At 39.3% G+C, this 576716-nt stretch overlaps 2 protein-coding genes across 3 annotated transcripts; one reads left to right on the top strand and one right to left on the bottom strand.

Annotated features, from left to right (window-relative positions):
- Nucleotides 1-33251: 33251 nt before the first annotated feature.
- LOC110674281 lies at nt 33252-34259 on the bottom strand. Its single transcript, XM_021838556.1, has one exon. It carries the CDS (start codon nt 34257-34259, stop codon nt 33252-33254), a length of 1008 nt encoding a protein of 335 aa, XP_021694248.1.
- An 84165-nt stretch (nt 34260-118424) lies between these two features.
- Nucleotides 118425-441699, top strand: LOC5566101 (zeta-sarcoglycan). 2 transcript variants are annotated; one of them, XM_021845974.1, is made up of 8 exons: nt 118425-118933; nt 179702-180419; nt 301232-301290; nt 388419-389232; nt 439747-439867; nt 439931-440192; nt 440455-440578; nt 440641-441699. In XM_021845974.1, exons 2-8 carry the CDS (start codon nt 179907-179909, stop codon nt 440872-440874), a joined length of 2127 nt encoding a protein of 708 aa, XP_021701666.1. In that variant the 5' UTR covers nt 118425-118933; nt 179702-179906; the 3' UTR covers nt 440875-441699. The 2 variants fall into 2 exon arrangements, with proteins under 2 accessions (XP_021701666.1, XP_021701672.1); XM_021845980.1 differs by lacking the exons at nt 118425-118933; nt 179702-180419 and adding an exon at nt 291285-291553.
- The last annotated feature ends 135017 nt before the right edge of the window (nt 441700-576716 follow it).

The following is a 576716-nucleotide window of genomic DNA, read 5'->3' as shown; positions in this document are numbered from 1 at the left end:
GAACGAAGCATCGTAGAAACAAAGTTTTTTTTATGAAAATGAAAGCAAATTTTCTCAGGATTAAATAAAAATATTAACTGGAAACAGTTTTCCACAAAATTTTCCACCGTTGAGAAAATTCGTAAAGAAAAGCCGAAAAAACTATGTTCCAATAAGTAGAAAATTTTCAAAAATATATTTTTGAGAAGGTAATTTCATAAGCTTTAATCGCTGATATTTTTGAAATGTACTTTTTTTTATCGTTTTTGAGTTATGGTCAATTTTGTGGAAAATGACCATATAAGCCTTTTCTTTGAAAACCCATATTTCAATCGGAGCATCGGAAAAACAAAGATTTTTTATTAAAGCAATTGCAAATTTTCTAAAACATCTGAAAAAAAGATATGCGATTGGTTTTAATGAAGTATAAGTCGGAATGTATGATATTTTTCATGAAAAATTACACCGCTAAGAAAAACTAAAATAAAACTGTTTGACACATTCAGATTTGATCTAGATAAGTAAAAACTGATCTAGATCAGTTTTATTATTTTTTATTATTTTGACATTCAGATTTGATCTAGATAAGTGAAAACTGATCTAGATCAGTTTTATTATTTTTTATTATTTTGACAGGAGTGTCCTAGCAAAAAACTTTCTTCTGCAAAGTTGTTCATTGAGGCATTTTTGACATTTCTTCGGAAGACACTTACACTCTATCACTGACGTCGATTACGATATATGACAATTTAGTAAAAAATATTCAAAAAATCGATTTTGACCATTTTTTCATACAAAAAAAATATATTTTGTCATTAAGTATGAGAAGCTTAACTATAACAAAGTATATACATCATTTACTAGCAAAATTTTCAGATTTAATTATATTTTTGGTAAAAACAGTTTCAAAATAGTGTTTTACAAATTCCAGGATAACTCATGAAGCGGCAGCTAATTTTTTGTATTCGACTAGTCAAGAACATAAGTTTCTTTGTCCCGAAGAAAGAAAAGTGGGGCCACGTGGGGCTTTTTTGTTGTGGTGGTTTGAAAATTTGATGGAAATATGTTATTGTTGGCGATTTACCTGAAGGATACGGCCTTCAACATAGCTGTTCCTCACTTAATTCAAAAGACTAGTGAGGAATATGATGCAAGGCATGGCGTAGCAGATCAGTTTGGAAACATTTGTGCGGCATCAATTATGGTTATGGACATTGAAGTACTGATAATAACAGTGTACATTTCTCCAGGTACTATTGTGCTAAATACGAAAATGTTCATGATCCGTCATTTATTCAAATATGTAAAACAAGATAGTCACCGGTGACTTTAATATTCCAAATATTCATTTCCAAACAAGCAAATATTAAATATGTCGATTTCATGAATAAACATTTTAATTAAAAGTTGGCTAATCGTGCAAATGAAGCGACCACATTGGGTGGTTCTTGTATTGATTTAACCTTTATTAAAAATATAAGTGTACATAGTGTGCAGTCGATACTGTTCATACTTTTCTTACCGTAGACCGATGAGTCTGACCCAGAATTGATCAAAGTTGTGTCCATAGTAGTTCTACGTCAACCCCGCGGTAATGTAACAGACATTACCCACCCTAATTTTTTGTAGTCGGGGTGAACATTCCAGTTCGTTTGGATCCCGCCGGGGACAACGACAAGGTGATGGACTTTCGTGCCTGTTGTTTAATATTGCGAACATTTGAAAAGGTGGCAGACCTGTACACTCGCCTGAAACGCGAGGCAGCAAAAGTTGGATTGGTGAATGCGGCCAAGAAAAAGTACATGCTAGCTGGTGGGGCCGAGCGCGACAGGACTCGCCTAGGTAGCAGTGTTACGATAGACGGGAATACGATCTTGGTGGTCGACGAGTTCGTCTACCTTGGATTCTTGCTGACGGCTTACAATAACGTTAGCCGAGAAATACGGAGGCGCATCATCAGTGGCAGTCGGGCCTACTATGGCCTCCAGAAGAAGCTGCGGTCGAAAAATATTCACATCTGCACCAAACGTACCATGTAAAAAACGCTCATAAGGCTGGTAGTCCTCTACGGGCATGAAAAGTGGACGACGAGGAGGACTTGTAAGCACTTGGAGTCTTCGAACGTCGGGTGCTTAGGACGATCTTTGGCGGTGTGCAGGAAAACGATGGGTGGCGGCGAAGGATGAACCACGAGCTCGCTCAGCTTTTTGGCGAGCCCAGTATCCAGAAGGTGGCCAAAGCTGGAAGGATACGATCATTGCAGATCCGTTTCAGGTTCTTCCCGATAACGGCAATTGGGTAGCAGACAAAGCAGAGACGACGGCAACTCAAGTGGTGGATCGATTCCTTATCCAAGAAGTAGTCGAACGCTCATACGAGGGTTTCGTAATCGTTTCGTGAAATTAACGGAATCTTCATGTGCAGCTATTACTCCCCTCGAGAAGGTCTCACTAGCACATTTCGTAAAGACGGTAGGGAATCCATCATCAACATGACCGTCGCAGATCACTTATATGAACTGGAGAGTAGCGAAGAATACGCACACAAGGACCATCAAGCGATTCACTACTGTGTTGATCAGAGAATTAGTGCACTATGACAGAGGAGAAATGGAGAACGTAGGTGGAAAACGAAGCATTTCGACAAGGATTTTTTCATCGAAGCACTCTGAGCAGAAAGCGACGCTCCAACTATGGATGCAGGAGAGCTGACAGAAGCGTTGACGAGAGCGTGTGACGCAAATTTGCCGTGAAATTTGGAGTCAAGGAATCAGCGGCGTCCTGCATACTGGTAGAACGGCATACTCTGTGCAGCTTGCTTTAGAACCAGAGGACGTGCGCAGAGAGCCAGATCAGAAGCCAGCATGGAACAGCGTAAGGTGACCTACCGGCTCGCCAGAGCCGCGTTCAAACGGGCGATAGTGACGAGTAAATTGTACTGCTACAAGGAGTGCCCGGCACAACTCCTTGTAGCTGACGCAAATCCCTGGGGCAACGCCTATCGAGTAGTGAAGGCGAAGATTAAGGGCCCAGTAACACCTCTGAAATGTTAACAAACTGAAGTTGATAGTGGACGGTCTCTTTCCTACGCATGCTCCCAACGCGTGACCACTCTTACCATACCCTGTCGTAGATGAAGAAAATACCAGTATCCAAGTTTCTAACGCCGTGCTGATAACGATTGCAAAGGATTGAAACTGAATAAAGCTCCCGGTCCAGATGGTGCTCCTAACGTAGCGCTAAGGGCAGCAATCTTGGTGTTCCCAGATATAGGACAGCGTTGCAGAAGTGTCTAGCGGAAAGCTACTTCCCAGACAGATGGAAGGTGCAGAAGCTGCTGTTGCTGCCAAAACCAGAAAAACCGCCAGGAGATCCTGATTAATTTAGACCAATATGCAGAAGAGGAGAGGTAATCGATACTATGCAGTGGTAACGATAGACGATGAGAACGCGTTCAACAGTGCCAGTTGGGAGGCTATCGCCGCAGCCCGATACAGAACGTGGGTCCCCGAAGCTACTTTAGATTTACGACACAACCCAGCGACGGATGTCAACCAAAGTAACGGCGGAAGTTCCACCGGTATTCATACTTGGTCCAACACTGTGGAATATAATGTACAATGGAGTGCCAACCATGAAACCACCGAACGGAATTGAGATCGTCGGGTTCGCAGATGACGTCGTTCTTGCGATAACTGGCGAGACTGCGGAGGAGGTGGAGAAGCTGACGGCGGAATCGCTAGACACCATTGAATCGTGGATGAGTGGAGTCAAGCTGCAGTTTGCTCATCACAAAACGGAGTTGGTGCTGGTCAAGGTGCACCGCTAGCGCATGACGGCTCACCATAGTAGCATGTCCGAAAGAACTTGAAACTATTGAGAACCAGAGCTACAGGTCCAAAGCCCTAATAAAGGTGGATGGTTGTGATGGCTATGACCGTGGTCATCATGTAAAGAACAAGCGGACGATGCTGTATCGTGTCAGCATCGAGGAGGCAGCCCCTCTAGCACGATGTAGGTAGCGCAACCCTGGTTAGGTGGCCTATCGAAGACTCTTCACCAACCAAGAAAGGCAAAAGTAGGCTGGTCAAGGTGCAAGCTGCAAGATGGTTCAGCAGCACGAGATCAACGTCGGAGGACACGCAATCTCATCTAAGCGCTCTCTGAAGCACCTTGGAACACCGACGACAGGCTAAACTTCAAAAATCACGTAGATTATGCCTGCAAAAAGGCAGCAAAAGTAGCTTACACTGTAACTAGGATCATTCCCAACATTGGAGGACCAAAAAGCAGTACGAGGCATCCTCTGGCGACCGTATCATCGTTCATACTGAAATACGGAGTCCCGGCTTGAGCAGCAGCGTTGACAACCAAACGCAATCGAGAGAAGCTGTCAGGTATGCTCCGACTCATGGCTATACGGGTGGCGAGTGCCTACCGCGCTGTATCGTTGGTGGCAGTGTGCGTTATCGCCGGAATGATCCCCATCTGCATCACTCTGGCTGAGGACACTGCATGGACACTAGGAACGCGAGGAATACCATCAGATTGGATACAATGGCCAAGTGGTAGCAGGATTGGAATAACTCGGAGAAAGGAAAGTGGACCCATAGGCTCATTCCTAACGTGTCGGTTTGGACGACAAGAAAACATGGAGAAGTTAACTTTTTCCTGGCTCAGGTTTTGTCAGGCCATGGATACTTCCGGAAATATTTGCAATGATTCGGACATGGTGGGTCTCCACATTGTCCAGCCTGTCCAAATAAAGAGGAGATCCCGGAGCATGCTATATTAAATCCGGACAACATCCTACAGAACGTTCTTCTTCTTCTTTCTGGCGTTACGTCCCCACTGGGACAAAGCCTGCTTCTCAGATTAGTGTTCTTATGAGCACTTCCACAGTTATTAACTGAGAGCTTTCTTTGCCGATTGACCATTTTTGCATGTGTATATCGTGTGGCAGGTACGAAGATACTCTATGCCCTGGGAATCGAAAAAATTTCCTTTACGAAAAGATCCTCGACCAGCGGGATTCGAACCCACGACCCTCAGCATGGTCATGCTGAGTAGCTGCGCGTTTACCGCTACGGCTATCTGGCCCACACAGAACGTGTGTCAGCATAAAAGCACTTGCGGTGAACAGAGGAATAACGCAGATTACGTCGTCGCTGCAAATGAGACGGCGTGAAAACCAGAGAGCACCGGGTCGCAATCGGAGTAGGCTAGATCCTCTGTCGGGGACTAGACCGAGTAGATCGGGCGTAACGTAGTATCAGTAATAAGTGAGCGTCCAGTAGAAGTTCAAAAGGGCTCTGAGGCGAGGCTAGCTCAAGCAAAGTATGGGCCTTCGCACAGAAAGCTGTCCAAAGCTCCGGCGAGTTTTTCAACCGCCAATTCGGCAAAACGAGTAGTCGCAGAGATCATAGAAATGTCGTAGTGAGCAGCGTTTTTGATGACATTAAGCTCTAACAGCGAACTAGCAGAACAGCTAGAGGCTGAGACTGACAGAGTGCATGAGCACAGCCCTCCAGCGATGAAATTGCGTGATATTGTTCCGGGGGAGATCGAGGCCCAGGAGCAGTAGGGAAAGTTTTTTGGTGGTCGAAAAAAATCGTCTCCGCACCAGTTGTACCAATGTGCAAACATCTCATAAGACCGGTAGTCATCTACAGGCATGAAACGTGGACTATGTTCGAGGAATACCTGCAAGCTCTTGGGGTTTTCGAAAGCCGGGTACTTAGGACGATCTTCGGCGGTATGCAGGAGAACAGTGTGTGGTGGCAATGGAGGAACCACTAGCTCGCCTAACTCTACGGCGAACCCAGTATCCAAAAGACGACCAAAGCGACAGGGCATGTTGCAAGACTGATGGAAAGCAACCCTGCAAAAAGGGTGTTCGCTTCGAATACGGCTGTAACAAGAAGGCAAGTAGCGCAGCGAGCTAGATAGCCGCGTAGTGTCGGTAGCGGTTGTTTCAACTGGCTAAGAATTAACACTACGGACTGCCTGTTCCGGTTGTAAAAGTCCACCTCAAAGGTGACCCCTAATTTATGGTGTGATGCGTACCGTGCCTAGGAATGAATGGTAAGGGGGGTCTAAATAAAACCTAACCGCAAACGGAGCCTGTGGTACCAGGTACCAGGGCGTCCCCACAGTATTGAGTCCTTCCTGTGCTACCCGGAGCAACGGTGCAGGTGACCTTGTGTCTCTCCGAGATAATCGGCTGCCCTTCTTCAGTCTCTTCCCTGAGACACAATAAGGATGGGATTATGAATATGTTGACATTTAATTTAAATTATCACCTATATGGATTCGCATTATGCGTTTTACACAGTGTATTCTGTGCTCTTTCGCCTTTGGCGACTTTAAATAGATACCGATCTGGTTTTTTCGTAGCTGTTCTTTTTCGTGTTGAGATTGCAAAAAGATTAATCCTGCCTAGTTTGCAACGATCGATCTTTGCAGACTCATGCAAAAATGTGCAGCCCAAGTGGCGCTACTTCAAGAACCCTACTTTCGTAGAGGAAACTTCTATCTAGGTAACCTTGTGGACCCAGTTTTTGCTACTTTCAGCAAACTTTAAATGGCAAACTCGCGCTCCATGCCCCGCGCATGCGTGCTCGTTAATAAAGCAATCGATGCTACACTTATTTCTGAGTTAACTACCAGAGATGTATATGCTTTCACAACCGATGTTTCTGTTGGTGACCTCAACAGGAAATACGTCTATTGTTCGGTTTATTTACCACATGATGAACCATCCCCAACGGATGACTTCAAACGAGTTGTCGTACACTGCGTAAAAAAAGGCCTTTCGCTGATTATGGGCAGTGATGCCAATGCTCATCATCTGATGAAGAAGTTTTAGAATGTTTATTCAATACACACTTCCCCAGATGTGTGAACATAGCATCTGCGGATGAACCAAATGTCTTTTCATGTAGTTACGAGTCTCTAGCCTCGGCTTGCAGTATCGTAACTACTGAATCGATTCAATGGGCACTTAATAGTTTTGCTCCTTTCAAATCTCCAGGAGCGGATTGGATTTATCCTGTTCTGCTCCAAAAGGGATTTGAGTTTATCAAACATGTTTTGAAAAAGCTACTTGTAAGCAGTTTTGCTATCGGGTACATTCCCAGATCCTGGCGTGATATTACTGTGAAGTTTATCCCGAAAGGAGGACGTGCGTCGTATGAAGAAGCAAAGAGTTTTGGACCAATCAGTCTGACCTCTTTTCTTCTGAAATGTCTGGAACGCATTATCGATCATCACATCCGTGATTTTTATTTGGCAAACATGCCTCTTCATGTGAATCAACATGCTCACCAATCTGGAAAGTCCACTGTGACACAAAGTTGTATACGATAACGAGAAAGCATTCGCTCAGAAGCAATCCTGCTTGGGTGTTTTCTTGGACATTGAGGGTGCCTTTGATAACGTGTCTTTCGATGCCATATTGGAAGCCACACGAAACCATGGGCTACCTACAATGATTACCAATTGGATTCATCAAATGCTCAAAAACCGACATCTCTTCTCGACATTGCGTCAAGCAGCGATTCGAAAATTGAGTGTTTGCGGATGCCCCCAAGGGGGAGTCTTGTCACCACTTTTGTGGAATCTCGTAGCAGATACGCTATTGAGGCAACTCAATATTTGCGGTTTTCCAACTTATGGATTTGCCGACGACTATCTAGCTCTGATAGTTGGGATGTGCATAAGCACCCTTTTCGACCTGATGCAAAGTGCTCTTCAGGTAGTCGAGAGTTGGTGTCGCCAATATGGCCTTTCGGTTAACCCTAATAAAACATCTATTGTTCTTTTTTACGGAAAGACGAAACCGCGATGGAATTCGACCTTTACGTCTTTTTGGCGATTCTATGACATTTCCCGGAAAACCATTTCCCGGAATGCCATTTCCCGGAATGACCCGTTTCCCGGAAACCCATTTCCCGGAATGCACTAAAAATAAACTTTCGGGACCTCAATATTCGTAGCGATTAACGAGCAGCTGTTTAACAAGACCCCAGCTAATATCGCAGGTTCCAATCCCGCCGGTCGAGGACTTTTAGGAATGAAACATTCTTTGATGGCATAGAATTTATTTGTCAATCGGTGAAGAATATTTCCAGTTAATAACTTTGGGAGTGCTAATATGAACATAGAGTCGAGAAGCAGTTGAAACGTCAAGCCAGAAAGAAAAAAAAAAGAAGGAGATGATATCAATTGGAACAGTAGAAGCATTAATCTAAGAATGCTAATGTCGCTACTGTTCGTGTTACCAACATCTAGTTTGCCACGCGCTGACAGCTTGAGTACCGGTCCTCAAAGTGTCAAATAAATTTTGAAATCATCCACTACAACATGGCATCGAACAAACAATGAAAATATACCGTTAAAGGTGATAATAAACTAATTCAGTTTTGTGAGAACAGCGCCATTAGCGTTCTACTACTTATATTTCTATTATTGGAACACTATCACAGCATAAAGTTCAAGCTAGTGATTCATTCCAAAGGTGCGGAAGAAGTTAAAGGAAGCGTCACAAGCCTTTTAAAATTGACAAGAAGAGAGTTGGTCCAATATGTAAAAATTGTGCGTGACACAATTTATGTATAATCCAGGGTTGCAAAAAATCATGAAATTCATACAACCAAGCAGAGTTAATCGCAGTCAGCGAAGCCTAGAATGTAGTAAAACACCCGTTGCTAAAGGCAACCCAAAACTTCTGTAGGAAAATATTCTATTTCCAGAGCTAATTTCCCCCATTTACAGCCTTCGATGACACTAATGATTTAGAAAATTCATGAACCCAAAATAGGCTACTTTATGAGATACACGTTTTCAAACTACTGTAGTGAGAAGTGCCACGTGAGTTTCAAGCTTACTACTATTACCATTCGCAGCCCTGATATAATCCAATTAATCAATAGAATAACCTTAGTTTGAAAGAAGGGAAATTTTTTGATGAGTCTTCTCGCCAAAAATGTTTCTGTCGGTATAATTCGAAAGAACGGCAAACTTCTAAAAGAAGGGTGATTCTTTATGAAAATGGCAATAGCTATAACAGTAATGTATGTTGATGGGTTTATTCATCAGTTTGAACATAATTAATTGTTCAAACAGAATAACTCGAAAGAACAGCCTATGTATGGAAGAAGGGCAATTATCCAATTAAAATGTAGAAAGTGGGACAAATATAATAATAACACCAGAATAACTCAAAAATGCACCGAGCAAAAACTTTCGCACATGCTGCTCAAAAATGGTGTAGAGGTCTAAAATGTCTTGAGATTACTTAGTCTTGAAGTAAGTCTACAGTTGGAAACCTTACGAAGGGATATAAGATCTAGCGAATTGGTCTACATGATGTATAAATAGACATAACTAAGCTTGGAATCAGATTGTTTGAAAAAAAAAATCCTAGCTGTTGAAAATTTCGATCTTTAAACCTCGATATATTTAAAAATAACTAAAAATTTAAATATATAACTAAAAAAAAAAAAATGTATATATATATAGATATATATATATATATATATATATATATATATATATATATATATATATATATATATATATATATATATATATATATATATATATATATATATATATATATATATATATATATATATATATATATATATATATATATATATATATATATATATATATATATATATATATATATATATATATATATATATATATATATATATATATATATATATATATATATACGGGGCCCAGATAGCCGTAGCGGTAAACGCGCAGCTATTCAGCAAGACCAAGCTGGGGGTCGTGGGTTCGAATCCCACCAGTCAAGGATCTTTTCGGGTTGGAAATTTTCTCGACTTCCCAGGGCATAGAGTATCTTCGTACCTGCCACACGAATATACACATGCAAAAATGGTCAATGGCATAGTAAGCTCTCAGTTAATAACTGTGGAAGTGCTCATAAGAACACTAAGCTGAGAAGCAGGCTCTGTCCCAGTGGGGACGTTACGCCAGAAAGAAGAAGAAGATATATATATATGTAAATATATATATATATATATTTGTTTTTTTTTATATTTATTAATAAAGCTAGAACCATGTTGTCTGTTGCTAAATTATTAAATTTTTAAATAGTTTTATTCAACATGAAAAACAAGGATGCAATTAAGCATTGGAACATCAATTAAAAATTACCGACGTGCGGGGTGACTTTGATGATTTTTTTGATACAATTCGTGGGGGGTGACTTTGATGATTTTTTTGATACAATTCGTGGCTGGCATGAACGTCGGAAAACTTATCTTTGACAATCTAATTACTATTCATAAAGTATTCTTAGAAATTTGCCCATTCTTCACATGGTTCTCATATTACTTTGCTTTAAAAAATGGTATAGAATCGGAAATTATTTATTTTATTTACCATTGAGTAGCTTTCCGGGAAATGGGTTATTCCGGGAAATGGGTTATTCCGGGAAATGGGTAATTCCGGGAAATGTCTTTCCGGGAAATGGGGTATCCGGGAAATGATTTCCGGGAAACGTCTTTCCGGGAAATGGTACAGAACCCTTTTTGGCACTGAGATTAGTGTGACTGATCAAGTAAAGTATGTCGGAGTCATTCTAGATTCCAAACTTTCATGGACATCTCACATTGATTTCAGAGTCAAAAAAGCTTGCATGGCGAAGCTTGTTATCGCATGTCGAACTCAAATTGAGGAACTGAATTCAGTCAACTCTATAAACCTTGTATGGGAACCTGGCCATTCTTCCATCGCTGGAAATGAATTGGCTGATGAGCTAGCTCGCGATGGAGCATCGCATGACTTCATTGGCGAAGTATTTAACAAATCTGTCAAAGCAGAATTGCAGTCTCTTGGTCAGAGCGTTGACAGCCCACTGCCGACTCAACTATCACATGGCAAATATTCAGCGTGCTGACTCATTTGTATGTGATAGTTGTGACTTCGATTATGGAACTTCGTATCACCTGATATGTAACTGTCCAGTTTTTGCGCAAATGCGATTCCAATTACTTGGTAAACACTTATTAAGTGAAACTGAATTCAGAAGCCTGAATCTTCAGGACATTCTGTTATTCTTAACCCGCTGTGGTAATGAGCTATAGGCTCTCTTTACGCTCATGCGTTTTGCAGTGCCCATTTTAGGGCGCTGTTCGAACCCATTGTGGTATGGAGCTACATGCTCTCATTTCGCTTATGCGATCTTCCCTCTTCAAGGGACCCCATTCCTATTCCCTCCCATCTTTCCCTTCCCTTTCCTCTCCCATCGGGTAGATGATGAAATAGGCTCAATGGCGATGGCACAAATCTCCCAACTGGTGGGGAACGTGCCTTTGGAGCCGGCCTTCTGATACCTGATACCTGATAATTCATTTAAATGAACTTAACTCGACGGCATGACAAAATCAATAGTAGAACACAAAATCAGTGCAACTGCGCTTCAAGGAGCAAAGAAAACCAATTTTACAATGGTTTCAAAACTATTTATTGGGGTATGAAGTATCGAGTTAAAAAAATGTTTGAAATTATTTTTTTACCAGGTTGTGCTAAGTCTAAGTCGATGCCGCGCTTCTTTTGTAATTTGCTCGGCCTTCAGCAGACAAATTCCGCCTTTGTCTGTTTACACTTATGCGTTGTTCAATCCTCTATCGATTCACACCGACAGACTTGTCAACATGGTTTTGGAAATGTTTATACAACCTACGAACATCTCTTGTCAGTGTGACCTGGGAGGGAGAAACCGATACAAAATTTATGTACGTCATAGTGAGCCAAGATTCTGCTGTCACGAACTGTCACTGTGAGCCCATATTTTTGCATTTCAACAAAGATGACAACAATCGGTTGAAAATCAATTCCTGCACACCCAAAAGCAATTTCACGATAGTACCCTTTAATTTGATCGAATATAAAGTACTGAAATACGCATCTTTTTAATCTTTTCCGATCAGATCGCAAGTACACATCAAAAGAAAACTAGTGATTTTTCCCAAGCCTGCCTTGATTGTCGTTGGTGGGCGGAAAAGTTATCTTGCAATTTGGAAAAGTGTTGTTCAATATTTCGTGTGTAGTATCTGTACCTCCCTCCCAGAGTGTGTCTATTGTCGGCAGCCTCAATCTCTTCGGCAACTTTCCCATAAGAACTGCTGGTGAATCTCTTCGGTAGCTCCAAATCAGTCGCATTTTGAGCCGTGTTCATTTGAATTGATGACATCTCTGGCGATATTGTTTGTTCAGTCTCGGAAATCTCGTCAGCGGCAGAACAAAGAATCATCTGAATGTTTTCATTTGTGTGTTTTGGTAGAAAAATACTGAGTATTTGGCTTTTGAAATTTGGTTGCCGATATTAGTCTAATGGTGCCGAAGCCGTAAGTCTCCCTATATAATACTTCGATTTCTGTTCTAAAAGTGTTTTGATTATTTAAAATATATTGGCATAGAGCATATTCATTCAGAGCACATTGGCAACACTGCAGCCAAATTAACACCATACGTTCATGATTCGGTGGTATCGGATAGGAGAGACGAGGTGTTTGCCATCGTTTCGCTTTCCACACCCCTCCGAAGAGCATACGAACGGCGTACTATACTACGAAAGAGCCACTTTTTCTGTATTATAATTTCATTCATTCATTCGTTTCGGAAGGTGAAAATTTATCGCTGATAATTATCACCCACATTTGCCTTCGTACTTGGCGGCATCCGAAAGGAACGTGGGAAAAGTTTAGATGGTGCACTTGATTCAAGCCGAACCAACTATCTGAATGACACTTTAATTTGCCCTGCGTGTTAATATAGCGCTATCACAGAATAGCCCTATAAGCCAAGAAAGGTGAATAAGCGAGCTAGTGGATACCCAAGCAGAGTTAAGTGATAGAAAGATAACATGTTGAGCTATCCGATAACAAGCATTTGATAACATAGTTTGTTTTTATTTTGATTGAATAAGCAGGCAACATAACAAACATGAGCACAAAAACTTAAACTCAAAATATCATAGAATATCTCATTACGGTAATTCATACCTTTCAAACCCAGTGGCATTAAATAATTGCGATCAAGGATCAGATTCGAAAGGTTTTCTTTGAATTTCCACGGAGCATACATTAAACCACCGCCGCCTAACGAACACCTTCCGGAATGGAGGGAAATGCTGCCGGTTTAGCTTCGAAACTACTGACTGCGGTTCGAGAACGGAGCGAAGAAGCTTCCTGGTCCGGAAGGAACCTAGTATCTTCTCTTCCTTGAGGTGCGCGCTAGTCGCGATCGATAACATGGCAATATTTTCTTGCCTGGCCTACGTAGGTACGTAGCTATTGTGTGGTGTACGGAATTGCCGCAGCAGCTTGGTTACCGTTCACCGATTCGGGTGCTGTATGAGAATTCCCTTGGATGCTTGTGGTGGATCAGACGAATGTCTAGCCTTACGCTTATGAGTTGGTATAGTGACTTAATTTCATATTCGTACAGCGCACTGTTGTCACATCAAGTTGGTAAAAAACTTTGAAAAAATATATTGAATTTAAAATACTTGATTAAACTTTGCGTACCTGACCTATTTTTACAACCAAATTTTCGTGATCAAATTCCATGAATTTCAGCGATAAAATTTGAAACAACATCACAACATTATTCAAGTTTCATGACCTCTGCAGGGAACTTCAGTTAGGCGGTCGATTACGGATTATACGTGGGGTCTGTCTATAATTTTCGTAACTGAATCATAAGCCATTATTATATTCCAACTTTTTAATCTCATTTGGAACCACTCTAGTCAGTTCCGGATTCCTTGGAATCGGTTCCATGAGCATCATTTGAGGGTCACAATTTGATCAGCACAAACCATATCATGCAACACTCAATCTTCAAGATTTTACCACAGAAGTGTAATACAATGCATTTTGTTTTCTACTATTTTATGTAGCATAGGGCCATCTACAAGTACTTCCTGAATATCCTAGAGCCGATTTCGTAATCCTGGAAAAGGACATCAATCCAATAATTACAGACCCTATCATTTTGCTGTGTAGTTTCCGGCTTACAGAATAGAACTACGGATGACCGGTTCCGGTGGTAAGAGTCCACCAAACAGGGTAACCCCAATTCAAGGTGTCAAGCGAAAAACCGTGCTGAGGAATGAATGGTCGAAGGGGTGAAAAAGATGTTCGGCCATTAACGGTGCCTGTGAGGCACCTGGGCACCCCTAACAGTATCTTGTCCCTTACCGCGTTAATGCAGGGCTCTGGCGTGGTGGACCTCTTTTCCCGTGCTCATGGGATCCAAAAATGAGTACAATTTCAAACATAAATCAGAATAGTAGTGGTAGTGCAGGTAGTAGCAGTAGTAGGGAAGCGAACCCCTTCGCAAGAAGTGGACTAGCTAGATCTTCGTTGAGGAGAGTAGAAGCAGGAGGAGGCAGCAGTGCACGTAGTGCCAGTGCTGGAAACCATATTTCATCCCCGGCTAACGCATCGGGTGAGGTTATGGATGGAGCGTGGTTGATGAGGGACTGCGGCAACAGTGCGAAGTTCAGGTGCCCACCGCCGCCGTTCAGCTACGGAAAGGTCCGGCAGGTACTCAGGTGGCCTTAGTACACCTACCTGTGGCGGACGCAAATAAGTCCGCTAAGGTAGGTAAGATCAAGGTTGGTTGGTCAGTATGTTCACTGAACAACGGCAACGGCAACTGGGTCGAGGATGGATCCGGAAAAATGGCGGCGATATGGACAACGGGTAAATACCCTGTCCAGCAGTTGGTGTCTACTACCTACGAGGGCTTCGTGATCGCCAAGGTAAACAGGGTCCTCTTCTGTAGCTGCTATGCGCCTCCGAGTTGGTCGACCGAGCGGTTCACGCAGATGCTGGACTGTATGACGACCGCGCTGACAGGGCGAAGGCCAGTAGTAATAGCGGGTGACTTCAATGCCTGGGCCGTGGAATGGGGAAGCCGTAACAGGAACCAGCGGTTCGCTACAGTATCGACTATAACAACAGCAGGCAGCGGGTTGAGGAAGCGGCTAGGTCAAGGCCAAGCCCTCGTAGGTGGAAGACATCGTACTTCAATGATGAAGTACTTAGGGAGGCGCTCCGCCGTGAGCGTAACCTACTCGGCCTGAGCGGGGACGAACTGGTAGCGGTGCTTACGCGTGCATGCGATGCGACCATGCCTAGAAAAGTCCACCCTAGGAATGGGAGACCACCGACGTACTGGTGGACTCAAGCTATTGCGAACCTGCGCCATGTCACGCTGAAGTCCGAGATACGGGCAAGAAAAAAGGCCTGCTTCAAGGGACTCTGTCAGAGTGCCAACGCGAACCCGTGGGGTGATACCTACAGGATCGTTATGGCGAAGACAAGAGGTGCAATGGCTCCTACGGAGCAATCTCCACAGATGCTGGAGGGGATCATCGAGGGGCTCTTTCCGCGCCACAACCCTAGCCCATGGCCTCCTTTTGTAGGACAGCCGGGGATTGGGGCTGGCAATGAGGATAGAGTAACCGATGAGGAACTTGTAGGGATTGCAAAATCCCTAAGCATGGGGAAGGCACCAGGTTCGGTCGGAGTTCCAAACCTGGCCCTCAAAGTCGCAATTCTGGAGGCTCCCGGTATGTTCAGATCTGCTATGCAGATATGCCTAGACGAGGGAGTATTTCCAGATGCGTGGAAGAGGCAGAGCCTGGTACTATTGCCAAAGGCGGGGAAACCACCCGGTGGCCCGTCGGCGTATAGACCAATATGCTTGATTGACACGGTGGGGAAGGTGCTCGAGAAGATCATCCTCAACAGACTGTCGAGGTACACCGAGGGTGTAAATGGTCTCTTAAGCAACCAGTTCGGCTTCCGGAAAGGGAGGTCCACCGTAGACGCTATTCTGACGGTTAAGAAAACCGCTGAGATAGCACTCCAGCGTAAGAGGAGGGGTATTCGCTACTGCGCAGTAGTGACTCTGGATGTAAGGAACGCATTTAATGGTGCCAGTTTGGCGGCTACTGCTGATGCGCTCCTGCGTCTGGGGATACCCGAGTACCTGTACAAGATTCTCGGAAGTTACTTCCAGAATCGGGTATTAGTCTATGACACAGAGGTGGGTCGGAAGTGCTTTCACATAACCTCAGGAGTCCCGCAAGGTTCCATCCTGGGTCCGGTGTTATGGAATGTCATGTACGACGAGGTGTTGAGATTAAAATTCCCAGCGGGTGTGGTCATCGTTGGCTTTGCCGACGATATTACGCTGGAGGTCTACGGTGAATCGATCGAAGAAGTGGAATTGACTGCAGCCCACTCGATCGCAATTGTGGAGGAGTGGATGAGCTCCAGGAAACTGGAATTGGCTCACCACAAAACTGAGGCTGTTGTTGTCAACAACCGAAAGTCGATGCAGCAAGCGGTGATCAGCGTAGTGTAGTGTAGTGTCAAACACTTGGGGGTGATGATCGACGACAAGCTTACCTTCGGTAGCCATGTCGATTATGCCTGCAAGAGAGCCTCCACAGCTATTGTGGCACTGTCCCGGATGATGTCCAATAGCTCTGCGGTGTACGCCAGTAAGCGTAAGCTTCTGGCCAGTGTCGCCTCGTCCATACTGAGGTATGGTGGCCTGGCTTGGGCACGGCTTTGAGTACCGATAGCTACCGTAGCAAGCTAGAGAGTACTTATAGGCTAATGTGCCTGAGGGTTGCGAGCGCGTACCGTACCGTGTCACACGATGCACTCTGTGTCATCACCGGTATGTTGCCTATGATACCAATCGATACTTATCATGGAAGACATAGAGTGCTTCGAAAGGCGCGGCACAAGAGGCATACGCAGGACTGCCAGACTGGCCTCCATGGTCAAATGGCAGCGTGCGTGGGACAGTTCCACCAAGGGAGTGTGGACTCACAGGTTGATTACGAGGTTAGATATCTGGGTCAATAGGCGCAATGGGGAACTAACATTCCACCTAACACAGGTCCTTTCGGGCCATGGATGCTTTAGACAGTATCTACACCGTTTCGTTCATGAGGGTTCTCCCGAATGTCCAGTTTGTGCAGGTTTAGAGGAAACGGCGGAACACGTTTTGTTCGTGTGCCCGCGTTTCCGCACAATGCGTGACCGCATGTTAGCCACATGCGGTCGGGACACGACTCCGGACAGTTTGGTCCAGAGGATGTGTGCAGACGAGTTTGGCTGGAATGCCGTTTCATCGGCTATCACCCACATCGTCTCGGAACTCCAAAGGAGGTGGCGTGTGGACTCGAGGAAAGACTAGTGCAGACGCTAATCAACAGGTGGTCCAAGGGTTCGCAGTCGGCTACATAGGTCATACCGGTGCCCTACGGTCGAAATCGACCCTTACAGCGTTTAAGTGGCCGCGGGGAGAACATCCTGGTAGCGCTGCTGTCGTGGCGTCGGCCTACTGGGTGGATACGAGCCTCTGGTTGTTCGGGGCAGGTGGAGGCCCCTTTGTCAGCAATCCCAGCTGGTGCTAGCTGATAGGGCCTTCAGTAGGTCAAATTGCGAAGCCCGCAGTATCAGTTCTTGATACCTGCGGTGTAGCTGGGCGCGGGCGTAGTGGTCGACCCTGCCCGCTTTCAGCGGACAACGGGAGGTGAGGACCACCCGGGAAGCTGGCAATGCGCCAGCATGCTACCTTGGTGGACCCCCCCTAAGCGTGTCATCGATGTTCGTTGCTGCATGGCTACGCAGCTAACCTGGAGGATGCGATGTGCAATAGCCCCTCTCCGAAGCAATGCCTTCTTGGTGGTCCCGGAGAGACGAAGGGTTTGGCGGCAATGGAAATGGTTTAGTGGGTCGGGGTGTAGTTCTGTTTACTGCTTGCATGTAGTAAATGGTCCCCAACCCCACACTCCCGGACCTCGGTCCGGAGTCTGTTGAGCAGATTATCCCCCCATTGCTTAGAAGGAAAAAAAAAAAAAAAAAGAAAAAAAAGACCCTATCATTAGCTTGGACACAGTTATGTGAAAAAATTAGATTCTCGCTCCAGTCAACTTTTTGGATTGCAGTTGGGTCCCATAACAACTGTGCGAAATTTCAGTTCGATCGGTGAAACTATATTTTAGCGCCAGCCGTTCAAAGTTTGTAAGGGATTTACTATGGGAAAACTTACTTATGCAAAGAAAAATTACCAGAAGCTGCCCATAGATCTCTATGAAAATGATGAACAAGGATCTCGATAGGTATTTCTACGATGAACAACATTGCCGAAGACCGCAAAGCAATCCGATGCTTGTGAAAAAAGTTATTAAGCATAGACTATTCTATAATTTTGTCCGATTTTGTTATTATTGTTATCCCTTCATGTGATAATCAACGTCGCCTTGCCAATAGGTTTTCATTGAATATATTTTTTCACAAGTGTTGGATTATTTCGTGATCCTCGGCAATATTCTTCATCGTAAAAATACCTATCGAGGTCTGTGTTCAGAATTTTCATAGAGGTGAATGGGCGACCTCTGGCGATTTTTCTTTGCAAAAGTAAGTTTTCCCATAGTAAATCCCATACAAACTTTGAACGGCTGGCGCTAAAATATAGTTTCTCCACAGTTGTTATGGGACCCAAATGCAATCCAAAAAGAGGACTGGAGCAAGAATCTAAATTTTGTCCCACACTAGTGTACATTAGGCCGTCCCTTATTTTTCGAAAATGTGAAATGCTATAAGTTCGTCATTGTAAAGTGCCCGTTTTGGTAAGAAAAAAAAATTAGGTAAAATTTTGAAGTCCCTACGTGGACGCTAAGTGGTCCCCCAAAGGCCTTAAAGGTATCAGGTGTACATGACCACCATGCGCAAATCGAGCTCGCTGCTCTTACTGCGTTACTGTTTGCTTTACTAGATCCTATAACAAAGTGAAAAAGTGGAAAGTTCCATAAATTTACTTAAATCTCAACCGTTTATGAATTGTCCGTATGTTGTTCACTACATCTAAACAACGCAATGAAGATTTTGAGCAATCAAATAGTGCATAGAAATTTAGTTTTAAATGTTGTATGTTTGAATTTTTATAGGTGTACAAATATGAATTGGGTCAATCTATCTATCTATATAAATAAAAATGGAATGGTGTTTGTATGTCACGAAATGGCTTCCGAACGGGTCAACGGATTTAAATGATTATATTTCCGTTTTGTTCGTCAAGTGTTCCGACGTGTTTGTGAGTATAAAAATCCCAGGATATTCACCGGGAAGGTCGGAAAAACGAGCGTGAAAGGAACTGTCATTTTGTATGGGACGATTCATCCCGTTTTTTAACAGCCTACTTGATGGCAAGACGAAGTTTGCCGGGACCACTAGTTTAGAATACAAAAACATTACTGTTCAGCAATTAACCACTCTTCTTCTTTAATAGATCGTGGCAATGTTGCTGAACAGCGATTGGAAACACGAGGCACGATAAATTTTCCCAGCCATCAAATCAGAATATACAAATGAACCCGTACAATCGTTCGGATGCTTCATTCGTTCGTGTTTCATTTTCGGATCGCTGTTTCTCCCGACGCTATCGGGTGATTTTCCATCACTTGGTAATTGACCAATGGAAGAGTTCATTATCTGACATTTGAGCGGTGTCGATACACGCAGCCTGCTCTTCGCGAATAACAGGAAAATATTCACTTCGATCATCTTCATGCAGGCTCGCAACACGCAGGTGCGCCATGAAAGACGTGGTTGTCATGGGGGTCATTGATTGATTTATCAATTTGAAAAAGGAAATTCATTTGCATGTACCTACTGTAGTTTATTTAAATGGTAGAAACCCTGTAATCCCCCAGACCTCTCATGTTTTTTTTAAAAACATTTAGGTAGATCAAATTAAATTCAACAACATAATAACAAAAGCAATTTTTGTGGTTAAAGTGCGATGCTATATTTTTAAATCTCACTAACAATAAATGTTGAAATTGATACATTTTGCAATTCTCATACATGCCATGTATATTATTTTGAAATTGCACCTAAGCATTGTCAGAAAATTATTGCGCAATTAGCTCAAGAGCGATCGCGCTCCAACCCATAGCCAGCAGCACCCAGTCACGCTCCTGCTGTGTACCTCAAGCGTGCTTTTGTTGGGCTGCGTGGACTCAGTACATGATGCGACCAGCAGAGTGTTTGCTTGACTTTGCGAGAAGAAGCGACCTTGCAATGAATCGCAGGAATGAACAGCGCGTGGATAAATTAATCCTACGAGTGGAAGGGCTTCGCGAGCAACTTATCGGTGTGTTCATTTTGCTTCTTCGGCGTTGCATCCGTTCGTTTTTTGCGATGCTGTTCGTGACGCAAAAATGAAAAATGAATTTTGGTGAATGTTGGATCGCAAAGATGCGTAGATTATCGTTCGCGAAGAAGATCCATCGCAACACTGGATTGTGGGGTACTTCCCAGGCAGACAACTCCGTTTCATACATTTTCCAGCTCAATTTGGCAGTGGACTAATCACACGGCACTATGGACCAATGCACGCGTTCACTCGTTGACGTTAGAGCGGTGCCGTGTTATTTACGTCACCATGGGAACGAATGAATTTGGCACCGCTCAAACGTCAAATTAATGAACTCGTGCATCGGTCCATACGGAAGTGAAATTGCGGATGATTGCTGGAAAGGCAGCATTCATTTATTACGTAACGCTAAAATTGGAATTTTTCGACCCCTCCCCCCTCCGTAACGCTTTTTGTATGGAAATTTTTGAAAAATTGTATGAGTCGTAACGCTTGAGCTTACCCCCTCCCCCCTTCGAGCGTTACGTAATTTGTGGATGCCGCCAAAAGTGGAACCCCTGTGGCCTGATTGTTGGATACAGATAATAGAAACTGTGGTACTCAACTTGTGCTAAGTCCGGGTTCATAGGATTAACCTACAAATTTTGACATCCGTCTCATCTAGTATTGTTCCATGTTGCCTGAAAATTTGAGCTTGTTTATGTTTGTTATACTTTTATCAGAAAAAATTACTATATGACATTGTTCTCAAGAAAAATGTCAAACTCGGTTAAAAACCGTTTTTCCTCTAATTTGATTTTATTTTGCCAATAACTCTAAAACAGTAGTCAGTAGAATTTCGACGTCTTCGAGAGAATTGTTTATTTTATCAAAATGAACAACTTTGCCGAACATGCCAAGTCTCTAGGAAGTCACAGTAAAAAACTAGTGTTCAGACTCACATCAGCGTCATCGCAGCAGACAGCGCGCGCAGTTGACCATTCAACAAAGCCAGCCACGCTTCCCATTGTGAACATTTCCCACTCGACGATCGCATCACCACAACAGCCCACTGTGACGATGGGAGCGCGCCAAAGCACAATGCTTTCACATACCATTCATCTCCGTACTGCTTGCGCCTATAGAAGGCGATCTGCATCGCATGTATTTTTAGTGTGCTTATCATATCCCTCACCGAGCAGGAGCACTGCCTCTCGGTGGGGAACAATAAATCGATTAGGAGTAGCCAGTTCAGCGTGTTTCTTTCTCGTCGCCCGGAGTCCTGTCGGAACATTTAAACATAACGTAGGGCCTTCTCATCCTGGACGAAACATAGGTGCCGTGACCAGGATGGTACTTGGAGAGGACTTCTGGTCGTCGTGTGAAGGCAACCGCTGTCCCCCCTCGGACTGTTCTAATCGTTTTCCATCGGACAGTGACAAGCACACCATCATTGGACAGCGTCCAACCTGGACCTCTGCCATCCATTCGGACCCCCGCGTCCACCTCTTGGGACTCTTGTGTCCATCCCCGGACCATCGCCGTCCATCCGGACCCCTGTGTCCATTTGTGGGACCCTTGCGTCCACCCGTCGGACCTTTGCGGTCCATTGCCGGGCCCCTGCGTTCACCCGTCAGACCCCAGCGTCCATCCGCAAGGCCGAAGTGTCGACTTGCCGGACCGTAGCGTCCACCTAGAAGATCGTAGCATCTACTCTGGGCCGTAGCGCCATTATTTGGGACCACCCGCGTAATCCCATTCGGCCGCAGCGCCATTTCGTTGGACTAGAGAAATTCTGACCTGCCACTCTGCGCAGTCAGGTCTAGCTATCGCAAATAGCATGAATCTCCTAACGTAGAACTGAATTCCGATCATAAGTGCCTGCTAGTTTCCCTGGATTTCAGATCTTGTACTGGGCGTAGTCAGATCACGATGTAGCCACAACAGGAAACTCCATGCCATCGTCACTAGAGCACCAGCCGAATGTAATTCGAATCATCATTCGCATCGCAAACCACCAAGCAAATTGGTGCCGTGACCAGGATAACGGACACCCCGGAGGATCGATCGACGAGTGACGGACTGAAACAGCAACGAACAACTCACCCTGGGCCGAAGTGTCGCCCAATCGGACCTCGCCGTCCATCTGTAGGACCCAGCGTCTACCCGCCAGACCATTGCCGTCCATGCATCGGACCCCTGCGTCCACCTTTCGGGACCTCTGCGTCCATCTCGGACCATCGCCATCCGGACCCCTGCGTCCACCTGTTGGGACCCTCGTGTCCACTCGCCGGAACATTGCCGTCCATCCGTACCTCGCCGTCCACCTGTTGGGACCCTCGTGTCCACCCGCCGGATCATTGCCGTCCATGCACCGGACCATCGCCGTCCATCCGTACCTCTGCGTCCATCTGTGGGACCTTAGCCGTCCATCCGGACCCCGCCGTCCACCCGCCGGACCTCTGCGTCCACTTGCAAGGCCGAAGCGTCGACTTGCGAAAAGAAGATCATCCCCAGGACCCCTGCGTCCATCAGTGCAAAGCCGAAGTAATTGGGCTGCTTGCTGCAAGCAGGGGCGAAAGCAGAGAAATTTAATGCACACGGCTGCGCTGCTGCTGTTCACGAGTGCGCCTAGCATAAAGCGAATGGGAGATATCGTTGCGGTGAGACCGAACAACTAGATTGTGGCGTCACCTATGCAAACGTTTTACAAACTATCCGTTTTTGTCAGTAGATGGTTCTCCCAGATAGCCCAGATAGCCGTAGCGGTGGGGCCCAGATAGCAGTAGCGGTAAACGCGCAGATATTCAGCACGACTATGCTGAGGGTCGTGGGTTCGAATCCCGCTGGTCGAGGATCTTTTCGTAAAGGAAATTTTCTCGATTCCCAGGGCATAGAGTAGACCTGCCACACGATATACACATGCAAAAATGGTCAATCGGCAAAGAAAGCTCTCAGTTAATAACTGTGGAAGTGCTCATAAGAACACTGATTTGAGAAGCAGGCTTTGTCCCAGTTGGGACGTAACGCCAGAAAGAAAGAAGAAGGTTCTCCTTGTTACAATAAACTTAAAAGACACCGAAACTTTAATGCTTTCAGTGGACGATTTGCTTTTTGGAGAAGCACCACACTAGACAACAGACTAGCATGCAACGACCAGTGGCATTTCTGACAAAAAGTTTTCAGAACTAATACGGGAATCGAACCCATTACCCCTTGACTGGATGCGGCTAATTGCTTGGTAACACTAACCGCACGGCCACGAAGCCCACGACTTTGCCAAAGACACCAGATTCCGGAAATGCTTCGTTATCGAGTTATTAACTTTGTCCCGCCAGATTGCGTTCCTGGCCCATAGTGCAGCTGTATCGAATTTGCAGAATGTTCAGGTACTCCTTGTTTCACCGACACCAAAAATGTCCAATGAGTTTTGGACTCTTCTAAATCGAGAGAGTCGATTCTCGTGCACATTCTGATGATCGGGATCGGGCACCGCATTCAGCGGTCTGCCGATCAAGAAATGCCCCGGGAGTTAGATGGGGCGGAATTCAGCATTGGATAAGCGCTGTTTGAAGTTCGGGTTCCGTGAGATGGACATTGCCGAGGATCTTGCGGAGCAGAGTCATGACGGATTTACGCAGGCTTGCCAGATGTCGCTGAAGGACGGAGCTCGAGGTGGAATAAAATTGAATTCAATTCCTTCATCCGCGCAGTCTTGTGATACAGATACGTTCCAGATTATATTCATGGCGAATACAATACTCGCGAAACCACCGAATGAGAGCACCGATTCGTAGCAGTGGACGGAGCTTGGAGTAGCGAGACACCAGATCTTTGGAAAATCCTCGATCGCTGGAAGGACGATGATCTGGTGGACTTCAAAGTCTTTCGAAACAGATGTTTTGGTCGGAACGTACTTTGACCGGAGATCCAAGCTTGCTAGCCATGGTAATAGGTGCCACCAAAGAACGTTTTCGGTGAGCTCTTCGAGAGTCATACCTCGAGAGATAGATCGGCTGGATTTTCTTAGGACGGAACATGATTCCAGACTGCGTATGTGCTGAGCTCCTGAATATCAGCAAACGCGGTTGGCTACGAACGTCTTCCAAGTCGACGGAGTTGCGGCGAGACAGTTCAGAACGATGATGGAATCTGTCCATAGATATACTGTGGCGGAAATGTCAATGCTATCCATAGCATGGACTAAAAGCTTGGCGAGAAGATGAGTTGCGCACAATTCAAGGCAAGGAGCCACCTGCGATTTCGACATCAGAAGTTGATCGGAGCAGGATCCAGCAGAGGTGATCGAACGAAGGTACAGGCACGCACCGTATGCTACTTCGGAAGCGTCACTGAAAGCGTGAACTGCCACGCGTTCGCTACCTGGGCTAAGGACATGTCGAGGAATTCGCAAATCGATAAAACCGGTGAGGTTTTGTTGAAAATTTTCCCATTCGATGACGATTGCTGGGTAAACTTGGATATCCCAAGGCCTGCAAAAGCCATCATCGCGATGAGCTGCTTGCAGGTAGCAGCGAGAGTTCAAGCACTGGTGCCGCCAGAGGGAAATGATCTTCTTCGTCGTCTGCTTGCTTCTTCAATATCCTGATTGTCAAAAACGGAGCGCAGCTAGTGTCATACGTGATAGTGAGTAATTGGTAGATCTCGGGAGGTCCGGATGGTCGCGCCAAACGATTCGAGTGAGCGGCTGATCCTGATCTGCCATAAGCACTTAGCGATACATTTTCTTGATATCCGCAGTGACAACAAACTCGAAAATTCGAAAGCGAAGCAACGATCAAGGCGAATTGTCATGAGGTAAACCAAAACTCCACTTGCCAGCCGGTTCTCCCAAACTCTTAAACACAGAGATTTGCCGGTCGACCAACGCCAGAAGCTCCTCGGATGATTCCTTGCGTATCGTTGGTGTATCTAAGAGTGTCTTGATGTGTCACTTGATGAGCTGCCGCTTGTTCTCGAAACGTAGTGTGAGTGTCCGCTATGCGTCCTTGTAGCCCTGCTCGCTAACCTCAATCGGGTTGAGAGTGCTAGCAGCTTTACCTTGAACAAGACCCTTCATTATCCGAAGTTTCTCAACGGAACCGATATCACTCCGGGAACCAACAGCAGATTGGAGTTAATCGGGAAAGACGTGCCTACCCCCAACCGGTCGCTGAATTTCGGTAGATTGATTTCAGGAAGCCGAATGATCATTGACTAAGCAGGATGGGAACGGTTGGAAGAATTATAACGACTATCAAATTTCTGACGCTCACCTTTCAAAACGATGGGTTTCTCCTTGGTTGATAATGCTTACATCTTGACAGCCATTTGATAAAATTCGTCATAGAAGCGTTCGAGCTTCTCAGCCCAAGGCTCGACCTTCTCTTTCCGGGTCTTCTCCTTGTCGAAATTCTTCACATAGTATACTTCAGCGAAGCTATAGAGTCTACAACGTTCTGATTCTTCTGTTGCCACTCTTCGATCATTTTCGCTTCTTCCGCCATTTTTTTTTCACCGGTAGCCTTGCATTTATTCCTAACACTTACTTTTTCCACCGCAAATAGCAAAACTTTGTTGGTCACTGGCGGCTCGATGGAACTGGGAATCACTTTTCACGCACTGTTTTTCCTCTCCACTAATTTAAGCACCGGCTGATACGGGGATCTTGCCATCGCTATCCAACACTTTTGACAATTTAGTGCCTCTTCAAGGTGGCAAACTACGACTTTTTCACAATCTTCGGTGGACAACTTTTAATACACCGGCGGTCCGAAATCCGGCTCGAAGGACCAAATTATGTTCAGCACTTAACCAGTCTTGTTCACTAAAAGATCGTGAGATACTTCTCAGCGCAGAAAACTCAATTTCTTTCAATTTCCTCAATTTGGCTGTGGAAAATCACACTAATCACACGGCACTATACGGAAGGAAAATTGAGCTCGCGTTTGGTACTTTCGGGAACCACAGAAAATCCACACACGTTGCGTTCAAACACAGTACCCTGTACGAATATGAGTTCGAGTCACTGTAAAGTGAACGGTAAGAAGCCACCTTTTCCAGACTTCGCTAGTTTAGCAAAAGACGAGGGAAGGCGCACTTTATCTTCTGCTGCCTTCAATGGATGGAAGCGCCTGTGTACCTTTGGTGGGAAAAGGAACAGCCAAAGGAGAAGACTCTTAAGGAATTAGGGAAATGGGTAAAGTTCTTGCTTAGCTCCGTTCCCGTGATGGCGTTACGGGAAGCTTCGGGCAATTGGAGTGTATCATGAATTGTGATTAAAACTGCAAAATTAAAACTAGGCATAATTTATGGGTCTTCATAAGGGTTGTTGACTTGCACTGCACACGCTGATACGTATGTAATAAAATGAGGTTTATTAGATACCCTGTTCAATGAGCGTTAATAAATTGAAACTTGAGCTTTTTGAGAGATCTATCGAGACGTTAAAACATTTTTTTTTCGAAACTGTCAAGTCTTTATGGCTAGGTTTCTTAATAAGTCTCAATCAAATTTCTTCGCCAAGCACAACTAGAGACATAAGTTGTGTCAAGCTTAATGCCGAACTGTGGTTTATGATGATGATGATGATGATGAATTATTAATTTCACGAATATTATTAAGCGTGTAAAATTCGGTAGACTTCAGTGAGCTGGACACTTAGGTCGATTGTCGGGAGAAAGAATTTCGAAAATAATATTCAACAGGGGTCGTCGACTTCATGGAAGATCATGAATACATTGACTGTACGCGGACGAGGACCTGGCGACACTAAACGTTCGTGGCAACTGGAGAAGTATCGCCCAAGACCGACGACCGACGGTATCTCTCGATAAAAAAAAATGAATGCATTTTGACCTACTTTTCCCTATTTGCTCAGTGTGTTCTGCTGTGAATGGGGCAATCCAGAAATCCATGTGCACCAACAGTAGTAACAAGAGTATTTCATTATCACAATTAAATGATGGGTTTATGTGTTTTAATTGCAGACCGTATTTAAATTAATTTATTAAAATATTTAAACAGACATGGAGAGGGTGCGTAACAGGTATGTGCGTTTTATCTACTTCAACAGGACTGTTCCAGTTTTCCGCATGGCGGCTGGAAAGTAGCCAGTTTATTGTGTTTGCATTAAATCGAGCGAGTCTGTCGGATTTTCACCGATTTTGCTTGTCATGGTCGGCTCCGGAATCAGCTTTATTGACTTTCTGTCCTGTTTGCTACGAGTTTGTTTAACTTTCTCTTGATTTTTACCGCATTTTTATGTTGCTTCACAATTCACAAAGAATAGGAACGAATGCTCCATTTAGTCACTGAATTCAAGAAAACGCGTCCATATAAAAGGCGTATCAATAGTACCAGCTATAGGTATGCACCGTTGTCATCGAGGAATACCGACGAATGGGAGGAAAATCGAACGGCACTTCATTCTCTTATGTGTTGGATGGAAACTCGCGACACTCAATGCGGCTTTGCGGTGGGACTGTAAATTTATTGATAATGTTATCAATTAATTATTGATAGCGCTAATTGCTTTTACTACCCAGTGGACCCATCTGTGGAGAGTGATATCTTTTTATACGCTCTAAAGCCACGACGGAAAATATGCTGCAAATTGTTTTATCATGTGCAATTTCAGTTTAAAACGTTACATTACATCATAACTCTGGCGTCGGGGAATGTTGAAGGGAAATGTGTTGAAATGTGTCCCTTGAAAAAAGTTCTAAATACACAATACTGTATTTGAAGGTCCAATATATCTTTGTCAATAATTAAAAGCGAATATTAACCTTCATTATACAATAGGACAATTTTGCCTAATCGACAAGTTGAAGGAGCCACGACTTTGTAGCATAGCATATCGTAGACAAACTGTACATACATGTCAATTGGTGCTATTTCGTAATTGATTTGAACTGGTAAGAATTTTACTTTGCTCCAAATGAATAAGAAATGAAACTTTTCGCTTACTCTCGTAGTACACAGTTTACCAGTTCTCATATTTTTGATGACAAGAAAGATAGCGTCAACTACAGAGGTATAACTTCACTGTGCGCGGGTTCCAAGCTGTTCGACATTTTGATGGGAGAGGTGTTGTTTCGAAAGATGCAACCGTACATTGCTACAGAGCAGCATGGCTTTTGCCCTGGGCGTTCCACAAGCACGAACTTGCTTGAGTTTACTTCGCTTTGCATGACCGGAATGGACGGAGGGGCGCAAATCGACACAGTGTACACCGACCATAAAGCAGCGTTTGACAGAATAGATCATCGAATTCTTCTAGCAAAACTTGATCGTCTAGGTGTATCATACGATATTGTTCGTTGGCTTCGATCTTACTTGTCCAACCGTAAGCTGTCAGTAAAAATTGGAGACACAGAATCGTTTATGTTTTGTAACACTTCGGGAGTTCCACAAGGCAGTAATTTAGGACCATTATTATTTGCTATATTTTTCAACGACTTGTGCTGTTTGCTCCCGCAAGGCTGTAAGCTAGTGTACGCTGATGACTTGAAATTGTACCTCCATATTCGTTCTACTGGTGATTGTCGCGAGCTTCAACGATTGATTGACATGTTTACTGAATGGTGTAATCGAAATATTCTTATTGTTAGTGTTTTTAAATGTTATGTGATAAGTTTTAGTCGTAAGAAAAATGACATTGAATATCCCTATTGTATTGACAATCAGCTACTGACAAGAGTATCTGAAATTAAGGATTTAGGTGTTATGGACCAATGCACGAGTTCACTAATTTGACGTTTGAGCGGTGCCGAATTCACTCGTTGCCATGGTCACGTAAATAACACGGCACCGCTAAAACGTCAGGTAGTGAACTCGTGCATCGGTCCATTCTGGATAAAATGTTAACGTTCCATAGTCATTACCTCCAAACAATTGCTTAGGCCAAAAAAAACCTAGAGTTTATAATGCGTGTCGGTTATGAATTCCGCGATCCGTATTGTTTTTTTTTTGTCTGTTGCTCAGGCTTAGACCATGGGTTGGTCCATCTTGCCTTTTGTTGTCACTTTGCGTTTGTGAATTGTTGTTTTCGATGTTGATTTAGGGTGGAAGTACCCTATGTTGCTAGATTTTTTCCGTTTTACAGCTTAACGTTAATGTCTTTAAGGAATTTCACAATGCTTTTCAACTCATCAATCTTGTGGTCCTCAAATATTCTGGCTATGGGTTTTCTGTTCTCTAACACTTTTGCCTTCGCTCTGGTGTTGAGCCATCTGATGCAATGATATAATGTGTGCTCTAGGTCCTCTACTTCGTCGCACAAGTCGCAAAATTCGCTATCCTCCCATCTCCACTTGAATCTTCTATCCTTCGTCATGCAGTGATTTGATCTTATGCGGCTCAACACTATTTTTTCTTCTGTCGTCATTTGAAGTCCTTTGCACCATGGTCTGTTCATAGGTTCCTTAGCAAACTCGAAGTGTTTGGCTCCTTTTGTTGTTGATATTTCTTGGTCCATTTTTGCCAAATGGTTTTTTTAGCTAGGATTACTGCGTCACCTAACGTTAGTGATCCCTGGGCTTCTTGGTCCTTAATCTCGCTATTTTCTGTGGCTTGTACTGCTATCTTGTCCGCTGTCTCGTTTCCCTGGATCCCTACGTGACTGGGCATCCACTGGATCGTCACCTGTACTCCCTTTCTTTTCAGCGATTCTATCTGTAGCGATATGTTTCTAACTATGTGGTTCGTTCTACTTTTTTCTTGTTTTTGAGGCATTCGCAGGCACTTTTCGAATCTGTTATGATGACTGCTCGAAGGTATCCCTTCTGTGTTACGATTTTGAGCGCCTCTGCAATCGCTCTAAGTTCTGCGTTGGTGATACTCGTGTTGCTGTTGTTCTTCTCGGCGCTAAATGTGTTGTCTGTCCTATCTACTGCCGCTATTGCTGTTCCGTGCGTGTTCTTTAAAGCGTCTGTGAACAGCTTGTTGCTGTTAGCGTACTTGGTGTTCTGAAGCTGGTTTGCTGCTGCCTTCCATTGCTCCGGGCTTATATTCGTTTTTTTCGAGTCTATTCCTGACAGGGAAGTTTTCACTGCGAATGAGCAATTCTGAACCTTTCGCAGCTCTTGTTCTAGATCTGCCGTGTTCGTGCGTAGCTGGTTCATAATTACTTTGTGTTCGCATGCTAGTACTGATAGATAGGAGCCGTTGCCTCGGTTGCTTGTCATAGCTTTCTCAATGAACTTGCGATTGGGATTTTTGCTCTGTTTTACCTTCAGAGTTTCCTTCAGTGCTAGCCACTCTAGTCTCAGGTACATCGGTAGTTGTCCTGCGTCTGCTTGCATTACGTTCACCGGTGTACTTTTCAAATATCGCATGGCTACTCTGATGAATGCGTTTTGTATCGTTTCTACCTTTTTCTTGTTCGATTTGGCTGCTGTGCCGTAGATTACTGCTCCGTACTCTATCTTGGACCTGATCAGGGCGTTCCCTATTTTGATCATGGTTTCCGGGTCTGCTGGGCTTCTTCTGTTGCTGATCATCTTAAGCATGTTAATGCTTTTTCCTGCCTTTGTTACTACCTCCTCTATGTGTTTTCTGTGTTTGAAGCCTCGGTCTATCGTGTATCCCAGATACTTGTGTGTATTTACTATTTCTATCCTCTTTTCGCGTATTTTTAGTATAACGTTCGTGTCTTTTATTTTGCTGAAGTTAATGGCTGCACATTTTCTCGGATTTATTTTTAGGTTCATGTTTGTTAACCTTGTATTCAGCTTTGCTAGGTAACGGTTGGCTTTACCGACTATCTCGTTTTCTTCTCCGAAAACTAGGATTATGAAGTCGTCCGCGAACTGGACAAGGACCACTTCATCTTCTTCTAACTCGTGTAGACTCGTCGTGTAAATGTTGAAAAGCAACGGGGAAAGTGGACATCCTTGAGGAAGTCCAGTGTTCGTAGTGATCGCTACCGTTCCTTCTGGAGATTGGATGTTGATTTGTCGTTCCCGTAGATATTCGTAGATCCACTCCGTTACTTTCGATGGTGTCGCCTTTTGTACCAGCGTTCCTAGTAATTTCTGGCAGTACACCGAGTCGAACGCTTTGTCCAGGTCCAGAAAGATCGCCAAACTCTGTTTTTTTAATTGTTTCGCCTCTTTTACCGAATTAACTACATAATTGACACAGCTTATGGCGGAGTGGTCTTTTCTGAATCCAAACGATAATTCCGGGAAAAAGCCATTTTCTTCCGAGTATTGGTACATCCGGTCCTTGACAATTGTATTGATAATCTTCAGGAATACATTCATAAGCACAATGCCTCTTTTGGAGTTTATGTCGTCCGGGTCTTTGTTAGGTTTTTGTATCAACACTAGCTTGTTCCTCCTCCATCTTTCTGGGATACTTTTGCTCCTCCATACTCGATTAAGCTGGTTACAGATCTCGACTAATATGTCCAATTTCAGCTGCTTCAGGATTCGGTATGATATGTTGTCGATTCCGGCCGCTGAGTAATCCATCTTGCTCTTTAGTATTTGCATGAACTCCGCTACTTCCAGAGGTTTTCCTAGGTCGTCATCTGTGTTGATGTTCTTTCCTAAACTGTACAGTGCTGAGGAAAATGGTTTATAGTTTGCTGCTACGAATTTCTCCGCAATTTCCTTTGATGGGTGTGCGTCGGCTCCTTTCTTGTTTCCTGATAGGCTTGTGTCTAGTCCTCTGATGATAATCCATATTTGCTTGGCCGGGGTGGATTCGTTGATATTCTCCTTCATTTCAAAGTCGTGTTTTCTTTTCGCCTTCCGCACTATTCTCTTGAAGACGGCCCTTGCCTTTTGAAATTTCAACTGATTATGCAGACTATTGTCCCTGTTGTAGTTACGCAGATGAAGTCTCTTGCTGTCGTACGCCTCTTGTATCTCCTGATTCCACCAGCGCTTGAGGTAGTTTGCTTTTTTGTTGACTATCGTGTAGCTTGCTTTTTCGATATTCTCCTCAAATATATCTTGCATTTCCTCTGGATCGTAGAGGAATTGCGGTTGGATGCCGTTCAGGTAGTCGATAGCTTTTTTCACGTTGACCTTTTTACGTTTTTCCTTGATAACTGGAGCTTCCGTAGTTATACTCATTACTATGCATAAGTGTGAGCTTCCAAACTCCTCTTCCTCTACCTTCCATTCCATCATACCGGCTAGATCCCCCGAGGCCATGGACAGGTCAATGGCCGTTGGATCGCTGTTTATTCGTGGGATGGTTGTTGGCGTTCCGTCATTCATCATTACGAGTCGGGACGTCAAAAGCTCATCTGCTATAAGCTTTCCCTTCGGACAAGGGTGGCTATCGGGCTCCCATGAAAGATGTCTTGCATTGAAGTCCCCGGACACTATCACGTGCGTGTCCATCCTTTCGACGCAATTGAATAGCTCTTTTATTCGAGCAAGTTCTTCTTTCAACAATTTGTAGTCCGGTGGAATGTAAATAGAAATTACCGTGAAGTTTATTCGCATTTTTTTGGTTTTGATCGCTACTGCTTCAATTGGCTGGAGATCGGGTAAATTTACTTCTTCAAATGCTACGTCTTCTCTGATGAGTAGGGCTACTCCGCCGTACCCTTCCGCTCGGCATTTTTTTTACCATTTTGTATCCTTTTATTTTGTAGTCTTCTTCGGGTTTAATCCATGTTTCTTGAAGACTGGCTATTTTGATTTCCTCTCGTTTTAGGTATTCTGTCAACTCCTCTCTCGTGTCTAGCGGCCTGAGTGACTGTATATTTACTTGCAAGATGTTGAACTTATCCATCGATGCTCTCAATTGGCTCTTCTGCTTCTCTTACGGTGTTCTCTGCGTAACTCTCCAGTTCTTCCGTGAATTCATCCAAGATTTGGTTTATGGTTGTACTGATACGGATCAGCATTCCCTCGTAGTTTATTTCTGCTGCTGCATGCCTTGCTACGTCAGTGTATATTGCTGACTGAAGTTTCATCAGCTTTCTGGCTAAGTTCAGATTTCTCCAAAACTGCTTGATCTCCGTCATCGTTTTTTCCCAGGCGTTGGTTTTGTGGGGGTTTTCCACAAACTGGCTTTGGGCCTTTTCCTTTACTTTGTCAGCGTACGATACTTTCGTCTGCGAGGCTGATGGCAAAAGTTGATGATCCGGTTTTTTTGTTGTTCCCCTGATCGTTTTGTATTGGGTGCCGGACGGGTTTCGCTTGTGCAGAGTCGGGCGATGTCCGGGAATTCCTCCTCATTCGATAGCAATTCGTATTGGTTTTGCTCGTTCCATTTCGCGCGGGCCTCTCTGTACGTCATCTTTTCCTGCTGCATTGTTAGGTTGATTTGGATCTGCTTCTTTTTCTCGGGGCACTGTCTGTCGGTTGGATCGTGCGATCCTCCGCAGTTAACGCAACTCTTCCTTTTGCAGCTTCCACCTGCATGGTTTTCTCCGCATTCTCTGCATTTTGTCGTTCTCCAGCATTTTTCCTTGCGATGTCCGAAGGCCCAGCAATTTTTGCACTGTTTAATTGGGAACAGATACAACTCGACCTTGAAGAAGCATCGGTAGAGCTCCACGTTCGCTGGAAGGTCTTTCCCCTTGCACACGATTTTCACGTTCTCCGTATCCTTGAGGTTTCTGTTCGAGTCCATAATCCGCATCCTCTCAACCTTGAGTATGGTGACGTCCTTCGCCAGGTTTTCTTTTAATTCCTCATCGGTGTATGATTTCGGTATTCCTTTTATCGGCCCAACAGTCTGTTTGAGGGTGACTGGCATGTAGCATTTTAGGTTTTCCTCCTTCAAGTTTACCTCTACTAGTTTCTTTGCTTCGTGGGCCGATTGGAAGGTGACTTTGAAGCGAAACTTTCCCACTGCCGAGATGCTTGTGTAGTTTTGCACCCCAACGCTTTTCAGCGCCTTCTTTATGCACACCGGGTGTTGCTTGGTCGATTTTTCCAGGTCAAATGGCTCGAGGAACACCGTGTCACTGGTCCACTCCTCATCGTCCTCTCTGTTTCTTTCCTGGTATATCTCTACAGTGCTGTTATCCGTTCCACTTCCTTTCCCTTGTTGGTTTTCCTTGTGTTTCGCTGCTCCTTCGCTCCTCATTTTGTATTGTTTCCTGGTTTGTTTCTGATTCATGGCTTCTGAATCATTTTTCTTCTCTTACTTTTGCTATCGCTAACTTTCCACTTTAATTACTTATAACCAATATCTTTATTTTCTCAATTATTGTTTTTTGCTTAATATTACACTTTTTCTCTTTTTCTTAAAACTACACTTTTCTTCTGATATTTTCTTCTTTTTAGTGGTTACTTTTTTTTTCTCTTCCTTGTTTCTACTTAAACTTTGAATCGTGACTACTCTAGCCCTGCTTTTCTCTACAGCAATTTCAATATGGCGGCGGCCAAAACGGAGTGGCTTTCCGCACTACTTTGCTCTGCCAGACTATTCTTCCTCTCGTGCACTCTGGTTCTTCGAATTTTCGATAAGTCCGTTTATGTGGAACCAAAAATTAACACTTCCGCTGGCTTTTCTGCGTTTAGAATCACTTTTCGCGTCTTAAATGAACACTTTTCGACAGCGCACTCAAAATGGGTCTTCTCAACGCGGTTGTTTACCAAAACTCGATCCGTATTGTTTGAGAGCTTTATATTACTCGCTTGTCCGCTCTATGTCGGACAGCAATTCAATAGTATGGAGCCCGCATAGCAATAATTGGATAACCAGAATTGAATCCATACAGTCGAAATTTGTGAGGTTTGCTTTAAGATTTTTTCCTTAGGCCAATATATATGAGCTGCCTCCATACGAAGATCGTAGTTAACTTTTGAGAATGGAACCATTGTATATAAGACGAAACCATCGAAAAGCATTATTTGTAGCTAAATTATTAACTAGTAAGATAGATTCACCTAAGATTTTAGGAACAATTGGAATTTATGCCATCGAAAGACCGTTAATAACTAGAGGATTTTTGTACCTTCCTTCTCGTCGTACACTTTACGGGCTTAATGAGCCTATACGATCCATGTGCAATGTGTTCAATTCAGTGTATTATTTGTTTAATTTTGACTCGTCTATAGAAATTTTTAAAAATCGACTCCGTAATGCTCGTTAATATAAGCTGTGTTAGAATAACTTTAGATTAAGTAGATCATGTAGACCATGTTGTTCGATGATTATTTCACAATAAATAAATTTAAATAAATAAATTTAAAGTAATGCCACCGAAGAAACCTTACAGTCAGTCGCCATGGGGAAGTAATGTTAGTGTGTAATGATTGTTGCTTCTAGAGACCAAGAATAACTCTGCATCTCCACAATCGGCACGGGAAGGTGTTGATTAGTAAGGAAGGAAAAAGATCTGGGAGTCACCTTTGGTCGGTGATGTGATCTATAGATTAGGAGGAAAAATACGACTTTTACTTAAAACTAGTTTTGTATTTCTGTCTCGTGGTAAAAAATATATTATCAGATATTGGTAACTATTAAAAAAGTATATCGAGGTTCATGATTTTAAACTTTTCAAAGTAATGATGAAAAAAAAGGTGGTGAGCCGGATTCTATTCTTGACACTTTTATTTCACTTCTGCAGTGTTTTTTTATAAGGTACAAAGCTCTTATTTGGCCACAATAGGGTAACGGTCGTATTTTGGACCCCTTAAGGAAGTGATTTTAGTTTTGTGTCCCAATTAATTAATTGCACAGCGTAACCAAATCAAAGAACATGTCAAAATGTAGAGAAAACTTCCTCTACGTGATAAAAATGCCCAAAAGGTCATGTAGGATCCAAAACCGTCGAAAATAATTGAATTGTGAAGTACTGTTTTTCATTATGTTGGACATACTAATACATTTTGGACCCTCAAAGTATATATTTTGGACCCCCGGCATGTTTTCATCGTTTGGCGACAAAGTCCATGACACTGGATGTATAATATGCTTGCCATAGTCTAATCAATCGATCGACAATGGAAGAAATTCTACGCTTTTTGTCCAGAAATTTGAAAAAAGTCTTTGTTTACATTTGACAAATTTCTGACGGCTTCAATTTCTGTGTGTAACGTGTTGTAACGGTTGCATGGATGCACCGATTAAATTAAATTAATTTCAGATAAAATAAATACATTTTCTTTGTACACACGGTTGATGCAAGTGCGGAATAGTCCTATCTTCCTAAATAGCATGCAAATTGAGTTGATCTTTCGATTTAAACCGGGAAATTTGCAGGAAAATGCCCAAGGGGGTCCAAAATATATAGGGGTCCAAAATATATTGGTTACCCTATGCGTCGTGTTAAAGAAGCGCTTCTTATTGCAAAGTTTCAGATAATTCAACCCAGAGAAACCCCCCATGCCAAAGTGAATCTTGAAAGTGCCTAAGTAGTTGTGCACCCTACGTGTACATTTAAATTATATGAACCAGGAATAATGGTTTCTGTCGACATATATAGTGGCGCACCATCCATAGTTTGTTGAAAAATTACATGAACGTAACGTTGCCGAGATAATAATGTGTTATCATAAGTATAAAACGTGCTCACCAGTTGGTAATCTATCCTCGACTGAACACGCAGTCGCACCATGTGAACCGGACACAATTGATCTTGATTCCGTCGCTCACCCTACAGGAGCATGCTGTTTAAGAAGTGACAACGTTGTAGAGGAAAGTATACTGATCAGTAATTTCCGAACTTTTCCTCACTTTTGATTTATTTTTCAAATCGGCACTACAAAACAAATGTAACATTATGCATTAAGAATCCGGAAATGATCAAAGACTTTAACGCTCATCAAAATCATTTTTCGATTCGATTTTTATTCTTTAATCCAATATACCCAGGGTAGTTAGTTAGCGCTCGATCGTGTGCGCATGAGCATCGAAATAAAGTTTATATTCTACCAACAAACCTTTTGAGCAAATACAGTCCAGTTTATCGAATTGCGCTGATTAAAGTGTTTCGCTTAACAAGTTCAACACATGCTAGAACGAATTCCGCGAAGTGTTCGAACCAGAGTCTTCTCCAACGGTACCGGTAAGAACATTTTGGTCCTCCGAGCCGGATTGGCGAAGGTACACAGCGCAAAGTAACTCCGAAAACGAAAATGAACATTGAACTATTATTCCCATCCCGTGTTGAAACAACTCTAATGGCAGAAGCGCCCAATGCTAGTGCGTTGCGTTTGTGTGAGTGAACCGAAAAACGAATGCACACCACTACCAAGCAGTGCTGGAAAAGTTCGCATCACGAAGCAACTCACGAGTGTATACCAACGCATAACAAACATCACAGACTCGGGATCTGGTTAGGTGTGAGTAAGCCCGCACCCGTCTGCTCGGGAGAACATGTCAAAAGAAGTAGCAACAAGCTCGCGAGCGTTTACTCGCGAGTAACGGAGCAAGGTGTGATTTATTATGGTTTTGACAGACAAATTAATTGTATAACCATCATATCGACAGTAAACTACTCGTTTGTAGTCAAAAGCCCTTGAAAACCATAAATCTCGGAGGGTAAGCAGCTTTTTTCCCAAAAGCACAATATGACTCTGAGCAGCTCCGAACACGTTCGCGAATCACTTTTAGCTTCAGTTACTCGGGAGTCGACAGATGCGAGTAAGCCAGCGCTCTGACGCTCGGGAGCGTTTGGTTTTGTTTTTGTTCCAGTTCAGATGAAGCGTTCTCCACTTTCCATCACTGCTACCAAGAGACCGTACGAATGAGGAAGGCATTTGCCAACCCGGAGACAATGACTGAGCGAGTGATCAAAAATGTACGCTGAAATGGCTTCGTTTCGGAAACCATCCGTATCGCGACGAATTGAAGAGTATTGTTACGAGAAAAGCGTGAAGCATTTTTTCCAGTGCCAATTCGTCGCGTATTCCCTTTAGTGCGCTTGCTGAAGGAAGAAATCGCCAGTCCACGATCATATGCAAGAAAAGAATTGTTATTGATCGCACAATGGTGCGAAACCGAGAATTTCAAGATGTGAGCGCATTATACTGACCTGGAACGAAGTTATCGTTAGTGAAAGCACATTTCCTCCAAGTGTGGTCGCCCGTAGCAGTGGACATATACGAGCGGCTGCAATCAGCAAAGAAAGCAGAAAAGGCCGACGAAAAATTCAACTGTTCCGCTTCCAGGATCGAGCTTGTCAACGTTTCATGTGAATCCAGCACCAATCGGGAAAATCTGGCAAAATGTGATCGGAAAACGAAGCTGGATAGTGGCAAAGAGGGTGCGGCCAGTGTGCGGTGACCATCATGGTTTACTGCGCTGCAGAAAATTTGCATCGTCAGCCATATCGGAAATACGCATTGCCTAGGGAGACTAGGCTTCACTAACCTTAGTGAAGATACCACAGAACGCATTGAGATGTGCAACATCATCGCCATCACCGTTGGAAGTCGTAGCAGGACTTCATGGTAGGTACCTTTTTTATTCTGCCAACCGGTCGAGACCTGAGAGAGACTCGCGAAGAGAAAAAATATCAACGTCATATGCAGCCCAGATTTCGCTGCCACGAAACGTCAAATGCAGTCCGTCGTTTCTATTGTATTGTATTAAAAATAAACTATTTTAAAAAACCTCGGTCAGCGGAGCAGTTTTTCCAAAGATGCTGAAAAATCTAAACACAAGACTTGTTATTTATAATGTATGCTACATTTGCTGGCATGAAATTTCACTCAAAATGCCGTTTATGCTTCGGTGTGATGCAAAAGCAATAGTTTTTTTTGCTGAGATGGTCATGTGAAAGTTTGAAGGCGAAAGATTGATGTATACACTGAGTGGAATAAGAAAAAAACTCAGCAATCGCAGAAAAAGAAGACCGTCTCCGCGAGTCTCGTTTCAGGTAGAGATCACTGTCGATTCTACAACCAGTCACAGCAACCGAGCCTCGCAATTCCAGTAGTTCAAGCAATTGTCAGACCAAGCAGTTTCTATGAAGCCATTTCCTAAAGCAAGTTGAATACCACCACCATGTCCCGTCCAGTACGCCTTTAGGAGTAGTTCTCTTCCAACTTCATCGAGCAGGCAGACAAGAGTTCCAGTTATGCAAGTCGTCATCGAGAAGACCCATCGCAACGTGGAGAATACCTAGCAGCTTTCAAGCATATTTTCAAGAAATAGAGTGGAAACTTCTTTCAATTAACTACGGTGATTCCTTTTTGAATGACTTTAGAGATTTCTTAAGGAGTTTCAATTCCCTCATTGGCAGTGATTCCTCCAGAAATTATCTCTTTTCTCCACGAGCTTCTTCAGCGATTTCTCCAGTTCCTTTCGAAAAAAAAAAATTCCGAGAAATCTTCTAGAAAAATCCCTAGTAATTTGTTTATGAGATTTTTCAGAAATACCGATAGGGAGATTTTTCCAAAGACTCTTTCAGTGTTATATCAGAGAATTCTTAATGTGTTATTCCTAGAAATCTCAATGAAGTCTTGCTGTAATATATCATTGTTTTCTCGTGGAATTGATCTGGAAAATTCTCTATTTGGCTTACGAATTCCTTCAGGATTGTGTCACCTTCGAGGGTATTTCTTTTAATTTTCAAGTATTACTCAATAGATGCCTTCAGAAATTTTCCAAAGGAGACCAAAAATTTCAATACACTGATTTTCCAGAGATTTCTTCAGGGTTCCCATTGTTTATTTCTTCTTATTTTCTTCCACGAATTCGCCTAACGATTCTTCCATGAAATCCATAAACATTCTGGTGGGATTCATCGAAGTATCTGCTATGATTTTTTCAATCATCCTCTATTACATTGACTTTCGGAAAAGATTTACAAGTGATTTTATGTACAAACTTTTACGTTTAAGATGTCACGAAGAAGCCTTATACATACAAAAATGGAGGCATATTTGACAAGATGAAAAATGTCATACAATGAGTGGGTATAGATTTTATTGCAACTAATCTGTAATATTATGCGACTTAATTTATGATAACAACTGTTGATTTGGCAGTTGCTACGGATTGATTCCACCTATTTTGTACGAGTAGGTATACGGGAAGAAACGAAGTGTGCAAATGAACTCATAAAATAGCATTTTGTGCGAAGAAATTCACCAATCAAACGATTTCATTCATCGTGTAGTGTAGGTGTGATGTAATTTGTATGAATAAAAGGGTTACTGCGAGAATTGTTATGCGATTTTTGGTTGTCTGGGCAATCAATCCCTAAACAATTCTGGAGGTATCTCTTCAAAAATATCCAGTGTTTGGATTTCGATCCGAATAAGCCGATCGAACCATATTAAGAGAGTGTAACAGTTCACGAACCATAACAGTTCGTGGCACATTGCAATCGGAGAGCCCTATGAATGTTTATATCCAGTCTCTCGTTTGGCCCGTGGCGAGAGAGCGTTCAAGAGCAGTAACTCTCACAGGCTACAACGGTGTTGAACCATTCGGGTAATTTATGTTTTGCGTAGAATTAGTAATATCTTCCATGTTTTCTGGGAATACAATCTTAAACAACTTAATTTTAATCTATTGGATGATCGAACAACACTGTGGTTGCAAACATAGCACAGAAAATGGAAAATATTCGCCTCTGGTCATTGATCTGAATGCGAGTGTGTCAGCGAATGTAACACGTGGTGACACACAGCGATCGGCGCCAAACAGTGGGCGGTGTATGTCTGCCCTTTTTCCTTTCGTGGCTCGTTATCTTCCACAATCGATAAGTGTCATACATGTTGTGTGAATGCAGGCGAATAAATGGGTTAACATTTTGGCTCGTGTGTCAATGATCGTTAAATTTTCCAAAACCTAAAAATATCAAAAGGAATCTTCTCTGGAAAAATCTAGAAAAGTGGCGAAACACGAAAATTCTGGAGTACGTTTAGACGGTATTTATTATACAGGGTGTCCGCAAATTTTCCGTACAAATTTTTTACGTATTTTTCAAGAAAGCCCCCAAAATTATAATGATCTAGCTCCTAAAAATCACGGAATAATATTAATATTAGGTGATGCTAAACTTTTTCAGGTGCTGCTTTATGAGTATGAGTGTTGCAAACCGCGATTCCATATTTAAAGTGGGTAATGTAAGTATATCGCCTTCACTTTTGTACTCATATTTGCTCTTGTATACGATTTTGTGTTTACTTGGAATCAAGAAATTCAATCAAATTGTTTGATTTTCCACGGCTGACATTTTTTTTTATAATAACTCTGTTTAGAGGAAAGGGGCTTTCCATTAACCATGTGCTATTTTTTTGTTTTTTTTTAAACGTGGTGATTTTTTCTTACAAAAGTTTAAAAATTTTACATTTTTGATCACAAAAATATATTAGGCAATAAATCATTATATTTTTAAATTTCATTATTCACGCATTTAATTTGTCAAACCAATATCTTTTTTTATCGCAGGATGACTGCAGGGGGAAGTGGAATAATTTGAGAGAATATTGACATAAATTTTATATATGAATGAAGAACGTCAACGATCATTAAATAACCATGTAAGGATGTGATCCACATAACATTTTTTTTATATTTTAATTATCTATCTCATTATATAATAATTATTTTAGGTTCAATTGTATGCTCGACTAGAATATTTTACGTATCATTTGATTATTTATTAGAAAAAAACCCATATAACCCAACTAGGCAAGAACCCAAATAAGCTGTTATAGACTAAAATTTACGTTGTGCATATAGCATTCCAGTTCAATAGCAATAAAAAAGGTTTGAAAGGGCAAAGGAACCCAAAATGTTGAATAAATGTTAATAATCTGAAACGTCAATATCGCTCTAGTGGCAACCATTTCTACATTATGAAAACTTTTCTGTATAACAAATTTATTGATGCTGGTTTTTTATACACTTTTAATATGCACAGATTTTTGGAAAAGTATTCTGTGCTCAGTAACTAAAGTATACGACCACGGGGAAAATTTCGTATTTATTCTGTATAGTCTATTATGTACTTATACTGGTCCAATTGTCTTACAGATCCTATGCTGTATGGTCCAAGAAGGTTTTTTTTTATATAGTTTTAGTAAAAACCATGCTTATCTACCATGATTTCGAGTTTGGATAGGCTGTCATTAGTTCATACCGTTATGACTTGAAATTCGGACACTTAAGCACCGCATCAACTTCAAACATAATTTTAAAAATTAATGATAATTATTTCCATAATGTACTGTGTATTTTTACGTTGTTAAATGTTTATTATTTGGCATAGTGTAATAAAAATAGCGATTATTTATTCAAACAACGTTTAAATATGCGAAAACAAGAGATGTGTCTTGCTTCGAAATCCGGACACTCATATAAGGTTGATTCGAAATTTGGACACTTTTGCTTCAAATTCTGGACACACAATTTGCATATTTTGTAAAAAAAATCAACTCATCAACTATAAATTTAAGGATTTTGAACAGTTCACTACACGTAATCACAAAAGTATCGAGTCATAAATAACTCTGAAGCTACTAGAAAGGTTAAAACAGTTATGGCAAAATTCCTACTCTCCACTTCATGGCAACTATAAGATGCAGTTCAACACGCGCAGAAATATGTGAAAACGATACGGATTTCGTTCTTTTATTTTTGTTATTAATATCTTAATGCTTACAACGATACATTAACTTCTATAACATACAATTGAAGTTAAAGAGTAGTTTAGTGCATAGGTGTTACAAGAATATATAATTTTATATTATGGAAAAATGTAAAAATTATCATAGTGTCCGGCTTTCGAAGCGTCCGGCAATTCGAAGCAAAACGGTACATCTTCCAAAGAAAATCTCCAAACCGTCACTAAGTGCCTGAATAATTCAGACAAACATCTTTTTCCCCGGTTGGTAAATGGCTGGGCATGCCGTACCATTGATACCTCGCGTACCTGCAGGAATAAAATAGACCCCTTTGTGTGGTCTTTCGCCTCTTGCCCAGCAACTCCTATCCCTACCTCCTCGCGATACTAGCCGGATCCATACCGGGGTAACCTTAGGGAACATCGAGTAAACATTCCCGGTGGGAACTTTGGTCGTATGCTGACAGGGAAGGGGGAGTTTGCTCGTGCACTATGGCCCTCTGAAAAATTAGGGGGAATGGTCCTCCGCAAATCTAAAAGGTTGGTGTCAGACCCTGCAAGTCAGCCGTAAAAAAATCAAGCAACGAATAATCAACGAGAGAACCGGGACAATCGGCGAAGACCACAGCGACGTAAGGGGACTAGCAATTGGAAGCTCGGTATGTGGAACTGTAAATCCATCAACTTCATCGGGAGCACACGCATACTCGCCGACGTGCTTAAGGACCGCGGACTCGGCATCGTAGCGTTGCAGGAAGTGTGTTGGAAGGGATCAATGGTGCGAACGTTAAGAGGTAACCATACCATCTACCAGAGGTGCGGCAACACACACGAGCTTTTATAGTGATGGGTGATATGCAGAGGTGCGTGATCGGGTGGTGGCCGATCAATGAGAGAATGTGCAAGTTGAGGCTCAAAGGCCGGTTTTTCAGCTTCATCATAACAAACGTGCACAGCCATGACTTGGGAAGCACTGATGATGATAAAGACGCATTTTACGCGCAGCTCGAACGCGAGTACGACAGCTGTCCACGCCACGACGTCAAGATCATCATAGGAGATCTAAACGCTCAGGTTGGCCAGGAAGAGGAGTTCAAACCGACTATTGGAAAGTTCAGCACCCACCGGCTGACGAACGAAAACGGCTTACGACTAATTGATTTCGCCGCCTTCAAGAATATGGCCATTCCTAGTACCTACTTCCAGCACGGCACTTCTCCGGCATTATCGACGTCAGGACCTATTATGGCGACTGTCTGGTGATGGTTAAACTGTGCCCAAAATTCTCCGTCTTAAACAACGTAGGTACCGACGGCCACCCTGGTATGATCAAGAGCAACTTAAGCAACCGGATGTCGCAGCTGCATACCCGCAGCACCTCGAGGCTGCATTACCGGAAAAGGGGGAAGCTGGATGAAGCCCCTCTTGAGGACTGCTGGAGAACAGTAAAAGCAGCCATCAACAATGCAGCTGACAGCAACGTCGGGTACGTGGGACGGAGTCGACGAAACGATTGGTTTGACGAGGAATGTAGGCAGATTCTGTAGGAGAAGAACGCAGCGCTGGCGGTCATGCTGCAGAAAGGTACCCGGCAGAACGTGGAGCGTTATAGACGGAAACGGCAACAGCAGACCCACCTCTTTCGGGAGAAAAAACGCCGCCTGGAGAAGACGGAGTGTTAGGAGATGGAACAGCTGTGCTGGTCTCAAGAAATACCCAAGTTCTATCAGAAGCTCAACGCATCCCGCAACGGCTTCGTGCCGCGAATCGATATGTGCAGGGATAAAAATGGGATCATTTTGACGGATGAGCGTGAGATTATAGAAAGGTGAAAGCAACGAACATCTGTATGGCACTGGCGGCACAGGCAATGAAGGTCAGGACAACGGAGGAAATGCCTTCGTCGGCACAGGATGGAAACCAACCAGCCCCCACTTTGAGGGAGGTTAAGGATGGCATTCACCAGCTCAAGAACAATAAAGCTGCTGGTAAGGATGGTTTCGGAACTGCATACATGGGCCCGGAAAGGCTGGCCATTTGTCTGAACCGGCTGATAAACACAATCTGGGAAATAGAACAGCAACCGGAGGAGTGGAAGGAAGGGGTAATTTGCCCCATCTACAAGAAAGGCGATATGTTAGATTGTGAGACCTTTCGAGCGATCATCATTACAAATGCGGCCTTCAAAGTATTATCCCACATCATCTTCCGCCGTCTTTCACCTATAGTAAGCGAGTTCATGGGAAGTTACCAAGCTGGCTTCGTTGACAGCCGATCGACAACGGACCAGATCTTTACTGTACGGCAAATCCTCCAAAACTATCGTAAATACCAGGTCCCAACGCATTACCTTCTCATCGATTTTAAGGCTGCATACGACAGTATCGACCGCGTAGAGCTATGGAAAATCATGGACGAGAACAGCTTTCTCGGGAAGCTCACGAGACTGATAAGAGCAACGATGGAGGGTATGCAAAATTGTGTGAAGGTTTCAGGCGAACACTATAGTTCGTTTGGATCCTACCGAGGACTACCGCCGAGGTGATGGACTTTCGTGCCTGTTGTTCAATATTGCGCTAGAATAGCCGGGGTACGATTTTTACGAGATCCAGTCATTTTGTTTGCTTCGCGGATGATATGGACATTGTCGGCCGAACATTTGAAAAGGTGGCAGACCTTCCTGAAACGCGAGGCAGCAAAAGTTGGACTGGTGGTGAATGCTTCCAAGACAAAGTACATGCCAGCTGGTGGGGCCGAGCGTGACAAGACTCGCCTAGGTAGCAGTGTTACGATAGACGGGGTTACGTTCGAGATGGTCGACGAGTTCGTCTACCATGTATTTTGGATAGGCTAATGATATGTCTGGAAACAGCGATGGATTAACTGCATTAAGTACAAATATTTTATTACGCAATGTTACTTATATGCTTAATGGCCCATTGTACCTTGAGTTTCTGGGGAGGAAAAACTTACAAACTGTAGTATAAGCTTCCAAAATATCGTTTTTTGGCAGCCTGTCTGTCATATATTTTGGACACCTAATATACATTTTGGACACCCTCATGTGAATATAATTTGGACAGAGGCGTTATCTCAATATCCATACATTGGATTCTTGAAAAGACGTTCACATCATAATACTGTAAGAGTTTACATGTGACTTGCATTTTTTCGCTTATTGGATGTGTATATTAGTGAAAATCAATAATTTTATTTAATCCAAGCAAACATCAGATGGCCAAATTATATCAACTGAACAAAAACCATAATCTATTTTGGACAACACCTGATTTATGCCTAACATACTCATGTTAAGATTTTAGATGAAATTAGCTTAAATTTTAGACATATTTAATCATATTTTCACTTTCAAACTTTTAATGAATGCTAATTCTGAGCGCTATTATTGCATTTAATGTATGTTCTTGAAATGCACACCCCTTCGTAGGTTTCACAGGTGTTCTGTAGATACAATTTACAACTTTTATATGCTTGAAGCCAATTTGTAATTGTTATGAAAATTGCCATCATTAATATGTACCATATTGTATTAATAATGCAATACATGATTTTCCGTACAGGTATTCCTCACCATCTCATTGGAAATAAGCAAAGGACGGCTAGCCTGTCCAAATTATATGCATGTCCAAATTATATACGTTACCCTAATCCATGAATGAAATTTACCATTAGGCTGGAAAGCTCGATTTGTTCCAATGCTATGGAGATATTATTCATAGAAAAAGAAACCAACCGTGGAAAATCGAACACGCTGATCAAATTTCTTGATAACTGACCACAACATAGTTGCCGTACCCTTCTGTCGTTGAACATTCTAACGAAGTGAGCTCATTGATTTATGATTGTGGTTCAGATTCTCCGTAATTCGACTAACACATACTGATAATTCAAACTATGTGTTTTACTTTGATACTCATATTTATTCGATTCAATAGTTGGTGTTCAGTACAAAAATATGGATGAATTTTGAATGTGAACACAACAATATTGTATACACATATAAGGGACAGAAAACGCTATAGAAAGGATTAATAGCAACAGGCATACACACACGATGCGAAATCAGTTAGCATCTGATCGCCGGTAGAAACACGACACAATCGGTCGAGTCAATAAACAGTATTGATGGAAGTTTGCGCGTTATTAATTTGCCCCTCGAAACGCCCCACTCCGGCACATTGAAGATTTTCATATACATTTAATGGTCCTTCGAGCCGGATTTGGTGAGCTAGAAGGTAAAGGATAGGGCAAAATGGTCCAAAATGCCACTTTAAGGATTTGTGTCGTTTTCTCCTAATGAGATCCACATTTTAACGCCATTCGAAGTCCTAACAGTAACTTTACAATATTTGCTAGCTACCATCATGAAAACATTTCCCAAATTTGAGTTTTTTACGGGTTTAAATCGTGTAGAAAAGTCGGTTGAAAAATGGGGGTGGTTCAAAATGACCAAATGGATGGGGTAGAATGCCATTTAGTATGGAGAACTGCTAGTTAGCAACCATGTTTCTCCATGAGTTTGCTCTGTGGTATGGAAACGCTTATTCCTTTATGAAATCATCGGAAAACCTTAATGTTTAGGCAAAAAAGGGAAAAATGTTGAATTTTACCGGAAAATTGAGGAAAAATCTATGAGTTTATGTCCAAGGGTTGTGGCGGCAACTCTTAGCTAAACATATTTTAACTTCATTTGGCAAAGAATACAAATTGAAACGATCTAGGAATGATTTAATGACGTGGGCCATTTTACCCCATCAGTGCGTCTTGGACCATGTTCCCCTACGTCGCGATCGCTTAATTTCGTAAACGAAAGGTGCAACAAAAGCTGATATACAATCGCCTAGAGAAGTCACAGTGAAAAGGCGCCAATTGTTGCATTGTATTTTGCCTATCCACTCTTGCGCGTTCGGTGGTAGCAAGTATCAACTGTAAGCGAAATCGTTGTGCCTTCATCGTTGGTATTAGATTTGGTGATATCCAGTGCTTCTTTGGATTGAATGCGATAGTCGCACGCTGTATTGGCAATCATGCAAAGGGCGACTGTTCTTGGCCGTTTTATTCAAAATCGGAGTGATCGAGGTGTGAGGAAAATGCCGCCCATGGGAATGGTACGCGGCGAAATAGCCAGGCTGGTGAACCTTTTTGAATGTTCTACCATGCACTACTTCACTCCACAACCATCCACGGCGGCCGGCAAGAAAAGCAGAATGATCGGCGCAACAAATTAGGAGTCATTCATACTCGACGGTTGACGGCGGATCCAGTAAACAGGCTTAATTCGTTTCCCCGGGGCCTTGGCTCCGGGAACAATCGGCAACCATGGCTCCAGCGGAGGACATAAATCATCAACAATGCTGGACATCCGTACGAACAATACCTGTTACAACGAAGACGTAGAAGGGCGAGGTGGAGACACTATCAATAGAGACAGAAAAGGTGGCGAGTCAAGAGAAGGAGAGCCAAGATGAAGTAGCGAGACAGACATCGAGGAAGAGACAAGGTGAGGTGGTGAGACAAGACAACGTGGTAGAGGCAGATGAAAGTGGCGAGACAAGACAACTAGGAGGATACAAGAGCCGGTGGAGAGTCAGAACAACGAGGTGAAGGCAGGCAAAGAGGCGAGACAAGGACAAGAAAGAAGAAGTGGTTAACGAAACAACGAGGTAGAGGCACACACGGAAGAAAAGAAGAAGATGCATACATCAGCTATTGAGCTACTAAATTTTAGGCAACAACGAGGAAGAGCCATGAACACAACGAATTGAAATCACATAGTTTAAAGTATACACAAAGAAGTAAGGGAAATATTGAATTCTGGAAATGAGTTTTTTTTTGTAGTTTTGAATTGGAAGTAGATTAGAACAACGAATTGGAGAAGAATAATATGATTTGTATTAGTTAGTAAAGCCTATGTTCAAAATTCAGGCGGCCGGTATGTTCAGTACAAAAATATGGATGAATTTTGAATGAGAACAAAACAATATTGTATACACATATAAGGGACAGAAAACGCTACAGAAAGGATTAATAGCAACAGGCATACACACACGATGCGAAATCAGTTAGCATCTGATCGCCGGTAGAAACACGACACAATCGGTCGAGTCAATAAACAGTATTGATGGAAGTTTGCGCGTTATTAATTTGCCCCTCGAAACGCCCCAATCCGGCACATTGAAGATTTTCATATACAGTTGGAATACACAGTGCTTCGGTAACGAGAATTCTCTAAACTCGAATTTCTAGCGGATATTTCCTTTTTTCTTAGTACACAGGATTATCAAAATTTGAAACCAATAGGTACGTTTGTATTTCATCAAGTTCATTCGAAAAATAAATAAAGGTTTTCGAATTGACAGGTTGCCTACGCTTCTAGCTACTAACGTGATCCCAGTGGGAACCAGTGCACCATAACGTCAGGTGATTAGATTTACCCCCTGTTTAGCAGTTTTTTGGCGAACCAGTTTGAACGAAGATGATTTCTTCTGGGACTGACAGCGAACGTGTACTTCCTTCTGGTCGGCTTCTCACATCTCAGATAGGTTTATTTATTGTTTTGATACCGTTACCTGTTTGTTTGTCGGGCACGCTCCGCATTCAATTTTGGCCAGAGGTTGATTATTTATTTACCAGTTCATTGATTTATGTCAGTTGGGCTTCTGAACATTGAAAGGATGAATTATTGATGACGGATATCGACGTGTTCAATGCGTGTGGGAAATCGTTCCACGTTGGAGATATGTTTTTTTTTGACAAATGTTTATCAAGAATGGAACCTGTATTAGTCTTGTGGTTGCGTCCGTTCGATTCCCAGAAAGTTCAGGATTTATTTACTCATTAAAATATCTTGTCAACACTTTCATTCTTATTTTATTCAACTCAAAGCATTTGTGTGAAAAATTCAATCAAATCATTTATTCCATTGTTGATCTCTTCGGATGACTTATAGCTACTTGAGAGACATTTTAAGGCGGCCTTGAAAAACGTCCAATTTTATTCGTCATAAATAAAAAAATGCGGTTTGGAAGAAAATCTTGATTACCCTGATGGATTTCGAGATCTCCTGCCTAAATCCTAAAAATTCAAAAGAACTGACCATGATTGGCGGCACTATTTGTTTCCTAACTTGAAGCCTGGGCTAGAGGTGGCTTCGATTTATTACTCAAAAAACTTTGATTGCTTTGAGTACTTACTTTAACATGTAAGCATTGAGCAGAAGATGAAGAATTAAATAGAGGCCAAACTACGAGCATCCTGGTATAACTCACCATACCTAATATATCTGAAGCTTCCTTTTCAATTGCTAAACGTTCAATTTACATTCAACAACCTCAAGCAAAACGCAATACGTAGTTCCGCGCTAATTTAATGATATGTTATCACGCAAATAGTTCACTTCGCTGCTTCAACTATTACGGCATGTACCCATCTGTAATTACCCTACGGAATCGCAACGGCAGTTTAATTTATCGTTTTAGCGCCCCATTGCGAACGGTGCACATCACGACTGCAAATTTTTATCCTTCACCACGTAGAAACGTACCTACTTCGTGCATTGAATTTTTTATATTTTTCCTGTAACTTGTCCGCAGTGTAAGGATTCACACCGACCGCTTTCTATCGTAAGATACCAGCGGAGCCACATGTGCACCAGTGGAAAATTAATCAGACAAATTGCATCGTGAAAAATATTGGCTCTCCAGGCTGTAGAGTCCGTTTCGGGTGAAATAATTACCAAAATGCTTCGCCCCATTTGCGATTGGGCATTGTTTATAACGCTTACTCACGAGAAACCCACTGCAGATGTGGTGGATGCCAGTATGAAATCTAGCAGAAATCTAGAGAAAGTCCACGGCGTGTTTGAGGCAATATTGTAGTACAAAAAATGTCATCGCCAAAACATTCCCTATTAGAAAATATAGAGCTTAAACTGGGATGGTAAAAGAGTTGACAATGCGTACTAATGGTACTTCGGGTACCTGCAGGTATAAAAAAGACCCCATTTGTGGTCATTAGCCTCTTGTCCAGTAACTCCTATCCCTACCTCCCCGTGGTATCGCCTGAGGTACGAGTAACCGTAGGGAAGATCGGGTAACCAACCTCGGTGGGACTTTGGTCGTATGCTGACAGGGAAAGGGGGGCTCCCCTCTTCTGAGGGTGTAGCTTATCAGAGCGTCTGTTTTTTTTATTAGTATCATTCCGAACATTACATTCATTTCTTATATCTAGGTGTTCTGTGTTATTAGACAACACTATCATCCTAATTTGGTAAAACAAATTTAAGATTTTATTACCATTTTGTTAACAACATATTACATTTCATTTGCCGTAGCAGTTCAGATTTTTTACAGGTGAGTTGATTTCACCTGTTTATAAGAGAAAAAAAAAACGCTTTGAATATACTTAACCTAACTTAACCTAAACATGTAACGCATTAATCGTGGCAATAGAAGATTGTAACGATTTTTGCCTGAAATTATTTATTATTTTATTTGACATTTGTTGAAACATTGGATATTCTATGTAACTCATTGGTACTATACCAGGGAGGAAGTCTCAGAATCATTTTCAAAATTTTATTTTGAATTCTCTGCAAAGCTTTCTTCCTGGTATTACAACAGCTAGTCCATATTGGTACAGCATACAACATGGCTGGCCTGAAAATTTGTTTGAATATCAAAAACTTGTTCTTAAGATAAAGTTTTGATTTTCTATTAATATGGGGATAGAGACATTTTACATATTTATTACATTTGGCTTGAATGCCCTCAATGTGATTTTTGAAAGTTAAATTCTTATCTAGCATGAGCCCTAGATACTTAACTTCATCTGACCAATTTATTGGAACCCTTCTCATCGTGACAACGTGTCTTCTTGAAGGTTTCAAATAAAGAGCTTTTGGTTTATGTGGGAATATTATTAGTTGAGTTTTGGAAGTATTAGGAGAAATCTTCCATTTTTGCAAGTATGAAAAAAAAAATCCAAACTTTTTTGCAATCGACTACAGATGACACGCAGGCTTCGTCCTTTGGTGGAGAGGCCTGTGTCATCCGCATACAAAGATTTTTGACATCCCTGAGGTAACCTGAAGTGTACGATTTGACAGATAACTTTGAATTATTCTAACAATGTATGTGGGAAAATTAAAGTTTTTTAATTTTACAATCAAACCTTCATGCCAAACACTGTCGAATGCTTTTTCTATGTCTAGAAGAGCAAGACCAGTAGAATAGCCTTCAGATTTGTTGAAACGGATCAAATTTGTTACCCGTAAAAGTTGATGAGTTGTCGAATGTCCATGGCGGAATCCGAACTGTTCATTGGCAAAAATTGAATTTTCGTTGATGTGGGCCATCATTCTGTTCAAAATAACCTTTTCAAAAAGTTTACTGATGGAGGAAAGCAAACTGATTGGACGATAGCTAGAAACTTCTGCAGAATTTTTGTCTGGTTTTAAAATTGGAACAACCTTAGCATTTTTCCATTTGTCAGGAAAATATGCTAATTGAAAACATTTGTTAAATATATCAACTAAAAATGATAAGCTACTTTTTGGAAGTTTCTTGATGAGGATGTAGAAAATTCCGTCATCGCCAGGAGCTTTCAATAAAAGTTCTCACTTCTTCCAAATCAGTCTCCCAGGCATTTTCGAAAACGTTCTCTTGATTGAGAATATATTCGAAGTCCAGAGTAACTTGATTTTCAATTGGACTAGTAAGTCCTAAATTAAAATTGTGCGCACTTTCAAACACCATATCAAGTTTTTGAGATTTTTCGCAATACCTAATTTGTTTTCCTCTTTCAATGCCGGTATTGGCTTCTGAGATTTTTTCAAAATTTAAGATAATTTCCAAAAGCCAGAGTCCAATTGGAAAATCTTATTTTCAAAATTTTTGTTTCTTAATTGTGCAAAACGTTTCTTGATTTCTTTCTGCAAATCCTGCCATATAATTTTCATGACAGGATCGCGAGTGCGTTGAAATTGCCTTCTCCTCACGTTTTAAAGACGGATCAAGAGTTTAAGATTATCACGGATTCAAATTTGGAATTGCAATGCTCCTGGCTTCAACAATGGAATTTGTTAAAGTTTCAAGAGCATTGTCAATATCAAGTGAGGTTCTAAAGAAATGTTAACATCAAGATTAGAGTCAACATACGTTTTATATATATTCCAATCGGCTCGTAAATAATTGAAAGTGGAGCTGATAGGATTTAGAATCGCGTCTTGGGATATTTGAAATGGAACAGGAACATGATCAGAATCAAAATCAGCATGAGTAACTAATTGGCTACAAAGATGACTAGAGTCGGTTAAGACCAAGTCAATCGTAGATGGATTTCTAGAAGAGGAAAAACATGTAGGGCTATCAGGGTATTGAATTGAGAAATATCCTGAAGAGCACTCATCAAATAAAATTCTGCCGTTGGAATTACTTTGAGAATTATTCCATGACCGATGTTTGGCATTAAAGTCACCAATGACAAAAAATTTTGACTTATTGCGAGTCAATTTTCGCAAGTCAGTTTGGAGCAAATTAACTTGCTGCCCCGAGCATTGAAAAGGCAAATAGGCAGCTATGAAAGTATATTTACCAAACTGTGTTTCAACACAATAACACCTAAAGTTTCAAAAATTTTAGTTTCAAATGACGAAAACAGTTGATGTTTTATACGCCTATGAATGATGATTGCAACTCCCCCACATGCCCCATCAAGTCGATCATTACGATAAACAAAAAAGTTAGGATCTCTTTTGAGTTTAGATCCAGGTTTTAAATACGTTTCGGTAATAACTGCTATATGCACGTTATTAATTGTAAGAAAATTAAACAGCTCGTCCTCTTTACCATTCAGAGAACGAGCATTCCAATTTAAAATATTTAAATTATTATTTGGATCCATTAGAAAAACGTAATCCAATAACAATTTGATTTGTAAATTTTACACCTACTTGGACTGCTTCAGTTATAGTGGTGGCTTTGAACATTGCATCAATCATTAGATTCAATTGTTCAGTTAGAAAATTAAAATCAGAGGCAGACATGTCATGTGATTTCCCATTAGAATTTCCGGTAGACGAAGAAGCGGAGTTACCTGTGGCGGTAGAGTTTTTTCCATTTGATTTGAAACAAGTAGAATGGGTACCCATGGATCGAACAGGGGAGGAGTTCAAATTTCCTGCTACGATATCGACATTCGAAATTGAAAGATTCGAACGGCTACCCGACGGATTAAAATTAGTTTGTGAATGAGCATGATTATGATCTTCCTGGTGGGTATGATTCCTAATCAAGCGATCGTTAACTGAAAAATGAGCATTGTTCGATGCTCTACCAGGCAAATTCCGGAAACGACCGTTATCGTAACGGATATTATCCTTCATCTGCCTGGCACGAGCCTTAATGACTCTCTTGCGTGAAGGGAATTCCCAAAAGTTAGCTTTATGAGGGCCCTTGCAATTGGCGCATTCAAACTTTCTGGTATCTTCTTTCACAGGACAGACGTCCTTAGCGTGAGAAGAACCTCCGCAAATCATGCATTTAGCATCCATGCGACAATTTTTTGTACCATGACCCCACTTTTGGCACCGACGGCACTGAGCGGGGTTCTGGTAATTTCCTCCAGGTTTCTGGAAATGTTCCCATGTCACACGGACATCGAACAAAAGTTTTGCTTTTTCTAAAGCTTTAATATTATTTAGTTCTTTTTTGTTAAAGTGAACTAAATAATAATCTTGAGAAAGCCCTTTCCGAACAATGCCAGATTGGGTTCTCTTTTTCATAATGATTACTTGGATTGGGGAAAATCCAAGTAAATCATTTATTCCATTTTTGATCTCTTCAGGTGACTTATAGTCACTTGAGAGACCTTTCAAGATAACTTTGAACAAACGTTCAGTTTTGTCGTCATAAGTAAAAAATTTGTGCTTCTTCTCTTCAAGATGTCTGAGAAGAAGCCCACGATCTCTGAGAGTTTCCGGAAAAACGCGACAGTCTACTTTCTTTGCAATTTGGAAGGAAACCTTGATTCCCCTAATGGAGTTCAAGATCTCCCAAATTCCTAAATCCCCCAAATTCGGAACAACTGACCACGATAGGCGGCACTCTTTGCTTCCTCACTTGAATCAAAGAGCCTGGGCTAGAGGCTGCTTCGATTTGGTGTTCGGAAAATTTATCTAGAGCATCGAACTGATTGCTCATTTCGATACAATTATTCATTTCACCCTTGGAAGAAAGTTCGCATTCCGGGGAAGCGTCCTTTCTTCTATTCTTGCCACGTGTAGTGACAGTTTCAAAACCCACTTTTTTGGAAGGAAGTAGTGAATTTAGAGATTCACCCTTCCTTTTGTTAGTTGTTGATACCATGTTTAGTTAATAAACGAGAAAGACGTGACCTTCGAGAGGTTTTTTCCCAAGACGGTGTTCGCCAACGGGTCCAACGAAAAATCGAAGGCACGGGTCCAAACAAGGATCGTAAAGGGATCAATAGTAGAAAAATAGTACTGAAAAGTACTGTTTTAGTAGCACTGAAAAGTACCGTTTTTTAATTTTAGCACTGAAAAGTACTGTTTTATTGCTTTAGGTAGTTTTTAAGAAAACTTTCAAGAGCAGAGAGAATTCGTGTACGCACAGCCCGAAGGTACGATGCGCACTGATCAGAGCGTCTGTTCTCCATATTAAAAGCGGCTGATCATCGTCCTAGTACCAGCGTGGGACTTTAAACAGTCAGTGCTGTGCATGATGATCCTCCGGCGAGACAGTGGTGCAGGCCTTGCAAGCCAGCCGTAAAAATCATCAGTACAGGAAGCATACAATTTAAATTCATACTGAACAATCGGCATCAAATACGGGCTAACGATTGGAAACTCGGATCATGGAACTGTAAGTCTCTCAATTTTTTGGGAAGTACCCGCATTCTTTCAGAATTATTGAGGGTCCACAAGTTCGACATCGGAGCGCTGCAGGAGGTTTGCTGGAAATGGTCGACGGTACATATGTTTAAGGATAGTTATACCATCTACCAGAGCTGCGGCAACAGATATGAGCTGGGCACAGCTTTTATCATGATGGGCGAAATGCAGAGGCGCGTGATTGGGTGGTGGCCAATCGACAACAGAATGTGCAAGTTGAGTATCGTTTCTCCAATATCAGCATAATCAACGTGCACAGCCCTCACCTAGCAAGTGACGATGACGATAAGGATGCTTTCAACGTGCAGCTGGAACGTGAATACGATAGCTGCCCAAGCCATGACGTCAAAATCGTTATCGGAGATCTCAACACTCAGGTTGGCCAGGAAAAGGAATTTAGACCGATTATAGGGAAGTTCAGCGTCCACCAGCTTACGAACGAAAACGGCCTTCAGACTGATAGATTTTGCCGCCTTTAAGAACATGGCCATACGTAGTACCTACTTCCAGCACAGTCTCCCGTATCGGTACACCTGGAGATCACCCCAACAGACTGAATCGCAAATCGACCACGTTTTGATTGACGGAAGACACTTCTCGGACATTATCTACGTCAGAACCTATCGCGGGGCAAATCTCGATTAGGACCACTACCTTGTGACGGTTAAAGCGCGCCAAAGACTTCCCGTTGTGAACAACATTCGGTACCGACGCCGGCCACGGTACAATCAGGAACGACTCAAACTACCCGAAGTTGCAACCCGGAAGAGGGAGAGCTCACCGAAGCCCCTCTTGAAGACTGCTGGAGTAGTGTCAAAGCAGCCATTCACAACGCAGTGGAAGGTGCCATTGGGTTCGTGGAAGCAAATCGACGGAACGGTTGGTTCGACGAGGAGTGTCAGACGGTTTCGGACGAGATGAATGCAGTGCGGACGATTATGCTGCAGCAAGGCACCCGTCAAAACGTGGAATGATACAAACAGAGGCGAAGACAGCAAACCCAACTATTCCGGGATAAAAAGCGCCGCCTGGAAGAGTTGGAGTGCGAAGAGATGGAGCAGCTGTATCGTTCTCAAGAAACACGTAAGTTCTACAAGAAACTAAAAGCATCCCGCAAAGGCTTTGTGCCGCGAGCCGAAATGTGCCGGGAGAAGAATGGAGGTATCTTGACGGACGAACATGAGGTGATTGAAAGGTGGAAGCAGCACTACGATGAACACCTAAACGGCGCAGAGGAGGAAGACCAAGACAGCAGGAGGAATGGCTTCATCAGTATGGCGGATGAGGGAGACGTGCCAATTTCCACAATAGGTGAAGTTAAGGATGCTATCCAACAGCTCAAGAACATCAAAGCAGCTGGAACCATCCTATTGAAGCGGAACTTATTAAAATGGACCCGGACAGGTTGGCTACTTGTCTGCACCGATTGATAGCCAGGATCTGGGATACAGAAAAGCTACCAGAGGAGTGGAAGGAAGGAATAATATACCCAATATACAAAAAGAATGACAAGTTAGAATGTGAGAACTATTGAGCGGTCACCATCCTTAACGCAGCCTATAAAGTGCTTTCCCAGATCATCTTCCGCTGTCTATCGCCACTGGCAAGCAGATTTGTGGGAAGTTATCAAGCCGGTTTTGTGGACGGGCGATCAACAACTGACCAAATCTTTATGTTGCGCCAGATCCTCCAAAAGTGTCACGAATATCAAGTCTTTACGCACCACGTATTCATTGATTTCAAAGGGGCCTATGATACCATCGACAGCGAAGAGATATGTAAGATTATGAACGAGAATGGTTTTCCCGGGATACTGGCTAGACTGATCAAAGCAACGATGGATAGTGTACAGTGCTGTGTGAAGATATCGGGTGCATTATCGGACCATCGGTTCATCTGTTTCGCTGACGACGTGAACATTGTCAGATGAACGTTCCAGGTGTTTTCTGAACAGTATACCAGGCTGAAACGTGAAGCAGATCGGGCTAAATTGAAGGTAAATACGTCGAAGACGAAATATCTGCTAGCTGGAGGAACCGAGCGTGATAGAGCTCGCATTAGCAGACGCGTGATGATCGACGGGGATTAGTTCGAGGTGGTGGACGAATTTGCCTTCCTCGGATCATTGATAACGTCGGATAACAACTGCATCAGAGAAATTCGAAGACGTATCATTGCCGAAAGTCGTGCTTACTACGGTAAACTTCACTTCCGTACCATGTACAAGACGCTGATGAGACCGGTAGTCCTCTACGGGCATGAGACGTGGACAATGCTCGAAGAGGACCTGCAAGTGCTAGGAGTTGTTGAACGACGTGTGCTTAGGACGATCTTCGGCGGAGTATGAAGAAGAAGGATGAATCACGAGCTAGCGCAACTCTACGGTGAACCCATTATCCAGAAAGTCGCCATAGCTGGAAGGGTACGACGGGCGGGACACGTTGTGATAATGCTGGACAACAATCCCGCTAAAATTGTGTTCTCCTCAAATCTGGCCGGTACAAGACGAAGGGGAGCACAACGAGCTAGGTGGTTGGTCCAAGTGGAGCAGGATCTTGGAAATGTGGGGCGATCGAGAAACTGGAAGTTAGCAGCCATGGACCGAGTTGGATGGCGTAACATTGTGGCGCAGGTCATGTCTTGAAGGTCGTAGAGCCATCAAAAGTAAATTAAAATAACATTAACTGCCTCGTAAAAATTTATGATGATAATGCTGGAAGGATTTTAATAAAAATCCTGCGATGATTCTAATTAGAATCCTTGAATAATTCATAATAAATTCCGAGAGAAATCTGATGAGAATTTTGAAGCGGATCCTGAAACAATTCTGATAAGAATCCATAAAGAATCATAATGAAAATACTGCTTGAGATTTTTGAGAAAATTATGATGAGTAAACTTATGAAAAAATGGAGGAGATTCTGATGAGAAGCTTGGAAAGATTCAAATGAGAATCTAGAAGGGATTTGGATGAGAATCCTACGAGAATTATGATGAGAATCCTGAGAGGATTTTGATGTAAATCCTGAGAGGATTCTTATTAGAATCCTGAGGGAATTGCCATGCGAGTCCTGCGAGAGTTCTGAAAGGATTTTGATGAAAATCTAGGAAAGAATGCGGTGAGTGTCCAGAGGTGTTTGTGATGAGAATCCTGAGAGAGTTCTGATAAAAATTCCGAGGGAAATCGGATGCGAATCTAGAGGGAATTATGATGAATATCCTGAGGAGATTCTGATGCATATCCTAAGGAGATTATGATTAATATCATGACGGGATTCTGAAGAGGATCTTGAGAGTATTTTGACGAGGGAATTGTAAGGATTCTTATGCGAACTCTCATAGAACTCTGTTCACAATTCTGAGAAGCATCCTCATGTGACAAGAATTTAAAATGATAATCCTGGAGAGATGCTGATGATAAACCAGAAAGGATTCTGATGAGATTCCTGAGGAGATTCTGGTAAGGATCGTGGAAGGTTTATGTTGAGATCACTGAAAAGTTTCTGGTGATAACGCTGGAAGGATTGTGATGAGGATCCTGATGGGTTTTCGAAGATAATCTTGCAATCATTTCAGATGCGAATCTTGCAAACACTCTGATTATAGTACTGGAATTGTTATTATATCAATTTGGAGGAGGTCCTGACCAGAATCCTGAGAGGATTTCGGAAAGAATTCATATCAAATATTGATGAGAGTTCTTAGCGAGTAATGATGGGAGTTCTTAAAGGATTATGACGAGTCGGTTCTCTGTTGCTAATAGGAAAGGTCAAGGATGGCCCACAATTCAATATGTGATATGTTTGTATTTCGTAATGGTGACCTGTAAATAGTGTAATATATGGACTTAAGTGTAATTAAATGTGGAAATATATGTGCTTTCAATGTGTCGTATGTTGGACATTATTGGACGATGTAAAGTTTCGTGCCTTGGACAAGACCCCCTCTTTCTTGGATGGAATAAAGAAAACGTACCTGCTTGGAATCTTACAACTCCAAAGGACCCCTTCTTCGGCAGTGCTCCCCAATGAAACCCCAATCGATGTTGGTAAGGGTCCGGTAACCCAATAGTTAGTCTGATAAGAGGAGAGGATTTTCATGCGAACTCCTACACTGTTAAATTTATTAATTAAAAGTTAGGCTGATACAAATATTAATTTTCTTTTATGTCACCCCCCCCTTCGAAAATCCGAAAATTTTGAAGGGGAGAAAAAAAAAAGATTCATCATTTTTTTGACATCTGTTAGGTTTTTTCAATTTACAAAGTAAAAAACAAGTAAAATAATGATCCAGAGGACGATTAAAAACAGTTTAACAACTATCATTAAAAATAAAAATTCGAAAAAATAACTTATTTTTTCATATTTTATTTTTTTGTTCCTTATTTATTTTTATCCCACCCTCGTACCTTCCAAGTGGTCTCGGACATAAAAGAAATTTAATATTTGTATCAGCCTTACTAAGGAATCAAAGGTACACTCTGTAGCGGTCAGGAGTTTTGTATATATTTTGTAATTATATTCCGTTGTAATATTTGTAAACATTGTCCAAATGCGGATATGCATTAAGATGTAAATATAGTAAATGTACAGTAGAATAAGTAAATTCAAATTATAAGAAATCCCTTAGCGTAGGCAATCGCGAATTGCGAACTCTTTGCTGAATCTCTCCTAGGGCGGGCTTATCGGTTTGTTCGAAAGGTTGGAAAGGGACAGCTGCACAACCATCGTGCCGAGTTATCCTTCGTGACTGTATGGTCACGAATGTGTACGAGAAAGTTTTCGGGAAATGACGAATTTCCGGTTTGTCCGAGATTCACGTTCCTTAATCTGAGGAGTCACAGATTCGTGCATTTTGTTCGTGACTACCCAGCAAACAAGAAGTGTGCGCGTTTGTAATTTCGTCGTTTTCCGTAGTGAATTCGTGAAAAGTGTGCGTAGGTAGGATTTGTGTGCGAATTAGCGTGAAGGCCAAATATAAAAGCCGTAGGCCGTTTCATTCGCAGCATTAACACCCGCACCCAAGCGCGAGAACTTCCCCCTCCACGGACGAAAACCTTTCCCAGCCAACCCCCAACCGGCTGGAAGTCGGCCGATCCGTCATCAAATCGACCGAGTGAGGTTCAGGGGACCTCTAGGATTCGCAGGTCGGCCAATCCATCCAACCGACTGTGAAGCTCGATCATTGTCGCCGCCATTGCGAGACTCCGGTGAATGCACACGTCATTGAGCAGCACTGCCATTGGAGATCGTCGGTCATCAACGCTCGTCTAGACGAGGACACTGACCTGGGTCACAGGTCAACGACAGCGTAAGGCAAGCCAACGAATTCGGTGAGTCAAGCCCATTTGAACCTTTTTTCGGAGTGAAGTGGGGTGTCCGGTGAGGGCGCCTCGGAGTGTTTTTTTGTCCAGTCTTAAGACTGAAGAGTATGCGCTACTAAAGCCTTACTAGTGGAAGTGGATCACGATGCGTGCGTGACGAATTGTCGCCGCCAGATCCGATTGTCACCAGGAGTGCAGACTAGCCTACAGATGCACTGCCTTCGACGGTGACGTAGAACCCGTAGAACATAGAGCACATGAGCACAGAATAGATAGAGATAGGGAGAGAAATCGCACACATGATAGGGAGATAGAGAGAACGAACACACACAAACGTTGAAATAAAATGCTAGCATTAAGGAAAATTTAGTATATTTGTAAATAAATTATTCGTTCATCAACCATGTGGTCATTAAACCAATAAACACTGATTAGTTTGTAACCGTAATTCCTAATGTTTAATTGTTTTCATGTGTAAACCGTCACTTCGCGTTTCCTTATCGCCCCCGTCTTCCTTATGGAGTGTGATCGTTGGGTACTCAGCCCGCTTCCTAGTTGTTGATGCGTAGCGCGTCGAACGACGAGTCTGCCCGTGATGAGAAAGAGCGAGCGGCAGCATATGTTGGCTCGTATTGAGAATGAGTGATTCTCTTACCGGAGTCTCTGAGTGCCTTCTTGATTGTGTGGTTGCGTAGCGATAATAGGGTGAACCCCGTTCGGTCGTTTGGTTCGTAAGTCAGCTGAAGCGATCTGTAAAATTCCTTTCGGGGAAATTCAATGAACTCGCCCTTAGGAGAGTCTCAACCGGGCAAATTAAAATTGGGCATGTGGTCTCCCTTGTGGAGTGGCGCTTAAGCTACGTGCTTTAAGACGGATCGCCCGGGCTGGCTACAACTCATGGATGTGTAATTCTAACATAAACTGTAGTTCTAACATTGAACTGCGTAAAATATTTTAAGAAAAATTCTGATGAGAATCTATGGAGGATTCCGATGAGAGACCTAAGCAAATTCTGAATAGCATCACAATAGGATCCTATTTGCATTTTCGTTTTTTGAGAGTCCAGATAGATTTCTGACTAGAACCCTTAGAGGATTCTGATTGAATTTTTCATAGGATTCTAATGATACTGCCGAAAGAATTCTAATGGATGTCCCGAAAGGATTTTAACAAAAATCATGAGGACATTCCAAATAACGAGAAATTTGAGCGGGTTCTAACAAAGATTGTTAAAGAGACCCTGAAAAGATTTCTGAAAAATATGAAGAGAGTTCGGAGAGCGCCGCTCTTAAAAAAATAATTGAATTTGTGGAGCTTTTGGTCACTCTGGAGGACATAAAATGTTGACAACCTCTTTAATCATGACCATAAATGATTTGGCATTGATCGTATGAAAATTTATTCAGTTATGTATTTATTTGATTTGAGGGGAATCTGGTACTGGATACTGGATCTGGAACTGAATACATTTTCATGCGATCAATATGTTCCTTCTTTAAAGAGGGTTAAACTTAGTTTAACAAAATTGAGAATGGCGTGCATGAAATATTTAGAGCACTCGTGATACGGATAACTCAAAATTAGTGCATTTCAAACTCAAGAATCTAACAAAACCTTGAAATAAAAATAAAAAATATGTTCGAAATCGCTCGAAGGATTTTTAAGAAGAACGCGTCAAAAGAAAGCTAAAAACCTATATATTAGAATAGATAAAAATTTGGCGATGCGAATTTTATTGTGATAACATTACTAGATCCAACACACCGTGCGATCACGTACGAACTCAAGCCGGCGATTTCGGTCCATGCAATCCATTTATAATTAGTGGAAAACGTTTGCATTTCTCATAGTCACGTTCATTTGTAAAAGTTTGCTCGTTGTCGTTAACGCCGGGGACGAGTAGCGAATAAACGATTGCATAACCGACGCGTGATCTAAATCAAATTTTCTGGAGTTTAGATGGATGCTCCTTAAGCTCCCATAATCGAGCAAATCCAAGTGTCTTATCCGGAACCCATCTTTTCGAATGCATCCTCTCGGTATCCAACAAGTGCTTTCCAACCAGTGCAGAGCATTAAACGAGTAAAACCACGAGCCTCGCATTGCTGCCGACTGATCCGAGCATCAATCTTTTTCTCCCTTTTTCATTATGAGGGATATTTCAACCTTTTAATGACCCATTACATTTCACTTCGTTTTTCCGGCCGCTGGTGGGCGAGTTATTTTTTCCTCCACTAAACACCTTTCGGGTGCCAGCCGCCCGTCATCAGCTAGGGGAAAGTGGATGAAAATGTGCCAGGTCCTCTTCCACTGCGTACAGCCAGCGAATTCGTGATCTTCCACGAAGTCGCCGATCTCCACCTGTTTCCCTGCTAAATATTATTTTTGCTATTCCGTTGCAAATTAATCAACTTTTCATTGACAATTTGCCCTACATAATGGCCTGCTTTTCCTACCAAAAAAACAATGCTGAAAAGTGCTACTTTTCAGCACTGTTTTCGGTGCTGAAAAGTAGCACTTTTCAGTACTGTTTGGGAGGCGTCAGCCAAATATTCCAATCTATTCTGCCATAGCATCTGATTCTATAGCTGATGCGCGATACAGATGCAAGACTGGTGACATTGTCGGCGCGATAAAAAGTTAGAATCGATTGCTCACCAGAGTTGGAATTTTCTCAGAATCTATGCGAGATACCCAACTTCGGAAGTGGTGCATTCGATTTGCATTCGGATGTACACTAATGCACCCTACTTCCGATGCAGGGTATCTTGCACGGATAACGAGAAAAATCCATTACCGGCGAACTGCATTTTCTAACGATTGATCGACAATACTGGTGTGAGATCGTCCAGAATTCGTAGAGGTGGCAGCAGAATCCGCTACTGTACGCGTCGTCTTACCTGTTCTGTCCACCAATAGGGAATATAGGTCTGTGAATGAAAAAATTTGTGATATTCGTAGATACTACTATGTCACAGCCTACGCGATTGAAAAATACTGAAATGATACTACGCGTGGATGTATGCCCACGTTTCTCCCGACATTCGCACTAAGTGACCAGCCCACTGAAGTCTGCCGTATTTTACACGCTTGATAAGCGATTTAGCTTCAAATAAATGAATATCATGGATGGTATCAGCAGTGCAGATTATTCCATGTACCCCTAGCTTTCTCATACTGGCAGTGTGCACACAGTATTTGTTCTCCTTTCAGTCTTTGGGTGGCTCATTCTGCATTACTGCGACTGTTTGCCGCAAGCAGATTTGAAACTAGTAGCGTATCTACGGAGGGACCTAACGAAATTGGTACAGATAGAGAAAATATATTGCCACAATGCAAAGGGAAAATGAAATAGTACTTGCCGAAAACTCTGATTAACTGAAATCGGTCGTGTTGGCTGTGATCGAGGATATCGTTGTAATTGCTATATTTTGCCAGCATTTATCTTGTTAAGATGTCCTATCGGCCTTCCTAGGGGCCTAGAGGCCTTCCTTAGCCGAGTGGTTAGAGTCCGCAGCTACAAAGCAAAGCCATGCTGAAGGTGTCTGGGTTCGATTCCTGGTCGATCCAGGATCTTTTCGTAATGGAAATTTCCTTAACTTTCCTGGGCACAGAGTATCATCGTACCTGCCATACGATTTACGAATGCGAAAATGGCAACTTAGGCAAAGAAAGCTCTCAGTTAATAACTGTGGAAGCTGGCTCTGTCCCATTGAGGACGTAATGCCAAGAAGAAGAAGAAAGAACGTTGTCGATGCCCGTCCCGATATAACAGCGATATATAGCGACTTCCGATATAACCTTCTTAGGCTTCCAATTTGAATACGGCATTCGGCAAAGTAATAGCTGACGAATGTATCTTACAATATCAGCGTTACTCTAACCATCAAGAGTACATAGTAGGACAAATACAACTCCCCCCCCCCCATTTCTCATGATCTGCTGACGTCACCGTTCGGTCACCCTTCTCACCAGTAGGTGGATGCCTGAATGCCCATCTGAATGGATTAGGAAGCGGATTTCCCGCCTCGAGCTGGGGCACCGTATTCGTCGTCGTATAACAATGTTTAATTACGACCGTCATTTGCGTTATTCCACCTCTTCCAACTGTGTGGCATGCACGAGCAAGGTGACGGGAATTTTCTTCTGCATCACATGGTCATCACGGAACGCTGGTTGGTTACGCTGCGCTGGTTGCCGCCACCGGATGTCCTCGCATTTTGATGAGATTTTTTAGGTTTTGTGTGGATTTTTTTTTTTGCGCCGCAGTTTGTTTAGCGGCCGGCAACGTGGAAGAGTGGTACGTGGAGCAGATAAGGGTATGCGATATCTCATTTTGCATGTCGATATGAAATGAAACAATACACGAAATTTGGTATGTATGTGGCGAAAAAAAATAGGAGAAGGCCAGCAAGAAAGCGAAAAATTCCGGCGATCGTTTTTCCAATCTAACGAAATGTAACGAATTTTAAAAAAATCGCCTCATTAAATTCCATGAAATCCGTGGAACTCCGTTTCGACGGTATTTTACGGATTCATTAAAAATCAAAATATCGCATACCCTTAGGATCAGAAGAGCTGGCCGAGTAGTTGCCGCCCATAACAATAAGAGGAAAGGATTTAGTCCAAACTGCAGCTGGAAAACCCGGGGCTGAGGAGAGCGATAATGATGACGATGTTATGATTATGAGAATTTTCATATAATAATTTTAATGAGTTTTGGGGATTTTGGGAAAAGGATTCACCGCCCTGAGAAACGTTGTCGTAAAATTACGGTGGGGAATGGGAAGTTGGCCTAAAATATGTTCTGTTTAGGCACGTTCCGAGTTTTATTGTGGAACAACTGCTGTCCGGTATCTGACGCCGGTTTCGCCGGAACTTATCATTCTGGCGGTTGGATGAAAAACGTGTTGGCAGACATAGGTGATGAAAACGCTCCTTCTGAGATAAATGACCAGTGGCCAATATTTTCCAGATTTTCTGCAGAAGTTGTCCTCGTGGTTCTAACTTTGGGTATCTTAGAACCTTTCTCTAGTATTCTAGTATAGATGAGCCCCCAGAAGACCTTCTTTTTTGGAATTCGTAGTTTGAGCAGCACATGATTTGAATAAAGAATCACATTTCTAGGTATCTAGAAAGCTTATTTGTTACATGGATAGAATCTATCTCATACTTCGTGTGTAGAAAATATATGATGGATAGGGAATTTGGCGCTTCGAGTTTGTCAAATCCTCGTAGGGAAAAAATAGAACACGAGAATCAGCATAGACTTAAGGAAAAGAAGTTGTTGATGGAGATGGAACGTAATTTTGCGTAGGAGGAGAATTAAAAACGCAGAAGAAGCTTTGGGTAGGACATACTTAGTTGTAAGTTGGCAGCTTCCTCAAGAAGATTCTACTCCATAAACTCGAAACCCATTACTCCGAATGCCGTAGCCTGAATGCTTGAACGTGTTATTCCCGTAGATGACTACCGGTCTTAGCGTTTATCCATGGTACATTTGGCACGGTAATGAATATTCATGAATCTACGATCGCAGCTAGTTTGCACGATTGCCTTAGATAATGCGCCTTCGTATTTCACGACTAACGTTGTGTATACCATTCATCAAGGATTCGAGGTAAACCAATTAATCTGGTAACGCTGGTTTCTAGTCGAGTCTTGTCATACTTGGTACCACTCACTAGCCTGTACATCTTTTGGTTCTCACTTAACGGTCTATTACGGTTTTCTGCGGATGCACGTCTCGAGTGTGGTAACAGAGAAAAAAGGGTAAACAACTCTGTACCACGCCACTTTCCGGAATATCGCTGTCTGCACGAAGTGCTTCGACGAAAAGATCCTTGTCGAATGCTTTCGTCTTCCACTGCTGTACGATAGTTGTGGTTCTCAGCGTTGCCGCGCAGTCCCGTTGGTATAGCGGATTGCCTGGTGATCGCTATGGGTATACTCCTCACTTACCCTCCAGTTCATGTTGCCCGCCATCGATGGGCTACACCATGTAAGATCGATGATCGATGAACGTCCGTTTTTTTCTAAATGTGCTAATGGTTCCTTCTTTGCACAGCTGGAGATCTAGCTTTGTTAGGGCCTCCAGCAGGCTGTAACCCCTGGCATTGGTTACCCTGCTACCTCACTCCACGGCCCATGCATTGAAGTTTCCTCCAATAAGTACTGGTTTCCGACCGACAAGCTCATCGGTTAATTCCTCTAACATCCACCTGAATTCGTCGAGCGTCCACCTCGGAGGAGCGTAGCAGCTGCCTACGTAGACACCATTGACTTTTGCGATCACGAATTCTTCTTTGGTGCTAGAAACCACTTCTTGGATAGGGAACCCGACCACCAATTTCACCTTTGCCTTCTCCACTAGTTTGATGGCTGCGGCCACTGGTAGCTAAACCGTCGCTTGCTGTGTGCCATCGTACGACTTTGAAAGTCGGATTGTCATGGCCGCATCTCATATGTCGCACTGTGCTCGCAACTCCCGTTGCAGATCATCATTGAATGTGATCTCGTCCAGGTTTCTGCACTCAACCACTGCCTCCTGAGTTAAGGCTTTTACGCTTGCCTCGTTGGCCAACGACTCAGCAATCAACTCCTGGTAGGCCGAGCTTCTGATCACTGGATCGTTCTTCAGTTCGAAGAGCATTTCTCCTCGCTGAGTACGCCTCGTTCTGACCACGTTCTCTCTGAGGTCTTTTAGCTTCGGATCCTCTCTGACCTTACGAAGAATTGCTGCGTACGTGGTTTGGTCGTTTGCCTTAACTAGAATGGCGTCCCCCTTCGACCACTCACGCCGTGGGCGGCTAGCCTCTTTCTTCGTACCCTCCATTTTCCTTCCTCTTCCTTCGCCATGTTTCTTCCCTCTGTTCTTCTGGCTTCTGACGGTTTGCCATTCTTCATCGTTTTCTGCTCCGTTCAACAGGTGGTTACCCTGCTCATTTTTCTGTTTTTTCGAGCCCGCTTCTTCTCCTGGCGAGTCTCTATCACGCTTCTTCGACGGCTTGTTGGCATGTGCCTTGGGGGTTTAAGGCGTGTCTCCAACCCCGGAATTTGCTTAAAATCGGACTTTATATACGTTTCGTCGTCCACACAGCAGCCATATTTTGTCAGCATCTTCTCGTAGAGCTTCCGTGCCCGAGTTTTAGCCGTTGATTGTTGCCGCTCATCGCGGTTTGGGAGGTTCTGTGCCTTGTATTTATGTAGTCCAGCTCTCTTCTTTGCATTCTGGACATAGCTCTGCGACATACCGATCTTATTAGCCAAATCACGGCTTGAGACTTTGGGATTTGCTTCAATCATCCGCTTCACCTTTTCCCCCGTCTTTTTGTTCTCCGGTCCCGGTTTTCTTTCAGCTCCTTTGCCGTGGTCCAACGTCAACCGCTCCTGGAACCGCTTCAACACTCTGGAGACGGTTGAATGGTGAATGTTCAACATTTTTCCGAACTGCCGGTGCGACAGGTCAGGAAATTCCAGGTGTTTGGAATGAATTTGTTCTCTCGTTCACCTCCATTTTCGTTGAATCGAAAAACACGACTTCGAGTTTGACAGCATGTAAACAATACACATCAATGAGAAAATGTGCAAAATTTGGTTGATTTTTACCCAATGGTAGAAAAGTTATGCCCTGCTGAATGTGTCGCAATAATTTCGTGTTCGCTCTTTAGAACTAGTCCATCGCAAGACTGAGGTGGATGTGGTGGTGGTGGTCAACAACCGCAAATCATGGTTCCTGGAGTCATAATCATGATTCCTCATAAGCGTAACATCCAGTGTGAAAACACTAAGCGGCGCACTTTGCTTCATTTCATTCGTATCGATCACTCCAAATTTAAGATGACGAAGGGGTTGAGTGGTAGAGTACGCAGCTCACAATCGGAAGGTTCTTGGCTCGAATCTCAATGTGTGCTGTTTTTAACTTTTTTTTTATTTTGTTGATCATAAACGGATGCGCGACTCAGCATTTTTGGCATTTGAATCATGATTCCGAGCAATCAGCTACAAAAACCTAACGCGTGTGTTGCGTTACGGCAATCTGACTCATGATATCATGAGTCCAAATCATGGTGTATTTTCATAAGACGAAAACACGCTGGAATCATGATATCATGAGTCATAATCTTGTTTTTGGATTCTGATTTCTACCCGTGCAGTAATTTTCATTATTTTTAAGAGTGCGGTATGACGCCCATCCATCATCAAGGAAGATGTTCAATGCTTCAATCAAAGAGGTGTCATAGGAGTCCGCAACGTGTGTAAATAGAGCATGTCGTGTTCGATTGCTCGCGTTTCATGGTTATGAGAGATCGTATGCTCGCTACATTCAAAGGGGACACGTCCCTGAACCATATAAACTAGAGAATATGAGCGGATGCCGAGTGCAGTAACTAGAGTTACATATTTCTCAGGACCACATATATGTACTGACGAGCCTCCAACTAAACCATCTCTTAGCTCATCGGAATCCTAGTGGCTCAGGCTCACGAAAATTCTGAAAGCGCGCGCTAGGTGATGCTCCCGGGGAGACTCGTCTCATGCTCTGCTCAGCGCTACGCCTCGCCATCGTTATCCAAGTTTCACATCCATTTCAACTGCTTAGTAACGAAAAATGAGGCGCACCAAAAAAGGTCGCGCCATGTACTGCGCGCCCGTACGCTTGCAAGCAATGAGGCTCCTGCACCTGAAGCTACAGCACGTGCACAGTAACTAGCAGTAACTACGGCTGTCTCTTACCTTATGCTCAAATTACAGCGCCTATGGCGCCAACCAAGAGTTGGCTGCAGAGGATTAGCCCTGCCGAGGCTGGTCCCTTGTAACATTATTTAAGTCGGCTAGAAGGATTAGTTTGCCTAGGCTACTTTTGCTACATGTGTCAAGTGCTATATGCACTGGCCCCTCCCTCGAAAAAATACCGTAAGGTAGTTCTGGATCGGCTGGATCCGAGTTAAGCAGACAATTGTTATCTCATTGAGACACCGGGAAAATTTGAAGCAAGGAGCATAGAGGAATTACAAAGTGGTGTTTTGGAGAGACCTGCTTCTTAGTTGACAAAGTTCCAAGACTTGGAAAATTTTTGGCGACGACCACCTGGAACGGCTTGGGACACGTTTTCCGCAATACCTCTATACAAAGCTATTGGAAATTATTAGACCTACTGAAGATTGACATTCGGGATGATGACGATCAGATTTGAAAGATAAATGATGAATAAATGACATATAGATTTATAACAGTCGATACTATCACTGCATTGGCAATTCACAGTCTTGTTAAGTAAACAAAAAAAACAACTGAAGTAGGGCTTTCTGACGTACCGCTTCATAATGTGAAGCAGGAACAACAGATTTGAAATGCGTAGAATTATTGGGATGATTGTAAATCATTACATGCTAAAACTTTGTTCAGTTTCGGCATCCTTCGGCAAATAAAAACGTTCGCAGCAGACTTCCAAAGCACTCAAAATCGCCAGAATCACATTCCATCAAATCCATAATTCAACACTCCACTCACGTAGCCCGGCGAAAAATAGAAACTGGTCATTTACTTGCCCGTTTGTGCCACAACTCTCGGCCGCAAACTGGATGGAACCGTAGCAATTAAATTCTATTCAGTCCTGGCATGCAAACAAGCTTGAGCTTGAAACAAGTCCATCCTTCCATCCTTGCTTCCTTCCTGTCAAGGTGCCGCTAGAAACTCTTCACCCGTCCAAACGAGCGAGAACAGCTTAATGACACTTAATTCAATTCAACACCGACTGGTTGTAGCTACACTTGTTCATATAGCGCAGTGGTTTCTAAAGTACAATTTTCTTTGAAGTTTGAAAAATATCTCGCAAACCCCTGAGAGTGGATATTTTTGAAATAGAAGGATATTCTAGGCAGGCACACCTTAAACACGTAGATTATGCAAGAATTCTGTCGTACTATTTAGAAGAAGTTCATCTTTCCAAAAAATCCTTAAAAAATAGGGCAAGTTCCTAATCAAAACCTTGGTAACAATTCATTCAAGATATTCCCATCCCATTAGTAGACCATTAAAAGTCAATTTAGTTGAAATATGTTTAAGAGTGACATGTTCAATTTTACCACGACAAAAAAGTTCGTTGTAAATTTCCCCAGCAAGCATCTTCTTCTTTCTGGCGTTACGTCCCAACTGGGACAGAGCCTGCTTCTCAGCTTAGTGTTCTTATGAGCACTTCCACAGTTATTAACTGAGATATTTCTTTGCCAATTGACCATTTTTGCATTCGTATAATGTGTGGCAGGTACGAAGATACTCTATGCCCAGGGAAGTCGAGAAAATTTCCAACCTGAAAAGATCCTCGACCGGTGGGATTCGAACCCACGACCCTCAGCTTGGTCTTGCTGAATAGCTGCGCGTTTACCGCTACGACTGTCTGGGCCGCAGCAAGCATCTCAAACAATTTAAAGATTTGAGGAAATTTCCTCATGTATTATACTTTTGAAGCTTCACGGACCTCCCTAGAAGTCGTCAGAGAGGGTCCGGGGACCACCGGTTGGGAAACCCTGATATAGCATTTCTAGAAGACACGCTGGCTGCAGCCAAACCAGAGCCAGACGACGATTTCCCGTAAAGATGCTTTTGAAAACCAGAAGTAGCTTACTCAACAGCTGCCAAGTATCATCCTGTCTTTTTATCAGCTTAATTATCTCCTTCTCGGACCGACGACGACGTGCAGTGCAGCTTCCGCACTGATTTTCACTTTCGACTGTGTACTCAGTTGAAAATTGGATTGCCAATGCTAATGGATTTATCACGTACAATGGGTTGGGCTGGGTTCTGGAAGATGATGAATTATAGAACTTTGATTGGAATTTGAAGATTTTACATCTGCTTCCAAACGTTGGTTGAGCTTTAACATCGTTATGGTTTTCGACAACCAGTTTCAACATGATGGTCTTATTTCATGGCCATAGCCATTGCACATGGCAGGAATTGCCCTGGGAAATATATTAAAAATTAACTGGTTCAAACATTATTCCATAGAACGTTTTTAAAGATATTTTAAGGAAAAAATCATCTAACGACTCTTCCAAAATCATAACTCTTCCAAATGCCTGTAAGTTTAATTTTTTTTTTCAAAAGACAAGAAGAATATTACATGATAAAAATACTTAAGAATTCCTTTTGGATTCATGAAGGAATCATTCAAAGATCTTTTTGCAGGATGCTTGAAGACATTCTGGATTTATTACTATTATTAGTGACGAAAACGTGACTAAAGTCAAATTTTTGACTGCACTTTGACAACAGTCTAGAATAATCGCATTAAAATGAATATAAAATGTAAGAGTCACATCTCTCGACTCTTTTTGTGTTAAATTGGAGAATAATGCCTTTGAGGCTAACGACCCAATGCCTCCTGATGGAAATCCTGGCTATTCCCATACCATTGCAGTATCGAAACTATTAATCAATGATTTATAATTATAATTTGGTCTACTCAAAACAGCCCTTGAAGCGTACCTAAACGTTTGAACATTTAGCTTCCTCACATAAGGCAACGATTTGCACCTTACCAACAGGATGTCGAAATCGTTGCGTCCCATTCTCGAAGGAAGTGATTTTCCGCAGATACGGATGGGTCAAGCCACACTGCACGGTTCTCATAAGTGAGATTGAAGCGTGTGTGCGGGAATGTTCCAAGAAGCCACTAGCGTGTGATTTGTAGCTGCTTTGATAAACCGGGCAATCAATTCTAAATAAATGGCGTGGTGATAGGTCACACCTTCACAGGTTGGTGGACTACAGTTGCTGCTAATAGCGATGGGGCTGATGTACGCAGCTACATAAGGGCAATTGGTACGCCGCCGCATCGATGGTGGATACATATTTAGTACCAGCTATCCTAGGGCTTTGACTTCACAGGTATTACTTGAGCAACTATTGGTAGGTGTATAGATTATTCACCGTTCATCATGTCTACGTAGGAAATATGAAGTTATTTATTGAGTGGCCGTCCTTCTGCGTGGAGGACTAAAAGGGGGTAGACGGTATAGAAAAGTGAATGATTTACACCAAAATATCTTTTTTTAGGGCCTTTTAGGCATTTTAGGGCAGGCCTGCCCAACCTTTTTGGTCCTTTTTCGACATAAATTGTTGGTGCGTTTGCAAGAACAAACCAATATGAACAAAATTAGTCTCAAATGAAAGCTTTGTAGTATATCTGTCGAATTCATGCTGAAAATTTTAATTTTATGTTAAACTCTTCGCAAGCGATGCAATTAAGTCCAAAAAATGATCCGGCATTGCATCGCTAGCGAAGAGTTTGATATAAATTTAAAATTTTCAGCATGGATTCGACAGATATACTACAAAGCTTTCATTCGAGACTAATTTTGTTCATATCGGTTGATTCTTGCGAACGCACCAAACATTTATGTCGAACAAGAGCGAAAAAGGTTGGGCAGGCCTGTTTTAGGGCCTTTCTTAGCCGAGTGGTTAGAATCCACGACTACCGTTTTGCATCGATTTCCCGGACGCTTCGAAAGCCGGACACTCTGATCAATTTCAGCCTTTTCTGATGTTAAAAATTGAATCAAATGTAAATGTTACTATTCCAATCAAATAATACATTAAAATTTAACATTTTAAATGCAATGGCATCGTAGTATGTGGCGGAAATTACAAGAAAAACATGAAAAACATAATCGCTTGTCATCGTACGTACTTGTTTTTGCACTGCTTAGCCATTTGGTTAAGATTCAGTTGAATTGATTCATCCTTATTATTCAAAGTTTAAATGCTTATACACGTTGTTTTATGTTCTAAACAGTTGATATTGTATTCGAGTAAGTGAGACAAGTAGTGAAATTTTTTTGAAAATTGAAAAAATGCGTGTTTTTAATACAAATTGCAGGTGTCCGGATTTCGAAGCAAAATTCTGATATGTTTCAAATGCCGGACGCTCATGTTTAAAACTTCTGGTAAGTAGTAATAAACAAGATTTGGACACTGCCGTTAACTCTTGACATGTTTATTATAGAAATCTGATATATTCTGCCTGGTGGTTTCAAACGACGTGAAAGTGATAAATCTTGAAGAAAAGCTAATCAAACACACGTAATTGAACGATATAACTAAGTTCCGTACATCGTTAACGAATAGAGATTGTTTTCAGTCTTAAAAATCAATTCCCAATGTGAAGATGAACTGCACTACAAAGCACATTTATTTGATGGTAATGATATGATAGTGTGCTTTAACAATATATAAATATATATATGAGAATAAACATACATAACTGTTCCTTTTTTATCACGTTCCGATTTTGTCACGTCAACAAATCGTTCCGTTTTTATCAACTAAATACTTATTTTGTAGCAATTTAAATGCTTTTCAATAGCATCAGAGTTGACAACATGTTAATATTGAGCACCTGCGATACATGGTAGGAGTCAAGTCAAATACGATTCAATAAGGTTTGAATCCTTCCTATCCACTAATTGGAGTTTTCAAACTAAACATGGTCTGTTGGACAAGATTGACCCATCCTTCAACAATCGAGAGTTGCTCTGACCATGTCCTAGGAACAACTGGAATTGGTAATTAGCTGAATACGTACTTGAGAGAGTTACTGAAAACTCTAGTTTTTCTTATATAACATGGTATCGAAGAATTTTCTATGTAAATTCGATAAACATAGGGGCTGTCCATTAATTACGTTAAACCTGAGACGAGACTCGCGAAGACGGTCTTCTTTTTCTGTGATTGCTGAGTTTTTTTCTTATTCCACTTTGTGTTTATACCAATTATGCGCATGCTGTTCAAACTCTCACATGAACCTCTCAGCAAAAAATGATTGAATTTGCATCACATCGAATCATAAATAGCCGTTTGAGTGAAATTTCATGCCAGCAAACGTAGCAGACATTAGAAATAATTAATCTTCTGCTTAGATTTATCAGCAACTTTGGAAAAAACTGCTCCGCCGACTGAGGCTTTTAATAACAGTTTACTTTGAACACAATACTTTTCACTTTTTCAGCCATAAAAACGGTGGGCTGCATTTGACGTTTCGTGAGAGGGGAATCTAGGCTGCATATGACGTTGATATTTTTCCTCTTCGAGAGTCTCTCTCAGCGTTAAACTATTGTGACGGTTTTCAACCCCCCCCCCCCCCCTTTCCCTTTTGTATGCTTTTTTATGAAAATAAAAATAACTTATATGGCATGTCTGATATTTCAATCCCCTTTACCTTCTTATTTCTTCCATGACTATTGGACGATCCTATATATGTTCAGTTATTTTTATAAGGGATGCACTTGGGAATGTAATAAACAATGTTTGAGCAACGCCAAGAGACGAGTTTATTTTATTTTGATAAGATTGATGATCAGGCCATATTTTGAACATTATCTTCTATCTCTCAAACTCGATAGCATTGCACAAATTATAGCAAACAGCCATTGATAAGATCTTGTTTCAAGGGGTATTAGGAGTCTTATACCAACAGCCATACGCTTATTCATAAAACTTTACAAAAGAGTTTCTTACAAAAAAAAGTTCTAATGTGGTGATGCTTGATCTACAGTTTGTACAATTTTGTGTTTTTGATGAACTTCTTATATATAAATAAAAAGGGAATGGTCTGTTGTATTGTATGGGAGATTTCATGCGATTTTTCAGCAGCCTACTTGATAGCCAAACAAAGTTTGACGGGACCTCTAGTGTTTAATATCATTGTTACTTAACAAAAAACTAGAACTTTAGGTTAGTTTATTGCCAGTCCATTCGTGATCGAACGTAAAGCTAAAAGACGATGGTGATGCTGTTCTAGATTGGCGATTAGTGTATCCCCATCGAAGTTGATAGTACAGTCATACTTCCATGCGTCGATATATGAAGGGACCATCGACTCATGGAAATATCGAGTAATGGAACAGAAATGACTTGGAAAGCTGTTTGAGGGAGCCATCACAGTAACCATGAAGTTTTGATTTTAGTATGACTATATGAGTCGATATAGTGTCATGGAACATCGACTCATGGATGTTTAACTGTAATAATTTAAGAAGAAATATCATTATACTGATTAGATTTTGGCAATTCAAAACTTTTGCAACATAACTCCACATTTAAAGCAACATAACTTAACATTTAAAGCAACGTAACTCCACATTTAAAATTCAAAAATATGTACTTTGGCAAAAAATCTCTCTGTTGAAAACTGCGGAAGTGTTTATAAGAACGCTAAGCTAGGAAAAATGCTATTTCTCAGTTGGGATGTAATGCAATGAAGAAGAAGAAGAATAAAAAGCAGAATGATGAGGGTGAACAGTAGCAAAAGAAATTGTTTCTTGTTTAAACTCTCATAAAAAACAATGATCAGCTTGACCCACTTCCTTGTAGTTATTTTTACAAATATGACGCACCTTATGATGCAAAGGACATTTATGTGATTATGGTTTTTATATTCTATATTGCATTAATTGAAATTCTTATCAACAAAGCTAGAACTATTAATTAATATTAAATAATATTGATTGATATGAGTCTGCAATCAACATCCATTACGAACCTATAAGAATGAACAATTCAAATGCTTCTCACTGCTCCTAAGCATCAATAATGTGCTATAAATGCATGATGAAAATGTGTCTTATTCTGACAAAACTGCAATTTTTTTTTCAAATTTGTAAAATATTTTGTCTAAGAAAATGATTCCGTTTTTGTCATGGTTCCGTTTTTGTCAACTGAAAATTGCCGATCGAGTTGATAAAAACGGAACATACCTGTACCTGTTTTATATGATTCAACAATTATTCTGAATATTAGATGAGAAACTCAGTTTTTAAAGCATAGTTGTTCTACAATGAAACCAATTTTAGTGTTTTATTAGAGAAATTGCAAAATAAATCTTTATCTTAAAACCGTGTTGAACTACGAAGTGATACCGATTTTCGAACCCACATGGACAAAAAAATCAAATTGTGCATTGAAAAAGTACGATACCGTGCTGCATCGGATTGCCGGTCGCTTTGAAAGCCGAAAACTGGCCTTTTTCGCGGTGTTTTTGATCCAAATTATATTTTTTTCACCTAGAATCCATAGTTAAGATGTCTTCTACATTCTCCAAGCATAAAAGTAATCGAAACAATATTTTTGAGTGATTCAAGGTCGGTATCCGGGATTCAAATCATCCAGACACTTCGAATCAACACGGTATATGTGCTCCAGTGCCTTCGCTCACAATAAGTCAATTGTGCGTACCACAAAAAAGCATCATATTTGAGTAAGTTAACTACATACTATTTTAAGCTAATTACTCAAATGTCAAACCAAAACCACTCATTGGTTATTGAAAGAGAACATGCTTAACGGTTTACCTCACTGTATATTCAATGGTTTTATTGATCTGCTGAGAATAGGAATCATCGATTATTGTACCATCACTTTTTTGAGACCTATAAAAGACACGGACACCGTCTTCAGCCATTTAGCTGCACAGACTGTAACTTAACACTAGACAACGGACAAGCATGCTCCAGTGGCACAGCCGATAAACATTCCTGACGAAAAGTTTCAATGGCTGAAGCGGGAATCGAACCCACACCCCATGACCACGATGCGCTTAAGTGCCAGACGACATTAACCGCACGGCCACGAAGCCCACAAAGATAATCACAGATATCAACAATGCAAATACCAAGTGATGGAATTCATGAAACCCGCTCATTTTTTTTATATTGCGCACTTCTATGTTCTGCATAGAGTTTAGATTTCATTTGGAGATTAAACTACCGAAAAATAGATTGCTTATGCATATTAAATGCCCAACGACGGGTAAATTCATTTATTACACATCATTGGTACTTCAACACAATTGTGAACTTTGGTAACCAATAAACAATTACTTAGCTATTGAAATCAAATATAACAAACGTTAGAGTCTACGGAAAAATTAAAAGACCTTCTATTACACACTGATTAACTGATTTGTGTAATTTTCTAGATATTTAGTACATTTAACATGCTTTATTTTCATGTTTTTTTTACAAAAATATTATACTTCGAACGATATTTAATGATAATATTCAAGTGTCCGGAATTCGAAGCAAAAGTGTCCGGATTTCGAAACACTCTCCAAAGAGTGTCCGGATTACGAAGCATAACGCATCTTCCATTTTCAATATTTTTAGTGATTTATTCTAAATTTAAAGCTTTTTTTACTCAACTAACAGGCGAAAATCATATGTATTTCGATAATAAGCTGAAAAAAATATCCATTGGACTCCAAATTTATAAACGAAACCACTGTTTAATGCTCCAAAGTGCTTAAGTGTCCGGATTTCGAAGCAAAACGGTACTAAGCAAAGCCATGCTGAAGGCTGGTCGTTTCAGGATCTTTTCGTAAAGGAAATTTCTTTGACTTCCCTGGGCATAGAGTATCATCGTACCTATCACACTATATACGAATGCGAAAATGGTAAGTTTGGCAAAGAAATCTCTCAGTTAATAACTGTGGAAGTGCTCATGAATCAACACTAACATGCCAATGCCAAGAAGAAGGGTCTCCTACACACAAACTTCCAAAGTGACTGGTTAAGGATTTCCAATCCATGCCCAAATCTTTTGCAAGACGTTCAGTTTACAATACTCAAGAGTTGGCAAGCCAACTTTAGGCTTCTGGGTATATTCAAGATGATGAAATTATGGTTTCTTTTGATGTTAAAGCATTATTTCTTTGTGTGTCAGTTAAAAAAGCCATAAACCTTTTGAAACAATGCACAGTGGTCCAGGGCCGTCTTCCTCTTTCGACGACACAAATTGGACTGTGACGCGGGTGCAAACGCAAAGCGAGAATGACTCGCCCGACCGTGTTCACTAGGGCGGTTCAAAATTTAAAAATGTTTGAGAATCCAATCTCCCATATGTTCCTTGCCATCCTTACCATAAAAATAGTGTTCTGTGAAATTTTCAACTCTCTTGGTGGTGATTTAAAGGTGGCCCAAGGACAATGTAGGTTTATATGAAAATTACTATGTAGAAATTTTGAAATATGTTCGAATCACGCTAGTACTGTAATGTAAGTACAAGCTTATTATCCCACAGTAAAAACTCATTCTTCAAACCATAATTAAGAAATTTGCTGAAGAGAGGATTTCAATCCGACGGATAGCAGAAGAGATATTCATGAGTTTGTTTGCTATTATTTAGCTTAATATTGGACAGTAGCCCTGCAAACATGTATAAAATCCCAAACAAAATTAGCTCAAATTGGATTTGTTTCTTCAGCAACATCCTTCATTAAGGCTTGGAGAATGAGTTTTCAATATGGGATGAAAAGTTTCTACTTACATTACAGTACTAGCGTGTTTGGAACATTTTTCACAATTTCTCCATAGTAATTTCCATATAAATCTACATTGTCTTTGGGCCACCTATAAATCAACACCTAGAAAGCTGAAAATTTCACAGAACACTATTTTTATGGTAAGGATGGTAAGGAGCGGCTCTACCCTATTTGGCATAATGCCATCTGGCATAATGCCGTTTGGCATAATGCCAATTGGCATAATTGCCATTTGGCATGATGCCCATTTGGCATAATTTGAAAAATACATTTCCTCAAATTATTGTCCTCAACTTTTGGCCTGATAATGATCAGCCTAAATGAAATACATGTCCATTCTAGACAACATAATAGAATCATTTTCGATTTTCGACCATTGCCCTTCAAGTCACCCTTGTAGCTGTGAGATTTTATTCACGTAGCTTCATAAAGAAGTTTTATGAGGAGTAAAAATTTGGCAGCGTAGAGTGAGCCGGCTTTTATCATTCTTGTTATGCTCTTTGAACGTCTGTCTTTAATTATTTTTTTGCAATTTATCATCGTAATAGGCTGATTTTCATCACGCCAATTTATCATGAAACGGCCTACTTTCCTGCACTGAAGTATGCAATGCGGGAATAGTCATTAAGCAAATGAAACCAGTGCTGTGATGATTCATTACGCAACGCTTTTTCATTACGCAACTGTTTTGAGTTGCGTAACGAATCAATGCACAACCATTTTTCAGGAATTTTAATATGATGGTGAATGCATTCCGATATTATTTCTGATACCCTCAAGTGGTCTTCTACGAAATTGCAAAAAATGTTGTACGTAACTCGTTGCAGAACTCGATTTTTTCAGCACTCGTCGTAATTATCCTACTCGACAATCCTCGTAGGATAAATTTACGACTCGTGCTGTAAAAATCATCATTCTGCAACTTGTTCCGTAAACTACTATTAAAGCATTAGCTCGATTTCTGGTCGTCGCTTGGGTGCCACGATTTTATATTGATTTTTTTTTTGAGGACGCAGAAGTTAAATATGAAGAACATCCAATGTTCCAAAGAAGGAAAATCTCAAGAGAGATGCTTTGCCTTGAATGCTACAACAATCAGTTGATACACGGTTATTAGTTAAGCAGAATATTTCGCTATTGCTGAACGGCCTTAAGTCTCGCCTATTACTGAAGAATATGTGTGTTCCTAACGAAATGTCCAACAATTAGCGAGCATTTTATGCATTCAATAATTGGTGAACTACCCAACTAGAAATTTTACCTTCTTTTAAACATAAGCTGTTCTTTTAGCATGCAGCGTAGTGAATCATAGGCACGCCATGATCGATTTTTAATTACATCGGATGCCCTTGGTATTGTGTTGATTCAAATTTCCCGGACGCTTCAAATTCCGGAAACTCAACTTAATTGAATGAGCACGACTCAGTGGTGAGATCCATGATATGATCATGACTAACCGGATTTCCGATATTACTCGGTTACGCATTGCATGCACAACGAGTATGTTTCTGGTCCCATCGCTCGCTCCCGCTGGAGCAAGCTACACATCCAATGGACTAAACACTACTCAATCCCAGACACTGCCCCTAATTCACCCAAAAGTCATTTTTCTTCTACTTTATGCATGGAGAATGTAAAGGACGTGGTAATTATGGACTTTAGACGAAAAAGCCGGAGTTTAGTCTAAAAAAATCGCGAAAAGGCCACTGTCCGGCATTCGCAGCGTCCACAGTTCGTTATGACTCGCTAAACTGCAAACTCAAAAGAACAGCTCATATTTGAAAGAAGGTGAATTTTAATAAGGAGCTGCCCATTAACCCATGGTCATTTTTTCGAAATTTCAGACCGAATTGTTTCCTCCCCTGTGGTCAGTTGTCCACACAAAATTTTTAAAATTTGTGTGGACTGTGGTCTTCGACCAAACCCCCCTTCTGTCCATAAATAACCACATGGCTCATGGACGACCCCTAATCTAAATTAATTACCCCATATGTTATGGGATGCCTCTCCAGCGATATGCTCAACCTCAGATGTGACAAGTAATAATGTTGGTAATATTATTATCATCAGCCTCAAACGCACTATTTGGACAAGCCTATCTTAAAGTATTTCCTCGTACTTACTTCACATCAACTTTTTTGGACTAAAAATCATTGTCTATATTAGTCCCTTTTCCAATCAATTTGACTTGTCCTAGAAATAACATTTTGATTTCGGAATTTTCAAAAGCAGTTTTTTCGTTCAAAATCAAGAAAATTTACAGGAAAATGTGTTCACTGTATTCTATTCTCCAACTGATTCACAGTGAACACATTTTCATTGAATAATTTTCAGTTTTGAACAGAAAAACTGAATTACAATGACGGATCGTTGAACGTTAAACGTGAAATGTGTGAGAAAAATATATTTTTTTTAATTATGCCAGATGGCCGTTACACCAAATGGCTATTATGCCAGATGGTCATTATGTCAAATGACATTATGCCAAACGGCATTATGCCAGATGGCATTATGCCAAATGGGGTAGAGCCGTGCGGTCTCATGGCGCCCTTGGCAAACTGCCATTCGGGCACCCCTTACTCAAAGCTCAAGTTCACATGGAACATTTCAGTGGTAGCTTCATGAAAGAGCTTAAGAATCAACTAAAAATTGGAATTCATTAAGAATTTGTAAGAAGGCATAAAAAATGTTTCAAAACTCTTATAATCGAAGCTTTTCCTCAAACCTCAAGCTGCAAAAATCCTGACTACCAAACAGCGGTTCCAGCAAAAAACATAATCATCACCAGCTAGTAACTGATAAATCATGTTTTGAGCTTGAATGGCTGTTTTTGATTCTCTAGATTCGTGCTCTTGCAGATTTGAGGTGTGGTTTCGATTTATCTTCAGCTGAAATATCAGATAGCCCGGAAGTTATCTAGAAGATGTTTTGAAGTAAATATGAAGCAAAGCAGCAACATCTCAACACTTCGAGAGCACAAATCTACATAATCAGACAATAATTCGAGCTGAAAACTTGATCAATTGATCAATAGTTGGATCAAGTTTTCAGCTTGAAATCCTGTCTGATTCTTCAGATTTCTGCTCCAGAATTTTTGAGGCATTGATTCGATACATGCTCACCTGAAAGACAATTTATACCGTCTTCAGCCAAAGGCTGCACAGACTGAACAATCACGAACATTAGGCAACGGATTTATTATTTATTTATTTATTTATAAAATTACTGTTTATTTTGTCAAAGATGAACTTGCAGGAATTACTGGATTTATTAACTTAAACCTCTATTGAAATCTCAGTACAATTTATATTCGGAAATAAACTAATGTAGACATTGCTGAACCATGTTTACATAGTTTTCTAACACATGTGGTCAATATTTGAAAAGGATACATTCATGAAATCTTTTTAATGCAATCTATTAGCCATATTTTGTCGACCATAAATAACACGAGGAAATTGAAAGATTTTTTAAAAATAATTTCGTAAGTAACTCTTTTACGAATATTTTTGCATTGAATCTTAAATATACTTCAAGAATTTTCGTGAAGGAAGCTCAAAGAAATTTGTGTAAAAAATAGAAGAAGTTATTTATTGTTCATGGTCCAAACATTCGATTAGAGGTTGTTTTTTAGACACCTAGCGATTTTCCATAACATTTTCTGCCATAACTGATTTACAAATTATTACCATGAATATCTATTTTAGAACATCTTTGATAAATTTATTAGTAATAAACAATATTTAAAGAACTTTCATTTAAAGAATTCCTCAACATCTGTTGGAATGCTTCTAAAATATTTGGTTTAAGTTTACTTATTCAGAAACTGTTTCAAATTGTCATTTTTTTGTCAACGAGTTTTTTTTCTGGAAACTTCGACTTAAAGGTACCTACCTTTTTACTCAATACACATCTCCAAAAAATTTACCATATGCGTCACGCATTTTGGCGCCCCCCTGAAGGCTTGCACCCTTGGTGGTCGCCAACCTGGCCAACAGCACGCTACGGCACTGATCTTATTGAATATTGCTGTTCGTCTACAATACGAGCATATTTATTTCCTGGTTTATACACCGCTGTTGTAAGTGTTTAGAGTGCCATATTTTTCAGGATATTCCTAGAAAAACGTTTACTGCTTCAAAGTCTGGCTTGATTTGGAAAAGTCTGGCAAATTGAGCATTTTGTCTTTTTGTCTTTTACTCGATGAAAAGTCTGGCAGTGCCAGATTAATCTGGCATAATGGCAACCCTGCCCTTCGCAGAATGCGTGGCTGGCGACTGGCAGCTATGGACCGAGACGTCTTCTACGTACAGCAGAGGCCACCCAGGCCTTAGCCTGACTGGTAAGGTAAAATAAGTTTGCAAGCTGCGTTGCGTTGGAGCTGACAACCTCTGATGATACTGGTCGGGAAGGAAGAAACCCGAGAAGCTTGCGGAATATTGTTAGTGTGTAGCAGCGCTTCACACTAAGAACTTCACAGAGACAAGCTCGCCGCAACAATCTAGCAGTTTCGGAACTCTTCTTCTGCGATGTTTCGCCAGCGAGTTCTTGAGAGCCTTCAGTAGCAAGGGCTCCTGTACTAGTGCTTTGATTGTTTGGTGCAACATGGAGCTACTATACTTCGCTTCACAGCTGATCAAACACTCACGAAGCTAACTACATACGGGTAGCAGTGAGCGGTCAACTGATGCTGCACAGAAAGAAAAATTCACGTAAAATTAAGCCTGAAATCATGCATACAAATCAAGTGTAATTTTATTACTATCATGTTCATTTTTACCATACATCGAGCATTGGCTCTAAACGATTCTGCGACATTCACACATATTCATGTAGGTGCTACAATTTGACACGATTTGTAGTGTAAATTTACGATAAATCTAGCATAGGCTTTTTCATAAGACAGCTCCGTGAATGCATTTGTTTACATCGGTGGAGGACCGGTGCATACACGGGGCTGTCATTTTCACAGAAAAACTGTGAAACATCTTCCGAATCAGCTGATTTGAATCATATCGTTAAAAGGTCTTCTTCCTTTATGTCCATGATTTTACAGCAATGATTTCTCTCTGTGTAGTGTAAAATTCTCTCTCTTCCTCTCTTCAAGAAAAATTGAAAACAACAGTGCCAGAACAGTACTAGTATACTTTGATCCATCGGAATCTAGTGGATATTTTCTGACATTCAAACGGTTTATACTAGAATTAAAGATTTCCTCTAAAATCCCTATGGAACTGCAAATCATTATTGATTTTTATAATAATGTCAACTATTGTCATCAGAATACAACAGATTCACACCACAACTTGCAGGAGTCTTAACGAAACCTTTCTTAGAGAAATACCGTCTCAAAGATGCCCACAAAATCGAAAAGAAAAATAACCGGAATCTCATAGATTCCCACACGAGCTCCAAAGTGTTTACCAGCATTTAAATATTTACACAAGTTGTACATAAATGTTGTTCCAAATGTAGCATTTACTACAGAGGACAACTTTACTACATTTAATTCATACCGCTCATTGACTTTGTGGAAAAAATAGGATTTAATATTCTAATACTTAATGATGATAAAATTATATTTTCATCATAATTTTTGTTACATGATATAAACATTAGAGTGGTTCAAAAAATCGTTTTTGCTCCACACCGCTCATTCGATTCTAGATCAAATTCTGAGTGTCCTCCCAAAATTTGAGCTCATTTGGATGAAAACTGAGACTGCACAAGCCCTTTAAAGTTTATATGGGAATTACTATGAGAAATTCAACCAATTCATTCAATCGGTCATATTGCTTGCCCATGTGATTTTGGGGATTAGAGCTACGTTGATACTATGAGATACATTCATCAGCTACAATTTTGCCGAAGACCGTTTTCTAATCGAACGCCCCAGTAATTAGTTATTGATTTTTGAATGAGTTGTAAAACTTTGGCTATAATTATTGGACTGTTCTGCAGGCATCACTGGATATATGCAGTAGAACATAGTAGCCATGATTTGTGCGTGCTATCTTTCGCGCCAGGTGCAGCAATGTTGCCTGTTCAGAAGTTAAATGAGCACTGCTGAAGAATTTGGGACTGGATATAAATCAATAACTAATTACTGAGGCATCCAATTTGAAAACGGTCTTCGGCAAAGTTGTAGCTGATGAATGTATCTCATAGTACAGTCACCCCACAGTTATGGATAGCACACAGATATGAATCAATGTTGGCTTAAACGGAGAATATCTCATCAAATAGAGTTGCGATTACGCAGAACACATTTTATCTACGTGAACCATACATCTATAAAGCATTGCAATCAATCATAACATCTTCTTGCATATTTTATTCGTCTGTATGAAATAAAATGCTATCCGTATTCATAGAATCGTTGATTCATAACTGTGGGGCATTGAAACCCGTTCCACAGTTATGAATCAGCGATAAGACGAGTCAGAAAGAAATGCCGAAAGATATACTTTCACTAACACACCATTCGTTTACTTCAGAGATAAATTGCTTTTATAGTGTTCTGATCCATAATATGAGTCGATTTGATCCATAATAAGGACCCTCCTATTTCACTGATCCACATCTGTGGGATGGACAACTTTTGAAATTTCTATCGAAATCGACACTTTTTCGTAAATAATTGCGATTTTGTATGTGTGTTCTGGAAAATAACCATATTCGGCATTGCCAGGCGGGTAATTTTGTTGTGTTCAAGGTCATCATGATTTGTAATCAAATTTTATTCTGAAAAATGACCCTTAACTGTGGGGTGACTGTATCAACGTAGCTCTGATCCCCAAAAGCACATGGGCAAGCACTATGACCGATTGAATGAGTTGGTTGCTTTTCTCATAGTAATTCCCATATAAACTTTAAAGGGCTTGTGCAGTCTCAGTTTTCATCCAAATGAGTTCAAATTTTGGGAGGACACTCAGAATTTGATCTAGAATCGAGTGAGCGGTGTGGAGCAAAAACGATTTTTTGAACCACTCTAATAAACATCCTTCTTTAATTCTGATCGATTTAGAAAGAATCTGACACCTCAATAACTAGTAAAACATGAAAAATGCTTAGACTCTTAAATTTACTCCCGAAACAACCCACCGTCTCTAGAATAGCAATCTGAAGTCTTGATCTGGAGATTCATAAAACTAAAAGAAACCAGTTCACGATGATAGAGTTATGATTGCTAACAAACATCATATTTTCCAAAGCGTTCCAATTCGAGCAACCAAGTGGAGCTTACGCGTACGGCTTACCGCGTACTCTATGTAGTATAACTTTCGTAACGCAACATTACCTTCATGAATGCAAAGTTGGGAATCATTCCGGTTTAAAATGAAATTCATACGCCAAGTTTTCCCACAGCTTGCCATTGAGCCCCTGTTGTTCCCTAGTGCTTCCACCCAATCCAACTATAGGAACTACACGTGTGCTGCTGAAAAGTTGGAACGAACCATGAATTGTAAAGTCAAAAGCATTAATGCCGCCACCAATGGCATCACCGGAAATGCGAGTGAGAACACTAACAGGTGTTAATCAGTGATTTGAACAACAACAATAACAACGACTTTGCGGCAACAGCAGACTTCAGGATAATGCGAATAGCAACGCGTGTATGTGGTTAGGCATCGCTGGCTGTTGCAGAGAGTGAAGCGTATCATTTTGCCAGGGCTACACGTGAGCTCTGAGTTGGTATCTAGAGAGACGGAGGTTATGCCATAAGCACCAGCAAACATGCACACAATCAGAGCAGAGCAGCGCAGAGCGGTAGGGATTTGCAACAAATGTGCAAAATGCTACTCGGGAGACACAGGAGCAAGTTGATGTAGTGGTAGGGTTACCATCCGAACCCTTTCTGGTGTAAATGTACTAATATCGGGCGAACACATCTTTTCGTTCGATTCCCACCAAGGACTTCGCCTGCTGTTCAATATCGCGCTAGAAGGTGTCATGCGAAGAGCTGAGTTTAGCAATGGACGGATTTCACGCCAACTCGACACGCGATTGGCAGCACCCCTTCAGAATTCAATGAAACTTTCTGGATGTCAAAAGTATGTGAAACTAAGATACTTTGCATATTTTGTATTTTCAAAATCGATCTAGACTAACATTTGAAAAGGGTCAAAGTTTTTTTTTACTTTTTTTATATACCCGTATAACTCGAAAACGGTAAGACCTACAAAAAAGTGTTGTATGGGGGACTGTTGTGAAATTTCCTGAAGTTTTAGAAAAAAATATTGAAAATAAAAAAAAACCTTTCCTACACTGAAAAAACAATGATTCAAAACTTTAAAGTCGATTTAAAAAAACGGCCATTTCAGATTTTGATCATCCTTAAGCAAAAAGTTTCGTAATTAAATTTACTAAAAGTCGTTCATACATTGCAAATTGGGCATATTTTAGGGAAAGATTTTTTCTAACAACGGATTTTTTAAGTCCAAAATTTTTTTTTGATTTTTTTTTTATTTCGCTTTAAATAGTCTAGTATGCTCATATTTTCAAGTGATAAATGAGTTTTAATCACAAAATAGATTATATTTGTTTTATTGGGAGTAGTTAAAAGAAATAAAACGGAATTACACAGAGTTTTTTTTTCTAATTAAATACAATTGATCTCGCATCAAACCGCTTATGACAAAATGAACTCCGTCTAACAATCCGATGGGTTTTTAATGGTTGGAAAGATATCACAATAATATTTTATTTCTTATTTGGTCAAAGCCAATCTTAACAGGTGTCTGGAAAGGGTCAATATTATGCTTATAAAAAATAAAGTCGTGGTTTTTTTTTATCATGCATCATTATTTTTATTATTGCTATTTATCCTAAAACGTAGTATCTGCACATGAATATTTACATTATTTTTGGGCTTTACTGAATAAATTGAATATTTTTGATTCATCCTTTGAATTGGTATACCGTTTGGCTACAATTTGTGTATCACTAATAGGCATAAAACAATGATATTTTTGGGTACCAGGGACAGTTTTAACCTTATCAAACAATTCCATCAATTCCTCTGACATTAGATATATAACAGAAATTTAATTTGGTGATACATGTATCAGTTTGTTTCACTGCCCAGTCGAATAGTTCTCGCGGAGTTGCGATTGTGTTTCCATAGTCTTTTGCAAGACTTGCTCTTTTTGCCATTCGCTTTAGAGTGCCACCAATAGCGTCACAGGGGCCTTTGCCGTGGGATGTGGCAAAAAAGTGCCATTCTGCTTTAAATCCATATATTTTCTTGAAATTACATAAGCTGGCAATTTTTTTTTTTATTTTTATAATGAGCTGCAGCTCCATCTGACATAAAAATAACTTTTGAGAAATTTATTTTTTGTTTAACAAAATTTATCAATTTTGAAATAAATAGCTGAACTGCTACTGTATCATGGGTCAACACTTCTGATATTATAATAAAACTAACGTTTTCCAATTTATTATCTTTTTTATGGTAAATCTCGAATGGGTGTATCGTTGCTTGGGAATTATTCCAGTGATATCCTTGAGCAGCGTTTTGTATGATAAAACTATAATTTTCAAAAAAGTCGCTAATTACCAGTATTTCACCTTGTTTTAAGGAGTTTTTTTTGTTTCGTAGAAAAAAAGACTGTTCTTTGCAAATAAAATCATGAGTTATTAGCTTATCAACTTTCTCCACGAAATACGTAACAAATTCTTCAACAGGCTTTATTGTAGTTTCTAAATTACAGCGATCGGTGGTGAGCCATTGCTGAAAAACTACATCACAGACAAACAGACGTAACACTTAGAACAAATCCCGATCAAAATCATAGTCACGATGACATGTACGCCCAATGCTAAAATCGGTGTGTTTGGCCGATGGACCAACAGATGGCAGTAGTGTGTAAATGTCAAACGCGAACAAAAACGATGCGAGCGCTGCGGGTGGTGGATTGGCCACCTACCATATATTTGAATCGGCCGTTAAATAGGTGGTCGATGGACATCGGTGAGAGTGTGACGTCTCTTTGTCTGTGACTACATCTTCTTTGTCGCTTTCCTGTAAAAGCGAGATTAATTCTCCTGTAATATTTTCTTTGGAATTACACTTTTCACATTCTCGAAAAAAAAACAATCAGTCGTTCTTACTGAAACATCGCATAACAGTTTTTCACAAATTTCTGCCTGAGAGACAATTCCTAAACTGTTAAGCATTAATTTAACATTTTCGTGGTATGTGCACACCAGTGAATCAATTGTCACCCAACTCGCAGCAACAAAGACATTGTCATCTCCTATTTTTGCTGCAACAATTTCGTTCCGCAACATCAGTTTATCAACACTTGAACAGAATATGACAATGATCCATCACCAAGTGCGCAGCGATTTTCTGGGCTTCGCATTGCAATTTTCGAGAACTTTCTCCGTGTTGGTAAACATTGAAACATCATCGAACAGCATCCATAAAACAAATTTGGTTTTGTGTTTAAAATAACTGATTATTCGCGAGTTGAAAAGGTTGCAACAATGTTGCGCTCTGTGATTGTCATGACAATTTTGCTTTTGATTATATCCTTATCCGCAACACTTGGGACAAACGGTTGTGAGCGAGCTTGCTTTGTTGTTTGTTTTTCATCTGCTTTGATGACAATTTGATTCACTGGTGCACACACATACATTGTGAATTCCTGTGCTATCGAGAAGCCTACAATGTTTAGGCCTCAACATAGTAAACAAAGTAAAACCATTTTGGCATCTTCAGTTGAATTTTTCTTTCAACTGATTGATGATTTCCTCGAATGCCTCCACCTTGTCGACGTCCATTGCATCCATGCCTAGTATGTCATGACGTACAGCTTTGGTGATCTCCACTGACTTTTTAATTCGATAGTCCAAGCTCCTCATGTTTCTCGACGAGATTGGGGATAAACTCAAAGTTTCAATAATACTGTTGAATTTTTCCACGTTGTAGGGGCCTAGTAATTCATCCGCTGATGGGACGGATGGCAAAGATGAACAGGACGGGACTGCTTCTGAAATATACAATAATGTCGAATTAATATATTGATATGGGTTCTATGTAAACAATTGTCGTTTAATGTGCTGCAAAGTAAATTTATCTTACCTAGCATTTCATTGGAGGCCTGACCGCTTGTTGGTGGTTGTGGATTTTGATTCACTTCGCCTCCACCCGAACGTCGTTTTTTATTGGGCGGACTTCTGTGGAGCCTGATCACTAAGCGACATGACTCACAAATATGCATAGTTTCATCAAGCTGATGACTATATCCCATAGCACGTATGTGTTCGATGATTGTTGGTGACAAGTTTCGCAACTGGCTACGCCTGCACTTAGGATTGTTTATACCGGCGCAACATCTCGAAATTTTAATGCGCGATAAATCTTGTTGATCCATCTTTAACTTCATTTCACAAATGACTTAGATAAAATGAAAAGAGTTTTATTGACATCAAGCTTAAATAGTTATATGCATAGGTAGAACGACAATTATAAGTTAAATACCTATCTTTCTATACACTCACGCGGTGATTGTTGAGTAACTCAGGTCTTTAACGGACATTTTAGGTAGATAACAAAACAAACATTATTTCTTATTCATCTGGCTTGTAACGCAGGTACGTTTAGAAGTATTTTCTAGAAGAAAATTTAATGGGGTATGGATCAGGTTGTTCCTTTTCAATGTTTGCAATCTTTCGAACCATAAAAATCCGTCGGATTGTTAGACGGAGTTGATTTTCTCATAGGCCGAGGCGAAATCCATAGTTTGCCTTCATTTAAAAAACATAATCACTGCATAATTCCGTTTTTTTAACTATTCTCAATAAAAATACAATTTATTTCTGATTCAAACTCATTTATCACTTGAAAACACGATCATATATGACGGTTTAGAACAAAATCTTTGAAAAAAAAAAATCAGTTTTGGACTTGAAAAAATCTAACAACGAAAAACTTTTTTCCCTTAGAAATGCCCAATTTGCAATGTATGGACGACTTTTAGTAAATTTAATTACGAAACTTTTTGCTTAAGGATGATCAAAATCTGAAATGGCCATTTTTTTTTAAATCGACTCTTAAGTTTTGAATCATATTTTTTTTTCAGTGTAGAAAATGTGTTTTTATTTTTTCAACATTTTTTTCTAAAACGTCAGGAAATTTCACGACAGCCCCCCATACAACACTTTTTTGTAGGTCTTACCGTTTTCGAGTTATACGGGTTTATAAAAAAAAGTTAAAAAAACTTTGGGACTTAAAAAATTCGATGTTAGAAAAACTTTTTTCCCTAAAATATGCCCAATTTGCTATATATGGACGACTTTTAGTAAATTTAATTACGAAACTTTTTGCTTAAGGATGATCAAAATCTGAAATGGCCGTTTTTTTTAAATCGACTCTTAAGTTTTGAATATTTTTTTTTCAGTGTAGAAAATGTGTTTTTATTTTTTCAATATTTTTCTCTAAAACGTCAGGAAATTTCACGACAGTCCCCCATACAACACTTTTTTGTAGGTCTTACCGTTTTCCAGTTATACGGGTTTATAAAAAAAGTAAAAAAAAACTTTGACCCTTTCCAAATGTTAGTCTAGATCGATTTTGAAAAAACAAAGTATGTAAAGTATCTTAGTTTCACACTGAGAGAGACTCGCGAAGAGGAAAAATATCAACGTCCTATGCAGCCAAGATTCCCCTCTCACGAAACGTCAAATGCAGCCCACCGTTTTTATGGCTGAAAAAGTGAAAAGTATTGTGTTCAAAGTAAACTGTTATTAAAAACCTCAGTCGGCGGAGCAGTTTTTTCCAAAGTTGCTGATGAATCTAAGCAGAAGATTAATTATTTCTAATGTCTGCTACGTTTGCTGGCATAAAATTTCACTCAAACGGCTATTTATGATTCGATGTGATACAAACTCAATCATTTTTTGCTGAGAGGTACATGTGAGGGTTTGAACAGCATGCGCATAATTGGTATAAACACAAAGTGGAATAAGAAAAAAACTAAGCAATCACAGAAAAAGAAGACCGTCTTCGCGAGTCTCGTCTCAGGTTTCACATAGTCTTCACACCCAGAAAGTTTCATTGAATGTTGAAGGGGTGCTGCCAATCGCGTGTCGAGTTGGCGTGAAATCCGTCAATGGAGGAACGATTTTCACAATATCCAGTGAATTAGTTTGCCTCACGGATGATATGAATATTGTCGCCAGAACATTTGGAACAGTAACTAATTCGTTCCTGCACCAAATGTGCCATGCACAAAACACTTATAAGACCGGGGGCCTCTATGAACTTGAAGCATTGACCATGCTGGAAGAGGGCCTACTAGTACTTGAAGTATTCAAACGACCAGTTTGTAGGACCATCTTTGGCGATGCGCAGGAGAAAGCTTGCCAGATTCTACGGTGAACCCAGTATTCAGAAGGTAGCAAATGCCGCAAGGATGCTGGGCAAGACATGTTGTAAGATAACTAGATAGCAACCCTGTAGAGTTTGTATTTACATCGAATCTTTTTGGTACTAGAAAGCGAATCGATGTTGAAGAGACACCGCCATGAATTGTTAACGATGTTTTATCAAATCAATTTTTGTAATACCATAGCAAAATAATTAATAATTGGCTCATCAAAAGTAATCGTGGAGGAGATTAAATCTTAAATTAAATATCACAGATGGGGCCTTCCATAGCCGAGAGGTTAGAGTCCGCGGCTACAAAGGAAAGCCATACTGGAGATGTCGTGATGGAAATTTCCTTGGCCTCCCTGGGCATACAGTATCATCGTACTTGCCACAAAATATACGAATGCGAAAAATGGCAACTTTGGCAAAGAAAGCTCTCAGTTAATAACTGTGCTCATGGAACACTAAGCTGACTGTTTTCTCCAAAAGGTATAAATAGCGGTATCTTTTTCTAAAGAGGCTCTATGCAAAATGGTAGAGAATGATATTTGTATAAAAAACGACTACTTCATTATTTCTCAATAGTAATGGAGTAGAACGACATGCACTAAACAAAGGACACGGGTATACCACAAAAGATCAAAGAAAGCAGGTCGCAGTGGTTCATCCCGAACAGAAACAGAAGCTGACAAACAGGCTCTATCCCAGTGATGAGGTAATGTCAAAAAGAAGAAGAAGATAACAGATGATTTCCAAAGTAATAATGCAATATTAGAAAATGTTCAAAGTACAAGAAGTTTTTTAGAAAGAGTGAATTCAAAATGTTTTAGTTTGTTCTTGGTGTGCTCTTAAGAACTCTTTTAATGAAATTTCTAGAATATACTCTTCTCGATCAGAGCAAGTTGGCTGGTAACCCTATGCAGTGAGTAGGAATAGGACTATTTCCAGTCAGTGCTGCTAGCAGCACTTTTGTTTCCGATTTCATTGGAAAGTTTCCAGCCTTGTTCGTGTCATAGTTCTGGTTCAGTTCGGCGGCAGGGGATGATCTATTCTCGAGAGTAAAAGTTGCACAAATCGTATCATTGAGCTTCCCGTATTGTTTTACCTCGTCGTCGGCTTCGTCAGCGGATTGAAACAGTCGATTGAGTCATACGTTTCCATAGGAGGAAATTGGAATGTTTCGGATGTCTGGTGGGTGCGCGTTCGGATTCCGCTGGGAGCAGATTGGTAGGGATAATGATTCGAATTTATAATACTGGGTCAGGGTATATAGTGAGATGAGTGCACCGATACCGAGAACAATGAGTATAGCATAATGTGTATTGTAATTTCGTTCCTAACCATAGTTGACAAATTTGGAAAACTAAATGACATTTGAGCTAATTGTTTCTAGTTTCAAGATAAGCATACGATTGTAGGACATTTCCCAGAATGACGTTCCCCAGAACGACATTCCCCAGAATGGGACATTCCCCAGAAAACCATTCACCAGAATGGGACATTCTCCAGAAAAAAAATAACAAGCAATTTTTGGGGTGTTAAATTCTAGTTAAATGATTAATTGTAAATAGTGAACGCATTTAACTGCAAAATTCGAGGAAAACCAAATTATAGTTTTCATAGGTAAAACATTTCCGTATTTTTTTAACGACATTTTTTTTGTAGTGTTTTATTTTTTTACTGGAGAAACTTTAAATCCAAAATTCTAGAAATTCATCAAATACAGCGGCACCTATGGTCAGAAATGTAATTCGAACCTTTTGGACAATTTTTATATATTTTTGACGATTTTTTCCTTACAAACTTCAAGCACGTTTAGTCCCTCCTTAGAGTTGATGAACTCTGTTAAAATGTTTACAGTATTTTATTGTAGTCTGATTAACATGGGCCACCCTAGTGCACAAAGACTACGATCTTTTGTAGTTTTAGTTTTGCTATGAAAGGAAGTTATCAAAAACAAGATAAATTTTCTAGTGTAATTGTATTCCATTAATCTACATAATTACGAAGACAATAAACCTAGGAAGAACAGCATATGTTCAAAAGAAGGGAGAAATTCTTTGAAAGCAGAAAAACAAATTCCATCAATTTATTTTGTATACAAATTACCCTTTGAAAATACAATTAGAAAGAACAACCAATTTTAAAAGAAGGAAGAATAACTATGAAAACAAAAAAATAAATCCAAAAGCTTGGGTCAAGTTTGATCATAAACATAGTGTGACATATGTAAGAGCAGCTTATCTTAAACGGTTGTGCTACTTTTCATCAAATGTCGGATCCCCAAATGTCGTTTCCCCGAACGCCAGTTGCCAGAATGCCAGTGCCCCCAACAACTCGTTTCCCCGCATAGCCTAGTTCCCAAAAAGTTTTTAGCTCTTATAATTGTCATAAATTTTTGCTTAGCTTAGCTTAGCTTAGCTTAGACTGACTACACATATCAATGGTTGCTATTCCGTGATTGACCGAAGTCAGTAAAAATGCACAAAGAATCAACTAGAAGTTTGGCTGGGATTGGCCATAATCTTCTTCAATTTGCATAATTCAGTGCCTCTATTTATACAGGATCAATAACGGCGCCGGCCACGTCCTTGCAGTCAGGTGGGATTGGGGGAAGGAATGTTAGTGTGTAACCTTTGCTATTTGGAGACCGTGTTTGCCTCTGCATCTCCACAAAGGTTACTGGAAGGGATGTTTTTTAATGGGAAGGATCGTTGGGTCACAGGATTCACTTTGATAAGCGATTAGACCATGATAAATAATGATTCGTGAGATATATACATGCTTATTTGTAAATATAATATTTTCATTTGATATGAACAATTTCTATGTAGTGAAAAATTATGCCGACACTTGACGTGACGAACCATTCAAAGTTTGTTGAACAAATACCTAAATGTAACATTCCTACAGCTGTCAGACGAAAGCATGTGTTATGTTATTATATTTTACTTATTTGAAAAGAAACAAAAACTCGATTGGCTGGAACATCATAGAACACTCTTATTCTTATGCCGACACTTACAGTGGCGAACCATCCAAAGTTTGTTGAATAAAGTGAACCTTTCGCAAGTCTACACTTGTAGTGTCGAACCATTCAAAGTTTTTTTGAATGATTTTTGTTTGATCTTTTGTCCGTACAAACGTTTTGAAATTTGTATGGGCCGTGCCTTTGGCCAAACCATGTCCCCCATAGATGACCAAGTGGTTTATGGACGGCCCCTTAGATGGTTTGCCTGATACAAGGGAAGCAAACACTCGCCGTTTAAAAGGGTTTTTTGAACTCAATTCCGATTTTATTCACTTGAGATCCATAATAATGATTTTGACAAAATAATATTTTGGCTGATTTGACGTCTGTGTCCGGAATTCGAAGCTTCTGAGAATTCGAATCAATTCAGAAGGTACATTTTAACGATAAAAAAACTGAATGACCAAATTTTTTTCCACTCTTTAAAAACGTATAAAAACGGTTCTGGGGAATGTCCCATTCTGCGGAATGGTTTTCTGGGGAATGTCCCATTCTGGGGAATGGATTTCTAGGAAATGTCCCATTCTGGGGAATGGGTTTCTGGGGAACGTCATTCTGGGGATTGACTTTCTGGGAAATGTCCTACAACCAAGCATACATGATTGTACGACATTTCCCAGAATGACGTTCCCCAGAACGACATTCCCCAGAACGCCATTCCCCAGAATTGGACATTCCCCAGAAAACCATTCCCCAGAATGGGACATTCCCCAGAATGGGACATTCCCCAGAAAAAAAAATAACAAGAGATCTTTGAGGTGTTCAAACCCAGGAAAATGGTAAATAGTAAAAAGTGAATGCATCTAACTGGAAAATTCGAGGAAAACCATAATTTTCATAGGTAAAACCTTTTCGTATTGTTTTTTTTTTTAATTTTTAACGTTAGGACTTTCGGTTTGTTGCAGTCTTTCATTTAATGAATGGAGAATCTTTAAATCAAAAATTCTTTAAAATTAATAACCTATGGTCGGAAATGTAATTCGAACCATTTGGACGATTTTTATATTTTTTGACGATTTTCTCGTCGAAAAAGTTAAAATTTAGTGTGACATAATATGTGTACCATCCCTAATTATTTAGACAATAAACCCAGGAAGAACAGCATATGTTCAAAAGAAGGGAGAATATGCCATGAAAGCCGAAAAACAAATTCCATTAATTTTTAAACAGAATTTTCCTCCTAAGATTATGGTTGGGTCTGCCGATGAACCACTTAGCCACAAAACCACCTCTTTCCCCCTTAGTAATTTTTTGACCGTACAAACTTTTTGAAATTTGTATGCCACACCAACCCCCCCCACCCCCCCTTCCATAGAAGACCAAGTGATTTATGGACGGCAGCTTAGATGGTTTGCCTGAGAAAAAGGAAGCAAACACTCGCCGTTCAAAAGATTTTTTAACTCAATTCCGATTTCATTCGCTTGAGATCCATGATAATAAATTTGACATAATAATATTTTGGGTGACGTCTGTGTTCGGAATTCGAAGCTTTTGGGAATTCGAATCAATTCAGTAGGTACATTTCTTAACGACAAAAAAACTAAACTACCAATTTTTACCACTCTTTAAAAACGTATAAAACCCATTCTGGGGAATGTCCTATTCTGGGGAATGTCCCATTCTGGGGAATCGATTTCTGGGAAATGTCCCATTCTGGGGAATGGGTTTCTGGGGAACGTCATTCTGGGGAATGTCGTTCTGGGGTTTGACTTTCTGGGAAATGTCCTACAACCGCATACATAATAAAAATGTTAATTTGAATTAAGAATAATGAAAGAAAGAGGAAATTGATCCATTTTTTACCTACACCCACCCAACGGCAGCAAGATTTTAATACACATAATGCTTTTTCTTTCTGATATTACGTCTTTAATAAGAGCATATGATACTTTTAAGCACTTTCACCGTTATTAACTGAGGGTTTTCTTCGACCATTTGTTCATGTGTATATCGTGTGACAGGTACGAAGATCTTCTATGCTTTGGGAAGTCAGTGGGCTTCGTGGCCGTGCGGTTAGTGTTACCAAGCATTTAGCTGCATCGAGTCAAGGGGTGTGGGTTCGATTCCCGCTTCAGTCCGGAAAATTTTTCGTCAGGAAAATTTTTCGACTGTGCCACTGGGCGTTGCATGCTAGTCCGTTGTCTAGTATGGTGCTTCCTTCAAAGGGCAAATCGTCCACTGGAAGCATTAACGTGTCGGTGTCTTTAAAAAAAAAGTCTAAAGAAGTTTACAATCCGAATTGTACTTCGACCGGAAGGATGCGAACCCATGACACTCAGCTAGGTCTTGCTGAATAGCGGCGCATTTATCGCTACGGCTATCTGGGACCTAAATATATTCAATCGTATATCAAATATTGTCTAATGTTGTGTAGTTCTTGTACCGTAAAGCGATACAGTTACAATGATCCTAAATTCGTACTATTTACGAAATGGTAGAAACAGCAAATTAATTAATTAATTAATTAATTTTTGAGTTCTAGTTGAACTACTCTCGATCTATTGCCAAACTCGCTCTTCAATCTCCCTCGACACAAAATCGATTCTGCTTTGTTCAATCATGATGCACTCTTTTCAGATTAAGCCAAAACACCTTAGCCCGAAGGAAGATAGGCTGCCGCAACCATCTATGCATGCTCCAAATTCCTCTACGGATCACTTCACACAAATCAACGTTAAATTTATGGAAATCAAACATGCAATCCGGCTGGGTGAACCTTCTTCTCTTCGCGGCAAGAGAACACGTTTCGCTACAAATTTATTTTTATTTATGCTACTCTGTCTGTGTATCCGAAGGCACTCGCTCGTGTCCGTATTGCAGAGGAAGTTAAACGGTTCACACTCGAAACTTAATGTAATTTGCAGAACTGGCGAGTTATTGCTACCAATGCAACGGTTTTGTAAAACAACATTTGCAAAAATTTCCATCGTCATTGCGTCGAAACAAACGGAAATAAACTAATTTCCTAGCAGTTGCCCTTTTTCGGCGTCGTCCGAATGCTGCTCGCGTGCCACACGGGCAAGTGGCAAACTCCAATACGGATTTAGAAAGTGCTCGGTCCAATCCAATGTTACTTCCCCACGTGTATGGTACGACCTACAAGTGAGTGTCACTGCAAATCGAAGTTCATGAAATGGAAAATAAAACTCAATAAATTATGAACGTGTGCAATAAAAAGATTTATGCAAACAAATTTATCACGCGCCACTATGGCTTTTTTCCGCTACATTTTAAAAGGAAGCTCCACTATGTCATACCTACCTACAATTTCGCTAACAAAATGCATTTCAGCTCATGAAGGATGATCCAACACCAACTGGTTTGCATATTTTTACATTCTCTGTTTGAAGATGACTACGGATACAATATAGGTATGTAGCTCATAGTTTTTACATTGAGATTCATTTAGGGTAAGGCACATTCTATGAAGAGAATTGTCGAGTGAAGTTTAATGCAACTAAATGTACAAATGTGGAACTAAAATTCACAGTATGACTTAAGCAGAGTAAGCAGAGTAGCAGAGTCTTTTTGTAAACTGGTTCATTAGGCCGAAGTATTGTAGATACACAACCCCCAAACCTTTTGTCAAGATTTGTGTATGAAACCTCCAAAAAATTTTGTTCGGCTTGACCCCCACCCCTTGAAGCAAGACATAATTTGTGCATGACTCCATACAAGAATGAACAAAACTCTAACAAATTGCTTACAGTGTTTCAATTATATGACCGATATAACAAGACAGTTAACTTAAGTCTCAGTGACCCCATCAAAATCAAATAATTTCCCCACATATATTGCGTTCTCATAAATTACCGAAGATAATTTACACAACCTTCTTCATTATTGTGAGCAGAAGTGTGCGCTGTCATAAATTGACAATCGCGTGTGCCCTCCGCAGTTTTAATTAAAAATTCTTTCAGCCTTCAACCTCGTTCGGTGTAACAATTGCACGATTCAGCAGTAGCAGCAACACCAGAAGAACTGGGTGGATAAATAATTATCCTCTTCCGCTCATTATGAAAAGGCTTCCTCTCCAGTCAGCTTCCGTCGGCCTTTGGTTCACGTTTTATAGGCCAGTAGCAGAATTGGTGCTCCTCTACATGATACTCATCATACGTATTTGGATGCTCACGATTTTGCATCGCTACCTTCAAGGATGAAATACATTTTTTGCATATGGACTAAATGCTGATAAAGGTTGGAGAGTCATTTCGCCTACGGCGCTTCACGTAGAAACCTTCAATTCACTGGTGGAATTTAATAAAATTAAACGAAACAATAACATATACTGTCACTGTCCTAATGGACGAAATTTAGTCTTCTAAGCATAACGATAACTGTTATTCACCGGTGGATTTTTCGCGAGGGAATTTCATCCACGGAGTCAACGCGTCATATCCGTGCGAAGGAAATGAAACTCATTTGACGATGCGAACGCGTCTGCACCGTTGTTGTAACTCTTCATTTTTTGGTGTCTACCTTGTATCCACAGATTAGGTACAACCTGTGAGGTGAATTCCTCTCTACGGAAATGAGAAATCTAAGCGCGCGGACACGCAGCAAAAAGCATAGGCTGAACAGTCAATTCACGTCAATTATTGCTTATCATGGAGGAAATCGTTACGTGAGCAGCGTCAGTTTGGGAAGGGTTAATTCTATTTGATTGCATGTTTCCGGTCTGGGTTACGGATTGGTTTTGGATTTGTTTATTTTCGTGTAATTTGACAGGGAATATAGTGTTTCATTGCGATGTCTTTCATATAAAATCGAAGATGTGAAATAATGTCCTACAGCTTATTGCACGGGTAGAAATCATAATTCAAAAACAGGCTTATGACTCATGATATCAAGATTCTAGAGTATTTTCATCTTAAGGGCATTTTTTTTTAAATTATCAGACAGGTTTGGGCCGAAGGTTGTATGAAAATTTCACCAGAGGTTGAGCTCGTGGATACATGACCAAAAGTAAAATTAAAAAAAATATAGTGGCCTATTTTCCTGGAAAACTCTAGATGCATTTTCACGATTTCCCTATATACCTCAAACTTTAAAGAATCATATCTCCTGAATTATGCATCGTAGAACAAAAGTCTTTTAGTAAAATCGAAGGGAAATATCTTCAGCAATCCAATTAAAATATAAAAAGAAAAACATTTCGCGGAAAATTGTCGGAAAAATAGCGGACTATCTCAATCAAACTATCAAACTGTATCATGAAAAATTAAAAAAAAAGTTTTTGTTTCATCAAGCCATACTCTCACTTTCGTCCATAGACGCCAAAGTGTTATCTGTTAACGCAAAGGCAGCAGAACTGAAAACCCGATGACCACCGGTACGCTTCCCATAGGAAAATGTATTCTATTGTGGGCCTAATAACCGTGCGCTAACGGCGGAAGTAATTTACACGCATTGTAAGTGTAACGCAGTAAACCATCGTTCCCTTTCTGGTCAGAAGAAGCTTTTCGTCAATCGGTTGGTCTGTTGGGTGTTCTGTATGTCCTTTATTCGTAACCTTTACTATTAAGACTAACAGTGTTTAATTGAAAACGATGCTTACATTGAATGATATTGGTAATAATATAGGTAATAGTTACTGACCATCAGTATCAAGTAGCTTTATGAGTTCAGCTCCGATACCATCCTTACCAGCAGCTTTATTGTTTTTGAGCTGGTGAATGGCATCCTTAACATCCATAAAAGTGGGGGCTGGTTGGTTTCCATCCTCTGCAGTACTGACGAAGGCATTTCCTCCGCTGTCCCGTCCTTCATTGCCTGGGCTCTCAGCGCCATTCAGGTGCTCGTCGAAGTGCTGCTTCCACCTTTCGATCACCTCACGCTCGTTCGGCAAAATGCTCCCATCCTTATCCCTGCACATCTCGCCTCGCGGAACGAAGCCGTTGCGGGATGCGTTGAGCTTCTGATAGAACTTACGTGTTTCTTGAGACTGGCACAGTTGTTACATCTCCTCGCACTCCGTCGCTTTCAGGCGTTTTTAATTTACTCAACCTAACTTAACCTAAATATATAACGCATTAATCGTGGGAATAGAAGATTGCAACGATTATTGCCTGAAATTATTAATTATTATATTTGACATTTGTTCCAATGTTTCAACATTCGATAGTCTATGTAACTCATTGGTACCATACCAGGGAAGAAGCCTCAGAATCATTTTCAAAATTTTATTTTGAATTCTCTGCAGAGCTTTTTTTCTGGTATTACAACAGCTAGTCCATATTGGTACAGCATACAACATGGCTGGCCTGAAAATTTGTTTGAATATCAAAAGCTTGTTCTTAAGACAAAGTTTTGATTTTCTATTAATTAGGGGATAGAGTAAAGTGGGGCAAAAGTTCGAGTGGGGTAAGAGTTTCTTTTTAAGCTTTCTAGCTCAATTCAAAACAAATCTTATAAATGTCATGGTGGTTCGAATGCTATTCAAGTAAGAGACATTCGATCCAAATATCATAAAAATCGATTGAGATTTGGAAAAGTTATGGCTATTTGTTGTTTTTCGACGTGAATATTGTAATTTTTGGTCAAACTTTCGTTGCATGGAACCAATTGAAGATAAAATATTTTTCAATATTTTATGTAAGTGCGTTTCTAGGCCTATCATAAGGTTGCTTTGTGGTGTATTAGTTTTTGCATAAATGCTTGAAAACAATTTTTGGCCCATAGTGGGGCAAAAGTTCGAATCAGCGGGGCAAAAGTTCGACCCATGTAAAAAATCACGGAAAAATTTGCAAATTGCCTAAAATCCACATATTATCTTCAAATTTAGTTAAATTTGTCTGATCGTGTGAAAACTGTCTCTAAAATTTTACATTTCTACTTAGTTTTGCGAAAAACTGCTATTTTTGAGTATATTACAATTAACCCGGTTTTGGGCAATTTTTTGATGAAAATTTAGAGTGTATTTTTCGTCAAACTTAAGTTTACGGTTGGTGTATAGTATGCCTGTCATATAAGTATCGATATTTTGTGTTTAAGCCAGCGAACTTTTGCCCCACACTAGATTTGAACTCTTGCCCCACCGGCGGGGCAAAAGTTCGAATAAGACAATCAATTTTGAAACTTTTATAACTAAAAATGGGTAAATATTTTGACACAAGTTTGTTCAGCAAAATTATAGCAATATGTTGAAGGTTCACTATATGGTATTTGTTTTGTTTTAACTGCTATTGTTTTCCTGGAAACTTTGATTATACCACTAAGGTCGAACTTTTGCCCCACCTTACTCTAGAGACATTTTACATATTTATTACATTTGGCTTGAATGCTCTCAATGTGATTTTTGAAAGTTAAATTTTTATCTAGCATGAGCCCTAGATACTTAACTTCATCTGACCAATTTATTGGAACCCCTCTCATCATGACAACATGTCTACTTGAAAGTTTCAAATAAAGAGCTTTTGGTTTATGTGGGAATATTATTAGTTGAGTTTTGGAAGCATTAGGAAAAATCTTCCATTTTTGCAAGTATGAAGAAAAAATATCCAATTTTTTTGCAATCGACTACAGATGACACGCAGGCTTCGTCCTTTGGCGGAGAGGGCTGTGTCATCCGCATACAAGACTTTTGACATCCCAGAGGTAACTCAGGTAAGTCAGATGTAAAAATATTGTATAATATTGGTTTTAAAATGCTGCCTTGGGGAACACCAACACTTACAGGAAGTCTTTCAGATCTGGAGTTCTGATAATTAACCTGAAGTGTACGATTTGACAGATAACTTTGGGTTTCCGTGTGGGATCGAAATCGTTACATTTAAGAAATGAATCTAAATTCGCCCACTTCATACAAAACGCCTACTATTTGTATGAAATGTACGGATTTTGAGCCTGTACGGATTTCGGTCCCCCACTATACTACATTGTTATATGTTGGAAAATGAAAGTTTTTTAATTTTACAATCAAGCCTTCATGCGAAACACTGTCGAATGCTTTTTCTATATGTACGAAAGCTAGACCAATAGAACAGCCTTCAGATTTGGTGGAACGAATCAAATTTGTAACACATAAGAGTATTTGAGTGGTCGAATGTCCATCTCGGATTCGGAGATTTGTTAAAAACATTTATTTATTTATTTATTTATTTATTTACTTGTTCATATCGATTGTCCGACATTTCCCCGAAAACCATTTCCCCGAATGCAATTTCCCCGAATGACGTTTTCCCGAATGAACCACTTCCCCGAAAACTTTTTTCCCGAATGTACCATTTCCCCGAAAAAATCTTAATGTTAGCTACATACTCAGAGTTATTCATAATCCTGCTGCCAAAAGGTGTTTAATGTGCTAACTGATGTAAGGTTTGATAAAAATTTGTTATAAAATCCATGTGTCTGAAGTAACTGGTGTTAAAAATGATGTGCCGCGTGCATTATACTCAAAGCCACTTAAAAATCGCTCTTGTGATAGCCTGACATGAAAAAAACAAGCTCATGATAGGCAGTTTCATTGTAAGCGGTATGATTAGCCTATGGCTGTTTGGCTTATGGACATTTGGGCGAATGGGCATTTGGCTGAGTTATGCCTTCTTAGAATTATGGGCTATTATTTTATTTAAACTGTTTCAATAATTAATGGCAATTGGCTGATAATATTTCAAATTGAATTTTTCCTTCTTTTAATGATAGGCTGTTCTTTCAAATTATATTGGAATATTTCGTAAAGATTCATCATTTAGTCAAACGTTTATTTTTGCATAATACTTAGCGTGCCATAAAGGACTGTCACTACAATAAGTCAAGCTTTAGTACGGTAGGCTAATTAAAGAATCTATTATATCTTACCCTACATAACTAGACATCGATTTTTCCTTATAGAAACTTTTAAAAAGACGCAACACCATGCTTCTATTTACATTTTTGACAATACAATCAAAACATTAGAATCCGTGATATTTGCATTTACAATAAAAATTGAAGAAGTAGGATATAATTACCAGAACAAAATTTGCTTAAAGTTTCAGTAGCTCTGTAATTTTTTGTTGGTATAATTATCTATGAAGAATTGCATTCTGATTAAAGAAGGGAAAATTCCTGTTGAAATAAGAAGAAGCTGTGAGCAGAACAATATTAACACAGCAAAGCTTCTATGAACTGCCTACGATTGAAAAAAGAAAAACCTAGTTTAAAAATTATCACCCTTTCGTGGTGCGTCATGGGGTAAAGATCTACCAGTGAACCTGGATAGTGACAAAGTATACGACATGCACCAAACAAAGGACACGAGAAATACTACAATAGATCAAATATTGGTCGCAGTGATTTATGTTCCTAACAGAAAAAAGGTAAATGATTATTAGAGCAGTAAAATAAAAAAGAACAACCTATGTTCAAAAAAGGGATATTTACAAAATTTAAAACAAGCAACTTTTATGGTATCAATTGTTAAAATAAAACATTTGCCTATACTTTATGGGACACAAACTACTAATGCGGAAGCAATGATCGAATAATAGCCTCGAAACGATGCACTAATCTGTCAGATGCGTCCCATACAAACTTATTGACTCACGCCTTTGAATCCTGCACAAAGTTTTCAATCAGTAAAACTTATGTAAAAATTATGTCCAGACAAACGACATAAGGCATCAGATTTGCTCATCTCTTGGATAATCTTTCAAAACCTACCTACTACATTTTCTACATTTTTATTGCTATTCTTAGCATAATAAAATTTTGGTTCTATCCCGTTAGGAGCGAATGCCGTTAGGCCGAAGGTCATTAGGCCGAATGCCGTTAGGACGAAAGGGTCGCTAGACCGAAAGGTTAATAAGGCCGAAAATGACCAATAGTTCTAATGAACTCTAAGGTCGAATTTATAACTAACAGGGATTGGTCAGGCTAATTTGCGTTACCTAGAAGCCGCCCAATGAATTGTAAGGTTGAATGGATTGTTGATTTTCGATCAGATCAGGATGACTTGCAGTACCTAGAAGCCCACAATATCCGCTGTGAAATATAACTAGAAAGAACAGCCTTTGATTAAAAGAAGGAAAAAACACTGATGAATGTGTTGAATTCTTATGAAATAAAAGTAAATGATCAAATGTTACCCTAACGACCCTTTCGCCCTAACGGCATTCGGCCTAATGGCCTTAGGCCTAAAGATATTCGCCCTAACGGAATTTGGCCTAACGATCTGCATCCTAAATTTTAATACTGAACTTGATGTTTAACATAATTTTAAAAGCAGGGCTTCCAAAACTGTCATCGTTTTCCAATCCAAATGTCTCGTCTGAAGCGATTAACTGACTAACAGAAGTTAGTCTATTACTCTGATAGTTGAAAAAAAAAAATGGAAAATGTGTTTGCAGAAAGCTTTCGGGGAAACAGTACATTCGGGGAAACAGTGCATTCGGGGAAATGATTTTCGGGAGAAAATCCTTCGGGGAAAAATCGTTCGGGGAAACGGTTTTCGGGGAAATGTCGGACAATCGTTCATATCAATGTAGCATAAGGAAAATTCCTTTTAAAGCGCTACAATTAGCTATTATTTGAAGGAATACATTTAACTTAATATTATGTTTCTGATACTCCGTAGTTATTAATTTTGTTGATTCCCCCTGTTGAACCATTTGACGCATTCTTGCTGGAAGCTTTTGAAAGTATTTAAGTTTTTGGTTTCATTTGGTAATTGATTCCAGAATACTATGCCTCTTACAAATAGGGTATTCGCAAAGTGTGCTGTATTATATCGCGGTATTATAAAGTTTTTAGTGCGATAGCTTTGGAAAGGGTTTAAGTTTTCGTACAAGTATGATGGTGTTGCAAATCGAATAATCTTGAACAAAGTTAGACATGATCGCATTTTGAAAAAATCATAAAATGGATCAACCAAGACTAACAAGCTACTCTCTGGAAGTTGCTTGATGAGAATGTGAAAAATTCCATCATCGCCTGGGGCTTTCATATTTTTGAACTTTTTGATATTATTAAAAATTGACAAATATTAAAAATTAACAAGACTTTAGCATGTTTGCAACGCCTACAAACAATCTGTTCTACGATCACTATTTGATAAAGTTATAATGAGTTCGTCACTTATCCTTGACAGCCTAGTTATACTGCCCATAACTGCATAACAGTCACATTCGACATTTTTGACAATTTGGAGTTAATACCGGGGAGAGTCATCAAATGACAAATACTTTCGATCAACTTACTGAAATCTGTGAGATTGTTCTAGAAAATTCGAAAAAAATACCAAGTTGTTTTGTCACATTGGCAATTATAACCGCATAACAGTCACATTGAGATTATACATGCGCTTAGTAATGTAGTAGCATTGAAATTTCCATCAGAAATATTTTTCGGCTATTCACCTAATATGCAATATTAGCTGTACACAATTTCAGCCTCAAATAAGCATTTTTGAGTTCTTAGGATTTTTTATGAATTTTAGTTTCTTCCCATACTGCCACAAAACGCACACTTGTTGCTCTATTTACTCAATGCCTACTTTTGTCGAATGTTACAAATATGCAGTTATGGGCAGTATAGTAGAACATGAATTCGGTCTTAAATCTCTTAGCGAAAACCATTTTTACAAACTGGGACCATTTTTGTAATCTTAGTCAGCAATTTTCATATAGCGTGAAACGCATAGAGGTATGCAATACCCTATAAATGTTCCGTTATTCTTTCAATTTACTCCACTATTAAAGTTACCTTAAAACGGGGTAACTTTGATAGTTTTTTCGAAGAAAACTTGAATATTTATGCATGCTGTTTCAAAGAATAAAAATTTATATTTTTAAAACAAGTACTGGCATCCTAGCTATCGATTGCAGTCGATAGATTTCCAAAAGATTTATTTTGAATGGATATATAATTTTTCATATAATCGAAAGTTGGTTTTCTGTTTTGGGGTAACTTTGATAATGGAGTAAGAATCGAACAAAATTGAATGAATAACGTACATTTGTAGGGCATTGCATACCTCTAGGCGTTTAACGTTATATGGAAATTTCTGACTTAGATTACAAAAATGATCCCAGTTTGTGAAAATGCTATTCGCTAAGAGATTTGAGACCGTATTCAAGTTCTATGATAACTAGGCTGTCAAAGATAAGTGGCCAACTATTCAAAACTACATCAAATAGTGATCGTAGAACAGATTGTTTGTAAGCGTTTCGAAAATGCTAAAATTGTGTCAATTTTTAATATTCGTGTAAAAAGCCTCAAATGCACTTGATTCCAATGAAAATAGCTTTGACACGAAGTGTCATACTAATACTCTTTACTTTTGCATTCGTTTCGCTTCACTGATTAACAGAAACTTCGTTATTTCGTTTAATATGTTGTGGGTCTCGCACTATCAAAGTTACCCGCATTATCAAAGTTACCCCGTTTTACGGTACCCCAAAACAGAAAACCGTCTTTCGATTATATGAAAAATAATATATCCATTCAGAATAAATCTTTTGGCAATCTATCAAGTGCAATTGATAGCTAGGATGTCAGTACCGTAATTCGGGGTAACATTGATCATTTTTTTGAATATGTCTTTAATATTTGGTTCGAAAATGCAATAGCTGCAAATTTTATATTTTTAAAACAAGTACTGCCACCCATAGCTCGTGACTATATACTTTATTTTGTTTTTTGAAAGGTTTAAGCATGTTAAAAAATGTTTTAAGTGATTTTTTATTTTGCTGATATGGGGTAACATTGATCACCTGTGTAAACAACGTTCGGTAATATTGAAAATGTCGTTACCTACTGAAAGCATGGCCTCTGAAGCCGAATATGAAGGTCAAATGCTAACAAGTCATTTACTTTTTGAGTTATTTTAAAATTAAAAACATCTCGAACCTCGGAATACGCCTAAAGGTAGGCAATTTCCTAAGGGAAAGTTACATTCTTAACAGTAATTCGGTAATGTTGCCTAATTGAACATACTTATGAAAGTTTTGACAACGGCATCGTTTTCGGAGATGCCGTTTTTAGTAAGAACCGCATTTTCCTTGCTCATATCATTTACAGAACTTATGTGAGACATGAATGTTTGGTAGTGTCATCCTTAACCATTGAAATCATTGTTTCGAAAAGTTGCCAAATTTACGCATAAGGTAAACGCAATTTTCGCAAAAATCTTCACTTTTATCAGCTGATGAATACAAGAAAGAAAAGCACCATTCATGATTTGGAAATGTTGCATCAATAAATGATAATGCGAACTTTTTATGAGATGGGTCATTCCGATCAATGTTACCCCGCTGATCAATGATAACCCGGATTACGGTACTTGTTTTAAAAATATAAATTGTAATTCTTTGAAGCAGCATATTAAACAGCATATCTTCGAAAAACAACTATCAAAGTTACCCCGTTTTAAGGTAATGGGTACCGTAGCATTATCAAAGTTACCCCGTTTTACGGTAACTTGATTCGCAATTGGAATAGTAAGTTCAAAGTAAGCAAGTTTTTGAGCTTTTTCCCTATTAGTTGGTAATAATTTGTTTCCTTATTTCAAGGAATTGGCTTGAGGCTTTTTAAATTTTTTTGATAATTTGGTTCCGTTTTGTTAATTTCCTTCTGCAGGTCCTGCAATATAATTTTCATAGCAGATTCGCGAGTGCATTCCAAGTGCCTGCTCGTCACGTTTTTAAGACGGATCAAGAGTTTAAAATCATCGTCTATAATCACGGATTCGAATTTTACTTCATATTTTGGTATTTTCAGTTGGTTAAACAATGGAATTGTTAAAGTTTCAAGAGCATTGTCATTATCAAGTTTTTTTTTGTAATGAAATGTTAACATCAAGATTACTATAGATATATGTGTCGTATATATTCCAGCCGACTCGTGAATAATTGAAAGCCCATAATACTAGTTTTTTCAAATACTACAAGCTGTTGTTACCACCATATCGTTAAAACTCATTTTAGAACTTATTAGATTTAACAACATAATAAACCTTTGATAAAACTCCGTTAAACCCCAAGAGGCCCACACTACAGGAGGTTGTTAAAACTATACCTTAAAACCGTTTTTAAACTTCTTAGTTTTGTATAGTATGAATACATCTACGCTTGTTGTGTACGTTAAAACATACATAAGAGCTATTGTATAGTCTTTCTTGAGCTCAACAAGCGGTATTAAATATTTTGCGATATCCTAAAACACGGAATAAAACCGATGTTAAGAGCTGACGATCGAACAATCATCGGTCAACAAGTTATTTATTAATCAAAACTTTATTTTCATAATATTCAACCATCATGATGTCTGCCGACTCATAACAATAAATTAAAATGGATTCATTTCAACGCTCCTCTTCGGAATGTCAATCCGGTCGTAAGCAACTTAACCAGAATGTAATTTCCGTTCCTGTTACTGATAAACCAGCGGACAAGTTCTGGCTTTATCTCTCTCGCATCAGACCTGATGTAACGAATGATGCAATCACAGAAATGGTAAAAGCTAATTTAGGATTGGAATCTGATCCTGACGTCGTGAAACTCGTGGCCAAAGGCGCTGACACCAGCAATATGTCATTCGTCTCATTCAAAGTTGGTCTCGATCCAGCTTTGAAGAATAATGCCCTTGATCCTTCTACTTGGCCTGAGGGAGTCATGTTCCAGCAATTTGAGGACTACAGTTCTCAAAAATTTCGGAAGCTCTCCAATGCAAATTACTATCCATCTCCGGTAACAACCTTGACGACGAACTAACTGCTCAAATATCTCCTGACGAAGTTCTCAACCATCATCTCCATCGCATCAAACCTGTTTCACTGGGACGCAACGACGAAAGCATCATGGAAGCCCCAACTCCCCCTGCCACAGTCGAGCCCTTCCAGTCATCGACCTTCAGCCGTCCTGGTCCTGTGTGTAGGTACGGAGGAGGGGTCTTCCAATCGGCAAATCACGGCAAGTACAGTCATGATTCGAATAGTACGGATTCTGATCCACCTTCCGGTTTCAGAAACGAATCGCTCATCCACATCGCTTCATCATCAACGCTGACACCGGGACGCAACAACGAAAGCTTTATGGAAGCCCCAACTCCCCCCGCCACAGTCGAGCCCTTCCTGCCAACGACCTTCAGCCGTCCTGGTCCTGTGTGTAGGTACGGAGAAGGGGTCTTCCAATCGGCAAATCACGGCAAGTACAACCATGCTTCGAACAGTACGGATTCTGATCCACCTTCCGGTTTCAGAGAAGAGTCGCTCAACCACTTCGTTTCATCATCAACGCTGACACCGGGACGCAACAACGAAAGCTTTATGGAAGCCCCAACTCCCCCCGCCACAGTCGAGCCCTTCCTGCCAACGACCTTCAGCCGTCCTGGTCCTGTGTGTAGGTACGGAGAAGGGGTCTTCCAATCGGCAAATCACGGCAAGTACAACCATGCTTCGAACAGTACGGATTCTGATCCACCTTCCGGTTTCAGAGAAGAGTCGCTCAACCACTTCGTTTCATCATCAACGCTGACACTGGAAGGCATCACCGCAGGCTACAAGGACACCCCTAGCCCAGCCATCACAGTGCAACCCTCTCGAACACCGATCAACCATCCAGACCGTGACCACCTATTTTTGTCCGTCTACTATCAAAATGTTCGTGGTTTACGTACCAAAACGACATAACTAAGGTTAATGTTATCTTCCTGTGATTATGATGTAATTGTGTTCACTGAGTCGTGGCTCCGGCCTGACATACGCAACTCAGAACTAACAAGCGATTATGCATTATTTCGGTGCGACAGAAGTGAGGCGACAAGTGACCTTTCGAGAGGCGGTGGCGCCCTTGAAGCAGTGAAAAATGAATTGCAATGCCTCGGTATATCTCTAGTTGGTTGCACACAACTCGAGCAAATGGCGGTGTGTGTAAAATTACCCCATCGTTCAGTGTACATCTGTGCTATTTATCTACGTCCAAATTCCGACGTCGCTCTATATTCGACTCATGCCTCGGCTGTACAGCATATCGCTGACCAATGCTCGGTGAACGATGTTATTCTGGTTCTGGGCGATTACAACCTGCCTCGTTTACAATGGATCTTTGACAACGATCTCAATGGTTTTCTGCCTTCAAATGCATCCAGCGAAGTTGAATTGTCATTCACTGAATCAATTTCGTCTTGTGGATTGGTAGAGTTGAATCCATTTGTCAATGCAAACGGCAATTTGCTTGATCTAACCTTCTCGTCCTCTCCCGATGTCATCGAAATATTGCAGTCACCGCTTCCGTTATTGCCTATTGATGCTCATCATCCACCTTACGTGCTTCAAATCGATGTTCATACTAGTATGTCCGACCACGTTTCTACACGCATCGATGCCCTGGAACTGGATTTCAAACACTGTGACTTTGATGGGCTCAATAATATGCTGTCAACTGTTGACTGGGGGAACTACCTGGACGGCCATTCCGTTGAAGCTAACCTTGCTTTGTTCTACGAAAAAATATACGAAGTGTTGGACTCGAACGTGCCTCGTTATCGAAGCCTCAAAGGCTGCGGCTACAGAAAGCCTTGGTGGAATGCTGAGTTGCGTAATTTGCGCAATAAGCTGAGAAAAGTGCGTAAACGTTTCTTTTCCGATAAATCTGTGGAAAACAAACAAATGCTACGCCTCGTTGAGGGTTCCTACAATGAACTACTTATCCGGAGCCATCAGGAATATTTGATCAGATTGGAAGAAAATTTGAAACAAAATCCCAAGATGTTTTGGAAGCACGTGAAGTCGCTAAGGTCAAGCAACCGAGTACCAAATAACGTGATGCTCGGAAATACTACTGCTAGCTCTTCCAAAAATGCTGCAAATCTTTTCTCCAGTTTTTTCAAAAGTGTTTACAGCTCGGCGTCCCCTCAACCACATCCTGGATGCTTCAGAAATGTGCCTTCCCACAACGTGTACCTCCAACGTCTCAACTTTACCAACGATGATATACTAAGAGCACTAGCAAAGATCGATGCTTCGAAAGGAGCTGGAGTTGATGGTTTGCCACCCGCCTTTGTGAAAAACTGCGCCATATCTTTGGTCACACCTCTTACGCTGCTCTTCAACCGTTCCTTGGAGGAAAAAACATTCCTAAGTTTTTGGAAAACTGCTTGCATGATCCCCGTGCACAAATCAGGCAGCTATCGGGGTGTATCAATTCTCTGTTGTATAGCCAAAGTCTTTGAGACGCTAGTGCACGAAGTTTTGCTTAACGCTGTGAAACCGCTCGTCTCCGATCACCAACATGGTTTCGTTCCACATCGTTCGACAACCTCTAACTTGCTATGTTACACGACCGTACTGTTCCGAGAGATTGAGCATCGAAATCAAGTCGATTCAATATATATTGACTTTTCAAAAGCGTTCGACACCGTTCCGCATGCGTATGCAGTAGAAAAGCTGAAGCACATAGGACTACCGGATTGGATTATGGACTGGATTTTTTCATACTTGTCTGAGCGAAAAGCATTTGTCCTGGTTAACTCAGCACGCTCCGATGAATTCGAAATACCGTCTGGAGTACCACAAGGCACGATCTCTGTTCTCGAATTTCCTCCGGAAAGTTACTTTTTGCTGATGATCTAAAAATATTCAGAGTGATCGCGTCGGCTCTTGATTGCAACGTTCTCCAGAACGACATCGATGAGCTTTTGCGGTGGAGCAATGAGAATGGCATGCGTATCAACATTAAAAAATGCAAATCGATCTCTTTTAGTAAATATCGAGGCATGTCTTATTTTTCATAGATAAGCAGTGCTGTTATAAGGTTTTGAAGCTTACATGTACCGTAATCCGGGGTAACATTGATCATTATTTTGAGTTTTTCTCAAATTTTTTATTCCACAATACAAATGTTACAAGTTTTATATTTTTAAAACAAGTACTGACACCCACCGCTCCTAACTTTATACTTTATTTTGTTTTTCGAAAGATTTAAACATGTTTAAATAAATGTTTTAAGTGATTTTTTGATTCAGCTGGTATGGGCCCAGTGAACACACCATCGTATATGATGGGATATAAGAGTACAAATGTGGAGGCGATATACGTACATCTTGCATGGAACCTTATGGTGCATGTACGTATATCGCCTCCACATTTGTACTCTTATGCGCTATCTTATACGAGTTCGTGTTTACTGGGGAGTAACATTGATCACCCAAATAAACAACGTTCGCTAATATTGGAAATGTCGTTACTTACTAAAATCAGGGCCCCTGAAGCCGAATATGAAGACCAAACTCTTACAAGTCATTTACTTTTTGAGTTATTTCAAAATTAAAAACACCGCGTAATACGCCTAAAAGTAGACAATTTCATCAGGTAATTCTACATTCGTAATAGTAATTAGTTAATGTTGCTTAATTGAATAAACTTATGAAAGATTTGACAACGGATTCGTTTTCGGCGATGCCATTTTTAGTAACACCCGCATTTTCCTTGATCACATCGTCTGCAGAACTCATGTGAGACATGAATTTTCGGTAGTGTCAGTGAAAATTATAGAAATCATTGTATCAAAAAGTTGACAAATTTGCGCATGAACTAAACGCAATTTTATCGAAAACCTAAATTATCATTAGCTTTTGAATATTCGAAAAAGAGGCACCATTCATGGTTCGAAAATGTTTCATCAATAAATCTTTATTTGAACGTTTAACAAGATGAGTCATCCCGATCAATGTTACCCCGCTGATCAATGTTACCCCAGATTACGGTACTTCGAATTCCATTATCACGGGACAATGTCATACAAGGTAACTATATATTCGGGATATAGCATTCAGTCTAATAGTGCGTTCAGGGTGATGACACTCGGGTTAATGAAATTCGGAGTTAAGGTATAGAATCTTCTCAAGAGAGTAACGACATTTCCAATATTAGCGAACGTTGTTTACTTGGGTGATCAATGTTACCCCATATCAGCTGAATCAAAAAATCACTTAAAACATTTATTTAAACATAATTAAATCTTTCGAAAAACAACATAAAGTACATAGCTACGAGCGGTGGGTGCCAGTACTTGTTTTAAAAATATGAAACTTGTTACATTTGTATTGTAAAATGAAAAATTTAAGAAAAACTTAAAAAAAAAATGATCAACGTTACCCCGGATTAAGGTAATGTCATTCTAGAAACTGGAACTTGCGGAGATGGTCTTCGGGTATTCGGGATAATGGAATTCAAAGTCAAGGGGTACAATTTTGAAAAGATATATAAAATATTATTAAAACAGAGTTGTTCATGGATTTTACGTAAAATCCAGTTTTGATTACCGGAAAATCGTAAATTGTTCTGTGGCCCTGTTGATAACCTGCTGGACGACATACCAGAATATGGTTCCAGTCCTACACAATCTGAAGATTTCCATGTAAACTTATTTGTTTTCGATCGCATACTGTGCTGACTGTGAAGTAAAAAAAATCATACTTTTGGAGCCTCACAAAGTTTTCCAAATTTTTTTTTTTATCTTTATTAACGAGATTTTTAGCCCTAGGCTAGTTCATCTCGGGACCAACGGCTTTACTTCCCTTCCGAAGGAAGTCGTCACTACAACTTTTTTGTCAGTGACTATCTCGGGGATGGGATTCGATCCCAGGTCTTCGGCGTGAGAGGCGTGTGTTCTAACCTTTACACCAGGTCCGTCCCCAGTTTTCCAAATTGACAAAGACAAACAAATAAAATTAAGCTCTGTAAATGCTACAAATTAGAACTCCATTGAACAAAATAACAACGGACGTTCTAAACTTTGCATTATTTCTTCCATTTTGGAACGCCGCTTTCTACGTTTTAATTTTATCCATACACTGTTATCCATAACCGAAAACTTACCTCGTAAAGTATTCATTGACGTATACTTCTCTTCGATGTACAACAGGTAACAATAATTGCCTGTAAAATAAACTGAATCGTGAGTAAATGGGTTCACCAAGCTAGCCAAAATATTGTGCTACAAGAACTAATTTGGTTACATGATGAAATTAGCTCAGTAATGCCTTAAAACACTTGAGCCTTTGGAAAATCAGTTAATTGTGAAATACTTTGGCGGCATATAAGTGCAATGTGCCATTGAAAACATTTGAATATGTTGAAAAGTATAAGAATGTCTAATTAAACTATTGGAAATAAGTGTTTTCGATGGTCACGCTTCCAAAAGGAGGTAACTTCAAATTTCGTCTATCTTCTCATTCAAAACTCTTCCCAGAACTTACAAATAACTATATAAACCTACTTTGGTTCAAATTTTAATATTATATCTATCTTGATAATCTCGGCCAATGAAAACTTGTTTGAATATCTCAGATTTCCTTAGAATTAGTGGACTTACACATTCAAAAGGGCGTAAATTCAAAACGGGCCCTACGATTTTTTTTTAAATTATGCCCAGACATGCAGCTAAGCTATAGAAATCGACTGGTGAGCACAGATTTGATGGAGATTTTTTTCTTATAATAACGGTCAGGGAAGCACTGTGTGAATATGTGCAGAAATCTTGTCAAAATTTGATAACCCTGCAGCCGCATTTAGAATAGAATACTCTAATGTTGTTCATTCAACCACATTGAATTAAACCGAAGTCCGACGCAATTCACGACGAACAGTGCTCTACCCGGTTTTCCCACGCTTCCTGACACTTTCCCACTCATATTTTTACCCGTGACCGTTTTGTTTTTCCGTTCTACCTTCCGACCACAACACACTTGCTACAAAATATCCCAACCCAGCTTCTCCCCAATGAATTGTGACAAACCATACCACGCTACTGGCCAGGAGCGAGCATCATCATAACCATAACTGAGTAGGAACCAAAATAAGCAAGGAGCTTTCCACCCGCTTCCTCCTGGGACCTGGGAGGAGGTATACATAATTTTCTTAAGACTTCCCCGCGCGCACTCGGAATCGGAGCCCTGATAAATAACATCATCCAATAAAATAACACCGATCTCAAGAAAAAAAGAAATCCACATAATGCTTTGACTGGTCTCGGGGGGGCCTCTCTGAGTGAGGTGAAAACGATGATTGCCGGCAAACTGGATGCAAACTGAGAGCGAGCGCCGAGCGGAACTCTCCCAGGAAAAGTATGTTCAATGCTCATTCTCCTTCGCACTCTCTGTTTTCAGTATCGTCGGGAAAATTGCGATTCGCATGGTACTCCTCGGACCGATATTATCGGAAAACTCTTCATCAAATCTGTACTATCCAGAAGTTTTTTTTTTAATTTCTTAATTAGTATCATTTCAAACATTACATTCATTTCTTATATCTAGGTGTTCTGTGTTAGACAAAACTATCTTCCTAATTTGGCAAACACAAATTAAACATTTATTAACATTTTGTTAACAACATACAGGCAGGTCTCCTATTAGATACATGGTTGGAGGACGTTTTAGGATCCTTGTTATATGAGACCCAGGGCTTATGGAATTTCATCATTTGGGGGTGTTATTGAATATATGTTATGCGTTAACTGATAGCACAGTACTGTCTTGGGTGAAGTTTCAGTGCTCAGTACGATCTACCTTTAGGAGGTGTGGATCATCCTTTTATTGAGAACTTGGCCGGTAGGGGCACTCTTTCTAACTTGCACCATATGAACCTTGAGAGACAATAATGCAAATTTTGTAACATATGATATCTTTAGATCCTGATGTTTTGGAAGGTTGGTGTCTTCGGACGAGTTGTTCTGTAGCTCGAAGGCTGGCATGCGGTGGTCATTGGAATCACGCCATCAGCCGGTGCTAGTGAACATGGAAGTTTTGGTTTCGAATAGCTTAGTAGCCTGACCACCTAGAATGATGTCGATTTTTGGCAAAGTGATTCAGTAGTACAAGAACTAACCTTATTTAAACCAAGAGATTCGAGATTTTGCCACCAGACAGCGCTAGTGAGCTTCAAAGTATTGTTTAGCGAATATTTCAGGATCTTAAGGTGAAGAAGAATCGAAGCCAAAGTTCAAATTTTCAAGAGCACGGATCTGGAGAACCAAACATCCGTTTGAGCTGAAAACCTTATCGATTAATCACCACCAGCTAGTGACCAATCGATTAAGTTTTGAGCTTAAACGGATGTTTGGTTCTCCAGATCCGTGCTCTCAAAAATTTGAAGTTTGGCTTCGATTCATCTTCACCTTAATCACTTGGAAAGATGGCGTCTACGGTAAAGTTGTCCAGTAACTCACTAGCGCAGCATAGTGATGAGTTTTTTGGCTACACAAATAATTGCCCTGTAGCTATTGAGCATCTTTGCTGAAGAGGCCATCCTTCTTAGTGGTCGGGCTACTCAGCTATCCACCAAACAAAAGTTTTATGCTCACTATCACCCCCAAAATGGTGACAAAATCCCCAAAAAGGTGACAAAATCTCGAAACTTTTGGCTCAAACAATGTCAGCCCTTGAGGTACGTAAACCTCACGACTGTTTTTCATTAACACTTCAGTCGTCGCGCTGTTGTATTTTGAACAACACTGGTCAAAAAACCTCGCTTCTCGTTCACAACACCAGCGTAGTGGTTCTGACGGTGTCAAACCGCGCGACGACTGGAAGGTTAAGTTTGCCCAGACATGAAGCTTAGCCATGGAAAATGGACTGGCGTGTACAGATTTGATAGAGATATTTTTCTGCTAATAGCGCTCTGAGAAGCACCGCGCTTCGGATCGGAGCGCTCTGGGAAACCGAGAGAGTGCGAGCAAACTATGGCCCTTTTGATTGAAATGAAAATATTTTGGTCCAGTGTGCATCCCATCCGGCGACGACGGCGACGGCTAGTGGGCCTACGATTCAGTGATTTTCGAACTTGCTCGTCGGGCGGTCTATCTTCAGGCGTCAAGTGCAACTTCGCGCGGAATTCCAACCGGATCGAGTGAATTATTCAGGACATATCTGACGGACGGATTTTGTGGGGTTTGAACCGGAAGTTTTAGGATCAGCTGTTAGGAGATTTTGAAATCATATGCTTGCGGGGATTGGATTTTGCAGAACCAGAAAGTGCGAAACATTCGCTCGTATCGTTGCGGTTGGCGAAAGGCGGAAAGTGTGAGAAATTGTTACAATTTTATGAGCCAGAAGAGGCGGGAAACTTCTTCGCTCGCAGTCAAAGTATGGTGGGTGTGAGTGCTTAGCTCTTTTTCGGTGATTTCAGTTCAAGTGAAGCGAGTAAACACAGCGAAATTACAATAGATGGAAGATTTGGTGGTGTTTGAATTGAGTTTGAAGAAACGTTTTTAGTGAATCAGTGAACAGTGAATTGATGGCGACAGCTTGTAAAGTTGTCATCTGTAAAGGTTGGTTCAAATAATAATTTTATTAATAGGAACTTTGTTTCGATAACTTGACAAAGAAGGGCTCTAGGGGTCTGTCTCAATTCAATTTCAGAGTTATGATTACTATGTCTCTATTCGAAAGTTTTGCAACCTTCCTCAAGCATAACATCGAACAAAAATCCATGAATATATAACATTACACACATTAACATGTCCAGCAAATATTCCATTTTGATAAGGTTTACGGAAAATGCCTCCGCAATTTTCTCTTCAGGAATAACTGTAGCCGGTAAAATTATCTCGTTCGAAAAAATAAGAAAAGAAATATCAGTGATGTGAAAATAGACAGAGAAACGCAAAACCGTTAGGAAGTAAAAAAGCCCTAGTTTCTGAAAATTTTCTGAGCTGGAAGCAACTGAACAACTAAATAACAGTAATTTAGATATCACTTGCCTGAAAAAATGAGACCACACAGGAACTAGGAAATACTCCAAGAGTAAAAACTCAAAATGATCATAAGATTTATTACAGAATCCGAATAGGATTCGTCCAGTGGTTTTATTTTTACGGATTTTCCTTGAAATTCCTTTGAGATTGTTTTTTCTTTTCATTTATTTTTCAAGAATGCAATCTAGAATATTTCTTAAGATACCTTTATACTTATGTTATTTCTGAAACTTCCTCAAAGATGTTTCCAAAAATTTCACTAGAAAGTCTACCAAGAATTTATCTAATGATTTATCTGTAAATCTTTACAATTTCTTTTCACAGTTTTGTTAATGATTTTTTCAACACTTCAACCAAGAATCATGGTTTCTAAACCGGCGATCCACGGACCCCTAGGGGGTTGTGACGACCTGACGGCTCGCGAAGCCATTGTAAATAAGTGTTGGTTTTCATGATTCATGATTGATGAATAAATGTGAGTATTTTCTATACCCGCTAATTTTGCAAAAGGTCATTATATGTGAGTCCAAATTATTATTATTTCAAATATTTTGTTGAGTTATCATTGTTGTTTTTATCTATACGGGTACTGAAAAATATTTGTATTATCATTCTGATAGTACAAGCCTCATTTTTCGTTATCGATTTTGCAATGTTTTTTTTTTCAATTATTGAAATTGTAAATGCAATCTTCATTGCTCCTACAGGTATCCATAGGAAATTGTTGGGTTAATCCTGTAAGTTTAATAGCTTGTCAATCTATTTAGGAAAAACGAAATACTTTACTTTTTTACTCAAATCATTTGCGAAATCACCTCGAGCCTATCAATAGTATTGTGATAAGATTTTTGATAGAAATCTGCAAGTGATCCGTCAAAGATTTCTGTGAAGATTCTTGATGGATATCTGACAATGTTTATTAATTTTCCTAATAAGCTGTTGATTAGCTCCCGTGAATTCCATTAACATGGTTCTAAAAATATAAAAAGCAGCTTGCAGAGATGGTGCATGGAAAAAACTTATTATTGGAAAATTTCATGACGAGCCTTTTATGGATTCTGAACGATTGAGGATATCCGAAGAAAGCTTTTTCATCTTACGAAAATCTTTCAGGATGGTTTTCGAATAAATTTTCATCCTACTGCTGGAAATAGTTGAAAGAATTTCTGATGGTATTCTTAGTTGGAAGTTTCACAACTACCTTTTTTATGGATTTTAGCAATGTTCTTTTAATAAGTTTATCTTGGCAAGATGTTTTGCAATGTTTTAAGTAGTTTCCAAATAATCTTAGCAGAATACTTGAACTATCTGCATAGAGAAGAAGATAAACCTCATTCAACAAGAACTGTATCATCTACGAAATTCGTGCGAGTTAGTCAATGGTATCTGTGAAGAACACAGAAAGTTTTGAGTGTGTTTGCCAAGATAATTGTTGAATCATAATAAGAAATTTGTGAGGCTCCGTCAAACACTAATTTCAGAAACATACATTTTAAGGGGTCCGCAGAACGTTAATGAGGGATTCCACGGAGGCATGCAAGTCGATTCTGATCGACCATTTCAAAAATATCTGAAACTTTGCACAGTTTTTCAGTTCCATCTAAATCGTCATTTTCCGATATCAAATCTTCAAGTTGAGTCACGACTAACTTTTCAAAAGGGTGTATGTAAAAATGGTTCAAAAATATTCAAAAAGCTGCACAGCAAAAACGGTTTGTTCGATTGTTAGACAACTAAAGAAACAAAGTTATACAACTAAATAAAGATTCAAAAAAAAAATACACACAGTAAAAAAAATTTTTTTTTTTTGCATTAAAAAACATCATTTTTGTCACAAAAACTCAAATATCACAAAACCCTATCGGAATACCAACGTAATTTTTTGAGGAAAAACGGTCCATTATATTAGCTATCTACCATAAAAATTTGGTGATGGTAAGCCAATAAACAAAAAAGTTATGACATTTCAAATATTTCACAAATTTTACACTTTGTTGTTGAATTTTTTGTTAAGGGTACCACATGAGGTTAACAAGTTGTTTTCATGATATTTTATTTAATTATTCATAACTATTATAGCATCTATTAGAAAGTTAGACGCGATCCAGTGTTGTGATCTAAAGTCTTGATAGTGTCATATTTTTTATTGTACGTAACTGAAGAAAAATTCTCTCAATAGTGTTGAAACCTTTTGATAAAAGAAACCTATAAGAAATCTAATATTGAAGACAAAAGCTACAAAAAAAGTTTTCTATACAGGTATACGACTAGTTTACCTGCAAAAAGTTTACCTCGTAGAGAACAAGGCGGGTCTATACGTAGGTGATCTAGTATACGTAAAGCAGGTCGGTTTTCTCAGCGCTGGTTTTCTCCACAAAGTTAAAATCTGATTACACCTGGGTATAGACCCGCCTTGGTAGAGAATAGACTTTGTTAATCATATTTGGGAGAAAGCGAGTAACTTCAACAACAGCAAAAACATGATAGGTACATACCATGAACATACTCACGAAAAAGCTAAAAATATACTACCACTATGGATATAAAAGATTTAATTGTAAAATTTTTCTTCAGTCAAGCAAACGACACCAAACTAGTCAGTAAAAACTTAAAAGTGATTTTGTTTATTAAAATCTAACGAGCAACATGAGTAGTCGCTTTCTCAACTGTTGCAGGCCGTTTGCAGAAAAAAAGTGTTCGAAAGAGCTACGAAATCTCACCGAAAGCACCATAGATAAACTGAAAGCGGCTGGTTATGCTCCAATGTCTACATTGAATACAAATTTACGCATTTGTACGTCCTGCCGTTTAAACGTTGACAAACGGGCAATCTGTACATCATCGGTGGATCAGGTTGCAGGAAGTTCGAAAACAACAACAACTGAGGAATTACTAGATGCACCGACAACAACTGAGGAGTTACCAGAAGTAACAAGTGCAGATAGTCTTGCCACGGTACCATCAGCGACATCTGTTTCAACAAATCAATCAGAAGATGAGTGCATCCAGAAGGTCAACTTCGAACGCTTCAACGAAGGGATAGCTGGAATAAAAGTGACTCCGATTAAATGGACGAAGATGGGTTACGTCAATTATCCCGAGAAAAAATACCGTGAAATCAACGAAGCTGTACGAAGAAACCTCTTCAAATTAGGACATGAGGATGTGGAAAATACAGACTACGATGAGGTAATTATGAATATGAAGGAAAGGTTCTCGAATCTAGCCACGACAAGGAAAGAAAAATTATTGATTTTGTCGATGCTGCCAAGCTCGTGGTCTATTCAAGACGCCATTGATGAGTTCAAAACCAATAGAAATACATCAAAAGAGGCAAAACTATTCAAAAATAACTGTCTTGCAACCAAAAATGCTAGGTCGAGTACTTCATTAACAGATGAGACAAAAGAAAAAATAATTCAATATTTTGAAGACGATGAAGTAAGTAGAGCTATGCCTGGCCAAAAAGATTATGTATCTGTAAAAAAAGATGGAAAGCGTCAAGCAATCCAAAAACGATTAATGATGACTACTTTGAAAGAAGCGTATACACGCTTCAAGGAAATTAACGAAAATATTAAGGTAGGTTTTTCCTCATTTGCAAGCCTTCGTCCAAGGCAATGCAAGCTTCTATCCAATTCAGGAACACATAATGTTTGTGTGTGCACAACACACGAAAATATTAACCTAATCTTACATAGTTTGAAAAGAATCAATTTATCAAAGGATATTAAAATGTTAACTGGTAGTCTTTTGTGTGAAAATACAACATCAAATTGCTATCTACGATCTTGTTCGGATTGTCCAGATTCTTCATCATTGGAAAATACTTTATTCGCTGAGTTTGAAGAAACTTATATTGATCAGTTATTATTTGAGCAATGGGTGACCACGGATAGGTGTGACCTAGAAACTATTGTAAAACCTGTAGATGAGTTTGTGTCATTTTTTTGCTTGAAATTAGAAAGTTTAATTCCTCACGACTTTATTAAAACAGAGCAATCCCGCTTTTTAAAAAATACGAAAAATACATTACAAGATGGTGAATTTTTAGTCATTTGTGATTTTTCTGAAAACTATATTGTATTGCAAGATGAAGTGCAGTCCCATCACTGGAACGTACAACAAGCTACAATTCATCCATTCGTTATTTATTTCAATGGAAGTACGCAAATTGAACATTTTAGTTTTATTGTAATTTCCGAAGATTTAAGACACGACTCAGTATCTGTAAATTTGTTCATTGCCAAAATGATTAACTTTTTACGCGTTGATAAGGATAAAGAAATCAGAAAGATATATTTCATGTCTGATGGAGCAGCATCGCAGTACAAAAACCGTAAGAATTTTTCGAGCCTGTGTCAATTTAAATCAAAGTACGGAATTGATGCAGAATGGCATTTCTATGCTACGTCACATGGCAAAGGTCCTTGTGATGCTATTGGAGGAACCATAAAGCGCATGGCCACAAGAGCAAGTTTAGCCAAAGAACGTGAGCATCCAATAAAAACTGCAAAAGAACTATTTGATTGGGCGAATCGCAGAAAAGAAGAAGATTTAACAAAATTATTATTTTGTTTTACTACTACTGAAGAGTACGAATTAACGGCATCAGAGCTCAGCGAGCAATATAATAACGTGAAAACGATCCAAGGAACCCAAAAATTTCACTGTTCCATTCCATTGTCAGAAAATAAAATTAAAGCAAAACTATACTCGAACTGTATTGATAATGATGCAAAAGTGCTCGATATTGTAAAAAAATTGAATAACAATAAATAAATAAATAAGTATTAATAAAATGTTTTCATGATCTCATAACGCATACCCAAATCCAAAACTTTTAAAGTTTATATATAACATATAGAAACTCATCGATCTAAAAGTCAAATAGTGAACTCGTGCATTGATCCATACTGAATAGTTCCAGAAGCTGTAGTGCTTAATTAAAATGTTTTATGAAAGTGGTGCATCCGTTATTCAATTCGTGGAGCAGGGACCCGTGTGGCTACTGCTATCAGATTGAATCTAAGTTTATCTAGAAGTGCGTGTTAAGATCCCGCTTCAGTGCACATTTCCCGAAGAACGTTTCCCGACTCAATAAGCGTTGCAACTGTTATCTATGCTCTCTCTATTACAACACGGTGTTAAGTATATTTTCAACTTTCAGTGGATTTATTTCATTTCCCAGAAAAATAAATTTAAATTCGTTCACCATTAATCATTTTATTACTTAGTTCGCATTCTTAAGCATATGAATGCACTTTGTTATGTTTTAACGAAAGTTTTTCACTCCGAAGCTCACGGCGGTTGGCTTGGACGCAAGACCCACCAAGGGAGACGTTATGTACGGTGTTGATTGGAAATACACATCTTAAGACATCTTAATTATGGATGAGCATGAGCATAGATGACCGTACAATTTGTAGTTGCTACTCTGTGATTGACCAGAGCAATCGAAGTTGTACAGAGATTTCATAAATGGGGCTTGAGAAAAGTTTTTCATTCGTCAATGTGAGTAGAAGACATCTTAATCTTAGATTCCAAACGAAAAAGTCGCAATTTGGTTTACAACACCATTGAAAAAGGCCAGTGTCCGGAATTTAAAGCGTCCGGCAATTCGATGCAGCACGGTATGACGGATTTCACGCCAACTCGACAAAAGGATAGGCAGTATCCCTTCAGAATTCAATTAAACTTTCTGGGTGTGAAGACTATGTGAAACTAAGATACTTTAATACTTTGTTTTTTCAAAATCTATCTAGACTAACATTTGGAAAGGGTCAAAGTTTTTTTTTTACTTTTTTTATAAACCCGTATAACTCGAAAACGATAAGACCTACAAAAAAGTGTTGTATGGGGGACTGTCGTGAAATTTCCAGACGTTTCGGGAAAAAAAATTGAAAAAATAAAAACACATTTTCTACACTAAAAAAAATATCAAAACTTTAAAGTCGATTTAAAAAAACGGCCATTTCAGATTTTGATCATCCTTAAGCAAAAAGTTTCGTAAATAAATTTACTGAAAGTCGTCCATAAATTGCAAATTGGGCATATTTTAGGGAAAAAAGTTTTTCTAACATCGATTTTTTTTTTAGGATTCAACTAGTGAGAAGAAAATTTTCCGAACCATAGAAGCTGTTCGAGGTTTCGGTTTTCGTGTGTGCTGTGGCGTTTCGGATACAAGTTCCAGGAGATTGTGGCGAGCGTTTGGATGTGAGCCGTTTTCTAGATTTGGAGTTCGTGGCGAGCCTTTGGAAGTGATTCGTTTTCCAGATTAATCCGTTCTGGAGAAGAACTTTTGGATCTTTTGGATACAAGCTTGAAATACTTTTCCGGACGTTGTTTTTGAGTTTATTTGGATTAAGCTGAGTATAATTTTTAATTTCTTTATTTCTATAATTTTACGGTAAGATACTTTAATAACACTACATATGATATATTACTATATATTGGGTATTGGGGAGGGGTAGCCTAAGGGAGTTAATTGAACTGTTGACTGGATGAAAGTGCGTGGGGTCGCCAGCCTTTTGTCATGAGAAAACAGCCTTAGTGTTGTCTTCCAAAAATTTTTTTTTTCTACTAAATGTGAAAATTGTGACATGTTTGAAATGTCATAACTTTTTTGTTTATTGGTTTACCATCACCAAATTTTTATGGTAGATAGCTAATATAATGGACCGTTTTCCCTCAAAAAATTACGTTGGTATTCCGATAGGGTTTTGAGATATTTGAGTTTTTGTGTCAAAAATTATGTTTTTTAATGCAAAAAAAAATTTTTTTTACTGTGTGAATCTTTATTTAGTTGTCTAACTTTGTTTCTTTAGTTGTCTAACAATCGAACGAACCGTTTTTGCTGTGCAGCTTTTTGAATATTTTTGAACCATTTTCACATACACCCTTTTGAAAAGTTAGTCGTGACTCAACTTGAAGATTTGATATCGGAAAATGACGATTTAGATGGAACTGGAAAACTGTGCAAAGTTTCAGCTCAATAGAAAAAAATGAATTAAAAAATTTACCAAATTTTGGTGCTGTTGCTTGGAATCACTCTAATACAACGTCAAAAATGACAGCATCTCCAAAAAAGTTGGGAACCACTGATCTTATAGTACCTCCAGGGATTATGTCAGAAATTTCTAATTTTTTTAAACGAGTTTTTGAGGAATTTTTCTAGTGGTTCTCACACAGATTTTGTCCAAAAAGCATTTTATTCCTAGAAATCTATCTGACATTGTTAAAAGGGATTCTACTCCAAGAATTTGTCCTGGGATTGTTCTATGAATTAATAAAGTAAAACTTCGGCAAGATTCTCTAAAAAAAAAAAAAAAAAATTGTTGATGTGTTGTAATAAGGTTTCAATCAGGATAAATAGTCTATTTTCCAGTAATTCTTTCAAGAATTTCTGCAGGAATTACATTAAAAGAATCGTCATGGATTTTGTTTTCAGAAATTGTTGTAGGAATTCTTGAAAACAATCTGGAAGGAAGTAAAAAAAAAATAGGTTTCTTCTGATTAAGTTTATGTAGAGAAAAATCGGTTACAATAAGAGTGGTATACAGTGCTCGTTCGTTTTTAACACGGTTATATTTTGAAAACTTCGCGGTTAGTTTTTTTTTACTTGTATTCCAAAGTTTTCCTCGTCAATGAATCTACAGACGAATTATAATTGGTTAAAGTTGTTATTTATGTCAGTTAAAATAAATCAACATGCGGAAATACGGAAAATAGAGTGATTCGGGGCAAGAACTTGCAGTGATTCTTTTACAGTACCGTAATCCGGGGTAACATTGATCAATTTTTGTGATATTTCTTAAAATTTTCATTTTAAAACGCAAATGTTGCAAGTTTTATATTTTTAAAACAAGTACTTGTACCCACTGCTCGTGAGTATATACTGTATTTTGGTTTTCATAAAATTCAAGTATGTTTAAATAAATGTTTTAAGTGATTTTTTGATTTAGCTGGTATGGGGTAACATTGATCACCCATGTAAACAACGTTCGGTAAAATTGAAAATGCTGTTGGTTACTTAAATCATGGCCCCTGAAGCCGAATATGAACACCAAATTCTTACAAGTCATTTACTTTTTAAATTATTCCAAAAATAAAACCACTTTGAACCGCTTAATACGCCTAAAGGTAGGCAATTTCCTAAGGAAATTCTGGATTCTTTATAGTAGTTCGTTAATGTTACTTAATTGAATAAACTTATGAAAGATTTGACAACGGAATCGTTTCCGGCGATGCCATTTCTAGTAACAATCGCATTTGTTCTTGTTCATATCATTTGCAGAACTTGTGTGAGACATTAATCTTTGGTAGTGATATTCATAATGATAAAAATCAATGATTCAAAAAGTTGACAAATTAACGCATGAATGAAACGCATTTTTTGCAAAACCCTCAATTTTCTTTAACTTATAAATGTAAGAAAAAGAGGCACCATTCATGCTTTGAAAATATTTCATCAATAAATGATGATTCGAACTTTTTACGAGAAGGATCATACCGATCAATGTTACCCCGCTGATCAATGATACCCCGGATCACAGTATTACGACCCCTGGCTACTCAGTACGGGTTTGATACCTTAGTAGGTCAACTATTCACAGATATTACTTCTTAGGAAATAAATTCCTTCTTAGGAAATAAATTCCTTGAATCATCTAAGCAGTTTTGATTCCATTTCTCCCAAGATTTCCTGAAAATCGCATAATATCAGTTATTTTCTAATCTATGGCATTTGGTAGGATGACATTTAGTCAAATAACGTTGAGCCGAAAGTATGTACGTTTGGTCCAACGGACATTTCGTCGAATAGACATTTGGTCGAAAACGGTCGATTGCAATAGTAGAGTAAAGTGGGGCAAAAGTTCGAGTGGGGTAAGAGTTTCTTTTTGAGATTTCTAGCTCAATTCAAAACAAATCTTATAAATGTCATAGTGGTTCGAATGCTATTCAAGTAAGAGACTTTCACTCCAAATATCATAAAAAACGATTGAGATTTGGAAAAGTTATGGCGATTTGTTGTTTTTCGACGTGAATATTGTAATTTTTGGTCAAACTTTCGTTGCATGGAACCAATTGAAGATAAAATCTTTTCCAATATTTTATGTAAGGGCGTTTCTAGGCCTATCATAAGGTTGCTTTGAGGTGTATTAGTTTTTGCATAATTGCTTGAAAACAATTTTTGGCCCATAGTGGGGCAAAAGTTCGAATCAGCGGGGCAAAAGTTCGACCCATGTATAAAATCACGGAAAAATTTTCAAATTGCCTAAAATCCACATATTATCTTCAAATTTAGTTAAATTTGTCTGATCGTGTGAAAATTGTCACCAAAATTCTACATTTCCACTTTGTTTTGCGAAAAACTGCTATTTTTGAGTATATTACAATTAACCCGGTTTTGGGCAATTTTTGGATGAAAATTTAGTGTGTATTTTTCGGCAAACTTAAGTTTACGGCTGGTGTAAAGTATGCCTGTCATAAAAAGATCAAAATTTTGTGTTTTAGCCAGCGAACTTTTGCCCCACACTAGATTCGAACTCTTGCCCCACCGGTGGGGGCAAAAGTTCGAATAAGACAATCAATTTTGAAACTGTTATAACTAAAAATGGGTAAATATTTTGACACAAGTTTGTTCAGTAAAATTATAGCCAATATGTTGAAGGTTCACTGTATGGTATTTGTTTTGTTTTAACTGCTTTTGTTTTCATGGAAACTTTGATTATACCACTAAGGTCGAACTTTTGCCTCACCTTACTCTATACCACTAGGGTCGAACTTTTGCCCCACCTTACTCTAAGCATATAACATTTGATCGAATCGACATTTCGTGGAGATAACGAATGACGTTCGGCCAAATGACATTTCATTGAAACTACATTTAGTCGCAGGGACATTTAATCAAAAATCTTCAAAATAATTCATTGAATGGCATTTTTTTCGAGTGGCGTTTAGCCGTTCGGAAATTTGATCGAAAGCTAATTTGGGAATAGTTTATTGAAAGATCGTTCAATCAGACAGACAGGCCGAAATGCAACTCAACAATCCTGAATAAAAAAAAAGCAACAAAAAACGTCAAAACCGCAATGGGCTGATCAATATTGTTGGAAATGATTTCCTCTATTTTTAGTGACTCCAGACTTCTTTATTAACTTTGGCCTAATAATGATGATTTGAAACAATCGAACTGTCAAGCAATGATAGCTATAGCATTGATATGTCTGCACATTCATGCATTGAAATTAACAAGTGAAATATGTAACTAATATCGCAAGGTTAGGCGAAACGTATCTCGGAGAAATAGCCGTGAAACTTAAATGTAAGTTGAATTTAATGCACTATATGAACTATTTTTAAGGAGATTATCAAATAAAATTACAGTCTTGAAGCTGCTGGAAATCTAAGCTGCTATCGAGAGGTTTCCATTGCTCCCGAGAAAAACGTCCCTAACAAACTTCAAGAATTTAAAGATACTAAATTCTAAGTACCATGGAGTATCCTAACGGAAGAAGTAATATCCGTATAGAAAGAATGATGCAACGTTTAAAGGCGCTAGAAGAACAACATCTACAGCGGATGGCACAGTACGAAGAAGAAAGTCAACGATCACGGCAGGAATACGAAAGGAAGCTAGAGGAAATCGAGCAGGAGGCAAAAATAGCTGCCAGAAAGATCGAGTTACAATATAGAGCTTAAAAGGAAGCAATGATTAGCACATACAGCAGGAGAAAAGTCAGCGAAATAATGCCAGTCGAGCATAATTCGTCGAGTGACAAAACCCTGGCTAACATAGTTTGCTCACCAACTCTAACGTTCGATAAAATAGGCTCAGATAACCTCAAACCAAAAACTATTCAGTCAAACTTTTCGTCTTGTTCTATAGCTGTCATCGAGAATGATTCTAAAGTTGTACATTCACGTCAAATCGCTGAAAATGTTGCTGATATCGAAATTGAGGCCTTTCCCATATGCAAACCATAGATGGGTAAGAAGTTCCACAGGAAGGAACAGTATGAGATGCTGCAGTCTGCAGATATAGGTGCTGTCAGAAACGAGCCACAGTTACCTGGAGCGATTCAGTATGATTCAAAAAATGATGAAAATCTTATTTCGCATAAACCGCGTCGCTTCTCCTCAACAGAGCAAACCAAAAGCTCAAGATCCACATTGACTGTTTGTAGTAAACTTGATTCGTGTCCAGATATCGAACGGAAGCATCGAATGTTTACCCCAATTAGATCGTCATTGGTTGGAAATGATGATATCGATAATATCTCATCTGGAAGAAACGGAAAAATGCAGAATAAAGTCGAAAAGAGTTGGTATGCGTTCCAACTATCTACAAAAGCAAAACAGATAGATTGGATAACCAACACTTCAATAGTCACTCAACCGAAAGCTCATTTGCGAGGAATAGTGTCCTACTCTAACGGTAGTGACCGGCTGATAGGATCTGTTAGTGTGGGATTCGATCCAGGAGGTGTGAGTAATACTACCATTCGAGGATTGATGCAGATGATATGCTGTTTAATTCTGCCAGAGTCACTAGCTACCACTGTGGTCAAGCAAGTGGTCGTTCTTCGTTCTACTTACATCGAAGAAACATACCTGTTCGGTACTTATCTCATGGACGAGGTTCATCCGAATATAAACAACGAAGGGCAGATAAACCGAAAAACGTGTATCGCGAGAACGTTGATGAGTTTTGGAAGACATATGGCTGTATCACAAGAACAATATGCGCGGAGCTTGGAGCAGATCGAGCTAGCAACAAAGGAAGCCGCTAAAAAACTCGAGGAACACCGTAGAAGTAAGAGGAGTGCTAAGGTTATGGAGCATTGCAGGGAAGATGTCGGCGAAGTTATGCCAGTTGCGCACGATTCGTTGAGTGACAGAACCCTGCCTGAGTTTACCTACGGTCCTTCTCCACTAGTCGATGGAGAGTTCTGTTTGATCTTTCGACCTTGACGCTTGCTTTTGCCGGAGCGAGCGACGAGGGCAGGATCAAACATGTCGCGCGTCGATCTCGTAAGTGAAAAAGTGCCGCGATCGGTTCGTTCTTTTTGATCTTTCGACGACCTTGACGCTTGCTCCTGGGCAGTGCGTCAAGAAAGCCCGAGCTGTCGTCCGTGTTTTTTTTTCGGGTCGCGCGCCTATTTTTTTTTTTTCTGAGTACTAGCCGAGCAAACGAGTGAAGCTGAAAGTGGATTGTGGCTGCTCAGTCAAGGATAACGGATCAATTGGTGAGCTCTTTTCATGCTACTATTTCTAATATATAAAATATGTATGACTGCACATTTAATCGTTACAATGGTGGGATGTAAATATGATGTTTCAACAAACTATGGATGGTTCGTCACTGTGAGTGTCGACACAAACTCTGATTCATGATTTATTTATGTTTAACATTTTTTTTTTTCAGAACACCCCTTATATACCTTTATTTTTTGTAATTAAAAAAACTTTGAATGGTTCGACAAGTGTAGACTTGCGAAAGGTTCACTTTATTCAACAAACTTTGGATGGTTCGCCACTGTAAGTGTCGGCATAAGAATAAGAGTGTTCTATGATGTCCCAACCAATTGAGTCTTTTGTTTCTTTTCAAATAAGTAAAATATAATAACACATGCTTTCGTACTGACATTATATGAACATTATATGAACAATTATATTTACGTATAAGCATGTATATATCTCACAAATCATTGTTTATCATGGTCTAATCGCTTATCAAAGTGAATCCTTTGACCCAACGATCCTCCCCATTAACAAACATCCCTCCCAGTAACCTTTGTGGAGATGCAGAGGCAAACACGGTCTCCAAATAGCAAAGGTTACATACTAACATTCCTTCCCTCAATCCCACCTGACTGCAAGGATGTGGCCGGCGCCGTTATTGACCTTGTATAAATAGAGGCACTGAATTATGCACACTGAAGAAGATTATGGCCAATCCCTTCTAGTTGATTCTTTGTGCATTTTCACTGACTTCGGTCAATCACGGAATAGCAACCATTGATATGTGTAGTCTAGGGCGGTTCAAAATTTGAAAATGTTTGAAAATCCAATCTCCCATATGCTCTTTACTATCTTTACCATAAAAATAGTGTTCTGTGAAATTTTCAGCTTTCTAGGTGGTGATTTAAAGGTGGCCCAAAGACAATATAGGTTTGTATGGAAATTACTATGGAGAAATTTTGAGATATGTTCCAAACACGGTAGTTCTGTAATATTAATACAAACTTATTATCCCTTATTGAAAACTCGTTCTTCAAACCATAATGAAGAAATTTGCTGAAGAGAGAAATTCAATCCGAAAGATAGCAGCAGCGATATCCATGAGTTTGTCTGCTATTTTATAGCTTCATATGGGATTATAGCCCTGCAAACATTTATAAAAATCCCAAACAAAATTAGCTCAAAAGGGATTTGTTTCTTCAGCAAAATTCTTCATTAAGGTTTGAAGAATGAGTTTTCAATATGGGATGATAAGTTTCTAGTTACATTACAGTACTAGAGTGTTTGGAACATTTCTCTAAATATCTCCATAGTAATTTCCATATAAACCTATATTGTCTTTGGGCCACCTTTAAATCACTACCTAGAAAGCTGAAAATTTCACAGAACACTATTTTTATGGTAAGGATGGTGAGGAGCATATGGGAGATTGGATTTTCAAACATTTTTAAAATTTGAATTGCCCTAGTGTAGTCAGTCTAAGCTAAGCTAAGCTAAGCTAAGGTCCTTCTCCACTAGTCGATGGAATAAGACCGAGCTACCATTGTTCGACCCAACAAGTCGTTCAGTCAAGTAGGGCCTTACACACCACGGCGACCACTGAGGATGTTGAATTGGCTCTACATCAGATGTCAACTCAAGAAGTCATGAGGAAGTTACCCTATGAAAATGTTAAGCTTCGTAGTAAGGAGCAGGCTACAGTGCAGCCAGTTAATCCAGCCACAGCCTACTTCAGATGGAGTTTTTCCAATACGGTTGTGTATGATCCAATAAGCGATTCTGATGAAATTTTCATCCCGTCACAATCCAATTGTTTCCCCTCCGTGGCCCGAACAGAAGAAGTGAAGTTTTTGAGCTAGATGTGTGTCCAAAGCTTAAAGTAGTGGTCAAAAAGCAAAGGAAGCATTCTGTTTGGACTCTTCGGAAGTCCGATAAAACCAAAAGGCTGTTTTATGGATATGTAGTCTCAAAACTATTGAGGATCGACAATCGAAACATTAACTATGGATTATTGGCTGACAGGGGGGCATGGAACATCAATACCATACCGGTCACTCAAGTAGCCAGCGAATTTAATTGTGACTACGCCAATACAAAGCCAACTTGCTACAACCATCTGCCAGAACACTATACTTCGAAATCTCGCATGTACAAGAGAGAATAATTAATATTTTTAACGAGATATTTAGCCCTACACCAGGCCTGTTTATCAAATTGAATAACAAAACATTGCTTACCGCATAATGAGTGTTGGAAAAATGACTAGTACTTTCTTTCAATGATTCAATCACTCTGTCCAATAGCTACAAAATGCCACTTTCGAAAAAAATCGGAATAAATGTACAACTTCGATACCATACTTTTTAAATTTGACCAAATGTCCTCTCTATGAAATGTTCGTTGGACCAAATGTCATATGCTTACTATTGCAATCGATCGTTTTCAACCAAATGTTCATCCGGCGAAATATCCGATTAAACGTTATTTCGACCCAACGTTTTTTCGACTAAACGCCAGTCGACTAAATGTCCTTCGACCATATGTTATTCACTTCAGGGATATTTAAAAAAAATCTTCCAGGACCATTTATTCTGGAGATACAGGAGGATTGCTTGCCAGCAAAACAAAAAGCAAATATTCAGTAATCTTTATTTTGAAAAATAAAAAAAAACTGTAGAGGTATTCGTGGATATTATGTGGTGGTATGATATGCTTTAGCAATAAAATAATGCTCTTCTAGACATAGAAAAAAGCATTCGACAGTGTTTGGCATGAAGGCTTGATTATAAAATTTAAAAAACTTTAATTTTCCAACATACATTGTTACAATAATTCAAAGTTATCTGTCAAATCGTATACTTCAGGTTAATTATCAGAACTGCAAAGCTGAAAGACGTCCGGTAAAAGCTAGTGTTCCTCAAGGCAGCGTTTCGGGACCAATATTATACAATATTTTTACATCTGACTTACCTGCGTTACTTCAAGGATGCCATAAATCTTAGTTTGCGGCTAGCACTGGCCTCTTTGCCAAAGGACGAAGTCTGCGTGTCATCTGTAGTCGATTGCAAAAAAGTTTGGATATTTTTTCTTCATACACGCAAAAATGTAATGAAGTTATGTGTCTAGGGCTCATGGTAGATAAAAATTCAACTTTCAAAAACCACATTGAGGGCATTCAAGTCAAATGTAACAAATATATAAAATGCCTGTATTCGCTTAGTAACAGAAAATTGAAACTTTTTCTAAAGAACAAGCTGTAGATCTTTAAACAAATATTCAGGCCAGCCATGTTGTACAGCAACATGGACTAGCTGTTGGGCTGTTAGCTCTGCAGAGGATTAAAAATTAAATTTTGAACATGATTCTGAAGCTTCCTTCCATGAGTAGTACCAATGAGTTACATAGAATATCCAATGTTGAAACATTGGAACAAATGTCTAATAAAATAATGAATAATTTCAGACAAAAATTATAACAATCTTCCATTTCCACGATAAATGCTTTATATATTTTGGTTTAGTTAGGTTAAGCAATTTTAAGCGTTTTTTTTTCTCTCTTATAAGCAGGTGAAATAAATTCATCTTGAAAAAATCTGAACTGCTGCGGCAAATGAAATGCAATATATTGTTAACGAAATGTTGAGAAATGCTTCATTTAGTTTTACCAAATAAGGTTGATAGTGTTGCCTAACACAGGACACCTAGGTATAAGGAATGATTGTAATGTTTGAAATGATACTCGCAAAAAAACTTTGTACTCAAGTATTGAAATACATACATGGGTGCAAATGTCGAAGAACTGTTTGAAATTTGCTGATTTATCACTGTTCTACAAATGTTTGCAAAATTGACCAATTCACATCCCATTGATGGGGTGACAGATATGTCAAACGATCTGGAACCGGTTCGCATTCAGGCCGGTATGTATGACCAATTCTCGTTAACATCTACTGAAAAGCTTAACATTACATATAGTTTGCAATTGGATTAAATGGACAAATTGATGTGAAGTTTTACGAAAAATTTACACGTCTTCTCAGTGAGGATCGAACTTACGACTCCCTGATCTCTAGTTAGGGCGCGTTACCCCTACGCCATGAGAGGACTCATGAACGCAGGAGTTAACCTGAATTAGATTTCAGCTCAATAATCACGTGGTCCTTTTTCGCAAAGTGCACCTCTTTCGGAAGAATGAGATGCCAATCCAAAAACAACGCTACACTAGCCAGCAACTGTGCTGGCTGAGGTTTCTATTGTGTGGGCCTCCAATGGGTCGCGACGTTTTCAAACGGCCGGTTACGGAACATGAGTCCGATGCCGTTCAATACCCAAAAAATAATGCGCTCTCGGGCTAGGCATTGGATATATATTGGATATATATATATATATATATATATATATATATATATATATATATATATATATATATATATATATATATATATATATATATATATATATATATATATATATATATATATATATATATATATATATATATATATATATATATATATATATATATATTTATGTAAATTTTTCGCAAAACTTCACATCAATTTGTCCATTTTATCTAATTGTAAACTATATGTCATGTTTAGCTTTTCGGTAGTTGTTAAACTTCCACTCGGCTGGTTGGCCGTAAACCACGATTCATAATTAAAAACAAGCAATTCTCGTTAGTTATTTTTTTTCTCAAAGATTATATTTTTGGAGCGGGACTCCTAGTAATCCTATTTTTCAATTAATCAATCAACAGTTTATTCATCATAAAAAGTATTATACAATAGATTCCTCATTATACAAATAATGAGTTCGTTTGCAACTTCCAACATAAGATTGTTTTTTTTTAAATATCTTTACAAAATAGTGATGATGTTATATTTTATTGATTTTTCTTATAGTAGAAAACAATATTTTCAGATAAAAAACCTCTTATTTGAAACAACTACCCAGTTTTCAAATGTTGTTACTAATTCGCCAACTAGAAATGAACATCTATTACCAAATGCAGAATAAGCTCGGCACCCACAAACACTAACCAGATTGATGTTATTTCACTAATTAATTTGACGCTACTCTATAGTTCACTGTGCTGCTTTCATTAAACTCTAATTTGTGTTCCACATTGGCAACAGTAGTCATCACAACACCGATATGGAATCTTTCTGACAGCTTAGGCCATAATCGCCGTAATCCTGAATTTGTAATTGTTCATCCCAGCTCTGGTGAACCTCAAAGACTGCCGGGTATTTGAATGCGACCAAAATGGAATCTATATTGATAGGTGGTCTATAGTAGAATAAACTAAATTGGTGTGGTTTCATATGGTTTATATGAAAAAGTTTTTGCTTTTATTAGCTGAACTTGAAGATAATTACCGGGATTATTTAACTTTTGACATCTCTATTCGGCATACAAAAATCAAAAGGATATTGTTCAGCAAACCTTTAAAACATATTCCTGGATGCGAATTAACCAACACCAAACAAATAAATAGGCAACAGCGACGGCTTCAGGTTTTCGACATAAATTATCGCTATCATTGGAAGTGCAATCACGGCTGCTAGGGACGGTGGACCGACACGGACACCGATACACCCAAAACGAAAAGCCGTTATGAAAAGTGCTTTCGAGAGACATGTTGTCACGATGAGAGGGGTTCCAATATATTGGTCCGTGTGGATACCAGTGTGAATTCTAGATTTTCAATATGGATCCAAGGTAACCAATGTTCTTCGATTCCAGTGTGGATTCTGGAGCTTCAGCGGGGATCCTGGGATCGCAACATAAGTCCTTGGTTTCGAAGGTGAATTCCTGGATATTGGGAATTCTAGGATTAACGGTGTGGATATTGAGAATCCGAAGGGGACTTTGAGTGTATTGAGATTCTAGTATGGATCCTTGAGTTTCCAGTGTGGGTCCTGGGAATCCAGTATGGATTCAGAAAATCTAGTATGGATTCTGGGATTTCAGTGTGAATGCTAGAAATCCAGTGTGGAGTTGCAATCCAGATCCTGGAATTGCAATGTGGATCCAGGTGTGTCACTCTGGCTCCTAGAGTTTTAGTGTGGATCCTGGGAGACTAGTGTGCCGTAGAATTCCAATGTGAAATGTGAGATTTCTGTGATGATCTTGAATGTCATTGAATTTATCCAGTAATGCCTTTGAGATTCCTGTGTGAATATTGGAATTCCAGTGTGGATCTTGTGATTTTAGTGTGGATCCTGGGATTAGGATCCTATAATTTCCAGAGTGGATCCTAGAATTTCAGTATGGGTATTGGGATACCAGAGGGGATTTTGAGTTTGCAGTGCGGATCCTTGGATTACATTATGGATCCTGGATTTCTAATATGGATTTTGGCATTCCAGTGTGGATCCTGGAATTCAAGTGATAAATGGGAATCCAAGGATCGAACAATACTGTGCAAATGTTGTGTAAATACTACGGAAATAGTGAGTTAACAGTTTGAAAATCTCTTATCATATAGCGCTACTCAAAAAAAAAGTGATAACTATCCCAGACAACCATAAATCGCACAACAATTCATGCAATAACCCGTTTATTCACATCTACACTACACGATGAATGGAATCGTTTGATTGGTAAATTTCCTCACAGAAAACGCTATTTTCTGAGTTCATTTGTGCATTTCGATTCTTCTACTTAATAACGGAAAATCGCAACTTTGTCTTATGTGCAAGCTTTTTATCTTCAAACAAATTTTTCATGCCGACCATGTTGTATGCTGTACCAATATGGACTAGCTGTTGTAATACCAGGAAGAAAGCTCTGCAGAGGATTCATTATAAAATTTTGAAAATGATTCCGAAGCTCCCTGCCTGGCACAGTACTGATGAGGTACATAGAATATCCAATGGGTAAACATTGGAGCAAAGGTCGAATGAAAGTATTAGACACCGACACGGTAATGCTTCTATTGGATGATTTTCCCATTGAAAGAAGCCCCACACTAGACAACGAACTAGCATGCAACGCCCAGTGGCACAGTCGAGATACATTTCTGACAAAAATTTTCCAGACTGAAGCGGGAATCGAACACTTGACTCGATACGGCTAAATGCTTGGTAACACTAACCACACGGCCACGAAACCCACAATTAATAATTTCAGACAAAAATCGTTGCAATCTTCTATAGTCACGATTAATGCGTTATATGTTTAGGTTGTGTTAGTATATGTTAATCGAAAGCGTTTAATTTCTCTCTGCTAAGCAACTCACTTGTAAAAAATCTGAACTGTTACGTAAAATGGAACGTAATATCTTATTAACAAAATTTCAATAAAAGCTTAATTTAGTTTTTCCAAATTAGGATGATAGTATTGTCTAACACAGATCAATTAGATATGAGCTATGAATGTAATGTTTGAAGTGATACTTAGAAAAGAATGGAGAAAAAATAAGCGAAATTAATTTGAGAAAAAAAAGTCAAACTACTCCATGAGCCTTTAGGGTGCACAACAGGCGACAACTCTCACCACCATCCTGGCGGAGCCTTGATTCGAGCGGTGTAAAATTAATTGTCCACACCATAAATTGAATGCAAAATTTAATACCTTAATCAATGAGGTTTTCCGTCTGGTCCAGTTTTCTGTCGCCCAACAATTTCCCTTTTACCAAACATTGCGGTGCGATGGGGAGGGCATTCCAGGGCTGTAGTAGCACTTCGATGAACATTTCCATATTAATGCATATCAAGCGGATCCATACCATTTTTTCCAGTCTGTGCAGCGAAAGGTAAAATGTCACACTTATTGATAATACCTGCTCGCAAGCAACCACGTGGCTTGATTCCCAGCTGAACGCCTGTTGGTGGTGGTGTTGCGATACAATAATTATCATTTTTATTACTCAATTTTCCGTGACCAATTTCCGGCGTTTAAAAGCACCTGAATTCTGAAATACGTTACTGGATTTTTGTTTCCAAGTAGAACATATTACAGGGCTGTTAGCATGTCTCTTTTTGGTCGCTATTTCAATCCAAGTCTCTATTTTCAGTGGAAAATCTCGGATCCTCACAAGACAAATAGGAGCAACGATGGAAGGTGAGCAGTTTGGTTTGAAGATTTCATGCGAACATTCCAGTCCATTTGAATCCCGCCGGGGACTCCGACAAGGTGATGGACATACGTGCCTGTTGTTCAGCATTGCGCTGGAAGGTGTTATGCGGAGAGCCGAGCTTAAAAGCCGGGGTACGATTTTTACGAGAACTAGCCAATTTTTTACATTTGCAGATGATATGGACGCAAGGTAGCAAAAGTTGAACTTGTGGTGAATGCGTCCAAAACAAAGTTCCGTAAAACGAGGTAACTTTGATAGTTTTTTCGAAGAAAACTTGAATATTAATGCATGCTTTTTCAAGGAATTATAAGTTAGATTTTTAAAATAAGTACTTGTATCTTTATTTTCGATTGCAGTTGATAGATTGCCAAAAGATTTATTCTGAATGGATATATAATTTTTCATATGAACGAAAGTCGGTTTTCTGTTTTGGGGTAACTTTGATAATGGAGTATAAATCGAACAAAGTGGAACGAATTACGAAACATTTGTAGAGCGTTGCATACCTCTAGGCGTTTAACGCTATATGGAAATTTCTGACTTCGACTACAAAAATGGTCCCAGTTTGTAAAAATGGCCTTCGCTCAGGGATTTGAGACCGAATTCATGTTCTACTATAACTAGGCTGTCAAGGATAAAAGGCGAACTTATTATGACTTCATCAAATAGTGTTTGTAGAACAGATTGTTTGTGAGCGTTTAAAAAAATGCTAAAATCTTATACATTTTTAATATTTGCATATAAATCCTCAAATGTACTTGATTCCAACGAAAATAGCTTTGAAATGAAGTACCATACTAATTTTTGCATTCATTTTTCTTAACTGATTAACAGAAACTTTGTTATTTCGTTTAGAATGTTGTGGGTCTCGCACTATCAAAGTTACCCGCATTATCAAAGTTACCCCGTTTTACGGTATATGGTTTTTGCTGGCGGTAGTGGGCAACAGCTCAAATTAGCGGTTATAATTTCGATCAATTATTATCTAACGGGAAACCTTCTTAATTGATTTAAGTCTACATTTTACTTTTAAGTTTAGCGAAATATGCGTATTAAGTATTTCCTAGTCTTCTTTCTACTCTTTATGGTTCTTGTTTAGACTCTTTTCGACTTTTCTTGAGGTCCCCAAACTTTCTATGCAATATAAACTTACCCGCTACCAGCCCTGCTATTGTTGGCCAATAATGACCACTGTTTGATACTTAATCCGGTCCGGTGTGGTTAGATGGGCCAGTTCCCGATATCTGCATAAACGTGAGCACTAAAAGCGGGTGATAATTTTCGCACCCTTAAGAGCTCTGCAAATTGTTTGAACAATACAGGACCGACCACATATACGATATCTATTTATGATTATAGGCTGACTCGGAAAAATTCACCCATCCGGATCGAAACCGGCCATCAGCCACAAATGAATGGTTATTTCATGACCACTCCAACTCCAACAGTGGTTCCATTTGTTCTACGAAGCGGGTTTGAATTGTTTTCATTACCTGCATCATAATATGCGGTGAAAAATGCCATCAGTGCCAAGGTCATTTTGACTAAAGGAAATCTATACCATAATTCACGGTCTTACTGGATAATCATCATAGAACGTAAATAAAACTTATGTTTCTACATTCCTTTGATCATAATAGATCTAAGAGACGATATGAGTGTGAAAAACAAGACAACTTCTTTTAAGAATTTTGTCCTAGGTGCGGAACCATAGTGCAAATTATCGTCATCAAAAAGTGGATAACAATTCAATACGAATGGGATAAAGGTGGCTTAATGTGGGAGTGGAGAAACAGGAGTCACCACAACACGAACACGATGATATGTGGGCTGACCGAATGTTAATTATGCGTGTGGCTCAGTTGACTCTTTCATCTGATGGTGATTGGCGTGATCGATAACATATCGTTTTATGATTGTTGCCACCGGAATGTAAAACAATATGCTTGATGATATTATTATCTTTTTTTTTTCGTGATCCAATCGACAGGGCATTGTGTGGGAGAAAAATCATGTCACGTCATAATGATTGCTGTCGTTGAGGTGCTTAGTATAAATAAATTTGTAATCATATAGATGAATGTTACGAATAGTTGAATAATTTCCAAGGCTTCCTCTCTTAGCTTCGCTTTGCGAGCAGAAAAACGTTGCAAACGAATACCATATCATGGTATCAGGGCCGGATTTACAAATGTTGGGGCCCGAAGCCATTGTCTTGTGGGGGCCCTTCTCCCAGAAAACCATTGTGGTACTTTATAATACATAAGGTACTTTTAATGTTCTTTGTAAAGTTTTAATTATCAGAAGTCAAAATATTTTATTACATTCAAAAAAGGGCATAAAGGGATTTAATTCCTTATGAACGTAAACCAATTTTAAATTGAAATTGATGTAACTAATATTATCTTTGATATGACATACATCTTTGTAGATTTTCATGTTTACACGTAAATTCAATGTTTTTGGGGCTTATTCGTTAACAACAAAATTAATTTGATGATACCTTTCTTATTGGTACCTTAATTCAAATTATGCTTATTCTATTCATGTTTTAATATTCCAGTTGTTGAACATACAGATTTACTCTACGGTTCTGAGTTGAATAAATTGATGTAGGGCTGGTAGTAGGTCTTTTTCTAGAGACGTGGCCTCTTTTTTATACAAGTCTTTAAAGAGTCTATTTCTAATGAAATGTTTCAATTTTAATCAAAATTGTCTTAATATATATTTTTTTTCCTTATTCTGATTGCAGTGAATCTTGATTGCAATTTTAACAGGCTCCAAAGAAAAATTCAAAGATGTTAACGTGGCTATACAGTAGGTTCTTCAAGAATTTCGTCTCACATGCCTCGAGGAAAAACTTCAAGAAATCTTCTAATGATTTGTCCAGAGATTTCATATGAAACACTTTCTGGGGCTCATATAGGGATCTCCCTATAAATTATACTAGAGATTCCTCTACCAATTGGGTTGTTTAGTGTTAAAGTCCTGTGAAATTCACAGTTTTTGTAGTTGGATCGAAAGAGCACAATTTTCTAAGTATAAGACGATTTTATTGCACTCCATCTCAATGTTGATATTATAAATGATTAAAAGTGAAATCCGCCTCGAAGTAAAATTTGCCGGGGGTGATTCAAAAGTGATTTCCTTACATATTTCAAAATTGTGAATCTTTGGATTCTAGTTAGCGTTGGGCAAATTTAACCAAAACATCGATGTTACTGAATCGATTCAAATTCAGTATGTCGAATTGATTCACCGATTTTATCGAATCATTTTTATCGATGTCTTTGAATCGATTCAATTATCAAGTTCATATGAAAATTTACAAAAAGAGCTCCTTAATAAGACCAAATGCTATTGTATTTGATCATTTCATTCCTACGATCAAGTAACGTTTAAAATTATAAATGATACATTCAATGGCTTAAAACTAGTTTTAAGGTCCATCAATTCATTGAGAAATTCTAATCAATTTCATATTATTGAATCAAATGAAGAAAATCGGTGCACTCAATTTTAAGTGATTCCAACATCGTTTTAAAAAAAATCGATTAATCGAAACGAAAAAATCGATGTTGGGAACATCGATTCAAAATCACCCAACGCTAATTCTATTTTAATTTTTACGTAGATTCATATGTAAGGAGCTGGATACCCCTAAACAGGCCAATTCTTCCAGAGATTTTTGCAATGATGCTTACAGGATTTTCTCCAGAATTTTCTTCAGTAAATCCAGGAAATCCAACGATACTGCGTCTAGTTTTTCCCTCAGGGATCACCTCGATTTTTTTTCAAAGTAGACTATTATTTTTTTACTACTTATTCAATCGAATTCTCCAGTTGTTACTCTATGAGATTTTAGAAAGATTTCTTGAAGATGTTATAAACGTAAATCTTGTATATACTAAGGAAATCGATAAAATAATCACCGGAGAATCCTGGAATACTTAGGAATCCCTTGAAAAATATCTTCAAGAATATTTGGATGAATTCCCGATGGAATCTGTAAGGTAATTCCTATGGTTATGCTTAGAAAACATCCAAGTTGAATTTTTTAGATATCCGAAACAAAATTCTTGGCGGAAATCCACGGGAAATAAAAAAAAATGGGAAATGTTCGCGCCAATAAAGGATTGAAGTGAATCGTTCGTTTTTGCAATGCTGTATCCGAAAACTGTAGTTCTAGCTAGTTTGGTCTAATTCCTTTGAATCCGACATACAGTATTGGGCAAAACATTTGCAACTTTTTCGATTTTCCATAGAAAATTACCAACTTTGAAAAACTATAACTCAGTTATTTATGGACCGATTTGAATGAAATTTTCACAGCATATCAGACATAACTTGAATTTTAACATATATTTTTGAGAGATTTTTCCAATGACAAGTTGAAAAGCAGTAACGGTTTGACTAAAGTGATTTTTTTTACGATTTTTTTATAATTGACATAACTAAACATATTGAAGGAATAGCTTCATGGTATTTGGAGATAAAAAGTTCAAATATCATTCGACCAAACGTCATTCGACCAAATGTCATTCGACAAATTGCCCTAAAGCCAGTGGACACACCTGTCTCAGCTCACTCTGTGCAGCACGTAAAAAAACTAATAAAAAACAAGCAGCTCATGTTGAGATTGAATTAACGTTAAACAAAATTGTAATTATTTTAATTGAATAACACGGCTTGATGTCCCAGTGGAACATATGTTCCTTTTAAGGGAACCACTTATGATATAATTACTTACAAACTTTAAACAAAAAAAAAAAACATTGACAAAAAACCAGCATAAAATATTTTTTTATAGTGGATATCAAAAAGTTGGAACATGTTTACAAAAAATATTAAAATACTAAACGAAATCTGCAAATATTCAAATGATCTCTTTGTTTTAGTTAGAATTAATAGCTTATAAGCAGCTAATTCTGTTATTATTGCTTATTATGGTCTTCATCAGGTATTCATAAACGACGGATTTCACGCCAACTCGACAAAGGGATTGGCAGTACCCCTTCAGAATTCAATGAAACTTTCTGGGTGTGAAGACTATGTGAAACTATGATACTTTACATACTTTGTTTTTTTTTTTTAAATCGATCTAGACTAACAATTGGAAAGGGTCAAAGTTATTTTTACTTTTTTTATAAACCCGTATAACTCAAAATTGGTAAGACCTACAAAAAAGTGTTGTATGGGGGACTGTCGTGAAATTTCCTGAAGTTTTAGAGAAAAATATTGAAGAAATAAAAACACATTTTCTACACTGAAAAAAAAATCAAAACTTTATAGTCGATTAAAAAAAACGGCTATTTAAATTTTGATCATCCTTAAGCAAAAAGTTTCGTAATTAAATTTACTAAAAGTCGTCCATACATTGCAAATTGGGCATATTTTAGGGAAAAAAGTTTTTCTAACATCGAATTCCCAAACTGAAATTTATTTTTTCAAGGATTTTGTTTTAAAACGTCAAATATGATTGTGTTTTCAAGTGATAAATGAGTTTGAATCAGAAAATAGATTGTATTTTTTATTGAGAATAGTTAAAAAACTTAATTATACAGTGATTATGCTTTTTAAATGCAGGCAATCAATGGACTTCGCCTCTGCCTATGAGAAAACCAACTCCGTCTAACAATTCGACGGATTTTTATGGTTTGAAAGGTATCACAACAGTATTGCAAACATTGAAAAGTAACAACCTTATCCATACCCCATTAAATTCTCTTCTAGAAAAAGTTTTGTGAAAAAAACGTACTAAACGTACCTGCCTTAAACGCCAGATGAATAAGAAATAATGAATATGTTTGTATTGTTATCTACCTTAAAAAAAGTTGATAAGCTCATTACTCATGATTTTATTTGCAAATAACAGTCTGCTTTTCTACAAAACAAAAAAGACTCCTTAAAACAAGGTTAAATGCTGGTAATTAGCGGCTTTTCTGAATATTATAACGCTGCTCAAGGATATCACTGGAATAATTCCCAAGCAACGATACACCAATTCTAGATTTATCATAAAAAAGATAATAAATTAGAAAATGTCAGTTTTATTATAATATCAGACCAATGACACAGTAACAGTTCAGCTATTTATTTCAAAATTGATAAATTTGGTTAAACAAATCAAAAGTTATTTTTAAGTCAGATGGAGCTGCAGCTCATTATAAAAATAAAAATAAAATGTCAGCTTATGTAATTTCAAGAAAATACATGGATTGGAAGCAGAGAGGCACTTTTTTTGCCACATCCCACGGCAAAGGCCCCTGTGACGCTATTGGTGGCACTCTCAAGCGAATGGCAAAAAGAGCAAGTCTTGCAAAATACTATGGAAACACAATCGCAACTCCACGAGAACTATTCGACTGGGCAGTGAAACAAACTGATACATGTATCACCAAATTAAATTTCTGTTATATATCTAATGAACAATATGTTAAAATGTCAGAGGAATTGGTGGAATTTTTTGATAAGGTCAAAACTGTCCCTGGTACCCAAAAATATCATTGTTTTATGCCTATTAGTGATACACAAATTGCAGCCAAACGGTATACCAATTCAGAGGATGAACCAAAAATATTCAATTTATTCAGTAATGTCCAAAAATAATGTAAATATTCATGTGCAGATACTACGTTTTAGGATATATAGCAATAATAAAAATGAAAACAAACCACGACTTTTTTCATAAGCATAATATTGACCCTTTCCAGACACCTGTTAAGATTGGCTTTGACCAAATAAGAAATAAAATATTATTGTGATATCTTTCCAACCATTAAAACCCCATCGGATTGTTAGACGGAGTTGATTTTCTCATAAGCGGTTTGGTGCGAGATCAATTGAATTTAATAAAAAAAACTCTGTATAATTCCGTTTTATTTCTTTTAACTACTCCCAATAAAACAAATATGATCTATTTTGTGATTTAAACTCATTTATCACTTAAAAATATGATAATACTAGACTATTTAAAGCGAAATAAAAATAAAATAAAAAATTCTTTTTGGACTTAAAAAAATCGATGTTAGAAAAACTTTTTTCTCTAAAAATCGATCTCTTTTTTTTAAATCGACTTTAAAGTTTTGAATATTTTTTTACAGTGTAGAAAATGTTATTTATTTTTTCAATTTTTATTTTTTAAAACGTCAGGAAGTTTCACGACAGTCCCCCATACAAAACTTTTTTGTAGGTCTTACCGTTTTTGAGCTATACGGGTTTATAAAAAAAGTAAAAATAACTTTGACCCTTTCCAAATGTTAGTCTAGATCGATTTTTAAAAAACAAAATATGCAAAGTATCTTAGTTTCACATACTTTTGACATCCAGAATGTTTCATTGAATTCTGAAGAGGTGCTGCCAATAGCGTGTCGAGTTGGCGTGAAATCCGTCAAATATCAATGAATAACTTGTTTTTTTTTTTATTTCCGTACGGGTTTGGGCCGCAAGGTCTCAGATTTTCATGAAACTTTTTCCACAGGCAGGGCTCATCAATATATGATAAAAAAAAAATGAGAAAAATTCAGGGTCGCCTATTTTTCCAGGAAACTCAGTTGGAAATTTTTTGTTTTCCCCTGACACTACTTACTTTGAAAAATCATAACTCAAGAACGAAGCATCATAGAAACAAAGTTTTTTATGAAAATGAAAGCAAATTTTCTCAGAAATAAAAAATATATTAACTGGAAAAAATTTTTGCACAAAATTTTCCACCGTTGAGAAAATTCGTAAAGAAAAGCCGGAAAAACTATGCTCCAAAAATATTTTTGAGAAGATAATTTCATAAGCTTAAATCGCTAAAATTTTTGGAATAGTATTTTTTTCGTTTTTGAGTTATGGCCAATTTTGTAAAAAATGTGCAAATGTTCCATTTTGAGCCTTTTCTTTGAAAAATCATAGCTCAAGAACGAAACATCGTAGAAAGAAAGTTTTTTTTTATGAAAATGAAAGCAAATTTTTTAAAGAATACAATAAAATGTTAACTGGAAAAAGTTTTCCACAAAATTTTCCACCGTTGAGAAAATTCGTAAAGAAAAGCCGGGAAAACTATGTTCCAACTCGTGTAAGATTTTCAAAGAAATATTTTTGAGAACAGAATTTTATAAATTTCAATCCCTGAAATTTTTAAAATGTACTACTTTTTAATTCCTGCGTTTGGTCATAGTTTTGTGATAAATGTCCAGATTTCTCGTACAAGCCTTTTCGTTCGAAAATTATAACTGAAGATAAAAGCGTCACAGAAACATTTTTTTGTCAAATCGGAATCAAATTTTCTTAAGACTTCGAGATTTTTTGAAATGGAATAAGTGTCCCAGGACATTTTTCACCGTTAATGATAACCCGATTAGCTATTCCAGCTTACAAAAAAGTATATTTGAAAAGAGCGATCAATAAGATCCAATCCTAAACATTTTTTAAATACACTCATTTTTCGTTCCTAAAACATGATCAAATATTGCCAAGATGAGCTGTTTACAAATTTATACATTTATAAGTTCATAAAGCTTATTTTCAAATTTATAAGTTTATAAACAAAACCACATCGTCTTACTGTAGAAGATCTTCGAAAGCAGCTATCAAACAAGCAAAAATCAACAATTCGAAACTTTATTAACACATGAAATTAATATACTTTTCAATGAATATGATATGATACATACATTACTTTCATCCGACTAGTACCCTATCGATGCCTAAGACACATACGTTAGTGTAGCAGCGATGCCAAACAAAATAATTAATAATTTCTGGCAAAAATCGTTACAATCTTCTATTGCCACGATTAATGCGTTATATGTTTAGGTTAAGTTAAATTGAGAAAAATTTAAAACGTGTTTTTTTTTCTCTTATAAGCAGGTAAAATCAATTCACCTGTAAAAAATCTGAACTGCTACGGCAAATGAAATGTAATATGTTTTTAACAAAATGTTAATGAAATCTTTAATTTGTTTTACCAAATAAGGATGATAGTGTTGTCTTATAACACAGAAAACCTAGATTTAAGAAATGAATATTATGTTTGATATGACACTAATAAAAAAAATAAAATAATTAATAGCCCCTATTGAGTTACTCAGGCACGCTTTGAGATCCCAAGATATCTAAAAGAAAAAACATTGGGAGTACCTGAGAATTTCTTAGAAAACCCTCGATACCCTTGAAAACATCTGAAATGTTTTGGTACCAATAAAAAAACGCTTTGAATCTGATAGAACCAAATAAAGTCAATGGAAACCATTTTAAAATTCTTTTCAATCAGTATGCTATCACCTGGCAACGCTTTTGGTACTTCTTTTAGCCCAGATAGCCATAGCGGTAAACGCGCAGCTATTCAGCAAGACCAAGTTGAGGGTCGTGGGTTCAAATCCTACCGGTCGAGGATCTTTTCGGGTTGGAAATTTTCTCGACTTCCCAGGGCATAGAGTATCTTCGTACCTGCCACACGATATAGACATGCAAAAATGGTCATTGGCATAGTACGCTTTCAGTTAATAACTGTGGAAGTGCTCATAAGAACACTAAGTTGAGAAGCAGGCTCTGTCCCAGTGGGGACGTAACGCCAGAAAGAAGAAGAAAATTCTCTTAAAACTACTGAAAACCCCCATTGGTAATCTAATGAAGCATATTGAAAATTCTTTGCATACCTCTCTGAAACCCTATGCAAATCCTTCAAGAATCACTTTCAGTTATCGTTATTTCAGTTAACTTTAAATCGCATGGAAACTAGCTTATAACCTTTGCAAACTCCGTTAGAATCACTCTAGCTCATTTGTTTTTATTAGCGAATCTACCTTTTGTTTTTTCATAAACAATACTTAGTCGTCTCCGACAACGATCTTAAACCCTTTCAATTATCCTTTCCACTGAAACACTCTATTCATCGTATTGTATTCATCTGTAGGATAAATTACGTTACGGAGAAATCAAGCATTTTAATGTCTTTTGCCTCACACTAAGAATATCAAAACTGTTGACTGGATTGACATGATTTCCTTAACTGATTCCTCCACTATTAAAAATCAAATGTAACAATTTGAAGTGAAAATGCTATCCATCTCGTGTCAGAAGCTAATTGCCTCGATAAACTTTACAGAGTTGTGCGCCAATGTTGTCAAACAAAGTAGCAAACTGAAAACGCTGTAATCTGTTTTAAATATCCATACGGTACATCCATTGACTACCGCAGCTTTCGTACTAGAAGCACCGTCATCATCATCATCATCATCATAAACAATAAACAGGACAACCCACACGTAAAAGCGGTCGGACAAGCACGTAAACATCACTTCATGAAAAAATAAACTTTTACAGTGTTGTAACACAAAAAAGGATAAGAATCTCCGTCTCTATGTGTGTAAGGTAGAATTACCTACTTTGAACTCCGAGTTGTGATAAGTAAGAACTTTCGTATTGAATGCCTTCTTAATTCAAAACATTCAAAATGTTAGAAAAAATAAGAAATTTTTACGGGTCCAATCAACTCTCCATTACCTTACTTGTAAAACAGAAAAGGCAAATCATGCATGAACAATAGCACGTCACTTTTATGAAGTGGATCTTCCAGTTGGGTGAACAAGCGGAAACGGGAAGCGAGTGCGTTGCCCATCATAAATTGTGCTGCTCTGCAATGTTGGTTGTTGGGAAATCCATGCAGACAGATGTCAGCCATGAATGGAACTCAGGGTTACGAGAACAAAACAGACAAAAAAAAAACTTGTAAACTGAACGCAACGTGTACGGAACGGAAGCAATCGTTAATACTATCTCCGAGTCTGATCGGAATAATAAACAGACGTTCAGAAGGGGCGCCAGGACAGGACCGAAGGGTTACAGGAAATGGGATCAACGATGATTGATTCAATGATTGGTATGCACACATTTTAATATTCTCGATAGATTGTGTCGTTGCGCTTCCGCAGAGTGAACTCACTGTGCACTTGGGTTGCATTTCAGTTGATTTATTTTCAGTGAGCGGGGTTCGATAGTAAAAAATTGTGTTTGACATTACAGGAGTATAAAAGGCATATCTGAATACATGTTGTTGCTTTTGATGTTGTTCTGAGTGACCTGTTTATAGAAATTTCTTCATATTGCTAGTAGCGATATACTTTTAAGTATAATAAATGACTTTGTCAACAAGTCTAAACATTCAATTGCTCCTAATTGTTGTTTATATTAGTTATTGCACATGGCGAGCGATGGCACAGTATTGTGCTGACCGTTATTTTCTGTTCTGTGAAACCTCAGCATATCGTTTCGCTTCATGTTGCCTTGTGCAAAAGCTATAACACTGCCTTTTCTCTGGATTGATTTCGTTTCTAACCTTGGATTATTATACGTTGAGCCAGCTTACTTTATATAAGTCACACTTAAAACATTCAACGCGGTTGTGGTTACAATTATTTGAATAGAATAAAACAATTTGATGTAATCTCCAAAATCATTACCGTAAAATGGGGTGTTAAGGACTCGTGGGGTTTTAAGGGATTGAACTTCTCAATCAAGTTCGACAAATCACAGAAACCTCGAAAATCGATATATTAGTTATCAGAAATGCTCTATTTCTCAGAGGATTGTGAACTGCATTATGTAATAGGAGCTGTCTATGAATATGAAGTATTGTGGTTTCTAGAATTTGAAAACCCTTCAAAACATTTTTGTTCGAATTTTATGGGCTAAATACATTTATCTACAAAACCATGAAATATATTTGAGAAAAATTCGCGAGTAAGGTAGAAGATAAGGAAATTTAATTGAGATCATAGTACAGACAAACACTTCATAAAATTATGTCTGGGTTTCGATTTCCAGAAACTTTTATGAAAAAAGTCTCGTTTTGAAAATAAGTGGGGTGTTAAGGAATTATCCATTCTAACTTTTCTAAGTAACTAAACTCATTAAATTTATGTCGTATTATATTTCAATATAGTTTTGAGTTGTTCCGTCAAGTTGAACTACGATGTAAAGTTAAAGGATCTATTTAGTAAGTCACTGAATATCTCCAAAAATGACTTATTTCAAAATTTGGTAAAATTGGTAGGAAAATCTAAATAAAAACTGATTAATGTGAACATGGTTTTTTTATGATAATATTGGATCATCACATCACATTGGAGAAAAATTTGCATATAGGAATGATTATCTTATTTGAAATGGTTTTGGAGCTATGAATTCTTTCAAGTTTTGAGATTTATTGGCGTAATTTCGGTCCACGGGTTACATTAATAAACAATCGTTTTGATTAAAACCGACGTTTTGAGCATTTATTAGCTCATCTTCAGGGAAAACTACAATTTACAAAAATATATACTATTTGTCTGGTCAAGTCCGAAACATTAATTAATACTACTTACATCATTGATTTGTTTTTAAGTCAAGTGGGTTTGGACAAACATTGATTGAACGGCTAACAGCATTACACTGCAATTACAAATAAATTTCGGACATAATAACTTAACTCACATAATTTTAATTTGAACGGAGCACAAACTTACACAGCTTTCACCCGAGCACATCTAAACAGGTTTGACCTAAATAACGCCAATAAATCTCAAAATCAGTCTAAACGGTCGATATTCTATCAAATTCTTTTAAGTATTACCTAGGTCCTAGATAAACAATTATAGTATAAGGTTATTTCCGAGCTTTTTTTGAAAATATATAGTGAGCGGTAAAGTGTGAGCGATTCCGCTCTGTATTGGGAACTTTTCTTTAGGATTTTTCCCGATCATGCCACTGGGTGGTGCATGCAAATCCGTTATTTGGTGTGGTGCTCTATTTGAAAGGCAAATTGGACACTTACGCTATTCACACTTAAAGCTTGTTGAAATTATCCATCTTTTGACAAGTCATGACAAGATTGCTCTGCAGTGTTCTAGAATACGAATACTGCATATAAGTATAAAAATCTTTTCAAGACAATTGTGTGATGCACTGATAGCTTGCTTGCAAATAGAATCAATAGGTATGAGAGATTTATCAGTTAAAATAAAATAATTAGTTTTCAGGAGTTCCAACTTGAATTATATTGAAGTAATATCATCTTTAGATTTAACAAGACCTTTAGAGTTGAAGGGACACATCAACGATGTTGATCAAAATAATATATTTTTGCTATTGGCAAAATATAGTTTTATATACAAAGCCCAAATTCCTTAACACTCCATTTTGCATTTTCGTCAAAAATCACACATTTTTATGATTATCTCATAAATCTGCCATAGGATCGTCTTCATTGTAATTGGCTTTTGATATACACGCCGGGAGAATGGTAGGACTGTATTTTGTTCAATTATTGGCATACTAGAAGTTGCTCGAGTTATAAGTGGAATTTTTGAATTTTGGAACTCATGAAGATAACTGTGCTTAAATTTCAGCTACAACAAGATAATGTTTCACGCGATCATTGTAGCGTTCGTAGCCACTATTTTCATCCTCTGATCTGCCGCACGCTCGCCAAACAGCAGCGCACTTGATCCGCCCATATAGATCGCTGCGCTCTTTCTTGTACCAACCGGATCCGAAGCGAATTTCACCTTTGCAGAGTTCTTGCAACATGCCCTGTCCAGCGTATCCATCCAGCTTTAGCCATTTTCTACATACTGGGTTCGCCGTAGAGTTGAGCGAGCTCGTGGTTCATGCTTCGCCGCCACACGCCGTTTTCCTGCACGCCGCCGAAGATCGTCCTTAGCATTCGGCGTTCGAAAACCTCAAGAGCTTGCAAGTCCTCCTCGAGCATAGTCCACGCCTCAGGCCCATAGAGGACTATCGGTCTTAAGAGCGTTTTGTACATCGTACATTTGGTGCGGGGGTAAATCTTTCTTGACCGCAGTTTCTTCTGGAGCCCATAGTAGGCACGACTTCCGCTGATAATGCGCCTCCGTTTTTCACGGCTAACGTTATTGTCAGCCGTCAGCAAGGATCCAAGGTAGACGAACTCATCCACAATCTCGAACGTATCCCCGTCTATTGTAATACTACTACCCGAGGAGGAAAGAATAACTCGACAATAACTTATGCATACCATATTTTGGTATCATACCACAATTAGGTATTGTTCAGTTATTAATACCTTATTTTAGTATTATAATGGTATTTGAAAAAAAGTTAAAAATACTTCATTTTGGTATTCGTTAGCTATTGAGGACTGCTGGAGGTATTGAACTATTATTGAAAAATTTCACTTTTATATGAAAATCCATCAAGTATTATTTAGGTATTACAATACCTCATCTAATTATCAGCTTGGTATTTGTAGAACATGCAGAAGGTATTATTTGAGGTATTTTACCTCTTATGCAGGGCTCATCCATACCTCATTCAGGTTGTAAGTATTGGGTATGGAATACCTCAATTTGATATTCAGTAGTTATTTTCTTCTGCTCGGGTACCTAGACGAGCTCTGTAGCACTCGGCTCCAGCTACAAGCATGTACTTTGTGTTGGAAGCATTCACCACCAGTCCAACTTTTGCTGCCTCGCGATTCAGGCGCGTGTTTAAGTCTGTCACGTTTTCAAATGTTCGGCCGACGATATCCATATCATCCGCGAAGCAAACAAATTGACTGGATCTTGTGAAAATCGTACCCCGTCTATGATGACCGGCTTTTCGCATAATACCTTCAAGCGCAATATTAAACATCAGACACGAAAGTCAATCACTTTGTTGTAGTTCTCATAGGGATTCTAATGAACTGGAGTGTTTGCCTAATATCTTCACACAAATTTGCACACCTTCCATCTTTGCTTTTAATAGCTTCGAGAGCTTCACGGGAAAACTGTTCTCGTTTATGGTTTTCCATAGCTTTACGCGGTCAATACTAGCTTATGCCGCCTTAAAATCGATTAAAAGTTGGTGCGTTGAGTCCTGGTATTCACGACATTTCTGGAGGATTTGCCGTACAGTAAAGATCTGGTCCGTTGTCGATCGGCCGTCAAGCCGGTTTGATAACTTCCCACGAACTTTTCTACTACAGGTGGCAGACGGCGGAAGATGATCTGGGATAATTCTTTTGTAGGCCGCATTTAGAATGGTGATTGCTCGAAAGTTCTCACAATCTAACTTGTCGCCTTACTTGTAGATGGGGCATATTACCCCTTCCTTCTACTCCTCCGGTAGCTGTTCTGTTTCTCAGATTGTGCCTATCATCCTTACCAGTAGCTTTGTTCTTGAGCTGGTGAATGGCATCCTTAACCTCCCTAAAAATAGGGGCTGGTTAGTTCCCATCGTCCGCAGTACTGACGAAGGCTTTTCCTCCGTTGTCTCGACCTTCATTGCCTGTGATCTCAGCGCCATTCAGGTGTGCGTCGAATTGCTGCTTCCACCTTTCGATTGCCTCACCCTCTTCTATCAAGATGTTTCCATTCTTATCCCTGTACATCTAGGCTCGCGGCACGAAGCCGTTGCGGGATGCGTTGAGCTTCTGATAGAACTTACATGTTTCTTGAGTCCGGCGCAGCTGTTCCATCTCCTTGCAATCAGTCTCCTCCAGGCGGCGTTTTTTTCTCCCGAAAGAGGCGGGTCTGCTGTTGCCGTTTCCGTCTATAACATTCCACGTTCTGCCGGGTCCCTTGCTACAGCATGACCGCCTGCGCAGCATTCTTCTCCTCCGGAATCTGCCTATATTCCTCGTTGAACCAATCGTTCCGTCGACGCCGTACTACGTACCCGACGTTGCTCTCAGTTGCATTATTGATGGCTGCTCTCACTGTTCTCTAGCAGTCCTTGAAAGGGGATTCATCCAGCTCGCCCTTTTCGAGGTGCTGCGCTTATGCAGTTGCAACATCTGGTTGCTTAAGCCGCTCTAGGTCATACCGGGGCGGCCATCGGTACCATACGTTGTGAACGACGGAGAGTTTTGAGCGCAGTTTAACCATCACCAGGTAGTGGTCACAGTCGATGTTAGTGCCAGGATAGGTCCTGACGTCGATAATGTCGGAGAATCGGCCGTCCATTAATCAGGACGTGGTCGATTTGCGATTCTGTCTGCTGAGCTGTTCCCAGCTCGGGAACAGACTCTGTTGGGAGCCTCTCCTAACATGGAGTACGGACGCTCCAGGCTTGCAGAAGTAAACCGTGTCGTTGTCTTCAAGCAAAACTCTGAGTATGTCGCACCCAGTGCAGAGACAGAAGAGGCTGTGTGGATCAGCGGCCTTCTGGAGGACTTGAACGTTGTTTCTATGTTTCTATTTTCAAGGACAATCGTGGCTGTGTGTGCATGGCCAAGAACCTGAAAAGTAAAAGGAACAAACATATCTATCTGAAGCATCACTTCATCCGGGACCTCATCGAGGGATACACGTTCAACATCGAATCCATCGGTACTCGTGATCAAATGGCAGACCTGTCCACGAATTACAACGACTGGCAGCCAAACATGATATGTCGGATTAAGAGGGGGTGAAATCGTAGCAATCAAGGGTTTGCCTAGGTCGGACACGTCAGTCGAGTGTGCGTCAAAGTCGTTGAAAGGGCTATAAATTGCAAAATTTCACTTTGCCCGGTTATTTCAAAACCAACCTTTAAGCTTTGTAATAATCATTAGTATATGGTTGTACCGTTGTAATTCGCGTGTTTCTCTGCTACCTATAAAAGGGATTCTATTGAAACATCCGGGATTCCATTAAGGAAACTTGAAATCGCTCCAAAAATCCTAACGGATTCCAATGGGATCCCGTGATAATCCATGATGGAATTCCATTGAGAAATCCTGTCGGGATTCCATTGTAGAATCCTGTCGGAATTCTATGGAGGAAGCCTGATTAAAATCCATGGAGCAATCCTGAAGGAATTTCAATGAAAATATGCTGGAAGCTGGTATAGTGTTGAAGTTGAATATATTGTAGGTACATCCACTTATCGTTGCTAGTAAGATCACAATAACTGTTGAAATAGTATTGCATGAACAAAATTATATACCTACTGACAATGGCATACAAACCTCCATCTTGGGACAAAATTACTTAACCTTTCATTCGTGCTAACAATTACCGCAGAGCAAATTACCCATGCTTCCTCGCGCTTGCCTGCCTGGGATATCCATTCTATCGTGGTGATTCAAACCGGTGGAAAACACCCCGCCAGGAAGCATGATTACATTATGCTTCGTTTAGCCAGGTGATAGAATCCCGCTAGGTGGGTACTGAGACAAGCACGAGACATCGGTAGTCATTAATAATAGATTACTCACTAGCTGTGTCTGCTACTGGGCGCTGAATTGCAATTTAGCTGTCGTCGTGAGATGCATTTCATGTCACTTTGAAAGGCGCCTCAGGCAATGGAGCACAGGGATGACTAATTCAATGTCTCTCTCTACAAGGTTAAATACCTAACTAAAACCGGTGGAATTGGTAATGCTAACCTCGTTTTGGCAGCTAAGGTCGAAAGCACTCCTTTCAACTAGTTAAAACACCGACAGACGAGATGCAAACAAAGAATGAATGTCTCTACAGTTGTGGGTCAACAAGGCTTTCACTCCCCCCATTGAAACGCTACATTCTAGGGTTGGGGTCAATAATTCCATGCCCTAATGCCAAACACGCCGAAAATGTACATACACTCCCGTGCATAAGTTTGGGTTCACCCCTTCATGAACATGCAAAAGTGTTCAGTCCATATCTCTGTGATTACACGTCCAATTGAAACTCTCTAAGCCGCATTCGAAAGGCAAAGAGTTATTCTTACTTCGTATGTATTTTTCCAAAAACATTCTTTGAACTTTGTATACTAAATTTTTACTTAAATTTGTGACATTTTTCAAAAACACACTGAAAAATCATATCTAATTTCCTCAGCATTGGATCGACCAAAATTTTAAATCAAAGTATCATAAGAATCGTAATCTTATATTCTTTGAAGAGACCCCACGAAATTTTGGCGGAAAAATCTGGAAAGCATTCAAACCCAAACTTTTGCACGATATGCATCATACTGAGGGGTGAACCCAAACTTTTGCACGATGACTTAACTGACTGTTTCATTGATTTTGAATACTTTCCAGATTTTTCCGCCAAAATTTCGTAGGGTCTCTTCAAAGAATATGAGATTACGATTCTAATGATACTTTGATTTAAAATTTTGGTCGTTCCAATGCTGAGGAAATTAGATATGATTTTTGAGCGTGTTTTTTGAAAAATGTCACTATTTTAAGTAAAAATTTAGTAAACAAAGTTCAAAGAATGTTTTTGGAAAAATACATACAAAGTAAGAATAACTCTTGGCCTTTCGAATGCGGCTTAAAGAGTTTCAATTGGACGTGTAATTACAAAGATATGGACAGAACACTTTTGTATGTTTTTCAGGGGGTGAACCCAAACTTTTGCACGGGAGTGTATGTGATACATATTAGATCGCAATGAATTCCATCCGCTTCGGACCTAATTCTATACAAACAATCCTTTTCTCCAATCAATGGCTATTGAATTGAACCTAAAAGCAGTGTCGGATAGTGGTGACGGTCACTACGCTGCTATTCGAAATCAAGATCAACCGATGGACCGATACAAAGCAATAGACACCAGCCAGCCCACCCGCATCAGGGTGTCATCGTCAAGCAATTGTAAGCACTCTTGATTAGTCACTCCAGCCATAGAGCGTTCTTCCATCGCGATGCATTCGGGCAGGACCAACCAGTGTGTCGACTTGAATAGGGGTGTGCGATACCTTGAATGAAATAGCATCCGTATCGCCATGAAAATTCATATAGCACACCCCTAGAGTGGAACAACCAGCAACGGAAGGATGCTCGTGTCGCTTTAAAGACAGTTTATGGAGGAAGAGCGAGGGCCATGGTGGCAGCAAATGAAATTTTAATGAGCTTCCCTGTGTACACGAGAGCTATTTGAATGAAAACCTTGAACATGACGGCGTCCAGCAAACCATGATGAGTGAGGGTGGTGGTGGTGGGGATGGATGGAAACTCCGGGACATTGTTTGCATTGGCAAACACACACGACTCAGAGGTCTGCATTGTCGTCCACAATCAATGTCCCTGGTCGGATGTTTGTTGCTAGGGTCTGTCAACGAAACACGGGTCATTATTTTGAAAATTGTGAAAATCAACCATCTATCCAAACTAATCCGAATGAAAATGTTTACGAGAGCCACCCGAGCGCAAGGCTCTTCCTTCCTTTTCGGAGTAGATTTATCAAGGTGAAAGCAGTGTCTGATTATCTACTGTTTTGTTACCATTTGCCGTCTACTGCGGAAGAGAGAATTGCCTGCGGATGGAGTACGACGAGGTAGTTTGCCTTTTGTAGGTCGTTCCACTGACTGCTAGGTTCCTCACCGCTCTTACTGAACTGATTTTTCAACTATGCTACTCTGCTGTGTCGCTCGTCCTCACACTCGGAAACCTCATATTTATTAAATGGTTGTGTACACATAATATTTCATATTTATACACACTGTTTGCTGTTATTATAATGGGTTTACTCACCACACTTTGGTGTGGAGGCAGGAATGGGTCTGCTGCTACCTTGCTATTTAGAGCAACAAGATTTCGTAGTAGGAAGCAGTGTAAAAAAAGAACGTTCCTATCCCTTGAAAATTTTAGGGCATGAAAACAGAAAGCTTGTAAGACGGTTTAGGTTCATTAAAGTGTTAATAGGTATCAGTTGAAGATAATCGTGAAATTTCAAGATGTGCTTATCCTTTTCTGGTTTAAGATGTTTGGGTGGTGTGATTGATCTGACCCAAAAGGACTAATCATTGAGAACATCTCTGGCAGTTTTCTTATGCATAATCGTTCTTATTACAGGATATACGAAAGTAAAAATAATGACGAATTTGTCCGAGAGAGTTTCCAGCTTAGAACTGTAGTGCTCTTTATAACAATAAGCTGAAGGGCAACTTCTGTTCTAGTGGGGATACCAATAGTGCCAAACAAAGCAGGAAGAGATTTTTTGTAAAAACACCTGAAGTTTCTGAGATGCTTCAACTGAAATAGTGAAATAGTCTGATGAACCTTTTTAAAAACCACAAAAATCCAAATGCAACTCCGCCAAAGCAACGGTTATAGTACGAAAGCACCCTAGCCCAAGCTAATAGGAGTACCAACCTGCACATCAGGAATGATGCCAGTAAGATCATGAGTATGGCGTATTAGTTGCGATACAAACGGATGACGGTATATGTACTGTACCGCACGTCTGAATGCGAAACATCCTTATGCGAAACGTCTTTATGCGAAATGTCCCACCCCCATAAACCAAAACATATAACTAGCGGAATGTGAAGGATAGGCTTCTGGACCCATCAGTAAACGGCCACGAAAGGAGGCGAACAACATCGACTTAAGCGAGAACAGTGTGGCCAAAAGCCTAGATACTGTGACGACGGCAGGCACTGGCCGCTCCAGTGCAACATGTGAGGTGATCGATGGCCCGGGACTAATCGAGACCATGAATCGTAATAGGGACTTACTTACTTACTTATTTGGCTAAACATCAATTATCTTGATAAAGCATCGCCAACAATAATTCGCCAATACACTCGGTTCATGGCCGCTTCTCTCCATCTTCGACTGAGACCCACGCTCTCCAGGTCCTGGTGCACCTGGTCAACCCACCTAGCTCGCTGCGCCCTACGCCTTCTTGTTCCGACCGGATTCGTAGCGAACACCATCTTTACAGCGTTGTTGTCCGGCATTCTTGCAACATGCCCTGTCCAGCGTATCCTTCCAGCTTTAGCTAGCTTCACGATACTGGGTTCGCCGTAGAGTTAAGCGAGCTCGTGTTTCATCCTTCGCCGCCACACGCCGTTCTTCTGTACGCCGCCGAAGATCGTCCTAAGCACTCGGCGTTCAAAAACCCCAAGAGCTTGCAAGTCCTCCTCGAGCATAGACCACGTCTCATGCCCATAGAGGACTACCGGTCTTATAAGTGTTTTGTACATCGTACATTTGGTGCGGGGGTGAATCTTTCTTGACCGCAGTTTCTTCTGGAGCCCATAGTAGGCACGACTTCCGCTGATGATGCACCTTCGTATTTCCCGACTAACATTGTTGTCAGCCGTCAACAAGGATCCGAGGTAGACGAACTCGTCCACCACCTCGAAGGTATCTCCGTCTATCGTAACACTGCTTCCTAGGCGGGTCCTGTCGCGCTCAGTTCCGCAAACCAGCATATACTTTGTTTTCGACGCATTCACCATTAGCCCGACTCTTGTTGCTTCACGTTTTAGGCGGGTGAACAAATCTGCCACCGTTTCAATTTTTCCAATAATATCCATGACGCCCGCGAAACAAACGAATTGTCCGGATCTCGTGAAAATCGTGCCTCGACTGTTAAGTCCGGCTCTCCGCATAACACCTTCAAGCGCAATTTTGAACAACAGGCACGAAAGTCCATCGCCCTGTCGTAGTCCCCGCCGAGACTCGAACGAAATGGAGTGTTCGCCCGAGATCTTCACGCAGTTTTGCACACCGTCCATCGTTGCTCTGATCAATCTTGTGAGCTTCCCGGGAAAGCTGTTCTCGTCCATGATTTTCCATAGCTCTACGCGGTCCATACTATCGTATGCCGCCTTGAAATCGATGAACAAATGGTGCGTAGGGACCTAGTACTCACGGTATTTCTGGAGGATTTGCCGCACGGAAAAGATCTGGTCCGTTGTCGAGCGGCCGTCGATGAAACCTGCTTGATAACTTCCCACGAACTCGTTTGCTATAGGTGATAGACAACGGAAGAGAATCTGGGATAGCACTTTGTAGGCGGCGTTTAGGATAGTGATTGCACGATAATTTTCACACTGCAGTTTGTCGCCCTTTTTTTTAGATAGGGCATATAACGCCTTGCTTCCACTCCTCCGATAGCTGTTCCGTTTCCCAGATTCTGACTATCAGCGATTAACCTGTCCGGGTCCATCTTGATGAGTTCGGCTACGAACCATCCTTGCGGCCTTGTTGTTCTGGAGCTGTTGAATGGCATCCTTAACTTCCCCCATCGTGGGAGCTGGTTGATTTCCGCTGTCCAGTGTGCTGACGTAGCCATCGCCTTCGTTGTCCAGACCTTCTGTGCCTGTGTTCTCTGCGCCATTCAGGTGTTCATCGTAGTGCTGCTTCCACCTTTCGATCACCTCGCGTCCGTCCGTCAAGATGCATCCTTATTCCGGCACATCTCAGCTCGCGACACGAAGCCTTTGCGGGATGTGTGATTCCTGTTTCCAAGAATGAGTATATCGTCTACATACAAAATCAAAATCAAATCTTTTGCTCGAGACGTATACACACAACAGTCACTCTTTAATGGAATAAAACCCAGCTTTTTAATTTCGTCATCGAATTTCCTGTTCCAAGATCTACTAGCTTGTTTTAAACCGTACAAACTTTTCTGTAGACGTACGTTTTGAGAATAACCTATCTCATCGTTCGGAAGCTTCATGAAGATCGTTTCCTCTAAATCTCCATAAAGAAAAGCTGTCTTAACATCCATTTGATGAATCAAAAGTCCATTCTTATTTGCGACTGATAAAATTGTCCTAACGCTTTCCATTCTGGCTACTGGAGCAAAAGTATCCTGGTAATCAAAACCAGGTCTCTGTGAGCAACCTTTTGCAACTAGCCGTGTTTTATAGCGGCCATCGTCTTTCACCGAAAAAACCCATTTCAAATGAATAGCTGTTTGGTTCCTCGGTGAACAGTTGACTACTGCCCAGGTTTTATTTACATGAAGAGTATTTAATTCTTCATCGATGGCAATTTTCCAATTCTCCCAGTCCTCCCGTTTCTTTAATTCGGCTACTGTTTCTGGAGCGACAGTATGCTCCAAAAACATCAACGCAATTCGCGATGACGGAGGCAATTACCACAGTTGACCCTATGCGTGAAGCTCCAATTTCTTTACATGGCAAAGCATAGGTAGTCAATTTACAAATGCTTCTAAAAGATTCAAAACTAAATTTAATTAAATTCTGTTAAGTGTACGGGGTTAGATATATGATAAGCTATAAATTCCGCAGAATATTGAGGAAAAAATATAAAAATCAAAATAATGTGTCTATAATGTAGCCCATCAATAGTCTATCAACATGTACTGAAAAGAATTTAAATAGCTATTGTAATTAATTTCATATAAGCAATTGAAATTTCACTTCCTATACCTTGCCGGGTTAAATTTTCGACGCTTTACGCATAGAGTAAACTTTTTCCAGATGGCAGCACCGTACCTTCGTTAGAGCGGATACAAACCATTTTTATCTTTCCCCTCAGCGATAACCTCGCCTTTATCTTCAATTCGAACCACTTTATACTAAAAAGTGACCCTTTTCCCCATGGAATTAATCTTTCTGACTGAAAGGAGGTTTTCTTCGAGATTGGGAATGAAAAGAACATCGTACAATTCAATACGTTTTATTTTGTTCAAGCCAACAACCGATTTCAATGTTACCTTTCCTCTCTTCACAGCCTGTAGGGTCTCCCCCGACTTTGCTGTGCTGATGGTAACCGGTGTTGCCAGCTTCACCGCTCTCTGTAACAATTTTTCGTCGTTCACCATGTGGCTCGAAGCTCCAGAGTCCACAGCAAACGTTACCTTCCGAGATTCCTTCTTCTTTTCTCCTGCTAGCATCGCATGACCTTGGTGATGAACAAACAGCTTCTTCTTCTTCTTCAACGCCGGGCATTTTTTTTGTAGTGTCCTGGCTTTCCACACGCAAAACACTCAATTACTTTTTTGGTCGTTTTTAGCGCCACGTCTGGCACCACTGGCTCATCGTCGACCTCCATCGTCTCGCTTTGCTCCGCATCCAACAGCATTCGTTTTATCTCCACTAACGGCTTCTTGCAAAGTTCATCGCACGGCAAAACTGTCAATGCTCCCTTGACGTGCTGATATCGCTTCGGTATAGCTGTTATCAGAGCGGCCATCTTCTTCGATTGGTCCATTCGGGTACCCATCCGATCTAGCTCCCGGATTATCGACTCGTACTCGTCGAACAAAGCCGAAATAGAAGCATGTTTTCTATTTTTGATCTAAAACAATCGATCACGCATGGCAATCATGACGCCCGTTCCAACTTTCTGGTAGGTTTTCACCAATAGATCCATAGCCTCCTATGGGTATGAGACTCCGATTAGCTTGTTAAGGACGTCATTGTTCACCCACATAACAATTTCATCCAGAGCGTTCATGTCGTCGTTGATCCTCTTACGCAGCTTTGCCTTTCTCACTTCATCTTGGGCTTCCGAATTACCCGCCACGCCACGCCCAACTAACATTCACTAATTTAACGAACACCATTATGGCAGTTTTATCCAGCATCATGTTTTATAACATTTTAATAATTTCCATGGCCAACCTTTGTTAAAGCATTGTTCACACAAATTTGGAGAAACTTTAAAGCATGTCGTTGAATACCAACTTAATTTTTCAGCTTTAAAAACGTGTGCACTATTATTATGATAGTACTACAATCTTATTTATAAATCGCCTGTATACTGGATTTGAACTCGAGACCTTCCAATCGTCAGCGGTATGCCTTGCCAACTGCGCCATCCTAGAATTGATGATTAAACCGTCCAGTGCAAAATATAAACTTCTCATAGCTGAATATTGACCATGTTCGAGCTTCTATTCGACAACGTCTAATCAACACATGGTACGCTAATCTACAACTGAACAAGCATATTATTCAGCTACTGTTTAGTGCTGATCCAAGCTGAGTTCAGTCGGCTATTTTTAGCGCACAGTGAGAAAATTTATGTCGATGTTGGTCAAAATAATGTTTATTTACACAAAGTAAAAACAGTCTGAAATGATTAATCTAATTTCATAATAAGTTTTAGTTTGTTCAAAACTGACTAATTAACTTAAATAATTGGTTCGATTATTTTTTTATTTGTATTTTTCATAAACCTATTAAATATGCATTGAAGTAAAAGTTTTCTGTATGAATATATTTGAATCATTTGAAGGGTTAGTCTTCAGAACCCACCTGAATAGAAAAATATTCGAATATCTTGATGCGATTTATATTTTCGGAAATGGCCAAGTAAATCATTTTTCTTATAGCGCAGTATTTATTCAGTTGTGAAAAAATGTAATTTCAAATGTAGCTGGTTATAGAAATTTATTTAATCAATTCTGTCAAAGAAATTTCCATTTTTCTTGCACGGAAAAACATCCCAAGCAGGCGAAAAAAGCTTAGCAATAGAAAATATAATATGGATAGGTAAAAGTGATATTAACTTGATAGATATATGATATAAAATATCATATAATGATATCTAAAATAAACTACTAGAACAAAATTGGCATGTCATATTTAGATTCTGCAAGATTTTACCAATAGCTGCGAGCTATTCATTAGATCTGCGTACATCACATTTTTCATAGGTTTAGATGTTCCAGGATCAAAATTTTGATATTGTCTTCAGATATTTTATCTCTTGTGTCAATCAAGTCAATATCACGCTTTGTTTGTCAGTACTTTGCTGCTACTCGGAATACTTAGCATAAATGTTTATTTTTTGTTTTTCACAATAATTCTGCATTTCTGGAGACTGACCATGTTTATTTTCTGAACAGTTATTTCAAAAGTTTTAAGAAAGCATAATTTATGAGCTTTGAAATGCATTCGGAACTCAACACGAATTTCGGATATTCTGTCCATTTTATAAAATTTAGCTATAGTGTGATCGCTTTTACAAGGCTTATTTATTGCTGAACAATGTGTTTGTTAATCGTCATTTTGGCCTCTATTGGATCAACTGTTCTTATAATATACTGAAGCTGAATTAGGATTTTATAAGATACTTATTCAGCTCTTATTCATGCTTATGTTAAACATGTGGGAATAGCTGAAGTGCGACGCAAGTAAAACGTTAGTTCGTCTTCTGATTATCCTTTTATACATATACATTTGTTTAGTGGAATATTGCCTTTTAATTGGGGGAAACATGTCTTCTTCAGCTCATTTGTAGAACAATCTTGACTAGTCGAATGAGAATCTTTGGAAACGTTTAATAAGTGGCGATTAAACTTTTGTTCATTCTAATGCATAACGTTGAACATTGATCTAAGTTTGTGTGAAAAAGGCACCTTCTCAGTTCTTTATAGAGCAAATTTTTTATTCAGCTGCCATTACCATTATTGAACAATAATTATACATGCATGCTTGTTTGTGGCTCTGAATTGTTAGTTGGGTTCTTCTTCGTACGGAGTACAAACCAACGTATGGATGAGGTCCATCATAGAGAGGTGGTGCTCCATCCTCCACTTCCATGCCGCTCATCCTCTCCGACCCATCGAAGTTATGGGCACGATCAGCTGCCGTTCGAAGGCTCCTCTCTCGGTCCGATTCTCAACCTCCTGTCGCTGGTTTGCAGGTTGACCACCTGCCTTGACTTCGACATCGTTCACAGACATCTTTCGATTTCTTCAAAAAAAACTTGATCGTTGAAGAAAAATAAATCTTGCTCAGTTGACTACTGGGCCCATAACCTGTTAAAACTTAGAGTCAGTTTTGGTTTGGTTAGTAGATAAAAATTCTTTATTTCGTCTGTCAGGTCATTATTGGTAGTCAACCTTCGATAGCGATGACAATAATCCAATGTTCATAATTCAATATGATTCACATGCTAATGCAATAGCATTACTCGCAACACTGAATTCAAGTAAGAACATTAAATGAAAATTTTATGACCCTTGCAGCAGAACATTTATAGCGCCTCGTATGCAAGTTCCCGTTGGATCTCGTTTGGGCATTATTGGAATAACATGACAAACGTCATCAATCCTTCAATGCTGGATTGTTATTGTTTTGATCGAATCTGATCATCGCGATCTCCTCGCGAATAGTTCCGCGATATTTCAACAGAACCGTACAAATATCTCCTCACCTTCTAATTAGAATTAGTCTCAAAATAGTATGCATTCGGGGTAGTAACCCATTCGGGGTAGTGTCATAGAGTCTCTTTCCCAGTTGGGATGTAACGCCAAAAAGAAGAAGAATAACTATGTAAAATTCATAAAAATCCTGAAGGAATGGAAAATTCCCTGACGGATTCGAAATTCGAATATTTTCATTAATAATATAGGTTTGCTTTTATTTTTAATCGGGCTGCAGTCAACCATAATTCCTTCTGTAAAGTTCAATTTTCATCTAAGAGTTGCATTTGAACGATTATAGCGACGTGTCATACCGTTGTTAGATACTGGACATTCGCCCATTGTAACATCCATCGAAGCTGTGTGCAACGACACTCACCAATAATCCAGATACTCGTCGAAGTTCACACATATTCTTAATGTGGTTTGATTGTACGATTCACAAATGTAACAAGAATCATACCAACCGACTCGGATGCTTAACACAATTCTGCTTTCACGACCAGATTGCATGTTTCTGTTTCTCATGTGCATTTACTGTTTAGTAGTATGAGTTCATGTCTATGTTCATTGATTCTGTAGGATAGAAAGCGACCATCAATCATTTTTTTAATTTACACCTCAATATCATTGAAACTGATCAGCATAAACTGTCTCAATTGAATTGCCACTTACTCCCTTTGCTCTGTCTAGCAAATAGCTTAAATTAAACCATCAGAATGTGGTTTCCCCTTCTCCCCTAGCACTCACAGTAACCCATATCGGAGAGCCGAGTGTGCTAAAACCGAAAGAATTTGCCTTCCTGTTATCGTATTCCAGCCGGGAATATCTAGGCACTGGTAGCCACGTTCATCCCGTAGACGTTCTCATTCATATTCATGAATGATGGAATTGTCGGAGGGTTGTAGAATTACTCTCGGAAAGCACACTTCAATGGAGCATCATTGAATCACACTCTCCTACATTCGCTTTGGTGCCGCCGCCGGTTGCTGGTTGTTGCGTTGTTCGATGGTCGTAGGGTTACCATATTTGCTCTAACCGGAAGGAGTACATATTTTAAATTCTCCAATGTAACCCTAGATCGTTACGAAGCAGAAAGGTTTCACGGCGAAGGTCGGGCATGGGAACTGATGGAAGGACTGAAAGAGGAAGCAAAACAGGATTTTGTGGGTGAAATGGAAAATACCAAACATCAAACCATCCAATCCGATGATGCTGGCCACACGCCTTCTGCCAACCGACACGACCCAGACTCCAGACGACGCAGACGACAAGACTAAACGAAGGCTACCCACCATCTAGGTATACCGATTGGTCAGGTTTATGGGTGCCAAAAGGCAAAGCTCAGGTTGGGGAGGGTGCCATTTTTCAATTGAGGCTAATTTCATGCAAATTTGCTTATAGAGATAAATCTCTTAGGCAGAAAAGCTGTCTTGTGGTAGGATGGACAGCATCGTAATAGATGGCATAAATATTTTTACAAAGATATTGCAGTAAAGGTCATTGTAAGTATTCGCGATTCATCATGATGTTATAGTATTTCAAAACATGTTTAATCCTTTGTAAATGTTCTGGGGTCAATATGATCCCAGAGCACTTTGAAGGCCTGTAACATTCTTGCTAGCGAACTGATTTGCGAAATTTATTCACATGTTGGTGCGTTATAGGAGATTTGATCGCTCAGGTTAGCCAGAAGGAAGAGTTCAGACCGACGATTGGAAAGTTCAGCACCCACCGGCTGACGATCGAGAACGGCCTACGACTAAGTGATTTCGCCACCTCCAAGAATATGGCAAATCGTAACACCTATTTCCAGCACAGCTTCTCGTATCGGTACACCTATAGATCACCTCAGCAGACATAATTGCAATTCGACCACGTTTTGATCGATGGACGGCAGTTTTTCGACATTATCGACGTCAGGACCTATCGTGGATGACCACTATCTGGTGATGGTTAAATTGCGCCCAAAACTCTTCGTCGTTAAAAACGTACGGTTCCGACGGTCGCCCCGGTATGACCTAGAGTGGCTTAAAAAAACCGGTTGTCGCAACTGCATACGCGCAGCAACTCGAGGCAGTGTTGCCGGGTGAGGGCGAGCGTTTGACGGACGAGCGTGAGGTGACCGAAAGGTGGAAGCAGCACTTCGACGAACTCCTGAATGGCGCTGAAAGCACAAGAAATGAAGAACGAGACAACGGATGAAATGCCTTCGCCAGTACTGCGGGCGATAGAAACCAAACAGCCTCACTATGATGGAGGTTAAGGATGTCATTCACCAGCTCAAGAACAATAAAGCTGCTGGTAAGGAATTCAAAAAAATGGGACCGGAGAGCCGACTTTGTTGACGGTCGATCGACAACGGACAAGATCTTTACTGTACGGAAAATCCTCCACAAATATCGTGAACACCAGGTCCCAACGCATCACCTATTCATCGATTTCAATGCGGCATACGAAAACCATGTACGAGAACAGCTATCCCGGGAAGCTCACGAGACTGATAAGAGCAACAGATGGAAGGTGTGAAAAATTGTGTAAAGGTTTTAGGCTATCATTCCAGTTCGTTTTGGATCCCGCTGGGGACTACGACAAGGTGATGCCTGTTGTTTAATATTGTGCTAGAAGGTATTATGCGGAGAGCCGGGCTCAACAACCGGGGCACGTTTTTTACGAGATCCAGTCAATTTGTTTGCTTCGCGGATGATATGGATATCGTCAGCCGAATATTTGAAAAGGTGACAGACCTGTACACCCGCCTGAAACGCGAGGCAGCAAAAGTTGGATTGGTGGTGAATGCGACCAAGACAAAGTACATGCTAGCTGGTGGAGCCGAGCGTTACAGGGCTCGCCTAGGTTACAGTGTTACGATAGACAGGGATACTTTCGAGGTGGTTGACGAGTTCGTCTACCTTGGATCCTTGCTGACGGCTGACAATAACGTTTGCCGTGAAAGACGGAGGCGCATCATCAGTGGAAGTCGGGCCTACTATGGCCTCCACAAGAAGCTGCGGTCAAAAAAATTTACACCCGCACCAAATGTGCAAAACGCTCATAAGGGCGGTAGTCCTCTACGGGCATGAAACGTGGACGATGCTCGAGGAGGACCTGCAAGCACTTGGAGTCTTCAAACGTCGGGTGCTTAGGACGATCTTTGGCGGTGTGTAAGAAAATGGTGGGCGACAAATGATGAATCACGAGCTCGCCCAACTATACGGCAAACCTAGTATCCAGAAGGATTCTACCCAGTGAATCAAATTATCATCAAAGTAGACGAAAAACAAACAACAAAGCAAGCTCGCTCACAACCGTTTGTCGCAACTGTTGCGGAAAAGGACACAATCAAAAGCAAAATTGTCATGACAATCACAGAGCGCAACATTGTTGCAACCTTTTCAACTCGCGATTAATCAGTTATTTTAAACACAAAACCAAATTTGTTTTGTGGATGCTGTTTGATAATGTGTCAATGTTTACCAACACGGAGAAAGTTCTCGAAAATTGCAATGCGAAGCCCAAAAAATCGCTGCGCACGTGGTGATCGATCTTTGTCATATTCTGTTCAAGTGATGATAAACTCATGTTGCGGAATAAAATTGTTGCAACAAGAATAGGAGGTGACAATGTCTTTGTTTCTGCGTGTTGGGTGACAATTGATTCACTGATTCTACCCCATTACCCCGAATGCCATTTCCCCGAATGCTAACACCCCGAATTCCATTTCCCCGAATTCCATTATCCCGAATGCTATTTCCCCGAATTTACAATTATCTTGACATGATGATATTGATGACATTTCCCCATCATATTGGAATTCGGGGTAATGTCATTCGGGGTGATGGGTCGTTCGGGGTTTTGGAATTCGGGGTAATGGCGTTCGGGTTAATGGCGTTCGGGTTAATGGCATTCGGGGTAATGGGATTCGGGGTAATGGGGTAGAATCTCCAGAAGGTGGCCAATGATGGAAGGATACTATGGGCAGGGCATGTTGGAAGAATACTGGACAGCAACCTTGTAAAGATGGTGTTCGCTTCGGATCCGGTTGATACAAGAAGGCGAGGAGCGCAGCGAGCTAAGTAGGTGGATCAAGTGCGTATCGATTTGGCGAGCGTGGGGCAGAACCGAGGATTGAGAGATATGGCCACGAACCGAGTATTATGGCGTGTAATTGTTGATTCAGTGTTATCTGCATAGATGTTAACTAAATGAATGAAATCTTAACTCGACTCGAAGAAAAATCAACGAAAACTTGTTCCGTTGATGTACAAAAAAATTATATTTGCAGTGATTGCACTAGCCATATACTTCAAAATCGTAGAACTTTATTTGGAAAACCGTCAATTTCATAGGGTTGTACCTTATCTTGCTCAGTTTTTTTCTTAGCTTTTTGATCAAGATTTCAGAATTCGAAACAAACGGTGGGCTAAAGGTGAAAAAACAGATTTTCTGATGAAATTCAAGATGGCGACCTTCCTTAGCCGAGTGGTTGGAGTCCACGGCTACAAAGCAAAGCCATGCTGAAGGTGTCTTCGATTCCCGATCGGTCCAGGATCTTTTCGTAATGGGAATTTCCTTGACTCCCCTGGGCATAATGCCTCATCGTACCTGCCACACGATAAACAAATGCGAAAATGGCAACTTTGGCAAAGAAAGCTCTCAGTTAATAACTGTGGAAGTGCTCATAAGAACACTAAGCTGAGAAGCAGGCGCTGTCCCAGTGGGGAACCTAATTTAAAATGGGTACCGAATTATTATTTTTAGCTTCTAGCGAAAGATATATACTTTCTCTATACGATGCCGCTATGTTTCTATGTGTTCCAAGGGAAATATAAGCCATGTCACGTGAAGAAATATTTAAGATTTATCAAAAATATGTTTTTTTTTCGCATATTGATAGCATAAGAGGGGTGCACCAATTTGTGAAAACCGAAACGACCACCCTCTAGCTATAGCATATACTAGCGATCATTGAGCTAGTGCTTGATTGGCCGCCCGTGGTAGGGGGCCAGTAGGGGAAGGGGTGATAAAATGAACACCTTAAGAATATCATCTTGTTTCTGATAGAAAAAACGAGGAATTTGTATAGTTGCATCGCACAAAATCAAAAATAGGGATGTTATCTTTAGCAATGACACGAATTCAGACTAAAAAAATCTTAATTTTCACACATTTTTATCACTAGCAAAAAACGATGCAAATGTTCATTTTACCTGCAGTATGAGGGTAAAATGAACAGCTGTTGGTGGTAAAATGAACATCATGCAAAAAACGTGAAGAAAACAAATATTTTTGAAAATTTTCATTGCATTCCCGAAATAATATCTATTATAGATTGAAACCTAAAATTATCAGATTTGGCATTACTTCATAACGATATTCACACCACTGAAATCCCTCTAGATTCCAAAGCTAAAAGTTACGTGAGTTCTAATTTTCAAACGTGGTTTTCTAAAATCTTAGTTTTCGTTGATATTTTCGCTTCAATTGACCTCCGTATGAACTCGAACACTCCACTCTAAATCGTCCGTACATGATGAAAATTCAATCAAATTTGTTTTTTCTCGGTAAAAGGCACGGTGTTCATTTTACCACCACTTCCCCTATCGCTAAATCAGCTGCACTTACACAAGGAACCAGATGAATGCCTTGGACTAACATACACCCTCAGCGTTTTAGTACTGATGATCTCATATTTCTACGCAACTAGATCACAGTAGATCGGATATACCCCTGCATCTTAGGGTCATGCACAAATTACGTCACGCTCCGAGGAGCGGGGAGGTTGTCAAGCCAAGCGTGACAAGCATTACAAAAATTTCGGAGGACTCATACAAAAAACGTGACAACGGGGGTGGAGGGGGTCAAAAAGGTGAAATTTAGCGTGAAGTGGTAGCTATTAGACCACCAACCCCGTCTCCTAAAATGTACCAGCGATAAGTGACATAATATTGGAATTCCAACGATGTGTGTCGATGGCGGCCTGCTTTCAGCGAGAATTACTCATGAATTATTTAGTTAAACAAGTGTGAACACATACGACATAAGCTTCTAATGATATATCACACCAGTTGTACAAACATAACAAACCCTATTTTTGGGGTACATAATTACCATACATGAACAGGAAATTTCAAATACTGACCAAATGGGTGCTTATGTGTATCCATAATCGATTACTGTTAACTGTATGCTTTGTATCCATAACCGTCCGGTAATACCTTCCCCTAAATATAGCGTGTCAGTACAACCATTATTGAAATAGCCTACAAGCATGGCTAAAAAAAACTGTTTACATACAGTCACCCCACAGTTATGGATCAACTAAGGGTCATTTTTCAGAACAAAATATGATTAAAAAACATGGTGACGCTGTACAAAGCAAAATTACCTCCCTGGCACTGAAGAATATAGTTGTTTTTTAGAATACACCCTTAAATACCCGATTATTTACGAAAAAGTATCGATTTCGACAGAAATTTCAAACGATGTCCACCCCACAGATGTGGATCAGTGGAAGAGGAGGATCCCTATTATGGATCAAATCGACTCATATTATGGATCAAAACACTATAACAGCAATTTATCTGCGAGATAAACGAATGGTGTGCTAGTGAAAGCATACGTGTTGGCGTTTGTTTCGGAATTGTCTTATCTTTGATTCATAACTGTGGTATGGTTTTCAATGCCCCACAGTTATGAATCAACGCTTTTGGGAACACGGTTGACATTTTATTTACTACGAACGGCAAAAATAAGCTTAAGCATATTATAATTGATTGCGATGCTGTACAGATTTATGGTTCACATATAGAAAATGTGTTCTGCGTAATTGCAACTCTATTTGATGAGATATTCCCATTTTAATCCAACTCTGATCCATATCTGTGTGCTATCCATAATTGTGGGGTGACTGTAACTATCGCCCCAAACGATTGTTTCCGACTGGTAAAAGTTTTAATCGGCTCATTGTGCGCTGCTTGAGTGTTATTTTCCCATCAGTAGCGAAAGGTGCACCAACCACACTGACAAACGTCACCGCTGAAGCAAGCAGTCGTCGATTCGCCTGATTTCGAAGCAACCACCGGAGACTTAGGGAAACAGTTCTTAGTAACAACCTTTTGCAGAACAGCTACCCCCCCCCCCTTCCTTGTGGAGTTGAACACTTGTTATCGCATGTCCTTCCGGATTCGAAACTTAGGGCGGCGAAAACTTTTCCCGTAACACAAACGAAGTTGGTACTCGTTTGCTCATTTAACTCTCTCTCGCAGAGGAAACACTTCCACGGCGAGGTGGTGGGAAGACTGAAGGAAAAATGTTGCAAAAGTACTCTAGTTCTATAAGAAGCTTACAAATTGTTGCGCTCTCACTTGTTTCAATAATTAACCATCATTAGTAGGGCGTGTGCTGTGTATGGTCTACTTGATTCAATTTGGGGTGGCGTAAAACGGAGACTTTCATAGTTTTTTTTTTTTTTTGAAGAAAAAACTTGAACATTTATGCATGCTATTGCAAAGAATTATAATGTATATTTTTAAAATAAGTACTGACATCCTAGCTGTCGATTGCGGTTGATATATTGCCAAGAGATTAATTTTGAATGGATAATTTTTCATATAATCGAAAGTCGGTTTTCAGTTTTGGGGTTACTTTAATAATGGATTATCGAACAAAATTTTATGCATTACGTCAGGGGTTTTCAGCCTTTTTGGCTCGCGGAGCACTTTTTCAAGTTAAATTGTTGCGCGGAGCACCTGTTCTCAAGGATGGAAAAAAATCAGCTCTAGAAATCTAGATTTTTTAAGTTTTTTACCTTCTAATTCTTACGAAAATCGTGAAGTACGGCATATGTTGGTCAATCAATCATTTCTCTTGTTATATTTTTTTTATTCCAATTGATAGTCCGCTTAAAAAAACGAATTTGAAGTATAATCAGCAATTTTTATACCGATATAAATTGTATGGAAACCAAAAAAAAAAAATAGCGAAACTTTTCACGAATTTCACTAAGAAATACTATTCGAAAGCTAATAAACAGTAGAATTTTTCAGTTCACTTCGAACTCAAAAGCGACCAAATTGTCATTTACACCCTTTTACATCTTTGCGCCTCAATTGTCATCTAGAAAGATTCAATTTATCTGATTGTTCAAACTTTTTTCTCCCAAGGTTAAACTATGACAATTAGGCATCTAATTGAAAGTATATTAGGTTTGACGTTTAATATTTTAAAATTCGTGGCTTGAAGACGACAGAATTGCTTTTGTTAAGAAATTTTACGACTTATGGGTTTATATCGAACAACTGTGAAAGCTTCTGTATATAAGCCTTAATTAATGAGTCTGAATGATTTAACCACATGTCCAACCCTCTTGAAAATATTAATAACTTTAATTAAACTCGGGAAATATTTCTAACAGTTCCAAAATTTTGATCGATATCAAAGTTGCATGTACTTCAGATTTTCGTTGAAAATAAACATAACAATAACATTTTCACAGCCTCTAAGTTTCAAATCTATCGGGGAAAATTGCTTCGACTTTAAAATGTTGTTTTCTATATTAAATTCAAGAAAAATCTTAATTTTTAGCTAAAACTGCCACATACAGTTTTCACCAAACAAATATTTTCAACCTTCCAATTACGAAATATTAGCTCAAATGCTGAACATTTTTGTTAAGTATCCGAGATATTATAAAAGTTCACCAATGATTGAGATTAAAACACTATGTGTATAAGATTCATAAAAACTGTGTTTCATCATCTGCCATAACGTCGAAAATATCATATGGTGAAGATGAACTGAAACCACCACTATATTTTGTAGAACACAAATCTACATAACATAACAGTGGTCTGAAATGAAAATTGTATCGATTGGTAGCATCCAACAAGTCGAACATATTTTCTTTATTTTATAGTCTTGAAAATTTTAGATATGGCTTGATTTAGTATATTTGAAGCAAAAAGTTGAGATATTCCAAGTCATTGGTACAAATTTTTAAAAACTGTCGCGGAGCACCTACCAAGGCTTCGCGTGGTGCTCCGCGGAGCACGATGTGAAAAACGCTGCCATGGAGAGTCATCAAATGATAAATACTTTCGATCAACTTACTGAAAGCTATGAGATTGTTCTAGAAAATTCGAAAAAAAATACAAAGTTGTTTTGTCACATTGGTAATTATAACCGCATAACAGTCACATTGAGATTATAAATGGGCCTCGCAATGTGATAGCAATGAAATTTCTATCAGAATTATTTTTTGACAATTCACCCAGTATGCGATATGAGTTGTACTGTATACTGCCATAAAATGCACACTTTGTGTTCCATTTACTCAATGCCTACTTTTGTCGAATGTTACAAATATGCAGTTATGGGCAGTCTGCCTCTTCCACACATCTGGAAATACTCCCTCGTCCAGGCATATCTGCATAGCAGATCTGAACATCCCGGGAGCCTCCAAGATTGCGATTTTGAGGGCCAGGTTTGGAACTCCGTCTGGACCTGGTGCCTTCCTCATGCTGAGGGATTTTGCAATCCCTGCAAGTTCCTCATCGGTTACCCTATCCTCATCGCCAGCCCCAATCCCCGGCTGTCCTACGAAAGGAGGCCATGGGCTAGCTTTGTGGCGCGAAAAGAGCCCCTCGATGATCCCCTCCAGCATCTCTGGAGATTGGTCTGTAGGAGCCATTGCACCTCTTGTCTTCGCCATAACGATCCTGTAGGCATCACCCCACGGATTCGCGTTGGCACTCTGACAGAGTCCCTCAAAGCAGGCCTTTTTGCTTGCCCTTATCTCGGACTTCAGCGCGACTTTGGCAGCCCGTCATTCTTCACGCTCCTGCTCGGTTGCATCGCAAGCACGCGAAAGCACCGCTACCAGTTCGTCCCCGCTTAGGCCGAGTAGGTTACGCTCACGGCGGAGCGCCTCTCTAAATACTTCGTCATTGAAGTACGATGTCTTCCACCTACGAGGGATTGGTCTTGACCTAGCCGCTTCCTCAACCCGCTGCCTGCTGTTGTTGTAGTCGATACTGTAGCGAACCGCCAGGTGGTCGCTGTGAGTGTAGGCATTGTCTACCCTCCAGTTCGAACTACTCTTTAGGCCAGGACTACAAAAAGTAACGTCGATAATCGACTCCGCTCCGTTTCGGCTAAAGGTACTTTTGGTACCAACATTAGCCAGATCGACATCTAGCACGGCCAGTGCCTCTAGCAGGATTTGACCTCGCTGGTTCGTGATACGGTTTCCCCATTCCACGGCCCAGGCATTGAAGTCACCCGCTATTACTACTGGCCTTCGCCCTGTCAGCACGGTCGTCATACAGTCCAGCATCTGCGTGAACCGCTCGGTCGACCAACTCGGAGGCGCATAGCAGCTACAGAAGAGGACCCCGTTTACCTTGGCGATCACGAAGCCCTCGTAGGTAGTAGACACCAACTCCTGGACGGGGTATTTACCCGTCGTCCATATCGCCGCCATTTTTCCGGATCCATCCACGACCCAGTTGCCGTTGCCGGCGGGTACTCGGTATGGATCTGATATGATGGCGATATCCGTCCCCCACTAAGCAACTGACTGATACAGCAGTTGCTGAGCTGCGTCACAGTGGTTCAGCTTCAGCTGCGTTACCTGCACTGTGACTTTTCGTTTATGGTTTTTTTGAAGGTCGGGCACTTTGAGCCTCCCGTTGGATGCTTGTTGTTCACGGACTTGCCGGAACAAATCAAGCACTTGGGAGAGTTCTTGCAGCCTAGTGCATTAAGATTTTCCTCACCACATCGCCTACACAACTTGGTCCTATCAGGGCCTTTACAGCCCCAGGACTTGTGTCCTGGTTCCCTACACCTAAAGCAGATCACCGGTTGCTCATGTATGTTCAGTGAGCATACTGATCAACCAACTTTGATCTTACCTACCATAGCGGACTTATTTGCGTCCGCCACAGGTAGGTGTACTAAGGCCAAATGAGTTCCTGCCGGACATTTCCGTAGCTGAACGGCAGCGGTGGGCACCTGAATCTCGCACTGTTGCCGCAGTGCCGTGACGAGCTCTTCTGCGTTGGTGATCTCGTCAAGGTTCATCACCTTCAGAGTCACTGACTGCGTTAGAGCCCTCACCTCGACACTCTCGCCAAGGACCTCTTCCGCCAAACTTTTGTAGGCGGCGCCCTTGCGCTCCTTGTCGCGCTTAAGCTCGAGGATCATTTCACCTATACGAGTGCGTACACTGCGTACGTCGGCTCCTAGATCTGCGAGCTTCGCGTCACTGCGCATCGCCTTCAGGACTTCCGAGTACTTGGACTCTTTCGTCTTAATGATGATCGCATCACCCTTTTCGCGCTTCGCACCTACCCTTCTACCTTTCTTTGGCCTGGTATCTGCGCTCCTGCACTTCCTGCATCTTTTTCTTTTTCTCTCGCTATACGGTTGTCCAGGGGGCGCCCCCCCCCCCTGATCTGACCTAACCTGTGGTGATTGAAGACCTCTCAATGGTCGCAACCCCCTGTTCCCATCAATCCGTGAGGAGCCAGCCTTTTCGGGACCACCCTTCTCGGCTTTCCGGGACGCCTGGCTGGGGTCCGATTTTCCGGCACTTCTGCCGACTTCCGGGGTTAATATTCGCCTGGCCTGGCCTGGCTGCCTCACACGCTTCTGCGATTGCTTGTTGTAAGCCTTCGCTTCCGCACTTTTGGGGCCACTCGCAAAAACGAAGGTCTCCGTCTGGGTAGACTTCGGCACCTTTAATTCCACGGGTTCTGCCGCTGCGCGCATCCTGTTTAACAGACTGAGACCACTCGAGGAGTCCTTCGTCGGCAAATACCAAGCTCGAGGAGTCCTTCACTTGCGAATACCGACTCAGTGAAAAGAAATTAGCATTGGCAGATAATTTCTGAACATGGTTCTCTGTCGAAAATAATTAGGCTGATATGTGCTACGCAGGATGGTTCGAAATCAAGTGTTCAGATCATAGACGAGGTGTCAACCTCGTTCGTGACGTTAGACGGATTGAAGCAGGGAGACGCACTTCCGAATTTACTGTTCAACATTGCACTCGAGGGTGCTATTAGGAGAACTGGCGTGCAGAGAAATGGCACTATTATCACAAGGTCGCACATGCAGACCTAATTAGAATCGATCGCAGACAGTGGAAGAGGCCTTCGTGCCTCTGAAGAGGGAGACAGCGAGGATAGGCCTGACTATTAATTCCACCAAAACGAAGTACATGGTTGCAGGTAGAGATAAAGTCAGACATGGTGGTGTAGGTGCTGAGGTAGTGTTTGATGGGGATATGTTTGAAGTTGTTGAAGAATTTGTTTACCTTGGAATACTTGTGACATGTGACAACGACGTTCCCCGCGAAATGAAAAGACGTGTTGCGGCTGCGAATAGGGCCTTTTACGGACTACGTAACCAGCTTAGGTCCCGCAGCTTGCAAACGGAAACAAAATTCGCCCTGTATAAAACATTGATTCTTCCGGTTGCTCTCTACGGGCACGAAGCGTGGACGTTGAAAGAGTCAGACCGGAAAGCTCTCGGTGTTTTCGAGCGTAAAGTGCTGCGGATAATACTCCAGTACGCAGTGGAAGAGGACCTAGCGACCCTAAACGTTCGGGGCTACTAGAGAAGCATTTTTTAGTATCATTTCATCATCCTAATTTGGTAAAACAAATTTAAGATTTTTTTAACATTTTGTTAACAACATATTACATTTCATTTGCCGTAGCAGTTGATTTCATTTGCTTATAAGGAAAAAAAAATTACGTTTTCAGTTTGCTTAACCTAACTTAACCTAATCATATAACGTAATAATCGTGGCAATAGAAGATTGCAACGATTTTTGCCTGAAATTATTAATGATTTTATTTCGCATTTGTTCCAATGTTTCAACATTGGATATTCTATGTAACTCATTGGTACTATACCAGGGAGGAAGCCTCAGAATCATTTGAAATACACTTTGCCATTGATTTTGAAAACAAAAAGGCATTCTGTACTGACGCAACAAGAAAAACATAGTTAGATTCTCTACGGTATCTAGTATGGAGATGTATGATTCTCCATATCTCCATCCTTGTATCTGTATAACTCCCTCTATTCCTGTACCGTAACGAAGTCGATGCCCATTGAACTAGAAACCAGTTTGGCTAATCCCAAAATCGCTTTTCTTCCCTCTTTTTTTCAGATCGCTTCGAGTGAAGAGAAGAAAAAACCTCCGTGTCAAGCGTCAACCATGAGAAAACGAATCCGGTTTCCATACGATAGCCTTCCGATGGTATAAATCTGAAACTAGGGGGTTCCGCCGAAAAAACCGTGACATTCAAGAGTGGTACCATTGAAAGTCTTCTAATACTACCAGTCTATCCATTTCCGGTGCAGTTTGCATTGTAATGACCATTGATGACGCATTGAGTGAAGGCAATCAATCATCATCGGTACAGAGCGAAAATGTATCTCGGCGGGAGAACGATTGCCCATACTTGTCACGGCCTTCGACTTGCGTTGGCAGCGCTGGAATAAGCCTTCCCGCCGCCAATCATCAGCAACAACGTCATCCTTCTTCGACCGCAGCGACATCTGGAGCAGGAAACCAACCGGGATCGAAACCTAGACCGGCATTCTTGCGCTATTATCCGGACGAATCCAGTGGAGCGACATCCGCTGTCGATACCACCACCAGTGAAGAGGGATTTCCTCAACTTTTCATTCGACAAGTGAATTGGAATTTTTACACTGATTGCAAAGAAGATCAACGGCCGAATTGCGGAACGGGTGGCAGCAGTCCTCCGCCGACGTTGCCCCTTTTGCCACAAACCGAAGAAGCATTGAAACTGTTACGGGAAATCGATTGCAATATTGTCGCCGTCGGAGGATTAGGCGAAAATGGATTCGCTACGTTTCTGGTAAGTTATTTTTGATTCTCGGATTATTAGTTAATCTGTTCATATTTGTGAATTAACGTCGACACTGTGCAGAGGAGACTTGATTGAACTATTGTTCCTGCAAAAAAATTTCGATTGCATCGTTGTAATTGTGGCGTTAGGGGTGGTCCATTAATTACGTAAGGGTTTATGGGGGGAGGGGGGGTTGAAGATTTCTTATGCGCCATACAAATTATTTTTGGTTTTCATACAAAAAATCTTACCATGGGGGGAGGGGGGGGGTTGAAAAACCGCTAAAATTGTCTTACGTAATTAATGGACAGCCCCTTACTAAAGAATGATTACATTAAGGTTTATTGTTCTTTCTTTAACGTTCCACATAAAAAAGAAAGGGTGGATTTCTGCATGCACAATTTCCTTCCAAAAATGTGGGTCTTAAAACTGTCACTCAAACGTGGCAAGAATGTGAGAAAAGGCGTTTCTCCGGAATGCGCGCTTTCTTCCAAGGGTGAAATGGTTAATGTTGACTATTGCATAGAAATGGGCTATCAGTTCTTTAGACTTTTTTCCAAACATCAAATCGGAGCAGCCTCTAGCTCCGGCTCTTTGATTCAAGTGGCGGTACTCTTTGACCGCCTATCGTGGTCAGTTATTCGGAATTTGGGGGATTTAGGCAGGAAAGCAAGACTTATGCTCGATGTCCGTGCGACATGGGAACAATTCCAGTGCCTTCGATGCCAAAGATGGGATCTTGGTACCAAAAATTGTCTCATGGATGCTAAATGCATGATTTGCGGAGGTTCTTCTCATGCTAAGAACGTCTGTCCTGTGAAAGAAGCTACCAAAAAGTTTGTATGCGCGAATTGCGGGGACAATCATAAGTCTAACTTTTGGAATGCCCTTCTCGCAAACAAATAGTTGAAATAGTTGAAATAGTTCCTTCAAATAACCGATCGAATTGTTTCCAAAATCAAATGTAAAAACCCCTGCTCATGCCACCCGAGGTAAGTTTTATTCTGACTCAAAGGGAAGTCCTCAGAAGATGTTCCTACTTATAGTAACATGTCTCCCTTTGATTTTGATTTTTACCTGAACAATTGAATCCAATGATTGATGCAATGTGAACAAACATCACTTGACCATCAAGTGACATTCTTCACTTCTCACTCCTGATTTCCCATTCCTAACTTCTCACTTCTTATTTCTCATTCCTCACTTCTCATTCATCATTCCCCATTCTTCATTCCTCACTCCTTATTCCTCATCTCTTATTCCGCATTTCTAACTCCTCACTTCTCACTCTTCTTTTCTGGCGTTACGTCCCCACTGGGACAGAGCCTGCTTCTCAGAGTAGTGTTCTTATGAGCACTTCCACAATTATTAACAGAGAGCTTACTATGCCAAAGACCATTTTTGCATGTGTACATCGTGCGGCAGGTACGAAGATACTCTATGCACTGGAAAGTCGAGAAAATTTCCAACCCGTGGGATTCGAACCCACGACTCTAAGCTTGGTCTTGATTAATAGCTGCATGTTTACCGCTACGGCTATCTGGCCCCATTTCTAACTCCTCATTATTTAATCCTTATTCTTCATTCCTCACTCTACACTCCTCATTCTTCAGACTTCACTTCTCACTACTCATTCCTCATGCCTCATTACTCACTCCTCATTCCTTACGTCTCATTCGTTATTCCTCATTCCTCATTCGTCACTCGTTATTCCTCACTCATTCCTCACTCTTCACACCTCAATCCTCACTACTCATTCCTGACTCCTCGTTCCCCATTTCACTCTTTTCATACCTCAATCATCAATCCTCATTCCACATTCCTCTATGGAAGGAACGACTCCCCATTCCTCATGCTTCACTCCTCGCTCTTCATTCCTCATTTCTAGCTCCTCATTCCTCACAACTCTCTCTTCATTCCTCACTACTCACTCCTCATTTCTCATTTCTATTCCTCGCGTCTCACTTTTCATTCCTCAATCTTCGCTCTTCATTCCTCACTTCTCATTCTTTAATCCTTATTTCGCATTCCTCACTTCACACTCCTCACTCTTCAGACCTCACTCCTAACTCATCTTTCATAATTCATCACCCCTCATTCGTTATTCCTCATTCCTCACTACTCACTCTTCACACCACACTTCTCATTTTTCATTCCTCATTCCTTACTCGTCACTCCTTATTCCTCATACCTCATTCTTCTCGCGTCACTCCTCATTCTTCACTCCTAATTCCTTACTCCTCATTCCTCATTCCTCACTCTTCACACCTCGCTCCTCATGTCGTACTCATAATTTTTCAATCCTTGTTCAACATTTCTCACTCTTCATTTCGCATTTCTCATTCCTCACTCCTCATTCATTACACTTCATTCCTCTCGGAGAATTGATTTACCTTCTCGGATGAGTTTATGCATTGCCTTGATGTATTTGAACTTGTGACTTATCATTAACCTTTCAGTCGTCGCGTGGTTTGTCACCGTCAAAACCACCACGCAAATGCTGTGTACGACAAGCGATGTTTTTCCACCAGTGTTGTACAAAATACAACAGCGCGACGACTGAAATGTCAAGCATAACACAATAATGTCGGTTTTTTGTTTTAAGAATTCGCGCTATATTATTTTCCGATTGTGCTCCAACTTAATTATTTACATTACACTGAATAGAACCGGGTCATTCAAAAACGTAAATAACATAATTTCTTATTCAACATATAAATTCACTACAAGAAACAAGAAAAAAACAAATCTTAAAAATACATTACTTGCGACCTCTTAGAGCACACAGCAAATTCAGCATAAAATCAATCAATATTTTTAACACATCATGTCCTTCGTCCAGTGCCGAAAATATGACGTCAGGCAATTATTCCAGGGATTGCTCCAGAGATTTGTCCAAAATATTTTCAATCGTTTTTTTTTAATATTCCTATAGAGCTTCCTGCCAGGGGCCCAGATAGCCGTAGCGGTAAACGCGCAGCTATTCAGCAAGACCAAGCTGAGGGTCGTGGGTTCGAATCCCACCGGTCGAGGATCTTTTAGGGTTGGAAACTTTCTCGACTTCCCAGGGCATAGAGTATCTTCGTACCTGCCACACGATATACACATGCAAAAATGGTCATTGACATAGTAAGCTCTCAGTTAATAACTGTGGAAGTGCTCATTAGAACACTAAGCTGAGAAGCAGGCTCTGTCCCAGTGGGGACGTAACGCCAGAAAGAAGAAGAAGCTTCCTGCAGAAATCTTATCAAAGATTCCTCCAATGATTCAACAAAATCTATACAAAATTTCTTGGCTTTGTTCAGAAATTACTCCAGGGATTTTAAATAATTACTCCTGATATTTCTCCAGCGATTCCTGCAGAATTTTTTTCAATCATACTTGCGGAAAGTTTCACAGGTAGACCTCTCGAGATTCTTTTAAAAAATATTCCGAAGATTTCTTCAGGGACTCCTTTACGGATTCCACGAAAAATTTGTTCAAAGGCTCCGCCAGAAATTCCTTCAAACATTTTCCTTCAAGAGTCTCCCACGGATATATTTTTTTCCTAGAGATTCGTTATTAACCTCTGAAACTGACTGTACAAACGAATCTATGACATTTGGTCGAAAGACATTTGGTCGAATGACATTTAGTCGAATGACGTTTGGTTGAAAGTACATTTAGTCGAATGGACATTTCGTCGAATGGACATTTGGTCGAAAAGTTTTATTTGCAACAGAAAGCGTATTATATTTAGTGAAACCGATATTTCGTGAAAGGGAGTGCTCGAATCTAAATAGTTTAAAAACAAAATTTTACGTTTAGTCTGACTACCTTTGAGAGTAGCAATACAAGGGTGATTGAAAAAGTATCAGCCATTTCAACAACAATCTATATGCGATTAGCAAAATTTTGATATTCAATTTGATGGACGCTCTTTCAACATATTGATCTGATCAACTTCTTGCGTTTTGGACTTTTTATGCTTCTTTTTTTCGTTCAGGCAAGTTGTGAGATTCGAGATAAACTGATCTTAAACGGCAACAAGCCAACTTTTGTCACCTTAGTCAACTCGTCTTCCCTTACCCGATATATAGCATTAGCACAATTTTCATTTTTAATAATCCAAAGCTTCTACTGCAAACTTTGTTATTCATCCGAGGTCATCAACACTGTTAGCAAAGTCATATATTTGCTTGAGAAATGTTGTTAGGCTGGAAGTCATAAAAAGCCAATTGGCCATATGTAGAGTTACCGACACCTAACATTCTCTTTGTCATAAAGCTTTTCCTTAAAGCAAATTTTTACTACCGCTTGTATTCTGATTTCCGCATTTAAAAATGTTACCCACGTCCATGAGTTGCAAGACCCGGAATTCAAAGAAAATGCTGAGCACTCTCTCCGAATGCTTCCATCAGATGAGCTGATCTTCATTACGAAGAACGATGACATTTCAAAAGAATAATAAATAAAGAAAACACTATGTTCACATCTTTGAGTAATAAAATAACTTGATGAGCAGTTTTTCAAAGAATGATGATATTTTTAAAGAATAATGAATTCACTAAAGCTAAGTTATTCAGTTAATGATCATTTGAAGTTCATTTGAATAATTATTGAAATTGTAATTAAAAAAAGGTTACATAGAATGTCCCATTTTTTATTCAATAACAGTTAATGATTCATATTATTCAAAGGAATACGTTTTCTTATCAACTTTTCAATACTTAGAAAACAGTAAGCAGTTTTACCAAATGATCTTCCAATAAATCATTTCAAAATAAGCTTTCAAACAAATTTTCGTTGAACTAAACATCATTTGACCAAAACAGATGTTCTAAAGCCATTCGACCAAATGTCCATTCGACCAAATGTACTTTCAAATCATTCGACCAAACGTCATTCAACTAAATGTCATTCGACGAAATGTCCTAAAGCCGTAAAACTCCTCTAGAGATTCCCTCATGAATTCCTCCAAGGATTCAATCAGAAATTGCCCTTATAGTGCCTCCGGGGATTCCTCCAAAAAATTTTCCAGGATTTATTCGAGGAACTCCTTTACTGGAAAAAGTTTTTGAAAAGCCCATGGATAGGATTCCTGGAGGAATCGCTGGGAAAATTCTTTGAGCCATCCTTTGGGAAACCTCTAGAAAAATTTCATGAAGAAATCCTTGGAGGAAATCCCTTGATGGTCCTCTCTAGAAAAAAATGTATGGAGAAATCTCCTTAATATTACATGAAGGAAATCTTAAAGTAATCTCTAGAGAATCCCTAGAGGAATTCTTTCCTAATCCTTGGAAAATTCTTTGGAAAACCTTAAAAAATATTCTTGTAGAAGTCTCTGGATGAATACCCGAGGAAATCTCTGGAGGAATTCCTGAAGAAATCTGTGGAACAATTTTTACAGGAACTCATGTAGATTTTTTTGGAGCGATTCTTGGAGAAATTCCTGAAGAAATTGCTGGGTAAATCTCTGAAGGGATCCCTGGAGCGATTTGATTGGAAGAATTCCTAGAGGAAGGATGAAGGATTTACTGGAGGCATATCTGCGGAAACTTCTTGCGAATTTTTTAGAAGTTCCCTGCAGAAATCTCTGCATTAACCCTTGGAGGAATTCCTGCTGGAACTCCTGAGGGGATTGCTGAAAAAGTTCTGGAACCCATTTGGAGCTGATTTCAAAAATCATAGCTCTTCCCGGAAGAATCACTGGTGGCATCCCTCGTGGTATCCCCATAGCAATCACTTCAGATATTACTGTTAATTATCACGGAGTTGATAATTTTCTTGACTTCCCAGAGTATAAAGTATCTTTGTACCTGAATCACGATTAACGCATGCAAAAATGTTTAATCGACATAGATAGCTCTCAGTAAATAGCTGTAAAGGTTATCATAGGAATACTAAGCTGAGATGCAGGTCCGGTAGGAACGTAACGCCAGAAACAAGAATTAATACGCATGAACTTCAGGATATGATGTGTACCAGTTCCTATTGAAACTTCTGAAAATATTCCCTTCTCCGGTTTCATATCTTTCATATAAAGCTTAAAGAACGAAAATCGGATCAAAAATGGATGTTGGAAAGCATTTCAAAGCCATATGTCATTTTGAACCCTTAATGCATAATGTGTAAATTTTTCTCAATGCTCAATTAACGTTCCTATTAAGGTGAATATGAATCGAAGCCAAAGCTCAAATTTTCAAGAGCACGGATCTGGAGAACCAAATATCCGTTTAAGCTGAAAACTTAATCGATTGGTCACTAACTGGTGGAATTTAGACAAAAATAGTTTCAATCTTCTATTGCCAGGATAATGACTTTATATATTAAGTTAGGTCTAATAAAATCTATTAAAAAGTTTTTTCTTTCTGTAGCAAGTGGATTCAATCCAACTGTACTAATTCTAAACTGCGACAACAAATGAAAAGTTGTATGTTGTCAACAAATGTTACAAAATTGCTTAATTCTGTTTTACCAAATTAGGATGATAGTGTTCCCATACACATAACACCTAGATATGACAAATGAATGGAGCGATACCCGAGCAGAAGAAAATAACTACTGAATACCAAATTGAGCTATTCCATACCAGATAATTTCCATTATTTCAACCTGAATTAGGTATGAATGTGCCCTGCATAAGAGGTAATATACCTCAAATAATACCTTCTGCATATTCTACAAATACCAAGCTGATAATTAGATCAGGTATTGTAATCAGAGTGTCGTGTTTCTCATGTATACCTAAATGAGCTAGTGTGCCATGCGATATTTAATATCGCAGCTCACAGAATATGTGAGACACGAGATGTGGATACGTACAAAATTTATCTTAGTGAGTGAGTCTCATGAGACATCTCGTGAGGCTCGTCACATGCGCTTATTAGGAGTACTTTTATGCAGTTATGTTTGCCTAGTACAATCCCACGGAAGCATACGACTTCGGTCTATACCTATGCTTCTTCAGTGGCCAGCACTTGTTTTTCAATTCAAATGCTAGATCCTCAACCGTGTTGAACCACGTCGGTGCTTTCAAACTGGCTACGGGCAGTTTAATTCATAGTTCAATCCCTTTTTCTTGTTTCTGAAACCTTCGCTTGCGAGGCTCAAATGCACTGTCACATTGAGATTTTCTCATGAGACGGCGCATGAGCCAGTGCAGATGTGATCGTTTGAGCTAGTACATTGCTACATGAGATCTAAAAAAAATGTGTCTCACCTTAGCACGAGCTCAAGCGCGCGGTTTTTTTGTTCGCTCATGGCAAGCTGATCTCAAGCTCTTAATATGAAGCGCACATGATGTCTGATTGTAATACCTAAATAATACTTGATGGATTTTCATATAAAAGTGAATTTTTCCAATACTAGTTCAATACCTCCAGCAGTACCAAAATGAAGTATTTTAAATTGTTTTAAACATTTTTTTGAAATACCATTATAATACCAAAATGAGGTATTGATAACTGAACAATACCTAATGTATGATACCAAAATATGGTATGCATAAGTTATTGGCGAGTTATTCTTTCCTCCTTGGGTACTAATAGAGCAAAACAAACAAAGGTAGGTATGCACTGGAATGACAAAGGGTTTTGAGTGATAATAAACACAAATTAATGATCGCAAACTTTTGCCACGTATATCACCCATCATGAAAACTATTAATTGCACAGTTTATTATTGGCTTAGAACGAACCTAAGCCGGACAGTTCTGTTTCCACGTCACAAAAAAGCTTCTGTTCCATTTCACTAAAACAATAAACCACCACCCTGATCCCGTTCCGTAGTGAAAGTGAAGCTAATTAAATATTTTCCAACAGTGCTAATGTAGAGAGCATCCGATCTCATTATCATCTCCCGCAGGCTTAGTTTCTCGGTGAACCGGAGTTTTCTATGCACTTGCTGCTCGTTTGTTTTTGCACCCTGCCTTCCGTTTCGTTGCACACAGTAAAAAAAGTAATATCAACATATTTTAACTGTTCATCATTCCTGTCGATAATATGATATAAAATTACATCTTTTATAATAACAGGTCAAGGATAGTTTAAAAATCATGGTCTAGCAATCGATTGAATCGTTTCGAGTGGGAATTGAATCTGGGTCTATCAAATGAGAACTAATTCCTCTCGGTCAGCTATATGGTCAGTATATGGAGATCAAATTGCTACAGGTATTGTGTTGCTACTCAAAATGTATTTCTTGGATTATTGTTGATCGAATCCACGATGTGAGTGGAATAGTGTTAAAAAATAAATGTGACATTCACTTATGACCGATTATTGACACATACTCAGAAATTACGTCGATCGTTTTTTTTGCTGTGCAGCGTGGGACCCACATCAGCAGCATTGGTTTAACACCATCAAGTTCTCTGCAGCTATAACTCACTCACTCGACGCGGCGGCAGTTTTTATCACCCGATTACGGATTGTGTCTGCGAGAACTGGCCGTTGTCATCCACAGCCAGGGATGTGCTTCGTTTATTCCGCACACTCGACTGCTCTCGTTTGTATTGGAAACGAAGCTCAACTTCACCACAACTCACATGTGTGTATTGTACTGTAGAAACTAATTTATATTTTTTATATAAACCATAAAGAAGTTTTATAATGCACTCTTTACCGTCTGTCCCCGGGTACGAAGAACAGATTTTACCGGTTCATCAAATTAGAATGCTCTATCTAACTGATATACGACCCGGCTTTAAAGGGCGAACACGAAATTATTGCGACACATTCAACAAGGCATAACTTTTCTACCATTGAGTAAAAATCAACCAAATTTTGCACACTTTCTCATTGATGTGTATTGTTTACATATCATAGCATAGCATAGCATAGACTGACTGTACATGTCAATGGTTGCTACTCCGTGATTGATCGGAACTAGTAAGAATTGCACTACGATCCAAATGAATAACGGATGGGAGTTACCGCTTACTCTCGAAGTGCAATTTTAGCAGATCTAATATTATTGATCAATAACGGCGCCGGCCAAGTCCTTACAGTCAGTTGGGATGGGGAAGGAATGTTAGGGTGTAATGATTGTTGCTTCTAGAGACCGAGAATACCTCTGCATCTCCACAATCACCACGGAAAGGGTGTTTATTAGTGAGGAAGGAAAAGATCTGGGAGTCACCTCTGGTCGGTGATGCGATCCATGGACAAGGGGGAAATATACGACTTGTATTTAAAGCTAGTTTTGTATTTTTGTCTCGAGAACTTTTTGGAAAAAATACGTCAACATCTATAATGTCGAAAAATTCAAAAGACGATTTTATTAATGACGAAAACTGAAAATTACATGTATATATTTTAACTTATATGAAACAGGAATAATGCCGACACTTGTAGTGACGAACCATACATAGTTTGTTTGAAAATTACATATGAGTATTACTGTGCATTTTGTCTCGATATGGTAGAAGTTTTAGAAAATACGTCAACATTCACAATGTCGAACAATTCAAAAGATAATTTTTAATAATGTCAAAAAGAGAAAAATATATGTATATTCAAATTGTATAAGAAAAAAGCATAATGCCGACACCTATAGTGACAAACCATACAAAGTTTGTTTTAATATCACATAAAAGTTACGCTTTCAAGAAAATATGTGTTATCATAAGCATGAAACGAACTCACCAGTTGGTAATCCATTCTCGACTGAACACAAAACTGACACTGACAGCAAAACTTCTTGGCGTCCCGAAAATAAACCGTCTTGCTTGGGCCTTCTCAAATACGTACCCAGCAAGACGCTCCAAAACAGTGAAAAAAAAAAATCTCCGGCGACGAAAACACGCGCGAAACCCAGCAAGACGCTCCAAAACAGGGAAAAAAATTCTCCGGCAACGAAAACGCGCGAATCCGTCAGCAAAATCAATCGGACGACGCAAAACCGAACTGTCCTGCTTGGGCTTCACAAAGCACTACCCAGCAAGACGCTCCAAAACAGGGGGAAAAACAATCTCCGGCAACGAAAACGCGCGAATCCGTCAGCAAAATCAATCGGACGACCTTTCTCATTGATGTGTATTGTTTACATGCTGTCAAACTCGAAGTCGTGTTTTTCGATTCAACGAAAATGGAGGTGAACCAACGCGAGTCGAGAGAACAAATTCTTTCCAAACACCTGGAATTTCCTAACCTGTTGCACCGGCAGTTCGGATAAATGTTGAACATTCACCATTCAACCGTCTCCAGAGTGTTGAAGCGGTTCCAGGAGCGGTAGACGTTGGACCACGGCAAAGGAGCTGAAAGAAAACCGGGACCGGAGAACAAAAAGACGGAGGAAAAGGTGAAGCGGATGATTAAAGCAAATCCCAACGTCTCAAGCCATGATCGGCATGTCGCAGAGCTACGTCCAGAATGCAAAGAAGAGAGCTGGACTACATACAGACAAGGCACAGATCCCAAACCGCGATGAGCGGCAACAATCGACGGCTAAAACTCGGGCACGGAAGCTCTACGAGAAGATGCTGACAAAATATGGCTGCTGTGTGGACGATGAAACGTATATAAAAGCCGATTTTAAGCAAATTCCGGGGTTGGAGTTTTTCACCAGCAAGACCAAGTTCGATGTAGACAACAAATTTAAGAAGAAGAATATGTCGAAGTTCGCCTCCAAATATTGAGTGCCTCGAGAAGTGCCTTTTGCTTTTCTTGCAGCAGCACGACGAAACTCCACTATTATGGTCAGATTTGGCATCATGCCACTATTCTAAAAGTGTCCTGGAGTGGTATGAGGCCAATTCTGTCAATTTGTGTCCGCAGAAGTGTAGTGTGCTAGTCCTATACCTAAAAAACAATGCGCTCTCGGGCTAGGCATTGGATATATATAGAAAGCGTTGTGTTTGGATGGGCATCTAATTCTTCCGAAAGAGGTGCACTTTGCGAAAAAGGACCACGTGATTATTGAGCTGAAATCGAATTCAGGTTAACTTCTGCGTTCATGAGTCCTCTCATGGCGTAGTGGTAACGCGCCCCAACTAGAGATCGGGGAGTCGTGAGTTCGATTCTCACTGAGAAGACGTGTAACTTTTTCGCAAATCTTCACATCAATTTGTCCATCTAATCCAATTGCAAATTATATGTAATGTTTAGCTTTTCGGTAGTTGTTAAACTTCCACTCGGCTGGTTGGCCGTAAACCACGATTCATAATTAAAAACAAGTGTTTCTTTCGATTTTTGAAGTAAATATATGTATAAAATAACCCTAGAATTTTGGTTTGATTCTAAATATTATGAGAAAATAGGCATGGCATTTTCGGTGTCGCAATAATTTCGTGTTCGCCCTTTAGTTGTACATCACATTCCCACATTCCATCACCCATATAGATCTAGGCGAATGTGTCTATGATTTTATTGTTAATATCTTCCCACACTGAACCCATATTGAAGTGAACGTTCCAATCATTCTCTGTGTCATGTGTGCTATTCCAGAACTTCGTCAACGCGCAAATATGCTCATCAGCTTCGAAATGCAATCCACCAAAGTTTATTATTCGCGTGCAAAGGATCGTGTTTTCCTGACCGATGCATTCGATATATGCTTTCAAACGGAGGAGAAATGTCGATGGTACATGAAGTCACATATTCATATGTTATTTATTACAGTCAACCCTCCGTAACTCGATGTTGAAGGGACCATCGGGATAAGGAGGTATCGAGTTATAAAACACAAATCCGGTGCAAGTGCGAACCAAGGGACTATCGAGGTAGCCATGAAAACCAACTCTTACTATGGTTCTCTAATTCGATATCAAGATACTGAATATCGAGTAAGGGAGAGTTGTCTGTATTTATTACGTCTCTTTTCATCTTTTACTGTGACCCACGCTCTCCAAGTCCTGGTGTACCTGGTCAATCCACCATTCTGACCGGGTTGGAAGCGACCTTTACAGAGCTGTTGTCCGGCATTCTTACAACACGTCCTGCCCAACGTATTCTTCCAACTTTAACCACTTTCAGGATACACCGCTAAAGATCGTCCTATGCACTCGGCGTTCAAAAATCCCAAGAGCTTGCAAGTCCTCCTCGAGCATAGTCCACGTTCCAATCCCGTAGACGATTACCGGTCCTGTGAGCGTTTTGTACGACTAACGATATTATCAGTCGTTAGCATTGGTCCGAGGTATACGAACTTATCCACCACCTCGAAAGTATCCCTTTCGACACCCTAGACATTCATTTTTGCTAGTCCGTCATAGCCCTAATTCGACAGCTCTAGCATAGTGCTCACCTCAGCATGACAGTTGGAGGAGTGAGCTCCCTGGTGTTAATGTCGGAGTTCGGAGCAAAAGAAGAGTGTAGCAGCAGGAGATCTCGCGTGACGAGTGCACACCCGAGAAGGTATGATCCGCACACACAGGTTAAACTAGAAGGAAGTTAGTGGGAAGTGTGAGCAGTCTAGGCCTAGGCTATGTTTTTTTCGCATTTCTAGCAAAGATAGAAACTTTCACCTACCCCAGCAAACTGGGATGCTAATGGGGTTAAGGCTCTGTGGTTTTCACTCAACGGTCTATTACGGATGCACGTCTCGAGTGAGGTACAGGGGTAAACGACAAAATGGCTAGGCCATTTCGTCACCTATGGCTCTGTTCGCTCTGGCTGCGATTTGTCTCTACCACGTCACTTACATTTTGGGACCGGCCACACGCCTGTGCCATGTGAGACTTTCCTGTGCTTGATTTCTCTGGGCTTAACTGCGCTGCTTGTCATGCTCTATGGGCGGACCGGTCGAATGTCGAGGTCGGTCTTGCGATTCTGGTTAAGAATTGACATCCGGTTCACAAGCGCACCAATGACCTAAAGCCAGCGATTCGTCATGATCGATACTAATTGGAGTAGTTCCCGATGGTGAGTTTCCCGACGAGCCTACTCCAATGAAGAGTTTCCAGACGGAGGAATATCTCCCGAAACCGGTTACGTTACGCGTTGATCTTCTGCTGTTGTTGGCCGGTATAGTGCCGAAGTCGTCCCAGTGATTCTGGTTGGAGGATGGCTTCCGATATACTGACACTCTGACTACTCAAGCTGGTGACTCGCTACGGTCTACTCAGAATAGTCCGCGACGATGGATCTATGCTACTCCGACTAAGATTCCCCCGACGGCGGAAGATCTCCTGGACCGATGCTTACCGGGCAGATTCCGAGGTCGGTCCTGCAATTCTGGTGGAGGGAGACTTCCGGTTCACAGGCGTCTCGACGGCTATTTGTCGATGCTTTTGTGTGGCACCGACGACATGATATGCGTTATCGCTCTGCTCACAGCATGTCACGTACTTACGTGTTGACACATTATCTGCACAATGTTGTCGCTGCTTCCAAGTGTTTCATTCTGCACTTCCGCGTATCTTCTGCAGTCAAAAACTATATGTTGCGGTGACTCCTCGATGTTTGGGCAGTCTGGGCAGAGTAGGAACTCTGCGTGCCCGAATCTATGGAGATACTTTCTGAAACATCCAAACCGTGTCGGGTAAAAATTCATCACTCCACCCAGATAACCACAAGTCGCAAAACCAACAATCTTCACCTTCCTGGGTAGCCTAAGTATCAACACTCCGTCGTTGGACCATTGGATCGAGAATGGAACCTTAAGGGACGCCCGCTGTCACTTGCATTGATTTCTGCCCTTCATTTGTTTCGCACAACAGGATTCTGCTGTGGAAGTACCTTTTCAGAATTTTGCACAGATAGTCGGAAACCTGTATTGTGTGCAGCGGCGATGGCTTTCCAGCTGGCGCTGAGGAATGCGTTTTTCATATCTCTTGTGATAACGGCCACAGTATCGATCTCCTCTTCGTTTCTGCTTCGACGCCTTTTCAGCACACTCGAGTACTGCTCGAAATGCGTCTAGCCTTTGCGGAATCCAAACTGCATTTGCGACAACCCGCGCTCACTTTCCGTACACTTCGTCAACCTGTTAAGGATGATTCCAGGAGTTTTCCGAGCGTATCCAGCAGGCAAATGAGAATAAACGAGGCCGGCTCTCTTAGTGGTTTCCCTGGCTTTGGCAGCAGTGCCAGTTTCTGGATCTTCCATATTCATGGAAAGTTACCTTCGTCTGGACACTTCTGCAACACCTTCCTGAACATGTCCGGATATGCCAGAATGGTAGCTTTCAGCGCTACGTTCGGTATTCAAACTGGACCAAGGACTTTCTTCGATTTGAGTCGCTTCACCGCTTCTACAAGCTCGTCGTTAGACACTTGCTGTTCTTCAGCGATTGCTTCTGCGTCTTCACCGTACGGCGTTGGTGACCAGGACGTTGGATCGTGCTTCGGGAAGAGACCCTCCAAGATCAACTTCAGCTAGTCTGGGCACATCTCAGCTGGTACGCCATCTTGGGGAAGTGCCTCAACGAATAGTTCCTTGTTACAGATTTTCGTCTTCCACTTCTGCTCCTTAGTTATCTTCCCATTGTTTAGGCAGGGTTCCGTTGACCAATGAGCAATTCTCGCTGAAACCAGGCCGCCATTGGCACCCATCTTTAGAATTCCAATTTTATGTCACTGATCGCTAGTTTTCGATAAAACTTAAGGGTGGTCCTTTCTGTTTTCTCAAATTGGTGGACCCCTCGTACGCCAGCTAGATAAACAGTTTGCAAAAAAGCCCATTCACTTGATATGTCTCATATTTCGCTTGGAACACATAGCAAACTTAGTGGCATCGTATAGAGAAAGGATATAGCTTTCATTTAAAGTTAAAAAATTTTGGCGGTCATCTTGAATTTTGTTAGAAAAATCGTTTTTTCACCATTAGTGCACCGCTCGTTTTGAATTCTGAGATCACCATCAGAAACTGAGGAAAAATTGCGTAAGATAGGCTACAGAAACTAGGTTAGCAATGGTATTTACCCTATGAAATGAACGATTTTCTAAATCATGTTCTACGATTTTGACGTATATGGCGAGTGCAATCAATGAAAATATTATTTTTTGTACAACAAAGAAACAAGTTTTCAATCGTTGGTGTTTCATTCGAGTCGAATGAAGAATAAGAGTATTATTTTGAGTGAAAAATCTAGCGGCCATCTTGGATTTTGACGCCATCATGGTTTTAGTTAGTAGAATGAATTTTTCACCTTGATAGCACATGTAGCATGTCGAATTCAGAGGCTACTAATAAAACAAGGTTACGTATACTCTTCTTCTTATTACTTTTATTATTCTGACGTTACGTCCCTACCGGAACCGAGCCTGATACTCAGCTTTATTAGTTATAAATACAGGCTATTAAATAGGAATTTTCTTTTATAATGCCATTTATAATGTCAGAATAATTCTTCGACAAATCTTTTTTTTTTAATTCAGTAATAATGAATAAATAAATTTATTGAATAAATACCGTCCCAAAACATTGATTGAAATAAACAAACATTTTTTTACCATATGCATTTTTGTCATTGAATGAAGTTTATAAATTGCGCGTTTGGATATTATTAGGTTTTGTGGTAATAGCTGTAGTTTTAACGTAAAACATTACCAAAAGTGCATTAATTAAGAATAGAAATCTTAAATTTTTAAGCAAAAAAAAAATCCTTGATTTTTTTGAACCATATAGTATTTTTTATACTACCGCCCAACATGCATGTGAAAAATAGCGAAATTGAAAGATGAGAATCAGGCTTTGTTCTAATGTGGAAGTAACGCAGGTGTATCATCTTGAGGTTGGGAAACATGGTGGCCATCTTGGATTCAGATGCCATCTTAGTTTTTAGCAGTTGAATGATTTTTACCATGTCAATTAATTTAATTATAAGGCCTCCGTTAAAAAAACCATCAGATTATTTATTTCTTATTTAATCTCAGCTGTTCAACTTATTGTTCATTTCGATCATAGGTTTTAGATCAAATAAATGAAAATAATGCTGTTTTTCAAATCGAAGATATGCAGAATAATCATTCAGATAGCAAATAAGCGTTAAAAAATCCTATTTGATAATTTGTTTTTGAAGCTAGTTAAGCTGAGGGGCTGGCTCTGTTCCAGTAGGGACGTAACGTCAGGAAAAAGAAGAACAATAAGAAGAGTAGGAGTAACGGTAGCATTAAAATTCAACATGATGAGTGCTAATAAGGTGAAACCTCATTCTACTACTTAAAACCAAGATGGCGTCAAAATTTGTTTAACTTTAAATGAAAGCTATATCCTTTCTCTATACGATGCCACTAAGTTTGCTATGTGTTCCAAGCGAAATATGAGACATATCACGTGAAGAAATACCCTATATTTATCAAAAACTGGGCTTTTTCGCAAACTGTTTAGCTAGCTGGCGTACGAGGGGTCCACCAATTTGAGAAAACAGAAAGGACCACCCTTAAGTTTTATCAAAAACTAGCGATCAGTGACATAAAATTGGAATTCTAAAGATGGGTGCCGATGGCGGCCTGGTTTCAGCGAGAATTGCTCCAATGTGATAGCGAACCGCTAGATGATCGCTATAGGTGTACCCCTCACAAACTCTCCAGTTCGTATTCGCCGACATTACAGGACTGCAAAACGTAACGTCAATGATGGATTCCCTTCCATTTCTCCGAAATGTGCTAACGGAGCCTTCATGGCACACTCGTACTTCTTGTTTCGCTTCTCAAGCGGCCTTCACGAAAACCAGTTTGTTAAAAAGGATGTGCGACAGTATTTTGTAGATTGTGCGATATTTGCCAGAAAACCATTCGCCAGAATGTACCATTTACCAGAAAACCATTTGCCAGAATGTACCATTCGCCAGAAAGTACCATTCCCCAGAATTATTTTTCTTGTCGATTTTGATCATGAAATATCTTGGAACTATAACTATAATAACTTGTGCCACTTTTCACATGTTATGACTATCTCGTTCTTCTCATTTTAAAATTTTCTGCTAGTGCACAAAGCGAAGACAATATAACACTGTTATTCTACATCTCTTGCGAGATTTTTTGGCTATGAGGTTATGATACAATATTCTAAGCTGTTTTACCTAGTTTTAAGAAAATTTCATTTCCTGTCACCACGAGCTGTTCTTTATCAGAATATTGTGTTGTACAGAATTTCTCGTACAACTACCAGATAGTTTTTGCTTTTCAATGGACAGTTTATTGGGGTTGTACTACTTTGTCCCGAATATCGATACCCCGAATGTCGTTTCCCTGAAAACCACTTCCCTAAATACCCCGTTTTCTCAAGGAAATAGGTTCCTCGGAAATGTTTTGGCACTCATAATTATCAGAAATTATTGATTATTTCAGGCTGATGAACGGTTCATATGAAATGCACCCTTTTAATCAGCGGTTCTTTAAAGTTTCTCCGGACTCAGCATTTTTTCTTGTTTTCTTTATCGTTCTTTCTAGTTCACCACTCTGTCTCTGAAGATTGTTTCTTATCCATATTGAACTGCAACTGCAACTGTGGTTCTATCATAATACCACGATCCATACAAGTTTTGGGTCATTTCGGGAGAATGAATTGCAGGAAAAATTGTAATTCGGGTATCTGGCGTTCGGGGAAATGATATTCGTGGGAACAACTTTCGGGTAAAATTAGACCAAAAGGTTTTTATTAATAATGGCCACCTAAATATCAGTACATGAAAAAATATTCAAAAAAGAGTATTTGCTTACCGCTACTTGACATGGTTTTTGGCAAATAAGAATTCTTCATTCCCCATATATAGAATGTTCTTTTTGATTTTACAACTTATTTGTCTAAAAGCTCCTGAAAGTTGTTATAGTAAATGTAACTTTGGTTTGCGAATGGAGGCATTCATTACTTCATCGAACGGACGGCACAAATAGATGCAACGTATATCGAAATCTTGTAAATATCCAATAAACTAGCTCTTAAGAAGCAACAAAACTTTTAAGAACAGCTTATGATGAAAAGAAGGGAGCACCACTTGTGAAATATTCCAAACCATAATCCCTTAAAACTTAATAATCTAAAAAAAAAAACATTTAATTGAAACTGAAAAAACAGAGAGATGGAATTTAATAATTATAAAATAGCATAATCTCATGCTATAACATCTGTAGAATGATAGTTGCAACGTATATCGAAAAGAAGCAACAAAACTTTGAAGAACAGCTTATGCTGAAAAAAAGGGCGAACCGCTTATGAAGCCTTTCAAACCATAAAACCATTTTACAGGGACAACATATATTAAAAAAAAATTACTTTACTATCCGTCATGCTAAATATTCATTCTTTACATCAGTAGTTTCTAAGAGAATTGAAGCTTATCTTTCATACATAGTGAAGCAGCTTTTAATGAATGCAATCGTTATTCTACTGTATATTTCTTTCTTTCTAGTTCCACGGTCCCCCAGTATTAAGTGTTGCTTTTTCAATTCATATTCATATAACTTCAAATATTGCTGTTGATCGTTGAATGCTCGAGAAATCGATATTTTTTATTATATGTAGTCCAACAATTAGAATATATAATATATAAGGGTATTCGAAGCTGGCTCACTAAGTCAACGGTAGGCTATGTACTTTTTTTGAGTATATTAACCAAAATAATCTCACACATTTTTTTTAATGCTCTACAATTGCAAACTTGATTCACCTGAAAAAAAAAAAATAAAAAAAAATCTAGGGGATGGTCAATTCTGGGGAATGGTACATTCTGGCGAATGGTTTTCTGGCGAATGGTACTTTCTGGCAAATGGTTTTCTGGCATATGGTACTTTCTGGCGAATGTCATTCTGGCGAATAGTTTTCTGGCGAATGGTTTTCTGGCAAATATCGCACAATCTATTTTGTACGCCGAATCCAGCAGGGTAATTCCTCTATAATTAGCACACTTATGTCTGTGCCCTCTCTAGTAGAGTGGCTGTATGAGGCCATCCAACTAACAGGTAGGTATTTCTTCGTCCTCATTTACCTTCAGAAGTACTCGGTGGATCGATTGGTACCTTGTCATTCTCAGCAGTCCTAAAATTCTTCTGCTCGCTGATTGCCTTTTTAACTTCTCCTGAGTTCACAGCTTGATCGTCGTCATCAATGTTTATCCTGTTTCTCGCTACATTTACATTTCCACAAACTCCATAATTGCTGAAAGTGCTCGTTGTACCTGGCAGCAACCGGCCAGCAAATTTCCTTCTCGATCATTGCACATGGCGGGTACTGGTACGGTATAGCGTCGCGCGCCATTGAGCGTTGCATAAAATCTCCGCTTATCGTTCCGGTTTGTGCTATCTTGAGCTTCAGCTACCACTCTTTCTCCGTGCTGCATTTTCTATTTGCGGTGGATTCGCTTTTTTTAGGCTCTCGCTGCCCTGTACTGCTCTCTGTTCTGTCAGGTACCAGTCACAAGCATACATCTTCTGGCGACATTCGTCACGTCTGTCACTCTCTGGCACTCTTCATCGAACCAGTCGTTTCGAATTAAACAGGCGACAAGCCTTGTATATTGAAGCGCAGGATTCTGAAACACGTGACGCTGGATAGCCGCGCCCGAATATTAGCTACAGCAAGATAATGATCCGAGTCATGTTGCCCATTAACCAGCAACATGGTCTATTTGGGAGCAGGTATTGCCACTCGGGTGTCGCCAAGTGTGCAAATATTCTTGCGTGCGAAGTAGATACTGCTTTAAAAACAATCCGCTTTAGCCTTTCTTGATTGGTGAAGAATTTTCGATAGGCCACCTAACCAGGGTTGCGCTATCTTCAACGTGCTAGAAGGGCTGCCTCCTTGATGCTGACACGATACAGCCTTGTCCGTTTGTTCTTCACATCCAAATCAAACGACGCACTTGTCGCCTGTTTAATGGAAGCATGAGAACGGAGATGCAGAACAATTTTCATATATATCGTTTATTTTCAACTTATTATAGGGGATTTATTTGCGTGCGTTGAAAGCTGCTTCATTGTGTCATTACTCCCTCCTGGTGCTAAGATTTATTTATAAAGTCGGTGATATTTTTCCAAATTTTACCATTTTATTCAACTCTTGCAAAACTACTAGGAAGAATAAGTTTTTCCTGCACAACATTGGATTTTAGTCGCTACCTGCCAAACTAAGCAAACACCCACTTTCGGCCATTCCAAATTTTGAATGAATGTGATTTATTCCAATGTGTATGCTTCTGACCCATAGAGGCCTCGCAATGCAACAGGAGTGAAATGATTTGAATAGTTGATTGAGCCGGTCATCAGCGGAAACGTGGATCTTTTCAACAAACATGTTTGCCCCGATAATTCCAGTCCCGTGAATCGAGAAAATTTGGTGACCGTGACAGTCCCGAGTCGATCGATTTATGTCAATGGAATTCTCGCGCGAATGACAGTGGATTCTGTTCTATCCCAGAAATGCGGGTGACGAATTCCATCCAGATTGGGTCGAAATTATCAGAAATTGGACTGTAATTATGTAGTTTTAGCTTACCATTCTCAATGTGTACAAATCGAGAACTCAAAATTTTAAAGTGGATAACAGCGCCGGCCACGTCCTCACGGTCATCGAGGAGGGGAAGGAATGTTAGTTAGACAACTATTGTTTCTAAAGACCGAAAAACCTTCTGCATCTCCACATTTGTCATGCAAATAATAGTAGGTTGGTGGGATAAGGTACCGATGCAAGATTTTTTCTAATCAATCTCACACAAAACTCTAAAGAATCTCTTGAATCAAAATGGTCCATTAGCTGTGGAAAACACTTTCACTCTATCATACTTACAATATGTGCGAAATCTAATCAATATCGAAGATGGTCTAGTTCGGTGACCTACTGATTTGACATGGAATTCGTCGGGTGAGATTAGATGTACGACAATGCTTTCAACGAAACAAAATTCCATGCATTGGTTATTGAGTAACTGCGAAAGTACCTCACACAGAATCGTCCGCCGGGGCATTCCTCAAGTCATCAAATATGCTACCGCAATCAAGCCCCAACGAATTGGCTCGACTCGTGGCGGTGACTCCTCGTCCGGCTCGTCGACTGGGCAGCGTATGAATATATTATGAAATTAAGTGGTAAACAGCAAAGAAATAATCACTTGTGCACATGTTATTGGTCATTAAGCGCCGGTGGACGCCACAGTTTATGCATTTACCGTTGCATCCTTTCTACCCCCACTCCACTACGGGCCAGAAATCTTAATTTCGCTTTGAAAATTCAAGCTCTTTAATAAAGGGGAAAATCAATCAAAAAGTAATTTAAATTAAAATATACATACACAGCAAAAAATCTTGAATTTACATGGCACGTTAACTTTTATGGTTGTCTTGTAAAACGAGTTATAACAGAACGTTCAACGATAAATAATGTAAACTGCCTCATCGCATTAGGAATGCTTGTAATCTTGAGTGAAGCTGAAACATTCCATGATCTTGCATAAAATATTCGTCGATATTACACACCTTCTTGCATCTTTGATGTTAAATTGCAAACTATAATGCTTGGTTTACACGATTATACACTGAATATTATGTCAAAAATAATGCATATGAATGTATCGACGGCTTTGTCATTTCATGTGTATTAATGGTTTAATTTTCAGCGTAAAATCGTGGAAACCGAACGGTTTCACTTGCAAAATTCTTTGAAAGAAGACTTACGATAAATACATGACGTGTAAACCTAAGATTTTTTGCGAAACGTTGGTATCTGTCCCATAGTGCCTCCAGTGGAATCCACTTCGCTGACTGTTCCACTTCCACTCCGAGTCCGGAATCAAATGAAATGAAATGAACGATGCAATGGGGTGGAAAATTGAGTGTCGGTTGAAGCACGTCGCGTCGGTCGTCCAGCAGGTAGGTGGTACTCGTCCGAGGAACGAGAGAGTGTGGAAAAAATTGCCGCCATTGTGTAACAATGTGGAAATTTATGAACTCATGCGACCTGCCACGGGAAATTATGAGCTGTTGCGATTGATTGATGCTTGCAGTGGAGGTAATTTTAAATACATATGTTACGGAAAGATTATACACTCTGGTCGTAACTGATTTTTTGTTTCCATCGAGTTGGTGTTATTTACTGAAATCATATGATTGGGAAAGGTGCAAATTCTTCTTTTTGTGTATAATATACAGGTAATTTGTTTACAACTCAAGAGTAAAAAGGATTCGAAAACGAAGAAGGTTCTACAGAAAATTTATTCATAATATTATTGTTAGTCATTGCTAACCGCTCTTTGAATGTACTTTTTCGATATTGGTGGAAATTTGCAACACGAACAGATAGCTCATGATGTCATAATTAAACAAAATTGTTGGTCGCAGGACTAAGCTCTTTTTAGAACTACCTTACGGCATTACTTCTGGTAATGGTTTGTGCTCATAGCACTACTTCTTCTACCTCAGCCTAGTGAAGAAGTCCGCGGCTACCAAGCAAAAGTCATGCTGAAACCCCACCACCCCCCTCCCCCCCCAGACACCAGGTTCGATCACCAGTCGATCACCAGTCGATCCAAGATCTATTCGTAATGGAAATTTCCTTTACTTCCCTAGGTATAAGGTATCATCGTACCTGCAGCGCCAACCCTCTTCAAACTACTTTAGGACGGCGTATCATTGGCGCTACAATAGGGTCCTGAGGCCCTATTTAAATTTTCGTACCAATCGCTTCAGTTAACATTAGAAATCGCGTTTACTCGATTTATTAATGTTTGTGTCCAGTGTCTTCGTGCTTATGTCCATATACTAAGTCTTCTTTCTCAAAGATAATCATTATTCTGAAGGTGCTTTCGGAGGAATGCTCTGATGTTTTGAATTGTATCGCATTTCTCGTGCAACCACGAAGACCAAACCTTTATTGGATCACCGTCTTTGAATAAACGATGAAATTCTCTTGATCCTTCTGCAGACTAATCAAACAGAACAAGGTTCTAAGCAATTTTTCTTCTTTTTATTTGCTCTCTTGAACTCCAAAACGAAAACGTTATCGGTAACAACGATGGATCTACTTGTGCAGAGCTTGAATAATCCTCTGCGCGATTCTTCAATCCAAAGTGTATATGACCGAGGCACGTTCTTTCCAGCAGAAGTTGCCATTCACCATTTGTAGAGTCCAATCCGTTGCCAGTTCGAACAGGCACAAACAAATGGAAACCCGAACATGAAAGGATAACAAGCACCTATCTATTGGGCTCTCACTACAAATCAACTATACGTTCAATAAATTTTATTCGCTCCGAAAAAATCTGAAGGTTATGCACCTGGTATTGGTCTTCTAAACTTCAAATTATTTCAAAACTCAACTTAAAATATTTCCACATAAGCCCAAAGTTTTTTATTTGTAAACCTTTAAGTAGACATGTTATCTTAAGAACAAGATCTTGATCTTCAAACTAATTTTAATGCCAAATGAGGATGATAATGTTGTCTGACACATGTATAAGAACCAACTAGATATAAGAAATTAATGAAGTGTTCAAAATGATACTAGCAAAAGAATTTGAAAATAAGAACTTGGTGTGGAATATCATGATTTAATTTTCTCGAAATTCGAAGTCGAATCGATTGCTGCTTCCTCCCGGGAGCACGCGATGCACTTCATTGAAAATCGTACCGCGTCTCGACGTTGCATCCTGCCCGAAAAGGAAAGCAGGATGCTATTTGATTTTTCTATTAAATTCAGCTTGAACGCGAAACCGTCATGAGATGAATTTATGAGAGGAAATAACTTCATATAGACACGATGGTTGGCCGGTTGGGTGGACGAGGGGGGTTAAACGATAAATAATGCTACGATCCTCAATATTTTTCGGGATTTTCCGTTCACATCAGCAGTACCGTACAAATCAAAACCTTCTTGGAGCAGAAAATATGGTTTCCACCGTGAATACACAGTGATAGCAAAAACAAGATTGAGTTGTATCTGTTTCGTGACGGTTTGTGCTGCCGTCGACAAATTGAACATATATCTTTCCAGCAATCTGCTGATTGATAGAGACACATTTGTTTTCCAGCAGGCTCTCTCCGTCTGATTTCATGCCCATCCTGTTACTGGAACCCAATCTATATTCATCAATTGGCAATAATGTAAAAAAAGCGTGGAAGCCATCAATCAGTGGTCAATCAATGGTTCCGGGTTAAATAGGATTCAAAAGACCCGTCCAATTTGACTGTGTGAATTGATTTGGAAAATTTACTGCCCAACTGAGTGCCGATTTGTGGTCGTATTTCGACCACGGACCTCAAGAGAAGTGGTGCAAGAATTTGAGGTAGTATTTTCTGAGTGGCTTTTAAAGCCATTGTTGTGGTTTAACATCTGTACAGACAATATTAAATCAACAATTTCTTAGAACAATACTCGGTCGATTAATCGTTAAATTTCGTAATTCACTTCTACTGTTTTTGCATAGCAGTAAAGATCCGAATTAAACAAAGTTATCCATCAGCTGATAAAGCTCTGAAGGTATGGGAGGACGAAGAGTTGCCCACCGGCGTACGACTCTGAGTTTTGGCAGGTAATGTCTGAACATGGTTTTCCGGCGAAAAAAATTAGGCTGATACGTGCTACGCTGGATGGTTCGAAATCAAGTGTTCGGATCGCAGACGAGGTGTCAACCTCGTTCGTGACGTTAGACGGGTTGAAGCAGGGAGACGCACTTTCAAATTTACTGTTCAACATTGCACTCGATGATGCTATTAGGAGATCTGGCGTGCAGGGAAATGGCACTATTATCACAAGGTCGCACATGCTCCTTGGCTTTGCGGACGATATAGACCTAATTGGAATCGATCGCAGGTCAGTGGAAGAGGCATTTGTGCCTCTGAAGAGGGAGCCAGCGAGGATAGTCTTGACCATTGATTCTACCAAAACGAAGTACAAGGTTGCAGGTAGAAATAGACTCAGAGTCATGGTGGTGTAAGTGCTGAGATAGTGTTTGATGGGGATGTGTTTGAAGTTGTTGAAGAATTTGTTTACCTTGGAACACTTGTGACATGTGACAACGACGTTTCCCGCGAAATAAAAAGACGTGTTGCGGCTGCGAATAGGGCCTTTTACGGACTACTTTACTTAGGTCCCCCAGCTTGCAAACGGAAACAAAATTCGCCCTGTATAAAACATTGATTCTTCCGGTGGCTCTCTATGGGCACGAAGCGTGGACGTTGAAAGAGTCAGACCGGAAAGCTCTCGGTGTTTTCGAGCGTAAAGTGCTGCGGAAAATACTCGGTGGCAGTGGGTCAAATGATTTGAAATAAAAATCCTAGGAAAGATAAGGGAAGATGGTGGTTCCGTTTTAAGTCCGGAAAACCACAAATTTTCGTCTACAAGCTGGGAATGCTTTAATGCCTGCAATAGTAATTTACATCCTACCAACTGCTAATAATGATCGCAAAGCTTCTTACAGTAACGTTGCAAAGTTTGAAAACGTGTAGTTATTGAACGCTATAACGCTAATTTATGTGCACCTAAATAAAGCTTGGATAAATTTTCGAACAAACTACGAAGGCTGTAGTTTTAATCGATATCAGAATTTTGTAATCTCGTTTGACCAACCATATTTAAAATGCAAAATCCCTGTTAGTTTAAGTAAGGAACGGAATATTTTTTTGGATCTATTATTCTATTCCTGACAAATGTATTTTAGAAAACTTTTGGAAATTTTACCAATTGACAACAGATTTCCTTTGACTAGTTTATATAAAAATGTATTCCTAGGGTGGACGAGAGAAGCTTAAACTTGCAAATGTTGTTACGTTTTTTAAATGATAACCTTCATCTTGTTTTTAATGTTTTGCTTGAAATGTTTGTCCTTCGTTTTACTCAAAAAAAATGTCTTCAATTTTACAAAAAACCCCCCTAGAGCCAAATCCTGGTTGCGCTACTGCTCGGTGGGATACTCGAAAATGGTGTGTGGCGCAGACGCATGAATCACGAGTTGTATCAAGTGTACAAAGATGCGAATATTATCAAGCGTGTAAAATACGGCAGACTTCAGTAGGCTGGTCACTTAGTGCGAATGTCGGAAGAAAGAATTGCGAAAATAATATTCAGTAGGGAACCAGGTAGAGGTCGGCGGCTTCGGGGAAGACCACAAATACGCTAGCTGTACGCAGTGGCCCTAAACGTTCGGGGCAACTGGAGAAGTTTCGCCCAAGACCGACGAAGATGGAGCTCTAGAATACGCCCGGCAATGGCGTGATGCTACGCTGTAGCCATCAAGGTGTCAAGGTAGGTAAATCAAGGCGATTTTTACGGCGTCAGCGACAAACAATCGCAGCGATTTCGCTGCTGTTTCGCTGCATGCACAGTTTGATGAGCGTGTCTAAACAACGGCGACGCGATTTCGCAGAGATTTTCGTTGTTTCAGTCTAGATGGTTCCATACAAGAGTATTTAGAGCGACACAACAACAAAATCTCAGCGAATCGTTGTCGCTGTCACTGAAAAAGCTCGCTTCGATTTGGGGGAGCCTTTAATCCATCAGCTTCAAAGTATACCCGCCCATCACACTGTGGCCACAGACGAAGAGAGACATAGTAATCGATCTCAGAATGGGTACCACTTCTAGTACTGCATTTGGTACCTTGGCACTGCAAAAGGTTGACAGATCGCCAATAAACATAATAAACACGATACGGCCGAAAACCGAAGTTCGAGTCCACCGGTGAAGCAGAGGACACCGTGCAGGATTTGCGGCAAAGTGGACTACTGAATCTGCAGCTGCGAGAAGTTGGTGAGGGCAGGCAACAAGCTGAATCTCAGTTGCAAAATCGACGGCTGTAGGAAGCGCTACAACCCACTTTTTCATTCAGGGAGATCAGCTGCGAACTAATCCATGTGATTCAGCCAAAACCCTCCGTCATCTTCCACATGATGCCCGATACACTTCTCTGCGGAAAGTTCTCCGTAAATACGATCGCATTTCGGGACGAGGGATCGTCGCATACACTGCACAATGGTCGGGCTCCATATAAAGGAGCGGCCAAAACTACCCAAACACTTTTTTGAGATTTTTATGGTTTTTATCATTTTAAAATATACCTCATGTATTATATTGTTATGATTCTTAATTGAAATTTAACTAAAATTGAAATTTCTTTGACTTTTATGACGTCAAACTGACTGAAGTCAAAAAATTGAAAAATGTAACAATAAAATAAAGTACAAAATGCATATTTAAGGAATGCAATATTTTCCCAAAGTTACGCACTATCTGAAAGCTTATGGTTCAAAACTTGTATCGAGCATGAAGATGGAAAAAAATATTTGGTTGAAGCTTTAATACTGTTCAATATTACACTTTAGTAATTTTAATGATTTTGAACATGAAAAACAACTCTTGTCGCGTCATGTCGCCGCCATTTCGAATATTGCACTTCAAAATGCATCCTTAGATCTTACAAAAAACGTTTAAATTTTTTTGTAGAAATTTGCTGATTTGCAAGTTGGAGCTTTTTGAATAATTCAATATTTTCATACATTTTGACGATATTTTTCATACAAAGTTGATATATAATATATTTAACCACTCTTCATACATATTCTGATCAAATTCGTTAAAATACAAACAATATTTGTGCTTTCAGCCAAATTTTATTGCATTTCTAATAAAAAAAAACCTTTTGATAAAAAGTTACGTAATATGTGAATAACCCCTTCTGAAACAATAAAAACGCCAAATAACATATTCAGATTACATATTTCATCGATTAAGGCGATAAAACGAGTTTTGGCCAAAATTCGTTTTTTTGCGACCATTGTGCACTGGTGGAAAATTCGCTGATCAACCACTCACACGCCTCCACGGTTCGGTATTCGTACCAAACCCATGTTCGATGCATGTTCCTGATCTTCAACGGCCCAAGCGGTTTAGTCAGGATATCCACGATCATATCTTCTGATGAACAGTAACTTAGCTTGATCTCTCCTGATATACATCGCTCCTTAGTGTAGTGAAAACGGGTATCGATGTGTTTGGATCTACGCCTCTGTTGATCGAGTGCTACGAGATCCATACACCCTTTGTTGTCTTCATGACAGTTGCCGAGTGTTCGTAGCCAAACAGAGAAGTGACCCGATTAACTTGTGGTATTCTATGTTGTCCTTCAAGCTTTGGCTCTCCTTCATTATCTTAAAGTATCCTTGGTCCAGTGGATATTTTGAACCTTTGGCACCTTCCATTCCAAACCGCTTAACCGGTTTCCGTATGAAGAGACTTTGATTCAACATGAACAAGCCGCCAGCAAAAAAAAAACTAGAAAACATTTGACATCACCATGCTTAGAGATTTTCATCTTGCTCTGCTATGATTCTTCGATTTTTGCAATCTTTTCCTGTCGTCTATGTGGATCATCATGTACACCCAATCGCCACTAGTACGCCACTAGGAGTCGCTTCCGGTACAGACAGCTGTCGGCCTTGCACTGCTTGAACCCCATGCCAGTCAATATATCCGATATTGTCCTGTGCCATACCCTGGTGGCCTGCTTCAGGCCCTAAATTCTTTTACGCTACCGGCAGACCTAATGCTCCTTCTCTTTAACGAAAATTCGGGTGGCTGACGCATAAAGATTTCTTCAGTCAACGTTCCATATAAGTAAAGTGATTTGACGACTAAATGCTTTACGATTATATTACACCGGCCTGAAACACTCAGTAGAACGCAAAGTGCACAGTTGCGCCACCGGAGCAAAAATCTTGTGGCTTGCGCGACAAGCCTAGCCTTGACCCTCCCGTCTACATCGTACTTTCGCTTATAAACCCACTTGCTTCGCCGAAGGATCTACGAGCCCACGGGTCCCGTTGGACATCAGCGAAATATACTCCTCACTCATAGCCTTTATCCATTTTTTCTTTTCAGCACAAGTGATCGCTTCCTTCAATGTGCTCGGCTCATCCGTTTCCAGTGCTGCAATGCCTATCACGTAGTCGCTGAATTTTGCCGGCAGCGCTCCACGAGTTGTGCGCCGCGATTCCGGACGTTGTTTTATCGGACGCCCAGCAATCTGCTCAACATCAGCTTCTCGATCCTCTTGGGTACAAGCTTCTTCTTCGCCTGGAATCTCGTTTGCAGTGCCATGGAAGTTTTCCTCTCCGTCGATGTCAAGACTTGACTTAGTCTTAGTCTCCTGATCATTTTCGGTAACAGCTTCAACTTAATCATCGAATCAGTGTCCTCAATTTGCGTTGGATCAGCCAGTACCCCTTCCACCACCTGTGGCAATCCGAACTCCAGATTCTCCACATAACGGACATCTCGGCTTATCGTGATTTGTCCGCTGTCCTTATCGAGAAAACGGTGAGCTTTATGTTGGTTTGAGTAACCGACGAACATCATCTTGCGAGCCTTCACTTCTATCTTCTTGCGCTTCTTCGCCGGTGTTTGCACCCATGGCTCACTTCCCAAGATTTTCAGGTGCTCGAATAAAGATTTTCGGCCGTACCACCGTTTGAAAAGGTTCATGCCGATTGAACGTGATGACAAACGATTTTGAAGATACGTGGCAGTCAACACTGCCTCGCCCTAGTACTTTGCATACAGTCCGGCTTCCAGCAACATTCACATGGTCATTTCCTTCAGGTAACGGTTACGTCTCTATATCACCCCGTTATGTTGCGACGAATATGGCGCCGTGAACTTACTGATGATTCCTTCGCTTCGCAAAAATCACTGCAACTCCTTGGCAACGTATTCGCGGCCGCCGTCTGATTGCAACACTCGAGAAGTTTTTCCGATCTGCGTCTTGCAAAACAGCACGAACTCCACCTTTTCAGCCACCTCCATAATAAGTAAACGAAAACCATTCTAGAGTTATCGCCAATGAATGTTAGGAAGTCTTCAAAAATGGAGTCCGTGGCATCTTCGCCTCCAGGCAGCATCGGCAGACCGTACGCACACCGTAGTGTACTAGTTTCATGCCGTCCGCCGCACCGCTTTTGTGAATCGCTCGGATCACTTCAACGTCCCGATGGCCGAGACGCCTGTGCCACGTATGCTGGCAGTTGAGTGTGTGTTCCCCATCTACACTCCCCATCGCTTGATCCGGAACTCGAAGTCTGTACAGACTGCCATAGCGATCGGCTACAACTGATATCTGGCCACCGTTCTTACGGATCTCGCATCCGTTTTCCCCAAAAACAACATTGAAGTCTTTGTTGGTTAGGGTAGTCATCGAAAGTAATCCTCTTGTCAACTTCGGAACGTATAGCACATCCGACAAGGTTATGTCCACCCATCGTCCTTCACACCGGTAATCCTTCCGCTACCGATACCTTCAACTACGGCCTTCTCACCATCGGCTAGCATCACGCTCATCCCTTTGAATTCCTACAGCACATCGAAGAATAATTCTGCTCCCGGTCATGAGCATCGACGCCCCGCTGCCCACTAACCAGCTGGTTGGCTTCACCTTCCCGGCAATCCAAGCAAGAGATCCATCAAAGACGTTTTGAACCTTCTTCGCTTTTTCCGAATCGACCTCTGTGTGATTTGCTTTATTTGCCTTCCTCCTTGATGCCTTCTGTTGGCTCCATCAGTTCCCCTTCAGATGACCGGGTTTCTTGCACAGAAAGCATACCCGCGTCTCTTGACCGCTGTTGGCACCACCATCGTGTCGTGACGGACGATTTTTCGGACGATACTCCCTTTCAGTGTGACCTTCAGTGCCTTTCCTCCAGTTGCACCCAACGATCCGGAACGTTCACGCCGCTTCTCGGCTTCGGCAAGCGACTTAGCCTTGACTAGTTCCAACGTTAGCTCTGCACTGGGACGCTGCTCGAGGGCAGTCAAAAAAGTCCGGCAACGAACAAAGCAGCATCGCCATTTGCAGCTTATCTGGGATGGGATCACCTACATCCGCGATCCGCTGCAACATTTCCGTGAACTGCTGCACAGTGGGACGAAACAGAAAATTGACGGTCAAACCTCTTAGAGGCGTTTTAGCCCATAGGTGTCTTCGGGACATTGTTTTGAAATAGCATCCCGAGTAATAATAAAAAATAATTTTTAAATTATACTTAATAGAGCACCCGACGAAAATATATTATTTTGAAAATTAAAATTTTGGGCAATCATTACTTCAGCAAAGTTTTAGTTCTTTTTATATTAAACGTTTTTGCTGGACACATTATTTTTTTGACTTCGTTTTATGATTATATTTGTAAATTTAACCTATGTTACCATAAATATCAATTTTTTGGCCATTTCTATACTTAATGTGCAATTTATGAACATGACATGTTCTACAACATTTTATATATTATACAAATACACAAATTTGCCAAATATACCAAAGCTGTGAAATCATCACATCAAAAGATATAACGAAATAATATTAAAATTTATATAATTTTCGACCATTTTTCTTAGCAAGTTTCTCCTGAATCGGCACTTTTTGGCAGGCATATTTAGTATACTTTGATGCCTTATTATATCAGTTAAAGCCCTATGACAACATAATGGTCGGGTCTCACAGGGCTTATCGATTTCAATCATTTTTTGACGAGTTTGGAATTTCGATCTTAAATAGTTTTTTGACCTTTTATATACTCACAGAGCAATACTATGTATTAATTATATCACAAAATAACACATAAAAAACACCTTTTTCACATTAAAACTGCTCAATTTTAGCATCAAATCGTAGTTGTCGACGATAATTCGGCTTCGGTCACAATGCGTGAACAAATTAAGAACATATAAATAATATGACCGTTGTTCAAACAGACTGAACCAAGTGTTTTTCAATGATTTCAGGAAAACGTACCCCAGGCATTCGAAATATCAAAATATTTGCATTATTTGTTGTGATGATGGAACTTATCTATTTGATCATACGTCTGTATCAAAATACCATCAGAAAAACCAAAATTACGTGTTACTAACATGTATCTATGACACCAAAATATCATTTGGTCCAGTCTGTTTGAACACCGATCATATATATTTTATGACAAAAAGTAAATAATAATAGAGAGTAAAACATAATTTCATCTGTTGAACACAATTCCTCTCAATTTCCAACCATTAGTTTGTTGTGCTGGCCGAAGTGAATTTATGTCCGAAATTGCTGATACATGAGAAACCTACCTAGTAAATTCTCAAAAATAGTATTTATTTAATACAAACATTGTTTTTGATGCAATACATTTACAACTTGTCAGTTTATACAGATGTCTTCGACATAGTTGTTAACATTTGTGATAACAGAGTATCCCAAGTTCATACAAAAGGTCAAAAAATTATCTGATGTCAGAATAAAATTCCATGCTTGCCAAAAATTAGTTGAAATCAATAAGCCCTGTGAGACCCGATTATTCTGTTGCCATGCTTAGAAAAATGGTCGAAAATTATATAAATTTTAACATAATTTCATTATATCTTTTGATGTGATGATTTCACAGCTTTGGTATATGCGGCAAATTTGTGTATTTTTGTAACATATAAAATGTTGTAGAACATGTCATGGTCATAAATTTCACATTGAGCATAGAAATGGTCAAAAACCTGATATTTATGGTAAAATAGGTTAAATTTAAAGATTCAATCGTGAAAACGAAGTCAAAAATATCAAGTATGTTCAGCAAAAATCCAAATAAAAAGAACTAAAACTTTGCTGAAGTAATGATCGCCCAAAATTTTATTTTTCAAAAAAATATTTTTTGCTCGGGTGCCCTATTTAGTCTTATTTAAAAATTATTTTTTATTATTACTCGGGATGCTATTTTAAAACAATGTCCTGAAGACACCTATGGGCTAAGACACCTCCAAGAGGTTTTGACCGTCAATTTTCTGTTTCGTCCCACTGTGTGCTGCAGGCGCCCTTCCTTGTCGCCTCTTCTGATAGGTGAGTTTCTTGAGAAGGTAAACATCGGATCCCTTGTCGTGCCTGCCACGCATCCTTCGAACTGGTGCATCTCCTCACTAGGCTCGTTTGGCTGTCATCGATGGAACGGCCAATCGTCGCACGTGCCTTCAAATCCGCCTTGTTCCAGTCGTTTGTAACCGGTTCTGGTTTTGCCTGGCTGATGACGTCCCACAATTCCTCACACACGAGCAGCATTTCTATCCTGAATTTCATGGATTGGTAATTGTGGTTCGACATCTTCGGGAGTAGAAACCTCTGCTGATCCGCCATTTTCCCCTTCCACACCCGGCAGCTCCTGCTCGCAGCAATGAAAAAACTACAGAAACTTTAATCGATTCGCGTTATTTCCGCTGGGCCCATAACCTGTGGGCGGAAAGAAACCTGTGTAGCGAAAACAATAATAAACTACGAACTACTTTTAGTAATAACGTGTCCGTTTATTTACTCTTCAACGACAGTTTCTTTTGCACGGAAAGAAAAACAATCTTCAGTTTTATTCTATGGACGAACTTTATATCGGGTCGTATCACACATTCGACGTTCCGAAAGTGATTCAGCAGTTCGCACACTTCCGAGGACTACCTGTCGACACCACTTGGGTCGCGGATAGGCCACCCCAAAGAGCCGATAGTGGTCAGGTCCAAGCTTGGATGGGCGGCGTATGGACCGATCGGCGGTGAAGATGTAGAAGGAGGAATCATCGGGCACCACACGTGTACCACCGTGAAAAACCAAGATCTCCGCTTGAGAAGTCCGGCATTTCCGTCACTTTGCTTCCCGAGCCGGAAAAAAAAATCGAAGAAGGAATCGGCATCGACTCAAAACGGGTCTTAGGAAGAACCCGGATCTCTACGCCAAAGTCCGCTTCGATAATCCGATGAGAATTTGCTTCACCGTCGGAGCTAGTGACGTTCGACTGCAGCAAGGTGTGGTACCGTAAAACGGGGTAACTTTGATAATGCGGGTAACTTTGATAGTGCGAGACCCACAATATACTAAACGAAATAACAAAGTTTCTGGTGATCAGTTAAGCAAAACGAATGCAAAAGTAAAGAGCGAAACTTAGCGAAAACCATTTTTACAAACTGGGACCATTTTTGTAATCTAAGTCAGAAATTTCCATATAGCGTTAAACGCCTAGAGGTATGCAACGCCCTATAAATGTTCCGTAATTCATTCAATTTTGTTCGATTTGTACTCCATTATCAAAGTTACCCCAGAACAGAAAACCGACTTTCGATTATACGAAAAATTATATATCCATTCAGAATAAATCGTTTGGCAATCTGTCAACTGCAATCGATAGATAGGATGCGAGTACTTGTTTTCAAAATATAAATTATAATTCTTTGAAGCAGCATGCATAAATATTCCAGTTTTCCTCGAAAAAACTATCAAAGTTACCCCGTTTTACGGTACCGTCAAACGGGGCTTCTTTTGACATTATTTCCACATTCTTTAACTTTGAGGATTTGTAACTCTTAGAATTATGGATAGATGTTGATCATTTTTGCCTATATTTAAGTTGTATATGTACGTAACAAATGTGCAAAATATGAGGCAAATCCATCAAGAAATAACAAAAATGCTTGAATAGCGAAAAAAGTGTGTCCTTCAAAACAAAAAAGGGGCTACTTTGGACATTTTCACAATTTGCTAATTAAATGATTTTCCCTTATAACTTTCAAACTGATTCAATAGATTGTCGTCCACTGTGATGTTATGGAACGTTTTTCATTGATAAACTCAACGTAGAAAATTGCAAAGCTAGAATCAATTACACATATATAACAAATTTCAACGAAACATGCCATTCACTATTCTCAGTTTGCAGTATGAAACAAATTTTCAACTTCCTCTTAAATGGAACTATCAGTTACGAGTGCTCGATTTTCAAGTTGACATAAACGAACGACGTAGCTACTAGGTACTGCGATGATGAATGAGTTATGTACAAAAACTCTTTTTTTTTCTATTCTTACTGTTATATGAACGATATGTTGAAGGATCACATTGATACCGGTAACTAATTTAATATCAGTAAGTAATTTTCATTGAAAACGCTATCTATGAAGTAAAGTTTAGCAAGATCGTAAAGAAGTAAGTTTGCTTTTGTAATATGCTTTTAGCTTCTTAGTAGTTTAGAGCTGGCTGAGAATAGTTCAATTTAGGCATTTGAAGGATGCAACTGTTCTGTACTACAAATTCAAGTAAAATATGACGAAAAATAGTTTTTTAGAGATTATGTTGTGAATTTCGCATTGGTTCGTATTGAAATGTATGTGTTTTATGTCTTTTCACTTATACAAACATTTATTTTATTATTTTTCTTCAATGTTGTAAAATACACAAACCAAAACATTATAATAAAATAAAAGTCGCAAAAATAAGACCTTTGATCAATTATTTTAATAAAACAACAATTTTAAGCAAAACAAATCACAAGATTTCCATGAAACATGACGATTCGATAGTTTTGTGATGCTCCCAATAAATTTCCAAGACATGGGTAAAATTCAAACAATGTTTTTATAGCCAATGTTTTATACCTTAAGAATATTTATTCGGGCTTTTTTGAAATGTTTTCTTGTTTATCCAGTTATTGTTGATGTTGTTCCAAGAAAAAAACATGCCTAGTGGTAGAGCATATACACTACCCGTCATAAATACGGACTCACTAAAATAAGTATTGCAACACCCAGCTGAATAATGAATAACCCCCAAAAAGTTTAGCATCACCTCAAAACAGGTTAATTCACATTGCTATATCTCGAGATCCTTACGACTTGCAAAGAAGCGATCTTCAGCAATGTTGTTCAGGAGATCAAGGAAATCCGGAAGGCGAACAGTTTAGTTCGCGATTTTTCCACTAGGTGGCGCTAGTGAGCATGTAAAATTGAGCATTTTGAACTAGTTCTAGCTTGTGATCCATAAGAGATAGAAAGTTCGGGTCTTCGGCAAAGTTGCTCAGGGGTTCAAGGACATCCGGAAAGCGATCAGTTTAGTTCGCGATTTTGCCGCTAGGTGGCGCTAGTGAGCATGTAAAATTGAGCATTTTGAACTAGTTCTAGTTTGTGTTCCATAAGAGATAGAAAGTTCGGGTCTTCGACAAAGTTGCTCAGGGGTTCAAGGACATCCGGAAAGGGAACAGTTTAGTTCGCGATTTTACCGCTAGGTGGCGCTAGTGAGCATGTAAAACTGAGCATTTTGAACTGGTTCTAGCTTGCGATCCACAAGAGATAGAAAGTTAGAGTCTTCGGTAAGTAAAGAACAGAAACAAAGTAAAGGATATCCAAATATCAAATTTTTTGGTTCCTAATTTTGCCACTAGGTTGCACTAGTACGCATATTTAATTAAATATATGAAACAAATTCTATCTTGCGAGCCAGATGAGATAGAAAGTTTGAGTCTTCGGCAAAGTTGTTCGGAAAGTCAAGGGCATCCAGAAAACAGTTTACTCTGGAGGAATGACTGTACCTAAACATTATGAATTTGATAAGATAGAATTTCCAGAATGCTGTTCAGAAATCCTTTGACATTTGGAAGTTGAAGTGATTAGGGATGGAATCATATTAAATTAAAGTGATTCCAGGTATGATTAAATGTATATTTAAGTGTATCACATCTGATGCATATTCTAGTAATTCTGGTATGACTTACTCCATATGCGAGTGACTCAGTCAGGACTCATATTCATCATATTAGAATTATTCAAGTCAGAATCTCTTCATGGTTCAAGTTTGATTGACTTCATATCCAACTGATTGATGTCTTATTCTCTTTATATTCATGTCTTTCGGGTTTGATTCACTCTATATTCAAGAAATTCAGGTTTGACTTGAATATGGAGTAAACAAAAATCATATCAAATTCAGTCCATGTTCAAGTGACTCAGGATTGATTCGCTTTATATTCAAGTACTGTTGGTCTGAAGCACTTCATTTTCACCTATTTTTACGGATTACTTGATATTCATCTAGAATTTTCCACTTTTACAGGTAACACCTGATGTTCAAGCAGGTTAGGGCTGATTCACTTCATTTTCAAGTGTTTCATGCTTGAATCACTTAATGTACGTTTTTCAGATTTGATTAGTTTAATATCCAAGGGATTGATGTTTGATTTTTGAAGTAAATTTAAGGCATTCAGGTCTCATTCACTTTATATTCAAGTGTTTCAGATTTGACTAGCTCCATATCCAAGAGACTCATGTCCAATTCACTTTATATTCAAGTGTTTCAGGTGAGAATCACTTCATGTGATTAATGTCTGATTCACTTCATATTCAAGTGTTTAAGGTAATATTCACTTCATACCCAAGTAATTCAGGACTGATTACATTCTTGTTCAATTTATTCAGATATGATTCGCTTTATATCCAAATGATTCATGTCATGTGACGCTTCATTTTTAAATGCTCACTAGCGCCACTAAGCGGCAAAATCGCGAACTAAACTGTTCGCTTTCCGGATGTCCTTGAACCCCTGAGCAACTTTGCCGAAGACCCGAACTTTCTATCTCTTATGGATCACAAGCTAGGACTAGTTTGAAATGCTCACTAGCGCCATCTAGCGGCAAAATCGCGAACTAAACTGATCGCTTTCCGTGTGTCCTTGAACCCCTGAGCAACTTTGCCGAAGACCCGAACTTTTTATCTCTTATGGATCACAAGCTAGAACTAATTTGAAATGCTCAATTTTGTATGCTCACTAGCGCCTCCTAGCGGCAAAATCGCGAACTAAACTGTTCGCTTTCCAGATGTCCTTGAACCCCTGAGCAACTTTGCCGAAGACCCGAACTTTCTATCTCTTATGGATCACAAGTTAGAATTAGTTTAAAATGCTCAATTTTACAAGCTCACTAGCGCCACCTAGCGGAAAAATCGCGAACTAAACTGTTCGCTTTCCGGATGTCCCTGATCCCCTGAACAACTTTGCTGAAGATCGCTTCTTTGCAAGTCGTAAGGATCTCGAGATATAGCAATGTGAAATTTCCTGTTTTGAGGTGATGCTAAACTTTTCAGGGTGATTCTTTATTCAGCTGAGTGTTGCAATACTTATTTTAGTGAGTCCGTATTTATGACGGGTAGTGTATTGGTTAATAAAAGTGCTGAAGACACAAAATTGCTCAGATTGATGTTTACGCTGCTAATAAATACAAAAGGTGAGTGTCCAAAGTAGCCCCTGGAATCAAAAGTAGCCCCGTCCGACGGTATGTACCGCTGAACATCATCTATATTCCGAGAAAGAAGAAGTTCCGACTGGTGTGGGACGCCAGAGCTGAAGTAAAAGACGTGTCGATGAACTCCAAGCTGCTGAAGGGTCTGGACATGTTAACTGCCCCGTCGGCCCCAGGCTTCACTTAAACTTAAACAACATTTTCAATTCCCAACTTCATGCCCAGAAAACACAAAGTGCAACACTGATATCTGTATCTTCTTTTTCTACTTGGCATTACGTCTTCACCGGCACAGAGCCTGCATCTCAGCTTAGTGTTCAACGAGCACTTCCACAGTTATTAACTGAGAGCTATATTTGCCAAAGTTGCCCTTTTCGCATTCGTATATCGTGGGTCCTGCCACACATAATACTCAATGCTCCGGGAAGTCAAAGAAATTTCCATTACAAGAAGATCTTGGACCGACCGGGAATCGAACTCAGACACCTTCAGCATGGCTTTGCTTTGTAGCCGCAGGCTCTAACCACTAGGCTAAGGAAGGCCCTATAATATCTGTATGTTTGTCCTTATTCAAAACTTATCCATCTTTGTAGGGCTTGACCAAACTTGTACCTATCATCTTGCACATCTATGTCACAAAAGTCAGTACGAAATAATACTGACGCACAGTGCGTTGATCCATAGACAAAAATCAAATTTCAAGTTATTTTATCCTGCGATAATAAGTATCCACACGTGCTTATAGATAGCAAGCGCTATTGAAACAAGTATTTATAAGCTTTACAAAGCACTAAACCTACTACAACATGCGTCGAAAATGACAGTTGTCGGAGTAGCAGAAAAATTAAATTTTGTTGCATGTTTTAAGCATTCTGTTCAACTAGTACGAAGAGTGTTGAAACCAATCTATTCAATGATTTTGAGATCATGGCTGAAGGTTTGTAAAGTATATTTGATGTGATAAGATCATCAATTTTAACTGAGAATATGAGAAATCGTCACGATGAGTGACAAGTAACTTTGATTAGCGATTCAAAAACAGTTCCACCGAGTTCCGGCCTAAATCACGCACAGACATGTTTCTTGGAGTGTCCTCTAAGAGTTCTGAAAGATACAGCTGCAACTCCCTGCAACTCTTCGAGATTTTTGACTATTTTTAGGTATACTCCTTAACCAGCATAAGTATGAAAATGTGTTGTTTGTGATAAAAAATCTTAAAATCTTGCAACGTTATGTAGTCTACACTCAACAAAATATTACACCAAAGCAAATTTATGCTTAAAATAATATATTTTTATTAGAGTTTCCAGGATTTTATTCAAATTTTACATTGAAAACTGCAAAATTAAAAATATGCGATTTTTTTGCAATAGAGGCGTATAAGTCACTTTTGCAGCTACGAATGAGAAGAGACATATTTGCAAATAACTTCTAACATCATTATGCGCAATAAAAGTGCAAATTTCAAGGTTTTTCTTGGAAAATAATGAAATTGGCGCTTGGGACAGTTATGCGACTATGCGTATATTATGTGTCATTTATGCAAATTGTAGCTCTTTTGACCAAAAACAACTTTCCCTTCCATACCAAGGTGCTCAAATGGCTTAATCTTTCGGTTTTGATTTTTGTCCCGCATCTCCATACATTCGACGTACCGTAAAATGGGGTGTTAAGGACTCGTGGGGTTTTAAGGGATTGAACTTCTCAATCAAGTTCGACAAATGACAGAAACCTCGAAAATCGATACATAAGTCATCTGAAATGCTCGATTTGTTCAGAGGATTGTGAACTGAATTATGTAATAGGAGCTGTCTTTTAATATGAAGTATTGTAATTTCTAAAATTTGAAAACCTTTCAAAACATTTTTGCTCGAATTTTATGGGCTGACTACATTTATCTACAAAACCATGAAATATATTTGAGAAAAATTCGCGAGTAAGGTAGAAGATAAGGAAATTTAATTGAGATCATTGTACAGACAAAAACTTCATAAAATTATGTCTGGGTTTTAATTTTCAGAAACTTTTATGAAAAAAGTCTCGTTTTGAAAATAAGTGGGGTGTTAAGGAATTATCTATTCTAACTTTTCTAAGTAACTTAACTCATTAAATTTATGCCGTAATATATTTCAATATTGTTTTGAGTTGTTCCGTCAAGTTAAACTACAATGTAAAGTTAAGGGGTCTATTTAGTAAGTCACTAAATATCTCCAAAAATGACTTATTTCAAAATTTGGTAAAATTGGTAGGAAAATCTAAATAAAAACTGATTAATGTGGATATGATTTTTTTATGATAATATTTTCATAAGTTTCTCCATCAAATTGGGGAAAAGTTTGCATATAGGAATGATTATCTTATTTGAAATGGTTTTGGAGCTATTAATTCTTTTAAGTTTTGAGATTTATTGACGTAATTTCGGTCCTCGGGTTACAATCGTTTGATTAAAGCCGACGTTTCGAGCATTTATTTGCTCATCTTCAGAGCAAACTACAATTTACAAAAATATATACTATTTGTCTGGTCAAGTCCGAAACATTAATTATTACTACTTACATCATTGATTTGTTTTTAAGTCAAGTGGGTTTGGACAAACATTGATTAAACGGCTAACAACATTACACTGAAATTATAAATAAATTTCGGACATAATAACTTAACTCACATAATTTTAATTTGAACGGAGCACAAACCTCCACAGCTTTCACCCGAGTACATCTAAAAAGGTTTGACCTAAATTATGCCACTAAATCTCAAAACCAGTCTAGACGGTCGGTATTCCATCAAAATTTTTTAAGTATTACCTAGGTCCTAGATAAACAATTATATATATAGTGTGAGCGATTCCGCTCTGTACTGGAAACTTTTCGTTAGGATTTTTCCCGATCATGCCACTGGGTGTTACATGCAAATCCGTTATTTGGTGTGGTACTTTATTTAAAAGGCAAATTGGACACTTACCCTATTCACACTTAAAGCTTGTTGAAATTATCCATCTTTTGACAAGTCATGGCAAGATTGCTCTGCACTGTTCTAGATTACGAATACTGCATATAAGTATAAAAATCTTTTCAAGAAAATTGTGCGACGCACTGATAGCTTGCATGAAAATATAATCAAAATGTATGAGAGATTTAGTAGTTAAAATAAAATGATTAGCGTTTTCAGGAGTTCCAACTTGAATTATATTGAAGTAATATCATCTTTAGATTTAACAAGACCTTTAGAATTGAAAGGACACATCAACGATGTTGACCAAAATAATATTTTTTTGCTGTTGGCAAAATATAGTTTTATATACAAATCTCAAATTCCTTAACACCCCATTTAGCATTTTCGTCAAAAATCACACATTTTTATCATTATCTCAGAAATCTGCCATAGGATCGTCTTCATTGTAATTGGCTTTTGATGTACACGCCGGGAGAATGGTAGGACTGTATTTTGTTCAATTATTGGCATACTAGAAGTTGCTCAAATTTTAAGTGGATTTTTTTTTCATCCCTTAACACCCCATTTTACGGTACTGTGTGACGTCCTAAAATTAGCCTCGTAACTGACCGTAGAGTAAAGTGGGGCAAAAGTTAGAGTGGGGCAAGAGTTTCTTTTTAAGTTTTCTAGCTCAAATCAAATCAAAGCTTAGAAATATCATGGTGGTACGAATGCTATTCAAGTAAGAGACTTTCACTCCAAATATCATAAAAATCGATTAAGATTTGGAAAAGTTATGGCTAATTGTTGTTTTTCGACGTAAATATTGTAATATTTGGTCAAACTTTCGATGCATGGAACCAAATGAAGATAAAATATTTTTCAATATTTTATGTAAGGGCGTTTATAGGCCTATCATAAGGATGCTTTGACGTGTATTAGTTTTTCCATAAATAGTTGGAATCAATTTTTGGCCCATAGCGGGGCAAAAGTTCGAATCTGCGGGGCAAAAGTTCGACCCATGTATAAACCCACGGAAAATTTTTCAAATTCCCTAATTCTACATATTATCTTCAAATTTAGCGAAATTTGCCTGATCGTGCGAAAAATGTCACAAAAATTTTACATTTTCACTTAGTTTTGCGAAAAACTGCTATTTTTTGGGTGTATTACAATTAACCCTGTTTTGGGCATTTTTTGATGAAAATTTAGTGTGTATTTTTCGGCAAACATAAGTTTACGGCTGGTATAATGTATGCCTGGCATACAAGTATTGATATTTTGTGTTTTAGCCGACGAACTTTTGCCCCACACTAGATTCGAACTTTTGCCCCACCGGTGGGGCAAAAGTTCGTTTAAGACAATCAGTTTTGAAACTGTTATAACTAAAAATGGGTAAATATTTTCACACAAGTTTGTTCAGCAAAGTTATAGCCAATATGTTGAAGGTTCGCTGTATGGTATTTGTTTTGTTTCATCTGCTATTATTTTCCTGCAAACTTTGATTATACCACTAAGGTCGAACTTTTGCCCCACCTTACTCTAATAATTATTGTAAGCTTCAAAAAATGGCCAACTAGTTCAGAACAGGTGCAATGCGCTTGTAAATCGTTGAAACAACCCGAAAACCACTTTTCAACCCTCGCTTGTCGGTCCGTTTTAACGATGACAGGCGAAAAAAGACCGTTTCATAATTTTACACCTTCAGAGCTGAGGGCAAAATTGCGGTAAGGTGTCAACGTTACTTTGGAGCGCCATCGTCAACATAGGTATCCAGCTGGATGTCCTTGGCCGGCAAACTGACCGCTGCTGACCACTTCCGATGCTGTTGCTGCTCGTATGAATAAAGCAACATGATTTTGCACTCGTTTTTTTTTCGGCCTGTACCGGGACTTAACTGGGTAACAAATCCCATTCCTCGACCCCACGAGAGCGCAGTTTGCTAAAAGGTGCCTTTCCTGTCCGGAACCATAAACCATGAAACCGACTTCGTTGTAGTTTTGCTACCGAGCGAAAAAAGGTGTTCACACGTGCAAATGAGTGCGATGACGGGTTGGGTGGTGGAGCTAATTAGAAGGAACGCTTTGCAGCTATTTTACCTCATTTGATGCAACATGTTACTTTCTCGCTGAATTGCAGAGAGCAACAAAAATGTAACAAGATAATGAGATTTTTGCGAAATTACAGAAAGCTTTCAACATTGGTCACCAACAATTCTGTTATGAAGCATTTCCAGCTCAAAACGCAAATGAGAAGAGCATTTGAAGACTATTTGCTAGGACAGACAACGAAAGGCTTCATTCATACCGATTTCTGTAGCTCGATTTATTGCTTAAAAACTGAAATATTACTCCAAATAGTTTATTAGTTTCGAGAAACTTACTTTTCAGTTGACCTTAGTATTCTGGACCATTCTATTTCACTGCCAGAATTCTTTGTATCTCCTAAGTTCTGATATAGATAATCTTACAATTAGATATAAGTTTTAGCATTAAGGTGAAGACAAATCGAGGCCACACTTCAAATTTTCAAGAGCACAAATCTTGAGAACCAAACACCCGTTTGAGCTGAAAATTTGATCGATTGGTCACCACCAGCTAGTGATCGATCCAGTGGCGCAACCAAGGGGGGGTTTTGGGGGTCAAAACCCCCCCCAGAGCCGAAAAGTTATATGGCTTGCCAAGAACATTTTTTAAATGCAACACTACACATTATACAACTACAGAACAGTAACTTAGTTTGATTCGTAATAACACTGGGAATGTTAGTGGTTTTCACAGTTATATTATTCTAAGTTGTGTTTATTTGAATTATCGAACTCTTCAGGAAGTTTGATAATAACAAAGTCATCTGTGGATTATTACTACAATAAGCTGTTAAATAACAAAATTCTCTAGCCTGTTTTGAAAACAAACTTATCGGAAGGTCGGTTCCAAAGGCACGTTCCCCACCATTGCCTCAGCATTTTGCCAAATTTGGCGACCTTCAGAGCATACGAATTCTTTGATTTGAAGAAACATCTGTATTTCGCTGACAGTTGAAGCATTTGGCACCTCTGAAAATTTCGACAATTATTAAATTTTGTTAGTGTGGATAATGAATATTTTTGTTTATTTTTTTTTAATAAATCGTGAATATAGGGTGGAACAATGTGACTCGGATTTGTCCATAAGAAATATGGATGCATTAGCGTCCTACTCAATATCAAATCAATCGGATTACAAAATCATCCAAAACAAAGTTTGGAAGATGTGACAATTAGTTTTCCACCGCAGTATTAGTTTTGCAATGTTGATCTACTTTCGACCTACTGCAATTGGTTTCTATTGCAAATTACTGCGCTTAAAGATTGTCCTCGAAGTCATTCTCATTGTTGCAAAACTCGAAAACATATAAAAAACAACACAGGAGAGACATATTAGGAACAGCACAGAAAAAGAGCGGATGAATAGCATCACGATAATTTACTAGAATAATTCTAAAATCATTTTACTATGCAAATACACTTAAACCTACCTAAATGCTTCAACTCGATTTTTTACATCAAAAATATCTTCTCAAAAAGTATTTTAGAATTAGCAAAACCCCCCCTGGAACCAAATCCTGGTTGCGCTACTGGATCGATCGATTAAGTTTTCAGCTTAAACAGATGTTTGGTTGTCCAGATTTGTGCTCTTGAAAATTTTATGTTTGGCTTCGATTCATCTTCACCTTAAGTTCAACAATTTTATCTCCAGTAGTTTGTAACTAGGTTAAAATACTAATTTTGAGCACTAACTGTTTTTTTATTATATAAAAAATATTTAGCTTAAGAAGAAAAACTCCACGCTGTATGTCGATCGTTTTAGTTTTGTTTTTGATACTATCCCAATGACGTCTTATCACCAGTGACATGTAATCGGGTCAATGTTGACAGCGGTTGAGGTAGGGTGCACAACTCGACGGTACCGGTAACTCCCCCCGGTGCTCCCCTGCGTCTTCTGGTGCAGCACCTTGTCCATGTACGTCGAGGACAGCCAGCCTAGTCGTTGGTCGTTTGAAAATGCCTTGTCGCGTTTGTTAGGCCGCTTGACGAACACGACCATCGGCCGCTTCGAATGTCTGAGTTACCTTCCCTCGTACCCACTCGCTGTGCTTACCGTCATCTGCTACCAGGACAAGGTCACCGACTTGCAAGGGTCTGGTTTCGTCAAACCATTTTGGTTGTGTTCGGATGACTGGTAGATACTCTACCAGGAAGCGTTGCCAAAACTTGTCCAGTTTGCATTGGATTCCTCTCCAGGTATCGGGTAAATATTTTTGGGATTCACCTACGCCCACGCCACTCTGTTTCGCTCCACTAGATGTTCCCAAAAGACAGTGATTGGGAGTCAAAGCTTCAGACTCCTTGGATTTCAAAGTCAAGTATGTCAGAGGCCTCGAATTGACAATGCTTTCTGCTTCTACAACCAATGTTTGCAATTCCTCATCACTTAGTTTCCCTTGTTTATGCATCCCTCATGATAGACTTGCACAACCTTTTCCTAGCACTCCCACATGTAACGCTCCAGGAGGAATTGAACTCCACCTCGTGGTCGTATTGGTGAACGTCGTGGATAACGCCTTTCCTATCTGCTCTCGGAGTATGCGTTCCGCCCCTGGAAGTTGGTTCCGTTGTCGCTTAATATTTCTATCGGCGATCATCGGCGACCGATGAACCGTCGTACACAGGAAATGCACGACGCCGTGGGTAAACTGTAAGCTATCTCTAGGTGTGCAGCTCTTACAGTAAGAAACGTTAAGAAGGCGATCCACCTCTTCACGTTTTAACGCCCTACTTTTGTGAGAAGTGGTCCAAAGTAATCCAGACAAACGTAGCTAAATGGACGAACGTTCATCGCCAGACGGGCTGGAGGAAGGGCTGTCATCGTTGGATTGCTTGGTCGAGCCTTGCGGATCTTGCATAGTTGGCAATTTAACGCAACGTGAAGCGGGCTTCGCGAGACGACGTTACGAGTCTTTTCTTGGCCAAGCTTCCACGGGATGTCGTAGGAACTCTGGTCCGGTAAACCATTGACTAAGCCGGCTAAAGTATGGTCCACGACCCCACTTTGTGGCTTCATCCGCGGAGTTGAGCTTGGATGGCACCCACCGCGATTCTTTAGCTTCCGTACTCTCCAGTATCTCTCCTACTCGGTGAGCTACGAAAGGCTTATAGCGTCGCAGATCCGACCTGATCCATGGTTTCGCTGTTGTAGAGTCTGTCCGAAGTCCTCCTGCAAAATGCGACTGAGTGATATTCTTGAACAAACTTGAGAAGAACCAAGCACACATTCTTGCATTTCTAACCTCGGAATAGATATTGGCTTGAGCGGATCCACCTTGGTTTTGGCAGAGATTCAAGCACATTTGAAGACTCCAACTCCGGCAGCCGTCCGGATATACACTGCACATGAGAAAGCAATTTCGCTGGCTTCGACGAAAACGTGTACTTGAGCAGCCTTGTACGTTTCGTCAGTTGCTCGTGGGAAATATCACCTCGGTGTCCTTATGGATGATTAAATACTTTTTCACCTACTGCTTCGTCAAACTCCGTACCGGCTCGGTTCAGGTCCTGTATAAGCACCTTCCCGTGAATAATAAAGAACAACAAAAGCCCCAGAGAATTGAACAGTGACATAACGCACCGCAGTGCTTGTCGCTTCGTTGGGCGGTTACCGTTACCTAAGAGTTGTCTGAATTCTTTGCTCATAGAGGTGGAGAAGCTCAACTCGTCTGAAATTGAAGACCACAGCATCCCGAGTACTCGATCCAACTTTTCACCAGCTTCCAGGTAAAGGTTTTTGCTGTCTTCCTTCGCTGATTCACCAAGTGTTGCCGTGACACTTTCGCTGTTCAGCCTCCAATTCCCTAGATCAAATCCACCGTTTTGATTGACCAGACTGACTTCTGCTGATATATTCTTCGCATCACTTTCACTGCCAAAACTGTCTAGATAGTCATCTACATAGTGACTCTTTAGTATACCTTCGACGGCCCTCGGGCATTGCTGTAGGTGTTCCATGGCACACAGGTATTTTTACAAACTGCGCTGATGCAGGCGAGCACGTGGCACCAAACGTAGCGACATCCATTAGGTATATCTCCACTGGTTCCTCAGGGTCTTCACTCCACAAAAAGCGCAGAGAGTTTCCACAATTATCCTTCGCGCCAACAGAAAGGGTTCTAAACGCTTGGCATTCTTGAAGTTATGCCCTTCTTTATCGCAATATCGACACTCACTAGGCTTGTTCTGATTTGGCGTCGAGGATGATGTTTCGTCAATCTTGGTAACGTGTGAATTAACGTACCCATCTTCCTCATATTTTTCATGAATCCGGTTCGTACAGCACCACACTGATGCGTCATGCAGTACACCAGCCATATACTCGCTAAAAGTTTTGACATCTACCAGTATCTTGCTTAAAGCCTGTCCACATCAGTTTCTGTGCCGCTGGTAATTTCTCAATAAGCTCCTGCATCAGTGTAGGACTTGACAAATGAGCCCTCTCATTCGCCGCTTCGATGTGATCGCATAGCTCCACCATCCCATATTATGTGAGCGATTCCAACTTGTCTCCTCGTATGCTGGGCATCTCTTTAACCTTATGCAACAAAACGTTGATGAACAACTCCGGACGCCCGTATCTCATACGCAACGTCGCAATTACTTGGGCAACAAACGCAATTGCTGCCGGCAACACTAAACGACTTCGCACATGTTCTAGCTTCTTTGTAGGCGAAGCATGTTCTCTTCATGTGTGTAGCCGCAAGTCCTCGTCGTACATTCGAAGTTGGAGATGAATATCGGTCATTCGGCTAGATCCCCATAAAATGTAGGAAGATCTCGGGCCAACGATTGACAAGAAGTTAGCTGCTGTTGTGTGGGCGATTCGTCCATCCCTCTCTCTTGATCATTCATACCTGGAACCACCACACGAGAAGTTAGCGGAGAGGCACCGACCAATCTCAAGTCGGTTACAGCAAAGGTTGCTGTGCTAGATACTGCTGCATAGTATATTGCTGTGGTGATGTCAACTGTTGCTGAAGCGAAGGTGGCTGCACTACATACTGCTGGAGCAATGGCTGCCGCATTGAAGACTCCTGTACTGATGACGGTTGCGTTGATAACTGGTGTATAGGAGGCTGTTGTGCTGTGTATTGCTGTACTGGTTGTTGCCGCTCTGAAGGATGCTGCACTCGGCATTGTTGCAATGTATGCTGCAGTGTTGAATACTACCTTTCCAGTGGTTGTTGCGTTTCAGGTTGCTGTTGTGTTGAAGGTTGCTGCACTGAAGAGTTCTGCATCAAAAGTTGCTGCACTGAATGCTGCTGCACTGTAGGCTGTTCAAGGGGCGAACGCAATGACTGCAAAGCATACTACGTTTGTTGACGTTGCAAGTGTGATGGTTGGGTTATTGTAGAGGGGAAAGGTGTGCATTGGGTAACAGTCGGTTTTTCTAACATATCGTTGTTAAATATTGGATTTGAGTGCGCGTGAGCTACACGCTGCTGCTCCGTAAGAGGATTTTGCATGGCTGGAAATGGTGTTGGTTGAAAAAAATGGTTTTTGTTTATTTTATCGGTTTGGCTTTCGGAGGCATGACACTTACCTGAAGAAATTTCGTTCGTATTGCTCTGGTTTGTACTACCTCCATCTGGGTAGCGTGTGACGGCACCGTCGTTGAACGGTACACGGTTGAATGCATTCCTTCGATTTCCTCCCTGCACAGCCTTATTTGCTGCTGCAAATCTGTCATATGAAGCGATGTTGGCTCGGATTGCAGTAAGCACAGCTCCAATCTCACTCGTAATTCGCGGATTAGATCCTTGGCGTTATGCTGATTGACTTCCGGAAACGGTTGTAGCTCGCTAATGCCACACGTATCAAAGGCAAGAATAGTCCTTTCTTGGAGAAGTATACTGTGATGTTGGTTGGCTTAGTTTGACGGAAACTCTGAAGGTTTCCTGAAGCTCCTTTCTTCTTATCTTTTACCGCCGCAGCCTCGGAGTCCTCTTGACGTAGAATCGTATTTTCCGGCAGAATCGTAGTAGCTGCTGGCAGAGAGTTTCCTCCTGCTGCGCTGGTTTCCCGATCCACGCGTTTCCCTATCCAGTCTCGAACACTCCTTTGGCTATCACCGCAACTCCGACGGATCTTTTCGGCGATTATCGAAGCTTCCAACATCCTTCGTCCTTCGTCTAAGAACTTCTTTTCCAGTTCAAATTCTGCGCGCAGCTTCTCCAACTCCTGACGTTCGTGCACGGATAAAAATCTGATTCCCACACCATGATTTACAAGTCATGAAATTCATAAATTGGTTAGGCCATGATATCAAGACGACAAATCATGGTTCCTGGAGCCATAATCATGATTCTTCATAAACGTAACATCCAGAGCGACAACACCAAGCGTTGCACTTTGCTTCAAGTCATTCGCATCGATCACCCATCATTCATCACGATAGATTGATACTGTGGTAAAGTATGTGGCTCTCAATCAGAAGGTTCTTGGTTCAAATCTTGCTCTTACACATTTTTTTTGTTTTCATTTTATTGGGTTGACTGACATAAATAAAAATAGATTCGAAATGGATGCGCGAATCATGATTTTCGAGCATTCGATGCATGATTTCGAGCACTCAACTGCAACTTGTGTCGCGTTACGACAATCTGACTTATGATATCGTGAGTCCAAATCATGGTGTATTTACATAAGATGAAAACACACTGAAATCATGATATCCGGGTGCATAATCATGATTTTGGATTCTGATTTCTACCCGTGTGTAGACGGGCCATACTTTCCGCCAAATGCGATGACGATTGACTCGTAACGCTGACTCTCGACGAAGCACGAGATGATCGTTTGCAGCGGGCGATCGGCAATCGATCCTGTGTCTCCAGAACAACTGAAATGCCACTACACATAGCAAGCATCGCATTGGACCAAATTGTCCGCTTCATCTGGACGGTTGCAAACAGCACATCCATCCTTCTTGTTGGTGGTAGAATTAGGACATTAGTGACAGCGGTTGAGATTTGGTGCACAACTCGATGGTACCGGTAACACTACAAGCAATGTGGAGCAATGAAAACCATACCTCAGTTTTGAATTGATAGTAGGGGAACTTACGTATTCTCGGCAGCTTAAGCCGATGCCGTGCTTCTTTTGTAATTTTCTCGCATCAGCAGTCCTGAGTGTCCTCCCAAAATTTGAGCTCATTTGGATGAATACTGAGACTGCACAAGCCCTTCGAAATTTATATGGGAAAACCAACCAATTCATTCAATCGGTCATAGTGTTTGCCCATGTGCTTTTTGGATATTAGAACTACGTTGATACTGTGAGATACATTCATCAGCTACAACTTTGCCGAAGACCGTTTTCAAATCGGACGCCTCAGTAATTAGTTATTAATTTATATCCTGCCACAAATTCTTCAGTAGTGCTCATTTAACTTCTGAACAGGCAACATTGCTGCACCTGGCGCGAAAGATAGCACGCACAAATCATGGCTACTATGTTTTACTGCTTATATGTGATGCCTGCAGAGCAGCCCAATAATTATAGCCAAAGTTTTACAACTCATTCAAAAATCAATAACTAATTACTGGGGCGTCCGATGTAAAAACGGTCTTCGGCAAAGTTCTTCTTCTTCTTTCTGGCGTTACGTCCCAACTGGGACAGAGCCTGCTTCTCAGATTAGTATTCTTATGAGCACTTGCACAGTTATTAACTGAGAGCTTTCTTTGCCTATTGACCATTTTTTGCATGTGTATATCGTGTGGCATGTACGATGATACTCTATGCCCTGGGAATCGAGAAAATTTCCTTTACGAAAAGATCCTCGACCAGTGGGATTCGAACCCACGACCCTCAGCATGGTCATGCTGAATAGCTGCGCGTTTACCGCTACGGCTATCTGGGCCCCTTCGGCAAAGTTGTAGCTGATGAATGTATCTCACAGTATCAACATAGTTCTAATCTCCAAGAGCACATGGGCAAACACTATGACCGATTGAATGAATTGGTTGCTTTTCCCATAGCAATTCCCATATAAACTTTGAAGGGCTTGTGCAGTCTCAGTTTTCATCCAAATGAGCTCAAATTTTGGGAGGACACTCAGAATTTGATCTAGAATCGAATGGGCGGTGTGGAGCAAAAACGATTTTTGAACCACTCTAATCGTTATGGTTGTTTGTTTATTTATTTATTTAACGGCTATTAATAGCTTGGTCATTCAGCCGTATCGTTATGGTAGATTTTAAGAATGACTTCAATTTATCTACAGCTGAAATGTTTGTTAGTCCGGAGGTTATCTAGAAGATGTATCTAGGTAAAGATTAATCGAAGCAACACCTCACTCTACAAAAGCACAAATCTTCAGAATCAGAATGTTCAGAGATGTACTAGCAAAAAAATAGTGGATTTATTGATTTAAACCTTCATTGGAATCTCAGTAAAATTCATATTCTTAAATGATTTATTGTAAACATTTCTGAACCATCAATTCTCACTCGTTTTTGCATAGTTTTCCAATACATTTGATCAATATTGCAAACGAAACTTTCAGGAAATCTATTAGCCATATATTGTTGACCTAAAAATCACGAGATAACTTTAGGATTTTTTAATTTATTCAGCAACTTTTCAATACACAAAAAAATTTTGAATGTTTTTGCTTTGAATCATAAATTTACTTCAAGAATATTTGCGATAGTAGCTCAAGAAAATATGGATTGTACGACATTACCCAGAATGACGTTCCCCAGAAAGACATTCCCCAGAACGCCATTCCCCAGAAAAAAAAAATAACTAGAAATTTGTCACTTTTCAATTTTTCCATTTAACTGGAAAGTTCGAGGAAAACCAAATTAAAGTTTTCATAGATAAAACATTATCGTATTGTTTTTTTTAACGACAGGACTTTCGGTTTGTTGCAATCTTCCATTTATTGACTGGAGAATCTTTAAATGAAAAATTCTAGAAACTAATCAAATTCAGCGCCACTTATATGGTCGGATATGTAATTCGAACCGTTTGGACAATTTTTATATATTTTGACGATTTTCTTCTTACAAACTTCAAGCTCGTTCAGCCCTTCTTTAGAGTTGATGGATTCTGTTCAAATGTTTACAGAATTTTATTGTAGTCTGATTACTATGGGAAACCCTAGTACACACAGAATAAGATATTTTGTAGCCATTTAGTTTTGCTATGAATGGAAACTACCAAAGACAAGAGAAATTTTGTAGTGTAATTGTGTTTCATTAATCTACATAATTACGAGGACAATAAGCCTAGGAAGAACAGCATATGTTCAGAAGAAGGGAGAATATGCTATGAAAGCAGAAAAATAAATTACATCAATATATTTTGTTCATATAAGGTATATTACTCTATACAAATCACCCTTTGGAAATACAAATAGGAAATACAGCCAATTTTAAAAGAAGGAAGAATAACTATGAAAACAAAAAAAAAATCAATAGCTTGGATCAAGTTCGATCATAAAACATAGTGTGACATATGTAAGAGCAGCTTATCTTAAACGGTTGTGCTACTTTTCCTCGAATATCGGTTCCCCACATGTCGTTTCCCCGAACGCCAGTTCCCAGAATGTCAGTGCCCCATACATCCCGTTTCCCCGAATAGCCTAGTTCCCGAAAAGTTTTTAGTTCTTATAATTGTCATAACTTTTTGTGTTTCAAACGGTGGTGAACGAACCGGTCATCTGATATGCACCCTTCTTCATTTGATTGGCGGTTTTTTCGAGTTTCACCATCAACGGCATTTTTGGCAAGATGTATTCAGTCGAGGATGACGTTATAATCTATATTATCGTATTCTTTAAATTGCTTATCATTCATTATAGTTCAGCACCCAGTCCTTGCAGACTATTCTTACACCTGTTTGAACAGCATATTTTTTCGGGGAAACGAGTCATTCGAAGAAATGTCTTTTGGGGAAACGGGTCATTCGGAGAGGTGGCATTCCGGAAAATGATACTCAGGGAAACGACAGTAGCACAAGCATGTTAAGTAGATGTAAAATTGTTAAACAGCATTTTCCCCTTAAGATTTTGGTTGGGTCCACCGATGAACCACGTAGTCATTTATTTTGGATTTTCAAAACCACCTCCTTCCTCTTCGTGATCTTTTGTCCATACAAATGTTTTGAAATATGTAAGGGCCGTGGTCTTCGACCAAACCATGCCCCTCATAGATGACCAAGTTGTTTTGACAATAATATTTTAGCTGAATTGACGTCTGTGTCCGGAATTCGAAGCTTCTGGGAATTCGAATCAATTCAGTGGGTACATTTTTTAACGGCAAAAAAAAAATAACCATATTTATTTGTTCCTTTCTTTATAAACGTATAAAAACGATTCTGGGGAATGTCCCATTCTGGGGAATGTCCCATTCTAGGGAATGGTTTTCTGGGGAATGGGGTCTGGGGAACGTCATTCTGGGGAATATCGTTCTGGGGTTTGACTTTCTGGGAAATGTCCTACAACCGAAAATATGTGTTAAAATATAAGAAATTTCAAATACCTACTCAAAGAGATCAAAATAGTATTCTGATCGAAGAAATTTTCCAAGATATTTTCTAGAACCTTAGTAATCTCGGGGAAATAGTTTACTGAATAATGCTCTTTTCAACGAGATTTTTATACGATCAGAAGTCCGCGGTCTCCCGGCTGGGAATCATGGTTGCATTAAAAAGGCAGCATGAAATAAAATAGAAAATTCTGTTGTAAATCAGTAATACCTTTCTTGAAATGTTAGAAAGATCTGTACGGGTTTTAAAGGAATTCTTTCTTGAGAAACAAAACAATATTGCTGTTGTTAGGAAGTATACCCAATTTCATGTTGTAATTTTACAATTCTCTGAGAATCTCGTTCGCCAATAATTTAATGTATTCCGCTGTTTTACTTTCGATCAGACTATGAACATTTGTTTGATAGTTTGATTTCAAGATACCTACATGTTTTCTGCCTCAACAGGATTACAAATTATTGAAGAACTCTATTAGAAATCTTTATTAAATTTACTGAGATGAACCAGCCTCGGTCTGAAAATCTCGCTCATAAAGACTATAATGATAAATATAACAATGTTATTATTTTCTCTAAAAAGTTTTTAATTAACGAATCCTTTAACATCTTGTAGGTTGCTTTCAAAATATTTTGCTCAAGTCGATTCAGAAACTGTTTTAACTGTTCATGTTTCTGTCAACGATATTTTTCTAGAAATTTTGTGTTAAGAGGTGCTCTAACTAAATATGCATCTCTAAAAATTTTACCAAATGGGTCACGCATTTTGGCGCCCCCTGAAGGCTGGCGCCCTTGGCGGTCGCCAACCTGGCCAACCGCACGCTACGGCACTGGTCATATGTAGCCAAGATTCCCCTCTCACGAAACGTCAAATGCAGCCCACCGTTCTTATGGCTGAAAAAGTGAAAAGTATTGTGTTCAAAGTAAATGTTTATTAAAAACCTCAGTCAGCGGAGCAGTTTTTTCCAAAGTTGCTGATAAATCTAAGCAGAAGATTAATTATGTCTAATGTCTGCTACGTTTGCTGGCATGACATTTCACTCAAACGGCTATTTATGATTCGATGTGATGCAAACTCAATCATTTTTTGCAGAGAGGTTCATGTGAGTGTTTGAACGGCTAGCGCATAATTGGTATAAACACAAAGGGGAATTACTAAAAAAAACTCAGCAATCACAGAAAAAGAAGACCGTCTTCGCGAGTCTCGTCTCAGGTCAGAAAAATTCTCTGGAAGTTTAGTTTAAGAAATTCTTAGGTACACTAACGTAATTCTTACAAAAAGATCAATGGATGAATACTTGGCTATAATGAATCGAATATGGCAGAGAGCCAGATGAAATATACGGACTATATGTCTACAAAAACATCTTGACGAAATCACAAGACAAAAAGTTATACGGAAGTTGGAATAAATTGAATTGATATTAAGTTGATTTAATATAAAAATAAAAATAAAATCTCTGAAACAATTGCTAGAGGAATTCCAAATATTTGAAAGAATTTCTTTAACAATCCAATTTATTGTTGAAGAAATTATTGAAGAAACTTTTTACCTAATAGAATCCAGAAATAGTGTAAGAAAAATCTGTGGAGTATTTTACGGACGAACCTTTGCACTCATGAACTCTGGCCTTGTTTTTTTTTTAAAGTTGATTGAATATATTTGAGAGTTTTAAGGAGACTTGTTTGAAAAATGTTCATTTCCCTCATTGAAATATTTTAAAATATGAGATGCTAGTTAAAAGTACCGTCTTCCCGATTTGCGATTTAAGCTGGAATCGCTCTATTTCTTCTCGCCGCAATAACACGATAAACCACAAATTCGACGGCTAATGCTATTTATGGCCATGGAAAAAGTCGCATGGGTAAACTTTTGACTATCTCTGGGCATCAATTTATTCATCCATCAGCGTCGAAACCGCCAACCAACACCCGGTCGATATGCAGTGAAATTCGACACGGATCAAACACGGCCAATAATTGCCGTAACCCATGAGCCAACCGACAACATTTGATTTATTCACACTACCGGGGCCCCACCTCGGAAAAGCCCAAACCAACCGGACCGCTTTTGTGGTGATGATTGCAAATGATGTGCCTGGGATGAGGGAACCTTTTGCTCCATGGACTTGGCTAGGTAGGTATTCGATTTGCCATGCGGTCTGTGTAGAGCAGGACGATACGAAAGCATATTTGAACTGACAGGGTGTTGTGCGCACGTGAGCGGTGCCTTGCTGTTCTACTGGTGCTGGTTGCTTAGTTGGTAAGGGCTTTGGGGATGTAGGGCAGATGTATACGTTGCCTACTAAATTTTTGAAACGATGTGCGTCCCAATTGGCCGTTGGAATCTACTTCGGTCAATAAAGAATTCAATTAACACATCAAGTCAAAAACTTGGAGACTCTATACGTCCCAGAAAGTATGCGCACGACTTCCCCATACTACCATTTCAAGACTAGTGAAGATAAAAATCTGATTTTTACACATTTGATTACTGTACCCAACAAGAGTTAATTGTAATTTTTCAGTGAATAATTTAATTATTAATGTGTTGATTACGTAACATTTCTTTGAAGCATCTCTTATCAGTTTTGTACAAATCGCGTTATTTTCGAGCGACTTTGTTTTTACAAAATTTATTGCATGTCATAAAGTGCGTGTACTTAAAATCTGAAAAAAATATATTTATCTGCAACGATATGATAATTGATGGGACTATCACTAATTCAAATTTAAATTTTAAGCTTAAGCATGTAGAATTTGTATTGGAACTAAAAATTCGATTCCAGCCGTGGTCGATTTGAAAATGTTCAAAAAACAAATCCTTATATTTACGTAACAACATGAACAAATCAAACATTAAAGTTGTTTTTCTTAGAGAATAGGGATAAACCTTTCGTAAATTTGAAATGTATTATTTTTAATACTATTTAAAATACTTGAAGAGTTATAACTTCGTGATGTTTTCTTATTTAGAGAGAAAAATACGAGATCAAAATTTTTTTATGTAAAAGATTGATGCTGGTTGACATTTTCAAAAAATTCAAAAATATAAAAATATGTGGTAGTTTGGAAAAGTACCATGATTTTCATTATCAAAATCGTGCCCATACATTCTGGGCAGTGCCGTAGCGTGCGGTTGGCCAGGTTGGCACCCACCAAGGGCGCAAGCGATCAGGGGGCGCCAAAATGCGAGACGCTTTGGTCAATGTTTTGGAATTACATATAAAGTAACGGCATTTTTAAATTTAATGTTTAAAACATGAACATTACAAGTTCTGAAATTTCTGAATCGATTATAACAAAATAATTGTAAGCATCCCACAAGATGTTGAAGGATTCTTCAATTGAAAGGAATTTTCAGATAAATTCAAATTTATTAAAGATTTCCTATAATAGTTCTTTATGACAATTATTTGTAAATCAGTTTACGCATGGCGCCTGTGACAAAAATTAGGCAAATCGAAACTAATACAGTGGACGCCACAGAAGTCTTGGCTTGAATTTCACACAATCCGAGACGCAATTCCCATTGAAAGTCATAAGTCATAAGTCGCCATAAGATCACGCTACGGCTCTGTTTCTGGAACACCCTATTTACTGAATTGTCTATAAATCTTCTTATTCTTGGCATTAAGGTGAAGATAAATCGAAGCCAAACCTCAAATTTTTAAGAGCATGGATCTGGAGAACCAAACATCCGTTTGAGCTGAAAACTTAATCGATTGGTCACTCGCTGGTGGTGACCAATCGATTAAGTTTTCAGCTCAAACGAGTGTTCGGTTCTCCAGATCCGTGTTCTTGAAAATTTGAGGTTTGGCTTCGATTTATCTTCACCTTAACGTCCCCACTGGGACACAGCTATAGACATTGGGGCCTTCCTTAGCCGAGTGGTTAAAGTCCACGGCTACAAAACCATGCTGAAGGTGTCTGGGTTCGATTCCTGGTCGGTCCAGGATCTTTTCGAATGGAAATTTCCTTGACTTTCCTGGGAATAGAGTATAATCGTACCTGCCACACGATATACGAATGCGAAAATGTCAAATTTCGCAAAGAAAGCTCTCAGTTGTGGAGCCGGCTCTGTCCCAGTGGGAACGTTAAAGCCAAGAAGAAGAAGAAGAAGAAGAAGCAGAAGGAGAAGAAGAAGAACTTGGTCTGCCCACTTAAAAACTAGATTTGCCGTAAAGCTCAGCGAGCACCCGGCGTTAAAGAAAACTCCAAGAGCTTGCAGGTCCTCCTAGAGTAAAGTACGTTTCATGTCTGTAAAGAACTACCGGTTTGAAAAAGGTTTTGCACGTGATACATTTGGTGCCGAAATGAGTCCTTTTGGCCGCAGCTTCTTCTCGACCCCATAGTAGGCCTAACTTCCATATTTTACGACTAACGTTTCAGCTACCAGTAAGGACTCAAAGTAGACGAATTCATCACTCACCTCCAAAGTATCCCTGTCTACCGCAACGCTGCTTCCTAGGCTTGGATACAACAGAGATTGTTGAGACTGGCGGCGTTGGTCTTGGAATGCTACAAGCATCCGGCTTAACGTTGAGAGGAAGCGCTGACAACTGTGGCTTCCTGTTGCTTGCCGGAGTGTCGGCACGACTGCGCATCTGGTTGACATGCGCACGAACCATCCGTTGGTTTTCAACCCAAACGGTATACATCACCTTGCCGATCTTCTCACAAACGGTTCTAGGTGCCCAGCGCTACTTATTGTTGCTGTTCACCTTCATGGACAACGCGGTGGAGGGCGAAGTATGTCCAAACTCGTTCTGATGCGCCAACCGAACATTGCTTCAGACGGTGATTTACCTTCTTCGACTTGTCGATTTGATCTACCGATCTTCCCCTGCTGAATTATTTTCTGCGCTCTCTTGAAGGTGTCCACGAATTTTTCAGCCTGCCTGTTTAACTGTGGGTGGAAAGGTGCCGTGATCAATGCCGCTATCGTTGCAGAATTTCTAGAACTCGCTGCTAGTGAATTGCATGCCCTTCTCAATGTCGAGTGATTAAGGCATTCCCAGCCGGGCAAAGATGCTTTGTAGAATGCTAATGGAAGCTGTAGACGTGATTCGCAGCGTTGCTATCACTTCATGCTATTTAGAACGCGCGTCGACTGCTAGCAGGTAGTATACTCCGTCGATGGGACCAGCAAAATCCACGTGAACACGCTTCCATTGACCTGTTGTTCTTGGCTACAGTGCTGGTGCTGCGTTCTATGGACATTTTGCTACGGAAGCGCAGTGCTTGAATGCCTTCACGTACTGAATGATCTCATAGTCGACGGTGCAGTCCGCAAGGTTGGCAAAAATGTCCTGCGGCAGAGGTACCGTAAAATCGGGTGTTATTGATCAGTAGGGTGAAATTGATCATCGTATCACACGATTCTATTTATTCGTAATGGAGCACAAATATCAATGTAAGTTGCAGTAAATGAACGTTGCTTGTCGTAACTATTGTCGAATTGTGTGTTGTGAAGTTTTTTGCGTTAAAGAATGTTTATTACTATGAAAATAACGTAAAATTTCAAAATCATGCACGGTGCAGTATTGACAAACACCTATGAACTTCTACTCATAAGCAAGGATTTGAACATGGTATAAACCTCAAAGTTTGTGAGGAAGCTTGAGATATATCCCCAAACCAGATTTCATCACCAAAACTCGTACCAATTTGCTCATATGGTTGAAATAATTGAATTTCTGTTAGATATCATTGAATTCCTTAGGAAATTGCATACATTTAGGCGTTTTCCGTGTTATTCTTGAAATTTAACTATTCGTTATTTATATAAATATTGCATTATCAAGAATTTTACAAGCATATTCGGATTCAGGGAGCTCAAATTTATCAAATAGAGTTGTTTTGGAAACTAACAATAATGGTATTGACAAGTGATCAATTTCACCCCGAAATGAGTTCCTCTGATTTTTTATTTTAGAGGTATTTGTTAACACTAAAATGACATTTGTTAGAAAATTTCGGTACATAAGTCGATGAGGCTCACCTTCGTACTTGTTTTCCTGCATTTAGTTGTTTGGCATTGTTAACATTATAGAAAACAGACTAGAAGAACCGTGAAAAATGATCAATTTCACCCGAAATTACGGTAACGGATATTGATAGGGTTCCAGCGCTTCATTCAGTCCCGTCGAACGGTGTAGTTCGTTATCGACTGCCTGATACATCGCGTACGCCCCCGGACGCTTCGGCCGAAACACAGGGACCATCCCGGTCGCCAGCTGCAGTGAAGGTCAGACTACCTGCGGACACTCTAGGAAATTTCAGCCTGAAGTATGCTCACGGAGGCTGGAGTACTGCTGACGCTGTTGCAAATTTAATCCAACGGAACCGACCATAATACGAAAGCATCGATCATGTAGGAATACAGCAAATGAAGCTTCTATCTCGTCACTCGGACTACGCCACGCAAAACACGCCCATCGATAGAAAGATCGCATGCAAATTCACCTTCAACCTGCAGGGGCCTACCAGTGGCTACCACTAGCTGACTTGGCGATGACTATTGACACAGACGTTGAAGGGCTACCAATCTTCTTCCACGATTCCGAAGAAATGATGGTGATGTCGGAACCGCTGTCGCTTTGAAGGCGTACTGGTGATCCGTTGATTACAACCGGCGCTTACTTTCGATGCTGTTGCACGCTACAGGAATTGACGGTCACTACTTTGGCTGCCACGGTATTCAGCTTCCGTCGCCGAGGCTTTACCTTTGTTGCGCTCCTGCAGCAACCTGCTTTATGGCCAACCTTGCCACAATCGTTGCACTTGTTGCTCTTTATTTGGGGCACTCTCTGGCATAGACAGCAATCTGTTTCCGAACTTGGCTTGACGCTGCTCGATCCTAAACTACTCTTTTCTCCACCAGTCTGGTGAAATTTCAACGGTGACCCACTCTTGAACCGCTCAAACGTTGACACTCTTCGGATGGACCTATGCACGGTAGACACAACAAGGTAGGCTATTCCCACGTGTGAACAACGATTTTCCATCAAAACATGTGTCGTCATTCCTATCGTCAAGCATGGGGCCTTGAGGATAGTAAAGGAGAGCAGGCCTTGCTTTCTTTTGCACTCGTTCGAGATTGCGATAGGAATGACGTCACTGCCAAATGTCATTTTTCGGAGTATAATACCTCGCTTCTTTTTATCGTGGACCAAAGCATAAGTTCACTATTTGACGTTTTAGCGGTGCCGTGTTATTTATGTCACCATGGAAACTAGTGAGTTCGGCACCGCTCAAATGTCAAATAAGTGAACTCGTGCACTCGTGTTGACCAGACTCATTTCCCCGAAATTCGAATTGTGAAGCCATGAACGGTTATAACTGTGCGTTGTATTCCTGAGATGGAGGGGGAGGTGGTTGGGCTTGAGTGTTGCACATGGGATCCGACAGTTTCGATCTCGGTGGGCCGCAATTCAAGTTTCGGTGAAATGATTCGCACTCACTCACTCACTCATTTCATTTCACCGAAACTTGAATTGTGGCTCTCTGGGATCAAAATTGATCGATTTTGTGTGCAGTACTCAAGCTTAACCATCTGCTTTTCTATCTTAGGAGGATAGAGCATGGTTGTAGTAGTTCGTGGCTTCGTAGTTCGGAAAATGTTATTTTCGGGGAAATGAGTCTGAACAACACTGCTCGTGAATTGGTCCATGCTAATGTTCACTCAAACTGGGCGATCGAAATCAACTGGTAAAGTTCATTACATTTACTACTGATGCTGTTTATTTAAACCCATCTTACCCCTCATCGACAGAGGTTCTCTGATTTTTCTCTGATATCGATTCCATGCTACACTATTTGCATTGTAAATAACTAAAACACTTCATTACCAGACGGCAATATCGCATTTTAAACTCTTCCAATATGGAAGTGACACACTTCCAAATCCTCACAAATAGTAGCAAAACCCCTCCGGCCTGGTTGCCCTTAAACCCGGCAGATAATGTGCCGGAATAAACAAATTAATTAAACAAATTTTAAACACCCTTCGGAGGGCTTCCACTGCGTCCCTTTTGCCGCCATGACTGTGGTTTTGTTTTGACATCTATGGCAGCATTCAAACACCCAACCGGAAGCCCAGCGTACGTTCTGGGTCGTTGTCTCAACGGCTCATCATTTGGTTTTATTGCCCTTGTGTGTGAGCGTGCTCCTTCCGACAGAACGAGGCGACGATGGTCGAGACACTGACACTGGATTGGGGTGGTGACAGTTTTTCCGGTTTGGTTTTCGGGTTGATGGGCCAAAGTATGATGGGTAGAGCAGCACCCGAATCCGTCGAGCATCACCAGAAATCCTTTTAGAAACGCACGAACCTCAGACGGAGGCAAATCCTTCTCTCGGAAGAAGGGTTCAACACTTCCTCTCCACCCTGAAAACGACAGGCGGCTCATGGGAAAAGACACTACGAGTGTGCTGGGTGTGAAAACGGCAGGGATATGACGTGCAGCGGGGTTTTAATGGAGTTGAAGAATATGTTTGCTTTGCTCAAATTTGGTACGTCAGAAAATTTAATAATTTAGTTTTGGAACAAAGGAGCAACTTGAAGATTCCCCCAATTGAAGGAGTGTTTGTTGCAGTGACGGCTATGTATGGTGTCCCCATTATTTTGCACTGTTAGCTGCTGTAATACCAGGAAGAAAGCTCTGCATAGGATTCTAAATAAAATTTTGAAAACGATTCTAAAGCTTCCTGCCTGGTATAGTACTAATGAGTTACATATAATATGCAATTTTGAAACATTGGAACAAATTTAGAATAAAACTATTAAAAATTTTAGACACACCGAGCAGGTAGGGGAGTGCTCTGCTGTTTGTCCAATCGATTTCTTGAGATAAGTCTTCGACTTGGGATAAGTCAATGTGTTCATCTGTCAGTTATAGCTTGATCTCACTGATGTTGCCATTTCTTGATGGTGTCAGCACGTACTCTTTCTCGGTCTCCTATTGTGTGGCGGTCTCGGTAGCACTCGCTATCTTCCTAGAAGAGAAGGCTGATAGGTGTTAGCCCTGTTATCACACAGACGATGAAATGGTGCCTTCCGAACTTGAAACCCGCATAGCGATCAACCTATACGTACTGCTCAGACGATATCGATTCCTTTCGGTCTTCAATGCAGTCACCCACGCATTAAATATTCTACAGTATCCATCGTCTCAGTGGCGAGTACCTCCACCTCCTCTCTTGATTCGCCGAGAGTTTGCAATCCCGGGATTCCCGTTTCCCGGGAAATGATTTTGTGTTTCCCGGGATTCCCGTGTTTCCCGGGATTTCCGTATTTCCCGGGTAGTTCTATTGAAAAAAGGATTGACCATCTATTTTCAAACAAAAACCTTCTTACAATTTACTTGTCATATCATTGTAGCCAGGGACCTTCGTTAGCCGAGTGGTTAGAGTCCGCGTTTACAAAGCAAAGTCATACTAAAAGTGTCTGGGTTCAATTCCCGGTCAGTTCAGGATCTTTTGGCAATGGAAAATATCATCGTACTCATCGTACCTACCACATGATATATGCGAAAATTGCAACTTTGGCAAAGAAAGCTCTCAGGTAATAACAGTGGAAATGCTCATTGAACACTAAGCCGAAAAACAGGCTCTGTCCCAATGAGGATGTAATGCCAAGAAGAAGAAGATCATTGTAAGCAATAAGTTCACTAGATAACTAGTTATAATTCGATGTTGGTTTGCTGTTTTCCAAAATCAAATGTTTGTTGATAAAATGTATATGTTTTGTGACGATATGTTTTTTTCTAAAATGATTATAAGCTTACTATAGCAAAGAATTTTTCATGAATTGAGTGGGCTTATAAAGTTTTCTTGTAACAGTCACAATTTTCAACATAAGACTCCAGTTGGTTTTTATTCTAGTGCTTGAAAGGATTGCTTCAATGTTAGTAAATATGATTTGAATTTCATTTGTAGCCTGACGATTAAAACGAAGCCAACAGATATTTTTAGAAGCACAAACTCACAAAAAAAAATAACCATGCAAATTTACTGGTATAAAATATGTATACATGAAACACGAATAACTCAAAAGAAAATTCCATCAAATTTGCTTTATTACCTCGTTTTTGAAAATTTCCCGGGAAATGACAATTTTATTTCCCGTTTTCTGGGAAGTCGAATCCCGGGAAAATTGCAAACTCTAGTCCCAAATTTATATTTACCTTGAATGATATTGCCCCGTGATAATAGAATTTGAAGTAAAGCCGTTCAAGGGGCTGGAACTCGAGGTTATGCTTTTCAGGTTCATGCTATTCGGAGTATTGGAATTGCGAGGGGTATAATTTAAAGAAGACTTAACCTCCAGTTTTTGTTACCGGAAAATCTTTAATTGTTCTGTGGTCGTGTTGATTACCTGCTGATTTATCAACCATAATCCTACACAAATTGATGATTTATCTGTAATCTTCCATTATTTGCATCGCAAACTGTGCCTGTGAAGTAAAGAATCACGCGTTACTATAATAAGTGAAGACAAACGAAAATAAATCATTCAATGCTAAACAAACCTTTCATATGTGACAAAGACAAACATCTAAAATTAAGCTCTGTAAGTACTACGATTTTGAATTCCATTATATTTCAATAAATGCCATTATAATAACGGATATTCTATACATTGCGTTCTATTTTTTTCATTTTGTATCATTGCCTCTTCATCGTTAATTTCATTTGATTCCATTGCGCTTCGATATACAACATGAATAGCATGTTAAATCATCTGAATCGTGAGTTCATTGCTTCACCAAACTATCCAGGATATTGTTGAATAAAAACTAATTTGATAACATGATAAAATTGGCTCCGTAATGCCTTATAACGTTTGAGCCTATGAAAAATAAGCCGATTGTGAAAGACTTTGACGTTACATGGCAATGTGCAATGTGTCATTGAGAACATTTGAACATGCTTACCAGTATTAGAATGTCTAATTAATCTATTTGAAATTGGTGATTGCAATAGTTACACTTCAAAAAGGGCGTAACTCAAAACTTCAACGATTTTCTCATTCAAAACTTTACTTAGAGGTTACAAATAACTAAAAACACTTACTTTGAACCAAATTTTGACATTTTATTATTTCTGATTATCACGGCCAATACAAGACCCGTTGAAATATCTAAGATTTCCTTTGAATTTTTGGACTTATACAATCAAAAGGGCGTAACTTCAAAAGGGGCCCTACGATTTTTTTGAAGTTTTGCCCAGACATGCAGCTTAGCTATAGAAAACGACTGGTGAGCACAGATTTGATGGAGATTTTTTCTGATAATAACGGTCAGGGGAGCACCGTGCCACGCATAACTGTCCCACTACTGTATTTCTACGCATAATTGGTCGGTGTTCAGACAGACCGGACTAAAGGATATTTTGGCGTTCTGAAAATACGATTAGGACTCCATCAATTCTGATTTTTTTCCGATGATATTTTCATACAGATACATAATCAAATAGATAAGTTCCATTATTATAGCTAATTGCGTTAACATTTTGATGTTACGAATGCCTGGGAGACGTTTCCTTGAAACCATTAAAAAACACTTGGATCAGTCTGTCTGAACACCGACCAACTGTCACACTACCACTACACAATTCGCTGCGCTGATCTCGAACAAAATATTCAGTAGGCAGTTTTTAATTAGCTGGTGTTTGGAAAAACCTTTATGAACATCTTCTTACGTTGGCTTTACATCCCATTTGGAACACAACCTGTTGTACTTGTATGTGTTTGTATTATCGGGATGCAATCGTCATTCATGCGTGTCTGACGTCAAATTTGATAGAAATTTTCATTATCAAAATATCATTTCCTATCCGTTTTTCAATGAATTTCAGTTGAGTTTTCAGGGTCAATCACAATTTTTTTCATTTTTTTTTTGAACCGCTGTCATCGATAAGAAATTCACCGCAATTTTGGATTCATCACTAGGAGTACTGAAATAATCCCACTTGAAGAATCAGTAACCACTTCAATTTCGAATCTATAATAAAATAAAATAAAAATAGTTCGACCGTTTTAGATGACTTGGCCATATGCTGGGTTGGTCCGAATACTGGTTCACTAGTGGAAGTAACCATTATATTGGTGAATCTAAAACCTGGCTTGCGACTTATCAATTTTCATGAATTTTCAAAACAAGTCTAAAGGTGGTTCAAATATATTTGAATGACTTGACCACATATCGGATTGTTCTGAATTCCCGGTTTCCTGGGGGAAATGGCCTCTAAACTGTCGGTTCTGAAACCTTGCTGGCAACATCAAACTTCAGAAATTCACAAATCAAGGCTAAAGAAGGGTAATTCAAAGGTACTTGGATAACTTGATGCCATGTTGGTTTGGATACCCTGTTCCCCAGAGGAAGTGGCCATCATATTAGCGGTCTTGAGTCAATCTTGCGACATATCAAACTTGATGAAGTCAAGAAGAAGTCAAAGTCAACTCAAAAGAAGCATAGGATGGCCTGGCCACACACTGGGTTATTCTGCATTTGGAATTTATTTCATCTTATAAACTCTCTAACTTACTCATCCACTCTTTCTTTCACTAACTTATAAATTTTCTCATTATCACACATTCAGAAAACTTTGCTTTCCATCAAAAACTATAAAATGGTTTTATTTCACTTCCCCACACGTGGCTCCGTTTGGGACATGTCACTTGAGCTTTCATTAGGTGCCTTAACATAGTCTTGAGGATATACGTCCTCTACATTCAGTACAATATACAGGGTGATTACTATTTCCTGTCAGTAAAATAAGTAATCATAGAAAAAAGATGGTTGTATGAATTTTAATTACCAGTGCATATCCAGTTTTGGACATCTATAACATTTGTCTTCACTATACATAGATAACATATTTATTTTTTTACCTTAATTTCCAGCCACATGCGTTGTTTCAGAAGAATTACAGTTAACACGCACGTTATGCAGAAGCATATTTTTTAACCAAAAAAGACATATTTTTATCGCTAAAATTTTCCATAATCTGTCTTATGCTATTCCCTAGTAAGTCTGAAAGATTTTGGTAACATACTGTTTCAATCAGGAAATTTTTTCACCGGAGTTTAGTCAAAAATACATATCTGTGGAAAACGTGCGTGCCAAGTGTTATGTCTTTAAAACAACACATATGACTAAAAACTGAGGTAAATAAAAAAAGATTCAATCTTTACTTTGTCAAAACAAACTTTATAGATGTACAAAACAGGATGTATGCTGGAAATTAAAATTCATACATACATCTTTTATCTACGAGCATTTACTTTACTGACAGGAATTAGTAATCACCCTGTATATGTAAGAACGTTCATCTACAGCAGTATGCTTAACACATAATTGGTCACTACTCTCAATGGGACTGTTATGCGTAGAAATTCACCAAAAACGCCGTATTTCTAGGCATAACAGTCCCACTTTGAGTTTCGTAGCTAACTTTACTTTATTCCCATAATACAAACTATTGACTCTAATAAACACGCTATTCTTTATACTATTGTGAAGATTTTGAATTAATTTACCAAACACCTGGTCAATACAAGACCTAAATGTGTTAAAATCTTCAAATGCGTTTTTCTCGATTTCATATTTTGGAACATGGCACAATTATGCGTATAACGGCAGTGAACAAATCAAAAAATAAGTTTAAATAGCTAGATTTCACTCCTAATTCCAACCACCATCAACAATGTTGATTCAACATGTCTCTCTACCTCAATGTCTAGAAATTTACGTAAATGTTCACCTGAAAGTGGGTCCAACTCATTATTATTTTGATTTGTGCAAGCCTATCTATGCGAAACAAGTAGCATCCAAGTGTAGTTGAAGACTTCTTGTCGCTCGTTCACTTCCTGTTGCGAGGAAAAGAAGCATTACAGAACCCAGCAGTCTCACAGGACGGATACACAGCTCCCACAAGTGAGCAAAGCTTATACAATTTATACACATAATAAACAAACTTTAAGCACCCTTCTGCTTATGCTCAGGTTGGCTTTCTCATGGGTGGTACTCTTCCGAAACGGTATATATTTTAGCTTTTCATGGGCACCCGGAATCTGTTGTGTTCGAGTAGCATAGCGCAGTCAGCTTGCCAGCAGGTGTGTACTGGAGGTACCTTACAGAAAATCCCTCGCACATCACGCTCTAAAAGGCTTCAGTAAAAACATTGCAAAACACATTCCGCTCGGATGCATCTCAATCCGGTGCCGGTTTACTGTTGCCGTGTAGAATGGATGAATGGCTGCTGCTGCTGCCACACAGATGTTACAAGAATGCTTCCTTTTGTCGTGCAGGGTTAGCTGAAGTAGCTCTTGCATGGAGCTATTTGGTAAGGGATAAGTGTGCGGCTCACGTCATGAATCGTGGTGTCAATTTTCATACTTTATTTTTTTTTCTGAGAAATGGGGAGCACGTCATCTGATTTTGTGCTACAGGTCCCTATCTGATTACAGAGCCAAACGAGGAAATTAAGATTATAAATCTGAGACAGTAAGCTGTTGATATTAGTGTAAGTGATAACATTATGTTGAAAACAATAGTTTTATAATATCGTTTAATTGATAGCCTCCATTTTCTTTAAACTCTACAAAAGGAATTGAATGAAATTGAATTTTGAATAAAATTCAATAATTTGTGTTATTATTTATTTGGTTCTACATCAATTAACTTGACAAAACTTCGTCAACAATATTCCGCCAATTAACATAGTACATGCCCGTAAATCAAGTCCTGGTGAAATGCACCTAGCTCTCTCTGCCCCACGCTTTTTTTCCGACCGGATTCGTAGCGAACACCATCTTTACAGGGATGTTGTCCGGCATTGTAGCAACATGAGCGTTTTGTGCATCGTGCATTCGTTGCGGGGTGAATCTTCGTTGACCGCAGTTTCTTCTGTAGCCCATAGTAGGCCCGACTTCCACTGATGAATCTCATGAAAATCGTGCCGTTAAGTCCGGATCTCCGCATGACACCTTCGAGTGCAATGTTGAACAGCAGGCACGAAAGTCCATCGCCCTGTCATAGTCCCCGGCGAGACTCGAACGAACTGGAGTGTTCGCCCGAGATCTTCACGCAGTTTGCATACCGTTCATCGTTGCTCTAATCAATCTTGTGAGCTTCCCGGGAAAGCTGTTCTCGTCCATGAACTTCCGTAGCTCTACACAATCAATACTGTCATATGCCGCTTTGAAATCGATGAACAAGTGGTGCGTAGGGACTTGATATTCACGGCATTTATGGAGGATTTGCTGCACAGAAAAGATCTGGTGCGTTGTCGAGCGGCCGTCGATGAAACCTAATTGATAGCTTCCCACGAACCTATTTGCTATAGGTGATAGACGATGAAAGATAATCAGGGATAGCATTCAGGCTTCAGGCAGCGTTTAGAGTAGTAATTGCACAATAATTTTCATACTCCAGTTTATCGCCCTTTTTGTAGATAGGGCAACGCCTTGCTTCCACTCCTCCGGTAGCTGTTCCGTTTAACAGATTCTGGCTATTAGTCGATGCAGACAGGCGGTCAACCTCTCCGACCCCATCTGCCAGCGGCCTTGTTGTTCGTGAGCAGTTCAATGGCAACCTTAACTTCCCTCAAAGTGGGAGCTGGTTGGTTTCCACTGTTCACTGTGCTGACGTAGCCATCGCCTTCGCTGCCCTGACCTTCTGTGCCTGTGTTCGCTGCGCCATTCAGGTATTCATTGTAGTGCTGGTTCCACCTGTCGATCACCTCGCGTCCATCCGTCAAGATGCTTCCATCCTTATCCTTGCACATTTCAGCTCGCTGCACGAAGCCTTTGCGGAATGCGTCGAGCTTCTGATAGAATTCCCGTTTTTGTTGAGAACGGAAGAACAACTCCATCTCTTGGCATTCCATCTCTTCCATGCGGCACTTTTTGTCCCGGAATAGGCTGGTTTGATGTTTTCGCTTCAGCTAGTATCGTTCCACGTTTTGCCGCGTACCATGCTGCAGAATTGCACCCCGTGCTGCATTCTTCTCCTCCAAAACCTTCTGGCATTCCTCGTCAAACCAATCGTTACTTGAACTCCGTTCAAAATATCCGACAGATGCAGCATCGTTAAAGGCTACTTCGACTGTCCTCTAGCAGTTTTTAAGAGGGGCTCCATCGAGGTTGCCATCATTCGGCAATGCTGCCTCCAGATGCTGCGCTTACGCATTGGCGTAATCTGGTTGTTTCAATCGCGCTAGATTGTACCGAGGCAAACGTCGGATATCGTTGATGACGGATAGTTTTGGTCGCGGTTTCACCTTAACGAGATAGTGATCGGAATCAATGGACGCAATCAATGTTGATATGTTCTGATGTCGGCTATGTCGGAGAAATATCGTCCGTCGATCAAAACGTCGATTTGCGATTCTGTCTGCTTAAGTAGATGGTTTCCAGATGTTCCTATACTCGCTCGGGTCTGACCAGGCGAGTCGGACTTCTCCACAAGATAATCAAATCGAGCTATTATCGTGTAACTTCAAGGCCGACTACGTGAACTAAATCGTGCTAAATATTGCTGGCCAGGCTCCCCAATGAGTATCTTTCCATAATCATGGCCTTCAACAACTCATAAATCAATCACTAAGAAATCAAAGAAATCACCGGAGATGCCATCAAAACGGAGCTACTGGAAAAGCTTCAGGTTCTAAACACTGACTAATCGCTAGATCACCTCTGTTGGGGATAATTCTTGTAAGCACATTGCTCGCCTTCGTCGTCTTCTTGCAGGCATTATCGGTGTGACTGTTGAAGTTCAGCTGTCTAGGTATTTCAGCGATCGCTGTGATGCTATGGCATGCCTCCCGACAGTAATCTCGCCGTACATGACTGCTTTGCAGTTGGAAACTAGTAGCACCTCCGTTTTGTGGTCGGCTACCTTTAGCTTGACTCCCTTTATCCAATCTTCAGCCAGACAAATTGCCTTCGCTGCCAGCATTTCTACTCCTTCCTGAGTCTCATCTATTACCGTTAGGACGACGTCATCGGCAAAGCCGACAGTCTCGACCCCCTTGGGTAGTTACAGCGATAGGACCCCATCGTACGTCGCATTTCACATCGTTGGACAAGTAGATCAGATGGAGACATCGCCACGTTCCTTTTCTCCATGCTCCATCCAGGCAATTATTTCGATTTACGAAATAGTTTGTACCTATTTTGAATATAAATACAGGTTTCAGTAATAGCTGCAATAAGTATGTTACTAAATGTTAGAAAATCAGATAACTCGTCCATTTTGCCTATCACAGTCCTATCATAATTCTATTTGTAAACTTCACGCCAATATGAATTTGTTAACCATAATACGATTAAAATTTACTCTATTTTTCAAAAAAATAAAATTGTTAGAATTTCTGTGAGCAATGATATGTATTTTTCTATCAAAATTGTCGTCAGCAGAAAAAAAGTATTACGCACAGCACAACAGTCGAATCACAATGAAAAACTTTAATAAATTTGTCACCATCAGCCAACTGATCAAATTTTTAGAGCAATCGGTTGCTTGGCTAACTATGGGGAGTCCCAGAAAGTATGGGCACGACTTTAATAACGAGAATAAAAATATGTTTTCAAACAAATAAATAATTTAATATTTTTCCTTGGGGCATTTTAAATGCTGCCTGTAAAAAAATCGTTGGATAAAATAACCTTCCACATAGAAATTTTTAATTTGGAAGGTCACAGACCCTATTCTTGTGTTTTGTTAAATCTTAACTAGAAATTAATGTTTTTATCAAAATCCTTCGATGTTATGAGTTCAAGTAATTAAAACTTAATTGTTCCACAAGAAATTTTGTTTGAAATTTTATTTGGCTTTGCTAGAAAACATTCGGCTGAATGGTAAAATTCTAAAATATCACTGATTTTTTTCTCCACATAAGATAATTTTAAGAAATCATTGCTTTTCGAGTATTTACAACATAAATTAAAATAAATCATTTTAGAGTTACTTATGTCAAATATCTATACTTTTGGATGGGCATGCACACATTTTAGATTTTTACATGTTTCAACGTACAGTGGCCCAATTTCATATTCGTACAGGATACTGTTTCCACATCAAGTTAGTAAAAAACTATTAAATGAAGTATTGAGCTACAAATACTTTATCCACATTGAAGGTAACAGGTGTCATCTATTGTTTGCCAATCACAAAATGTTTCCATTTACATTCATCTTTGGATTAATAGAAAAGTATTGAATTGATGTCTAAAATTCACCCAATTCCATATTCGTACACCTACCAAAATTCATACGCACAACGTTCAAAACTAAATTTAGAAGCTCTGTTTGATTACTGAAATGCTTTATTATGATATTCAGATGTAGTGAAATACATTTGGACAATTTATTAGTGGACATATATTAAATTTAGGTAAAGTTATGAGAAATGCCAGTTTTCCAATGATTTTTACTATTAAATCTTATAATTCGAACAATAACGTTTATTTTTGTCATTGGATCCAATCTATAGATTATACTTGAAGCTCTGATAGAAATTCAGTTGAAATATATATAGTTTACAGAAATCATAAACAGTTTTTATCCCTTTTGAGTTCAGAAAATTGTTGTGCCATAAGCTCAAAACTCTTCTAAAATGATATTTTTAATCAATGTAAACCAAATTTTCATTCTAAACAACCTGTAAATGTTAATTTTGAATTTGTCTGTAAAAATAATTTGAACTACGAACTTCGTTTTACAATAAAGTACCCTAAACTACTATGTGGAGGAATCATAATTGATGTCATCGTAATATTCAATTATCTTTGAAATAATATTCAAATTATATTCAAAATAGCACCCTATTTTGCAATTTATTGATTTTATAAGAAATATACAAAATAACTTGAATGAGCAGGGAGCATTGACATACTATTTAGTAGAATATATCCTGTTGTGTTCATCATTTTAAAAAACGTTTGTGTTGCGGTTATGGCAATAATATTTATTCTTTAAATCTCTATAATCATGTTTCGTAGTAAAATCTAAATTAAAAATGATAATTACGCAATGTTTTGATAGGAACATTAACTATGGATTATGTATATACATTTAGGAGCCAAACATAAAGAAATTGACAAAAATTTTTGGTTTTCGATTTGTTATAAATGTTATACTACCTAAGATTCAAAAGTATATGTTGCCGATATCCACTCCTAGCTACTCTAAAACTGATTATAATTTTTTGAAACTTGTGCAATATTCGCAGTTATCATTCTTAAGGAAGTGATGTTGAAAAAAAATGCAATTTATTGTTCGACTTACCGAATATTTTAGCAAAAACATGGGAAAACTGGTATTTTTCATAAATTTACTTAAGTTTCAAATATGTCCGCTTTTTAATTTTCCAAAAGTATTCTACTGCATCTGAACAACAAAACGAAGAGCTTAAGTAATAGTCTAGTCCATTAAAAATTAGTTTTGAATGCTGTATATTTCTTTTTTGTTAGGTGTACGAATATGGAATTGGGTCAATTATAGACACAATCTCAATACTTTTCCATTATTCCAAAGATTTAAGCAAATGCATACAGTGTGTCATTGCCAAACAATAGATGACACCTATAACCTTCATTATTGATAAAGTACATCGAGGTCGATGCACCATTTAATAGATTTATACCAACTTGATATGAAAACAGTGCCCCGTACGAAAATGAGATTGAGTCACTGTATATAAGGACTTGGTTTTAACCCTTTCATAAATCGACCACAGCAGAAACCGGATTTTCAGTTTCTATTCAAATTTTATATACTTTATACTAGGTTTATAATTTCCATTAAAGTAAGTAACAGTCTGATCACCAATCATATCGGAAAAGGTATATGTATTTTATTCAGATTTTTATTACATGTACTTTGTGACCTAGAACAAATATCGTATTTCAAAGTTGTTCAGAAATTACTCGTTTTGTGCAAAACTTATAAGTGAAGCTTCTAGAAATTTACCACCATCAAAACGCTTGAAGTGAAAATATCGCTCAAATTTCAAAATCTGCTCTTGCTAAGTGCAAGAATAAATTGTGTGAAATTCAGATTTTTATCTGCACTAGACGCGAAATGCAAGTATGGCAAAATCGTGCTCATACTTTCTGGGACACTCTGTATATTTGTGCTCTCAAGTATTTCTATAAACAGTAGTTGACATATTTTATCTTCCGATGTTTATGGAGATTTAAGCCTATAATTTACATTCATATTAGAATTCTACACCTCTTCTCATAATCTTTTAGTCTTTGACAACAATTTTTTATTATATTAATCCATTATAAAAAGAGGCAATTCCACATTCTTGACGCCGGAAGAAGACAGATTTATGGAATAATACCTACCATAGGCATCCATTCATTATACTTTAATCTTCTTCTACTTCTTCTCCAAAACAGCCTCTAAACCGGTGAGTTCTGTTTTGCTTATGAAGACATATTTCACTTGGCTTCACTTTCGTGAAGAAGCATTTTTTTAATGTCCAAAGTTTTTCAACAAACTTGTTCGGAGCCGAAAACACCGTACCTACAGCTAACAGCATCTCGATATTGGCTAGTGGGGTGTGAGTGCACTTGTTTATGTGTACGTTTTCGTCCCCGATATTCATGCGAGGGCACTAGTTATGAAAGTTTAAAATGATCTTTCATTGCATCATGAACAGCTGGTGGGGAATCGCTTCCTGCAGTCGATATTCCTGTCTTCCATGGTTATGAACGGGGAGGGTACACGAATCTCGTATAATAAACTTTAACGACGTTTTCCTTTAACCAGTTACTTAAAGTTCGACAGGCTGCTCAGTTTTCAGCTCAAAGGGTTTGTCTCGACGAACCTAGACTATGAGACATTCAGTCAATCGTAAAAACACCAAGCCAAAGCACAAAAGTTTGTAGGTAACGAACGAAAGCGAGAAGCCGTATGCCTGAGTTATCGACACAAGGTTCGGTTGTTTCTAGTTTCCGCTATTGCACTTACCCTGGTATCCTTTCCAATTTCCTGTGTACATATTCGAGCGTCGATTGGAGGGATACGATTTATTCCTATGCAAAAGTCGGCACAAGTTGCAATAAAATTTTAAGTTGCACAGTGTCCTTCCAGTTGGACTAACTGCGGAGGTATGGAGATCGGAAATCGAACAGGCCACGAATATTTCTTCTGCTGACTCGAGCATGGTGTGGAAGCAAATTCACTGTCTACAAGTTTATACTTTATGACAGTGTTGCCATTTGAAAGTATCAACATCAGATTTGCGTGTTGGTCGTTATGTGTGTTTTTAAAGCATCCATCCTCTTGTTCTATGAATATGTTTATGTTTGAAACTGATCTCAACGTAACTAACATTCCAGACATAATGAAAAACAAGGAACTGTTGTACCGAAAGGTCTAATATGAGAATTCCACAATAGCAATCAATTTATCTTTTTCTTAAGCTTACATCTAAACAAATATGGCAGCGTCCATTTATTTCGTAACGCTTAAGTTTTCAGTTTTTGACCTCGCTTTTTGTATGGAAAAAATAAACAAAAATGGTTGAGCCGTTACGCTTGAGCCTACTCCCCCTCCCCTTAGAGCGTTACGTAATTTGTGGACGGTTCCTCACACTGATTCAAAAATTTATCGTCGCAATGCTTGATTCCTCCATCCTCGATTCTGCCTAACACTCGCCAAATCGTTGTACACTTGGCTTGCCCACCTAGCTCGCTGCGCTTCACGCCTTCTTGTACCAACCGGATCCGAAGCGAATTCCGTTTTGCAGGGTTTCTGACCAGCATTCTTGCAACATACCCTGTCTATCGTATTCTTCCAGCATTTGCCACCTTCTGGATACTGGGCTCAACGTAGAATTCAGTGAACTCGTGATTCATTCTTAGCCACCACACACCATTCAGCTGCACACTGCCCTAGATAGTCCTAAGCACCTGACATTTTAACGTTGTGTGAGGATCATCACCGTTTTATGCCCGTAGAGCACTACCAGTCTAATGATAGTTTTGTACGTGGTACATTTTATGCGGGAACTAATCTGTTTTGACAGCAGGTTCTTTTGGTACAACTTCCACACCAGTTCACGGCTAACATTGTTGTCTGTCGTCAACGAGGGTCCGAGGTTAACGAACTCATTCACGAACTCGAAGATCTCCCGTTGATCGGAATTCTAGTTCTTAGGCAACCCTTATCACGTTCGACTCCGCCCAATACCATGTACCGCTTTATATGTTCTTCCGACTATACCTATGTAATTACCGAAAGCTTGGGAAAATCTGGAACTTCCTCTTCTTCTTCAAAAAGCTAACTTGAAAAAAATTGGGATGGGTAATGTCTGTTACATTACCGCGGGGTTAACGTAGGACTACTATGGACACAACTTCGATCAATTCTGGGTCAAACTCTTACAACAGTGCAGTAGCTTTTTGCAGGTGATATGATGTTTGATGACAGATGATAGGTGCTGTGATTGTGAGTATTCATTTACGTTATGGTTTTAAGGGAGATCTGTCATTTGGTTTGGAAGCTTTTTCAGAGTTTCGGATTTCAAAGTAAAATACTTAAAAACTCAGTGGGGGTTGTGTACAGGACACGACAGCATGACGTTAATTACGCCATGTGATTGAATTTGAATTTAATTCAATTGTCATAATTGCAACCATCCTTTAGTTATAGTTCAGAATGAAATGGTTTGTGAATTTAAGAACAGTGAGGAGCTCTCCGTTAGGAGAAGTGCCCCAGTCATCGATATCGTCATCGCCACCGTAAATTTTAGTTTGCCGTATTGTCAATTCTTGTTCTTCTTTTTGGCATAACGTCCTCACTGGGACAGAGCCTGCTTTTCAGCTTGGTGTTAAATGAGCACTTTCACAGTTATTAACTGAGAGCTTTCTTTGCCAAAATTGCCATTTTTGCATTTGTACATCATGTCATGAGACTTTAGGATAGTCAAGGAAATTCCAATTACGAAAAGTTCCTGGACCGACCGGGAATCGAGCTCAAACACCTACAGCATGGCTTTGGTAGCGATTTTGTAGGATGCAATATTTGGGTTAAAGGCTTATGGTCAGTGATAAGCGTTAGTTTTCGAGCGTAAAGATAGTTGAAAAACGTCTTGACTGCCCAAACGATGACAAGAGCCTCTTTGTCGATCTGCGGGTAACGTTGCTCAATAGCAGACATTGAGCAGCTGGCATACGCTATAGGACGCTCCCGACCATTGTGGCTAGACGATGAGAGAGTACCGCTCTCAACCCAAATTTGCTCGTACCTATCTGTGGCCAATACCAACGGAAGATTCGGATTGTATGGCATGAGCACTTGCAGGGAAATGAGCGCAGATTTGATATCTTTTTAAGCGACAATCCTATCGGGCTTCCATTCGAACGATTCGTCGTTGAACATGTCACGTAGACAACGAGAGCGTGAAGAGAGATTTGGAATGAAAGCGTTGTAGTAGGTGGCTTTACCCAAGAACAGCTGAAGTTCATCTGTGTTCGATGGACGTGGTGCGTCTCGTACAGCTTCAATATGGTGGTCCGACTTGTGCAAACCGTGTGCGTCGATCTTGTGTCCCAGACATACGAGAGCCGGGGCACCAAAAACAGATTTCGAACGGTTCAGGCGTAAACCGTGTTCTTCAAGTTTATCGAAAACCGCTCTGAGGTTTTCGAAACTATCCGCAAATGTAATAATATCGTCATAGAAATTAATTACATTGGGCAAACCTTGAAGCACTGTTTCAATTCGACGTGTCGCAATTCTTCGTCGATAGGGAGGTGGGTATATGCATCCGTCACGTCCAAGTGACAGAACAGACTGGCTCCTCGCATTTGGTTGAAGATGGGTTCGATTTTTGGGATCGGGTGCTCATCAATAATCATCCGCACAGAAAAAAATCCGTTCTCGTATCCGTGAACAGCAGACGTGAACTCGTCAACAAGCAAAAATACACCGTAAACTAGATCATGTTCATGTGACCTTTTGTGGTAGTTCATGGTGTATTTTTGACAGTTCACGTTTTCCAGAACTCTTTTTTGAGCGTGCGGGGATTTACCGTGGGCTGGTAATTTCCGGTGATACGTAGTTTTCCATTTTTCTTGACCACAATATGGGTGGGTGATGCCCATTCAGAGTAGTCTACTCGCTCATACACGCCAGCACAAAGTTTCTTGTCGATTTCTTGTGCGTACTGGCTCTTCAGCGCCAACGGAACGTCACGAGCTTTTGCAAACACAGGTGTTGCACCTGGTTTAAGATGTACCGATGCTGGAGGACCTTTTAGTATCCCTGCGAAATCGCCAAAATTTCAATAAGGGTATTCACTTAACAGCGTAAATAGCTGTGTAATTTGATTATCTGAAATTTTTCACGACATTGAGTAAACTGCAAGAAGCACATTTCAAACTGTCAAATTTGACACATTTTCAATCTAAGAATACATTGGTCATCGTCAGAATTGTCATAATAAAATATTGTTACTAATTTTGATGTAATACGCGTAAATTTAATTATTATAACCGCGGAAAATGGCTTGAAAGATGCCATTGTAAAAGCGGAATTTAGACAGAGTTTTGAAAGAAGTGTCTGGCGGTGATGCAACTACAAATAATAAGCGTGGACCAGGCTTGATAGAAACTCCTCTCGATGCAAAGAGGAGGCGATTTTGTCGTTTTTCTGAGGAGAAAAAAATAAACTCAAAATTTTCAACACAGATCCTCAAGCGATTCGAGTGAGAGTGCAGAAAAATGCGAGGATTTTTTCAGGCACTCTCTCTCTCTCTCTCGTTGCGATGCTCACCATCACTCACACTTCAAACGAACTCTCGAGTCTGCCGCCCGAACAGACAGTCCTCGGGGAGTTGTGAGAGCACCCTTTTTTGATGGAATCTTACTCGTTTTTTTTTTGTGCTGCATCTTCCTCGCTCATTTTTCGTTGCCTCTCTGATTAGCATTTTTTCGCTCCCTCGCAAAGAGGCAAAGGCAGCACGCTGCTCTAGAGTAAGTCACTCTGATGATGTTGAGGAGAATTATCAAGCCTGTCGTGGACCTATCCAATGGACCAATGCATGAGTTTACTAGTTTGACGTTTGAGAGGTGCCGAATTCACTCGTTGCCATGGTCACATAAATAACACGGCACCGCTCAAACGTCAGATAGTGAACTCGTGCACTGGTCCATAGCAAAGTTTGTGGAAACGTCATATCAACAGCTTTCCATGGGCGACCAGATCAATGGACCTATGCACGATTTCATAGTTTGACGTTTTAGCGGTGCCGTGTTATTTATGTGACCATGGCAACGAGTGAATTCGGCACCGCTCAAACGTCAAATCAGTAAACTCGTGCATAGGTCCATAGGAAATGCGTTCAGTTTCACTTCCATTACACTATTTCCCACAAAGTCATAGATCGCGATTCGGTTTACGGGTCTTCGGTTTTTTGTAACTTAACTTGTTGGTGGCCTCTATGATCGACGACGGTCTAACTTCTCTTTGAACTTTTTTGGCAGTGTTGCGGATAGCTTCCAGGGTATGTGCAATTTCGAAAGCGGCTTTGAAAGTCGCTGGCTTTTTAGCGATTATTTCGTCACACATTTCACGTGGCTCGAGGCCATGGAGGAGTTTTTCAATTAGCATTCTGTCCAGAAAGTCTCTATACTCACAGTGTGCTGCTCCTTGTCTAAGTCAGAGGACAAAGCTAGAGACGGGTTCGCTCTTTTGCTGCACAATTGCCCGGAATGTAATGCTCTCTACGTACTTATCCTTTGCTTGTTCAACTAACGTCGTACGTATTTCATTGAATGTGAGAGGTTCTGGATCCGTTAGACTCACTAGAAATTGGGTGGCATTATTAAGCTCCGTACCCATGTGTACTCGGGCGTAATGGCCGTATTGAGCAGCAAGGATATTGCTCAACTGTAAGGCCCACTCAAAACACTGGCGTTGTCCGAGGAGCGGTATTCGGAAACAGAAAAAAAGTGGGCGGCTTTGGCTGTGACGCTGTAGCTCTAGCAGCGGGGTCCCCTTGTGCGCCAGCCACTGCTTCAATGGAGGATTTGAGGGCATTGGCTAACATCTGGGTAAGAGATGCCATTAGCTCTTTGTTAGCCATCTTGATTTTTGCGAGACCGAAACGAACGCGTTACTCTTGACCGGAAAACTTACCTCTAAATCCGACTTCTGACACCAAAACATTGGGTATTTCGGGATCGTGGGGTAGAGTAGGCAGTCGCGATTACATTTAGTACTCTTTATTCAAAGAACAGCTCATTAAACGGACTTTGAAACACATTTAAAACTATTTCGATGAATAGCGGTTTATCTCATTGAATGTCTTGTATTATACTGAACGGCAGTGTTGCCAGACTACTTTAAAGCAACAGTAAGTTATATAAAAAGATGACATACATAACAGTGTTGGTGCAATCAATCTGTGCTGGCATCTTTTGTTTGTTTTGATAATTTCGTTCGCCTTCCTGCGCACTGGCTGTGTTCGTTTTATTTTTAATCATGTCGAAAACCAATATCAATCTGGTCGATTAGCAGCTAGTACTGGATGATAACGGTATCGTTAAGCATTCAGGAGGGAAGTATTTCACTCCAAAATACTACAGGTAAAATAGATAAAATCTGTTGTTTAACCCAGTAATAACGGCTCTCATGAAACCATGCTGGCTATTTTTATTTGCAGATGGATCGGTGATCGGTGAATACTACACTGAAGAAGCCGACTATTTTGGATTACAACTGTCGTGTAATTCAGAAGCAACGAATGACTCCTCTCAGCAACTGTCTACACCGAAAATGGTACTGAATTGGTCAGTTGAACAAACCAACTTCATGCTGGCTACATACCGTACCAGCATGCATAAGGTGGGACATTAAAGCAGTTCAAAAATAAAAAAAACAGCTTTGGGCAAAAATTAGCAATGAGTTACTGCAAAAACAGGTACAAGTAGAAAACCGCTTCAAAAACGTTTTGAAGCAGACGAAAACTGTGAAGGAGAATATCAAGACATCCGGTAGCACGCTAATGCGAACTGCTTTTAGTGTAGAGGCTCTCATCACAGCCATGGATGATTCCATTAAGCCGGATTTGTTGATGACGCCTACAACAATCAAGCGAAAAGCTCCTCCGACACTGTGCCGAATAAGTGCCGGCTGATTCTTCCAGCAGATAAAGAAGATGAATCACATCCTCGACTTCAGCTACTCACACAAAGTTCGTACCAAATACGGAGGAGAACATTCGGAAACAAATTCAGAATCCTTAATTGATGGACCAGATTCATCTCCACTACCCCCGCAAAGATCAAGGACATCCAGAGATATTCAGTAGAGATGGTCGGGTCTTGAAAGTTTAATAATTTTCGGGTTCGGGTTCGGATCGGGTTTGAAAGCTACAATATTACCGGGTACGGGTCGGGTTCGGGCCTAAAATAAGTCGGGTTTAGTTTGGTTTGAGTCGGGTTTGGTGAGTATTGTGAACATATTTACAACCTGAAAGCTTTCCTATGCATCAGAAACGATGAATGTATCATCATTTCGAACTTGGGTTTCTCTTAGAAAACTTTTTCGAGTTTCGGGTCGGGTTTGCTTTTCAATTATTGTCTCGGGTTCGGGTCAACTCCGGGTTTGCAGAATTAAAATAAGTCGGGTACGGGTCGGGTTCGGGTTTGAAGAATGTGAAACCCGACCATCTCTAATATTCAGGCACAATCCTTGGATGTGTACATGGAGAAATGCGAGAACCGCTAAATCCGTGCGGTGAAAAAAAAAAACCGGCATTTGGAGAAAATGGAAAAATTTGTGAAGTTCTGTAGTATCATGGACAAAATTTCTGATAAAATGAGCTCCCGTTGATACGAATATTAAACAGTAATGAATCATATAGCGTTAATAAACCTTTGATTCGATTCAAACACCCTAAATCGTTCTATGTCGGTAGCACATTCTATGTTCCTTCAATTTTTGTTCCACTGTCTAACCTACTTCAAGTTAATTCTGTCCGATTATTTCATCACATCTATTTCTTTGATTGTTCATATACCGGAGATCACCTAAATTCTCAGTCTACCGAAGTTTCTGAATCTGTAGTGTGACCTCTGAGAGTCTATAGATGTCCCTAACACAGACAACCAGAAATCGCATGAAGTTTCATGTTACAACTCGTTTATTTATAATAATTACATCAAACCCGCAAAACACCGTGGATAAACTCGTCAGATTGATGAGCTTCCTCGCAAAAAACACTTCTTTTCTGAGTTCATTTGTACATTTTGTTTCGTCCCATACACTCGTACAAAGTAAGTCGAATCGATTGTTAGCAGCTGTCATATCAACATATGTTACCATAAGTTAAGTCGCATAAGATCACAGTTTGGTTCGGTGGAATATTTATACCGTTTTGACTCATATTCCGAACACTTAAGGCCAACAGTGACTTGAAATGCATCTGATTGGCATAAATTGGCTGATATTTGTGAATATTTTAATTTCTTCGAAAAGTCTAACTGTTAGCTGTTGGGTGTACTAATAATAATGTTGATTTAATTAGTTTTAGTATTGTTTTCACGTAAAAGTATGGAACAACATTTTGATTCAAATACCGAACACTGTGTTAATTCTGTCTCATATTCCGAACACCTTGACTCAAATTCCGAACAGCACGAATAAATCGTATTCAAATGAATAATTTCACAAATAAATTTATCTGAGCTTGTTCTACTGGCCTCAAACTAGAGAATCATCACTACTCCCGCGGTATAAATTATATTGGAGACGTTAAAATTGAATTGCAATTCACTGTCATTTTCTTGTTATTTGGTGACATATTTCAGCGAAACATTTCAACCAAATCGCCAAACAAAAACTGAGTGTTCGGAATATGAGTCTGTTCGGAATTTGAGACAAAACGGTACACTCGCATTGTATGTTATTATTCATCACATATCGCCTCCACTTTTGTAGGTAGAAGGCCTTTTCGCGACATCTTATAAGCAGTGTTGATAGACTCACACTCAAAATCTCAATCAATACGCTCTCCCGTGAGAGCAAACTCATTAGAGATCTAATCCGCAAATCTCACGCTTGAGATTTTGATGCAAAATCAACTCAATCAACTCAAACCGTAAAAAATGATTCGGTCGCAAAACCCGGCAAAAACTCGTGAAACCCGAATGTTGTTGTTTACGTTAGAAAGGATTAACATAATTTTACCAGACTAACAAGAAAATATTGCCGTGTGTGAGTAAACTGTGGAAATACGAGACAATGAGTTAAAAAGGTGAGCCAACTCATCCATGATTTTTTGACTGCTGAGTTGCATGATTAACAACTCACGCATGAAAAATCTCAAGCGTGAGTTGTGAGAAATTGAGTTTTTCACAACACTGCTTATAAGTGGAATGTTGCACATACAAAGCCTCCAGGTGATTTCGTTATACGTACATTTTGGTTGTCTGGGAAGGATTTTCGGTATACAGTCGGAGACTTCTGAAGGCCCTCAAACTTCGATAGATCCACAAAGACTTCGGTTGATTCTGAAGAACTCGCAATACTCATCGGTCAGGATTTTTGACAGATTCGCTCTGCAGTGCTCTTCTTCAGTCGGAACTGTTGGCGAAACTGAAATAATTACCAGCTCATCGCTGTATTTATCAATGACATCCTCTACGAAGGTTTCCACTCGGATTTTGTTCTCTGTTGAGTCGCTTGGAGTTCCAAAAAATATGTTGATAAGCACCTTGGAGTCGGAATCAGAGTCATCCGATGAGCTCAAGTCCAATACATCTATCAAGTCCGTCTTCTATAAAGATATCGATGTTTGTGTATTGCAGAATTAATTAAGTAGGATGACTTACCTGTAAACTTTTGAACAATGTTGTGCACTTTCTTCTGCAGTGAAAAAGTAAATAAACACTCGAGTTTGACAGTTCGTGTTTGCATGTATTGGTGAACCTGGGTTAGATCCCGAAAAAAGTTCAGAGCGAACTTGTTCTTGTTTGGGTGAACCTGGCTTTGACTCGATCGAATAAAAAAACGTTTTGACAGCGGTTAGGGCAAAAAGAGGGTGAATGCCTAAAGCCAGCAAATTTTTTTTTCAGATTTACTTATCGATTTTAACGCAATTGAAAGCGTTTGAAAGGTTTATGGACAACACAGCATGAATACGGTTTTGGTTTTCAATTTGACAAATCTTATTTGTAACGAATTCCAGGCAGACGATAGTAAACATCCGCTTTATAAATCGGAAAAAAAAGGCTGGAAGTATGCCCATCTTTTTAAGGACTTCCGACAATCTCTTCTTATTATTTTCAAAATTGCTGAATTCAAAAGCTTTAATTCGAAATTCATCGAAGAAATCGGTTGCTCTCCCTTAATTGTCTTAGGATTTTTACATCGCTTGGGAATAGCAATAATTTTAATTCCATAGGCAGTCTATGTGTCATCCAATCAAATTCAGATCTCGAATCATGATATTTCTAACAGTTAGGAGTAACATTTCAAGAATTTGACACTGCGTGCGGTGTTGAGGCTGACAGATTCGTCTTTTCCTGAATCTGTTTTTGTAATATAGCTATGTCAGAAATCCGTCGTAAGAACATCGTAATCAGCCGTATCAGGATGTATAAAATAATCATCCTGCTATGGCTCCAATGTAAAATGTTTATTTAAAAAATCGTTAGCCAAATCAAAACCCTCATGTACCGAACATTTTCAATCTTTTTTCGGCTGTGAATCACAACTCTCTACATAATATCGTATAACGCAATATTTGAACACCAAACACAAAAGTCTATTGCCTTGTCTAAGCTATCAAACAGTGCTTTGCGATTGACTAACTATGATGCTTTGGTACCTGTTTTACCAAGAATGTATGGAGAGATTTGCTGGCCAGTAAAGTTCTGGTCCGTTTTCAATCGACCATCCATGATTACGGATTTTCGGTCGTCCGGCTTGATAACTTCCGAAGCGAATGCAACAAACCCATCTGTTCCGGGATAATAAGCGCAACTGTCCGAGTTGGAGTGCGAAGAGATTGAGCAACTGCTTCGTTCTCAAGAAACACGTAAGCTCTACAAGAAACTCAATGCATCCTGCAAAGGCTTTGTGACGCGTGCCGAAATGTGTCGGTACGACGGAAGTATCCTCATGGACGAACGTGATGTGATTGAAAGATGAAAGTAGCACTACGATGAACTCCTGAATGGCAAAGAGGTGGAAGACCAAGGCAGGAATGGCTTTTCATCGGTTCGGCGGATGAGTGAAATGTGCCAACTCCTGCAATAAGTGAATTCATAAGTGTGACCCAATAACTGATAAGCTAACTAATTTGTTGATTTTTATGATGTGACTGGACGTCATGTTTGTCACTATATGAGCTCCAAGAGAATGATAACATCGACCCTTTAATTCAGGACGAAGCTGTGAACTCCACACTTCGCGTTAAGACTCTGAGGAGATGATTGATTAGCCACTGGATTACTAACGGTGTAATAACTTCATCAGATTTTTTCCCTTCTTTTAAATATAGGCTATTCTTAGTTATACTGGTTACATTACCATTGGCAATAGTTTAACTTATAGTTTAATTGGGAATTTTTCCTTCTTTAAATCATCGGCAGCTATTTGTGGCTGTACAGATGAAATGATTATATGCATTACACTTGCTTAAATTTTCATAAGAGATTTTTTCTTCTTTTGATCATTCTTTCAAGAGAGAAATATAGTAATTGGAATTAATGCTTATAATACGTTTTATTCAAACCATTTTTTTTAGCTCAAGGTGACTTAGGTGAAATGGCATTCTCCTTCAAGATCAAGATTACAACATGAGAACTGAACACTGCACCGTTGCTTGTGTATAGGAATAAACGACTCGATGAACACTTACGTCAAAGAAGCACACTGTTTCTCCGATGTGAAAAGAAGAAGCCAAAACTTGTTGTCAGAACCACAGACAAACAGACGTAGAACGAATCGCGATCAAAATCATAGTCGAGAGACCATGTACGCCCAATGCTAAAGTCGGTCTGTTAAGCCGATGGGTGAACAGATGGTGGTAGTGTGTAGATGTCAAATGCGAACAAAACCGATGTGTGCGCTGCGGGTGATGGATTGACCACTTACAATATATTTGAATCGACCATTAGGAAGGTGGTCCATGGACGATGACGAGAGTGTGACGTCTGTTTGGCTGTGTCAGAACTATGACATATATTACTTGGTACGGTTCGAGGGATCGTAGCAAGCCGATCCAGCAGAAGAACGAATAAGTGTTAAACCGTTTTGATTACTGTCAAAAGCTAACTACAAACGCAATGCCAAAACATCTGCTGGTGACTTTTACCGCTAGCATCGAAGTGAACAACTGCTTACATTTAGGATGTTCTTCTTTCAGCACTGACTGTTTCTTCAACTAACACTAAAAAGCTTATGTATATCAATGATGATTTATCCTTTTTTATGAATAAGGAGAATAAGTTAAGAAGAAATTTTCTCGACTTCCCAGGGCATAAAGTATCTTCGTACCTGCCACACGATATACGAATGCAAAAATGGTCATGGGCACAGTAAGCTCTCAGGTAATAACTGTGGAAGTGCTCATAAGAACACTAAGCTGAGAAGCAGGTTCTGTCCCAGTGGGGACATAAGGCCAGAAAGAAGAAGAAGTTCTTTGGAATTCATCATAAATCCATACTAACTGTAGTTCACTTTTATTTTCAATTTCGGCCAAACGGCATTCGGCCAATGGCGTTCGGTCAAATGACCCTTTCGGCCAAATGGCGTTCGGCCAAACGGCATTCGGCCAAATGGCATTCGGCCAAATGACCCGGAACCGTGGGAAGCTATAAAGCAGGTTTCGTTAAAGGGCGATAGTCAACAGACCAAATCATTATGTTCCGACAGATTTTCGATTTAAAAGCGGCATTTGATACAATCGACCGCGAAGAGCTTTGGATTATCATGGACGAGGACGGTTTGACCAAATGGTGCAGGATCTTTGAAGTGTGGGATGATCAAGTAACTGCCGGCAAGTAGCCATGAATCGAGTTTTTGGCGAAATATTAAAGTGATGGTCATGTTTGAAGGACGTGCAACCATCAAAAGCAAATATTTACTTTGGTTTTGATAGATTTATCTTTCGACATCAATTTTCAAAGTCCGATTTGAAAAAATAATCGTTGAATTGCAGGTATTGGAATTTGAGGGCAAAGTCATGGATATTGTTATAATTAAGTTGACAGCCTTTGCCCTAGATTTTGTTTTTCACTAAATTTCAAATATACAAACTTCAACACTTGCTGCAATCACTTCCATCAGTACTGCCCCAAGCACAATGGAGCCGAGAAAGGCCTGTCTGCCCTTGTTTAAATTTCGGCTTTTCTGGTAAGCTTCATTTGCGATGAGAGACGCCGCTCCCCCTTTTTATGATTATTCCAGCCCAGGACGAACGAGTGAGATTCCATTTCGATCCGAGGAATTATACGAAATGCGTTTATGCTTCTGCCACTTCGTTCCCCTCGTGCGACCCACTCCTGCGCTGGCTTTCGCTTCCATCGCATCACCCTGACCATCTGCTGCCGGAACGAGTGTTACTCAGCATCATCGGCCTGACAGAACAAATTTTGGGAATTTCTATAAAGCCACCCGCACCCACATACGCTACCCGAACGGAACTATACATCGCAACTCACAATAGAGCATTTCCAGCTCAAAACGCAAATCACGTATACGGTACTTTCTCCGAATTTATTCGAATTTAGCACATACAGTCAACTCTCCATAACCCGATATTGTAGGGTCCATCGAGTTTGGGAGATATCGAGATACAGAACACAAAACCAGTTCAACTGCGAGCATAAAGGTAGCCATGTAAACCAAGTTTAACTATGGGTATCTAACTCGATATCAAGATACGCATTATTAAGTATAGGCTGATTTGCTGTTGACAAGAAAAATAATCGCCTATCTCGATGCGTGTAAAATTTATTTCAAGAAATGGTCATGAAAATCACTCTCTGTAGAAAATTTCTTAACCCATGCAGTCAAGGAATTTCTTTACTTTTCTTGAGAGAAACATAGGGAATGTGTACCAGTTATGGCCATAGTGATTCCCTAATTGGCCACATGTGGCATTTGATAACTTTCACATTTAAAATCTTTTTGAATGCTTTAACATCAAGATATATCCAACTACTACATCACACAAAAATTTTCAAAATCTGAAAACGTTAAGGCGAAGTAGGCCGTCATTGAAATTTGTACGCGTCGTTGATGATTGTTGCTAATTCATCTCACGATTTCAAATCAAAGAAAATCAGTTGATTTTGCACATCTGAAAAAGTATCAGCATACTTTATGCATGTTGGCGCGTATAGTGATGCTTTTTCGAGTCAATATAAACTATCAAGGCTGAGTATTATCACTTTGAAATGCAAGCTGATAAGTCATCATTGCTGCCAAAACAAATGACGGGCTACTTAGCCTTAAAGTTATCACGTATGACTAAAGAGGGAATCACTTTGTCCATAACTGGTACACTTACCCTACTAAGCTAAAGGGTATTAATTTTCATCTTATGGAACCATATTTCATTAATTGGCTTTTCCGAAAGGTAGACTAGAAATTTTCAGAAAATTAGGACGGATAGCAACTGATACACGTGCAAAGTTTCATTGAAAAATTCTGGTCCTAAAATGTTATTTTCATTTGAGTCTCTAGCTGGCATTGCTCAATAGTGCCAGCAGAATAGGTTTTTGGTACGGACAAGTTGGCTCACATTGGATTCTCTCTGCGAACTCCGCATAATTTGCTTGTATCGGACAGTCCGTGTCTATTCAAGAAGAACGTTATAAATTTATTTAAATAGCACCAGACGGTGTTGGTGTGCCCGAAACACCCGGTCATTGAAGCCATTTTCTGCGGACTCAAACCGTATTCTGCAGAGGAGCATTAGGTCTGTGTCCTGTGCTGCGAAATTGCCTGCTGGTCGGTGTGGTATTCCCACCCCCTTCCCAACGAGGACTCCAAAGAAATCTCCCTTCCTTACAGAACTCGGAAAAACACATGGCGAAAGTTTTTCCTACTCAGCAAAATGCAACACTCTGCAAAACGGTGCAACTGATTCAGCAACTGGAAAACAGTTCGTTCTCATTATTGTTTGTTCAAGTTTCTTTTTTCTTGTGTAGGTTTAGTGTCTTGTTATTGCCCCGTAACATGATTTCCGACTTCGGTGCAGAAAGTTCGGCAGTAGATTTCCCTGATTCCGGAGATCATAAACACGCCATAATTATGAAACATGAAGTTTAATTTTCCGCCGTTGCGCTCTCCGATCCGTGTCGCAGTTGAAACAGCTCGATGTTGAGTTTTTGTTACTTATGTATGCCGTTTTGTGTGGGGTGGTGAATGTGCAGTTTTTTCCTGCATGTCCTTTGATGCAGATTTCTAGTGCCAGTAAGGAAATTAAGTCATTGGAAGGAAGCAAGTTACTGTTCGTTATGAACAATAAAAGAGTCGTTAAAATGTAGATTAATTACAGAGCTTAACCACTTGTTAATTATGGTTTATTGCTACAACAAGGATAGAACAGATTTGAGTTTTTATAACCATTGTATAACATTTTAACAGCCTTCATTTGAGCTTTCATTAGTCATAAAATCTAAAGAATCTTACTTCAATGTTACAACGATTAGAGCTTCTGTACTTTTATAATAATAGCTTTTCAAATACCATTATTTATTTTCTTTTTATGTGGCTTATGATCGTTCGATTATGATGATCTAAAGCAAATAAGATATAATGCTGGGAATTTCATCAGATTCATCCTTGTGTTTGCAAAAATAGTCGTGACAAGTGTATAGTGCCAAACACATGGTATGGCACAATTACAATGTCACTTCGTATTCCTTCATTGTCTTCAAACTCTGAATCGGCACAGTATTTGATGGCACTTCTGGCGTAATATGTTCGATGCGGCTTGACAACTTCTTCTTCTTCTTTTTGGCATTACGTCCTCGATGAGCACTTCCACAGTTATTAACTAAGAGCTTACATTGCCAAGCTTTCCATTTTCGTATTCGTATATCGTGTGGCAGGTACGATGATACTCTATGCCCAGGATATTTCCATTATGAAAAGATCCTGGACCGAAGGCTCCATTTAATGCTCGTGGCACATTCTAATGAACATCCGTTACTTTTAAACATGAATTTTATAACATATTAAGCCAGTTTTCATCTAAACGTACACCATTTAGCACGTTGAACACTTGTAAGCAGCAGATTTTTGAATAGCTTTTTGTATGTAGAATACATTACGATTTTTCGGGGAAATGGTACATTCAGGAAAACGTCATTCGGGTAAAACGCATTCGGGGAAATAGTTTTCGGTTAAATGTCGGACAATCTGATTTCCCTCTAGTTAGAAATTACTGAAGAAGGGCATACAACATAACATATTTTCTGCAGTGAAACTTTTTTTAAATTTTTTATATTTTTTTTTTCCAAAGACATACCAGCGTTTCTTGATAGAAATAAATAATATTTGGGTGATTGCTCCAAGAAACCATGTGGGAATTCTTCCAAACGTTTTTTTTTTGTGAGTACCAGTATACCAGAAACTCCTTGTAATACTTCTAGGCATTTCTACAGGTACCCTTTCTCCTATAGGAATTCCTCGAGATATTACTTGAAACTTTTATTCAAACATACCTATTTTCAAATTACAAACACTCTAGAGTGTTAGATGATTATTTGAGAAATTTTTCGAGTGCCGTAATTTCGGGTGAAATTGATTATTTTTTACGGTTTTTTCTTATCTGTTTTCCATAATGTTGATAATACCAAACAACGGAATGCAGAGAAACAAGTACGAAGGAAGCCTCATTGGCTCATGTACCGAAATTTTCTTACAAATGTCATTTCAGTGCTAAAAAAATCTCTAAAATATAAAATCGGGGGATCTCATTTCGGGGTGAAATTGATCACTTGTCATTGCGATTATTGTTAGTTTTCGAAACAATTCTACATAATAAATTTGAGCTCCCTGAATCCGAATATGCTTGTTAAATTCTTAACAATACAATATTTATATAAACAATAAATAACTAAGTTTCAAGAATTATGACGGAAGACGCCTAAATGTAGGCAATTTCCCAAGGGATTTCAAAATATCTAACAGAAAATCAAATATTTCAACCAAATGAGCATTGGTGCGAGTTTTGGTGACGAAATCTTATTTGAGGAAATATATTAAGTATCCTCACAAACTTTCAGGTTTATAACATGTTAAAATCCTTGTTTAGAACTAGAAGTTTATGGATGTTTGCCAATAAATAAACATTCTTTGACGCTTAAAACTTCACAACACACAATTCTACAATAGTTAAAACAAACAACGGTTTTTCACTGCAGGTTACATTGATATTTGTGCTCCATTAGGAAGAAATAAAATTGAGTGACATGGTGATCAATTTCACCCTACTGATCAATTTCACCCGAATGTACGGTATTTATGAAAGAAATATGAGAAATGGTATCTTTCTAAATATTTTTCTAAATGAACTTCTGAAAGATTTTTTGAATAATTCTTGTAAAAACACGAAGAGAAATATCTGGATAAATTTCACCCATCGTATGTATGGAATAATGTATTGCAACGCGCATACTATTATTATCATCAAACTATAGCGATCCATGATGAAATTTCATAATGCATTCCTGAATTGATGAATTTGACGAAGAATACCTGAAATAATTTGAATGGTGTAATTCAGTCATTCCATGAAAAGTCGATCTAGTGGGTTACCGAATTCCGTGAAAATTTGCTTTTTCGTTCCTTATCCGAAATATTTTGATTAGGGTGACCATTTCCGAAATAGAAAAATCGACTTTGCAAAATTTTTATTTTAAAGAAACCATAACTTTTGAAAACCCCTTAACCGATTTTCAATTTTCTTAGAAGAAATGAAAGCTTAAGATTTGGATTTTTCAAAAAATAAAGAAATTTTACAAAAATTGTTTCTAACATGAAAAAAAAAATCCGTTATCCGTGTTTTGAAGACTTCGGGACCAAAGGGGCTATTCGGTTATTATTTTTTCTTGGAAGTTCAGAAAATTTACGTTTACTGTCAAATTTTCTACATCCCTGTTGTTTTTTTAGTTTTTGAGTTATATATTTTTTTTTGAAAATAAAAAATCAGTCATTTTTTAATGGCTCACACTGTAGGTCTCAGCGCATTAAATTTTAAATTTATAAAATAATATATAATTTTTGAACAGCCGATTTCCAAACTTTTTTTATGAAATGAAAGCTTAAGATTTAAACTTTTCAGAAAAAAAAAACAATAAAATCTGAAAAACAAAATTCCTTAACAACTGGAATTTTTTATATATTTTCACGTAATTTTTTTTTTTTTCATTTATATGATGCAGTGGCGTAGCCAAAAATTATTTCTAGGAGCATTAGAGGTCTTGAGAAGAAAAAAAAAAATTTGACCAGCGTGCAAAAAAAACATTTTCAAACCCCTTTTATCCTTCCTACGTCTAAAACAGCTAAACCATTAATATTGTATATTGCAATATGAAATTATCTCAAATTTATACATAAAAACTGAATAACAAGCATATCAAAAAACATTTTCCGGATAATCGAGTCTTAAACTGCGGATAATCGAATCCCGGATAATCAAGTCATCGGATAATCGAGTCTCCGGATAATCGAGTCCGACCTGTACTCAGTTTTATATTTAAATTTAACGAGAATAACAAATTTTACCTAAAATGTTATAATAAAATTGTGAAAATCATCGAAACAATAAAGCTTGTCTTGTCTTTAAATCCGGACACTTGTAACATTTCTTGATTTTATTTCCGGACACTATTGAATATCTGGACAGCGCTATTATAAAACGAAATATTGGAATAAAATCTATAAAAAGTATGTTTAAATCAAATCGTGTGTCATACTTATGAACCGTAAATGCAGACATTTGCTGTATGATACTTTAGAGACAGAAACATTTACAAATTGGTGGTTCAATTTGCTCAACTGAATTCAAACATATGCGATTTGGCACTTGTTGATTGTACTTCACAATTATTTACTCACACAGTTTTTATTAGAATAAAACTACCTTTTAAACGCTCACAGCACTTCAACTTCAGCGTTTTCCATTTTTTACTTAGATTTTCTTTTCTAATATTCATAAATGTAAAACATAGCGCTAAGAAATGATGTCCGGACTTAAAGCAACTTGCTCGTCATCCCGGACAGTCTCAATCAATCTGTTTAACGCATAATCTCTTAAATTTACTTACGACGATAGTATTTCAGAATATTAAAACTTACATTGGTTAAAATATTTTATTCAAAACACTTCCTGCATATTACATGCATTATTTTGCTTTACATGAATTATCTTGATAAAGCCTAGCCAACAATATTTCGCCAATTCACTCAGTTCATGGCCGCTTCTCTCCATCCTCGACTGTGACCCACGCTCTCCAGGTCCTGCTGCACCTGGTCAATCCACCTAGCTCGCTGCGCCCCACGCCTTTTTGTTCCGACCGGATTCGTAGCGAACACCATCTTTACAGGGTTGTTGTCCGATATTTTTGCAACATGCCCTGCCCAGCGTATCCTTCCAGCTTTAGCTACCTTCACGATACTGGGTTTGCCGTAGAGTTGAGCGAGCTCGTGGTTCATCCTTCGCCGCCACACGCCGTTCTCCTGCACGCCGCCGAAGATCGTCCTTAGCACTCGGCGTTCGAAAACCCCAAGAGCTTGCAAGTCCTCTTCGAGCATAGTCCACGTCTCATGCCTATAGAGGACTACCGGTCTTATGAGCGTTTTGTACGATTGTACCCCGATTGGCATAAAGTCGTTTGGCATAAGGTCGTTTGGCATAAAGCCGTTTGGCATAAATTCGTTTGTCATAATGGTCGTTTGGCATAATAGCCGTTTGCCATAATGGTCATTTGGCACAACGGCCGTTTGGCATAATGATTGACCTAAAATTAATATAGGCATTTTTAAGCTTTTACCGAGATCAACACTACCGAGCCCACAGCAAAAAAATTTAGTAGGTTCTAAACAAGCGTGGTGTTCGTTCAGAGATTTTCCAAGCTAAAAATTTCAAAAATTGTTGTGACATTAGAGAGCAGAACTAAATAAAAATCGTGACGGGTCTCTACATCTCAGAACATAGAGTATCGTCGAGCTTGTTGCGATATACATATTTGGAAATAGTAAATTGACAAAGAAAGTTCGCAGTTATTCATCAAGGAAACGCTCATAGAATATTTCGCTGCAGATCAAGCTCTGTCCCAGTTTGGACGTAACACTCGAAAAATGGATTTGTTTTTGCAAAACATCAAAAGCTCTAATCCTAAAATCTATCAAAGCGGCTTAATGTAAAGATAGCCTATATAAATGAACAACACATCTTTAAAAGAACATATTAGTGACAAAACTTTTCAATGGTTCAATATAAATTCTGATTTCAGAAATGTACATCAAAAATATCGTCCATTATCGAGAGAAGGGAAAATTTGTGATTGAAATAGTATTTTTTCCAGTATATCTCGGAAGGAGATCACGCGTTTGTCCCAAAAAAAAAGTATATGTTGAATATTGGCAGGTTCTAAAGTGATTATATTCTAAGAACACATCTGGCAAGAAATGATAAAACAGCAAAATATAAAAATGGTTAACAATTAGCTTTACAAAATAATAAAATTTAAAACAGTATACATATAAAGAGCAGCCCATTTTTAAAAGAAGGCAAAATTTATAATTAAACCAATAGAAGAATGAACGCCAACAAATATTGCGGCATAATAAAACGAAAAGACATAAAAAAGTGCGTACAGAATCAACCAAGTAATGGCTTTTCCCCGAATGACTGGTTTCCCCGAAAAGTGGTGACGAGAAAGAACGATGAACAGTCAAAAGAAGGAAGTATTCTCGGCTATACACATGTTGGCAAAAATGCTGAGGACGGAAAAACTCGAAAGAACCGCCAATTAAATACAGAAGGGTGCATATTAGATGGTCAATTCGTTCACCACCCTGAAATGTATAAAGTTACGACATGAGTGTTGAGTTATGAGTGTTAAAAACTTTTCGGGGAAGTGCGCTAGTCGGGGAATCAGGATATTCGGGGAACTGGCATTCGGGGAACTGGCGTTCGGGGAAACGACATTCGGGGAACCGACATTCGGGGAAAAGTAGCACAACCCATCGAAGTAACTACAGTAATCGACTTCTCTTTTCGCTGATAATTTGAGCAGATCAATGTTATCGATTGCCGCCCTTTTGTCAATTGGAAACAAAAAAAAATTTCCTAAAAATTATAGCTCCAAAGAACAGCCTATGCATAAAAGAAGGAGAAATTTATTGAAATTTAAATCAACAATTTTCATACCTATAATTATGGTTACATCATAGTTAGAAAAAAAAAACAATTAAAAGAAGGGTAAATTTGTGCTTAACATATAAAAATCTACAGTGCAAAACTTTGTTCCAATAGCGAAACTCAAAAGAAGAATTAGTATTTGAAAGAAGGATAATTTCTGGATAAAAAATAAAATACTATTGGCCGTTACTTTCCTAATATGCCTCAATTTATTCAAGAGCGAATGATTGTTAAATAAAGTGTCATTTTGTATCAATTGACTCCAAAAAAAAGCCTGATGTCATCAGAAAGATTCAATAGAAACGTAAAAGCGAAAAATTGAGAAATCTTGGTTTCATTATGCCAAACGACTTTATGCCAAAAAACCCATAAGGCCAAACGACTTTATGCCAAACGGCTTTATGTCAAACGACTTTATGCCAATTGACCTACCACCTTTTGTACATCGTGCATTTGGTGCGGGGTGAATCTTTCTTGACCGCAGTTTCTTCTGGAGCTCATAGTAGGCAAGACTTCCACTGATGATGCGCCTTCGTATTTCCCGACTAACATTGTTGTCAGCCGTCAACAAGGATCCGAGGTAGACGAACTCGTCCACCACCTCGAAGGTATCCCCGTCTATCGTATCACTGCTTCCTAGGCGGGCCCTCAGTTCCGCAAACCAGCATGTACTTTGTTTTCGAAGCATTCATCATTAGCCCGACTTTTGTTGCTTCGCGTTTTAGGCGGGTGAACAAATCTGCCACCGTTTCAAATTTTCTCCCAATAATATCCATGTCGTCCGCGAAGCAAACAAATTGTTCGGATCTCGTAAAAATCATGCCACGGCTGAATTTTTAGTTGGATCAATTCTGAAAAAAAAATGAATACAGTTTTGGATGAATTTTTGTAAGAATTTAAGGATAAGGCCTTGCAAAATATCAATTAAAAATGATGGACATACTCTTAGATGAATTCGCAAAGTGATTTTTTCTGGCAATCCGGGATACAATTAAAATAAAGTGCTTAGCGGATTACTTGAACAAGTCCATGTAGAATCCCCAGAATAATTGTAGAGGTGTACTTAGGGGAATTTCTGGTCAAAATCTCATATTATTTTGGATGAAATATTTTGACAAAATATCTTTAACACAGACATTTTTCTATTTTAAAAGTTTTGTTATAAATCATTAGGATTTTTTTTTTAAATTAAAAGCTTTCTGGAATCTTTATAGAGAGTTAATTCAGAAACCCCTAAAAATTCATGCAAAAATCCTTATGCGAGTATCCCTCAAGAAGTCCATCAAGGAATCTCTACAGGGATATTTTTTTTATTCATTTATTAAAAATTTCTCTGGGGATTCCTCCGAGAATTCTCTCTTCAGAGATTCTACCAGGAAATGATTCTCTTCCAGCATTCCAGGAACGGCTGGAGAAATTACTAGGAAAAATACTGGAGGAACTCCTGGTAGTATCCCTGAAAAAACTTCTGGAGGAATCCATTTAGGAACTCCAGGAGGAATCCATGTAGGAACTCCAGGAAGAATCCCTTAAGGAACTCTAGGTGAAATCCATGGAATTCCTGAAGGAACTCCTGGAGGAATTCGTGAAGGAATTTCTGGAGCACTTCCTTAAGGAACTTTTGAAAAAAATCCTGAAAGAGCTTCCGAAGGAGTTCCTGAAGGAGCTCCTGGAAAAATACCTCATCAAACTCCTGCAGGACTTCCTGAAGGAATTTTATGAGGAATCACTATAATAACTCTCGATAGAATTTCTGTAGGAACTCCTGGAGGAGTTCCTGAAGGAAACCTGGAAACTTTTGGGAAAATTCCTGATGGAACTCTTGGAGGAATTCTTTAAGGTGAAGCATCAAAGCCAAATCTCAAATTTTCAAGAGCACAAATCTAAAGAACTAAACAGTGGTTTGAGCTGAAAACTTAATCGATTGGTCATCACCAGCGTGTGACCAAGTTCAAGTTTTTAGCTCAAACCGATTCTCTAGATTTGTGCTCTTAAAAACTTGAGATTTGGCTTCGATGCATATTCACCTTCAAAAACTCCTGGAGAACTTGCTGGCGGAACTCCTGGAAAAATTCCTCGAGAACTCCAAGAGGAATTCCTGCAAGAGCTCAACCATTGATTCCTCCAGGAGTTCTTCCTGGAATACTACCGAGGTTCCCCCAAGAACTCCTCGAGAGATTCCTCTAGAGCACTGTTTTTCAATCATGGTAACGACGAAAAGACGGCTCGCTGGAAGGTGCTTGTTTCAGCGAGCTTTTTACATTGACTTTAGAGATTTCTAAGGAGTTTCTTCAGGATTTCTTCCTGGTGTTTTGTTGAGGATTCGAAGAACTATTGGAAGGAGCTCTGGAGAAACTTCTGGAGGAAGCCCTGGAGGAACTTCTGGAGGAACTCGTGGAGGGACTCCTGGAAGATTCCCTGGAGGAACTTCTAGAGGAATACATGGAGGAATTACTATTAGAATTCCTGGAGGAATTCCTGAAGAAACTCTTGGAGTATTTCCTGAAGAAACTCCTGGAAGAATTCGTGAAGAAACTCCTGGAGAAATCCATGAAGGATCTCTTGGAGAAGTTCCTGCAGGAATACCTTCAATTCGTTTTGGAATTCATCCAAGAGTTCCTTTAGGAATTCTTTTAGGAATTCTTTCAGCAATTCCTCCAGAAATTCTTTCAATAATATCTACAGGAGTTCCTTCAGGAATTTCTCCAGGAGTTCCTTCAGGAATTCCTCCAGGAAAAATCTCTGATGGAACTCGTGGAGAAATTGCTGAAGAAACTTCCTGATGGAATTCCTCCAGGAAGAATCTACTAAAAACCCCGTGAAGGAATTCCTTCAAGAGTTCGTTCAGAGATTCATCCAAGAATTTCTTCAGGAAGTCCTCCAGGAGATCTTTCACGAAATCCTTCAAAAGCTCCTTCAAGAGTTGCTCTAGGAGTTCCTTCAAGAAATCCTCCAGGAGTTCCTTTTTGAATTCTTCCAGGAGTTCCTAAATAATTCTTCCAAGAGTTTTCAACAATTCCACCATGGAATCTTTCATTAATGCCTCCAGAACTCCTTCAGGAGTTTCCCCAGGAGTTCCTCCAGAAGTTCCTCCAGAAATTCCTCCATCAATTTCTCCAAGATTTCCTTTAGGAATTTCTTCAGAAATTCCTCCAGGAGTATCTTCAGGATTTCATACAAGAGTTCCTTCTGGAGATCTTAAAGGAGTTCCATCAGAAATTCCTCTAGGAATTTTACCAAGAGTTTCTTCAGGAATTTCTCCAAGAGTTTCGTCAGAAATTTCTCCATCTTGGAGTTTCATCAGTTTCTTAAGGGATTCTTCCTGGAGTTCCTCCTTGTATTCCTCTATATATCCTTCATGTAATTCCTCTAGGAGATCCTCCATGGATTCCTCTAAGAGGTCTTCGAAGAGTTCCTCGAGAGATTTTAAGCAGATCGTCCAGGAGTTCTTCCTGGTATTTCGTCGGGGATTTCCTCACGAGCTCTACCAGGGTTTCTCTCAAAAGTTCCTTTATGAATACCTCCATAAGTTTCTCTAAGGATTCTTCCAGGAGTTCCTGCAGAACTTCGTCCTGTTGTTTTTTTTTCAGGAATAAGTCCTTCAGGAATTCCTCCAGTAGCTCATGGTATTGGGAGCCACCTTTAATTTAGTTTGATGATACATCATCAAAATTTAATGCCTACATTCATATTTACAGTATTGGACAAAACATTTGCAACTTTTTCGATTTTCCATACAAAATGACCATCTTTGGTAAGCTAGATCTCAGTTATTTATCGACAGATTTAAATAAAATTTTCACAAACATCAGATATAACTTGAATTTTAAAATATATTTTTGAATAATTTTTTCAATCACGAGTTTATAAGTTATAACGGTTTAATTTAAGTGTAATTTTCAACGAAAAATTCAAAACTATTTTTCTCAAAATCTGATAGCCCTACATAGAAACTGTCTTCAGCAAACTTGTTTATCTCGTTAACATCTACAACTTTGCTGAAGATACCATGAAGCTATTCCTTCAAAATGTTTAGTTATATCGCTTATAAAAAATCATCAGAAAATTCACTTTAGTCAAACCGTTACTGCTTTTGAAATTGTGATTAGAAAAATCACTCAAAAATGTATGTTAAAATTCAAGTTATGTCTGATATTCTGCCAAAATTTCATTCAAATCGGTCCATAAATAACTGTATGAAAAATCGAAAAAGTAGCAAATGTTTTGTCCAATACTGTATATTCTCAAATTTATATTTGTACGCTACAAAAATCATAATATTAATAATGATTAATAATAAATTTTTATTCCACTATAGTTTGTATCGTATGACAGATACGCATATTTCAACCTCAACTGTAAGGCCGTCTTCAGTGTCGTGTACTAGACTCGATAATTTTAAAGTTTTAATACAACTCAATCGATTGCTTTTAATAGTAAGGGTCCGGGTCCTCTTCGCTTCTTGTATGTATGGTCCATGATAATTCAATCATGATCGAAACCTTAAAAAGCAACATCTTGTTTAAAAAACCAACAAACATTTCAATTGCACTCTAGCCATTCCGGAGAAACCCGTCTAGCAGCCGACACTAGACGTTCCATACATTCCTAGCAGCGAGAGGAGAATAAATGCACACGGGTTTTCAAAAATAGATCACCCGAGCCAGATGTGTTTATGCGATCGAAGTGGAACAATTCGATTGCTTGAGTAATTTACTGGAATGGGTTATTTACAAGAGCAGTATCACCTCGACGGACGGTGAGCATTCCAAAAACACGTCGAAAAGAAACATTCCAAGAATCAAAACGCAAATAAACCTCATGGATGGGAATTGAAGCGAAAAGCGACCATATGGAGCTCTCTGAATTGCATCTGTAAGTGCAGTTTGTTTCATAGTTTGGCGAAATCCCCGATTCCCAAAAGTAGTTAAAAATGATTGTCGATATGAGTGCAGTTTGTGTCTGGTCTCTGCTGCAGAATCTGATGTAAAGTTCATTGAGAGGTTTGTTCGGGGTGGAAACCTGGGTGGGTTTGTGAAACTGTGATCAGATGGAACGATTGAATTTTATGGGCATTTCTCATTAAATCAATTTCCACGTTCCTCTCCCTCGCCTTGTGAATTGTTTGTTTATTGCCGAAGAGCGTTTATTGATCGGAGAAGATTAAAGGTTTTTGTGGCTCGGTTGATGGGTGATTTATGGATTTTCCCATTTAGCTGGGTGATATTTTACAATAATGAATGTTTGCCCTTTATTTTACAACTTGTTGCATTGATCTAGTTGATTCGTTAGAATTGCAGGCGAAGATTTACGAATAACTACCCAAGTAATGTTTGAAGTTTAATTAAAGTCCTTAAAAGGTTTCCGTAGTCCAGTGATAACCAATGGTTCCATTGAAACTTTTCAACCTTTTGTTATGGCATGAAGAACGATAAATTAGAATTCTCCACAGAAGAAGACTAGACTCTAAATCGAAAGATCGGGAAAAATTTAGAAACACCGTTTTGATTCCTCCCAAGACTTAAGTGCCGTATCCAGTGGCTTTAAAGCTTTTATTAATTTGCCGCTTCCTTCTTCATTCGAGTTATTAAAAAAATTAGCTTTTAGTCCATTTTTTAAAATCAACAATTTTTCAAGTAAAAATTCCAAGTGAATCGTTTTATGCTGCAAAAATCACCGGTTCCCAAAAATTGTAAGGTCCTGGTTTATTTCATTGCAAGTCTTTATTTATCCTTTTGTGGATTTTAGAAAATATCCAATTTTACACTCATATTTGGAACACAGCGTCTTGCAAAAAAAAAAGTCGAAACCGCCAATCAACAGGTGATCAAAGCGATTCTTACACGTCGTGCAATTCAGTTCAAGATAAATTTTTCTCTTTTCCCTGTGACATTTCAATTCAAAATCACCCCTGCCACGGTTGGTTGTCGAATGGTTAACCCGAACCAAAAAGCCAGTTCACCCGAAAGTTGACCCTTTTGATTGCGGGAGTATCCGCACCCGCAAAATATGAGATCGATTTTTCATGCATCACACCACGCATCCAAACAAACAGCCACATGACCCGACCTTTATAGCATATCATATCATATCAAAAGGCCATGACTATGTTCAGATGAACTGAGAAGATGCAGATCTCGTTGAGTTTATGTATCTCTCCACTTCAAGCGTATCAGTAGCCAAAATGGTAGGAACATCAGGTACACACCAGTGTTTAGGTACATGTCTCGGTCCGATTCCCGGTTTCTTCTTCTTTTACTTCTTGGCATTACGTCCCCACTGGGACAGAGCTTGCTTCTCAGTGTTCAATGAGCATTTCCACAGTTATTAACTGAGAGCTTTCTTTGCCAAAGTTGCCATTTTTAGCATTCATACATCGTGTGGCTGGTACGATGATACTCTATGCCCAGGGAAGTCAAGGAAATTTCCATTACGAAAAGATCCTGGACCGGCCGGGAATCGAACCCAGACACCTTTAGCATGGCTTTGCTTTGTAGCCGCAGACTCTAACTACTCGGCTTAGGAAGGCTAAGGCTTTTTTACCCAAAAATGGGTAAAATTTATATAGTTTATAGTATATATAGTTTTATATATAGTTTATAGTATATATAGTAGTATGGTTTATGGACAAAAGGTCGAAAGACAAAACGTCGAAAGGACAAAAGGTCGAAAGACAAAAGGTTGAAAACGATTTGCTTGGAGGGAAATTTTTCCTTCTTTGAAAAAAAAAGATTTTCGACCTTTTGTCCCTTCTTTTTTGTTCTTCGATCTTTTGTCCTTTCGACCTTTTGTCTTTCGACCTTCTGTCCTTTCGACCTTTTGTCTTTCAATCTTTCGTCATAGATTCAGTAGTATGTATAGTTTTAACCCTAATTGATAGACGGGATTGGTGGTCTAATGGCTACCGCTTCTGCTCCATAAGCAGAAGGTCATGGGTTCAATCCCAGGCCCGTCCCATTCCTCGTACTTTGTAGTTGTATACCTCTCACTTGCTTCTATTCATTCTTAATCTATCACACTCAAACTATTCGTTCTTAGCAAACGCTAGAACCAGAGACGGACGAGAAACTGTTTCCCTAACGCTTCCATTCTTCCACGCGCAGCCCTTCATTACGCCTGATACATAGGCAGTCTGCTAACCACAAAAGCAAACCTATCTGTCATGCCTTTTCCCCAATCCATACACTTCCGCAAGAACTAGCGTAGATGCAGTCGGACTTCACGGTCTACAGTGGGCTAGTATAAGTGCAACACCATTTCCTCCCCCTTCCCCACATTGGTCTGCAGTCTGACGTGGCAGGCGCCATTGTTGCCTAAAAATAGAAGATCACCAGCACTTATACACTGAGGGTGTCTGTTAGTCCCAAACAGTCATTCGGTTAGTTCCTTGTGTAAGTGCAGCTGATCTGGCGATACTGGAGTAAAATCCACGGGCGGCCAATCAAGCTCAAGATCAATCTCAAGCTCAAGCCATATAGTTTTAACCCTAATTGATTTTCACCGGTATTTTGATACAATGTAGTGCAAAATTATAAATATACCAACAACATTCTGCATTTACATGCCATTTACAACCGTTACAAAATATTACCATAGCTGCACTGCCGTGAATCGCAAGTCAGTCCCATCTGCGTTTTCGTCAAAATTGAGTTGAATTCAGTTTTCAACATCTTTTCCAATGCTCTTTCAGCTGCACTAATAAAATAAAATGATTAGTTCGGAAAAATTAGAGCAAGTTAAATTGTTTCTTAATGAAAAGTAACCGCATATCAGTCCCACTATTGGAACATGTTCCAATCCTCTAGATTTTTTGAATATTTGTATGGAAAACGAGTTTGAAAACTTCACAGCCCATTTTCTTAATGCCTACTTTTTACAGATGGGACTGACTTGCGATTCACGACAGTGCATGTCATATCAAGTAATAATTCTGATAGATTCACCTTGTCGGGAAGGCAATCACACTCCATTGCTCCAGAGAAAAGTCATTTCCACATGTGCTCACTCTCAACCCAGTCCAGTCCACAAGAAGGTAGTCGTTCGGTTCGCCTCGGTAACTTTAAAAGGAAATGAGATTTGCTTTTGAAGGAAATTAAATCCAAAGTTGTAAGTTGACTTTTTGTCATGGGTGGCATGGGAAAGGGTAAGCGCTCTAGGAATGAACGTTTCCGTTACTACTCTGTCGAATCCATCGTGTGGAATCTTTGGCTTTCGGGTCGGTTCAAAATGCGAATGGGACGTGCTTCCCATAATTCTCATGATGTTTGTAGTGGCGTACGCGTCGAGGGCAAAGTTAGAAGCTTAGTGAACTGGAAGGGAAGAAGATGAAGCAGGGAGGATTTTTCTTGTCTTTTGCTAAACGAGTAACCTTTGATGATGAAGAACTATGAATTGTCACCAGACCATTTAAGGTATTGGTACCTATAATACTCATTTTACTTAAATGCTTAACTTCATCCGACCATTTTAATGACACCCCTCTAATAGTGACAACATGTCTACTTGAAGGCTTCAAATAAAGAGCTTTTAATTTATGTGGGAATATTATTAATTGAGTTTTGGAAGCATTAGGAAAAATCTCTCATTTTCGCAAGTACGAAAAAAAAATCCAATTTTTTTTGCAATCGGCTACAAATGACACACAGACTCCTTCCTGTGTCATCCGCAAACAAGGATTTTTGACATCCCTGAGGTAATTCAGGTAAGTCAGATGTAAAAAAAGTTAGCAATAATTCGTTTTCCTCTTCCAATGCCGGAATTAGCATCTGAGGTTTGAAAACATACAATCAGCTAGAAAAAGTCACCAGCATACAATATATTTTGGAGTTGTTTACATAAACAACCACAACAGCTATCTCCCAACCTGTGATTCATGGTGCACTAAATCATCTCCCAAAAACAGTGTGGCACACGTCCGTGATTCATACCGATCAATCATTCCGATGTGTGCACAAGCCGTGCAACCGTCAATACATGTGCGTACTCTTTTCGGTACTGTCATCTCAAGATGTGACCGAAGATATGCGCTCGCGAACCGAACCATACTTAACTCATCAGCCAGTTGGTTAGTGTTGCTCTCTCTATACTTACAGACGATGCTTATAAATAAAAAGCAAACAGGAGAATGGGTGCAGAAAAGTACGCGCTAGGCCACCGCTTCCATCACCTCATTTACGTCATAGAGTTTATGATTTTTTGAATTACTTAAACAAGGAGGTGTACGGAAAGGTTATACGATCACTCCGAAAATTAATTTTCCATGATTCGAGGGTCAGTGTTGATAAACTCACACTCAAATCTTAATCAATACGCTCTCCCTTGAGAGCAAACTCATTAGAGATCTGCTTTGCAAATCTCACGCATGAGATTTTGACGCAAAATCACTCAATCAACTCAAGCCGTGAAAAATGATTCAGTGGCAAAAGCCGTCAAAAACTCGTGAAACCCGAATGTTTTTGTTTACGTTAGAAAGGATTACCGTTATCCGGGGTATCATTGATCAACGAGGTAATATTGATCGGAATGACCCATCTCATAAAAAGTTCGCATTATCATTTATTGATGGAACATTTCCAAATCATGGATGGTGCTTCTCTTTCTTATATTCATCAGCTGATAAAAGTGAAGATTTTTGCGAAAATTGCGTTTACCTTATGCGTAAATTTGGCAACTTTTCCAAACAATGATTTCAATGGTTAAGGATGACACTATCAAACATTCATGTCTCACATAAGTTCTGTAAATGATATGAGCAAGGAAAATGCGGTTCTTACTAAAAACAGCATCGCCGAAAACGATTCCGTTCATAAATATGTTCAATTAGGCAACAAAAACGAATTACTGTTAAGAATGTAACTTTCCCATAGGAAATTGCCTACCTTTAGGCGTATTCCGTGGTTCGAGATGTTTTTAATTTTAAAATAACTCAAAAAGTAAATGACTTGTAAGCATTTGGCCTTCATATTCGACTTCAGGGGCCATGATTTTAGTAGGTAACGACATTTTCAATTTTACCGAACGTTGTTTACATAGGTAATCAATGTTACACCATATCAGCTAAATAAAAAAATCACTTAAAACATTTCTTTTAACATGCTTAAACCTTTCAAAAAACAAAATTAAGTGTATAGTCACGAGCTATGGGTGGCAGTACTGGTTTTAAAAATATAAAATTTGCAACTATTGCATTTTCGAACCAAATATTTAAGAAATATTTAAAAAAATGATCAATGTTACCCCGGATTACGGTACTATAATTTTACCAGACTAACAAGATATTATTGCCGTGTGTGAGTAAACTGTAGAGACATTGAGTCAAAAAGGTGAGCCAACTCATCCATGATTTTTTGACGGCTGAGTTGCGTGATTGACAACTCACGCACGAAAAATCTCAAGTGTGAGTTATGAGAAATTGAGTTTTTGACAACACTGTTAAGGGTCCACATATCCAGTGACGTTTTGAAATCACATTATCGAATGCTATAAAACCCTAAAAAGTTTGAAATCACATGGAATAATACAGTAATTCTAAGTATTTCTTTTTTCATATGTTTTTACATCAATCAAGTTCAGTCAGTATCCGTTATGTTCTCATTTCCAGCGATATAGTTTCTAAGGAACTTAAAATCTACGAGAAATGAACTTTTCAGTTCATTACTTAAGTAAAATCAGAACTTCTAACTGCTTAGGTTATCTTCGTACCTGCCGCACGAATGCAAAAATTATCAATTGGTAAAGAAAACTCTTAGTTAATAACTTTGGAAGTATTCATAAGAACATTAAGCTAAGAGGCCGGCTTTATCTCTATAGGAACGTAGTGCTTCTTCTGTAAACTTTCAGACAACTTGACCGAGAAAAACTCCCTATTCCGCTATATATATCTACAAATTTTTCACATAAAGTTGAAATGTGTTGTCTGTCTAGTAAAATTGTAACGGGAACAGAAACCATGAGCAACCACGCAGGCAATGTTTGCATTATACTATCTGCGTGTGAGAAAGTACGTAAGAAAGACCCTGTACCTCTAGATGCATAAATACAAGTTTTTTCTCGCGATATTTAGAACGATGCTACATCATTCATTAGAAACTTTATGACGCCATGGATGGAATGACGTTACGTTACTGAAAAACGGGAACATTGGCACTGGGCTTAATTATAATCCCCCTCGTTTGGCAATGTGTTCTCATGGGTGATCATTTTCTGTATTCTCATGATGATATTTACTAAAAATAGAGATAACTGAGTTCATCCATCTCTTTGTGAAGATCTACGACAAATTATTTTATTTTTAAGATTTCAAATAAATTTTATCGTAACTTCAGTATAATGCTCCGAATTCAGTGAATTCAGTCTGTACTTTCAGTATTACAAAAACATCTGGAAGCCTCTAAAAAATCGTGTTTTCAAGGATCTCAGATGTTTCCTAAATTTTGTTGGCGCTTTCCAAGAAATTTCAATAGATTCTTAGGGTTTCAAAAGAGTGTCCTGTTTTTTTTTTCAACGGTTTTCCATTTCCTATTTCTAATTTAACTAACGAAATTGTTTGGCCCTTAGCTTGATCAGCTCGGTATCAAAACATTCCTTCCGAAGGGAGTCGTTACTGTAATCTGAAGCTCATTAAAGACTATCTTCAAGCGGTATTCAAGTGGTATGTATTCTAACTAGGGCTGTGCATTTTCGAAACCATTTTGTGAAACACGAAGGCTTGGTTGTGTCGTCTCGATAGTGATTGCTTCGTTCTTCGTTCCACTCTCATTCGTTTTATTACCTGATTAAAAGCAACGAACAAGAATGGTGAAATGAAAGAATAAGAATTTTGTTTCATCTGATTTCATTGAAATCCATCAAAATGCTTGAAATTGAATTTTACCTATTTTTGCCATGGTTATGTATGCAAATTGTTAGGCAATCAATAAAGATATAGAAACTATGCGGGCATATTCATTTGAATTAATCAGCTCCTAAAATTGGAGTCTACCGATTGAAATCCCAGACGCGATTTTTTCAGCGACAGCGACATCGCCACGATTTCGTTGTTGTGTTACTCCAAGTACTCTTATATGAAACCATCTAGACTGACGCGACAAAAATCGCTTTGAAATCGTGTCGCTGCGGCTTAAAAACGCTTATTAAACTGTGAATGCTGCGAAACAGTAACGAATTCGCGGCGATTGTTTGTCGCTGTCTCCGTAAAAAATCGCGTGGATTTGGGAGAGCCAATTTGACCCGCGATGCACAAGCAGCACGAAAGAAATGAGACACTACGCTTACTGTGATGAAAGGAAAGGTTTTTCTGATTGGATCGAAACAGTAGAGTTTCAATTGAAAGGCAAGCTTGAGTCAGTCAGTTTGGGACTGAAAATGCTTTCAATTAAATGACAATGTACGGCCCTGATTTGAACCACTACACTTATTCCGTCTTCTGGGATCTCAAGTCGTTTATCGTTCTCTACCGTTTCACAATGGTTTCCATTCTTCAGGTGATCTCAAAGGTTTACGCAGGGTTGCTTTCAGAGAATCTCAAAAAGATATTATAGGTCCCCAGAGGTTCCCATACGCCTACAGAGTGCCCTCTGCGATCAGTTTGTAACGCGCCAAACAAACTTTATACATAATCGCAGGTTGTGTTTCATCAAAAATTTCTAGAGAAAATTGTTTTTGAATGACTTTACGCAGTCATTTAATTCCGATGCTCGAGTTTTGAAACAATATCTTGAAGATATATATCAGAAGGCATCTGCCAAAATAGAAAGAATTATTTAAAAAACAAAACAAATATCTTGAAGTGATTCTTTAAAAAACTTTATAAGGAGATTTTGGGAGCGGTTTTCGATAAGGTTCGAGAAGTAATGCATGAAGAAATTTTCTTAAAATATGGTGAAGAACCCTCGGCGATGGGACCGTAGATTGAGAATTCGTGAAATCCCTTTAAAGTTTTCAGTATGTTCTTTGTTACAATTACTGAAACATTTCATTTTGTTATTCTGTAAAAAAAAGTTCCATAGTTGAATTCTTGCAAAAGTATTAAGATAAATTCACCTCTAGAAGAGTTTTAGAGGCAGAAAAATATTTTGAGATATTTCTGAGGGCTTGATTGAGAAATTCAAAATCAATTAAATAGTTCTGATATAGATTATTGGAAACATTTTGAACAATCAAAAAACAAATAGTAAAAAAACCAAAAGCAATCTCAGACAGAATTCCTGTTGAATATGTGGAGTTATCTCTTGTCAGACTCCTTAGCAAATTCTTCGAGGATTTCATGGATGAATCCATTTCAAGATAACTAAATAGATGCTTGGTAAAAACCGCCACAATTTCGGACGGTTGATAAATCTTTCAAATGACGTTTGGTAGGATCATCAGCAAAAGTCTGTTTCTTTAATTGAATCTCTAGAGTAATTCAAAAAGTTTATCATGACGTAATTTTACGTAAACGTGTGTTCTGAAGACCATTAAAAAATGAATACGTGATGGGACTTTTTGCTTACTCTCGAAGTGCACATTCTAGCAACTCTCATATTATTGATCAATAACGGCGCCGCACAGTGCGTTGAATATATGGAGATACGGGACAAAAATCAAAAACGGAAGATCAAGCCATTTGAGCACCTTGGTATAGAAGGGAAAGTTGTTTCTGGTCAAAAGAGCTACAATTTGCATAAATGACATATAATATACGCATAATCGCAAAACTGTCCTAAGCGCCAATTTCATTATTCTCCAAATAAAAACTTGCAATTTGTACTTTCATTGCTCATATTGATGTAAGAAGTTATTTGCAAAAATGTCTCTTCTAACTCGTAGCTTCAAAAGTGACTTATACACTCCCGTGCAAAGGTTTGGGTTCACCCCCTCAAAAACATACAAAAGTGTTCTGTCCATATCTCTGTGATTACAAGTCCTATTAAAACTCTTAAAGCTGTGTTCGAAAGGCAAAGAGTTATTCTTACTTCGTATGTATTTTTCCAAAAAAAAATTTTAATTTTGTATACTAAATTTCTACCTAAAGGTGTTACATTTTTCAAAAAACACACTGAAAAATCATATCTAATTTCCTCAGCATTGGGTCGACCAAAATTATGAATCAAAGTGTCATTAGAATCGTAATCTTATATTCTTTGAAGAAACCCAACGAAATTTTGGCGGAAAAATCTGGAATATATTCAAAATCAATGAAACAGTCAGTCAAGTCATCGTGCAAAAGTTTGGGTTCACCCCTCAGTATGATGCAAATCGTGCAAAAGTTTGGGTAATTACACGTTCAATTGAAACTCTCTAAGCCGCATTCGAAAGGCAGAGAGTTATTCTTACTTCGTAAGTATTTTTTCAAAAACATTTTTTTGAATTTTGTATAGGGGAAGTGGTGGTAAAATGAACACCTTGCCTTTTATCGGGAAAAAACAAATTTCGATAATTTTTTATCACGCACGCATGATTTAGAGCATAAATCAGAGTGTTCGAGTTGATACGTAGGACAATTGAAGTGAAAATATCAATGAAAACTAAGATTTAAGAAAACCACGTTAGAACATTAGAACTGACGTAACTTTTAGCTCGGAAGACATGAGGTTTTTCAGTGAGGTGAATATCGTTATGATATGAGGTCAAATTTAAAACCTTTAGATTTCTCTTTGAATGGGTTACAATCATTAATGGATATATTTTCGGTAAGGCAATAAAACTTTTCAGAAATATTCGTTTTGCTCTCAATTTTTGCATGATGTTCTTTTTACCACCAACAGCTGTTCATTTTACCCACACAAATGAATATTTACATCTTTTTTTGCTAGTGATAAGAATATGTAAAAATTCTGCTATTTTAGTCTCAATTCGTGTTATAGATAACATCCCTGTTTTTGATGATGTTGTTGGTGAACCCAAACTTTTGCACGATGACTTGAATGACTATTTCATTGATTTTGAAAAGTTTTCAGATTTTTCCGCAAAAATTTCGTAAGCGCTCTTCAAAAATATAAGATTACGATTCTAGTGACACCTTGTTTTAAAATTTTGGTCGATCCAATGCTGAGGAAATAAGCTATGTTTTTCAGTGTGTTTTTTGAAAAATGTCATAACTTAAAGTAAAAATTTAGTATAAAATTCAAAAAATGTTCTTGGAAAAATACATACGAAGTAGGAATAACTCTTTGCCTTTCGAATGCGGCTTAGAGAGTTTCAATCGGACGTGTAATCACAGAGATATGGACTGAACACTTTTGTATGTTTTTTAGGGGGTGAACCTAAACTTATGCACGGGAGTGTATGTCTTGGAGGCTTTTGAGCTGTACTTGTGTTTTTTTTTTCAATTGTTTTACTTTGGAAGGTGAATACTGGTAGTCCTATCTAAGTACTATTTTCAATACTACTTGTTTGCAAATGTTTAAACTTCAAAAGTAACAGCATCCATTATTTGGCAACCCTACACATGCAAAATGGAGCCTCGCTTAGTCGAGTGGTTAGAGTCTGCGGCTACAAAGTAAAGCCATGCTGAAAGTGTCTGAGTTCAATTCCCGGTCGGTCAAGGATCTTTTCGTTATGGAAATTTCCTTGACTTCCCTGGGCAAAGAGTATGATCGTACCTGCCACACGATATACGAAATGCGAAAGTGGCAACTTTGGCCAAGAAAGCTCTCAGTTAATAACTGTTGAAGTGCTCATAAGAACACTAATCTGCGAAGCAGGCTCTGTCTCAGTGAGGACGTAATGCCAAAAAGAAGAAGAAGGATGACACATGCGAAAATTCAAAATTCCTTCCTCTTAAAAATTGAAACATTTCCCAGTTTCTCACGTTGCCCGCAGTGGGCAATTGTCGATCACGCGTCCATGGCCTATACCGTCGGACCGGTCAGTGTGTAGGTACGCAACTGCCGCATAAAAAAATCCAATCGTCTAGTCAAGGTTTTTTTTCCCTTGTTTCTCATCTGAGGATCACCACACTTTTCACGACTTCGTTTTTTTCCTGCACTACCCATCCGTGGTCTATCCTGAGGCATCGTTTTCTCTCCCGCTCAGTTTCAATCTTTCGGTTCGCGTGACCACAGCGTTTTTCCCGCCGGATTCGTGGCCGACCACTTGGAGACGACGAAAAATAATAACCAATCACAAGAAAGAAAAAAAAACTGACAAAAAGATTGTCAGCGCGGTGTGTTTTTCCTCTCCCTCTCTTGTAACCCCCGATTTGGGCAGAAGCGTGGATTACGGAATGTGATGTGTGATACTTGGTGACTCTGAATTGGCGATTGTGGTGAACCAGACTACAGCTTCCCGCCTGAAAGCTGTCCACGGAATTACGCGCGGTATGTGCTATCTCCCATGCATTTTTTCTTTGTCGTAGGGTAGCTGAACCAGTTATGGATGCAATAAGTCAACAGTGTGGATAAATATCTGATTTAAGCAGTGTTTTGAAAACATAAACATGATTTGTTGATGTTAATTATTACTGTGACCCCAAACTTTTGCGTGAAACACCATAGTGGTGAATCCAAACTTTTGCATGATGCCTTGATTTTCCGTCAGTCATGTCATGGTTTTTATGAGAAGGGAGGGCAAGATATGTACTTCAAAAGTTAATTCACCAATTTCACTCAAAGCCATCACCATACACAACTTCTGCACCATTTTTTATGTTTAAGGTGAAGATGAAACGAAGCCAAACCTCAAATTTTCAAGAGCACAAATCTGAAGAACCACACATCAGTTTAAGCTGAAAACCTAATCGATTGGTTACTAGCTGGTGGTGACCAATCGATTAGGTTTTCAGCTCAAACTGATGTTCGGTTCTCCAGTTTTGGACTCTTTAAAATTTTGGTTTGGCTTCGATTCATCTTCACCTTAATGCTCATCAAACCTCATATTTCGTTCTCTGTCAGCAAGGTGGAATCCGAAATGCATTTTAGCTCACTTCATTGGCTGAGTAACGGGTCCGCTTATCGCTTTAAAAAAACTCCTCATTTCGGAAAGTCAAAAGATTCGGTTGGTAGAGAACTTATAGGCTGGCAATTTCAGCCCAGCCAGTTATAGAAATGGGTTTTAAGGATTTCATGCAGTTCCTCCAAAAATTCCTTAAAATATATTCGATTAGCAATTCAGTCAGGAAAAACTGCTGAATAAATCCAGTTAACTAGCAAGTGTTTCTGCAAGAACGCCGAAAGGAAAATGTCCAGGGATTCATGTTGAATTTTTTTCCGGATTTATTTTTTTGAGACTTTTCCAGGAATTATTTCAGAAACTCCTAAATGCTTTCTATCAAATTTATTGCTTTAATCCGCATTAGACCAGCAAATTCGGTAATTCTCGATGAATTGCCTTCATTTCAACTCGACTGGAATCCCCTGTATGTCTAGTTTTTCTATCATCATTGTGTCACCGGTTCGGAGTTATGCCGGTGGGTCACTGGGTCAAGTCGGGTAAAAATGAAAAAAATATTGTGAATTCTCATCTGAATCTTTCCAGGATTCTAATCAGAATTCTCACGATATTCTTATCAGAATCCTCTTAGGATTTTCATCAAAATTTTCTCGAGTTGCTTGTCAGAATCCTATTAGGATTTGCATCAGAAATCTTCCTAGTACTCTCATCACAATCTTTTAGAAGTTTTCATTCGAATCTTCTCATCAGAATCCTTCAAGTATTTTATCAGCATCAATGCCGAATTCTCATCAGAACCATTCCAGAAATTTAATCAGAATCGTTCCTGGTTTCTCATCTGAACCATACCAACTTGTCTTCAGAATACTCCTTCTAGGGTTCTAATCACACTTCTTTGAGAGGTCAAAGTCTATCCAGAATTGAATAATTCAACCAGGATTGAACATTCGCAACAGAGTTTTTCCAGGATTCTTATCCAAATTCTTCTAAGATTCGCGTCAGAATCCTTCGAGGGTTATTATCAAAATCCTTCCAGGTTTCTAATCGTAATCCTTATAGGATTGTTACTGAAATCCTTCCAGTACTCTGATTAGCATTCTTTCTGGATTCTCATCAGAATTCTTCTTTGTCTTTCATAAGAATTCTTCCTGCATTTTCAACAGAAACCATCTTGGATTTTCATTATAATCCTTCCAGGATTAGCATTAAATCATTCCACAATTCTTCTCCGATTTTTTTGTTTTTTTTTTACATTGCAAAGATTTCATCTGAAAAAGAATTGTTATCACAATTCTTCCAGGATTCTCAAAGAGATTTTCCTTAGATTATTTCTAGGATTCTCGTCAGAATCCCACCAAGATTTTCATCAGAAACCTCACAATATTGTCATAAGAAATTGTATCACATCAGAAACTTTTCAGGATTCTTATCAGAAATCTTCAAGGGATTCCATCAGAAATCTTCCAGGGATTTCATTGGAAGCCTCATCAGCTTCCTTAGGATCCTCATTATAATTAATTCAAGATTATTATTGACATCGTATAAAGATTCGCACAAGAACCCTAACCTATAAAAGGAATTTTAAAAATGAAGCATTGATCTCCTGAAATCAAAAAGTGGAACTTTGTTACTAAACCCGATATCCGGCATAATGTTCAACTGTATCCTACATATATTTTTTTTATATTCAATAGCTTTGCCTTCACAAAAAAGTTGTATTTTGACGAGAAATCCTTGAAATTTGCATTTTTGCGCTATAAGATAATTCCCTCACAAAAATATCAATTTGTATTCCGCAACACAAATGCTGGAGCCACTCAATGAAACTCAAAATGGATCCTGTATATAAACGTTCAAAATTGGAACATTTACAAGTTCAAATTTGCTTAAACAATGTTATTTGATATTTCGCATAATGGCTGATTTTTAATGATAAAAATCGGGCGTTTTTACCAAAACCTGTGTTCTGAAACTGGACTTAAAATAGACACCTGTATGCAAGATGACCAGAAAAGCTTCCGACCTGTGTCGGAAGCAACGGCAATCAACGTTTGATTTGGATTGGTTCTCCGGGATCGCATACTAAGACTTCCAGCATCCTGTATCTGAACATGTCAAGTGCTTATACAGGTTCAACAGTGATCAAAATGAGTTTGCAAGACTTGATACATACTATATTTGTATAATTTCACATAAATACATTTGAAAAGGAGAAGTACATATTTGTGCACAGCCCCATAGAGAGCAAGGAGAAGAAAGCAATGAATACTAGATGAATAGGTACCGTAAGGGAACGGCGTGAGAATTGGATTAGATGTTTAAGAGGGCATACCATAAGACTGTTTTGGTAGTGTTATTCGAACAACACGCAAAGCCGTTCCCATAGGGGACGTAAGCCAGAAAGAAGGAAGTTTCTAGCAATACTGTTTCATATGGTATGCCCTCTTAACATCTAATCTAATTTCTCTCGCCGTTCCATCACGGTACCTATCCATTTAGTTTTTGTTGCTTTCTTCTCCTTGCTCCCTATTACTTTGAACAAAACAGACCAATATGCCGGTAAACAAGTTAAATATAATGATCATAGTCAATACCTTCGTATGTAAAATACATTAGAAATATTTTGAAACTCTACCATGAATCCCTGGTGGAATATGAAATGTACACTACATTTCCGGTTGGTATCCAAATCTTTGAAGATGCATTTTGTACTTGCATTCAATGCCCTATACAAAACTGTTTAATTTTTAGAATTTATTAACACAAAATGTGATCTCGCCCTAAAAGCCGTTGCTGACCAAGTGTGTAACTTGCTGTTACTGAGCAACGAGTGGGTTTACACGTTATTCAACAATGCTACAAATAAGAGAAGATCCTCTCCCAGTGGTGAAAGTTTTAAAGTTTGTCCATTCATTTTCTTATCAACAGCGAGCTACAAACTAGGTTATCAATGGCCTTTAGGGCGAGGTCATAATTTGTGCAAGAATTGACTCGAAAGGAAAAGCAAAAGTGTTTAACAAAGTCGTCCACACCTTTTAAGGGTTAGCACTAAACGAATTCAAATTCCATCCCGAATGATTACTACTACAACGCTAGAATGAAATGAAATTGTTCCTACCTGATTTTGTAGTTTTGGGGAAAAAAGAGCAAACAAAATTGAATAAATCTGAAATAACTTTCTCTGGGGCAAGTTTCCCAAATGTGGTGTTATGGGTTAAATCCTTATAATTTATTGAAAACTCTTTTTTCTTTGGATATTATTGATGGCAATGAAAGCTTATATTATTCGCAGGCTAATCCAAATGAATGCTTTTAAAATTAATCGATTTGATAGTTTGAAAAAAAATTTTGAATGCTGCATCAAAAAAAGCTTATATTTTTGACCAGTCGCTCTATCTATGGAATAAATTTCATTAGCGTGAATTGTTAGGTACAGAACCAAAAGAATTACATGTGGCAGGTATATCAGTGCATGATAGATGTAATGACATATATGATAAATGTCAAATTTTGAAAAAAAAAAATGTATACAGTTATCTCTCCCTTACTCGATATTCCGTATCTCGATATCGAGTTAGAGAACCATAGTAAAAGTTGGTTTTCATGGCTAACTCGATGGTCCCTTGGAACGCAGTTGCACTGCTTTTGTGTTCTGTAACTCGATACCTCCCTAACTCGATGATCCCTTCAATATTGAGTAAGGGAGAGATTACTGTATTAGAGAATAAAAACATATATTTTTGTCTAATATAAGAAGTTTCATAGTTTCAAATTCAATGCGATGTCATGTAGTTTTATCGATATTAATTTGCTTGTTTGAGTGCAGTCAAGATGTTTGAGCAGAAATTGAAATTTTTTATTACACTCAGCATTTATTTTTACTAAAATATTACGAAAAACCCTATTTTCCGGACCCGTTTGCCTGTAACTCAAAATTCAATAGATGAAATTTAGTTTTTCGACATTTAATTGATTGTGAAAGTGAACATGTTTGAGAGAAAAAAAAAATTCACATAACACTCAAAATTTATTTTACCCAGAAAACCACACAGAAAACGTGTTTCCTGAGCGTTTTTGTCTGTAAATCAAAATTGAAGGCTATGACATGTAGTTTTTTCCGGCATGAATTAACTTTCAGAAGTCAAATGGATTTTATCTATATAAATAATTAATAAATTAAAATAATAAATTTTTATCTACACCCAAAATTTGGTTTACTTACAAAACAACACAAACAACTTATTTCCCGAGTTTGCTCGTCTGTAAATTAAAACTCATGGCTATGATAAGTAGTTTTTTCGGCATAAATTTACTTATAGGAGTCAAGTTGGGCCTTCCTTAGCCGAGTGGTTAGAGTCCGCGACTACAAAGCAAAGCCATGCTGAAGGCGTCTGGGTTCGATTCCCGGTCGGTCCAGGATCTTTTCGTAATGGAAATTTCCTTGACTTCCCTGGGCATAGAGTATCATCGTACCTGCCATACGATATACGAATGCGAAAATGGCAACTTTGGCAAAGATAGCTCTCAGTTAAGTACTGTGAAAGTGCTCATAAGAACACTAAGCTGAGAAGCAGGCTCTGCCCCAGTGAGGACGTTAATGCCAAGAAGAAGAAGAAGAAGAAGAAGAGTCAAATGAACATGTTTGAGCAGAAATAGAAATTTTCTACTACACTCAAAATTTATTTTATCTAAAATACTAGGAAATCCCTATTTTTTGGACACGTTTGCCTGTTGCTCAAAATTGAGTGCTTTGTGAAGCCCAAGCAGGACAGTTCGGACGACAGATTTTGCTCACGGTTTCGCGCGTGTTTTTGTCGCCGGAGATTTTTTTTTTACGCGTTTCGTTATTTTATACAATCCGATGACTCTGGAGGGATCGGTATTGCTTTTTACTGGCTATTGAGCAAAAATATTACTGCACAATCGACAAGCATTTCGCGAAATATTATTTATACTATAAATAAACTATTTTTTTTCTCTTTTGATTGCCGGCATTCAAAAAATTAAATTGGTAACACTTAAACAACAAATGTTTATGGTCTATCGCCAGCTTTCTAGGCGAATCCTGACAATATACCTTCCCCAACCTCCAACTCCGTAGCACTTATGAGGGTGTCGATGAGTCGGTGGCCTCTCATTAAGTAAGTGCTACATCAACATTTCCTTCCCCTATCCCAAGTTACGGTAAAGATGGGCGTGGCCGGGAATAATGATATTCATGTTTTTAGTATTCTTGTTTATGATTTAACAAGGTATACTCCCCTGCCTTGTTCCTGAAAGTAGTCAGGATGAGATTATTAAAAAGAAACATGAATGTTGCTAGTATCCAATCTACGAAGTATACCGTAACTACGCTAACGCTAACGCTAACGTTTGCCTGTTGCTGAAAATTCAATGTGATGACATATAAAGTTTTTGTTAAATTGTTTTTCCTATAATATTTACTTGACCTCTGCAAGTAAATTCATGCCGAAAGAACTACATGTCATAGCCTTCAACTTTGATTTACAGATAAAAAAGCTCATCAAATACGTTTTTTGTGTGGTTTTCAGGATAAAATAAATTTTGAGTGTTATCGGAATTTTATTTTTTACGCGAACATGTTCACTTGGCTTTTACAGCCCATTTTATGTCGAAAAAACTTTATGTCATCACTTTGAATTTTGAATTACAGCCAAACGGGACCAGAAAATAGGAATATTCGTGATATTTTAAGTGAAAGGAATTTTTAGTGAAACCAAAAATTTCAATTTCTTCTCATGCCGAAACAACTAGTTGTTTGTTTTACAGACGAACAAACCAGGGCAATATGTTTATGTTGCTTTGTAGATAAAAATAATTTTGAGTGTATTCAAAACTTATTTTTCGAGAGCTCTGGAAATTTATTTTCTGTGTAAAATAAATTTTGAATGTTATTGAAAATTCATTTTTTTACTCGAACATGTTCACTACAATATTTAGGTTTTAGACACTGAAATACGATTTAAATTGCAACAACGTGCATAATAGAACGGATACCGTACCATGCACAAATCCAGCAATCCCTTAAGCAAAATGATAAATTACTGATCGTCAAAGTTATTTAAGTGAAAGTGACTGTCGTTATGCTGAACAGTCAGCAAATTAATTTTCTTTTTGCTGGTGAATTGGATATTTGCAAATTAATACTGCTTCACAACAAACACAAATTCAACCCGTTCGTAGTTGATGTTGGTGACCCTCACAGTTGGTTGATTACAACATTTTGTCAACACATGCAAAACATTCAAATTTTAGTAAACTAATTGAACATTTGAAGCAATCTTTCGTCTATCCAATTCTGTCACCATCCTGCAAAGCAACTGCAATTTAAAACAAAGCAAAAAATAAATCTCTTGTACCGTAAACTGGAGGAAAGTTGATCACTTTTGATCGATTCTGTGCTATAATTCCTAGTGGGATGCATGTATTATCATCCAAATATTTTTAAAACCTGTACTTGTTGAATGTTTAACGAATTATATAAACGAAATTTTGAAGAATTATTATTGTAATAACAAAAACAATTTTTGGAGATCAAAAAGAGGTGTTTTTGATTCCGGGGTGAAGTTGATCAATTACTGCGAAAGGTTTTCTAAAATAAAGAAGTATGCTATTCACTAAATTTGGGGTCTCTTAATCTGAATCAAGACTTAAAAATCCTACAACCTATTGATAAATCGGGTACCGTGAAACGGGGTAACTTTGATAGTTTTTTCGAAGCAAACTTGAATATTTATGCATGCTGTTTCAAAGTATTATAATTTATATTTTTAAAACAAGTACTGGCATCCTAGCTATCCATTGCAGTCGATAGATTACCAAAAGATTCATTTTGAATGGATATATAATGTTTCATATAATCGAAAGTTGGTTTTCTGTTTTGGGGTAACTTTGATAATGGAGTATGAATCGAACAAAATTGAATGAATAACGAACATTTGTAGGGCATTGCATACCTCTAGGCGTTTAACGTTATATGGAAATTTCTGACTTAGATTTCGAAAATAGCCCCAGTTTGTGAAAATGCTTTTTGCTAAGAGATTTGAGACCGTATTCAAGTTCTATGATAATTAGGCTGTCAAAGATGAGATGCCAATTATTGAAAACTACATCACATAGTGATCGTAGAACAGATTGTTTGTAAACCTTTCGACAATGCTAAAATTGTGTCAATTTCTAATATTCGTTTAAAAAGCCTCAAATGTTCTTGTTTCAAATGAAAACCGCTCTTACATGAAGTGTCATACTAATATTCTTTAGTTTTGTATTCGTTTTGCTTAACAGATTAACCAAAATTATGATATTTTGTTTAGTATGTGGTGGGTTCCGCACTATCAAAGTTACCCGCATTATCAAAGATACCCCGTTTTACGGTAATTTTTTAATTGAAAGTTGTGAATTACATATTACACCACATTAAACGCCTAAAGGTAGGCAATTTTATTGGAAATTAGCAATCCTCTTGCAAAAAGATCATTTTTTCTCTAAAAAAGAATTTGTATCCTCAATACAAATTCGAAACTGGGTACACAAAACATATCTGGAATGTATGAAACAGTTTATTAAAAGTGTAGCTTTGTATAGCCGTGGAAAAAGTCGATTGTTTGGAGAAGAACCCTTCAACAGTTAATGAAACATTTCCTAAAAATATGTTATTACATGAAATAATTACCTTGAATGCCAAACCGAATTTATGAAAATCAAGAGTAGCTATCATGTAATGCCACAACTCAGATATTGTGATAATTGAAATCGTATCATAGTTCTTATAACAGTCTATACATGTGGGTACGGGAATGATCAACTTCTCCCCGCTGATCAACTGCACCCCGAATTACGGTACTTGTCAATAATCAACAAAAACACACAAAAAAAATCACAAATATGGAATTCACTTTGCAAAACTCTTTTGAGAAAGTGGAAATCTTTTGCAGGATCGCAAACAAGCAAACTTTTACTGCTGTAAGAAGTTAGATTGAGTGTCCAAAGTAGCCCCCGGAATAAAAAGCTCCAATCCTACTGTATGTTCTTAACACGTTTGCACTGTAATGTAATGTAAAAGCTTATCATCTCATCACTATCGCCATAATTGGGTTCTAATACGCTCTTTTTACCAGTTATCGCCATAGTTAATCTTCTTCTTTTTCTTGGCTTTACGTCCTCACTGGGACATAGCCTGCATCTTAGCTTAGTGTTCAATGAGCACTTCCACAGTTATTAACTGAGAGCTTTCTCTGTCAAAGTTGCAATTTTTGCATTAGTATATCGTGTAGTAGGTACGATGATATTCTATGCCTAATGCCTATGGCTAAGGAAGGCCTGCTATAGTTAATATAACATGATTTTCAACCAAGAACGATAGAAAATTAGCAAAATATAACTCATCAGCTAAATTCATTCGTTTGCTCTCACTAGGCAACGCACATTCTTCGGTTGAACTAGTATACTGAACGAAATCACAAATGAAATGTTTCGAAATGTTTGTTTTTCGAAGTGTATTGCACGAATGCACTCATCAAGGTCGTATCGCAAACAACTAGTTTGTCATTCCTGTAAATGTTATCCATTATACTCTACTAGACCAATAAAAAAAATCTATTTATTCCCACTATTACCATAATTAGTACTTTGGCCATAATTGGTTCATCCACCCTATTTTGTGCGTCAGGAATCCCATTCACCTTGAAGCCGCCGCGCTTAACTGGAGAGCATGCAAATTAAATATTTATCTCGGTGATCCTCCAATTGAATTAAACTTAAAGTGAGAAGCGAACAACAATCGGTAGGACTCGTCGCTTTCGGGCTTCACATTGACATATATAAATGAATAAAAAAAATACACACAGACACGCGTTATTATTTTACTCATTTTTTTTGCGAAAAACTTGGACAATGGTTTCAATTCAAGTGTTGATTTCTACTGATTGGGGGTACAATGAATGCGAAATACATTGCGAAGGGGGAAGATTTAATCGAATTAACAGCATTTTTGTGAACCGTTTTCGAGCTATGCTCGGATGATTCGAAATCGATTTTAAATAAAATGAGTGACTTTTGTATGTTTTTTTTCCATGTTTTTTTTTCAGGATAACGATAACTGTTCCAACACTGCTGATCAAATCAATAACATGTCCTATTATTTAAGGTAAGTAAACTCGTTATAATTCGAAATTGGCTAATTCTAGGGAAATTATCCATATAATCATTATGGTTCAGAATAATTTCAAGATTTTCATTGTATCGTCAGAACGTATTTATTTAGACAAAAAATAATAATTTTGAAAATCGGCCAAAAGTTGTTCTTAGAAAAACTTTTCTATTAATAATTTCTCCATCATGAAACTTTGTCTCAAACATTTATTTACTATCAAGAATCTATGGTGAAAATTGAAAAAAATATTAAAAATTAAGTTTTTGTGAAAATTAAAATTTAAATTTCATTTTTGATTTTTTTATGAAACTTAAGAAAATATTTTTTCTTTGTGTATTTTTTTTTATATTCCAAACGGTTCACTAAAACCTCTTCATAGATCATTTTTCTCTAAAACCAACAGATTTGGAGTTACAATTTTTCAAAGAAGTTGCATGCAAAAATTCATAGGCCATCTTCAAAAGTTATACTTGAGTCAAAATGATCAATTTTTCTATGGAAAACACTTATTTTACCATACCAAAAACATGTGCAAAATTTAATCCAAGTCGAAGACTCTCGAGCACGATTTTTATTTTTTTCGACCCATTCTGGATGCAATTCGTCGTCTGATGCCGCTCTTGCAATGTTATGCTACATGTCACAATTCCATGCTGCAGTTCTCCAAAGTTCAAAGCCATCCCGCAAAGGCGCATTGAGATTCTTGTAGAACTTACATAAGACCACTAAGCTGATATACAGGTTAAGTCCAAGTTGGGACGTAACGCCAGTAAGAAGAAGAATGAGATACACCTTTCTATACAGAAAAAAATAAAATTTCGTACGATTGTTTGCAATTTGCCATCCTATCAGCACAATTCATGCTAATGTTATTCACATTATCAGAAGCTCTTCTGATGCAAAACGAGTCTGCTAGATAACTCCAACTCCGTTCATTCCCAAACTAAACCATATGTCTTTCTGCTGTGTCATCCGCAATTACCCGTCATTAAATAAGCAAACGACGGTGGGCGGCAGTGCAGTGTCGGTTGCGGTTGGCGTCCGCATTTTATAGTGTAAATAAAAGCGGAAATGCATGCGGTTTCTCAGCCCTCACCGGCGAATGGTGGCGTAAATTTTAAACATCCGTGGAGCAATGAAACTGTTATCACAGTGGTTAAGGTTTGGAAAATCGTAGCAAAAATTATACAATCCCAAGATTTTATTATTTTCAGTAAAGACAAATGGTTTTTGAACACAGATTAGCGTTGAAAACTCTATTTTGGGCACAGTTACCACATTTTGGTACTCATAGAACAACATTTTGATAAAATTTCTGTTTCCCATACATTTTGAGGTGCTTAGTTTTTTTTTCCGATCACTAATTATTAGGCATAGTTAGAGAATACCCCGCGATGAGCGATTTGTATGGTATAAAGAAGTTATCTTGTAATTACATAGCGTAACAAAAATGACATTTCTGCTATCTCAAGGAGACGGATTTCTCGCCAACTCGACACGCGATTGGCAGCACCCCTTCAGAATTCAATGAAACTTTCTGGATGTCAAAAGTATGTAAAGCTAAGATACTTTGCATATTTTGTTTTTTCAAAATCGATCTAGACTAACATTTGGAAAGGGTCAAAGTTTTTTTTACTTTTTTTATAAACCCGTATAACTCGAAAACGGTAAGACTACAAAAAAGTGTTGTATGGGGGACTGTCGTGAAATTTCCTGAAGTTTTAGAAAAAAAATATTGAAAAAATAAAAACACATTTTCTACACTGAAAAAAAAAAATATTCAAAACTTTAAAGTCGATTTAAAAAAACGGCCATTTCAGATTTTGATCATCCTTAAGCAAAAAGTTTCGTAATTAAATTTACTATAAGTCGTCCATACATTGCAAATTGGGCATATTTTAGAGAAAAAAGTTTTTCTAACATCGAATTTTTTAAGTCCCAAAGTTTTTTTTTTTACTTTTTTTCATAAACCCGTATAACTCGAAAACGGTAAGACCTACAAAAAAGTGTTGTATGGGGGACTGTCGTGAAATTTCCTGAAGTTTTAGAAAAAAATATTGAAAAAATAAAAACACATTTTCTACACCGAAAAAAAAAATATTCAAAACTTTAAAGTCGATTTAAGATCAATTGAATTTAATTAAAAGAAAAAACTGTATAATTCCGTTTTATTTCTTTAAACTCCTCCCAATAAAACAAAAATAATCTATTTTGTGATTAAAACTCATTAATTATTTGAAAATATGATCATACTAGACTATTTAAAGCGAAATAAAAATAAAATAAAAAATTCATTTTGGACTTAAAAAAATTCGAAGTTGGAAAAACTTTTTTTCCTAAAAAATGCCCAATTTGCAATGTATGGACGACTTTTAGTAAATTTAATTACGAAACTTTTTGCTTAAGGATGATCAAAATCTGAAATGGCCGTTGTTTTTAAATCGACTTTAAAGTTTTGAATCTTTTTTTTTTTTCAGTGTAGAAAATGTGTTTTTATTTTTTCAATATTTTTTTTCTAAAACTTCAGGAAATTTCACGACAGTCCCCCATACAACACTTTTTTGTAGGTCTTACCGTTTTCGAGTTATACGGGTTTATAAAAAAAGCAAAAAAAAACTTTGGGACTTAAAAAATTCGATGTTAGAAAAACTTTTTTCTCTAAAATATGCCCAATTTGCAATGTATGGATGACTTTTAGTAAATTTAATTACGAAACTTTTGCTTAAGGATGGTCAAAATCTGAAGCGGCCGTTTTTTTAAAATCGACTTTAAAGTTTTGAATCATTTGTTTTTCAGTGTAGAAAATGTGTTTTTATTTTTTCAATATTTTTTTTCTAAAATTTCAGGAAATTTCACGATAGTCCCCCATACAATACTTTTTTGTAGGTCTTACCGTTTTCGAGTTATACGGGTTTATAAAAAAAGTAAAAATAAACTTTGACCCTTTCCAAATGTTAGTCTAGATCGATTTTGAAAAAACAAAGTATGTAAAGTATCTTAGTTTCACATAGTCTTCACACCCAGAAAGTTTCATTGAATTCTGAAGGGGTGCTGCCAATCCCTTTGTCGAGTTGGCGTGAAATCCGTCAAGATTAAATTATGTGTCTCTTAACACTTCAGTCGTCGCGCTGTTGTATTTTGTACAACACTGTTCGAATAACCTCGCTTTTCGTTCACAAGAGCAGCGTGGTGGTTCTGACGGTGGCAAACCGCGTGATGACTGGAAGGTTAAAGATTTGATACCGCTGAATCTGATGCCGTTCTCAGAAATGTATCTGCACGTCACAAGTTTTAGCTGCGGGTAGCCAAAGTTTATAAAACACTGGTTTAATGGATGTTTACATTATATATAAAGTATGATTTATCGAACTATTTTGTGGTCTTACCCAGAAAGCATGCAAAATAGGACTTCAACTTTCATTTCAGATATAATTTGATTAATATTGCACGGTAAAATTAAGAATAAATCGATTTTTTTCAACATGCTTACAGTCTTCATATAAAACTCTTTGTTTCTCTTATATGGAAAACATACAATATTTTCTAAAACACCAAAAACCAATGTTAGAGCATCGATAGTATTATGAATTTTGCTGATAAGTGTTGTTATACACATAAAGTTTGAATTCTGTGGAAAATTAAGCAAATAAATTGCCTCAAAAGCTGGCAAACTTGCATGCAAGTTGACTGAAATAGATAAATGTTGCATTTTCAACAACCAATATTTCAAACACTAGACATGCTGTGGTATTTTTGAAGACGGCAATGGATTCAGCAACCTCTAAATAAGTAAATAGCGGTATTTTTATGCTTGAGACAAAAACGTGTTCCGCAGTGTTATATGACAAACCAACAAAACATCAATTATAACCGTTATTTGAATAAGGCTAACGGTACTTGAAAATAGATTTAGATCCGAGAATGCCAAGTCTGGTTCAGAATGAGCTATTAATCGTCAAAAAATATGCTGAAACTTTGTACGACTTTGATAAAGATGAAAACATCGAGTTTTTATTCAAAAAATGAAGTTTTTGGGCATGTGCAGTTTCAAGCGTCCAAAAATAATGAAAAATATGTTTCTATTAAAATTCTTGTATGTAATATTCACTATTGATATTGTAGATTAGTTGTAGCTGAACATAAACTTTATATTTCTACCTTAAACCAGGTATGTTTGGAAATTTGTTTTTTTTTTGTCATATTTTTGTAAAACTGAACCCCTGTGTATCACTATCACGATGGCATGGCAGCAAAGTTCTGCCACCAGCGACACGACATGAAATGGCGCGGTCAGAATGATAATTTTCGTTGTTCTCTCAAAATCACACCATCGTAATTCATATGCTTCACGTCGGGGAGGCTCGGTAACATTACAAAATATACACAAGATATGATAGAAATAGGGCGGCCTATAATGATGAAACTACAAAACTTTTGAGTAACACTCCTCAAATTTGTTCATTTGGACCCCGAGAAGCTATCTCGACAGTTTGAGCAAAATCCGTCTACTCTAAGGGGAGCCAACCGCGCTTGAAGCATGTACAATAGGTAAAAGAGACCAAATATGTTTGAAAAACTTTTTCAATTTCATTTTCGAAAATTAAGTGTGCTGTAGTTAGAGCTGAATTTGGGCTTCGGGTATCTCAGGACAGATCTCATAAATGTGCCCTAAAGAATACATTCAGCGCAATTCTTCCTATATGCTTTCGTAAGGTACCCCGGTACAAGTGGGACCTAATTGAATGGCAGTTCAGATAAACTGTTCAATATAATTTCCGAATACAAACAATTTTGGAATTTAACGGCTCTTTTTTTGTATAGTTGTACATGTTGACATGAATCGGAAAGGGAAATTACAAAATATTGAATGTTTTGTTTTTTGTTTTGTTTTAAGAGACTTTTAGTATTCTGAATGGCCAGGTATCCAGCATAATCGGATATCTCTGACCTTAGAGTCACTTTCGATACACTGAATATAGTAGTTTTAAGATTTTCCCGATTCCAAAGCTTGGAGACAGCTGTTAGAGTCGGAGAAAATAACTGCTTTGTTTGTAATACACCTTACTTGAGCTTGAGCTTTGGTTTGATTGGCCGCCCGTGGTTGTTACTTCAGTATCGCCAGATAAGCTGCACTTACACAAGGAACCCACCAGATGACTGCTTTTCTATTTTCAGGCAACACTGGTGACTGCCACAGCAGAACGAAGGCTAATGAGGGGAAATGAGAGGAATTGATATTGCATTAGAACTGTAGCTCCCACAGTAGACCGAATATACCCCTGCGTCTACACCAGTTCATGCGGGAAGGTGTAGGGTTGGTATAATTTTATAGCAGAGAGGCTTGCTGGTTTGGTTAGCATAAGGAAAGGTGTGCTATATGATGGGATGGAAGCGTAGGGAAACGGATTATTTCTGTCCGTCTCGGGTTCTAGTAAATAGTATGAACTGTGATAGATCAACTGTGATATATTAACCCCTATAGCGGCAGCTTCATTTTTTACCGCAAAATAAATATTCAAATCGTTATAACTTTTTTGTTTTCCGATATTTTTGCACAATTTTCTAACAAGTTCTCAAACAACTCTTCTATCTTAGGAATCCGTGTCGATATTAATTATTGGTGATCTTGATTTAAAGACATTCCGATATTCCTTGGGAGACCGACATTTTCCATATAAAATGTCTTTGGTGACCATTTTGTTTTTGATCAATTTATCAAAAAAATAAAATGTGGGCTATATAATGCCAAGTAATAAGGAGCTTCTCTGAAAAAATCATACAAATCGGTTCAGTATTCTGGGAGATATCCGAAAATTACGATATGATGTTTTTTGAAGTTTTTAAAATCTTTATTTGACCAGCGTGGTTCCAGAAACCTAAATGGTCATTACTTAAAGACGGCTGCACCAAATTGCTGCATTTTTTCACAACATACTCTCATTAATATGTTGTTCCGAAAAGTGAATATCCGAATACGATTAAAATTCCATAGCCTGAGAAATTAACGGGGGGTTCTAGTTACGGGTCGGTCCTCCAAGGAATTTTAGAATATCTTCAAAACCAGATGACCAATGATCAATATCGACACAGATCCTAAAACAAGAAGAGTTTTTTGAGAGCTTGTGAAAAAATGGTGCAAAAACATTGAAAAACAAAGAGTTATAACGTTTTGAATTTGAATTTCGCGGTAAAAAATGAAGCTGCCGTTAGAGAGAGGGGTAAAGAGTGATCGGTGGAAGCAAGTGAAAGATACAACTACAAAGTACGAGAAAAGGGACGGGCCTGGGATTGAACCCATGATCTTCTGCTTATGAAGCAAAAGCGGTAGCAATTAGACCAGCAATCCCGTCTTGATTTAATTGTAATTGCCCGATCTTCTTTGGGAAACCTGACCACAATGGTGCCAACATTGACAGGTACTGGCACTGTTGTTTTAAAGTTTTGTTGAAGAGCGAAAGAGAGTGAATTTCGTCGTGAAATGAACTATACACCTAACGGCTTCAAATGATGCTTTGGCTTTTATGGTATCACTTAAAGTTCAACGAACGTATCCCCGACACGAGTCACAGGAATAGCAACACATTCGAAGCTATATATTTGCTAGTGTTTAATTTGTTTACTGGCATATCGGTCAGTTTTGCTCAAAGTAATAGGGAGCCACGGTGTACTTTATTGTGAAGGTGATATATTCCGAAAACTGACAGATACTTGGCGACGTCATTCCTATCCATCTCGTACAAATTTGTGAAAAAAAATGATCTAGTAGTCCGGAAGGTATGAGCTACGATAGGTGTGACGTCACATGTTTACAACCAAATTCGTTGTTTACAGCAGTGAAGAGCCTGCCTTGTTAATTTTTATGCCGTGGTAGAGAGCAAAAAGGAGAAAGCAATGAAAACAAGACGGATAGGTACCGTAAGGGAACAGCGAGAGAAATTGAATTAGATGTTGAAGAGGCTGTCTTGGTAGTGTTATTCGAACAACACGCCAAGCCGTTTCTATTGGGGACATTATCCAGTAGGAAGGACGTTTCGATTAATACTGTTTGAACAGACATCTGGAAAAAGTGTACTCAGTGTGTGAAGCGTCGAAAATTTTACCCGGTAAGGTAAGGAGTGTATCGAAAAGTAGTCGCAAACATTCAAAACGGTATATCTCAGAGCATAAATCATCTTTTTAAAAGCTTTTTTCACGCAAATCTCCATCATGTCATCAAATATTGAAGCAACTAAAAAAATATTGATTAATATGCAGTCTAAATATAAATACAACAAGGTTTACAAAGCATAAAAAATAAAATCTTGCACAAAATTGCATTTTTAAAGTGTCTTCTGAAGATTCGATAATTTGTATTGAACAAAATTCATATCAAACAAAATTGGATGAGCAGCTTAATCGATCGGAATATATGTTTACTTCACACAGCACGTAAACGGATTTCAAAAAAATAAATTATTGCTCTAAGAAAGCTCAAATATTGGAATAAGGTCGGTTTTAGAAAGTCACTTTTGTATAATCAACTTTTGAAGCTCTGTCATATACAGTGGTAATAATATACAGTACCATTTTTTGCTTACGTTACTTCATAAATATGCAAAGAAACTTTTCCAATCCAAAAATATTTTTTTATTCATTCCAATCGTTCGATACTACCATTAACGTGTAAATCAAAGAAAATATAAAAAAACGAGGTCCTTCAAAATCGACTTTTTTTGATTATTGTATTTGCTCTCAAATGCTTGTTAATGTATTTTTAAAATATTTTTAAACTATGTCATAAGAGTTGTGGCACAGAATATATTAGCATAAACAAAAATCATTTTTTCCTAAAATTTAACATATTTATTAATATATCAATTTTTTCAGAGGTGTGCAAGATTTTCATCGACATCTGTTAGTAATTTGCAAAATTATCATACAAAATGCCACTTTATTGAAACAATATTACCGCATCATAATTTTTAAATACATTGTAAAGCATTCCTGATCAAAAAATTGTTTCTAGGTGCAACCCAATATTTTAGAGACTGTTTTGAATGTTTGCGACTACTTTTCGATACACTCCTTATAGGAAGTGAAATTTCAAATGCTTATATAAATTTAACTGCAAAAGCTATTTTTAATTTTTTAAGTACATGTTGATAAACTTTTGATGGGCTACATTATAGTAGTATGTAATATTTTGATTTTTATATTTTTTTTTCTCAATATTCTTCGGATTCTATAGCTGATCATAAATTTAACGTGCACTTAACAGAATTTGATTAAACTATGTTTTGAATTGTTTAAGAAGCATTTAAAAATTGATTTTCTATGCTTTGTCATATAAAAAAATCGAAGCTTCACGCATAGGGTCAACTGTGTTAATTACATTAGTCATTGCGAATTACTTTGAGCAAAATAGACTGGTAGCCGGTAAACAAATTGAATATAATTATAAAGGTCAATACCTTTGTATTTGCGTATTCGCTAGTGTGTTGGAACTCATTCGCTCTTCTTCTACATCCAAAGCCGGAAAACTTAGCACCAAGCCTCTTGCTCTATAAACTAGTCACTCGACCCGAACACAATTAAATTACACGGTTTATTCGTTTTGCTTCTTATGTCATAGCATGTTCCGATTCAATATCAAACACGCTAAACTTTAACATCATATTCCGTTACAATTCCAATCTGGAAGTGGAGATTTAATTCTTTTTAAAACGTGTAATATGTATTAGTAACACTGATCAAATTTGACTCTAAATAAATGTAAGCGGTACGATTTTGTATTCCTAAAAACGATATTCTAACATATATTCCTTACATTCCATAAGCATATTTGAAACTGCTGCTTTCTCTAAATTTAGCTTTCGTTCACTGTACAGAAATAACATTTTATTACAGTTCCTTAGAGTTAGACTCGATCACTAAGGGGTCAACCATAAACCACATGGTCATTGAGGGGGAGAGCGGCACGCCGGATGAGGGAGGATAGCAAGGTCAACCATGTAGATTCAGATTGTTTATCGGATTAAATGAAGTGTTGTTTTGGCATATAGCGAAAATATATATTAATTTTCAATCTTCCAACGTATTCCAGTCGCTTTGCAGTAAGGTACGACCGATTCTTCGAAAATACTTAAAACCTTAAAACGTGTGTTTTCTGAATTCAGATCACATAAAAAAAAACTCAAAACAGCAGTATGGAAGCTGTTAAGTTCGACAGTACCATTTGATGTCGTTTTTTTCAGTTTTTATTTATATAAAGTTCGTAGAACATTAAATTTGTCGTAACCTTCATTAAGTATTAGTTTAAAGTATTTTCCTCCATTCTTTCTCATATAGCATAGCATAGCAGCATAGCATAGACTGACTGTACATGTCAATGGTTGCTACTCCGTGATTGATCGGAACTGGTAATAATTGCACTGCGATCCAAATGAATAAGGGATGGGAGTTTCCGCTTACTCTCGGAGTGCAATTTTAGCAGATCTAATATTATTGATCAATAACGACGCCGGCCAAGTCCTTACAGTCAGTTGGGATGGGGAAGGAATGTTAGGGTGTAATGATTGTTGCTTCTAGAGACCGAGAATACCTCTGCATCTCCACAATCATCACGGGAAGGGTGTTTATTAGTGGAACAGGGAAAGATCTGGGAGTCACCTTTGGTCGGTGATGCAATCCATGGATAAGGAGGAAAAATACAACTTAAAGCTAGTTTTATTTTCGTCTCGAAAAGTTTTTGGTAAAAGATTCAAAATAAACGTCAACATCCATAATGTCGAACCATGCAAAAAAGTTTTTATTAATGGCGAAAAGAGAAAAATATATGCAGATATTATAAATTATATGAGACTGAAATAATGCCGACACTTGTTGTGACGAACCGTACATAGTTTGTTTGAAAATTACATAAGTGTATTGCTGTGCATTTTTGTCTCAAGAAGAAAAGTCTTTGGTAGAAGTTTTAAAAAATACGTCAACATTCATAATGTCGAACAATTCAAAAGATATCTTAAGTAATATCAAAAATTTTATATGTATCTTAGAATTGTATAAAACAATCATAATGCCGACACTTGTAGTGACGAACCATACAAAGTTTGATTGAATATTACATAAAACTAACGCTTTCATGAGAAAATGTGTTATCATAAGCATGAAACAAGCTCACCAGTTGGTAATCCATCCTCGATTGAACACGAATATCTTTTCGCACTCACACAGCGCGAACAGCAAAACTTCTCGGTGCCCCGAAAACGAATCGTCTTGCTTGGGCTTTTCGAAGCACTGCCCAGAAAAATGCGCGAAACGAAAACCAAACTCCCGGCGTCCCGAAAACGAAGCGTCTTGCTTGGGCTTTCCAAAACACTGCCCAGCAAAACAATCGAAACAAAAACCAAACTCCCGGCGTCCCGAAAACCTCTGTCAAATGTTTTGCCTTCGCGCGTGCGTAAATTAACGGTTTTTTGTGTGTTCTGAACAGTTGGCATAATGTTGCATTGGTGATTAGTTTTTTTTTAATAGATAATCAATCAAATTATAATGAAAATATTAGTCCAGGTTTCTCACAGATTCAGTGAAGGCCTCACAAGGGATGGGGCAATTGAAACACTTGTTTTGAAGCATATTTTGCTTCCCGACACCTTCCAACCAACTGCTTCATGACTGTCAGCGAAAAAATGTTCCTTAGTGCCGTGATTTGACCACTTACAATGAAACTTTTAACACCCATCAACATAAAAACCGTGAAGATTGGTGAGCTAGCATCACAAAACCCAGGCAAGTTGCAAAACGTATCGTTTGCATTCGTGAGACACAATAGAAATAATAGTAGTAGAACGCTAGTGGCGCTATTGTCACAAAACTGAATTAACTTATTATTACCTTTAATTGTTACTTTTCATTAATTGATCGATCCCACGTCTATTTTCCTCCATTCTTTCTCATATGATACAAAACTTGATTTTTGATTGATGATTTCAAATTTATAGAACCATACGCTTTAAAAAGTTTGTAGAGAGAGCCCAAGAAAGCGATTTCGTTTTTTCACGGCCAGAGTGAATGTTTGTTTATTTTTTCAGTTTTCGGGCTTTGCTTGGCAGTGCGGAGTGCTACGTGAAAGCCCAAGCATTCGTTTTTTTCTGTTCTGTGTCATCAGAGCGATTTCTTTTGTAGGAAAAGCAAAAGTAATATTTCTCTCGCGAATCTGGAGTGACTTCTCTCTCAGTTAGTCTTCTTCACTTAACGCTGTTCGCTGCACTTAACGCAGAAGCTGAAAATGGATTGTGGCTGTTCAGTTTAGGATGAAGGATCAATTGGTGAGCTCGTTTCATGCTTTTGTTTCAATTCTGTAAAATATCTATGGCTGCACATTTAATCATTAATCGTTACAACAGTGGAATGTAAATATGATTTTTCAACAATCTATAAATGTTTCGTCACTGTGAGTTAGCGTTAGCGTAGTACCAGTATACTTCGTAGATTTGGCATTAACAATATTCATGTTTCTTTTTGATCATCTCATCCAGACTGCTTTCAGAAACAAGATAGGGGAATGAACATTCAATCTTAAACCAGACAACTGAAAGCATGAATATCGCTATTTCTGGCCTCGCCTTTCTTTACCGTAACTTGGAAAAGGGGGAGGAAAGGTTGATGTAGTACTTACTTAGAGAGGCCATCGCGACACCATCATAAGTGCTACAGAGGTGGAGGTTGGGAGGGGTAAAAGTTCATACACTCTTCGAAAATTTCGTGTAAATTTCAATCCACTTAGATGCACATAAAAGAAGCGAACCATTCAACTTAAATTTACATCCGATCTTAAAATTACATGATCATACCCAGCCAAAAAAAATACACGACATGACGTAAAAGTAAGATGAAATGATCTACTTTCACGCCATGCCGTGTATTCGTTTTTGTGTGACGCGGGTCAAAGAACAGAATGCAATAAAAAAATAAAATGATGATCGGGGCAATGGTTTTCGCGTTACTTGGCAAATTGTTTAAAAAATTTCTAAGAAAAAAAAGCTTACCAGCTAATCGGCGAATATTCGTATCCTTTATTCTCGATCCTGGCAAGTAAAACAATGTCGCAGTCTGTATCGAAATCCATTCCACCAAAGCGTCGACCAAACACCAAGCATCACACAGCACTTTTTCTCATCACACATTTCAACGAACCACGTATTCACCGCATTTGGGATAGTAATGAAAAACTAATATTTCAAAATATGTAATGCTGGTAAGCTCAAAAATCTTTGACAAATTTGTTTCTTTGTCCATTTCACTCGCGAGGTCCTTCACTGACTCCGTTCAAAAACAAACTATATTATCTGCACGATGACGCCAACAATGCCGTCGGAAATGTAGGTTTACGTCTCAAAAGATTTCAAATTATTTCTTGCGTTCAATTTTCTACGCATGGGACTCCTAGAATCGAAGACATAGCGCTCATTTTATTATAATGTAAAATTAGGTTGTTGTACATTGAGTTTTTAGGATACATCCAAAGAAGCATAAAATTATGTCAAATTCATGTTTAAGTTGTAAAATAAGTTGTAATTAAGTTGTAAAATAAGTTGTAATTAATTTGTAATAATAAGTGTTATAAGGTTTGCGTCACAAGTAAATCCCATTATTTTTAAGAGTGTAGGATTCGCCTTGAAAGCAAGCGATCGACCCAAGGCATTTTTGTTAAAGCGTTTTGAAATTTAATCTCTTAAATGCCGGCAATGTTTGCTTTTAGCACGCTTTTTTGTGAGACGTGAGACCATTTCAGAAACAGAACGATTTTGGAACCTCTAAGAACACATCCCAACTTGCACTCCAACGAAATCACATACATTGCTGGCAAAAATGAGAGCTTGAGCTTGAGCTTGATTGGCCACCTGTAGTTGTTACTCCAGTATCGCCAGATCAGCTGCACTTGCACAAGGAACCAACTTGGGATTAACAGACACCCTCAATGTATAAGTGCTGAAGATCCTTTACATTTAGGCAACAATGGTGCCTGCCACGTCAGAATGCAGACCAATGAGGAGAAGGAGAAGGAATTGATAATGCATTCAACTAGCTCCCACGGTAGACCGTATATACCACTGTGTCTACGCCAGTTCATTCGGGAAGGGTGAAGGGGTGGGGTTATTTTTATGGCAGACTGGCTTGCTGTTTGGTTAGCAGACTGCCTATGTATCAGGCGTAAGGAAAGGCGTGCTATAATTATGAAAGAATGGAAGCGTAGTGAGAACGGGTTATTTATGTCCGTCTCGGGTTCTAGCAAATGCTATGAACTGTGATAGATTAACTGTGATATACTAAGAGTGGTAGATAGAAGCAAGTGAAAGATACAACTACAAAGTATGAGGAAAGGTACGGGCCATGATCTTCTGCTTATGAAGCAGAAGCGGTAGTCACCAACCCCGTCTAAAATCATACACATTGCTGACAAAAATGCACCACAAACTTAAAAGATTCAATCAAAATCCCAAAAAGCACCGAAGTTTTAAGCAAACTCGCACCACACTTTTTTCTAAACACACGGTGCAAAATTTTCTGAGTACCCGCTCGGTGCAGATGTTCTATTAATTGTTCCTTAATGTGAATGTCGGCATAAAAGAGTGTTTTGCAATTCTGTTGCAAATCAGCTCAATTGTTATTGAGAGAATGTACAACGTAACGGCCTACTTTTCCTTCCAAAAGAAACAGTGCTGTAAAGTGCTACTTTTCAGCAATAATATCAGTATCGAACAGTATCATTTTTCAGTATATATCTGCTGCAAAAATCATCATTTTGCAATTTGTTGCTTAAATAACTATTGTGATGCTCCAGTCAATCGAGTTTTTTGTTACCTTCAGATCAGTAAAATATGATAACATATGCTTTCGTCCTGACAGCTGTAGGAATGTTGCATTTAGCTTTTTGTACAACAAACTTCGAATGGTTCGTCACTTCAACCCTCTTTTTACGCTCAATTTTTTAACGCTCCCTCTTTTTACGCCCATCCTTTTGCGCTCCTAATTCAAAAATACGCTCCCTCTTTTTAAGCTCGAAATTCTAAATAACTCTCTCTCTTTTAACGCTCCAAATTTCCATCCTGCCAGATGACGACTCACGAGAACCAATGTAGTATTCTTATTTCTGGAACGGGACAGTTAAGGGGATGATAGAAATCGATATCTGACGCCATTATTGAATCCAAGATGGCGACTTCCATTTGCTGAAAATCATTTGAAACTCACGTAATGTTAGTGAAGGATCGACTGGAACTTGATAATTGAAGGAATTTTGGCTTGCAGTCTTTAATCCTTAATTAAAACAGTGTTTTTCTACTGTCCGACGTTTCGGCAACTGTATTTTGCCATTGAAGAAGGCAAAATACAGTTGCCGAAACGTCGGACAGTAGAAAAACACTGTTTTAATTAAGGATTAAAGACTGCAAGCCGAAATTCCTTCAACTCACGTAATGTTTATATTTTTGGAACGGGCAGATGAGTAGATGCCGGAAATCAATGTCTGACGCTATTTAGGAAACCGAGATGGCGGCTTCAGGTTAATGGAAATTATTTGAAACCAATATAGTCACCATATCGGATTCCAAAAAGGCGGCAGACATCGATTTCTAGCGTCTACTCATCGGTCTGGTTCCAAAAATACCCATATTGCATGGGGTTGATGTACCAATAATGGAGGTACGAAGCACGATTGAATTTCATTTAACCGCCTAAATTCAAGAAGCGCAATTAATGTACATGTTAATATTGTAACGGGAAGTAACGACCATTGACTTAATGAGAAAAACGATTTCATCGCAGTAATCCACGGCATGTCAGTTAAAAATAATATCTCCACTATTGGTACACTGTTTCTTTAGTTGCGGTATATTTTTAATTTGTGTTCCTATAGCTGCGGTATCCGTTGTTTTTTTATGGGATCCTCCACTATAGGAACACTTTATCGCAACTATTGGTACAAGTAAAGAAAAAAAAAAACAAACACGTCAGTAGTGTTGGATCCGTTGAATCTGTTGCATGCTCCTTGTGAGCGAGCGAGGGAATCCGGATCCATTGTGTCTAGTTCGCGCTGCGCGGAAGAAAAAACGAAGTGTGCCGGTGAAAAAAAAAACACACGCGTTAGTAGTGTTGGATCCGTTGAATCTGTTGCATGATCCTTGTGGGCGAGCGACGGAATCCGGATCCATTGTGTCCGGTACGCGTTGCGCGGAAGTAAAAACGAAATGCGCCGGTGAAAAACAAAAAAAACGCATCAGTAGAGTTTGACACGTTGAACCTGTTGTATGCTCCTGTCGAGCGAGCAACGAAATCAGTATCGTGTCTGGTTTGGATAGTGCCGTCATTCGTGTATATGCTCACGTATTCATTTCGAATTATATATTTATCGTTTATCAAAACGAATCCTTTCCCATATCCAAACTCCCAGTGTTTTCTTGTGGAAGTGCAGAGGACTCCTCGGCTTCTGTAAAGCAAGCAACACGTCAACATTTCTCTCCCATTCCCAAATTGACCTGCATTCCGGTATTGTTTATTATAATAATAAGAGCACCAGTATTTACACATTGAGGATGATACTGATCCCGAGTAGCGTCTGTTGGTTCCCTGTGTAAGTACAGCTGTTCTTGCAATAACGGAGTAGCAGCTGTGGGCGGTCAATCATGCTTATGCTTATGCTTATTTACTATTGGTACAAGTAAGTAAAGTTTTAACAATTTTAGTGATGTTTCATCAATTTTGAAGCAATTTGAGCGGTCTTTTTAACTGTTCAGTGTATCAAGAAGCCAATACGTCGATTGGCAGTGACGGTTCTGTGGCTAGTGTAATAAAATCAGTGAAAACGGCACTACCGCAACTTTGGGAACACCCACAACTAAGGGAACACTTACCCTAAGTTTGAAGTGATTTTCACAAAACGGAAGTCACCATCTCGGATTCCAAAATGGTGTTGGACATTAATTTCCGTCATCTTTTAATCTGTCCCGTTCCAAAAATATGCATATTGCATGGGTTTCAAGTGATTTTTACAAACCGGAAGTCACCATCTTGGATTCCAAAAATAAGTTAGATAATGGTTTAAGTCATCCCTATTGATACGCTTGAGAAGAACCACGGATAAACCCAACCTCTTCGCAAAACTTCTTGAGAACAAATAAAAAGCTTTTATACGCTTCTAATTCTTTTTTGTGGGCTTCGTGGTGGTACGGTTAGTGTTGTCAGGCATTTGAGCGCATCGTGTCATAGGCCTTGGGGTTCGATTCCCGCTTCAGCAATTAAACATTTTCGTCAGGAATGTTTCTAGGTTGTGCCACTACTGGAGCATGTTTGTCCGTTGTCTAGTCTTAAGTTAAATTATTTAATCTATCATTAATTCTTCAGAATTGATCTCAAAATTTGTAATAACCCCAAAAGTCTTCAGCTTTCTTTGAAAAATGATTGACGTTTTCAAAAAAGAATAACCAAAACCACGTAGTCGGGGGCGTAGTTCTAAAAAATCAGAAAAAAATGACCACGTAGTTTATGGACAACCCCTAAGGTCACAATTGAAAATAATAATTCAGCAAAGAAGGACCGATGGCATCACTCAATCGGAAGCTAGCTTTAAAAATATTATTCACAGTAATGTGTGGAAAATGTTAAATGTGAATGCTCACGTTCATCTAGTTATTCAGATTATTGTCCAATAACTATGATTCTATGAATAGTAATATAAAATTGGCTCCGTAATGGTTTACACCATTTGAGCCTATATAAATGAGTTAATCAATTAAAACTTTTGCGGCATGCAATTGCACATTATCATTGATCACACATTTAACAATAGAGCATTATTAAACTATATATGACAGGTATATCGTTGTATCTCGATTTTTGTTTCATGGCGTTGGTACCAGTATCTTGCCGGCATACGTCTGCCGGATGGCCAGGATTAGAATTCCAACACTAAAGAAACAAAACACAAAAAAAAAACTGGAGAAGAAAAAAACAATAGGATTAATCTTTTCTAAAAGATAAGTGAATGAAATTCTAAATTGCGACCATGTAATAATATAGTTCATATTAATAATATAATACAGGTATGTTCCGTTTTTATCAAGTTCCGATTTTGTCACGCTCCGATTTTGTCACGTTCCGATTTCGTCAACAAATTATTCCGTTTTTATCAACACACAAAACATGTTTTTTTTTTAATTTTCAAAATGTTCAGAATATAAACTAAATACTTATTTTGAAGCAATTTCAATGCTTTTCAATAGCATTATAGTTGCATTTTCGACATTATGTTAATGGTGCGCTCCTACGATACATGGTAGGTGTCAAGTCATACGATTAAATAAGGTTTTACTCCTTCTTATCCGCCAATCAATTTGAGTTTTCAAACTTAGCATGGTCTGTTGGACAAGATTGATCCATCCTTCAACAATCGAGAGTTGCTCTGGCCACGTCCTAGCAACAACGGGAATTTGTGGTTAATTGAATACGTTCTTAAGAGAGTTGCAGAGACCTCTCTTTTTTCTAATATAACATGGCATCAACGAATATTATATGCAAATTTGTCCATAAATTACATAAGATAATGTTGGAAATTTTTCCTTCCCCCTATGGTATGATTTTTTTGTATGAAAATAAAAATAAAATTGTATGGCACGTAAGATATCTCAAACAATCCCCCACTCCCCACGCGATTAATGGACGATCCCATATACGTTCAGTTCATTTTTATAAGGGATGCACTTGGGAATAAACTCATGAATGTTTGTGCAAGGGCAAGTGTCGACACACTACAGGAGGTTGTTAAGACTATATCTTAAAACCGCTTCTTACCTTTTTGGTTTTGCATCGTATGCATCTTTCTACTTTTGTAGTATACTATAAAACATACATAAGAACTATTGTATAGCCTTATTGAGCTCAACTAGCGGTATTAGATCTTTTGCGATATCCTAAAATACAGAATAAAACCAACGTTAAGAGCTTATGATTGAACAAACATCAGCCAACAAGTTGTTTATTATTCATAACCTTTTTTTATAATATTGAAATCATCATGATGTCTGCCGAATCATAAAAATGAATTAAAATCATCATTTTTTGTGTGCCAGTAAATTTTCTTTCCATCGCGTGAAATTCATGCCAAAGAAAATTTACTGGTGGAACGACACAATAAATTTCGATTTACAACAACGCGCTACAATTACGACATCATAATTGACAATCTAATATTTTATTCCATTCCATTTTCGGAATGTTGGCGTGATCATCACAATCACAAATTGGAATTTCCCACGCATGAACCCGAAACGGCGACAGTAAAAATGGATTCCACCCATTTAAATCTTGTTGGTTTTGTCTGGGATGATTTAAGATCAATTGGTGATTATTCCGTACAATATAATCATTCATGAGAGCTTTTGATCTTATGAATCCTTTCGCAAAACCCTCCACTGGCTAAAATATTCCTAAATCAGATTGTTTGTTCTGCGCTAAGACAAATAAGTTTCTTGGGACCCTTGGCTTAAACTTAATGCGCTCATGAAAGCTAGTGCTGTCAAAAAGGTAAACAAATCGGAGGATATAATTTTGTGATGTAATTTAATGAACTAAATTTGCTTTGTTACGTATCGAATTATGGTTTCACTTTAATGAATTGTTGTGATAAGACCCGTAGTTCATCGGTTGTACTGATGCAGAAAATGGTAAGTTATAGGTGCCTGAAAAGTGAAAGTTTGTTCGTGTAGCTCATCTGTTGTGTGCGGTATTGTTGTCGCACTAGAACGGGAAGTTCAGGCAAGCATGGGAAAAATATGCTACATACGGTAATCCAATAATTGTATGAAATAAATATTTGTCAGTTCTATTTTCGTGTTCTGATTAACTCATATTCCACGTAGAGAATTATCATTATCGACATAATGATATTGGTAATCACACGCAGACTGCATTCCGATAACATCAGATAGTTGAGATTTATGAAGGTTTTAACATGACTTAGTGCAGTCTTGTCAGTTTTATCGATGTTTTTTCTAGACAAATATGATGAGGTTTTAAGTATAGGTTTTAATAGACACTACACAGCTCCTTCAAAATACAATTTATTATGAACAAGTTTGGCCGACAAATTAGTTTTAACGGTAGCACTTATATTTGTCTACAGAGCATTTTAAAGTGGTTTTGGCTGAAAAGACCGTTTAGCACTTTTCAATGCTGTCTAAAATCTGTCAGGATGTAATGCATCTCTAATAAAACCTCCATAAATAACATCTAAGATCAAAAAGCATTGAAATTGTTACTTGGGATCTCAAATTTGCTGGGATCTTGATCCTTGAGCAGACATGAACCCCTTCCCCACAAGGAGACTAAAAGATTAGGAGTCTTTTACCACCAAATTGTTCAATTTCAGAAGTCACACAAATTTGCAGAACACACCAACTTTTCACGACTTACTGTTTATGAATTAAATTAAAAAGTCTCTCGGTTACTTACTTTTGTCTTTAAACAAACCTCTGAAACTCTATGTTAAATGACTGCAGTGTAATAATTTCTTTCCAGGCAAAACTTCAAGTTATTTGTAGTTCGTCATCTAAATTTCAGCCAATTCGGACTACCAGAAGCTGAGATACAGCACCCCAAACTTGGGCATTTTGTATGGAAAAAACAGCATTTGGCTACTAACTTATGTCACAGACTGTAAATGCTCCGCACAGCTCTTAAACATCAATACTGTGGGTTTATATGATGAAAATGTGTATTATCCGGACCAAACTGCAATTTTCTTTTCAAATTTGTATAATATTTTGTCTAAGAAAATTATTCCGTTTTTGTCACTGTTCCGTTTTTGTCAACTGAAAATTGCCGATCGTGTTGATAAAAACGGAACATACCTGTAATAATATTTCTCATCGCGAGGTTGATCCTGTGGAAATGTGCGTCTTGCGAGTAATGGTTGGACATAAGTCTTGCCATCACGCGAATAAAAACTTGACTTACATCCAAACCTTTGCACCATGATCGCAAGGAAACTATAGAAATTATGGAATGTAACCACTGTCTCAGTTGGCCATTAATCCAGTCGCTGTACAAAGGTAATCTTGTATGATCATCAGTGCATACATCTGCTCTCTTTTTGTGTAAGACAGTAAGATGCATGCTTTACAGATATCATCAACCGAAGTGCCTCAATAGAATTGTGGCTATCCGAGAAGATTAAAAAATGGTCTGCGGGCATGTTTGAAATCATCCCCAAAGCCAGAAAGTTGATTGCTGCCTGCTCAGCAACAGAACCCGGGCAAGGTTCCTGAAGTTTTCGGAAGGCCTAAGAGTTTTCATTGAAGACACCAAAGCCAGTGGATTTTTTATTGTAACTTAAGATTGTTACGGTTTGATTGTATTCATACACAAATGGGCCACCTTTGTCGGCAGTCATTTCTGGTTCAAAGCCAAAAACAAAAACTACGTGATGAAATTGGTTTTCATCAGCGCATTAAACGATTGAAACGAGATTTTTGATTGAGGTTTTTCCCACTACATTCACGTGGATAGCACATTTTTGGTATCAATTTCGCAACAGTTTGGCGTGAGGTCGTCTGTCACATTCCAATCCGGAGAGTCTGCAAACAAAAACCTCCGTCTGGTTGCAATGGAACCATTTGTGTATGCATATCTATACCTTCCAATAGGCACGTGCACATTTCATTCCAATCGTCACGAATACTAGCTGTGCCACGTCCAACCGAGCTCTGGAGAGATCGAGTGATTGCTCTTCCAACTATGCGGCGCGGCAACTGATGCCTACCGCAAACAATCAAGTGCCACCGGCTAAAATCAATAGTTTCCAATCCGGAACCGCATTTATTCCAGCTGTGAGGTCCAAAAAATAACACGTTTTTTATTTAAAGTGTCATTGAAGTATTGGGAAAAGCGAGAATTTTCACGCCATGTTTGAATAACTTGCATGGGTTTTTACGGGTTTCGATAGGTGGAAGTATGGCACAGCTCTGGCAGGTTCGCTAGTGTTTCTCTTACTGCTTCGGAATGGCTTTTGGGATGGGATGTTGAAATTATTCATTGGCGTTAGAATATTTTTTTTCTTAAGACTATTACATCAAAATTTTTTCTATGCAGATGTTGAACAGACTGAACTAGTGTTGTTTAACTAGACAACAGACGAAAGCAACACCCAGTAGAAATCAATTTTTTTTTTTGAGTGATGAAAAGATTCTTCCAGCTGGAACGTAAATCAAATCCTCAATTTCAATAGTTTTCCCACAACTTTTTCATTAGTTATCAAAAATTGAGGTAATTTGTAGTTCGAAAAGAATCGTTGGGAAACGGTGAAGATATAGCTTTCTAAAGTTGACCATTTTGTATGGGAAAATGGCCTTGGCGCATATTATATGTCTGACACTGTATATTAGTGTGGGACAAAATTTAGAATCTCGCTCCAGTCCACTTTTTGGATTGCATTTAGGCCCCATACCAACTGTGCAAAATTTCAGCTCGATCGGAGAAACTATATTTTAGCGCCAGCCGTTCAAAGTTTGTATGGGATTTACTATGGGAAAACTTACTTTTGCAAAGAAAAATCGCCAGAGGTCGCCCATTGACCTCTATAAAAATTCTAAACACAGAAATAGGATATTTTTACGATGAAAAATATTGCCGAAGACCGCGAAACAATCTGACACTTGTGAAAAAAGTTATTCAATGAAAACCTATTGGCAAGGCGACGTTGATTACATGTAAAGGAATAACAATAATAACAAAATCGGGCAAAATTTCCGAATAGTCTGTGCTTAATAACTTTTTCACAAGCATCGGATTGCTTTGCGGCCTTCGGCAATGTTGTTCATCGTAGAAATACCTATCGAGATCTGCGTTCAAATTTTTTTTAGAGGTCAATGGGCGACCTCTGGCGATTTTTCTTTGCAAAAGTAAGTTTTCCCATAGTAAATTCCATACAAACTTTGAACGGCTGGCGCTAAAATATAGTTTCTCCGATCGAGCTGAAATTTTGCACAGTTGTTTTGGGACCTACATGCAATCCAAAAAGTAGACTGGAGCGAAAATCTAATTTTTTCATATAACCGTGTCCCAGGCTACTGTATATCCTATTGAAGAGCTTGACACAAAAAAAACACATTATTTGAACTCAATTCCATCACCTCACTTGCTTTTAAATACAAATCTTATTCACGTTCGTGGCATAATTTTTCTGCTTATTTTACAGCATATTTTAAAAACTTTCACAGCAGGTATCTTTCACCCTCCTTTTTAAATCGTCAGGTCTCCAAACACGCCCACAGTACTCGTCATGCAACCCATTCGACCCAACCTATCTCCGAACGTGAGTGAGTTCCTAGGAGCGGAAGCGAACAAACGCAGCTATATTAAATGTCTGAAACGTGACCATGAAAATAATTTGCTGCTTTGAGCAATAATTCTGAGGCGGTGACAGGAAAAACATTAAGGAAGATGCAGCCTCCTTTAACTAACCAACCAGCGCGCATCAAGAGAAATCGTGTCTTTCGTTTTGAATTCAACGACGACGGTAGAGATAATTAAATTTACGTAAAATTCTGCCCAAGTGAGGAGAACGGAATTTTTTGACGTTTGGGACATTTCAGAGCTCTGCGGTAATGTGCACGTCTTTAAAGAAATACCATAATGAAGTTGGCTGTGCTTGAGTCCTGATCCAGCAAAATGACTAGCTGTATTGTTATATTCAAAAAAATGGCTTTGATGAGTGAATTTGATGGATGGAGCCGACAATTTTTGTTGTATAGGATGCATCGATTGTAGCACGGTTGTTGCACCATGGATGGATTCATTTCTCGAGCGCGTGAACAGAAAGAAATAATAATTGTGATTGAAATAAATCTGTAGGGTAAAATCAGTCGATAATTATTGTCGTTATACATACTACTATCACACGCAGGGATGACAGGTTAAAAGACATGTCTTCCATTGGAAGACATTTGGAAGACGGAAGATTTTTGGAAGACATTTCAGAATTTGTGAAGACATTTCGAAGACAATTTTTGTTTGTTGGCATTTCTACAATTCCTAAATTTGAAAAAAAAAACATAAGTTGAGAATTACATAAACTCTTCTAGAAGATGTTTGCAGTGTTTCATCAGTCTATAGCAATCCTTCTCTTAACTCTTTCAGAAAAAAAACCATGGATATTCATCTGAGAATTCTGTCAAGGTTTCTTCCAGAGTTTCTTTTAGAAACTCTTACAGAGATCTAAGACAATTTTCAAACAATGTTTTCAAGGATTACTTCAGAGATTTATAGAAAAAACCCAGGGATTCCTCCAAAGACTTTTCCGCAGTTTTATTTTTTTTCCTGAGATTACCATATTAGTTGCTTCTGAAATCCTCCCAGAGATTTTCGGTAGATCCGTCAAGTTTTTTTTTCCCCTGGTTTCTCCTGAAGCTCCTACAGAATTCCTTCAACAATCGTTTGACAATATCTCAACCAATATCTGCTAAAATATCCCCAATATTTTTATTAGATTCTATTAGATTCGTTTATGAATAATCTGAAGTATATTTCAAATGAAACTGTGGAAACTCTAAACATTTTTTTGGATGAATGTAATTGAAGCAATACTAGTAAAAGCCCCGCAGTAATCTTTTCGTAAAATATTGAAATGTGTTCAATTTTTTCAAAGAATTAGCAATTACAAATTTGATATGGTCTATTTACAAAAATCATTAAATAATAGAAATTCTTTTAAAAATTCTCGGATAAATTCCCAAAGGAAAGCATGGATTTTTTGGAATATGCTAGGAAACGAATCCTATTGTACATTCGTAATATGCACGTGAACCGAGTAATCTCGAACAGCCAAAATTTAAGTAGTAATAATAATTGCTTTTTTGTTTAAATAAAGTTCCATAAAAGTGTATTGCCGATTAAAATACACACTTCATAGGCAATGCATAAAAATTTAATCGACTATGTAAATAAAAAGTGTCATAATTTTTTAAACATTTCAAAATACCTATCAATAATATAATTTGATTGTGGGAAATTTCTTCGAGCTTTCTTATTGTTACCTAAATTATATGCATGCTTCAAAGATCTCTCTAAGACAAAATGTTAAGATTTTGACCTTGACAAGGAAATTCTCTGAAGACATTTCACAAAATTCTTTGAAATTATTCAGAACGTCATAAATGTTTAAAAAAAAGCTTCAATCATTCATTCTAGAATTCCACTAATTATACAGTCAACTCTCCCTAACTCAATAATGAAGGGACCATCGAGTAAGGGAGGTATCGAGATACAGAATACATATATTACAAATTTTGAAATTTTCGTGAATTTCACAAAACACATTCAAAATATTTATTTTAATGAGAAAAATAGTAGAATTTTTTACACATTCACCACTAGACTGGCCCAGCTCAGTATGGGAGAAAAATAAAGTTGTATAATTCCACGGGGCACCCCCCAGGATTATTCCTTAGGGTTAGAGGAAGACCTCCTGAAAATTTCAGCTCATTTGGTCGTTCCATGAGCTGGCGCAATTGAATTGAAGTTAATATGGGAATTTCAGCTCAAACATATGGGAAATAGAACATCATCTCCTGTTCGGGTCAGGAAAATTGTTGATAGCGTTTAATTGAACTCAGAATGTCAAAAACACTACTTGATACCATAGTGAACAATATTGTAGAAGGTTGTATGATGATTAACATTGAAAAAGTTGGTGTTTTAGCCATATTAAGTAGATTTGCAATTCTGCTTAGTATATCTGCAACATAGCTGGGTGGTAGCCACTAAGCGCATCATAGCCACCTATGACGTTGGACGAGCTACGGTACAAGGTGCATGCATATAAGTGATTGTACGGGAGTGCTGATCTTAGCCTCACTTTCAACAACTGATAGGTTAATGAAAATGAGCTTAAATCCAGATACAACCTTCTGCAACTATGTTCATTAGGGTTTCAACTAGTGAATTTGTCATTCTGGGCTCAATTGAACGCGAACAACTTGTATACGGAACGAAACAGTGACATAGGGTCAATTTTCAATATATTTGAAACGTATATTCCACACAAACTTCGAATTGAATGCGCCAGCTGGGGGAGCAACCAAATTAGTTGAAATTTTGAGAGAGCATTTTTCTTACCCTAAGGCACATATCTAGGGGGTGCCCCGTCAAGTTTTACAACTTTTTTGTTTAAGGGCCAGTCTATTCACCACTCTACACCTTTGGAACAGTCGAAAAAAATTGAAGTTATATAAAACTGAAACAAGTTTAACCCCATTATTTTACTGATTATGCTTATAAATCATAACATTCAAATTTATAGAATTTTGGAAAACATTTGGAGGCTATGTAAACTTTTCTAAAAATAACGAGTTAGAGAGGGAAATTTCGCTTTGAGTTAGAGTGGTCATCGACTTACAGAGGATCCAGAGGAAATATCGAGTAAAGGAGTTGACTGTAATCGCTCTAGAGATTCTTAAAAAAGTTATTTCTGGCTGTTCGGTCCAAAAATCAAATTGAGAACCACTGTTGATCTCTTTAGATCACTTTGGATCTAGCTCCCGCTCGCGATAAGAGCTATCGGGTCTCGCTTCCCGAGATCCACCCGAAAGCGGGTCTAATGTTTGTGTTACCAATAAAATCAGTTTGCACCAATTTTGATACAGACAAGTCGTGTCTCCCTGTCGGTCCGCGAAATAAGGTTGTCTTGAGTCCCAGTACGCCGCGTTGTGATTGTTTGGTGAGAAAGGTCAGTGATCGGAGGTCGGGGTCAAGGACCTCGGAAACACCCGTGTTTGGGCGGACCCGTCGTTACAGTCCACTTCCAAGGTTCGCGCCAAAACATATGGTCCTTCGAGCCGGATTCGACCGGTGGGACTAAGTATCGAAGTGCAAGTGGTGGTTAATTCTGAGCCCGCCGTGAAAGCCGTTGATTGGCAATAAAAAGTGCAACCGAAATCACGTTCCTATCGCGAAGAGAAAAACCATTCCGCAGAGCCGGGATAGGGTTTGATCAAAAGTGCTACTGTTGTTGTGTTGTGTGCGAATTCAAACTCGCGCCGTCGAAACGGCTACGCGTTCCCTGTGTTGGGATAGAACGAAGAAAGAAGGTGAATTGTGTGCAAATCCCGCCGCCTAAACGGCCAGCCTATCCCACAAAGCAGCAGAGATAGAGCAAAATATTACCGCGTGTGTGATATCGTCGGCATTGTATCGCCGTTGTTCGATCTCCTCGACGGTGGAGTACAGTAATCCCCCCGGTGGTGCGTTCAAGTGGGGCTGCTGTTCGGCGAATTAGTTCGCGAAGTTCGGCCGACGGGGATTATTTGAAGAGGCCGTTGCTGCGGAGTGTCCGACGGCACACATCGACGGGGGCCACCTACGGACGGGTGGAAACACACCAAGCGAGGAACGAGTTGACGGCGATCATTGGCGAGTCGTCGGTGCAGGCCAGCGGCGAGGAGAAAGCTACGGAATCATCCCGATTGCCGTCAGGGAAGTACTTGCATGGTTTTTGGGGTGGTTGGGTTGCATGAGGGTTCGAGTAAATGAGTGGAAAATTCAATAAAAATTGAAATTCGCTTGAGCGTTTTCATTTCTGGGTTTGTGGCTTGGTTGGGTTGGATTGCCCTTGGAACTAGTGCTTGGCCCTTTCTCTGGTTCAAAAATTGCTGTCTTTGTCATCGATTCATTCTGTCGCTTGTCAATTCGCTGGCTTTCGGTCGGTCGCGCGCGTCCGTTGAGTGATTAATCCCAGTAGCAGTGTCTGCGGTCGTGCGGCGCATGGCGAATACAGTGAAGAATAGTGAAGTGCAGTGATCAAAAACTCTTTTCACAGTACTGCTGGCCAGTGATAAGTGACACTCTCGGTGTGCGAAATTGCACCTGGACTTGTGCTGTGAACTGTGAATTGCCAACCGGCAAAAGTGACTATTTCCCAGCAGTATTGTGAAGTTGTGGGTTACAGAAGAATTCTGTGAAGATGGTGAAGCCTGAAGAGTTCAAGGAGCTGAAGAAGCAAGAGAAGCAGCTGATGGGGATCATCGCTGGGATCGCCCGGTTCGTCGAAAAATTCCAGAAGGGAAGGCACGAACCCCAAATCGACGTTCGCTTAGAGACCCTAGAGGAGGCCATCAAGCGGTTCTACAGCGTTCGGCGGAAGATCGAGCTGGCGTACGAGGACGAGGACGGCGCTGGGGAGAAGATCGCCGAGAATACCCGGGCAGAGCGAGAGAAGCGGGAACGGCAGTTCGAGGAGACCTTCGAAGCCGTGCAGGAGCAATATTTTGAAGTGAAAACTGCCCTCATTCAGCTGCGTCCCAAGGTGGAGAACCTACGACCAGCCGGAGGTAACAATGCGGCCGAAACGCAACCAGCGTCCCGCGTAAAGCTTCCGGAAATCAAGCTGCCGAGTTTTAGCGGAAGGATCCAGGATTGGACCAGCTTCCGAGACACATTCCGTAGTCTGATTCACAACAACCAGCAACTCGCAGATGTTGACAAGTTCACTTACCTGCGGTCCTCCACCTCGGGAGAAGCACTCCAGGAGTTGAACTCGGTGGAGTTGACCGGAGACAACTACGAGGTGGCTTGGAAGCTTCTAGAGAACAAATACGCGAACAAGAAGCTCATCGTCAAGGCCCTCCTGGACGCACTGTTCGCCGTTGAGCCGATGCGGAAAGAAAGCTGCGAGGCGCTGAACCACGTCATTAGCGAGTTCGACAAGAACCTTCTCATGTTGAACAAGATCGGCGAGCAGACGAAGGGCTGGTCGACGATTCTCGCCTACATGGTGTGCTCGCGCCTCGACTCGACCACTCTCCGTCACTGGGAGACGCACCACAATAGCAAAGACGTCCCCAAGTTTGAAGATCTGATGAAGTTCCTGAGGGATCAGTGCGCAGTGCTGCAGTCGATCGCCCCTGCGAAGGCCCCCGCTGGCGACAACAGCCGACATCGAGTGTCTACGACGCACACGTCATCCCAGTCGCAACGGCGGTGTGAGTTCTACGGGGATTCCTACCATATCCCGTTCAAATGCGGCAGACTGTCGAATATGACGGTGGCCCAGCGAGCGGTAGAAATCAACAAGAAGCGCCTCTGCCGGAACTGCCTGACCGCTGGTCACTTCGCTGAAGGATGCTCCAGAGGTTCGTGTACCCGCTGTGGACGAAAACACCACACCCTCCTCCATTTCGAAGGTTCTTCAAGCGGCGGTCGTCAACCGAAGCAGTCTGGTCCTGCCTATTCTCCCCCCTCCGGTACGCAAGCGCCGAACCGATCGAACCCAGCTCCAGTGGCAAGCCAGCAACAGTCACAACAGCAAAACCGTTAGAAACCTCAGGGTCAGACACAGACATCCACTCAACCAGCCACACAAACACAACCCACACAAGCATACCCCGTGATTCGCTCACAAGACACTCACCCACAGCCCACCACCAACTCCCAACCTGCAATTTCCCTTAAATCCACCGAATCGTCCCGCAGTGGAGGCACAACGCGACAAGTGTTGATGTCAACCGCGATCGTGAAGGTGGTGGACCGTTTTGGCAACACTGCGTTGGCCAGAACCCTCCTTGACTCGTGCTCGGAGTTCTGCTACATGACCTGTAGCTTCTCCAGAAAGTTGAAGTTCCACGAACAGCGGAATTTCCTGCAGGTGCAGGGCATCGGCAACAGCAGCGTGACGTCGACGAAAGCGGTCGAAGCCATCATCGAAGCGCGAAGCCCATCGATTTCCTCGTTCGGGGAGCGTATGCAGTTCCACGTGTTGCCGAAAATTACTCAAACTCTTCCTCTCAAACCGGTACGCGTGGAGCTGTGCGAGATTCCCAACGAAGTGCTGCTAGCGGATCCCACCTTTGGCGAGCCCGGTCCCGTAGATATGATCATCGGTGCGGAGTTCTACTTCGACGTGCTGCGGGCCGGAAGAAGAAAGTTGTCGGAGAGCGGTCCCACGCTGCAGGAGACCGTCTTCGGCTGGGTCGTGTCCGGCAGAGTTCCGGAGACCACAAGCGTCATGCCCACGACAGCGACCTACGTCAGCACAACCGTCGATCTGCAAGACCTGATCGCCAGATTCTGGGAGCTGGAGACGTGCCACGTGAACCGAACGCACTCGGTGGAAGAAACGGCCTGCGAGGAGATGTTCAACAAGTCAACGGTCCGTGATCAAGAAAGCAGGTTCGTAGTGACGCTGCCGAAGAAGGAGCACATGCTGGAACGCCTGGAAGAGTCCAGAAACATAGCCATGAAGCGGTTCATCGGCTTGGAGAGAAGGTTCACCAAGAACGCCGAGTTGAAGGAGGCCTACAAGGAGTTCATCCATGAATATCTGCTGATGGGCCACATGAAGGAAGTCGACGGAGAGCAACCCACTGCCGATCCAGTGTATTACCTGCCGCATCACGCCGTGTTGCGGCCCGATAGCACGACAACCAAGCTGAGGGTCGTGTTCGACGCGTCGTGCAAAACCTCTACAGGGATTTCCCTCAACGACGCTCTGATGGTGGGACCGGTCGTCCAGAACGACCTGATCTCCACCATTCTCCGTTTCCGTCATCACCGTATCGCCGTCACTGCCGACGTCGCCAAAATGTACCGGATGGTCCGTGTTCCCGAGCAAGATCAACATCTGCAGCGAATCCTTTGGAGAGACACACCGGAGGAACCTGTGAAGACGTTCGAGCTGCTCACGGTCACGTACGGCACTGCGAGTGCACCGTACCTGGCCACAAGATGCCTGAAGAAGTTGGGAGAAGATAGTGTCTCGACGCATCCGATCGCTAGTCGGATGGTCCAAGAGGACTTCTACGTCGACGACATGTTGTCAGGCGCGGACACGGTCAACCAAACACGGAAGCTGATGAACGAGGTTATTGAGCTGACTAACACGGTAGGTTTCACTCTGAGAAAGTGGAACTCGAACTCGGCAGGGCTGCTTTCCAAGCTGCCCAAGCATCTGCGGGATGAACGAACGGTACTCGACCTGGATTCTTCGAACGCGACGGTGAAAACCCTGGGTCTACGATGGGACACGCAGGCGGATCACTTCTGCTTCTCGTTCCCCGAGTGGAGATCGAACTCTTCCACCATCACAAAGCGCAGCGTTCATTCCGACGCAGCATGCTTCTTCGATCCGCTTGGCCTGGTGGGCCCAGTAGTTGTCCAGGCGAAGATATTCATCCAGCGGCTCTGGCTGCTGAAGTGTGGTTGGGACGACCCTCTGGACGAGTCACTTCAGGATCTATGGAAGGAGTACAAACAGAACATGATCGCTCTAGAGTCGCTTTCAATTCCCCGCTGGCTCGGCGTCAGCAACGACTGTGCTGATGTGCAGCTGCATGGCTTCTGCGATGCGTCGGAAGCTGCATACGGAGCGTGCCTCTACCTTCGTTGTACCGCGTCGGATGGCACCGTCACCGTCCGCCTGATCACCTCCAAGTCTCGAGTGGCGCTTCTGGAAAACCTCCAGCGGAAGAAGAAGAAGATAACCATCCCACGTCTCGAGCTGTCGTCAGCCCTCCTGCTAAGTCACCTGTACGAGAAGTACAATCAAGTTCGCCCCAACCTCGCGGCGTTCTTTTGGACGGACTCGATGTTCGTCAAGTGGTGGTTGGCGTCGCTACCGTCTCGCTGGCAGATGTTCGTAGCGAATCGCGTGTCTGAAATTCAGCACATCACCGAGGACCGAGGCTGGAGTAACGTTCCGGGCACCGAAAACCCTGCAGACCTCATCTCCCGCGGAATTTCTCCAGCGCACCTTCAGTACCAAACCATGTGGTTCGAGGGTCCCCGATGGCTATCCCAGGACCAACAGTTCTGGCCGCACGCCGACAATATGCCCGTCGTCGAATTCGATCCCGCACTGCTGGAGGAGCGACCAACGCCGGCCTTTCCGGCTCAAGGCATATCGCCGAGCGAAATCTTCAGCGAACGTTCTTCGTTCATGGAGCTGGTCCGGATCGTAGCGCTGCTACTGCGATTCAGACAACGCACAGAGGTGCAATCAGCAGTCCAGGAAAACAGGATGCCTGTCGCTCGAGGAACAGGAGCACGCAATCGTTGCCTTGGTTCGCTTGTCCCAGCAGAAATGCTATCCGCAAGAACTGCATGATCTCGCCAAGAAAGGTAGTGTCCACGATTCGTCCAATATCGCTGCGCTGCATCCACGGTTATCTGACGGCGTGATGCGCGTCGGCGGCCGGCTCTCTAAGGCATCGATATCGTCCGATCGCAAGCACCCGTACATTCTACACCACCGCCATCCTCTCGCAACGATGATTGTGTGGCACTACCACCACAAGCTTTTCCACGCCGGTCAGCAACTGCTGACCTCGGCGGTCCGTGGAAAATTCTGGCCAGTTCACATCCACAGCCTGGTGAGAAAGGTGGTCCACGACTGCATCCCGTGCTTTCGAAACAAGCCGAAGGTTCTGGAGCAGATAATGGCCGACCTGCCGTCGGTAAGAGTCAACCCCGCGCCACCATTCATGAACGTCGGCGTGGACTACTGCGGTCCATTCTTCGTGAACTACCCCAACCGGCGAGCAAGTCCTGTGAAGTGCTACGTGGCAATCTTCGTCTGCCTGGTCGTCAAAGCCGTCCATCTGGAGCTGGTAATGGACCTAACGTCGCAAGCCTTCCTAGCGGCGTTGAAACGCTTCACTGCCCGCCGCGGCAGGCCAAAGCTGATAATGTGCGACAACGCAACTACGTTCGTCTGTGCGAAACGCGAGCTGACCGAGCTCCACCGCCTCTTCCACGCCCAGAAGTTCCAGGACCGGCTGATCAAGGACACTAGTTCCGACGGCATCGAGTTCCGTTTCATCCCTCCCCGGACGCCCAACTTCGGCGGCCTTTGGGAGGCGCAGGTGAAGTCCTTCAAGGGACACTTCAAGAAGGCGATTGGCACCAAGGTGCTGAAGGTGGACGAGATGCTGACTGCCCTGGCCCAGATCGAGGCAGTTCTCAACTCGCGTCCACTGACTCCGATAAGCAGCGACCCCAACGACTACGAAGCCCTCACTCCAGGGCACTTTCTGGCCCAGCGGCCCCTGACCGCCATCCCGGAACCAGATCTCCAAGATGTTTCCACCAACCGGTTGGACAAGTGGGAAGACGCGCAACAAGTGGTGCAGCAAGTCTGGAACCGGTGGTCCACGCAGTACCTCTCGGATCTGCACAACCGCACCAAGTGGACCAAGCAACGCGACAACATTCGCGTCGGCATGATGGTCCTGCTGAAGGACGAAAACGCTCCACCACTGAAGTGGCACTTGGGTAGGGTCACCAAGATCTTCAAAGGGTCGGACGGCAACATCCGCGTCGTCACGGTCCGCACCAAAGACGGATGCTTCGATCGCGGAATCTCGAAGGTCTGTCCTCTTCCCATCCGCGACAACGAAGATACCCAACAACTCTCTAGCGCATGAGGCTTACGCCGATTGCCGCTCCGGTGCTTCGGCACCATCCATTTCTCGAAGTCGTCAAGTCACCCCAAGGGCAATCGTCGTAAAGGTCAAGTTGTATCGTCCATGCATGTTGTATATGTCGTCAGTCCGTCGTCAATGTGGTGAAGGGTTCGGCGCCCACGGCGTCGGCGTTGACCGAAGGGTCATCGCGAGAATCAGAAAACACTCTAATCACTTCGTCTATCGCCGGTAGCACCACCGCTACCAACTTTTCCCGGAGGAAGCCATGGTAACCCCTCCACCCCGCCGTCGTCAACTGGTTGGCTCTGGGCTTGGCCAGCTCATCCTGTCGGCCAGCATCCCGATGGCTCGAAGCGACGAAGTGATGGTCACCCGACCACAGAAGACCTCCGCCCGATCCGGACACTACCACCCAGGCGCACACTCCACGGAGAATCGTCAGGCACCGTTCTTGCCTGGGTCGGTAAGTTGTTCCGGTTTTACAGAAATCTATGTCAGCCCACTACATCATATCTTTCCCGAGGAAACCATCACCACACAAACCACTCCACGCACCACGAAAGACGAAGGAAGCCAGGCATCAGCCGATGCGCTGGTGAACACGGTCGAGACCCGACGAGACTTTACCGATGAAGCCACCCGAAGAAGAAGCCGCCGCGCATCCGGCACGGCAATCCCGAAGAAGGTCATCCCTAACCCCAAGGCAGCGCACGTGAGCCGTAGCTCGACGTGTATCGGCGCTGAAGGCGCCTCGAAGCAGCCGCAGCAACTCAGCAGTTCCCACCCCCTCGCGCGAGTGTGGCGAGGTCCTAGTCGACATGGGTCGGCGCAGTTTTGTTCTAGTATTAAGAAGGGAACCTTGATTCCAATTTGTATTGTTAAGGGGTAGTTGTGAAATATTATGTGTAGCAATGTATGTTAGTCTTGTTTGAAACTCGTCTGGTTTCAAGGCGGCCGGCATGTTCGGTCCAAAAATCAAATTGAGAACCACTGTTGATCTCTTTAGATCACTTTGGATCTAGCTCCCGCTCGCGATAAGAGCTATCGGGTCTCGCTTCCCGAGATCCACCCGAAAGCGGGTCTAATGTTTGTGTTACCAATAAAATCAGTTTGCACCAATTTTGATACAGACAAGTCGTGTCTCCCTGTCGGTCCGCGAAATAAGGTTGTCTTGAGTCCCAGTACGCCGCGTTGTGATTGTTTGGTGAGAAAGGTCAGTGATCGGAGGTCGGGGTCAAGGACCTCGGAAACACCCGTGTTTGGGCGGACCCGTCGTTACAGTCCACTTCCAAGGTTCGCGCCAAAACACTGGCATTCCGTCTTGGAAAATCATCCACAATTTCTCTATGGATTTTTTTTTTAGGATTACTGTAAAACAGCTTTCCGAATCAAAAAGTTTACCTACTCTCTTAGTTTTTTCCTTGAACAGTGAATCAAATTGTCATCAAAACAGACGAAAAACAAACAACAAAGCAAGCTCGCTCACAACCGTTTGTCCCAACTGTTGCGGATAAAGATACAATCAAAGGCAAAATTGTCATGACAATCACAGACCGCAACATTGTTGCAACCTTTTCAACTCGTGAATAATCAGTTATTTTAAATACAAAACCAAATTTGTTTTATGGATGCTGTTCGATAATGTGTCAATGTTTACCAACACGGAGAAAGTTTTCGATAATTGCAATACGAAGCCCAGAAAATCGCTGCGCACGTGGTGATCGATCATTGTCATATTCTGCTCAAGTGGTGATAAACTGATGTTGCGGAATAAAATTGTTGCAACAAGAACAGGAGATGACAATGTCTTTGTTGTTGCATGTTGGGTGACAATGGATTCACTGGCCTTGAACTATCCAAAAAAATTAATAGAAAATCTGAAACTCACCAAATTTACCAAGAAATTTATTTTAAAATTTCAATAGAATTAACAAATCTTCAAGGATTTGTCAGGGGATTTCCACTGGAATCGTTTCCAGAAATTTTCCTTATATTTAGACAACATTGTAGGGCTTTCTGATGTTTTTTTCTTCAGAAAGTTTGCAAAAAAAATGCTCTAATATTGGTATTTTTTGCATTTGTCCTGAAATTGTTCATCAAGTTCCCGCTTTCATCTTTATCTTCAGGAATTCTAATTTCTAATAAAATCCTTCGAGATTTTATAACGATTTTTAATTGATTTTTTGGATCTATCCTGAAAAGATGAGATGGAATTCCCGGTCTTATTTCTCAGCAAACGCCTTCAGATATCAGTAGAAGATCTTTCGAACGATTTAAAGAAGAAATTCTTTATTAAAAATGAGGGCTAGCTAGAATTATTTGGGATGAATTTCATGCATCACAAATAGGGCACAAATTATCCAAGTAATCCTCCAAAGAGAAATATCAAAAATTATTGAAACCTTGAAAAACTGAACAAATTTCTAGAGTATTTCAGGAAGAAATAGTGAAGATATTGTTTATGCCACAGCTTGAGAATTTTCGGAGTAGCTTGTTGTATAAAAATTGAAAGAGTTGTTGACTTGAAAATTGTGAAAAAATTAAAAAAATATCTGTCGACAATTTTCTCAAAACATTTTATTAGAAATCTTAAGAGAAATCTGCAGGGAATAAAATTCGTATTGGAATCTATCTGCAGGAAATGCAGGAGAAATCCCTGTTTTTTTAAGAGAGTGAAACTTAACCCGGAAGGAATTCCCTGAAGTTATAAGTGAATACCGTTTCTTTAAATGCAAAAAAGAATACTGGGGATATATGTTTGAGACATGCTGGCGAAAAATTTACTTGAGAAATTGCGAGGATAATTCATAGAGTAGTTCGTGTCATAAACACACCCTTCCATTTTTATGTACATATATTGATAAAAAAAAAATAAAATGCTTTTAGAAGTGCGCAACAATCGATGCGGTCGATCGGTCTGACATACTCGGCACAGTTCGAACTTAATTTCCATACGTTTTCCTAAAATTGTTTTTAATTCACTTCAATACCGTCGTTCCGCCCCCAAACTGAATGGCGTAAAAATCACGCAGCTCGCCGCAATTTATAATTATGTATCGAGCATTATATGTAAATATATTAGTTGCGGTGCTAGGGGATTTCCGCATACTCTATGTGCAACTTAGAATTAAAAGCAAGTTGAAAACTTGTACCCACTTCCAACAAGTCGTATATCTAGTATAGAAGACATTGACCTGTCATTTCCAATTTTAAAAAAAAAAACATATGATTCGAGTAGTAGACCAGTTGCTGCAAAGATTGAAGACGTTAAGATCGGCAGAGTTCGAGAACGTTGAGAAGCAATGTTTTATAGAATGTAAATGTTTTTTGTCTTCCTCTCCAATATTCTTTTTTCATAACCACAGAATGTGATCTTTTCTTAAAAAATATTTCCTAACAAAGTAGTTCCTATTTCATTGCGTGAACAAGCTTCTGTTTTACAAATCCTTCCATTCATCAAAAAATACTTTAGGCTAGAAACATCATAGATACCTTGTATATTGACTCAATTTTTTCGAATATGGGGTTGGTGTGCCAGTTATGGACATAATGGTCCCCTATTTCGCCATACGCGATATTTTAATTGTTTTCAACTTTTTAAACATTTTGTGTGTTTAAGTAGTTTGATATCAAACACATATTGATGTTAAAACATTCATAAGTACTCAAAATGTGAAATGGTTCGAGAATTCGCATATGTCCAAATTTGGAACTACTATATCCATAACTGGTACAATTTCCCTGGGTGGCAAAAATCTAATTCTTAAGTTGTACCACTCTGGATATATGCTATCTTTGGTTAATTTCAATACGATGTCATTCAATTTATTGGTGGTACAGCTCTTTTGACATTTCGATGTGCTTATATTAGCATCCGAATTTTAGAGTGGGTAACACATTTTTAGCTCAAGTTCAACATTTGTTACATGAGGTTTCCTGAAAAATCCACTAAGACTTTTTCGGAAATCCTTCTGAAATTATTATATTATCTGAAGGGACCATCGACTCATAGGAATATCATGGTCATGGAACAGGAATCCTTTGGGAAGCTGCTTCGAGGGACTATCATTAAGGCGCCGCAGTGCCTCAAGCGGGACTTTCTTTCTCATAGGAAAGAACACGGGGTGGAATTACTTTTCCACTTAGCATTGCTTTATTTCATTTCACTTTACAGAGCTTAGGCAGCTCTCTTTACTTTACACCTGAGAGAGACTCGCGAAGAGGAAAAATATCAACGTCATATGCAGCTTAGATTCCGCTGTCACGAAACGTCAAATGCAGCCCGTCGTTTTTATTGCTGAAAAAGTGGAAAGTATTGTATTCAAAATAAACTATTATTTAAAAAATCAGTCGGCGGAGCAGTTTTTGCAAAGATGCTGATAAATCTAAACACAAGACTAGTTATTTATATTATTTGCTACGTTTTCTGGCATGAAATTACACCCAAAATGCCGTTTATGCTTCGATGTGATGCAAAGGCAATAGTTTTTTTTTTTGCAGAGATGGCCATGTGAAAGCTTGAACGGTTTGCGCAAGATTGATGAAACCACTGAGTGGAATAAGAAAAAAAACTTTGCAATCGCAGAAAAAGAAGACCGTCTCCGCCAGTCTCGTCTCAGCTTTACACTACACGTCACTTTTACGCGATGACGGCATGATGATGGTGACGTTGAGCATCATTTGACAGCGGTTGCATGCACGCGCGTCACTCATGAGTGATTGTTTACATCAGTGAGTGACCACGCACTTCTGCTGGCTTCGGGTGGATTGGATGCTGCTAGTGTTGATGTAGCTCCCGCATTTGACGTTTCTCCTCATGCTTCTTTCTGTAGTGGAGCAATTATGCCATCGGAGCGGTCGATTCGGGCGCGAACATAACTCCCCCCGGGCTAGCAAGAACTCGCATAGAATCACTGGCATACTGATGTCAGTTATCTTCTCTGGGTTCCGATTGGTCGTAACAGAGTCTTTCTTCCTTCGTCGTTTAAAGGGCAGAAAGCGTTGCAGGGTTGGTTCCGATGATGGATGATTCCCCATCGTCCAGTCGGATATCTCCACGTGGATTCGCTGAGCTACATACCGTCGGACGGGGCTACTTTTGATTCCAGGGGCTACTTTGGACACTCACCTTTTGTATTTATTACCAGCGTAAATATTAATCTGAGCAATTTTGTGTCTTCAGCACTTTTATTAACCAATGCATGCTCTACCACTAGGCATGATGTTTTCTTGGAACAACATCAACAATAACAGGATAAACAAGAAAACATTTCAAAAAAGCCCGAATAAATATTCACAAGGTATAAAACATTGGCTATACAAACATTGTTTGAATTTTACCCATGTCGTGGAAACTTATTGGGAGCATCACAAAACTATCAAATCGTCATGTTTCATGAAAATCTTGTGATTTGTTTTGCTTAAAATTTTTGTTTTATTAAAATAATTGATCAAAGGTCTTATTTTTGTGACTTTTATTTTATTATAATATTTTGTTTTGTGTATTTTACAACATCAAAAAATAAAATAAATGTTTGTAAAAGTGAATAGACATAAAACACACATATTTCAATACGTACCAATGCCAAATTCACAACATAATCTCTAAAAAACTATTTTACGTCATATTTTACATGAATTTGTAGTACAGAAAAGTTGCATCCTTCAAATGCTTAAATTAAACTACTATTAAGCCAGCTCTAAACTGCTAAGAAGCTAAAAGCATATTACAAAAGCAAACTTACTTCTTTACGATGTTGCTAAACTTTGCTTCATAGATTGCGTTTTTAATGAAAATTACTTACTGGTATTAAATTAGTTACCGGTATTAATGTGATCCTACAACATATCGTTCATATGACAGTAAGAATAGAAAAAAAGAGTTTTTGTACATAACTCATTTATCCTCGCAGTACCTAGTAGTTACGTCGTTCGTTTATGTCAACTTGAAAATCGAGCATTCGTAACTGATAGTTCCATTTAGGAGGAAGTTGAAAATTTAAGTTTCATACTGTAAACTGAGAATAGTGAATGGCATGTTTCGTTGAAATTTGTTATGTATGTGTAATTGATTCTAGCTTTGCAATTTTCTGCATTAAGTTTATCAATGAAAAAAGTTCAATAACATCACAGTGGACGACAATCTATTGAATCAGTTTGAAAGTTATAAGGAAAAATCATTTCATTAGCAAATTGTGAAAATGTCCAAAGTAGCCCCTTTTTTGTATTGAAGGACACACTTTTTTCGCTATTCAAGCATTTTTGTTATTTCTTGATGGATTTGCCTCATATTTTGCACATTTGTTACGTACATATACAACTTAAATATATTCAAAAATTATCAACATCTATCCATAATTCTAAGAGTTACAAATCCTCAAAGTTAAAGAATGTGGAAATAATGTCAAAAGAAGCCCCGTTTGACGGTACCAGGTTTGTCCATTTTCGAGCTGATGCAAGAATCGCCACGGCTCACTCGGCGGTTGCGCAGCATAACACAACTGGTTCATTGAATGCATGGATGTCCTCTGCTCGATGGAATGTAGCTGGATTCTACTCCAAAACTTCTCGGCATTCGATGCTGGATGACACATTGCTATGTGTCCGTTAATGTCTCCGGTCGTCGCTTCCTTGGTGAGTTGATCAAGAGCTGTGAGACGCAAGCCATTGCCAGACATCATGTATACGCGCTTCACATCAAGAGCTTGAGATCAGCTTGCCATGAGCGCACAAAAATAACCGCGCGCTTGAGCACGTGCTATGGTGAGACACATTTTTTTAGATCTCATGTAGCAATGTACTAGCTCAAACGATCACATCTGCACTAGCTCATGCGCCGTCTCATGAGAAAATCTCAATGTGACAGTGCATTTGAACCTCGCAGGAGAAGGTTTCAGAAGCAAGGAAAAGGGATTATACTATGGATCAAACTGCCCGTAGGCAGTTTCAAAGGACTGACGTGATTCAACGCGGTTAAGATTCTAGAATCTGAATTGAAAAACTTGGGCTGGCCACCGAAGAAGCATAGGCATAGATCGAATTCGTATGCTTCCGTGGGGTCATTGTACTAGGCAAACATAACTGAATGAAAGTACTCCTAGTAAGCGCATGTGACGAGCCTCACGAGATGTCTCATGAGACTCGCTCACTAGGATATATTTTGTACGTATCTGCATCTCGTGTCTCACATAATCTGTGAGCTGCGATATAGAATATCGCATGGCACACTAGCTCATTCAGGTATACATGAGAAATACGACACTCTGGCCATTGCTACTCGATATCAGACTTGCTGAGTTGATGTCCTTCTTATCAGTTGGACTCATCTGCTTGGAAGAAGTCGTATCGTTGTTCAGCAGACTCAATCCAAACGGCAGGTTGCTCCACTGCTTGACTGGTTCTGGGAATCACAGGTTGAGGCATCCCTTTCGTTGTTTAACGTGCATTAACCAGTTCAATCTAGTGTGCTTTGCAGATCTCGGATGGCTCACATAAGTCACTGGTGGTGGTTCGACTGGTTTTGTGTGCCATTTCTTTGCTGTCCTTGGTTAAGGGGACACGGGAGACCGTGTTATTTTCCCTATCTTTCGTCTCACTCTAACAATCATCATCAAAACTTTGTGGAAGCAAATCTCGAGTTTTAGTGAACCGATGAAGCTGAAAATGTATTGGGTTGTGCACTACATATATAGAATCATATTGATATATTTTTCGCATCGATATATGGAGTAGTTCTTGAGATTTGCTTCTTGAAATGGATAGGGTGATTATGATGACGTCCCATGCGGCCTTAATAGTGACTCTGTACTTCATCCACAACGCGATTCATTTCCAAGAAAGCGTCCAACTCCAAATATTCCAAAGTAGGGCACTCCTTTCCGGTTTGACGAGTACGAGCCACTACTTCAAATCCCGAATGAGTGAAGAGCATCATACGATTTGCTGATGTCTTGACGTTCTCTGGTTGCTCGGTGGGCTCCTCCTGTGGAAGCTTTATTTCGTCGGTAGCTGTTGTAAAACTCATTGGCTTTACAAACAACAGCCTGCAGTGCTCATCCTGACCGAACTCGAATTGGTTGGTGTAGAGAATGAGATGAATGGATTATCAGGATATTTAAGAAGTTTGGTACTGTTACATAAAAATACATTTTGATAGAAAGAATTTAGATTAGGCAAGTAGGCATTGGTTTGAGGTGAAAAAAAATGAAGTCAGTTTTGTGACGGCCTCTGCACTGTTTTGATTTTGTATGGGATTTTGACATTTACTGGCCTTGTTGTTTACAAATTTCGTGAAAGAATGAAAGGGAGAGGTATATTTTTGTGCAGAGCCCCATTGATAGTAGACAGAAGGAAGAAATAGAAAATGAAGAACTAGTTCAATTTTATTTATTTATTTATTTATTTATTTATTCAAAGGAAAAACATGTCGCAATTCCGGATTGCCCTTGTGGCGCAGAAGCTCCCAGGAAACTGAAAAAGAAGTACTGAAAGTTAGGACGTCCGGAAAAATTGGTTCTTTATGTAAAAAGAAAGCGGAATATGATGCATCATCGATATGGATCCACGAGAGAGATGAGCGCTATTTTGCAGAATGGTTCAATGCAGAGTTATCAAGACAACTTCTGTGCTACGGTTGTATCTTCGGCATTTGGAGCACGATGAGTATACATTTTGCATATTCAGTGGTGGATGTCTCGTAAATATTAAGTAACAAAATTGATCTTGCTTTTTCTCATGATTAAATGAAATATCTCGCGGAAAAAATATTTTTTTAAGAGACTTTTTTAGAATGAAATCGTATTATTTTAAATATTATTTGCGTATCCTTAACAGAACACAGACTGGCCAGATTTTTGCAATGCTTTCAGAGCTCTGGCCTTTGAGATAACTTGAATTTCGAAAAGATATTTAACATAATTACAAATTTCAAGTTGACTAGTTGGTTCATATTTTCAGGTTTTTTCGAACCACTGATTTTCGTTCAGTAATTCTTAAGTATTTGAACTTAAGTTAAATTAAAACAGGTGTTAATAGGGAGAATTATAATATTACAGTTCAAAGTTAAGTTAAAGTTTAGTTGATTTGAAAATATTTAGAAAAAAAGTTTGTAATGTTCTTCATAATTCATTGTGAAGCTTTGATTTTTTTTTCTCTTAGCCTTATACTATGGAAAGTAAACTGAAAAGAAAATTAAGGTTCGATTATTTAATTTTCAAGATTGCAATGGAACATAATACTGCATAATAAGTTCTAACATAATTGAGAAATTATAATGGGAATGGAATACTTTAAACATATAAAACTTTCTTAATTGCCCTGATTTGTAAATCTGTTGTTAGCAAGTAAGTGCAGTTAAGCTTCGAACTGGTTAATTGTAACTATTTGTAATAGAGCTATTTAAGAACTTCGCCCAATTCACACATTTTTTTAGTCGCCTTTTGGAAAATTATTTAAATATGAAGAAAGTTGATCAAGCAACATCACTTGCAAATCAATTTCTTCCTGAAACCCCTTATCAATTCTCCCGTTAATTTCTCTTCATAATTATCCCAAAAATCTCAGAAGTTACTACGATAATCCTCATGGTATCTTTCTTATGAAATCATTCTTTTTTTATCAGAAAATACCTCTGTAGTTCTTTCATAAACCTATCTCGAGTTTTTCTGTCCAAAAATCAGTTTTAGATTATTCTGGAAATGCTTATGGAATTCCTCTTGTATTTGATTTGTGATACTACAGAAAATCTTTCAGAGAATCTTCCAAAAATTCCTTTGAGATTCTTCAGAAAAACCCTTCTGAGATTCTTCCAGAAATCTCTCGGAAATTCCCCCAAGTTCCCCTCTGATCGATCTGTAATTCTTCCAAAAAAATCTTTCTTCTTTCGAATCATCATGGAAATTTCTCTTGGATTTATGTGGTTTCTTCGATTGTTTTCCTGAGGGATGGAATTCTTTAAAAAGATCTGGGATTCTTCTGAATATCTTTTTCTAGAAATCTTTCAGGGTTGCTTACAAAAATCCCTCAAGATTTCTACTTGAAATTCAGCTGAAATTATAATATCAAACCTTCTGAAATTTTCCCATAAATCAATCGGTAATTCTTTCGTAAATGTCCCTGGGACTTTTTTCATATCCCTTTTAGATTCTCCCGGGATTATTCCTATTCTCCCAGAATCCGTATGAAACTATAGTAAAATATTTATTCTTTCAATATCAGATTATTCCGTTCAAATTCTTGGAATTCTTTCGGAAATCATGTTGAAATTCTTCCAGATATCTCTTGGGGATTTATTTGACATCTCTTTTACTATGGAAATAAAAAAAAACAAACAAACAAAAATCTATGGAGATATTTTGTTTAAGTTTTCTCTGATTTTTTTCCGAATACAGGTCGGACTCGATTATCCGGAGAATCGATTATCCGGGGACTCGATTATCCGGGATTCGATTATCCGGAATTTTAGACTCGATTATCCGGAATTTGTTTTTTGATGTTCTTGTTTTTCATTTTTTATGCATGAATCTGAGATAATATGGTATTGCAATATACAATACGAATGGTTTTGCAGTTTAGAACATATTTAAGAAAAGGGGGGTTTGAAAAAGTGGTTTTTTGTGTATGCTGATCAAAATTTTATTTTCTTGTTAAGACCCCTACTGTTATTAGAAAAAAATTTCTGGCTACGACACCGCATCATATAAATAATATAGCCAACAAAGATAATATTTAAGTTCTTTCATCAAAGATTTCAATTTTTTTCTTAGTGATTCGATTATCCGGAGAATTTGATTATCCAGAGTGAAAAAAAATCGATACTCCGGATAATCGAGTCCGAACTGTACTTCTCAAACATTGTTTGGAAATCCGCCTTTTTAGGAATTCATCCTAAATTCTATCGTAAATCCTGTTTAATTTTTTCCAGAAATCTTTTTAGGAAAATTTGTTGTATTCGTTTGGAATTCTGATATTCTGATAAATCTCCCTGTGACTCTACTTGAAGTGTTCTTGATTTTTTGATTTATTAGTTAATTTCAAGTTTTGATTTATTAGTTATCCTTCAGTAAATCACTTTTAAATTTCAATGGTCTTCTTCTTTTCTGGCGTTACGTCCCAACTGGAACAGAGCCCGCTTCTCAGCTTAGTGTTCAATGAGCACTTCCACAGTTATTAACTGAGAGCTTACTATGCCAATGACCATTTTTGCATGTGTATATCGTGTGGCAGGTACGAAGATACTCTATGCCCTGGGAAGTCGAGAAAATTTCCAACCCGAAAAGATCCTCGATTGGTGGGATTCGAACCCACGATCCTCAGCTTGGTCTTGCTGAATAGCTGTGCGTTTACCGCTACGGCTATCTGGGCCCCCCAATTTAAATGGTAATCCCTTTAGAAAACTTCCGGACAATCCTCATGAGATTTTTTCAGATTTTAACGGAAATCCTTAATTAATTCTTCCAAAAATTTCACCTCTAATTCATTCAGAAATCTCTCTGTGTTACTTTTGCAAATTATCCCAGGATTATTCTGGAAATCCTTCAATAATCTCAAAGAAATTCGCAAAGGATTTTCAGAAGAATTCCTGAGGATATTTGAAAAAGTCCTAGTATTATTATCTGAGGAATCTCAATGGTATTTTCAGAGCGATTCACGGCAGAATCCCAGGAAAACTTCTGTTACCATCTGTACGATTAACTCAGCTTGAAACGCGATGCTGTGCTAATTTTCTGTACACTTCACCACACGACGGGGACACAATTCTCAACTGCAAATAAGTACCATGTTTCTTTTTCTTACAGGTATACCAGGGTTCACTTTCACACTGGTAAGATTATTGAGTTCAAACGCACTTTATTTTACTAATAACTCCGTAACTTAGTACTGATAATTCAAAATAACGATATTCACCTCTAGTGGGTGGTAAACTGATCACTCTCGTTCGCTGATGATGATAGTTGTAGCCGGTGTCGAGTTGTCGTTGTAAAAGAAGACCGAACACGATTCCTGTTCGGCTTTTATAACGGGTCGCTCCACCATAAACATGGTTGACCGGATAGAGCGAGATGGTCCAAAAGTTTCTGCAGGGATCGATTATCGATGATAGATGTTATCGGTGATGATCAAGTCACTCATACACGTCGCGTAGATCCTCTTCGCGTATGCGAACACCATCCTTGAATGATATCTGGATGATATTGTATTTCCGGATGAAGCTTACGGAAGAACAGGATTAATTTTCGACAAAAAAAATCTGCAATAAACTTTGAAAGATATAATAAAACCTTCCAGCAAGATTTGCAGAAGAAATCCAGCAGTATTCTAAAAGAATTTCCGGAAAAATTCTAAGGAGATACTCTATAGAATAATTACACGGAGGTTTGTTGAAAAATCCAGGAGGAAGCATCCTAGAAGTAATTCCGAACGAATTATGAAAGAATTCTCCAAACAAATGTAGTAGGAAGTATTCAGAGGAGAAATATTTTTGAAAGAATACCATAAGGTTTTCCGAAAGATTCATCCAAGGATATCCGAGCATTTCAACAGAATTTCCGGAAGAGTGCCAGGAGTATCATAAGGATATTGATGACAAAATTCGGAGGTATTTTAGAAGAATTCCAGAAGGATATTCGAAAGTATCCTCGAAGAACCCTTTAGAAATTTCCGGTAGAATAGCATCAGCATTTTTGGAAGAAACTTTCGTAATAATTTCGAAAAAATGATAAGCATTTGATTTCCAGGATTTTGGAAGAAATCACGAGGAGTTACACGCAAAAATCACATAAAGCCTGAAGGGTTCTATAAAATTGTCTCAGAGCGATATCTTTATGAATACTAGAGTTTCCAGAAGAACTTAGAGAGATATCAGAAATATTCCTGAGATTTCCAGAACAATCCCTAAGGTGTTACGTGGAATTCAAGAGGAATTTAAGAAAGAATCCAAGGGTGATTCTAGAGCAATTTCTTCAAGAACAATATTATGTTTCAAATTAATTTCTTATGTAGCATTGGATTTCATTGTAGAGGCAACTCGTAACATCAATAATGCATTAAATCTATAAATTTTTATTCAGGTAAATGTTTGCACATCCTTAAAGAGTTAAATCGCATTCTCATCAAGGATATACATAAAGTTGTTATTTGATGATAAATACTTAAATTATATTTTATCGAAAATTAACAATTTAAATAAAAAATAATTACTATAAAAATATGTATGTATGGAACATAACCAATTTTAATTTCTCCCCATAATTAGATAATAATTTAAATTAGGGGTAATTTGGTTGGTCCGGATGATTGATTATTGGAGGATTTTGATTTTCTATAAACAATAATAACTTAATATTTTTTTCGCAGTATATTGAAAATATTAAATTTACCGTATTCAAATAAAATTTGAGAGCCGAAAATCAACCAACAACGAGCATTGCTTTATGATAGTTTTTGTACAGCACAATCAGCATAAATATACTTCCCGTTTTTTTATGTTTGTACTAATCAGTATTTCAAATCATTTAAATTAAATAAGTTTTGTTGTCTTTTGTTGTCACGGCAATATTTTGCAAAATAAGTTGATCTGCTGTTAAAACTAGAGATGGGCGACTCACTCACGAATCATTCAAAAGAGTCGACTCTCGAAAATGAGTGAACGAATCACGGTTCTTTTCAAAAGAGTCATGATTAATTTGCACCTCATATTTTGGAAGAGGGCTTAAAAATTTACTAGGAATCATATTTTCGAGTTGCAATTGACATAGCCAAACAATTAGGACATGTATTAATAGTTAAAGCTGCTGTACGAAAAATATTCTCATTCAAAAACTGTTATACTTTTTGTTTCTTGTGTAAAATACATGATTTTTTTTGGTTTTATAAATAAGTCATCGAATCGATCAAAAGAGTCGATTCACTTTTGTGAGTAAGTCACCTACGATTCGCTCTCAAAATTTGATTATTTTGCCCATCTCTAGTTAAAACAAAAGCAGAATAATAATAACCGGTCATCTCAAATCGAGTGTCAGTCTCACTCCGTCTCACTCGGCTCTTTCTTTCGCTTTTTTTCACAACTCAGCACGATCCACCTCGGGATGGATTGGGGAGCTATCTGGTTGTAGCAGATGAACACTTATCGTGTAGAGCGACATCATCATTGCAACCCACCAGAAAACTATAGATTGGATCAACAACAGCCCTACTGTTTAGGTGAGAGATTTCCTCAATTTTCAAAGCTGTTCTATTCAGAACACTAGGTACGTTAAGCAGAAAGCTTCTTTCCAGATGGGATGTAAAATTTATACCTAAGTACATTAGTTGGCTAAATTTTCTGGAGAGGTTTGAACACAAGGCGTTTTAATGGTTGGAAATAGTGATTTTTAGCCATTTTATTCTCGCTCAGGTGGAACTTGCCATAAAAATAACTTCCTCGAAAACAGAAAAGCAAAAGAAATACTTTGTAGGTAAATCAAGGCTATAACCGAGGGCCACATTCGGCCTGTGGTTTTATTTTGTGCGGGCTACGAAAAGTCTGAGGATTTAAATCATTCTTGTTCTTTTTCTTGGAATAACGTCTTCATTGGTACAGAGCCTGCTTCTCGGCTTGAGTGTTCAAAGAGCACTTCCGCAATTATTAACTCAGAACTTTAATTTTGCCAAAGTTGCCATTTTTGCATTTGTCACACGATGTACAGATACGATACGATAATACTCTGAGCCCAGGGAAGTCGAGGAAATTTCTTGGACCGTACGGGAATTGAACCCAGACACGTTAAACGTGGTTTTGCTTAGAAGCCGCAGACTCTAACCATTCGGCTAAGGAAGTCCCATCTGATAAGGTTCTACGAGAAATCTAACTCCTAAATTCCTGGAGGAAATACCGGGAGAAATTCCACGTGCAATTTCCAGATAAATTCCTGGATGAAGTCTCTGAAAAAATCCCCAGGAGAATTCCTGGACGAAATCCTCGGAGGAGTTTTTTTTATGAAATCCCAAGAGGAAATCCCCGAAAGAATATCAGGACAAAATCCCCAGAGGAATTCCTGGATTTTGAATACTTTCCAGGTTTTTCCGCCAAAATTATGTGGGGTCTCAAAAATATGTAAACATGGGGGCTGAAAACCTCCCTAATTAAGCTAATAATAATAATAATGTAAACATGTATAGATGTTAATACACTTTGGAACCTAATGTATATGTCTAGTTCACTACAAAATATTCACTGTAAACCATTTATTTTATAAAACAAAAGAACACATCTCGCGTTTTGTTTTAAAATGGCGTTATTATTTCTTCTCATCAATTTTCTCCTGAGAGAATAACTTAGGCGAACAACTGCCATTTTTGATTCAACAAAAACTTTTTTTTCTCTCCTATAAATAGGTTAAATCAACTCACCTGTAAAAAATCTGAACTGCTACGGCAAATTAAACATAATATGTTTTTAACAAAATGTTAATGAAATTTTATTTTTTTTATCAAATTATGATGATAGTGTTAACACAGAACACTTAGATAATAAGTAGGGATGAAATGTTTGAAATGATACTAATAAAATAATAAAAATAAAAAAAAAGTCAGCAAAGACTAGTTGGGTTCATTATTGTCTTTTGTAGATGGGTGACAAAACGTCGAAAGGTGAGAATTGACAGGGAACGAAAAGTTCTTGATAGCATGATCCTCTTCATAAAGAATAAATATTTCGATATTTTTTTCTTTTCTATATTATACATTATTTTGTGGCAATATTGTAGTTTTTGGAACAAACAGCTTCTAGTAATTTTGAGCACACTTATTTTTCTTGAAAATACACAACGATTTAGAACATTATATAGATGATAAAATTTTGCAAACTTCGGTGGCAATAAAATATTTTTATATTATGGTAATTTGTGAAAATATTGTAGTTCTTTCAATAATCATCGATTATGTTGTGCAAACTTGATAACCCTAAATATGAGAATATTTTAAAATCACAAAATCCATGGATCATTCCAATAAATTTGATTTTGAGACTTCGTCGTCCGTGTAAGTGACGAATATCTTAGGCGGACAAGTGTTAAAATATATAAAAACTAAGATTTTTTTCAAAGGGCAAAATGCCCACTGGAAGCATTAACTTGGCGGTGTCTTTTTCTTTTTCAATATTTTGCACACGGTCGCCCTATCGTCTGCGACTACGTCTCTGATGTAAATAATTTGAGAACAAATATACACTCCCGTGCAAAAGTTTGGGTTCACCCCCTCAAAAACATACAAAAGTGTTCAGTCCATATCTCTGTGATTACGCGTCCAATTGAAACTCTTTAAGTCGCATTCGAAAGGCAAAGAGTTATTCTTATTTCGTATGTATTTTTCCAAAAATATTTTTTGAATTTTGTTTATTTACTTTTTACTTAAAGTGTTACATTTAAAGAAAACACACTGAAAAATCATGTCCAATTTCCTCAGCATTGGATCGACCAAAATTTTAAATCAAAGTGTCATTATAATTGTAATCTTATATTCTTTGAAGAGACCCCACGAAATTTTGGCGGAAAAATCTGGAAAGTATTCAAAATCAATGAAACAGTCAGTCAAGTCATCGTGCAAAAGTTTGGGTTCACCTGAACTTACTAAAATCTGTGAAATCTCAAACCAATCATGTACGCGCCATTATTTGCGCTCAAAAAGCTCTAAACTATTAAAATCGGTTGAAAAATGGCAGAGATATTGACAAAAATGATGTGCGTGCGACTCAGGTGAACCCAAGCTTTTGCACGATTTACATCATACTGAGGGGTGAACCCAAACTTTTGCACGATGACTTGACTGACTGTTCCATTGATTTTGAATACTTTTAAAATTTTTCCGCAAAAATATCGTTAGTGCTCTTCAATGAATATAAGATTACGATTATAATGACACGTTGTTTTAAAATTTTGGTCGATCCAATGCTAAGGAAATTAGATTTGATTTTTCAGTGTGTTTTCTTTTTAATGTAACACTTTAAGTAAAAAGTAAATAAACAAAATTCAAAAAATGTTTTTGAAAAATACATACGAAGTAAGAGTAACTCTTTGCTTTTCGAATGCGGCTTATTGGAATTAGTATCAGTCAATATTCATTTTTTACTTGCTCTCGGGTGTTTTTGTTTTGGTTAAATCTAATTTTCGAAACATCAATTAAAAGCATTCAAATTATTCAAATATATTAAGGAACAACTGAGATAGTGAAAAAAAAATCGGCGGAGGTTTGACGACAAGCCAGATTTTTTAATATTTAAAATAAAAATAATATTTAACTTACTGATTTACTTCCTGTTCGGAATCTACATCGATCTCTGGTGCTGTATGGTGGTTTTCCCATTCGGTTATTAGATCGTCCACTTCTTCCCATTCCGCATCCTCGTTCCAACTCGACTCTCCGGATCGCTCGCCATATTCTTCATCAATCACTGACACGCTTTCTTTTGACTCACACTGACTCAAAACATCTTCACTCGACCCCAATTCTTCTTCCGGTTGGATTTCGGATATATTTCCTTCCAACACCTTTTTTATTTTATTTTTACTTTCGATCTGTGATCGAGCGCGTCGTTTCTTGAAAACCATTTCAACACAAGGTTTCAAAACTGTATGACGCTTATGCACTAACCGTGCAAGCTATTAGCTTTTCTATTGCATATCCTGCTTCCTATTCGCTGCAGGAACCAATCAAAGATTGTTAACATTCGATGTTTTTTTTTCTATTGTTGTAAATAGCAGCGCACCTTCTCACATAACGGTTTTATAGGAGTTCGCATATCGGAACAGGAAATAATGAACACTTGGGAAGGAGCACGAAAATGAACTAATGCGCTATGGAGGATGAAGGTTGGTTATTGGACATTGTAGCATTACGTTGTAAATTATTTCAGAAATAACTTCAATTGAAAAAAGAGAATAGAGAGTCTAAGCACATTCCTTTACATTTTCATAAGCACTTCCGAATCATTCTGAAATATGCTCGGTTCTCCTAAGACGTGATTCCGTTGCCGACCAACAATTATCAGTTTAAATTTTGTCTTAATTTTCAACATTTTCAAATTATTATAAATAATATTGTTGACGTTAACTACGTCTTACGGCAATATACTGGGTGTCAATTGAAAATCTAAAATAATGCCACCGTCACGAAATTATGTAAGATTTTGAATACTATTAACTCAGCCATTTATCGGTAGATTTTCAATATTTTCCCACCAATTGGTCGGAAACTTATACAACATTTTACTCAAATGGAGAAAATTTTCGATTTTTGACGATAGACTGTCGAAAATTGGGAAAATGTCGACCCCTTTCTTACGCAACCAAATCCTCGATTCTTTTGGGTTGGCAAGTGCACTATAAAAGCAGACCGATTCCTGCTTCTTTGCGCATTCTTCTTTTGACGTTAACTACGTCTTACGGCAATATACCCAGCATATTGAAAATCTAAAATGTTGCGACCGTCATGATATGATGTTAGATTTCGAACTATAGGAAGGCTGCAACTATGACAATCGACTAAAATTCAAATGCAGAACATCAATTGGCGTAGTTAACGTCATGCGGTCGTGTCGTGTACACAACCCCCTCTGAATTTTCCAACATTTTATATATATCTTAACATACTAGAGGTTTTAAAAGAATTCAAAGGACTTATTAGAACACTCCAATATATCTGTAGGAGAAAAGTACTAATTTTTGACCCATCCATACGATTTTGGCCTACTTTGTATGAAAATCCTAAAATTGGCACAGAATTCTTGTAAGTCGAAAATTAGTGTTTTGCTCTTAGTATTTTAAAAATCCTTGTATATACATATTCAGAAAATGAGACAGCAAAAAAGTTAACTGTAACATCACGTAAATTTTAATGAACATGACTCACGAAGGAAACACTGAATAAATGTCCAATCATCTCATTCGAAAAATTATAATATTTAGAAGAAATTTCCTAGAATTCACTTAGGAATCTTTGGCTTATACAATTCTTTTACTTGCAATTTATATTTGTGTTACTTTTTGCACATAGATCTAGCATGGTAGTCTTGGCAGTGGCTGAGGACGCGACTGCTGTGGCCAGAGCCGTTGGAGTTAAAATGTACTGCCTAGTTTTAGATAACCATTTTTGATTTCTTCTGCTGGTGTAAGAAGGCATAAAAATGTTCTATACAGTAAAGAAATAACGTAAACAATTTGAAAATCACTACACCAGCAGAAATATTTAAAAATAGTCGAAGATTATCAAGCTGCAAAGTAATCAACACGTGGTACTAATATCAATATCAGCAGATCACCCGTGCTCCATCTAGCAAAATGAATCACTGTTAGATGAACACATTTCGTTTGCGGTTGTCGATCGGTTTTTCGTATTCCTGCTTCACACGGCCCGGTGCTGTTGCAGTGGGAATCGTTTGCGCATGAAATGGAAATCAAAAAAGTATGCTACGAATTTTGTTTTTCAGCATTACAATTAGCACCAATAGATTGCAAATTTTCTCAGCAATCTTTTGGTATATAAAAAATGTATGTTTTCATATTATAAAACGGAATTATCTTAGGTGGAACTGCTGCATGTCTTACGGGCGCTCCCGCATTCTATGCTAATATCATCCTTTGCCGTGATCAAATAGAAACAGTTCATTCCTTCGACGACTAGGGTGGGCATTAGCGTGGGACACGGTTATATGAAGAATATAGATTCTCGCTCCAGTCCACTTTTTGGATTGCATTTGGATCCCATAACAACTGTGCAAAATTTCAGCTCGATCGGTGAAACTATATTTTAGCGCCAGCCGTTCAAAGTTTGTATGGGATTTACTATGGGAAAACATACTTTTGCAAAGAAAATCGCCAGAAGTCGCCCATTGTCCTCTTTAAAAAATCTGAACGCAGACCTTGATAGGTATTTTTACGATGAACAACATTATCGAAGACCGCAAAGCAATCCGATGCTTGTGAAAAAAGTTATTATGCATCGACTATTCGGAAATTCTGCCCGATTTTGTTATTATTGTTAATCCTTTACGTGTTAATCAACGTCGCCTTGCCAATAGGTTTTCATTGAAATACTTTCTTCACAAGTGTCGGATTAATTCGCGGTCTTCGGCAATATTCTTCATGGTAAAATTACCTATCTAGGTCTGCGTTCGGAATTTTTATAGAGGTCAATGGGCGACCTCTGGCGATTTTTCTTTGCAAAAGTAAGTTTTCCCATAGTAAATCCCATACAAACTTTGAATGGTTGGCGCTAAAATATAGTTTCACCGATCGAGCTGAAATTTTGCACTGTTGTTATAGGACCCAAATGCAATCCAAAAAGTGGACTGGAGCGAGAATCTAGATTTTGTCCCACGCTAGTGGGCATGCAATTATGCCATTTCAATGTTGCTGCTAGAAGAACCTAATGAAATTGGGAAAAGTTTCAGTTAGCTAGTTAGTTTACTCATCGTTTTTTAATCAACGTACAATATCGCTATGTACTAATCAATGTTGACAAAAGAAAGGTACAGAATCTATGGTGCAGGTATATATTTCTTATTCATGTATGTATATATATATATTCTTATTCATATATCCTACTTCTAGGTAAACATACATCGATTGTAGGCATCTTATGGATTTTTCTGACTTCAGATATTCCCGTAATATAAAATCAAATTATCCTTCTGAAATTTTACCATGAAATTGTACATATCCAAAAAACAAAATATCTTCATCATAAAACTTCACCCCAGAAAGTTTCCCATTAGCTGCCATGTGGATTACTCCTAGAATTCATTTTGCCCACTAAGGCTGGTTCATCGATCATCGCATGGCTATCGTTAACGAATTGATGGCCAATTTTATGATCAAAACGATGATATTTATTTCGCGTTCAAAAGACATTCCCGTATTTCTGCGTAATTTTAATGGAAATATTTTTGTACAGGAATAATCCTTGAGGAAATATCTATCGATGGATGTTTTCCAATTTTCAAAATATGCCCCCAAACAGCTTCTATCAGATGAAATAGCAAGCAATGTCTTATATTTTCGGCATTTCATTTACCACTCAAAAGACATTCCAGCTAAATCTAATAACTTTATGAACATGGTTTCTTCACAAGAAATGATCTCCTTTCAATTTCGAAGAGACAAGTGAGATTAGAATTTTGAAAAAAGTACTCAAATTTGTTAAAATTGCGTTCAAAGTTGCCCGCGCGCATTTCAGACGCGCCACTGACTTGGGCCTTAAATCTCGGTTTATGTTAGATTCCTTTTTGTTATCTTGGTTTGTTCTCCTTTCTGTGTCATTTTTCAAGCAAGAGGTCTCTAAAGTTCCTGTTTTCAAGACACTCTAGCTAGTTGATCCATAATTGAGGTAGGACTGTATTCTAGATAGACTGCTGTACAAAAAGATTGAGCTGGTCTGGTGTTAGTAAACCACTGGTCGTTTGTTGTATGGCTCTGAAATCATTAGCATTACCAACTGTCAGCTGTTATGCTATCTCATAGTTCTTATTCTCCCATCCTAAGAATCATCTCACCGTTCGCGGGAAATTTACGACATTTGTCAACTGCCAGCATTTCACTTGAATATATATCTCGCTTGGCATGTTATGAACGTGTGAAAGTTATCTCCGAAGAAAGTTCCCAACAAAGGACCACCTCATCCGAATTTTTGATTTACGAGACAAAAATGCACTTTTAACCGCTTAACGACATAAAGTTCAGTTGAGCCGCCAAATATATATATGCGCTGTCTGTTCGTCGTCTCGTTGGCATGGGATCAAAAATTGCACGGATGGTCAAATGCTAAATAGTGGCATAATCAAACTGAAACAAAACAGCACGAATTTCTGCCTCATTCTAACAAATGCATTAGCATTAATAACTTTGTTACCAGGCGGGAAATGTTCCAGCACATTACGTTTACAGCCGCGAATTGAAATAATTGTTCGCACATATGGCTTTTCCTGATCACATAGGAATATCAAAATTTTGACGACCTTATTTTAAAATTTTATAACAAATTGGGTTATAAATCAACGTATTGAATTTTTGTCTAAAATTGATTTAATTCTTTTTTCGAACTCCCAGCAATATTCAAACATGCAACATTTGAAACTTTATTTAAAATCTCTATATGTTTGATCAAGTTCTTCATTTCGCTGTTCAATTTAAGTAGAATAGATTTTGGCAATTTATAAGCGAACATAAATAAAACTTTATTAATATTATGAAAAATACAACTTTTTTTTAATTTATTGAGCCTAGCAACAATGTTAATTTTTCTTGGTAGATTCATTGCAAAAATTATGTTCTTTAGCACTGATAAAGCTTCAGCTAAAATGTATTCAAATTATAGAAATCATAAGTGGCTTTTGTAATTTTTGAATTCAGTTCAGTTTAATTTAGATAATTTCCATCTTGATTATTTTTATTATGTTATTACTAAGATAAATCAAAGTACGTTATATGTGATATCTTTACCAGAACTTTGGAAATATATTTGTTATAATAACACCTTACGCCTTTAATTTATGGCACACTCGATTATAAAAATTGTTTTGAAATACTATCTCTGCTTGGTCAAATTGTGTCACTCCTTTCTGATCGGGTGTGGCCGTGTCCGATGAATGGATCGGTTCCGAGAGGGCATCGACCAACCGCAAATAGAGGTAATTTAGCCTTACATATTTTCATTCTGCAGCAAACACATTTTCACGCAGAGATTTGTGACCGCTGGGCTGGACCACAAAGAGTGCAGATCCGCTCCTGGCGTTGATGGCGAGGCGCGGTGGCAGTTCACGGATCCACATCCAAAGTAGGCGCACACAGGATCAGCGGATTGTTGTCCGAATGAACGCTACATTTGGAGAACATGATCCCGTTCAGTCGCTTCTACACACCGCTAATGATGTGTCCATCTGGTTGGCGTCATTATTGCACCATGTTTTACCATGGCAAATGGAGAATAATGGCTCATTGTCCACGATTATTTTGTCGTTTTTCAACAAAACGTTGCAAATTGACTATGAAGTGCGGAGAAGCAAATTATTTCCCCATCATTGGCAATCGGCTGTTGCTGGGTGGTACTGATTTGGGGATGTCTAAATTTTGAAGCAATTAGGAAAAGGACATTAAAGCGATGAAGTTGTTCAACAAATATGTTTCACTAGCAAACTTCGTCTTGCCATCAAGTTGGCTGTTAAAAAACGCTATGGATCGTCCCATACAAAATGATAGTTCCGTTCACGCTCATTTTCCCGACTTTCCCGGTCAATATACTGGGATTTTTATACACACAAACACTTTGGAACGTTTGACGCGTTTGGAAGCCATTTCGTGACATACAAACACCACTCAATTTTTAGCTATATAGATAGAAGATTTCCTGCATCAACTAACATAGTGCGTGCAATGCACGAACATTTGTGCAAATCACACGAATGTTCGTGCAAACTGTGTATTACAGTGCGTAGTATGTGCACGATCTACTAGCAAACATATTGTAGAAATATATTCGTGCATGCAATCGTGTTGGTTACTCGAACTTACGTTGCATAGCAACTATATAAAGTTGTGTAGTACCACGGTGTACTATATTGAGAAGGTGATATATTCCGAAAACTGACAGCTTCTTGAAGGCGTCAATTTTTATGCCGTGTGTAGTACCAAAAAATAGAAAGAGAAAACCAAATTATTCATTCGACTTGTCAAACCAAAACATTGGTGTCGGAAAAGAATTTTGTCAGAGATTCCTCCAAGAAGAACTTTCAATCGCAACCAATTCCTTTCAGACCGGCTCATCTAGGAATTCTACTAGGAGTTCCTCCAGGACAATCTCTATTGAGGAGGAGTTCCTGCTGAAATGCCTCCAGTGATTCCTCCATAGATTGCTACGGCAATATTTTTATTGAGATTCCTCCAAGAATTCCTCCGGCAGCTGGAGCAGGGATTCCGCCATAGATTCTTCCGGGGATGTTACAGGTTTCTTATGAAATTCTTCCAAAGACTGATCGAAGAAGCATTTCTACAGGGATTGTTGCAGAGTTGCCGCCAAATATTTCTGAAGGAATTCCTACAGCTTTTTCTAGGATTATCAAAGATATTGCTTTAGATCATCCATCATGAATTCCTCCAGGATAATTGCAGTGTCTTCCCCAGGTAATACTCTCGAAGTTACTCCAGGAATAAATCCGGAGATTTCTTCAGGGATCGCTCCATGCATTCCACCAACAATTACTGCAGGGATTTCTCTCATGAATTTTTTAAGAGCTTCCTTCATGCATTCTCTCAGCGAAATCGCTACAGGAACTACTCCAAGGATTTTGTAGGTAAACCTCAAAAACCTTGAAAATACCCACAGAATACCCACAGAAATATTTCTAGAGAATTGTCCTGAATATCAATTTTTATTTCCAAGGATTCCTCCAAGAATGCCTCTATAAATTTCTCCAGAGATTTCTCAATGAATTCCTCCACAATTCACATCTGAAATAACCTCAAGAATTCATCCAGGTATTCCTCCAAGATTTTTTCCAGGCACTCCCTTTCGGAAGATTTTTTCGAAGAGATACCTAGATAAATTCCTTAAGAAATACCTGGATGCATTTCTGGGGCAATCCCTGTCTTGTAAAAACCTCAGAGAAAAAAGAAGAAATCTCTGTAGGATTTCATGGAACTTTTAGAAGAATCTCTGGTTAAATATCTGAAAGATACACTGAAAAAATCGAAACCTTCGGAAGAATACCAGGGGACATCTCTTAAGGAATTCCTGAAAAAAATCTGGAACTATATTTGGAGGAACCCATGAAGAGAGTTTTCTGGAATAATCCCTGAAGAAATTACTAAAAGAAAAATGCTAAATTAATTTCACGAGGAATCCTTGTAGAGATTTTCCTAGATAAATCCCTAGATGAGTCTCTAAAAAATAGGGGTCTCTGAAGGATTACCTGGGAAAATTGCCAAAAGAATCCTTGGAAAAATCAGAGGAGGCATCTTTGCAGGAATTTTTGAGGAATTTTTTCACTGTTACTAGTCTCTATGCTGGAGACCTGCTTAAAGAAATCCCTGGAATAATCTTTGGAGAAATTGCCAAATTTCTAAAGAAACACATGTAAACAAATCTGGAAGAATCCCCGTAGCATATGAAAAAATTCCTGGAGATATCGTTGAAGGAATCTCTGGAGGTGTCTATACGGTTGTGATCGAAAGTGCTTCCTAAAGAAATTCTTGAAGAAATTATTGGGATGATTTTTGAGGAATCCCTGAGATATCGCTACTGAAGAAATTTGGAATAATCTGGAAGAATCCCCGTAGCATATGAAAAAATTCCTGGAGATATCGTTGAAGGAATCTCTGGAGGTGTCTATACGGTTGTGATCGAAAGTGCTTCCTAAAGAAATTCTTGAAGAAATTATTGGGATGATTTTTGAGGAATCCCTGAGATATCGCTACTGAAGAAATTTGGAATAATTTATGGAAAAACTCCTGATAGAATCTGTGAATGAATGCCTTGAAAATACGTGGAGGCATTTATTCAAGAAATCCGTGAGAAATTTCAAAATAAATCCTTGGAGGAATTCTTGATGAAATCCCTGGAGTATTTTATGTAATCGATGAAAAGGTGATGCGTTGGGACCTGGTATTCACGACATTTTTGGAGGATTTGCCGTACAGTAAAGATCTGGTCCGTTGTCGATCGGCCATCAACGAAGCCGGCTTGATAACTTCCCACGAACTCGTTTACTACAGGTGACAGACGACAGAAGATGATTTGGGATAATACTTTGTAGGCCGCATTTAGAATGGTGATCGCTCGAAAGTTCTCACAATCTAACTTATCGCCTTTCTTGTAGATTGTGCAAATTTGCAATTCTCTCGAATAATTACATCCCAACTGAGACAGAGAACGCTTGTGTAATATATTTTCGAACATTTCTCCTAGAAATAATCCCGATGTACGAACACCTCACTTGTAAAATTCTCCGAAAACTATAAGTTAAAATGCTTGAAAAAATTCAGTAAAAATGTCCTAGGGCAATTCATTACTAATCCACTAAAGGCAAATGCCGGGATTATTAGTTATAACAATTCATAGATTGATCCTTGGCGACATCTTTGGGAAAGTTTATTTGATATGAGCCATAAAACCTTTGGAAATCCAATTGGTTAAGGAATTGCTGGAAGTAGTTATTCAATGAGGAATTTCTTTAGGCTTCCAGGAAACAATAGTGGATTTATCAGTGCGCATCGTACTTTCGTGCTGTGCATACACGAATTTTTTCTGCTCTTGTTTTTTAAAAACTACCTAAAGCAATAAAACAGTACTTTTCAGTGCTACAAAGTCCAAAAATAAAAAAACGGTACTTTTCAGTGCTACTAAAACATGCTTGCAAAAATGGAAGATTTCTCCTAATGCTTCTAAAACTCAACTAATAATATTCCCACATAAACCAAAAGCTCTTTATTTGAAACCTTCAAGTAGACATGTTGTCACGATGAGATGGGTTCCAATAAATTGATCAGATAAAGTTAAGTATCTAGGGCTCATGCTTGATGTAAATTTAATTTGATTTTTTAAACAAATTTTGTATGCTGTACCAATATGGACCAGTTATTGTAATGCCAGGAAGAGAGCTCTGCAGAGGATTCAAAATAAAATATTGAAAGTTTTTCAAATTGGAATGAATATATACGGTTTCCTGTGCCTTGAATTGCAAAAATCTTGTCAGATAAATTATTGTGGTGAATTTTCTTTCAAAGTTATCACTAGAAATTTTAATTGAGATGCACTAGTCCCTATTCTACAAAAGCGCCATCTATGCATTTTAGGTTTGCGATAGATCACCAATACTACTGATGAGCTGCATGGAATATCCAAAGTTGAAACATTGGAACAAATGTCGCTTAAAATGATTGATTATTTCGTTTCATCCAAGTAATCATCATATTACACATAACAATAAACTTTATAGCATTGCATCTAGTACAATCAATAGTTGGCGTCCTGCAATCCAATGTCCTACCTCACCGTGAAGTAAACTGTCCAACGCTCACCTGTAACTATTCCCACACGTTCCTATCCACCGTGGAGACAGTTTATTTATACCAACTTTAAACCAGGCCGCATGTCAACGCATCTCGCAAATGAAGGCGCGATCCGAGCAGAGCTCCCACCATCTTCGCGTCGTTCTCTGGACAGTGACCCACATTTGCCGGTCGGTTGACAGCATTAGCCACGGCAGTAAACTACGTCCGTCTGCGAATCAGCCAGCCGTCCCTTCTACAAGGCGGCCGGCTGGCCACACAAAGGCACGGAACAGCCGAACGAGTGATGAACCACTACTCGCATGCCGGTGAGCGAGCAGCGCTCGGAAGAATCGAAAGGTTATTTTTAAACCCGTAAGTATTTGCCAACTCTCGAGTGGAGACATAAACATGTTTCCAATTCTCACATAGTCCACGGTCGATCTCGGTGGATAAGTGACTACACACTAAATGAGATTATAAAGAGATGTTACATGGTGCTTAAAACTCCTATAACAACTATGTGCCGAGCAATTCGAGTATCCACATACATTTTAATTTCTGTTACTTCAGATAAATATACGATATTTTAGCATTCTTTGAAGATTTCCTTTTTTCAATTTCTTCATTATTATAATTTCAAAAATATCAACCATTTCTTACAGCAGGATATTTTAGGGCGACACTATCATCGTAATTTGATTGAACTAAATTAAACTTTTATTAACATATTGTTAACAACATATTTCATTTGGCGTAGCAGTTCAGAATTTATCATTTATTTTTCAAAAGAGAAAAATATTGCTTTCAATTAACTACAGTCAACTTAATCTTAATAAATAAAGCATTTATCGTGGCAATAAAAAGTTGCCACGATTTCTGTTTAAAATTATTACTATTTTTTTTTTGAAATTCGTACCAATTTTTCAAAATTGGATATTCTATGTACCGTAATCCGGGGTATCATTGATCAGCGGGGTAACATTGATCGGAATGACTCATCTCGTAAAAAGCTTGTATCATCATTTATTGATGGAACATTTCCAAATCATGAATGGTGTTTCTCTTTCTCATATTCAAGAGCTAATGAAAGTGAAGATTTTTGGGAAAATTGCGTTTACCTTATGCGTAAATTTGTCAACTTTTCGAAACAATAATTTCAATGGGAAAGGATGACACTACCGAAAATTCATGTCTCACATAAGTTCTGCAAACGATATGAGCAAGGAAAAGGCAATTCTTAATAAAAATGGCATCGCTAAAAATGATTTCGTTGTCAAAACTTTCATAAGTTTGCTCAATTAGGCAACATTAACGAATTACTGTAAAGAATATAGAATTCCCTTAGGAAATTGCCTACTTTTAGGCGTATTCCGTGGTTCGAGGTGTTTTTAATTTTAAAATAACTCAAAAAGTAAATGACTTGTAAGCGTTTGGCCTTCATATTCGACTTCGGAGGTCATGATTTAAGTAATTAACGACATTTTCAATATTACCGAACGTTGTTTACATAGGTGATCAATGTTACCCCATATCAGCTAAATCAAAAAATCACTTAAAACATGTTTTTAAACATGGTTAAGTCTTTCAAAAAAGAAAATGCAGTATATATTCATGAGCTATAGGTGTCAGTACTTGTTTTAAAAATATAAAATTTGCAATATTTGCATTTTCAAACGAAATATTTAAGAAATATTCAAAAAAATGATCAATGTTACCCCGGATTACGGTAACTCATTAGGAGGGATCTTCAAAATCATTAAAACAATTCGTACAGAATTCAACATGGCCGGCCTGTAAATTTGTATGTAGATCAAAAGTTGTTCTTAACACAAAGTTTCAATTATCTGTTGATAAGTGGATACAGACATGTTATATGTTTGTTACATTTGGCTTAAATGCCCTCAATGTAATTTTTGAAAGTTAAATTTGATCGAATGTCCATATTGAAATCCGAACTGTTCATTCGCAAAATGACCTTATCAAAACGTTTACTGATGAAGGAAAGCAAACCGATCTATTTTGTGTGATTTAAGATCATCGTGTAAACAGAAAACGTTCATTCGGGTTAATTAGACGCTGACTGACTGCAAACCTGACGGTAGCTTCTCAGGACTGGATCGAGGAAATCTACCCTTCCCACAGGTTCAAAGAAATCATTACACAACTGCCTCAGTCCGGATCTGCTCCCGTCTAGCAACCAAAGAGCTTCAACGTGTACCAACCGACTATTCGATAGATTATAGTGGTTGGTTGACGTCATAAATTATAATATGTGCGATCTTCTCAACCCACTTCCAAGAGTGCCAGTATGCCATATCATGTGATTAATCGAAACATTTGACTTGACCAAGGCGGTGTCTTTGAGTACTCATGGCGCTCTACTTTCGAAATGATTCGCGTTCAACTGGTAAATACTATTAATTCCTATAGGGTTCATCGATTTCAAGTTCTAGCTCATATGAAATATCTATCTATTTATATAAACAGAAACGGAATGATATTGTGACATACTAAACTCGCATACGTTCTATCGGATTTGAAAAAGTTCTTCATAATTCTTTTTCCTTTTTTTCTGGCATTACGTCCCTACTGGGACATAACTTCCTTCGCAGCTCAGCAGTTTCTTAGGAGCACTTCGACAGTTATTAGCTGAGAGCTTTCTATGGCAATTGACCATGTTTGTATGTGTTTATCGAGTGACAGGTTCGAAGATACTCTATGACCTGGGAAGTCTAGAAAATTTACTCTACGAAAATATTCGCGATTGGCGGGAATCTAACCTACGTCTCTCAGCTGGGTCTCAGTCAGCGCGTGACGTTTTGTTTTTTGTTTTTGCTTTATTTTTTCAAAAAAGGCTCATAACCTATCGACGCCACGGTTCATATTTTTAGTCGGCTCAGAGCTCCCGAACGAAGATTCGACCATAACGAAGGAGGCTTATTTGTTCGTCATGGGTTGTGCTACTTTTCCCCGAATGTCGGTTCCCCGAATGCCGTTTCCCCGAACGCCAGTTCCCCGAATGCCAGTTCCCCGAATATCCCGTTTCCCCGAAAAGTTTTTGGCACTCATATTTGTCATAACTTCATACATTTCAGGGGGGTGAACGTACTGTTCATCTGATATGCACCCTTCTTTATTTGATTGGCGGTTCTTACTAGTTTTACCACCCTCAGAATTTTTGGCAACATGTGTCTAGCCGAAAACGACTAAATATCTCCTTCTTTTGATTGCTTATCGTTGTTTCTAATTCACCATCCTGCCACTGAAAGCTATTATAGCACCTATTTGAACTGCTACTCTTTTCGGGGATACGGGTCATTCGGGGAAATGGCATTCGGCGAAACGGGTCATTCGGGGAACTGGCGTTCGGGGAACCGACATTCGGGGAAACGACAATCGGGGAAAACTAGCACAATCTTCGTCATGACGCCGAACCTTTGTGGCGGACCACTGCAGCAAATCGTCATCCAACGCTTGTTGAGTGACGATGACGATTCTTTTTTTAGTTTCGTCGACGACTTTTACCATTTTACGGTGACGATTGTCTACCCTGCTTTTAACCACTGCTTCAATTATTTAGGAATATTGTGGTATGATCCATATTTTATTTGGTGCTCATCAAATATCTTTTCACGATTGAGATGTGATAGAAATTGTTTCTTTTTTTATTTATTAGTATCATTTCAAACATTACATTTATTCCTTATATCTAGTTGTTCTGTGTTATTAGACAACACTATCATCCTAAATTGGTAAAACAAATTTAAGATTTTATTAACATTTTGTTAACAATATGTTACATTTCATTTGCCGTAGCATTTCAGATTTTTTACAGGTGAGTTGTAAATAAAGTTGTGATTTCACCTGCTTATGAGATAAATAAAATAACGTTTTCAATTTACTTAACATAACTTAACCTAAACATATATCGCATTATTCGTGCCAATAGAAGATTGTAATGATTTTTTTCCTGAAATTATTAATTATTTCATTTGACATTTGTTCCAATGTTTCAACATTGGATATTCTATGGAACTCATAGCTATACCAGGGAGGAAGCCTCAGAATCATTTTCAGAATTTTATTTAGAATTCTCTGCAGAGCTTTCTTCCTGGTATTACAACAGCTAGTCCATATTGGTACAGCATACAACATGGCTGACCTGCTAATTTGTTTGAATATCAAAAGCTTGTTCTTAAGACAAAGTTTTGATTTTCTATTAATAAGGGGATAGAGACATTTTACATATTTGTTACATTTGGCTTGAATGCCCTCAATGTGATTTTTGAAAGTTAAATTCTTATCTAGCATGAAAACATTTGTTGAATATATCAACTAAAAATGATAAGCTACTTTCTGGAAGTTTCTTGATGAGGATGTAGAAAATTCCATCATCGCCAGGAGCTTTCATATTTTTGATTTTTTTTAATAATAGTTCTCACTTCTTCCAAATCAGTTTCCCAGGCATTTTCGAAAACGTTCTCTTGATTGAGAATATTTTAACTTGATTTTCAATTGGACTAGTAAGTCCTAAATTAAAATTGTGCGCACTTTCAAACTGTACAGCAAGTTTTTGAGCTTTTTCACAATTAGTTAGTAATAATTTGTTTTCCTCTTTCAATGCCGGTATTGATTTCTGAGGTTTTTTTTTCAAAATTTTAGATAATTTCTAAAAGGGCTCAGAGTTAGGGTCCAATTGAGAAACCTTATTTTCAAAATTTTTGTTTCTTAATTGTGCAAAACGTTTCTTGATTTCTTTCTGCAAATCCTGCCATATAATTTCCAAAACAGGATCGCGAGTGCGTTAAAATAAAGAAGGCAATTACGTTTTTAAGACGGATCAAGAGTTTAAAATCATCGTCTATAATCATGGATTCAAATTTTACTTCACATTTTGGAATTGCAATGCTCCTGGCTTCAACAATGGAATTTGTTAAAGTTTCAAGAGCATTGTCAATATCAAGTTTGGTTTGTAAAGGAATATTAACATTAAGGGGTCTATTTTGTAGTTCGTGCGAATTCAAGTGATTTGTCTGAAGTCATTGTCGATCAAAGTAAGCATGCATATTTCAGATGTCACCCGTCGACTCCCATAGTAATCTAGTCACATAGAGTCACAACTGTCGAAAAACTCAAGTGATATTTTTGGTTGACAGTGACTCCAGTCGAGTCGTTTTTGATCGACTCGACTTATAAAATAAATTCCAGTCGGCTCGAAAATAATTGAAAGTGGAGCCATAGTTTTATGTGCATTTAATTTTAATGATGATTGGAAAACACTTAAAAGATGCGTGTTTCATTACTTTATATTCGATCAAATTAAAAGGAACTATCGTGGCATTGCTTTTGGGTGTTGAAATTACTTTGAGAATTATTCCATGACCGATGTTTGGCATTCAAGTCACCAATAACAAAATAATTTGACCTATTGCGAATCAATTTTTGCAAGTCAGTTTGGAGCAAGTTAACTTGCTGTCCAGAGCATTGAAAAGGCAAATAGGCAGCTATGAAAGTATATTTACCAAACTGTGTTTCAACAGAAACACCTAAAATTTAAAAAACTTTAGTTTCATATGACGAAAACAGTTGATGTTTTATACGCCTATGAATGATGATTGCAACTCCCCACATGCCCTATCAAGTCGATCATTACGGTAAACAAAAAAGTTAGGATCTCTTATGAATTTAGATTCAGGTTTCAAATACGTTTCAGTAATAACTGCTATATAGACGTTATTAACTGTAAGAAAATTAAACAGCTTGTCCTCTTTACCATTCATAGATCGAGCATTCAAATTTAAAATATTTAAATTATTGTTTGGATCCATTAGAAAAACGTAATCCGATAACAATTTGATTTGTAAATTTAACACCAACTTGGACTTCTTCAGTCATAGTGGTGGCTTTGAACATTGCATCAATCATTAGATTCAATTGTTCAGTTCGAAAATTAAAATCAGAGGCAGACATATCACTTGAAGTGGGTACATTATCTGATGATTTCCCATTAGAATTTTCGGTAGACGAAGAAACGGAGTAGGAGTTACCTGTGGCGGCAGAGTTTTTTTTCCATTGGATTTGAAACAAGTAGAATGGGTACTCATAGAACGAATAGGGGAGGAGTTCAAATTACCTGCTACGATATCGGCAAAGGATTATCCGTGGGTAGATACATTTGAAATTGAAAGATTCGAACGGCTACCCGATGGATTAAAATTAGTTTGTGAATAAGCATGATTATGATCATCCGGATGGGTTTTATTCCTAATCAAGCGGTCATTTACTGAAAAATGAGTATTGTTCGATACTCTATAAGGGAAATTCCGGAAACGATAGTTATCATAACGGATATTATCTTTCATCTGCGTGGCACGAGTCTCAATGACTCTCTTGTGTGAAGGGCAATTCCAAAAATTTGACTTATGATTGGCCCCGCAATTAGAGCATATGAACTTTGTGGTATCTTCCTTCACTGGACAGACGTCCTTGGCGTGAGAAAAACCTCCGCAAATCACGCATTTAGCATCCATGCGACAATTTTTTTACCATGACCCCACTTTTGGCACCGACGGCACTGAGTGGGGTTTTGTTGATTTCCTCCAGGTTTCTGGAAATGTTCCCATGTCACACGAACATCGAACATAAGTTTTTTTTTTTCTAAAGCTTCAATATTATTTAGTTCTTTTTTGTTAAAGTGAACTAAATAATATTCTTGAGAAAGCTCTTTCCGAACAATGCCAGATTGGGTTCTCTTTTTCATAATAATTACTTGGACTGGGAAAAATCCAAGTAAATCATTAATTCCATTTTTGATTTCTTCAGGTGACTTATAGTCACTTGAGAGACCTTTCAAGACAACTTTGAACAAACGTTCAGTTTTGTCGTCATAAGTAAAAAAATTGTGCTTCTTCTCTTCAAGATGTTTGAGAAGAAGTTCACGATCTTTAAGAGTTTCCGACAAAACGCGACAGTCTCCTTTCTTTGCGATTTGGAAGGAAACCTTGATTCCCCTAATGGAGTTCAAGATCTCCTGCCTAAATCCCCCAAATTCGGAACAACTGACCACGATAAGCGTCACTCTTTGCTTCCTCACTTGAATCAAAGAGCCTGGGCTAGAGGCTGGTGTTCGGAAAATTTGTCTAGAGCATCGAACTGATTGCTCATTTCGATACAATTATTCATTTCACCCTTGGAAAAAAGTTCGCATTCCGGGGAAACGTCCTTTCTTTCATTCTTGCCACGTGTAGTGACAGTTTTAAAACCCACTTTTTTTTTAAAAGACAATTTACAGCGTCTTCAGCCAAAGGCCGTACAGACTGAACAATCACTAACATTAGGCAACGGACAACACGAAAAACCCAATAGTCCAGTGATGAATTTTTCGTTTGACGAAAAGTTTCCACCGACTGGAGCGGGAATCGAACCCACAGCTCGTGACACAATACGCCTAAACGACTGACGCCGCTAACCGCACGGCCACGAAGCATACAATTATTTTTATTTTGGAAGGGAGTAGTGAATTCAGAGATTCACCCTTCCTTTTATTAATTTATTAGTAATGAAAGAAGGCGTGACCTTCGAGAGATTTTTTCTCAGACGGTGTCCAAGAAGGATTACCACCGCTAGCTTTCGCCAACGGGTCCAACGAAAAATCGAAGGCACGGGTCTAAACAAGGATCGTAAAGAAATCAAAAGTAGGAAAAATAGTACTGAAAAGTACTGTTTTATTGCTTTAGGTAGTTTTTAAGGGAACTTTAGAGAGCAGAGAGAATCCGTGTACGCACAGCACGAAGGTACGATGCGCACTGAAGTTTAACAACTACCGAAAATCTAAACATTTCATATATTTTGCATTTGGATTGAGATCGTCGCGACCCATTGGAAGCCCGCACTATACAAATCTCGTCCAGCGCGTCGTTGGCGAGTAGTGTGTGTTATTTCAATACCTAATAAATAATGTGCTCTCGGACTAGGCATTGCATATACAATAGAAAGCGTAGCGTTTGGATAGGCATCTTATTCTTTCGAAAGAGGTGCGCTTTGCGAAAGAGGACCACGTGATTATTGAGCTGAAATCGAGTTCTACGTCCATGAGTCCTCTCGTGGCGTAAGGGTAACGCGCCCTATCTAGTGAACAGGGAGTGGTGAGTTCGATTCTCACCGAGAAGACGTGTAACTTTTTCGCAAATTTCACATCCATTTATTCATTTAATCCAATTGCAAAGTATATGTGATGTTTAGTTTTTCGGTAGCTGTTAAACTTCCACTCGGCTGGTTAGCCGTGAATCAAGAATTATAACTAGCAATATTCATGTCATAACATTTGAAGTTTATAATTTGTTGGTGACACTTCTTACAGAAGACGACGATTTTTTTTGGTAGCTATGTAATACCAACTCACTACAGTGAAACCTCCATGAGTCGATATTGAAGGGACCATCGACTCATGAAAATATCGAGTCATCCATGCAAATTTGGTTTTTAGTATGGTTCCATGAGTCGCTATCGAGTCATGGAACATCGACTCATGGATGTAAAAACCATCATTATTGTGCGGTTGTTTATTATGCTTAATATTTCAAATAACAGAGGATAAATAGTATGACTAGGCAAAAATATGTTTTACGTCAACGTGTATGTTTTAGGTGAGCTATAATGTGTTCAACACCAAAGTTATACTTAACTGTGAGCGACCCGTGACTGTGTGGGCATGGTACAGATTCATTAAAGTTATCAAATAAAAGTATCAATCCTCAATCGGATGCTGCACCGCCGAATTAGTCCACAACAGCTGGGACCTGTATCTAAACATAATTTTACAATTTTGTGTTTATTTGCTCTGCCACACTTCCCCCGGTTAGTAATCACTTTTCTGTAGGTACTAGAGTCGTAAATCTAGAGTAAGGTGGGGCAAAAGTTCGACCTTAGTGGTATAATCAAATTTTTCAGGAAACCAATAGCAGTTGAAACAAAAAAAAATACCATACAGTGAACCTTTAACATATTGGCTATAATTTTGCCGAACATAATTGTGTCAAAATATTTACCCATTTTTAGTTATAATAGTTCCAAGATTTATTGTCTTAAACGAACTTTTGCTCCACCGATGGGGTAAGAGTTCGAATCTAGTGTGGGGCAAAAGTTCGCTGGCTAAAACACAAAATATCGATCCTTTTAGGACAGGCATACTTTACACCAGCCGTAAACTTAAGTTTGCCGAAAAATACACACTAAATTTTCATCAAAAAATTGCCCAAAACAGGGTTAATAGGAATATACTCAAAAATAGCAGTTTTTCGCAAAACTAAGTGAAAATGTAAAATTTTGGTGACATTTTTCACATGATCAGACAAATTTAGCTAAATTTGAAGATAATATGTGGAGTTTAGGCAATTTGCAAATTTTTCCCTTAATTTATACATAGGTCGAACTTTTGCCCCGCTGATTCGAACTTTTGCCCCACTATGGGCCAAAAATTGTTTCCAAGCATTTATGCAAAAACTAATACTCCTCAAAGCATCCTTATTATAGGCTTAGATACGCCCTTACATGAAATATTGAAAAAGATTTTATCTTCAATTGGATCCATGCAACGAAAGTTTGACCAAAAATTACAATTTTCACGTCGAAAAACTACAAATAGCCATAACTTTTCCAAATCTCAATCGATTTTGATGATATTTGGAGTGAAAGTCTCTCACTTGAATAGCATTCAAACTACCATGACATTTATGAGTTTTGTTTTGAATTGAGCTAGAAATCTTAAAAAGAAACTCTTACCCTACTCAAACTTTTGCCCCACTTTACTCTATATGTGTGTAGAAAGCACCACACGACCTGACCGACGACGACGGCGAGTAAAATCCCGCAACATACACAACATTCGTCCCGCTCCATTTTACACCGCGCCGAGTGTCTCAATCAACTCGTTCGATCATCTGGGCCAACGGGTCGCGTCCATCGATGGCGAACGACTGACCGACCGACCGACCGAAAGGCATCCGTCCTCTTCTCCTCCTTGGAGCGTAAACATTCGCGTATTTGCACTGGGACTTGTTGTAGCAACAACTCAACAACAGTCCTGTCCTCTGCAACCTGCGACCAGAACACACACAGGAGTAATTTGGGTTAACCATGGCCAAAATTGACTTCTGCTCTTAATGAGCTTCCAATGCCCTGAGATTGACTAAAAACTGTTACAACTTAGGTTTGATCTTGAACAAACATCGGCCAAAATCTCAAGCTCTCTTTTATATGGCTTGAATTATATATTTGACTTATTTTATATGACATATATTTATGCATTATAAAAATTGAAAAACAAAACTAATTTGCCAACATACATTGTTAAATCCAAAGTTATCTGTTAAATCGTACACTTCAGGTTAATTATCAGAACTTTAAAACTGAAAGACTTTCTGTAAGAGCTGGTGTTTCTCAAGGCAGCATTTTAATGCCGATATTGTACAATAATCTAACATCTAACTTACTTGACTTACCGCAGGGATGTCAAAAATCTTTGTTTGCGGATGACACAGGCCTCTCCGTCAAAGGACGAATCCTGCGTGTTATCTATGATAGATTGCAAAAAAGTTTGGATAGTTTTTCTTCAAACTTACATAAATGGAAGATTTCTCCTCATGCTTTTAAAATTCAACTTATAATAATCCCGCATAAACCAAAAGCTCTTTATTTGAAATATTCAAGTAGACATGTTGTCAGGATGAGAGGAGTTCCAATGAATTGGTCAGATGAAGTTATGTATCTAGGGCTCATGCTAGATAAGAATTTAACTTTCAAAAATCACATTGAGGACATTCAAGCCGAATGTAACAAATATGTAAAATGTCTTTATCAAAAATGGGGGATCAAAAATCTCAGTTTTTCAAGTTTGAAATTATGACCACGAATCTGTTCTCATTACTCCTCTGTGCGACGTCCGAATGCACGATGAAATGATTGACTCGAGCGAAACCCCCGGGGAATACGTCCGACCGGCGGCGGCGATGGCAACATATGGTCAACAAGTGGAATGCCGGGAGCAGCACCCGCCCGTCGCTTTCAGGATCGAATTTTCGGATGCTCCGGCGCGGATTGCTATTTGGATTAATTTGTTTGAAAATGGGAAAATTGTTTTCGAGTCGAAAGCAATAAATTCCACCACTGTTAGTAAATATTTTAATTGCAACGGAATTGATACCGAGCTTCGACCCTGTTGGTTGGTGTGTGAACTGTTAGCACATTGGTCGTTATTACCGACGTTGCCCAACGGGATGAGTAATGGATGTTTTTGAAATGAGCTCCAGATTTGAGAGGGCCAGTGGCGGTTGTAGGGTTTGAATGCTAGATAGAGTATGAAGTACCTTCCTTGGAGCCACTGCTGGAATAGAAGTAATGAGTTTAGAGCGCTCCAATGTCGGAAAGCAAATGCTGCTACACTGAAACCTCCATTTACATAGTAGGTCGGGGGCACATAAGTAGAACTTAACGTAAATGAAAGGTTTTTGATCAAAATGTACAACCGCGGAGGCCCATGAGAACATATTCTGTCATGTTTTGAGTTCCACGGCCGTTTGAGGATATACTAGAACTCCTTCGACGTGCTCATTTAACAATATTCTACCATGAATTAAGTATTACGACTGTTGAAAATTATTCAAGATCCTCTTTAAGTGCAGATCATTAGATCCAAAAGTGTAATAATGTAACCTTTCAGAACATTGCGAACGAGAATGATACCTATGCTGGCTCATATAGTGAACATCCATTCTGACTGAATTTCTCTTTCTTGTTCAGACACTACTCCCCGTCGCACGATTTCTGATTGACTTCCGCCGTCCCGATGAGAGAGTTGAAAACTGACTTCAACTGTCAAGAGACCTGTTCAGTTAGGGCGTCCGCCTTCTGGTCACCTGAACTGATCTAACGCAATAGTGTCACCTGCATGACCTGTAACTCCCAGGTATGATTCGATTGTAGTGCGTGGTGCTCATCCTCCATAGCGCGCTGCCATAACAGCTTCTCGTTTGATTTCATCGCTCCTTGAAAAGATTGCGGTTCACCAACGTCAACATCCGGTGGTAGTTCACGGATAATCTTTTAGGGATAACACTGAACGTCATATCATAATCTTGGTACTTGCCTTCTATAGTGGAGAGAGCGCGACGGATTCTGCTGACGATGATTCCAGAGATTCGATTGCGCTGGCATACAACGACCTTTAGCCATTTTTGCTACAGGTGCCAATTGCGAGTTAATGGGATGACGACTAAAGAGTGATACCGTAAATTCGGGTGAAATTGATCAGTAGGGTGAAATTGATCACTGTGTCACTCGATTTTATTTCTTCCTAATGGAGCACAAATGTCAATGTAACCTGCAGTGAATGAACGTTGTTTGTCGTAAGTATGTCCAAATTGTGTGTTGTGAAGTTTTTTGCGTTCAAAAATGTTCATTTCTATGAAAATAACGTAAAATTTCAAAATCTTGTACGGTGCAGTGTTGACAAACATCAATAAACTTCTAGTACTAGACAGTGTTGACCAGACTCATTTCCCCGAAATTCGAATTGTGAAGCCATGAACTGTTATAACTGTGCGTTGTATTCCTGAGATGGAGGGGGAGGTGGTTGGGCTTGAGTGTTGCACATGGGATCCGACAGTTTCGATCTCGGTGGGCCGCAATTCAAGTTTCGGTGAAATGATTCGCACTCACTCACTCACTCATTTCATTTCACCGAAACTTGAATTGTGGCTCTCTGGGATCAAAATTGATCGATTTTGTGTGCAGTACTCAAGCTTAACCATCTGCTTTTCTATCTTAGGAGGATAGAGCATGGTTGTAGTAGTTCGTGGCTTCGTAGTTCGGAAAATGTTATTTTCGGGGAAATGAGTCTGAACAACACTGGTACTAGACAAGGATTTGTACATGGTATAATCCTGAAAGTTTGGGAGGATACTTAAGATATATCCCCAAACTAGATTTCATAATCAAAACTCGTACCAATTCGCTGATTTGGTTGAAATAATTGAATTTCTGTTATATATCAGGAAATTTCTTTGAAAATTGCATACATTTAGGCGTTTTCTGCGTTATTTTTGAAATTTAAACATTCATTATACCTATGAATATCATATTGTTAAGAATTTGGCAAGCATATTTGGATTCAGGGAGCTCACATTTATTATGTAAAGTTGTTTTGAAAACTAACAATAATGGCATTGATAAGTGATCAATTTCACCCCGAAATGAGATAGCCCGATTTTTTATTTTAGGCATATTTTTTAGCACTAAAATTACATTTGTTAGAAAATTTCGGTACTTGATTCAATGAGGCTCACCTTCATACTTGTTTTCCTGCATTCAGTTGTTTGGCATTGTCAACATTATAGAAATCAGACAAGAAAAACCGTGAAAAGTGATCAATTTCACCCGAAATTACGGTAATGGCTAAGACCAAAGGTGCTATAGCGCCCCAAGAAAAGTCGCCCGAGTTGCTGCGATCGATAATCGATGTACTCTTCCCGCACCATCCCATAAGCCCATGGCCTCCAGCGCCATATCGCCGATTCGTGTTTTTTTTGGTTTAATCGAGGACAGTAAATTGTACAGTGTCGGGAACGAAATGGCCGACGCCAAAGTCTCGATTGAGAAGCTGAACGACCATAATTATCCCATGAACTTCCAAGATGCGGCTTCTGTTGACGCGGGAGAAGGTGCTTAGTGTTGTGATCGATCTGAAGCCTGAAAATGCGGATGCGACCTGTGAATCTCTAACGATGAAAAGGCGCTGGTATTGGAGGGATTGGCCTTGGAGGACACACAGCTGATTCACATGGTGCAAAAGACGTCGGCGAAGGAAATGTGGGATGTTCTGCGGAACTACCATGAGCGAGCGTCTCTGTCCAGCAAGATTCACGTCGTGCGGAAACTGGCGTCCACTCGGATGACGGAAGGAAGAAATATGGCAGAGAACCTGAAAACGATGACTGAGCTGCAGCTTTCACCTACGGCATTGGAAGAAGAGCTAATAGACCATTGCTTTGTGGCTTTGATGCTATCCAGTCTTCCATCGTCGTATGATGGCCTGATCACTGCCCTTGAAAACTGACCGAATGACGATCTTACGGTCGATTTCGTCAAGGAAAAGCTCTTGGATGAAGGTCGTCGTCGTGTGGAGAAGAGTCCCGTGACTGTGCCGGCTAGGAAGAATAAGCCGACTAGTATGAAGCAGAATGTGACAAAAGACAAAGTGTGCCACTACTGCAAGAAAGAAAGACACTTCCGTCGTGATTGTCGGAAGCTTGCCCAAGATCGGCAACAAAAAATAAATAAAAAAAAGTGATAGTTTCTGTGGCTGCCGAATGTAAAAAGGAGTTTGATATGTGTTTGGCTGCTGGGAGTGTTGGTGAAAAAGGTGTTTGGTATCTTGATTCTGGTGCCACCTTCCACATGACAAACGCAGCCTCTTTTCTTGAGATACCCGAGTCTAGAGAAGCGTCCATTTGCTTGGCCGACATCGTGAAATCGATTGGTGCTGGTTCCGTACAGATTTCTAGCGTGAATGGTGAATGTGCTCGAGTGAAGGTAAATCTCGGAAACATTTTCCATGTGCCAATGCTCGCAGGCAATTCGCTCTCGGTGGGCAAGATTGCAGACCTTGAACTCACTGTGTTGTTTGAGAAGTCCGAATGCAAGGTGCTTAAAGGGAGTGAAGTTGTTTTGGTTGGCCAACGGAATGGTGGTCTGTACCATTAGAAGCAATTTCCGGACAAGGCGCTTCATACCGAAGTGAAGCACAGTGATAAGTGCGAACACTTGTGGCATCGTCGTCTGGGGCACCGTGATTCGAAGGCTGTATCGAGAATAGTGCGTGAGAAACTTGGACATGGTTTAGAAATAAATCAGTGTAACGTCTCGGCGGTTTGTGAACCCTGTTTCGAAAGGAAGATGAGCCACGATCCATTTCCGAAGGCGTTAGATTTTAAGCGCTGTTGATTGCAGTGTAATAACGGTTGAAATTGTTCTACGCATAAAGCTGACTTGAAAAGATTAATTTGAGGATTATTTAACAAAAAAAAAACAAATTACAATTCTAAGATTAATATTACTGGGATTACTACAATAATGTTTCCACCGTGACTTCCTTCAACATTCAATAAATAAAGCCTAAACATAGCCAAAAAGCTAAATTTGACAAAATCCTGGAAATAAATTTTACCAACACCTGTGCGTGATTCAAGCAGAATCCTTGACAGGAGTGTTCAAAAGAAAAGCTTTTCAGCGGGTTTCTTGAACAGGATCTTTCTAAAAGTTCTGGACATGATTTTCACGGATATCATAACAAACATTTTTGTTGAATAAGAATAACACAAACCATTCTTATGAAAATAAATCTTCATAAATTAGCTTTCAGCTACCATTGTTACTTCTGAAGATTCGCACATCTATCATAATCTTCCACAGGATTCCATAGACTTCTAGTTGGGATTTTCGACGAATTTAATACGTAATTTTCAGAAACCCTTGGTAAGATTATAATATAACCCTATGTGACATTTTTACAGAATCTATTATAGAGTTTTGAGCAGGATTTTTTTAAATACTGTTTAGCATTCTCAAGCATTTTGAAATGATTATTGGGTGAGGTTCTGATGGAATTATCGACATGATTTTTTTTTAATCCTTGGCATTTTGACCAAGTTTTTCGTAAAAGCTTGATAAGGATTTTAACACAACCGGATAACTATAATAATACTAGGTTGGATTCTGACCGGACTTGTAGTATGATTCAGTGGTCCAAAATGTCTGGGGTAGATACTGGACAAGATTATTCATATAGTCAACTCTCCCTTACTCGATATTGAAGGAACCATCGAGTTAGGGAGATGTCGAGTTATAGTACACGAAACCAGTGCAACTGCGATCCAACCCGGACAACCAGAATGTACGTATAACGAAATCACCTTTTGCGTTATGCGGTGCTTTAATGTGCAAAGTTTCACATATAAGATGTCGCGAAAAGGTTTTATACGTACAAAAGTGGAGGCGATATACACTCCCGTGCAAAAGTTTGGGTTCACCCCCTCAAAAACATACAAAAGTGTTCTGTCCATATCTCCGTGATTACAAGTCCAATTCAAGCTCTTTAAGCCGCATTCGAAAGGCAAAGAGTTATTCTTACTTTGTATGTATTTTTCCAAAAACATTTTTTTAATTTTGTATACTAAATTTTTACTTAAAATTGTAACATTTTTCAAAAAACACACTGAAAAATCATATCTAATTTCCTCAGCTTTGGGTCGACCAAAATTTTAAATCAAAGTGTCATTAGAATCGTAATCTTATATTCTTTGATGAGACACCACGAAATTTTCTCGGAAAAATCTGGAAAGTATTCAAAATCAATGAAACAGTCAGTCAAGTCATCGTGCAAAAGTTTGGGTTCACCCCTCAGTATGATGCAAATCGTTTAAAAATTTGGGTACATCTGAGCCACACGCACATCATTTTTGTCAATATCTCTGCCATTTTTCAACCGATTTCAATAGTTTAAAGCTTTTTTGAGCGCAAATAATGGCGCGTACATGATTGGTTTGAGATTTCACAGATTTAAGAAAGTTCAGGTGAACCCAAACTTTTGCACGATACACCATACTGAGGGGGTTGGTAAATGGCTGGGCATGGCGTACCATTGGTACCTCGCGTACCTGAAGGAATAAAATAGACCCCTTTGTGCGGTCCTTAGCCTCTTGCCCAGCAACTCCTATCCCTACCTCCTCGCGGTACTGGCCGGGGTACGAGTAACCTTAGGGAAGATCGGGTAACCAACCCCCGGTGGGAACTTTGGTCGTATGCTGACAGGGAAGGGGAGGGTTTGCTTTAGCTTTTGCTTTTGCTTCTGCAAACCTTGAGCGTCTGTACTCCATGTTAGGAGTGGCTCACAACAGCGTCTGTTCCCCATGTCAGGGGCGGCTGATCATCGTCCGAGTGCCAGAGAAGGACTCTAAGCTAAACTGTGCACTATGGTCCTCCAAACATTTAGGCGGAATGGTCCTCCGGAAATCTAGGGGGTTGGTGTCGGGCCCTGCAAGCCAGCCGTAAAAAAATCAAGCAACGAATAATCAACGAGAGAATACGAACCGGGAAAATCGGCGAAGACCACAGCGACGTAAAGGGACTAGCGATTGGAAGCTCGGTACGTGGAAGTGTAAATCTCTCAACTTCATCGGGAGCACACGCATACTCGCCGATGTGCTGAAGGACCGTGGATTCGGCATCGTAGCGTTGCAGGAAGTGTGTTGGAAGGGATCAATGGTGCGAACGTTTAGAGGTAACCATACCATCTACCAGAGCTGCGGCAATACACATGAGCTGGGAACAGCTTTTATGGTGATGGGTGATATGCAGAGGCGCGTGATCGGGTGGTGGCCGATCAATGAGAGAATGTGCAAGTTGCAAAGGCCGGTTCTTCAACTTCAGCATAACAAACGTGCACAGCCCTCACTCCGGAAGCACTGATGATGATAAAGACGCTTTTTACGCGCAGCTTGAACGCGAGTACGACAGTTGCCCAAGCCACGACGTCAAAATCATCATAGGAGATCTAAGCGCACAGGTTGGCCAGGAGGAGGAATTCAGACCGACGATTGGAAAGTTCAGCGCCCACCGGCTGACGAACGAAAACGGCCTACGACTTATTGATTTTGCCGCCTCCAAGAATATGGCCATTCGTAGCACCTACTTCCAGCACAGCCTTCCGTACCGATAGACCTGGAGATCACCACAGCAGACAGAATCGCAAATCGACCACGTTCTGATTGATGGTCGGCACTTCTCCAACATTATTGACGTCAGGACCTATCGTGGCGCTAACATCGACTCCGACCACTATCTGGTGATGGTCAAACTTCGCCCAAAACTCTCCGTCGTTAACAACGTACGGTACCGACGGCCGCCCCGGTATGACCTAGAGCGGCTCAAGCAACCAGATGTCGCAGCGGCATACGCGCAGCAACTCGAGGCTGCATTACCGGAAGAGGGTGAGCTGGACGAAGCCCCTCTTGAGGACTGCTGGAGAACAGTAAAAGCAGCCATCAACGATGCAGCTGAGAGCAACGTCGGGTACGTGGGACGGAGTCGACGGAACGATAGGTTCGACGAGGAGTGCCAGGAGGTTTTGAAGGAGAAGAATGCAGCGCGGGCGGTCATGCTGCAGCAAGGGACCCGGCAGAACGTGGAACGCTATAAACGGAAACGGCTACAGCATACCCGCCTCTTTCGGGAGAAAAAACGCCGCCTGGAGGAGACGGAGTGCGAGGAGATGGAACAGCTGTGCCGGTCTCAGGAAACGCGTAGGTTCTATCAAAAGCTCAACGCATCCCGCAACGGCTTCGTGCCGCGAGCCGAGATGTGCAGGGATAAGGATGAGAGCATTCTGACGGACGAGCGTGAGGTGATCGAAAGGTTGAAGCAGCACTTCGACGAGCACCTGAATAATGCTGAGAGCACAGGCAATGAAGGACGGGACAACGGAGGAAATGCCTTCGTCAGTACTGCGGAAGATGGAAACCAACCAGCCCCCACTTTGAGGAAGGTTAAGGATGCCATTCACCAGCTCAAGAACAATAAAGCTGCTGGTAAGGATGGTATCGAAGCTGAACTCATAAAGATGGGTCCGGAAAGGCTGGCCATTTGTCTGCATCGGCTGATAGGCACAATCTGGGAAACAGAACAGCTACCGGAGAAGTGGAAGGAAGGGGTAATCTGCCCCATCTACAAGAAAGGCGACAAGTTAGATTGTGAGAACTTTCGAGCGATCACCGTTCTAAATGCGGCCTACAAAGTATTATCCCAGATCATCTTCCGTCGTCTGTCACCCGTAGTAAACGAGTTCGTGGGAAGTTTTCAAGCCGGCTTCGTTGACGGCCGATCGACAACGGACCAGATCTTTACTGTACGGCAAATCCTCCAAAAATGTCGTGAATACCAGGTCCCAACGCATCACCTTTTCATCGATTTCAAGGCGGCATACGACAGTATCGACCGCGTAGAGCAGTGGTCACCAAACTGCGGCCCGCGGGCCGCATGCGGCCCTCAGCAAGGTTTTGTGCGGCCCGCGGAGCGATTTTGAATATTGGAGTAGTGTGGCCCGCATCTTGTAATTTCAGAAGTTGGAAAGTTATCTTCTGTAATATCTGGCCAACGTATCTCTGTAGAAAGCCAATCGATAATTTTACAGATTTTCTCTTTCTCATGCGTTATACAGTGGATTGGTTATCAAGAAACGAAGGGAAATCGATGCAATTTGTTATTTCTGGAGTTTGTTCGATAACCCAAAGTTTTTTTCAAGTCTGATATCATCGTTTCTTTTAAACTCCAAAGCTTTCAGCGTTCTAGTAGCGTAGTTTTCAAAGTTCAAGTAAGAAAGTTGTTATTCCAAATAGGTATTTCCTATTTTAATTCCAAAATAGCGCTGAAGTTGTAGTTTTTAGGTGACTAAGGTTTTTTTATCATATGGAGTTTAATTGTAGACATTATTCTAATGTTACAATCATTGTATTAAAAAATGTTGATTATATTAGAAGTTTATCAAATATATTTTCATCTTTGAAAAAATAATCCACCCGCCTTATCTCTTGAATCGGTATTGAATTTATGATTATCAATTGATCTCTTTTTGAAATCCTATATTTTTTTACGTTTATCTTTGCCCGAAGGAGAAACCAGGGACATCAGTGTTATTTGGAAAGATTATTGAAACTGATAGTAACTGTCAGAACAATAAGCATGCATATTTCAGAAATCACCTGTCGACCTCTAAAACAAGATGTGACATCATTCTTATTAGTTTTCTTCTTCTTGTAATGGCTTGTAAAGTGAGAGGTTTAAAGATTTCTGTTCTATTTTCGATTGTAGTAAAACACGTCTTGTTTCGATGGTAGTCACAAAACTTCTTCTCTCGTATATTCCTCCTAATCCATACATAGCTGGAATTCCTCTAAATTACCTTTTCTGTCTTCATGCTATCTCTCGTTTTCTCTGAGCGAGTTCTCAAGCGTTTGTCACTACTACACTTTTCTTGTTTGATCTTTGTTTTGCTAGAAAACTGCTACACATAATTGAAAATTGAAAAGGAAAAGAAAAAATATGAGCACAGGAGGTGCTGCTCAAGTTACGTACAATAATTAGGCCGGAACAAATTTGAAATTTTACTTTTGTCTCCCCCCCCCCCTTCAAAAATTTCAAAAAGTCAGAAGGGGAAAATAAATAAATTATCTTATTTTCAGTGTTGATTTTCATTATTTTTCGTGTTTTTTGCAAGTTTTGTAATTCGTCTTTACTGTATTACATTAGATAACAGGTGTTATTGGATTACAAGTCCTCAATCTGTTTGTTTTACTGCAACAGTATGGCCTATGAAAATAGATTTTTTATGATTTATATGAATTCTTCTTCTTGGCATTACGTCCCCACTAGGACAGAGCCTGCTTCTCAGCTTAGTGTTCTTATGAGCACTTCCACAGTTATTAACTGAGAGCTTTCTTTGCCAAAGTTGCCATTTCCACATTCGTATATCATGCGGCAGGTACGATAACCTGTAATGCCCAGGGATAGCAAAGAAATTTCCATAACGAAAAGATCCTGGACCGACCCGGAATATTATATACATGTTGGACCAAATTGAAACAATCTAAATATGATTTCAAGTTGCATATAATGCAACCTTTTCGCACTCTTTTCGAAATAGATAATTGCAATTTGAAAGCTGTTTTATGGAAAATGTTATGCAATCGATGTTAAGAACATTAAAATATGTAGTGTTTACTACTAAAACATTTCGATTTAACGGGTAAATGTGGCAAAACATGGTTTTTCACCATATGAGAATAAAAAATGATAAATTTCCCTGAATTTCCATTTTATTATTTTTTGTCCTCCCCTTGACACATTTTGATGGAAGGTGACAAAAGAAGATTTTAAGATTTGTTCCGGCCTTATTGCTGGCAACGCTGTCTGGCGGATCAATCAGAGGCTGGTTCATTTTGGCACGAAATTTAGATACGTGTTGTCGTTAGGTCGACCCCAATAGTGGCCTATTCAAGTTGAGTAACAACTGTCGAAAAACTCAACTGAATTAGTAGCGCCAAGCGATTTTTTTGTCGACAATAATTCTAATCGATTCGTGTTGATCGGACTTATAAAATAGATATTATTTACATCTTGTGGCCCGCGACTTGTTTTAAGAGCAATGTGGTGGCCCCCACAACCAGTCAGGCTGAGGACCACTGGCGTAGAGCTATGGAAAATCATGGACGAGAACAGCTTTCCCGGGAAGCTCACGAGACTGATAAGAGCGACGATGGAAGGTGTGTAAAATTGTGTGAAGGTTTCAGGCGAACACTCCAGTTCGTTTGGATCCCACCGGGGACTACGACAAGGTGATGGACTTTCGTGCCTGTTGTTCAATATTGCGCTAGAAGGTGTTATGCGGAGAGCCGGGCTTAACAGCCGGGGTACGATTTTTACGAGATCCAGTCAATTTGTTTGCTTCGCGGATGATATGTACATCGTCGGCCGAACATTTGAAAAGGTGGCAGACCTGTACACCCGCCTGAAATGCGAGGCAGCAACAGTTGGACTGGTGGTGAATGCGGCCAAGACAAAGTACATGCTAGCTGGTGGGGCCGAGCGCGACAGGGCTCGCCTAGATTGCAGTGTTACGATAGATGGGGATACGTTCTAGGTGGTCGACGAGTTCGTCTATCTTGGATCCTTGATGACGGCTGACAATAACGTTAGCCGTGAAATACGGAGGCGCATCAACAGTGGAAGTCGGGCCTACTATGGCCTCCAGAAGAAGCTGCGGTGAAAAAATATTCACGCCCGCACCAAATGTACCATGTGCAAAACGCTCATAAAGCCGGTAGTCCTCTACGGGCATGAAACGTGGACGATGCTCGAGGAGGACCTACAAGCACTTGGAGTCTTCGAACGTCGGGTGCTTAAGACGACCTTCGGCGGTGTGCAGGAGAACGGTGTGTGGAAGCGAAGGATGAACCACGAGCTCGCCCAACTCTACGGCGAACCCAGTATCCAGAAGGTGGCCAAAGCTGGAAGGATACGATGGGCAGGGCATGTTGCAAGAATGCCGGACAGCAACCCTGCAAAGATGGTATTCGCTTCGAATCCGGTTGGTACAAGAAGGCGTGGAGCGCAGCGAGCTAGGTGGGCGGATCAAGTGCGTATCGATTTGGCGAGCGTGGGGCAGAACCGAGGATGGAGAGATGCGGCCACGAACCGAGTTTTGTGGCGTGAAATTGTTGATTCAGTGTTATCTGTGTAGATGTTAACTATATAAATGAATGAATGAAACCATACTGAGGGGTGAACCCAAACTTTTGCACGATGACTTGACTGACTGTTTCATTGATTTTGAATACTTTTCAGATTTTTCCGCAAAATTTTCATGAGTGCTTTTCAAAGAATATAAGATTTTGATTCTAAAGACACCTTGTTTTAAAATTTTGGTCGATCCAATGCTGAGGAAATTAGTAATGTTTTTTCAGTGTGTTTTTTGAAAAATGTCACAATTTTAAGTACATATTTAGTATACAAAGTTCAAAGAATGTTTTTTGGAAAAATACATACGAAGTAAGAATAACTCTTTGCCTTAAGAATGCGGTTTAAAGAGTTTGAATTGGACGTGTAATCACAGAGATATGGACTGAACACTTTTGCATGGTTTTTAGGGGGTGAACCCAAACTTATGCACGGGAGTGTATGTACATAAATTATATGAAAATTATATGAAAGTCGACATGCAATCAGTGATGGAAAGTGGCGAAGTAACAAATTTGATACGTTCCAACAAATCTGAAGGCAACTCCACTGGTCTTGCTCTTCTAAGCAAAGGAAAAGCATTCAACAGTGTTTGGCATAAAGGTTTGTTTGTAAAATTAAAAAATAATAATTTTCGAATTAAAAAAGATAATTTTCCAACATACATGGTTCTAATAATCCAAATTTATATGTCAAATCGTACACTTCAAGTTGATTATCAGAACTCCAGGTCCTATAAGAGCTGGTGTTCCTCAAGGCAGCAGTTTGGAACCAATATTATACAATATTTTCACATCTTACTTACACCTGACTTAGCTCAGGAATGTCAAAAATATTTGTTTGCGGATAACACTCCGTCAAAGGACGAAGCCTGCGTGTCATCTGTAGTAGATTGCAAACAAGTACAGGGGATAGGCAAAATGATTGAGATAGGCAAAATTTTGCCCAAATTCAAATGCTTATAACTTTATGAAAAATGAATGAAATTGGATGCATCTGGAAGCAGTCGACGGCAAATTTGGTCCAGTTTTAGGAACTTTCTTGGCCATGCATATTGGCCACTGGACACCGGAGATGTTCCGGATTTTCTGAGGTCATGTCCAAATGTCATTTTTTCTGTCGCTTGTATTTTTGTGCGGTGTAAAGTTAGATAGATGTTTGCAATTTTCCTAGAAACTAGAACTAATAGGAAGTTGAATGCCACCGGACGCATTAAGATTGGTTGGAAATCTTCAGAAATATGACCATTTCCGTAAAACTGGTTCCGGAAAGCATGGTCAGTCATGTTTGTATTTCCAATCATGTAAATATTATCCGGAGCTATATCCAAGTGGACATCAACCTTAAAAATGATGTTTCCTGCAGCGTATTCAGAACCATTAGATGCACAGACCACTCTATAGAAGGTTCCAGGTGCCCTGGGGGAAATGGTCAATTAGGAACATATCTGGAACCATATCAATATGGGCATCAAACTTCATGATTTTCAAAGGTTATGCTTTCCGAAGCATTTCCAGCACCACCGGCTGCCATGACCACTTTATAGTAGATTCCAGGTGCCCCGGGGATGTGGCCAATTCAAAACATGCCCGAAAACACATCAATATGGGTAAAAACATCAAGATTTTTGAAGGTGATGCTAATAGAAGTATTTACAGCGCAACTTATTTATATGACCACTGTATAGTAGGTTCCAAGGGCCCTGGGGGATGAGGTCATGTTTCGAGTTGGCCACATCTCTAGGAGCCCCTGGAATATACTATAGAGTGATTATTATATCTTGTGGTTCTGAAAATGCTCGCCATTTTCCAAGTCACATGGATCTTACTGTTTATGGTAGAATGTGATTCTAAACAGATGAACGGACATGTTCCGAATTGGCCACATCCCCCGGGGCACCTGGAACCTACTATAAAGTGGTTATGGCAGCCGGTGATGCTGGAAATGCTTCGGAAAGCATAACCTTTGAAAATAATGAAGTTTGATGCCCATATTGATATGGTTCCGGATATGTTCCTAATTGACCACTTCCCCCAGGGCACCTGGAACGTTCTATAGAGTGGTCTGTGCATCTAATGGTTCTGAATACGCTGCAGGAAACATCATTTTTAAGGTTGGTGTCTGCTTGGATATAGCTCCGGATAATATTTACATGATTGGAAATACAAACATGACAGACCATGCTTTCCGGAACCAGTTTTACGGAAATGGTCATATTTCTGAAGATTTCCAACCAATCTTAATGCGTCCGGTGGCATTCAACTTCCTATTAGTTCTAGTTTCTAGGAAAATTGTAAACATCTATCTAACTTTACACTACACAAAAATACATGCGACAGAAAAAATGACATTTGGACATGACCTCAGAAAATCCGGAACATCTCCGGTGTCCAGTGGCCAATATGCATGGCCAAGGAAGTTCCTAAAACTGGACCAAATTTGCCGTCGATTGCTTCCAGATGCATCCAATTTCATCCATTTTTCATAAAGTTATAAGCATTTGAATTTGGGCAAAATTTTGCCTATCTCAATCATTTTGCCTATCCCCTGTAAGTATTTTTTGCAAAAATTGAAGTGTTAAAGTTCAATTTGTAGTTTTAAACATACTCTAATAATCCCTCCCGTAAATTTAATATAAAAAAGTGTAGTGAAGTAGGTATGTTTTTTATATTCATACCTACATCAATGGAAGATTTCTCCTAATGCTTCCTTAACTCAACAAATAATATTCCCTCATAAACCAAAAGCTCTTTATTTAAAACTTTCGAGTAGACATGTAGTTACGATGAGAGGGATCTCCAATAAATTGGAGCTTGAGCTTGAGCTTGATTGGCCGCCCGTGGATGCACTCCAGTATCGCCAGATCAGCTGCACTTACACAAGGAACCAACCGAATGACTGCTTGGGACTAACAGGCATCCTCAGTGTATAAGTGCTGGTGATCTTCTATTTTTAGGCAACAATGGCACCTGCCACGTCAGAATGCAGACCAATGAGGGGAAGGGGGAGGAATTGATGATGCATTGAACTGGCTCCCACGTAGACCGTATATTCCACTGCATCCACGCCAGTTCATGCGGGAGTGTATGAATGGGGGAAAGGCATGGCAGAGAGGTTTGCTTTTGTGGTTAGCAGACTGCCTATGTATCAGGCGTAAGAAAGGCGTGCGCGTGGAAGTCGGAAGCGTTAGGGAAACGGTTTCTTGTCCGTCTCTGGTTCTAGCGTTTGCTATGAACGAATAGTTTGAGTGTGATATATTTAGAATGGAAGATAGAAGCAAGTGAGAGATATACAACTACAAAGTACGAGGAAAGGGACGGGCCTGGGATTGAACCCATGACCTTCTGCATATGAAGCAAAAGCGGTAGCCATCAGACCACCAACCCCGTCATTATGAGAGGGATCTCCAATAAATTGGTCAGATGAAGTTAAGTATCTAGGACTCAAGCTAGATAAGAATTTAACTTTCAAAAAACACATTGAGGGCATTAAAGCCAAATGTAACAAATATGTAAAATGTCTCTATCCACTTATTAATAGAAAATCAAAACTTTGTCTTAAGAACAAGAGTTTGATATTCAAACAAATTTTCAGGCCAGCCTTGTTGTATGCTGTACCAATATGGACTAGCTGTTGTAATACCAGGAAGAAAGCTCTGCAGAGAATTCAAAATAAAATTTTGAAAATGATTCTGAAGCTTCCTCCCTGGTATAGTACCAATGAGTTACATAGAATATCCAATGTTGAAACATTGGATTAAATGTCAAATAAAATAATTAATAATTTCAGGCAAAAATTGTTGCAATCTTCTATTGCCACGATTAATGCGTTATATGTTTAGGTTAAGTTAGGTTAAGTATATTCAAAGCGTTTTTTTTTTCTCTTATAAGCAGGTGAAATCAACTCACCTGTAAAAAATCTGAACTACTACGGCAAATGAAATGTAATATGTTGTTAACAAAATGTTAATAAAATCTTAGATTTGTTTTACCAAATTAGGATGATAGTGTTGTGTAATAACACAGAACACCTAGATATAAGAAATAACGAATGTAATGTTTGGAATGATACTAATAAAAAAAAAATTAAAAACAAAAAAAAATCATAATACAGTTAACTCTCCCTTACTTGATATTCCGTATCTCGATATCGAGTAAGAGAACCATAGTAAAAGTTGGTTTTCATGGCTAACTCGATGGTCCTTTAGATCGCAGTTACACTGGTTTTGTGTTCTGTAACTCGATACCTCCCTAACTCGATGGTCCCTTCAATATCAAGTAAGAGAGAATTGACTGTACCATACAAAGTTTACAACAGTAAGTATATGAAAGCGCCTACTGATATTCAAACTTAATGTTTTATAGTAATAAATATAAGGTGACCTACATCTGAATCGTGTCATCATTTCTTCATATTTTGTTTCACATTTCACTGGCTAAAATCTACAACTTTGCTGAAGACAGCACGCCGTGAACTTTAAAATCTTGTGAGTTACAAGTGAATATCGAGTTTTTTAAGTGTATTTTTGAAGTGAATTTTCTCAATTTACAAAAATAACGTTCTCACAGTTTTTTGAGCAAAAGTCGAACCAACTCCATGAGTTATGAGCATCAGAAGGTTTCATAGTTTTTCGCTTAAATTTGCTTATAACTTCAAAATCACAAGAATTATAAACTCACGATGTTCAGCAAACTTAGTTTTATCAAATAAAGGTTAGTGTTGACACAGAACACCTAGGTTCATATAAGAAATTGAATGTAATGTTTGGAATGATACTAATTAAGAAAAAAAAAACTGAACAATGACAAACTTCTTTATACTGTTATAATAAACTAATCATGAGTATTTGTTGAACGAGTTCTGCGTGGTCGCAAATGCTCATTAATTTCATTTACGTTATAGCTATTACGTGAATGGAATTTATCTAAATGGGGTTTTCAGTGTACAGCCTGCCAGTTCAGCACAGGCCATCCAAAAGTCCATCATCCACATCGTTACACGGCTCATAAGAAGGCAAGTGCGCGTGCAGAGAGTGCTTCCAGCTGACAATTATTACCGAAACCGACAGTGATAATTTGCGGATGGGAACATATGCACGAGAACGTCCATACGTTCCTGTGACAAATTATGCACTTTTGGATATCATCACGAATGGTTCCCGTTTGAACCGCCATGGGATTACATCGGGTATTTGTTGATTTGCATTAATGAGCCTTGGGAAATTTCCCTGCTTCTTGATTGATGGAATACTAAATCATGCTTTCCCAAATGAGCTTAATCCAACGCACCTGACCTAGGTTCAATCTTGTTTATCCCTTTTCAGAGATGGCCCTCGTTCGTTGTTTTTCAACCCACCGCCGCCGCAGGACAGCAATTCCAAACCAGCAACGGAGAGATTGCATCCGATAACCGTGGAACCGTCCACATCTGCCGCGTCGTCCAACTCGTCTACCTTGGACAGTGGAAGAATGTTGAAACGGCCGCTCTTCGGTTCGAACAACAATACGTCCACACTGTCCGGAATCGGAAGCAGCAAACCTGTCGCGTCTTCTCTGGGAGGTTCTTCGCTGTACTCTTCGCAACCGCCACGAATTATCGGCAGCACCAGTGCCAACTTTGGTCCATCGGGGGCCACGCCGAACAAGTTGTTTAACGAACCGGATATCACAGCAAACAGTTTAAAGATCACTTTCCGGCCTTCTCCGACTAGCAGTACCGCTACGACTACGCCGACTTCTACGGCGCCTGGAAGTGGCACTCATCACCCGGTGGAACCGCAAATGCCTACGAATAGAAACGGTGGAAATAGTGCACTGGCCGGTAGGGCCTTTCCCAATAGTAGTGCGGGCAGCAACGTTGTACATAGTAATACTAGTGCCGGTAACAATGTGCACCATAGTGGAAATGTTGTAAATAGTTATGGGGGTGATGGAAGTGCGGGGACAAGAACTGCTGACCAGGCGCCTCCTCAGCATAGTAGTGCGGTGATGGCGGGCAGTGGACCGACTGGTGTGCAATTGACCCTGTATGGATGGCGCAAGAAATGCCTTTACTCAGTGATACTCATTCTGATGATTATGATCATCATCAACCTGGCGCTGACACTGTGGATACTGAAGGTGATGGAATTCTCATCGGTAAGTTGATGATGGGCTTGCTAATTTCTCATGTTGTATTTATTACTAGAATTGGATTGAATGGCACTTATCAATCACTGAGAACGTATTTTAATTGAATTGGTTAACTTAAGAGCTGTTATGCATCTGACCATCATTAGAATTATCTCACATGTGCTGTGTATAGTACGCGTGGTGTGCCAAATATGTGTGTTCTCTATACACGATGGCCGGTCTTGGCCTTTGGACTAATTTTAATTTAGAGCTGATAGAAATATCTATCAACATTAAGCAATCATCGAAACGAAAATTCCAATTTAACGACCTCGACACTTATTTCACGAAATTTAATTTGGAAATGCGTAACAACGAAAAAACAAGTTAAACAAGTTAACGGAACGAAACACTTTCCTCTATATTGTATGTTGGGCAAAATGATTGGTTACTGGTCGAGTCAAGACTTTTAGGTACTTGATTAATTAAATCATTCAGGAGTAGAATATGTGTGTAATGAATTATCGGGGGCTTTATTGACTACAAAGCAAAGCCAATAAATCTTGGTTCGATTGACGTACGGTCCAGGTTTTTTTTATTTGTGATGGAAATCATATTGACTAATCTAAGCATAGAGGGTAATCGTACCTGTCTCATGTTATACCAATGCAAAATGACAACTACTGCAATAAAGTGTTCACAGGGAACTGAGCTGAATCTCATACAATATCTCGGGAAATACTCCGAGCCCTTATAAGGTAATCTTTCAGGCATGGTTGAAGAAGCTTTTTGAAGGTTCCTCCAGAAAAAAACCAACAGAAAAGAATCTAGAGGACATTTTTCTTACATTTCGTCTTTAAGTTAGTCCAGATACTTTTCCTGGAGTTATGCTGAACATTACCCCAGAATTTCTATTTTTTCCGGAGGTATTGTTGTAGAAACAAAGAGCATAACCTCAATTTACGAACTAGATCGGGGGTTTGTAAATTGAATCAGTGCGAGGAAGCTTAGTTTGTAAAACAAGGTTTTGCCTTTTGGAGTCTACTTTTAAGGAATTTTATTTTATTATTTAGAGACATTATGCGCTTTTCGTATCCTTGACATATTATTGATTTATTTGGTTCTAAATCAGGATAGAATGTTTTCAAAGTTAAGGTTTTCCAAGAACTCTTTGGAGCTTGGGCATATGATTCTACATGAGTTAATGGAGATTAATAAATCATTTCTATAAAGAAGAATTTATAATAATACTGGACTCTAGAAGATTGTTATATTTTGAAGAATTGTTTGTATTATCAGATCCAAGTTATGGCAACCAAGTGAGTACGACATGTGTTCTAGTTCATCCAAAAACTTCCTGGAATATAAACCTGCAATGTACTGGTGTATTTAGCGATCCTTTGATGTTTTTTTATACGGCAAAAGCCCTTATCTATCGTAGCAGTGAAATGAGTATTGTTATAATTTGAACCGATATCCTAGATTCTTCAAAGATTTCATCGAATACAGGCCTTAGGATCGACAAGCGTGATCAATGGTCTATCGTGTAATAATATGACACAGTCTCTTAAGAATTCATTAAACTCTTTGGAATATTTTATTGGTTTTAGGCCCTCCAAGGACTTCATTGAATATGGGCCTTGGTTTCTACGACCGTAATAAGTGATTTTAGGTTGGTTTTCAAATACTCCAAAGCCCCCTAACCATTCATGTCAGTAAATGGTGTACTGTAATAATTTGTGCGGATGTCCTTATCGAATATATGCCTCAGGATCTACAAGTGTAACCATTTATCAATAGATAGTTCTTTAATATTGCGGCCCCTAACTATTCATATCAGTAAACAAAGTATTGTATTGAGTTGTGTCGATGTTCTTGCACTTCCAAGGGCTCCATGGAATATAGGCCTGAGTATCTACAAACGTAAGCAGTTGTATATTGATGATATTTAGTTGTGGCATAAAATCTTAACTTTTTATATAAGTAAATGGACCAATATACTGATTTTCTTGGTTTTTCAAGGAATTGATGTAATACAGGCCTTAGGACTTACAAGTGTAACCAGTGCTCTAACAATAGTTTTAAGTTATTGCATATAACCTTAATCCTTCGTATAAGTTTACGAACTACGACAAAAGGTTGAAAAACAAAAGATCGAAAAGACAGAAGGTTGAAAGGCAAAAGGTCGAAAGGACAAAATGTCGAAGAACAAAAGGTCCAATATATTTTTTCAAAGAAGGAAAAATTTCCCATCAAGCATAACATTTTTGACCTTTTGTCCTTTCGACCTTTTGTCCATTAACCCCAAAAATATGCGTATGATTCAATACTATACAACGTTTACTTAGATGATGATTTAAGATTTTATGCCATAGATAAATACTATCAATATATAACCGCTTACGCTCGTAGATCTTAAGGCTTATATTCCGTGGAATCTCTGGAGGACCAAGAAGTTAACTTACTCAGTTAAAAATAATGAAAAATTACACGTCATGTAAACTTCATTTCTGCGATGTAAACATGACGTCATGTAAATTTAAGTCTGAAATAATGTAAAAATGTGTTATATGTCATGTAATCACACAGGATCCTGCTGGATTACAAAACATATGATTGAAGTTGACATGACATATCATGTAAATGACCGTGATATTCCACGTTCCAATTATGTACATTATATGGCTCAGAAATTCACACGTTTCGTTCGAACTGTGTAGGTTTATTTACTTATTATATGCATCTAGTAGTAGATCTTCATAGTTCACAGCAGATTCTTGGTATTATTCTAGTCTAAAACTTTTAAGAATTCTAGTTCGATTTCTGATGATCTAGTTACTTAGTGCATTTTTGGCGAGGTTATTGGCGTATTCATGAAGATTGGCATGACAGATTTTTCAAAATTCATGTTTTGAGAGATCCTGCCTAAGACTGCACCTGTGAAGAGAAGCCGCATCAGTTTGTATGCATGTCATCCTAGATTTATTTGAATACTTTTCATGATTTATTATGCTTAACCCATGGCACATCATGTTTTGTAATTATAATGATAATGTTTCAAAAGAGTTTTTGGTGGAACCTGTTTCTTGTGTTATGAAGTGACCAGATCTGTGGGTAGCGAGTTAATTCTTTATTTATTGAAATATTTTTTCCTTCACAAAACGGATTTGTCGCAAAATAGGCCCTCCTAGAACCTGTGCGATATGCTCAGCAGTGGCAACATATTTTTACACAGTGCCAACTCCTCATTTATGGAATTTTCACGTAGCTTGGCACGTCAAACGGCTTGTTTTGAGCATTAAACGGGAAAAGGGGGAAATGTACGACTTATATTGAAAGCTAGTTTTCTATTTTTGACTCGAGAAGTTTTTGATAGAAGTTTTAAAAAATACGTTAACGTCTATAATGCCGAAAAATTCAAAAGAAGTTTTTATTAATAACGAAAACTGAAAACATCATGTATATATTTTAAATTATATGAAACAGGAATAATGCCGACACTTGTAGTGACGAACTATTCATAGTTTGTTTGTAAATTACATATGAGTTTTACTGTGCATTTTTGTCTAGAGATGGTAGAAGTTTTAAAAAATACGTCAGCATTCCCAATGTCAAACAATTTAAAAGATATTTTAATAATGTCAGAAAGAGAAAAATATATGTATATTGAAATTGTATAGAACAAGCATAATGCCGACACTTATAGTGACGAACCATACAAAGTTTGTTTTAATATTACATACGCTTTCAAGAAAAAATGTGATATCATAAGCATGAAACGAACTCACCAGTTGGTAATCCATCCTCGAGTGAACACAAATATCTCTTCGTACTCACACAGTGCGAGCAGCAAAACTTCTTGGCGTCCCAAAACAAACCGTCCTGCTTGGGCATTCTCAAACACCTACACAGCAAGACGCGCGAAAACAGGAAAAAAAAAGAGCAAACCTCTCCGACAACGCAAAGTCGAACCGTCCTGCTTGGGCTTCACGAAGCACTACCTGCCCGGCATATCGTACGCAAATCGAGGGAAAAAACGAAATACCAAGCCGATTCGTTGGCTCGGTCTTTGTGAGGCACTGCCCGGCAAATCGAGGAAAAAAAAGACGAAACACTAAACCGACTCGTTGGCTCGGGCTCTTTCAAGGCGCTCACAATTTCAGTGTATATAATTCTTTAGTATTTAAATTTTGAAAGCATTATTTTAAACAGCCGTAATATTAATAATAGTAATAAGAGTAATAAGAGTAGCAATAAGAAAACTAGTAATAATAATAATAATTATAATAATAATGAACAAAGATCATATAACTATTTACAGCGATTATTTACATAAGATAAATGTAACCGTTGTGGGAGGTTACATATCTTGGTTTGCTTCGGCTAGACATATGTCCATTGCAAATCTTACCGGGAAGAGGAGTTGTCTTTGCTGCTGCTCCTGCTCTTGCGTTTCACTTCCACAAAGGGGGTTTCGTTGGTCTCCAAATTCACTGGGGAGCGATGTCTTTTTGATGAACCAGAGTTAACCATTTCTTCATCGGCATCATCAGAGATTTAGAACTCAGTTGTACTGGGATGCGATGTTGAACGTGTTACTACCGTTTTGATAGTGGCTGGTGAACCAGTCCTGCTTGTTCTAAGTAGCGGCTTGATGTTTCCCGGGTGGGTGACGCGTGGTAGATGAAGATCTGCTCTGAATTGCTGCTGTTGCCGTTACGCAGTCCATTGCAAAGGATTTAACATTCCTGCTGTTGCTCTCGACCCCAGAAGTTTCCATTTCTGCTGAAGTGTTCGGCAAGTTTGAAGATGATGAAGGGTCATCTGTGTTTGGCAATGATTGCGGTAGCAGAATGTTTCCTTGCACGACATGTGCCGCGGTAAGGCGACTGTTATTGATATAAACCCAGCTCTCTGCGTGCATCGTTGCAGGTACGACCGATATGCAATGGCCTTGCGCAGTACCCGAGGAGGAAAGAATAATTCGCAATAACTTATGCATACCATATTTTGGTATCATACCATAATTAGGTATTGTTCAGTTGTCAATACCTCATTTTGGTATTATAATAACTTACCTCTTTTTGAACGGATCTGAAGAATATTTGTTCCACGAATGGAGTCTTACGATACATTTTCATGGTTTTGAGTGCCAACTATACATAAACAAAAAAAAACATGGACTTCGTGGCCGTGCGGTTAGTGTCACCAAGCATTTACCCGTTTCGATCCGAGTGTAGGTTCGATTCCCACTTTAGTCCGGAAAACTTTTCGTCAGGAACGTATTTCGACAGTGCCACTGGGCGTTGCTCGCTAGTCCGTTGTCTAGTGTAGTTTAAAGGTTAAGTCGTCCAATGAGAGCATTAACGTGTGTCGGTGATGTTTTTTTAACTGAAAATTTTCTTCGTACAATCAATAAGCTTTTATCATACAATCTTTGAGTCGTTTTCTGTTTCTTATCTCGTGAAGCAAATAAGATGAAGCTTTCAGGGAATGATATAAGAAACCTTAAGTACTCACAACGTTGCTAGGCATCGCGCTGTTTGAGTGTTGGAATATATCAGCATTTGCTGCCTGGCTTGGCCCGCGTTTCGACCTGTGCTGTTTGGGCCGGCCCGCCCGAGAGATGTTTGTTAGGCGAGCTTTGTTTGTAGTTGACAGCCGTACACCCACCCTGATATACCGTTTTGTCTCAAATTCGAAACAGACTCATATTCCGAACAATCGGCTTTTGTATGGCGATTTGGTTGAAATAAGTCATCAAATAACAAGGAAATGGCAGTTTATTGCAATTCAGTTTTAACGTCTTCCAATTTACTTTATACTTCGGGAGTAGTGATGATTCTCTAGTTCGAGATCAGTAGAAGCAGCTCAGATGAATTTATTTGTTAAATTATTCATTTGAAAGCGATTTATTCATGCTGTTCGGAATTTGAATCAAGGTGTTCAGAATATGAGACAGAATGAACAAAGTGTTCGGCATTTGAATCAAAATGTTGCTCCATATTTCTACGTAAAAGCAATACTAAATGAGTTTAAATTAACAATTTTTTCGGAACCTTTGACAGCTAACAGTTAGACTTTGCAGAGAAATTTAAATTATAACAGATCTCTGCTAATTTATGCCCATCAGAGGCGTTTGAAATCACTGTTAGCCTTAAGTGTTCGGAATATGAATCAAAACGGTATACCTATCAGGTTGCTTTGTTAAGATTTCTAATTTTAAAGAGAGTAATTATCTAATGCTCTCCATTTTCCTTCTAGCATGGCAGCAAACCATAGCAGTGATTCAGTTTAGAAGATAGCTAACTGCAACATCATTAGATCCGATTTGTCTTTATTTGATATCACATCCCCTGTGTCGATTACAGTAAATTGCTCGTTCATAGTGAAACCACCTGAATCACACAAGTTTTGCAAGCACACCGGTCGATTCCAAATCCTTGGATATACATGACGCTACGAGCCGGAAATTGAGCTGCAAATAAAGCTTGAAATCCAATTACAGCACACATTCCCACGTGGTTGGCGCTCAGAACCAGTTCGAGTCCAGCCCGAGACTCACTTTATCATCATTTTTGCTTCTTTTTCACACCGAATAGCTACTGGTAGCAATTCCGAAACTATTTCCGCCTCACTATTTTCGAAGCTCTTCTTCCCACTTGAAACGCTACATTACACTGCCAAGTGTTACCCTTATAGCCGCTGCTGCATCATCCATACATTCATTGGTGTAACTATGATTTTTTTCTGGAGGGGGTCTAGGAAGGGCCTTACGTCTTCTAATATTAAAGATGTAAATACTGTAGCAATAATTATACTTCTCGTAGTCTTTCTCAAAACACACCAAGCCGTTCCCATATGGGACGTTAGCCACAAGGAAGGACGTTTCAAGCAATACTGTTTCATATGGTATGCCCTCTTTAACATCTAATCCAATTTCTCTCGCCGTTCCCTTACGGTACCTATCCATCTAGTATTCATTGCTTTCTTCTCTATGCTCCCTCTTACTTCGAGCAAAATAGACCGGTATGCCGAAAAACAAATTCAAGATATATTTATGACGGTCGATACCTTTGTATGTAAAACTTCTCGTGAATCTTCCAATTTTCGTGAATTTTTTAATACTGTTCTTCTTTGTGGTCAATTGTCAAATATTGAAAACATTGCACATTTGCGAGTGGAACGTTTTCTTGTTCTTCCAATTCCCTATGACGAGAGACATCGCAGAAAAATTACCGAATTCTTTCTTTCCGTTTAAAAAATCTACCAAGCATATTCACAATAATGTAAAATCTATGGGGGAAGGCTGGCCCCCTTGTTCCTACGCCAATGTATGCAAGTCGAGTTAGGGGGAGCACTCCAAGCAGAAACCAACTGCAGCAGCAGCAGCAGCTCGATGGCAAAAGTTGCAGTCTGACCAAGAGTGGGAAAGAAATTTTCACCTGATTGCACTTTTCGGATTCGAAGTCACTGCACCAACACGTTTGCTGATCCTTACGCTGTCTTACCTTCTGCTGTTGGTCCAGCACTTCTTCTCGTGCGGACAAGTGGCGTTCAAAGTTAATTTCACTTCGTCTGCCTCGTATGCTTTCTCTAAGGATTCTCCGGCATGTGGTTCGTAGCATTCGTGGAACGTGGCCATGGCACTGTCAGAAAATGAAAAGGCAGCCTCGTAAGCTCCACAAGCCGTCGATTAACGAAAATCTGGAGCGACTTTCCCCGAGTGCCAAAAGCTCATAAGCACACTTCAATCTAAACTATCCGTATGAAATTTAATTTTTAAGTGTTATTAGCTTAATCGTATCTGTCTGCACCGTTGCTGCCCTGCACTTTCACGATTTTTTTTTTGTTTTCAGTTGGCTGTACCTATGAAGATTCCTATAGCGGACTTTGGGGCAAGTGTGCCATAGGGGCAAGTGTGCCACCCCTGCTTTTCATAAAATCTACAATATATATTTTCTATTTGAGCTTAACAATATGTTCCCTTATAGTTCACAATACAATCATCAAAATATGACGAAAATTTCTCTATTTTTCATGTATTTACATCGACTTGTGCAAAGACAACCAAATTGGAGTGGATTTTTATAAGATTTTGTTGCTTCCAAATTGTATGGTGAAAGGTAAATTATTAACAGATTTTTCTAACGTACTGTACATCGTGAAACTATTCAAATGTGTAAGTTATTGTGGCATTTGAACGAAAAAAGTATTTAGTTTTACATACAAAATCCAGTTTCGTTGAAATGAATACTTATTGGGGCAAGTGTGCCACCTACTTGGTAAACAAAAATTGTTGGAGTGTAATTTATAAAAATGTGAACATCACCAACAAAATCGTAATAATAAACCAAAATGAGGCACCAGTAGTAGTTTCTGAAGTATAGTAGGGGAATAACTGGCATTTTTGCCCCCCAAAGTGATTTTTTCCCAAAATATTCAATAATAACAAGTTTTTTGGCTTATCAAGTACCGTTTTACATATCTTCATTAATATTTTACCGTTATTTAGTGTTGATCTAGTTAAATATTATAAATATTCGCGGTAACATAAGAGTAATAAATATATTGTATTGAATTGAGACAAAAATAATCATTTAAGTTATTCGAATCGAGTAATAGGGAGTTACTCATGTTTTGAACCTTGTTATAAAGCATCCCCTTATTACGGTTAAGGTACCGTGGGGTAAGTGGATACAGAAAAATCAATAGTTAACTTCATTGTTATGTACAGCTAACGTGAATAATGTAATTCAAACTTTTTTCTGTGGATAACAAATGAGGGACTAATGTGCTTCAAATCGTTTTTTGTTTCGATTTTTCTAATTGTTATGTATTGAGTATAAGCGACTTGAAAACATGCACCAAATGATCCACTTGCCCCACCATGGTGGGGTAAGTGGATCACCAAACAAAAAAATCTATTCTCAAAACTAGTATGGTATAATTATGTATAGTATGGATGGTATAACTTTTGTTCTTGTTAATAGTGCTAGTAATATTACATTTTGATAGTTTAAAAATTGAAAAATATCTTTATTTTATCAAAATAGTATTTAAAATATTTATACATTAGTTCACACTAATTCGACCAAAGAAAACATTGTAGCTAGAATAATTTGGAGAAATTCATCTATTTATACACATAAGTTATACAGAAGTATTGCAGGATTATTCCAAACGACGTTTTCGAAAAACACTTTTTAAAAACATTTTAAAAACATTAATTACATTTATTTTTGAATAAAAAACTGAAATCTTTTTATTCTACTGATGAATATAATTGTGTCATATGTCTAGAACAATTTATAAGGTCAAATAAGGTACGACATTAGGCATTCAATTGAAAGAAATAAATATTTTGCTCTTTTGCAACTCAGCTAAGATAAACCACGTAAAGTTTTGTTTAAATTTTGCAATATTCATTCTTTTATATGTTTTATATCAGAAAGATTAAAAATAAACTGTTAGGTGGATTAATTCAAATTTTTTTATAGTCAATTTGACAAATTTAAGCTAGGAATAAAAAAAGCTAAAAGAAAACAACATTTGCGGATATTAAACTTATTCAAATTCTCGTAAACAGTGTGACAATAAATGATAATAATACTTGATCCACTTACCCCATCCCATTAAAAACTAGGGGTAAGTGTACCATGTCCAATATATCTGTATTTATTTATAAAAATCACATATTTTTCATTGTGATTCATTCAATTAGAACTGAAATGCTCACCATGTGTTGAAAAAACTAATAGTATTCCATTTTAAACAGAGATACAATGGATTTTTGATTGATAGAAAACAATTTTAAAATAAATCAAAAACATTCGACATATTCAAGTATTTAAGCTTAATATGGACAAATGATCCACTTACCCCATTGATACACTTCCCCCACTGTACCTTAACTTAAAATTATTTTTTAAATTATCGATTAGAGTCTGCTTTGTAAGTAATATTAATAGAAAATAATGAAAATTGTATTGCAAGTAGAATTACATGCGATGTTCATTCGGTGGCCGTCTTGCCCCATATGGGTGGCACACTTGCCCCATAGTGTCGAAAAATAGGTTATTTTGGATGATATTTGAGAAGCTCCAAAACTAATACTTTTTGAAATTATTTTCTTTTTAAATGGCACAGTGGTTATGAAAAGATGTGAAACTAACATCATGAGGCTAAATTGGTAGATTGTATAAACTTTAGGCAAAGTTAGAGAACAATTTGCTTAAGGTGGCACACTTGCCCCAAATTCCGCTAAGCATTTGGACGAGTGGAATTGGCTTGTTGATGCAGTTTTTTGGCACCCGATGAAGCGTGCCAAACGTTCTGTAATTAATGGTCAATTAATTTATCTCATTATGCATAAAATTAGCTTGGAACTCGTTTTAATTTGCAGTGATTATTACATCTTCTGCAGATACCGAAAAACTGTATAATAACTTGTTGAGCCAGAGTTTCTCTTGCTTTTCATTTCGAAATCCTATAGACAGAGATCCTTATGATTGTTGCGTACTTTCCATATGAGAAGATAATTGGTATTGATTTCAACGAAAGTGAAAATCATAGGCCTACTCACATAACTTGTATGTGCATAAGCTTTTTGCACAATTCCAAGCGCGTTACTGAGTTTCATCTTCGTCGGTTTTGGGTTAAACTCCTTCAGTTTCCTGTGGCCGATCTCTTTTTATCTGGTTGACTTCTGGATTCACTCTTCTTTCTTCCGCTATTCCCGCTTAATGGCAAGCCCATTGAAGTCTGTCACCAAATTACGCTAAATTATATTCGCTTCTTCTCTTCACAACCCGCGATGCATGCGAATGGGTCACATACAGATTGTTAGTTTTTCATCGAGTATTGTTCGAATGCTTTGTGATCTGCCTTTTTAAACGTTAACGCTGCGTGCCAGTAAGAAGCCACCAAAATTCCCAACATTTTATGTGACTAAAATTTTGTTTTCGATTGCAGGTTGCACGATCTAAGCCGGTTTTGTAATCCGTAAAAGGCCCTATTCCTAGTCACAACTCGTAGTTTCATTTCACGGGAAATGTCATAGTCACATGACGTTCACACTTAACGCCGAGAACCCAACAGCTGAGATTTCGGTACATTTCAATACCGAATCTCGGCACTTATTTTACCGAGATTTCGGCAATCCAAATTTTTGCCAAGATATCGGCGAACGCTACCAAGATTCAGTAAACGTTTAAACCATTTGAGATTCTTTGACGCAATATTGAAGATAAAAGAACATTGTTCAATGTAGATTTCTTGAAGGAAAAAAAACTGAAGCTCGATCATTTCATTCTCTACCAGACTGGAGTTATAGCGGTGTTAATGTTTCAAAAATTAAGTATATATTCTGTGTTCTTTGTTGACGTACCGAAGTATATTGTACGTTTTTCCGGTCTGAGGCCCGCACATTACTCTAATCGTTTGTTTCGTGAATTTGTACAAAAAGGTAATATTTAGAATTTTCCATTTGTTAACTGACGATTTTATTAATTACGCCATTCGCGTTGGACTTTCCAGCGGTTGGGTGCTTTTATTGTGCGGGCGGATTCGAGTATTGCGACAAATGGATTCATTTGGGGTTTGCCGGCGCCATCATCATCGATTTTGTGTTCGGTTGTCCACTAAGACCCGCTTGTCAGGTAGCTAAAGGGAGGAAGGTAAAATTCGTTAACCCTTTGAACGAAGTACTCCGACGGTCTCCAAAAACCGTCGTAAGTTCATCTTACGTTACAACCCCCGATGAAGGGAATCCGAGAGCGCGATCCTCGTACGTGTCCAATTGTCGTATGCCGGATCTATCGCGTACGATCAGAGCCCCAAGGCAAAGTCGTACAATGGTACGTTGGCCTCGACGTGAACAAGGCGGTGGATATTGAAGAGCATTCTTCAACCAGCACGTGGTCTATTTGAAAGCAGGCATGGCCACTCGGAAGTTATCAGTTGCAGTTTCAAATATTCTAACGTGCAATGTAGGTAGCTAGTACTGAGTACCATCTCTCTAGCATTAGCGAAGGTCACAAACAAGCGTATTTCATGGAAGGCTGCAACGTTCACGCCGACATTTCACAGTTAGTGAAGCAGAAACCCAGCACGCGCGGGTTACATCAGAGTTCTTCCGTTCCAGCATTCTACGTCTTGTAGTGTGGGATGAAGTTGATCAATTTTGGGCGAATTTGTTCAATTAGTTTTCCCGAATGTCATTTCCCCGAATTTCGCTTTTCTCCGAATGACCCGTTTCTATTCTAAATTTTTTTTTCCGCAGAAGATGGCCAGTAAAACGACCGGAACGTCCGGACAATCTGGCAATTTGATGGTATGTTCAATCGATGATTCACTGATACAGCAAGTCACGGCGATTGAACCATATATATCTTCTTCATTCGAACATTCTATACAAACGGCTTACAAGACAAACATTTAAATTTAAAACTTGACGAATATTTTAAGACACAATATATCTGAAGAACTAATTCCCTAGTTCCTAATAAATGTTTTCGTTCTATGTCAATCAAGGGCCATTTCCCCAAAGTGACTGGTTACAGGTGGAACTCAAATAAACCGTCAATTAAATTAAGGAGTGTGAATATCGAATGACTGTTTCATCCACGACCGTAGAACTCATTAAGTTATTACAACTATGAGTGCCATAAACTTTCCGGGGAAACTGGGTATTCGGAGAACTGGCTTACAGGAAACTGGCGTTCGGAGGAAACGATCAACGAGATAATGCGACATCACATAAAATTTAATAATTAACATCGAATTACATATACCGTCGATGGGGGTGACAATGGGTCTGGGGGATGAGATTGGGTCGAAACGGAAAAATATGAATTATGCAATTTTTCAGCTAATAACGCTGATATAACTAAAATTTATAATTCATATGTTAGGGTACATATTATTGCACATAATTCAGCCCTGTCGTCCTGCATAGTCGCGCTTAGTCGACGACTAAGAAGCTTCTCTCAAATTTTTTGACCTCATCCTATGTTTATCACGATCATCTTAACTACCTGTATGGCATCAATAAAAACACTAAGCTCTATCAACGCCCTGGAGTAATGTGACCCAATTCTTTGTTAATCAGGTGCATATTAACGATCTGTAGGACATCAATTGAAAATGTAAACTTGTTAACGTCCTGGAGCAATGAAACCTCATATTATGTAGAGCATGTGCGTCATTACGCCCTGTAGGGCATCTATTGAAATTCCAAGCTGTTTAAAAACCCTGAAATAATTTACCTTGTCCCATGTGAATCAGGTGCAACCTAATGTCCTGTGGTACATCCGAAGAAATGAGTAATATGTATAAACGCCCTAGACTAATTTGATATTCTTTTAAGTACCCTATCCTATGTCGATCATCTTAGCGCCCTGAAAGCAATTGATAGTTCCAAACTGTAAAAACGCTCTGTAGTTATTTGAATTTGTCTCATATATAACAGGTACATGTTAACGTCTTGTAGTATCAACGCTCATGAGTAATTTGACCTCATCTTATGTAGATCGAGCGCATTTTTACGCCCTATATAACATCCTAATCCTATGTCATGATGAATCTGATCTTAACGCCCTGTAAGACCTCAATTGTAAATTCCAAGCTGTTTGAACACCCTGAATTATTTTGACCTCATTCCATGTATATCAGGTACATCTCAACGTCCTGTAGGACATCAATTAAAAATTCCAAGCTCTGTTGAGAATCAATCAAAATTTCTTAGCTGTATCAACGCCCTACAGTATTTTGACTTTATCCTATGTAGATCAGGTGTATCTAAATGCACTATTTGAAATCAACAGCAATTGTCAAGATGTATCAATATCCTGGAGTAATTTGACATCGTCGGGCGTAGATAAGCTGCATCTTGACGCCCTGTTTAACATTAATGATGTATCAATACCCTGGAGTAATTTGACCTCATCTTATGTAGACGAAGCGTATTTATACGCCCTGTACGACATCCATAAAAAATCCAAGCTTTAGCACTTTATCCTATGTTTATCAGGTGCAACTTAATAGAGCGTAGGGCATGTATAAAAATTCCAAGCTGCCCATGGAGTAATTTGACGTCATTCCACATTGATCAGGTGCATCATAATGTCCTGTATGACATCAATCGTAAATGTCAAGCTTTATTAACGCCCTGAATAAATGTACAACTCGTGCTGAAAAAATCATCATTTTGCAACTTGTTGCATAAATAACTATTATGTTGACAAGGTAACATCAAATATGTTTGTTTAGTGAAAATTCATTTTTTCTTAACAAATACTAATGGTTCTTTTCTTTTAGATTTATTGAAAGCAGCTGAAAGTTTATCTATAGAGACTGTGTCTGTACAATGAGTGCTGGTAACTTGAATATTGTGAATGAATTACCGATTGGCCTCAAACAATAGTGCCGAAATGTTCGTGAATTTAATTTTTACCTAACGTGTTTCACTGTTTCATAACATTGTACGAACTTGTGTATAGAAATCATAAAACGGTCTTATTGAATAATGCAGCCCAAGTTACGGCCGCGACTATTCCTGACGGCCTTTTACGAACTCATGCGTTTGAAATATCGAGTTTATGCGTTCACTGAGACGTAACATGAGTCAGAAAAAATACTACTCCTTACCTTAAGACCCAATCGGAAAAACTAAGATAAAGTTATATCATATTCTACATAACCCACATAAACCTAGACGTATAACATCTCAGACCATTTTTCTTGCATTCTTTAGACATCTATCTGGTCAGACTAAAGTAACTCTGGACCAAATTGCCAAATTGGCACACCATGGAGAGAAAATTAGCGTGAATGGATGATGAAGGGCTAATCAGTACGTTTGTTTAGTAAAACAAACACGTTGTAGTACATTGTACTTATATTGAACGATTGGTTAGACATATTTTTGTTCCAAAAAGTTCGGTCCTTATGGAAAACCTAGCTCTATTTGGGCTGTCTGGACTTTGTTCCGAAAGTTGAGCAACATCAGTGTGCAACTCTTCCCACTTGACGATTCATTAGTCCTCCGATGCCTTGTGCCTAAAATGGTATAACAGGAATAAATTAGCTGAAAAATTATTAATTTTAAAATTAGATTATTTGAAAAACAAGAAGTTGAACTGCAAAACAGATATAGTGAAAATTGACAGCTCGACCAACAATTTAAAAGCACCCCTCGCAGTTTTATAGCCAGCGTAAAAAGCTGGATACAATTGAAAGTCGGTTTTCTGTTTTGGAATTACTTTGATAATGGAGTATATATTTATAGTACATTGCATACGTTATATGGAAATTTCTGACTTGTTAAATGGTCCTAGTTTGTGAAAATGTTTTTCGCTAAGAGATTTGAGACCATATTCAAGTTCTATGATAACTGGGCTGTCAGAGATACATGACCAACTATTCAAAACTACATCAAATAATGATCGTTGAACAGATTGTTTGTAAGCGATTCGAAAATGCTAAAATCGTGTAAATTTTTAATATTCTTTTACAAAGCCTCAAATGTTCTCGATTCAAATAGACCTGTGCGCCGCAGCGCCACAGCGCCGACGCCGATCCATTTTACGTCACACCGACGCCGAATGGGCTACGCCGCTGATTTTGTATTTTCACGCCGATGAATAATTCAGCTAGTAAAATTTGATACTTTTACAAGAAAAACATGCTCTTCTGATATAATTCAATGGTGCTTTATGGATTCTTATAGAAATTCATCAGGGACTTCAGAAATTTCTCTATTAACTCCATGTTGAAACCTTCTTTAGGGATTTATCCTGAAATAAATACACGGATTTCTCCTTCAACTCTTTACGAGTTTTCGAATATCTTCAGATATTATTCCATAATGCCTGTAAAACAAGCAATTACTCTGAGAATGCTTACAGAGATTCCTTCAGTAACCACTCTACGGATCTCAGAAGATTCCTCAACAAAAATCAATTGAAATGTTTCCAGAAGCTCCTCCAAAATACTTCCAAGGAATCTTTATAAGGGTTTCATCATATATTCTTCAAATATTGGAGCAAATGTATGCTATAAATTATTGCTAAAGAATATTTTTCAAGATATTGTCTCATAAGTTTGTTTATAGCAATCCTCCAGTGATTTGTTCATGAATAATTTCACAAATATTTCTAAAATTCCTCTGTCGTCTTGTTCTTATATCCGAATAGGAATTGATTTTTTTTTTTTTCATTCCTATTTGGATTTTTTTAATTATTGTCCCAGGAATCTGTAGGAAATCTTCAAAATATTCTCTTATAAATTACTTTAGAGATTTTCACTGCAGTCTTTTTTTTTAAATAATAATAAAAGTTTATCCGGAGATTTTTTCAAAATATATCCCTCAAGAAGGATTCCATTCTTTTATAAACCTAAAAAATCCATCCGGGATTTTCATATATTTCTGCGCGAATCATTTATCAGAGAAACGCTTCAAAAATTACTCTAGTAATTGTTACGTTGTTTGAATTGTAGTAATTGTACTTGAAGTAATTGAACGTTGTTACAGGGATTTATTGATAAATTATTGCAAGGATTCCTTCAGTAATTTCACAAGTAAAATATGTCACATTTTTATCGCTATTTCCGTGTGGATGGATTATTGATTGTTTAAACTTGTTATTGACTTTTATTAAATTAAGAATTGTGTTAACAGACAATAAAAACAACAACTTACTCATGAAACAACATGATTACCAAGTCAACAACAGGTTCAGTTATTCATCCCCGCTCGAGAGTCTGCTATTTTCTATAATATGTTTACGGTAATTAATATTTATATGCTTTTTTGTTAGTATTGGTATTGACGTTTCTTTTAATATAATTATCTTAAGTTTTAATTGACGAAAACTTATTGTGTTTGTTTAATTAATTCAACAAACTTTGGTATAAGAGTCTGCATAAGGGTGCTCTGTGATGATCCAGCCAATCATTTTTTTTCTTTTCATATGAACACATGCTGCAGGAATACTGCGTTCAGCTATTTGTTCAACAATTTTGAATGGTTTGTGACTATAAGTGTCGTCATTATTTTTCCTCTACTTGGAATTTTTTGATATCACTGGAAAATACTATATTTTTAAGCATGTTTATGTCTCACTAATTATTGTATTTCATGATCTAATCACTTAGCAAAGTAAATCCTGTGACCCAACGATCCTCGGTGGTTCTGGAAGTGCTTCCGAAAGCATACGCTTCAAAAATCTCTAAGTTTAATACTTATATTGGAATGATTTCTTTTGTAATCTAAGCTAATTTTAAACACGCCTTTTAATTTACTTTTTTTACTGGGAATTAAAAGATTCCACCTTTAGAAGAATATTAAAGGGTAGCAACATATAATTTGTTCATAAAAATTAGGATTTTTGTTATGCGAAAAATAATGCTTCACTTTAACGAACAGTTTTTCTTAGGAGTTTTTGGTAAAACTATTTAGTTCTTCAACCAAAATCATTTTATAAAAATTTGTGTTTTTATAGCATTGTAGAATAATAGATGAACGATGCACAGAAAACTGATTACGATTATATCTATATAAATAAAAATGGATTGGTGTTTGTATGTCACGAAATGGCTTCCGAGCGGGTCAACCGATTTGAATAATTATTATTCCGTTTTGTTCGTCAAGTGTTCCGACGTGTTTGTGTGTATAAAAATCACAGGGTATTTACCGGGAAAGTCGGAAAAACGAGCGTGAACGGAACTGTCATTTTGTATGGCACAATTCATGGCGTTTTTCAACAGCCTACTTGATGACAAGACGAAGTTTGCCGGGACCACTAGTCAATAAATAAAAACGATATAGCACAAACAAGTTGTCCAGTTTATAAAATGAACAGTCCTCAACTTCAATTCAAATTAAAAAAGACGATAATGAATTTTCGAGCTGTTTAGTGGAATACCTATAAGTAAATAAGTAAATGAAAAATCTAATTTAGTACTATACGATTTAATTCCACTAGAGTTTGTATCCATTGACAGATACACGTATTATGACCTCAACTGTAAGGTCAAGTCGTGTCTAGTACACGACACTAAGAATGGCCTTACAGTTGAGGTCGTAATACACGGGTAATGGTCGTATTTAAGATTAGTTTTTTGTCCTAAATAAATAAAATAAATGCAATAAAATAAATAAAAATAAAGATGTCCATAGATCATGTAGGATCCAAAAAACGTCGAAAACAAGAATGGACACGGAGACTAAGCAGCACAAAATTACCGACCGCATTTTAATTTAATCGTCTTCGGTAATCTTTTGGTGTGTTTCTGTCTAACAATGGTGTGAAAACCCAGTTCGATCGACGGTGACTACCGCCAATCGTCCTTTTCAGGACGACAATTTCATTTTGAAAGAGTTATGAGAATTATCCACCGCGAAGAGCGACATTACTGGTGATTGGATGTGATTGATTCAGATTTTAGTCAATCATTTGCATGCAATCAATCTTCTTCTTGGCATTACGTCCCCACTGGGACAGAGTCGGCTACTCAGGCACTTCCACAGTTATTAACTGAGAGCTTTCTTTGCCTAAGTTGCCATTTTCGCATTCGTATATCGTGTGGCAGGTACGATGATACTCAATACCCAGGAAAGTCAAGGAAATTTCCATTACGAAAAGATCCTGGACGGACCGGGATTCGAACCCAGACACCTTCAGCATGGCTTTGCTTTGTAGCCGCGGACTCTAACCACTCGGCTAAGGAAGGCCCCTTTACTGTCATATAGGCCTTGATCTACTGAACAACTTTGCTGAAGACACCAACCTTCTAGTAGTTTATCAGAAACTTGAGGTATTGATCTATGCACGAGATCACTAATTTGACGTTTGAGCGGTGCCGGATTCACTCGTTGTCATGGTCACGTAAATAACACGGCACCTCTCAAACGTCAGATAGCGAACTCGTGCATCGGTCCATAGAAGATTAAAAATCATTTGTTAGGTTTAGGGACAAAATGTCGAAAGCCAAAACGTCGAATGCCAAAATGTCGAATGCCAAAACGTCGAATCCCTAAACGTCGAAAGGGACAAAACGTCGAAAGGACAAAACGTCGAGAGCAGTCATTTTGGATAACCAGTGTTGCTAAGGAAAAAACGGTTGCGATGCGGACGGCGTTGGAAAAAGCAAAATTTACAATTTTCATCGCAGTACGCAGTATGCAGACGAGGACAGAAGAACTTTGTGAAGCAAATTGAAATTGAAGTAAAGAAGTGACCAAATCAACCAAATCAACCAAGTCAACCAAGTCAACCATGATGTTGAGGGTATAGATTCGTGGGTTAAGTTGTATTTTTAGCAACGGATTCCACAGATCCCCCCGTTATGTGAATAATCATGTTCCTTTTCTTTCCCTATGAACATCCTTGTTCAACTCTTCTCCTAGTCTTTACCTTCCGATAAAAGCGTTCAACGGTAACATTCAATAAAACTTCTTTATTTTAGTGAAACAAGGCGCGCAAATTGTCTATCCATTGGATCCTTACTGACTAATCTATTGCTGTTGTTCAAACTGATCAGTTTCGTCTATCTTCGAGTTCCGTAAATGTGACATCATGCTATTGTTACTTTAGTGTTTGTAGTTCATGTTGTTTAGTATATAAATTAATATTTATCATTTTGTGTAAAGTGGGATGATATTACCAAACATGATAATTTCAATAACCTAATTTCATATGAATGTTTAACTTTTCCAATGTGTTGTAAACTAATTACTAACAACTAACAGATAATTTTGAACAAACAGTAAATTCTTTATTCTTTTAAAACTTACTCATTCTTTTGTCGAATAAGTACAATTGAAACATTGGGATCACATATATAGAAGTCAGGATCTCGTGCAAGTTTCCTATGTGAACTACTGACTTAAGTTTAGAAAAAATAATAAAAACCGAATACGATACAATTCATTTAATAAGAGTTAATTGATATTTTTATTTCAAAACACGCTAAATGTTTGACTAATATTAACACTTTGATAAGACACTCTAATGGTGGTAAGCTCCATCGAAGTTAATACGCCAATCGCGTATTATCCTCGATTTTACTATAGTAAATTCGAGGATAATACGCGATCGGCGTATTAACTTCGATGGAGCTTACCACCATAACACATGCTTTGTAACTTGATGATTTAAGCTTAGATATTGTTTAAATCATCATTTTCAACAATTTCGCCAAGTCTTGGTAATTTTCAATTTGACTTTTTGATATACCATCCAATACCAACTAAAAATTACGGTACCACGGTAATAACATTGGAAAAAAATTTGTCACTGCCTTTACTGTTCAAAACACTGTTTAATTTTTGCATCTCACGTTACATTTTTATCGATTTTCTTCATATTCGTTCATATCCTTGAATAGATAGAAGTTTTGTCAGACATTCGCTTTTTTGTCTGTTCCATGTTTTATCCCTCCGACGTTTTTTTCTTTCGACGTTTTGGCATTCGACATTTTGGCTTTCGACGTTTTGTCCCTTCGACGTTTTGGCATTCGACGTTTTGGCATTCGACATTTTGTCCCTATAGCCGAAGGGTGACATCTGAAATATGACTAAAGACGAGTCACATAAATCTGCTTGATTTACAAAATAGCCCTCTTACATCCGTTTCTGGCGAGAAAAGAAGCATCTTATGAAGCTGATTGAAACCTTAAGTTTGATGAACCTTAATGTCGTGGGTTTAATTATACATCCAGTAACGCATTTCGCTGATCCGTACGTTATGTTAGTTAATGTGTTTTGTGCGAATAGTGTATGTAGTGCATGCTATTTAGCTTATAAATTAACATATAACAGTTTGTATAGGGCGGTATGATGTTACTCAATTTCAGTTTTACTTTTTAAGCTAATTTAATGTGATGAGATCTAATTACTAACATGAACAAATGAATTTTGACAATAAGCAAATTGTTTTTCTTATAACTTTTACTCATTCTTTTTTTTTTCAAATAAGTGCAATTAGATCGCTTTCTTGATTTTCCTTTCAAAAGTATATTCAGGATCACATAATTTAAAAATCAGGATCTCGAGCTAGTTTGAAATGAGTAGTATCGAATCGAGCTCTATACATTGATTAATTTTTTGTGGTTTTATCATTTATCCGTCCGTATTAGTCAAATAATACTAAATACAGTTAACTCTGCCTTACTCGATATTTCGTATCTCGATATCGAGTTAGAGAACCATAGTAAAAGTTTTCATGGCTACCTCGATGGTCGCTTGGAACGCAGTTGCACTGTGTTGTGTTCTGTAACTCGATACCTCCCTAACTCGATGGTCCCTTTAATATCGAGTAAGAGAGAGTTGACTGTAGTAAAAACGATACAATTACATATCAATTGATAAGGAAATGAAAACTAAATTAAGTAGGATTTAATTAAAATCCATCTAGAGTTATTTGATAGTTGTTTCATTTCAGAACATGCTCTTCGCATCCTCCTCTCAATGTTTGACTAAAATTAGCACTGTGATAAGATATTCAATAATTGTTTTGTAACCTGAAGAAATATCATAAACAAATTCCGACAAGTTATGGCTTTTTTCAGTTCGATGTTTTTACTATCCCTTTTAAGACGAACTAAAAATAACGGTGTCATGGTATTAACATTTTAAACAGATATTTTTCATTGCCTCAAGGTGATAATTAAACGAAGCCAAACTTTGAATGTACAAGCGAAATCGCTCGTGTTGAAAATTCGATTGAATGTTTGCTTACTGGTAGTAACCAATCGATCAAATTTTAAACGCAGTGTGCTGTTTGGTTCTCTAGACTTGTGCTCTATAAATTTCGAGGTGTGTCTTTGTTTTAGAATCATCTTAACTGTTCAAAATATTCTTAAATATTTGCATTTCACGTTATTTTTATCGATTTCCTTCGTTTAATGTCTTATAAATCAAGGTTTTATCAGACATTCCCATTTTTTTCTTTTCGACGTTTTGTCTCTCCGACGTTTTATTTTTCCGACGTTTTGATGCCCGACGTTTTAACGTTCGACATTTTGGCATCCGACGTTTTGTCCCTTCGACATTTTGTCCTTTCGAAGCTTTGATATTCGACGTTTTGGCATTCGACATTTTGTCTTTCGACGTTTTGTCACCCAACCGTTTTGTCCAATACTGTATCTTTCCCATGTGCATAACTATTTTGTTTCTTGAAGGATTTTGTTCAAATATTCATAACTTGTCAAAAAACTTTTTACTTGTGGTCCGATGAAATGGGAACATGGTCCAGGTGGTTCTGGAGTTATTGCGGGTTGTCTGGTTGGGTTGACAAAACGTCGAAAGACAAAATGTCGAATGCAATATTTGAATATTTGAACAAAATCCTTCAAGAAACAAAATAGTTATGCACATTTCAGTGTGTTTTCAGCATATGAAAGATACAGAATTGGACAAAACGTTTGCAACTTTTTCGATTTTCCATGCAAAATGATCAACTTTGGTAAGTCAGATCTCAGTTATTTATGGACAGATTCGAATGAAATTTTCATAGAACATTAGGCATAACTTGAATTTTAACATATATTTTTTTATAATATTTTCAATCACGAGTTTATAAGTAATAACGGTTTAACTAAAGTGTAATTTTCGACGAAAAGTTATGTCTGATGTTAATTACTTTTTCAACGATTATTACATGATGATGATGATGATGATGATTATTTAGCCACCATCAGCGCAAGGATTACCTATTATTACGATTATTACATTTTCAAAAACTAAATTTAATGTGGATCAATACAAAACTAGTTTATTGTTAAATAAAAAAGTATCGAGTGATGACTAGGCATATAACAATAGAAAACGTTCAATTTATGTAATGTCTAAACGAGTTAGATATTCTTGATATGAAATGATATTCGTTTTCGAATTAAATTTCATTAACTGTTTCGTCATATCAAAATAAAAGTTTCTCACTATAAGCATGAGAATTATCAACCAGCTGCCCAATGAACATAGGATACGCTTCATCTAGCTAATGCAACATGCTTCTGACATCTAAATATTCTCCATTTAGAGCTCATTAACTTTTTATAACTCACGCTTAATTTAACCTTCACAAACAGCTAAACTTTTCCCTGGTATTGTTTCAGTTTCACTCAGCCAGTCAATTGCTACTAATGACTGCTATAAACACCCCACCTACCAAACTAACTATCCTGCCAGAGCAAAGAATTCTTATCGCTTCTAGAATACCAATGAGCTCGGTTGATTTGGCATACCTCGCTTATTTTCACCCCATTTGTTCTGCACCACAAAGACAAAACGCCAATTTTACGGAGGGGAAAGTCCAACCGACCAACAGATATCACCAACCGATTACGATTCCATTCGATTGGATTTACTCGGACCCTTAATGCACAGTAAAAAAAATCCCCCAATTTGTTCCTTTCACATGCTTTCACCGTTAAGCATCCATTAAACACGAAATTATGAACCATTTCCCCCCGCCCCGGTCCAGATTGATGCCATTTGAGGATTGCAAATTAAAAACTTTTCTGCTCTTAGTGCCGCCGCTACGCTTGATGGCAGAATCTGGCCCCGACCTTAACAGAAGTAGCGCAGTAAAACGACCGAAGCCATGTGCTAAGCCATAAAACACCGCAATTTATTAACTTTATCCCTCTGTTATCTTTTTGCCTTCTCGTCACCACCACCTTGGTGATGGTCCTTGGCTTGTGGGTTCTTGTTGCTCCGTGAAGACTCCTCAAAAAGAAATGATGAGCTAGAAGGGAGGTTCCCTTGCTTGACACTGGGCGGGGAACCTGACAGAAAGTTGTTCATTTCTTAAGAATTTGTCAGAGGATTGAATCGAATGGCTGGGAAGAGGGGGGGGGAGAACAAAAGGTGCGCTTCCTGGTGGCTAATATGATGAAAAAACAACCAACGAAAAAGGGGAAACTTGGGAAGTGGGTGCAAACAAAAAGTTGGGCAATTTTTCTCGCCATCATCGAGCACGTCACTTCGGAGTTGGTGTTTTGTTTTTCTTTCTGCTTGTAAAGGGGTGGACGGGTATAGCGTATTGATGCGAACACGAGGGGCACGTGAATGGTTTCTGAGAGCATTTATAAATGGCGAAGTGCTGAGCAAACATTGACTTGCAAAACATTTGCAGTAAAGTAAAATCTCCAGTACAGTCGAGCCGAGGCTTGTTATATAGACGTCATGGGTTCGATTCCCAGCCCCTTCCACAAAAAACCCGTCCAGCCACCAGAAGACGCTTCACGGAGGACCGTGCTTTGGGGAGCACATCCATCCTCCGTCAGTATTAGATGGTGACTGAGACAAACTGACCCTCTTCGCAGGCAGCTAGCCTCAAAACGACTCAAGAACACTGCAAAACGAACTACGGCAAGAGCAATGGGCTATGGCGTATATGGAATATGATTGGACCAACAGCAGAGCACTCTCCTACCTGCTCGGTGTGAGAGTAGAAAGAGTAGAAGAGAGTGAAAAAAGATGTGTGTATATATATGAGTTGAAAATAGATTTGTATCGGTAAAGAAGCTACAGATCAACTGATTCCGGCACAGTAGTGGCCACGAGCACAGAGCGCCTTAAATAATAATAATAATAATAATAGGGAGCTCAGGCAACATAACTCCTGGGCGTCCATGAAAAACCACCATCTTGAGTAGGTGGGAGCTTGAGGTAAAATATCCTGGGCGTCCATGTAAAACCACCCTCGGCGAGCAGCGGCGCTTGAACCAAGCTATTAAGCACTGTAATTGGAGGAAATGCCAATGCAGAACCCGTAGCTTCCGGGAATGAAAGCAAACCCAGCAATGGAGACACGATCAATGAGGAATAGAAGAATGCGATCGCCCGAGGAGGGAGCCCCTACTGGAGCTGGTCCTGGGACGGGGGACAGAGCGAGCGGCCAGCGGCTGGAAGAGGATAATGTGCAAGAGCGGCCTTCCAGTCAACGGGCACAGCCCGTACCGCGAACGCAAAACAGAAACGGCAGCAGCAGAAATCACCAAGGCCATGTTGCACCTACCGATGTTGCTGTGGCTGATAGACGCCAGTCACTCACGTTGGCAGGCGGCCGACGGCAGCGGATCATGTGGACGAGGGAGATGAATATGTATGTGATTCGCTGCTACTATGTCTGCACAAGGATGGAGACGGACATGTCTGGCAGATCAGGGATGCTGGAGATGTTCAACGAGCGATTTCCTCGCTTTGCGCGCCAGCTTGACTTGAACAAGCTGTACACACGGCAGCGTGCAATTATGTCTCATAATATGCTCACCGCTGCAGAAGTGGAGTACATCAAGCTGGAAGTGCAGAGGGAGATAGGAGAGGAGGGGACAAGATCGAGCGATACGTCGAGAAGGAGTTCTGTTGGGCTGGATGCACCGATCACGAGTGAGAGTCGTGATTCACCTGCACCCACTGCTCCAGGACCGACAGCGGATATGCAACGACAGCAATTACGAGACGAACTAGCACTCCATATGGGCACAGCAGTTACGCAGTTCCGTGGGACAGACCCCATGTCCCGGCACCGGATACCAAAGCTGCGGTATTCCTACCGGCTGACGAGTGCAGTAAGCATCCTAAATCAGGATATTTTGCCACAGTACTTGGAAGCCGTGGAGAACCTTGAGGATCTGCAGTTTATCGTGTACTCAGCTGCAATAGCTGTAGTTAAGACGTTGGGATTGCGAACGCGCCCGCAAGGAGAAGATGGCACACGCCCCAACGCACAGAAACCCGTATGGATTCGACGCCTTCAGAGCCGAATCGCAACACTGCGATCAAAGGTTGGTCGATTAACACAGTACAAGCAGGGGAATCGATCAACGAGGCTGGTTCGTCATGTTGCTGAAATTGTTAGGCCCGCAGAGCTCCGAGATCTCAGAGAAGTCAACATTACTGAGATCCTCGACACCCATGTACAGCGGTTGAGTGCTCTTGCGAAACGATTGCGACGTTATGGAGAATGTTCGAAGCGGAAGGAACAAAACCGGATGTTCAACATAAACGAGAGGGAGTTCTACAACCGCATCCGAAATGACAAGGTCGACTTTGGCGAGGGACTTCCAGAGATTGGCGACGTTACACAATTTTGGGCCAATTTATGGGAGAACCCCACCGAACACAACGACGATGGGATGTGGTTAGCAAAAGAAGGGAGACAATGTGATGGAATTGGAGACATGACCGCGGTCGTGGTAACCGCTCAGGATATACGTGAAGCTACCCGGTATACCAGGAATTGGGCTGCACCAGGACCTGATTTTGTGCACAATTTTTGGTATAAAAAACTCACAACGATCCATGGGCGGATGGCGGAATGCTTCAATACGGTACTAGGAGACCCCACGCAGCTACCGGAATTCATCACCAGGGGTGTCACATTTCTTCTGCCAAAGGACCAACACACAGCTGACCCAGCGAAGTACAGACCAATAACGTGCCTTTCAAGTCTGTATAAAGTGCTATCGTCGGTAATAGCGAGGAGGGTGCAAGCCCATTGCGACGCCAACAACGTGATGACCGAGGAACAGAAAGGGTGTCGCAGAAACACGCAAGGCTGCAAAGATCAGGTCATCGTAGATGCAGTCATTGTAGGGCAAGCTACCCAAAAGCAAAGGAACCTGAGTATGGCGTACATCGACTACAAAAAGGCATACGACTCAGTACCGCACTCGTACCTTCTCAAGGTACTGCAGTTGTATAAGGTAGACGGGAACGTCATCAGGCTGATGCAACACGCGATGGGGATGTAGAGCACATCCCTACACATTACCGACGGTACAGCTGTGTTACGGTCCAGGACTCTCAGCATCAGGAGGGGGATTTTTCAAGGCGATACCTTTAGTCCGCTGTGGTTTTGCCTGGCCATGAACCCCCTCAGCAAAGCACTCAACCAATGCAACTATGGCTACCAACTGAAAAGTGGAGAAAGGAGCACAAGAGTTACCCACACCTTCTATATGGACGACCTGAAGCTATTTGCGGAATCAGTGCAGAGGCTGCATCAGCTGTTGCAGCTAGTCACGACATTCAGTAACGACATCCGGATGGAGTTTGGTATTGACAAATGCAGGTCAATTCATCTACGTCGGGGTCAAGTTATGGATGCCAGCTGTTTCCGCGTCAACGAGCAGGAGGAGATTCGGAATATGGTTGAAGGCGAAACGTATAAATACCTTGGATTCCTGCAACTTAGAGGTATTCGCCACACAATGATCAAGAAAGAGCTGCAGGAAAAGTTTTTGTCACGTGTCAACTGTATTCTGAAGAGCTTTCTGTCTGCCGGCAACAAGGTGAAGGCGATCAACACGTTTGCTGTGCCCCTGTTGACGTATAGTTTCGGGGTGGTAAAGTGGACCAAGACTGACTTGGAGGCGATAGAACGAGCAGTACGAGTGGCGTTCACCAAGCACCGAATGCGCCACCCAAAATCGTCCATTGAGAGAGTCACCCTGCCACGTGCAGCAGGAGGAAGAGGCGTCACCGATATCCAGGCACTATGTGTCTCCCAGATCCAGCAGCTGCGGGCATATTTCGTAGAAAGCCAGAACCGCCACGAAATTTACCGCACTGTATGCGAAGCTGACCACGGCTTCAGCGCCCTGCATCTGGCGCAGGAGGATTACCAGCTGAACTGCGACATCAAAACCGTCGATGAGATGATCGCAATGTGGAAGCAGAAGGAGTTGCATGGAACGCACCCCCATCAACTGGAGCTCGAGCACATCGATAAGGTGGCGTCAAACACGTGGCTGGTGCGGGCCCAGTGAACCATGTATCGTATAAGAAAGTGCATCCAAAATCACATATTCATGCGTCCAAAATCAGAATTGCACAAGATGTCATATTAAGCGTTATCAATGTCAATACAAGTTGTATATAAATCCCCAATACGATTCATAAACAACAATCTGTGTTGACAACAAAACATGTCGTAAATAGTGCAACATAGAATCACGTTATGTTATATAAACTGACAGATCATATATCAATCCAGTAAGCATCGTATGAAATCGCAATAACTTATCAAAAAATGCCACCCAAACTTTGTCTATTTACTGACGATGGGCCTCAAAAAACAACAAAGTATGTGTCGCTGTACATAAAACATGTATTAACATTGGCAAATAATCACTCTTCCGACAAGCAACCCTTGGTGGTACAGTGGTAAAGTGCACGATTGTTTATCCAGAGGTCCCGTGTTCGAGACTCGCTGAAACTTTTTTTTTTATTTTCATCTAAATTTTGTGGCATCGTATATCTGATCGCAGAAAGTCCGAAAAAGTCGTGCCAAGTACGCATATAGCCATATACGCATATGGTAGGTAAATATGGTAGGTAAATAGCTTTTTCGTGCATTCTATACGATTGAATTGATTCGTATAGAATGATATTAGCAAAAGTTATACCAACCAAAATGTTGACTGGGGGGTGACCTCTTCTCAGAAACAGAAGGTTTCATGGTAGCCATCCAGGACCGGGTAATTGCGACGAAGAACTATCGGCACTACATATTGCACGAAGACGTGGAGGACCGCTGTAGGAAGTGCAATTCAGTAGGGGAGACTATCGAGCATGTCGTTGCCGGCTGTTCAGTACTAGCTGGATCAGCCTACCTCGATCGTCACAACGAAGTTGCCAAGATTGTGCATCAACAGCTTGCCCTTAAGCACAACTTGGTGGATCGATTTGTGCCCTACTACAAGTACCTGCCTGACCCGGTTCTGGAAAATAGTTGCATAAAGCTGTACTGGGATCGCGAGATCATAACGGACGTCCTCATCCGTGCCAACCGCCCCGACATTGTAGTCTACGACAAAAGGATGAAACGAGTTACACTCATCGACATCGCTGTACCGCTGGACCACAATGTCCAATCAACGTTCTCTAACAAGATAGCGAAGTACCACGACTTGGCGGAGGAGTTGAAGCAGATGTGGCACCTAGAGGACGTCCGTATAGTTCCGGTAGTCCTCTCAGCGACCGGAATTGTCCCGAAATCTCTCCTAAGGTCCCTAGACGAGCTGGAATTGAAGAAGGACCTACACAGCATCCAAAAAGCGGTGATTCTTGGAACCTGCAGCATAGTTAGACGGTTCCTGAACCACCACAACTGAGAAGCTCATCCAGCAGACTCATTAGGATAAGTAAAACCGACCAATGAGATCCACAGAGCCTAATCCCCTTTGGCATACAGATTGCCCGGGGTAGGTGAAAGTTTCCAGCATTTTTTTTGCTGAGAAGTGCCAAAACTCTATAAGGTACCGTGGGGTAAGTGGATACAGAAAAATCATTAGTCAATTTCATTATTACGTACAGCTTACGTAAATAATGTAATTCATACTTTTTTCTGTGGATAACAAATGATGGACTAATATACTTCAAATCGTCATTTATTTAGATTTTTCTGATTTTTATGTATTGAGTATGAGGGACTTGAAAATTTGCGCCAAATGATCCACTTGCCTCACTATGGTGGGGTAAGTGGATCACCACTAAAAAAAATCTTTTCTCAAAACATATACGGTGTAATCATGTATACTAAGAATGATATTGCTCTCGTTCTTGTTATTAGTGCTAGTTATGTTATGTTTCGATACCATAAAAATTGAAAAGTATCTTCATTTTATCAAAATATTATTAAAAATATTTATACATTAGTTCACACTAATTCAAACAAAAATAAAACATTGTAGCTAGAATTATTTGGAGAAAATTCTTTATTATAATCGCATATGTTATAAAGAAGTATTGTAGGATTATTCCTAACGATGTTTTCGAAAAACACTTGTAGTTTAAAAATATTAGATACATTTATTTTTGTTTAACAAACTGAAATCTTCTTATTTTATTTTTGAATGTATTTGTATCATCTGTCTAGAACAATTTATATGGTTATATCGTACCTTATGATAAAATGTTGTCAATTGGAAAATTTGCATATTTTGCTGTTTTGCAACTCAGCTTTAATGAACCACGAAAAGTTTTGTTAGAATTTTGCAATATTTATTCTTTTATATTTTCTTATACCAGAAAGATTAAAATAAATTTTAGGTGGATTAATTCAAATTTTCTGTAGTCAATTAGACAAATTTAAGCTAGTAATGAGAAACAGTAAAAACAAAACAATATTTGCGAGTATTCAAACTTATTCAAATTATTGTAAGCAGTCTGCCAATAAATGGTAATAATATTTGATCCACTTTCCCCACCCCAATAAAAAGTGGGGGTAAGTGTACCATGTCCAATATATCTGTATTTATTTATAAAATTCACATATTTTTCATGTTGATTCATACAATTAGAACTGAAATGTACATCACGCGTTGAAAAAACTAGCAGAATTTGATTTAAGTCAGAGATACAATGAATTTTTGATTGACGGAAAACAATTTTGAAATTAATTGATTTTTGCAGCCAACAAGTTTGCTTGTGTTAGTGTTGGTGTAGTATCAGTTTTGCATTAGTATCAGTGTGGACGTAAGAATATAACCTAAAACGAAGCAATGCTGCGAAAACATTCAACATATTCAAGTATTTATGCTCAATATAGACAAATGATCCACTTACCCCACTGATACACTTCCCCCACTGTACCTTAATAAAAATAATAATAATAATAATAATAATAATAATAATAATAATAATAATAATAATAATAATAATAATAATAATAATAATAATAATAATAATAATAATAATAATAATAATAATAATAATAATAATAATAATAATAATAATAATAATAATAATAATAATAAACATGGAAAAAGGGCCACAGTTTTCAATGCATTCAATTTTCATTTATGTTGCAAAAAGTAAAAAGATGCGTATTTAAATATTTTTTATTCAATCGGAATAAAAGATGCACTCGTGGCATTACTTTTTAATAAGCATGAATTGAATCTCACTCGATTATTGTCACCTTTGATGAAATGCAATAATATGTTTTAATCAATTACTCGCTTTTTTCATGTTTGTCTATTGTTTGATTTTCACACTCCAGTTTGTCACCCTTTTTTTTGTAGATAGGGCATATAACGCCTTGTTTCCACTCCTCCTGTAGCTGTTTCGTTTCCCAGATTCTGACTATCAGCCGATGCAGACAAGCGGCCAACCTGTCCAGGCCCATCTTGATGAGTTCGGCTTCAATTCCATCCTTGCCAGCAGCCTTGTTGTTCTTGAGCTGTTGGATGACATTCTTAACTTCCCCCATCGTGGGAGCTGGTTAGTCCACTGTGCTGACGTAGCCATCGCCTTCGCTATCCTGACCTTCTGTGCCTGTGTTCTCTACGTCATTTAGGTGTTAATCGTAGTGCTGCTTCCACATTTCGATCACCTCGCATCCGTCCGTCAAGATGCTCCCATTCTTATCCCGGCACATTTCAGCTCGCGGCACGAAGCCTTTGCGGGATGTGTTGAGCTTCTGATAAAACTTCCGTATTTCTTGAGACCAGTACAGCAACTCCATCATATGGCATTGCACCTTATCCATGCGGCGCTTTTTGTCCCGGAAAAGGCGGGTTTGCTGTTTTCGCTTCAGTCTGTATCGTTCCACGTTTTGTCGCGTACCATGCTGCAGCATTGCAGCCCGCGCAGCATTATTCTCTTCTAAAACCTCCTTAACACTCTTTGTCGAACCAATCGTTTCTTGATCTCCGTTCCACACATCCGACAATGCTTTCGGCAGCGTCGTTAATGGCTGCTTTGACTGTCCTCCATCAGTCCTCAAGAGGTGCCCTATCGAGCTCGCCCTCATCAGGCAACACTGCCTCAAGATGTTGCGCGTACGTATTTGCGACATCCGGTTGTTTCAATCGCACTAGATTGTACCGAGGAGGGTGTCGGTACCATACATCGTTGATGACAGACAGTTAGTGGTCGGAGTCAATGTTAGCGCTTCGATAGGTTCTGACTTTTGTTATGTTGGAGAGTGCCGTCCATCGATCAAATAGTGGTCCGGAAGTCCCTGCCGTCTCCCATGTTGTGGGTTGCTCGGGTGTGACCAGTTCTCCTGACGCGTTTGACTCTTTGCTCTCTCCTGTCACGCACGTCCGTCTACGGTAAGACGTCCGGCTTGATTCGCCGGAGAAGTTTTTTTTTTTTTTAATTTTTTTATTAGTATCATTCCAAACATTACATTCATTTCTTATATCTAGGTGTTCTGTGTTATTTGACAACACTATCATCCTAATTTGGTAAAACAAATTTAAGATTTAATTAACATTTTGTTAACAACATATTACATTTCATTTGCCGTAGCAGTTCAGTTTTTTTTACAGGTGAGTTGATTTCACCTGCTTATAAGAGAAAAAAAAACGTTTTTAATATACTTAACCTAACTTAACCTAAACATATAACGCATTAATCGTGGCAATAGAAGATTGTAACGATTTTTGCCTGAAATAATTAATGATTATATTTGACATTTGTTCCAATGTTTCAACATTGGATATTCTATGTAACTCATTGGTACTATACCAGGGAGGAAGCCTCAGAATCATTTTCAAAATTTTATTTTGAATTCTCTGCAGAGCTTTCTTCCTGGTATTACAACAGCTAGTCCATATTGGTACAGCATACAACATGGCTGGCCTGAAAATTTGTTTGAATATCAAAAGCATGTTCTTAAGACAAAGTTTTGATTTTCTATTAATAAGGGGATAAAGACATTTTACATATTTATTACATTTGGCTTGAATGCCCTCAATGTAATTTTTGAAAGTTAAATTCTTATCAAGCATGAGCCCTAGATACTTAGCTTCATATGACCAATTTATTGGAACCCCTCTCATCGTGACAACATGTCTACTTGAAGGTTTCAAATAAAGAGCTTTTGGTTTATGTGGGAATATTATTAGTTGAGTTTTGGAAGCATTAGGAGAAATTTTCCATTTTTGCAAGTATGAAGAAAAAATATCCAAACTTTTTTGCAATCTATTACAGATGACACGCAGGCTTCGTCCTTTGGCGGAGAGGCCTGTGTCATCCGCAAACAAAGATTTTTGACATCCTTGAGGTAACTCAGGTAAGTCAGATGTGAAAATATTGTATAATATTGGTCCCAAAATGCTGCCTTGAGGAACACCAGCTCTTACAGGAAGTCTTTCAGATCTGGAGTTCTGATAATTAACCTGAAGTGTACGATTTGACAGATAACTTTGAATTATTCTAACAATGTATGTTGGAAAATGGAAGTTTTTTAATTTTACAATCAAACCTTCATGCCAAACACTGTCGAATGCTTTTTCTATGTCTAGAAGAGCAAGACCAGTAGAATAGCCTTCAGATTTGTTGGAACGGATCAAATTTGTTACACGTAAAAGTTGATGAGTGGTCGAATGTCCATGGCGGAATCCGAACTGTTCATTGGCAAAAATTGAATTTTCGTTGATGTGGGCCATCATTCTGTTCAAAATAACCTTTTCAAAAAGTTTACTGATGGAGGAAAGCAAACTGATTGGACGATAGCTAGAAGCTTCTGCAGGATTTTTGTCTGGTTTTAAAATTGGAACAACCTTAGCATTTTTCCATTTGTCAGGAAAATATGCTAATTGAAAACATTTGTTAAATATATCAACTAAAAATGATAAGCTACTTTCTGGAAGTTTCTTGATGAGGATGTAGAAAATTCCATCATTGCCAGGAGCTTTCATGTTTTTGAATTTTTTAATAATAGTTCTCACTTCTTCCAAATCAGTCTCCCAGGCATTTTCGAAAACGTTCTCTTGATTGAGAATATTTTCGAACTCCTGAGCAACTTCATTTTCAATTGGACTAGTAAGTCCTAAATTAAAATTGTGCGCACTTTCAAACTGCATAGCAAGTTTTTGAGCTTTTTCGCAATTAGTTAGTAATAATTTGTTTTCCTCTTTCAATGCCGGTATTGGCTTCTGAGGTTTTTTCAAGATTTTCGATAATTTCCAAAAGGGCTTAGAGCCAGGGTCCAATTGAGAAATTTTATTTTCAAAATTTTTGTTTCTTAATTGAGCAAAACGTTTCTTGATTTCTTTCTGCAAATCCTGCTATATAATTTTCATAGCAGGATCGCGAGTGCGTTGAAATTGCCTTCTCCTCACGTTTTTAAGACGGATCAAGAGTTTAAGATCATCGTCTATAATCACGGATTCAAATTTTACTTCACATTTTGGAATTGCAATGCTCCTGGCTTCAACAATGGAATTTGTTAAAGTTTCAAGAGCATTGTCAATATCAAGTTTAGTTTCTAAAGAAATGTTAACATCAAGATTAGAGTCAACATACGTTTTATATATATTCCAGTCGGCTCGTAAATAATTGAAAGTGGAGCTGATAGGATTGAGAATCGCTTCTTGGGATATTTGAAATGTAACAGGGACATGATCAGAATCAAAATCAGCATGAGTAATCAGTTGGCTACAAAGATGACTAGAGTCGGTTAAGACCAAATCAATCGTGGATGGATTTCTAGAAGAGGAAAAACATGTGGGGCTATCAGGGTATTGAATTGAGAAATATCCTGAAGAGCACTCATCAAATAAAATTCTGCCGTTGGAATTACTTTGAGAATTATTCCATGACCGATGTTTGGCATTAAAGTCACCAATGACAAAAAATTTTGACTTATTGCGAGTCAATTTACGCAAGTCAGTTTGGAGCAAATTAACTTGCTGCCCAGAGCATTGAAAAGGCAAATAGGCAGCTATGAAAGTATATTTACCAAACTGTGTTTCAACAGAAACACCTAAAGTTTCAAAAACTTTAGTTTCAAATGACGAAAACAATTGATGTTTTATACGCCTATGAATGATGATTGCAACTCCCCCACATGCCCCATCAAGTCGATCATTACGATAAACAAAAAAGTTAGGATCTCTTTTGAGTTTAGATCCAGGTTTTAAATACGTTTCGGTAATAACTGCTATATGCACGTTATTAATTGTAAGAAAATTAAACAGCTCGTCCTCTTTACCATTCAGAGAACGAGCGTTCCAATTTAAAATATTTAAATTATTATTTGGATCCATTAGAAAAACGTAATCCAATAACAATTTGATTTGTAAATTTTACACCTACTTGGACTGCTTCAGTCATAGTGGTGGCTTTGAACATTGCATCAATCATTAGATTCAATTGTTCAGTTAGAAAATTAAAATCAGAGGCAGACATGTCATGTGATTTCCCATTGGAATTTCCGGTAGACGAAGAAGTGGAATTACCTGTGGCGGTAGGGTTTTTTCCATTTGATTTGAAAGAAGTAGAATGGGTACCCATGGATCGAACAGGGGAGGAGTTCGAATTTCCTGCTACGATATCGGCAAAGGATTTACCGTGGGTAGATACATTCGAAATAGAAAGATTCGAACGGCTACCCGACGGATTAAAATTAGTTTGTGAATGAGCATGATTATGATCTTCCTGATGGGTATGATTCATGATCAAGCGATCGTTAACTGAAAAATGAGCATTGTTCGATACTCTACCAGGCAAATTCCGGAAACGACCGTTATCGTAACGGATATTATCTTTCATCTGCCTGGCACGAGCCTCAATGACCTTTTTGTGTGAAGGACAATTCCAAAAATTGGACTTATGGTTAGCCCCGCAATTACAACATATGAATTTGGTGGTATCTTCCTTCACTGGACAGACGTCTTTGGCGTGAGAAGAACCTCCGCAAATCATGCATTTAGCATCCATGCGACAATTTTTTGTACCATGACCCCACTTTTGGCACCGACGGCACTGAGTGGGGTTCTGGTAATTTCCTCCAGGTTTCTGGAAATGTTCCCATGTCACACGAACATCAAACAAAAGTTTTGCTTTTTCTAAAGCTTTAATATTATTTAGTTCTTTTTTGTTAAAGTGAACTAAATAAAATTCTTGAGAAAGCCCTTTCCGAACAATGCCAGATTGGGTTCTCTTTTTCATAATGATTACTTGGACTGGGGAAAATCCAAGTAAATCATTTATTCCATTTTTGATCTCTTCAGGTGATTTATAGTCACTTGAGAGACCTTTCAAGACAACTTTGAACAAACGTTCAGTTTTGTCGTCATAAGTAAAAAATTTGTGCTTCTTCTCTTCAAGATGTTTGAGAAGAAGCTCACGATCTTTAAGTGTTTCCGGCAAAACGCAACAGTCTCCTTTCTTTGCGATTTGGAAGGAAACCTTGATTCCCCTAATGGAGTTCAAGATCTCCTGCCTAAATCCCCCAAATTCGGAACAACTGACCACGATAGGCGGCACTCTTTGCTTCCTCACTTGAATCAAAGAGCCTGGGCTAGAGGCTGCTTCGATTTGGTGTTCGGAAAATTTGTCTAGAGCATCGAACTGATTGCTCATTTCGATACAATTATTCATTTCACCCTTGGAAGAAAGTTCGCATTCCGGGGAAGCGTCCTTTCTTCCATTCTTGCCACGTGTAGTGACAGTTTTAAAACCCACTTTTTTGGAAGGAAGTAGTGAATTCAGAGATTCACCCTTCCTTTTGTTTGTTGTTGATACCATGTTTAATTAATAAACGAAAGAAGACGTGACCTTCGAAAGGTTTTTTCCCAAGACGGTGTCCAAGAAGGATTACTACCGCTAGCTTTCGCCAACGGGTCCAACGAAAAATCGAAGGCACGGGTCCAAACAAGGATCGTAAAGGGATCAATAGTAGAAAAAATAGTACTGAAAAGTACTGTTTTAGTGGCACTGAAAAGTACCGTTTTTAATTTTAGCACTGAAAAGTACTGTTTTTGTAGCACTGAAAAGTACTGTTTTATTGCTTTAGGTAGTTTTTAAGAAAACTTCCAAGAGCAGAGAGAATTCGTGTACGCACAGCACGAAGGTACGATGCGCACTGCGCCGGAGGAGTTCTCGTTCATCATCAGCTGGTGGGCTCTGAAGTTTCCAATTGTCAGTCTGAACTCCTCCTCCTGGCTAACCTGAGCGTTCAAATCACCTATAATTAGCTGTAAAGTGCGCCCTTTATCAGTACATCGTAGAGCATTCATGTATTTCCTATGAAGTTGAGAGATTTGCAGTTCCTCTATAGTATATACAGCAAAAGAAAATACATGACATTTTAAATAGGATTCGAAATGCTATACGGTATATTGCATTGAATTCTATCGAATCTTTCTCAGTGTTAGATACGTCGTTTTGAAAAATAATGCTTGAAATCAATAAAAAATTTAACAATATTTAGAAAAGGCCATTTTGGCAAAGAAAGCTCTCAGTTAATAACTGTTGTTTTTTGTTTTTTTTTTTTATATAATTTTTGCCTGATGGTATTGCTTCTTGGGGCTGAGGTCTTATTGATGTCTCTATGCCATTTCGTCACCTCTGGCTCTATTCGCTCTGGCTGTTATTTGTTTCTGCTCCGTCACTTACATTTTGAGGCCGTCCACACACCTAGGCCATGTGAGACTTTTTATGATACATGCTACTGTGTTTATTCGTTGTTTTGACTTTACTGCGCTACTCGTCATGCTCTTCGAATGGACCGGTTGGATGCCAAGGTCGGTATGGAGATTCCGGTTGAGAGTTGATATCCGGTACGCAAGCGCCCTGACGACCCAAAGCCGGCGATTCGTCGTGACCGATACTACTCCACGTAGTTCCAGACGGTGAAGCTAACTTACTCCTATAAAGAGTTCCCCGAAGGAGGAATATCTCCCGAAACCGGGAACGTTACGCTTATTCTGATGTTGGCCCGTAGAATGCCGAAGTCGGTCCACCAATTCCGATTGGATGATGGCTTCCGGTTCATGTTGCTCCGATGACTCAAGTCGCTGACTCGCTACGAACTACTCAGAACAGTCCCTGACGATGGATCTATCCTACTCCGACGAAGATTTTCCCGGCGCCGGAAGATCTCCCGAACCGATGCTATCCGGGCAGATGCCGAGGTCGGTCCTGTGATTCCGACGGAGGGAAGCTTCCGGTTCACAGGCGCCCCGACGACCATTTGCCGGCGCTGTTTTGCGATCTACTCAGCTAGTCTCCTTTGGAGGATCTAGCCTACTCCGACTGGATGGTGGTCGGTATGGTACCGAGGTCAGTTCTGCGATTCCGGTGGAGAACCGGAGGCTTCCGGTGGAGAACCGGAGGCTTCCGGTTCGCAAGTGCCCCGATTACCCTTGTTCCCGACAGAGTATTTAACTTACTCCAACCACGGCCCGACGCCCTCTGGACTTCTCGCCATTTCTGCCCAGTCAACATTTTGGTCGCTGAAACTTTTGTTATACATCATTCTATATGAATCAATTCAATCGTATAGAATGCATGAAAAGGCTATATGCCTTCCAAAGTGGAGGCTATATACGCACTTGGTACTACTTTTTCAGGCTTTCTGCGATCAGATATACGATGACACAAAATTCGGATGCAAATAAAAAAAAGTTTTCACCAAGCCTAAAACGCGGGACCTCTGCATCATATATCAGACACCTTACCACTGTGTTTTTTTTTTTTTTAGGGCACTCCGTGCTTGTGGCCACTACTGTGCCGGAATCAGTTTATCTGTATCTTCCTTACCGATACAGTTCTATTTTTAGCTAATCTATATTTACATCTGCTTTCACTCTCTTCTGCTCTTTTGCTCTCACACCGAGCAGGTAGGAGAGTGCTCTGCTGTTGGTCCAATCGATTTCCATAAGCCATAGTCAATTGCTCTTGCGGTGGTTCGTTTTGCCGTGTTCCTGAGTCGTTTGAGGCTAGCTGCCTGCGAAGTGGGTCAGTTTGTCTTAGTCACCATCTGATACTGACGGAGGATGGATGTGTTCCCCTAAGCACGGTCCTCCGTGCGGCGTCTTCTGGTGGCTGGACGGGTTATTTTTTTGGAGGGGCTGGACCTTACCACTGTACCACCAATAGATACATGTCTGAAGGGTGGTTATTTGCCAATATTAACGCATGTCTCATGTACAGCGATACTTGCTATGATTTTCTTTGAGGCCCATCGTCAGAGGATACCAATTTTGGGTGTCAATTTTTGCTAAGTTATTACGACTTTATAAGATGTTTTCTGGATTGATATATGATCTGTCAGTTTTTACAACTTGACGCGATTCTATGTTGCACTATCTACGACATGTTTAGTTGTCAACACAGATTGTCGTTTATGAATCGTAGTTGGGATTTATATACAACTTGTGTTGACATTGATAACGCCTTATTTGGCATCTTGTGCGACTCTGATTCTTGGCATACGAATATGTGATTTTGGATGCACATTCCTATACGATACGTGGTATACTGGATGTTGCAGCGACGACATGATATGCGTTATCGCTCTGTTTTATCGGGGCTTAAATCTCCGTCACTGCCTTCGAGCATTTCGTTCCGTACTTCCGCATATCTTGGGCAGTCAAATACTACATGTTACGATGTCTCCTTGATGTTTGGGCTGTCTAGGCAGTGAGGCAACTCTACGTGTCCGAATCTATGGAGATACTTTCTGAAACATCCATGACCTGATAGGAACTGCTACCTGACACAGTTCAGCTCTCGATGTTACTCGATAAACGCATTGAACGTCGAACACATGTTCGTCACTCGCCCCCATAGGAGCAAACGACAAGATCAAAGGATCAAACACTACTCCACCATGCTATGCGAGCGGCGCGCAACACGGTTGATCCTGCCCTCATCGCCCGCCCTGCAGGAGCAAGCGTCAAGGTCGAAGGATAAAACAACACTCTCTGAAAAAAGCCGCGTGATGTTTCACAAAAGCCGTTTAAGAGGTGAACTAAACCGCGTGACATTCCATATCCAGGAAATCCTACTAATCGTATAATGAAACTCAAAATGGAACAAACTCACCAAATTCATGCTTCCTCCGTTATTAAGTCAAGATCCAGTGTAATCACATAGCACTTTTAAGCAAAAACAAAAATTAGTTGATCCACCAGCAAAATCTCGAAAAAATTCTGACACACAGAACCCGAAAACAAAACTTGACGAGCGGTGCAAAACACGACCGCTCGCGGCAAGGCCTACTGCGCTTCCTTTGAAGCACGATCAAAGCAGGCGGAGAAAAACATCCCATCTGTTGCGGCCCGTGATCAGCAATGTATCGCAAGTTGTAACAAGTCTGATAAATAGGAACAGCGAACGAGAGCGATGATAAAATCTATTTTTCTCGATTGTTTACTGCTGTAAATAGGTGTTTTACTTTACTGGCACGATAAATAATCCCCGAACTATTGTCCACTAGGATAGGAGCTTGTTTTGGAGGGTTTTTATCATGCACTGCTATCCCCTCGATCTGATCAAAGTCGTAGCAGTATACGATAAACAGTCTCTCATAAAGTGCTGCATATTATGATAGTTACAGAGGGCGATACGTGAGAGTTTCTCTAATTAATCGCCCTCTGTATAATCTAATCTGTAAAACCAATAATCTCGAATTGCGTCTACCGTCAATCAGCCTTTGCGGAATACAAACAGCATTTGCGACAAGCCGCGCTCATTCTCCGTAAACTTCGTCAGTCTATTAAGGATGATTCTTCCCATATGTTTTCTAGCACACAAATGGGCCTAAACAAGACTGGATCTCCCAGTGGTTTCCCTGGCTTTAGCAGCAGTACCAGTTTCTGGATCTTCCATATTCCTTGAATGGCACTTCTGCAGCACCTTCCTGTACATTTCCAGATATGCCAGGATGGCAGCTTTCCATCTAGACCAGGGGCTTTCTTCGATTTTAGTCATTTCACTGTTACTACTACAAGCTCGTCGTTAGACACTTGCCGTCCCTCAGCGATTGCTTCTGCGTTGGTAGCCAGGACGTCGGATGGCTTCGGGTAGAGACCCTTCACGATCAACTGCAGTTTGTGTCGCAGTTGCAGCTGGTGTCGAAGGGTCCTTGGCCATTTTCATAACGTACGTCTGGCTTTGACCACGTTATCTCAAAGATCCCTTAAAATCGGGTCTTCTCTGACGCTTTTGAGAAACGCTGCGAAAGTCGTAGCATCGTTAGCCTTGACGAGTATGAAGTCCGTCTTCGGCGGCATCCGCCGAGATGGAGGCTTTTTCTTCTTCTTCTGTTCAATTTGTTGTACCTACGTCCGCTTTTGCTGGTTTTTCTTCCTTCTGACAACGACTTTTCTCCACCTATTCTCCCATGTAGTGGCGTTCGTACTGCGCTTCTCTCTCCAGAAGCGGCGTCCCTAATATCCTGTCACGTCTGCTTCTTGAATCCACCAGGTCTCCTATCTTGAGGCGAGTTTTCTGCTTCACCTTGGAGTCATAGAAACTTATGTGTTGTCCATCCCCACTGACCACTCTTTCGTCTGCTTTCCGATGTAACAGCGAGAGCAGCTTTAGCCGTCCCCAATGCGTACTCCGCTGTTTTGGCTCTCACCACTACTGATGAGAGGGCCTTCCGGATCTGTACGATCATGGGTTTTATCTCCTTGTGGACGTCGTTCATATTGTCCACGTAATTATGGAGTTCCTCTGCAAGGCACATCGTCACTAGTACCTTCGTTTTTTGTGGCACTACGTTCAACCGACTGCACTCTGGAATTTGTGGTATCAGGTATCAGAAGGCCGACTCCAAAGGCACGTTCCCCACCAGTTGGGAGATTTGTGCCATCGCCATATTTGAGCCTATTTCATCATCTACCCGATGGGAGAGGAAAGGGAAGGGAAAGATGGGAGGAAATAGGAGTGGGGTCCCTTGAAGAGGGAAAATCGCATAAGTGAAATTAGAGCATGTAGCTCCATACCACAATGGGTTCGAACAGCGCCCTAAAAAGGGCACTGCAAAACGCATGAGCGTAAAGTGAGCCTATAGCTCATTACCACAGCGGGTTAAGAATAACAGAATGTCCTGAAGATTCAGACTTCTGAATTCAGTTTCACTTAATAAGTGTTTACCAAGTAATTGGAATCGCATTTGCGAAAAAAGTGGACAGTTACATATCAGGTGATATGAAGTTCCATAATCGGAGTCACAACTATCACACACAAATGAGTCAGCACGCTGAATATTTGCCATGTGATAGTTGAGTCGGCAGTGGCCTGTCAACGCTCTGACCAAGAGACTGCAATTCTGCTTTGACAGATTTGTTAAATACTTTGCCACCCCTGGAGATGGCTCAGTAATGTACAATTTTGTTTGACGACATGACTCCAAACTATTCCAATATTGCTTGTGCTGAGTTGCCGCCCAAGAGTTTATCTGAAACTTCACCCAGCACTTCGAAATTGGAATAGCCGGCTCAGGGCCAATGAAGTCATGCGATGCTCCATCGCGACCTACCTCATCAGCCAATTCATTTCCAACGATGGTAGAATGGCCTGATACCCATACAAGGTTTACAGAGTTGACTGAATTCAGTTCCTCAATTTGAGTTCGACATGCGATAACAAGCTTCGACCTTGAGTTGGCCGAAGCGAGAGCTTTTATAGCAGCCTGACTATCTGAACAGAAGTATATGACTTTACCCATTACGCGCTGTTGAAGTGCTGATTGCACTCCACACATAAGAGCAAATATTTCCGCCTGAAAAACGGTGCAGTTTCTACCAAGTGAGTAAAACTGATCCAGTACCCATAAACGGTAAGAGCAAGAAAGTGCTTCTTGTTTAAGATATATGTGTAGTGGCGCAACGTCGAAAAGGGCCTCGAGCGCTGCTGTGGGAGTTGTAGAGAACGCACCAGACATCGCCATCAAGCACATCCTTTGGAGATGGCCCAATTTTGATTGGATTGTTCTCACTTCGCCCTTTTGCCACCACACAAGACATCCATATGCCAATATTGGTCGAACAACTGTTGTGTAAATCCATTTGATATATTTGGGTTTCAGGCCCCAAGTTTTACCAAAGGTTCGCCGGCATTGACCGAAGGCCATGCAAGCTTTTTTGACTCTGAAATCAATGTGAGGTGTCCATGAAAGTTTGGAATCTAGAATGACTCCGACATACTTTACTTGATCAGTCACATTAATCTCAGTGCCAAAAAAGACGTAAAGGTCGAATTCCATCGCGGTTTCGTCTTTCCGTAAAAAGAACAATAGATGTTTTATTCGGGTTAACCGAAAGGCCATATTGGCGACACCAACTCTCTACTACCTGAAGAGCACTTTGCATCAGGTCGAATAGGGTGCTTATGCACATACCAACTATCAGAGCTAGATAGTCGTCGGCAAATCCATATGTTGGAAAACCGCTATTATTGAGTTGCCTCAATAGCGTATCTGCTACGAGATTCCACAAAAGTGGTGACAAGACTCCCCCTTGGGGGCATCCGCAAACACTCAATTTTCGAATCGCTGCTTGACGCAATGTCGAGAAGAGATGTCGGTTTTTGAGCATTTGATGAATCCAATTGGTAATCATTGTAGGTAGCCCATGATTTCGTGCTGCTTCCAATATGGCATCGAAAGACACGTTATCAAAGGCACCCTCAATATCCAAGAAAACACCCAAGCAGGATTGCTTCTGAGCGAATGCTTTCTCGATATCGTATACAACTTTGTGTAAAAGAGTCACTGTGGACTTTCCAGATTGGTAAGCATGTTGATTCACATGAAGAGGCATGTTTGCCAAATAAACATGACGGATGTGATGATCGATAATGCGTTCCAGACATTTCAGAAGAAAAGAGGTCAGACTGATTGGTCTAAAACTCTTCGCTTCTTCATACGACGCACGTCCTCCTTTCGGGATAAACTTTACAGTAATATCACGCCAGGATCTGGGAATATACCCGGTAGCAAAACTGCTTACAAGTAGCTTTTTCAAAACATGTTTGATAAACTCAAATCCCTTTTGGAGCCGAACAGGATAAATCCCATCCGCTCCTGGAGATTTGAAAGGAGCAAAACTATTAAGTGCCCATTGAGTCGATTCAGTAGTTACGATACTGCGAGCCGAGGCCAGAGAATCGTAACTACATGAAAAGACATTTGGTTCATCCGTAGATGCTATGTCCACACATCCGGGGAAGTGTGTATTGAATAAACATTCTAAAACTTCTTCATCGGAAGAAGTAAAGTTACCATTAGGTAAGCGAATTTCGTTCACTTGGAAGTCCTTAGATTTTGCAAGGATTTTGTTTAGCCGACTGACTTCACTCAAACTGGAAACATTTGTACAAAGGTTTTTCCAGCCGGATCGTTCAGCAGAACGAAGAGCCTTCTTGTAAGCCTTGCGAGCCGACTTGAATAACTCTGATCCAGCTGAACGGCGTCTGTTCCAACTCCTTCTACATTGTTTCCTGAGTCTAGTCAGATCGGAATTCCACCATGGGGTCCCTCTTGTAGTCTTTACAGACCGCAGAGGACATGCTTCTTCAAAAGCTTCCATAATGTAGGATGTTGTAGTATCAACGGCATCATCCAGATCACTTGGATTTTGAATGGACGGAGAATATCCATGAAATTTGGTCGCAACCAATTCAATATAGAGTTCCCAGTTTGTTGACCGGGGATTCCTAAAACGCAAAGTCTGCGCAGTTACATTTGAATGTTCAAAGAAGATGTAGCGATGATCAGATAATGATTCCTCATCTGATACATGCCAATTCGTCAACTCGTGACTGATTCTATTCGAGCAGAGCGTTATGTCAAACACTTCTTCTCTATTAGAAACCATGAAGGTTGGGCGATTGCCTATGTTTAGTAATCCAAGGTCTGTACTACTTAAGTATTCCATCAGACTGGAGCCTCTCAAATTGATATCTGAGCTGCCCCAGATGATGTGATGAGCATTGGCATCACTGCCCACAATCAGCGGAAGGCCTTTTGTTACGCAGTGTACGACAACTCGTTTGAAGTCATCCGTTGGAGATGGTTCATCATGTGGTAAATATACTGAACAATAGACGTATTTCCTGTTGTGGTCACCAACAGAAACATCAATTGTGACAGCACATACATCTCTGGTCGTCAACTCAGAAATGAGTGTAGCAACGATTGCTTTATTAACGAGCACGCATGTGCGAGGCATGGAGCGCGAGTTTGCCATTTCAAGTTTGCTGAAAGTAGCAAAAACTGGGTCTACAAGGTTACCTAGATAGAAGTTTCCTCTACGAAAGTAGGGTTCTTGAACTAGCGCCACTTGGGCTGCACCATTTTGCATGAGTCTGCAAAGATTGATCGTTGCTGTTCTTTTATGCTGAAGATTGATGTGAGCTAACCTAACCGTAGCCACTACCCAAACTAGGCAGGATTAAGCTGTTTGCAATCTCAGCACGAAAAAGACCAGCAACGAAAAAACCAGATTGGTATCTATTTGAAGTCGCCAAAGGCGAAAGAGCACAGAATACACTGTGTAAAACGCAAAATGCAAATCCATATAGGTGATAATTTAAATTAAATGTCAACATATTCATAATCCCACCCTTATTAAGCCTCAGGATAGAGACTGAAGAAGGGCAGCCGATTATCTCGGAGAAACACAAGGTCACCTGCACCATTGCTCCGGGTAGCACAGGAAGGACTCAATACTGTGGAGGGCACTCTGGTACCTCACAGGCTCCGTTAGCGGAAATTTTTTTTAGACCCCCCTAACCATTCATTCCTAGGCACGGTACGTATCACACCATGAATTAGGGGTCACCTGTTAGGTGGATTTTTACCACCGGAACAGGCAGTCCGTAGTGTTAATTCTTAGCCAGTTGAAACAACCGCTACCGACACTACGCGGCTATCTAGGCTGCTCGGGAAAAGGAGGTTAATATTGATGATTAACTCCTGAAGTGCCCAAGCAGCCATCAATCCATTTTGTGAAACTACGTTCAACCGACTGCACTCTGGAATTCGTGGTACTGTGTCTTCTGTCGTTGCTGATACAGCTATTACTGTACTAGCCTGCTGCTACTGTTGCAACTAGTTCTTCTACATTTGTCATCGTTGGATGTGACCTCAGTAAACCATATCTTGTGAACGAATTCACCACATTCATTCATTGCGTTGTTGTTTTAATCTCCTGCCATGTTGTAGGAATCCCCTTTAAACCGCTATCTCTAGCCATGATAAGTAGTTGCCCTCATGAGCCCATGGTTGTCTATGCAAGCAGTGAGGCCATGCTTGGTTTAAAAAGGTCTCTTATGGGGTACCATGTTCAGAGCCGGATAGGCGATAGTCAGTCCACCGACTAAAGTTACGAGTTTTAAACGTATTTGGTGGTCTGTCAAGGTTTTACCGGAACGGGGCAACCGTACCATTATCCCAGTCGCCGTTTTGGAGCGGTGTAATTCATTCTTACTAACGAGAGGAATAACGCAGATTATGTCATCGCTGTGAAGACCAGAGAGCTCTGGGCTGCGATCGGAGTAGGCTAGATCGTTCGTCGGAGACTAGAGGGGGCGTAGCATAGTATAATAATAAGTCGTATGGTACGTGCAAACCGGAAGTCATCCTCCAACCGGAATTGCTGGACTGAACTTGGTACTTGGCCGACCAGTAGGCTAAATCTACCGCCGGAGTCAAGTTGAGTAATTTGCGAAACAGCACCGGCAAATGGTCGTCGGGGCACCTGCGAACCGGAAGCTTCCCTCCACGGGAATTGCAAGACCGACCTCGGCATCTGCCCGGATAGCATCGGTTCGGGTGATCTTCCACTGCCGGAGAAATCCTCGTCGGAGTAGGATAGATCCACCGCCGGAAACTACTCTGAGTAGTACGTAAAGAAACATCGGCTTGAGTCGTCAGAGCGCCAGTGACCCGGAATCGCTGGACTTACTTCGGCACTCCAAAGGCCAGTATCGAAGCATGAAAAAACGCGTAACGCAAACATCGGTTTGCGAGATATTCCTACGTCGGGGAATTCTCCGCCGGAGTAGACTCAACCGTCAGGGACTATGCCTCCGTCACAAACCACCAGCTTTGGGTCGTTGGGCGCCAGCAAACCGGAATCGCTGGACCGTCGAGTCGTTCGAGTCGTCGTAGAGTAGCGAAGTGCACATGAGCGTCCAGTAGAAGTTTAACAGGGCTCTGAAGTGAGGCCAGCCAAAGAGTAAGATTCGTCGTCGCACAGAAAGCTGTGCAAAACACCGACAAGATTCAACCGACAATTGAGAAAAACGATTAGTCGCAGATACACCGTAGAAATGTCGTAGTGAGCAGCATTTTTGACAACATTAAACTCCAACAGCGAATTAGCAGAACAGCTAGAGGCTAAGACTGACGAAGTGCATGAGCACAGTCCTCCCCCGATGAAGTTTCGAGATGTAGTTCCGGAGGAGATCGAGGCATAGGAGCAGTATGAAAAGTTTTTGAGTGGATAAATACGCCTCTCGTAAGTCTGACGCCGTGCCATCCCACAAATGGCCAGGCATTTGAAGCGGTTTTTGTAAATAAAAAAAACTAGTACGGGTACACCGTTTCGGTTCATACTGTCTTGTGTTAGCTATAACTCTTTCTTCGTGCTGCGTTTTATTTCTGCGATGGATTCACTTTTCTTCAACTCTTGTCGTTCTGTACCGCTCTCTATCAGGTATAAGCCATCTGTCACTCTATGGAACTCGTCATCGAACCAGTCGCTTTTTTTTCATCGTTCACGAATTAGGGCCTCGAAAGATCCTGACATCTATGACATATGAGAAATGTTGCCTATCAACCAGTATGTGGTGTCACCAGGCATGTTTGCGGAGATTCTGATTGCCGTCCCTCTAGCAGCAGTAAAGTTAACAAGTCGCAGGCCATGATCGTCGATAATGAAAGCTTTCCGTTCCAATGACCGACTCTTCGAAGGCCTTATCAAGGCACTCATAGAACTCACCCTTCGTGTCATCGGGATTACCATTCGTTGGCGTATATGTTATATATGTCTTGATAAGGCTTTGGATTGGAACAACATGCCCTTAATGCTATACCCATTGATTCGATCGCCTATCGGTTCCCACCGAATAACTCACGTCATCTGCTTCCCAATCACAATAAAGTCATGTCCACGTTCTGCTCTGTCACCATAGCTGTGGTACTTTTCACTGTGTGGTGGAATTCACTGACCGATTTTGCGTATTTCCTGGATAGCTGTGACGTTCATTCAAAGGGTCAACACCCGCGGGTTCACCCAAAGCTCTCACGTTCCGAAATCCCACTTTCCATTTGTTGTTCCTAATTTTGTTCCCTAGTTTGCATTGATTGCAATGGAACTTACACAGGCTTCGTACCGTGAGCTCAAATATTCAGCTAAAACGGTAGCATATTGACGAAAGAACGCGAGGTTGAAGGTTGAAAGGTGGAAGCAGCAATACTATGAACATCTGAATCAAGTAATATTACTACCATTGACTTCTAGAATATGCTGCATTTGCGTACGATCAACCATGTCTGATTAGCGTTTGTGTATTTCTGTCCCAAACGTTATGCTATTGTATTCTACTTTTTCAGTTTCCATCGCATCACCCCTCCAACCGAAATCGGCTCCGCGATCACAACTTTTCCACTTCATTTCATTCTCCTAGAGGTGAAAGGGAAAAGGATATGACGGGTGAAATTGAAACTTTTCTTACCTCCTGCTGTGGCACGCCAAGTCGTGAAAGTGTGCTCTCCATCCAGCCACCCACCACTCCTCAATCCGGTGCGGGTAGACACTGTGTGATACACATTGTGGGAAAAGCCGTCTGACGTATTGCCCTACAATATCAAGCCATTCGTCTTACACCAAAGGTTGACTGAGTGCGGCTGGCGAACACTGATTGAGGGACACGTGTTTATTTATTTACGTTGAGAGGGGAAATGTTTCGTTCTTTTCTTTTGCCATTCACTGAGCTTCCAACTCGCATTAGCAGCGATAATGATCTTTGATTCCTCCGGGAAGCACGGTGGAATAGACAGAGAGCAAACTTCTTCATTTTCCCGAATTGATTTGATTAACTGGTTGGTTTCCGATTAGAAAGAGGTAACATAAATAAAAATTATGTATAGCATAATTTGTAATTTATATCAATCAATTAATTTTTAGATATTTTGCTGAATTCAGATGAGAAAACACTATGGGTAATATCTAGTTTTTATCTAATTTGTAACCATCTTTGTTATTATTGAATATGATATTTCCCATTGAATTGAAGATAAAGTTTCGAAAAAGAATAGAAGATAGAAAATAAAAGCTAGAAGCTAAAAACTACGAACAATAAGCTAGAAGCTAGAAACTACACACCAAAAAAATCTTAGATTTACACGTAACGTAATATTAGCCTCAATCATGCAAAGCCATTTCTCATGTATTATTCAATGATAAAACCTACAAACACATCTATTACATACAACATTGTTACCAAAATCCTTTATATTGAACGCGAAACGTCTTCTCCCGAAGAATGTTGCATGCAAAACGGCACGGTTTACATGATTTTCACGCTGAAAATTCAATCATAAATAATGCACATCAAATGACAAGCCGTCGATCCATCCATGTGCATTATTTTTGACAGAATATTCATCGAAGAATCATGTAAACCGAGAATTCTTGTTTGCAATTTCACTTTCAAGATGCAAGAAAGCATGCCACATTGACGAATGTTGGATGGAAGATCATGAAATGTTTCAGTTTCACTCAAGTTTGCAAGCATTATCGAATGCAATGAGACAGTTTACATTAATTATCGTTGAATGTTCTGTTGCAACTCGTTTTACATGATTATCATAAAAAATTACGTGCCATGTAAATTTGAGAATTTTTTGCTGTGTAGAAGCTAGAAGCTAGAAACTAGAAGCTAACAGCTTGAAGTTAGGAACTAGAAGCTAAAATCTAGGAGCTAGAAGCTAGCATCTAGACGCTAGAAGCTAGAAGCTAAGAACTGGAAGATAGAAATTAGCAGAAAGCAGCTAGCAGCTAGAAACAAAAGCTAGGAGCTAGAAGCTAGCAGCTAGACGCTAGAAGCTAGAAGCTAGAAGCTAGAAACTGGAAGCTAGCAGCTACAAGCTTGAAACTAGAAGCTAGAAGCCGGCAGCTATAAACAAGAATCTAGAAGCTAAAAGCTGGCAGCTAGAAGCTAGAAGCTAGCAGCTTGAAATAAGAAGCAAACAGCTAGAAGCAATGAGCTAAAAACTAGAAGCTTGCAGCTAAAAGCGAGAAGCTAAAAACTAGAAGCTTGAAACTAGCAGCTAGCAGCTAGAAGTTAGAAGCAAGTATCTAGGAGCTAGCTGCTAGAAACTATAAACTAGATGCTAGAAGCTAAAAGTTTGAGACTAAAAGCTTGCATCTGGAAGCTAGAAGCTAGAAACTAGGAGCTGGCAGCAAGAAGCTAGAAACTAGCAGCTAGCAGCTAGAAAGTAGAAGCTAGAGAAGCCATGCCATTTTTATTTGCGATTTAGGTAGGAAAGTTTTTATTACATTTAAATTTGTGTTAATTTGGATGAAAAATAGCATGGCCTGTTGTGATTGTGGTAATTACGAATTCTTGTTAAAATTTGTGTGTATTTTAACACCTAGTTGGCCATGATTTACTAAAAGTTTACTACCAAACTCTATTTGAAATAATATTTGAGATTGTTATGATTTTGATATTCCATTCCGATCGGGGTTGGGACAGTAGAGAGTGTTCTTTTCCGTAGCGATAGCACCTTTAATTTGTGGATTAATTTGTTATCTTTGCAGGACGGAATGGGCCAGCTGAAGATAGTTTCCGGAGGGATTCAACTGACGGGCCAGGCGATGGTCTTGGACATACTGCGAGCTTCCTCGATACGTTCCAAACATGGGCAACCCATTTCGATTGGTATGTTTTGAAGACTTGTTAGTGCTGAGATGGAGGTTAATTGAACACTGCCTAATTTCGCAGAATCTTCACGCAACTTCAGCGTTAACACACGTGATTCGGAAGGATACTTGGAGAATCAGCTTTTTCTGGGTCACGATCGGTTGGAAGTCCTGGCAAATCACTTTCGGGTAGCAGATACGCATGGCACTTCGCTGTTCTCAGTTGATCGAGATGAGGTAACGGTAGGGGCTAGTTCGCTTCGGGTTGAAGGAGAAGGCGGAGTAATTTTCAGGGATTCCATCCAAACTCCCTTGGTGCGGGCGGAAGCCGGAAAGGATTTGAAGTGAGTTTACATTGATAGAGAACATTGCACAATGTTTTCTCTTATAATATGTTTTTGTTGGTTTAAGACTTATGATGTCTTCGAAGAATTTTAGGAAAAAGTTTGGTTGGATGGTCCTTGCATTTGGTTTAAATTTTGAATAATTCTTTATCAACAAATTCTCTGCAGACATCCAAAGGAAAAAGTTTTTATTTTTCTGCCAAACTGTCGATTCTGATAATTGATAAATGGATTCTGAAGAAATATCTTTTCTCGAATCTAGATTGGAATCACCAACGCGATCTCTGGAGGCACGTGCCACTCAGGAAATTTTCATGCAATCACGTGCTGGAAGCATTGAAGCCAACTGTCTCAACGATCTCAAGCTGCATTCGGTGGCGGGCAGCGTAAGTTTCCTTGAAGTTATTTGAGAGACCGTTCAGTGACAAGGTCCTTCTTCATTTCACAGATTCGCCTGGATGCCAGCACGATTATCATGCCTAATCTTCGAACTGCACAAGCTCCATCGGCTTCATCTTCCGGATCATCCCGAGATCACAGCAGTGGCAGTAGTTCTACATCGACCTCTTCGTCTTCATCTCACAGTAAAATCTACCAACTGTGCGCCTGTTCCAACGGGAAACTATTTCTTGCTCCGGCCCATAGCATATGCACAGCCGACGACAGTGCCATCTGTAGGTAATATTATTTATTCCGACAAGTCGTAGTAACAGCCGTATCAAATCGTCACCAATTGGTAGCCTAATAGCAAAAAGCAAGCCCTTAGCCATAGATAGTCACAATCAAGTGTATATAGAGTAACCAATGCGCCGAAAAACGGCGGGTAGGCGCTTAAATCACGAATACGGACTACACTAGTTTTGTTAAAAGTTGGAAACCATTAAACTTATAGGAGAAAATTACACAAATTGGATTTCAGGTTAGTTACAAACGACACGAAGCAATTGTTGATGAAATTTGTTACTTTTATTTTACGTTGGTCATATTAGCGTGTGATTTTGTAGAAATCTTCCCAAATTCCCAAAGTTAAATGTTTGGAAATCTGATAACAAATTGATTGATTTAAATCTCCTCCAGGCTAGACTCATCCTTTGAAATGAATGAAAATCTGTGAAGAAACAGAGCTTATAGCGGATCAAATTAGAAAACCATCGAATCATCAAACATACGTCATAGTTTACCCGTTTTGGCTCAAAAACAAATCAAAATTTAACAAACCGATAAAATAAGCGCCGCAAAAAGTGCTAAAACATAGCTTGAAAATAATTGAGTAACAAAAAAAAAAGTTAGCCGGAAGATTAGGGGGAAACACGTAGTTAAACCAAATGTGCAAAGCAGAAATTATAGCTCTGAAAAGTCGCCAATTAAAACGATAATCGATATCAATACGGTCATTTCTGGGGGTAGTTACGCAGAAGAGAGGTATAGTTTTTCATAAAAATATACATATCATATACAGTAGCTATTAAGGCATGGGAGTAAAGTGCGAATAAATTACTTAAAAGAATGGCTTGGTCTGTGTCGGGTTTTCATTCGATGACATTCAGTTTGCAAACGAAAATCTCGATTCATTGGAAAAAGCAGACAAACTGTTTTCTGGGTAGAGGAGAATGGCAAATAAATATTAAATTCTACCATGAATGTTAGAATGTTTGAATGTCAAATTTTGTTGTTTGCTTGTGTAATATAAGAAGTCAATTTTTGAATTTGTCAAGTCATTATTAGCAAACTCAAATATCTACTTCCAAATCAACAAAATGTGCAAAAAATGTTCAAAATTAATGAAATTTTTTGGAGTTTGTCAAATGAAACATCAACATATAAAAAATCTATGCACCCTAAATATCCGAAAATACAGTGCACATCTGTTCTTTATACTAAAGATGATTTTATTCAATTTACTATCAAAGCAAAATAACAGTCAAAACACAACACTCAATACTCACTTGAGTTTCTGCTTTTTTCTGCGTCTAACCATACTGGTTATATACTGCATGGTAGATAGGAGGAAAAAGAACGACAGCAATCCCACCCATTTAAGAGCATTAAAGCTTGAAAAAGATCTCTTACTTGGCCCGTCACCAATCATCGGAGAGTTGGTTTTTCCATCTGCCCAAAGTTGCTGCATGGCTCTTAATACTTGAATTGGGGAAAAAGGCTCAAAATGTACTGTTTTAGGACATTTTCACGTTATTCAATTTTTCTTATTCCTAAACACTTCTGTATGCTTATCAAAAAGAACAAGAAACTATTTTGTTCAGAAATTTTGAAATATTGAAAACAAGATACAAGGTACTGTACTGCCCATACTTGCATAACAGTCCCATATTCTATGGGATTCCCTATATAAATGGGACTGTTATGCGATTATGGGCAGTGTAGACGTGTATGAAAAAGTTTTAGGTCTATAGCTTTCACCAGATGATTAAAAATTCTTTAGGAAAGGTTGAATGATACATTTTAATCACGTTCCCCTGAAAAACTTTTGTGTGATGGCATACAGGGTGCAAAATTGGGAAAATACTTTTTTGTTGTTATCTTCCAGCTGGCAGACAGGCGGACGTCATACATACCCTTACCAACATGTGCACAAACCAACCTATGATCATTTCGTGTGTACAAGTGGAAAGCGAAAAGCCGGTGGAATCATTTTTCCCACGCAAGCTTCAGATTAATGAGTGCCTGGTGATGAAGATGGTGGTTGGTGCTGTTGAGGTTACCCAACAAATGATGCTACGCTGATCCGCCCAAAAAATCATAACTGTCCTATATGAATTTTTAAACCATACTTAAAAATTTGAGCGCTTCTTTCTCATTGCCTTCTTTATACATATGGGACATTTACGCTTTTAAGGACAGTGCTGTTGTCGGAGGATGCTTGTGTTGTCCTCTGTCCCAGCTGGACGACTTGAACGACCAACTCGTACGATACACCGTTATTGCAGGAAACGAAGAAGGAGAAGACAAAAAGTTACGTCGGGTCTCATGGGCTCGTCTGTCGGTTGGTGTAATGAAAATTTGAGGAGGGATTAAAACCCGTAATTGTTATTGTTATGACTCGGTTGGTTAAGGGACTTTTTGGTGGTCGAAAGGCGTTCAACGGGCGTTTGAATGGCTGACTAGGAAGACAACGCAACAGACTAAGCTTCAAGAACGTGAAGCCGAGGAGTACGTTTATTTCAATATGTCATAAATAATATTAGTCCTAAGTAGGGTATGCTTGCAATAAGGATGTATTTATCGTACGTTTGTTGTCAATTGATAATAAACCTGTAAAATTTTGGGTATTTTCGTTAAGTTCTGTCTTCCGTTTGAAGAGTGCATTACAAATTCAGTTGACTAACATTGCTCTACTTCTGAGCACGGTGTACTAAAATTAAGAAGGTGATATACTCCGAAAACTGACAGCTACTTGACAACGTCATTCCTATCCACCTCGAACAAATTTACGAAAAAAAATGATCTAGTGGTCCGGAAGGTATATGGTACGATAGGAGTGACGTCACATGTTGACAGTGAAACTTGATATTTACATCAGTAAAGAGCCTGCCTTGTTAATTTTTATGCCGTGCTTCTGAGGATGAGCATGGGCATAGATGACCATGTAATTCGTAGTTGCTGTAGTAACCGAAACCTAACTGATCGGCCGAACTTGAGCCGAACCAACAAATAAACACACTATTCCTAACACCGTCCGTTCGCTACAAAAGTTGTCACCAAACTGATCGAGTTGTTTTCATAACTGGCTCCTTTCCCGCACAGTTCTCATTTCGCCCGTTTCGCCTTATCTGCTTTTCGTTCATTTTCGCTCGTTGTTTGACATCTCTTGTACACGCTTAGCATAATACAAGTAGAATCGAAAACAATTAATTTTGTTTTTTTTTTATATTTCAATCTATAACAACTCTATTCGCCACATTCGCTCTCTTCTCCACACTTATGATAATAATGTAGTTAAACTTGATAAATTGGTTTCTTGCATCAAATCCAAATCCAATCCTTTTTTAACCAACATTTGAGACTAATCAAATCAAAAGTCATTTTTAATTTCAATTTAAATATAATCAAAATTCAAACAAAATTCAATTGAAATTGTATTTAAATCCAAATTCATACAATTCTGAATCAGATGAAATCCAATTTTGATTTCACCTTAAACAAAATCCAATCAATATGAAATAAATTCTATATCACATTCAAATTCAATCTAAGTTGAACGAAAATCCAATCCAAATACAATCAAAATTCAATCTACTTTTAACATTGCCTGAGAAGCTCTTTCCGGCAATTTGCATTCGCTTTGGAAAAACTCTTTACCCATTTCGGATCGGAATACTCTCTTCTCGGCAATTTAGATTCATTTTGGAAAACTTTCTTTCCAGAATGCGGCTCGAAAAACTCTCTTTCCGGCCTTTAAGAACTCTCTCTCCCTAATCCACTTTTCATATTGCTCGGAAAACTCTCTTTCCGGCAGTTTGGATACATTTAGGAAAATTCTTTCCAGAATCCGGCTCGGCAAACTCTCTTTCCGTCCTAGGCGAACTCTCTCTCTCTCCATTCTAAATCCATAATCCACTTTTCACATTGCTTGGAAATTTCTCTTCCCGGCCATTTGGATTCATTTTGAAAAACTCTCTTTCCAAAATCCGGCTCGGAAAACTTTCTTTCCAGCCTTGGAGAACTCTCTCTCTCCATAATCAACTTTTAACATTGCTGGTAAAACTCTCTTCCCGGCAATTGAGATTCATTTTGGAAAATTCTCTTTCCAGAATCCGGCTCGGAAAACTCTCTTTCCGTCCTTGGAGAACTCTCTCTCCAAAATTATTTTTTTTTCATTGCTCGGAAAACTCTAATCCCGGCAATTTGGATTGATTTTAGAAAACTCTCTTTCCAAAATCTGGCTCGCAAATCTTTCTTTCCGGCCTTGGAGAACTCACTCTCCATAATCCACTTTTCACATTGCTCGGAAAACTCTCTTCCCGGCAATTTGAATACATTTTTGAAAACTCTCTTTCCAAAATCTGTCTCGGAAAACTCTCTTTCCGGCCCTGGAGAACTCTCTCCACCATAATCAACATTTAACATTGCTCGGAAAACTCTCTTCCCGGCAATTTGGATTTATTTATTTAATCTGCCAAATCTGGCCAAAATATTGTGCATCCCGATAAAATTCAGAAAAAGAACTTCGCTTAATTTCCTCTTCTTTATCAACGAACTTAAGGTAACACACGATAGACTCATTGTGGCATCCAAAGAAAATATTTCTGTTTCATATCATATCGGTCATTCGGTGATCTACCGGATCATATGCTTGCTAACAGCAGGCATGTTGATACACTTTCAGTTCATCTCTGTCCGGTAGAACCGTTATCACATCCCCAAAACTACAAAATGGATCATCATTTATGGATAGCAAACAGTTGCACCTTAAGCACCACCAACACATTTTCAATCGGATGGATTTTGGCGCGCTCGAACTGACAAAAAACTAAGCCGGACCAACAAATAAACACACTATTCCTAACACCGTCCGTTCGCTACAAAAGTTGTCACCAAACTGATCGAGTTGTTTTCAGAACTGGCTTCTTTCCCGCACAGTTTTCATTTCGCCCGTTTCGCCTTATCTGCTTTTCGTTCATTTTCGCTCGTTGTTTGACATCTCTTGTACACACTTAGCATAATACAAGTAGAATCGAAAACAATTAACTTTATTTTTTTTATATTTCAATCTATAACAACTCTATTCGCCACAGTTGCTACTCCGTGATTGCCCAGAGCAATCGAAGAAGCACAGGCATCGACCTGACGGTCATCGGGGAAGGGTTAACAACCGTTGTTACTAGAGACCGAAAAATCTCCTACATCTCCGCAACTGTTATGGAAAGGATATTTGGTTAGTGGGGTAATGTAAAGATCTGAAAGTCAGCTTTGGTTGGCGATGCGATCCATGATATATTCACGCCTAACCGGATTCGCTAAACAAGTGTTCACCGCTCGCCCTCGCATGAACAAGCGATACGATCAAAAGATCTAACACTACTGACGCGATACTCGATCCGCGATTGATCCTGCTCACATCATCCGCTTCCGAAGGAGCAAGTGACGCGAACAAAGGATCAAATATCAAAAATGAAAAAAAAAGTGAAAACGTAAAATTTTTGTGACTTTCTTCGCACGAGTAGGCATATTTCGCTAAATTTGAAGATAATATTTGGATTTTAGACCACTTGCAATTTTTTTTTCGCGACATAATATATAAGTTGAACACTTGCCCTGCTGATTTGAACTTTTGTCTCTCTATGGCCGTGGTCACCAAAGTGCGGCCCGCGGGCCGCACCTGATGTATGTATCTCTTAAATCTGATAAGTTCCGCATATTTTTTCTTTGGGAAGCTGTTCTACTCCCAAAGTTATTAAGAACATCAAACAAAACCAGTACAAAAACTATCCACCATCAGGAATAAAAACGGTTGAAAAAACAGGGCTGAGGATCACTAATCACATAGAGGATCACATAGAGTCTATGGGCTAAAAATGTTTTCTAAACATTTATTCAATAACTAATTAAACTTAAAGTATCCTTACGATAGGCCTAACTACGCCTTTACATAAAAACCGAAAAAAAAATTATTTTCATTTTGTTCAATACAATGAAAGTTCAACCGAAAATCACAATTTTCACGTCTTATAAAACAAATAGCCATAACTTTTCCAAATCTCAATTGAGCTAGAAGTTCTTAAAAGAAACGCTTGTCCCAATCGAACTTTTGCCCCACTTTACTCTGTCCAAATATAATTTCCAAAACGGCCAAATTAGCAAAACAAAATGTTTTAAGTAATCGGCATTATTTGACAAGTCAAATGTTTTGTTTTTTATCTCCAAGTGGAGAAATTTTATTGCCGACGAATTATACCTTTTGAAAGCAATCGAAACATTGAGTCTTCAGAGATTTTTTCAATAGTTTTTTTAGAAATATTCCCAGAGACTCTTCCAGGGATTGCTTTCGAAAATATCTGCAAAATTTTCCTCCAAAAAATCTCTAGCGTAATCCCTACAACGATTTCTCCGGGGTTTTGTCAGAGATTCCTTCAGAAAAAAATTTTTTGTTCGATACCGGATTTTTGAGGGTTCTGATAGGGCTCAAGGAATAACAAGGAATAACATGATGTACCGTAATCCGGGGTAACATTGATCATATTTTTTAGTTTTTCTTAATTTTTTTCATTTCACAACACAAATGTTACAAGTTTCATATTTTTAAAACAAGTACTGGCACCCACCGCTCCTAACTATTTACTTTATTTTGTTTTTCGAAAGATTTAAACATGTTTAAATAAATGTTTTAAGTGATTTTTTGATTCAGCTGATATGGGGTAACATTGATCACCCAAGTAAACAACGTTCGCTAAAATTGGAAATGTCGTTACTTACTAAAATCAGGGCCCGTGAAGCCGAATATGAAGACCAAACTCTTACAAGTCGTTTACTTTTTGAGTTATTTCAAAATTAAAAACACCTTGAACTGCGGAATACGCCTAAAAGTAGGCAATTTCCTCAGGAAATTCTACATTCGTAATAGTAATTAGTTAATGTTGCCTAATTGAATAAACTTATGAAAGATTTGACAACGAAATCGTTTTCGGCGATGCCATTTTTAGTAAGAATCGCATTTTCCTTGATCACATCGTCTGCAGAACTCATGTGAGACATGAATTTTCGGTAGTGTCAGTGAAAATGATAGAAATCATTGTTTCAAAAAGTTGACAAATTTGTGCATGAACTAAACTCAATTTTGGCAAAAACCTTAATTATCATTAGCTTATGAATATACGAATGAGAGGCACCATTCATGGTTCGAAAATGTTTCATCAATAAATCTTTATTTGAACGTTTAACAAGATGAGTCATCCCGATCAATGTTACCCCGCTGATCAATGTTACCCCGGATTACGGTACACCATACGAAATACGACTAAACAGAATTCGCCCCCTGAAGAAGACTCGGATTAGAGTCGAAACATCGGAAAAAATCTTAAACAGTCGTTTTGATTACCCAAGACTGCAGCGCCGAAACTAGTAGCTCCAACTCTCCCACATCGGTCGAAATCTCCTCGCGTAGGATTTATGGCAACTAACGATCTTAATAGAGCTTATGTCTTCTTGTAAACATTATTTGTTCTTTAGAGATTCCGTTTGCGCGCGGATTGCTGGGCAGTGCTTCGGGGAAGCCAAAGCAAAACTTTTTTTTCGTGGCATCGGTGTACGCAATTTGCTGTGCGATGGGGTAGCACGTGGTCCTTTGATTATGTTCCATGTTCCTATGCAATCAAGGTCAATCGTGACCGGTTCACGTTGTACGAGTGCGAAAGGATGTTCGTGTTCGGTCGAGAATGGATTGCCAACTAGTGAGCTCGTTTCATGCTTATAATTTAACATTTATATTGAGGCAATGTTACGTTTTTGTATTTTTCAAACAAACTATGGATGGTTCGTCACTACAAGTGTCGGCATAAACCCTTATTCTGTTTTAAATAATGTTAATATACATACACCTTTCTTTTTTCGTCATTACTGAAAATAACCTTTGAAAAGTTCGACACTATGAATGTCGGTGTACTACAAGGTAACGTTTTCTGAAAGATGTCATATACGGTTTCTTCTATGAAATATTCATGACTATTTCACTCATTTACATCGAACTGCATTAAATTAAAAAGATTGAATGGTGTTTTGAATTATTTTTTCAAACCTTTATAATTAACGTTCTTGTATTTTTCAAACGAACTTTGCGTGGTTCGTCATTTTAAGTGTCGGCCTAAACCCTTATTCTTTTTAAACATAATTTTATCACACATAGCTCTGTTTTCTCGTCATTACAAAAATAAATTAAACAGTTCGACATTTTGAGACAAAATGCAAAAATAGTTTTAAGTAAAAGTCGAATATTATCCCCTTACCCATGGATCGCATCACCGACCAAAGGTGACTCCCAGTCTGTTTCCTTCTTCACTAATAAACACCCTTCCCGTGGTGATTGTGGAGATGCAGAGTTATTCTCGATCACTAGAATCAACAATCATTGCACCCTAACATTCCTTCCCCATCCCAACTGACTGTAAGGACTTGGCTGGCGCCGTTATCGATCAATAATATAAGATCTGCTGAAATTGCACTTCAAGAGTATGTGGAATCTACAATCCCATATTCATTTGGATCGAAGTGCAATTCTTACCTTCTTCGATCAATCACGGAGTAGCAACAGTTGGCATGTACAGTCAGTCTATGCTATGCTATATGGATTCATCCAGCAAAATCTCTACATATATTCATTTTGTAAATTTCTTGATTCCTCCTCTAGGGACTCATTCATTAAAATCCCTACAGTGTTTCTATCTGACATACGTCAAAATTCTCCAGAAATTCCTCTAAAGATAGCTCAACAGATGGCTCCAGGGAGTTCTTCAGTAATTACCTCAGAATCTCCTTCGGTAATCAACCCTGGTAGCCCTTCATTGATTCCTTCAGTAATTCTCCTGAATAATCCCACATGAGTTTCTCCATAGATAACTCCAGGAATTTCTCTAGGAAAATCTCTATAGGGATATCTGCAGAGATTTCTCCAACATTTTTATTAAAGAAATTTCTCCTGGGATTACTTTAGAAAAATCTCTAAATGGGTGAATCTCTGCAAAAAATTATCCAGCGATTCTTCTTCAACAGGGGTCACTCGAAAAAAAAATTGTAGAGGTGTCTCCTAGGATTGCTCCAGGAATCTCTCCAGCAATTCCTTCAAGAATTTTTCCAAGGATTTACCAAAAACATAATTAAGAAGGTAGTTTCTGAAGGAATTCCTGGAAAGAAATCGAGGAAGAGGAAACTTTGGATAATTTCTGATGAAATCCTTGTAGGAATTCATGAAGAATTCATCGCCGGCGGAGTTTTTGGAGGCCCGGAACAAATCTCTGGATATATTTCAAGGGGAGGCTCTGGAAGATTTCCTGAAAAAAAAACTTTAAATAATGTATGTAGTGATTGTCGCGGATGTATCCTTGGGAGAATTCCTGAGAGAAACTCTTGAGAAATGCCTATAGAAATTCGTAAAGTTTTTCTTTTAGAATTCCTGAAGAAATTCTTAAAGAAATCTCGAAAATAATTCCTAAGGAAATCTAGAGAAAGGTACCTCCGGCAATCCCTGCAAGGGGATTTTCTGGAGAAATATCTGAAGTAATCCTTGAAAAGATTGTCGTAGTGTAACCTGGAGAAAGCATTGAAGACAGCATTGCATGAATTCTTGTAGAGATGTCCCTAGAGGAATCCTTAGAGGAGTCTCTGGATGGATTTTTGTAGGAGATATCGCTTGAAAAATGTTTGGAAGAATTATCGTAAAACTCTTTGAAGTGTTCCCTGGAAGAATTCCTGGAAAAATTGCCGGAGGAATACTTGGAGGAAGTCCCAGTAGAGATTCGACTAAAGGAATCTATAAAGGAATGGCAATCCGTAAGGAAATCCTCAAGAAACTCCTTGTGAACTCCCTAGAGAAATTCCTGGAACAATCCTTGATGAATTGCTGAGGGTATTCCTTTGGAACCGGTCTAAAAATTTGATAGCAAACAAAAGTTCATCTTGGAGAAACCCCTGCAAAATCCTTAGTGGAATCTCTGAAGAAATCACTGTAGGGATTACGGTAGAGATTATGTTGGAGGAATTTTTGGTAAATTCCTCGCAGGTATTCCTGAAGATACTCCTGGAAGAGTTTCTGGCGATATCTCGCTAGGAATTCTTGAAGGAATCTCTGGAGGTTTTACTGAAGGAAATCGTGGAGGAGTCCTATTTAAACTGGTCCCAAAATTGCCCTAAGGCGCTCTCTGTTCAGTCGGAAACCGGCCACAAGAATACGGTTTCTGCTGAAATTCTTCACGTATGTCACTCTTTGACACTCTTCATCGAACCAGTTGGTTTGTCTTCGTCGTTGCCAATCACTTCCAGCGTCGTAGTTGTCCCAGCTTCGTGGATAGGGTCCCACAGGCTATTGTTATCTCCAGAAACGTTGTTTCTTTCCAACTGCTTGTGACGCTGGATAACCGCGTCAGGAATTTCAGCTACTACGAGACAATTATCTGAGTCGATATTATTTATTTATTTATTTGGTTTTACATCAATTAGATTGATAAAACCACGCCAACAACATTTCGCTAATTTGCTCGATTCATGGCCGCTGCTCTCCATCCTCGACTGCGACCCACGCTCTCCGAGTCCTGGTGTACCTGGTCAATCCATCTAGCTCGCCCCACGCCCCACGTCTTCTTGTTCTGACCGGATTGGTAGCGAACACCATCTTTACAGGGCTGTTGTCCGGCATTCTTGCAACATGCTCCGCCCAGCGTATCCTTCCAGCTTTAGCTACCTTCACGATACTGGGTTCACATGCCCTGTCGTGCTCAGTTCTGCCTACTATCATGTACTTTGTTTTCGACGCATTCACCACTAGCCCGACTCTTGTTGCTTCGCTTTTAAATGTTCGGAGGACCATAATGCGCAGTTTAGCTTAGAGTCCTTCTCTGGCACTCGGACGATGATCAGCCGCCCCTGACATGGGGAACAGACGCTGTTGTGAGCCGCTCCTAACATGGAGTACAGACGCTCAAGGTTTGCAGAAGCAAAAGCAAAAGCAAACCCCTCCTTCCCTGTCAGCATACGATCAAAGTTTCCACCGGGGGTTGGTTACCCGATCTTCCCCAAAGTAACTCGTACCCCGGCTAGTACCACGAGGAGGTAGGGATAGGAGATGCTGGGCAAGAGGCTAAGGACCGCACTAAGGGGTCTATTTTATATAAGGGCCTCGAAAAGTCTTGACATCCATGACATCTGAGGAATATTGCCCATCAACCAGCACGTGGTCTATTTGGGAGCAGCCATCAAGACTCGGGTGTCGCCAGATGTGTTTGGTAATATTCTTTCGTGCGAAGTAGATATTGCTGTGCCATCCCTCTAGCAGCAGCGAAAGTAACAAACCTCAGGCCATTAACACTGGTAACGGAATTAAGGCTTTCCGTCCCAATGACAGGTCGGAAGAATTCTTCTATCCCGATCTGCACGTTTGCGTCGCCGATGACTATCACGACATCTAGTATTGGGCACTCTCCGTAGGCCTTATCTAGGCTCTCATAGAACTCATCCTTCGTGTCAGCAGGCTTATCGTTCGTTGGTGCATATATGCAGATCGGGCAGTAGTTGAAAAATTTGCTCGTCATTCTCCACACTGGTTCGGTCGCTTACCGATTTTAATCGAATAATTCGCATCATCTGATCCAAATCACTATAAAGCCAACTCCAAATTGCCGCCGTTGTAGTAGATGTGGTACTTGTGGTACTGGAAGTGTTGGCGATTTACGCTTGGAATTTACGTTCTCCCTTTTTGGCCAGCGTATTTCCTGGATAGCTGCCGCGTTTATGCCGTCATTCCACAGTTCACGTGCCAGGAGCTCTACACCCATTCAAAGTTCTCACGTTCGAAAATCTGACTTTCCAATCGTTGTTCTTTATTCGTTGCCAGGTCTGTTGCCGTAAAATTAATCCACTTGCTCTACTTTTGCCTTTCTTGGTCGGTGAAGAGTCTTCGATAGGCCACCTAATCAGGGTTGCACTACCTACATCGTGCTAGAGGGGCTGCCTCATCGGTGCTGACACAATACAGCATAATCCATTTGTTCTTTACATGATGACCATGGTCATAGCCATCATATTCATCCACCTTTATCAGGGCTTTGGACCTGTAGCTCTGGTTCTCAATAGTTTCAAGTTCTTTCGAACATGGTATTATGGTGTGCCGTCAAGCGCTAGCGATGTTCAACAGGGTAATCCCTCTGTAATTGTCACACTCCAGTCTATGTCATTTCTTACTGATTGAACGTATGAGACCATCCAACCAACCGGAACGCATACTTTCATACTTTTAGAAGTACCCGATGGATGGTGGTTCATACTGCTCACTTCCGAACTTGAAAAGCTCAGACGGGATCTCGTCCTTATCAACAGCCTTTCAGTCCAGAGTTGTACAATATCAGTCATATCAGCTGATGGCTGATGGACTAAAACTATCAATATCAGTTCCGAACTATCAATATCACTTTGATCTGACAACCAAGAGCGGTGATGCGACATCGCATTCTAGATCACAATCACTGCAGAATGAGTGATCACGTGGTAATTACCCACGCTATTAATGTTTTTCAGTGACCAACACACAGTTTTGATCCGTCTACAGCACTATCAAGAATATCGTACCGATAAATTGCCATTTTTATTGCTTAATTTAAGGCTAAACTTGACCCATCAGTGATATCCATAGTCTATTGCCATCAATGCACTGGTGATGGAGTAGACAGCATGATGTTGATGTGATACGGAATGATTCGAATTGTATCGCAGTCGGCCTGTACTCCTCCTCACAGCCATCCATTTTTATCAGAGCTTTGGATTTAAAAGCTCTGGTTATCAATAATTTCAAGTTTCTTTCAAACATTCTACAACAGTAAGCCGTTGTGCGCTAGTAGTGCTGTCTCCATTTCGTTGTTTCGTGTGGCAGACAAAAAGATAGTTTATTCCTAGGAAATCCAAACAAAATTCTTACAAAAATATATTCTGGTCCTTCAGAGACAAACGATAACAGAAAGCTAAAACCCCCTAAATCTTTTTTCTATTTGAAAAATTGGGGTAGGTAATGTCTGTTACATTATCGCGGGGTTCACGTAGAACAATTAATTATGGGTCAGACTCTAACAACAGTAGTGCAGTATCTTTTTGCAGATGAAAGGATGTTTTATGATATATGATAGGTACTGTGATTGTGAGTGTTCAATAACGTTATGGTTTTATGGGAAATCTGTTATTTAGTTTGAAACTTGCATTTTGTTACCTTTATTCACAGAAGATAGGATCGGATGAAAAGAAACGATCATGCGACTTACGCCCTCATTCCAGCACATGCTTGAATTTTAGTTTTCGCGGATGTATGTCTCGATCACCTGCAGGGAGGACCCGTTCCGTTCGTTTAGGGCTGCGATGGCGGTCACTACCATCTTATTCTCCTGTGGACTGCTTCCTCTTCTTCTTCTTGGCGACAACAGCTGTGATGGCCTTGGCTTCGGACGGCATCTTGTCTCGGTTCGTTGACGGTCAGTTCGATTTGAGCGAAGCAAGACAAACGGGGGAGTGCTTCGCTATCGATGTCTGTGCCTGAAAAACACGCCCGATCAGAGCAAGCCGATATGTTGCCTGTTGAGATGCGATCTAAGCGGAGAGTGAAAAGCACCCCTATTTATAGATTTGCTGGAAATCAACGTTCTATTTAAAAACAGTTATTAAACTATTTGGACAGGTACAGTCACCCCACAGTTATGGATCAACTAAGGGTCATTTTTCAGAACAAAATATGATTAAAAAACATGGTGACGCTGTACAAATTAAAATTACCTTCCTGACACTGCAGAAAATAGTTGTTTTTGTTAATACAGCTCAAAATTCGCGGTCATTTACCAAAAAGTGTCGTTTTCAAAAGAAATTCCAAAAGATGTCCGCCCCACAGATGTGGATCAGTGGAAGAGGAGAATCCGTACAGTCACCCCACAGTTATGGATAGCACACAGATATGGATCAGAGTTGGATTAAAACGGGAATATCTCATCAAATAGTGTTGCGATTTCGCAGAACACATTTTACCTACGTGAACCATAAATCCGTACAGCATCGAAATCAATTGTAATATGCTTAAGCATATTTTTTCCGTCCGTAGGAAATAAAATGTCAACCATTTTCCCAGAAGCGTTGATTCATAATTGTGGGGCTTTGAAACTCATACCACAGTAATGAATCAAAGATAAGGCGATTCCGAAACAAACGCCAAAACGTATGCTTTCACTACCACACCATTCGTTTACCTCGCAGATAAATTGCTGTTATAGTGTTTTGATCCATAATATGAGTCGATTTGATCCATAATAGGGCTCCTCCTCTCCCACAGATCCACATCTGTGGGGTGGACATCGTTTGCAATTTCTATCGAAATCGACACTTTTTCGTAAATTATCGGGTATTTTGAAGTGTATTCTCAAAAACAACTATATTATGCAGTGCCAGGGAGGTAATTTTGTTCTGTACAGCGTCTCCATGTGTTTTAATCATATTTTGTTCTGAAAAATGACGCTTAGTTGATCCATAACTGTGGGGTGACTGTATTATGGATCAAATCGACTCATATTATGGATCAGAACACTATAAAAGCAATTTAACTGCGAGGTAAACGAATGGTGTGTCAGTGAAAGCATACGTTCTGGCGATTCTTTTGGAATCGTCTTATCTTTGATTCATAACTGTGGTATGAGTTTCAATACCCCACAGTTATGAATCATCGCTTCTGGGAATACGGTTGACATTTTATTTCCTACGGACGGAAAAAAATACTTAAGCATATTATGATTGATGGCGATTCTATACAGATTTATGGTTCTCGTAGGTAAATTGTGCTTGGCAAAATTGGACCTGTATTTGATGAGATATTCCCATTTTATTCCAACTTTGATCCATATCTGTGTGCTATCCATAACTGTGAGGTGACGGTATGTGGGATTCAGTGAGTAAATGAGATGAACCTTTGATGACTTGTCTTTCGATTGATGTGCTAATCAAGGGATTTCGTTAAGCCAGCAAAAAGTTATAAACGTTTAAAATATTTCATGCCAACATAACGCTCTTGGTTTTGAAATTCCATTTTCACTCCTGTATTATACTATAATATATAATATATATATATTATAATAGAGAAGGAAGACGTAGTATTACGTTAAAAAATGACGTGAAATATGCGATTTTCGACTATACCTTAGAGATAACATCCACTTCAAGAATAGTAAAGCTGTTCCGTAAATTCAATCCGCACAAATCGATTTTTACAACACTAAAACCCATCGTCGTCAACGCAAATCCCACAGATCCCACACAAACGTCTGTCTAAAGGTGGGTTTCCAATCGTACACCAACCGGCATCGTTAAACTCTCAACGTTGCTGGCAGTCCTATTTACCGACAAAAGCTACCAGCCCCAACCAGAGCAAAGAGACAGAGAACAGGTTCGTGCCTTTTGTCGTCTTCCAACTTTAATTGACCGTGTAGAAACCGTTGGATGTTGGATGACTTTCCGCTGCTGACTGTCTTCGCATCACACGGACGACAAACAACAACGAATCGAGAGAAAGCCTTGGCGGAAAAGTGAAAAGCGATTTGCGTTTATTCCCTCACCGCCTGTGTGTGTCCACCACGCCTTGAGTCCCATCAACCGCGGTTCTCTAATACCTCCCGTCACCAAGAGTCGAGCAGCATTATTGTTCCGTTCGTTCGCGGTCTACTTCACACTTGCCAAGTGAATGAAAATGACTGGAACTTCGTTTGATTCCAGCGTAAGACTTTTTACTCCCCATCCTTTGGGCGCATTAATTGTCTGAGCAATTGAGAGTGAAATGGGCTTGCTATTATCTCAGAAAATAAGCAAATTATGTTTTTGAAAGGGACAAATTTTTCAGCGATGAACCATCGTATGCGAGGTGAACCAAACTGATATGAAGGTATTTTTCGAAAAACATTTATTGAATTTTGTATATTAAATTTTCACTAAAAGTTGTTACATTTTTCCAAAAACACACTGCAAATATATTGGCTAATTTCCTCAGCATTGGATCGAAAAATTTTTTAAATCAATGTGTCATTAGAATTGTAATCTTATATTCCTTGAGGAGCACTCACGAAATCTTGGCCATACAATCTGAAAACTATTCCAAATCAATAAAACATTCATGCAAGCCTTCGTGCAAAAGTTTGGGATCACCTGAGCCGCACGCAAATCATGTTTGTCAAAATCTCTGTCATTTTTCAAACGATTTTGATAGTTTATAGCTTTTTTAAATGCAAATAATGGCGCGTAAATGGTGGGTTTAAGATTTCACCGAATGTTCGTGTTTTAAGTAATTTCAGATGAACCCAAACTTTTGCACGATGACTTGAATGACTATTTCATAGATTTTGGATAGTTTTCAGATTTTTCCACCAACATTTCATGAGTGCTCTTCAAAGAAAATAATATTACGATTCTAATGACACATTGAAAAAAAATTTGGTCGTCGTTTTTGCGTCAGCAAGTTCTTTTAGTATGTTCCTTCGAAATTGTGATTTACTTCGGAGTGCCTTGAGAAGTTTCTTGCAGTATTTCACTTGGAAGCCCCTTCGGATTTTCCGTTGGAACTTCATTAAGAAAATTTCTTTCGGAATTTCCTTCAGAATTTTCTTTGAAATTTCCTTTGGAACTTACGTCGGAATTGCCTTCAGAATTTTCTTTATATTTTTCTCTGCAGTTTCCTTTGGAATTTCCCGTGCATTTTTTTTGTTTTTGAATTATCTTTGGACAGGCCTTTGGAATTTTCTTCGTAATTTCCTTTCGATTTTTTTTTAATTCGGAATTTTCTTCTGAATTTCTATCTGAATTTCCTTCGGAATTTGTTTCGGAGTTTTTTTTTTTTTTTTGGATTTTCTTTCGGTTTTTCTTTTGGGATTACCTTCGGCCTTTTTATTTTCTTATTTTCTTTGGAATTTAATTCTGAAATTATTTGTTTTGGAATGTTCTTCGGATTTTTTTGCCTTTGAAATTTCCTTCGGATTTTCCTTTGGGATTTCCTTCCGCATTTTCTTATAAATTTTCTTCAGAATTTGCTTCGGGATTCGAAATTTCCTGTAATTTTTTTTTAATTTCTTAGGACATGCCTTTCAAATTTCCTTTGGGATTTCCTTCAGAATTTCCATCGTAATTTCGTTTGGAATCTCCTTCTAAATTTTTCTTGGATTTTTTTTCCTTTGAATTTTTTTCGAAATTTCCTTTACTTTAGAACTTCCATCGAAATTTCCTTTGGAACTTTCATCGGAATTTCCTTTGGAACTCTCATCGGAGCTTCCTTTGGAGTTTATTTGGAATTTCCTTAGAAATTTATTTGGAATTTCATTTGAAATTTTCCTTTAAATTTCTTTTGAATAACCATTGGAATTACCTTCGAAATGTTGTTCGAAATACCCTTTTGAATTTTTTCGGAATTAACTCTAGAATTTCTTTCGGCTTCCACCTGAATTTTCCTTGGAATTTCCTTGGGAACTGTCTTGGAAATTTCCTTCAGGATTTTCTTTGTAATTTCCTTCGGAATCAGAAACTCCTTCGGAACTGCTATAATTTCCTTCGGAATTCGGAAATTTTTGTGAGTTTTTTTTTTCGTTATTCCCTTCAGAATTTTCTTCGGCATTTCCTTTAAAATTTTCTTCAAAATTCTACTTGAAATTTATTTTCTGAATATGCTTTGGGTTTTCTTTCGGCATTTCCATCGGAATTTTTTTTGGAACATCCTTCTCAATTTTACTTGGAATTTTCTTCGGAATTTGCTTTAGCATTTCTATCGGAATTTCCGTTGTAATTTTCATCGGCATTTCTTTGACTTTTTTTCGGAATTTCTTGTGGTATTTTCTTTGAAATTTCCTTTGTATTTTCCTCCGCCCTTTAATCGGAATTTGATTTGGAATTTTGTTCGGAATATCCTTTGGAACTTTTATCGGAATTTTCTTCAGAATTTTCTTTGGAATTTCCTTCGGAATTCATAAAGTTTTTAACGGAATTTCCTTTGAAATTTCTCTTTCCGTTGAAACATTCTGTGGAATTTCTTTCAAATTTTTTTCCCGAATTTCCTTTGGATTTTCCTTCGGCATTTCCATTGAAATTCCTTTCGGATTTTTTTTAATGTTCTTCGGCATTCCCATTGAACTTCCTTTCAGCATTTTGTATTGAAATTTCAATCGTTATTGGGAACTCATATGAAGCTTTTATCGGAAATCCCATGATTTGCTTCGGAATTCTGATTGGATTTCCCTTTGGATTTTTTTTTCATAATTTAATTTGGAATTCTCCTCGGAGAGATTCTAGGAAATTTTTCTAGAAAATGCTCTAGGATTTCATCCAGAAAATTCCTTCTGGAGTAATTCCAAAGAGAACGGTTAAAAAAAATCTCTGCGAAGTTCTAGGAGAAGTCCTTGGAGGAATTATTGGCAAAAATCCCAGTGAAAATCCTGGAGGAGTATTAACGGAGTCATTATTGGTGGATTTTTGGGGGAATTCATGGAGGAATTCCTGTGGAAATTCCTTGAAAAATGGCGGAAGGCTTCTTGAAGAATTGAAAGGAATTCCTGGAATAATTAATGAAACAATTTACGGAAAAACTCATGAAGAAATATCTGCAAAAATCCTAAGGATATTCCTGGAACATCCAGACAAATTTGTGGACGAACTTCAAGTGGAATGCAATAAGTGATTTCCCGTATGAATTCTGAAGGAATTCCAGGAAAAAAATCAAGAATAAGTTGAAACTACCGATAAAAATTTCAAAAGAAATTTCGAAGAAAATTTCAAACGAAATTCCAAAGTACATAGAAATGCAAATTTCGAAAGCAATATGGAAGGAAATAAAAAAAAAACATCTTAAAGGAATTACGAAGGAAATTTCAAAGGATATTCCTATGTAAATTTTGAAGGAAATTCCAGAGCAAATTCCGAAGGAAATTTCAGAGGAAGTTTTGGTAGGAAATTGCAGAAAAAAATACAGAAGAAAATTTCAAAGGGATTTCCGAAAGAAATTCCAAAAAATGTTTTAAAGAAAATTCCGAAGAAAATTCCTAAGGCAAAATGATAATTTCAAAGGAAATTTCAATGGTGATTCTTAAGTTAATTGAGAAAAAAAAAATATGCGGGGAATTTCAAAGGAAATTTCGAAATAAATACCAAAGCATATTTTGAAGAAAATTCCAAAAGAAATTCCTGAACGAATTTTGAATAAAAATACAAAGGAAATTCGAAAAGAAATCACAAAGTAAATTCCAAGAAATTCCGAAGGAAATTCCAAGGAATACCGAAGGAAATTCCAAGGAATTCCGAAGGAAATTCAAAAAGAAACCATCGAAAGAAATTCCAAAGAAAAACTCAAAGGAAATCAAAAAATAAATCCGAACGAAATTTCGAGAGAATTTCCGAATGAAATTTCAAAGAAAATTCCTATGTTACTTTCAAAGAAAATTCCTAAGGAAATTCCAGAAGAAAATTCCATAAGAAATTCCAAAAAAAATTTAAAGATAGTTCCGAAGAAAATTCCTAAGGAAATTTCAATGAAAATTCTAAAGGAAATTCCGAAGAAACTACTGTAGGAACTTCCGGAGGAACTCTTACAGGAACTTTCGTAGGAACTCCTACAGGAACTCCCGGAGAAATTCTTACATTAGGTTCCACTCCTACAAGAACTTCTGAAGGAATTCCTACATAAACTTCCGGAGCAACTCCCACAGGAAATTCCAGAGGAACTCCTGTAAGAATTTCCGAAGGAACTCCTACAGGCATTTCCGGAGAAACTCCTACAGGAACTTGCCGGGGGAACTTCCGGAGGAACTCCAACAGGAACTTCCGGAGGAACTCCTATAAGAACTACCAGGGGAACTCATACAGCAACTTCCGGAAGAACTACTTCAGGATCTTCCGAAGCAACTCCTACAGGAACTTCCAGAAGAAGTCTTACAGAAATTTCCGGAGGAACTGCTACAGGAACTTCCATGGGCACTCGTACAGAAACATTCGGAGGAACTCCTAAAAGAACAGGAACGCTCGGAGGAACTCCTACATGAACTTCCGGAGGAACTCCTACAAGAACTGCCAAAGGAACTCCTACAGGAACTTCCAGAGGAACTCCTACAGGAACTTCCAAAGGAACTCTTACAGTAACTTGGGGAGGATCTTCTACAGAAACATCTGGAGGAACTCATGCAGGAATTTCCGGAGGAACTCCTTTAGGAATATGCGGAGGAACTCCTACAGGAATTACGGAGGAACTCCTACAGGAACTTGCAGATGAACTCTTACAAGATCTTCCGGGGAACTCATACAGAAACTTCCAGGTATCAGAAGGGCGGCTCTAAAGGCACGTTCCCCACCAGTTAGGAGAACGTGCCTTTAGAGCCGCCCTTCTGATACCTGGAAGTTTCTGTATGAGTTCCCCGGAAGATCTTGTAAGAGTTCATCTGCAAGTTCCTGTAGGAGTTCCTCCGTAATTCCTGTAGGAGTTCCTCCGTAATTCCTGTAGGAGTTCCTCCACATGTTCCTGTAGGAGTTCCTCCGAAAATTCCTGCAGGAGTTCCTCCAGATGTTTCTGTAGGAGTTCCTCCCCAAGTTTCTGTAGGAGTTACTCTGGAAGTTCCTGTAGGAGTTTCTCCGGAAGTTCATGTAGGAGTTCCTCCAGAAGTTCTTGTAGGAGTTCCTCCGCAAGTTCCTGTAGGAGTTCCTCCAGATGTTTCTTGTTATCATGCCCATATTTATTTATTTATTTGGGTTTACATCATCTGACTTCTAGGTCTACATGATAAAAAAAAAAATTGACGATATTAAACTAGTTAAGACTACGCAAACGACATTTAAAGACTTCACTGCTACCATTAAAATCGAAAAGATAGTACACAGAATTAAAAATTTCGCACATGGCACTTATTGGTTCATGTTTTCCATAAGCTGTCCGGTGGAGAGGAAGTCGAAAAAAGTGTCGGTACCGCAGAACTCTTGAGGTTGCGTTGATGTTCAGCTTTGTTAAAATATTTGGGGCATCGATTTCCCCTTTGAGCAGCTTAGCTACAAATACTGCGTGAGTGTTCCGCCGTCTTTTGGTTAAGGACTCCATGCCCAGTAGCAAGCAACGGTTTTCGTACGGGGGAAGGTGAACGGGTTCGTCCAATGAAGACGACGAAGTGCAAATCTGACGAACTTCTTCTGTACCGCTTCAATTCTGTTCTACCAAATATCGGTGTAGGGGCTCCAGATAATTGCAGCTGCCTCGAGCACTGACCGCACCAACGAATAGTAGAGTGCTCTCAGACAGTACGGATCCTCAAAATCTTTTGTAGTTCGCATGATAAATCCGAGATTTTTGTTGGCTTCAGCTATGATGGCGCTATAGTGATCTTGAAATGTCATACCACAATACAGCAAAACACCAAGATCTTTAACAATCGATTCACGCTTGATGGGATCGTTCAACAACGTGTAACTGTAGATCAATGGTGACTTCTTTCTAGTAAAACTGATTACAGAGCATTTTGAAACACTAACACCAAGTCGGTTTGCAGTACACCAGTCGGAGAAAATATCGATAAGTTGTTGTAGGTATCTGCAGTCATCAGCTGTTCGGACTTCTAAATAGATTTTGACGTCATCAGCATAAACAATTTTGCATCCTTTAGGAAGTACTAAGCACACATCATTGAAGAAGATCGAAAAAAGAAGCGGTCCAACGTTGCTACCCTGTGGAACTCCAGAGGTACTGTAAAAGCTCCACATTTCCAAGTTTCACAGACAGTGAACGATTGGAAAGGTAAGATTCCAACCATTGCACAAATTTGTCGGAGGCACCTAAACGGCTGAGCTTAGCCAATAGTACAGCATGGTTGACGCGATCAAAGGCGGCTTTGATGTCAGTATAAACTGTGTCGATCTGTGCTCCGTTCTCCATGTGGCGCAAGCAGAAGGAGCTAAACTCAATTAAGTTGGTGTTGATCGAACGACCAGGATAAAATCCGTAGCTAAGTTAAATGGGACCAATTCAGACAGGTGCCTTACACTTAAAACAAGTACGCTGCACAGTCATGTTGTCTCTCTAGGCCTGACTTGTTTGTCAATAGTCAAGTATTGCAAATATCATGAATTTACATGAAGCACACAACTATTGAAAAAAAATCACATATTTGGCATTGACCCCTAATGGGACCAAATTCAGACAGGTGCCTTACACTTAAAACAAGTACCCTGCTCAGTCATTTTGTCTCTCTAGGCCTGACTTGTTTGTCAATAGTCAAGTATTGCAAATATCATGAATTTACATGAAGCACACAACTATTGAAAAAAAATCACATATTTGGCATTGACCCCTAATGGGACCAATTCAGACAGGTGCCTTACACTTAAAACAAGTACCCTGCTCAGTCATTTTGTCCCTCTAGGCCTGACTTGTTTGTCAATAGTCAAGTATTGCAAATATCATGAATTACATGAAGCGCACAACTATTGAAAAAATATCATATATTTGGCATTGACCCCTAATGGGACCAATGCAGACAGGTGCCTAACACTTAAAACAAGTACCCTGCACAGTTATTTTGTCCATCTAGGCCTGACTTGTTTGTCAATACTCAAATATTGCAAATATCATGAATTACATGAAGCGCACAACTATTGAAAAAAAAATCACATATTTGGCATTGACCCCCTAATGGGACCAATGCAGACAGGTGCCTTACATTTAAAACAAGTACCCTGCACAGTTATTTTGTCCCTCTAGGTCTGAATTGTTTGTCAATAATCAAATATTGCAAATATCATGAAATTACATGAAGCGCACAACTATTGAAAAAAATCACATATTTGGCATTGACCCCTAATGGGACCAATTCAGACAGGTGCCTTACACTTAAAACAAGTACCCTGCTCAGTCATTTTGTCCCTCTAGGCCTGACTTGTTTGTCAATAGTCAAGTATTGCAAATATCATGAATTTACATGAAGCGCACAACTATTGAAAAAATATCATATATTTGGCATTGCCCCCTAATGGGACCAATGCAGACAGGTGCCTAACACTTAAAACAAGTACCCTGCACAGTTATTTTGTCCATCTAGGCCTGACTTGTTTGTCAATACTCAAATATTGCAAATATCATGAAATTACATGAAGCGCACAACTATTGAAAAAAAAATCACATATTTGGCATTGACCCCTAATGGGACCAATGCAGACAGGTGCCTTACATTTAAAACAAGTACCCTGCACAGTTATTTTGTCCCTCTAGGTCTGAATTGTTTGTCAATAATCAAATATTGCAAATATCATGAAATTACATGAAGCGCACAACTATTGAAAAAAAATCACATATTTGGCATTGACCCCTAATGGGACCAATTCAGACAGGTGCCTTACACTTAAAACAAGTACCCTGCACAGTTATTTTGTCCCTCTAGGTCTGAATTGTTTGTCAATAATCAAATATTGCAAATATCATGAAATTACATGAAGCGCACAACTATTGAAAAAATATCATATATTTGGCATTGCCCCCTAATGGGACCAATGCAGACAGGTGCCTAACACTTAAAACAAGTACCCTGCACAGTTATTTTGTCCCTCTAGGCCTGACTTGTTTGTCAATACTCAAATATTGCAAATATCATGAAATTACATGAAGCGCACAACTATTGAAAAAAATCACATATTTGGCATTGACCCCTAATGGGACCAATTCAGACAGGTGCCTTACACTTAAAACAAGTACCCCTGCACAGTTATTTTGTCCCTCTAGGCCTGACTTGTTTGTCAATACTCAAATATTGCAAATATCATGAAATTACATGAAGCGCACAACTATTGAAAAAAAATCACATATTTGGCATTGACCCCTAATGGGACCAATGCAGACAGGTGCCTTACATTTAAAACAAGTACCCTGCACAGTTATTTTGTCCCTCTAGGTCTGAATTGTTTGTCAATAATCAAATATTGCAAATATCATGAAATTACATGAAGCGCACAACTATTGAAAAAAATCACATATTTGGCATTGACCCCTAATGGGACCAATTCAGACAGGTGCCTTACACTTAAAACAAGTACCCTGCACAGTTATTTTGTCCCTCTAGGCCTGAATTGTTTGTCAATAGTCAAATATTGCAAATATCATGAAATTACATGAAGCGCACAACTATTGAAAAAATATCATATATTTGGCATTGACCCCTAATGGGACCAATTCAGACAGGTGCCTTACACTTAAAACAAGTACCCTGCACAGTTATTTTGTCCTCTAGGCCTGACTTGTTTGTCAATATCAAATATTGCAAATATCATGAAATTACATGAAGCGCACAACTATTGAAAAAAAATCACATATTTGGCATTGACCCCTAATGGGACCAATTCAGACAGGTGCCTTACACTTAAAACAAGTACCCTGCACAGTCATTTTGTCCCTCTAGGCCTGACTTGTTTGTCAATAGTCAAGTATTGCAAATATCATGAATTACATGAAGCGCACAACTATTGAAAAAATATCATATATTTGGCATTGACCCCTAATGGGACCAATTCAGACAGGTGCCTTACACTTAAAACAAGTACCCTGCTCAGTCATTTTGTCCCTCTAGGCCTGAATTGTTTGTCAATAGTCAAGTATTGCAAATATCATGAAATTACATGAAGCGCACAACTATTGAAAAAATATCATATATTTGGCATTGACCCCTAATGGGACCAATTCAGACAGGTGCCTTACACTTAAAACAAGTACCCTGCACAGTTATTTTGTCTCTCTAGGCCTGACTTGTTTGTCAATAGTCAAATATTGCAAATATCATGAAATTACATGAAGCGCACAACTATTGAAAAAAAATCACATATTTGGCATTGACCCCTAATGGGACCAATTCAGACAGGTGCCTTACACTTAAAACAAGTACCCTGCTCAGTCATTTTGTCCCTCTAGGCCTGACTTGTTTGTCAATAGTCAAGTATTGCAAATATCATGAATTTACATGAAGCGCACAACTATTGAAAAAATATCATATATTTGGCATTGCCCCCTAATGGGACCAATGCAGACAGGTGCCTAACACTTAAAACAAGTACCCTGCACAGTTATTTTGTCCATCTAGGCCTGACTTGTTTGTCAATACTCAAATATTGCAAATATCATGAAATTACATGAAGCGCACAACTATTGAAAAAAAAAATCACATATTTGGCATTGACCCCTAATGGGACCAATGCAGACAGGTGCCTTACATTTAAAACAAGTACCCTGCACAGTTATTTTGTCCCTCTAGGTCTGAATTGTTTGTCAATAATCAAATATTGCAAATATCATGAAATTACATGAAGCGCACAACTATTGAAAAAAATCACATATTTGGCATTGACCCCTAATGGGACCAATTCAGACAGGTGCCTTACACTTAAAACAAGTACCCTGCTCAGTCATTTTGTCCCTCTAGGCCTGAATTGTTTGTCAATAGTCAAGTATTGCAAATATCATGAAATTACATGAAGCGCACAACTATTGAAAAAAATAACATATTTGGCATTGACCCCTAATGGGACCAATTCAGACAGGTGCCTTACACTTAAAACAAGTACCCTGCTCAGTCATTTTGTCCCTCTAGGCCTGACTTGTTTGTCAATAGTCAAGTATTGCAAATATCATGAATTTACATGAAGCGCACAACTATTGAAAAAATATCATATATTTGGCATTGCCCCCTAATGGGACCAATTCAGACAGGTGCCTAACACTTAAAACAAGTACCCTGCACAGTTATTTTGTCCATCTAGGCCTGACTTGTTTGTCAATACTCAAATATTGCAAATATCATGAAATTACATGAAGCGCACAACTATTGAAAAAAAAATCACATATTTGGCATTGACCCCTAATGGGACCAATGCAGACAGGTGCCTTACATTTAAAACAAGTACCCTGCACAGTTATTTTGTCCCTCTAGGTCTGAATTGTTTGTCAATAATCAAATATTGCAAATATCATGAAATTACATGAAGCGCACAACTATTGAAAAAAATCACATATTTGGCATTGACCCCTAATGGGACCAATTCAGACAGGTGCCTTACACTTAAAACAAGTACCCTGCTCAGTCATTTTGTCCCTCTAGGCCTGAATTGTTTGTCAATAGTCAAGTATTGCAAATATCATGAAATTACATGAAGCGCACAACTATTGAAAAAATATCATATATTTGGCATTGACCCCTAATGGGACCAATTCAGACAGGTGCCTTACACTTAAAACAAGTACGCTGCACAGTCATTTTGTCTCTCTTGGCCTGACTTGTTTGTCAATAGTCAAGTATTGCAAATATCATGAATTTACATGAAGCACACAACTATTGAAAAAAAATCACATATTTGGCATTGACCCCTAATGGGACCAATTCAGACAGGTGCCTTACACTTAAAACAAGTACCCTGCTCAGTCATTTTGTCTCTCTAGGCCTGACTTGTTTGTCAATAGTCAAGTATTGCAAATATCATGAATTTACATGAAGCACACAACTATTGAAAAAAAATCACATATTTGGCATTGACCCCTAATGGGACCAATTCAGACAGGTGCCTTACACTTAAAACAAGTACCCTGCTCAGTCATTTTGTCCCTCTAGGCCTGACTTGTTTGTCAATAGTCAAGTATTGCAAATATCATGAATTTACATGAAGCGCACAACTATTGAAAAAATATCATATATTTGGCATTGCCCCCTAATGGGACCAATGCAGACAGGTGCCTAACACTTAAAACAAGTACCCTGCACAGTTATTTTGTCCATCTAGGCCTGACTTGTTTGTCAATACTCAAATATTGCAAATATCATGAAATTACATGAAGCGCACAACTATTGAAAAAAAATCACATATTTGGCATTGACCCCTAATGGGACCAATGCAGACAGGTGCCTTACATTTAAAACAAGTACCCTGCACAGTTATTTTGTCCATCTAGGTCTGAATTGTTTGTCAATAATCAAATATTGCAAATATCATGAAATTACATGAAGCGCACAACTATTGAAAAAAATCACATATTTGGCATTGACCCCTAATGGGACCAATTCAGACAGGTGCCTTACATTTAAAACAAGTACCCTGCACAGTTATTTTGTCCATCTAGGTCTGAATTGTTTGTCAATAATCAAATATTGCAAATATCATGAAATTACATGAAGCGCACAACTATTGAAAAAAATCACATATTTGGCATTGACCCCTAATGGGACCAATTCAGACAGGTGCCTTACACTTAAAACAAGTACGCTGCACAGTCATTTTGTCTCTCTAGGCCTGACTTGTTTGTCAATAGTCAAGTATTGCAAATATCATGAATTTACATGAAGCACACAACTATTGAAAAAAAATCACATATTTGGCATTGACCCCTAATGGGACCTATTCAGACAGGTGCCTTACATTTAAAACAAGTACCCTGCTCAGTCATTTTGTCCCTCTAGGCCTGACTTGTTTGTCAATAGTCAAGTATTGCAAATATCATGAATTTACATGAAGCGCACAACTATTGAAAAAATATCATATATTTGGCATTGCCCCCTAATGGGACCAATGCAGACAGGTGCCTAACACTTAAAACAAGTACCCTGCACAGTTATTTTGTCCATCTAGGCCTGACTTGTTTGTCAATACTCAAATATTGCAAATATCATGAAATTACATGAAGCGCACAACTATTGAAAAAAAAAAATCACATATTTGGCATTGACCCCTAATGGGACCAATGCAGACAGGTGCCTTACATTTAAAACAAGTACCCTGCACAGTTATTTTGTCCCTCTAGGTCTGAATTGTTTGTCAATAATCAAATATTGCAAATATCATGAAATTACATGAAGCGCACAACTATTGAAAAAAATCACATATTTGGCATTGACCCCTAATGGGACCAATTCAGACAGGTGCCTTACACTTAAAACAAGTACCCTGCACAGTTATTTTGTCCATCTAGGCCTGACTTGTTTGTCAATACTCAAATATTGCAAATATCATGAAATTACATGAAGCGCACAACTATTGAAAAAAAAATCACATATTTGGCATTGACCCCTAATGGGACCAATGCAGACAGGTGCCTTACATTTAAAACAAGTACCCTGCACAGTTATTTTGTCCCTCTAGGTCTGAATTGTTTGTCAATAATCAAATATTGCAAATATCATGAAATTACATGAAGCGCACAACTATTGAAAAAAATCACATATTTGGCATTGACCCCTAATGGGACCAATTCAGACAGGTGCCTTACACTTAAAACAAGTACCCTGCTCAGTCATTTTGTCCCTCTAGGCCTGAATTGTTTGTCAATAGTCAAGTATTGCAAATATCATGAAATTACATGAAGCGCACAACTATTGAAAAAATATCATATATTTGGCATTGACCCCTAATGGGACCAATTCAGACAGGTGCCTTACACTTAAAACAAGTACCCTGCACAGTTATTTTGTCCATCTAGGCCTGACTTGTTTGTCAATACTCAAATATTGCAAATATCATGAAATTACATGAAGCGCACAACTATTGAAAAAAAAAATCACATATTTGGCATTGACCCCTAATGGGACCAATGCAGACAGGTGCCTTACATTTAAAACAAGTACCCTGCACAGTTATTTTGTCCCTCTAGGTCTGAATTGTTTGTCAATAATCAAATATTGCAAATATCATGAAATTACATGAAGCGCACAACTATTGAAAAAAATCACATATTTGGCATTGACCCCTAATGGGACCAATTCAGACAGGTGCCTTACACTTAAAACAAGTACCCTGCTCAGTCATTTTGTCCCTCTAGGCCTGAATTGTTTGTCAATAGTCAAGTATTGCAAATATCATGAAATTACATGAAGCGCACAACTATTGAAAAAATATCATATATTTGGCATTGACCCCTAATGGGACCAATTCAGACAGGTGCCTTACACTTAAAACAAGTACGCTGCACAGTCATTTTGTCTCTCTAGGCCTGACTTGTTTGTCAATAGTCAAGTATTGCAAATATCATGAATTTACATGAAGCACACAACTATTGAAAAAAAATCACATATTTGGCATTGACCCCTAATGGGACCAATTCAGACAGGTGCCTTACACTTAAAACAAGTACCCTGCTCAGTCATTTTGTCCCTCTAGGCCTGACTTGTTTGTCAATAGTCAAGTATTGCAAATATCATGAATTTACATGAAGCGCACAACTATTGAAAAAATATCATATATTTGGCATTGCCCCCTAATGGGACCAATGCAGACAGGTGCCTAACACTTAAAACAAGTACCCTGCACAGTTATTTTGTCCATCTAGGCCTGACTTGTTTGTCAATACTCAAATATTGCAAATATCATGAAATTACATGAAGCGCACAACTATTGAAAAAAAAAATCACATATTTGGCATTGACCCCTAATGGGACCAATGCAGACAGGTGCCTTACATTTAAAACAAGTACCCTGCACAGTTATTTTGTCCCTCTAGGTCTGAATTGTTTGTCAATAATCAAATATTGCAAATATCATGAAATTACATGAAGCGCACAACTATTGAAAAAAATCACATATTTGGCATTGACCCCTAATGGGACCAATTCAGACAGGTGCCTTACACTTAAAACAAGTACCCTGCTCAGTCATTTTGTCCCTCTAGGCCTGAATTGTTTGTCAATAGTCAAGTATTGCAAATATCATGAAATTACATGAAGCGCACAACTATTGAAAAAATATCATATATTTGGCATTGACCCCTAATGGGACCAATTCAGACAGGTGCCTTACACTTAAAACAAGTACGCTGCACAGTCATTTTGTCTCTCTAGGCCTGACTTGTTTGTCAATAGTCAAGTATTGCAAATATCATGAATTTACATGAAGCACACAACTATTGAAAAAAAATCACATATTTGGCATTGACCCCTAATGGGACCAATGCAGACAGGTGCCTTACATTTAAAACAAGTACCCTGCACAGTTATTTTGTCCATCTAGGTCTGAATTGTTTGTCAATAATCAAATATTGCAAATATCATGAAATTACATGAAGCGCACAACTATTGAAAAAATATCATATATTTGGCATTGCCCCCTAATGGGACCAATGCAGACAGGTGCCTAACACTTAAAACAAGTACCCTGCACAGTTATTTTGTCCATCTAGGCCTGACTTGTTTGTCAATACTCAAATATTGCAAATATCATGAAATTACATGAAGCGCACAACTATTGAAAAAAAAATCACATATTTGGCATTGACCCCTAATGGGACCAATGCAGACAGGTGCCTTACATTTAAAACAAGTACCCTGCACAGTTATTTTGTCCCTCTAGGTCTGAATTGTTTGTCAATAATCAAATATTGCAAATATCATGAAATTACATGAAGCGCACAACTATTGAAAAAAATCACATATTTGGCATTGACCCCTAATGGGACCAATTCAGACAGGTGCCTTACACTTAAAACAAGTACCCTGCTCAGTCATTTTGTCCCTCTAGGCCTGAATTGTTTGTCAATAGTCAAGTATTGCAAATATCATGAAATTACATGAAGCGCACAACTATTGAAAAAATATCATATATTTGGCATTGACCCCTAATGGGACCAGTTCAGACAGGTGCCTTACACTTAAAACAAGTACGCTGCACAGTCATTTTGTCTCTCTAGGCCTGACTTGTTTGTCAATAGTCAAGTATTGCAAATATCATGAATTTACATGAAGCACACAACTATTGAAAAAAAATCACATATTTGGCATTGACCCCTAATGGGACCAATGCAGACAGGTGCCTTACACTTAAAACAAGTACCATGCACAGTCATTTTGTCCCTCTAGGCCTGAATTGTTTGTCAATAGTCAAGTATTGCAAATATCATGAAATTACATGAAGCGCACAACTATTGAAAAAATATCATATATTTGGCATTGACCCCTAATGGGACCAGTTCAGACAGGTGCCTTACACTTAAAACAAGTACCCTGCACATTTATTTTGTCCCTCTAGGCCTGACTTGTTTGTCAATAGTCAAATATTGCAAATATCATGAAATTACATGAAGCGCACAACTATTGAAAAAAAATCGCATATTTGGCATTGACCCCTAATGGGACCAATGCACACAGGTGCCTTACACTTAAAACAAGTACGCTGCACAGTTATTTTGTCCATCTAGGCCTGACTTGTTTGTCAATACTCAAATATTGCAAATATCATGAAATTACATGAAGCGCACAACTATTGAAAAAAAAATCACATATTTGGCATTGACCCCTAATGGGACCAATGCAGACAGGTGCCTTACATTTAAAACAAGTACCCTGCACAGTTATTTTGTCCCTCTAGGTCTGAATTGTTTGTCAATAATCAAATATTGCAAATATCATGAAATTACATGAAGCGCACAACTATTGAAAAAAATCACATATTTGGCATTGACCCCTAATGGGACCAATTCAGACAGGTGCCTTACACTTAAAACAAGTACCCTGCTCAGTCATTTTGTCCCTCTAGGCCTGAATTGTTTGTCAATAGTCAAGTATTGCAAATATCATGAAATTACATGAAGCGCACAACTATTGAAAAAATATCATATATTTGGCATTGACCCCTAATGGGACCAATTCAGACAGGTGCCTTACACTTAAAACAAGTACGCTGCACAGTCATTTTGTCTCTCTAGGCCTGACTTGTTTGTCAATAGTCAAGTATTGCAAATATCATGAATTTACATGAAGCACACAACTATTGAAAAAAAATCACATATTTGGCATTGACCCCTAATGGGACCAATGCAGACAGGTGCCTTACATTTAAAACAAGTACCCTGCACAGTTATTTTGTCCATCTAGGTCTGAATTGTTTGTCAATAATCAAATATTGCAAATATCATGAAATTACATGAAGCGCACAACTATTGAAAAAATATCATATATTTGGCATTGCCCCCTAATGGGACCAATGCAGACAGGTGCCTAACACTTAAAACAAGTACCCTGCACAGTTATTTTGTCCATCTAGGCCTGACTTGTTTGTCAATACTCAAATATTGCAAATATCATGAAATTACATGAAGCGCACAACTATTGAAAAAAAAATCACATATTTGGCATTGACCCCTAATGGGACCAATGCAGACAGGTGCCTTACATTTAAAACAAGTACCCTGCACAGTTATTTTGTCCCTCTAGGTCTGAATTGTTTGTCAATAATCAAATATTGCAAATATCATGAAATTACATGAAGCGCACAACTATTGAAAAAAATCACATATTTGGCATTGACCCCTAATGGGACCAATTCAGACAGGTGCCTTACACTTAAAACAAGTACCCTGCTCAGTCATTTTGTCCCTCTAGGCCTGAATTGTTTGTCAATAGTCAAGTATTGCAAATATCATGAAATTACATGAAGCGCACAACTATTGAAAAAATATCATATATTTGGCATTGACCCCTAATGGGACCAGTTCAGACAGGTGCCTTACACTTAAAACAAGTACGCTGCACAGTCATTTTGTCTCTCTAGGCCTGACTTGTTTGTCAATAGTCAAGTATTGCAAATATCATGAATTTACATGAAGCACACAACTATTGAAAAAAAATCACATATTTGGCATTGACCCCTAATGGGACCAATGCAGACAGGTGCCTTACACTTAAAACAAGTACCATGCACAGTCATTTTGTCCCTCTAGGCCTGAATTGTTTGTCAATAGTCAAGTATTGCAAATATCATGAAATTACATGAAGCGCACAACTATTGAAAAAATATCATATATTTGGCATTGACCCCTAATGGGACCAGTTCAGACAGGTGCCTTACACTTAAAACAAGTACCCTGCACATTTATTTTGTCCCTCTAGGCCTGACTTGTTTGTCAATAGTCAAATATTGCAAATATCATGAAATTACATGAAGCGCACAACTATTGAAAAAAAATCGCATATTTGGCATTGACCCCTAATGGGACCAATGCACACAGGTGCCTTACACTTAAAACAAGTACGCTGCACAGTCATTTTGTCTCTCTAGGCCTGACTTGTTTGTCAATAGTCAAGTATTGCAAATATCATAGACGGGGTTGGTGGTCTGATGGCTACCGCTTCTGCTTCATATGCAGAAGGTCATGGGTTCAATCCCAGGCCCGTCCCTTTCCTCGTACTTTGTAGTTGTACTCTCTCACTTGCTTCTATCTTCCATTCTAAATATATCACACTCAAAAACTATTCGTTCATAGCAAACGCTAGAACCAGAGACGGACAAGAAACCGTTTCCCTAACGCTTCCTACTTCCACGCGCACGCCTTTCTTACGCCTGATACATAGGCAGTCTGCTAACCACAAAAGCAAACCTCTCTGCCATGCCTTTCCCCCAATCCATACACTCCCGCATGAACTGACGTGGATGCAGTGGAATATACGGTCTACGTGGGAGTCAGTTCAATGCATCATCAATTCCTCCCCCTTCCCCTCATTGGTCTGCATTCTGACGTGGCAGGTGCCATTGTTGCCTAAAAATAGAAGATCACCAGCACTTATACACTGAGGATGCCTGTTAATCCCAAGCAGTCATTCGGTTGGTTCCTTGTGTAAGTGCAGCTGATCTGGCGATACTGGAGTGCATCCACGGGCGGCCAATCAAGCTCAAGCTCAAGCTCAAGCTCAAGCTCAAGTCAAGTATTGCAAATATCATGAATTTACATGAAGCACACAACTATTGAAAAAAAATCACATATTTGGCATTGCCCCCTAATGGGACCAATGCAGACAGGTGCCTAACACTTAAAACAAGTACCCTGCACAGTTATTTTGTCCATCTAGGCCTGACTTGTTTGTCAATACTCAAATATTGCAAATATCATGAAATTACATGAAGCGCACAACTATTGAAAAAAAAATCACATATTTGGCATTGACCCCTAATGGGACCAATGCAAACAGGTGCCTTACACTTAAAACAAGTACCATGCACAGTTATTTTGTACCTCTAGGACTGAATTGTTTGTCAATAGTCAAGTATTGCAAATATCATGAAATTACATGAAGCACACAACTATTGAAAAAAAATCACATATTTGGCATTGACCCCTAATGGGACCAATGAAAACAGGTGCCTTACACTTAAAACAAGTACCATGCACAGTTATTTTGTACCTCTAGGCCTGAATTGTTTGTCAATAGTCAAGTATTGCAAATATCATGAAATTACATGAAGCGCACAACTATTGAAAAAATATCATATATTTGGCATTGACCCCTAATGGGACCCATGCAGACAGGTGCCTTACACTTAAAACAAGTACCATGCACAGTTATTTTGTCCCTCTAGGCCTGACTTGTTTGTCAATACTCAAATATTGCAAATATCATGAAATTACATGAAGCGCACAACTATTGAAAAAGAATAACATATTTGGCATTGACCCCTAAAGGGACCAATGCAGACAGGTGCCTTACACTTAAAACAAGTACCCTGCACAGTTATTTTGTCCCTCTAGGCCTGACTTGTTTGTCAATAGTCAAATATTGCAAATATCATGAAATTACATGAAGCGCACAACTATTGAAAAAAATATCATATATTTCGCATTGACCCCTAATGGGACCAACGCAGACAGGTGCCTTACACTTAAAACAAGTACCCTGCACAGTTATTTTGTCCATCTAGGCCTGAATTGTTTGTCAATAGTCAAGTACCCAAGAAGCACTGGTAACAAATGCAATATTTTAGAAAAATAAAACAAATTACATTGCCGTTGCATTTCAGATAATTTCTAGCATATCTTATTGATGATTTTCAATTTTGGTTACTAAACTATTACATTGTAACTTACGCTTTGTTTACATTACATTGGTGTTGCATTTGCACTTGCATGTAACTTAACCTAGAGCTGTCAAAATGAATAAGTTACATTGGAATTGAATCTGTGGTTGCAAAGAAACAAATAACACGCTAGGTTACATACAGATTGCCAAGACACATGTGTGTAACAACATGAAGTTTGTTTACCGTTTGTCATAGGGGAAGAGATGAAAAAATGAACAGGATGGTAAAATGAACACCGAACTTGTTACACATGAACAACAAATTTCAATAATTTTCATTACGCACGGATGATTTAGAGCATAAATAAAAGTGTTTTTGTTGATACAGAGATAAATTGAAGTCAGAACCACGGTCAGAAATTAAAACTAATGTAATTTTAGGCAGAGAGATGTTGAGGTTTTTCAATGAGGTGAATATCGTAATGATATGATGTCGAAGCAGTAACCTTTAGAACTGTTTTCGAAGGGATTATAATCATTCATATATGTTTTTTTAGGACTGTGATAAAAAAAAATGAAAAATGTTTGTTTTGCTCGTGTGTTTTACCACCAACATAAAATGAACATTTCCATAATATTTTAACGACGATGAAAGTATGTGAAAATTTAGCTGCCTTAGTCTTAATTCGTATCGCTGCGTTAATCAACATCTCTATTTTTGATGTTGTGCGATAGAACTAGTTGTAATTAATAAACAAATTAATAAGTGAAGGACAATTTCTGCAAGTAGACATATCACAGAACATCGAGTTACATATGTAATGTTCTCTTTACTACTTTTGTGGGGAACGCCATTCTTTGAGCAGATGACACGGAATGACGAGAATTCGTTTAAGGGGTCAGGATCCGTCATCAACTCGATAATTTTCAAAAGCAGTTTTTTTCGTTCAAAATCATGAATATATTCATGTGTTCACTGTATTTTATTCTCCAACCGAAACACAGTGAACACATTTGCGAAAGTCAGTTTTGAACAGACACATTGCTGTTGAAGTTTCGATGATTACGGTGACGGCTCCTTGAAAGTTAAAGTGTTTGGATCCTCTAGACCAGGCCTGCCCAACCTTTTTGAACCGCGGGCCAAATCGCAGAAAAAAATTGTGTGGCGGGCCACATTTTTGGACGCTCAAATATATGCATGAAGTCTGACAAAACCAAACCTCGGATTTTCAAAAGCACAAATCTAGAAAACTAGACAATCGTTCGCTGTAAATTTGATCGACTGGTCACCACCAGCTGAAGACAATTAGCCCAAATTTTCATTTTGATTCTGATCATGTCCCTGTTACATTTCAAATATCTCAAGAAGCGATTCTCAATCCTATCAGCTCCACTTTCAATTATTTACGAGCCGACTGGAATATATATAAAACGTATGTTGACTCCAATCTTGATGTTAACATTTCTTTAGAAACTAAACTTGATATTGACAATGCTCTTGAAACTTTAACAAATTCCATTGTTGAAGCCCGGAGCATTGCAATTCCAAAATGTGAAGTAAAATTTGAATCCGTGATTATAGACGATGATCTTAAACTCTTGATCCGTCTTAAAAACGTGAGGAGAAGGCAATTTCAACGCACTCGCGATCCTGCTATGAAAATTATATGGCAGGATTTGCAGAAAGAAATCAAGAAACGTTTTGCTCAATTAAGAAACAAAAATTTTGAAAATAAAATTTCTCAATTGGACCCTGGCTCTAAGCCCTTTTGGAAATTATCGAAAATCTTGAAAAAACCTCAGAAGCCAATACCGGCATTGAAAGAGGAAAACAAATTATTACTAACTAATTGCGAAAAAGCTCAAAAACTTGCTATGCAGTTTGAAAGTGCGCACAATTTTAATTTAGGACTTACTAGTCCAATTGAAAATCAAGTTACTCAGGAGTTCGAAAATATTCTCAATCAAGAGAACGTTTTCGAAAATGCCTGGGAGACTGATTTGGAAGAAGTGAGAACTATTATTAAAAAATTCAAAAACATGAAAGCTCCTGGCGATGATGGAATTTTCTACATCCTCATCAAGAAACTTCCAGAAAGTAGCTTATCATTTTTAGTTGATATATTTAACAAATGTTTTCAATTAGCATATTTTCCTGACAAATGGAAAAATGCTAAGGTTGTTCCAATTTTAAAACCAGACAAAAATCCTGCAGAAGCTTCTAGCTATCGTCCAATCAGTTTGCTTTCCTCCATCAGTAAACTTTTTGAAAAGGTTATTTTGAACAGAATGATGGCCCACATCAACGAAAATTCAATTTTTGCCAATGAACAGTTCGGATTCCGCCATGGACATTCGACCACTCATCAACTTTTACGTGTAACAAATTTGATCCGTTCCAACAAATCTGAAGGCTATTCTACTGGTCTTGCTCTTCTAGACATAGAAAAAGCATTCGACAGTGTTTGGCATGAAGGTTTGATTGTAAAATTAAAAAACTTTCATTTTCCAACATACATTGTTAGAATAATTCAAAGTTATCTGTCAAATCGTACACTTCAGGTTAATTATCAGAACTCCAGATCTGAAAGACTTCCTGTAAGAGCTGGTGTTCCTCAAGGCAGCATTTTGGGACCAATATTATACAATATTTTCACATCTGACTTACCTGAGCTACCTCAGGGATGTCAAAAATCTTTGTTTGCGGATGACACAGGCCTCTCCGCCAAAGGACGAAGCCTGCGTGTCATCTGTAGTCGATTGCAAAAAAGTTTGGATATTTTTTCTTCAAACTTGCAAAAATGGAAGATTTCTCCTAATGCTTCCAAAACTCAACTAATAATATTCCCACATAAACCAAAAGCTCTTTATTTGAAACCTTCAAGTAGACATGTTGTCACGATGAGAGGGGTTCCAATAAATTGGTCAGATGAAGTTAAGTATCTAGGGCTCATGCTAGATAAGAATTTAACTTTCAAAAATCACATTGAGGGCATTCAAGCCAAATGTAATAAATATGTAAAATGTCTCTATCCCCTTATTAATAGAAAATCAAAACTTTGTCTTAAGAACAAGCTGTTGATATTCAAACAAATTTTCAGGCCAGCCATGTTGTATGCTGTACCAATATGGACTAGCTGTTGTAATACCAGGAAGAAAGCTCTGCAGAGAATTCAAAATAAAATTTTGAAAATGATTCTGAGGCTTCCTCCCTGGTATAGTACCAATGAGTTACATAGAATATCCAATGTTGAAACATTGGAACAAATGTCAAATACAATCATTAATAATTTCAGGCAAAAATCGTTACAATCTTCTATTGCCACGATTAATGCGTTATATGTTTAGGTTAAATTAGGTTAAGTATATTAAAAACATTTTTTTCCTCTTATAAGCAGGTGACATCAACTCACCTGTAAAAAATAACTGAACTGCTACGGCAAATGAAATGTAATATGTTGTTAACAAAATGTTAATTAAATCTTAAATTTGTTTTACCAAATTAGGATGATAGTGTTGTCAAATAACACAGAACACCTAGATATAAGAAATGAATGTAATGTTTGGAATGATACTAATAAAGAAATTTAAAAAAAAAAAAAAAAAGCCCAAAATTTAGTTTCGATCTATTATCGCCTTAAGTTCCAAAATTTTTTATCATTCGTTATGTTCTCATAAAATAAACACAGTGAATATGACAAAAGTTAGTAAACGAAGTTCAAGAAATATGACGAAAATTGGTGAACGAATTGAAAAAATTGAAAAACAAATGAAACATCCTGCTAGATATCGTGAAAGCCCATTTCAAAATTATGAAATAAACTCCAGCATATTTTGAAAGATCTGAGTACCGTTATTTCGGGTGAAATTGATCATTTTTCACGGTTTTTCTGGTTTGATTTCTGAAATGTTATCAATGCCATACAACTAAATGCAGGAAAACAAGTACAACGATGAACCTCATTGGCTCATGTACCGAAATTTTCTAACAAACGTGATTTTAGTGCTTAAAATAATCACTAAAATAATAAATCGGTAGTTTCTATTTCGGGGTGAAATTGATCACTTGTCAATGTGATTATTGTTAGTTTTGAAATAAACTCTACATACTTAATTTGAGCCTCCTGAATACGAATATGCCTGCCAAATTCTTAACAAGACAATATTCATGAAAATAATTGTCAATTAAATTTCAATAATACCACGGAAAACGCCTAAATGTAGGCAATTTCCAAAGGAATTTTCTAACATGCAGCCGAAATTCAATTATTTTAACAAAATTAGCAAATTGGTACGAATTTTGATGGTATAATTGGGTTTGGGGATATATGTTAAGCATTCTCACAAACTTTCAGGCTGACACCATGTTCAAATCCTCGTCTAGAACTAGAAGTTTATGGTTGTCTATCAATATCACACAAAACATGATTCTGGAATTTTACATTATTTTCATAGAAATAAGCATTATTTGACGCAAAACCCTTCACTACACACATTTTGACAATATCTAAGACAAACAACGTTCATTTCCGATAGATTGCATCGATTTTTGTGCACTATTAGTAAGATTTAAAATCGCATGACGTGGTGATCAATTTCACCCTACTGATCAATTTCACCCGAATTTACGGTACACCAGAAATGAAAAAAAAACCCTGTGAGAATAATGCCCAGGATTTTATAAAATCATTCTCTTAATTCTTTCAGAACCCGACCGATTATCAGAATGGCGCAGAATGTTTTAAAACCCTGAACAAGCTTTTACGAAAATCTTGGTTGGAATTTTCAGGATTTTATAAGAATCGTGTCTAGGATTCCTTCAGAATCTCACCCAATAATCATTCCGGAATCCTTTCTTGAAAACGTTGTGAATGCTTACCAGTATATAAAAACAAACCTGCTCAATACTCTATAATTTTTAAGCTTAAGATTCTGTCAAAATCCAATATGGTAACCTTTCAAAGGATTTTAGAAAATTACGTTTTAAATCACGCCCAGCTGTTGGTAAAATTTACTTCCAAAGTTCTGTGGAAATTTGAGCCTTGATTCAGTAAAATTTTGTTTGAAAATGTATCCTTTTTACAATGACATTTTTGATGTAATCACAATAATATTAATCTGATATTTGTGTTTTCTCTCATAATGAACCTCAAGTCAGATTTATGAGTAGAACAATTTTAACCTTTATAAAAACTGCAATCGACAGTGCTTATATCTAGCTGCAGAATGCTCAGATTCTAAAATTAAGAACTCAAATCATTCAAACAGTTTCCGAGCTAAAATGTTTGCTTGAAACTAAATTGCAAATTGAAACGGTTAGTCTTGGTATGCTCTATTTAACTTCGGGGTAGCAGAATAGCTAAAAAACAAAAAACAGCTCGATGTGATGTGTTCGTTTCAGCGTGCTTTTTGCATGGTCGGGGGTCCGCGGACCCCCTGTTGAGAAACGTGGCAGACGATTCGTAATCAAACGTCAACATTTCACCGGAAAATCGCTAGTGTTTGGAGGTGATGTTTACTACAAAATATCGAAATCAACATCTCCAACTTAGTTCTGATACCCTCCGTCCACGAATTATTGTGGCGCGTCGATCGTTGCAAGTTTCTCGTTAAACAGTCAATCCCGTAAATGATTGTGTTTTGTTAAGCTTAATTACAGTCACCCCACAGTTATGAATTAACTAAGGGTCATTTTTCAGAACAAAATATGGTTAAAAACATGGTGAAGCTGTACAGAACAAAATTACATCCCTGGCACTGCGGAATATAGTTGTTTTTGAGAATACACCTCAAAATACCCGATTATTTACGAAAAAGTGTCGATTTCGATAGAAATTGCAAACGATGTCCACCCCACAGATGTGGATCAGTGGGAGAGGAGGATCCGTATTATGGATCAAACCGATTCATATTATGGATCAAAACACTATAAAAGCAATTTATCTGCGAGATAAACGAATGGTGTGCTAGTGAAAGCATACGTTTTGGCGTTTGTTTCGGAATCGTCTTATCTTTGATTCATAACTATGGTATGGGTTTCAATGCCCCACAGTTATGAATCAACGCACCTGGGAATACGCTTGACATTTTATTTCCTACGGACGGAAACAATATGAATAAGCATATTACAATTAATTGTGATGCTGTACAGATTTATGGTTCACGTAGATAAAATGTGTTCTGCTTAATTGCAACTCTATTTGATGAGATATTCCCGTATTCATCCAAATCTGATCCATATCTGTGAGCTATTCATAACAGTGGGGTGACTGTACTTTAAGACGAAAGCAGTCAGTGGCTGTCTTCTTTGTTGAAATTTGTTCTGAGATTCCAACTCCCTCAGGGTCCACTTATGCACTGTCATAGTTTGTATTACGTGCAATAAATATGTTAAATTTATCCTTGAAAAACTTATCGAAGGACCTAAACTTTAATCAACTCGTGAGGGCAAAACACCAAAGCAGCTGTTGAATTCGCTGAAGTAACACGCAAATTAGAACCTTACAAATGTAAATCTTTCGCATCAGCATGTATCTATTATTGAACAATAACATCAGAACAACCGCCTGTAGGTATGCATTATATATGCAGAATCGATGAAAAGAAATCACTCATGTTATTTAGGCCCTATTGAAGTGACAGCACAGAAATGCACAAGGGGCTACCATTAGTAACGCGGCTATTTTTTCCCAATTTTAGACCCACCTTCCCCCTAGTAGTCATTTGTCCATACACAAAATTTACAATTTGTATGGACCGTGGTCATTGGGCAGAATTTCTCCCTTCCCCCAATAAATGATTACGTGGTTTATGGATGACCGATAAGCACGCATATTTTTAATTGATTTATTAACCCTAGAAATACTCAAATGGATGGATGTTGTTTCTACTATTTGATAGAGAACATATTTTTATATCCGATTATAATAAAAAATGTTTTTCATATCTAAATCGTTATTTTCCTTATCATGGCCATATTATCCTCAGTTCCTAGTATTGGCACAAATTGATCAATTTCTAAATTCAATTCGTTGTTTCACCTCAGGACGCAAGATTGCATTACTTCCTAGCGTATTTTAGTGAAAAAATGTTAACAAACCCGCATTTTGTCACCTTTATTCACAGAAGAGAGGATCGATGAAGAGAAATTGATCATGCGACTTGCGCCCTTATATAGCACACGCTTGAATTTGCCTTATCTTGAGCTATTTCAAGCGTGTGCTGGAATAAGGGCGTAAGTCGCATGATTTTTTTTTTTTTTTAAATCTTTATTTGAGTGTATTTTAACACACGAGGGCTAGTTCTACACTTTAGCGTCGCATGATCGATTTCTCTTCATCGATATTCTCTTCTGTGAATAAAGGTGACAAGATGTGGCTTTGTTGCCATTTTTTCATCTCAGGATGCAAGATTGCATCGCAGCCTATCGTCCTGAAGTGTAAAAATGCTAACAAACCCGCATCTTTTCACATTTATTCCCAAAAGAGAGGATCGATGAAGAGAAATCGATCATGCGACTTACGCCCTTATTCTAGCAAACGCTTGATTTGAGCCATTTGAGCACGTCACAAACCATGTGCTTTCTTGGACGGAGCATTTAATTTTCATACTTTTGTAAGGTTCTAGTCAATTGGCTTAGGGGATTTTACACATTATTTGATGATTTATTGCAAATTAATCGTTTTTCCCATTAAAAGCAAGACGATATCGATTAGACGTTCATTTTAATACGCCTTCCCCTATTGACAGCAGTGTAATTTATTGGCAGTTTCAGTATAGTTACACATCAGTTTCAAAATAACCTTAGATTTCTGGGTAACTAATGTGTAACAAACGAGTAACTTGCTGACAGTGGTTAACACTACATGTTAAAAGTTTTCATATGTATTGTTGATTTTGATATAAGAACTTTACTATTTTATGACTAGTTATTGTTTTCATAGATATTTTTCCAGTGATTAATTAAAATTGTTGAATTTACAATTTGCAGCCTCTCTAACAGCCTTTTAATAGTTGTCATCATTTTAGATTGGCTGTCCTCAAACAGTTATTCCGAAGTGTATCTGCAGCAAGATGAAATTGAATGGCGATTTATGATAGGCAACCCAGAAAATCCAACTGTGAGACACAAAATAACGTGATTTTGGAATCACAATTTTCACAAACAATTAAATTAAAATAAAAAAACACTGCTGATTTGAGTAACAGTGTCAATTTCCATTTTTTGTGTCAGTTCTAATGGAATAATATCTCAACAATCCAGGTATCATGTGTTATTCAATATAAAATTATTATTTATTTTATGAGCGCGTCAATTTTGAGCAAGTAAAATGATTGATTTCACCACAAATTCAAATCGGCATTTTAAATCTGTTATGTACTTGTGAATAATTACGCGTTCGAAAATCATACGTATTACTTTTATTGACATTCAATTCTAAAATGGTTGTTCGGTTTCAAAACTGTCAGAAAGTAACAACAACTTGAACGCCGTTTCATTTATTTTGTCGCAAGAAAACCCATGCGTAATCAACTAATTACATAGCAGTCGCTTGTAAACTTCTTATGTAACGAACACACAAGTTACACTCGACTTTTTGCGCTTTTTCGGTTACATAGCAGTATTTTTTCATGTTGCAAATGTATCATATTGTAACTATTGAATATGTGAAGTAGCCGTTGCTGTAAGCTACTTGTAACAATATGTGCTGCTTGGGTATTGCAATATCATGAAATTACATGAAGCGCACAACTATTGAAAAAATATTATTTATTTAGCATTGACCCCTAATGGGACCAATGCAAACAGGTGCCTTACACTGAAAACAAGTACCATGCACAAATATTTTAAATATGGCGCAAATAAATTTTGTTAAACAAAGTCGCTCAAAGATCAAGCGATTTGCGCAAGACTGATAAGAGATGCTTCAAAGAAATGTAACGTAATCTACACATAAATGATTAAATTACTCATTGAAAAATCGCACTCTGCTCTTGTTGGAACTGTAAACAAATGTAAAAAAAATCCGATTTTTATCTTCATTAATCTTGAAATGGCAGTATGGTGAAGTCGTGCCGCAGAATAAGGGATCGTTCAAATATTACGTAACGCAACAGGGGGAGGGAGGGGGTCTTGCATGGTGTTACGGTCCATACAGAAAAATAAAATTTCCCATACAAAAGCTGTTACGTGGGGGAGGGAGGGGGTATGAAATTGGCAAATTTTGCGTTACGTAATATTTAAATGAACCCTAAGCTGATTTTTTTTGTTCCGGTTTTTTTTTGTGTTGGTTTTTGTTTAATTTTTTTTTTCTTTTTTTCCTCCTATACGCTCAGCCGCCATTCTTTGCGTGGCGGTAGCTTTACTTTGGCCCACAGCCGCCGTCCATCGGCTATGGCCAACAGCCGCTCCCGGGCGGCACCCTCTACGGGTACAATGCGTACCTTCGGCTCAGCGTTGCCCGCCGGAGCTGCGGCCGCGTTGCCCGCAGGAGCAGCAACAGCTTGGCCCACCGGAGCCGCGTTGCCGGCCGGAGCCACCACCGCGCTCTCAAGGGCGGCAGCCGGACCCACCTTGGCGTCCTCCGGTTGGTCGGCGTGGCGGGCTCCACGCTTCCCACGGCGCCGGGTCCTTGGTCCTTGGGCTCCACCTCTCCATGCGCCTGGACGTCCTCCGCGGCCTCGTCCTCCGTAGCCTCGTCCTCCGTAGCCTCGCCCTCCACCGCCTCGTCATCCGTATCCTGCACCCCCGCGGTAGCCTCGACTTCCAACGCCGTTTCCAAAGTTGAAATGTATTTACATTGTTTGACTTTCGATTGCATAAATGATGATTCCTTATTGTGCGTTAGTGATGCATGCAATTGTCGAACTCGTTTTTGTTCAGAGGCCTGACACGACTGTCATTGCACGAGGAATTCCTATGGAAAAATCCAGGTTTGATTTTGAGGTACCGTAAAACGGGGTATCTTTGATAATGCGGGTAACTTTGATAGTGCGTAACCCACCACATACTAAACGAAATATCTTAATTTCTGTTAATCAGTTAAGCAAAACGAATGCAAAACTAAAGAATATTGGTATGACACTTCATGTAAGAGCGGTTTTCATTTGAATCAAAAAAAATTGAGGCTTTTTATACGAATATTATAATTGACACGATTTTCGCATTTTCGAAACGCTTACAAACAATCTGTTATACGATTACTATTTGATGTAGTTTTGAATATTTGGCCACTTATTTTTGATAGCCTAGTTATCATAGAGCTTAAATACGGTCTCAAATCTTTTAGCGAAAAGCATTTTCACAAACTGGGACCATTTTTGTAATCTAAGTCAGAAATTTCCATATAACGTTAAACGCCTAGAGGTATGCAATGCCCTACAAATGCACATTATTCATTCAATTTTGTTCGATTCATACTCCATTATCAAAGTTACCCCAGAACAGAAAACCTACTTTCGATCATATGAAAAATTATATATCCATTCAGAATAAATCTTTTGGCAATCTATCGACTGCAATCGATAGCTAGGATGCCAGCACTTGTTTTAAAAATATAAATTATAATTCTTTGAAACAGCAAGCATAAATATTCAAGTTTTCTTCGAAAAAACTATCAAAGTTACCCCGTTTTACGGTATCCAAAATATTTTTTTTAAGAAATCCTTCAGGAAAATTCTTAGAGAGATGTCATGGGAAATAGTCACTAACTGCAAGGAAAGAGTGTTTTTAAATTAACTACCGTAAAACGGGGTAACTTTGATAGTTTTTTCGAAGAAAACTTGAATATTTTTGCATGCTGTTTCAAAGATTTATCGTTTATATTTTTAAAACAAGTACTGGCATTCTAGCTATCGATTACAGTCGATAAATTGGCAAAAGATTCATTTTGAATGGATTTATAATTTTTCATATAATCGAAAGTTGGTTTTCTGTTTTGGGGTAACTTTGATAATGGAGTATGATTCGAACAAAATTTAATGAATAACGAACATTTGTAGGGCATTGCATACCTCTAGGCGTTTAACGTTATATGGAAATTTCTGACTTAGATTACAAAAAAGGTCCCAGTTTGTGAATATGCTTTTAGCTAAGAGATTGGAGACCGTATTCAAGTTCTCTGATAACTAGGCTATCAAAGATAAGTGGCCAACTATTCAAAACTACATCAAATAGTGATCGTAGAACAGATTGTTGGTAAGCGTTTTGAAAATGCAAAAATTGTGTAATTTTTTTTAATTCGTATAAAAAGCCTAAAATATTCTTGAATAAAATGAAAACCGCTCTTACATGAAGTGTCATACTAATATTCTTTAGTTTTGCATTCGTTTTGCTTAACTGATTAACAGAAATTATGATATTTCATTTAGTAGGCGGTGGGTTACGCTTTATCAAAGTTACCCGCATTATCAAAGTTACCCCGTTTTACGGTACATATTTTCAAGACGTCGAGAAATGGTGTTTGCACGGTACGCATCCCCCGTGCAAAAACAGAATCGGGTGTGTTTGATTTCCGAAAAAAAAGACTTTGAAAAAGAAATCTGGAATTTAAACATTGAATTTAAAATTTCGTAGCAATTATGATTGGCATTTTTGTTAATATGCGCTAATATTGTCACACAAATTATTGCAGAAAATATGTTTTAATGGTTTACTTCAAAATAGCAAGAAAGGGTTTAAGGTGATTATAGAACGAAGCCACACCTCAAATTTTCAAGAGCACAAGACGAAAGAACCGAAAAGCGCTCCGCGTTGAAAATTTATCCTATTGGTCACCTCCAGCAAGCAAGCAATTTGATTGGTTTTTCAACGCGAACTGGTGACAGATTTTCCAGTCTTGTGCACTTGAAAATTCAAAGTTTGGCTTCGTTTTATAATCACCTTAATTGGTTCCAACCGGTGAAAATCGGCGCGAGCAACTTGTATACAAGATTTTGTTAATATAAACTGCTAGCGCACTTGCATGCAAGTTACCCCCTTATTTTTTTTATTAAGGCACTCCGTGCTCGTGGCCACTACTGTGCCGGACTCAGTTGATCTTGTAGCTTCTTTACCGATACAGATCTATTTTCAACTTATCTATATTTACATCTAGTTTCACTCTCTCCTACTCTTTTACTCTCACACCGAGCAGGTAGGAAGAGAGCTCTGCTGTTAGTGAGGCTAGCTGCCTGCGAAGAGGGTCAGTTTGTCTCAGTCACCATCTGATACTGACGCAGCACGGTCCTCCGTGAGGCGTCTTCTGGTGGCTGGACGGGTTTTTTGTGGAGGGGCTGGGAATCGAACCCATGACCTTCCGCTTATGAAGCGAAAGCGTAACCTCAAGGCTACAGACCCCCCCAAGTTACCCCCTTTTTGCTCGCGCATTTAACAGCAGTAAAATCCGTGCTGATCAGTTGAAATATAATGCACAATTGAACGCTGCATAGACTGGCCAATGAGAATCTCAAAAAGTTTCGACCCCGCGCAGAGCGAGGTGATTCCACGATAGTTGGTAACAAGACTGCGGTTGCCTTTTTTGAATACGGGGAAAATAACAGACCGTTTCCAATCCTCCGGAAAAACGCCTTGATAGAGGGACTGATTGATGATTGTCTGCAACGGCATGTTTCACTAAGAGATGACGACGTCGTATCACCATACACCATTTGAACTGGTAGGCCAGATTCTTTGCGTTTCTCGTTAACGAATGACCAGAACCGTTTCGGATTGCTTTTCAAATCGTTCTGTTTTCGACGTACGTATTCTGAATAGAGGTATCGGTTATAATTCCTGTAGCGATTGCTGGCTCTTGAAAAATTTCGTTTCGTCAATTCATTTCGGTCGCGGCAATATCTTTTTAAAGCAGCAGCCCTTCTATGTTTTAGCCTTCGCAGTCGAGAGTTTGACCAAACTGTTTCTTTTGAATCTTTGGTACAAACTGGACTAGCAGATTATTCACGCACTGATTGAAAAGTTCCACAGTTCTATTAACATTGGATAATTCCAAGAAAGACCAGTCGACAGCCATCAAGGCCGCATTGAGACCAGCATAATCAGTACGACGAAAATCAAGTTTCTCGTCATCCACTATTTCTGTGAAGCGAACAAGTGGAGGACATTTCAAACTGACCGAAACAGGAGGATGGAACTCGTCAGCATCGACTAGCATGTCAGCAGCCAGCATAACGTCGCACGGCACAGTGATTTTTTTTGCCAATTTTGTGATCGAAATAGAATAGCGTCTAAACCGTTGGTTTTAGCGAAAAAGTTTGTTCAGGGAAGTTTCTTGATTTGTAAAAGCGCTTCTTTTGATACTAGCGGCCAGGTGATTAAATCACCTAAAAGTGAGATAAAAAAATATTTTTTTTATCTGTTGAAGATAGACGGTCGGTGTCTTCAGCAAAGTTGTAGCACATGTTAATTCAAGACACTTTGTCGAAGATACCAAATTTCTATCTCTTATACATTACAAGATATGTCATTTTTTCTTAAAATAACCCTTTAAAATCAAAATTTGAGTACAACTTTTTTCTAACATTTTTGACATTTTTTGTGCCTTCTACAAAGTTGTTCAACTACCAAAACTACATGTTTTTGCTGAACATTGCAACTTGCTATCTCTTATGGTAAAATAGTTATTTCTAGATAATCGATTTTTATGGGGCTTTTTTGGACTAATAGCATTAGTTTGGACGCAGATTGACGCATTTGGCGATTTGTGATTTTGAAAGGGCTATTTCATGACTTTCAAATGACACCAAGAACTTTTGGCCAGAAGCGATCTATTGATTGTTATGTTTTAACTAGTTAAACCATAAAAATGCATTTAATTGCGGTTTTACGACTTTTTTCTCGTTTTCATTGCGTTATTTAATATGACACATGCTGCATTTGATACATTATGGTCATATTCATTGTTTTTAATTTATTTCCTCACCTACAGACTTCATTTAGCATGGATTTTTTTTGTTTTGGTCATAACGTTTGACCCAACTTTTTACTCTCCATAGAGCGTTACGTAATTTGTGAACGATGCCATTTGTTCGTCACGCAACTTTTATTTTTGTTGCTACTATGTAATGTCCTTGTTCCTTTCGAAATCTCGCGACACGCGACATAGCTAATAAAAATCGTTTTCGTATTATAAAAATTCTTCTATGATGTATGAACAAAATTTAAACAAAACTGATCGTGAATAATATGTGTGCCGACATTTCTATAGTGAAAGTAAATTTCACTCATACTAATGCAGACAAAGTATTTGCTGATTTAAAATAAAACTGTACCAGTGAGCGCCGACTGCACATGAATCAGAACTTACACTTCAGTGCATGTTTTTGAATTCTGTTATAACTGTTAAAAACTCCGTGAATTTAGTGAGATCTGTTCAAAATGTCTATTTTAACAAATACAACTATAAATTTTATTTTAAATTAGTTGTACCATTCCTTATTACAATGATTAATCATTTTTATTTGTTTGTTTAATTTGTTTACCGACAAAACAGACCGATGCTTGAAGTAGGAGGGAACATGGAAAAGAAAGCAGTAAGGATTGTTTATTGACCATGTTGCGTATCGCGAGATTTTGAAATGAGCAAATATGTTACGCTCAGCCACTTACAAATAAAAGTTGCGTGACAAACAAATGGCATCGTTCACAAATTACGTAACGCTCTATGAAAAGTCAAAAGTTGGGTGAAACGTTATGACTCAAACAAAAATAAAAAAGAAAAACATGTCCATGCTAAATGAAGTCTGTAGGAGAGGGAATAAATTAAAAACAATGAATATGACCATAACGTATCAAATGCAGCATGTGTCATATTAAATAACGCAATGAAAATGAGAAAAAAAAGTCGTAAAACCGCAATTAAATGCATTGAAATGGTTTAACTAGTTAAAACATAACAATCAATAGACCGCTTCTGTCTAAAAGTTCTTGGTGTCATTTGAAAGTCATGAAATAGCCCTTTCAAAATCACAAATCGCCAAGTGCGTCAATCTGCGTCCAAAATAATGCTATTAGTCCAAAAAAGCCCCATAAAAATCGATTATCTAGAAATAACTATTTTACCATAAGAGATAGCAAGTTGCAATGTTCAGCAAAAACATGTAGTTTTGGTAGTTGAACAACTTTGTAGAAGGCACAAAAAATGTCAAAAATGTTAGAAAAAAGTTGTACTCAAATTTTGATTTTAAAGGGTTATTTTAAGAAAAAATGACATATCTTGTAATGTATAAGAGATAGAAATTTGGTGTCTTCGACAAAGTGTCTTGAATTAACATGTGCTACAACTTTGCTGAAGACACCGACCGTCTATCTTCAACAGATAAAAAAAATATTTTTTTATCTCACTTTTAGGTGATTTAATCACCTGGCCGCTAGTATCAAAAGAAGCGCTTTTACAAATCAAGAAACTTCTCTGAACAAACTTTTTCGCTAAAACCAACGGTTTAGATGCTATTCTATTTCGATCACAAAATCGGCAAAAAAAATCACTGTGCACTGATTTAGTGTGCTACTATTGACAAACAACAAATCCAAGGTACGATTCATTCGGTTAGGTAAGTTATTCATCTGGGTCATATCGAGTATCGCCATACCATCAATAAGTGCAGTATTTGCCACACTGAATGTAGAGGCATCGGAATCTACACAAACCGTACCGGAATCCGAAGTCTTCCAAAGCAAACCCGGTTGATTATAATCGCCGAACATGAGGAGAAAATCTTGAGGCTGCAGTTTCTCTGAAATTTCACAGACACAGTTCACATGGTGTTCAATGAGTGAAACGGAGCAGGATTCATCTGGAGGAATGTATACAACGCCAAAAACAATTTTCCTTGAGCCACCATTAAGGCTAACCCAGAGCAGTTATCCTCAACAATCAATTCTGAGGAGCTGAAGCGGTTAGAGACTGCAATAAGTACTCCACCACCACGCATCTTTCCTGTAGCAACAGGATCACGATCAAGGCGATAAACACTGTATTCGCTCCCAAACAGTTGACAGGAATGGAAATGATCGTTCAGCCACGTCTCGGTGAGGATCACGACGTCTTGTTCAGAATCGCAGACAGATGTGTAGAAATGGTCGATCTTTGTACGTAGCCCCCGTACATTCTGGTAGTAAATGCTGATACCGTCAACGTTCACGTGGTCCTGGGGGAATGTCTCATTTGAGTGTTATGCAATATCAAGCGCTTCGGCAGAGCATATACTCTTAATTTTAACCAGGCGAAACAGGGTTCTCAACTGTTTCATGATCCATATCGAAGCTGGAACATCTCATCGACGGGATTTAAGGAGCACCGTAAAACGGGGTATCTTTGATAATGCGGGTAACTTTGATAGTGCGTTACCCACCACATACTAAACGAAATATCATAATTTCTGTAAATCAGTTAAGCAAAACGAATGCCAAACTAAAGAATATTAGTATAACACTTCATGTAAGAGCGGTTTTCATTTGAATCAAGAACATTTGAGGCTTTTTACACGAATATTAAAAATTGACACAATTTCAGCATTTTCGAAACGCTTACAAACAATCTGTTCTACGATCACTATTTGATGTAGTTTTGAATAGGTGGCCACTTATCTTTGACAGCCTATTTATCATAGAACTTGAATACGGTCTCAAATCTCTTAGCGAAAAGCATTTTCACAAACTGGGATCATTTTTGTAATCTATGTCAGAAATTTCCATATAACGTTAAACGCCTAAAGATATGCAATGCCCTACAAATGTACGTTATTCATTCAATTTTGTTCGATTTGTACTCCATTATCAAAGTTACCCCAAAGCAGAAAACCGGCTTTCAAATATATGAAAAATTATATATCCATTCAAAATAAATGTTTTGGCAATCTATCGACTGCAATCGATAGCTAGGATGCCAGTACTTGTTTTAAAAATATAAACGATAATTCTTTGAAACAGCTTGCATAGATATTCAAGTTTTCTTCGAAAAAACTATCAAAGTTACCCCGTTTTACGGTACTGGAATACAGATCCACTTAAGTGTTGTGTAGTATCAACCAACTCGGCAGGGCATATACTATTTATTATTTTACCTGACAAAGCAGAGTTCACCACTGCTATTGATAAACTGTTTTCCAACGATGGATGATCTGCCACGGCTTGTACACCGTTGATTAGCCCTGATTGCTATATGGAATAATCGATCCGTTGACGCAGACGTTGTAATCGTTTCTGATATATTCGGCAATTTGTACTCCATGCCGAATGACATACATCCAATTGTTCCTCAGGTGACACCTTTAGTTCCCGGTTTCTCAGATCACAGTTGACACATTTCCAAAAATTGGATATACACTCGTGTGCTTCATGCGGTTCAGCGCACTTAGGACAACATACGGGTTTACTGCAGGTGGAAGCTATGTGACCGTATTCAGAGCAATGAAAGCATCTGTTCACATTGATTGCCTCCGTCACTTGACATTTGTCCGAATCGATAATAACGCGCCGCATTCTCACAAGCAAGTCAAATGTACTTGCGTCAACTTCAAGAACTGCGTACATTGTGCTGATCTTCCCTCCTTCACTTTTACTCAACCGAATCACTTTCAGTTTCGCAGATTCGGGGATTCTATTCTGTCTTCTCAACATATCGAGCAACTGTGTATCCGCAAGGTCTTCGGAGAAACCAGAAACTTTCACTCTAGGCCTTAGAGCTTCCTGCAGACTAATGTAATGTCGTATGCGGTTGCAAGTTTATCGCTTGCGGCCCGTTGCATTTTTAATGCAATAGCACTATTTTCACAGCGGACTTCAACTTCACCGTTTTCGCGGCATCGAATATCTTTTACAGCAAACTGCGATGGGTTCAGCTTCGCTCGAATATCTTTTTTCGTTGCTTCGGCACTTTGTCCAATCTTTGGTTTGAAAAGCACGGTTTCTTCAAGTCGTTTTATTGCACTGGTTTTAGGTGTGGTTGGTATATCGGTCGTCACAGCTTGATCCTGATAGACTAACTCCGGGGTTGGCATAAAACGTCTCTTCCCTGATCTGAGTACGCCGGTATCAGTAGGAGTAACAGAGTGCGTCAGATTTCGCGATTTGCTGAGGCGAGTACCGGTAACAGCAGCGTAAGACTCCCTAGTCCCACTAGTTTTGGAAGTTTCTTGGGAAGTAACGGAAGGATTTTCAGGCACGGACATATTCTGAGTTGCTGGGTCATAAGATTTTGCGCCAATGTTAGGCAGGTACTGCGGTGGGAGAGATTTCCGAAAATTTTCGAGTTGATCAGCAATAATTTGCTTCATTCGTTCTTCAGAGGCAGTCATTAAATCAGAGAGTTGAGTGATCTTCATAAGCATTTCAGAGCACTTTTTCTACAAGTCGTTAAGACTGAACTGATTTTTGCGGCACTCAAAACACAGGAATTTGAGCGAAATATCTTCCTTCAAGGCGGTGATTCCAGCTGGAGTCAAATCTGAGCATTTAGCATGATAAATTTGTGCACAGCCTCCATAGCAGTAAACGCGATCGTGCTCAGAAGCGATGCGGAGTGAGCAAACACTGCACAGTACCGACGTCATTATTGCGGCGTGCGGCAGCTATTGATAAAGCCCCTACGGGCTACCGAAAGAAGACAAACAATGAACTGTTCGTAGGCAGCGATGTAAAATCCACGAAAATATAAACGACTCTGATTTTGTCCAATGACCGAGATACAGTAAAACTCGACTATATTCGGATGCAGCGAACTAAAACGATCCCGACGGTATGACTCATCAATCGAAATAGTATCATTAACACGAATTATGAGCAATTACAATCGCGACGAAAAACCATGCATGTCACACAAAACAGTGGTTCACAATTTTTTTTCTGTAGGAGTTCTTCTGAAAGTTTCTGTAGGAGTTCCATCGGAATATCCTGTAGTAGTTCTTCCGGAAATTCGTGTATGAGTTCCTCTGGAAGTTCCTGTAGGACTTCCTCTGGAAGTTCTGGAACTCATACAGAATCTTCCGGAGGAACTCCTACATGAACAGTCAGTACTCTACCGTCGTTTTCGTCACTTCCGAAGGAACTTCTACAGGAACTTTCGCAGGAACTTCCGGAGGAACTGCTACAGGATCTTCCCGAGAACTCCTATAAAAACTTGCGGAGAAACTCCTACAGAAACATCTGGAGGAATTCATACAGAAACTTCCAGTGTAACTCCTACAGAAACTTCCAGAGGAACTCTTACAGGAATTTGCTCCTAAAGAACTGCTACGAAAAAATCTGGAGGAATTCTTACTGGAACTGACGGAGGAACTCCTACAAGAACTTTTGGAGGATCTCCTGCAGGAACTGCCAGATACACTCTTACAGAAACTTCCAGAGAAACTCCTACAGAAACATCTGGAGGAACTCCTACAGGAACTTGCGGCGGATCTGCTACATGAACAGGAACTCCTGGAGGATCTCCTGGAAGAACTCCTACAGGAACTTCTAGAGTAATTCCTACGAGAGCTTCCAGAGGAACTCATACAGGAACTTCCGAAATAACTACTACAGGATCTTCAGAAATAACTCCTACAGGAAATTCCGGAGGAACTCCTACAGGAACTTTCAGAAGAACTTCTACAGAACATCCAGAGGAACTCCTACAGAAACTTCCGGAGGAACTGCTAAAAGAACTTCCATGAGAACTCCTACAGAAACATCTGGAGGAACTCCTACAGGAAGTTGCGGAGGATTTCCTAAGGGAACAACGGATGAACTCCTACAAGATACTATCGTAGAGAATTTTTCGCAAAAAGACCCAAGACGACCTCCTACAGGAACTTAAAAAACCCTAGAGAAGTCCTTCTTCGAAAGAACTTCAGGAAGAACTCCTGGAGAACTTCCAGATGAACTTCAAATGGAGCTTCAGGGGGAAATTTCAGAGGATCTCACGAAAGAAATTTTAAAGGAACTTACGCAAAAACTCCTAGAGGAACTTCCAGAAGAACTTCTAGAGGACCTGCTGGAAGAACTCCTAGAGGAATTTCCGGAGGAAATCTCGGGGTATATTCTACAGCAACCTCCAGATGAATACTCTAGATGAAATCTTAGAGAAAAATCGGAAGGTCGCCCTGAGGAACTTCCGGAAGAAATCCGAGAAACTTTCGGAAAAACTTTTACAGAAACATAGCTTCTAGAGAAACTCCTAGGAGATTTTTCGGTTGAACTGCTACAGGAACGTCCAGAATTACGCTTGCAATAGCTTGCGGAAGAACTCCTACATGAACTTTCATAAAAAATTCCTACAATAAGAACTGCTAAGGGAACTTCCGAAGGAAATTCTAAATTGACTTACAGTAAAACTCATGTAAGAACTCCCAGAAGAACTTTTAGTGGAACGTTCAGACAAAATTCTGCAGGAGCTTTTGGTGTAATGTCCGAAACTTCTTGAGGAGCTTCCGAAGGAACTCCTTGTGGAGCTCCTAGGATAATTTTTGGAGGAATTCCTATGCGGCTTCCGGATTTGTTCCAGAATAAACTCTCGGAGGATTTCCAGGAGAAACTTCCAAAGACTATTCCGAAATCAAAAGGATACGGTAGCAGCTCTAGGATTTTGGCAAAACAGTGATATTTGATAAGATGGAAAAGTAAACCATAATACCTGTCAAACAATATCACTATAGTATCCAGTGCGAACGGACTTCGTGATACAGTCATATCACGTTGCTTGGGGAATATCAAGGCTAAGAGGGAGATCAATAAAGATCACAAATTAAACGTAAAAATGTTCGATGAGATGCACCGAAATATCAAAATGCACCACAATGTCCACATTAAATCACATTCAACACACAACAGAAATAGCAATTCATATGCATAATTATTTAAATTTAATTGTTTTTATAATATAAAATAAGAATCTTCAAAACAGGATGCAGAAATAATTAGGTATTCTTAAAACCGTCGGTGTCTTCGACAAAGTGTCTTGAATTAACATGTGCTACAACTTTGCTGAAGACACCGACCGTCTATCTTCAACAGATAAAAAAAATATTTTTTTATCTCACTTTTAGGTGATTTAATCACCTGGCCGCTAGTATCAAAAGAAGCGCTTTTACAAATCAAGAAACTTCTCTGAACAAACTTTTTCGCTAAAACCAACGGTTTAGATGCTATTCTATTTCGATCACAAAATCGGCAAAAAAAATCACTGTGCACTGATTTAGTGTGCTACTATTGACAAACAACAAATCCAAGGTACGATTCATTCGGTTAGGTAAGTTATTCATCTGGGTCATATCGAGTATCGCCATACCATCAATAAGTGCAGTATTTGCCACACTGAATGTAGAGGCATCGGAATCTACACAAACCGTACCGGAATCCGAAGTCTTCCAAAGCAAACCCGGTTGATTATAATCGCCGAACATGAGGAGAAAATCTTGAGGCTGCAGTAAGAACTCCCAGAAGAACTTTTAGTGGAACGTTCAGACAAAATTCTGCAGGAGCTTTTGGTGTAATGTCCGAAACTTCTTGAGGAGCTTCCGAAGGAACTCCTTGTGGAGCTCCTAGGATAATTTTTGGAGGAATTCCTATACGGCTTCCGGATTTGTTCCAGAATAAACTCTCGGAGGATTTCCAGGAGAAACTTCCAAAGACTATTCCGAAATCAAAAGGATACGGTAGCAGCTCTAGGATTTTGGCAAAACAGTGATATTTGATAAGATGGAAAAGTAAACCATAATACCTGTCAAACAATATCACTATAGTATCCAGTGCGAACGGACTTCGTGATACAGTCATATCACGTTGCTTGGGGAATATCAAGGCTAAGAGGGAGATCAATAAAGATCACAAATTAAACGTAAAAATGTTCGATGAGATGCACCGAAATATCAAAATGCACCACAATGTCCACATTAAATCACATTCAACACACAACAGAAATAGCAATTCATATGCATAATTATTTAAATTTAATTGTTTTTATAATATAAAATAAGAATCTTCAAAACAGGATGCAGAAATAATTAGGTATTCTTAAAACCGTCAAAGTTATCCGGTTTTACGGTATATTTATATTCGTTGGTGAATCATGAATTCAAAATACGGAAAAATAAATTGCTGGGATAAAGGATTAAATTTTATATAAGATTCTGATAGCAGTCACGAGAGCGTAAACTATAATTTTGGGGTTTAAACTTGCAACAAACTCATCTTAAAATCACAAGATCATAACTTTTCACAATCTCTAATGATCCAGGACAATTTAGTTGATTGGAACCGTCCACCAAACCGCACCGCAAACATCAACAAATGCCATCCATTAACTCAATGAATCATATCGAAAAACAATTTTCCCTTTGCTCTTGTGACTTTGACTTTGCTCGTGGAACATACATTTCACCCAAGAATGTCACGATGGAAAACCGCAGTTTCCCATCTCTCATACCTTAACTTTCCCATGCTGCTCTGCCCGGTCGTCACCTCTGTTTGGAATCCCAGTCTCCGACTACAAGCGTCCTGTCTGCGGCATACCAACACCGAGTTTTGCCCCTCCCCCCGGCGCGACCAGGAGACAATATTTTGCCCTTTTGTGTGGCTGCCAGCACACAAAAGGCATCAGGATAGCTATCCTTGAGCTGCCTGTTCAAATATCTATAATACATATATACGATTACACCGATGATACCTTCAGTCTCAACATCTTTCTTTCGCAATATCCATGGGCGTCGCCAGGGTTTCAATCAATTCCTTAAATAAATCTCTGAAATGGATTTCATCAACGCCTCTTTTTCATCTTCTTGGCATAACGTCCTCACTTGGACTGAGCTTTCTTCTCAGCTTAGTGTAAAATTAGCACTTCCAGAGTTATTAACTGAAAGCTCTCTTTGCTAAAGTTGCCATTTTCGCATTCGTATATCTTGAGGCAGGTACGATTATACTCTATGCCCAGGGAAGTCAAGGAAATTTACATAACGAAAAGATCCTGGACCGATAGGGAATGGAACACAGCTACTTTCAGCATCACTTTGGTTTGTAGCCGTGGACACTAGCCACTCGGCAAAGAAAGATCCCACCTCGAACGAATACTTTGAGGAATTCCTTAAATGTTCCTAGTATGTTCAATCCATGAATTCCTAAAGCTATTCATGGAGCCATTCTTAGTCATTTTGTTTTTTTTTTTTTTTTTCAAAAAGTAAGGGTATACGATATGGATTTTTTCCATGTCGATACGAAACGAAACGATACGCGGAATATCTTGCGCTGATAATGACGAAACGAAACGAAATTTAAAAATGTTTCGTGTAACTCGATACGAAATCAAATATCTCACGGAATTTTTCGAAACGAAAAGAAATTTTTGAATTTGTTTCGCGGAATACACGTTTTAGTTTTTGTTTTCTTGTCAAAAGTTGGAAATTTGACAATAGGCATAAAAAACGTCTTATTAAATCCTTTATCATATGGAAACCTTAGCGTTGCTCAGCGGAATCCTTACATGTTTTGGTAAGACTTTTTTCTGTTTGTTTGAAATCTTCTTAATAACTCTATAAGGTTTCATTTCAAAATATCTGACACTCACACAAGGCAATGAGAGGGTTTAATTTAAATGTTACAACTAAGAAGTGGGTTGAAAAGCACTTACAAACATTTAAAACAATCTCAAAAATATTGAGAGGAGCCCAAAATTAATTTGATTTTAGAAATGAGCGGTTCCATTTGAATTCGAATGTCGGTTTACTTTTGTATTTTTTGATTTGGATGAAATTTTGCACATGCTTTCTTTATGCCCAAAAATGCCTTTTTGCATCATCGGCTCGCCATTTTGACTCTAGCCTTACTTTAGAGAAGGGCCTAAGAAAAAATCCTTAATAATTTTCAAACAATTATAACTTAGAAACGGTTTGTCCGATCAGTTTGGTGCCTTCCGCAAAGTTTTAGGTTATTGTTGGTACTATCTGGAAAATTTTTTTTATATGTTAAGGTAGACAAAAAATGAAGTCTTTTGCACAGTGGGTCAAGATGGAGAAATCATGGACAAAAAAGTTATGATTTTTTGAAAATAGGTGAATTTTTGAAAATGGTCATAATAAACTTTTTAAATATTTTTCAACTCGATTTTATGAAAGTACGCAAAATTTACAACAAAAAAGGTATACGGAAAAATCAGGCTAACTTTTACCGTTTTAAAGATACAGCGATTTTAATACAAAATTATGATATAATTTTCAATTTTCGGTCATTATAATATAACTTAGAACCGGTTTGTCCGATCAGTTTGGAGTCTTCCGCAAAGTTTTAGGTTATTGTTGGGGCTATCTGGAAAAAAATATACACTGTAAAAAATATGTTGTAATTTTTTATATATCGAAAATAAAGCTTAAAAATCAATTCTCTCAAAAATCATATTTTTGATTGTTTTTATTTCTTTATATGTGAAAGTAGACAAAAAATGAAGTCTTTTGCACAGTGGGTCAAGATGGAGAAATCATGGACAAAAAAGTTATGATTTTAAAAAAAGGTGAATTTGTTGAAAATGGTCATAATAAACTTTTCAAATGTTTCGGTAGCAATTAGCAAAATTTTCTCATATACCTTTTTTGTTGAAAGTTTTGCGCACTTTCATAAAATCGGGTCGAAAAGCATTCAGAAAGTTTATTTAGACCATATTGAAAAATCAACCTTTTTTTAAAAAATCATAACTTTTTTGTCCATGATTTCTCCATCTTGACCCACTGTGCAAAAGACTTCATTTTTTGTCTACTTTAACATATAAAAAAATAAAAAAAAAAAAAAATAGAGAAAATTGATTTTTAAGCTTTATTTTCGATATATAAAAAATTACATTTTTTTTACAGTGTATATTTTTTTCCAGATAGTCCCAACAATAACCTAAAACTTTGCGCAAGGCACCAAACTGATCGGACAAACCGTTTCTAAGTTATAATTTTTTGAAAATTATTAAGGATTTTTTTCTTAGGCCCTTCTCAAAAGTAAGGCTAGAGTCAAAATGGCGAACCGATGATGCAAAAAGGCATTTTTGGGCATAAAGAAAGCATGTGCAAAATTTCATCCAAATCAAAAAATATAAAAATGAAATTTGGGAAAAAAGTCGTCATTTTCTGTGGAACCGCTCAAATGCCTTATAACTTTTGTAATCATGTGGATTTGATGTTATGCTAATATATACTTTCAATAAAACATGGATTAACGATATTCATTTTTTTTTGCTGTACTCTATGCTTTGTGGCTTGAATGAATGTGATTGGGGACACAAGTCGATAAGTGATCATGAAAACATTAACTGAGAAGCAGACTCTGTCCCAGTTGGAACATAACGCCAGAAAGAAGAATAAAAATACGGAAAACAAAGGAATCACTAGAATATTTGCTTTAGTATTTGCTGGAGTATTGAATTAAATTGAATTTTAAAAAATCCATCAACACATACCTAAGAAATCAATCAAGATAAATTTAAAAGAACTTCAAAAGTAATAAACTCCAAGAAATATTGCGACAGCAACTTAACCAGGATTGCCTGTTGGGGTTAATTTAGAAATTCTTATAAATTTTCAGGAAAAGCCTTGCATAAACTGTGAATTAATTCTTGCAGGGATCAAATCTTCATCCAGATTACTTTTTAGACTAAACCTCGTAGAAAATTTTGAAGGTATTTCTTTTTTTTTTTTTTTGTAGAGCAAATATTGGAGAAATGATCCTATTCCAAAATCTGTGAAGAAATTTCTGGACGATTTCTGGAAGAATTGAGCATTGTTGATATTATCTCATTTTCAGATTTTTTGTTTAAAACTGACTACAAAATCACATTTTCACAAAATTTTGAGCCGCGAGAGTATTTTAAAAAATATTTGAAAATTTAGAAAAAAAAAGTTTTGAACCTGGACTACATAGCATAAAGGTATCGCAAATAAGATTGACAAGTTCACCCATGTTCGTTCAGACAATCCGTCTTTCAATGAGCCAAATTTAATGTTTGGCTTATTTTTTTCTCGAGATTTAGATGTGCGAAAATCGAAAAAAAAATTGTTGCGCTTTTCCATTGTGAAATACCCTAGGTACCCCACCAAACTTGAATCTAAATCCGGAACCAATTTTGATGTGCATGAAAATTTATAACTGATTTGTGATTTTTACTAAAACAAATCATCAAAATCGATAGAAAGATAGCGAAACTAGAGAATTTTGTAATGATATATTATCAATATTCGCATTTTTTTTATTGGGGGTCGTGAGGAAATTATGTCACGCTATAAGAGGAGAGAGGGAGTTGGTGGTGTGGTACATCGTGAATAAACTTAGATTCATTTTTCGATACAAAATAATGTATGCATCTTCCTTGTTTAAGGTGAATATAAATCGAAGGCATACCTCAGAATTTCAAGAGCACAAATCTAACGTACCCGACAGCGGTTCAAGCTGAACACTTGATCGATTGGCCATCGAGTAACCAAACGATAGAGTTTTCAGCTTGAATGGACGTCTGGTTCTTTAAATTTGTGCTCTTGAAGATTTTAGGTGAGGCTTTGGATCACCCAAATCAACGCGACTTTTTACGGCAACAGCGACAACAATCGCTGCGGTTTCACTGCTACATGTAGAATTTCATGACACAACAACGAAATCGCGGAGAGCCTTTACTCATTGATGCGTGCTATTAGTTTTCTCTTCTATTCTCCCGCTGTTCTTATGCAGAGTTAAAAGTGACGTCATAGCGGGAAAGCATCAGGGACTCACGCTCCGCAGCTTTTTTTGACATTTATGTACAAACAATTTTTGCGATATATTAACGGATTTGCTCAAAAGGACACGCGAGGTTCCCCGGAGGGAACCGTGGTTTTGCTCTCTTCATTCTTGTGGAAGATAACATTGCGGTAGTTCATCAAACGCAGTTGTTCCTTTCCTGGGCTATTCGCCGCGAGGAATTTAGGGCAAATGGGCGTTTTTGGAAACTTTACAACGGCAGTGCAGTTTATCATATCCTGTGGACCAGTCAATACTACAGTCATCCCACAATTATGAATAACACACAGATATGAATCAAAGTTGGATAAAACGGAGAATATCTTATCAAATAGAGTAGCAATTACGCAGAACCCATTTTACCTACGCGAACCATAAATCTATACAGCATCGCAATCAACAATAACATGCTTAAACACATTTGTTCCATTCGTAGGAAATAAAATGTCATACATATGCTTAGAGGCGTTGATTCATATTTGTGAGGCATTGAAACCCATACCGTAAATTCGGGTGAAATTGATCAGTAGGGTGAAATTGATCACTGTGTCACTCGATGTTATTTCTTTCCAATGGAGCACAAATATCAATGTAACCTGCAGTAATTGAACGTTGTTTGTCGTAAGTATGTCCAAATTGTGTTTTGTGAAGTTTTTTGCGTTCAAAAATGTTTATTTATATGAAAATAATGTAAAATTTCAAAATCTTGTACGGTGCAGTGTTGACAAACATCAATAAACTTCTAACCAAAACTCGTACCAATTCGTTGGTTTGGTTGAAATAATTGAATTTCTGTAATATATCAAGAAATTCCTTAGGAAATTGCATACATTTAGGCGTTTTCTGCGTTATTCTTGAAATTTAAACATTCATTATTTCTATAAATATTGCATTGTTAAGAATTTGGCAAGCATAATCGGATTCAGGGAGCTCAAATTTATTATGTAAAGTTGTTTTGAAAACTAACAATAATGGCATTGATAAGTGATCAATTTCACCCCGAAATGAGATCTCCCGATTTTTTATTTTAGACATATTTTTTAGCAATAAAATTACATTTGTTAGAAAATTTCGGTATTTGAGTAAATGAGGCTCACCTTCATACTTGTTTTCCTGCATTCAGCTGTTTGGCATTGTCAACATTATAAAAGTCGGACAAGAAAAACTTTTAAAAGTGATCAATTTCACCCGAAATTACGGTACCGTAAAACGGGGTAACTTTGATAGTTTTTTCGAAGAAAACTTGAATATTTTTGCATGCTGTTTCAAAGATTTATCGTTTATATTTTTAAAACAAGTACTGGCATTCTAGCTATCGATTACAGTCGATAAATTGGCAAAAGATTCATTTTGAATGGATTTATAATTTTTCATATAATCGAAAGTTGGTTTTCTGTTTTGGGGTAACTTTGATAATGGAGTATGATTCGAACAAAATTTAATGAATAACGAACATTTGTAGGGCATTGCATACCTCTAGGCGTTTAACGTTATATGGAAATTTCTGACTTAGATTACAAAAAAGGTCCCAGTTTGTGAATATGCTTTTAGCTAAGAGATTGGAGACCGTATTCAAGTTCTCTGATAACTAGGCTATCAAAGATAAGTGGCCAACTATTCAAAACTACATCAAATAGTGATCGTAGAACAGATTGTTGGTAAGCGTTTTGAAAATGCAAAAATTGTGTAATTTTTTTTAATTCGTATAAAAAGCCTAAAATATTCTTGAATAAAATGAAAACCGCTCTTACATGAAGTGTCATACTAATATTCTTTAGTTTTGCATTCGTTTTGCTTAACTGATTAACAGAAATTATGATATTTCATTTAGTAGGCGGTGGGTTACGCTTTATCAAAGTTACCCGCATTATCAAAGTTACCCCGTTTTACGGTACCACAGTTATGAATCTAAGATAGGACGATTCCTAAAGAAACGCCAAAACTTATGCTTTCACTAGCACACCATTCGTTTGCCTCGCAGATAATTTGCTGTTATAGTGTTCTGTTCCATGATATGAGTCGATTTGATCCATAATACGAACCCATTTTTGACTGCAGCTAGGAGTAGAAGCGAACACTTTGCTCATTTTTGTTCGAAATTAAACTCGAATTTCGCGAAATTCCGTTTTATTCCGTTTGTTTTCAATTTTCCGTGGAAATATTTTAACAATTTGACGAAACGAAACGAAATAGCAAAATACAAATTTCTCCTGTGCGAGTTCCGTGGAATTCCGCGGAATTTCGTTTCGAAGCGTATTTGACGGAATCATTCGGTATTTCGCATACCCTTATCAAAAAGTTGGAAAACTTTCAAAGTAGCATAAAAAGATGCATTGCCAATTGTTGATAAAACCGTCGAATAATTTCTGGCAAACAATTTTCAGAAGCCTTATTGTTTAATGGACTCCAGAAATCCTACAAGACATCATAACTCAAATATTTCATAAATATGAAAGCTGGAGACATTCCTAAAAAATGCCCCATCTAACTACATCCATGCCAACACCTTCTCATCGTTGGAAATGCCTCGTACACCGATGGAAGTTATTCCGATGGTCTGCAATATATCTCGATTGAGTCCGCTCTTATTCGGTTTCCACCGTGCTTTTCCGTGGCAGTTATTTCTGAAGACAAGATGATAGTAAAAGATTTTTTATATGCTCCTCCGTCTCGGAGATGGATATGACTGGAAAGTAGTGAAAACGATGGCGTTTTCCAGTCGTCATCAGCGTCATGGTATCGGAAATCCATTAGGGTTATCCTGTTGCCTGCATTCAGCAAAATACCACCGAAGCAGAGAGCGATTATATTTCATATTCCGCTGCCTTAGTCTCTCCGTCTGATGTGGGGCTGGGAAATTTCATGCCAGAGTACACGACCTGATGGCGGACTGGATTTTTATTTCTGGTTATGATGATGGCAGTGGGGATTTCTGTCGAGAAGGGAATACGGAGAAAGTGGGAGGGAAGGTCATCCCAGCCGTGATGGCATAAATATTTCGCTTATTTGACTTTTATTACGAGGAATGATCTTTTTATGTTGCGGCGGTTGGGCTGTCCTAGTGAAGGTGAGTGGTTTTGATTTCTTTTTGTATATTGTTTTTCTACCACTTGAAATTGGTTTTGTGGTTGGTGCAAATGGAAAAAGACTATTCAAATGACATCCTGAGTAACAAAAGACCAGTAAAACAAATTGTGGTTTAAAAAACTCGAAGTAATGAGCAGTTAATGGACATTATGTATTTGCGTAAAAACAGATAAAAAGAAAGTAGTACGTCACAACTAAATGGTTGAGGTGCGTTCAGCATGTTGCTTGTAAATAGGGCCAAGCTAGCAGACGTCTCGTTCTGCTCTTCGGATCGCCTAAGTTCGACATAGTTCTAGCTATCGCATTCATTGCATCAACTGGTTTTTAAAAGCGTAGTTAACTTTCTGAAGTTCAGCCGATCGTCGATCATCAAACCCAAATGCTTCAAGACACACTTCGATGCAATCGTATGTCCATGCCCATCAGGGCCGGCTTGAAAAATGGCGCAAGGGCCATTCATTGTCTTGTGGTGGCTTATGCCCAGAAAAGCATTTTCATACTTTAGAATAGAGAAGATATTTTTAATGGTCTTTGCAAGGTTTTTTCATTATCAGAAGTCAAATTATTATATAAATGCTTTAAATCCCTTTTGAACGTACATCAATTTTGAATTCATTATTACTCCTCCACCGGCAGTTTCTTTTTTTTTACCGCAAAAAAAGTTCAAATTGCTATAACTTTTTTGTTTCATTTTTGGTTTCTTGGAACCACGTTGCACAAATTTTTCACAAGCTTTCAAAAAACTCTTCTAGTTTTAGAATATGTGTCGATATTGATTAATGGTCATTTGGAACCGGAGATATTTCAACATTCCTTGGGGGAACGACGCGTTGCCATAACCCACGTGAATATCTAAGACTACAGAATTTTTATCGTATTTGAATACTCACTCCTCGGAACAAAACCTTTATGAGAGCATGTTGTGAAAAAATAAGCGATTTTGTGCAGCCGTCTTTGAGTAATGAGCATTTATGTTTCTGGTACCACGCTGGTGAAATAAAGATCTTGAAAACTTCAATAAACCTCAAATCGTAATTTTCAGACTTCGCCAAGAATACTGAACCGATTTGCATGATTTCAGAGTAGCTGCCTGGCATTGTATTCATTCTTCCATTTATTTAGTTAACAACTAGACAGACAACACTGAATCAACAATTTCACGCCACAATACTAGGTTCGTGGCCGCATCTCTCCATCCCCACGCTCGCCAAATCGATACGCACTTGATTCGCCCACCTAGCTCGCTACGCTCCACGCCGTCTTGTACCAACCGGATCCGAAGCGAACACAATCTTTGCCGGGTTGCTGTCCGGCATTCTTGCAACATGCCCTGTCCATCGTATCCTTCCAGCTTTTGCCACCTTCTGGATACTGGATTCACCGTAGAATTGGGCGAGCTCGTGGTTCATCCTTCACCGCCACACACAGTTTTCCTGCACACCGCCGAAGATCGACCTAAGCATCCGATGTTCGAAGACTCCAAGTGCTTGCAGGTCCTCTTCGAACATCGTCCACGTTCCATGTCCGTAGAGGACTTCCGGCCTTATGAGCGTCTTGTACATGGTACATTTGGTGCGGGTGTGAATCTTTTTTCACCGCAGCTTCTTGTGGAGGTAGGCCCGACTTCCACTGATGATGCACCTCCATATTTCACGGCTAACATTATTGTCAGCCGTCAGTAAGGATCCACCTTTTCAAATGTTCGGTCGACAATATCCATATTATCCACGAAGCAAACAAACTGACTGGATCTCGTAAAAATCGTACCCCAGCTGTTGAGCCCGGCTCTCCGTGTAACACCTTCTAGCGCAATATTGAACAACAGGCACGAAAGTCCATCACCTTGACGTAGTCCCCGGCGGGATCCAAACGAACTGGAATGTTCGCCTGAAACCTTCACACAATTTTGCACATCTTCCATCGTCGCTCTTATCAGTCTCGTGAGCTTCCCGGGAAAGCTGTTCTCGTCCATGATTTTCCATAGCTCTACGCGGTCGATACTATCGTATGCCGCCTTGAAATCGATGAAGAGGTGATTCGTTGGGACCTGGTAATTACGACATTTTTGGAGGATTTGCCATACAGTAAAGATCTGATCTGTTGTCGATCGGCCGTCAACGAATCCGGCATGATAACTTCCCACGAACTCGCTTACTATAGGTGACAGACGACGGAAGATGATCTGGGGTAATACTTTGTAGGCCGAATTTAGAATGGTGATCGGTCGAAAGTTCTCACAATCTAACTTGTCGCCTTTCTTGTAGATGGGGCATATTACCCCTTCCTTCCACCCCTATGGTAGTTGTTCTATTCAGTGTTATGAAAAACTCAACTTCTCATGAGAAATTTTTCATGCGTGAGTTATCAATCACGCAACTCAGCAGTAAAAAATCATGGATGAGTTGGCCCACCTTTTTGACCACCTTTTGATTGTCTATTGTTTCAACAGTTAACTCACACATGGAAATAATTTCTCGTTAGTCTGGTAAAATTATAGTACCTAATCCATTCTAACGTAAACAACAACATTCGGGTTTTACAAGTTTTAGACGGGTTATGCAATTGAATCATTTTTTAACAATTTGAGTGAGATTTGCGTAGCAGATCTCTAATGAGTTTGCTCTCACTGGAGAGCGTATTGATTGAGATGTGAGTGTGAATCTATCAACACTAGTTCTATTTTCCAGATTGTGACTATCAGCCGGTGTAGACATTTGTCAACACCAGCAGCTTTATTGTTCTTGAGCTGGTGAATGGCATCCTTAATCTCCCTCAAAGTGGGGCCTGGTTGGTTTCCATCGTCCGCAGTACTGACGAACACATATCCTGTTATCCCGTCCTTCATTGCCTGTGCTCTCAGCGCCATTCAGGTGTTCGTTGAAGTGCTGCTTCCACCTTTCGATCACCTCACGCTCCACAGTGGCTCAAAGCTGGCCAAAAGTCAAAAAAATGAAGTTTTCAAACTCTTTCTCGAATATTGTCTCTTGATTTCTTCAGTATTAAATAACAATTGCCCAATGTTTCAGATCGATCGGTGTTTGCAACTCAGATAAATCACCAAATCCCATTGATGATCCCCTCGTTGCAACATAGATGGCACAGAGTATGCGTAATCATCCAAATAGGTTGCGCACAGAATCATCCTCAGAAGAAGAGCCGGATCAAAACAAATAACTCGAAGGAGCGAGAAATTGCTCTCCGAAATAATGCATTCCGCATCAATGACGTCACTCGTATGCCTAGGTTTAGAATTATATAGTTTTTAAAATAGTTTTCCCAACATCGGCACCCAGCTCGGTCGTAGCTAATAATTAGCATTTTAAATAATTGACGCGAAATAGATAAATGTAGTTTGTGTCCTAGAATAAATCTGTTTTACCTAATAAATGTGTTGATAATTGTATGACGAACTTTTGTGGAATAAATAGTGTGTTTATGTGCGTAAATTTGAAGTGTCCCAAGTGTTTAACCGGAGAGAAACCCACCCGAGACTGTTGGAAGACAAGTCCCCAATCCACCGAAGAACTTGTCCGCCCAGGAATTCCCACCGGTTAACTCGCAAAGCTCTAATACAGTCCACTCACTTGGAAGGAAAAGGACCAGCTCCCAAACATTGGTCCTTCGAGCCGGATTCATCGGAAGGATAGTGATCTTCAAAACGCCATTACACACTTCCCGAAAGGTACGTTGGCGCCATAGACCAGAATCGCCATCATAAAACACCAATAATATTGGACAAAAGTGCACTCACCGTTTTGGAGAAGAAGATTTTGCGAGCGACCATCCCACCAATCAGTTTCTTCAACCACAACGTAGCCGGACCATCAAATTCCAATTGGAAATCGCAACTTCGATCACCATTCTGTTGTGATACCAACACCGTGGAAAGGTTCAATTAGGCTAATTGCCTTGGTTCATCCAGGTAATTGAACACTTATAAAGTATATGTCCTGCCGTTGCTGGACCACTTTCGGTATCTACAACGTTATTTTCTTCTACCTTCACAACAAACCACCACTGCACTGCCGACAAACTATGAGCCGACGGGAATGAATGAAACCAAAACAAACACGACGACGATCAGCTGCTAATTCATTGCCCCGTGTTCGAATCGACCGTAATTAAATTCGATTCCACCCGAAATTCATCGCACTTTCAACCCAATTCAACCGGGATTTCTGTTGATTCACCATATAAACACTATCACCGATCGAGAGGGGAAATTGCTTGCACTTTTTTTCACCGGTAAACGCGCCGATCAAAGCAGCCAAAACACCACCGACGAGAACTAAACCGAGACTGTCGTTTTCTACTGATCCCGACGGCAAACGTGTGGACTGGACTGGACGGAGAGCAATAAAATCAACACCACCAACGGCGTTCAACACAGCGCGCGACCGGACCATTGGTGACGACGAACTGCTTGTTTGTACAGGTCAGTGTTTTTGTATTACATCAATGTATATGTCTTGTCGAAGCGGGAGTAGATAGCTTACTACAAACATAAAATTTTCTCTCGTGACTGTGGATGTGTCCAACATATTTTCGTGGAAGCATAATCGAGGGGCCCGCTGATGCGATTTTCGATTGATGTTTTCACTATTGCGGAAAAACAGTTTTGTGAACCGTGATATTCCGGCACACTGTTATTTGGATCATTTGAAGCGCACATACTGATTTCTCAGGTTAGTTAGAACAGTATATGCCTTGCCGAAGTTGGACACCACAGATTACTACATAATTGCTTCTACTTTCGTGTGATATTTCTGGACGTTTGAGGGATCTGTCGATACAAGTCTTCAACCAAATAAATTACCAACCGGTTAGGATCTGCTTGAGGTGCATACCTGTAGAGAGGGTACAAAATCCTGTTTTTCCAGGTAAATATAGAACAGCTCTACAGTGTATGTCTAGCCGAAGCTAGGAATTAGCAGAATATTACACCTACGTTTTTTGTATTCGAACCCTCTGTCCAAGCGCGAGTGTGAAGATGCCGGCGACGACGTCCACCGCTAAGAAAACTCCAGCCATGAGGACCCTGAAGCCAACGCTGCGGTCGCTCCTCAACATGTTTCAGGACATTTGTGGGTTTGTCGATAAGTTGAGTGTAGTGACAAGTGCGAGTCAGGTGACGGTGCGAAGTGTGAACTAGAGAAATTAGATGAATTGTGGGAGAAGGTGAACGATGTGATCCTGGACATCGAGACCCACGAGGACTTCACCGAGGAGGATGAGATCTACACCACGCAGCGATCCGAGTTCGGCAGCAAGTATTATGATATGAAGTCACTGCTGCTGGACAAAATAAAGGAACTGGAGGAACCCCCAGCTTTAAACCAATCCATTCGCAGTCTGGATACATCGCAACAGCCGACCATGGAGCACGTGCGATTGCCGCAAATCAAATTGCAGACTTTCGACGGCAACATTGACGAGTGGCTGAGCTTCCGCGACTTGTATACGTCGCTTATACACTGGAAGGCGGACTTACCAGATGTGGAAAAATTCCATTATCTAAAGGGATGCTTGGCAGGCGAAGCGAAGGCTCTGGTGGACCCACTGGCAATAACAAGGGCCAATTATCAGATCGCATGGGACACACTCACCAAGCGATACAACGACAGCAAGCAGTTGAAGCGGAGGCAGGTGCAAGCACTCTTCAAGCTCCCGAAGCTGACTAAGGAGTCGGCTCCCGATTTGCAATCCCTGCTGGAAGGATTTGAACGAACGATTCAAACCTTGGATCAGTTAGTTCAACCCGCCGATTACAAGGATCTACTGCTTATGGATATCCTGTGCGCTCGCCTAGATCCAGTCACAAGGAGAAGCTGGGAGGAATTTTCATCGACGAAGGAGCAGGACAGCGTCAAGGATCTGACCGAATTCCTCCAACGTAGAGTCAAGGTTCTGGGATCCCTACCTACGAAATCGTCTGAGTTGAAGTCAGAGCTTCCAGTGTTGAAGAGGAAACCATCCAACCTACACTCCAGCTACAATACAGTTCAGTCAACAGTGGGACGCTGTGTAGCATGCTCGGAAACCCACCTGCTTTACCAATGCCCGACTTTCCAACAGATGTCCACAACCGACCGCGACAAGGTGTTGCGAAACAACGCTCTCTGCAGGAACTGTTTTAGGCGCGGACATCGAGCGATGGATTGTCCCTCTCGTTTTGTGTGTCGGAACTGTAGGGGCAAACACCACACTTTGGTTTGTTTCCGACCGTCTTCCAATGAGAACAGGAATGGATCCCCGATCGAACGAACTGCAGCAGTGGGCAGCAGTACCCAATCACCAGGGAGGTCGAAGATTCCCCAAGGAACACCTACCCTGGTATCCTCCAATGTATCCAGCAACCGTACATCGTCGGTGCTTCTAGCAACAGCTATCGTTTTAGTAGAAGGTAAGGATGGAGCTCAAGTTCCGGCCAGAGCACTTTTGGATTCCGGATCAGAATGCAACTTTATGACGGATCGCTTCTCGCAACAGTTGAAGGTTCAACGGCAACGATCTGATGTTTCGGTGTTTGGAATCGGGCAAGCCAGTATGAAGGTGAAGCAGAAGGTCGCAGTTATAATAAAATCGAGGAATTCCGGATTCTCGAGAAGGATGGAGTTCCTGTTACTGCCAAGGGTGACAGCGAATCTTCCAATAGCCAATGTGGACATGGCTGGATGGGAAATCCCGGCCGGCGTGGAATTGGCAGACCCAGCCTTTTTCACATCCAAGACTGTCGACTTAGTGCTAGGAATCCAGCACTTTTTCACCTTTTTCAATACCGGAAATGAAGTCCTGCTAGGAGAAGGTCTACCCACTCTGAATGAGTCGGTGTTTGGATGGGTAGTGTCCGGATGTGTGGACGGATCACACGAAAACCATCGCATAACATGCAATATGGCGATTGGTTTGGAGGAGCTACTGATAAGATTTTGGTCCTGCGAAGAGATCGATTCACCCAATAATTATTCCCCGGATGATGTGCGCTGTGAGGAACAGTATGTTCAATCGGTTCGAAGAGGTTCGGACGGTCGATACGTAGTCGCACTACCAAAGGATGAAGTCATTTTTGGAAGGCTTGGCGAGTCAAGGGATATCGCTTACCGACGGTTTCAAAGCCTGGAACGTAGATTACTGAAGGATTCAGCACTGCGTAACCAATACAACCAGTTTATGGAGGAATACCTAGAGCTAGGTCATATGCGCAAGGTGGATGCGTATTCGGAAGGGCACAACAAGACTCGTTGTTACCTACCCCATCATCCAGTAGTGAAGGAGGAAAGCACCACAACTAAGGTTCGAGTGGTGTTTGACGCGTCGTGTAAAACGTCAACAGGGACGTCACTTAACGATACGTTACTGGCGGGACCGGTTATTCAGGATGATCTTCGGTCAATAATCCTACGGAGCCGAACAAAGCAGATCATGGTGATTGCGGACGTCGAGAAGATGTTCCGGCAAATTGGAATAAGAGAGGAAGACACATTCCTTCAAAGCATCCTATGGCGCACGGATCCCAGTGAAGAAATTAGTACATATGAGTTGACGACGGTCACGTACGGTACAAAACCTGCCCCATTCCTCGCTACCAGGACACTGAAGCAGCTTGCTTTGGATGAGCAAGCCGACTTCCCAATAGCGGCGAAGACCGCAACGGAGGACGTCTACATGGACGACGTTCTAAGTGGTGCGGACAATCCGGAAGCAGCATTGGAGCTGCGAACCCAGCTAGACGAGATGACCCGAAAAGGCGGATTCCGGCTGAGGAAATGGGCTTCCAATTGTCCATTGGTATTGCAGGGTATACCAGAAGAAGATCTCGCTGTAGTGAGAAAAGAAGGAGTCCAACTAGATCCCGATCCAGCGGTGCGAACCCTAGGACTAGTGTGGCATCCGACGGCAGATGTCTTGAAATTCCGGTTCAAGATACCCGAAATTGGCACGGTGGAGAAATTGACGAAGCGAAGAGTCTTGTCGATCATCGCGACGCTCTTTGACCCTCTGGGTCTGATTGGACCGGTAATAACGACAGCGAAGATATTTATGCGATTCTATGACACTACCCCGAACGCCACTACCCCGAATGCCACTACCCCGAACGCCATTACCCCGAAAGCCATTACCCCGAATGGGTCATTACCCCGAACGCCACTACCCCGAATGGGTCACTACCCCGAACGCCATTACCCCGAATGGATAACATTTTGAGACATATTCTAGTTAGAGAGTGGGGAGATAATTGTACGATTCCTTTTGAATATATCACGAGTTTGGGTCAAAAATGTATTTTTCAAATATTAGAAGATAAAAAAGCAGCTAGTCGTTCAGCAAATAATTTTTACACACTAAGTTTTGTCCTCTAATTTTGGGAAGATTCACACAGCCACATTGCAATGCTCTGAAGAACAGCCTATTTCGAAAAGAAGGGTGAATTTATTATGAGAAGGATAGCTATAATATGCACAAAATTAGGATGTAGTAAAGTCTCTCATTGGACGTCGGTATCCACTTCCTTTACTCATTTTTATAGGTGTCGGCATTAAGATTAACATCTTCTTAAAGATTTTGTTTCGTAAACCTGGTAATGGAAGTTCACCCTGAGATAGTCGCTGCAAGTGTTGTTCCATAGAACCCGCCTGAAAACCAACCTAATAGACGACCGTTCCGGAAAATTTCCGATTAGAATTATATCAGGAATCACTCTAGTGAATGCCTTCAAGATATATTCCTTTATAAAAAGCTGTTCTATTTGGAAATATTAGTGACTAGCTTATCCAACAAAATCGTGAAAGAACAGCCTATTTAAAAAAGAAGGGCAAATTTCTAGTGAAATGTTTGCAGCAACACCATATTGAGGGTTATGGATTCGAATTCCTTTCAGTCAATAAAAGGCTTATTTTTTTAAAGCCCATTCACAAATTTCGTAACGCTGAAGGGAGCAAAAAAGTGTGTGGGTGGTTGTCCTCAAAATGTTACAGCCCATTCACAATATGTAGAATTTCCATACAAAAAAGTACGAGGGGGTGGTTAGGTGTTAAAAATGGCAATTTTTGGCGAAATGAAATTTGTGAATGAACCCTTGAATTGCGAAGGTGCCCACTGAGCTGATAAACAGGCACTGTCTCAGAAAGAATGAGAAGAATATAGTTGCCATCAAGATATTTCGAAAGAATAGCTGGCATATAAAAGAAGGGAAAATATATGATGAACATTTTACCGACGAATTTTACATGCCATTAATTACCAGCCTTCATTAGAGACGCATTTTTGCACGCAAAACAAGATACTGTACTGTATCTCATACTATCCGGGGTAATGGCTCATTCGGGGTAGTGGCGTTCGGGGTAATGACCCATTCGGGGTAATGGCTTTCGGGGTAGTGACCCATTCGGGGTAGTGGCGTTCGGGGTAGTGGCGTTCGGGGTAATGGCGTTCGGGGTAATGGGATGGAGCCATTTATGCAGCTATTATGGTGTTTGGAAGACGATAAAGGGAAGAAGTTGGATTGGGACTACCCACTACCACCAGTGGTCGACACCGAATGGCGAAGTTTTCACGCGCAGCTGCCTCAGCTAAACAAGTTAGCGATTGAAAGATGTGTGGTCAAACCGAAGGCAGTCATCGTAGAACTGCATCTCTTTTCGGATGCGTCCGTGCAAGCATACGGCGCTTGCGCCTACATGAGAAGTGTGGATTCTTCCGGAGCCGTAGGAGTAGTATTATTAACAGCTAAATCGAAGGTAGCACCGTTGAAGTGCCAATCCATCCCACGGTTGGAATTGTGTGGAGCCTTGATTGCGGCGCAGCTTTCTGAAAAGGTTCTGGAAGCCATCAAAATGGATGTAGAAGTGTTCTTCTGGACAGATTCCACCTGCGTTCTGCAGTGGATTAAGGCGATCCCCTCGACATGGACGACTTTCGTGGCCAATCGTGTGGCGAAGATCCAAGGACTATCGGAAAACCGGGCTTGGCGTCATGTTCCTGGAAGTCAAAACCCTGCCGACCTCATTTCACGTGGTGTGAAACCCGACCAAATCCAAGGCTGTAGTTTGTGGTGGGAAGGCCCACCTTGGCTTCGAATCGATCCGGAGTTCTGGCCAACACAATCAGCCGTTCCGATAATCGAAGATGTGGAGAAGGAAGGTCGTCGAACGGTAGCACACTGTTCGAACCAGCAAGAGGATTTTGGAAGCTGGTATGTGAAGAAATTTCCGAACTTCTCCGATATGGTGAGGCGTACAGCATACTGGCTGCGATTGATGGACATTTTGAGGAAGGTTGAACCTAGCAAGCGACGGTGCGGTTTTCTCCAAACGGAAGAGTTACGTGAGGCCGAACGTGTGATCATTCGGCACGTGCAGCAGGAAACGTTTCAAGAGGAGTGGAAGTCGCTTTCATCAGGTGGTACAGTAGCGAGAGGTTCGCCGTTACGATGGTTCCATCCACAGGTGGCACAGGATCTTATTCATGTTGGAGGGCGATTAGGAAATTCATCCGAGAGCGAAGATACTAAGCATCCGATTGTTCTTCCAGCTAGACATCCGTTCACCAAGAAACTATTGGAACATTACCATCGAAAATTGCTTCATGCAGGACCCCAACTCCTGTTGGGCACCGATAGATTGCAGTATTGGCCGTTGGGCGGCCGAAGTGTGGCAAGAGACATAGTTCATCAATGCAATCGGTGCTTTAGAGTGAAACCGAAATCAGTACAGCAGTTCATGGGAGAACTTCCAGCGGCCCGTGTGACGGTGTCGCGCCCATTCTCTAGCACCGGCGTTGATTACTTTGGTCCGGTATATGTCCGTCTAGCACCCCGCAGAACCGCTGTAAAGGCTTACGTAGCCGTATTCGTGTGCATGTGCACCAAGGCCGTTCACCTAGAATTGGTTACAGACTTGACTACGGACCGTTTTCTCCAACCGTTGCGCAGATTCGTTGGTAGACGTGGAAGGTGTTCTGAGATGTATTCAGATAATGGTACCAACTTTGTCGGCGCCCGTAATCAACTGAAACAACTATTCGAACTGTTAAAGGACAAGGAACATCAAGAAAAGATTGCGAAGGAATGTACCAAAGAAGGCATCCAGTGGCGCTTCAACCCTCCAAGTGCACCACACTTCGGCGGCCTTTGGGAGGCTGCAGTACGTTCTGCCAAGTACCACTTACTTCGAGTGCTCGGAGATCAGGTGTTGTCTTTCGAAGACATGTCCACATTATTAGTGCAAATCGAAGCCTGTTTGAACTCGAGACCGTTGACAGCCATGTCAGACGATCCAAATGATTTGGAATCCCTAACCCCTGGACATTTCTTGACCGGAGCCTCGTTGCAACAACTTCCGGATCCGGATTACACATCGGCCCCATTGAACCGGCTGACGCAATGGCAAGTAGTGCAGAAGAAGTTGCAAGAATTCTGGAAAAGATGGCGGTTGGAGTATTTGTCACAACTACAAGGAAGAACGAAGCGTTGGCGACCAGCAGTCCCAATATCTGTTGGCCAGTTAGTCGTCATTCGTGAAGACAACGTGCCACCCATCCGATGGAAAATGGGACGGATACTCGAGCTACACCCTGAAGATGACGGAGTAGTTAGAGTTGTTACATTGAAGACAGCAACGGGAAGCTTGGATAGAGCTGTTGAAAAATTGTGTATCCTTCCATCATCTGTTGAAGAAGTTGAAGATATTATCGAAAGGTAAAGACAGGCCGTCCATCAGCGCACGAGAGATTTTCTTTCTTTTCAGAAATCCAGCAATTTCAGGGCGGGCGGGAATGTTTGCAACTCAGATAAATCACCAAATCCCATTGATGATCCCCTCGTTGCAACATAGATGGCACAGAGTATGCGTAATCATCCAAATAGGTTGCGCACAGAATCATCCTCAGAAGAAGAGCCGGATCAAAACAAATAACTCGAAGGAGCGAGAAATTGCTCTCCGAAATAATGCATTCCGCATCAATGACGTCACTCGTATGCCTAGGTTTAGAATTATATAGTTTTTAAAATAGTTTTCCCAACATCGGCACCCAGCTCGGTCGTAGCTAATAATTAGCATTTTAAATAATTGACGCGAAATAGATAAATGTAGTTTGTGTCCTAGAATAAATGTGTTTTACCTAATAAATGTGTTGATAATTGTATGACGAACTTTTGTGGAATAAATAGTGTGTTTATGTGCGTAAATTTGAAGTGTCCCAAGTGTTTAACCGGAGAGAAACCCACCCGAGACTGTTGGAAGACAAGTCCCCAATCCACCGAAGAACTTGTCCGCCCAGGAATTCCCACCGGTTAACTCGCAAAGCTCTAATACAGTCCACTCACTTGGAAGGAAAAGGACCAGCTCCCAAACAATCGGTGTATATTTCGATTTTTCACAGCATGTGACCTGGAGAGATGTCAGCTGAAATTGACCCTTTTGAATTTTTAAAATTTCGTGAAGATGGTTCTATAGAAATTGCAGTTTCTGTACTAGATCATGACCAAATCTTTCTCAACCGGTCTCATTCGAAAGAATATACCTTAGGCTTTGTTTTGAAGATATTTCGAACCATATTTGACACGTTTACCTTTTGAGAATGTCAAAAAGTGTATAACATAGAGCTCCTTCAAAGTAAGGCAACTTTTCAAAGTGCAAGATATCTGGAAATCGCTCAAAAATGATCATTTTCCTTTCAATGTGTGGTAAATATTCCATAGTATTCGATGTACTATGGCCTCACTTGCGCTTTTTTGCGCCAAGATAACAAAAAATATGTTTTAGTTACACAGCGAATTAGCCCATACTTGTTAGAAATATTGCATTTTTAACCATAATAAGCTCCCGAATAAATTCAAAAACCACCTCGACTTTCCCACGATATTTAACTTCATATTGTCATAAAAAAAAATGACATTTTATTTAGTTTTGATCAGGGTACGGATTTCATTGATTGAATTTAAAAAATGTGCTATTTTAAACTAATTCTGTTAAATTTGCCGGAAATATCGATTTTCTGTTTCAGTGACTTATTCTATCAAATTACCTCTAAAATCATGTTTTGTCAAATAATTAGCGATTTTGAACGTTTCTAGTGAGACAACAAAGCCACTGTGCGCTCGTCCAACCTTATCTCTGAACATCTTGGCTCGCGGCACGAGGCCGTTACGGGATGCGTTGAGTTTCCGATAGAACTTACGTGTTTGTTGAGACAGGCACAGCTGTTCCATCTCTTCGCACTTCGTCTTCTCCAGGCGACGTTTTTTTCTCCCGAAAGAGGCGGGTTTGCTGTTGCCGTTTCCGTCTATAACGCCCCACGTTCTGTATGACCGCCCGCCCTGCATTCTTCTCCTCCAGAATCTGCCTACATTTCTCGTCAAACCAATCGTTCCGTCGACTCCATCCCACGTACCCGACGTTGCTCTCAGCTGCATTGGTGATGGCTGCCTTCACTGTTCTCCAGCTGTCCTCAAGAGGGGCTTCATCCAGCTCACCCTATTCCGGTAATGAAGCCTCGAGGTGCTTCGCATACGACATCCGGTTGCTTGAGCCGCTCTAGGTCATACCGGGGCGGTCGTCGGTATCGTACGTTGTTATCGACGGAGAGGTTTTGGGCGCAGTTTAACCATCACCAGATAGTGATCAGAGTCGATGTTAGCGCCACGATAGGTCCTGACGTCAATAATGTCGGAGAAGTGCCGTCCTTCAATCAGAACGTGGTAAATTTGTGATTCTGTTTGCTGTGGTGATCTTCAGGTGTATCGGTATGGAAGGCTGTGCTGGAAGAAGGTGCTACGAGATTTCTTACGCGCCATACAAATTATTTTTAATTTTCATACAAAAATCTTACTATGGAGGGAGGGGGGGGGGTCTAGAAACCGCCAAAATTGTCTTACGTAATTAATGGATCGCCCCATACATGCAGACATACATTGTCATTGTACTTTTTTCAGGCTTGTTGGAACAATCTGTTATTATGTATTTAATATTAATCATCTTTCATCCATCGATTCTAGGTCAAATAATCCAGTTTTTGCATGATTTCCCATATTATTTATATTTTAAATTATTATATTTAATTTTATTACATAACAATCATTTAATTGAATCATATAACATGGGTGATATTTGGAGGATGCATCAGGGCATCATTGAAGTTACAGCTGGACAATGGAGTGGAATGCCAGCCGGAGTCAAGGGTTGAAGTAACCGTAACATCCTTGTAGATGGGTTCTTCTATCCCAACAGTTGTAATGGATTTGACGCGCCCTTCTTATAACAAACCATCCCGTGGATAACTTGACAGGTATTGCAAATTTCATTATACTTTCCGTTGGATCATATTATTGGAAGGAGACTCTCTAATTCCCGCGGATTTCACGTAAGTGTCTCTGCTTATGGGTCCGCCACAACCCATTTTGGCCCTTCATACAATGGTATGTTGAATTCAGATTGATAATGAAAATTGACTTTACTGAAAAGTGGAACCGCATGCAGAGCAAGACTCAAGCTAGGATGGTGGCTACCTACATACATACATACAAGTTCATTGAAGGCGATTGCAAATACGGATTCGGTGCCCTCAGGAAAGTGCCTACCTGGACCAAACCCTTACTTGTAACCCATCAAAATTCATGAATTTTCAACAACAATTCATCGGTTATATTTTCAAATAGTATTTTTTATACTTGAAACCAACCGGACAAGCAACGGATTCGGTGCTCCCAGGGAAGTGGCCAATTATTGGCCTGGACCAAACCTTACATGTGATCCATAAAACTTCATTATTGCAAATACCTAAGCTAATGACATAAAACGATGCGCCTACGTATTTCACGGCTGACGTCATTTTCAACCGTCAGCAAGCATCCAGGTAGACGAACCTATCTCCGTTTTGACCCGCAACTCCATCTATTGTATTTGACACATTCACCACCAGCCCTATTACTACTGCCTCGTGTTTCAGGTAGCTGTAGAGACTTACCACCTTTTCAAGTGTTCGGCCGACAATTATCTGCGAAGCAAACAAAATGGCTTGACCTGTTGAAAATCGTACTCCCAGCTTTTTCATAACGACTTCTAGCACAATACTATACAACAAGTTCAAGTTAGGTTGATTTGTTGCTCCGTGTACGTGATTGTGGAGCTCTGTCGCATGGCATACCATCTTGGATTCGGTGGTTCTCGTGGTTCTGCTTCTGCAGTTCTGTACTGCCAATATTATGTACTCCATGATCTTATCCGGATACGAAAGCATCAAGTATACCAAGGAATGATAAGGTCATAAGGCCGAATCTAGATACACGTTCCACCAATTTAAGCTGACGTGCTTTGAGAGTGGCACAATTTTCATGTATAGAGCTGCTTAAAGTCCTGTGGATTTCTGTAGAGATTCAAGAGAATCCTACCTGTTAAATCTTCGCTACGTCTCCTAGCTAGATTCCACTTGCGTTCACTGAAGACCAGAGGCCTAGTTCCAGAACACGGACACCCTCACCCAATAGTTTAAAAATTCCCTTCAATTATTTCCTTTAACATAGTTTTCAATGACATAAATATAATCATTTACTTGAAAAGTTAATGTCATTAATTATAGGCTGAATTAACCTCAATTGTATTCTAGCCGATCCTTAAGTATACCTATATCTTTCACCATGGAATCAAATAAAGCGCGTCAATGCCCCTTCATATGCAAACGTTTCCTTCCGGCACAAGATCCAGGGGCTGCTTGAAATTTCAATTATTTCACCCTTACGCCTCATTTCTCCGTCGATTTCATTGTTATCAAACCAAACGAGCCAAGGAAAAGCAACTTCCACAGCACTTTTGTGCGTTTTCTCTCGCTTCGCCCCAAACCGTCATCAGCTCATCATTCGCTTCGTAGGTTACCTTCTGACGCATCTTCTTCTTCTGTTTGGCATTACGTCCCCACTGAGGCAATGCTTGCTTCTTAGCTTGGTGTTCCAAGCGCACTTCCACAGTTATTAACTGAGAGCTTTCTTTGTTTATGTTGAAAGTTTGTATTCGCATATAGTGCGGCATTCACGATGACACTTTATGCCTAGGGATGTCAAGAAAATTAAAATTATGAAAAAGTCCTGGACCGACCGGGAATCGAACCCAGACACCGTTCAGCATGGCTTTTTTGATACCCGCAGATTTTACCATTTGGCTAAGGAAGCCTCTGACGTTTCTTGTCTGCTCCATTTAACTTCGCGGATCCCTATCGACGACGACGTCGGTTTGCCGTCGAAAACTTCAGATTTAATTAAAACAATTGATTTCCATTCCACGCCAACGACGAAAGGGCAAACTTCTTTTGAAAACGTCAAGCAAACTCCGAACCTTCGGAGGTAGGGTCGGTGTTCCCTTAGTGGACAGTCCCCTATAGTCGCACTAGTGACTTTTCACGGCCGTTTTGCTATAAATCTTTTCAAATCATTTTTTGACATGGAGGTCAGGACCTATTTATCTAAGTACCATTGATTAACATCTGGATTTTGCTCAAAAAATGATCGAAAAAAATATTTTTGCTTAAAATTTGAGCTCCCTTGCGCCTATAGTAAACCTATTGTTCCTATAGTAGCACTACTGAGAGAAACTATTTTTTATTATACGAAATAATTGATGAAATAATAACTTTTTTACATCAAACGAAAGCATGAGAGCCACACTTTGTAGGAAAAATATAAAAGTTTTGTAAAAATACGGTTTTGATGAGTATTTTGCCGACGCCGTGATGCTAGTGCTACTATAGGAACAGAAATTAGAAATAGTGCTACTATAGGCACATGTATTCCTATAGTGGCACACGCGATAATAAATACAAACATTTGAGTTTTCGTAGGTTTTATATTTTTCCCACAAAACCAAGATAAAAAGCTATCAGATGGTGTAAAAATAATGACGCTAGCATTATTTTTCGATTTTATACGAATTTTTGTTCTTAGCTATGCGGCTATTGGTACATCGACCCTATGTATCGAACGAAAGGTATTTCTGTCGCTTTGCCGTGGGGGATTTGCTTTTCCTTCTCGGCTCGGTTCGTAGGGAATGTTCGGAAGTTTTTGCTAGAGAAGACCCTCCTACCAACGGTACAACAGGTAGGTATCGAACGTACACAATTTTTCATTTCGTTCCGGATTTCACCTTTTGAAAGCGGGTATACAAAGGTTGAAAGGCATAGTTTGACGGTACATGTCGACATTGGTTTTGATTTTATTGGAAAACTCCTGAAACGAAAAGACGGAATGGCTTTTGATTGAATCGTCTAGCTTGAAACGTTGTTACGGCACACAACCGCTTTGTAATACGAATCTTGGGGAAATGTGAGAAACTTCACTGCCGAAATGATGGATAAGCCTAATCTAGAAAAGCTATTCAAAGGCGATTAGTCCCCATACAAATTTCGACATTGCCAGAAAAAATGAGATATTCCTATTAAACCATAAATTGTTGGGCCAGATCAAAAGGCGATTGTGTGACATCCACGTGTCCTATCGATAATCCCACGTATTCAATAATGCACACATACGTGCGGCCTTTTCACAGAAATTGATAGCGATTGAGCGGTTATATGGATTGCGATAGATCAATAACAATAAAAGGTCCACGTGACATGGTGGACGTGGGCAGGACAACTTTAGTGAAATGAGCGGCTTTTCGGATGCTGATGCCGTTAGGGGTGATCACATTAGTGGCAATGAGCTGATGGACTAAGGTTTTGGGATGGAAAAAAGTATTATCGAAGGCGATTATGATGCAATTAAGACGGTTTCTTCCATTAATTAAATCATTTGTGAAATAATTGTCTGATATTCGGCGCATCTTATCTAAGATATGTTTTTAACCCGTATAGGCCTGAGTGAAAGCAAAAATTCTAAAACCTTCACCGCTCAGCGAATTCTTAATGAATTCAAATGATTTTTTGTCAGTATACTGGCACACATATTCAGTTTCTGGAAGTGGACAGAGAAACGCGGAAATATTCTTGTGGCCGGAGTTATTCCGGTGGATCGCAGGGTCAGGTCGGGAGGGAAGGGTACTGTGCGTTTGTGCCCCTGAAGGTAGGCAAATTTCAAGTCACAGAAAATTTCCGGAATCTGCTATAATGTGGCCACTACATGACGGAAATTTGAGAAAATTGCATCAGTGTAAACCTTTTGAGAAACGATTGAATTGGATAACTATGAGTTTTGCATTTGATTAATCCTACAAATGACCATTTTCGGGTCCCAAGACTTCTCAAACTTATGATAAAGTGGTCAATTTGTATCTATACATCTTAATGATTTATGGAAATTAAAATGATTGTCATTGCAAATAAATAAAGGTAACTTGGGATGTCCCGAAAAATAGCCCTTTTTTACCCGACTTGACCCAGTGACCCACCGGAATAACTCCGGCCACAGGAATATTTCCGAGTTCCTCTGGCCACTTCCAGAAAACAGATATGTGGGCCAGAGAACTGACAAAAAAACATTTGAATCCGTTAAGAATTCGCAGAGCGGTGAAGGTTTCAGGCCTATACGGGTTAACTAGTTGATTAGTGGACCCCCTATTAACTTCATTTATTTTACCATCTTCCAGCAACTTGTATGCAATCTATAATTTATACAAGCATTACAGATAAAGGGATAGAGTGATAGACTGATATCGAGACAGACAGATAAGGCAAGCGTTTCAATGAATCATTCTAGTGCTCCTTCAGCATCGTACCTTCGTGCTGTGCGTATACGAATTCTCTCTGCTCTTGGGAGTTTTTTTTTTTTTTTTTTGAACTACCTAAAGCAATACAACAGTACTTCTAAGTGCTACAAAAACAGTACTTTTTAATACTTTCTTTTCTACTATTGATCCTTTTTCGATTCCTCTTAGAAGGTCTCTTCTTATTTCGTTTATTTACTGAACATGGATGCAACTACAAACATCAGGAAGAGTGAATCTCTGAATTCACAACTTCCTTCCAAAAAAGTGGGGCATAAAACTGTCACTAAACATGTCAAAATTGATAATGTTGATAATTGCATCGAAATGAGCAATGAGTTCAATGCTTTAGACAAATTTTCCGAACATCAAATCGAAGCAGCTTCGAGCCCAGGCTCTTTGAATCAAGTGAGGAAGCAAACGGTACTCTTTGCTTCCTCACTTGATTACGGTAATTTCGGGTGAAATTGATCACTTCTCACTGTTTTCCATGTCTGTTTTCTATGATGTTGTCAATTCCAAACAACTTAATGCAGGAAAACAAGTACGACGGTGAGCCTAATTGGTTTATATACTCAAATTTTCATACAGTTGTGATTTTACTTAACTTTACTTATTTCATTTGAGCCTCCTGAATCCAAATATGCTTGTCAAATTCTTAACAATGTAAAATTTATGGAAATAATAAACAATTAATTTTCAACAATACCGCAGAAAACGCCTAAATGTAGGCAATTTTCGAAGGAATCTTCTTATACAGTCACCCCACAGTTATGGATAGCACACAGATATGGATCACAGGCTTGAACGGAGAATATCTCATCAAATAGAGTTGCAATTACGCAGAACACATTTTATCTACGTGAACCAAAAAGCTGAACAGCCTTGCAATCAATCATAACATCTTCTAGCATATTTTATTCGTCCGTATAAAATAAAATGTTATCCGTATTCAAAGAATTTTTGATTCATAATTGTGGGGCATTGAAACCCGTACCACAGTTATGAATCAACGATAAGACGGTTCCGAAAGAAACGCCGAAACGTATACTTTCACTAACACACTATTCGTTTGCTTCACAGATAAATTGCTTTTATAGTGTTCTGATCCATAATATGAGTCGATTTGATCCATAATTAGGACCCTCGTGTTCCGCTGATCCACATCTGTGGGATGGACAACGTTTGAAATTTCTTTCGAAATCTACACTTTTTCCTAAATAACCGCGATTTTATATGTGTATTCTCGAAAACAATTTGTTTTGTACAAGGTCACCATGATTTGTAATCATATTTTTTTCTAAAAAATGACCCTTAACTGATCCATAACTGTGGGGTGACTGTATCTATAAAAAATTCAATTATTACAACAAAATGATCAAACTGGTACGAATTTTGATGATAAAATTTGTTTTGGGGATATATTTCCAGCATCCTTAAAATTTTTCATTTTGACATCATGTCCAAGTCCTTGTTTAAATCTATAAGTTTATTGATGTCTGCCAATACCACACAGAACACAATTATGGAATTTTATATTATTTTCATAGAAATAAACATTCCTTAACACAAAAAGCTTCACGACGAAATTCGACAATAGTTAAGACAAACAACGTTCATTTACATAGGTTTCATTGATTTCTGTGCTTTATTAGAGAAAAATAAAATCGTGTGACACAGTGATCAATTTTACCCTACTGATCAATTTCACCCGAATTTACGGTACGCAACCTGTAAAGTGATCTGGAAGTTGCTGAATAGGTGCGCCGATAAGAAAATGACCGGGTGTAAGCGGCTCTAGATCTGGTCGGTCATCTGATAAGGGGGTCAACGGTCTGGAATTTAAGCAAGCTTCCACTTGACTTAGGAGTGTACAGAGGTCCTCGAAAAAAACGACCGTATCCCCTAGAACCTTCAACAAGTGACCTTTTGCGGAACGCACTGCTGCTTCCCAAAGTCCACCAAAGTGCGGGGCACTGGGCGGATTAAAATGCCAATTTATACCCTCCTCGGCACATTCCTTTATCATCTCTCTTTTATGGACGTCGCTGCGTAGTAGCTCCAACAGTTGTCTAAGATGGTTCCGAGCACCTACAAAGTTAGTTCCATTGTCGGAGTATATGTCTGTACAGCGTCCTCGTCTAGCGATGAACCTTCTCAATGCTTGCAGGAATCGATCAGTCGACAGGTCAGTCACTAGTTCCAAGTGGACTGCTTTTGTACACATACAAACGAAAAGTGCAACATATGCCTTGATCGCAGTTCTCCGAGGACCTGGTCGAAAGAACACGGGACCAAAATAGTCGACTCCTGTTTTTGAGAACGGTCTGGCTACTGTCACCCGAGCGGACGGCAATTCTCCCATGAACTGCTCAACAGTTTTCGGTTTAGTTCGGAAACATCGCATGCATTCATGCACAATTTGACGAGCTACGTTTCTGCCTCCTAATGGCCAGTACCATTGCCTTACACTTGCTAGAATAAGTTGAGGTCCAGCATGCAAAAGTTTCTGATGGTAGTGTTGTAGCACTAGTCTTGTCAGTGGATGCCTTGCTGGCAGCACCAGTGGATGTTTAGTGCTATCCGACTTCAGTGAAAATTTCAACCTCCCGCCAACACGAAGCATATGGTCAGTAGACAACTGTGGATTAAACCAACGAAGCGGCGAATTTCTAGCCACCGGTTCCCTTTTGACTAGCGCCAACCACTCCTTATCGAATTCCTCCCTCTGCACACACCGAATAATTGCGATTTCTGCCTTGTAACGTTCTTCTGTCGTAAAAAATGCCGGAAATTTTGGCCTTTTCCTGGGATTCCTCAATATCTCCATAAAGCGTAAAATGTATGCTGTGCGACAAATCAGATCGGTTAACGACGAAAACCTTTTAACGTAACATTTTCCGAAATTATCTGCTTCGCTGCACTATGAGCGACGGATTTTAGTATTTCTTCCTTTATTTCCTGCAATTGCACCTCTGGTAATTGATTTGGCCAATGAATTTGTTACAGCTTTAACCACGGTGGGCCTTCCAACCAAAGCTGACTTTCCCGAATTTCCTGGGGTAGCAATCCTCTTGATATCAAATCAGCTGGGTTCTGAACTCCTGGGACTTGGTTCCATACACAGTCCTCTGTCGCCCGTTGAATTTTAGCTACTCTATTAGCGACAAACACGTTCCAAGTAGTAGGGGTAGCTTTCAGCCATTGGAGTACGCAAGTGGAGTCAACCCAAAAGAATGCTTCCGCCTTCGTTTTCAAGGATTTGAAAACCTTTCCCTTCAATTGTGCTGCTAATAGTGCTCCACAAAGTTCTAGTCTCGGAATCGATTGTATTTTTAATGGTGCAACCTTAGACTTCGAGGTCAGCAGTGCAACGCAACATCGTCCAGAGGCATCTATACTCCGAACGTAAGCACAAGATCCGTAGGCCATCTTAGATGCGTCGGAAAAGAAGTGGATTTGAGTGCTTGTTGCTCCTGGGGCTACAACACAACGTGGAATGCTTATTTCATTTAGAAGTGGGATCTGTTGATAGAGTTCCATCCAATTTTGACACTCATTCGTCTCAATGGGCTGGTCCCAATCTAATTTCCTTCCTTCACCATCGGTCCAGCACCACAGACGCTGCATTAAAATTTTGGCAGTGACAATCACCGCACCAATCAATCCATGCGGATCGAACAAAGTAGCAATCATTGACAGAAGCTTCCGCTTTGTGAAGGTTTCATTCGGACCAATTCCGACGATCGTGAACCGTAACTTCAGAATATCGCTTGTTGGAAACCAATACAATCCCAAGGTCTTCACGGCTGGATCTGGATCTAGTTGTACTCCTTCGTCTCTTGTCAACGCCAGATTCTCGCTTGAAATTCCTTCCAATACTGCTGCAGAATTTGAGGCCCATTTTCTCAGATGAAATCCTCCGCTCTCCATCATTTCATCAAGTTGGATTTGCAATTGTTTTGCTGTATCGGTTTCATCCTCACCCGTCAGAACGAAATCCATGTAGACATCTTCCATGACTGCTCTTGCCGCCATAGGAAACCGTTGTTTTTCATCCAATGCCAACTGCTTTAGCGTCCTGGTCGCTAAATAGGGAGCCGGTTTGGTGCCGTACGTAACTGTACGAAGCTCGTAGGTTTCAGCCCTTCCATTGAAATCCTGACGCCATAGAATATTCTGAAGAACCTGATCCTTCTGGTCCACCCAAATCTGACGGAACATCTTTTCGACATCAGCCACAATGAGGATTTGTTTGGTTCTTGCCCTCATTATAATAGCACGCAAATCATCCTGAATCACTGGCCCAACCAGTAATACATCATTTAGCGACACTCCAGTACTCGTCTTACAGGACGCATCGAACACCACCCTGACCTTGGTGGTCGTGCTACTTTCCTTAACAACGGGATGATGGGGAAGATAACACCTATTGTCTTCCTCGTCTGAGCTCACATTCACCCTGCACATGTGGCCCAGCTCCAAATATTCCTTTATGAATTGATCGTACTGTTCTCGTAGCTGTGGTTCCCGTAGTAATCGCCTTTCTATTCCTTGAAGGCATCGGAAAGCGATATCCTTTGATTCGCCTAACCCTGCTAGAACGACATCATCCTTCGGAAGAGAGACTATATACCGTCCATCCGTACCACGCTTCACCGTGCAACTATAGTGCTCTTCGCATCTTGCTTCCGATGGTGAGTAATTGTTGGTTGACTCGATTTCTTCGCAGACCCAGAAACGAGATAATATTTCCTCCAGATTGTCTGTAACCGCCATGTTACAGGAAATTGTTGACGCAGGGCGATCAGCATTCACCAAACCGGATACCACCCAGCCGAATACTGACTCTGTCAATATTGGAAGTCCGTTTCCTAAATCTATGTCCTTGCCGGTCTTGAAAAATGCAAAGAAATATTGGATTCCGAGAACCATATCCACCGCCTTGGAGTTGAAAAATGCTGGGTCCGCTAATTCCACACCCTCAGGAATCTCCGTGCCGTTTGAATACTTGTGGTGGGTAGATCTGCCGTAACCCTTGGCAGAATGAGGAATTCAATATCACGAGAAAATTCCGACACCCGTGATTTGATCCTTGCCGTAACCTTGTGTTTAACTCGCGTATTTGCTTGTCCTATCCCCAGGACGGATATATCCGAACGCCTTCGTTGGATATTCAACCGCTGACACAAACCTTCTGTCATAAAATTGCACTCGGACCCAGAATCCAGCAAGGCCCGAGCTGGAAAACTGATGCCTGTCTCATCTTCTACCAAAACCACCGCTGTAGCTAACAGCACCGAAGACGCACGTTGGAATGCCGTATTGGAGGAAACCGAATCTGTGGTTGCGGATGTACTTGGCTGAGTATTACGGTCCACCACTGTAGCTGCATTAGTCGATTCAGATTGCGTTTGGTTTTGCGATGTGCTGCCCTTCCCAGACAACCAGAATGTACGTATAACGAAATCACCTTTTGCGTTATGCGATGCTTTAATGTGCAAAGTTTCACATATAAGATGTCGCGAAAAGGCTTTATACGTACAAAAGTGGAGGCGATATATGTACATATATTATATGAAGAAAGTAGACATGCAATGCGAGTGTATAGATTTTATTGCGAACACTTCTGTCATCTTATGCGACTTAATTTATGATCACAAACTCCATTTGACAGCTGCTACGAATTGATTCGACTTACTCTGTACGTGTATAAGGAACAAAACAAAATGCACTAATGAACTCAGAAAATATCATTTTATGCGAGGAAACTCGTTACTCAAACGATTTCAGTCACCGTTTTGTGCGGGTGTGATGTTAATTGTACAAGTAAACGAATTCAAACGTTAATTCTTATGCGACTTTTGGTTGTCTGGGTTAGCTCCATCACTCTTGTCCGAACGGAAACAGACCATGGTATGATGCTTCGCCTTACAATTCCGGCAAACGAAGCGAGAAGAACACTCGGAGGCCTGATGTCCACGTCGGAAACAATTACGACACAGCGAATGGTTGCGAAGCAGCTTATCTCGAGCAGAAACTGTAAGACGTTGAAACGATGGACATTGATAGAGTGGATGAGTTTCTGAACAAGCTGCGCATCGAACCCCAGAAGCCTGAACTGCACTGTGACTCGTTCGTGGGATTGAGAACCTTTTCTTGGAAATACCGGCCAAATCTCCCTTAAGATCGACTGGTTTAGATGGTAGTGATCCTAGAACTCTAATTCGCTTTTGAAGAAACTCAGTGAGGTCTCTGATGGAATCCTGCTCTTTCGATGCGGAGTACTCTTCCCATCCACGGCGTGTTACTGGGTCAAGGCGGGAACCTATGATATCCAGTACTAACAGATCTTTATAATCTTGAGGCTGGACAAGCTGATCAAGGTTTTGGATAATCCTCTCAAATCCTTCCAGTAATGATTTAAGATCCGTAGCTGACTCCCTTGTCAACGCAGGTAACTTGAATAAAGCTTGAACTTGTCGACGTTTTAGCAATTTGCTATTATTGTAACGTTTTGTTAGTGTATCCCATGCCACTAAATAATTTGCCTTTGTGATGGCCAATGGATCTATCAGGGCTTTCGCTTCACCGGTGAGACATCCCTTTAAATAATGGAATTTCTCAACATCGGGAAGATCGGTTTTCCAGTGGATCAGCGATGTGTAGAGATACCGAAAGCTCAACCACTCGTCAATATTGCCACTGAAAGTTTGCAATTTGATTTGTGGGAGTCGCACGTGATCCTGCGTTGATTGCGATTGCGAGGCGTCCAATACACATTGGATCAAGGCGGCATCTTCCAGTTCCTTGGCCTTCTCCAGCAACGAGGTTTTCACCAAAAAATAACGTTGTACAAATTTTGCCCTAACCTTTGTGCATTCTTCATCGTCATCTGCATAATCTTCATAAGATTCTACTTCAATAATGGCCTTACTGATAGCTTCCCATAACTCCTCTAACTTATCAACCCTTACTGACACCTGAATTGCTGTGGTATCCTCATTCATTGACTGAGAAAATTTGATAATCTCGTCGAACATTGCCAGTGATGAATTGAGACGAGTTTGCAAAACCAGAAGTGATTGCTCATTCTTCGTCGAGGCGGTTGTCTTCGGCGGCATTGTACGGCAGGGCGTATTCCAGTAATGAATGAGAGAAAACAGGTGTAATATTCCGTATTTCTGTCTAGCTTCGGCTAGACACACTGTAGAGCTACTGACCTTCACGAACAAATATCACTTCCCCTCTACATGTACAGCTTCCAATTAACGGTTGATATAAATTTGCATAGGTGAAAATCTCATTCATCAGCTTGCCAGTATCATGGGTTCACATGATGGAAAAGCATTTATGTAGTATTCAAAAAAATCCAAGGCCTCGGCAGGGCATATACTGTCTTAAACTGACCTGAGAGACCAATTTATGGTACTGGTATTCCAAAAAAACAGAGTGCCGGCTGTTCACGGTAATCACAACTGTTCCTCCTTATTACGTGAAACGTGTAGATAATGCTTTGTTCGGCCCCTCGGAAACACGTTCCACAAAATCAAATGGTATCGATCAGTCCATACGGACGCCAGTCATACATCAGTGTTCAAAGAGGTATAAGTATCCGAAAAGTCCAGCATCGGCTGGTCATATACTAAATAGCGCGATAAGTGTTATGTTCACTAACCTGTGCGACTAATTACGTCCTCTGATGACCAGAGATGCAGCGTGATGCATTCAAACGCGGGTGAGAATCGGTGAAATTAGTGTTAACAACATTGATGTGCAATTCGATGTCCATGTGATAAGTTGATTTCTGTGGTGACGTCACGTGGTTTCGGATGGTGCTCGTTCGATTGGTATTGGTAGGCGACTATACTGCTGATCGCGATGAATGATCTCAGCGGTTTGTTTTTGTTGTTCTCCGATGACGAATGGGATGCAATAGAGAATACGAGAAGAATTCGGTGTGTAGATTGTCCGGTAAACCTAGCGACAACTGGACATATATCTGTTCATTAAGTTACCTGGACGAACCAGGGCGGCCTGCCCGGTGGTCAATCGACTGTTTTGGTGCCTCTCGATGGAAATGTTGATAGAACGGATGCTTATCTTTTCCGATTGCTGATGTCGATAGCGTATACGTGTAGTGCTCGTGCAGAGAATGAATAGTATTAGCAGTGTCATAAATCCTAGCTTCGGCTGGACATTATACTAATGTGTACCCACCTGTAGGACCATTTGATGTTTCCTATCCAGCGCGAAACGAATTCCTTCTAACGAAACCCTTTTTTGTATTGTATGCTGATGGTTAATTCCAGCTCATCCAAGTAGGAGATAATTGCCGAACGGACGAGTGAATATGATGGCGATCGGTAAGGATGGAAATTGGTGATGATGGCGGTCGATTCCAGAGAATAATAATCGAGACAATGAATTGTATCGTGATGGCGCAATCCGGCGGTCCGATAATGCCTCCAATGGCGGATTTCTTCGATGAGCTTGGACCCGAATTTCACCTTTCCTGGACAACTATCCTTAAGTCATCCGGTTCAAAGGACCAAATGTTGTACCTGGCCACTGAATCTTCCCTTTGGGTAGCCTTTGGAGTGGACTGCAGACTCCTTCCTTGGATAGTGATAGGCAACGCTCCTTGGGTTTTTTTCGGTTCGGGTAAGTAATAAGGCTTCCTTTTTGGCACAACACGATACAGTACAAGTTTATTAAACTTATCACATTATTTTTAAGACACTAAACACTTAATCGTCTTCTCACTATACTAAACTAAAGTTTACATTGGCGAGTATCGACCTCAAAAAGTGCATTTCTCCTGCTACTTCTACACTATTCATCGTTGTTATCAGTATTGGTGGTGTTGAGCTATCATTGGTGTGTTTGGTAACCATATCACACCGTGGTAGCAGAATATGATCCACAGCTCCAAATAGTATCAACGGGGGGAAAGTGGATGGGGATTTTGATTCATTTCTCGACAGTCGCGTTTTGGCGGAAACTCTTAGAGATCGCGAAATTATTCGCAAACATCTTGAAGAGAGTAAGTACACATTTTTTAACCATGACGACAAAACAGAGCGTTTGTTCAAGGTCGTTTTGAAAGTTCTCTCAAGTGACTATAAGTTACCTGAAGAGATCAAAGAATGGAACGAAAGATTTACTTGGATTTTTCCCAGTCTAAGTAATCATTATGAAAAAAAATCCAATCTTGCATTCGTCGGAAAGGACTTTCTCAAGAATGTTATTTGGTTCACTTTAACAGTAGTGATCTAAATAATTTGAAATCTTTAGAAAAAGCTAAATTTTTGTTCATTGCTCGAGTTATATGGTGACATTTTCAGAAACCTGGGAAAATTTTCCGGAACACCACTCAGCGCCGTCGGTGCCAAAAGTGGGGTCATGGTATCAAACATTGCCGCATGGATGCTAAATGCATAATTTGTGGAGGTTCTTCTCACGCTAAGCACGTCTGTCCTGTGATGGAAGACACCGAAAAGTTTGTATACGCAAATTGCGGGGGTAACCATAAGTGAAAATTGTTAAAAGTGGTCGACTGTCAGTTGGGAGGTACTACACTGCGTTCCGTGTAAGCGAAAGTGTCTTAACACCCGCCTTTATTAACGTTGATGAAGTAAAATAGGCAGGATCTCTCCATTTTCTACTTCTTGTTTGTTCATTTGTGTAGGCAACGGGTGATCGTTGCCAGTGTGATTCCGACGGGAATCAAAATGGCAGCCGCTAGCATCCCAGGCGACCCAGGTGGATCTGTTAGATAAAGATTACCGGAGTATATGGATCCGACCATTCAATTCGGTGAGTTAACATTTTTGCAATTGACGGAGAAGAATCGTGTTGCGCAACCGAGCAATCCGTACATCACCAGAAAATCGGTTTAGGCATGTGCTGGTAGCGCAATAGAAAGTGCAAAATCGGAAGCCCAAGGTACAAAGTACACTTTGAGAGTACGAGACCGAGCTCATGTCACCAAACTGCTGAAGCTGACAAGACCCATCGACGGAACCGAGGTAGAAGTTATCCCTCATCCAAATTTGAACGTTAGTAGCTGCGTCAGCTTGCTGCGCGTTCTAACCCGTCCGTCTTTCCCCAACTCAATGTTGTGTTACGATTGCTTTTGAGGTCACAACCGCGTTCGATGTCCAGGACCCCAACGCTGTGTAAACTGTTCGCAAAACTTCCACGGGAAAGATTGCGGTGAATTTCTGTTTTGCCGGATTTGTAAGGGTGGCCATCGGCCAACCAATCACCGGAGCCCAGTTTATAAAAAGAAAATTGTGATTCCGATTAGTCTTGATTATATCATGGATCGCATCACCGACCAAAGGTGACTCAAAGATCTTTACCTTATCCCACTAGGCCAATATCCTTTCCATGACAACTGTGGAGATACAGGAGCTTGTTAGGTCTCTAGTAACAATGATTGTCTAAATAACAATCCTTCCCTTCCCCGATGACCGTAAGGACGTGGCCGACGACGTTATGGATTTTTAAATTTTGAGCTCTCGATTTGTGCACATTGAAGAATGGTAAGCTAATCCCTGTAACGGTAAATGGTTGGGCATGACGTACCATTGGTGCCTCGCGTACCTGCAGGAACAAAGTAAACCCCTTTGTGTGGTCCTTAGTCTCTTGCCCAGCAACTTCTATCCCTACCTCCTCGGGATACTGGCCAGGGTACGAGTAACCGTTGCATGCTAGTCCGTTGTCTAGTGTGGTGCTTCCTTGAAAGGGCAAATAGCCCACTGGAAGCATTAACGTGGAGTGTCTTTAACCTCAGGGAAGATCGGGTAACCAACCCCGTAGGGAACTCTGGTCGTATGCTACCAGGGAAGGGGGGGCTTTTGCTCTTGCTTTTGCTTCTGCAAACCTGGAGTGTCTGTACTCCATTTTAAGAGCGGCTCACAACAGCGTCTGTTCCCAATGTCAGAGGCGGCTGATGATCGTTCGAGTGTCAGAGAAGGACTCTAAGCTAAACTGCGGACTATGGTCCTCCGAACATTTAGAAGGAATGGTCCTCCGGAAATCTAAGTGGTTGGTGTCAGGCGCTGCAATCCAGCCGTAAATCGAGCCACGCATAATCAACGAGAGAATACGAACTAGGACAATCTGCGAGGACCACAGCGACATAAAAGGACAGGCGATTGGAAGCTTGGTACGTGGAACTGTAAATCACCCAACTACATCGGGGGCACAAGCATACTCGCCGACGTGCTGAAGGACCGCGGATTCGGCATAGTAGCGTTGCAGGATGTGTGTTGGAAGGGATCAATGGTGCGAACGTATAGAGATAACCATACCATCTACCAGATCTGCGTCAACACACGCGAGCTGGGAACAACTTTTATAGTGATGGGTGATATGCTGAAACGCGTGATTGGGTGGTGTCCGATCAGTGAGAAAATGTGTAAGTTGAGGCTCAAAGGCCGATTCTTCAACTTCAGCATCATAAACGTGCACAGCTCTCACTCCGGAAGCACTAATGATGATAGACGCATTTTACGCACAGCTCGAACGCAAGTACAACAGCTGTCCAAGCCACGACGTCAAAATCATCATAGAAGGTCTAAACGCTCAGGTTGCCCATGAGGACGCATTCAAACAGCCATTAACAATGCAGCTGAAAGCTACGTCGGGTACGTGGGGCGGAATCGAAGAAACGATTGATTCGACGAGGAATGTAGGCAGATTATGGTGGAGAAGAATGCAGCGCAGCGCGGGCCGACCCGACCCGACAGAACGTTGAACGTTATAGACGGAAACAGCAACATCAGACCGTGCGAAGAGATGGAACAGCTGTGCCAGTCTCAAGAAACACGTAAGTTCTATCAGAAACTTAACGCATCCCGCAACGACTTCGTGCCGCGAGCCGAGATGTGCAAGATAAGGATGGGAGCATTTTGAAGGACGAGCGTGAGGAGATCGAAAGGTGGAAGCAGCCCTTGACGAACACCTGAATGGCACTGAGAGCACGGTCAATGAAGTACGGGCCATGGAGGAAATACCTTCGTCAGTACTGCGTGCTATGGAATCCAACCAGCCCCCACTTTGAGGGGGTTAAGGATGCCATTCACCAGCTCAAGAATAATGAAGCTGCTTGTAAGGATGGTATCGGAGCTGAACTCATAAAACTGGGCCCGGAGAGGCTGGCCATTTGTCTGCACCGGCTGATAGGTACAATCTTGGAAACAGAACAGCTACTGGAGGAGTGGAAGGAATGGGTAATATGACCCATCTACAAGAAAGGTGACAAGTTAGATTGTGAGAACTTCCGAGCGATCGCCATTCTCAATGCGGCCTAAAAAGTGTTATCCCAGATCATCTTCCATCGTCTGTCACCTGTAGTAAACGAGTTCGTGGGAATTTTTTAAGCCGGCTTCGTTGACGGCCGATCGACAACGGACCAGATCTTTACTGTACGGCAAATCCTCCAAAAATATCTTAAATACCAGGTCTCAACGCATCGCCTTTTCATTGATTTCAAGGCGGCATACAATAGTATCGACCGCGTAGAGCTATAGAAGATCATGGACGAGAAGCTATGGGAAGCTCACGAGACTGATAAGAGCGACGATGGAAGGTGTGCAAAAATGTGTGAAGGTTTCAGGCAAACTCTCCAGTTCGTCTGGATCCCGCCGGTAGTCCCCGTAAGGTAATGGACTTCCGTGCCTGTTGTTCAATATTGCATTAAAAGGTGTTATGCGGTGAACCGGGCTTAACAGCCGCGGTACGATTTTTACGAGATCCAGTCAGTTTGTTTGCTTCACGGATGTCATTGTTGGCCAAACATTTGAAAAGGTGGCAGATCTTTTCACCCGTCTGAAACGCGAGGCAGCAAAAGTTGGACTGGTGGTGAATGCATCCAAGACAAAGTACACGCTTGTTGGTGGGGCCGAGCGCGACAGGGCTCGCCTAGGTAGCAGTGTTACGACAGACGGGGATACTTTCGAGGTGATCGACGAGTTCGTCTACCTTGGAGCTGACAATAACGTTAGCCGTGAAATACGGAGGCGCATCATCAGTAGAATGTACAAAACGCTCATTGGGCCGGCAGTCTTCTACGGGCATGAAACGTGGACGATGCTTGAGGAGGACTTGCATGCACTTGGAGTATTCGAACGTCGGGTGCTTAAGACGATCTATGACGGTGTGCAGGAAAACGGTGTGTGGCGACGAAGGATGAACCACGAGCTCGGCCAACTCTACGGCCAACTCTACGAACCCAGTATCCAGAAGGTGGCCAAAGCTGGAAGGGTACGATGGGCAGGGCATGTTGCAGGTATGCCGGACAGCAACCCTGCCAAGATGGTGTTCGCTTCGGATCTGGTTGGTACAAGACGGCGTGGAGAGCAGCGAGCTAGGTGGTCGGTTCAAGTGCGTATCGAATTGGCGAGTGTGGGGCAAAATGAGGACGAACCAAGTATTGTGGCGTGAAATTGTTGATCCAGTGTTTTCTGTTTAGATGTTATGTAAATAAATTAAAAATGAAAGCAAATCCCAAGCCTTATTCATTAAATGTATGTGCAATTTCGATTGCCCTGCTCAATCGCGCAGTAGCAACTACGAATTATACGGTAATCTATGCTAATGCTAAAGCAGAACTTCGTCTAAAAATGCCTTATAAATGTTATTAAACGAAGCCAAATGACATCCCTAGATCAAGGTCGAAAGGAGCAACATTCCCGTGGTCCAACATACGGGTGCATGTATATATAAATTTACCAATCCAATAACCAGCCATACAGCAATTGAATGGCAACCGGGCAGGCAGACCGGCACAAGTACGTTGACAAACGAGCTGAGCCATACTCTATCCCTTAATTCCCCGCTCAGGCTCTGGGGTGCGTTCGTTTTCCACAGCCACGCAAAAAATAGTGGACTCGCATACCATTCAATCAAATTGATTAATTTTATTTATCTCTCTCCATTCTATCGTATTAATTATGAAAATTAAATTTGCTCCGAATCGGTTTCATTCATTTGGCAGAGTACACACATTCACTTTTCATTGCTAGGTTGGGTCGAGATTTGAAGTCACCAAAGCGCAGTTTAATGGATGATAATAGATTGAGGACTTATCTGGTGCTTCGATCGCTCGACAATATTAAAAGAATTCGTTTAATCAGGCGTTGTGAACAGCTAAGCGTACACTTCAAAGCCCCAACCAAACTCCACCTAATCGGGTAAAAACTTGTTCTACCGCAAATAAACAATACGTTTTTGTTCTAAGCAGCTTACATTTAATTGTTTCGGCAAGGATTTTCACCGCTGCTATGCTTTCGGGGTTGGCCCGAGAAGTTCTTCCAAGAAAAGTGCGCTCGAAAAACTTGCTGCTGATGCTGACGACAATGAAAACGAGACGGGCAAACAGCAATTTAAGAAGTATCCATGTGGTTTCAAATGCTTCCTAGGGACGACAAGGACGGACCATGACAGGAGAGGGAAGGTGGAGGTAATCGTTTGGGAAAATTTTACACAAGAACGAAAATGTGTCCACAACTGCGCTGCTGTTGGTTTTGGTCCGTTTGCTTCTAATTCTAATTGTTTTTCGCGAAGGGTTTCCCGAGCTGTGCTGTGAAGGTTGGGTGAAGGCCGGCGTCAAGTTTCCCTGCAATCAGCTTTTCCACGAAACAGTTCCGGATCGGTTCATAAATTTTGGCGCTTCTTAGCAGTGGAGAAATGGTACTCGTTACTTGCTGGACATGGGACTTCTTCTTTCTGGCGTTACGTCTTAACTGGGACAGAGCCTGCTTCTCTGTTGATCATTTTTGCATGTGTATATTGTGCGGCATATACGAAAATACTCAATACGCTGGAAAGTCAAGCAAATGTCCATGATGAAAAGATCCCTGACTGGTGGGATTCGAACCCAAGACCCTCAGCTTGATTTTGATGAATAGCTGTGTATGTACTACTACGATTATTTGAAATTTCAAGAATTGTTTCAATGCAAACTTTTCTCCTGTGTTTGTTCTTTTTTGTAAGATTAGTAAAGCACAGGTAAAGTTTTCTGAATTGCTTAAATATTCAAACTAGAGTCATCATTCACACTGATTCGAAATCAAAGACGAGACAAATTTATCCCGAAGCTTTGATTTGAGTTCAACCACCATCGGTTACTTCTTGCTTCTCCCGGATTATCTCCAGTTGGTCTCCACCGCCCAGTAGTGGCAATTGGTCAACCTGACTCGGATGTTCAACAAGAGAATCATAAATATTCATATTGAGGTAAGCCGAAGCATTCGATGGGATGGAGAACGATTTCCAGTGCCAGAGTTGTACATATCTGTTTTGCTTCTGTGATTCTCCCATTCCATACTCGTTTGCATTTGCATTGCCACAATTCTTCGGTACTGCCGGTGTGCAATATGGATTGCATCCGGAATATTGAAATATATTGCACGAGAGCAGTTTGCGTCTGTTCCGGAATCTCTTTCCTGGATATATCTATGGATGGTCGTCCCATTTGCGACCAGAAATGCAGACCAAATCAATCTCAATAATTCTTGGTCGGTGAATATCTAAACAAATAGTCTATCTTTGACAAACTTACAGTTTCGTGGACGTCGATGAATTGCATGCATGAGCTTCCGGGATTAAATAATGCATGCGAATTTATCGTTGAACGATGATGTTGTGTGTAAAGAATCACTTATCTGCCCAAGGGTGTTCTGTGTTAGGTAACACTATCACCCTAATTTAGTAAAACTAAATCAAGCTTTTACTAACATTATTTGACAACATATTATATTTAATTTGCTATAGCAATTAAGAATGTTTACAGGTGAGTTCATTTCACCTGCTTATAAGAGACCGCTGTCAATTAACTTAACCTAAATATAGGGTAACGGTCGTATTTTTGGACCCCCTAAGGAAGTGATTTAAGAGTTGTGTCCCAATTAATTAATTGCATAGCGTAACCAAGTCAAAGAATATGTCAAAATGTAGAGAAAAACTTCCTCTACGAGATAAAAATGTCCAAACGGTCATGAAGGATGCAAAAAACGTCGAAAATAATTGAATTGTGAAGCACTGTTTTTCATTATTTTGGACACACCAATACATTTTGGACCCTCAAAGTATATATTTTGGACCCCCGGCATTTTTTATTGTTTGGCGACAAAGTCCATGACACTGGTTGTATAATATGCTTGCCCATAGTCTAATCAATCGATCGACAATGGAAAACCAAAGAAATTCTACGCTGTTTGTCCAGAACTTTGAAATAGTTTTTGTTTACATTTGAAAAATTTCTGACGGCTTCAATTTCTGTGTGTAACGTGGTGTAACGGTCGCATGGATGCACCGATTAAATTAAATTAATTTCAGATAAAATAAACACATTTTCTTTGTACAAACGGTTAATGCAAGAGCGGAATAGTCCTATCTTACTAAATAGCATGCAAATTGAGTTGGTCTTTCGATTTAAACTGGGAAATTTACAGGAAAATGGCCAAGGGGGTCCAAAATATATAGGGGTCGAAATTATATTGGTTACCCTATAACGCATTAATCGTGGCAATTTTTTCAATCTCTTCATTCTGCATACATGTTACATCCCATATCTCAATGTGATTTTCATCCCCGATTTTCTCCCTTTATCAAAGGTTACTCGATTAGATTTTAGGGATAAGAGTAACAATTTGTAAACACGAAATCACGTCTGTTTGTTTTTAATTTTCCTGGTGACGAAGTGATTTTGAATCTAGTATTCATTAAACATTTACCCCCGCTAATTTGAACGGTACCTCATGCAAACCATCGGGGTTCATTTTTAATTTGAACATCTAGCCACCCTAGAATCGTGTTTCTGGTTACCTCTTTCACTGTTTTGTGTTGATTCTGCGTTCCTTTCCACAGCGTTCCAATTCACTTTAAACCGTTCCATGAGCTAAATGACGTTTGAACTATTTTTAATCTGAACGATGTGCAAATTAGCGGGGTACAAATTAAAAACTGTTCAGATTGAATGTGGTCAGACCAACGGGGGTACCCCGTTTCAAATCAGCTAATCGGGAAGTTCTTTTACAGTTCTTCTATGGAGATGACAGTCCCGAGTTAGCACCCATCCTCCACCGATGTCAACAAATGCATAGACGGACCTGTCACATGAAAATGCCTATTATGAAACGAATCTGGAAACTAATTGGGACAGAAATAAAAACGATGCGACGAATAGAGAAAATAGCAAGCAATTTCATTATAACAAGAATAGCGATTTCATAGCACCTGATTTAATGGATAATTTATGCGAAGAAAAATGCTTCAGGTGGTATTTCAATATTTAATCAACACTTTCAGATACAGCATTATAAATTTAACGACAATATATATGAGGTTTATATTCTCAAAAAAAAAATCTCCGATTTCATGCCGCATTTCATTGCCTCACACAACTACACTTGTAAATAGAAGGTGCTTTTCGATTGTAACTCAGCGGCAAGCATTTGTGTTTTGAATCCCATATTGCGTTCATCACACTTCCACTAAACAAATCTTTTATTCACTTTGCTTAAAGGAACACATTTCCACCGGGATTTCAATATTTATAAAGTTTTATCAACCGCATCACACAAAACTATTATGGCGATGGTTTTCACTTGTTGCGAATCGACGCCGCCACCGCACACTGAGACATGTATGTGTTTATAGTCTAAAATATCCAACTTTTTTTCTGTTGTATTAATTTTCAGAGTGGAAAGGTTGGGCAAAGCATAGAAACTTGAAACTCATACGTTGTTTGTTTTTCGGTTCTCTCAAATTACAGAAACCATCTCTACGAAGCATAAAATCATACCAAGTGTTTATCAATTTGGACCATCCAAAATAATTGAAAAGCTCCACAGTGCGATGCGTCGGGACGCGTCTATCGTGTGTGCACAATCATCGCGATCGTTGAACGTAGTGATGTCAGAGTTGCTATCTGTAAAATCATAGCATTTAATATGGATTGATCACAAAAATCATTAAAATTTTATTAAATCAGTGATCTTATGATGGAAAACTATTTGCAAAATGATAAGTTTTTATAATATGCAGCAAATGTTCCGAAAACAAGCATATAACAATTGCTAGAAAAATCTGTCACCAATCACCTGGCAACACCGTCATCCCTTGCAAACATAAACCGTACCGATGCATAACAAAAATATGCGATGAATCCAAAAAAAAAACAGAGAAATTCCGTTGCCCTTCATTAAATTGTAATGTTTTCTTTTCATATGTACGATTGAACAGTTGATTTTGATTTCCAATACTCGTCAATCTACTAAATTTCCCATGTGTTTACATAAAAATATGCTTAACACAAATGTTATATTTTTTGTTTGTTTGTTTTGAAAATATACATGGAAAGGCGACACTACTACTGTTACATCAATGATGATTCTAATGATTCTTTGAGTTACACGCCGCTTCATCTTAAAAATTGGCTTTGCTATGGTCACTCCCAGCGCAGCAGCCACTTTAACATTCGTCGGGTGTTGGTCCATAACCAGAAGAAATGGAGTAAAACCAGGTTTTCAATGCTAGTCTTACAGCTTCGCAAACAATTTCCTTTTGCAAGTTGGAACCAAGGGTAGTATTGGCCAGAAACAAAAACGATAACCTGTTTGAATTGCGTCCGATCGCTCCAGTGGATACTTTTGACCATTATAGTAATGGCTTCTGTTGCCAATTCCACCGGATCATTATTTTCATGAATTTTATCATCTTTCATAATCTGGAAATCAATAGAATCTGTCGCTTTTTGCGTTATAATGGATCATTGCCTTTATTGTCATGCCATCGATGAGGATAGCCACCACCTTATCCTTTGAGTCCATAGTTGAGATGGCCGGGTTTCACATTTTTCAAACCCGAACCCGACCCGTACCCGACTTATTTTATTCCTTCAAACCCGGACCCGACCCGAACCCGAGACAAAAATTTAAAAGCAAACCCGGACCCGACCCGAACCCGAAAAATTATCGCTGTTCAAGCCCGAAACCGACCCGTAACCGATATTTTTTTAAGCTTCAAACCCGACCCGAACCCGAACCCGAAAAAATAAAAAAAATCAAACCCGAACCCGTCGAGTTCGGGTTCGGGTCGGGTTTCGGGTTTGAAAACCCGAGACCCGACCATCTCTAGTCCACAGTACGCCCAGTGAATTTCATTCGGTCTAGAATTTCATGATTGAATCCTGGTTCTATACCGACTGATATTTCGTTAGGCATTTATAACCAGCTGTGGAAGTTAATTTCTGCCTAGTAGCATGTAAGCGCATATGCTTAGGGTAACTGGGGGTAAAACGCGCCCTCTAAGGAAGGAAGCGTTTTTAGTTGTGAAGAACATTATTATAAGCTCTTTTTACATCATTATCTCATAGACAAACATGTTTTCTATCAAATAGTAGAAACAGCCATCCATTATCTTTTTTATGAAGTTAATAAATCAAGTTTTATAAAATGCTTGCTTATCTGCTTTTTTATTTTTTGCGGGGTAAAACGCGCCACCTGAGTTCGGCGTTATCCGAACGCACGTGCGCATGCGCAATCGTGCTTGTTATATACGTTGCATACATAAGGGCGTTTGATCAGATGTTATTGTTCAGTTATAGTATACATGCTAAATCAAAAAATGTGCATTTGTAAGGTTCAAATTGGCACGTAACTACAGCTCGGCATTACGTTTGCTGGAATTTGAATTCAAACGGCTGTTTTGGTGTTATGAAAAAGGGGTGGCCGTTTTGCCCCACAAGTTCAAGTCCTTCAATACGCTTTTTAACGATAAATTCAACACTTTTTTCGCATGGAATACTAACTATGGGAGTGCACAAGTCGATTCTCGGTGATAGTTTGAAAAGTTTTGTTGTTTATCGACCTGAAATATGACCTAGAAAATAACACAAAATTACAACGAAAACAGTGAAAATATTTTTTTTCGAGTTTTTCACGCTTTTAACCAGGAAAACACTTAAAAATGTATATAGAGAAGCATTTTAATACATTTTCTCTTATATCGGGTGAAAAACAGCGTCCCAAAGCACGTCGTCCGTTCAAAACAATGGTGGGATTTTTCAATTTAAGTTTTTTAATACGATCTTATCGTTCGATCTTGCTTGTTCCTTTTTAAATATTTTTTTCCGGAGGATTTTTTCTCATTTTTTATTTCTTGCCTTTGTTAATTTTGCTCTCAACATATCACTTATTTTTCGCTCTAATAAAAATAGTTGTTTATAATCCTTTTGACGGATTATTAGCATCTAAAAAGCATCATAAACCAAAGTGCTTGCTACATAGGCTTCGATGCTGAGTTGTCTGTAACGTGCTTTCGCATATTGTCAGTCATTTTTGTAATAATGCAATATTGCGAGGAAACCTGTGCAGCGATGTGGGTGGCCTCTCGCAGCATCCGATTGCAGCACATGTTTTTCCCATAGCTGTTTTAAATGAAGAGAATCGGTCAGGAAATGTTAAATTCTTAAACATTTAAAGAAAAAACCTATGCGCTCCATGAGGTCGTACAAACCCTTACGTATTTAATGACGGCCCCTATTTAAGTATAATTTTTCATCTGCATGCAACTGCGTTACAGTGTCGAATATAGCACCAAATGGCAATTAAAGGAAAATATTAACGTAAAACGATAAGGCGCCGTCCACAAATTACGTAACGCTCTATGGGGAGGGGGGGAGTAGGCCCAAGCGTTACGACTCATACAAAATTTTGAAAATTTCCATACAAAAAGCGTTACGAAGGGGGGGGGAGGTGGTCGAAAAAAAATAATTTTAGCGTTACGTAATAAATGGATGCCGCCTAATGCGGGTAACTTCGATAGGGCGAGACCCACAACATATTAACCCTCTAATACCCAACCCCGCCTTTAGACGGGGTACACTTTGGAATTTTGTGTATTTTTTCGCAGCTCGGTAATCAAAATGATTTTATTTTTGGCTTAAACCTTGACTCATAACATGCATATGAGAAAAGTTCTTTATGACTTTTGAAACTTTTTTGAATTTTTGAAAATTGTTTGAACAATTGTATTCTTATATAGCCTACAAATGCCTGGGATTTATTTAACGTGTAATATAAAAAATCGTTCCTTTTATATTTTCCTACTGTTTACCAATAACAGAAGAAGGGCTTGGTTGTATTAAAATAATTCCAAACCTGTGTTTCCGTTAATTACACGGAATATAAAAATATTTTCAGAAAAATGTTTGAAATTTATTATTTTTAAAAGTACCGTGAAAACTTGAATTTTTATTGTTGCCAAAAATCAGTAACTAGAAGAGGCTTCAAGAAAAAATGAAAAAGGATAGGGATGTTCAAAAATAAAAATTATAAAAATCAAAAACCAAAATTCATAGATTTGCGAATAAAAATAAATCATTGCCCAAAACGTGTTTAGAACGATTTTAGATAACCAAAAATGATATTTAGATCGAAAATAAAAGTTTGGGTATTAGAGGGTTAAACGAAATAACGAAGTTTCTGTTAATCATTTAAGACGAACGAATGCAAAAGTAAAAAGTATTAGTATGACACTTCATGTCAAAGCTATTTTTGTTGGAATCATTTGCAGATTTATACGCAAATATTAAAAACTAACAAGATTTTAGCATTTTTGCAACGCTTACAAACACTCTGTTCTACGATCAGTTCGAGCTCGTCATTCATCCATGACAGCCTAGTTATAGTAGAACTTGAATTCGGTCTCAAATATCGATAGCGTAACCCATTTTTTACAAACTGGGACCATTTTTGTAATCTAAGTCAGAAATTTCTATATAGCGTTAAACGCCTAGAGGTATGCAACGCCCTATAAATGTTCCGTAATTCATTCAATTTTGTTCGATTCTGTTTTTGCACGGGGGATGCGTAGCGTGCAAAAAAAGTTTTCAGTTCCAAATTTAAAAAACTGTGCACAGTACAAGTACCGTAAAACGGGGTAACTTTGATAGTTTTTTGGAAGAAAACTTCAATATTTATGCATGCTGTTTCAAAGAATTACATTTTATATTTTTAAAACAAGTACTGACATCCTAGCTATCGATTGTACTTGATAGATTGCCAAAAGATTTATTCTGTATGGATATATTATTTTTCATATAATCGAAAGTCGGTTTTCTGTTTTGGGGTAACTTTGATAATCGAACTAAATTTATTGAATTATGGAACATTTATAGGGCGTACATACCTCTAGGCATTTAACGCTATATGTAAATTTCTGACTTAGATTACAAAAATGGTCCCAGTTTGTAAAAATGGATTTCGCTAAGAGATTTGAGACCGAATTCATGTTCTACTATAACTAGGCTGTCATAGATAAGAAACGAATTCATTATGACTTTATCAAATAGTGATCGAAGAACAGATTGTTTGTAAGCGGTGCAAAAACGCTAAAAACTTGTAAATTTTCAATATTTGCATATAAATCCTCAAATGCACTTGATTCCAACGAAAATAGCTTTGACATGAAGTGTCATACTATTACTTTTTACTATTTTATTCGTTTTTCTTAACTGATTGACAGAAACTTCGTTTTTTTCGTTTAATATGTTGTGGGTCTCGCACTATCAAAGTTACCCGCATTATCAAAATTACCCCGTTTTACGGTACCGTAAAACGGGATATCTTTGATAAAGCGGGAACTTTGGTAGTGCATAACCCACCACATATTAAACGAAATATTATAATTTCTATTAATCAGTAGAGCAAAACGAATGCAAAACTAAAGAATATTAGTTTGACACTTCATGTAAGAGCCGTTTTCATTTGAATCAAGAGCATTTGAGGCTATTTATACGAATATTAAAAATTTACACAAATTTAGCATTTTCGAAACGCTTACAAACAATCTGTTCTACGATCACTATTTGATGTAGTTTTGAATAGTTGGTCTAGTATCTTTGACAGCCTATTTATCATAGAAGTTGAATACGGTCTCAAATCTCTTAGCGAAAAACATTTTCACAAACTGGGATCATTTTTGTAATCTAAGTCAGAAATTTCCATGCAACGTTAAACGCCTATGCAATGCCCTACAAATGTTCGTTATTAACACTTCAGTCGTCGCGCTGTTGTATTTTGTACAACACAGCTGAAAAAACCTCGCTTTTCGTTCACAACAGCAGCGTAGTGGTTCTGATGGTGGCAAACCGCGCGACGACTGGAAGCTTAAGGTGAAACAGTTTTGAATCAACTTCTCAGATTGCACTAAAACTTTAAAGGCACAAATCTCGCGAATAAAGCATCCAACAACTGTTCACTTTTTATTTTGGCCTTGTGCACTAGCAGAAAGCTTCAAATAAGAAGATCAGAAACGTTCTTCAACTATTTCTCTAGTTTAGTGCCTTTGAAAACGTGAGTAGGGGCACAAGTCGGCCATTGTGCCAGCCATCTTTGGATTCTGAGATGTTTCACCTTAATTCAATTTTGTTCGATTCATACTCCATTATCAAAGTTACCCCAAAACAGAAAACCAACTTTCGATTATATGAAAAATCATATATCCATTCAAAATAAATCTTTTGACAATCTATCGACTAAAATCGATAGCTAGGATGCCAGTAGGTACTCGTTTTAAAAATATAAATTATAATTCTTTGAAACAGCATGCATAAATATTACCCCGTTTACGGTACTCCAATGATCCCATCATTTATCTTAAAGCAATGTCCCATAAACATTTTTTTTTGCTTCCAATGTTTGCAGGACATGCCTTCGTCAGTACTGCGAAGGATGGAAACCAACCAGCCCCCACTTTGAGGGAGGTTAAGGGTTCACCAGCTCAAGAACAACAAAGCTACTGGTAAGGATGGTATCGGAGCTGAACTCATAAAACTGGGCCCGTAGAGGCTGGCCATTTGTCTGCACCGGCTGATAGGCACAATCTGGGAAACAGAACAGCTACCGGAGGAGTGGAAGGAAGGGGTAATATGCCCAAGAAAAGCGACAAGTTAGATAGTAAGATCTTCCGAGCGATCACCATTCTAAATGCGGGCTACAAAGTATTATTCCAGATCATCTTCCGTCGTCTGTCACCTGTAGTAAACGAGTTCGTGAGAATTTATCAAGCCGGCTTCGTTGACGGCCGATCGACAACGGACTAGATCTTTACTGTACGGCAAATCCTCCAAAAATGTCGTAATTACCAGGTCCCAACTCATCACCTTTTCATCGATTTCAAGGCGGCATACGATAGTATCGACCACGTAGAGCTATGGAAAATCATGGACGAGAACAGCTTTCCCGGGAAGCTCACGAGACTGATAAGAGCGACGATGGAGGGTGTGCAAAATTGTGTGAAGGTTGCAGGCGAACATTCCAGTTCGTTTGGATCCTGCCGGAGACTACGACAAGGTGCCTGTTGTTCAATATTGCGCTCTACGGTGTTATGCGGAGAGCAGGGCTTAACAGCCGGGGTACAATTTTTACGAGATTCAGTCAATTTGTTTACTTCGCGGATGATATGGACATTGTCGGCCGACCATTTGAAAAGGAGGCAGACCTGTACACCCGCCTGAAACGCGAGGCTGCAAAAGTTGGACTGGTGGTGAATGCGGCCAAGACAAAGTACATGCTAGCTGGTGGAGCCGAGCGCGACAGGGCTCGCCTACGTAGCAGTGTTACGATAGACGGGGATACGTTCGAGGTGGTCGACGAGTTCGTCTACCTTGGATCCTTGCTGACGGCTGACTATAACGTTAGCCGTGAAATACGGAGGCGCACCATCAGTGGAAGACGGGCCTACTATGGCCTCCAGAAGAAGCTGCGGTCAAAAAAGATTCACGCCCGCACCAAATGTACCATGTACAAAACGCTCATAAGCTCGATAGTCTTCTATGGGCATGAAACATGGACAAAGCTCGAGGAGGACCTGCAAGCACTTGGAGCCTTCGAACGTCGTGTGCTTAGGACGATCTTCGGCGGTGTGCAGGAAAACGTTGTGTGGCGGCGAAGGATGAACCACGAGCTCGCCCAACTCTGCGGCGAACCCAGTATCCAGAAGGTGGCCAAAGCTGGAAGGATACGATGAGCAGGGCATGTTGCAAGAATGCCGGACAGCAACCCTGCAAAGATGGTATTCGCTTCGGATCCGGTTGGTACAAGAAGGCGTGGAGCTCAGCGACCTAGGTGGGCGGATAAAGTGCCTATCGATTTGGCGAGCGTGGGGCAGAACAGAGTATGGAGAGATCCGGCCACGAACCGAGTATTGTGGCGTGAAATTGTTGATTTAGTGTTATCTGTTTAGATGTTAACTAAATTAATGAATAAAATGTTTGCATCTCTCATGAACTTTATCATTAAAGTACTAGATTTCTACGGTAGCTCAGCTCCATCAAACATCTGTTAAAAACTATTCACGTCTATTGCTACGATCAAATATTGGTTCTCATATATTGCAAACCTCGTTTGTATACTATACAGTCAAAAAGAGATCTTGTATCGAATAGTAATATACACAACTGTGTCTAAAGACAATTGATATCTAATAAAATTTTTGTGTCAGTATGCCTACCCGAGAAAAAATAATGATTTTTTTGAGGATGGTACACTGCAGTAATATGTATTTTGCAGATGGAGCTTTGTGGAGCGGTGTGATATGGGCGTACAAGTTCAGAGTAATTTAATGGATGGTATGTGACGAATTGAATACCGTTGCCGGCTATTTTGCTCATGTACATTTCTATCGCATTATTCTGATCTCAAGTTAAGTGTCTGTAAAGCACATTTCATTTTTGAAGCTTTCGTTTGGAAATTTGCCTTTTTTACTCGGGTATGCAAATAAGAAGGTACTAGATTAGCTGATCTGATATGATTGAGAATTTCTTCACGTTCACATATGCATAATGTGATCGTTTTAGTTCTTTTCTTTTGTCTGAAGTGACCGACAAACATCGATCTCTTGCAATTAGTAGTTTTTTTCCGCAGCCTAATAGCTGAGTTTAAAAATGATTTGTTCTAACTACCAAAATGGATAAAATCAGTTCGCGGATATATTTGGTAAGTGAATTAACGAAATTATCATTCGATATATGATTGATTATCGAACCTACAATAGGATCACGATATGGAGATTGAACGTGCGTTGCTTGCCTCACCGGAGAATGATGCCATTGTTAAGGAAGCCGAATCTAACGTCGGTGTGGCATTAAACGCTGACAGGAACAATCGCCAGCGCAATCTCCGAGCAATGGTGACGACAAGCGACAAACGTATTGCATTGCGAAATCGACTGAAACTATCTATTAAACGAAACAACGCTGACAACCTATGTAGTCACATTTTTGAAAAACAACAACAATTTAACGGAGGCTTTAACCCCACTTTCTTCTACTCAGAGTCAGGGTACACGCATGGCCTGGGCTGGTTTAGTGTCTGTAATGAGGAAAGCCTTTCTTAGTTAAAAAATATATTGGCAGAAATTAAGGACAGTGGAGCAATTACGGACTTTTCTGTGATGCCCTATTCTATAAAACCTCCATTGAAGCGTGTTATTTTGTCTGTCCCAAACATTCTTTGTTTGGAGAAAAATGGTACTGACAAAATATTGAGTATGATAACACGTATGAACCGTAACTTGAATACCAAATATTGGAAAGTGACAAAGTTTTTTTTTCGCCCGAAAATAGAGCACGATTTTAATGGATACAACTCAATCAAGACCATGACTGTATGAGTAAAGTAGGCAAATGATGCATATTTTTGATTCAACATTTCTTTAATAAGCCTATGCATGCTATAAAACGTTTGACTTTTACTGTGCGCCCTGTTTTCAAATTGCCCGTGAGAGAGAGCGAGACAGCACCAACACACGGCGCACAGTAAAAGTCAAAAGAACAAAAGGATTTATGGCACGTACAGAGCCTCATATTGACTCCACAATGCAGCGTTGCCAACCTTCCAGATTTATCTGGAATCTTCCAGACTTTCGAGCATGATCCAGACATACAGATTTTTGTTTGTCTGAGTCAGATTTTCAGAAATATTTCCAGATTTATCAAGACATTTGATGAAAATAAAAAAAAAACTTTTTTTCAGTGCATATTTTGATCAATAATTCGTTGACAACCCTGACGTAGATTACTATTAAGCTAAACGTGAAGATTTTCCATTAAGCAAACCTTCTCCTTTGATTCCGTTGTTCCTTTACACGCTCGTTCAAATCTACTCAAAAGAGAGTAACTTTGACTCACTTTTGAAGTTTCAAGTTAGCTGTCAAAAGTGAGTAACTTTATTTTATCAAAGTGAGTAACTTTTTACTCAACCATGGAAGAAAACGACCTTACTCACTTTTGAGTAAACACAAACATATTTGACTCACTTTGTAAACGTCAAAGACTTGTGAAAATTTCGCGCGCTCGAACTGACAAATCCTCCGTTGTGGTGAAATTTCTTCCGTCGACGTGATGTCGGACTGTTTTCAAAAACAGTCGAGACAAAAGCCGAGCCGGCAAAGCAATGACAGTTAGTTTGCTTGAAACTTCGCTTCAGAAGTCCAACCGGCGAATTCCAGATTAGTGCTGCGAAGTCAATAATCCTGATATCAAGTGAAGCGAGGTCGGAGTTAAATGACCAAGTCCTGGTTTTGATCGAACAACCGCAAGAAAAAAATATAATCAGTGAGTTTTACCGTCGTACTTTTTATTGGATTAATTATCAATTCTTTACAGTCTAACTGGGAAGGCTACTGACTCGGTCAAACTATACATCCTCCATGGTTTCATCAATCCCCCAGAGATTTATAACATCTGGGGATCCATTCCACAGCAGCGAAATTTTCAACGCAAATATCTTTTTTTTTTTACTTGTTATCATGTATTATTCATATAGTTATGTAAGAAATAATGAATAAATCAAGCGTGTGCTAGAATAAGGGCGTAAGTCGCATGATCGATTTCTCTTCATCGATCCTCTCTTACGTGAATAAAGGTGACAAAATGCGGGTTTGTTAGCATTTTTTCACTTCATACCGCTTGGCAGCGATGCAATCTGGCGTCCTGAGGCGAAAAAATGCTGACAAACTTGCGTCTTGTCACCTTTATTCACAGAAGAGAGGATCAATGAAGAGAAATCGATCATGCGACTTACGCCCTTATTCTAGCACACGCTTGAAATATTATGTTTTTTGTATATTTCTTCTGATTTTATGAATAACATAATACATTTATTTCTAAAAATATTATTTCCTGAAGTGCGTGACATCTACTCACTTTCGCAAATTTCAGATTAAACGAAGTGAGCAAGTGTTACTCCCATATTGACATTTGACAATGTTACTCTAAAGTGAGTAACGATGGTGTTACTCACTTTTGAGCAGTTCCACTTTGTTCCGAAGTGAGTCGAAATCTACTCACTTTTGAGTAGATCTGAAGGAACGTGTACGATTTGAATGGGGCGACAGGCCCTCTCTCTCTCTGTCTCCGAGACTTTTTGTTATGCCTTCTCTTTCTTTCGACGTTCGTTCATTTTTCGTTCAACGGGTTTATTTTTCTTTCATCCTTCGAAGTTCGAACGCGACCGCAGTGCGAAAGTAAGGAGATTTTCCTGAATTTGTAGAATTGTTTTCGATACTCTCTCCTGACTAGTCATGTCAATGAAAAATTCTGATCTTCGACGTTATTTTTCAGTTAAAGGTAAGTAATTTCCTTCATTATTTTATTTAAAAAAAATACGACGTATTGTTTTAGGAGCCGTCGATAAGGAAAGTCGGTCTGATGATGAATCGAGAAAAAAAGCGTCCTTATCACAGTCGGTGAAATCTGCTATCCGCGAACCGCTAGACATAGTTGGAAAACCAAGTAGGGGCTCCTGGGGTAATATGCACTGCCGGGGCAAAACGCACCTTGTCAATTTCTCTGAAATAAACGAGTTTTGAGAGAAAAACACTATGCGGATTGATGAAACGTTGCAAATTGTTGACACCCTGAGAATTTCATGCATTTTGAAAAACTTAACAGGGAGATAGAACAATAAACTCGAAAAGCACGATTCTGATGTAACTTTCCCGATCATTTCACGTGTTGTTTTGAAAGCGATGAATTGAGAATTTTTACAACTTTTTACCAAAAACAGATGATTAGAGACTGGGTAAGTTGTTGATAACATGATTTGGCGAAATAACACAACGATTTCTATTTTCCATCACATTTTCTGATAAGCGCCCGGTTGGGGCAGCATGCACTCCATTGGTCGGGGCAGAATGATCCATTCTAAAATGAACTACAATCATAAAAGTTAGGTCATTTGAAGTCTTTACTAACGTATTTATGCACAATTGTATCATCTTGTAGACAAAAATCATCAAAAATTCGAGTTTTCACGATAAATAAAATTACGTTTTTAGCACGATGGTGCATCTTGCCTCATTGTTGTGGTGCATCATGCCCCTTTGTTTAGGTGCGTCTTGCCTCAATGTTGTGGTGCGTTCTGCCCCAAAAAGCGGTGCATCGTGCCCCGCATCAATCTCAATTCACGCAAAAGTAGTGTTTTGAAAAAGTTAAATTTTACAACAATCTAATGTAATTATGATGAAAATTCGCTCAACACCATGTAGGGTGAACCCAAACCAACTAAATTCGTGTATTGAAACACTACATACATGTTGTTTAGTGTTCATTTCGGCACATTTTCCTTAAGCGGTGCATATTACCCCAGGAACCCCTACTTCAAGTGATCAATCCATTGACAACAACCAAAACCATTCTAAGGAATTTCGTTCGGAACTTGCCTTCAACTCCGATGGTCGAACTGTTTCTTTCGATCAACCACTTGCACGTCGCCGCAAAGAAATCCGTTTGATTGAAGATTATTCGGTAAGTCTAATTTATGACATTATAGTGCCTCATATTATCAATGAATTCTGTTTGATAGGGTAAAGAACATGCCACGATCACAAAGTTCGTCGATACCTCAGGAAAAATCGATCAATTTTCAAACAAACAAGTCGCTTCGGCGGCTATCAACGCTGTCGAAAGTCAAGTTACAGTAAAAGATCCGCTTAGTGACCCAACATGAAAACATTATTATTATTATTATTATTATCTTTATTAACGAGATTTGCAGCCCGAGGCTGGCTCATCTCGGACATGAAAACATCCTTCGGTCGATCGTACGCCATATGATGATAAAGCACTGGAGATTTTTATATATTTAGCACAATTTTACCCTTCTTTTAATTGTTCCATTTTTTTTAATTATGATGTAACCATAATTAAAGGTATGAAAACTGGTGATTTAAAATTTAAATAAATTTCTCCTTCTTTTCCAAAGAACAGCCTATGCTTTGGAGCTATATTTTTTAAGTATTTTTGTGTTTCCAACTGACGAAAGGGCGGCAATCGATAACATTGATCTGCTTAAATTATCAGCGAAAATAGTAATCGATTACTGCTGTTACTTCGATGGGTTGTGCTACTATTCCCCGAATGCCGTTTCCCCGAACGCTAGTTTCCCGAATGCCAGTTCCCCGAATATCCCGTTTCCTCGACTAGCCCACTTCTCTGAAAAGTTTTTAGCACTTATAATTGTCGTAACTTTATACATTTCAGGGTGGTGAACGAACTGACCATCTTATATGCACCCTTCTTTATTTAATTGGCGGCTTTCGAGTTTTACCGTCCTCAGCATTTTCGCCAACATGTGTATAGCCGAGAATGACAGAATACTTCCTTCTTTTGACTGTTTATCGTTCTTTCTCGTCACCACTTTTCGGGCAAACCAGTCATTCGAGGAAAAGTAGCACAATCACTTCGATGATTCTGAACGCACATTTTTATGTCTTTTTGTTTTATTATGCCGCAATAATTGTTGGCGTCCATTCTTCTATTGGTTTGATTATAAATTTTGCCTTCTTTTAAAAATAGGCCGTTTTTTACATTTATACTGTTTTACATTTTATTATTTAGTAAAGCTAAATGTTAGACCATTTTTTTATTTTGCTGTTTTATCAATCCTTACCAGATGTGTTGTTAGAATGATAATCACTTTAGAACCTTGATCTTCTTCCGAGATATGGTGGAAAAGATATTATTTCAATCACAAATTTCCTTTTCTCTCGATAATAGACGATATTGATGTACACTTCCAAAATCAAAATTTATATTGAACCGTTGAAAGATTTCGCCACAAATATGTTCTTTTAAGATGAAGGAGCCCGTCATTCGTTTCGGCAGCAATGATGACTTTGCTGTGTGCACTTTCAAAGTGATAAAACTCATTCTTGATAGTTTATATTGACTAGAAAAAGTATCACTGTACGCGCTAACATGCATAAAGTATGCTGATACTTCTTCAGCTGTATAAGTGCAAAACCAACTGATTTTCTTTGATTCGAAATCGTGAGAGGAATTAGCAACAATCATCAACGGTGCGTACAAATTTCAAGGACGGCCTATTTTGCCTTAAAAATGTGTTGTTAATTTGAGCTATGCTGTGAAAAGATATTTTTGCGTTAGAGCCTTAAACGTGCTTAAACGTTTTAAACGAAAAATAATCTGCCCTCGTATATAGGCTATTTTTGCATTAAGTCGCATTGATAGATCTTTGGATTAGAGCTTTTGATATTTTGCAAAAAAAATCTATTCTTCTATCATGTAATTTTCATCGAGTGTTACGTCCAAGCTGGAACAAAGCTTGATCTGCAGCGAAATATTCTATGAGCGTTCCCTTGATGAATAACTGTGAACTTTTTTTTGCCAATTTACTGTTTTCAAATATGTACATCGCAAAAAGCTCAAAGATATTCTATGTTCTGAGATGTAGGCTGAGGCCCGTCACGAGTTTTATTTAGTAATGCTCTCTAATGACACAACATTTTTTGAAATTCTTAGCTTGAAAAATCTCTGAACGAACACCACGCTTATTTAGAACCTACAATTTTTTTATATGAGCTTGGTGGTGTTGATCTCGGTAAAAGCTTAAAAAATACCGGTATTTATTTTAAGTCAATCATTTTGCCAAACGGCCATTATGCCAAACGACTTTATGCCAAACGGCTTTATGCCAAACGACCTTATGCAAAACGGGGTACAATCGCTATAACATTTGAATTTTACCACCTGTGGGATTTTATAAATGCTGACAAAGAATGCTCATTGTTAATAACTGAGGAAGTGCTCATAAGAATGATACGCAGAGAAGTGGGCTCTATCCCAGTTGGGACGTAACGCTGGAAAGAAGAAGATGATATCGACTCTTAACTTATCGTGATAATTATCACAAAAAAAAACTTGATAAAAGATATATAATCTTACCATTTATTTTTCCTAAATATTATCCTGTGTGTTCAATAGTTCCATTATTACAAATCACTTTTCTCGATTTATTATTTCCTACAACAAAATCGCACCAAAAAACGAAGTTTTATCATACTTTGCCAAGCTTCATTGGCGAATCGGAACAATAGACCGACAAGACACGAAATTGATAAATAGGATACGCTTCCAATTGTCTCTCTTTCGCAGCATCCATTGTTTCGATGATAAACGAAAACTTTCCAACTTGCTTTCGACACAAAACCGAGCGCAAAGTTTTGATAAATAGAGCCCGGAAATCCAGCTGGTACCCCACGTGACGACGATTTCCTACCTATATCGCAACTACTTCTTCATTTCCGTCCTCCCCTACTCGAAACTGCTCTGTCTTAATGCCGAAATCACGGGGCAAAACTGCAATAAAAACCATCTGGACGTCAGTGCCAGAAACGTGACTTCAACTCTCCCGGTTCTAAAGTTGGTCTCCTTTGGTACCCTCATCAGTACTTGTCTCATGCCCATGAAGCTGCTCGAACGGTGCAGTATCTGTCTTCGGTATTCAAGGAGGAGGTGTAAGAAAAGGTGGTGATGGGTGAAGGTGGCAAAGAATCCAAACTCTTTTCATCAGTTTGTAGATGGAATAACCTGAGAGCTAAAACTACCTTGCCGAAGCAGCCGGAGGGACACAGAGAGTGAACTCTTTAAGATTTTAGCATAACATCTCTATAACTACATTTCGAGTCCAGAACCCACAGATTTCCAGGCGAAAACCGCAAAGTTCAACAAATTGAGTGGAAAATCTCCCCTTTCCACTTCACCTCTCCGAAGTAGAAAGGTGGGCTTTGTTGGGGAGCAGCAGAAATTTAGTTTTACTTTGCTGGTTTCCGGAAAGCGGCATTATGCAGAGCACCCTTCACCTTGCCTCAAAGTTGGATAAAAGATTCAATCAGGTGGTTGGTTTTAAGTCTCCGGAAAAGTCAGATAGCAGATTGAAAACTTCTTTGGCCCCAAACTTTCGGTCAACAATGGAGCAAACTGAGGTGAACGGAGTTCGATGTTGTTTGTTGCAACACTGTTTGTCAAGTGGTTGATAACTTTTCCATTTTGGGGGATGGAGGAGGGATTCGCTTTGTCTTGGGCAGGAGATAAAATGAAGTGTGAATTATTTGGTCCAATTTATGTATAGGAAAACTGTGATCACGCGCTTCTGTGTATCGTCCACCACTATAAAAGCTGTTCCCAGCTCCTGTAGACTCTGTGGTTGTCCCTTATTGGTAAATTACGTTTACCAATTTGTGTGTACCACATCGTAAACTGTAATTACATAAAATCGGCTTCGACGATGACGTCGTCCTAAACGGTAATAGGTGAGACGCAGTAGGAAGTAGAAATGCTGACAGCGGAGGCCTCGTCGAAGATTGGATGGAAGGTGTGTCGGAGCTGGTTCTCCGGACTTGTGGGGGGCACTCGCGGCGAATCTTTCCTTCAAATGTGGGTTTAACACCAGCTAAAGCGCGGCATTTCTCGGTGAACAAAACGCGTGGTACACTTGACCATTGGTACTCGAAACTTTTTTTTGCAGCGATGGAGAACGCGAAGCGAACGGTTCGGGATTCTATACAACAATAACCTATTGTTAAATATGGAGATGGTTCTGCCTGTGCTACTCGTCTCTGCTTTGTATAACGAAGCAGAGAATGAGTATTCTAACATGTGTGGTGATTAGGGTAAATTCACTAGTATCACTGTATAATTTATTTCTTCTTTCGTTGTTTTGTTGGTTTCTCGAATAAATCTGGCTCGAATTGGACGACAAAAACGAGGGGAAGAAGGGGAAGAATTCTGCCATAACAATTTTTGATTTCCATCAATATTCACTAATAATCTTATAGGAACTAGCGAACTCATAAATACATTGCTGTCAGAGTTCTCAGCATTTTCAAATTTTTGTTTAAATTTGTCTTGTTGAGAACTATTGCATCCCCATTTGTAGTACATTTCCAGATTCTGCTGTTCTGTTTTTGTTAATGTTGTTAAAATTTCATCGATATAAAGACATAGTCTCGAGCTTGTGTGGTTTAACAAACCCTGAAGTTTAACTTCAAAGCTGTTCTCTATGACGGAGATATACCGTTCATCTGGGTAGCACTGACCCTTAGCATTCTTCAATGTAGAGTAGCACGGTCTGCTTCAATGAAAAGAGCTAAGGCTTCCGAAGAAGAATGCTTTTTGGTTGAGGAAGTTTCAATTTCTTTCAATTCTTTTTGAAATACTCCTGCTTTTGATGGAATCTTACTGATATCTTTAACAATTTCAGCAGCTGCGGTATTCCCGGACGCTCTCAAACTCATCTGTGTAGCATATGTTAACTCTTCAAGAGGTACATTTTCGCGAAGTTCTTGCGTTTTTCGCCGCTTGCTTCGCTCACTCGACTCAGAAAATTCTATGTTCGGTCGTCCAGCATCGGAACTAACTACCCTTCTTTCAAATGGAAAATGCATAGAACCGTCTAACCAATTAGACTGATTTTGAAGAAAACGTTCTTTGTGATATGCAACTTGAATCCACCTGTTTGAAATCTGCTTTGAATCTTCTTAAATGTTGCTTCACAACGGGCATATCGTTCTCGGAACACTTGAGTTCTTTTATAAGTTCATCCTCCATAAACTTAAAGATCTCATCAAGCTTTCCATTGCATTGGAGCATTAAGGTGTACATTAGGGTGCCAATGGAATGTATGGGAAAAATTTTGCCATCGAATTTCAAAAAAAGGTAGTGCTCAAAAGTTTTGTCTCCTCGAAAAAAGTCCCCATGCAAAATTTGAGCTCAATCGGACTTCATTAAGTGGACCCCCAAAGCGGTCAAAGTTTGGCTATTTTGACCCATGAAAAATCTCCAAAGGGGGGGGGGGGTACATGAAATTTCCGAAATCGAATTTTTTTTTTTGATGCCAGATGTCTTAGAAATGCATGAAACGTCGAGATCTGGTGTTGTTTTGGAAAAAAAATTTTTTTTGAAAAAATCGACCTTTTGGGACTTAGTATTTTTTTGAGTTGGGGGAGTGAATTGAATTTGAAATGAACGATTTGAATTCAATTGCTTAGAAATTCAAGGCAATAGTATTGAAACATATCCTTTATCATTGTTGGCCACTGAAAGCATATTATATGTGATATTTCATTAGGGTGGTTCATTTACTTTCCATTAGGGTGGTCCTTTTTGTTAAAAATTAAAAAAAAAAATAAAAAAATAGAATTTTTATTGAATATTGAAGACAATAGTATTGGAACATCTCTCATAATATCGTAAGCCATTTTCTACATTTAATATGTGGTATTTTATAAGGGTGGTTCACTTATTTTCCATTAGGGTGGGCCTTTCTGTCGAAAAATCATAATTTGAATGGGATATTAAAAACAATAGTATTTTATCACCTCTTTCATCATCGTAGGGCATTTCCTTCATTACATTCGTGATATTTTATTAGGGTGGCTCACTTATATTCCATTACGGTGCTCCTTTAAAAAAAAATTGTAAATTTGAATGGAATAGAAAATATAAGAGTAATTAAACAACTCCTATGTCATCGTAGGCCACTGTAAACATATAATATGTGATATTTCATTGGGGCTATTGTCCTCAGTTTTGCATAAGGGTGATCATTTAATTTGTAACTTAATAAAAAATATTCTCAACAAATTTAAAAAATCAACTTTGTTTGTATAGTTTTGAATCATGATTCTTCATTAGCATGCAACTCTTCGTTAAGATATTTTCATTAAGGTTTTCTTTTGAATAGTTAAAATAAAACGTTCCAATAACAATAATCAGTGAATTCAGTGAAGCACAACTCTAACTGCCATATTCAAAATACAGATAAAAAAGGAATGAAATAATTTTTGACGTATTCAAATTATGACAATAGCTTGATGGGCGACGATGAAGGGCAACAAAAGTGTTTAGTTTATATTTTCAAAAGAGATTCTCAGCCTTGGGCTCCTTCATTCCCGAACCAAAAGTACGTTGCCTTCTGCTTGCTATAGTACACGCGATTCGGTTGTGACAACGTAGGCAATTCCAGTTTTAACAATCAGTTCTCGTTTATTCTCCAAGATGTAACAAAGTTCCTTATAGAAATTTCGTCGGAATTTCATATGGATTTTTTCGTTGGAGTTTTCAACGGAATTTTCTTTGGAGTTTCCTTTGGAATTTCAATCGGAATTTCCTTCGAAATTCCTTTTAAAGTTTTTTATTGGAATTTTCTACGAAATTTCCTTTGAAATTTTCTACGGGATTTTCATCAAAATTGGAAATTTTTCATGAATTTGCTTCGGAATATCCTGTGGAATTTTCATCGGTATCATTAGAAGTGCCCTGTTCAATTTTCTGTGGTATTTCCTTCGAAATTTCCTATGAAGTGTCCTTCGGAATTTCATTCTGAACTTTTCATTGGAATTTTCTTCGGAGTTTCTTTTTGAGTTTCCTTTGAAATTTGCTTTGGAATTTTCTTTGGAGTTTCCTTCCGAATTTCTACTAGAGTTTGTTTCGGAATTTCCTGTGTAATTATCTTTGGAGCTTCCTTCAGAATTGTATTCGGAATATTATTTGGAATTTCTTTCAAAGCATTGGAATTTACTTTGAAATTTTCTTTGGAGCTTTCTTCGGAATTTCATTTGAGATTTCTTTTGGACCTTCAAAATTTAGTGCGGAATATTCTTAGAAATTTCCTTTACAATTTTCTTTGGAATTTCTACAGAGTTTTCTTGAGAATTTCCTTACAAATTTGCTTTGGATATTCCATAGAAAATTCCTTAGTTATTTTCATCGAAATTTACTTTGCCATTTGCTTCGGAATTTCTTCTGGAGTTTCCTTCGGAATTCCTTTTGGAGCTTCATGCCTAATTTGATTCGGAATTTCATTTGGAATTTCTTTTGAAGCTTTGAAATTATTTCGGAATTTTCTTCGGAAATACCTCTACAATTTTCGTTTCCTCTTGAATTCCCTTCGGTATTTCCTTCGGAATTTTCTCTGGAATTTTCTCTGGAATTTCCTTCGGAATTTTCTCTGGAATTTCCTTCGGAATATCGTCTGAAATTTCCTTCTGAATTTCCTCTGGAATTTCCTTCGGAACATCCTCTGGAATTTCATTCGGAATTTCCTTTGGAATTTCCTTCCGTATTTCCCCTAGAATTTTCTTCGAAATTATCTCTGAAATTTCCTTTGGAATTTCCTCTGGAATTTCTTTCGGGATTTTCTCTGGAATTTCCTTCCGAATTTTCTCTGGAATTTTCTTCAGAATTTTCTCTAGAATTTCCTCTGGAATTTCCTTCGGAATTTCCTTTAGAATTTCTTGCGAAATTTCCTCAGTGTTACATTCCGAATGAAAATCACGCAAAACTTTTCAAAAGGACCTTTCTAACAAAGAGAGGCTTTCTAGAAAACTCTTTTGTTGTTAACTAAGTTACTTTTACATTTTTCGTCGAACATTACGCAAATATTATGTAGTAGTCCACACCATAATCTTTCGGTCTGTAGATATTAAGGTTGAAATTTTTACAATGACACCATAATTAAGGAAAGTGAACGAGACTTTTGCGAGAAATCATAGTTTCAAACTATTCGAAAAATGAGGCATCCTAATGGAAAATGAGAGAAACTTCCTAATGAAATATGTTAACAGTGTCCAAATGGAACTAGAGGCGCATGAATTCAGAGGAATTTAAAGCCTCTCAAAACAAAAATGAAGACAATGGCCTACGATTATGAAAGAGGTGTTAAAATACTATTGTGCTAAAAAAAGGATCAAATTCAAAATGTCTTGATTTTTTTTTTAATTTTCGGCAAACACCAATGGAAAAAAGTGAGCCACCCTAATAAAATATTACGAAAGTAATGAAGGAAATGCCCTACGATGATGAAAGAGGTGATAAAATACTATTGTTTTTAATATCCCATTCAAATTATGATTTTTCGACAGAAAGGCCCACCCTAATGGAAAATAAGTGAACCACCCTAATAAAATACCACAATTTAAATGTAGAAAATGGCTTACGATAATGTGAGAGATGTTCCAATACTATTGTCTTCAATATTCAATTAAAATTCTATTTTTTTATTTTTTTTTATTTTTTAACAAAAAGGACCACCCTAATGGAAAGTAAATGAACCACCCTAATGAAATATCACATATAATATGCTTTCAGTTGCCAACAATGATAAAGGATATGTTTCAATACTATTGCCTAGAATTTCTAAGCAATTGAATTCAAATCGTTTATTTCAAATTCAATTCACTCCCCCAACTCAAAAAAATACTAAGTCCCAAAAGGTCGATTTTTTCAAAAAAAAATTTTTTCCAAACAACACCAGATCTCGACGTTTCATGCATTTCTAAGACATCTGGCATCAAAAAAAAAATTTCGATTTCGGAAATTTCATGTACCATTTCATGGAGATTTTTCATGGGTCAAAAAAGCCAAACTTTGACCGCTTTGGGGGTCCACTTAATGAAGTCCGATTGAGCTCAAATTTTGCATGGGGACTTTTTTCGAGGAGACAAAACTTTTGAGCACTACCTTTTTTTGAAATTCGAAAAATCGATTTTCATTGGCACCCTAGTGTACATGTACCGCCGTTTGACAGTTTTGTAGTTCTCCACAGAGCCTGTTGATACAACAATACCCATTGGGGATGGTACACAAATTATGTCACGCTAAATTTCAACTCTTTTGAAAACCCACCGCCCCCCCCCCCCATGTCACGTTTTTTGTATGAGCCCTCTGAAAATTTTGTAAGGCTTGTCACGCTTGGCATGACCACCCCCCCCCCCTTGGAGCGTGACGTAATTTGTGCATGACCCCTTGAAATGAAGTTTTAACCAATGGCAGATTAATATCCTATTTTATTTTGTTTCCATTAATTTGAAGCTCATTCATAAACGAATGATAAAAAGCAATAAAGTTGAACATAAGAAATCGTTTATGAATGAAGAGATCATTTATCATACTTTAATTTCAACAATTAAACCAAAACTCCTACTAATATGTTTCATCTACGCGAAAAAGCTCAGTGTTTGATGTCAAGCTCAAATATATTTACATACCTTCTTTATTCTTCTCGGAAGCTGTTGAATTCGGTTGAAAAGAGAATAATTCAGGAATATTAGATAGATTCACCGATGAAAACACGACACTTGCAATTATTTCCCTGAGAAGTTTACACAAGTGGCTGTTTATTAATCACAACAGACTAAAAATGTCAAAAAAGGTTCCCCAGATTACTTCAAACGAAAATCACACATACATACAAGAAGCGTTGTTATGTTCATTGAGTTTTTCATTGATTGCGTTGACCTTTTACGTAGCTAATGAAGAACCCCTTTTATGTTGTTGTTTTATGATTTTGAGCGCTTTGAATAAAAAATATAGCTTTCACGTGGAAACATATCGAAGTATTGTTGTAATGCACGCTAAAAAAAGCTTACAATTGACAAAAAATGCACTTTTTCAAATAGCTTAAATTTCAAGTGCGGACGGATGCGGAAGGGTTTTAACATGAAGAGAGTAAACATATGAAGCTTTTATCCTCCTACAGAAATTTTGCCGGATCTTGCCGTATAAAGTAACTTTTGCATCTACAAACTTGTCTGAAAATGAGAAAAAATAACACCCAATTGACTTGCTTCAAAGGTCCGAAAAAAATGTTTTTATAAAATATGTTCAGAAGTTATTCCAATAGTCATATAAAAGTCGTTCAGTAAAAATAATTTTGCAATTATAAGAGAATAATTTACAAAATGCGATATTGTCAGACATGTATCGATAAGGCACAACATAGTTCAAAAAGATGTCACTTTTTCGAAATTGATCACATAAATTCAACCAATTTTGACGACTTATTAGTGACGCCACATGATGAAGGAATCTATCAGGTATGTTAAAAAATATACTCGAATCAAATACTTCAACTTTGTGAATTTGAAATTATGGCCACGAATTTGTTCTAGTTACTCCTCTGTGCGACGGGGCGCTTGTGGACCGAAAACTTCCTTCCACCGGAATCGCTGGGCTGCCTTCGGCACTCTACCGGGCAACAACGGAGTATGAACAACGCGCAACGTTACCGGGTTTAGGAGATACCCCTCCGTTGGGGAACTCACCATCGGAGTAGGCTAGATACAACATCGGGAGTAGTATCGATCACGACGAACCGCCGGCTTTGGGTCGTCGGAGCGCAAGACCAACCCCAGAATCCAACCAGTCCGCCGTAGAGCATGACGAAGTTAAGCGCACCAACAATAACACACACAGCAGCATCTACCGAAAAGAAGTCTCACATGGTCCAGGCCACTATGGTCCAGAAATCAGTTTTACGCGGAAAGATGCATTTTGAGCTTTAGAATGAAACATTAGACAAAAACGATCTTTTACAAAGTTGTTTGTATTAGTAAGGCCCTTTGTTTGGTGTTATTGAAAATTAGGATAGACCACATTTTCATGGAAATTGTGTAACTAACTTTCTTATTTGTAGAAATTATATTATACATGCTTCAGCAAAGTTGTAGACCATTCAATTTCAAGCAACTTTGTCAAAAAAAGTTTTTTTGTATCTCTTAAATTGACTGATTTAAAACTATTTTCCTACGGTGACATAGGGTGGTCCGAACAAAACTGGTTTTCTGGCTCTAGAGTTTTCAATTGAAATTTCTCATCAAAGTAGTCTATGAAACACTTTTAGAGCTTTGAAAAATGCGTAATTTGGTGAGTGAAGAATCTCTCTATCTCCTTCCGTTTGGCAGTTATTGTTGTTTTACTCTCAAAAACATGCCTACTTTGATTGAGAATATCTCTGATTGGGGCAAACATAAAACATATCTTTTGACGGCATTCGAAAGATAAAATAAAATTGTATATTCTATCAAAAAATTACATATGTGTTATTTTTGTAACTCTAATAAATTGTCTTGAAAAACAAATGTTTTTTATCACAAAAACTTTAATAACTTTTGAACTAAAATAGATATCAACAATCTTTTTGTATGAAAATTTGCGTTTTGTTAAGTTCTAAAAGTCGTTCATAGATGACTTTGACGAAATTATGTAAGATTTTGAATGGTAATAACTCAGCCATTTATCGGTAGATTTTCAATATTTTCCCACCAATCAGTTGTAAATTTATACAACATTTTACTCAAATGGAGAAAACTATTGATTTTTGACGATAGACTGTCGAAAAATGGGAAAATGTCGACCCCTTTCTTACGCAACCAAACTCGTTCATATTGTCTTCCACGATTCCTTTGGGTTGGGAAGCGCACTATAAAAGCAGACCATTTTCAGCTTATTCGCTCATTCTTCTTTTGATGTTAACTACATCTTACGGCAATATACTGGGTGTCAATTAAAAATCTAAAATGTTGGGACCGTCACGATATTATGTTAGAGTTTAAACTAAAGGAAGGCTGCAACTATGAAAATCGCCTTAAATTCAAATGCAAAAAATCACTTGGCGTAGTTAACGTCATGCGGTCGTGTCTTGTACACAACCCCCTCTGATTTTTTTTTGCTTTTGCCTGACGAGCGAGATATCAGAAAAATCCGTTAATAACTAAGAGCTAGGTACCATTTTGTATATTTTAATTTCCTCGCAAAGCTTAACTGTTAGCTGTTGGGTGTACCGATAATAATGTTGATTTAATTAGGTTTAGTATTGTTTTTTGCGTTAAAGTAGGGAACACCATTTTGATTCAAATGCCGAACACTGTATTCAATCTGTCTCATATTCCGAACACCTTGATTGAAATTCCGAACAGCACGAATAAATCGTATTCAAATGAATAATTTTACAAATAAATTTACTTAAGCTTGCTCTTCTTTGTAAATATTATATTGGATACGTTAAATAGAATTGCAAATGACTGCCATTTCCTTGTTATTTGGTGACATATTTCAGCGAAACATTTCAACCAAATCGCCATACAAAAACCAAATGTTCGGTATATGAGTCTGTTCGGAATTTGAGACAAAACGGTACCTTTGTCAATTCATCAGCAAAGTGGAAAAAATTGGAAATATTAGATTTAGAACTCTAGGGGCGCTGTTACGTTCATACATTAGCTGTGATGCAGATAAATGAGCCACAGTAGCCTTGATTTTCCATAGACACGATCCGGCAAAATGTTCCAAAATGCCACTTTAAGGATTTGTGTCGTTTTCTTGTAATAAGATCCACATTTGAAGGCCATTCGAAGTATTAACAGAAACTTTACAATATTTGCTAGCTACCACAATGAAAACATTTCCCAAATGTGAGTTTTTTTTACGGTTTTAAATCGTGTCGAAAAGTTGGGGTGGTTCAAAATGACCAAATGGGTGGGGTAAAATGCCATTTAGTATGGAGTTCGAAGAGTTAGCAACCATGCTTCCCCATGAGTTTGCTCTGTGGCATGGAAACGCTTATTGGTAAATAAAGTCAACGGAAAACCTTAATATTTAGGCAAAAAAGTGAAAAGTGTTGAATATCACCGGGAAATTAAGTGAAATTCTATGAGTTTCTGTCCATGGATTGTAGCAGCACTTCTTGGGTAAACGTATTTGAACGCCGTTTGGCAAATTATACAGATTGAAACGTTCTAGGAATGATTCAATGAGTTGGGCCATTTTACCCCATCTGTGCGTATTGGGCCATCTTCCCCTACTCAAAGTGTCAATTCGATTGTTTTGTTTTCTTAGGCGATGCGTAACAAGTTAAATGATCGAAGCAAGTTAAACCTGATCCTTATTACTGGAACAAATGGTAATAATCCCCCATTGAGAAAAAGTTTTAATCGCTCCATTGGCCGGAATTCGCATTATTTGGAAGCATTCGTGGTTCACAGTTTAAATGATATGTGGTTCAATTGGTCAACACCTGAGAGAGAGGAGACAGCTGGCTTAGATTGCGAGCTCCCAAAAGTCAAGGGAACCTGTCACCAACTGTCACTGGAAAACCGCACATTCGAAGGGCAGAGCGTAAAAAACCGTCAAAATTTGACCATACTAAAACTGGATATGTTTGAAAATTCAAGCTGTATTCCTGTGCTCTCGCAAATAAAATCGTTGATTATTTAATTATTGTCGATTGGACTCAAATTGCTATTGATATTTTTTAATTTTGTGATCTTTTTGAGAACAAATGGGATGTGAAAATAGTTTTGACCCGGCTTGTGCTCTCCGAACCATTGTGCACAACCCAAACATTAGAAGAAGAAATCAACAAGGAGAAAAGCGAATATACTAGTTAGTATACGATATATTATTTTCTCAATATTATACACTATTAATCATTGAGAAGCTTATTATTTTATACCTTGCCAAGCTTATCCGTGATTTATTTTTTGTGGTGCTTATATAGTGAAACACGCTACCCTTGGGACTTGTTCAGTTTGCTCGGTTCGGTATCGAAATCACATCGTGTTATTAAGTATTTCCTCGAATAATACCAGCCCAAAAAGAAAAACAGTAATGCCCTCAGCGGATCTGTTCTGGCAGTCCTAATAACACTTTCCCGCAATTGTGGTGTGCTCGGCCCTTAGGGGCTGTCCATTAATTATGTAAGGGTTTATGGGGGGAGGGGGGGTTTGAGGTTTCTTACGTGCCATACAATTTATTTTTAATTTTCATACAAAAAATCTTACCATGGGGGGAGGGGGGTTGAAAAACCCCGAAAATTGTCTTACGTAATTAATGGATCGCCCCTTATCAGAGACGCCATCCTCAAAGGACATTTGTCTCAGGAAATTTATCACAGGACGAGATTAGAAGCTCAGAATTTAGTGAAATATGGATCCGATGAAGGTATGTTCATTTATCGTAATCATATTGGTATTTCGTCATCATCCAATCGTTTCCAGGTTCTTTTGTGGGTGAGCTCCGTTCCGGTTGTCGTGAGCAGTTCGGAAACAACTGCGACAGTTATGTGGCAAACAGATTTTGATCAACGCGGAACAAATTTGAAGAAACTTTAACCATGGGTAGCAGAGTCACTTACACCGAGATATGATTTATATGAAACTAAACTCATTGCATTCAAAAATCGTTTTTTTTTACATTTGCTTTCTTTTTGTTTACTGAAATTGGAGAAAAATGGCTTATTTAATACATTGTACATGATTTTGGAGCTTTAAGCATTAAATGCATAATTCTCGAAAAATCATTTGCCGATATAAAATCCGTTTATACTAAGCAATGCTTAAACCATTAAAATGCATTCGAATGAGTGAATAGACCGAATATGGTTTTAGAATGGTATTTAAGCAATCTAGTATACATTTTCTTAAGCGTGAAAGAAGCCAAGAAAACAAGCCAGTTGTCAGTGAGCTGTCTCCTCTCTCTCAGGTCAACACAGGTTATGCCAGTTCCATCATCTATATTCTTGCAAACCACGACGGAACATAATTCATAATTCAATAAACTGTTTGGAAGACCCAAACTGCATTTTTCATGTGAATGGCACAATATGTATTTGCATAATAGATATGAGGAAACTTTACTGTTTGGGTTCATTAAAAAAACTCATACTGCCGAAAATGGCCATTTTTGATAGTCCACCACGCACACCCACCCTTCGTTACGGTTTTGGTAGAAATATTCACAATTATTTTTATTGATTATAACTTATAATTTAACAGACACCCACGAAAGAACAAACCACCTGTAAAACGACATTCCAAGCAGCAACTTTTTCGTCTGAATGTAGAGTTCAAACTCTTCAAGGTACACCCAATTGTGGGGGACGGACATCGCCATCATATCGGACCCATACCGAGTACCCGCCGGCAACGGCAACTGGGTCGTGGATGGATCCGGAAAAATGGTGGCGATATGGACAACAGGTAAATACCCTGTCCAGCAGTTGGTGTCTACTACCTACGAGGGCTTCGTGATCGCCAAGGTAAACGGGATCCTCTTCTGTAGCTGCTATGCGCCTCCGAGTTGGTCGACCGAGCGGTTCACGCAGATGCTGGACTGTATGACGACCGCGCTGACAGGGCGAAGGTTGTAATAGCGGGTGACTTCAATGCCTGGGCCGTGGAATGGGGAAGCCATAACACGAACCAGCGAGGTCAAATCCTGCTAGAGGCACTGGCCGTGCTAGATGTCGATCTGGCTAATGTTGGTACCAAAAGTACCTTCAGCCGTAACGGAGCGGAGTCGATTATCGACGTTACTTTTTGTAGTCCTGGCCTAACGAGTAGTTCGAACTGGAGGGTAGACAATGCCTACACTCACAGCGACCACCTGGCGGTTCGCTACAGTATCGACTACAACAACAGCAGGCAGCGGGTTGAGGAAGCGGCTAGGTCAAGGCCAAGCCCTCGTAGGTGGAAGACATCGTACTTCAATGATGAAGTACTTAGGGAGGCGCTCCGCCGTGAGCGTAACCTACTCGGCCTAAGCGGGGACGAACTGGTAGCGGTGCTTACGCGTGCATGCGATGCGACCATGCCTAGAAAAGTCCACCCTAGGAATGGGAGACCACCGACGTACTGGTGGACTCAAGCTATTGCGAACCTGCGCCGTGCCTGCCTACGGGCCAGGAGACTGATGAAGCGAGCACGTACCGAGCAGGAGCGTGAAGAACGACGGGCGGTGTTCACCGCTGCCAATGTCGCGCTGAAGTCCGAGATAAGGGCAAGCAAAAAGGCCTGCTTCGAGGGACTCTGTCAGAGTGCCAACGCGAACCTGTGGGGTGATGCCTACAGGATCGTTATGGCGAAGACAAGAGGTGCAATGGCTCCTACAGAGCAATCTCCAGAGATGCTGGAGGGGATCATCGAGGGGCTCTTTCCGCGCCACAACCATAGCCCATGGCCTCCTTTCGTAGGACAGCCGGGGATTGGGGCTGGCGATGAGGATAGAGTAACCGATGAGGAACTTGTAGGGATTGCAAAATCCCTAAGCATGGGGAAGGCACCAGGTCCGGACGGAGTTCCAAACCTGGCCCTCAAAGTCGCAATCTTGGAGGCTCCCGGTATGTTCAGATCTGCTATGCAGATATGCCTGGACGAGGGAGTATTTCCAGATGCGTGGAAGAGGCAGAGCCTGGTACTATTGCCAAAGGCGGGGAAACCACCCGGTGACCCGTCGGCGTATAGACCAATATGCTTGATTGACACGGTGGGGAAAGTGCTCGAGAAGATCATCCTCAACAGACTGTCGAGATACACCGAGGGTGTAAATGGTCTCTCAAGCAACCAGTTCGGCTTCCGGAAAGGGAGGTCCACCGTAGACGCTATTCTGACGGTTAAGAAAACCGCTGAGATAGCACTCCAGCGTAAGAGGAGGGGTATTCGCTACTGCGCAGTAGTGACTCTGGATGTAAGGAACGCATTTAATAGTGCCAGTTGGGCGGCTATTGCTGATGCGCTCCTGCGTCTGGGGATACCCGAGTACCTGTACAAGATTCTCGGAAGTTACTTCCAGAATCGGGTATTAGTCTATGACACAGTGGTGGGTCGGAAGTGCTTTCACATAACCTCAGGAGTCCCGCAAGGTTCCATCCTGGGTCCGGTGTTATGGAATGTCATGTACGACGAGGTGTTGAGATTAAAATTCCCGGCGGGTGTGGTCATCGTTGGCTTTGCCGACGATATTACGCTGGAGGTCTACGGTGAATCGATCGAAGAAGTGGAATTGACTGCAGCCCACTCGATCGCAATTGTGGAGGAGTGGATGAGCTCCAGGAAACTGGAATTGGCTCACCACAAACTGAGTCAACAACCGAAAGTCGGTGCAGCAAGCGGTGATCAGTGTAGGCGACTGCACAATCACTTCGAAGCGCTCCGTCAAACACTTGGGGGTGATGATCGACGACAAGCTTACCTTCGGTAGCCATGTCGATTATGCCTGCAAGAGAGCCTCCACAGCTATTGTGGCACTGTCCCGGATGATGTCCAATAGCTCTGCGGTGTACGCCAGTAAGCGTAAGCTTCTGGCCAGTGTCGCCTCGTCCATACTGAGGTATGGTGGCCCGGCTTGGGGCACGGCTTTGAGTACCGATAGCTACCGTAGCAAGCTAAAGAGTACTTATAGGCTAATGTGCCTGAGGGTTGCGAGCGCGTACCGTACCGTGTCACACGATGCACTCTGTGTCATCACCGGTATGATGCCTATTGGTATCCTTATCATGGAAGACATAGTGTGCCCGCGTTTCCGCACAATGCGTGACCGCATGTTTGCCACATGCGGTCGGGACACGACTCCGGACAATTTGGTCCAGAGGATGTGTGCAGACGAGTTTGGCTGGAATGCCGTTTCATCGGCTATCACCCACATCGTCTCGGAACTCCAAAGGAGGTGGCGTGTGGACTCGAGGAGTGACTAGTGCAGACGCTAATCAACAGGTGGTCCAAGGGTTCGCAGTCGGCTACGTAGGTCATACCGGTGCCTTATGGTCGAAATCGACCCTTACAGCGATTAAGTGGCCGCGGGGAGAACATCCTGGTAGCACTGCTGTCGTGGCGCCGGCCTATTGGGTGGATACGAGCCTCTGGTTGTTCGGGGCAGGTGGAGGCCCCTTCGTCAGCAATCCCAGCTGGTGCTAGCTGATAGGGCCTGAGCCTTCAGTAGGTCAAATTGCGAAGCCCGCAGTAAAAGGTTCTTGATACCTGCGGTGCAGCTGAGCGCGGGCTTAGTGGTCGACCCTGCCCGCTTTCAGCGGACAACGGGAGGTGAGGACCACCCGGGAAGCTGGCAATGCGCCAGCATGCTACCTTGGTGGACCCCCATAAGCGTGTCATCGATGTTCGTTGCTGCATGGCTACGCAGCTAACCTGGAGGATGCGATGTGCAATAGCCCCTCTCCGAAGCAATGCCTTCTTGGTGGTCCCGGAGAGACGAAGGGTTTGGCGGCAATGGAAATGGCTTAGTGGGTCGGGGGTGTAGTTCTGTTTACTGCTTGCATGTAGTAAATGGTCCCCAACCCCACACTCCCGGACCTCGGTCCGGAGTCTGTTGAGCAGATTATCCCCCCATTGCTTAGAAGGAAAAAAAAAAACACCCAATTGTGTCGATAACACGGAATGCGCCTGCGATGGGTACAAGTGTGACAATGTTTATATTTAGATTTCCAAATCTGGTTACTATGGTGACGTTGAAGAAAATTTGACACTTTGAGTACCTCTAAGTCTCGCATACTAGATGTTGGTCACAATATTTGATGGTCACAAAACGAGGGTGAACGGGACTGTAGTTTTGTATGGGACGTTTCATTGCGTTTTTCGACGGCCTACTTGATGGCAACACGAAGTTTGCCAGGACCACTAGTTTGAAATAAATTTATAACCCGAAATGATTCTCAGCCGGCGGAATTCGAACCAGCGACGCTCCTTCTTCTATAGATGCTATTGTTCAGTTTGCCGCCAAATATAGTTCACTGCACTACTTTCGAAGACTCCAAAACCTCTTCGGTCGATCTCTTATATCTTCCAGAATTCCGGGTCACACATAACAATCGGGAGGATTAGTGTCTTATACAACATGAGTTTAGTCTTCCTTTGTAAGCTACGGGACTTTAGCTAATTTCGAAATCCGTGAGAATAAGCCTCGTTTTTACATCGCAGATAACATGTTTTTTTTTTAAGGTTGAAATACCCGCATTTGTTAGAGGATACAAGCTCTAGAGGAATTAAATGGTATAGTACCAAATTCACATTCGTATGCTGATAGGTATTCTACTGAACAGCTCGGAAATTTATTATCACTAATTCAATGACAAAACTCCCTACCGCAACCAGTTTATACAAATCAGTCGGATGTTACACTGGCATCATGATTTAATTATGATTCCAGGAGAATGATAAAGGTTGCAAGATCACCAGCAACATTAGTCAAGCGGATTTACTCGGAAAGGCTTCCTACATGGCCTGAACGCATCCTCACGGTAATAAGATTAGGGCCAACATAGTCCCATCCATCTACTTTGCAAAGACAGGTGAGTCCGAACCGGTGATGCCTGAAAAGGCGGGAAAACTTTAATTAAATATTAATTTGTTCGAAAACTAATATGACGAAGGGACACCGGGAATAAATTAATCTTTCGAAAACAACCTTTACCGTTACAATGTATTGGTCATCATTTTGGGATACATGCTTTATTCATTGTTGCCTGCATACCGCCATCTCACCAGGCTAGGTCTACAAAACTGTGAAAAGTTAAAAGTCACAGTGGCTTCAACTTCAATCAACCTGATCCAGAAGGATTACACCCCAGCAAGTACATTCAAGATAAGCCGGTAAATAAATAAATCAACACCACTTACTCTCCAGCATAGGTTCTCCCCGATACAGATACTCTTCGGTCTATCATCCGTCAGAACTCCAACTGGCTTGCAGCACTTACTAGCTGACGTGGCCTGGCAGCATCCTATCATTAGCTTCCAAGCCAGCGGGAAATCCCCTCCAAATCCCTGAGGCTGCTCGCGAGACAGATACCGTACACAGGGGGCAAAATGATCATTCCGTCACATTTTGTAATATTATCCTCATGAATTCAAATATTACCAAACTAAAATTATTGATTTAACAACATTTAAGAATTCAAAAAATAAATTCAAAAATGAGAAAATAATAAAATAATGTTTTATAAATAACCAATCTGCCCTAACCACTACCCTGAACTAAACTAAGTATTGAATTGTTCTCATGCTTATGAAACAATTGCGTCCTTGAAAACATTGCAGTTTGGTTACGAAGTGAACACCTCTGTTTTCAATTTGTCCCCAGATTACGGTATACTGACGCCAGAATAAAGACCAAGAAGCGAAAAAAATTGGAAACGACGACGGCGGCAATCCAGAACGACAAAGTTGCAATTTTGCCGCTCGCGCGTTGCCATCGCCGTTGCTCTCGTTATTGTAAATGGAGCGGAAATTGACAGAAGCTGTCTGGCTGGCTTATAAGAGAGTGTGGGTGCTGGGAATGTGCAAAAATATAGGTGAAAGGCTGGAATAAATAACGAGGAATAAGACATAAAACAACGTTGGATTAGTGACGTTTGCCCCGGATAAGAAGCTTTAATGATTGACGTAGTTTTTTTTTTCGGAATACGGTGATAGTCAATTAAAATTAAAATGTGATCATGGAAATCCGATAATTTTTTAGTGATTCCTCGAGCACTTTCTCGAATAAGCTATAAAGAATTTGTATGAAGATTCCTTACCTAACTTTCCAGGTTTCTCTAACATTTACTTCGATGATTTCTCAAAGAAAACTTTTTTGGTGAATATCATAATGGTCAGGATCCATTGGCTCCTATCGAGGATTATTTTGAATAGTCATGGATATGGGAATTTCTTCGAACGTTCTATCCAGAATCTTTTAGCAGTTTCCTTATTGAAGTTTTGCTAAGAATCCATGGGTTATACTAGAGATTTCACCAGAAATTATGCCAGGAGTTTCATCAATAATTTTTCTAAAAACATATCTACAGATTCAACCAGAAATTCCTCCGGGTAAAATCCTTCAGGCAAAACAATCCTCATGTAATTTCTTCAGGTTTACTCCAAGACTGCATCCAAGACTTCCTCCAGAGATTGCTACAACAATTTCTACAAAGATTTCTTCAGGATTTCCTCAAGAAGTTAGTTACAAGGATTCCATCACGCATTACCCAGGAATCGCATCACACATTCTTTGAAAAACTTGTAAAGGGATTCCTCACGATATTCATCACTTGAAATTCATCCAGGGAGTTCACCAGGATTTTTTCAGGGCTTAATTTTAACCACGAGTTCTATCAGAAATTCCACCAGGAATTTCTTCAGCGATTCTTTCAAGTAATTTTTCTACAGATTCCTCCGAATATTTATCCAACAACTCCCTAAAAGATTTCTTCAGTAATTCTTCCAATGCGTCCTTCAAGAATTCCACTATTTATTTATTTGAGAATTCATCCAGCAAAACTTCAGGGTTTCCTTCACAGATACAATCAGGATTCTTTTCCTGCGATTTCGCTAGGAATTCGTCTAGAAATTCTTGAAGAGATTGCTCAAAAAATCCGTCCCAAGAAATCACTACAGGGATTCCATCAAAAATTCTACCTGGACAAAAATCCTAACAAAAATCTTCTTAGTGTTTCCCTAGGAATTTTTCCACAGCTATCTTCAGAAAATCCTTCAGCGATTCATCCAAACATTCTTCCAGGAAGTGCTTCAGGGATTCCCACACGATTTTTTGAAAGGTTCGCCCACGTTATCCTCTGGGTCTCCGGGGATTCTTGTAGTGAATCTTCAATAAATTATTTTATAAATTTCTCCAATGTTTCTATCAATGATTAATCCTGGTATCCCTGAAGTGACACTACGAGGCATTCGTCCTAGGATTTATTCAGGAACTACTTCAACAATCTACCAGAAATTCCTCCGAGGATTCCTTAAGATATTTCTCCATCAATTCCTTTCAATATTTCTTGCAGGATTTTTTTTTTCAATTTCTTGGTTTACCTTAGAGAATACATTAGGAACTCGTTAGGGATTGTTTTAAAAGTTTTTTCAGAGATATATTTAAGAATTTTACCAGGCAATTCTACGGGAAATTCTCCAGTGATTTCTTTGGTTCAGTTATTCAAAGGATTGTTTAAGAAATGGTCCAGGGATTTTTCCAGAAATTTTCCAAAAAAAATCTTCCAGGTTACTTCAGGGATTCAACCTGGAGGTATTCAGAGAAAAGCTTTGTTCAACTCTCTGAGTACATGAATAATCTATTGGCATTTTGTAGAAGCGTTCTGAATTAATACCTTGAGTATAGAAAGAGAGAATTTCAATTTCTTCGCGGAATTCCTGGTAGATTCCCTCAAAAAAAATGTGAACTTTTTTGGAATATTGTTGATGTTCTGTAGGAATTTGTGATAATACTGAATACATTTTATGAAGAGAAGTTCTTGTAAAACCTTTGAGGTATTTTCTGGTAAAACCTCTGACGAAACTGTGAAAGTTTTTCCTCTTGAAAGTTCTGGTGAAACTCAGGTGATATTCCCAGTGTTAACCCTGGAAGAACTCTTGGGGGAATTCCTTAAAAACCTCCTTTCTTGAAAAATTACTTCAGAAATAATTAGAAAAACTTGTGAAGTCTCTGAAGGAATGACTGGTGGAATCCTAATGGAAAATTGTAGTTTAATACCGTGAGAAATTGGTTGTGGGATACATGGAGAATATCTTGGTGGAATCCTAGGGGATTTTTTTCCAGAATGTTTTTGGAAGAACCTCCGGAGATTGATTTTGATATATTTTGATGAAGTTTTTGAAAGAATTTATAGTGGAA

Source organism: Aedes aegypti, chromosome 1 (genome assembly GCF_002204515.2).
Source record: "Aedes aegypti strain LVP_AGWG chromosome 1, AaegL5.0 Primary Assembly, whole genome shotgun sequence".
In the NCBI taxonomy this organism is placed as follows: Eukaryota; Metazoa; Arthropoda; class Insecta; order Diptera; family Culicidae; genus Aedes; species Aedes aegypti.
Note: the sequence above shows the minus strand (reverse complement) of the source record. Positions and strands in the feature narration are given on the sequence as shown.

Bases quoted from the DNA above. Each gene is read 5' to 3' on its own strand.
- LOC110674281 (XM_021838556.1), bottom strand. From the start codon at position 34,259: ATGAGGAGCGAAGGAGCAGCGAAACACAAGGAAAACCAACAAGGGAAA.
- LOC5566101 (XM_021845974.1), top strand. From the start codon at position 179,907: ATGACCATTGATGACGCATTGAGTGAAGGCAATCAATCATCATCGGTA. The intron at 301,291-388,418 runs GTAAGTAAACTC...ATCCCTTTTCAG, and splicing joins AACATGTCCTATTATTTAAG to AGATGGCCCTCGTTCGTTGT. The intron at 439,868-439,930 runs GTATGTTTTGAA...CTAATTTCGCAG, and splicing joins TGGGCAACCCATTTCGATTG to AATCTTCACGCAACTTCAGC.